The sequence below is a fragment of the Lissotriton vulgaris genome, chromosome 8 (assembly GCF_964263255.1).
Source record: "Lissotriton vulgaris chromosome 8, aLisVul1.2, whole genome shotgun sequence".
In the NCBI taxonomy this organism is placed as follows: Eukaryota; Metazoa; Chordata; class Amphibia; order Caudata; family Salamandridae; genus Lissotriton; species Lissotriton vulgaris.
The window spans coordinates 594,169,158-594,745,873 of NC_141696.1; the positions used below are offsets into that span (position 1 = coordinate 594,169,158).

Here is a 576,716-nt window from a genome sequence, read left to right on the forward strand (position 1 = left end):
CAGCACCTGCCATGAGGTAAGTACCCAGTGGTGTTGGAATAGTAATTTTGAACCCCCCAGTCACTGTCCAGCCCCTGCCGAGAGGTAAGTATCCAATAGAGTCGAAATACTAATTTTGACCCCCCAAGTCACTATCCAGCACAAGCCCTGAGGTAATTACCTGATGGAGTAGGAATAGTAATTTTGACATCCAAGTCACTGTCCTGCACTTGCTCTGTGGTACGTACCAGGCGGACTATGAATAGTAATTTGGACCCCCAAGTCACTGTACCCCTGAGTACCTTGGTATTACAGAAGGGGCCCAAGACACCTGCACACATAGCTTTGTAAAACAAAGCGACCTTATTGTGACATACCAATATTTGTATAGATGCGTGTGTCCCCCATCACTGCACCTCCCCCTTTTCAAATAAGGCCCGTTGCCTCCCTCAAATTAAAAGGTGGACCAACAGTTTGAAAAATTTGCTCTGACAGCTGGTCTATCTTTTGCTAATGTGCTCATCCCCAGTGCAGGCACCAGTTGGCACCTGTACCTTGAAGGGCATATTTCTGTGAAATGACACACACTCAGTCTGCGAATAGGGCACAGACTTTAGTATGGATTGCGTCGCAGAGTTAGACAGTGCCTCGTATGCATAATATGACCCCTGGTGCTACTATTTTACTATGGATCACTGACATAATATAGAATGACAAAATATAGACTTACCAAAATATAGTCACCAAAATATAGAATGCCAAAATATCGAATTCCTATCTACAAACAGGTAAGTACAAAAATATCGAATCCAAAATATAGTCTGTAAAAAATATAGTCAGTCAAAATATCGAATTTTTTTAATTAATGAAATAATAAATATAATTAACTAAAACATACTTAAAAATACTCAAATAACCTTAAAATTAAGATATAATTAATTTAAGTTATTAATAAAAAATGTACAACATTTTACCGTAGGATAGCAGGAGGGTAACATTTAATATTACCACTCCAGTGAGTGCAACAGTAGGGAAAGCGTTGGATAGCGTAGGGGTAAAAAATACTATTCCCACTCCAGTGAGTGCAACAGTAGGGAAAGCGTTGGATAGCGTAGGGGTAAAAAATACTATTCCCACTCCAGAGAGTGCAACAGTAGGGAAAGCGTTGGATAGCGTAGGGGTAAAAATTACTATTCCCATTCAAGAGAGTGCAACAATAGGGAAAGCGTTGGATAGCGTAGGGGTAAAAAATACTATTCCCACTCCAGTGAGTGCAACAGTAGGGAAAGCGTTGGATAGCGTAAGGGTAAAAATTACTATTCCCACTCCAGAGAGTGCAACAGTAGGGAAAGCGTTGGATAGCGTAGGGGTAAAAAATACTATTCCCACTCCAGTGAGTGCAACAGTAGGGAAAGCGTTGGATATCATAAGGGTAAAAATTACTATTCCCACTCCAGAAAGTGCAACAGTAGGGAAAGCGTTGGATAGCGGGAGGGTAAAAATTACTATTCCAACTCCAGATCGTGCAACAGTAGGGAAAGCGTTGGATAGCGTAGGGTAAAAATTACTATTTCCACTCCAGTGAGTTTAACAGTAGGGAAAGTAATGATTTAGTATATTATTAAAAATAAATTAAATATCAATCCCAATAAAACATTAATTGAAATTAATAACCAATTTAATATTATGTAATAATTAATTAGAAATACAACTACATATTAGTTATTAAAAATAATAACCTATTCATAATTATTTAACAACTAATTATTTTCAATAACAAAAACTAATTAATAATACAAATGAATACCAATTAAAAATTAACAGTAAATTAATTATCAAAAAGTATTTTTAACATGTAATTAATTACAATTACATTACTTCCCACCCTATTCCGCTATAAACCCACATCCCACTACAGAAAATACATTAATACAATTATCATAATTATCAAATATTTAATTAATACAAAATAATTACCAATTAATAAAAATTAATTGCCGATTAATAGAAATTAATTAACAATTAAAAATTAATTAACAATAAATTTAAAATCAATACCAATGAATGAAAAAAATTATTTACTTAATTACAATTAAATTACTTCCCACGCTATTCCCCTATAAACCAACAACCCGCTACAGAAAATAAATTTAGAAAATTAACATAATTAACAATTAATCAATTAATACAAATTAATTGGCAATTAATAAAAATTAATTACCAATTAAAAAATAACAATTAATTCAAAATGAATACCAATAAATAAATAAAAATATTTAATTAATTACAATTAAATTACTTCCCACCCTATTCCCCTATAAACCCACAACCCGCTACAGAACTAAAAAGCAAAATGTATTTAAAAATTAATAATAATTGCTAAAAATTAATATTTAATTTAATATAATTAAATTACTTCCCACCCTATTCCCCTATAAACCCACAACCCGCTACAGAATTAAACTACGCAAAAATTAAATAATATAAAATTCATTACTTAAAATACATTAAACATACATTACAAAAATTAATATACACTTTTCACACATATACTAACATACAAAACACTTAAAAAAATTGATATTATTAAAAAATCGATATATTTAATGCCTATATTGTATACTTCGATATTTTGACTTCTATATTTTGAAAATCGATATTACTTACCTTAAATTCGATATTTTTAACCACTATATTGTTTCCATTCGATATTTTGTCCATTCTATATTTTTACTTCGATATTATGTCCATTCTATATTTTGGAATCGATATTATGACTGTTTACCTTTACTATTTCTCAGGCAATGGGTGCTCATTTTTTTTTTACTTTGGCAGGATGAAATTATGTGCTTGCATTGTGAATCTTCAAACCTACGATCAGAGCAAAGCATACGCAATTGATGATACATATAATGCAATTGATGATACATATGATGCAATTGATGCACGTGTCTGTAGTCGTCTCACTGTTCCACTATGTGGCTGGCCCAAGTCCAGAAACAGACCTTCGTACTTCCTTCCATCTCAGATTCCAAATGTGCAATCGCCAGTTTGTAGTTAGATGCAATAGTTCTTTGGCTGCTGTGTCATCTTTGGGCCCATTAATGTGAGCCCCCTTCATTCTGTCACAATACTACAAACAGTCTTGCTGCCTCAGACTCGCCAGTCAGTGCAACAACAACTGGGATGTCTGAGCTGCCGTTGGGAGGGTGTGGTCTCTGCCTGTTCTACAGATAAATGGATATCGGATGTGGTGTTGGGGGTCTCTTGCTTGGGCTCCCATCTTCCATGCACCCTAGTCTGTAGTCAAGATCGCCTAAGCCCAGGAATTCCTCAGACAGATGGTTATCTTTACTGCTGTGAAGAGTCTCTCTTCTGGAGAAATGGATACGTCGGTGCATCTATGGATGAAGTTGTGGATAATTGAATGGATGAGTGAATGCATGGGTTCATGGCTGGACTAATAAATTAGATTAAGTGTGCATGAATGGGTAAGAAAAATTGATGGTTAAAGGACTGGATGAACGGGTGAATGGGGTGTCCATACACCCACACCAATGTATATAATTCACAATCTTTATTTTCAAACAGCTGCTCACAGATATTCATCGTTCCATTGAAAGGGCGGGATTTTACTTTTAGAGTCTGCTTACCATACTCCAGAATCCCGGACACAGGTCGACTAGACCTTTTTACCTGTCATAGAGTGAATTAGAAAATCTAGTGAAAAAATGGCTAATCAATTTCATACAATTCCTCCTTTACTCCCAAAGAACCACTGACTAGGAAGATTTATTACAAAGCCAAAAACAACTGGATGTATAAGCATCTCAGCAAAAGGTTCAAAAGATAAACGGGCACTAATACAAACATAATCCTACGGAAGAATCTTAGACGGCTCAGAAATAATACAAGAATTAATTCAAGAATCATCAGGCTAACAAGAATGGCTACCACCTGAGTTTTAGTAAGCATTTGTAAAAGGAATAAAATCCAGGTTAGTCTGTCCCTACACTACCCTAAGTGACAACCCTACTCAACAATGTCCCATTCAGAAGTAAGGTGTCAGCAGTGGTGACTCTCAAACGAGTTCACTCACTTTCCTTCGATCTCAATCTTCAGGCTACTCAGTCATAGCTAAACTCTTTGCCTGACCAACCGCTCTCGCTGACTCCTCAGCCCATCTGCTCTGCCTCCACCCTCGGGGTGCTGTCCCTAATACAAACCCCACAATGCTGACGACACGCCTTCAGGTACGCCCCTCTCAAAGGTGTTGGTTTTCAGATTTTTTCCATTATGGCACCTCTCCATCTCTGTCCGTTGAAATGTCCTTGGGTCCCAGGCTCTTCTTCGCTTCAAGTTGCTTCCTTGAATTCCTAGGTTACTCCTCCACGTCTGAGCCTAGCATCCTAACTCTCATACACAATGGGCCCTTCTACTCCACTATCTACTTTGTCCTGCACCTGCAAAAGAACGCATGTGAATCGGCTCACAAATTCTAAATGTTGCAATTGACTTTAGCTGAAGCAGCTTTCTCCAAAAACATTTCTACGATTTAATGCTGAAAGGCATTTCAAATCAGGCCTACACGATTTCCATGAAATGGGCCTCTGCACGTTATGTGCACCAACATGCTAACATAAGCAATACATTTACGTTCTTTAACATCAATCTTTAATGCAAAATACAATCCTCTACCTAAGCCATTTAATCACATTTAATGTTACAACTGTGAGTTTAAAAAGCAAGTCTCAAGGCACAATGGTGAATTATTAAACACTCTCTTATTAGTGAAATACTCCACAGCAAACGGCATCTCTATGTTAAAACAGCATAATTAACCTTTAAAGCACTTTACATTAGTTCTCAATGTATTTCTAATAACAACTACATTAGTTCTCAATCCTACATTACATTTGAACACAATTAGTAAGTCCTCTATATATGTGGGTGCTGACTACTCGTACATATGGTGCACCCCTACGATTTCTAACTCGGTTTTGCGCTCTCTCAGTCCCCCCTTTGATGACCTGTGTCATCACCATCATAACATCATCCCTGAAGGTAAGAACCGAGTTAAACAGACCCTGTCGCCACTTTCCCTCGTCTGAGCATCTCCATCGCTCTCAAGCTCTGATATTGACTGTCCTGCAGTCTCTCCATTCTTTGCTCTTGCGCTCTCATCGATCTTTCCAACCTGGTAGACCTATACCACTTGTACACTCTTACCAAACCCCACAACCCAATCACACATGCGACGACTATGATGAGGGGTTTCAGTACAAACCCAAGGAAACTCCTTCCCAAGTTTGCAAACCAGTTTCCAACCTTTCCAAATCCTTTGCCAACTTTTTCCCACGCATTCTCTTGCGTCAAATCCTCAATTTCATAATGAATGGCAGTAATGTTACCTATATATTTCTCCAGATCCTTAGAATTGTCTGGAATATACGTGCAACATTCCTGGACCTTCAAAAGTTTACAGACTCCTCCTTCTTTCGCTAGAAGGACATCTAAGGCAAGAAAGTTCTGTAAAACCATTGTCCTTATCGACAACATCTCACCCTCAACCAACACTAATGACTTAGATGTACTCATTGACAGTTCATCCTCCACAGTTGCCAACCGCCGTATCTTTACATCATTCAAAATCACCCCCAACATGGGTATCACTGCTCCAAACACATCTCCAACTATTGCACCAGCACTTTCACCTCGCTTTACTCTCATCTGGTGTCCTCCCTCCAAGAGAGCAAAGTCCTCAGTATGGTATATCTTGGGAAAAATAATCGCTAGATAACATGTTCCATACCATTTCTCTGGCAATCGCACATACGCATTCTTTCCGCAGACAAAATACACAGTAGGAATCACCTGCACCACGCTCTGCAAGAAATCCTTTGTGTAATACTCCAATGTGAAAGTGTGCTCACATGTAGTATGCCCCACATACACATTCTCATAATATGTCTGTGGCCTGTGAATGCACAACTTCCCTTTCTGTACCTCATCTAGAGCTATCGGACCATAACTCCCTTTTATCTTGTGCAGCTTCTCCTCATCCGTCCAATCAACTTCACCTTGCCCTGAATCTCGCAACTGTTTTTGCTTTTTGTACCTGTCCTCTACTTGTTCTATGAACCTTTTCTCTGTCTCTGATAGCAAGCATGTCAAATTGTGTCGATGAGCATATGTGGTGTCTAACTCTTGTGTTGGACTGAAAAAATATCCAAGTCTGTTCTCTGACTTATAATAATCAATCTTATTCAGGTGCTTATAAGCAGGGACTTCTGGAAGCACAGCGTCATAATTCGAAAAGAAATATTCAAAATGATTTCGCCCATAAAATATGCTAAGCAGCAAACTACATGAAATTCCATATGTCAATGGAAGGTGATGGCATTTAATACCCTCATCTACTGAAGCCGGCAATTGCATACACACATAAGTCTTTCGCATCCATCGCATCAATGTACTCATACAACAACTTTGCATACGCATTTTGCTTAAAATTGCCTTTGGACAGATCTGCATGTAACCTACGACTCTCTTCTGCTAGCAAAGCTTTCTCAGCTCCTACTTTTACCTCTTTCTTGCTAGGAGTGGTAGGTGTCGGTGTTCCCTCAACCTCCACTGCCTGCTCATGTGGCACTACATATGAAACTATAACTACTAAGAAAATGAAAAATATCACTCCTCCTACAAGTGTGCCTACAATGCACTTGGCTCTACGAGTCGGGTTTCCAGCCTCCATGGTCTCAGAACAGTGTAGTTTGTTCTTAGCAACAACAAAAAGTCTCTTTCTTGGCTTTTGAAAGTTCTCGAACCACACCTGGAAGCAGAAATCCCCTTGTAGTTTTTAATTCCTTATTTACATCAACATCAGACAACCCTAACCCTTCTCCGTCCTTTGTGGAAAGTCCCTAAATTTCTTCTTCTTCCACTCGGCTCTAGGTTAGTTCAACAGCTATTTACAAAAGTCTTTAGTAATCGATGATCACACTTGTTCCAACTGCACTTAGCACGTATTCCAAAAGTTCCATGCGAAGCACAATCGATTCGTGGGTTGGTATTTCTGGACCAAATGTAGGAAAAATCAGTCTATTCAGGATTAAATCACGTATCTTGCTTAGGTAAGGGGGATTAGGAACGGTGAGTGTCAGTACGCCTTCGATCTCAAGTCCTGGTACCAACAGCACCACATCCAACTTAACATTTGGGTTCCTACTGGTCACTGTCACAGCCCTCACCCTCCCTGATCTCAGTACACCGGGCATCTGTCACAGGGTAGCTCCACTCAGGAGTGGCGTATCTTCGACAAGGTACTCTCACCCTCCTTGACCTTCTCGGACCTCCTTGCTCTATTTCTTGTTCACCTTCTTCCCGGTCTGAATCTTCAGATACAGGGGCAAGATTTCTCTCGGAAGCCAGTCTTACGTTCAGTCGCCTACGCCTCTCAGGCCAACGTGTCTCTGCGCTTCTTACTTTTCTGCTTCTCGTCTGCACACCCTGCTCATCATTACCTTCAACTTGCTCTGTGTTCGAATCACCTTCACAGCAACTTCTCCATTCAGAGGTAGACTCAGAGTCGCTGTCGTCGTTATATCCTTCAGCTTGATCAGATGAGCTACCAGCCTCTTCAGACACCCTCACAGCTTGACTTGCCCCCTCTAGTGGATCTTCCTCCACAGCTGGATTTTCATCTGCGAGAGGAGCTGTTTCTTTCAGGGGTGCTGGAACTCGTCGGGTGTGAGAAGCATGGACCCAGTTCGGCAATCCTCCACACTTCACAGCAGTGTTCGTCACCATGATAACCTGAAACGGTCCTCTCCAGCGCACGTCCAGGCAGCTTTTCCTTACGTGTTTCCGCACCAGGACCCAGTCACCTGGACACAGGTCGTGACAAAGTTCTGAAGAAACTGGAATTTCAGCAGCCTGCACCTGAAGGGACACAGAATGGATGACATCAGAGAGTCCCTTGCAATAGTCAAGAATCAGATCATCTGTGATATTCAGCAAGGCTGTCGAAGGAACAGAGGGTAGCCTCATAGCCCTCCCCATCAGTACTTCGTGAGGTGAGAGTCCTGTCCTCCTGTCTGGTGTACTACGCATGCTCATTAGCACCAAGGGTAATGCATCTGGCCATTTCAGGGACGTGGATGAGCACACTTTTTCCATTCGGGCCTTGAGTGTTCCATTTACGTGCTCCACTATGCCAGAAGCCTCTGGTCGGTAACTACAATGCAGTTTCTGGTCAATGTTCAATGCAGAGCAGAGCATTCTCACGATATTGCTATTAAAATGCGTCCCTCTGTCTGATTCCAAAGAGGTCGGAACCCCGAAACGTGGCACTAGCTCCCTCAACAATAACTTTGCTACTGTGAGTGTATCGCACCTACGTGTTGGGTATGCCTCAACCCACCTTGAAAACACACACACAATCACCAAGACATACCTGAGGCTATTACACCTTGGCATCTCAATGAAGTGCAATTGCATCCTATTGAAGGGTCCACCGGACCTCCCAATGTGACTCAGTGTGACTGGTGTTCTTTTCCCAACGTTCATTTGTTGACACGTAACACACCTCTGACATACTGCTTCTGCAGCCGTTCTGAATTTCGGGTTATACCACGTTTGTCTGAGCACACGCATCATTGCATCTCTTCCCAGATGTACAGGACCATGTATCTGTCGTGCCATCGGACTCACCAACTCGTTCGGCAACACAGCTCTCCCATCAGCCGAAACCCACAAATCCAACTCTCCTTTGGCACAACCAGCCGTCCCCCACACCTTCTTCTCATAGTCCGACGCCTGCTCTTGCACGCACCTCAACTCATCCCAGGTATCGGCCACTTCCAGTATCATATTTAACTTGGTCCTCCCCCGCGTCACTTCAACAGTCTGTTCAGTAAAGGAGTATCCCTGCTCAGCACAGTAACGTGCGACTTCATCAGCATAACGATTACCCAGAGACACAAAATCAGTACCCTTGCTATGTGCAGTGCATTTCACAACAGCTATTTCTACTGGACCCTGCAAGGCTTCCAACAGTAACCTGACAAATTCTCCATTCCTGATAGGGGAACCTGATGATGTCATGTAACCCCTTTGAGACCACAAATGCCCAAAGTCATGAACAACACCGAACCCTTATTGGCTGTCAGTGTATATGGTAATCCGAATCTTGTTGGCTGCCAAACAGGCACGCGTCAACGCAATTATCTCAGCCACCTGAGCGGAGTGTACTCCTTCCAGGCAAGCCGCTTCCACTATTCCAGAAATAGTACAAACAGCAAAAGCTGCTCTCAACTGACCAGTATTGTCTCTTACACATGAACCATCAACAAAGAAAATTTCATCGGGGTCTACCAATGGCTCATCGACAATGTCCGGTCTGGGTTTGGTGCACAGTTCAGTCACCTCAAGGCAATCATGGTCTTCACAATCATCTTCTAAGACATTTGGTAATGGCATCAAAGTGGCAGGATTCAAGACCGAGCACCTCTTGAGGGTCACATTCTCCGCAGCAAGTAGAACCTGCTCGTAGCGTGTGAGCCTATTATTTGTCAAGTGCTGAGTTTTGGTCCTGGTCATCAACAATTCCACTGAGAGAGGAATATGTACCAGCAGTGGATGACCCATCACAATGCTTTCACACCTTTCAATGCTGACACCTGTTGCAGCAACGGATTTGAGACATTCGGGCACCGCTGCGGCTACTGGATCTAAGGTAGCCGAGAAGTAAGCAACTGGTCTACGGACACCTCCATGATCTTGTGCTAAAACTGCCAAAGCACATCCCTCTTGCTCACAACAGAACAGTGAAAATGATTTGGTGTAATCAGGCATTCCCAGAGCCGGAGCGTGACACAAGTCCTCTCGCAGCTCAAGGAAAGCCATCATACAGTCCGTGCCCCATGGTACCGGATCACTTACATCCTTGTGCGTCAGTTTCTGCAATGGTTTTGCTTTCAGGGAAAAGTTGGAAATCCACTGGCGACAGAAGCCAACCATCCCCAAGAACATCCTAACCTCTCTCTGGGTCGAAGGCACAATCATTTTCATGATCGCCTCAATCCTGTCAGGCGACACTTTCCTCTTTCCCTTCTCTATCCGGTGACCCAGATACTGAACTTCAGACAAACAGTACTGTAACTTGCTGGGGGACACCTTGTGTCCATTTTCAGCCAAATGATTCAGCAAGGCAATGGTGTCAATTCTACAAGCGTCTTCTGTCTCTGACGCAACAAGGGGATCGTCTATGTACTGTACGAGAACGGAGTTCTGCGGCAGTACTAGGTTCTCAAGATTCTTTTTCAGCAGCTGATTGAAGATCGATGGGCTCTCTGTATACCCCTGAGGGATACGACACCACGTTAATACACGATTTTCCAGCTTAAACGCAAAAAGATATTGGCTCTCTTCGTGCAATGGAATCGAGAAGAAAGCCTGACAAAGGTCAATCACGGTAAACCACTCAGCTTGGTACGGTATCTGAAACAGTATCACTGATGGATTCGGTACCACTGGACAACATGGAACAACTATGTTGTTCACTTTTCGTAAATCCTGCACAATCCTGAACTTCCCGCTAGGCTTCTGCAAACCCATGATCGGAGAGTTGCATGGACTGCCAATGACTTCCTTCAGGATTCCCGGTCTAATCATGGATTCGATCACAGGTTTTATCCCTGCAATCGTATCCGGAGTCAAATTGTATTGGGGTGTTCTTGAGATCTCAGCATTCGGTTTTACTTGAATCTTAACTGGCTCTACTCCTTTAATCAAACCGATCTCTTCTCATGTAAAGTCCCATACAGCTGATGAGACCGTATCCCTCAAATCCCAAGGGAGTTCCTCCACAGTTAAAGCAGGATACAATTCTATGCACACATGCATATTTGCAACCTTAAAGGCAGTGTCATCATCGTTTGTCTGCAACTCCACTCCCTTGGGGGTACAATAGATAGTACAGTTGAGTTTACAAAGGAGATCTCTCCCCAACAGACACACGGGACTGGAATCACACACCACAAATTGGTGTTGAAACTCCCTATCTTCACTGGGACTGGCTCAGTCAGTGGGTTTGTCATTCTTCTGTTTGCAACGCCTACAACTTGTATAGTCTGTCCTGAAAGGGGTAGATTGGGGACCACTGCAGACCGTGAAGTAGAACAAGTAGCACCAGTATCAACTAGAAAGGTGGTGGGATGTCCATCCACATCAGCCTCTACGAATGGTCCTCTCTGGTCCACCTCCAGAACTTCCCCGAGGGTACAGTCCTCCTCCCCACTCAGGCACCGTCCTGTCACTGGGTCAAAGTAATAGTACTCATCCCCTTCAACTATGAAAGGCATCTGTTTGTAAACCTTGTTCCCTGCTGAAATCTTCGGTGGCTGGGGAACCGGAACCCGAGGAGCTGAAGTCCCCCCTCTTGCCGTCTTAACCTTTGCTATTGCTACTTTCTGCACCGGAGGGGCCTGAACCTCCTCCTCTTCTACCTCTTGCTCTTGATTCTCTGGGTTAAGGGGACACTCGCGTCTCCAATATCCGACCTCATGACACTGATGACACTTGGTCGTCTTTTTCAGAGTCGCCAAATCTATCCTCGGTCTCGTACCATCCTCATTGTCTCTTTTCTGACCACCAGATTTTCTCCCTAAGGTTCCACCTCCCGACTGACCCTGTCCTCCCGACTGCATCTGAACTAACATCAGCTTATCCTTAAGCTTCTTTGTCTTAGAGTCTATCTCGTCACTGCAGTATCTGGCGTACCTCAAGATCTCATCTAGGGGTTTGTTCTGCCAACAAATTAAATGTTGTTGTATCATGAGACAAATGTCGGGTCTCAGTCCTAGAACAAACTTAGACACAAACTGTCCCGTGTCCTTCGGATCCATCACATCCAATCCGCTGTACTGCTTAAATATCTGCAATAATCGCTCATAGAACTCGTGAACTGTCTCCTTTGGTTCCTGCCTAGTTCGATCTATCTTCACCCAGTCGATGTCCTGTGGTGGTACCTTAGTCTTCAACCACGTGATCACCTGCTCATACTTTATCATCACCCTGGGTGAGGGTCCATTTGTGGTAGCATCTCGTTCTGGCTCCACTGTGGGCCATTCAACACTGACCTTACATGCTATCCACATGTCTCCTGGAACCACAATGTCAAACAGAGTATTCAGATCAATCGACAATACCTATGAGATCTTAACAAACCTCTCTACATGTTTGTACCATTCCACTGGACTCTTACGCAACTTCGGAAATGAGTTCGTAAATGCAGCCAAATCTCCCCTACTCCAGGGTACATGTACAAATCCCCCATGAGCCACCTCCCGCAAGGGGTACGCCTCCACATGCATCAACCCTCTTCCTGGAGATGTCTCTGTAGCGCTTCGCCTAACATTCTTTTTCCTTGACCACCTTTCCTCCCATTTGTCCAATTGGACCCATGTTCGGAGTCCCACTATCAATTCCCTGATGTGGGTTTTTAATCCGATCACCCTCTTTTCTTCTAGATCTTGGTCCGAGTACTGCAACCTATGGCCACCCTGCAGTGCTTTCGTCCTTGTCAAATCCACAGTATACTTATTCGCTAATTCAGACAATTTCTCATGAGCTGTCCCAGCCCTTCGGGTAACATCTTTCGTCACAAACAACAGTTCATCTGGTTCATAGAGTTCAATTCTCTCTAGTGGCAATGTGCCTTCCACTATTTCCTCCACTTCAGATTTTAGTCTCATCACATCAATCCTTCTTGCCTTTATCGCCGCCCTCAATGTACCTTGACTAGATGTTCCATTAGAGTCCCCTCTGCCACAGTCCTGACTCTCTTGTCTGTCTTCCTCGGGTGTGTTATGGGGAACCCTTCGGTTTTCCCAACCTTTGCGGTCCCACTCCGGTCTGATATCACTAGGTGCATGGTGGGACACCCCCCTACTTTCCACACTCCCGCGATCCCATTCCTGCCTGCTTCCGCTAGACGCGCAGTAAGACACCCCCCCTATTTTCCTGACTTCCGTGATCAAAACCATCCCTCAACCTGTTGCTCTGGGCATCCACAACCGTCTCCCAAGTTCTCAAATCAGGCCTTAATTCCCTAAGCGACCTTGGCCGTGGTCCTCTCAGATCCATCGGTCCTCTCAGATCCCCCAGCTCTCTAGATGAGTCTGCCGATGCTGCCAAAGGGGTGCACCTTTCCACAGGCCCTGGCATTTGGCTCCATCCGTCCACCACATTACTCCTTCCTTCGCTGCTACTTCTCTCTCTGTCTGTTTGTGGCAGACTCTCGCTTTGTGTCTGTTCTGGGTTGTACACTGATACTATGGGACCTATGGTGACAGGTACCGTAAGAGCGTCTGGCAATCTCTGAGAATCGACACCCTCGTCGTTTTGTACATTTTGTACCGTGAATCTTCCCACTACTCTCGTTCTTGGAGAAAGTTGAGGTGCCCTTTCTCCCTCCGCCGAGCCGGACCTGTCCCCTGAAGGGCCCAGACCGCTCGCCATTGGGACGCCACCATCCACGACAGAGGCTTCCCTGTCTATTGCTGATGTTGGCCTTCCCTCTATCTCAGGATTATATGGAGGTGGTCTCTCTGACAACAGTCTCTCTATCAGGCTGTCATCTGTCTCACTGTCCTCATCCTCAGTACTCTTCCTCTGTGCATCCCCTGTGTTAATCAACAACGGGTACAACCTGTCCCCTTCGATGGTCTGCACTCTCCACCTCTTGGCCAGTGCATCCCACCTCGCATCTTGAACTGCCCTAACTGATCTTTTCACTCTTTCTTGTCTCCTATCTCTGTTCTTTTCATGAGCTGCCCTGATCCACGCATTTAATGCTTCAAACTGTGTTGGTCTGGGCAAAGGCCGCAAAGAAGCCATAGTCGCTTTTAACTGATACAGCACCTCCAATCTAAACGTTCCGTACTTAGGAAAGGTCAATTCCTCGCTTCCGTCAGTCATCTTACACCAGTTCTCAAGCCACAATATGGTGTGCAAACCAACATTCGTAGCCATGTAGTGAGCTGGAGTATCCTCGGGTGGAGCCTCCTCCCCACCCCGAGGTTCTAACCTCTTCTCCCCTTTGAAACAATTTCGCAACACCTTTAAACATTTCATGATGAAAACCACAACGTTTCTTTGTTTACAGCGCTTCTTTTACTTCCCGATGACAATCCACCAATCCCAGCGCGGCTTCACACTAACAGCCCTATCCCAGCACGGCTCTCTCTGACGTCACTCCACCAATCCCAGCGCGGCTTCACACTAATCTCCCTATCCCAGCGAGGCTCTCTCTGATGTCACTCGCCTCCGCTTCGCAGCAGTTCCCCTCCTCTCTCAGCTCGTCTCCCGGTCACGCATGCGTCCCAATCATACACTTGAAATGATCACTTCCGACCAAGCAACCACTTCCTTGACTGTACGTCTACAGTCTGACTGTAATTGTCACCGAACTGGCAAATGTCTGTCCACAAAACGACCGGACAATCGCCTCAACTGATAGGTTACAAACACACGGCAACTTCCGACCAGAGTCCGTTACCCACGCACTCACACATTCGTTCCCCCTATCTCGGTCCTGCGGGCGATCAATGGTACCTCATGACCCCCTTAACAATGGTCGACAATTACTATGGGTGTTCGATACACCCGAACCACTTTAACTCTCCTTGAGCCTAACATTTCCACCGGTTGCGCGCGCTCACAACCTGATCTCCTTTCACACTACAGGCACTCTACTCCTCAAGACAATACAACAAAACACAACAATTCAACGTAACCGCAATCTAGCAACGCATGACCCTTTTCATACTCACTCTCTTCCGACCTGCTGCTTCCCGCCGCACCGTCACTCTCCGTCAGTTTCCATGGAACGCCATCCTCCGTCCGCGATTCTCTGGGCATTCATCACTGAATCTTCTATGGGCCTTGGGGAAATCTTAACCTAATCTAGATTACCCTCACTCTAGAAGGAAACAATCCTCTGCTACCAACTGAAAGGGCGGGATTTTACTTCTAGAGTCTGCTTACTATACTCCAGAATCCCGGACACAGGTCGACTAGACCTTTTTACCTGTCATAGAGTGAATTAGGAAATCTAGTGTCCCTACATCCAGGTTAGTCTGTCCCTACACTACCCTAAGTGACAACCCTACTCAACAATGTCCCATTCAGAAGTAAGGTGTCAGCAGTGGTGACTCTCAAACGAGTTCACTCACTTTCCTTCGATCTCAATCTTCAGGCTACTCAGTCATAGCTAAACTCTCTGCCTGACCAACCGCTCTCGCTGACTCCTCAGCCCATCTGCTCTGCCTCCACCCTCGGGTTGCTGTCCCTAATACAAACCCCACAATGCGGACGACACGCTTTCAGGTACGCCCCTCTCGAAGGTGTTGGTTTTCAGATTTTTTCCATTATGGCACCTCTCCACCTCTGTCCGTTGAAACGTCCTTGGGTCCCAGGCTCTTCTTCGCTTCAAGTTGCTTCCTTGAATTCCTAGGTTACTCCTCCACGTCTGAGTCTAGCATCCTAACTCTCATACACGATGGGCCCTTCTACTCCATTATCTACTTTGTCCTGCACCTGCAAAAGAAAGCATGTGAATCGGCTCACCACTTCTAAATGTTGCAATTGACTTTAGCTGAAGCAGCTTTCTCCAAAAACATCAGGCCCACACGATTTCCATGAAATGGGCCTCTGCACGTTATGTGCACTAACATGCTTACATAAGCAATACATTTACGTTCTTTAGCATCAATTTTTAATGCAAAATACAATCCTCTACCTAAGCCATTTAATCACATTTAACGTTACAACTGTGAGTTTAATAAGCAAGGCTCAAGGCACAATGGTGAATTATTAAACACTCTCTTATTAGTGAAATACTCTACAGCAAACGGCATCTCTATGTTAAAAAAGCATAATTAACCTTTAAAGCACTTTACATTAGTTCTCAATGTATTTATAATAACAACTACATTAGTTCTCAATCCTACATTACATTTGAACAAAATTAGTAAGGCCTCTATATATGTGGGTGCTGACTACTCGTACATATGGTGCACCCCTACGATTTCTAACTCGGTTTTGCACTCTCTCACCATTAACTCATACACTGATCTATCCCGTCTTCCATCTAGCTATACACTGCACCAGCAATTTTAGCATAATTGTAATGCATCACATATTCATGTAGTCATCTACATATCCAATGGCACGCATGCATAAAGTGATCATCCACCCTCACATTCATGCATTGTGTAGCCACCTGTGGATGCATATGGTCTATCTGTGTGCTGTTTTGTATCTCACTATGTATTGCTTGATTGTATATGGGTGCCTATAAGTGTGTAGAGGTGTTTTTGTGTATTCACACTTCCCACCTCGCACATATGTGCTTGTGTATCTCTTCTTCTATGTGGATTGATGCATTAATACTTTTTTGTATGTCTACATATATGTAAGCTTTTTCTGCCACTGTCTGTGTACATGTTATGTTATGCTATTATCACTTAATATAGTGCAACAACTCACACCCGAAAGTGTATCTTGATCCTTTGCTAACACAGGGTCCAGCAACTGACTAAAACAACCAGGTCTTCAAGGTTTTTCTTTTGCAAACTCTGGACAAGTGTGGATGTTGTACAGAAGTTGATTCCAAGACGAAGGGGCGGTGAAGAAAAATGTTCTTCTGCTAAATCTAGAAGTGCGAATGCAGGGGGACAATCAACAAGGTTTTGTTGCCAGAGCTAAAGTTTTTAGCAGGACAATAATAGTTTCTTCTTTAAGTAAGTGGGTTCCCTACCAATCAGAGACTTGCGGTTGAGACCGCAGAGCATGCTTCCTGACCAGCACCCAATGTAAGGCTCTCAGCATGGGAGCCGAGGAGAACATGCAGGAAGGTTAAAAACCAGGCATGCAGGAGTATTCTTCACCACTTGAAGTTTGGATAAGAGAGTGCTATTGGCGGCCACTGACAGGGCATTACCATAGTAAAGCCAACTTATGACTAAGACTTGAACCAGAGTTTTCCTAGCAGAGGATGGCAGCTAAGGAAACACTTTCTGCAATACCTGCATGGTGACAAAACAGTCACCACACATTGAGGACATGTGGTCTTTCATGGGTCAGGCCTACTTTTGCCTGATACTGAGGGTTTTCAGAGTTTGCCTAGGACACGGGTCCACACCGAGTTCAGGGTGCCACCAATCAACAGACCCAAACAGCAGTATCTCAGTTTTCACGCTTTTCAGTTGGAGGCAGATTGCCGTCATCCAAGCAGTGATCCTACTCATACAGTCTATGAAACAATGTTTTACTCCGTCAAGGTCCTGGCCAAATGAGATGATTAACTCAGTATCATCCGCATATGAAATAACATCGAAGCCCCAAGATTTAACAATCTGGGCAAGTGAGGGGGGGGGGGGCAGCACATAAATGTTAAATAACGTAAGGCTCAAGGATGAACCCTGGATGATCCCCTTGTTGATGAGAATGCTGCGAGACTTGAAAGAGCCCAGAGCAATCCTCTGTGTCCGGCTGTCTAGGAAGATGCTTGTGCTTCTCTAGGTTTGAATGTAGGTGTGTGCATCATTGTTCAAAGGTGTTTTATTTGTCTGTGCATGGGGGAGGCTGTCATTTTGTGTATGCATGTTGATTTATATGGGTTAATGACTGCCGTTGAGTGTTTTATTTTGCTCTGCATCTAAATGTGAAGATTATGTGTGTGTGTGTTTGTGCGCAAATGCATGGATGCTGTACGTCTTTGTGCACAGGCACTGCAAAAGAGTCAGTTCTATTGGCCGTGTCAATGTTTTTTACATTATTGTTTGCACCAGTTATTTTTCCCATTTCATAATGTAGATTTTCCTAGTAATTTATGAAGGAAAATCTTAACTTTATTAAAGACACAGAGGCGAGTATTATACTTTCTAATCTTGCTTGAAATTTAATAGCAGCAAAGATAAACAATGAAAACGGCACCTCCAAAAAGGCCAAGCGACAAGCTGAGCAATGGGAGACGATGGAATCCAGAACTAACACCAATCAATAGGCTGTGCCATGTATAACCCTTATGTTGACTGCGAACAGCCCTCTTTTCTTATGCGAGCAGATTAGATATTTTCAGTCCACAAAGCGAAAATAGAGAGAACAATACAACATGCTAGAATCCAAACAGAAAACTCTTTGCAAAGGTCCATAAAAGTCATCTTTGGCGTAGGAACGAAGATTATGGCCCACTGGTAGACATTGGAGCAGGACGAGCCAACACAAAATCCCCAAGGAACGAAGAACCCGATCAGGAAGAAGCAGGTGGTAAAGCTGGAGCCGCTGTCAGAGGGAGAAGAACACATGTTAAAAAGTGTTGCGGTGGGATAATACTAGCCTCTGTGTCTTTAATAAAATTAAGACTTTAATTCATAAATTACTAGGAAAATCGTCATTTTTCATCAAGACCGGAGGCTCCTATTATGCTTGTTCAAAGCATATCAACCATTAAAGAAGCAGCAGTAACAGCAGGTTTACAATAAAACACTCTAAATACTTTGTTGTTGGACCAGTCAGCCGATCTGAGAATGTCCTCCAACCTGGAGCCTGCCCTAAAGGCTTTGGAAGCCATGGCTTCCCTGGTGGAATGGGCGGCAAAGATGGAAACATCAATCCCGGCTAAGGACATAACCCAACGGACCCAACGGGCTAAAGTGGCAAAAGAAACAGGTCTATGAGGTTTACGGAAGGAAATGAGAAGCTGGGAATGGGAGGATGTTCAGAGATCAAAGGTCCGTTGTTCATACACTTTGAGACATTGTTCCACACACAAATTAGGATGAGAAGGAAAATATGGGTAAAAAACAATATATAAATTAGTTTTGTATGCTTATTAATATGAAACATTACACCAGAAGAAGTAAATTGAAGAGAAGAAACATCTATAACTTTGACCTCAGAGACCCTTTTGATAGAAACCAAGCACAAAAGCATAGTAAGTTTAGCTGAAAGCCTTTTTAAGGATAGCACTGGATTATGTGGCCATGCAGAAAAGAGATTGAGAACCACATTAATGTCCCATAACTCAGAGTATTTTGGTAAACGAGGTTTAGAAAACTTAACTCCTCTTAGAAGACGACAAATCAAAGGGTGTTCACCAACTGGTTTGCCTTCAAAAGTATTGTGATTGAAAGAGAGGTCGTACAGCTTAATCGTTCTGTGAGACTTACCTGTACTGGCTTCTGAAGCCAGAAAATTGACAATATAATTTAAAAGTCCAGAAAAGGGATCAATATGTTTTCCCAAACACCAGCTTGACCATAAGGCCCAAGCTGATTTGTAAGCTTTAGTTGTTCCTGGAGCCCAGGCCTGCTAATGAAGAGAGAAGCTTCCTGCGAAGAGTGGTTAGGCTGGATATTTTCCAACCCGACAGAATCAGAGAGTTGTCTAGAATAAGATCGTGCCCATGACCCAGGGAATCTAACTGAAGGTTGTCGGAAAAAGGAAGAAGCACTGGAAAATCCACAGCCAGCTCTAACAGAGATGGGAACCAAATCTGTGACTGCCTGAAGGGAGCTACTATTACCAGAGAGGCAAGTTGACGCCTGATCTGGACGAGGACCCTGTTGATCATGATAAATGGAGGAAAAGCGTAATTGAGATGAGGGGACCAATTCTGAAGGAAAGCATATGTCGCTAAAGCCGAAGGGTCCGTACGCCAACTGAAGCACTGTGGAAGTTGGGTATTGATGTGAGAAGCGAAGAGATTGATATACAAAGGGTCCCATTTTTGGAACAAAGATTGAAAGATGGATGGAAGAAGCTTCCAATCGCTGGAGTCTCGAAGATAATGAGAGGGCCAATCCTTGATAGAGTTGAGATTGCCTGGGAGATATTCTGCTCTGACCGAGATCTTGTTGAGGAGGCAAAATTCCCAGAGACTCTACACTAACTCCGCAAGAGGTTTGGATTTTGTTCCACCTAGATGGTTTATGTAACGGACAGCAGACACATTGTCCATGCGAAGGAGGATAGAACAGCGAACTCTGTCCTGTGTGAGACTCTTGATTGCAAAGGAACCTGCCAGCATCTCTAAACAGTTTATGTTCAATCTCTACTCCTCGAGAGACCATGTACTGCCAGTCGAGAGTGTACCACAACAGGCGCCATATGATTCTAACACAAGATCGGGAACTGATGCGAAGATGGTTTTGCCATTCCACGTATCTAAATGGTCTATCCATCATTGAAGTTCTAGACACGATTCTTGATCTAAAGAAAGTAGATCTCAATAAGCCAGTCCCTTAAACCAGATGGCGGATTTTTAGGCTCTGAAGGGCTTGATAGTGAAGAGGTCCTGGAAAGGTTGCCTGAATGGAGGCAGACAACAGGCCCACAATTCTTGTGAGGGATCTGAGTGAAATCAAGGAGTTTCAAAGAACCTGAGAGCTTTCAGATTTTATAGCTGAGACTTTTGATTGAGGCAGATGAAGAGAAGCGGTGGACGAATTTATGAAAAAACCCTAGGAAATCGATTTGCTGAGTGGGAATGAGCATAGACTTTTTGTTATTTAAGAGGAAACCCAGCTCAGAGAGAAGCGAGTGAGTATTTTGTAAATGTGACAACAGAGTTTGGTAGTCCTGGTTCATTATCAGGATGTCCTCCAGGTAAATTAATAACCTGACCCCGAGAGACCTCTGATAAGTCACAACCGGTTTCATTATCTTTGTAAACACCAAGGTGCTGAAGATAGACCGAAAGGGAGGGAGCAAAACTGATAGGTTATTCCAAGCGATTGAAATTGGGGAAATTTCCTGTGGGCATGAGGAATCGGAATAGTGAGAAATGCTTCCTGTAAATCTATTTTGACCATCCAATCGTGTAAATGTAAGGAGTCTCTGAGGTGAATTATGGTTTCCATTTTGAAGTGACGATAGATTACGAATTGGTTAAACCATTTCAAATCGATGACAGGATGCAATTTCTTATTTTGCTTGCTAACCAGAAAGATAGAACTTAGAAGCCCTGATGGATCTAGAGGGGCAGTTTGAATTGCTTGTTTCTACAGAAGGGATTGAACTCCTATTGATATGAGATTTGACATATCTGTTGAGAAGATGAGCAGAGGAGGAAAAACTGTTTGGAAAGGTGGAATGTAAAATTCTATAAGATAACCTTGGATAGAGTTTAGAACCCTAGAATCTGCAGTTAGTGTTTGCCATCTTGTAAGGAATAGACTTAAACGACCCCCTACAGGGGGACAATCTGAGAGACTCACCTTGTTAAAAGTTATCCCTGAAGTTCTTTTGTCCGCGTCCTCTGACACCTCTACTTCTTTGGGAGTAGAACTGTGGTTTGTATTCTTGATGACTGGAGTTGGAGGTAAATGATCCTCTGGAGCCTTGGTTGTGGTATGAACAGCCAGCAAAGCGTACTTGCTTAAGCCCTTTGCGAAAGAGTCACTAAATAGAAGACCGTCAGCCTTAATGCCAGGTTCAAGGGCAGCCAAGTTTGCGAACTTGGGATCCAGCTTTAAAAGGAGACCTTTACGGCGTTCATGGATAATCGCCGGTTCTTCCCCAATATTCTTCTAATTCTAATTTGCTTGTAAAATTTTAAGTCTGCTTCATCAGGTGTTCGATCAGCATTCGGACAGCGTCTCTGTCTTTTAGCGTTCTGGCAGCAACTGCTCTAACTAATCTAACTAACTACCCCAATTCTACTTTCTTAATGGCATGTTCCACCTCTAATGTTTCAATCGTCTGAAATTCCTAATTCTGATTGGACAAGCTAAGGGGATGATCATTACACAATGCTAAGTTTAATACTTTCTAAAACAACTTATTGTTTTAAGTTAGCACCCATTAATTTGTTCTCCCAAGCCTTATTTCCCACCAATATTTGAAAAGGTATTTGACAACATTGTATACAATTTTACAGTTGTTCATTGAATCTTTTGGATGTTCAGCTGGTTCCCAGGGTACAGATGTCCTTGGATGAGTCCCAAGACTTGAGCTCATTGCTCCAGAATTGTCTCTCCCACGTATTCCCCAACCTCACGTGGTTCTCAGACTTTATTATTTCCGGGAGGCCCAAATACGAACTAATAGAGAGGTCAGAAATACAAAGTATTAGATTCAAATAAAATGATTTCATTGTATACCACCAATCTCTACTCTAATCCCATTTACTTATAAAGACTATTTATGCATTAGCACTTAGTATATAACACAGTTTTGTTTCAGCAAGCAGATGCTTAGCACATGAGATCTCAAGCGGCCATATTAGATGCTATTGCACAGAAGCAGAGTTTTCCCTCAAAGGCTTAGACGTCATGCAGCTGACGCATGCGCAGTTTATTTTCCCGTGTTAGCAGCCATCTTTAGTTGCTCTCGGGTTACTTGTTAGTAAAACACATAGGCAAGCTTCCCCTTTTTCCAGAAAATATGAAATGTCATGTAAAATTAGTATTACAAACTTTGTTAATACTTTATTACAAGATTATATGAGAGGATTACATCCGAGCAAGTCTCTTATTCACGAATCCTTGCTCCATCAGCGGGAGTGGAAAAGGAAGAAGGGTCATTGGCATCAAGCAAATCAAACGCATCGTCTGTGTCCCCTAACTCATCATCTGTGTCCAAAATCTGAGAAATTACGAGTTTCTTAGGTACCTCTGAGTTTTTTTATTTAGTTTTGCATTTGCCAATGGAAACAGAAATCCCCTTCTTAGAAGGAGGCCTGGGAGGAACATTGTCCTCAACCTTATCAATCAATCAATCAATCAATCAGGGTTTTATAAAGCACGCTACTCACCCGTGAGGTTCTCAAGGTGCTGGGGGGGAGGGAGGGAGGGGGAGTGCAGCTCCGGTCAACTCAAAAGCCTTGAGGTTCTTCCTGAAGGTGTCCAGGGTAGGGGAGCGTTGGATGTTAACTGGGAGTTTGTTCCAGGTCTTGGCTGCGATGTAGTAGAAGGCTCTTCCATCTGCTCAGTTTCTGCAGATTGGGCGGGTGTCTGCTAGGGTGAGGTTGGTGGAGCAGAGGTTCCGTTTGGGTGCGTGGAAGGAGACTCTCTTGTTGAGGAATTAGGGTCCGATGTTGTGGAGGGATTTCTAGGCATGGGTGAGTAGTTTGAACGTTACTCCATTCTCAACGAGGAGCCAGTGGAGGTCTCGTAGGTGTTGAGTCATGTGTTTGTTCCGTGGGGTCCTGAGGACGAGTCTGGCTGCAGTGTACTGGATGGTTTGGAGGTTGTGTAGGAAAGTTCTGTTGATTCTGGCGTAGAGGGCGTTGCCGTAGTCCAGCCTGCAGGTTATGAGTGCGTGGGTGACGGTCTTTCGGCATTCGGGGGGTATCCATTTGAAGGTCTTGCCGAGTATGCGAAGGCAGTTGTAACTGGTGGAGGCGACGGAGTTGATCTGGCGGGTCATGGTGGGGGAGGAGTTGAGGATGATGCTGAGGTTCCGTGCGTGGTCTGTAGGGGTGGGTTGGCTCCAGAGGGCAGAGGGCCACCAGGTGTTGTCCCAGGCGGAGGTGGAGGGTCCGAGGGTGAGGACTTCGGTCTTGTCCAAGTTGAGCTTCAGGCAGCTATATTTCATCCAGGCTGCGACCTCCTTCATTCCTTCCTGGACAGAGAGTCTGGTGTCTTCGGGGTTCTTCGTGAGGGAGAGGATGAGTAGGGTATCATCGGTGTAGGACACTATGCTGTGACCATGCTGTCTGCCGATGGTGGAGAGAGGGTCCATGCTAATTTTGGATAGCTTGGGGCTGAGCGATGATCCTTGGGGTACTCCGCAGTTGATCTCTTTGTGCTCTGAAAGGGAGGGAGGGAGTCTGGGCCTCTGGGCTCTGTCAGAGAGGAAAGGTTTGGGTCCAGTTGAGGGCGGTTCCTCTTATCCCAGCGATGTGAAGTCTGGTTGCAAGAGTGTGATGGTGTTGAAGGCTGAGGAGAGGTCTAGTAGGTTGAGTGCTGTGGTGTGGCCCTGGTCTAGTAGCAGGCGGATGTCGTCTGTGACGGCGAAGAGGGCGGTCTTGGTGCTGTGGTTGCTGTGGAATCCGGACTGGGAGGAGTCTAGGATGGAGTTCTCTTCGATGAAGGCGGTCAGCTGAGCATTTACGATTCACTTTGTGATTTTGGCAGCAAAGGGGAGGAGCGAGATGGGCCGGTAGTTTTTCAGGTCCGTCTGGTCGGCTGTGGGTTTCCTGAGGAAGGGTTTGACCTCAGCCCACTTCCAGTCATCTGGGAAGATGCCAGATTTGAAGGAGGCATTGATGGTCCGTCCTAGTTTGGGTGCAATGACGGTGACGGCCCTGTGGCAGATGTGCAGTGGGCAGGGGTCTGTGGGGGCTCCTGTGTGTTTCATGGTCATGGTGGTCTGTTCAACAGTGGTAGGATGCCACATTGTGATGGTTGGCTTGTCGTTGATGGAGGGGAGGGGGAGGGTGTCTGGTGTTCACTGAAGTTGTCATAGAGGGCCTTGATTTTCAGGTGGAAGTAGGAGCTGAGCATGTTGCTGAGTTCCTGGGTGTGGTGTGATGTCCGTGGCTTCAATGGTGGTTTGGTGAGTTGTGGTAAGACGTTAAAAAGTTATTTCATGTTGGTGTGGATCTTTTTCTTGATGAAGGTTCTCTTGGTGACTCTTATGTGCTGGTGGTATTCCTTCAGGGCGCTCCTGTAGTTGTTCAGGTCTTCCGTGGTTCTATGGTTCTGTCAGGTTTTTTCAAGGCGTCTGCAGGAGTGCCTGGCTTCTTGGAGTTCTGTGGTGAACCAGGTGGCCTTCAGGGGGCGTTCTTTGCCGGGGTGGCGAAGGGATGCAAGCTTGTCAGCAAAGCTGGAGATCCAGAGGTGGAGTTCTTTGGCTGCAGAGTTGACATCGGTCGTGGCGCAGGGGGGTCTAGGAGGAGGGTAGTGTTGAGGTGGACCTCTGTGATCTTGCTCCAGTTCCTTCACGGCAGGCACAGGGCGGGTTTAGGTGCCGTGGTGGAGTTGAAGGTGAAGTGTACGCAGTGGTGGTCCATCAAGAGGGGCTGCGTGGTGTGGCTGAAGTGGATGTTTGACCATCCTGCGAAGACGGGGTCAAGGGTGTGTCCTGCCCTGTGAGTGGGGGTGGTGACAAGCAGATTCAGTCTGAGGTTGGAGAGGTTGTCAAAGAGGGTGAAGCAGTCGGGGTCACTGTGCTTGTCGAGATGGAAGTTAAGGTCTCCGAGTAGGATGTAGTCCGTAGATATGATTACGTGGGTGCGACGAGGTCGGCAATGGTGGTTGTGGCGTGGGTGCAAGGTCTGTAGGCGAGGGTGCCATTTAGGGTGGTCCTGGGGCTGGCCTGGATCTGGAAGTGGAGGTGTTCTGTATAGTAGTGGGGGGTCGCTTGTACTGCAAGTGGAGAGTCGGAGGAAGGTCTTGTGTGCTATGGTGAGTCCTCCTCCTGGGTGGTGGGGGCGGTCCCTTCTCTGGAGCTTGTATCCGTCGTGGATGGCGGTGGCGATGTCAAGGCAGGAGGTTGCGTTGGTCCAGGTTACCGCGAAGAAGGCAACGTCAGGCAAGAGGGTGTAAGCCGGTCCCAGATCTGTACGGCGTGTCGGTGTAGGGAGCGTACGTTGAGGAGGATGCATGTCAGGGCTTAGGTGGTGCGGAAGTCCATTGGGCTTTCGGCGGTCATGGGTGTGGGGTTGAAGGTGAAGGACTGTCGGCAGTGCCTGCAGGAGAATGATCCATGGGTGGTGTTAGGTGAGAATTTTTGGCAGTCGGTGTGTCTTCTGCAGTTGAGTGCGTGGAGGGCGGCAGAGATATATCAGTGTAGTTCCGGAGATCCAGGGTCCCTGGTGCTTGTCGAGGTCGGGTCGCAGACAGGCTTGCCTTTGGAGCACCTTCAGCGTGCCAGCTGCGCGCCCCCTGCACCACCACTCATCGACCACCATTAGGAAGGGGAGATGGGAGGGAAAATCAGCTGGGAGGAGGAAAATGGGCTTGAACATAGAGGAGGGGATGCGGGGCAGCAACAGAGGGTGCAGGGAGTGGCAGAAGAACGAGACGGGCGCAGAGATTGGATATGAAAAGACGAGCTACAAAACATTAAAATTAGCACAATAATGCTGGACAAATAAAACAGAATAAAACAGAATACAATGCCACAATACAATACAATTGCTGGAACACCACAACACAATTAACAGGTGACCGGCAGAATGCACGGAGGCAGAAGGCAGTGAGACACAGGCCTACAGCAGCTGAAAACACCTTGCAGGAGGGGCCAGAAGGCTCAGCGGCAGGGAAGGTAGAGCGGAGCTGTTGGGGAGAGAGCAGGCCAGAGACCAAAGGTCAGTGGTCTAACTCTTATGCGAGGAAACCTCACTCAAAATTTGTGACACATCGTTATCTGGGTGAAAATTGCAAAAAACACAGTCGATGGACAGAATGTAGAACAATGTCATACATTCACCCCAGTACAAGGATCTGGGCCTAAATCCATCGTTTTTTTGCACTCCACACCACCCTGGGTTAGACACTGGCTATATGCAAATCAGCTCTGACCCTGTGCCTCATGGGAACAGTCCAGTCCGAACTACCAAGCCATGTCTTTCCCAGACCGGAATCAAGCATCCAAGGACCGATTTCTGGCTATCAGCCTTCATCAGCCTGGATAGCTTGACTCTAGTGGTGTGGAGAGCCTGGGACTCACGTCTGAGTATACCCAGCACACTCGGGGTGAAAATTGCAAAAAACACAGTTGATGGACAGAATGTAGAACAATGTCATACATTCACCCCAGTACAAGGATCTGGGCCTAAATCCATCGTTTTTTTGCACTCCACACCACCCTGGGTTAGACACTGGCTATATGCAAATCAGCTCCGACCCTGTGCCTCATGGGAACAGTCCAGTCCGAACTACCAAGCCATGTCTTTCCCAGACCGGAATCAAGCATCCAAGGACCGGTTTCTGGCTATCAGCCTTCATCAGCCTGGATAGCTTGACTCCAGTGGTGTGGAAAGCCTGGGACTCACGTCTGAGTATACCAGCACACTCGGGGAGAAAATTGCAAAAAACACAGTTGATGGACAGATTGTAGAACAATGTCATACATTCACCCCAGTACAAGGATCTGGGCCTAAATCCATCGTTTTTTTGCACTCCACACCACCCTGGGTTAGACACTGGCTATATGCAAATCAGCTCTGACCCTGTGCCTCATGGGAACAGTCCAGTCCGAACTACCAAGCCATATCTTTCCCAGACCGGAACCAAGCATCCAAGGACCGGTTTCTGGCTATCAGCCTTCATCAGCCTGGATAGCTTGACTCCAGTGGTGTGGAGAGCCTGGGACTCACGTCTGAGTATACCTAGCACACTCGGGGGGAAAATTGCAAAAAACACAGTTGATGGACAGAATGTAGAACAATGTCATACATTCACCCCAGTACAAGGATCTGGGCCTAAATCCATTGTTCTTTTGCACTCCACACCACCCTGGGTTAGACACTGGCTATATGCAAATCAGCTCTGACCCTGTGCCTCATGGGAACAGTCCAGTCCAAACTACCTAGCCATGTCTTTCCCAGACCGGAATCAAGCATCCAAGGACCGGTTTCTGGCTATCAGCCTTCATCAGCCTGGATAGCTTGACTCCAGTGGTGTGGAGAGCCTGGGACTCACGTCTGAGTATACCCAGCACACTCGGGGTGAAAATTGCAAAAAACACAGTTGATGGACAGAATGTAGAACAATGTCATACATTCACCCCAGTACAAGGATCTGGGCCTAAATCCATCGTTTTTTTGCACTCCACACCACCCTGGGTTAGACACTGGCTATATGCAAATCAGCTCCGACCCTGTGCCTCATGGGAACAGTCCAGTCCAAACTACCAAGCCATGTCTTTCCCAGACCGGAATCAAGCATCCAAGGACCGGTTTCTGGCTATCAGCCTTCATCAGCCTGGATAGCTTGACTCCAGTGGTGCGGAGAGCCTGGGACTCACGTCTGAGTATACCCAGCACACTCGGGGTGAAAATTGCAAAAAACACAGTTGATGGACAGAATGTAGAACAATGTCATACATTCACCCCAGTACAAGGATCTGGGCCTAAATCCATCGTTTTTTTGCACTCCACACCACCCTGGGTTAGACACTGGCTATATGCAAATCAGCTCTGACCCTGTGCCTCATGGGAACAGTCCAGTCCGAACTACCAAGCCATGTCTTTCCCAGACCGGAATCAAGCATCCAAGGACCGGTTTCTGTCTATCAGCCTTCATCAGCCTGGATAGCTTGACTCCAGTGGTGTGGAGAGCCTGGGACTCACGTCTGAGTATACCAAGCACACTCGGGGTGAAAATTGCAAAAAACACAGTTGATGGACAGAATGTAGAACAATGTCATACATTCACCCCAGTACAAGGATCTGGGCTTAAATCCATCGTTTTTTTGCACTCCACACCACCCTGGGTTAGACACTGGCTATATGCAAATCAGCTCTGACCCTGTGCCTCATGGGAACAGTCCAGTCCGAACTACCAAGCCATGTCTTTCCCAGACCGGAATCAAGCATCTAAGGACCGGTTTCTGGCTATCAGCCTTCATCAGCCTGGATAGCTTGACTCCAGTGGTGTGGCGAGCCTGGGACTCACGTCTGAGTATACCCAGCACACTCAGGGTGAAAATTGCAAAAAACACAGTTGATGGACAGAATGTAGAACAATGTCGTACATTCACCCCAGTACAAGGATTTGGGCCTAAATCCATCGTTTTATTGCACTCCACATGTTCAACAGAATTATTAATAAAAACATTCAAGTAATTTTTGAATGCCTCACCTTTATCATTTTGCTTATCAGAACTTGGAGAACTATCAATCTCCATAGTCAAAATATGTTCGGTTAGGCAAAAAGGCAGTGAAAGGGTTAACAGAGGAAACCAGAGGAAGGCCCCACCCCTGGGCGTGAGTAAGGCAAGGAGACTGAGACCAGGAGGAGAAACCACACCCAAGGAGGCTGGCCCCTATCCAGAGACAGGACGTTATGGGCACAAAAGACAAGCATTTACAATGAAATAGGTATTGCAATGACATTGTTTTGAGGTATTGGCATTGAAAGTGTTATTGCTTTTCCCTTTGTGAAGCATTAATCAAATGGTGTAATTGAAAATGACAATAGCTCACTTTGTTGTAATTGCGAAATCTATTGCATTGCATTTGTACTAAAGTACCTTCTCTACTCTTCGCTCTAAAGAGCTATTGGCGTAGTAAATGGCGCTGTAAACGACAATGTCTTTTAACTCCTGTTGACCCTTGAAAAGCTCATGCTCGAGGAGTACGTGTGAGATTTTGTCTGATTGTTGTATCTGCTCCGTTTCTATTTCTCATACGTTTTGGGTTTGACTTCCAATGGAAGGTGAGGCGAGCCAAATGTTGTTTCTCAACTTGTTTTTCTTAGCACAAGGCAAAGATGGCACTTACCTCAAGTTTCCAAAACTACTTTCCATCCGTTTAAAAGTCTTAAAATATTATGAATGTTTCACTGTTGCTTCTTTGCAAGAAAGATTTCTCCACAGATTTCAGTACCATTGACCTTTTGTCATAAACGTTTGTCCTGAACTTTGAAGCTTTGTCCTGATATTTTACAAATGAAAAGATTGCCCCCCCTTGGGGAGGGATGTGTGTGTCGGGGGCGCTAGCCCCAGGGACCCACAGAGACCCTTCTTTTCCCCTGCTTCCATGATTCTGTAGCCTGAGGCAGCCGGGGCTGTGAGCAGCACAGGCGCAACTTCTTTGTCCTCGTCTCTCAGGTCGCATGACAGGAGGGAGGAATTCTATTGACGTGCCTGTCACTTCCGGTCTCAATGCCCACTTTTGAGTGGCCACAGTGACGTCAGGACCGGAGTGAGGCGCAGCGCCATCGCGTCAGAATACAACTGCGTGAAAATCCCACCCACTCAGCCCCTTATTCTTGCAACTTGATGAGATTGTTACATTTCAGAAGTGGCAGCCGTGATAGTGGCATCATGCAACAGTAAATGATTTCAAGGACAGATGTCAGATGTACTCTCCGTCAATTACTTTTATAGGACAGCACTGAGCTCACTGGAAGTAATCCTTATTGTGAAAGGTATTTGCAACTGCCCGAGGCCACCCGGGGGCCATCAAGAGGGCAGCCCCTAGTCTCAGGGGGGCCTCTCCCCGCCCCTCGCCTGGCTTCCACTCCTCCTCCCTGGGGAGGTGGAGCCCTGGCAGGAGAGTGGGAGGTCTAACCACGCACGTCCGGCGTGGCAGGCAGGGCGAGGGGGTATTTAACCACCCCTCGCCATTTTAAAGGCCTCTTCGCCGCCCCGGACGCCGCGTGACCTCGTAGGGACACTCTTTTGCTGCTCCTTCCGAGTCGCTTTCCTAGTGCTTTTGCCCCTCCGTCCGCCCGACCTTTCGGTCCTCCCCTCCCCCTAAGTCACCTCCCGGCTCACCTTACCGAATCCCGGGACCCCGGACAAGCTTGCTGTTGGAGGTAAGGGTGATGTTCTTCCACCTCCCCCGGTCCTCGTCCTTGGGCTAAACCCAAGTCGCACAGGAGCCCTGTGGTCCGATACCACGGGGAGGCGGAGATGTCCAGGGGTAGCAGTATTTGAGGGGGGACATGTGGGTTGCAGGCGTCTGTGAGCACGTGAACCGCGCGGGCTGCTTCATGTATGGGGACCGCTTTTGGCCGGCGGCCTGACCCGGGCAGGGCCCAGCTCACCACGTGGCTGGGGCGCCTTGCCGGTCAGCTGGCGTATGTGAGCGTGTGTACTGCGTGGACCACTTCAGGTTGGGGGCCGCCTTGGTCCCGTGGCCTGACCCGGGCAGGGCCCAGCTCGCCACGCGGCTGGGGTGCCTTGCCGTTCAGCTGGCGTCTGTGAGCATGTGTACCGCGCGGGCTGCTTCATGTATGGGGGCCGCCTTTGTCCCGCGGCCTGACCCGGGCAGGGCCCAGCCCGCCACGCAGCTGGGGCGCCTTGCCGGTCAGCTGGCCTGGTCGGTTACATCTGCCCGTTGCGGCGCGCCCGGGTTTCGCGGGCTCCCTATTTGACTGCCACGTGGTCGGGCCTAATGGAGGTGGGGGCTGCGTGCGGGCCGTAGTCTGTTGGCCGCAGTTGCTGCACGCCCTCCATGCCCAGGGGCTGTGTGCGGTGTTTCAGGCACGGGGTGGGCCACCTTATGCCGAGGTCATGCATGCTGCATGATGGTGGGTCCCGGCGTGGGCTGCGTGGGGAATCTTATATGCCCCGATTTACAACCGTGCAGGGCCCAGTGCGCTAGGTGGCTGGGGCACCTGCGATGCCTCAGGTTTCATTGTTTGTGGCATTGGCGCGGCAGGCATGTCCGGCGTGTCCATGCACCAGGGGCGGGGCCCAGCTGGCCACCACGCGGTGGGGCCGCTCCGGTCGCCGCATGAGGGTACCTTCTAGCCGCTTCTTGGCAGCTGTGGGGGCCTGCGTGGCCCCGACGTGAAGCCTGGGTGTATCTGCTTCCTCTCGTCTACCTTCAGCGGCAGATGCCTTCTCAAGGCAGGGTCCATATCCCGTCGTTCTTGTCTGTTCGGCTATTCTTAATCATGCTCTCATTTCCTCAACCGGAGCCCTGACCAACCCCCCCCGCCACCCCGCACGGCTTGCTAGGCCCTCTGCCAGCCTATGTTTCTGCTCGGCGGCCTGCGGGGTGGGCTCTCCCCTTAGCCTGGGCACCTCCCACGCTTGCACTCTCTTGCTGCTTCGGAGCCCAGGTGCCCGGGGGAGAGTTTCAGCGCTCGGCCTCCACCCTCCCTTCTGGTAGCAGGCACGGCGCCCGTGCATGCTGCACCCCCCCCCCACACCCAGGCATCTGCCCGCTTGGGTAGGGGGAGTCTGTCGACTGCGCTGGCTCACGCTTGCTGGGCGCTGGGCGAGGGATGTGGGGACTGTGTCCGAGACTTGGAAGCGCTCCTTGCGCCAAGTGTTTTCCCCCGCCTCCGGCTCGCTATTGATGCAGGTATTTTAGCGCGATTTTCCCCTGGTGCCAGAGCGTTGCACCAATGTGACGGACCTGTTAGAAGGGAACCTCGTATGGAGGGTCGACTTGCTAGTACTGTTCATTAGGCATAGAATGTTTTGGTGTTCTAGGTTCCTGCCTCCTGGCGGCCAGGTTCAGTGCAGTTTGCATCGCTGTGGTAGCGTCAAGTTGGGGACTGCGGGGCTAGAAGCGTTGGCACCCACCTCGTGCACTTTGGAGCAGCCAGCCTGGCTGCTGTTGGGGTGGAGTTTACTGTACAAGCGTTCTGGTACCAGCCTCCCACCCTGATAGTTCAATTTTGCCCCGTGTTCTTCCTGTCTGTGGGTTGTGTGCTGGCAGGGGGGCGGTACTTTTTCCCGTGCTCCCGCCTTTTCTCCCATCACTTGTCTTTACTGCATTACTTCCCAGGGTGCCCTTATGCCTGTGTCTGCTGTACTCACACTTCGTTTGCCTTTTCAGACCGACTTCGTGGCCGAATTTTCCGCTCACACTTTTGGCTCCCCCCCCCCCCCCGCCTAAGGAATCGTCCTCAGAGGGTAGAGCCGAGTTCAGAATGGATAGCCAGGGTTCCCCCCGCTCTTCACCCAGATGTCGCAGGTCGATGATTCCTTGCTAGGATCTTCAAAGACGCACAGCTGAAAGCGTTCATGGACCTCATCAAAGCGAAAGGGGTCACTTGGGCCAGTGAACTTTTGAACTCTAACAATCCCGGGGACTCCGGGGTCTGTTTGTCGCCCTCATCAGCTGAGCAGGAGATAACGGAGGAGGCTGGGCCTTCCAGGCCCAAGCGAGTGCGGAATCCTACAGTGAAAGACTTCCACGCGGACCCGCCACCCGCCAAAGCCCGCTCGCCCGAAGTAGTCCGCAACGTCATCGTGCATGCGGCTGCATCCCCTCCCGCCGCAGTCAAGGCGCCCCCGGCGGCACCGGCGCCCACCCCGGACTTTGCCACACGTGAGGACCTTGGTAAGTTCACGAACACCCTTGCAGACTTCATGTCAGAGGTCAGAGCAGGCCTACGGGCGCCGATCCTCCAAGCAGGGGCAGCCCTTGTGCTTCCTGGGGCAGGGACGGTGGCACCAGCACCGGCTCCTCGAGCACCGGCCGAGCTTTTGGTTTCACAAGTGTGGGGTGGGGTCACAGCTCAGGGTGCTCCTAGTACTAGCAGCGCAACCGTTACCTCTCCAGCAGTCCCGGCTGTCCTGGGCACCCTGCAATGCGCTGAGCCAGCCTCGCACCCCTCCCCAGTTATCCCTCCAGGTGCCCCTGCCGCCCCTTCTTTGCTCGCGCAACCCGCAGCACCTGGGCCCCTGTCTGACAGAAAAGTCCTCTTCTGGTCGGACAACATGGCGGTCGTCCAGGCTATCAACGGGCAGACAGCCTGTTGCCCACTGGTCCTTTGTCTTCTGAGGGAACAAGCCAGAAGGAGCTTACGCTGCAATATTGAGTTTAGGGCTAGGCACATTGCGGGGGTCAAAAATGTAGCAGCTGACGCTCTTTCTCGTTTCCTGTGGGACCGATTCCGGGCGGCATGCCCGCGGGCGAGAGTGGAGATGACCCCCTTCCCTCCAGCACTCTGGCGCATCTTGGAGTGGAGCAGCAGTTAAGATCTATGGGGGAGAGATCTCTGGCCCCAGGTACGAGAAGGCGCTATGGGAGCCACCTTGAGAACTTCAATAAGACAGTTGAGGACTTGGGCTTGTCAGCTTTGACTCTTGAGGACAGAGTGCAGGCATTTGTTGTTTGGGACAAAAAACAAAAAAAATTTCACTCCTAGGCCTGCGGCCACCTGGCAGCCATCAGCCATGATGCCAGACTGAGAGGGGCACGGGATCCGGCCAATTCCTTTGTCAATAGGGCGGCCCTGAAGGGCTGGGCGAGGGACGAACCTAGGGTCCCCGACAATAGGTCACCCATTGATTTCCCCACCTTACAATCCATGCTAGATGTTCTTCAGGCAGTGGCACACTCTCAGTTTGAGGCTTCCTTATTTGCAGCTGCCTTTTGCTTAGCCTTCTTTGGAGCGTTTCGGAGCAGCGAGATAGTGGCTCGCTCCAAGAGCGACAGCACAGGGGACGCCCTGGGACTGTCGGACATCAGCATAGACAGGGACTTGACCATCACCCTCAGGAGGTCTAAGACAGACCAAGTAAGAAAAGGGGTAGTGATTGTGCTGGCTCCCCTCGGGGACCCCAGATACTGTCCAGTTGCAGTTACTCAGTCCTACCTCGCCCAGCGTCCAACAGCAGAAGGCTACCTCTTGATTCATGCAGACCTTAGCCCACTTACCAAGTACCAAATGGACATAATCATGTTGGCATGCCTCGCCAGAGCAGGACTGTTGGTTCAGGGCAAGAAGTTTTCCAGCCACTCGTTCAGAATAGGGGCGGCTACCGCGGCCTTCAACGCAGGCATGCAGCCAGCCAGTGTCCAAAAAGTGGGGCGCTGGGAGTCCCTTTGCTACAAGCGGTACATCCGCCCATGATGGTTAGCGGTTTCCGCAGTTTACAGTGTCATTTCGTTTGTAAATATGGTGTGCAGTGTTTTAGTGTGTTGTGCAAAACTTAAGTAAATAAAGATGAGAAAATGAAACGTGTCTTTTGTTTTGACAGGGTCAAGAGTGTGGGTCTTGGGGCATGCGACCGTCACCAGGTTGGGTCGATGGGCAGCTATCAGGAAGTGGACGCAGGGTTTCTCGAACACAGAATGTGTGTGGTTGGATTTCCCAGGCATGCACTGGAACAGACTAGTGTACAGATTAAAGGAGGCGCTTTCGGCAGCGGGGGCCCCGCCTCATCACCTGGTCATTCACCTGGGGGGGTAACGACCTCACGAACCTGGGAAGGTCTACACTGTTGCAAAAGATGAAAATTGACTTGGGGGAGGCCTGTAGACTAGTGGGCGAGTGTGAAGTCTGGTGGTCAGAAATTGTGCCATGCAGGGTGTGAAAGGGCGCTCATTCAGGCGAAGCTATAGACAGGTCCAGGAGAAAACTCAACAGCGCCATAAGAATGTTCACCCAACAGATGGGTATTGGTTTCATCAATCATGAAATGATTCAGGACAGGATCAAGGGCTACTTTGAAATAGACGGGGTTCACCTTTCACCAGTCGGGTTGGACTTGTTCCTCTTGGACTTACGAGAAGCTCTGCAGAGCAAAGGTTGCAGGTAAATAGGTAGCTAAGTGTGGGGGACCCGGATGGCGACGGTGGCCGCCGGCCAGGCTGTGACGGAGTTACAGGGCGATCCGGAAGCAAGGGAGGTACAGCACTGTACGTCAGCGGGCACATAGGGGTGCCAGAACCTAAAACCTGGAACCTCAAGGGAGGTCCGGGAATCCGTGTTGGCGCCCCTGTAGTCCTTCGGGCGGTTGTGGGCCTGTGCAACCGGGGGTTTGCCTAGTGTCGCTCCGCCCTGCAAGGGGCTGGAGTATTTTATTACCATAATAGGGCAGCATAGAGGTGGTTCGCCACAGTGCTGCTTGGCTCATCAGGCGGGCAGGTGGCGAGCAAGCGCCTGCCCTTGGATCGCCCGTAAGATAACCCACAATGATTACATATGTTGTATGTAATAAACCTGCAGCAACTTTCTCCAATCTAACACTGTGTTTGTGTGTTATTTGCGAGATGTTTGGGGATGTTGTGGGGCGGGGGCCCTGTTGCCCTGATGAGACTATGCAGCTGCCTGAGGCCTCCCGGTGGCCATCAAGAGGGCGGCCCCCTAGTCTCAGGGGCCTCCCCCCGCCCCTCGCCTGGTTTCCACTCCTCCTCCCTGGGGAGGTCTAGCCCTGGCAGGGGAGTGGGAGGTCTAACCACGCAAGTTCGGGGCGGCAGGCAGGGCGAGGGGGTATTTAACCACCCCTCGCCATTTTAGAGGCCTCTTCGCCGCCCCGGACACCGCGCAACCTTGTAGGGACACTCTTCCCCTCCCTACCTCTTACCCTGAGTGTCAGTTGGGGGGGGGGGGGCACTGTTGGAACTTTTAATATGTACTTTTTTCATTGCAGGCGGAGTTACGAGGCGATCAGGAAGCAAGAGAGGTGCAGCACTGTACTTCAGCGGGCACATGGGGTGCCAGAGCCTAAAACCTGGAACCTCAAGGGAGGTCCGGGAATCCGTGTCGGCGCCCCAGTAGTCCTCCGGGCGGTTGTGGGCCTGTGCAACCAGGGGTTTGCCTAGTGTCGCTCCGCCCCGCAAGGGGCTGGAGTATTTTATTACCATAATAGGGCAGCATAGAGGTGGTTTGCCGCGGTGCTGCTTGGCTCATCAGGCGGGCAGGTGGCGAGAATGCGACCTGCCCTTGGATCGCCCGTAAGATAACCCACAATGATTACATATGTTGTATGTAATAAACCTGCAGCAACTTTCTCCAATCTAACACTGTGTTTGTGTGTTATTTGCGGGATGTTTGGGGATGTTGTGGGGCGGGGGGCCCTGTTGCCCGATTGAGACTATATGCTGGTCGGGCACAGGCTCACTCACAGTTTACCAGCGTAGGCCTTGGGGCTGGAGCCCTGGTCTCATATTGTGCGGCCCCTGTCTTCAGCCTTGTGTTGGGGGAGGGGTGTTGGAACATGGCTGGGGCAAGAGGTACAGAGAGTTGGGACTGCCAATGAGGGGTACCATTAGTTTTTACTGGGTCCCTCCCCACATGCAACTCCCACATTTAAATGATTACGCATTGCCCCAGGATGTACATCAACATCAAGGTTCCGAAGATGAATAAAAAGAAATCTCAACAAGTGAGGATAGAAATCCCCCCAAAAGCTGTTCTCGTCGGGATTATGGCTTTCCAAAATGGTCTCTAGCAGCCTCCCAAGCCTAGTCAACCTAAGGCCCAGTTAATCAGCCCACATCTGGAGTGGTAATTTGAAACCTTGAGCTGGGCCGTTTGCATCATAGGAGCTGCCTGTCTCCCAGACTGCCACATGGGAACATTCTGTGGTGGTTCAAAGAGGGAACATTCAGGCAGACACAGAGGAGGAAAGAGTCTGCAAGAGCTGAAAATCATAGGGGGGTAGAAGAGGGGGAGAGGGGTGTGGAGGAACGCACATCTACTTGGAGGGAAGAGACTTGAGAATGAGGAGAGATGCAGGGAAGAAATGGAGAAAGGGCAAGAGAGGGAACTGAGGAGACACACAGAGGGAACTCGATGGGAGGAGAGAGACTGCAGAAACTGGAAACAAACAAAGACCATTTCTGGAGAGACATAGTATCGTCATTGGCATCCTTTCCCACCCCTCCAACATAACATACATGCCAATAAACAAGCAAACAACACACATTTTTGTTTGGGTTAATTTGCTGCAGGTTTATTACATACACCGTTATGTAATAGGTGGGTTATCATACGGGCGATCCAAGGGTAGGCAACCATCTGGGCCGCCTGCCCACCTGATGAGCCAAGCAGCACTGAGGCGAACCCCATCTGTGCTGCCACTTGCGGTGATCCTCTTCCCGGATCACGTACTGTTCCTTCTAACTCACGCCCCTTTCAGGGCAGAGCATAGCATAGCAAACCCCTGGTTGTTCAGGCCCACAACCGCCCAAAGGACTAACAGGGCGCAGACACGGTTCTCCAGGAACCTCCCATGATGCTCCTGGGCCTTGGCTCTGGCACCCCCCATGGTGCAGCGCAGATGTACCCTTCTGTACCGGCCTGCTTCCAGATTGCCCTGAAACTCCGCCACAGCGCTGGAGTTGGCTACCGTCACGGCCAGAGCCCCCCACCAAAACAGATATAGTCTTGCCGGCAACCTCTCCTGTCGCGAGCCTCCTGCAAATATAGATGAAAGAGAAGCATCCCTACTGGTTATAGATGACCCCATCTATATCCCAATAGCCCTTGAAGTTGGCCTGAGTCCGCTAGTGTCTGATGAAACAAAAGGCCCTTTTGGCCTGTGAAGTTGTGCCAAGAACTATTCGCCCTCAAGCAGAAAAGTTCCACTGCATCGCAAGCCTCTGCCCCGTGCGAACTCTGGGCGGGACGAATGCAGACACCATGACTCATCTATTTGCTGATCTCACCTAGCTGCCGTCTTTCTAGCCCTGTGTGCGCCTGAACACCTGCGTGCCCCAACTATGGGACAGCAGCCCACTTGCTAGGTGACCAGTCCCCCATCCGCCTGCCTACTTTGGCTATTATGGCGAGAAGGAATATACTTAACCTTTGAACAGTCCCTATGCTTGCTAAGTCATGACGCACAGGAGTGTTCATCACTAGAAGTGTGTGACAATGGGTAAGGGGCCGTCCTGCCCTTGCCATGTATCCCTTATTCTTTATGGGACTTTTGCCCATTCCGTTCCCTCTGTGGTGGAACTCCCTAGGCATACCGCTTAGAGAATCTGTCTGATTTAAATAGTGCGCCCTTGACGTTAGTTTGGATCAGCTAGTGTCTGATTAAACAAGCAGCCCTTTTGGCCTGTGAAGTTGTGCAGAGCACTATTCACCCTATTGCTAAATTAAGGCGCACAGGAATGACCATAACTAGGCGTATGAGACAATGAGCAAGGCTGCCCTCCAGCACTTGCCCTGCATTCCTTCTTCCTTATGGGAACTTCGCCCGCTCAGCTCCCTCTGGTGAAGCCCCCTAGGCATACCCGCTTAGAGAATCTGTCTGATTCGATACAGGGCGCACTGTCTGTAACATGGTGTCTAACATTTGATGTGGGAGATGCCACACAGCCTAGGTCGTGTGACTGGCTCCAACCAGCTGTAACGCTCCTACTGGCCTGTGTAAATGCGGCCCAGGATTACCTTAAACCATCAGCTTGGTGTGCTACCACAAATCGTATTGGTCATGAGAACCTTAAGAAGCACCCAATTTTTACCTGGGCGTACCCCTCAATAAGACCGGCACCACACAGCTGTAAGGCCAGAAAGACATATATTCAACCTATTTACTGGTTTTTGCCACTTGGTACCCTACCTGTTGCAGCTCTGTGTTTGTGTGAAGCGCGCGTGCCCCCGGGGCATGCTGTCGCTGATATCCGGTGTATGTTACCCACTCGCTGCTGTAGCGCTAACTGCCCTTATTTGGATTGAAGGAATGCTAAATGATTCCTAAGGACTGTGGACTTAACACTCAAACCCAGATTGACCCCAAGTTTGGGACAGGCCAAGAAGTAATCATGCCCTTCAAGGTACATCTACCCCAGCATTGACTATCAACGTATTTGGGACACCGGTCGCAGAAGATGCCCCTTCCAGTCTCAGGTTCTAGCCCATAGAAGGATAACCAGGGAGCAGACAAGTCTGTGGGAATCAGGGGGAACATTCTGCGCCAAAACCTGCCCTTTCCTGAATATTGGGACGCCTAAAGGTCTATAATTATTTGTCACCATTTGGCTCTAACGCAGTGTTTACCAAACTTTTCTGCACCACAGTGCACTTGTTAGATCACAACAACTAACACCCGCCTGCTGCCCTGGTTAAAGCGCGGGTGAATATGTCTTAAATGAAGCAACCTGATACCTGCCCTTGGCTGCAGAGGAATTCCCACCCAGTGTACATGGTACCTGATTCTATTTGGTGCCCGCAGGTGTTCCCCATGAAGGCTTTTGTAGCCAATTTCAAAATACAGTCTCAGCATTTCGCAGTGCCTCTCTTTGCATTGAAATTTCCTGAGTAAGTGTACAATTATACTTTCCCACCATTGTGCTGGTAACCGGTGGCAAAGGCAGATTGTTATTTTGTGGCTTCTGACATTGCCTCTGGATATATACTACAAAACCACAGTACATCTACAACCCGCCAGTACCATAGGCTTCAAAAATGCTAGTTAGTTGCATAAGATAACTGAAACCACAATTCTGGCTTCGCTGCGTAGCATATTAAAAATGCATCCATTTTGAACTGGTGGGACCGTCACCCTAACGTGTTTACATTGCATTAAGTGTCTCCCTTCAATGAGTGGCAAGCTCAACCGCAATTGGGACCATTACACTAACAGACTTCCGCAACAGCCAGAAAGGTCACCTGCACGTAGGCCAGGTGCCAAAACCAGGAGGAGGGAGCCCTTAGGAAACAGAATAGTGGCGCACAATCCCCGCGTTGGAGACAAAATGTACCTTGTTGTACCGTGAAAGAGGCACATGCAGAGACAAAATACTATTCTTTGCAAAACAGAGCCTGTCCTTAACTTTTGTCTATCTTGGGACAAAAGATGAACCATGATATTATCACTGATAAAGTCTGTGATGTCATATTTGCTACCTCTGGCATATTTCACATAATTTGCCATATATGACTGACATCGAACTCTCATCCTGTGCTTTGTGTGATCTTGGCCCACTTTGGTGTGCGCAGAGCCCAGTGAAGTATACTTGGCTTCATGTGCGATAAAGCACAAGTATTAGGTGAGGAAGATGGAACCATACTTGCCGAGCCCCGGCCAGAACCGACAACCCTTTTGCAATTTGTCATCAGTAGCACATTCAACAATATGACATTGAGAAGGGCCACATGCATAACTCCTGGTGGCCAAAGGACCATGTTGGCCAAGCAGCAAAATCTTAGCTCAATGCAAAATTACGAAAAAGACTTCTCACAGCGCACGCCACTCAGGTGCCAAACAGGACACCGAGGATTACACCGAACATCCCAACACTAAAGGAAAGGTACCCCAGGCCGTGCACTTATGCCTGGTGTAGTCGAGGTACACTAATGCTGTGGATGGTGTAGGTGTGGAATTCTCACTACTGTGCCAAGCATTGGAATTGTGACCGACCCTAACTTACATAGGCAACACACTGAAACTGTTTCGCTGTTATGCTAGGGGAAGCTAGTGCATTACCAGGCCCTTGCTGCACGTATCTGAGCGACAACCCAAAGTCCCAGGGCTAAATAGTTCCCCCGGGACAGGAAGGAGTGGTCAAATTTGGAGCATCTGTACACCCAAGCACGCAGTCGCTTAATCAATCAGCCTCGCAACATTCACTTCCATTTAAAAGACGATGCCCAACTTGACTTGACTTGCGCCCCGCCCTTGTACCATCAAAAGTGTAACCAAAACAGTCACCTGTCCCAACAAACAAAACCTTGAGGAGGTTGTCGTGTTAGCACATAAATGTGCTACACCGAATAAGCCGGTTTACAGGATACCAACTAATCATAGTCTAAATGAGGAATACGATACACCCTTGGTTTCAGAATTCCATAGTTCACCTCATCAGGCACTCCTACAACCTTTAATCTACTGGAGATAGGCACGGCGAGAATGGCTGCAATATTCACCCTCACTGGATGGCTAGCCGACCCCGAAGCTCAGACCGTGCTTCCCCTCTCCACAAAGTGCGCTTCTGGTAGTCGAGCCACTTTCACACAAGTTTACACTAAGGCTTGAAAGATTACCCTGGCAGGGTGCCCCCGTGCCTGCCGTTCCTCTGCCACATACCTAGGGGAAAAGGGGGGCCCCAACCATGTCCCCCGCACGCTTGCACTCACATGATTTGATGCCGCTGTTGCCGAAAACCAGGCTAACTCACCCTGCGCATACTTACAACCTCCGGTGCCAGGCAAGCATGTGTGCCACCGAAACCACGCGACACCACCAGGCCACTGCACCATGCCACAACTCTGGAGCAGCAACCCACATGCAGAAAGCGTGACACCCATAGACACCGCGTCAAGCAAAACTATCCCCGACAACCCATCAACACATGGCCATCGACCACAGCACGTTGCCCACAGGCCACCAGGTCGAAGCTGATGGCCCGACTCAAGCTCACCCGGAGCACGCAAACCCAGTCAGCTCGCACCCTCTGGCAATCCATCTGGGCTTCGAGAGCGCCACCCCCATTCCCCGCCGTGGGTCCCAGGGGGAGAGAAGGGATACAAAATGTAGACTGCTCCAAGAGAAGAGGTGGAGGGGTAAAACCGTGCCACAGAGTTCACTGCACAAAGACGACTCAGGCCATAATAAGGCCTTGTCTGCAGACTCCGGTCTCAGACGGGGGGAGGGGAGACATGAGGAAACCAAAGCACAGTCCACATGAGTTCCTGACTCGCCTCTTACACACCGACGCTGCCATTCCCTCCAACAGCAGCGCAGTCTCGTGTGTCCATCAGTGTGTGGCAGCGCCCTCCAGCCCACATCTGCAAAATGACACGCCCAAGATTCACCATAGCAAGACATGAGCAGTGGTCCCTGCACCTCCGAGCGCAGTAAATGTGCCTGCCCACTCTGCCGTGCTCCCTAAATGAGCCTCGACGGCCGGCACGCCGGTCACCCCAGGCCAGGCGGCCTCCGGGCGGGTGGACTGGTCAAAACCCGATCTGCCTATAACATCCCCCTAGCCAAGCTGCATGCCTCCGCAGGAGGCCATAACTGGAGCGTTGCCCCCTTCCATGCAGGCCTCAACCCAAGCAATGGCCGGGTGGTGCTCGCCCTCGTGACAACTGAGGAGGGTGGGTGTGCTAAGACTTGATGAGCTACCACGGGAAACTGAATCTCCCTTCCATAATTTAAGCACTACAGCAGACTGCCGGATAGTTCGCTCAAGCAGTTTAGCGACATCTGAAATGGAGACAGGACAGGTTGATGTTAAGGGACAAGAGTAAACAACCCGAAGTTGGAGCCACAACCCGACAGCGGAAAAAAATGAGGAGGCGACCAAGCCCTCCACCAACTGACGGCACCCTTCCCAGCCGCATGCCCTTATGGTGCCTGTTTCTGCAGCGCTGAGGAAGGGGACGGCCGCCGCTCCCTCTGCCACCTAACGCTTATGGGCTCCCCCGCCCATCCACCACCGTCCGGACGATATCCCCCCCAGGACCCCCACCCAAACCTGCTTGACTGGCCGCAGTCCGCTGCTCCGCGAAGAGAGCCGGGGTGGGACCGCGTTCCTGTCTGACCAGCCCCCACTACAACGACCGATGAACAAGACCAGGGACGGGCATGGCCACTCCTAACATGGCCGGAACCCAATGCTCCAATCATAGCAGGCACAATGGCCGAGGACCCGGGGAGCTGTACCAACCCCGTCGCCTCATAGTCGGGACCCGGGGCACACAGGATAACCACCGCAAAATACGATGAGGGGGAGGCGGGAAATCATGACATTAACATCATTCTTCTGGGAGCAGCCCGTGAAACCCAAGCCTGCTGCCCTTCACCCCTCTCCTGCCAGCAAGGTGTGGTAGATTCATCACTTATGGGGGAAAGCGACATATTAAACGGTGGGCACCCGGTAAAGATCAGGAGGGGGTCTATGTTGGTGAGGAGGGGTCCACCCACAGACCACGCCCTCTAAGGGTGGGCCGGGGAGAAAGGGGGCAAGCCCTTAAGCTCCACATCCTCGTTGCAACTGCCGGGTTATCGCACAGTCCCTGTCCTACAATAGGAGAGGGCACAAGTTAATTAACCAAGAGCACGCTACCAAGCTTAATAATAATGCTGGCACCGAGCCAGAGAGATAGCTTTGCAGCAAATTGCCCCCAGTAAGGAAGCAGAAACCTCGTATTTGGCGAATGATGCTTTGGGTGAGCAGTTAAGGGCTTCCCTTCACTCCTGAGTTATTCACACTTTTGACTAAAGCCCCGGCAAATCTGCTAGGTGGAAGATGAGAGGAACCTGCCCACATGTATATCTGATAATCGCAGACCATTATTAGAGAAAACACACGCCATGGTGGAGACCCGAATCACGATGGCGGCTCCCACCGTGGGATCTGGACTCCGGCTTGTGAGAGCCAGTGCCACTGGAGTCAAACGACCTAACCTCTACACTGTTTCTCCTCAGCCAACATTTAAAATAAGTATGACAAAGTCGGACTAAATGCCCGCTCCCCATGTGGGGAGCAGGGGCCTGCTGAGCACAGCGGGACGGCCATAGGAGCCCCTAGACCATATGTACGGGGGGTTTGCGGGACATGCACAGCTAAATCGTAGACCCTGGTGGCATCACCCGGTTACGCGCCCGTTAAAGGGAGGATATGTTTTGTTTGTATTGCATTTCATCCAAGGACTCCTTCCAGAGCGATTTGTGCGCTAGTGGCAAGCTTAATGGGACACTGGACGGCAAGCCGAAGAGACTCCCACATCGAGGCTAGAACCCAGGTCCCCCGGACACAAGTCAGCCGCGCCACCAGGGAGCTACACACCTTCCCTGTTGCACCTTGTGCACTATAGTGCAAACTAATTAAATAAGTGCCCTGCGCCCAACTCGCCCCCACGCCGCGCAGCCGGCCATACGCATGCTTAGAGCAAGCTTGCCGGGGCTCGCCTAATATCAAGTCGGACTATCAATGCCTTGCTCCGTGGGCTGCCACAGTAGACGCAGCAGGCAGGGGATCGGGGGTTGGTGAGTCCGCTCCAGGCCTTGTGCGCTCGATGCTTGCAGGACGGGGCCAGCCTCAACAGACGGGCGAAGCCTCAGCCCACGCCGGGCTGACCGCCATAGGCACAGGGGCCGATGCACCCAAGTGGGCCGGGCCCAAGGTCATTGAGACACACCTCGTTAGCAACAACACCCAAACGACGGCGTGTCACGACAACGATCAACAAGACGGCGTGTCAGGCACGCAAAAGAGGGCACCAAAATGGTGGGGGAGGGATAAATACCCTCCCCAAGTTGTGGCACCCAGGAAGTGACGGCCCTCGCGTGCCGCAACCAGGCATGGGGGACTCCACTCAGAGTCCCTGCCCCTGAAGGAGGTGGAGGGTGTGGGATGCCCAGGTGACACTAGAGTGCTGACCTCTCTAGTGGTCCCCTGAGGAGGCCTCGGCCAGCAGCAGAGAATCTGGAAAACTGAGGAGAGATGTGACGTGAGTAGAAGAGAAGGGAGGGTTTAGAGTAAAAGAGGAGAGAAGGGAGCAGGAGAGATAGGAAAGAGAGGGTGGTAGACAAGGAGGGGGGAGAGCGGAGAAGCCTGAGTGAGGGGAGATTGAGGGGGTGGAAAAGAATAGCAGAGGGAGGGGCAGGGCAACCCGCAGCTGAGGAGCAGTGATGAGGGAGCTGAACAGAAGAGAGAGAGTGAGGCAATGTGAAGAGACAGGGGGAGAGGATGAGGAAATGGAGACGGGGCGAGGAACAGAGAGGAAGCAAAGGTAAAAGATACAGACGGGAACTGCGGAGAAGAGAGGAGATGGGAGGATGAGGGGAAGAGACACAGGACGGGGGAGCGAGGAGGCTTCTTTCAGGCAGGTGAAGGAAAAAGACAGAGAAAGAGTGACAGAGAGGGGCCAAGGAGAAGGAGTCAGAGTAGGAGATGCGAGACAGGGGATACAAAGGCCTGTAGCCAGATGCGGAGGTAGGTCACTTTAAATACATTTCTAGGCCAACTCCCCTGAAACCCATTGGACCGGATCTCAGTCTCTCAGGACAAATGAGCACCCACTGGCTCCCTTCCCCCTCTGGCAGATCTGGGACAGTGTCAGCGCCACAATGTGCAGGAGGCACTAGGGTGAAATTCAGTACAATTAGCAGTTCAACGCCAAATTCACAACGACTGTCCAGGCAGAGCACTTACCTAGAAAGAAAAAAAACTCTTTACACAAGGAAAACGGTTCCCCTCCACCCAGCGCAATCTGCCAGGGCGGCCTGGCCTGACAACCATCAATCACGTGGTAACGTGCAGACCACAAGACGCGCTGCGACACGGATTACAAGTTAAATTCAGCAGTTAGCATAAATAAAGCAGTGCCTCGGTTTATGATTCCGCAGCTGCCGCTATAGAATCCGCCTAAAAGAAAAGTGAAAAATAAATATGAAAATAAAAAACGAAAGCGAGCGGCTGGGCAGAAGCGTGTCCAAAATAAAGGGTTATCGCTTTTCTTTTTTCTGTTAAGTGCCTGATTTAATGCACGAGGACGGGGAGGGGTGGGGAGTGGATTCAGGGCACCCGGGATGCATGCGCAGGGCACGCGAGCAGTCTCGTATGCTTCACGGCTGTCATGAAGACTTTTCTTATCTGCTTGTTCAAATAAACAAGCAGATAAGAAAAGTCTTCACGACAGCCATGAAGCAGGCTATCGTGTCCGGAGGGGCAATCCGAAAAGCAGACAGGGTGTCAACCGAAAACCATCTTTTCCTATGGTAAGCCAGCGTTTACCATAAACGCTGACGCTAACAATGGAAAAGAGGGGCGGCTTAGAGTCTCTTATACAAATCTTGTATACACAAGTTCCTTGCAGAGGCGGAGCAGGGCTCTGCCCTGCCACGCCCAGGCGAGACCTAAAAAACCAAGCTCTGGTGAGGGAAAAGCAGCAGTAATACTGAAGAGCTCTCAGCATATGCAAATGCACCAGCTGAGGTGAGAAACGAAATAAAATGGCCGGTTTGCGCCGCGTTGAGAAACGGACAACGCGCGCAAGCGGTGTGGAAGGAGCGGCAGGGAAGGAGCGCTAATCACGAGCCGAAAAGACTATAAAAAAACAATATAACAGCGCACTGACAAATAGAGCAATATAACAGGAAACAGTAGTAAAATTGAGCACATGTACTTATCTTGACTGCGAGCGGCAAGAAAAGAGGGCTGTTCCGGTCAACATAAGGGTTATACATGGCACTGCTTATTGATTGGTGTTAGTTCTGGATTCCATGGTCTCCCATTGGTCAACTTGTCACTTGGCCTTTTGGGAGGTGTCTTTTCTGTTGTTTATCTAGACTGCTATTAAATTTCAAGCAAGATTAGAAAGTATAATAGCAGCCTTCCGTCTTGACATAAAATTTCAAGACAGAGCTATAGAAGTCTGATAAAATAAAAACAAATGATAAAAGTACAAAGGAGTCTGCACAATATGGTGCACGATCTGCAATTGTGTAGTCATTTCTTTTCCATTGGCCTTACAACAAGGCCTGAGAGGTTTTGTAGTGAGCTGGAGGTAGTTGGATAAACGGGATTTCCCACTGTAAATGTCAATTTCAGCTGTATATTTAATTGTTTGCTTACTACTACAAAAGATTTTGCAGACCCATTTAATCCATAACCCAGCAGCACGGTGATGTGGCACTATCATAGAGGAATGCCTGCTACTGCAAATCCACAAAATGTATACACACAGCTTACTTGACAATTCCACTCTCAGATCCCAGAAGTCAGTCACGTCAATTAGCCTCAAAATGAAAGTGTTCCATCCTGTCACCCCCAAAATCACTAGCAAGCACTCTTTAGTATTAAATGTATTTATTGATAATCATAAAAGGACAAAATACAGTAGAACTGCAAAAGGGGCGCGGGTCAGTCCGATGACCTACCCATAGCTCAGTGTAAAGGGAAGGTACAAGACATTAGCCATGTCATGAGGCAACAACGTTATACACAGCAAGCCGCCTACAACCCAGGCTGGGCCGGCCGCGTCATAAACACACTGAGGCTAGAAAGCGTCCCCCATACCCATCTCCATATTTGCCAGGTGAGGAGGCGTGTGCTCTTTATTAGTACTACGCAATCTGAGCCCAACCAGCCTCCTCTCTCGCACCTTCCCGTTGCCATAGCACCCCAGAGTCAGCCTGAGGCACATCGCACCCCAGTCACCTGAAATAATCAAAAGGAAGAAGGACCCATCCCAAACATTCCCCTGCCGACTCAAAACCCAACAAACCCCTTCCTACCCCTGTATTGCCTCCCTTCCCATCCACCCCTACCCTCCCCCCTTATTGTCCATGGTTCTCAATTACTCTCTCCGTTGGTCTCCTCCCTTCTTCGGAGCTGGATCAGTCCCTCTCACCTCTGGTTCGATCTTCGTCAGCAAGCACTCTTTAAAATGGCTCTACCAGCTCCTCACAGCAATGTATTCTTCAGCCTTCCTGTGCACTTTACTGCTAGTTAGGCCTGCGGCCTATTGTTATCGGAAATAAAATACAAACATTAATAAGGGAATATATAAAAAGGAGGCCACTCATTTGTATAGATTTATTGTGAAAGATGTATTGACTCACTTGTTGGCTCCTATACATGTCTGGTGTCAGGCAATAGGACCTGGACAGGACAGTAGACTACTCCAGCCGGGAAGTAACAGGTAGTCTATCATGGCTGGGCGGGGTTAGAGGAGGAGACGCGAGGCATCACAAGCGAAAGTAGCCCATGCATTAGAAAGGAATAAAGACCATAACCCCCGACCTGTGTACTGAATCTTTGACCCTCTCATTTGTGGTTACCGATGAGAGTAACAACAAAATACAAGGAGAGCAAGAGAAAATAAATGGAGCCACTCATGGTCCCCTGGGTATTAGATAAACAATTAAACAACAAAAGAGTGATTCCTTCGTGCAAGAAGAGCTGGCTGGAGAGGTCACTACTGTGTTTATAAGAAAAGTCCTCACTCACCAACCTAAATGATGACATGCTTCATCATTGGGTTCCCACCAGAGAGGCCGAGTGCCCCTCTGGTGTGCTACAATGCCTGATTACAGCAAAGCGGGTTTTTTGATTTTGGGAAGTGCAAAATCGTGCTGGTGCAAATGTTAAAGTTGTCTACATTTGTCCTAAAAAAGATGTATTCAAGGAGAAGTAAGGCAAGATTAAAAAATGGTGAGGTAGGTGTGCAAAACTGGTTAGATTGGCCAGTTACATCACAAAGTGATAATAAAGAAAATGGTCTACATGTTTCAGCCTACTCATGCCAATAGAGAGGGTTTCTTCAAGACCAATGTCACGGCGGTATGCACATGCTAAGGTGCATCCTAACCTGTGACATCAAATTCCGCACAACTCATGGTTTAGGAAGTCCTCCGGTTTTCTGAAAGCAACATGACTATATAATGTAGGAGACCTTGGATCATGGCGGGGGCGGCGGCTTATAGTCACACATGCGCTAAAGGTAGACGCCTGTGTGGCACCTGCTTCAACCCGACTCATAGGACCACAAGACAGCTGATGACGAGGAGGAACTACAACATGCATGCTCCATGAAAGCGCTATGTAAGGCAGTGCACATCACCCCTGCTGGTGCCTCGTGTTACCGATGTAACCCACCTGGACTCTCGCGTGTTTGTGCTTTTCTCCACTTGGCCGGATGACCTGGCTGGGAGGCAAGAAAAGCTCAGGAGTGCCAGCAAACACAGTGGTGTAGTGCATGCAACCCGAGGATCAGGGCCACACCACAAGAGGCCACAACACATGCTCGCTGCGTAGCAGCCTGAGCAGAAGGCACAGAGGGAACCTAGACCAGCCACAGGAGTCCTCTACGAAGGGAGGCACTGCCCCATCTGTAGTGCAGGGCATCATAACTGAAGAGTCCAAGTGGGCCCAAAGGGGTGTGCGAGTTCCGGTCACAGGTCCAACAAAAGCTGCAAACTACATTGATCTGTGCTGTCCACTGTCACCTCTAATTATTGTGCCCTGGGCCAATAAGCATATACACACAGAAAAGCACAGGAATGCAGCTGCCTGGATTGAAAGTTTGATGACTTCATTGATGCCCTGGAAGAGGAGGACGATGCGAAGATCGTCAAATACCTCAATAACTTGGCGGGTGATGGAGTCAAAGAAGTCATGTTCCTGAAGAAACTAGTGAGGGAGAATGCAGTGTCTTACCAGAAAGTCAAAGAGGCCTTAGCCAATAAGTTTGATCCAACACCAAATCTTGACTACCAGATTTATATTTTTCTACAAAGGATCCAACACCAAATGTTGACTACCAGATTTATATTTTTCAACAAAGCACAACATCAGCCTGGAGAAACGATGGGCTAATTTGTGGAGCAACTTGAAACCCTCCTTAAACACAGCAAATTTAGTGATTGCTTTGATGAAGAAGCCGTGCGGCTCAGGATAGTCGATGGATGCATGTCATATTCATTCAAGAGACAAATGCTCAGATAAATGCACATTCTCAAAAAAATGCTGATGGCTGCGAGGACAGAGGAGAGAGCGGAGCATCAAGCCCCTGCAATGGAGGCAGTATCCACACACAGCATGACAGCACAGTCTGAGGAGAAATCACAAGACAGGTCTTAACAAGTGCAAGTCTACACCCAGCAAAACGACAAAAATATGTTTCAGGCGTGGCCTCTCATTTCCCAAGAAGAAAAGTGTCCTGCTGTAGGGCAAACATGCAACGGATGCAGGAAAAAAAATCAAAGTCGTGTGTTGAGCGGAAGACAAAAAAAGTGAAGTCCTACCATCGAGGAAAGAAAGAGATAGGGAAAGACATGCAAAGGCAACATCACCAGTCAAAGGAGAAGAGGAAGCACCATGTGCGACAAGTTGAATCTGCCTATGGCCAAAAGTCATGCAGGACCTGTTCAAGTGAATCTTTGTTATCTGTGTTCAGTGAGAGTGATGAGAACGGATATCTACTGATGTCAGCATATGTGCCTGAACCTTGCATGGCTCCAGTCAAAGTAAAACTGGGGGTCCAGATGGTAGACTTTATAGCTGTCAGTAGGGCATCAGTGAAAATGGTGGGACCGCAAGATAAATAGATGCATACACCCTGAGCTGCTGAAACAGAAGTCCCGAAAGAGGATCTACATGTGAGAGGAAGCTGGTCTTATGAGATGCACCAGGAATTTTAAGATGATGTTTCAATGCTAATAGAGAGAAACAAAAGCAGATGGTCACATTGTGGTGGACAAATGACTGCACCAAAAATCATGTGCCTACACACGACAGAACAACTAGGCATAGTCACCATCGACATAGGTGCTGAAGAGGCAATGCATGTGAGGCAAGCAAGAGCAGAAAGCAAATTCCCAATGGTTCAACTAGGCGTAAACAATCATCTTATACGGTTTATCATTGACATTGAAGCATCAATGCCTTTTGGCCGACTTAGAGAACTCAAGCTGACACCAGGACCTCACGCCATCGTATATAGGAGTGTACATTTGGGCTGCATCCAAGCAAATATTGGAGCTCATTCACTGTGATGATACAACACAGGAGGAGGTTTGTTCAAACAAATGATCACATAAAAAATCGGAACGCACCTGGTGCTTGTCTCCTTAGTATGTATGTATGTGTCTTGTAAAGCACACTGCTGCCCTGAGGCGTCCTGGCGCTGTAGACCGCTGGGGAACCCGTCCTGGCTATCCCTGTGAGATGGTCCCTACTGGGTATCTCCAAGGTGAAACCAGGCATCCCCGGCGAATGTGGGTGCCGTTGTAGAGATGAGGAAAGCTAATGCCCAGAGTTGCCGAGTGTGATCCCTGGTTAGAGTAGGCACGAGGCGAGAATTATCGAGTCCGCTGACCCTGGTCCACGACCCTGCCGCGTCGGGAATTGAACCCTGGTCCCAGGCCGTTCTCTGCTTCCGGGTCTGCTGCCTCTAACCAGTGTGCCACACCACTCCACAAGTTTTGCAACGACAGTGGAAATGGGACTGATAGCAATCAATTACCACATACACTCTGATCCTGGGATTACACAAACATTTTCCACACTGTTTCGCAGATTAGGAAAACTAAAAAGTATCTTAGTCCAACTTCATATCAATGAGGATATTCTACCAGTGTCGCAAAGGACTGAAGGGTCACTTTTTATCTCCCAAGCACTGTGGAAAATTAAATACCAAATTTACTGTAATTTGACTTTTTTAACCTTCTAAAGGGCCCACCCTGTTCTTGCTTATAGCAGTGGTGCCAAAAAAAGAACATGTGTGACATTCATCAACCAAACAGAGCAATAGAATGAGAAAGACATTTGGGGCATAACATAGCTGACATGATAACTCGACTGAATGCTGCCAAAGTTTTCTCCAAGCTCAATCTAAATAAATGGTATCAGCCTGAGTTGGAAGAAAATTGCAGCTATAACACCATGTTTTCTACACATGTAGGCCTTTTCAGATATAAACAGCTGAGGTTTGGCATCTGCTTGGCAGCAGAAGGTTTTCAAGATGTCATTCATTAAGTCATAGAACCAGTACCAAACTCTCTCAAATACAGTGATGATATATTCATTTTCAGACGCACTCAAGGGAGCACGACAAGGAGCTCCTAAAAGTATGTCAGCTACTGACAGACACTTGACTCACACTCAATGCTGGGAATGTGAATTCAAGAAAGCCAAACTCAAGTTTGTTGGCCATATACGTGACAATCCCACCTTAAGTGCGCCCCAATGCGACCTGACAAAAAATTATGTAGAATTCCAGTGATCGCCAGCATGTGAACAGCTTCCACAAAATTAAATCTGCAAATGAAACAGCAACAGTCTAATGCTAGAGGCAGTGGTGCACAGATTGCATTATGTTGTACAGTGGACATTAAATGTTGACCATTGACTTTAGCTTGCTCTAACTCTATCGTGAATTCTGACTCTGTGTGGCTTTAGGTCTGCACACACAAGCAGGACCCAGGTTACTCACTGTTATTCAGATCATTTGTGTGCAAAATAGTTTTTTTTCTTTGAGAATGTTTTATACTCTGAGATGTTTTCTAGTTTCTCGAGTTTCACTAAGAACATGTAATGTCGGAGCACGAATAGAAGATGTAAAGAATCCTTTGCCTTGGAATGCTTGCAGGAGCCTGGCCAGCCCCAGTAAGTTTCCTTGGCGTAGAGAGTGCCTTTTCAAACCTTCAAGTGCATTGAAAATATTATAAAAACTGGGATTTTCTGGCTCTTAGACAGGTTCTCTCCTGAGAGGTGGACGCATCTGGTCAGTGCTGCATTTCTTGGCTTGAGGAGTCTCTTGACTCCAGGACTGAAATTTGGACTCCCCAGTCTTGTGAGGGTTAAGATGAACATATTGCAGCTGGTGAGGTATTTTCTCTGATCATTGGTATTGAGATATATGTATAGATGTATATAGTTGTTTCCACATTTGTTTTTGTCTGTGTGCTGAGTAACCAGTCTGTGAAGTACTTCTGTTCTTAGCTATGCATTTATGTACATACAGTTATTCGAGGGTCTAGGATTAACAAGAACAAGAACGCCAGATATGGACCTACAGAGGACTCTAATACCATAATGTTTTGTTTTAAGAGCACTTGTTTGTAGTAGCAATCATTTTATTGTGGTCCTGATGACAGCAATGACAATCTGCGTCATAAATTGCTGAAACATGTTGACCCTGGAATACATCTAGACGATCCAAAAATACTTTGGTTGTCTCTGACTACTTTTTAACATTGGTAGAGAGGGTAGCAATAGAATAAAGTTTACGTCCAGTACCCCCTCATCCAATTTTATTTCACACACTTTCTTCTTTGTTTTTTCACCATTTTTTTGCACTGCGACATCAGTCCCTTCTTTCAACACTCAAGCATCCTCCTAGTTGAGAAGTAAGACCATGGAAAATCTATCTGATCATGTGAGGGTTTTTTAACAACCTTAGCCCTCCATGTGAAAGATAATAGATAACACCAAGAGTGGTCTTAAAAGGAACCCAAATGATGAAGGGCGGTTCCGTGTGGTGACTGATGGGCATCCTTATCTGATCACTTGGTGGGTTCAATGTAAGGCTGACCTATATCTCTAAAGTACACACATGGCATGGTATTAGAGTCCTCTGTAGGTGCATATCCGGCGTTCTTGTTCTTGTTAATCCTAGACCCTCTGATACTTTTTGTCTTCCAAGTATATGTAGGGGCCGCATCAGAGCTTGGTCTTTAAAATCCCCTTTGACCCTCCTTAAATGTTTGTTGTTCTTCATACAGTTATTCTCCAATACATTTATTATTTGCTTGTGGCTCACTTCCTTGCATTTTATTTGCGAACGTTTCATTATTATCTGACTTGTAAGTGTTTATTATTTGCATGTGTTTTACCATTATTATCTGCTTGTGTTTTATCCCACGCATTTGATTATTTTGAGAGTTTCATTATTATTTGCTTGCACACATATATATATAAGTATATTTACATGTGCACAGGGACATCTTAAGGATTTTGGGGGCCCTGTGCCAAACATCTTCTGGGGGCCTCTCTTGGTAACAGCTTGGATTTATGGTCCAATTTCACCTCTTTCATGCCCTCTTCGGCTATGTCACTGACAGTGCACAGGCACATTGTTACAAATTCTAAACTTGTCTCCATCTAATATTGAGGGATAGTGGCGTGTTTTTAAAAATGTAACACAGCGGAGGCTTACTAATATTATTGCAAATAATATCAGTGACCCACTCCCATTTCTCCTATGAGCAAGCTAGATTTTTTTCTAAAAGAAAGTTTTATGGATGTTGCTCGAAACATCAAAACAACATTTCTCTGCAAAATGTCTGGAATAGAGTCCCACATATCACACACATTGAAAATAAATTAAAGGAAAATGGTATTTAACATAATTTTTTGAAGAAATATCCACGGTCATTGGGGCAAGACTCTTTGAAAGAACAGAGCTGGCTCTATCAGGAGGCCCTGGGCCAGAGCCCAATTTGCCCATGCCCTAAAATGTCTCTCAATGTGCAAGTTATTTGACCTGATTCATTTGACATCTGCAAAAAACTTTCTGTTACAGAGTATTGCACTAATAAAAACCCACACTATATTCTGAAAACTGTCTTTTGATGTGCCTCATGTCATGAGTGTAGAGCCCCATTTCCAGGTGCGTCTTTGCTTTACTGAGTGCCTCGGTTGGGGAGTGCTGAATTTCTTTTATTTGGGAGTGTAAATCAAGACAATCAGTCAGTGCATATTTTGACCCCAAACGCTACACAGAAGTCTTACTGGATGCTTACCCGGTAGGGTTAGGAGCCTTCCTAGCAAAAACACAGTGGCCATCCCAATGCTCAAAGATACATTGTTGAGCAAACCAAGCAGAAGCCTGTCCGACGTTGAAGGAGCCTACGCACAACCAGAAAGGAAAGATCTGGCAGTTTTCTGGGCAATGTGCACATTTTCACATTTTTCTATACAGTAAAAGAATCACAGTAGTCACAGACCATCAGGCTCTCTTTGGCAACCCCAAAGCAAAGATGCCTCTGAGGAAATAGAAATTTTACGTGGCCAGTGTGTCCCCTGCATGCACCCTATGTATATACATATACCCCATGTATGTCCATGTCACCATTCAATTCCCTTCTCATGCCTGTAATAATAATGCCTCTGCATTTCCGTCCAATGTTAACATGTCAGTTACCAGGCCCTCCATGGAAGAAACGTTAATTCTGCACTGAGGCCTATGTTGCCAATGCATTTACATGGTACACGTTTAAAAGTCGAGATGAACTCGTTTTTGTGGCTCAGCCGAGCCAGGACCCGAATTCAGGCTCCATGCCTCCTGACATTCTGAAAGCTGCAGTTTAGCTATGTATCCCTGACCTCTCACATACTTCCTGCTCAGCCGAGAGGTGCCCAACTCGGCCTGCCAAGACAGTATTTTACCTACAGTTATCTGCTATGCTCCACAGAAACACATTCCTGCTTAATGAAAAGGGTAAATATATTCCGCTAGCAGAAGATAGGGCCTAGCCTTTCTGTCTCCATTCAAGTGATTTACAGAACCCGCATCCATAGAAGGCCCATGGCCCCACGCAATGCATGAAGAAATATATGCCCACACTAGCATTTAGTGATGAGCAGCCTTCGCTCGAGCAACCTTTAAGTCAGATAATACATCCTCCAAACTCAAGATATCAGATAATACCAGAGGTGCAGGTCGTCCTGACATCCAAGACTCCTCTACTAGCACGAAAGTCAGCTCCCCCCAGCTTCCCCCAGTTACACGTCAATTCTACGTCATGAGCAAGTTTGCGCGCACAAGTAGGGTAAAGGTTCCTGCTGACCATGCAGACCCCCTCCATGTATCCACCTACCTATGACACACCTATGACTCATTAAGTGAACACCCACGTGTACGCCTTCTTACACGCCCTTTTCACGCCCATGTGCTCTTATCTCTCTCTTTCACTTGCTCCGCTTGGAGTGCTCCGCCTTCTCTATGCAAGTTAATGTATGTTTTAACTATAAATATTGAACTCTGTGAATAAAGTTCAGATGACGATCCTTCCTGATCCCTAGTGGTGATGGAACCCGATTCTCCCTTAACTCGAGTTACTGAATTAAAGCCCTTTTGAATCGGACACCACGGACTCTGCCTCTCATTATATGCATGATCCTTGTTAATGTATAGAAATTCCGACAGGGTAATTATTTTATTTACCACATAATCTGGCACCCGAACAGGGACCAGTCCCCTTCCCCACACGCCGGTGATGTAGGTCCAGCCCCCTGCCCCCTTCTACAGCCGTGACGGACTTCAAGTGTACACGACAGCGGGACTTCCTGCCTACTCCCTCAGGCCCACGGAGGAGACGGAGACTGCGACCAGGCATCCACATGAGGCGGTGAGGATTGCGGACCATCCCAACCAGAGCCCAAGCCGAGAGAGCAAGGTCCGAGGTATCCCGAGGCCCACCTGTTCCGAGGCGCATGCGCATGAGTAGCAGCAGTAGCAGTCACGCAGTATCGAGTTTCCGAGGCCTTCAGTTCTGCTTCCCGGTGAGTACCGTTATTGGGAACGCATAGAGACGGGTTCATTTATTTGAGCCCGGTAAAGACGTGTCTGGGTACACAGACACGGTAAAGACGTGTCCCATTCAGTGGGCATGGTAAAGACGTGTCTCTTTATGAGACCGGTAGGGTTGTACTGTTTTTCAGTACATAAAGTAACAGTTTTTCAGGATTATGTTTTTTTTCTATGTACTAGTTAGGATGTATCTGTTTTTAATGTTTTAATGTTGTAGTGTGAATGGTTGTTTTCAGTCTATTCTTGTGTATATTGTGTTTTCGTTAAAGTTAAGTTCCAACATGCCACTGTTTTCGAAATTACGTCAGATAGGGACGAGGAAAGGGATACTCGAAGAGTCAGTTCCCGTCCCGCCTAGAGACACACCTGGTCATTTCATGTATCAGAAGCATGGGCTAGATGCCATACTGTTTTTAAACTTATGGGTAGATTACACGAAGGATCTAGAAGAAAAGTATAGATGGCCTGCCTCAGGAACATGGGATGCTGAATGCATCATGAGAGTAGAGGAAGCACTATGGAAAAAGAAAGTTAGACCGTCCCAGAAAGATGCCATTGAGTTATGGTGTAAAGAAGCGCATAGGAGAGCAGAGAAAGAATTCCACAAAGCAGAGAGAAGTAAAGAAGCAGCAGAAAAAGCCAGAGAAAAAGAGCTAAAGGAAGAGGGGGAACGGGTCAAGGCAGAACAAGCAGATAGAGAAAGAAATGCCCTCATCACGGGTATGTATCCCATCCTCGCTGAAGGACTAGCTAAAGTGACCCCCTCCGAAGCACCCGGTAATTTGCCGCCACCACTGATACCGACTAAAGTACGTAGGCATAGACAGACAGAAGCCGAGGCTTTTATTTCCTCCTATGTAGAGGAGCCCGCTCCGGATTATGTTAACGCAGACTTCCCTCCTCCTCCTGGCAACAATCCTTTTCTCCCTCTGCCCACATCACAGGATCAGCTTACACAACTGCGGCCTCCAGTGACAGTGAAAGACGATTTAGGACAAGGGGCCGTAGGAGGGGGGCCCACAAACACGCCACAAACACCGTCACCAACGCGAACACTGCAAGAGTTAGGATTACAACGAACGCCGCAAATGACAGCATCACCCTATAAGCATAATGTAACAATTTCACATTGTATATACGATCCAGTACCAGGTGTGGGTGCAATGCTCGTGTTCTCACTACGACTAAGACGCGCTGTAGAGTATCTGATCACATTACCAGGCATGAAGGACAATTTAGACAAAATCTACCATTTCATTAGAACGGGGGAGGGACCCGAGAGTATAGAAGAGGCCATGGAACAAAGAAAGGTGGAGGTTCAACGCACAATTTTACGTTTTTTGATTAACTGTCTAATCAGGGAACAAGACCAGCCAGATAGAGGAGTAACTAAAGGTATGACTGATTGGAGTGACAACATAGCTGCCGGTAAACATGATACAGTGGGAAAGACAGAATGCATGTACAGGAAAATACGAAAAGAGATTCTAAACTTACACAGGAAAGAGTCTGACGAGAAAGAGGATTCAGCATCAGATGATGCTGAGCATGAAACAGAGGAAATGGGTAAAATAAATTATGTAGGCAGAGCAAGAAAGTTTGACAGGCCTCAGGGCCTCGACTACCGCAAACAGGGACCTCCCATTAAAGAAAGATATTCCCTCGAAAATCTATTCCAAGCTACTGAGAACGCACTGAAAAGACGAGTAGGGTGCGATAGACCCCACACCGTACACGAACAGGAATTAGCCCGGTCAGCAGTTCAATGGGTGACTAATTCTAACATATATAGCAGTGACGTAGTGGCTCAGACCTTTTTGAGCCTTCCTCCGAACGAACAGCGTTTGGCTGGTATTTACATGGTTCAACATCTGATCACATTGTACAAGAGTCAACATTCTGATCCCGGTCCCTTGTATAAATTACTGGATGATATACTCCTAGAGAGATGGATAGGCCTAGGTACCGAATTAATTAATGTCATTCTAGACCAACGACATAAGTACTTGACTTTTCTGACCACATGCATGATTCCTGCCCCACACCACGACAGAAAGGTTTTACACATAGACAGACAGAACCCCGTACAAGAGGTTCATCCCGGTAGAAATACAGCGGGTGAGCTCCAGCGAGTATACGTTTACACACCCTTGACAAAAATAGAAATACTGGAAATGAAAAGGATGCTGCCCTGCCATGATAAAGACCCGGGGGGGTTCCACCGTGAATTAAAGGACATTCTCCGCATAGGGGATTACACGTACACTGACATCATTAAATTATTAAAAGTACTGTTACCAGCAGGCATTTATGAAAAGCTTAAAGAGAAAGACTGGGAGGTGGGAGAGAAAAAGATAAGTTGGACAGAATTGGAAAATGAGGATAAAGGACGGCCCCCTGGTGTTGGTCTTGGGGAAAAAGCTAAAGCACTACCTGAACTCTCGATACAGGTCTTGCCAAGATTATTGGTTACTAAAAAGGAAGATTGGGATGCTATTTCAGCCTGTAAACAGAAACCAGAAGAAGACACTAGTGATTTTTATTCTAGATTCGAAAAATGTTTTTCTATCAATAGTGGCCTTAAGCCAAGTAGTGAATCGTATCCACATCTTTATGTGAGCAAATTAGTAGAGAATTCCTTAACCCCAATCAAGAATAGAGTACTGAAGGTTGAGAGTACCTGGCAAGCAAATAGCCCTTCCCAAATGTTGCAAATGTTACAATACCACCAGAACAGAATTAGAGAGGAACAGGAACATGAAAAGAGACGCATGAAAGATACGAAAATGAAAGTGCTAGTTGCACAATCGGTACCAGCTGATGGGCATAAAAAGGGCACGGCACCTGTTAAAGGGAACTGTAATTATTGCAAGCAACCAGGTCACTATGTAAATGAATGTGCTGTCCTGAAACACAATATAGCTACAGGCAAGACAAAAGAAAGGCCACATCCTCCCAGACAGAATAGCACCCCACAGAACACGCAACAGACAGTAGTTCTACCCCAACCAATAGCTGCCACACAACAAGTCACGCAACAAATGTACCAGTACGCACAGTCAGACTATCCGGAATATCAACAGTACTCATGAATCAGCCTAGAGAGGGAGGTTGACTTGCCCCTTATCGAAGTTCCTGTAGATCAAGAGGGTCCCTATGTACATAGTCATGTATTGGGAAAAGACAGAAAATTTCTGATTGACACAGGGGCGAGCAGAACTACCATCAGTCATGACGAGGTTCCATGGGCAACCTTATCAGGCTCACAGAATATTTCCCTGGGATTTTCAGGAAAGCCTATTGTCAACGAAGTGTCAAAGCCAGTTTCCCTAGGAGTCGGTCCATTGTCCCGTACTACAGACTTGTTACTTACTAAGTCATGTCCAGAAAATTTGCTTGGTATAAAGACATTGAAAGAACTAGGAGCAGTTATTTGTTGGTTTCCGGAAGGAGTACGATTGTTTTTACGTGATTTTAAAGGACACTATGTGTTGAAAGATTTTGATCCCAGACTCCAGAATGTACCACAGCATTTATGGGCACAAGGTCCGACTGATGTAGGTTACATGCACATTACACCACACCGTGTCACTCTCAAACCAGGAGTAGTACTGCCACGAATCCGACAATACAAGTTACCACCTGATGCCGTAGTAGCATTACTGAAAATTGTTGATGAACTCATTGCAAAAGGAGTGGTAGTAGAAACAGACTCAAATGTATGTAATTCGCCTGTCATCCCTATTCTTAAACGAACTGACCCTAATGCACCACCAGTTTACAGACTAGTGATTGACCTCCGAGAACTGAACAAATGTATAATTCCTCAATACCCAGTGGTCCCAGACATTTCTTCATTACTGACTGCAATTGATTCCGAGGCAACGTTCTTCACTGTAATTGACCTAAAGAACGCCTTCGTCAGTGTCCCAATACATCCAGAGAGCCAATACCTCTTCGGATTCTGTTTAAATGGACGCAGCTTCAAATTTGCGAGAGCTCCTCAAGGTTTCACAGAAAGTCCTAGTATTTACAGTCAAGCATTGAAAAGACAACTAGACAGTATTCACATGCCTGCCAACACCGCACTGCTCCAGTATGTAGACGATATCCTGATCACAGCACGAACAGAACCAGACTGCGAACGTGCATCACTGACAGTCTTATACTTTCTGGCAGACAAGGGGCACAAAGTGTCCCCTTCGAAGTTGCAATTCTGTGCACAGCAAGTGGTGTACCTTGGACACTTGCTGTCCAAGAGGGGTAGACAGCTAACACAAGACCGTATTCAGTTAATTGCCAATCTTTCACAGCCTAGGACACAAAAGGAAGTACGGGCCTTCATTGGCCTCACTTCTTACTGCAGACAATGGATTCCACAGTATGCATATCTAGCCAAACCACTCATACAGCTAACAACACAGGAGGCAGCGTCTTCGACTGTCCTCCCTTGGACACAAGAACATACACTTGCATTTGAAGAATTGAAAAAAGCTCTATGTCAAGCACCAGTTTTAGCGACTCCTTGTTACAACAAGCCTTTTACGCTTTTTGTTACTGAACGAGAGGGTACAGCATTATCTGTCCTTACTCAAGATCAAGCAGGAAAACACAAGCCTTGTGCTTATTTTTCTAGTACATTGGATCCAGTGGCCCAGGCTCTGCCTGCGTGCCTGAAATCAGTTGCAGCAACAGCCCTAGCAATAAGACAGAGTGATTCCATAGTGTTAGGACACCCTCTGACAGTACAAGTTCCACATGCAGTGGAAGTTCTCTTGAACAGGACTCAGACACAACATCTGACTGTAGCGAGACTGACAGGATATGAACTAACATTATTTCAGCCACACATAGAGATCAGACGATGCAATATTCTCAACCCTGCTACACTTTTGCCCTCAAGCACAACAGACACTGCACCACATGACTGTGTGGAAGTAATTAATACAGTGACGAAGCCAAGACAAGACTTGACAGATGTTGCATTGCCAGACCCTGACCTGACACTTTATGTTGATGGTTCATGCATGAGAACAAGCACAGGAGAGTTAGTGGCCGCATATGCTGTGACCACTGATACTGAAGTCATAGAGACACAACGAATAGATACACTGTCAGTCTAAGCAGCAGAGCTCGTCGCTCTGACACAAGCCTGCATACGAGCCAAGAACTTGAAAGTAAACATATATACAGATTCACAGTACGCTTTCGGAGTCGTTCATGACTTCGGAGTGTTATGGCAGGAGAGAGGTTTCCTGACCTCTCATGGGGCCAAGATTCAGCATGGTCCCCTTATTCAGGCTCTGTTAGAAGCAATACACTTGCCTACAGCCATAGCCATCATGAAGTGCAAAGCACATACAAAAGCCACAGACACCATTTCCCAGGGTAACGACCTGGCAGATCGAACAGCTAAACTTACAGCCCAGACTCCAACAGACACTCCAACAGACACGACAAAGACAAAAGTGCCAACACTGACAAACTGCATGACAGTCAAGGATCCCACACAAGATGTACTCGACATACAGACACATGCCACTCCAGACGAAATAAAGAAATGGACTGAACAAGGAGGGGTCCAGACTGACCAAGGTTGGATGACAAAAGGCAAAGCTACATGGTTTCTTCCTGACTCTATGGTACAAGTCATCATAAACACAGCACATAGTCCAGCACACTTAGTAGAAAAGGCTATGCTAGACAGTTTACAGAATATTTGGTTCAACAAGCACCTGCGTGCAGCAGCAAAACAGAAAGTACGTACCTGCATGATCTGTTGCCAGTTCAATCCAGGCAAAGGCATTCCAGTGGAACAAGGTGGATTTCATCCTCCTGACCACCCTTTTGAAGTCCTCCAGATGGATTATATCCAGATGGACAGATGTCGAGGATACAAATATGTCCTAGTAGTTGTATGTGCACTATCTAGATGGACAGAAGCGTACCCAGTCCCAGATTACACTGCTGTAACAACCGCCAGGCAATTGGTTCGTGAGTTCTTTCCGCGGTACGGATTGCCCCGTGTCGTGTACTCAGATAACGGTCAGCCGTTCTCCTCTGAATTAATGAAACAAGTATCTCTTCTGTTAGGGTACCAGTGGAAGTTCCATTGTGTACGACACACAGAGGCAGCCGGACTTGTAGAGAGACACAATCAGACACTTAAGACAAAATTAGCGAAAGTCTGTGCAGAAAAAGGCGCGGATTGGATGGTAGCCTTGCCGGTTGCCCTCTTTTACATGCGTATGGTAGCTCATTCCAGAACAGGACTGTCCCCTTACGAGGTGGTTTTTGGTAGACCACCGAATATGTGGGGTACGCCTATGCCAAAGAGAATTACCGATGTTGACAGTAATATGCTGACAGATTACCTGGCTTCCTTGATGTCTGCACTCCTCTCTTGTCGTTCACAGGTTGCAGCCGCCTTCCCCGACAACACCCAAGTTAAAGAGCACACCATCGTTCCAGGAGACCTAGTTCTGGTGCGGAATTTTGATCGTTCAAGCCCTCTCGAGCCCCGCTGGCGAACACCGAAGTTAGTACTGCTTACAACGAGGACTGCCGTCAAGGTCGAGGGACGTAAGGGCTGGATCCATGCCCAACACATCAAGAAATTCCATGGACATTCCGGAACTGTAATCGAAACTAAAGACTGCCCTGAAACCAGTGACTCAAAGCCCCCTTTGCTAGAAAAGACTCCGCAACAGGAGTATAGGTCCAAATTACGGTCTAGTAAGTCAGACAGCGTTTAATTGTTTAAGTCCACCCTGTGGTGAATCGGTTAGACAGGTTCCTGACATGTATAAGATCATAGACCAGAATAGCAGACGGAGAGATAAGAAAGAGAAATACTGCAAGACCTTACGCAGTAGATGTATAGTAACCCTGATTATTATGTTTCTTCTAAGTATATCGATTATATGTATCAGCTTGGCGCTACATGTTTTCTTTCCTCCTATTGGTTCACATATACACTCTTCCTTTAATGACACTGTAGAGCACACATTCAGTGATCTGCCACCCCATGAACTCTCATATCGACTAGCACTGCGCAACAATACTTTTATTCGAATGTTGCACCATTCTCATCAGGCCAGCAATGTAACGAATTGTTGGGTATGTGGACGACTCCCACCTTATCAGAAAACGAAGGGAGTTCTGCCCCTCTTTCCTTTCCCGTTCTCGCACAATGGTTCGTGTGGAGCATGGTTTGCTTTAATGTCATCACAAGACAGAAAATTCACAGATTCCCAGAGTGAATGGATTTGGGGAGATTTAAATAAAGTAATGAATGAGGCATGTTTTCCAGACGAAGATGGTCTTCCCCAGAGAAGAGGAACAGATCTAGAAAATGAAGTGTACGAACAAGGAAATGCTTCCCTTAACTTTATGATCCTGAATGTCCAGTCCGAGAAAAATACAGGTCCACCGTTCATAACAGTCTTACCAGTAAAAGGTGAATTATGCGTTAGAAAGAAAGTATCAGTGCATTTAGGACACAGTGATTGTAATACTGTGGTCGAGTTCAATGATAAAGGAAAGTCTACTTTCAAAGCTTCCCGCCATTCCTATTTTATTTGCGGTCAGGCAGCCTATGTACGTCTGCCCTTAGACTGGGGTGGGACGTGTTATATAGCGTTCCTACTGCCACCTGTCTTTCTAGCCCCATCCCATTATCATCGAGATTCCCGACTAGTACATGTTAGACACAAGAGGGAGACTGATTCCCCAGTTGTCGATCAGACTGAGACAGCTTTGGAGCAATATACAGATTTCAATAAAGGATTCTTTTTTTTCATAGGTCCCGTCCAAAATAGTAAATTAATACGCAGGTTAACAAGAACTCTTGAAGCAGTAGTGAATGAGACTACTTCTGCTCTAGCTAACTTGACCGAGGAGCAGTCTGCTATGAGACTTGTTGTTCTTCAGAATCGCCTTGTTCTTGACGTCATCCTGGCAGATAGGGGCGGGGCTTGTAGAGTGATCGGCTCCAGTTGTTGCGTGTTTATTCCTAATAACGCGCCATCCGTGTACGCAGCAATAACAAGACTCCATAAGATAGCTCACGAGATACACCAAAACCCAGGCACATGGACTTGGTCCGGTTGGCTCTGGAGTGTAATATCAGCATGGGGATGGAAAGTATTGTCGTTCCTAGGGGTGATACTATTAGTTATATTCAGTTGCTGTCTCTGTCTGCAATGTGGCCCGGCGATTTGCGGCTTGTGTGCCACTGCCTGTATTCCCCATCCACGTATACAAAAGAAAAAAGACAAGCAAATGATGCTGTATGAGCAGATGTATGGTATCATGAATATAGATGTGTCCTGAAGGGCACAGTAGGGGACAAGGAGGGAATGAGGAAATAGAAATTTTACGTGGCCAGTGCGTCCCCTGCATGCACCCTATGTATATACATATACCCCATGTATGTCCATGTCACCATGCAATTCCCTTCTCATGCCTGTAATAATAATGCCTCTGCATTTCCGTCCAATGTTAACATGTCAGTTACCAGGCCCTCCATGGAAGAAACGTTAATTCTGCACTGAGGCCTATGTTGCCAATGCATTTACATGGTACACGTTTAAAAGTCGAGATGAACTCGTTTTTGTGGCTCAGCCGAGCCAGGACCCGAATTCAGGCTCCATGCCTCCTGACATTCTAAATGCAGCAGTTTAGCTATGTATCCCTGACCTCTCACATACTTCCTGCTCAGCCGAGAGGTGCCCAACTCGGCCTGCCAAGACAGTATTTTACCTACAGTTATCTGCTATGCTCCACAGAAACACATTCCTGCTTAATGAAAAGGGTAAATATATTCCGCCTGCAGAAGATAGGGCCTAGCCTTTCTGTCTCCATTCAAGTGATTTACAGAACCCGCATCCATAGAAGGCCCATGGCCCCACGCAATGCATGAAGAAATATATGCCCACACTAGCATTTAGTGATGAGCAGCCTTTGCTCGAGCGACCTTTAAGTCAGATAATACATCCTCCAAACTCAAGATATCAGATAATACCAGAGGTGCAGGTCGTCCTGACATCCAAGACTCCTCTACTAGCACGAAAGTCAGCTCCCCCCAGCTTCCCCCAGTTACACGTCAATTCTACGTCATGAGCAAGTTTGCGCGCACAAGTAGGGTAAAGGTTCCTGCTGACCATGCAGACCCCCTCCATGTATCCACCCACCTATGACACACCTATGACTCATTAAGTGAACACCCACGTGTACGCCTTCTTACACGCCCTTTTCACGCCCATGTGCTCTTATCTCTCTCTTTCACTTGCTCCGCTTGGAGTGCTCCGCCTTCTCTATGCAAGTTAATGTATGTTTTAACTATAAATAATGAACTCTGTGAATAAAGTTCAGATGACGATCCTTCCTGATCCCTAGTGGTGATGGAACCCGATTCTCCCTTAACTCGAGTTACTGAATTAAACCCCTTTTGAATCGGACACCACGGACTCTGCCTCTCATTATATGCATGATCCTTGTTAATGTATAGAAATTCCGACAGGGTAATTATTTTATTTACCACTCTTTGAAAGAACAGAGCTGGCTCTATCAGGAGGCCCTGGGCCAGAGCCCAATTTGCCCATGCCCTAAAATGTCTCTCAATGTGCAAGTTATTTTACCTGATTCGTTTGACATCTGCAAAAAACTTTCTGTTAGAGAGTATTGCACTAATAAAAACCCACACTATATTCTGAAAACTGTCTTTTGATGTGCCTCATGTCATGAGTGTAGAGCCCCATTTCCAGGTGCGTCTTTGCTTTACTGAGTGCCTCGGTTGGGGAGTGCTGAATTTCTTTTATTTGGGAGTGTAAATCAAGACAATCAGTCATTGCATATTTTGACCCCAAACGCTACACAGAAGTCTTACTGGATGCTTACCCGGTAGGGTTAGGAGCCTTCCTAGCAAAAACACAGTGGCCATCCCAATGCTCAAAGATACATTGTTGAGTAACCAAGCAGAAGCCTGTCCGACGTTGAAGGAGCCTACGCACAACCAGAAAGGAAAGATCTGGCAGTTTTCTGGGCAATGTGCAAATTTTCACATTTTTCTATACAGTAAAAGAATCACAGTAGTCACAGACCATCAGGCTCTCTTTGGCAACCCCAAAGCAAAGATGCCTCTGTGAAAGTTGAGGCTGCAGTTACAAGAATATGACTATGACATTGTGTACAAACTGGGGAAGGAACACAGTTCTACTATCTACATTCCAGAGTTCTTTTGCAACTGACAAAGTCAAAACAGTCTGTAACGGAAGAATATCTCCATTTCATAATATGTTTAAGTACTCTCCCAGCATTGTCCATTGCTCAGGTTGCTGCTGCCACCCAGGAAGATGGAGATATGACCTTGGTCAAACGTCTAATTGACACGCAAACATGGGGACAAATAAATACAAAGGGGAGGGGACTTGGAAGAACTCAAAAAGTTCCACAATATTCAAAAGGAACTAGCAGTCACCCAGGAAGGGACCATATTGAGAGTGTCACAAATTGTACTCCCTAAAAATCTTCAACTGCGGACCAATAAACTGGCTCATTTAGGACATGGTGGTATACTAGGGGACACTTTGTGGGTAACCAGCTTAACCTGCACCGCCACCTTATCACTGATATCTCACAGCTAGATGGTAGATTTTTAGATCTCGAAGAGCTGGTCTGCACCTCTAACGCTAGACAAGACCGCCTCCACCATTTCCATTGGAAGATAGGGAAGAGCTCAATGGTGAGATCTCCAAATTTGAGATAAGGGAGGTGATCCGGACCCTTACCACCAACAAAACCCCTGGACCGGCTGACCTGCTGGCCCAATTTTATAAAGTACACGCTCACTTGCTGACACCACATCTGCATAAGTTATATGACACCTCCTTTACCACTGCATCACTGTTGCCTACTTTGAGGGACGCCCTCCTCTTTTCCTTGCCTAAAACTCCTGACAAATTCGACTGTCAACCCTCCTAATGATCCACCTTTAAATTGTAAGAGCCTGCTGTGCAATGTTCGCTCTTTAGTTAGTCATTCAACTCAGGTCTGGGATCTCATATCATCAGAGAACCCACATCTTTGTTTCCTAACTGAGACTTGGCTCAAGCCCCACACTGTTCCGGCCATAACAATGGGGGTGCCGTTAGGATACAAAATAGCAAGGATGGGCCGCCCTATTAAAACTGGAGGTGGGCTAGCTATTGTTTTCAAACAGGAAATGGAGGTGGTTGTTACAGAGACGGTATGCAACCCACAGATGGAGCTTCTGATCTTTACTATCAATCCTAGTTCCAGGGAAACTAGGAAGGGTGCATTAGTTTATCGACCCCCAGGTCCATCTGGGAATTTCCCCATTCAACTTGTTGAAGCTTTGGCACCTCATATGCAGGCTAATTCAAATTTCATTGTGGTAGGGGACTTTAATGTCCACAGCGAAATAGCTACCTGTGTGGAGGCACAAACACTCTTGACGGATCTGGCCACTCTCGGCTTTAACCAAATGAATCAGGGACCTACACACTTAGCAGGCCATACATTGGATCTTGTGCTATGTAATTTTACAGCCATAAAATGTTTACCTCCCATTCAAGTGGACTGGACTGACCACTCCATTATTGAATTCTACACTTGTTCTAATCACAAGGTTAAGGGCATCCAGAGGACCATGGCTGATGTCAGAAGACCCTGGAATAAATTATCACCAGAGATTTTTAGGGGGATATACACAGAACCCATTTGGGCTGAATGCGGGGACAATGTCACCACTGCATTAGCCAAATTTAATGAAGCTGTAACCACTACTATAAATCATGTTGTCCCTTTTAGAACTTATAAACCTCGGCCTGCCCCAAAACAAGAAGTTTGGTTTACAGATGATCTTAGACAACTTAAGCTAACTGCGAGGAAGTTAGAAAAACGATGGAGAGTCACACGTAAGGCAGAGGACAAAGAAAATCATAGGGTTTCTTTAAAAAGCTACCACAAAGCTATTCGGTCTGCTCGGAAACATCATATAGCAGCCCAATTAACAGCAGCGGGTAAAAATGCCAAAGTCCTCTATCAAATCTTGCAAACCTTTACCAAGCCTGCGGCCTGTGAGACTGAGGGGATTGAGTCCCAGGAACTCTGTAACAACATCTCACAGTTCTTTGTCAGAAAAATAGAAGGCATTTATGCTAAGATCTTAGCCTCCAAATCCACCCCTAACAACATGGGAACTGCTGACAGCAAGGCTCTGCCACATTCCAGCATAGCGGAAAACCAGGCTAGCGAGCTTTTAGAGTTCCCGCCAATATCAATGGAGGAGTTAACTGTTCTAATTACTCAAACAAAGAGCGGGTGCCCTTCAGATATTATTCCAGCACGGGTCATGCCACTCCTGATTGATGATCTGGGTGCTGGTATCCGGCAGATAGTCAATCTATCCCTGAGTACAGGGGAAGTCCCCCTAGACTGGAAGCATGCTCTGGTGAGGCCTCTACGGAAAAACAACTCCATTCCCTGGACCGACCTGACAAACTTGAGACCGATCTCTCTCCTCCCTTTTTTAGGGAAGCTCACTGAGAAGTTTGTAAATCGGCACTTATCTAAGTACATCGAAAGTGCGAGGGGACTAGATCCCTCCCAATCGGGGTTTAGGCCCAGGCACAGCACTGAGACCGCCTTGCTTTCCGTCGCTGACGATCTTCATATGCTTCAGGATAAAGGTTATTCCGTTATCCTGGTGCTTTTAGATTTGTCAGCGGCGTTTGACACTGTGTCACACGATATCATGACCTCCAGACTAGTTGACATCGGTCTGGGAGGCAAGGCGCTGGCCTGGTTAAGGAGCTTTTTCACCAAACGCACTCAAAGAGTCGTACTGGGTCCTTACCAGTCAGAGGAGGTGGAGATCTCAAAGGGGGTGCCACAGGGCTCCTGCTTGAGCCCAACGTTATTTAACATCTATGTGGCACCCCTAGCTAACATCATGAGATCCCACGGGTTCATCCCTGTATCGTATGCAGACGATACTCAACTCCTCTTTTCATTTAAAATCATGACTCCTGAAGTGCGTAACTCCTTTGCCCGGGGGATGAAAGAAGTGGCACTTTGGATGGCAGCAAACTTCCTTCAGTGTAACGTCTCTAAGACTGAGGTGATGCTCTTTGGGGAAGCCAAACGTCTTTGGGCTCCTGACTTGTGGCCTCAAGACCTAGGCCCAGTCCCTGAGCCCAAAGTAGTAGTGAAAGACCTTGGAGTTAAATTGGATCAGGAGCTCTCCCTTAAACACCATTCCAACCAAGTGGTAAGCTCCTGTTTCCATATTATCGGACTTCTCCGAAAGGTATTCCCCCTCTTACCTGATACCACCAGGAAAACACTAGTTCAGTCACTCGTGTTGAGTAGACTGGACTACTGTAATGGTTTGCTGCTTGCCCCCAATGAGGGGATCACTGCCAGATTACAAGTTGTGCAGAACACGGCTGCTCGCCTTGTTCTCAATGCCCCTGCCCGTACTCCCTCCATACCGCTACTAAATAAACTTCACTGGCTCACAGTGAAACAGAGGGTGATGTTTAAAACTTGCTGCATCATCCATAAGTGCCTTACTGGTAAAGGTCCTGATTACCTAACCAGAAAATTCATTCCATACATCCCCTCAAGATCTTTGAGATCTGGTGACCGAGAATCGTTATGTGTCCCCAGGTTCTGGGAGACAAGACAAGGGGGTAGGGCCTTATCAGTTGCAGGCCCGAAGCTCTGGAATGAACTCCCATGTGAAATTAGATTATGTAAGGAACATTTTCCTTTTAGGAAAAAACTAAAAACCTTCCTGTTTAATTACTAGTTCTGGTTGGGCAATTAAAATACTAGATAGGGCCTACTTTTGCTCTCAGATGCTGCCAAAGGCGCGGAGATACTCCTCAGGGAGTCGATTCCTAGCGCGGTACAAGTTTGCAAATAAATAAATAAAATAAATAAAATGGATAGCAATGTGGTTTGCCAGGATCCTACATGCCTCATGCACTATTAAACACAGACTGTAGGATATTAGCCAAATTGCTGGCAGACCGGCGTGCCCTCTGGTACCACATCTCATTTCCTTTGACCAAAAGGGTTTTGTACCAACCAGGAGCACCTCCTTAACTCTCTAGCATCTTTATTTTATGTATTAACACGTCTGATACATTACCCTTACTCAGGACGCTTATTCCTAGATTTCCAACAAACCTTCAACTTTCTTGACGGAAGCCAGCTGTGACCATGTTGGGGAAGAGGACTGCATTGCTCAGACTCCCTGGTGCTCTGTGCACATCACTGCCACACCCGGAGGCACTTTAATTGCTGGTGCGGGTTCCGCTCCTCGGGGAGCCCACTGTGACTGTGTTGGGGGAGCGGATCACATTCTCCAGACTCCCTGGTCTTCTGTGCACATCACCACCATGCTCGGCAGTGCTTTAATTGCTGGTGAGGGTTCTGCTCCTTGGGAAGCCCTCTGTGACTGTATTGGGGGAGTGGACTGCCTTCCCCAGACTCCCCGGTTCTCTGTGCACGTCACCTTTGCACCCAGAGGTGCTTTAACCCCTTCCATGCCCATAACGAGTCCAGCTCGTCATGAGGCACAGTGGATATGTGCTCATGATGAGCTGGGCTCGTCATAACTGCCGCGGCGCGCCCACGCGCGATTGAGTCCCTGCCTGTGCGGGAGAATTAATCGGTGGCCGGGGCTGTGACGAGCCCAGCTCGCCATGAGCACAGTTCTACTGTGACTCATGATGAACTGGGCTCGTCAGGAGCACTGCGGCAACGCGGCCAACTGGCGCCGTGGGGGAATTACCCCCGCAGCAAAGGGGCTAATTGCTGGTGTGAGTTCTGCTTCTCGGGAAGCCCACTGTGACTGTGTTGGGGGAGGCGACTGCATTCCCCAGACTCCCTGGTCCTCTGTGCATGTCGCCGCCTCACCCGGAGGTGCTTTAATTGCTGGAGCAGGTCCCGCTCCTCGGGAAGCCCGCTGTGACTGTGTTGGGGGAGAGGACTGCATTCCCCAGACTCCCAGGTCCTCTGTTCACATCACTGCTGCGCCCAGAGGCACTTTACTTGCTGGTGCAAGTCCCGTTGCACGGGACGTGCAAGGGTTGCGCCCAGGCTAAGAGCGGGCCTGTCCTGCACTCGTCATTCCCAGAAGAGACTGGGCTGAGCCTCCATCTTACTTTTGGATTACAGTGCCATCCTGAAGGTGGTGAATTGGTGCTTATTTTATATTAATTTTATATGTTTGTGGCCTTCTTGCTTTCGGTTTGGTATTTCTCAGTATGGCCTTATACTCTTATTGAACTAAGATCTTTGAGCATGGGGAAGAGAAAAGCAGAAACCTCCTGTGGGGCAGAGACCTAGAGCTGCCAAGACCATATTGTCCTTTTTAAATTAGGCTGTTGGGATGCTCTCGGTCTAGTGCTGAGATAGAGCTGGCGGTCAATCATCATGCTACTATTCAAGACGAAAATGCAGTAACTGAGGGGGCTGCTGGTTCTGTCAGCGCCCCCATCGGCGTTCCTCCTACGCTGCAATCCCCTTCTCAAGTCCCAATGTCTAATCCCCCAAACACCAAGGCTCACCATACCAATGCTAGTGATAACACAAATAAGTCTGTTGGTAATATCCAAAAAATGAGTGCCCGTCGCAAAACAACAAACCCAGGACAGTTTCACTCTACCAAAGCAACTAGGAAGCCCACAACCAGCCCTAGGAAGACCCCAGCTAAACTATCACACGACATTAATGCATGTATCAATGTAAATTGTGTAAATATATAAATATATGTTGTATATTTTTGTAAATTGGTGGTGTAGCTGTGTGAAGGTCAGATTCCTTCTTATAAAAAATGATGACATTTTGAAAAAGTACGGTGATTAAATAACCCAATCACAAAAGGAATATAGCGTGGTTTGTCCTAACTAAAATGGTAAATGACAAGGATACCAGGTAAATTCATTGTGTACACTATATATCAGCCCTACCTGGTTCCAGTCTGTTGGGCCTATCCCCCCTTTTTATAACTGAAGAAATAACAGAGAGCCTCCTTGTGGGACTTATTGACAAGCTGCAACTTAAGAATTCTTCAGGCTTAAATTACTTTAGCACCTGCATAACTGCATTGGAGCAGGTAGTGGGAACTCTCGAAAGGTCTGTGGATAATCTCCAACTGTTTATTAAAAACTGGCCTAGAATCTACCCTTCAGATTTATGCCTAAACTAGGAGATAGAATCCCTGTAAGTGACTTCACTGGCAATCTGAGTAGTGGAGTATCCCCCCAGTCCCAGGCTACACATAGGTTTTCATTACCCCCACTTCCAAATGCCTGCTTACATCAACAAATCATTCCACCTTCTGACAATGGCGATGTTACTTGTCGGCCAGCTACAGCTTCTGCCCAGTTGCATGGTCAAAGAAATCACATCATCCCTGCAATGGCAGCTCCCTATACATCCACAAGAATCTCCTTGGCTGATCATCCCTGTAATACTACCATTCAGCTACCCCCTGTGGTAACTCCATATATTCTTAAAATGTCGGATGTGTCCCCTTTAAGGAAGGACACTCAGGAAAACTATGTACAACTTGAGAGTAAAGTAGTTCACTGGCTTACAACCAGGGTGAATGCCTACCACCCTCAATCTCCGATCCTGGCAGAAGAGATCATAATGGTCCGTAGGGTGGGCTGGATTGGTCAGTCTCATAAAACATCGCTGGGTGACTGCATAGTAGTCATCTTCAACAATGCTTTTCAAGCTGGCTTTATTTTACGTGCATTGGGGGTAAATGGCGCGTCAATGGATAGTATATCTGCTCTTCCCCAGGGTTTTTTCTATCCGCCACGCAAACCCAAAGCATTTGACAGGAGAGGTTGGCGCACGATCCAGACCAAATCACGCTGTGACCCAACCAATCTCCCTTTTTATAACAGCACTACAACTCTCCATCTTAGTAACCATTTTTCACCCTTGAGTTCCTGCCCCTATTGCTGATGCCCAGAGCATGGCACTTGAGATCTATAGACATTGGACCCTTAAAGTTCTCAGTTGGAATATAGCTGGGGTCCAGAGCAAGCTTTCAGACGCTGGATGGTTGAGCATGCTGATTCATTTTTACATTATTTGTTTGTAGGAAATGTGGAATGTAAAGGGTTGTTTACACCTGGATGGTTTTGCTTCATACTCAGTACCAGCAACTCGTTCCGTGGTCATACTAATGGCGGCCTTTCCACCTTAGTAAAGCTAGGTCTCAGTTGTAAAGTAGAGGTTCTGAAGTCAAATTTGAAGACCATTCTGGGAATTCTTTTATTATTTACCAATAAGTGTAGATTGCTTTTAATGAACTTTTATAAAGCAGTCATGCTGAAGAATGAGTCCAATGCTGTCACCAGGCTCAAATAAAGCATGCGGGGGTGCCAGGGGATCTTTTCAGAACTGATATAGACTTGTGGGCTCCCTTGTTAACAATGCATTTAAACTCAGTAGTCAATGGACGTCTCCCACTAACTTGGTCTCAATCAATAATAGTCCCTGTTTTTAAAAAGGGCAACATATCTGACCCCGCTTGTTTCAGGCCCATCTCTTTGATTGACTCAGAGGAGAAAATTATTGGTCGGATTCTACTAGACCATCTTTCAGACTGGGCAGAGGAGAGAGGCTTTTTATCCGACCCTCAGTATGGGTTTAGGCCAGGTCGGGGTACTAGCGAGCAAAATCTGAACATTTACCTTCTGATTTGTAACTATACTAAGGTCAAGAAGGGGGAAATCCATCTGGCCTTCATGGACCTTAGCTCTGCCTTCGACAGAGTCAATCCTTGTAAACTTTGGTCCAAGATGGCTCAATTGGTAGTAGACTCTGCATTAATTAATTTTCTGTATGATGTGCACAAAGATCTCTCTGCTTCTGTCAGGTTTGGTCCTAACTATGCATTTTAAACTGCTGCTTGGAATTCGTCAAGGCTGTATTTTAGCACCATTTTTATTTATTTTTTATATTAACCGAATAAAACAAGCTTTGTCAGACCCGGGTGTTGATGTCCCCAAAGTAGGAGGCCATTCTATACCTACCATGCTTTACGAAGATGACACAGTTTCAATTGCTCGAAGAGCCAAGTTTACAAAACTTCTTAACCTTTTTTATTGATTTTATGAACAACCTTGACCTTTCTACCAACTTCTCAAAATCATATGTAATGAAGTTTGGTCCACCCAACACGGAAAGTGTCAAATTTGTAGTAGACTGATACCACGTCAGTCAGGTAGATAAGTTCAGATATTTAGGAGCCCAGTTGGACTCCGGTCTAAACTGGCACCCACTTATACCTCAGAATGGGATGTCCTTCAATAGAGCCATGTTTGGTATTGGCGATTTCTCACTTCGGCTTGGCACACCCACATTAAATATGTATTGGAAATTTTCAGAGCTGGTTGCATCCCATTAGCAAGTTATGGCAGCCGAATATGGGACTATGGCCAGGTCCTCCCCGATCTGAGTAGCCGAAAATCAATTTTTAAGGGGCTTCCTGGGAGTCCCCCAAAGTGTACCCTATGAAATCGATGACGAAGAACTGGGATTAGGTTACATTATCGACCAGATCCAATTTTGCCCCTTAAAACTTTGGTTATCAATTTGGACAAAGGAGAAACTTGGTTTTACTAGATTAATATTACAGGATTGTTTAAAATTGGACAAGCCCTTTCTGATCCCGTGGCTGGCTTTATCTCTCTTAATATTATGTCTTTAGGGAGGCCTGATTTATATGCTAATTCCAGCAGCATAGTTAGCTCTGATCACAAATGGGTTGCAGCTGCATTTATGGGCAAGATGGCAGCGGACCGGGAGGACTCTGCAATATTGAAACTCTCAGTCCGACATGCGATCTTAGTGAAAACTGTTAGTAATGTAGAACCCAATTTGACTTTGGCGTGTCATCAGCGACGTTTATTGATTTATTTTAGGTTGAATCTATTTCCGCATTTAGTTTTTTTTAATGATGGTTGTTTTAGGGATTCAGAATGTTCCCTATGTGACAGTGACAATGTCTCGGTCATGATACAATATACATTGTTATGATCTGTTCGAAATATAATACCGTACGATAGAAGTTTTTGCAACCAATTTTAAAATCAATACATTTTACCCAGGTCATGCCAGCTTTCCTGTATTTACAGTTTTTAAATTCACTCACAGTTTGTTTCTTTCTTGTATGATATCTTTCGTGGGTTCTAAAGCCTGTGTTAATATGAGGATGTCATTTTTTGTTCTTTTTAACCTATTTGTCGTTTATAATTTTATTTCTAAAATCGAATACAGATTATGAGGATGATAATGATGATGACTCTCTTGACGGGCCCCTTTTGTTTGAAGTGCCTTAAGGATGTTGCCTTGGGCCCGATTTCCTATGTCTGGTCCAATTATTGTATTCTGGTCCAACAGCCAGAGTCAAAATTGGTTGTCATATTAGGACCTTATTGCAGTGCAACGTGGGACTCGCCAGGGAAGCCCACTGCCTCTCCTGTTGTTCACTCTTGCGCTTGAACCACTGGCACGTCACCTGCGCACCTAGGGTCAACAATGGGAGATCCCTTTGGGAGACAGGACACACTCGGGCTCCTTTTAAGCAGATGACATGCTGCTTTACCACTGGGATGTCTGCTGCATACCTTTCATTATCTGTCCAAATTTGCTACTATCTCCGTTCTTCAAGTCAGTTGGACCAAGTCATGTCTTTTTCCATTCAATATTAATACTCCAGAACCTTGTTGTGTGGTGAACGATGTTGCCCTTGCCTGGCAACAATCCACTTTTCAATGTTTGGGGAATAAGGTTCAGCAAAAGCCTGAGGATCTTCTAGAGGGCAATATATACGTGCTGTCACTGCGCTACGGGCAAAGATATATTTTTGCTAGGCTTTACGGCTATCAGTGGCAGGGAGAGTGGCCCTGACAAAAATGGTGGTCTGACCTTGGCTGCTATTTCACTAGTCTCCCTCTGTTTCTTCACCGTCCCTTCTTCCGTTCTTTAGAGCGCATGATGGGAGCGCTTATTTGGCACAACACATGCCATAGAGTGGCATTAGCTTTACCTTCAAACTGATCATGGCGGGCTTAATGTGCCCAACCTCAAACAATAATAGTTAGCCTCCTAACTCCACTGGATGCCCCATTGGTTTGCAGGTGATAACATGGCAGACACTACAATACTTTGGACTCCTTGGGATTTAGAGAGACTACTTGCCCTGTTCCCCCCCTTGCCAGGACATCACTATCTGACATTCCCCTCCTCCCCACAGCTTACCGATGTCACCGCAGGGCCCTATTTATAACCGGGTCAACAAGACCATATGCTCTTGCCTTGCCATGCTTGGGATTCCACACGGACACTTCTCCAACAACTACAGGGAATTAACACAGTGGCATGTAACTGGTGTACACACCTTAGGTGACCTATAATGTGATAGCGCTCTCCTCTCCATGGAGGACTTACTGGCTAGGTCTGAACTTCTGCTTGGCCAATTGTTCCTGCATGCTTCTTCCTTTGGGATATTATGGCAGTCCTGGGGAGAGATACAGCAAGAACCCCCACAACACCTTTTCATCCAGTATTTACATGTCTTAGGTAGGGGAAGACATCAGACCCAGTGGTTGATGGCCGCCATGCACGCACACACAGCAGTGCCACTTGCCAAGCTGAGGAGATACTAGGACAAGGATCTTGGTCATGCATGCACCGATGGTGAGTGACGACTGCTTTTCACCTACCTCCCCCGTTGGTGTCCTGAAATACCAGTTTTAAGTTGATCCAATTTAATATACTACATTGTGCCAACCTGACTCCACACAACATCGACTGTTACATTAACGGCAATGCTGCTGTGTTTCCCCACCTGCAGTTGCATGACACTGGGTTGGTGCATAAGATTTGGTCCTGCCCGGCACTGGCAAGTTACTGGAATGATGAAGCTATAAACCTGACTTGTTGCACGGGATCAGTCTAGACTTACAGTTGGGAGGTGTGCATCCTGGATCTTTACCGCCATGTTAAAAAGTAAAGGGCAGCCACACGGTTCGCTGACCTCACCCTTAGTAAAAAGACTGATAACCCATAAATGACCTCCATGTGTGTTCTTTCTATGCTGGTGTGAGCTCAGGTGGCAAGCGCACTGCTGCGTGGGGGAAAGGTGAAGGGTGCTCTGCAAATACCCTATCTCAGCTACATGGGATGCTCTTTTGAACTAATTTTGCGAGGTGCGACAGTGGCCCCATATCCCACCTGACTGCTCCTGCGACATGCACTCTCTTTTCTCCCCCTCTCCCCCAATCCACTGTGCTGTGTGGCTGTGGGAATGCTTGTGTATTATCGATCATTTGGCACAGCCGAATACAATCCTGTTGATCCCCTCTGGGTTTAATGGTTGATACTTTACCTTTTTTTCAGGGCCTGGGCAGAGTGGGCGGCTGCCCAGGGGCCTCGCGGCTGTGATGGGCCCCCCCACGAGCCCATCAACCTTTTGAAATTGTGCCATTGTAAGAGTGACAGGGGGGGAGCCGCCTCCCTTGGGGTTTGCAGCCATGGTGTAGTGTGCGAGGCCCATGGCGGGGGCCCCCCTCACCTCGCCCGGCTGCCATGAAATGAAAAAGCAATATGACACCCCATCCTTTCAGATGCTGCAGAGTGGGCAAGGCGGGTTTGTGTTTGTGGCCGTGATCAGCCTAATCGCTGCATCTCCATAACAGCAGTTAGGCAGCTACTTGAAGGTGTGAAGTGAGCCCTGCCCCTGCATTGATTAAAATGCAGAGCATCCTGCAGGGCTCACAACACAAAAACCCAGAGTGATCTCACATCACAAAAGGCGCTGCTCCTTCCATGGAAGGGAGAAGACAGAAAATGGACAAAGGGCTTATTATTCTTTTCTCTTTTTTGCAACAGTTTTTTTTCTCAAACAAGCATGTTCACACAAAACAAACATAAAAGGAGTTAACCATAAATAATAAACTCCAGTTATAAACACAGTTCCCAATAAGCCGCGCGGGTGGGCGCGCGCGCACATAAATTACCTGAAGCGCGCAGTGTGCTGAATTTAGCGCGCACACAACGACATCTAATCCTGCAAGACCATATTCATGTTAATTGCGGCGCCCGTGTGCGCTACAATTAACATGAAAACGACCTCAAAGGGTCATAATCAGCCCCGCAGCTTGCACTAATGAAAAGAAAAACAGTGTCTCCAACACGACGTGTGCTTTAGCACACGCTGTGTTGGAGACTCTGTTTTTTCTTATCTTAATTGTGCACAGCTACGGGGCCGATTGTGACCCCTTTGTGTTAGTATTCATGTTAATTTCGGCGCCCCTGTGCACTGGAATAAACTTGAATACTACCTCAAAGGGTCACAATCAGCCCCGCAGCTTTAAGTAAAGAAAAGACAAGCCAGAGTGGAGTGATAAAAAGATGATAGCCGTTGATGCTTCCTGATGCCATCCCGTGACTAAGGAAGTAAAGGGTGACGAATCGGTCTTTGTCACTCTTAGGAGAAGCTACATACACTTAAATGTAAAATGTTCTTTTCTGCTTTGGATAATATATTACTTTCTCCTCCTTTGCATCCACTACTGTTCCAAGTGTGCACTTGCTATCCTATTAACTGTACTTACATTTTGCCATTTTGTACTGTTCCTGCGAGTTTTGGAATATTAAACTGGAGATATTGCATTAACATTACTTCCCTGCCCAAAACAGCCCTGCCTCTCCCCTCTTTTCCATCATTACTTGACAAGTCTCATTGTGGTGTGTTACGTATATATACTCAAACTTTGCTAATCTGCTGCGCGACCGTACCCTTCACCCCTGCACTGTCAACCACGGCCTATGATGATTGGCACGGGAATTATGTGATTCTGCTAACATGAAAAATTCCACATACTATATTATTATCGCGATTTTGATGCATAGTCTACCATCTGCTACATCATTAGCAGATTTAAACAGAAATGTTGGCTCCAACAGAGCCGGGTCTGGTAGCAAAGTAGACTAATGTTGGCTGTAGGGCCGTGTTTGACCTGAAGGTCACAAGTTCAAACCCCGGCGGTTCCACTCACGTTCATCCTTCTGAGGTCGATAGAGTGAGTACCATTAAGTTGGGTAACAATAAATATCTGTTGTTCAGCGCCAAGATATCCACGGCCAGGGGTGAACGTGCGCTTTACAAATAGATGGTTTAGAAATACCCGTTAGATCAAAAGCTATTTAAAAAATGTGTGTGAGTGTTCAAGTGCATGCTCGCATGTCTGGTCTTTGCACAAAGGGTTTGTAGGGGGAAATATCTGTGTGTGTGCATGAGTATATGCAAACTTCAAGGTCCACTTTCAATATAACACTACATTGGTCTGCTAATCCTAATTTTAAATGCTCCCCAATTAGGGAGAGACATTATTTGAAGTGCATAAGAGTAAAATGATTAATCCAGGATCACACAGTTTGTGCACCTGGGAAAGCCAAAATTAACATACTGGTCTCCGGGTCCCATACATGTAAAACAAGCCACTAGATCACATCAGTGAGTTCAGTGGTCACATAGGTTTGCCACACGAAGGTGATAAAGAGGCTATACTCAACAATTCCACTCTATACTGCAGGGGCAGATGCTACACAACAGTGGCACCAGCAGTGTAATCGAAGGTCTTCAGTGCCAGCACTTCTCTTTCGCTGAGGTTTCAAGTTTCCTAGGGCATTGCAAGAATAGCTCGCCCAGTTCAGATTTTTGCTGTTTAATCTGGGGTCTGTAGTCCTGTTTATCCCATTATGAAAACAGAACTGCAAGTCCCAGAATGCAATGAATAAACCTGGAATGGATTACCTAATCTTGTATGGGCCTGAGGAACTTGAAAGCTCTACCTTGAGTAGCCGCAAACAAAGTGCTTGGATACGCCTTCATACCACACCCTCCATGAAGATGACAATACTTTGGCAGAAAGAAACATTCTACTGAGTGACCATCAGTTTTAGTGGTGCCAGATAAAAATGTGGGCTAGCTCTGCTACGGCCCTGAGAGAAGGAGAGTTAAAGGATAGAAAGAGAGAGGTTGCAAGAGGAGACAAAAAGAGTAGGGCTGGTTTGAGCTTTTTCCCAGGGCTGCTTTTGGTTCCCCTGTGGGCCAATTCGACAATGGTCACGTGCTATACACCCTTCTTGTCTTACTGCCCTGTTTTTAATGTATCTGCAGGCTTAGCTGGGCAGGATTTTATGTCACTGCCTAGATTTAACTCTTTGCTTAGGTTTTACTACTACTGTCTCCCTGCCTCTGTCTCCCTCACCCTGTCTACCTCTCCATGTCACCCTGCCTCTATCTGTCTGTTCCTGTCCCTGCCTCTATCTGTCTCTGTCTGTCCCTGTCTCTGTCTCCCTCCCTCTGTCTCCCTCTCCATCTCTCTGTCTCTGCCCATCTCTGCCTCTATCTGGCTCGGTCTGTCCGTATCTCTGTCTGTCCCTACCTCTATCTCTCTTTGTCTCTATCTCTGTCTGTCTCTGCCTCTGTCTGTCTCTGTCTCAATCTGTCCCTGCCTCTGTGTCAATCTGTCCCTGCCTCTATCTCTGTCTCTCTCTGTCTCTCTCTGACCCTATCTAGCTCTGTCTGCCCCTGTCTCTATCCGTCTCTGCCTCTATCTGTCTCTGCCTCTATCTATCTCTATCTCTATATGTCTTTATCTGTCTCTTTCTCTATTGAAAGCACACGTCGTGTTTGAGACTCTGCATTTCTTTTTAGAACGCGGCTGCTGGGCTGATTGTGTGCCTTTCCAGAGTATTCATGTGCAGCGCCTTGTACATGCATAACTGCTGCAGCAAATAGCATAAATACTTTCAAAAAGGCTGACACCCTGCCCCGCAGCCATGCTCCTATTAACAGTGATGGCACTTGACTTGTGTGAATGGCACTCTTCCACACTACATGTTTTCCTGGATGTCACATATTTCACAAACTATCTCTGACGGGATATCCACACATTACTCCGTAGCTTGCACATCAAATATAAATATGTTATTTAATTATGTATATGTGCGATCTTGTATAGGCTCCTAACATTTCCCCACCCTAAGAACAGTGCTTGAGTTGAGGATCTTTAGTAAAATCGTATTACGGTACCACCATTGGAGTCCTGTGCTTTTCTGAACCTGAAGTGTACTTGCCTGTGTAACCAATTCATGCCTTGGCATGTGTATCTACATTGAAAACCTGCTTTAACACCATTCATGTGGTGCTGCATGTGTGGAAATGCACTGTCTTTTCACTTTTTTAAGCAAAAGTTTGGAGTGATATTTGGCGCTGCACCTCCACGCGAGGTCTGGTTCCTGGCGCACATAGTCTTGGTTGCAGCGCACAGAGACCTTACACTGCCGCACACAGAGGAAAAAAATTAGAGGGAACATTGGTTATAAACGCTTGGTGTTTTTTATTTTCATGTAATTGACATGAATTGAAGGAAGAATGAGCAATTTGGTCTTTAAAAGTTTAGTGGAGATGCTAAAATTCAGTTAGGGGAGGGATGGGGTGTGATCCCACACTCATCCTTATCACCCCAAGGGGAGTGCAATGAACCCTCCAAGATACACCCAAGTAATATAACCCCTCAAGCCACTCACCATTCATTGTTTTACGCATCTGAAAAGTAACACAAGAGCAGTTGTGTAACACAAAATGATGTGGTCCCAGTTATGCAGAATGTGATAATGGGCCCCAGAGTCTCCCACATCTCACAGATATTCATTGGCCCTAGGTTGAATGGGAGCCCCCTGGTGAGATGGGGCCCTCAGAATTGTTGTTGGCCTATCGGTGCTGCAGGAGCCTCTATTGCATCCTGGCATAAGAGCTGAAGCAAGGTAAGAGGCCGGAGTGAAGAGTGGTGAATAGCAAGGCATGTAGGGGAGAGGTGGAAGCTTGAGAGGCAGAAACAGCGAAAGGGGGGTAGAGGTGAGAGAGAGATAAAACATGAAGGGAGAGATTTTCAAACCTTTTGCGCTGGTTTTGCATCACAAGAGTGACGCTAACCAGCGCACTTTTTTTGCTGCTATTTTCTTTTCAGTGAAAACTTGTTTTGCGCTGGAAAGCACCCTCTAAGTAGTGCAAAGCAGCGCAAAGCACTGCTTTGCGTTACTTTGCTCCGAGAGAGTGGTACATGGGCGTTCCCATGTAACTACCCATACCCTTTGACGCAAAACCATATTTACAAAGATTTGTGAACATGGTTTTGCGATAAAAGTTAACGCCCCTTCAAAGGAGGCACTAACAAGAGAAATGCTTTCATTTCTCCATGCTTTTACGACTTTGCATGCGCGCTACACTGCACAGCACGTATGCAAAGTGGGAAAAGCTTTGTATCGTACCCAGCATAGTATTTTGCACAAGAAGGGTACCATTCTGTACAAAACCTATGCTACACTCATTTCACACACCCTAGTGCTTCAGCGCTAAGGTGTGTGCATGGCGCACAGAGCTAAAACGAGTGACGGTGCAAATTAAATGCATCTGAGAGAGAGTGTAGTTATGGAGACTTGAGGGGCACTGTTAATTGTGGTAGTGAGGGAATCCGTGGCAGAGCAAGTCATTGGGGGCACCAACATTGTCGCACAGGGCTCCACCAGCGCTAAAGCTGGCCACTTCTACTTCCTACAGTTCTACCACCAAATCAAAATCGTTGATTTGACAACCCCTTGAATCTGTAGCATACCTTCAAGTCAATGTATGATTTAGCAGTGGTCTAGGTTGTTCTAAGTCTTTTTTTGTTTATGTACAATCTTTATTTGTTTGCAATGTCTTGTAATTTTGTACTATATGTGTTGTGTTTTTTGCACTTAACATAATTCTGGCGAGTAAAGAGCACACACACAAAAAAATTGTCCTACGTCTCTTAGCATGGGAGTGTGGGATTCTGGTGAGAGGACTTACGTTAAAACAAATTACGAAGTATTAATGTCATCCTAAGGTAGCACAATAATGGCACAGAAAGATAAGGGAGCCTTTTGAAATGTGCAATTATATCCATGGTGGGAGAGGTTTTTTCTTGTGTAATTTTATATTTTGAATGATCCCGCCCCTCATTACCTCAACAGGATCTCCACCCTTTATGAGGCAGAACTGGAAAGTGTATCATGCACTCATCTGGAAACAATCAGTTAACGATATACATCTTTGTGAGACCTGCACCTATCTTTTCCATCTAATGAGACAAATGTAATCCATTTAACAGTTTTAAAATATATGGACTTATTTCATATGTATATTTAGCTTTTTGTCCATGTTACTGATATCCACGTTAGGTCTCTTCAGTGATGCAAAATAAGATCAATAGTCCTGCGATGTCACTTTCTGAGATGTCACTTCTTGTGATGTTACCAATTGTGGGACCTCCACTAGGGCGGAGGAGCGTCGCCCCACTACTTTCTCGCAAAAGCAGAAACACAAAATGCTAAAATGACTGTTTTATGTTTCTACTTCTAGCACTGTGAGAAATCAGAAGTGTTTGGTTGGGGGCGGGTGGGTCTGCTTTAGGGCAGGGGAGGAGTGCCTTGCCAACTGCTAAGGGCGCTGACTGTTCGACCAAACCAGCCATGCACACTCTGGCCTTTCTCTATGTAGGCTGCAATGCCATTGCAGCATTGGGACTGGCTTAGAGGTGGGGAGGGAGGCTGCCTGCTTCCTGTTCCCCACCTCCAAACTCCCGCGAGACCCTCCACACGCGAGTCATGCTGGTTGCGACTGGAAGTTACATGCAAATTAGAGGGGCCTCACATCTTCCCTTTCGCCCGGGGCCCCAGGAGTTCTAGGACCGGCCCTGCTTTTTTTTCCGTTACCCTCAGCATTGGTCTCATTTTCAGACTACCGATTGATACTTTCACTGCTGTTGCTCTTGTGGACCTACTTCATGGCCTGCCTATGGACCATAGGCTAATACTGATAGTAATGTTATATACTGTTGTTCACTTTGTGCTAATCTCCAGGAAATACCAAACAAAAAAGATAGCCAGTCGGGTTTAACTTATTTCATATTTGATCGCACTCAGCCTGCAAGTACTGAGCGGTCAGTATTTTATTTCTGTTTTTTTCTCTTCTTGAATTTTTATATTTTCTTTTTGTATGTCATAGAAAAAGACAGTTATCAAACAATAAAGAATGCATTCAGAAAACAATGTGCGCAATATATACAAGTGTTCAATATGTACATCATCAATACTGGATTTCAAACACCCCAAAAATACATAGCAAAAAATAAATTACATTGATACAATGCCTGACAGCAATTTTCAAAGTCGGCACCAGTCCTTCGGATTATAGAACAGAAGGCGGGTGGACAACAAAGTTCCACTTTTCGTAACCTCCCCTGCTATAGAAGTCACACTATACTATAAGAAACTTCTCTTAGAATAAAGAAATAATGAAAAGGAGCATATAACCAAAATAGTACATTTATAAATTATAAACAATAGCAAATTCATGTGAATTGAAACAAAATTAAAGTGTGGGAGTCTTAAAATGTATTTTATTCATATAATCTGAATAATATGAATTGAACAGTGGCATCACTAGGGTTGGTGTCACCCGGTGCGGGTTACTCATGGTGCATTGATCACGCCACCCTCTAGGCCACATTGTGCACAGAATGGCGAGGAAACCCCACCTTCAAAGGATTCAAACCCTTAGTGAAACCAACTACGGCAGCATCGCTCCCTCCTTTTCATGGAAGGGACCGTGCAAGAGGGCTCTTAAAAGACAAGGCTGGCATGACTCGACAGCCAAAAAATCCTCCCACCCAGAGGGTCACCAATATCCGACACCCAGGGTAGGAATCCAAGCACACACTACCTGGGAAATGGAATACCACAACCCCCTTTTATCTCCACGCAGAAAAGTGAGCCCAAGGTTGCAGGGCTCAGCGGTCAGCGTGCCTCCCACCCCTGAAAGGAGCACATAACACCCTACGACGCCTTCTCCCTAGATACCAGCTCTCCTCTCATCCCTTCGCGCAGACACAGCGACACCCCTAAAGGGTCTCTCTCCTCCCCAAGGATTGTTCAGTTGAAAACTAGGGAGGATCTCCTACTCCAGATACCCAGGGAGTCTCATTTCCAACTTGCACAGAGATACTGTTAGTTTATTTTTATTTATTTATTTATTTTTTATTTCAAAGAATTTTATCAGAAGATTATTGTATATACAGTACAGTACCGATACAGTGAGGGCAATACAGGTGGACTACCAACGCTGTTGGGGTTACAGTAGGCGTAAAGTCAGACATGGGTGATAGGCTGTGCAGGTGGTCATGATCGGCATCTTGGCGTGACTGGCTGTGATGAACTCTTGTATTACCTTCGGAGAGAGGAAGGTGAAAGTAGGAAAAGGAAAAAGAGAGGAGAGGGGGGACAGGGTAGGTAGTGTGTTCCGTGCTCGTCCTGCATCCAGGCGTTGTGTTGCATGGTGTCGGCCTGCCTATGGAGGTTTGGTTGCTCCCAGGCAGTTGTCTAGGGTGGACCACATCTCTCCTCTTGCTGTGTGGTTGGGTGAGTAGCTTGCTGTCATGTTATCCGCTCCCCTGAGGAAGGTAACCCAGTTAAACCAACTTTTGAAAGAAGCTTTCCCGGTGTCCTTCCAGTTCGTTTGAACTGTTTTCACCGCCGCTGTAAGCAGGAGGTTGACCAGGTCTCAGTCCTCTTTGCATTGGAGCTCCGGGGCCATGAAAGTGGTGACTAACCCTATGAAGTCAGGTGGTATGGTGTGTCCCACTATGTTGTTTATGAAGTCCCTGACTTTGGTCCAGAATATCTTGACCTTGGGGCAGTAAAGGATAATGTGTGCTAAGTCACCTTTCTCTTTGTGGCAGTTCCAGCACAAGTCGCTGTCCCGGATCCCTGCCGCCGCTAGACGGGCAGGGGTCCAGAACGCTTTGTGGAGTAGCCAGTATTTGGTTTGTGCGAGTTGTGGGGTGACTTTGTTCTTGACTGCTGAGTTCCACAGGGAGATTTCTTTCTTTTTCGCTGAAGCCTCTGTTGTGTAGGGTTTCCCAGGACTCTAGGGTTTTGTCATTTAGTCTCGACTTTTCTGGGCTGAGTAGTTTATAGAGGTGGGATGTCTGTTGGCCAGTCTTGTTTAGATTCGTCATGTATTTCAGGATGGATGAAGTCTCTTTACCAAGGTTTGCTCTTGTGATTGCTGCCCTTATCTTTAGAAAAGCGTAGAATTCAATATCTGGCAGGTTGTTTAAGTGTTTAATGGTTTCGAATGTGAGTGGCGTCCCAAGCTTTTCCAGTTGTTGGGGGCTGGAGATTCCCCGTTCATACCAGGCCTTCATGTCTAGTGTTCTGTCTTTGTATTTTATCCTAGTATTGAACCAGATGGATTCCCAACCTGTGTTCCTAATGCTTTGTTCCATTCTTTTATCGACCTTGAGGAGGGCGGACTTGTGTTCTTAAGAATAATTTTGTTGGACTCCGGGTGTTCATTCGCTGTGAGCATGGCTATGGGATCGAGCCCTTCTAGGGCGGCTCTCTCAAGCGACAGCCAAACCGGCATGTAGTCTTGCTCCGGTATTAACCAGTATATCCCCTGTTTGGCCCGACATGCGGTTTGGAAAGTTTTAAAGTTAGTGAGATTGAGTCCTCCTAAGTTTTTGTTTAGCCTTAATTTCTGCAGGCTTATTCTGGGCTTTTTGTCTCTCCAGATGAATTTGAAAGTCATCCGTTGCCATAAGCAGGAGCCTGCTGAGCATGTAGTTAACCATGGGCGTTAGCATCATTTTAATTGTTTCTACTCTCCCCCACCAGCTGATGAACTTTGGTGACCATGATTCAAGTTTCTCTTTCAGTTTCTTCAGCATCGTTCCTTCATTATGGTCCAGAGTGGACTTAAGGTCCCTGCCAAAATACAAGCCCAGGTATTTCAGGAAATTCTTTTGCCAGGTTAGTCCTGAGTTCCCTAGAACTGCTCTGGTCGTGTGGACATTCAGCGGTTTGCATTCTGACTTATCTCTGTTTAATTTGTACCCTGAGACCTGCGCATATCCTCAATGGTGGACATTAGTGCCGCTATCGATGTGCCGGGGTTCTCAGTTGTAATTAGTATGTCGTCTGCATATGCAGCTAATTTGACCGTGGTCCCTTTTATTGGTATACCTTTTATTTCCGAGTTATCTCTGATCATGGACAGTAATGGTTCAAGCGCCAGTAGAAAGAGAGCTGGGGAGAGAGGGCACCCCTGTCTCATACCTCTCCCTAGGGTCAGCGGCTCCGACGTGCCCCCATTGACCATCACACGAGCCCTCGGTTCTTTGTAGAGCACCATCACCATCTTCCTATCAACTTTATCATACATCGGTCAAGAAAGGGCCATGAGACTCTGTCAAAAGCCTTCTCGGCATCCAGGGCGATCATGACCGCTGGGTCCATGATGGTGGAGGAGTGGTTAATTAGATGGCATAGGAGACTCGTGTTGTCCTGGGACAGCCTATTTTTGAGGAATCCCACCTGCGAGTTGTGGATTAGTTTAGGGAGTTGCGCATTTAGCCTTGTCGCTAGGACTTTTGCATAGATCTTCCAATCAACGTTAATTAGGGAGATTGGCTGGTAATTTTGGGGGTGCTGTGGGTCTTTGACTTCCTTGGGGATGACTATTATGTTAGCTTCCGCCATGGAGTGTGTCATACTACCCTTTTGAACGCAGTGCGTAAAGACCTCTACCATCGTAGGTTTCAGTAGGTGAAGGAAGTGCTTGTAGAAGCTAGCTGTGTACCCGTCTGGGCCGGGCGCTTTGTTATCTTTGAGCGTTGCTACCGCTTTCTCGATTTCTGCCCCGTAATGTCATTCTCTAGTGACGCTCTCTGATCCTCTGACAGCCTGGGTAGATGTAGCTTGTCTAGGAGGCTTGCTCCTCCATCCGATTTGAGGTCCTTGTCCACCCTGTAGAGCCCCTCTTAGAAGTCCTTGAAGACCTTGAGGATCTCTTTCTTAGCTGTTTGGGACTTGTTGTTGCTATCCGTTATAGCGGCAATCGCGATCTGTCTCTGCTTGCTTTTTAGGTAGGAGCCTAACGCTTTCCCTGCTTCATTCGCCGTACATAAGTTTATCGCTTTGTATTTGTTTATCCACGCCGCCGCTCTCTCGCTCAAGATTTTGTTCAGCTCGTATTTTTTTTTTATTAATTCGGTGAGGGTGTTACCATCCGTTAGGTTGGCACAGTGGCCCCTTTCCAATTCCCTGATCTGGTTCTCTAGCTCTGTTATCTTTTTATTTCTTTCCCTGTTCATTCTGGCTTTGATGCTTAGGATTTTCCCTCTTATGGTGGCCTTCAGGGCGTCCCACAAGGCGTCTTTGTCTGTATCTGTGTTATCATTGAATTAAAGGTATTCTTTGATGGCCCCCTCAATTTCAGCTATATTAGCTGGGCGTTTGAGGATGTTGCTATTCAGTCTCCATCTACGGCTGGGGTTCTCGTTATGCCTTCCGCTAAATGTTAGGCTAATGTGCGAGTGGTCAGATATTGTTATAGGTACGATTTCCGTTTGGTTTATCAGGTGTGTGTGTGTGTGAGGCAGACATGAGGATATAGTCAATCCTACTGTACGAGTTGTGTGGGTGGGAGTAGAATGTATAGTCCCTGGCATCAAGGTGCTGTAATCTCCATGGGTTTCTAAGCTGGAGTTTGGCACACAGGTTCCTCAGGGTGTTTAGCTCCTGGGACCGGTGGCTCGTTCTGGGCAGGTATCTGTCTAGTGCCTGATCCAGCACCAGGTTGAGGTCGTCCGCCACCAGCAGGAGGTCGTCCTGGGGTAGATTGCTTTGTCTGGTTTCCACCTCTTTCCAGAATGCCTTGTCTTCTGCGCTAGGCCCATATATGTTGGCTATGTGGATCATCTCCTCCCCCCTACTGAGGCTGGTTATTATTAGTCTTCCTTCTTCGTCCATGTAGCTCTCATGTAGTGTAAGTCTGGCTTTTCTGTTTATCAGTGTGATGACCCCCCCTCTTTTTATGTACGGCTGGTGAGCACGCTGATTCTCCTATCCAGGTCGCCCGCAGCCTATGAGCATCCTCTGCTGATAGTTTTGTCTCCTGGAGTATGCAAACATCGCACTTGATTTTGTTAGGTAATCTATCACTTTCCTTGTCTTAACTGGGTGGTTGAGTCCCTTAACATTAAGTGAGACCACCTTAATGTCCGAGAGTATCTGTTTGTGTGTTGGCGGTGTCATCCCTTATCTTGAGTGTCGCTCGTCATCCTGGTGTCTTTAGTCATCTCTAGCTTATCTGCTTGCTTCCATAGTGCATTGATTGTTAACAACCCGCTACCATGTAGGCCTGGACGCTGTGGCTGATCTAATGAACATATACTCCTGTCCTGGAAGTAATAGGGAAACCTAGAGGAGGTTGTAGGAAGGAGAAGGATAAGAAGAGTAAGAAAGAAAAAGAACTGTACCTGGCGAGCACCCCCTCCATCCCGCGCCGCCCCCTCCCCCGCGTTTTGTCCTACGGGTGTGAGAAAACAAAGATCCCTCCCTCCCCTCGAGGATTATTTTGAGCACAGTCCCGAAAGCTTTTAACTGTTGGCCTTAAAGGATATGTGCAAAGTCTGTATCTTCCGTCTTCGAGCTTCCTTTTGGTCTATGCATGATCTGGAGAAAGACTGAGGTAGTTTGTTCCGGATGAGGGATCGTTTCGGTCTCAGGACCAGACCCTTCCGGTCAGTTGAGGTAGAGATTGTTCACTTGAGGTAGATCGGTTTATTTGTGGGGGTGTCCCCTAGAGTTATTACTGAGTGTTTATCCGGGCGCTTGCTAGTGCTCCATACCGTTGCTCGGTTCTGTGTTGTCTGGTGGTGCTCTCCTTTTCCCTGTTCCTGGGCTTTGGGCCTCCTTGTCTTCTGGAGCAGGGCCTTGTAGGTACCTTCCAAGTTCATTAGGATCATCGAAGACCACAGATCGCCATTTGTCAGTTATCCTCATTCTTGATGGCCCCGCGAAGCTGAAGGCGATGTTGACTCTTCGTAGTCTGTCCCTTAGTACGAGGAATCCTTTCCTGGTCTCGACTGTTTGTCTTGAGTAGTCTTGGTAATTATTATCTTGTTTCCATTCCATGACAGGTTCTGATTCTTCCTTGCTACTGTGAAGATTGCTTCAGTTTGGTTTGTTCTTAGGGGTTTGACAATGATGGGGCGTGGGCCTCGACCAAGTTGCGGTTTGACTGCAGGTACCCTGTACGCCTTGTCCACTTCAAACTGCCTGTCAAACTTGATGCCTGTCAGTTGTGGTAGTAGATCCTCTAGTAGTGTGGCGCAAGACCCTGGCTTATCTTCTTCCCCCTCGGGAACGCCCAAACGCCTTATGTTCCCCCTTATGTTTCGGTCTTCTTGCTCGGCAAGCTGCTTCTGTAGGCTGGTAGAGGCTTTGGTTATGGAGACCAGGACTTTGCTCGCCTGGGCGTTGGATTCTTCTATGTCGCTAATCCTTTTTTCTGCTGCATCAATCCTGATGTTTGTTTTGTTCTGGTCTGCTCTTATGGCTACCTGCTCTAGTTGCATGTTGTCTATGTTTTTTTTGTTGATTTGGCCAGCTCATTTCCTTCATTTATCTTTTTTAGGATCGTGTCTAGAGTTATCTCGTTTTTTAGTTCATTTTTGGGCTTCGAGGGTGAGTCAGGCGGGTCCTTTTTGTATTTTTTGTTCTCGCTGGCTATCTTCCCGTCTTGTCCTGCCATCGCTTCGAAACCACGTCTGGCGAGTTAGGTATGCAGTCTTCCGTCTTTTTGTTGCTTTGTCTTGTAGCAGGGTTAACTTTGTCTATGTTTTGTTTATCTAGCCGGTACCTGCAGGGTTCGCGAATGGACCTTGTCCTGGTCTTGGCCCCCGCCAGCTCTCCCTCCCTTGCGTTGTGCCCCTGGCCTCGCTGGTGTTCCATTGTCCTCTCCTACCCCGCTCACAGGTAGCCTGGGCACTGCTTGGGTTGGTACTACCACAGACCTAGCTCCTCACAACTTCTCAGTGTGCTGTGTGGTGAGGCGCCGTGCGTATGTGCCTTTTTGCCTGAGGTTACTTCAGCCCGGCTCTCTCTGTAGTACACCGCCTCTGTGGGGTGAGGGTTCTGGCCAGGTGCACCTGCTGATCGCTTTCACTGTAGTGCCTTCATGTGCCTTTTCCTTGTTTCGGGCTATGTGCCAGAATGTGACGCAGGATTGCTGTGGAGCTCCGTTGTGGGCTCCTGGCCGCTCACTTCTGGGGTTACCGCTCCTGTGCTGGGTGAGGGCGTGTCCAGGGTGTTTGCCCCCTGCGTTGCTTTCTTGGCCTTCCTTGGCTGAGGCTTGCCACCACTGCACATGTGTGTTAAGTGGTCCAGGAGGCTGCCCTATGTTTAGCCTTAGTTCCTACTTAGGTTCCTTCCTTAGGCTGCCCTTTGTGGTGTATCCCGGCTCGCTTTGTCTGCTTGCTGGCGTAGATAGTTGCTCTCCACCCACAGTGTGTTGTTGGTGCGCAGCGCACCTGCCTTGCTGCTCTGTGGGCCTCTTGCGGTCATGCTGCCTGTGTGGTTTCCGGTTCAAAAGGGCTGCCCCCAGTGATCGTGCCTTCGGTTACGGTTTGGCTGCTTCACTTCTGCCTTATCCTAATCCCTTCTTCCACACCAGTTTTGCAATGGGTGGGGCTCCGGAGGGTGGCGCGGTGTGATGTGGTGCTGCGGCTCCCCCTCCCGCTCGTGATTGGTTTGAGGTACCGCTGTAGCGCTGCAGTGCTGCCCTTCTGCATTCGTGCTCGTTCGCGGCTCTCTGCCCCTCCGTGGGCATGGCTATGAGCAAGATGGCCCTACACACTGCGCTTTCGGTTTTGTCTAGGTACACCTTAGCTCGTTTGGCTTTAAACGTTCTTTCGGTCCACTTACTTGGTCCCGTTGGGCGAGAGAGAGTGGCGGGGGTGGGCAGGATTGCTCCGGTTCTTCTTTCTGCTTGTACTTCGCCAATCTGACGAGCTTCTCGCTCCGTTATTCCTGGCCTCGGGGGGACGCCATTTTGTAGCTGCTCTTGCGCCTTCAGCTACCTTCCTTCGTTTATTGGGTCTTACTCTTTTACCCCCTTGATCTCGGTTGTCTCCTAACCGGCGTTCCGTGCTCCGATCATTCAGACACCGCGTCTTGGGTTTTAAGCTCGGACTGTGCACGTATCGCTGTGTCGCTCGCCGTTATTTGCCTCAGGGTGGCGTAGGTATCGGACTAAGGCACCCGTCCGCATTGCCGTCCAAGCCACGCCCCCGATACTGTTAGTTTAACCGGCTCCCCCTCCCATGTTACCTCGAGGGAGACTCTCTCATCGGTTCCTCACAGAGGGATGTCACCCTCCCTCCCAAATGCACAGCAGACAGTCTTTGCAAGAGAGGGGGTGGGCACCCATGAGTCGGTATCGGATTGGTTAAGCAAACACCTCGAGCAATGCAGTCCAGCCCCTTGGGCATCGGCCCGCCCACGGAGAAGGCGTAGACCCTCCGAATTGGGCCCTTTAACAGGACGTGCTGCACTCACAGTACTTTTAACTGTAGAACTGTATTTAAAAGTGATAAACTCAGTTCTATTCAGCAGTACCGCTGACTCTTTTCTTTCAAAATGCACATTGAAGTGCGGCTCCTTTTCACACAAAAAACACATTCTGTGCATTGAAGCCATTTAAGCACTCCTCTAATATAATGTCATGCCTATATTGTCAACAAATCAAATGAAAGTTGGTGTAAAAAGTCGGGAGATTGAGACCAATGCTACTGCGAACTGTATTAAAACTATTTGTCAATTGGAAATAAACCTTGCAACTTTAAAAGAAAGCAGTGTTCTTTGAAGCAGTTTATACGCTTCTAAAGGGGATGCATCCACCGACCTCGAGCACCCATCTACCGAAAACACCCACAGCAAGGCTGCAGAGCTGTGTTACACAGCGTAACCAGATTGGTGTCACCCCATGTGATGGTGTCACCCGGTGCGGTCCGCACCCCCAGCACCCCAGAATTGAAAGAATGTCACATCTGTAATTGCCTATAAACAACAATGATTCAACATCCACTAGTTACACGGCTTTCATCCATAGGACTTGAAAAAGTAATAAGATACTGGATGACATATTTGCAACATGGGGAATTCCAAAAATCCTTAAGTCTTTCAATGGCCCCGCCATTCACTAGGACAGAATTCAAAGATTTTTTAGCACATTCTGATGTTTAGCATCGACCGATCACACCACTGTGGTCGCAAGGTTATGGCTAAGCGCTTCATGGGCACCCTCAAAAGAAGGGTGCAGAGAGCCTCCTTGAGGGATGGCTATTACCCAGGTGATATGTCAAGTCCTAAGCGCCTATCGAATGACTCCTAACTTGACGACAGGAGCCCGGACACTGTCATGTTGGTGCAAGGAATTCAAACAAAACTTCCCCGATAGATGGCACACTGCCAACTGAACGCTCACAAACTACAGGTCACAGATGCCGCCAAGAAGGAGAAGACAAAGATGTACACTGACACAGGAGAAAGACACAAGAAAGCAAACTTGGGAAAGAAGATTGGTTGGTAGTCTGACAAAAACAATGATGGGGGCTGATACCCCATTTGCCATTGTCCCACTACAAGTGGTAGGATACAAAAAACACATGGTCACTACGGCACGTCTGGGGAAATCCATCACTCAAGATGAGTGACACCTCAAACAGATATGTCAACAGTAGAGTAGTGAAGCACTGCCCAAGGTCTTGAACGTGAACCCCTACCGCCTCATAGACCTAGACCGGATTTAGCTGAGGTGGGTGAAAATGCTATCCACCCTACTCTGGGCAAACCAGAAAACAATGGACGTCTCCCCTACTCCCATGTCCATATTTAAATTGAGCTTCTTTCTGAAGCATTTTGATAAATTACTGCACTTGGTTGTTCCTGTCTGCCAGCATATTTTTCAGTAGATAGCCGTCTCTTCACTGATGTCACTCCTATGCTGTGTTAATGCAAACCAATAATACTTGATAATAATAATTGAACATTCCACAAAAGAACGTTCACGTTTTTTTATTTTTAGGTCTGGCCTTCGCTAAGACCTTTAGATTGATATATATATATATTCACTGAAAAAACCATAGGTTATAGACCATATATAGTTAGGAATTCGCATTTACAAAACCTTATTTTACTCACACAAAACCATTGAAATTCCATATATAGTTAGTTGCACTAACTATATATCGCGCACCCGCAATCCACTGCTGATGATGTCACATATTACATCATTCATGACATGGTCAGTGACATCACTGATGACATCACTGATGACATCTCAAATGACATCACTGATGACATCTCAAATGACACCACTGATGACATCTCATTTGACATTACTGATCACATCACTGATGATATCATTCATGTGATAATACGATGAACCTCTTCAGACTCTAATATAACCTTAGATACAATCAGTGTAAACAGACACTCACAGACTGTCACTCATCCATGGAGTTACTCACACACCTAGTCAGTCATGCAAAGAATCAATCACACCTCCATTTCCTCAACTATACAGTTATACAAACTTTACTTATTCAAACATATACTAACACATATTTACTCTCTTATACAATCCCTGATACAAGTTCACAATGATCCATACAGCCACTCACACATTTACTGGCTCTTATGCACAGTTATTTATATATGTCAACTCTCACATGTACTGTGTTTTACATATGCACTTACTTTGACATGTAGCACTGAGATATCCATTCACTCACCAATACACTCATGCACACAGTCAACCGCCCATACAGCTGTTTCCACATGCAGTTTTGAAACCATACATCTAGTGAATCAACTGCTCACACATCTATGCACAGAGTCATACACCTCCCAGCCACCCACACACACACTCAGTCTCCCATACAAATACTTGGGCAACCAATCAATAACCCATATAGTTACTCATATAGCTACTTATCAACACATGCAACAGTTTACAGAACAACAGACATAATGATGCACAAATTAAGACAGTTTAGTCACTAACCCATGCACTCAGTGAGACACATTTAATCACTCACTCATACAGTCAGTCATGCACCTACTAAATCCTTCATCCAGACACTTATACATCCACTCATTCTTCAATATGTAAGACATATTTTAACTTTACAGAAACATACAGTCACTGGATGTTGTCATCAGTGATGTCATCAGTGATGTAATTTGAGATGTCATCAGTGATGTCATCAGTGATGTCACTGACCATGTCATGAATGATGTAATATGTGACATCATCAGCAGTGGATTGCGGGTGCGCGATATATAGTTAGTGCAACTAACTATATATGGAATTTCAATGGTTTTGTGTGAGTAAAATAAGGTTTTGTAAATGCGAATTCCTAACTATATATGGTCTATAACCTATGGTTTTTTCAGTGAATTTTCAAGGTTTTGTAAATGCTAATTCCTAACTATATATGGTCTATAACCTATGGTTTTTTCAGTGAATTTTCAAGGTTTTGTAAATGCTAATTCCTAACTATATATGGTCTATAACCTATGGTTTTTTCAGTGAATATATATATATACATACATATATAAACATATATCATCTGTATATCTATATAAATACAAACATAAATGCATGCATACATATACTTATATGCATACAGATGCATGTTATTTACATGAAAGTTGAAAAAACACTAATAAAAGCAAAGCTAAAAAGCCACCTCATTACAAACAGAATGGCTTTAACTTAAACGAGGGCGAGATCTATTGCATTTTCAATGCTTGTTTACTTTGGTTCCATCAAGAAGGCATTCAGATGTGTCACACATTTGCCATAAATTCTGAATGTTAGCACTCTAGTTGCACATTAGATCACTGTAGTAAAGCTACTGCTCACCAGGGACGTCTGCTGCTGGTATTCAAAGTGCATGTTTCAGTCTGCATGTCAGAATTTTTTTAATGAAATAGAAGAGGATTTGAGAAGTCACTCAAAATGATCCCTAATTTTTCTTTCTGAAGCACTAATCATACTTTCTATGGCAAAATTAACCCCCTCGTGTTGTTCCTTTTTAAATTGAGTGTTTTCAGACTTACCACTTCATTCCAATCAAGATGGCTTCTGGTGTGCCATACTTTTGTCATAAGTAAGACTGTTAGCACTCTAGTTGTTCTTTAGAACACTCTGGGACATTCTGTCATTGGGCTATACTTGGGGTACATCTGGGTGATATTTGGGCTACATTTAGGCTCTTTTGTCTCTGGTGGCCATCTTGGGAGACTGTATGTCAGAATTTTTTAATGAAATTGAAGAGGGTTTGAGAAGTCACTCAAAATGTGCCCTAATTTTTCTTTCTGCAGCACTAATCATAATTCATATGGCAAAATATACCCCCTCATTTTGTTCCTTTTTAAATTAAATGTTTTAAGAGTTACCACTTTATTCCAATCAAGATGGCTTCAGGTGTGCCATACCTTTGTAATAAGTAGGACTGTTAGCGCTCTAGTTGTTCTTTAGAACACTCTGGGACATTCTGTCATTGGGCTATACTTGGGCTACATCTGGGTGATATTTGGGCTACATTTGGGCTCTTTTGTCTCTGGTGGCCATTTTGGGAGACTGCATGTCAGAATTTTTTAATGAAATAGAAGAGGATTTGAAAAGTCACTCAAAATGTGCCCTAATTTTTCTTTCTGCAGCACTAATAATACCTTCTATTGCATAATATACCCCCTCATTTTGTTCCTTTTTAAATTAAATGTTTTAAGAGTTACCACTTTATTCCCATCACAATGGCTCCAGGTGTGCTATACCTTTGTAATACGTAGGACTGTTAGCGCTCTAGTTGTTCTTTAGAACACTTTAGGAGGCTGCAGTAGAGCACAAAGGAATCAACTGACAGTCTCTGTCCTTGTTGGATGTACATGTTTTACTGAGAATGTCAGACTTCATTTTCACATGACTGAGAAAGATAATGTGAATTTACAGAAAATATGCTTTCAGTTTAGCTTATAGATCCCCTTCAAAATCACTGTGGGAAAATCATGAGATATTAGTTTTCTTTCAAACAATATTCATGATATCACAGCAGAAGGTTTTTTCACATGGTAAAATCACCTTAGAACCCACCACAATTCCTAAAACGAGTATGGTACAATCAACAAATGATTTATAATGTAACTAAAGTCCTAAAACCCTCTATTAACTACAATGCTTTTTAATGAGGTGCTATCATGTATATTGGTCCCAAGATGGCTGCCAACACTTCTTGGATGAAGTGCTGACAGCCAATCAGATCAGATGTGTGGTTAGGCTCCGCCCAGATATATATCTTTTTTTGAACCTAAATTACTCAAAATCCACTGGAGCACATATATTGAGACCTAGCAAAGGCACATCGGGCTAACAGTCCCTACAATTTTGCCAAGTTTCGTGCAAATCCATTCAGCCGTTCGAGCTAAAAGTGAGGCCAACCGCCCTATGGAAATTAACATGGGAAAAACGCGTTTTGGGACCCCCCTTTTTTCTCGGCCCCCCCTTGATGAAACCCCCCCAAATTGTCAGGGGCTGCTCAGAAACAAAATGTTCCATTTTCCTGATAATTTCAGCCAATTCCGTCCACAAACGCCAAAGTTATTAGACATAGAATTTTCAAAAATCCCATAGAGAAAAAATCCTAACTATATATACCTACTGGCGACCGCCAGTAGGTAATATATATATATATATATATATATATATATATATATATATATATATATATATATATGTGTGGTATGTGTCGTCCTCAGCTTGACTCAGCTCAGCATGTGCTGCCAAAGGATGATGCGAGACCCAATTCTTGGTGTTTAAATATTTATTGTGAACCCAAACACTAGTTTGCCACGACGCGTTTCGGCCAAAGCCTTGATCACATGACGCAGTCATGGGGGCTGGCCACCCATTTAAAGTGAAAGGTACATGACGCGCAAATAGACATAAAAGAAATACTTTTCCAACATATTACTGCATAAATGCCTGTAAATTGTGAGCTTGCACTACAACTTAAAGAAATAGGGGCAATTGCCATCTCATAATCTCTGTAAAAATACATTGGCTTCGCAACAATCATAAAATCCATAGGTTTATGTGATAAAACCATACAGTACATGAGAGGTTAAAAACGTGAATAGCATATTACGAGTAAAACCACAGCTCATAAATAGCTAAAATATTTATAAACCCTAGTGATGTTGTCAACTGAATCTAAAACCTAGTAAATCCAGTTCATGCTTAAAATACCAACCGTATACTTAAAAAGCAACAATAAGATATGTAAACATAGTACACATTTAAATCTCTCAGAGAGGGACCTAAATTGTCAATTGGTATTGCCCAAGTGGGCTCAGGTCCTAATGATTGTGCAAATTAAGCTAGTGCAATAAATCAAAATTGATTAAATGTGCAAATTGCGCGATACAGTGTAGTATAAAGTGCTACCAGTGTATAAATATAAAGTGGATCTAATAAAATAATATGTAAAAGAAATATGCAATATATGTTAAATCATCGTGTGGAGGTCAAAGGGAACGTTCTATGGAGCTGTTAAGATATTAAATAACCATATGTCATAATGCATGTTAAAATTGCATCAATGTTGTTAAGATCCTCAATATGCATTCTACAAAAGTGCCAATTCAAAGATGTGTGTGGCAATCCTCACTGTTATTCAAACCATTTGGTGTTTTGGTATCCAACATGATAATGTACCTTGTTTCTAGTCTCCGTAACATCATCTCTCTGTCTCCCCCTCTCCTCTGCGGGGTAACACAGTCAATGACGTAGTATATTAAGCCTTAGGATTTTTATCGTGTTTGACAGGGTAAGTTGGATCAGCATTATTAATTGCTCTCAAGTGCTGCAGGATTCTCTTATGTACTTGAGGACGTGTGCTGCCAACATATTTGAGCCCACACGGGCATTCTAAAACATAAACAGCAAATTCCGATTTGCAGTTTAGTTTTTCCCTGATCTTGATTGGGACTGGGGATAGTGGTGTCTTAAATTCTGTTTTGCTTATCCCATTTTTACAAGCCTTACACGTTGCACATTTCAAAAATCCTTTGCTGCCCCCTAACCACGAGCTCAGGGCTGCTGGAGACTAGGCTGTTTTGCATACTTTTTGCTCTTTTGAAGGTGATATTGGGTGACAGTGACATTAGATTGCCTACAATAGGATCGCTTTTGATCAGGAACCAATTGTTCTTCACAATTTTGCGTATGGACTTGTGTTGGTTATTATAGGTGACTATGAGACGGGTGTCACTTTCTATGCTGAATTTTGGGGCCCTATTTTTCACATCCAAGTTACACAGTAGTGTTTGCCTATCATGTTTGTTGGCTCTTTCGATGGCACTGTTGATTACTGATTCCTGGTAGCCCCTTGCCAGGAATCTGATCTTGCAATCTTTCTGGGCCTGAAGGCAATCTGACTCGTTGCTGCATATTCTTTTGATTCGGAGCATCTCCCCATAGGGGATGCTCTTTATCAGGTGCCCTGGATGATGGCTGTCTGCGTGCAACACCGTGTTGCCCGCAGTGGGTTTGCGATGGAGTCTAGTGTGTAACTGGTTGTTGATAATGTAGATCTCAACATCTAAAAACACGATAGAGCTATCACTGACAGAGCTGGCGAATTCAAGGTTAAGACTTTTGTCATTCAGTTGGTTAATGAACAGATTCACTCCTTCAACAGTACCGTCCCAAATGAGGAAGAGATCGTCAATGAATCTCCACCAACATTTGACTTTCGTATCCATGACCTCTGCATGAAGGCCCATGAGGACCTGCTCCTCCCAGTAGCCCATATGCAGACAGGCATAACTGGGAGAAAAGCAGGCCCCCATCGCCACCCCTCTTGTCTGCAAGAATAATTGGTTAGCAAACAAAAATACATTATGATCTAGGCAGATTTTGATCATGTCGGTAATCATGTTGGAATGTTCTGTGAATTCAACTGGTCTTTTTCTCAGGTAGTGTTCAATGGCCTTGATTCCATCCCTGTGGTGGATACTTGTATACAGGGAGGTAACGTCTAAAGAAACCAGGAGAAAGCTTGGTTGCCACTCAAAATCCACAAGTTTTTTAAGTAGATCTCCTGTATCAAGAATGAACGAAGGTAAACTCTCCACATGCTCTTGTAAAAAAAAGTCAATGTACTTGCTGACATTTTCAAGAAGACTGTTCCTAGCCGATATTATCAGTCTTCCAGGTGGGTCCAGGTAGTTTTTATGTGTCTTCGGGAGAAAATAGATCACTGGTGTCGCAGGATAATCATTTTTAAGAAATTAAAATTCATCCATAGTCAATAGACCCTTGCTCCTCCAGGCCATTAGACTCAAATCAATTTCATTTCTAGCTGCTGACATTTCCTGGACATATATATGTATATTAATATAAACATATATATATATATATATATATATATATATATATATATATATATATATATATATATATTCACTGAAAAAACCCATAGGTTTCACACCAGTTATAGTTAGGAATTAGCATTTAAAAAACCTATTAAATTCACTGAAAAAACCATAGGTTTCACACCAGTTATAGTTAGCTGGAAATTTTACTGATATAAAACCATTGAAATTCCCACGTTATAGTTAGTCGGACTCACTATAACTTGCGCGTGCAATGCACTGCTGATGACATCACATATTACATCACTCATGACATGGTCAGTGACATCACTCATGACATCACTGATGACACCATCCTTGTGACACAGTCACAGACCTCCTCTCAGTGTAAAGTAACCCTTGAGACACATATTCAAAAATAGAAACTGAAATTTTTAAAAAATGGACATACCTATATCAGTTACAACAAGCAATTCTGTACTTCCACTATCTATATACACATCCACTCATTCACCAACAGTTCTATATAGTCACTCATACATATACTCACTCATCATATGAAGAGATACACCTATACATCCTGTTACACACCGACATTCATCCAAAAGTTACTCACACACATATTCACACGTGCAAATAAACTATTGAACAACCATTTATTTGAATATAGAGTTATACACACACTTCCACCTTACTTCTACTGAAAATTACACATATTTATTCTCTTAAACAATCACTTATAGAAACACATACTTATTTAAACAAGAAATCTTACAATCTCTTACTCTCACATATACTCACTTATATACATCAATATTCATATATACTAGATTAAAACATATGTAGTTACTGATAAAGACACTAGTGAGCCAGTCATTCACTCACTAACAAACACATATAGACACTCATCCACCCATACAGTCCTGTACATATGCTGTCTTCAAAACACATACAAACAAAGAGTCAGTCACTCATGCATCTATGTGCTAAGTAATACCTCCACCAAACCACATAGACACTCATACTGATACTACTAAAAATATCAAATAACCCATATACATACGCATGTAGCTACTTATCAACACATGTAGCCACTTATACACAAAGTGAAACACTAATATATGTATTTAAATATTTAAACATAACTCACTAATATTTATTTTTCAGAAAGACACATATTCACTGGATGGTGTCATCAGTGATGTCATGAGTGATGTCACTGACCATGTCATGAGTGATGTAATATGTGATGTCATCAGCAGTGCATTGCACGCGCAAGTTATAGTGAGTCCGACTAACTATAACGTGGGAATTTCAATGGTTTTATATCAGTAAAATTTCCAGCTAACTATAACTGGGGTGAAACCTATGGTTTTTTCAGTGAATTTAATAGGTTTTTTAAATGCTAATTCCTAACTATAACTGGTGTGAAACCTATGGTTTTTTTCAGTGAATTTCAAAGGTTTTTTTAATGCTAATTCCTTACTATAAGTTTCACTTTATAAATAAGACTGTTAGCACTCTAGTTGTTCTTTTTAACACTCTGGTACATTCTGTCATTGGGCTACAGTTGGGCTACATCTAGTTGAATTTTGGGCTACATTTACAATTTTTGATCTCTGGTGGCCATCTTTGGGCTACATTGGGCTACTTTGGGCTACATTTGGGCTACATTTTGGCTCTAACATATATTAAGCCCAATGTAGCACAATACATATTTTTATAAAGTTAATTTTTTTACAAACCACTTCAGAATAGGGCTACCTGTCTCTACAATTATCCCATTTTTTTTTTTTTAATTTTTGGGGGGAGCGCTCCCAGAGCGCGCCCCGGAGTGCGGCCCGAAAAGCGTATTTCTGAAAAGCGCCCCCGGGCGCGCTCCGGGGAGCGTCTCGTGAGCGCCAATATCGCAAACGAAAACATGATCGTGACGTATCGCGTAGCCGCGACCGCGTGATACGCACGGCGTAAGCGCACCCGGAAGTACTCGAGCGAATACGATCGCAAAACGTAAACTTCCGACGCGCTTACGCTGCGCGCCCCCGTGCGCGTAGCGTAAGCGCGTCGGGTCATGTGAGCAGAAAATAACACTTTTCATTGGTTCATAACAGTTTTAGTTTCATAATGATGAAGCCCCTGGTCTTGTGACCTGAAAATAACACTTCTCATTGGTTCAGGACAGTTTTTTTTTCTAAATGATGAAAGACCCCACCTTTTTTCCTTATTCTGACTTTGTCCTTTGACTGAGGAAGACCTGTTTGTTGCTCTCTCTACTTTTTTGCTCCAAATAATGGCTTCAGTAGTAGCATCAGCTGGTGCATCTGCCCCACCACCACCACCACCACCACCAAGAGGACCAGCTCCAAATTATATTGGTGGTCAAGAACAGGAGGAGGAGGAAGAGGAAGAGGAGGAGGGGAGAAGAAGATGGCTGCCAGAAGAAAATACACCTTACAAACCCAAACCACACATTGTTTGGCAGTTTTTTTCAATTCCAGAGGGGAAAAAAAAGGTGAATGCTCCCAAGGTGACTTGCCTCATCTGCAATGATGAACTTTCACGGGGCAACCCAAACAAGAAATATTCTTTTGGTAACTATACCATGATTCGGCACATGACAAGAAAACATCCAAACAACTACTCTCGTGCAGAGTTCCGGGAACTGGCCAGTAACCTCCCCCAGTCATCAAGGACCCCCTCCCAAAGAAACCAACCCACTTCCTCGCAACCAGAAACATCTGAGGTGATGCCTTGCATTCAGCCGAGATTTGCTGATTTTAAAATTACTTGTACTGCTTGTGGCAAGCTTATCTCCTATGGGGAACAAAGTATTAAGCTCATCGTCCTTGCAGGTGATAATCACAAGTGCCCCAAAAAGAAATCATTTTTTGGGTTTTTTGTTTTTTTGCTCCAGTTGAGCCAGTTTCAATTCCCTTTTTTTGTTTCTCCCCCTAAAAAATACAAAAAAAATATAAAACTGTTTTGAAAAGCCAAAAAAAGTTCAAAAAGTTCCAAAAACACAAAAAAAATATAAAACAACAAAAAGAAGAAAAAAAAAAGTTCTTTTAAGAACTACCTCCAATTTCTAAATAAAAACTTCATTTTTTTAAAACTCTGTCATCTTTTTCCCTCATTTTACGCTCCCCGGTGCGCTACCTGGTGCGCGCACCGAGCGCTTCCCCCGCGCAAAACGAAAAAAAAATATATATTTTAAATGCCCCGCGGGGCCCTTTTATAGCCCCCACATCAAACCTAGGGGGTCAAAGGGGTCTATCCCTGACGCCTTATGGTCAGTTCCCACTTTGTTTTAGCCACCTCTTATGTCTTGATTTTACCGAGACACAAGATGGCGACCGCTCTGGACTGTTTGGAATGTTTACAGACACCCGAGAGCCAATCAGCTTTCCATGCGCACCTCGCGTGTCGCGCCTGGAGCGCACTCCGGTGCGCGCACCGGTGCGCTGCTATAGATATATATATTTTTTTGAACCTAAATTACTCAAAATCCACTGGAGCACATATCTTGAGACATAGCAAAGGCACATCGGGCTACCAGTCCCTACAATTTTGCCAAGTTTGGTGTAAATCCATTCAGCCGTTCGGGCTAAAAGTGAAATCGACCGCCCTATGGAAATTAACATGGGGAAAACGCGTTTTGGGACCCCCCTTTTATCTCGGCCCCCGCTTATTGTATCCCCCCCAAACTTTCAGGGAAGGACCGGAGCTCGACGAGGCCATTTTCATGAAATTTTCAGGCAGATTCGTCAACCGGTGCCAAAGTTATTCCAAATAGAATTTTGAGATTTAACATTGAAAAAAATCCTAACTATAACTACCTACTGGCGACCGCCAGTAGGTAATATATATATATATATATTACCTACTGGCGGTCGCCAGTAGGTATATATAGTTAGGATTTTTTCTCTATGGTATTTTTGAAAATTCTATGTCTAATAACTTTGGCGTTTGTGGACGGAATTGGCTGAAATTTTCAGGAAAATGGAACATTTTGTTTCTGAGCAGCCCCTGACAATTTGGGGGGGTTTCATCAAGGGGGGGCCGAGAAAAAAGGGGGGTCCCAAAACGCGTTTTTCCCATGTTAATTTCCATAGGGCGGTTGGCCTCACTTTTAGCTCGAACGGCTGAATGGATTTGCACGAAACTTGGCAAAATTGTAGGGACTGCTAGCCCGATGTGCCTTTGCTAGGTCTCAATATATGTGCTCCAGTGGATTTTGAGTAATTTAGGTTCAAAAAAAGATATATATCTGGGCGGAGCCTAACCACACATCTGATCTGATTGGCTGTCAGCACTTCATCCAAGAAGTGTTGGCAGCCATCTTGGGACCAATATACATGATAGCACCTCATTAAAAAGCATTGTAGTTAATAGAGGGTTTTAGGACTTTAGTTACATTATAAATCATTTGTTGATGGTACCATACTGGTTTTAGGAATTGTGGTGGGTTCTAAGGTGATTTTACCATGTGAAAAAACCTTCTGCTGTGATATCATGAATATTGTTTGAAAGAAAACTAATATCTCATGATTTTCCCACAGTGGTTTGGAAGGGGATCTATAAGCTAAACTGAAAGCATATTTTCTGTAAATTCACATTATCTTTCTCAGTCATGTGAAAATGAAGTCTGACATTCTCAGTAAAACATGTACATCCAACAAGGACAGAGACTGTCAGTTGATTCCTTTGTGCTCTACTGCAGCCTCCTAAAGTGTTCTAAAGAACAACTAGAGCGCTAACAGTCCTACGTATTACAAAGGTATAGCACACCTGGAGCCATCGTGATGGGAATAAAGTGGTAACTCTTAAAACATTTAATTTAAAAAGGAACAAAATGAGGGGGTATATTATGCAATAGAAGGTATTATTAGTGCTGCAGAAAGAAAAATTAGGGCACATTTTGAGTGACTTTTCAAATCCTCTTCTATTTCATTAAAAAATTCTGACATGCAGTCTCCCAAAATGGCCACCAGAGACAAAAGAGCCCAAATGTAGCCCAAATATCACCCAGATGTAGCCCAAGTATAGCCCAATGACAGAATGTCCCAGAGTGTTCTAAAGAACAACTAGAGCGCTAACAGTCCTACTTATTACAAAGGTATGGCACACCTGAAGCCATCTTGATTGGAATAAAGTGGTAACTCTTAAAACATTTAATTTAAAAAGGAACAAAATGAGGGGGTATATTTTGCCATATGAATTATGATTAGTGCTGCAGAAAGAAAAATTAGGGCACATTTTGAGTGACTTCTCAAACCCTCTTCAATTTCATTAAAAAATTCTGACATACAGTCTCCCAAGATGGCCATCAGAGACAAAAGAGCCTAAATGTAGCCCAAATATCACCCAGATGTACCCCAAGTATAGCCCAATGACAGAATGTCCCAGAGTGTTCTAAAGAACAACTAGAGCGCTAACAGTCTTACTTATGACAAAAGTATGGCACACCAGAAGCCATCTTGATTAGAATGAAGTGGTAAGTCTGAAAACACTCAATTTAAAAAGGAACAACATGAGGGGGTTAATTTTGCCATAGAAAGTATGATTAGTGCTTCAGAAAGAAAAATTAGGGATCATTTTGAGTGACTTCTCAAATCCTCTTCTATTTCATTAAAAAAATTTCTGACATGCAGACTGAAACATGCACTTTGAATACCAGCAGCAGACGTCCCTGGTGAGCAGTAGCTTTACTACAGTTATCTAATGTGCAACTAGAGTGCTAACATTCAGAATTTATGGCAAATGTGTGACACATCTGAATGCCTTCTTGATGGAACCAAAGTAAACAAGCATTGAAAATGCAATAGATCTCGCCCTCGTTTAAGTTAAAGCCATTCTGTTTGTAATGAGGTGGCTTTTTAGCTTTGCTTTTATTAGTGTTTTTTCAACTTTCATGTAAATAACATGCATCTGTATGCATATAAGTATATGTATGCATGCATTTATGTTTGTATTTATATAGATATACAGATGATATATGTTTATATATGTATGTATATATATATATTCACTGAAAAAACCATAGGTTATAGACCATATATAGTTAGGAATTAGCATTTACAAAACCTTGAAAATTCACTGAAAAAACCATAGGTTATAGACCATATATAGTTAGGAATTAGCATTTACAAAACCTTGAAAATTCACTGAAAAAACCATAGGTTATAGACCATATATAGTTAGGAATTCGCATTTACAAAACCTTATTTTACTCACACAAAACCATTGAAATTCCATAAATAGTTAGTTGCACTAACTATATATCGCGCACCCGCAATGCACTGCTGATGATGTCACATATTACATCATTCATGACATGGTCAGTGACATCACTGATGACATCACTGATGACATCTCAAATGACATCACTGATGACATCACTGATGACAACATCCAGTGACTGTATGTTTCTGTAAAGTTAAAATATGTCTTACATATTGAAGAATGAGTGGATGTATAAGTGTCTGGATGAAGGATTTAGTAGGTGCATGACTGATTGTATGAGTGAGTGATTAAATGTGTCTCACTGAGTGCATGGGTTAGTGACTAAACTGTCTTAATTTTTGCATCATTATGTCTGTTGTTCTGTAAACTGTTGCATGTGTTGATAAGTAGCTATATGAGTAACTATATGGGTTATTGATTGGTTGCCCAAGTATTTGTATGGGAGACTGAGTGTGTGTGTGGGTGGCTGGGAGGTGTATGACTCTGTGCATAGATGTGTGAGCAATTGATTCACTAGATGTATGTGTTCAAAAGTGCAGGTGGAAACAGCTGTATGGGCAGTTGACTGTGTGCATGAGTGTATTGGTGAGTGAATGGATATCTCAGTGCTACATGTCAAAGTAAGTACATATGTAAAACACAGTACATGTGAGAGTTGATATATATAAATAACTGTGCATAAGAGCCAGTGAATGTTTGAGTGGCTGTATGGATCATTGTGAACTTGTATCAGGGATTGTATAAGAGAGTAAATATGTGTTAGTATATGTTTGAATAAGTAAAGTTTGTATAACTGTATAGTTGAGGAAATGGAGGTGTGATTGATTCTTTGCATGACTGACTAGGTGTGTGAGTAACTCCATGGATGAGTGACAGTCTGTGAGTGTCTGTTTACACTGATTGTATCTAAGGTTATATTAGAGTCTGAAGAGGTTCATCGTATTATCACATGAATGATATCATCAGTGATGTGATCAGTAATGTCAAATGAGATGTCATCAGTGATGTCATCAGTGATGTCATTTGAGATGTCATCAGTGATGTCACTGACCATGTCATGAATGATGTAATATGTGACATCATCAGCAGTGGATTGCGGGTGCGCGATATATAGTTAGTGCAACTAACTATATATGGAATTTCAATGGTTTTGTGTGAGTAAAATAAGGTTTTGTAAATGCGAATTCCTAACTATATATGGTCTATAACCTATGGTTTTTTCAGTGATATATATATATATATATATATATATATATATATATATATATATATATATATATATATATATATATATATATATATATATATATTCACTGAAAAAACCATAGGTTTTACACACGTTATAGTTAGGAAGTAGCATTTACAAAATCTATGAAATTCACTGAAAAAACCATAGGTTTGACACATGTTATAGTTAACTGGACATTTTACTCATATAAAACCAATGAAATTCCCCCGTTATAGTTACTTCAGCTAACTATAACTCGTGCGCCCGCAATGCACTGCTGATGATGTCACACATCACATCACTCATGACATCATCTATTAAATGGGTTAGTTTTGAAAATTACATATATTTTATATATGTAGATCTGAAAGTTGGTTGAACAAAAATTTAGTATATAAGTGTATAAACGGTTGCTTTTTGGTGAAAAATAGATTCTATAACTGACTGATTAAATATATCTTAATGAGTACATGGGTTACTGAGTAATATTTAAATATATACATATCTGTGTCAGTCTATCAGTTTCTATTTTAGTGGCTGAATGTGTTGATGAGTAGCTATATCACTGATACATTATATCTATATAGGTTATTGTTTCTTTATTATTACCAAGAGTGTCTCAGTGTCTAAGTGTTATTATGCTACATTAGGAGATTTTACATATTGCATACATGCAAGAATCAGTGACATACTATTCCTATATGTTGTAGGCAGCATATGTGAGATGTTAGATGTTATCAGTGATGTCAAGAGTGATGTCACTGACCATGTGATGAGTGATGTAATATGTAACATCATCAGCAGTGCATTACGGGCGCACGAGTTATAGTTAGCTGAAGTAACTATAACGGGGGAATTTCATTGGTTTTATATGAGTAAAATGTCCAGTTAACTATAACATGTGTCAAACCTATGGTTTTTTCAGTGAATTTCATAGGTTTTGTAAATGCTACTTCCTAACTATAACGTGTGTAAAACCTATGGTTTTTTCAGTGAATTACATAGGTTTTTTGAATGCTACTTCCTAACTATAACAGGTTTAAAACCTATGGTTTTTTCAGTGAATTTCATAGGTTTTTTAAATGCTAATTTTGAACTATATCGTGAATGCAACCTATAGTTTTGTCAATGAATTTCTGCAAATATTTTTTTCGGAAAGAAACAGTTTTCTTGACTGTCAGAGTTGTATAGAGACTCCTTGTAAAGCGCTAGTGGATTAGAAAGTCTCTACCTTGCCTTATTTTGAACGTATTGAGATTTGTCAGTAAATGGAGATCGCCTTTGTAAACTTTCGTGCGCGACCGGGTGCGCGCACCCTCTGCACCTTGCCTTATTTTGAACGTATTGAAATTTGTCAGTAAATGGAGATCGCCTTTCTAAACTTTCATGTGCGACCGGGTGCGCGCACCCTCCTATATATTTCGAGAAAACATTGCAATTCCAACTCATTGAGTTTCTTCATAGACCCCTCAAAGAAGTTATAGTACGTCAAAGAGACTGTACCTAGCCTTCTTTTTTATTGTTATGAAACTTTTCAGTAAATGGAGCCGAACGTCTTTTTAAACTTTCGTGCGTGACCGGATGCACACACCCTGGTATTTTTTATACTTTAACAATTGTGTGCTTGAATCCCCCTCAGAAGATGTACAAAATCAGGATGTGTTTAGGTTTACTCCTTTTCACGTTTTGAAACTTCAGTGAATTAGACCGCTACTTCCAAATGACGTACGTGACCAGATACTGTCACCGCGTACACATCCTGGTACGCGCATGTGAAGTCATGTGACTTGAAAACAACATTTCCAATTGCTTCTTAGTAGTTTCTGTTCTGGAATATTCACAGATCACATCCACTTCCCTCTCTCAGCACGTACATGTCCTAATGCGCGTATGTGAAGTCATGTGACTCGAAAACAACACTTCCAATTGGTTCTTAGTAGTTTCTATTCTGGAATTTTCACGGACCACTCCACCCACTTCCCTCACTATCTTTTGTACTCTCAAGGGAGAACAACATTTTACATCTTTCTGAAGACTTTGGTGAAATGGCTGCCGCACCGAATTCATCTTCCGAATCTGAAGATAATTATCGACTACCTTTAAGAAAAAAGAAGGAATCTTTCATCTGGCAATTTTTCACTTATCCTAAGGATCAAAAAAAAGTGGATGCGCCAAAAGTAACTTGCACAATATGTGACGCAGTTCTTTCAAGAGGAAATCCGTCGAAAAAGTATTCCTTTTCCATACATACCATGATGAGGCATTTGAGACAAGTGCATCCTGAGAAATTTGCACAGGCATCGACAAGAGCCCTGGCCACGCAACTACCATCAGAGGTGGCCAGCACATCTTCTGGTCGACGACCTGCATCTCCATCCAGTGCAGAGATGGACTTGAGACCATATTTCTCAAAGGTGCATATGAAATGCAACGAGTGTGCAGAAATTCTTCTATACAGAGAGCAGAGCCTCAATCTTATTAAAATAAAAATTGAGACTCATCAATGCTCCGACAAAAGATAATTTTTTTCATTTCATTTTGATCCTGTGTCACAGTTTTACAGTTAAAAATTTTGGTGCAAGTTTAAAAAAAAAAAAAAGTTCTTTTCAGAACTAACTCATTGTACCAAAAAGAGCTCTATTCACAAGCTGTATCGACGCTTTTTTTTCAGGACAATTATGCAAAAAAGCAACGATACTTGGGATATATTATGAAGGAGACGTAATACATATCGTCGGTTTCATCGACAGGACACTGCCGATAAAACAACGATAATAGCCTTCATAATATGATCTATGAATTGCAACCGAAACCTACGTTAGTTGTCTTTACATCTAACATTAGATTCGATTGCAATTCATAGAGCATATTATCAATGCCGTTATCGCCGCTATATCTGCAGTTTTCTGTCGATAAAAGCGGCGTTAATGTTTTACCTATCCTTGAAAATATTCTGCTGCACCTTCTTGAAAACGGCATTACATCGCCTGCCGTAAGACCACTTTGCATATGTTGCGTACAGTAAGTTACTGACATGCAAAGTGGGCGTACGTCAAAGCACATGCAAAATGTGGTTGGAGGGCAAAACACCCTATCACAAAAACAGGTGTTGCGAGAAAAAGAACTGTTAAAGCCTGCTCTAATCAAACATTCGACATCGTTAACATAAGAGTGTAGAAAATAAACTTAAATCCACCCCGTCCCCTAATTACAAGGCACACATTACTGTGTGAAAACAACGTTTGTTTTCACGCGATAATGTTAAGTACTGCGGCTGTTACAGCATTTACTATCACATATGTGTTCCCATTGATATTAAAGCACTAACACCGTGGAAAATTCCGCCCATACTGTCGATATTTACAACGCCGAGCAGCGGCGATTTTTATCGCTTAGGAGTCTTGCTATTATGAAGGTTTATCTCCTAAGTCTCTGATTCTCAAACTATGCACCGCGGCTCCCCTGTGCGCCGCAATAAGATGCCAGGGGCGACCCGCACACTGTAGACTGACTAACCCTCCATAAATTCCACGGACGTCCATACCCTGTTATCTGCAATTGTGGCCATCAAAAGGAGCTGTGCTGCTCCCCTCTGAGAGGCCTCACTCCCACTGCTGCAGCGACCTCGCAGTCCTCCAGGAGCACAGGAGCAGCCCCTCCCGCCCATTGAAGTTCTGTGTCGGTCTCATTACCACTTAGTAAAATTAAAATAAGCACTGAAGGATATTCAAGTATGTAGTACTCCTCCTGCTACAGCATACAGAATGGATTGTGTTAGGTATAAAAAGTGAAACACCCACGCTACAATCATATAGAACACTTCCTTTAAAGAAGCCTGTGAATAAGTTTAAAAGATCAGGTTAACCTTCTTTTACTCTCTCATCATTCTTGAACATAAGTATTTACAATACTATATTGAACAATGCCATGGTTGCTGCTTTTTCATTTTAAGAATCTTGCAATCATTCGCAAAGCCAATAGTCATGGCTTCTTTTTCCTTGCAATATTACATATCTACATAGAATGACTGAAAAAACATAACACTACAGAGGCCCAACACTCTGCTAAGTGCAGATTTTTAACCTATGGGACAGATTTATGTTAACTGGAGCATCCCCAGGGATGCACCAGTTAATGTGCGCCACAGTACGCCACTGCTCCGCCACCCATGGTGCACCACATTTATAATGTGGCGCACCATGGTGCAAAAACAGCACAGATGCGTAACGCATCTGTGCCGGAAAGGTGGTACATTGCTAGAGTTGCGTCGCAAGTGTGACGCAGCTCCAGCAAGGCTCGGGGGTGCCCCATATTCACAATGCTGCGTCAAGACCTACGCCTGCTTGAAGCACATGCAGGGTTTTGAGGCAGCATTGGCCTGAAAGTGACTGAGTGAAATCTCATAGATTTCACTCAGCATCTTTCAGGAGGCGTTCCTGCACAGGAACGCCCCCCCCTGCACAGGAACACTTCCTTATGGTGCAGGGCTTTACAACATGACGTATCTCCTAGATGCATCACGTTGTAAATATGGCGCATTATTTGCACCGTCATTGCATCAAATGAAGTGACGGAATTGTGGCGCAAAGAGACGCAAGGGCATCATAAATCAGCCCCTATGTGTTTTAAAGTGCCCTCTAAATTACAACCAACACTCTCTTTGAAGAGACCCCCCAGTTTTTTTAACACCTCTTAACTCCTCCCATGCTCATGACAGAGCCGCTCCGTCATGAGCATCGCCTGAGCTGTCCTCATGACGGAGCGGTTTTGTCATGGCCCTGCCGCTGCACTTGCGCAGCACTGATTTTGCGCCTGCGCGGCTCGTTCTATTGACTGAGCGGGGCCATGGCGGAACTGCTCTGTCATGAGCACAGCTCAACCGCGGCTCATGAAGGAGTGGCTCCATCATGAGCATGCGAGCGCCACCCAGCCCCCCGCCCCCTAACGCTGAGGAGGAATTGCCACCGCAGCAAAGGAGTTAAAGTCCTGGAAAGAACACCTTTTAACATTTAATATCATTTACCACCAATGTTTTCATATATCAGTGTTGCTGAACTCACTCAGTGAAATGTCGCTGATTTCATTAAATCACTTTTAAGGCACTCCTTATGACAATGCACCCAATCCTGTGTGGAAGTGCTTATATTAAACATGACACTGGTATAACCAGGATAGACAAAGAAATGACACAGTGATGGAAAAGTTTCTTTATTTTATATACTTACCTAAGAAATAGTAACAAAGTAAAAGTAAATTTCTTTTAAAAACATAGTATCTGTGGAAGAAAAGTAAAAATAAGATTATAATGTACATTTCATAAAACAAAATAACGTAGGAGTGAATGAAACAGAAAGTAAAAGAAAAAAAGACCAAGGGAGAGAGAAAGAGACAGAGACAGAATGTCTAGTATATAAATCAATAAGTAACATTATTAATTGAAAGAGATAATAGCACTGAAGGAATGAGTGTCTAAACGAAAGTAAAGTAAGAGAGAAAATAAAAGTATGATCAGTGATAGTACACGAAGTAAACAGTCTCTTAAAGAAACACAGTAAGAGAACAGGAATATCTTAAGGAGATAAATAAAATAAAGGAAAAACAGTAAGAGAAACAGAGTGAAAAAGGGTGAGTAACAGAAAGTAAACCGAGTACAAATAGACAAGCACTGCAAGACACATATAAATAGAAATAAAGTAGGGTAAGAGAAGTAAAGTATGGGCCTTATTTATGAAGGCCTTGCGCCGCCCATGCGTCACTTTTAACATGGCAAAAATTGGTGCATCCGTGGCGCAAGGCTTTCATAAAAGAGGCCCTTTACATTTAAGTGTAAGAATTGAGCATAATTAATGAAAGCAAAGTAAGGTAACAAATATTAGATACAGTAAGACAAACAAATTAAGATTCTAGAAACAAAGGTGATGCAAGGTCAATAAAGGTGAGTCACCATGAGACAACAGTAGAAACAAACTGAAGAGATAGATAGACTGAATAAGATAGTGACAGAAAAGATGTTACAGAAACAGGAAAAAAATTAAACAACACAAAATGTGAATGAGTTAAACGGAATAAGTGTGACTAAACAGTACTGAGAAAGGAAGGAGATCAAAACAATAAGGATAAGAGAGAGGCAGACAAAACTCTTGGATGTTATTAGTTGTACTTACCTTATAAATGTAATATCTGTGGAAGACAGTAAAAAAAATCTGTTATAATACATATTTCTAAATCCAATGTAACAAAATAACTTAAACAACATATTACATGGTTTATTTTTACTGTCCTCAGAATACATTGATTTTCACTATAAACAGTGATTTCAATATTAATCATCATGTAACAGCGGGGAAAAAAACACACAATCAAAATGATTGTGTTTAAAAAACCCATACAAGATCTCCATACATAATATAAATACCTAAAAAAAACATGTCTTAAATGTTTTTCTCTAATTCGCAATTTCTTGAGTAAGCACAGTACATCTTCCACAGTTACAAACTAATTAAACTATACCACCTATTTTCAAATATATCTCAACAAAGCCCCGTGCAAGTATCTTCTTTAAAAATCTATCTTAAGTACACATTTTCTTCTCTCATACCTTTCCGCGTGGCCAAATAGTATAAGTTAACTCGTTATCTTTTAAATACCTCTCAAAAAACTTGTGTCCATATATGTTCTAAAATAATTATCTGAAGTACTCATTTTCTTGTCTCATATTTTTCCGCGTGGCCAAATAGTATGAGTTAAGTAGTTATTTTCTGAAATTTCTTAATCTTAGTCTTATCTATTCTTTTCTGAATCTTTCCAGTTAAAAATTGTAACGTGTTCTGTACCATCAAACATTAAGTAAACTTGTACCTGATGCTATCACTATGCCAAATACAAATTTCATTTCTAGATTTGCACACCCTCAGTCACATGATATTTCTAAACAACAGAGTTTCATATCTTTACAGTATTAATCTTCCTACACCAAGTCATTTTACTGAAATTTGGGTTGCAAAAATAGCAGATAAGAGTTAGTTAAGTCAAAAGGCAAACGTTTCTTAAAAGTCAATTGACTATCATTGCAAAGCGTCCAGCCTGTTGCACACTTCAAATAAGCTGTGTAATGTCCTGATGATGTTGAAGGCCCTTCATGAAAAATAATGGCTACAGTTACAAATGTTCTTCTAGAAATAGGTACTTGAGAAGCCACAGCATTTTTAATTAAAGTTGACAATTTACTCCCATCAGCTCTGCATCGTTGAAACATTAAAATTACATATTGTCCATTTCTGTAGATAAATAAAGTTGATAACATTTCAGACTTACATTGAGAACAGACCATGTTCTGATGCGCATCTTTAACTAGTTTATTAAAAGACACTTCTTTACAGTCTGGTAATGTTAAATATATAAATCTTTCACTGTGTATATCAGTAATACTTGAAAATGAGCAATTATCACACTTATGTTCCCATTTATAAGAAAGGCCAAAAAGACTATCAATATCTACACCTTCATCTTCCAAAACTGTAAACATATACATAATAAATTCCTGACAATCTTGCTGAATATTCTGAGAAAATTGATTTAGTCCTGCGCATATGTCTAAAACATTCCTTAGTTCTGAAACACTTGCTACTTCACTATCACCACTGCTACATTTTTCAAATACAGAATTTAATGAACAACAAAATGTTTGCTCCCGATTTTGTACAATCTGTTGCTTAACATTTTTTAGAAAAAAACAACATTAACTATTACATTTGCATAGCAGTTGACACCAGACCTGTTTTCAAACTTAAATCCAACAATCTCTTCAATACTAACCTTTGTCTTACGCCTACCAAAGACAGCGACATCTTTTTTTCTTCGTTTCTCGACTACTTCAGTACATTTTTCCTCATTTCTCCTTTTCTGACCAACCATACGCCTTTCAATTAAAGGATATTGAGGTAAACTTGGAGCATATTCTCTTCTTAACCTATTATACTCCTTCACACAATTTAAATCTGCACTAATCTTTGTCTCATCAAAATCAATTAGATAAAGTCCACATAAAGTTCTAACTCGAGATAAAGCAACATACGCCATACCCTCTTTGAATACAGTGCTTCCAATATTTACCAAAGCACAATCTACACTTAAACCTTGAGATTTGTAAATAGTCACTGCATATGCCAAACAAATTGGAAATTGCTTCCGACGGACATATAAGTCTTTCACAAGCAAAAAACGAGTTGAACAGCGACTAATTTGTAGAACTTCCTCAATTCCATCAAATTTTATTCTTAAAAATTCAATCTCATCTCTATTTGAGTAATTGGCAAAACCAACATCATTACCCATTGCTCCATTTACCAATCCTCTTTCTACATGTAAATTTCTCCGTAAAATTATCCGACAATTTAAACATCCATACAGATCTTTCTCTAAGCCAGCAGTTTTAGATATAGATTTCTGAAGAGAATCCAATTTTAACTTCAACTTTTCAGACAAAACAATAGTACTACCTTCATGCTCTATTCTATCTTTAGCTTCCAGTTTCTTAGTTTCTTGATTTTCTAAATTCAACATTTTCTCATTAAAAACTGAACATTCTTTGAGAGTTGGCATCAAGCATATGACTGACTTATCTGCTACCTCTTTACTATATATTTTCTCAGGTACATTATCTTCATTAGGAAACAGCTTGGAAAGTAATCGTGTTCGTAGAGTGTCTTTCGCATCTTCAGTTAGTTTTCCAATCCTTATATCTTGAAGAATATTTCCATATTTAGTATCCTTTGCCTATCGCATATTTTGAATCAGTTCAGTATATTTGAAATGTGACCATATATTAACATTTCCAATACTGACCAGGCACTTTCTGGTCTCCTCATGCGTAACAGTTTCAAATACAGGTTGTCCTTTCACAGAAGTTAGCTGCAGTAGATCTCCAAAAACTATGACATGTTTACCTCCAAATAACACATCATACTCTGTCTTAAGTATCTGTTGCATTCTTAAATGCACAAAAGCAAGCATTAAATTGGATACCATGCTTACCTCATCAATAATAGGAAGTTTCATTTTTTTTAAGGACTCTAGAAACTTCAAAACAAGCTTCTCCAGATAGCTTGTGATATTGTAATTTATTTTCATGTTCAACTGGCAGCATCAGTAAACGATGTAAAGTAATACCTTTAATATTATGTGCTGCCAATCCAGTGGGAGCAGTAACAACACACAACAGTGTTGACTGTGTTCTTTGCTGTAGATATGTAGTAATTCCTTTAATTAGGAAACTTTTACCAGTTCCAGCTTCTCCACTTACATATAGTCGAATAGGTTCAAATGACATACATGAGCAATCTTTTTTCTCATGACGAAAGCCATGCTCAATGTGCTCTGTCACTTCATCATATATCTGTCTTTGCTCAAGATTAAATTGCTTCCTTAATTCTTCTAAGTTTATTACTTCCTCTTGACCTTGCTGCATTGCTCTTTCCACCTCATCCATGGCAGTGGCTGCTTCATTTTGGATAATTGGTTGTCCCAGTGGATCTTGACTTAATGAAGCCGAACTTTGACTACCTTGTGAACTATCTCTAGCAATCTCCGCTGCAATTGTTGCTTCTTGCTCTATTTCATCATTCAACCTTTGGAGATAATTACTAAAAACAGGACATTCAATACTACTTTTAGATGCGTTGAATGAATCTTCATAACTATCAAAGTCACCAAGTAGTTCCTCTTCTGTACGCCATGGTTTAAAGAGTTGCAAAAGAGCTAAATAGTAAAATTCTCTTTTGTCAGGTGTATCGCAACTCAGTTTTCGATGATTAATCAAGTGTCCTTTTCTTTGTTTCACCAGGCATCCTTCATGTCCAATTACAGCGTGTACACCTTTATCAATATTCTCTGTAATATTCCTTTTAAAAGTGTAGTTTTGAAGTATTTCATACAGACAAATGTTTTCAAGCAGAGTACTTCTATTTGGATAGTATGTATCCAACATATTTGTTTTCAGAATGTCTGTACTGTTTGGTTCTTTCTGGGCTAAATATTCAATTTCTTGCACAGGTTTCAGAACACGGTTTCGTGTTTCTGCAAGACCCAAACTCACCCAGAGGATAGTCCTTGATTTTGCATAAAGACTTGCTGATGATAACCGATCACAACATTCATATGCTCCAATTTCTCGATGAGACAACATCTTCAAACTGTACATATACAATTTCTTGCTTAGGCTCTTTTCATGATAAATGTCTTCCCACATCTCCTTCAGTTCCGTCTTTTCAGATTTCGTGATGTAAGACGTTACATATCGAGCCACAGCAATAGAGTTGTCTGCAACATATTGTTCGTCCATGTTAGCATTCCACATGGACAAAATGACTGGGTTATAGTCATTTATATATTTGGATTCTTCACCTCTTCTTAAATTGTACGTATTGGTAGGTGGCCTTCTTCTGATGTTATGTCGCAAAGATGACATCAAATTGTTGACTCTTCCTTTTGAAAGTACCGGTCGTGCAAATCCAAAACGACATTTGGTGTAGAATTTACTCTTTGATTTGAATTTTCGCTGACAATATTTTCCACAACGATGACTTTGAAAGCGTAACACTTTTCCTCTTATCAGTTGTACTATTAGGTATGTCACAAGTGGCATACTGTTCAATAAAAGACAGTACAGTCTCATCCGAGTCTGTTCCAAATTTAGGAGCATCCTTGATCCATAACAGCATATGAATATGAGGAGCACCTCTTGCTTGATATTCTTTTCTCCAAAAGAAATCCAGTACTTCACCAAGAGGCGGATTTTTCTTGTTTGTAATAAAAGACATCATAGCTTCAAATCTATGATTAAAATATCTGCAAACATTAACCGGATCGAACAAATACAGTTCTCCAGGTGTCTTGTAGTTTATATTTTCTATGTTTGCATTTGCCTCCTGAAAAAATTCAAGTAAATTTTCCCAAGCATACTCTGCACAACTTAGAGTTAAAAACCATGTAGGTGCTCCTAAGTTTCTAAGCATGCACTTCAAATCTCCATGACGACGGTACCAATACTCATTAGTACCACGCTGACAAGCCATTAAATTAATTGGGTGTGAATCCAAAACACTATCTTTCTGTTGCACTTTATCCATAAATTCCTTTGCTGAAATATTTTGCAGATGAACTCCACTTTTTAAGATATGGTTTACTGCATAAGACAGACAAGATAAGTCACTCTCAAACAGAAGATGAAACAAATATGGAATGCATTGGCGAAACCTCGGATCTTCTGCATATAATCTTGTTGTCCGGTACTCAGATGCAGGAATCTGCATAGGTCGATCATCATATCGTGTACCTTCACCTGTAGGGAATAACTGTGGAAAACAACGACCTTCCAAACATTCTTCCCATACACTAATAGGATTTCCTTTTGCTTTTTTCATCTGAAATAATTCAATAGCATTCCCTATTGCTTCTTTGGAATGCAGTGGATGAACACTGTAATGCTCACAAATTTCTTCACTTCTGGATAAGTCAACTTTTTCAATTTGTCCAATAGACAAATCATTGTCCTCTTCTTCACTTACTTCTTCTTCTTCTACGTATACATCTTTATAGTACTTATTATTTTGGACTAAATACAACGTTGCCTTTTTGACTTTTCTAACATCCACTAAATCTTGCCAGATTTTCTTACTCTTTGTAGGTACACCATTAACTAGAATAACTAGAGGTTCCTCTTCTACATTTTCAACACCAATTGTTTCCATATTTTTTTTTAAATCAAGTGGCAAATATACAACTCTACCCTTTAATCCTCTTTGTAAATCTGAAGGATTTAATTTTGCCAGTCTTAGGCTCCATACGAACAATAGCCTGAAAAGGATGTACACATTGAATCAGAATAGTCTCATAAGTATTTAAATCCATCAGTTCCGATGGAATATTTATCAACTCAAGATTATTATGGATAGCTCTAGCAGGCATTCTATTTTCATTTAATTTATTATAACAATATTTAGAAATACGTTGCTCAAAACCCAAATCAAAATAGTTTTCCACCAACAAATAAGTTGCAAAATCTTTCCATTGACTATTACTTTCATCTTCACTTTTTAAATATAAATCAACTAACCTAGTTTGACTTTTGTAATGAATGCATCGACAACACACACAAGGAAAATTTGGTTTCTCACCTGCAATGACCTTAAACTTTGTTATTTCCTGTTCAAAATGTTCAATATTAAAATTTCCAACATTTTCTAACACATTTCCTTCTATAATTATATCAGTTTTTGCATTATCTTCCTCTGGACCAAAATAACTTACCTCAATTTCTCCACAAATCTTCTTAACATCTAATTCACATCCATGCAAAAGAGCACTATTTAACTGTTTAAGTTTAAGTGCTGGACTTTTTGCATAATACAACTTTCTCACTAACTTTCTCATTTTGGTATGATGTACTGCTAACATCCTGAAGTGATGAAACGCACTCTGGCATATTTTCTTAGAAAGACAAGCCAGAGAATGGCCTTGCAGATCTATTTTTTCTCGCACTCTGCAATGATCTAATTCTTGCAACATTACAATTTTTTTAAAGACTTTCCTTAGTGTACTTACGTAAGAAATTGCGAAAGAAATCAATTGAATCCTGTCGTACACTACAAATGCAACTACAATTCCAACGGTAAACAGGAACATTAGGACGTCCGTCTAAAACTTCTCCAGCCATCACCTCTTCTGCATTTCTAACCACAATTATCTCTTTCTCAATTGCACAACCATCCTTCACCTCATATGCTTGGCCACTGGTGTCAACTGCATGCAACAAATCGTTACTTTGAAAGTAACTCTCTTCATTAAAAAATGGCTCAGAAGTTGAAGTATGCATCCACTTCCCAGAAAACACTTTACAAAAATTACTTCTATTTATGTGTCTCTTCCATTTACTTTTAGCTTTTAAAACTCAGATTGCCTTATTTAGTGTATTTATTCTATTAAGTACTAAAATAAATAATTTTCTTTTTGTCTCAAACGCACGCTGAACAACACCCTCTATATGTTCTTTCTTCTTATAAAAAGCAGATCTTCTTTTACAAACTTTCTCCTTTTTTAATAAATTCGAAACTACTCTGTTATAAAACATACGCTTCCTGATTTCCGTAAACTGATTCGTCCGAGTTTTACTATAAACATTTTCCTCTCTGCTGATTCCAGAAACATTTTTATGTTTTGTTCCATTTCTCCTTCTAGATACTGATAACTTTTTTTCCTTTTGAACGTTATCGATAACACTTTTCCTTTGACATAATCTTCTAAAAAAAGCTTTGGTTTTCTTACCAGGAGCACTCTTCTTTTTATCCGTCCTTTGTTGTTTTGATAATTCTTGAATTTCTTTCTTCTTCAAATTGTATGTCTGTTTATAGAGCTTTCTTTTTTCACTTCTGGTCGGCATACTAATTTACGTTTCTGATGAAAATGACAATCTGTAAAACACAAACATAACAAATATTATAGTTGGCTACTAGCATATAACATACAAATTAAAACCACAGATTCATTTTCTAACTAGAATAAAGACAAAGAAACAGTCTCTGAACAGAGTAGGAAATCCTGTAGTGAATGTTGGTTCTAAATTTATGACAGTCCATAGCTGTGTTAACATTATAGACGTATTTTCTAATTCTATTTTTTAAAGCATACAAACAGTACACTTTTTTCAAGAACTATCGGTCATCCTAGTGCTTTAATCTTTTTTACTATCATCTCTTATACACTTCATGAGAACATGTCTTGTCACTCTCATAAAGCAGATGAACGACGAATAGGACAAGAAAACTGTCTTCAAGGATGCTTTACTATCAAAAATAATTTTATTCATTTAAAAGTTCTTAATTTAAAAGAACTTCAAGCATAACGTCATCAGGTACTTCTTGTAATTCATAGTCCTCATCTTCAAAACACTCCTCATCCCCTTCCACCATCTCTATGTAAGCAGAGTCCAATGAAATGTCCATAAAGTCATCATTTTCATTTTTTATTTCCTCCTGAAACACTGCTTCTAATAACTCCTCCATCAGTTCATTAATAATTTCAAAATGAATTTCTTTTTGTTGAGAACATTTCTCCATCTCTATTTACTTTTCAATCTTCTGTATCCTTTTAAAAAAATATAGACTAAATTGTATCTTTTTTATAAATATATAACTTAAAAGTACCTTTACTAATTTTTAAACTACATATATTTTTATAATTTCTAACTTATTAACTACATATATTAAGATAGCACCTTCCTCTTGTTTTGAAAACAAATTGGCAGTATAACCCTAAACATTAACACTGTTCCTTTTTTTTTGCATTAAATAATTACTGCTGTAAAAAGACATTTTACTGTAAAATTTGTTTTTAGATTTTCTAGATATCAGAAATATTGATAAACTTTATAATTAATTTTTAGAGATCCATTTTCTGAGTTCACCACTACAAAGTGCTATTCAAACTATATACACTCTGAAGGGAAGGCTCACATTGTACAAACCATAACATTCACTTAACAGATTACTACTTCCCACAGAGACAGTTGCTTTTATGTTTGAACAGCATACTCAGCATGTGAATTTCATAGCAAAATGTGATGCTAACCATGCAGAACCACATCATATTAAAGCTCTGCAAATATATGTAAAACAGTGCCTATAGATAGTACAGTCAGAGATATGCAGGAAAGATGCCCATCACACCAAGAGCCATATCATAATACCCCTCTGTAAAAGATTGCCAAAGATAATACAACATGATTTAAAAAATAATGAACACTTCGCAAGAATTATTCCATGGAAACCGGAAAGAATTATACTCAAATGATACGTAAACCAGAACTCCATCAAAAAGAACACATGCACCAGGCCCATAAAAAGATAATTTCAACTGTCAGTGGAAAAATATCTCAAAATACATATCTAGTACAAGCAGATACAGACATGGCAAAAATAGAAGATAAAATCATGGTCCAAACTGAAACTTTACAAATATTTAAAAAAATCTTCTTTATTATTTTAATGTGCACCCAAAAAAATTGCCTTTCAAAAATACCAACTCACCTGAAAAAAAGAATATAATTTCTGAAATTCAGCAAAGTGGAAGGCAAGTTATGCTGTTCAGCACCAAACACTATAAAAAAGAGAAATAATGAAATTTAATTAACATATTACAGACATATTTATTACACAACATAGAGCCATTGTAGCAAAGAACAAGCATAACAGATAAATTCCCTAAGATTCTCTACCATTAGATATCCTAATGCCTAACTGAGTTCAATAATTGTTTATTCAACACATGACAAAACTAAATATAAAATAAAATATCAAATATAGAGTAAAAAATAGATACAGGGCAGGAGAGATACAGACTACAGGAAAGAGAGAGACAGTAGCAGGAAGAGGAACATAAAGAGACAGACTAGCATTCAAAGCACAAACAGATAGGCAGAAAAATAACACCACCACTGAAAAGTCAAGAAAGAAAGGGAAGGTACAATAAAGAAAAAGATGACCATACAGACGGAGTCACAAAGTAGAAATAACAGACATAGAACAAAGAAGACAAAAGACAGGAGGTACAGAGACAGAGAGGACAGCAGGCAAACACTACAATAGGGTGAGAGAGAGCAGAAGGAACACAGAGATGGACAAACAAAGCAGAAGAGAGAGAAAGATGGAGAGAAGAAGAGTGAATAAGAGGAAAAGAGATATACACCACCATACAGACAATCTAGGAGATAGACTGAGAACAGGACACAGAGAAGCATACAAAAAGAGCACGAGAAGGAGAGAGATATCACAAGGGACAGTGAAGGTAAGAGTGCTTTCAGGCCAAAAATAAAACAATCACAGAAATGAATAAATATAGTGAAAAGCACAACCAACACAAAGAGACCAGGAGAAACAAAAAGAATAGGACACAAAGCGTCTCATTTATGAAAGCCTTGCGCCACAGATACGTCACTTTTTCCCATGTTAAAAGTGATGCACCGGCAGCACAAGGCCTTCATAATTAAAGGCCCATGTGAGGGAGAACAACAACTGCATAGAGAGAAAATGTATGAGAGACATCAACTGTAAAAATCAAAGAATAGGCAACATGGAGAAAAACTGCACAGTAGACAGAGATACAGAGGGCGAGCCAGACACACTAAAATATATAAAGTAAACAGCACAAAAACAGTATGTTGAGAAAACGAAAACAGCAACACAGATATATGTATACTGACTCCACTAACTTAGTGCAAGAACGTATCTGTTACAAGAACTTCTGCATAATCTTAACTCACAACTCTTTTTTTCCCTTTAGCCCCAACACTTTCCCCTCTGAACTCTCACCCACCATTGCAGCTCTTGGCCACAAACCACACTGTAAATTTTGCCCGCTAATTTTTTACATATAGGTATGGTACAACACGTAACATCATACCTACAGCAACTAAGTACTAATACCTTTGACACTGATTAATAGCTGCACAACTTAACTAAAAAGTCTGCCTACACCGGGCCTCAAAAGTGCAGCCCAATACACAGCAAGCCTACCTTTAAGAAACTGCCTGTGCTGAAACTCGAACAGACCCGGCCAACTTAAAGCCCTGAAACTATCTTAATTTTCTCCTCTCTCTTTAAACCAGGAGTCTCCAAACCGGTCCTGAAGGGCCGGATCCATGCCATATTTTTTGGATATCCCCATTGAAATACATGTAGTAATTTTTTTAATCTGGCATGGATCTGGCCCTCAGGACCGCTTTGGAGACCCCTGCTTTAAACCTTTACATTTAATTTTCAAACCACGTTTGCTTTCCATAACACACGTTTTTTTTCAATGTTCCACATTCAACGCCTAAACACTTTTCCCTTTTTAGTATCCGAAGCCACAACTGCAACATGACTAATGCAAAAAATTAATTAGTCTACCTTTCCCGTTTTTTCAGTCTTTAAATTCTATAAATTTCTTCACATAAATAGATACCAGCGGCTCAGTACCTTCTACAGTCATAAAACTAAGTCGCTCCCTTTCACTTACAAATGCCTTTGAGACGGCAAAAAAATGTTGGGCAGATTTACAATCCCCTTACGCCACTTTAACATCACTTTTAACATGTGACAAGTGAAGCAAAACTGCCGCACGGAGCATGTTAATCTGCCCCTAAATCTTTATAGAAATGACTGTAGTCAAACATGTAATTAGTCGTTCACATGCAGGCACTTTCAATCACATTACTTATTTAACTAGAAGCGCTGTAATGTTGCATGTCTTTTCAACGATACACCAGTGCCTGCTATAATGCCGACTTTTTCTTTATTCTTCAACAGTGGTTATTTTTTTTTCATGTAATGAAAATTACTATGACTTTTTAAACGGCAAAGCTTACGCGGTAATAATCACTCTGCATATGCTTCCCTGTAAGAATCTAGTTTATCTACCCCCGCATGGGAACCTTGATGTTTCCATCTGCCCGCGAATTCCGGCCTTGAATCACAAGACATGAACAACAGCCTTATTGTCACAAAAACAAGTTACCCTACCATCTGTTCACAAACATATCTTTCACTTAGCTAATATTCACAGAGAAGTGCATTCCTTATGAAATAGTGACCTTCCTTTACAATTTGCTGAGGTGACTCCCTTAATTTTTAACGCATCCTCCACTTCAAGACAGCCCTATTTTTTTTATAACTACTAAGAAATGGTTTAGTAACTTGTCTGCCAGAAATTATTTGAAGTCATTCTGCTACTCTTCACTTCATAGTCGGCGACCTATTTTTCAGGACTTCCTGTTCTACTACCAGTGACTGCGACTTTTGTGTTCCTATTTTGTTTATTACAAAATGGATGTCCCTCCTGTCTTCGCAAATGAGCCGGAGCACTTAGAACTATTTTGCCAGAGGATGCTTGACTACTACGGCATCCTACCACTCTCGACTTTGAGTGCATCATATCGATTATCATTTCGATTTTCCTATTTCACCCGTGTGCAGCCTGTATTTCATTGCCTGAGCTGTGATTTCATGTGGGCCCTGGACTTATGTCTCTACAACTTGGTATCTCCGGAAGTGAATTACAATCATCTCATGAATCCGTTAATTGATCATGAACAGCTTTGTTCCAACGGAGGGATTATGGCCTTTGCAGCGATACAAGGAGTTCTGGGTCATTGGAATATATTCGCAGCAGCGCAAGATTTCTTGGCACACAGCTACATAGAAAATACACTGAGTTGCCCTCTGATGGTACTAGAGGCTCCGGTAATTAAAGACCATGTATGTTCTTTTCCTCTTTTCAATTGGATGGCTGACATGTTTTCGGATCATAACAGTGACTTCCTTTTAGAAGCGGTAGCTGCTTATTTCGCCTACACAATTGTAGGATGACTCTTATGCAAGCCATTGACGTCCACATTTTGTTTTGCCTCCCTATCTTTTTCACGTTTTCTTGGATTTTTTTTTACATCAACTGACCTATTGGCTTTACTAACAGTGGACATTATAATTTCCTGCTGGTCAGATTTTTGTGTTTTATGTGGACTAAATTTTTTTTCCTCAGCTACTCGATTTCGAACTTAACTTTTTATTAAACTCTAATGTCAACAATTCAGTTGCATATCTTATCTTATCTTATTTCAAACGTACTCAGAGCAAAACTGGGTAATATATGCTACATGTGCCCTGATTAATGTGTAAAGATAGCATGAGTTTTTTATAAGTGTAAACGTCATTTCTCCTTTGAACTGCTTATTTCCGCCTCACACACCTCTGCTGCTTTAGTTTTCCATGTACTGAAATATTTTTAATGCATACGAGAAAAATATGTTCTTTCACTAATATTTCCATTACTTTTCGTGCTGTATTTCAGATGGAGTACTGAAACCTTCAAAAGATATGTCAATACAGTAGTTCTTCTCAACACTAATTTGCGAACGTTCCAACAGATTACATACATGCACCTCCAGCCAACTTCTCGCTTTTGGCGCCTTTTTTTCCCTTACACAACAGCATAACACAAACTTGATAGTGCTTCGCATGCAGAGAGCTGATTGTTAATGAGCTGATGTCTAACCACTAGCATTTTCATGTATCGTTCCTAAACTGAAAGGCAAGACACCTTCTTAGATTTAATAAAATATAATGTACTTCCTCATAACAGTGTACAATTAATTTTGCTAAACCATATTAATTTTACATCAACTATACCGTTTGTATTCTATGTACTAGTGACTATGCCGATTACTTTGTTTCTTACAATGTCTGTACTCGTACTAGATAAGAGACTTGCCTTGAAAACAGTGCATTTCTGAATAAACATTTCAAATATACACGTTCTCTCTTTTAATCCATAATCTCAACTGAAATAATTGTATACTAAAAGAATATTCATGTGTTCCACGTAACCTCAGCTGTACTAACTTCATGTTTTCTTTTGTTGACCTGACTTACTCATACTAGAACCCGCAAGCCTATGACGGCCCGTCAACCCTTTCTTAGTGGGTCGCGGACCATGCAAACAGTTGTACCTCTGTAAGAAAATAATTTATTACTGTTACCAAGCACCGCCGCAGTTCCACTTGACTCAGTGTTAATGACTGCTCCCCCGCTTCTACAGACCAGACGCTATGTCGTATTTCACTACTTATCACGCTTTCATCTCCACAATAACAAACACTTCTCCGCCAGCCACCAGAGAACACAGTGCAGATGCAAAAGCACTAAGAAGTCAAATACGACATACCCTCTGCTCTGTGGAGCCAACCGAGCAGTAATTGTGAAAGTAGACATTCACTAGCGCTTCAAAAAAGCATCTCAATTATATAAATAGTTTTTTGAAAACTTGCCAAGTACTTTGATGCGACTATCTGTGTGTGCCTGCACAGCAAACTTCCTCAGCCCGCACTGAAGGCAGACACAGACAGACACACATAGTAAGATAACACAGGGCAACGGAGACGGAAAGCAGAAGGGAGATTAAGATGGAGTCAAACGGCAGGAGGGAGAGAGATATTTGTATACTCGGTCTGCTACCTCAATGTATGAAGGTATGTACTGCACGAACCTGTGTACAACCTCATGGTCACAACTTTTCATTTTATTTTACTCTACCACCTCCCCCTCTCACCCCACCCCCACCAGTACAGGCCGCGGCCACAAACCACACAGTAATTTTGTAGTCTGACAGAAAGTTTATGAATACCTTAATCATTACCACTTTTTGACGACGGTTTCACATTTGTACTACACGAACCTGTGTACAACCTCATGGTCACAACTTTTCATTTTATCTTACTCGACCACCTCCCCCTCTCACCCCACCCCCACCAGTGCAGGCCGCGGCCACAAACCTTACTGTAATTTTGTCGTCTGAAAGAAACTTTATGAATACCTTAATCATTACCACTTTTTGACAACGGTTTCACATTTGTACTACACGAACCTGTGTACAACCTCATGGTCACAACTTTTCATTTTATTTTACTCGACCACCTCCCCCTCTCACCCCACTCCCACCAGTGCAGGCTGCGGCCACAAACCACACTGTAATTTTGTCGTCTGACAGAAAGTTTAGGAATACATTAAGCATTAGCACTTTTTGACGACGGTATCACATGTAATGTACCATTTCTCTCTCTATCTGCATTATCTGTGTCTCTGCTAATACCATTTTTTCACTTCAAAATCAACTTCTCTCATTATATGTAAACGCTTCAAAATCACACAAATAATTACTGTCTATATTAAACATATTTTATATTCCATTTTTTTGCTGTTCACCAAAATTATATACAAAACTATAATTTACATTGGAAAGAATATGAAAAAAAGGCTCGCAACTCCCATTAAATTCACAGGACTTCAGGCCCCCGCCCCCCTCCCGTCTGGTGTAGCAGCCTAAGGTAACATATATATTCTAGGTACACACACGCCGCACCTGAACGTTTCACATCTCTATAAACATCCATTTGAATGTTAAGTAGGCCTTGCAGTTATTTTACCCCTCCTAAAAGCCCCTGCACCTTTACTCTGCCAACTAATTAAACATTCAAGTTCGCCTAACAATTTTTTTTTAATTTGCCCCCCCCCCAAAATTTAGTTCCAGTTTCGTCTCTGACTCACAGTGAATTTAAAAAACTAACAGTAAAAGATTACATAAGAACATGACTGAACACCATTTAGCTTATTGAAATTTATTATGCAAAATGTAAAACTAATAATTGCAAACAAATAATGTCGATAAAGAGTGATGAAACGAAATGGAAAAATAGTTTTAAAAATACAAGACATTATGACAGCCAAAAATGAGGTTACTCAGAGACTGTGAGGAAAATGAACCAATTTTAGTGACTAAACCACATTTTACAGTACATGACAAAGCAAACAGTTACAGACTTACCTTTACCAATGCTTTGTACGATGTAGAACAGTGACAGTCACAAAACAGATATTCGTTTGCGAAACTCTGAATAATGCTTCTATCACTGCAACCAAAATTCAATGGCACAGATATCCTGTCAATACAGACTCATATATGTGTCTTCAACCAATCATATTTCTTCCCGCAAAATTTTGAAATCAAATTAACATTTCAGTTGGTTCTCCCTCACAATATTTTCAATGTCACATAAAAGTCACCCATCACCCACTTCCTTCTCTGGCTGTTTCCATGGTAACACCTCATTCTGCACCTGGCTGAAGGCACAGGTCAAAAGTTCATATCTCAACGTTCTATATCAAACTAAGAAGACTGATTTCCCTCCAGAAACACCTGCCTATCCACAGCTCTGTTACATGTCATTTTTTTGACACCCAATAGTACTTTTCGTTTTACATAAACATTAACATGCAACGTAGTCTTCAATCTTGAGGTATTACAATCAACCAATCATTTTTAGGGAGGAATTTCTGGATCAAATAGAACCACACCCTGCAAGAAAATTATATACACAATTAAGGCACGGCTGCCTGCCACTTGGGACACTGACCTGCAAATGGGCAGGTCAAGAGGAGGGAATCTGCCCTGTCTGCAACAATGGCAAAGAAGACATTGCCCATGTTTTGTTTTTTTGCCCTGCTTATAGCGTAATCCGGAGAGCCTGGCTGGTACCGCTATGCAGAAATCTGGGACTAAAACATTGTGCTCAAGCCGTTAGAATTTTAAAATATGATACATCCCCCCTTATTGTGTTCTCGGTCTCCCGCTTTTTGTACGGTATGTGGCGCAGAAGGTCCACTTTGATTAATTGCGACTAATTTTTAATGATGGCCATTTTTCGTGGATAACTGATTGTTTAATAATGTTTTAACTGCTGGTTCTTAATTATTTATGTATTTTATTGTATGTACATACTTTGCTTGTGCTTTTATGGTCGTCGACCGAAATAAAGTTATCACGAAATTTTTATTTTTTCAACCACACCAAGCCTCATCCATTTTTTTATCCTGACTTTCAGCTTCTAACTACCATTCCACTTCCAGAACCCATCGGAGTACAAGTGCATCTACCTTGAAAATGAAGGTTTGGCTTTTAGGACACAGCTATATTCACTGGAGTGGAAAATATGCAGCAAACAGACGAATTTCCAACCTTGATTTACTAAATGTGAAGATAACGTGGATTGGCCAGAGAGGATTGAGATGTCACCAATTGATACCTTTGGTGAAAACTTTTATGCATCTCCCAGAACCAGACCTTATAATTGTGCACTGTGGTGGGAACGATCTAGGCACATTGACTGGGGTAGGTCTGGAAATGCTTCTAAAAGACACTTTTCGACAATTGATGACACTTTTTCCTCGAACTGCCTTGGTATATTCCAATATATGCCAAAGACAGAAATGGAATTGGTCCAATCAACATTGTGCACAAATTGAGAAAGCAAGGAAACATGTAAATAAATCTGTTTCTGCTTTCCTCAGAGATTATAGCATGGGTTCTATTTACCACAACAACTTGCGTTACAACATGCAAGGCATCTATAGGAGAGATGGTGTTCATTTCACGGATGAGGGAAACAGAATCTTCCTCTGTAACATGAGACTCTGCATCGGTACTTACTTATAAATGCAGAAAAAACTCAGTTAACACAAGGGCTCTTTTCAGAGCCCCCTTATATCTAAGCACTCAAACTTCATATTTATCTCCATTTTCACACTCTTGTAAATAGGTGTGCGCGACCGGGTGCGCGCACCACGCAACTTTTGAAAAAAAAATTAAAAATTCTTTTCGCGTTCAAGAGCCTTACTGCACCCCCTGAGAAAACCTACGCGTCCAGACAATCTCTACCTTGTCCCCTTTCCATGTTCCAATGCTTTGAAATGTACAATATATTCACTCGCACTAACAAAATGGTGGTCAACACTTCCTGATTTCCTCCGAATCGAACGTTCACAGACGTCACACAGCAAAAAAAAAATTCCGCTCGCGCACAGCGGCACGAGTGCGCGCACCCGTGCGCACTTATAGATATATAATTGACTTCAACTTTAATTTTCTCAGCAACTACTGAACTGATTTACACCATTAACAAAAAAGCGTAATCTGCGAGCTGGACTCTACCGTTTTGCCAAATTTCTTATAAATCCATTCACCCGTTCGAGCTGTAGCCGTGTCTAAACGTCCTATGGAAAATAACATGGAGAAAACACGTTTTGGGACCCCCCTTTTATCTCAGCCCCCACTTGAAGAATCCCCCCCAAACTTTCATGGAAGGACCGCAGCGGACCGAGCCATCTTCTTTGAGAAATTCCCGAAGATTCATCCACCGGGGCCAAAGTTAATCCAAATAGAATGTTGAGGATTTCCTATGGAAACTAGGTCCTAACTATAACTACCTACTGGCGACTGCCAGTAGGTAATATATGTATATTAATATAAACATATATTTATATTTTTCGGTGCCACGTATTAATACACCACAACGAGCCAATATGTCCGCCGACGTTCTGAAACGAAGGGAGGAGGATGCGGGCCACATGTTTGTGGAGAACCCAGAGGGCTCAGTAATGCCTGCAGTTACAGCTGGGGGAGCCGTGGGAGGTTCCGACAACCCTAATATCAAAGAGACTTTTCGAAAATTGGAACGATTGATGAAGAAGGAGCAGTCGAAGTGGTGGGAGCATACTTCCCTCACAAAATATCTAGATGTCAAGCGTGTGCCACGAGGTCTGAGAAACACTCTAGCTCCGAGTTATGAAAACCCGGACCCGGCAATGCTGGCCGAGTGGGCAGACACGAACCTGGAATATTCTGCCCGTTTGATGGCGATTCTAGCCAAATACGCTGACAGCGACAGAAGAAAACTGCAAGCAGAGATTGAAACAGTGGAGGCTGAGCTATTAGTAATTGGGGTAACTGAACACAGCAAAAAGTTACGTGATGAGATGATGACAAGACTGGCAAAGGAAGAAGAAGTAATTAAAAAGCGGAAAGCCTTCAAATTTGAGAGGGACAGGCTGGACTACTTACACGGCCAAATCTTCACCTTTGCGCGCCGCTTCGATAATATAAAAGCCCAAGTGGGCAAAAACAACCCCAAGGCAAGACAGGAGGCAACAGCATCGGCTTCCTCCACGGACCTGAGTTCAGCGGCGGAAAGCGACTCAGACAATGAGCAAAGGAGAAGAAAAAACTTGCAAGAGGGGTTTACAAAATTATCACCGGCACAAGAGGTAAATTGCCTCTGCGAGAGCCGCCGAGATACTCTCAGATCGAAATCGAAAGTAAACCCCCAACAAAACAGCAGAGGGCAAACTTCAAACGCTCCCAACGCCGGAAATGTAACGAGAGGAAACTCGGCGGGAGGGAAGAGGGGAAATCGGGGAAAAGGAGGAAGCTGGAACAGGTTTCAAAACCAAGCCTCAACATCGGCACCTCAATCATAAACCTGACAGACATTATCTTAAGCAACACAGAAAAACAAATTCTTTGCTTAGGTCTGTCTTACTGCCCCCCCAGCAACATGAATTACGCAAATACCAGAAAGGACACCTATCGTTTTGTCAGAAAGCTCAAATTGAGCAAATACCACCGTATACATCCTTACAAACAACGAGATAATGTGGCGGCAGCCAGCCCCACTCTTCTCTCAGTGGAAGCAGACACAACCTTTAATGAAATCTGGAATTTGCAGCAGGAGGGGCGAACAAACACACAGCTGCAACAAACGGAAGGGGAAAATATGGAAACTCAAACATCGACACCCTTCAGGAAAAAATCAACCTTCTTCCCCATCATGACCCATGATAATATTGACCTCTACCAGGATCTTGTCATCAAAGACTTAAAACATCTATATACGGCCACAAACAAAAAACATGCCATTCTGAGTCGACAGAACCAACGCTACAATAGCCTGGTTAGAAGATTGAGAGCAGACAAAAACATCATTGTAAAACAGGCGGACAAAGGGGGAAATATCGTCTTGTGGCATCGAGACGACTACATTAAGGAAGCAGAATTACAGCTCAGCAATTTGGACTGCTATAGAAAAAGTAACCTCATTGTCATAAAAGCAGCCTGGTCCGACCTGAATGCCAAACTTGTGGCCTGGAAATGTGCAGGATTAATTTCGAATGACGAATTTAAATTCCTCAAAAAAGACTGTCCAGTTATACCCACCCTATATTTATTGCCGAAAGTACATAAAAACCTTAATTCACCACCAGGCAGACCTATACTTTCGGCAATTAACAGCGCTACTGAGAACATCTCTAAATATATAGACTTCTTTCTGAAGGAATGGGTCTTAAGATTACCATCATATGTCAAGGACACTACTGATTTTATCTGCAAATTGAACAATCTCACCTGGGAAGATGATTATATTTTAATGACTCTTGACGTCACTGCCCTTTATACTTCCATTAAACACCGTGATGGAATCAAAGCAGTCGAGTACTATCTATCCAAACGACCTGAGAACTGTACCAACCATAATCGCATGCTCCTAGACATGCTGAAACTTTGTTTGGAACAAAACTATTTTCTGTTTAACGGGCAAGCTTACCAACAGATGAGAGGGGTCGCAATGGGGGCTTGCTTCTCCCCAAGTTTTGCATGCCTCCATATGGGGCTTTGGGAGGAGCGGGTCCTGATGGGCACTATTGGCAACATTATGGCATCACATGTGCCACTGTACTTGCGATACATTGACAACCTTTTTATGGTTTGGAAGGGCGTAAAAACTGATGCTGAGTACTTTGTGAAACAACTTAATGTCAATTCGTACAATCTGAATTTTACTTCCCATGTTGATGAAATAACTGTAAACTTTCTTGATGTCCAGGTATATGTTGACAACCACGAAATACAAACTAGATTGTATAGGAAGGACACTGCAGGTAACACGGTGCTGCATGCCACCAGCCAGCATCCCCTTCATTTAATTAATAGCATCCCCTACGGGGAGATGCTAAGAATGAAAAGAATCTGCAGTACAGAATCAGATTTCCAAAAAGCACAACAGGAGTGCAGGGAACGCCTCCTTGTAAGGGGCTACAGTGACAGAGTCCTTGAGACGGCTATAAGAAAAACGAATTCCGTCTCTAGAGAGCGGGCACTAACCCCCAGGAGTAAAGATCCCATTGAGAGTGTAGACGACACCCACGTAAGCTCCAGGGCAATAGTTCCGTACTGCCAACAGCACTCTGCTATTAAAAAGATATTCTCTAAAAATTGGAATCTGATAAGGGGGGACCCTGTAATTGGGAGTGATGTTTCACTCAGACCGGAGATCACCTTCCGGAAATCCCCCTCAATGGCGATGGCACTTACCAGCAGTCTGCTTGAACCCGTTATCTCAGGAACATGGGAGGCACTAGGCACGGGTTTCAAGAAATGTGCCTTCTGTAAAGCGTGCAAATCAGGAATAAACAAGACCCATTACATGAGTCCCTTCAGAGACAGTCCTATCCCCATTTCGAAAAGGCTCACATGTAAGATGGAGTATGTCGTTTATGTGCTGCAATGCCCATGTGGCCTGAGCTATGTGGGCAGTACCCGCCCAGCAGCACATAAAAGGATACTCCAACACATTAGGGCCATAGGCAGCAAGGATCAGGCATACCCGGTGGCACGCCACTTTGAGGCCGTGCACAACAGTGATCCGAGTGATCTACAATACTATCTGGTAGACACAGTAATGCCATTAAAACGGGGGGGTGACAGAGAAGGCAAATTGCGATTACTTGAGACAAGATATATCCTTGAAATGAACACCAAGACCCCGAATGGACTCAATGATCGGGAAGATCTTTACACTTGTCTCAAGGTCCTTTAACAGCCTCCTCAGTTTCTTGAAAATCTATTCGAGCTGCATGTCACTTTCTTAATCAGATATACCGTTTGACCTGACCCTATACTACAGCATCAGAGGACCTCCCTCATGCTTTCCAGCTGTAGCAGGATTTTTCTACACTGCTTAGAACTTATTGTTCACTAGAACCATCACACATTCTAATAAGTTTCCCTCGGGGTTTCCTGCAATCCTCTTCTTTTTCTGTGAAAAACCTTTTATTTTACTATATATTGCTTTCTTTATATGGTTCTTGCACACACGCACACTTTTTATTTATTCTTATTTTTTCACATATTGGGGGTTCACAGCTTCTTGCAAGGGTTGAATACATTACTGAAAAGGATGGTGCCTTAAATAGCCACGATTTAATTGAATTTTGTCCAGTCCCAACGGTGTCAATCTTTTGACAAAATAAGCAACATCTTTCCAGCATTTAATCATAAAAACATTCTCAATGAAATTTTACCTCAATGAGCATTACATGAATACGCATGCTTTTTATAGATCCTTTATATCAAGGGAAATCTGTCCAATGTGTAAATATGTAAATATCATTTGATGTGTATATATATGAATTTATAACATAGTGATATAGTTTGGGGCAGTTCGTAAAGAACGGATCACATAAATAGATTGTATATAATATGAGAAAGTCACGAGTATACAGAGATATATTTTTGATATGAGGGGACAGTTTATTTCCTTTTCCTTGTTCTATGAATTGTGCTGGGATTTTTAATGCTTTTCCTTTTTTTTGAATGTATGAATTGAATACTATTAGATGTAGGTTACACCGTGATAGTGATTGGTGAAAAATTTAATTGTCGGGCACTTGCCCTCAATTGTGTAATGACTGATAGTACTATGCTAAAAATGGTGGAAAAATGTAATTGTCGGGCACTTGCCCTCAATTGTGTAAAGACTGATAGTACTATGCTAAAAATGCACTTGTCACTTTAAGCGCGAAGCTGCTTTTATGTCTGGGTGTATTTAAAACCCTTGTTTGTTTCGATCAACGTCATGTGATCAAGCCTCTCTTGGAGGTGAAACGCGTTATGGCGGATGGCTGGTGGAATACTTAAATAAATCACCGAAAAAAAGCACGGAATCTGGGCTCACTCTCGTCATTTTTCTTGACTCTGGATGTGAATGGCGTCTTCTTCATATATATATATATATATATATTTTCCGTTGTGAATGGTAACCCATTGCGAGTCGCACACGAGGTAGGATGAAAGGTTACCAGCCTTCGTTGAAGGTATAGACCAGTTCAGTCAGCCAGTGATTAAAACAGCCTTGTTGTAGCCTGATGCATTTCGAATTAAATCTTCCTCAGAGGCTATACGCAAGGTACGTGCTCCAGCGAACCTTCTCCTCGATTAAATAGTGGGCGTGTCAAGAAGCAACTCGCAATGGGTTACCATTCACAACGGAAACTATAGGCGGCTGCCCAGCTGCCGAGCAACGCACCACCCCTTAATCGAAGGGGGCCACGGGGGAGAAGTCACGAACCCTCGAGATGGAGATGGGATGCAGGATGAGGACCCGTTCACGTGCTGGGGCTCATCTGAGCTTTGAACTAACAGTAAGCAAGTGCGCCATAACATGGTTACAGAATTCGAACACTTCAACTCCCAGAATGCCTCACATTGTCTCATTCGAGCAGCCCCATAGTGGGCGTGTCAAGAAGCATATTAATCGAGGAGAAGGTTCGCTGGAGCACGTACCTTGCGTATAGCCTCTGAGGAAGATTTAATTCGAAATGCATCAGGCTACAACAAGGCTGTTTTAATCACTGGCTGACTGAACTGGTCTATACCTTCAACGAAGGCTGGTAACCTTTCATCCTACCTCGTGTGCGACTCGCAATGGGTTACCATTCACAACGGAAACTATAGGCGGCTGCCCAGCTGCCGAGCAACGCACCACCCCTTAATCGAAGGGGGCCACGGGGGAGAAGTCACGAACCCTCGAGATGGAGATGGGATGCAGGATGAGGACCCGTTCACGTGCTGGGGCTCATTCTGAGCTTTGAACTAACAGTAAGCAAGTGCGCCATAACATGGTTACAGAATTCGAACACTTCAACTCCCAGAATGCCTCACATTGTCTCATTCGAGCAGCCCCATAGTGGGCATGTCAAGAAGCATATTAATCGAGGAGAAGGTTCGCTGGAGCACGTACCTTGCGTATAGCCTCTGAGGAAGATTTCATTCGAAATGCATCAGGCTACAACAAGGCTGTTTTAATCACTGGCTGACTGAACTGGTCTATACCTTCAACGAAGGCTGGTAACCTTTCATCCTACCTCGTGTGCGACTCGCAATGGGTTACCATTCACAACGGAAAATATATATATATATATATATATATATATATATATATATATATATATTAATATAAACATATTTACTTACAAGGGCTTTCAGCCCAGCTGTCTTCACCCATTAGTCTGCTGTTGGATACATTTTGCATCCACCAACTTCAGCATGGGGAAGGGGGTCAGCCCACTGCAGCCTCTGGTTAACTTCACTTTGAGTGATTGCATTTGCTCTTGTACGAGGAGCACATCTACACACAAAGTTGTTCCCTTCAGTGTCAGTGTTTCCGTTTTTACTTTATTACTTTAGTATGGCATTTGTGTTTAGAGTCTGATGTTATAGTAGTCTGCTTTCTACCAGATCTACAATATGTTCAACACAGGGCACATTCTAGCTTTATCAGTTGCTGTCTCCTGCTAATGGTGTTGTAAATACCTTTTGGAGTGTCCTTTGTTTATCTGACAACTGCACATGGTCACTACGGCACGTCTGGGGAAATCCATCACTCAAGATGCGTGACACTTCAACCAGATATGTCAACAGTAGAGTAGTAAAGCACTGCCCAAGGTCTTGAACATGAACCCCTACCGCCTCATAGACCTAGACCGGATTTAGCTGCGGTGGGTTAAAATGCTATCCACCCTACTCTGGGCAAACCAGAAAACAATGGATGTCTCCCCTACTCCCATGTCCATATTTAAATTGAGCTTCTTTCTGCAGCATTTTGATAAATTACTGCACTTAGTTGTTCCTGTCTGCTAGCATATTTTCAATTGGTAGCCGTCTCTTCACTGATGCTACTGCTATGCTGTGTTATTGCAAACCAATAATACTTCTTTTGAGCATCCCACAAAAGAACTTTCAAGTTTTTTTTTATTTTTAGGTCTGGCATTTGCTAAGACCTTTAGATTAAAAACAATATATATATATATATATATATATATATATATATATATATATATATATATATATATATATATATATATATATATATATATATATATATATATAACCTACTGGTGGTCGCCAGTAGGTATATATAGTTAGGATTTTTTCCTATGGGATTTTTGAAAATTCTATGTCGAATAACTTTGGCATTTGTGGACGGAATTGGCTGAAATTTTCAGGAAAATGGCACATTTGTTTCTGAGCAGCCCCTGAAAATTTGGGGGGGTTTCGTCAAGGGGGGGCCGAGAAAAAAGGGGGTCCCAAAACGCATTTTTAACATTGAGTTTTCCATAGGGCGGTTGGACTCACTTTTAGCTCGAACGGCTGAATGGATTTACACGAAACTTGGCAAAATTGTAGATATGGTTTGCCCGACGTGCCTTTGCTATGTCTCAATATATGTGCTCCAGAGGATTTTGAGAAATTAACGTTTTAAAAAACAGATATATCTGTGACAGCGCTCCGGTTAGCGCTCCGGTTCGCGTACCTGACGCGTAACGGAACTTCGCGAAGCGAAGCTGATTGGCTCTCCGGTGTCTGTCAACATTCTAAACAGTCCGGACCGGCCGCCATCTTGTCTCTCGGTAGGATCGAGAGACAAGAGGTGGAGAAAAACGAAGGGGGAAATTAATGAAAGGGGGCAAGGTAAAGAACTCGGACTGTGCATTAAAAGGTCTGGGATCAGAGCACGACCACAAGTCCCATAATGCATTTTTACAGGAAGTGATTCATAAATGAATGCCATTGGAGGCAAACAAAATGACTTTGAACATCGGACTGTGGGGTGATGCAGGAGCGAGGCTTACCTTGAAAAAGTTCCAGGTGGAACGAAACATGTCGGACTTAAGCCACAAGCTGCTTGTTTTAAAATCATTAAAGACTACTGAAACGAAGCTTCCTGGTGTGACCACCGTTTTTTCCGCTGGGATCAAACCTTGTTGTAATACGTATCGGCGTGGTTAAGCCGAAGGTCTCACACCGCCACAAGAGCGCCAGCTATCTTCCGCCCTGAACCATCTTGCTGTAACTCGGGAAAACCGAAGAAAGGGAGATGGGTGCCACCGAGGACTGGATCTCGGTATTGGTTCAGTGTCAGCCTCCATGCAGGCTGACCCGCGGAAGCTCGTCATTCAACTGATGTACTCTGAAGCAAGCACCGCATGAACAAGCAGCATAGCGCTCGACCCACTGGAGGGTTTTTTTAAAAATTCAACAGACTCTTTGAATCACAGTCCGACCTCTAGTGTCAGAAAACAACTAATTGGGAAGACAACACCGAGGGAGACACGGAACAAAATAAAACGACCTTTAAAGAACTCGGACTGTGCATTAAAAGGTCTGGGATCAGAGCACGACCACAAGTCCCATAATGCATTTTTACAGGAAGTGATTCCATAAATGAATGCCTTTGGAGACAAACAAAATGACTTTGAACATCGGACTGTGGGGTGATGCAGGAGCGAGGCTTACCTTGAAAAAGTTCCAGGTGGAACGAAACATGTCGGACTTAAGCCACAAGCTGCTTGTTTTAAATTCATTAAAGACTACTGAAACGAAGCTTCCTGGTGTGACCACCGTTTTTTCCGCTGGGATCAAACCTTGTTGTAATATATATATATATATATATATATATATATATATATATATATATATATATATATAACCTACTGGCGGTCGCCAGTAGGTATATATAGTAAGGATTTTTTCCTATGGGATTTTTGAAAATTCTATGTCGAATAACTTTGGCGTTTGTGGACGGAATTGGCTGAAATTTTCAGGAAAATGGCACATTTGTTTCTGAGCAGCCCCTGAAAATTTGGGGGGGTTTCGTCAAGGGGGGGCCGAGAAAAAAGGGGGTCCCAAAACGCATTTTTAACATTGAGTTTTCCATAGGGCGGTTGGACTCACTTTTAGCTCGAACGGCTGAATGGATTTACACGAAACTTGGCAAAGTTGTAGATATGGTTTGCCCGACGTGCCTTTGCTATGTCTCAATATATGTGCTCCAGAGGATTTTGAGAAATTAACGTTTTAAAAAACAGATATATCTGTGACAGCGCTCCGGTTAGCGCTCCGGTTCGCGTACCTGACGCGTAACGGAACTTTGCGAAGCGAAGCTGATTGGCTCTCCGGTGTCTGTCAACATTCTAAACAGTCCGGACCGGCTGCCATCTTGTCTCTCGGTAGGATCGAGAGACAAGAGGTGGAGAAAAACGAAGGGGGAAATTAATGAAAGGGGGCAAGGTAGACCCCTCCTGACCCCCTAGGAATGATGTTGGGGTTATTAAAGGGTCCCGTGGGGCAAATAAAAAAAATGTGATTTTTCGCGGTAGAAGCGCTTCCCGGTACGCGAACCGGGTCGCTCACCGGTAGCGTAACGGGAGTTCGCTATTTTGTGTTTCGTTTTAATTAAATCACAAGATGGAGGAAAAACAATGTGGGAAATGGGTAAAAGGGGGCACGGGAGACGTATCCTGACCCCCTAGGTTTTCTGAGGGTGGCTGAGGAGGCTCATATATGTTGGAATAAAAAAAATGTTGAATTTTTCGCGCGGTTAGCTGCCGGTACGCGAACCGGGTAGCGAACCGGGAAGCGACCATAAGTGAAAATTAGTGAAAAAAGGTACATTCGAAATTTGGAAAGACTAATTATAGTTAAGGTAGCTCTGAAAAGAGCTTTTGTGTTCTGTGTAAGTTCTAGGTACTTATAAGTAGGTACCAATACACAGTCTCAAATTTTGTATGAAAACTCTGTTGCCCTCATCTGAGAAGTGCACACCATCTCCTCTGTAGATATCTTGCATATATATATATATATATATGGTTCTAATGGCTCCTACTCTATATGGCCTTGTGGATAAGTGTAGTACAGAGCGAAAACTGTTTGTTTTAATAAGCTAATTGAAGCAGCAGATCAAAACAAGGAGTAGAGGTAATGTAAGTCTGCAATGCTGTCCACAAATTTAAAAAAGGCTGCTCTTTCGGCAATGATTAGAATTTGACTATGAAGCAATGTTGCCTTTTGACTTGTTTTCAGTAGTGAGAATTTAGGGTAGGTAACTGAATTATAATGATTCTAGGTGTTGTTGTAATTTAGTGTGCTGTTTTAAATTGCTTTGTATGTCTAATTTTTCTTAAAACAATAGAGCTTATCTTTCAGACAGTGGCGGGCAGAAAATAATAACAGCACAACAGAGTATAAGCTGTTCATAGGACATCCTTTGACGTCATGGAAAGTAAGTTACTTTTGAGGAGTTCTGATTTCTAATTGATAATATTATATGGGTTTTTTAAACACAATCATTTTGATTGTGGTTTTTTTTCCCCGCTGTTATATGATGAATACCTTCAACTCACTGTTATCAGTGAAATTTGATATATTCTGAGAACAGCAAAAATAAACCATTTAATATGTATAATTAATTCTGTACTTTGAATTGTGATTTTTAATATGTACTTATCTTGTCTCATGCTCACTCATCTTTTACTACTTTCTATCAATTTTAAAATTTGTGTTCTCTCATTCACAGATTGAAAGTATAAAAATAACACATGACTAAGTTAACAATAATTATAAGGTAAGTGTTTAGTACTCATTCTGTTACATCTCTTTTACATTTAACTTTTATTAGTTCCACTGCTTCATTTTTTTAACCCTCAGTTTCCTGCCTTTGCTACTTCCCTCATTCCTTTTTCTATTACTTTTTTTTACTCTACTCTTTGCACTCCTGTTCTCAGTCCCTCTTTAAACAGTGTCTCTGTGTTACTCCCTCTAACTGTCTTTCTTTTAACATTACTTTCAGTTTACTTACTCTTCTTTTTTTTAAAAAAAAAAAAATTTGAGTTCGCTCCCGGTTCGCATACCGGCGCGCGAACCGGGAAGCGAACCAAAAGAAATAGAGGTTGTCAGAGTGCTAAACATTTGAGCAATTTCTTATAAAGGGGAGGTAGTTATGAAAAGAACTTTTTTTTAATTATTTTTGTTGTTTCATATTTTTTTATTATTTTTCTGAACATTTTGGTTATTTTTGTATTTTTTGAACAGTTTTATATTTTTTTTGTTTTTTTTGATGGGGGGAGAAACAAAAATGATTCATTATGAAGGGCTCAACAGGAGCAACAAAAAAAAAGATAATTTATTTTCTGGGACGTTTTGCACATTTGTGATTGTCAATTGCTTTATTAATTAAGTTTATGCTGCTCTCTCTGAAGCAAATGAGTTGTCCACAAAAAATGCAAACATGCTTCAAACTTGCAAATTTAATTTGAATATTTGGGACCATCTCCCTCGCCTCTGGTCCCGACACTGCCTCTTCATTGGTGGATGTACTGGCCACAGGTCGGGGATTATCCACTAAATCACGTACTTGAGCAGCACTGTAATTTATTGGGTGCCACCTTTCCATATGGCGATGCATGGTATAATTACCATAACTGTATTTCTTCTCTGTTCCTCTGGACAGTTCGTTTTTACAAATGAGGCAGGTAACATACCGGGCATTTACCTTTTTTTGATGTGGGGGAAATGAAAAAAATTGCCAAATAAAATTTTCTTTAACATGGGACCTCCTTGGTTCTTCAGGTGAAAACCTCCCTGTCCCTTGCTCCTCTTCCTCTTCTTCCTCTTCTTCCTCCTCTTGTTGTAGGATGACCTGAGGAGGTGGTCCTCTCTTCCTAGGAGGTTGTGGTGGTGGTGGGGGTCCACCAGCTGCAGCAATCAATGAAGCCATTTCTCTGGTATTCCAAAAAAGGTCTTTCTCTCATAAAAATGAAAGTCAGAGTGAGGAAAAAAGGTGGGGCTTTCATCATTTGGGAAAAAAAATGTTCTAAACCAATGAAAAGTGTTATTTTTAGGTCATATGACCAAGCCTTCCATCATTAGGAAACCAAAAGTAAAATGAACCAATGAAACGTTTTATAAACAAGTCACATGACCTGTTATGCTTACGTTACGCGCTCCGCGCCGCGCCCCAGATCGCTTCCGGGGCACTGCGCTTCGCGCCTCGGTTCGCGTTCCGGAGCGCTTCCGGGTGCGCTAACGCGGCGCGTCATAAGACGCATTACGCGGTAACGTGATACGTCGCGCTTACGCGAAGCGTCACAATGTTGCTTTCTAACGCGATAGTTGCGCTAACGGAACGTTTACCGGTTCGCGGACCGGGTCGCGGAACAAAATGAAGCTAACGGGAAGCTGCCCGGTTCGCGGACCGGCAGCGAAACAAAAAAAAAATAAAAAAAAAATATTACAAAAATATAAAATATATTTTTGAATTAGAATAAGAATACATTTTACAGCTTTTGATATTTGCTATTAAAAAAACATTGAAATTCACTGAAAAAAACATAGGTTATAGACAATATATAGTTAGGAATTAGCATTTACAAAACCATAAAAATTCACTGAAAAAACCATAGGTTATAGACCATATATAGTTAGGAATTAGCATTTACAAAACCTTGAAAATTCACTGAAAAAACCATAGGTTATAGACCATATATAGTTAGGAATTAGCATTTACAAAACCTTGAAAATTCACTGAAAAAACCATAGGTTATAGACCATATATAGTTAGGGATTAGCATTTACAAAACCTTATTTTACTCGCACAAAACCATTGAAATTCGCATATATAGTTAGTTGCACTAACTATATTTCGCGCACCCGCAATCCACTGCTAATGATGTCACATATTACATCATTCATGACATGGTCAGTGACATCACTGATGACATCACTGATGACATCTCAAATGACATCACTGATGACATTACTGATGACATCTCATTTGACATTACTGATTACATCACTGATGATATCATTCATGTCATAATACGTTGAACCTCTTCAGACTCTAATATAACCTTACATACACTCAGTGTAATCAGACACTCACAGACTGTCACTTATCCATGGAGTTACTCACACACCTAGTTAGTCATGCACAGAATCAATCACACCTCCATTTCCTCAACTATACAGTTATACACACCGTACTTATTCAAACATATTCTAACACATATTTACTCTCTTATACAATCACTGATACAAGTTTACAATGATCCATACAGCCACTCACACATTCACTGGCTCTTATGCACAGTTATTTATATATGTCAACTCTCACATGTACTGTGTTTTACATATGTACTTACTTTCACATGTAGCACTGAGATATCCATTCACTCACCAATACACTCATGCACACAGTCAACTGCCCATACAGCTGTTTCCACCTGCACTTTTGAACACATACATCTAGTGAATCAATTGCTCACACATCTATGCACAGAGTCATACACCTCCCAGCCACCCACACACATACTCAGTCTCCCATACAAATACTTGGGCAACCAATCAATAACCCATATAGTTACTCATGTAGCTACTGATTAACACATGCAGCAGTTTACAGAACAACAGACATAATGATGCACAAATTAAGACAGTTTAGTCACTAACCCATGCACTCAGTGAGACACATTTAATCACTCACTCATACAGTCAGTCATGCACCTACTAAATCCTTTTTTTTTTTTTTTATAGCATTTGTAGAGCGCTTCTGCAACCCTACGGGCATCCTGGCGCTGTGTACATATTGCTGAAAATACTGTGCATCAGAGGAGGGGGATAGTATAAAGTTCTGGTGAGATTAAACTTTGGGGAAGAGCCATGTTTTCACCTTTTTACGGAAAGCCATCAGTTCGTCTGTTTTCCTGATGTCGATAGGCAATTTGTTCCACAGATGGGCTGCGGCTATGCTGAAAGCTCTGCCACCATAAGTGGCTTTCCTGATCCTGGGTATGCTTATCAGGTTGGAAGATGAGGAACGGAGGGACCGTGTGGGTATATACCATTTGAATTTCTTTTGAAGTGGTCGGGGGCCCATTCCGTGTACTGCCCTAAAGACAATGCAGAGGGATTTAAAGCAGATCCTTTGATGTACAGGTAGCCAGTGAAGATCGGCTAGAGCGAGGGTGGTAGAGGATCTTCGCTCTCGGGAGAGTGCCAGCTTCGCTGCTGCCGCCTGGATGCTTTGCAGTCTGGAGATCAAATAGGCCGGGGATTCCAGAAGCAGAGCATTACAGTAATCCAGGCGGCTGAGAATGGTGCTCCTAACTATGGTGGTTCTGACCTGCGCTGGTAAGAGGGGTAGCAGCTTTCGCAGTCCTCTCATTAAAGCAAAGCAGCTACTCATCTGCTTGTTGACATTGGTCTCTAAGCTCAGACAGTCGTTAAAGCTGACTCCGAGATTCTTCACTGATTTCACTGGGGTTAAAGACTCCCCCGAGTCCAAGGGCCAGAAATCGGTGGGTAGACTTCTGGTAATTCTGCCAACTGCGCAGTGCATTATTTCCGTTTTATCACTATTAAATTGTAGTGAGTTCTGGTTTAGCCAGAGTGTCATTTCTGCCATGCAGGTATGGAAAGCCGTGAGTGAGTTGGCCTGGGCACCATCAAGGGAAATCATCAGCTGCGTGTCGTCCGCATAGTTGATCACGCTAATACCGTGGGCCTTGATAATGCCCAACAGGGGTTGCATATATATATTAAAAAGTATCGGACTGATTGCGGACCCTTGTGGGACGCCATGTGGGACTTTAACAAATTCCGACTGATATGGGGGGATGGCTACTGCCTGCCATCTGTCTTTTAAATAGGAGTGAAACCAATCGAGCGCCACCTTCATCCAGACACTTATACATCCACTCATTCTTCAATATGTAAGACATATTTTAACTTTACAGAAACATACAGTCACTGGATGTTGTCATCAGTGATGTCATCAGTGATGTCATTTGAGATGTCATCAGTGATGTCACCAGTGATGTCACTGACCATGTCATGAATGATGTAATATGTGACATCATTAGCAGTGGATTGCGGGTGCTGGATATATAGTTAGTGCATATAACTATATATGCGAATTTCAATGGTTTTGTGCGAGTAAAATAAGGTTTTGTAAATGCTAATCCCTAACTATATATGGTCTATAACCTATGGTTTTTTCAGTGAATTTTCAAGGTTTTGTAAATGCTAATTCCTAACTATATATGGTCTATAACCGATGTTTTTTTCAGTGAATAAATATATATATATATATATATATATATATTACCTACTGGCGGTCGCCAGTAGGTATATATAGTTAGGATTTTTTCTCTATTGGACTTTTGAAAATTCTATGTCTAATAACTTTGGCGTTTGTGGACGGAATCGGCTGAAATTTTCAGGAAAATGGCACATTTTGTTTCTGAGCAGCCCCTGAAAATTTGGGGGGGGTTCGTCAAGGGGGGGCCGAGAAAAAAGGGGGGTCCCAAAACGCGTTTTTCCCATGTTAATTTCCATAGGGCGTTTGGCCTCACTTTTAGCTCGAACGGCTGAATGGATTTGCACGAAACTTGGCAAAATTGTAGGGACTGTTAGCCCGATGTGCCTTTGCTGGGTCTCAAGATATGTGCTCCAGTGGATTTTGAGAAATTAACGTTTTAAAAAATTTATATATCTGTGACAGCGTCCCAGATAGCGCTCCAGATCGCGTACTTTTCGCGTCACGGAGCTTTGCGAAGCGATGCTGATTGGCTCTCTGGTGTCTGTCAACATTCTAAACAGTCCGGAGCGGTCGCCATCTTGTCTCTCGGTAGGATCGAGAGACAAGAAGAGGTGAAAAACGAAGGGGGAATTTAATGAAAGGGGGCAAGGTAGACCCCTCTTGACCCCCTAGGAATGATGTTGGGGTTATTAAAGGGTCCCGTGGGGAAAATTAAAAAAAATTGATTTTTCACGGTAGAAGCGCTTCTCGGTTCGCAAATTAACGGCTGAATGGATTTGCACGAAACTTGGCAAAATTATAGGGACTGTTAGTCCGATGTGCCTTTGCTGGGTCTCAATATATGTGCTCCAGTGGATTTTGAAAAATTAACGTTTAAAAAACAGGTATATCTGTGACAGCGTCCCAGATAGCGCTCCAGATCGCGTACTTTTCGCGTAACGGAGCTTTGCGTAGCGAAGCTGATTGGCTCTCCGGTGTCTGTCAACATTCTAAACAGTCCGGTGCGGCCGCCATCTTGTCTGTCGGTAGGATCGAGAGACAAGAGGAGGAGAAAAACGAAGGGGGAATTTAATGAAAGGGGGCTAGGTAGACCTCTCTTGACCCCCTAGGAATGATGTTGGGGTTATTAAAGGGTCCCGTGGGGCAAATAATAAAAATTTGATTTTTCGCGGTAGAAGCGCTTCTCGGTTCGCAAACTGGTAGCGAAACGTGAATTCGCCATTTTGTGTTTCGATTTCATTAAATTACTAGGTACAGGGAGATGTATCCTGACCCCTTTTGTTTTCTGAGGGTGGCTGAGGAGGCTCATATATGTTGATACATGTCTTCCAGCGGCTGTGCGTGAGCGTTTTTTTTTTTGTTGCGTGACGTCTGTTAACGTTCGATTCGATGGAAATCAGGAAGTGTTGACCGCCATTTTGGTACTGCGAGTAAATATTTTGTTTTAAATAATTGTTATAAATTAATCCTTATTGATAAACATTGTCTGCGCCATCTTGTCTTTTTTGCAATGCCACACTTTTGTTGAGCACGGCAGCCATTTTAGATGCCTTGACCAGACCCACTCTCTGCACGCCGCCGATCCTCAGCATGGCTCCTCACCCTCGCAAGCATCTCCCCCACGCACTGGTCACCCCCGCTCTCTCTCTCATGCATGGGCCAGAAACCTCCTCCCATGTGCGCTGCTCTTCCCTGAGAATCACACCCTGTGCCCGCCCGACACCACCCTTTCACCCTATTCACTACCGCACCCTCTAACACTCCTCTTCCTCTGTGTCCGATTGTCCAGGCCGGTCCCAGGCTATCACATAGCCCTGCAGATGTAGTTTATGGCCCCAGCTGTAGAGAATCACCCCTCTTCAAAGGAGTTACAGTAGATCAAGGCCCCCACCCGATAAGATCCGTCACACCACACGCGTTCCTACTATCTGATAACCATCCTGTATTGTGCTTGGGGAGGGGATTCTCACTGTGAGGGTGTGTGGGACCGAGCCTGAAGCGGAAGATTCCAGGGATGCCTCTTTGTACATCAAAGTTTTTACAATTATGTGTCACATTAAAAATATATAGCACTCCAACAAAGTAGAAGGAAAATAACACTTTAATAACTTATAAATATATAGAACGCAACAAAAACAGTAAATACATTTAAACATTTTTTTAAAAAAGAAGCAACAATGGTCAGTAGCTGTGTTTTGTGCGAATAGTCCCAAGGCAGCACAACGTGCTGAGTTCTGGAGGGCATCCAGGTGATGTTACCTGGGTGCCGCACTGGTTTTTGGTATCCTACAATGCAGCTCCAAAAAATGGTGTGGGGCGTCCCGGGGGGTGCGCGGGGAGGCCTCGTCAGTAGCGGTCTGTTGTGCGAATAGTCCCAAGGCAGCAGAACGCGCTGAGATGTGGATGGCACCCAGGTGATGTCCAGTAAGTTGTCGCACTGGTTTTGGCATCCTACAATGCTGCTCCGAAAAACGGCGTGGGGCGCCCCGGGGGGGGAGGGGGGGAGGCGGCGTGAACGGGTCTCCCCAGGTGGAGGCTCGTCGGCTGTACTGGGGCGCCCCTTTACCGTTTCAGTTGCCATTCCGCCCGCTTTTGCTACACTGTGCCTCATCCTCCATTCAGCTGTTTATCGCCCGCTCTTGTGGCTACAGCGTCTCGCTCACCATGTAGTTGAGCTGCGCCCACTCTTGCGGTGCAGCGATAGGCGGCTGCCACAGGACTCTTTAAATGGCGGACAGCTCTTCGGATTTGGGCCTGGTCCACTAACATGGCCCTGGGACACCTTGGAACTCGGACGTCCCCTGAGCCTTGAAGATTTTACAAAAGTCTTGGGGGCTCCCGACTCCTGCAGGCTTCCGGTGGGGAGCGGCTGCCATGATTGCTCGCGGAATGACCACGACGGAGCCACGAGATGGTGGTGCTCTCAGGCTGACGCCAGCTTCAGTCTGAAACATCTAGAAACAAGGTGGGGCTTTTATCGTTTGGGAAAAAAAATGTTTTAATCCAATGAAAAGTGATATTTTTAGGTCATATGATCAAGCCTTCCATCATTAGGAAACCAAAAGTAAAATGAACCAATGAAAAGTTTTATAAAGAAGTCACATGACCTGTTATGCTTACGTTACGCGCTGCTATAAAAAGCGTAGAAAATCCGTTGGCACGTGAGGCGGCGTCAGTAGCGGACCGATGTGCGAATAGGCCGAAGGCAGCACAACGCGCCGAGATCCGGATGGCACCGAGGTGGTGTCCAGCAAGTTGCACTGGTGTGGCCATCCTACAATGCTGCGCCGAAAGTCGGCGTGGGGTGCCTGGGGGGGGGAGGTGGCGCAAACTGGCCTCTCTCGCCTCCTCAGGTGGAGGCACCTGATGTGCAGTGCGGCGCCCCTTATCTTTTCACTCGCCGACCAGTAGAGTTGCGCCCGCACTTGCTGCTACAGTAGGCCGAAGGCAGCACAACGCGCCAAGATCCGGATGGCACCGAGGTGGTGTCCAGCAAATTGCCGCACTGGTGTGGCCATCCTACAATGCTGCGACGAAATTCGGCGTGGGGCGCCCCGTTGGCCTGTGAGGTCGCGTCAGTCAGTGGGGGCTGTTTAAGAAAGCAATGTGATGCTGTGCGTCGCCCCCAAGATGGAGGCTCCTCGGCTGCAGTGGGGCGCCGCTTGGTGTTTCACTCACTATCCAGCTGAGTTGCGTCCGCACTTGCGGCTACAGTAGGCCGAAGGAAGCACAACGCGCCGAGATCTGGATGGCACCGAGGTGGTGTCTAGCAAGTTGCCGCACTGGTGTGGCCATCCTACAATGCTGCGCCGAAAGTTCCATGGTCCGGCGGAACTTTTTTCCTTTTCCTTTCTGCATCTTGTCCCACAATCCGTTTAACCTTTAGACACGACCAGGTGCCTGAATGTGTGCAGGGGGACGCTATTGATTGAATCAAAATGGCGGCTTCACACAAAGCTGACTCAAGCGTTGCTGGTGATGCTATACAGACAAAAAATGGTTTTCAGTTTGTACATTCTTCAGGATTTTTCCATCCAAGTCTGCTTGAGAGTTTGTAGAACAATGGCTTTAGATCTTGCCCTCCCCTCTTTTGACTGTTGGTCTTGTTGCCTATGTCTTCTGTTGTCATTTAACTGAACCTTTTTTGACTGCCGAAAGGGGTTCTGGTCCGACCGCTGGTTGGTGGAGATATTTTGACTATATCCTGGACCTGCCCGGCCTCGCCCAAAATGGCACCGGTATAAATGGGACTCGTACCTCCTTGTTGTGTACTGGTTGCACAACCTTGATATCACGAGATACGTATGCAGTTTTGAAGCACATGGCGGGCGGGAATGAGAATTGATTGAATATTTCGACATCCCTATTGATATTAAGTTCTGATGTGTTATTGATTACTGTACTATTGAAAGTTCGAATTAACGTCACCCATGGTACTTGCCCGCAAATGTATATCTAGATAATTTTATTGTAAGTGGCCCTGTCGTATTTTAATTACAAAATGTACGTCCACCGATTCCGCAACTGTTAGACACCTTAGTTCTTGCAACCTAATGGCCCGCTCGTTGCGTTCCTCTACAGTGTAAATGTCTCCTCATCATATACGATTCCAGTTTGCTCCGTGGCCGGCCCACGTGGTTATAGGCCCGTATTTGTATACTGACATTTTCACAATAAAGGTTTTTAAAACAAAACATGGTAGTAGTATTTACATTGATAAAGTTTTTAATTTTAGTCACTGTTTTCGAATCAGTAAAAGGCAAGTGAAATAAAGCAGTCCAATTACATGACGGATAAAAGGTATAATACGCAGGAACGCAGTAAAGATAAATGGTCAAGGGCTGTTGTGTTTTTTACTCCTGCAACATAAAGTGATCGATAAGAATCTGATATTCGGGCGTATCGGCGACTAAGACAGCAGGCCGAGCATCTTTTGCTCAACGGCTCTGTCATGGGACGAAGAAACACCCTTTTGCTAGACTAAATTGTAAAACGCCCTTTTGCTAGACCAAGTTGTAAATTTTCCGGGAAAATACATTAGCCTGGAACATTATAACATATATGCAATAAAAAGCGTAATTTTTAGGTCATATGACCAAGCCTTTCATCATTAGTATAACAAAAGTAAAATGAACCAATGAAAAGTTTTATTAACAAGTCACATGACCTGTTATGCTTACGTTACGCGCTGCGCGCCGCGCCCCGGATCTCTTCCGGGAAGCTGCGCTTCGCGCACTGGAGTACTTCCGGGTGTGCTAACGCGGCGTGTCATATAACGCATTACGCGACAACGTAGGTCCAGAATATAGTCAAAATGTCTCCACCAACCAGCGGTCGGAACACAACCCCTTTCAGCAGTCTAAATAGTTCTGTTAAATGACAACAGAAGGGACAGGCAACAAGAACCATCAGTCAAAGAGGGGAGGGCAAGTTCTTCCCTACCGGGTCACTTTGGGGCGCTACCGGAACTGATCGAATTGGTAGTCTACAGTGTTTCTGGATGTTTCAGACTGAAGCTGGCGTTAGCATGAGAGCACCACCATCTCGTATCTCAGTCGTGGCCATTCCACGAGCAATCATGGCAGCCGCTCCCCACCAGAAGCCTGCGGGAGTCGGGGGCCCCCAAGTCTTTTGTAGAATCTTCAAGGCTCAGTGGACGCTTTCGAGAATGGGGCCCAAGCCCTAGCAGACAAGCGTCCGAGTTCCAAGGTGTCCCATGGCCATTTTAGTGGACCACGCCCAAATCTGAAGAGGCGGCCGCCATTTTGAGAGTCCTGTGGCAGCCGCCTATAGTTGCATCGCAAGAGCGGGAGCAACTCAACTACATGGTGAGCGAGACGCTGTAGTCGCAAGAGCGGGTAGTAAACAGCTGAATGGCGGAAGAGGCACAGTGTAGCAAAAGCGGGCGGAATGGCAACTGAAACGGTAAAGGGGCGCCCCACTACAGCGTGTCTTCAGGTCAAACGGATTGTGGGATAAGGTCCAGAATGGAAGAGTCATCAAAAGGCAAAAAGTTCCGCCGGACCCCGGGAGCCGGCCGCCTATGTCGGGGGCGATCTTAGGCCACGCCAGGGCAACACGACTTGGGGAGGGGGCAGAAGTCAAGCGCACCCTCCCAGTCCGCGCCACCACACCGTATGTTGAAAATCTGAAGCCAACGTTCTACAAACTCTCAACCAGCCTTGGATGAAAAATCTTGAAGAATGTACAAACTGAAAACCAGTTTTTGTTTGCATAGCATCAGCAGCAACACTTGCTATCAGAATGCATGAGTTTCATGCTCGATCGATTGAGCTAGCCGGATCAGGCAACAAAAAGTATAAAATAGTTATGTAAATAGTTATTTAATAAAATGTTTTACCCTGTTACTTTGCTGGTGTGTTGTATATATTTATAATATTTGCATAGAGTTTATCGTTATTTTGGGCGGGGTGGGTGGCGGAGCCGTGTTGTCTTGCAGCCATCATGGTGTTCATCTCATCTCACTAGTTTCGTATTTCTCATGAAGGGTTGTTCCTAATGTTTCTATTTTAGCGAGGTCAAAAAGAGATCCCATTAGTGGTCTACTGATTTTGCTCGATTATTTTTTTTTTTAACACGATTTTTCACTATCTGCAAAGACTAAACAGAGTATTGCGGCTTTGTGCTTGTTAGTAAATAGAGAATGAACCAAAGAGAATAAATTCTAAAATAGTAAATGCTTGGATAACAATCAATCAAATGGAGAGACAAGCAGGCACGACGGATTACAACGGGGGCAAAGGCCTGCGTTAACTACCCTTCACTTTCTGCAGAGAGAGAGTACTTCTAAGAGAAAAGAGGGGGGGGGGGCAGCGTTTAAAGCACATCAGCGTGCTTAAACACGAAAATGTTTTTACCTATCACGTACTTGACATTTGACAGCTTTTGATATTTGTTATTAAAAAACCATTCAAATTCAATGAAAAAACCACAGGTTTTAGCCCATATATAGTTAGGGATTAGCATTTACAAAACCTTATTTTACTCGCATAAAACCATTGAAATTCGCATATATAGTTAGATGCGCTAACTATATATCGCGCACCCGCAATCCACTGCTGATGATGTCACATATTACATCATTCATGACATGCTCAGTGACATCACTGATGACATCTCAAATGACATCACTGATGACATCACTGATGACATCTCAAATGACATCACTGATGACATCACTGATGACATCACTGAAGACATCCCAAATGACATCACTGATGACATCTCATTTGACATCTCATTTGACATTACTGAGCACATCACTAATGACATCATTCATGTGATAATACGATTAACCTCTTCAGACTCTAATATAACCTTAGATACACTCAGTGTAAACAAAAACTCACAGACTCACTCATCCATGGAGTTACTCACACACCTAGTCAGTCATGCAAAGAATCAATCACACCTCCATTTCCTCTACTATACAGTTATACACACCTTACTTATTCAAACATATACTAACACATATTTACTCTCTTATACAATCCCTGATACAAGTTCACAATGATCCATACAGCCACTCACACATTCACTGGCTCTTATGCACAGTTATTTATATATGTCAACTCTCACATGTACTGTGTTTTACATATGTACTTACTTTGACATGTAGCACTGAGATATCCATTCACTCAGCAATACACTCATGCACAGTCAACCGCCCATGCAGCTGTTTCCACATGCACTCTTGAACTCATACATCTAGTGAATCAACTGCTCACACATCTATGCACAGAGTCACACACCTCCCAGCCACCCCCACACACACTCAGTCTCCCATACAAATACTTGGGCAACCAATCAATAACCCATATAGTTACTCATATAGCTTCTGATTAACACATGCAGCAGTTTACAGAACAACAGACATAATGATGTACAAATTAAGACAGTTTAGTCACTAACCCATGCACTCAGTGAGACACATTTAATCACTCACTCATACAGTCAGTCATGCACCTACTAAATCCTTCATCCAGACACTTATACATCCACTCATTCTTCAATATGTGAGACATATTTTAACTTTACAGAAACATACAGTCACTGGAAGATGTCATCAGTGATGTCACTGAGCATGTCATGAATGATGTAATATGTGACATCATCAGCAGTGGATTGCGGGTGCGCGATATATAGTTAGCGCATCTAACTATATATGCGAATTTCAATGGTTTTATGCGAGTAAAATAAGGTTTTGTAAATGCTAATCCCTAACTGTATATGGGCTAAAACCTGTGGTTTTTTCATTGAAAATATATATATAGGAAACGAGGCGAAAGGAGATGGTGCAACAAAGCCAAAAACAAACAACAGTCAAAAGAAAAACCGCTGGAACAGCAAGAAAACAGCAAAAACACAGGCGGCAGCCCCCACACAATAATGAATTTGTCCACATTGAAGCTAACGGAAAAGGATGCCAATATTTTGAGTCTTGGTTTGTCTTATTGTCCCCAGTGTAACTTTAATTATGCAGATACGAGGATGGATGCCTTCCGTTTTGTGAGAAAGTTAAAACTGAAAAAATATTTTGAATTACAACCGGCCAGGAAAAAGAAATCTGGGGCAGTGGACATGGACGCAATCACCTTGCAGGCAGGGGATAGAGAGGACTTTGATGAAATATGGGGATTGCAGGAGGAAATTACCCCCTCGACAATGTTGCCTTTGGTGAGATCAAGAGTTGATCAAATAACGGGGACTACTCCTTTCAAACCTAAGTCAGTATTTCTCCCCATATTGCCTCATGACAATATAGATGTATACCAAGATTTGATAACCAAAGATTTAAAACAGCTCTATATCACCACCAACAAGAAACGTGGAGTGATCAACAAATTAAATCAGAGCTATAACACCCTGGTTAAAAAACTTGAGTCTGACAACACCATCCTGGTCCGTCAAGCGGACAAGGGTGGAAATATTGTATTGTGGCCTCGCCAGATGTATATAGATGAAGCGGAAAGGCAATTACAAGACCATTCTTGTTACAGGAGGAGTAATTTGGGGGCAGTAAAGTTGGCATGGGAAGATCAGAATGCCAAACTAATTGCATGGAAATGTGGCAATTTACTAACCAAAGAGGAGCTAGGATTTTTAAAGAAAGAATTCCCTGTTATACCCTCTTTTTATTTACTTCCAAAGGTCCACAAGAACACACAAATCCCTCCTGGCAGACCTATAATTTCTGCAATTAATAGTTCCACCGAAAAGATGTCAACTTACATAGATTATTTTTTACAGGAAAGTGTAAGGGGCTTGGACTCCTATGTACAGGATTCTTCAGATTTTGTTAGAAAATTGGATAATTTTGTTTGGAATGAAAATTGTATACTCATAAGTTTGGATGTTACATCCCTGTATACGTCTATACGTCATTTGGACGGCATCAGGGCTGTGAATTATTACTTGAATAGGAGACCTATGAATTTTTCTGCTCATAATTCCATGCTCACTGCGATGATTAAAATTTGTCTAGAGCAAAATTATTTTTTGTTCAATAGTCAGGTATATCAGCAGGTTAGAGGGGTAGCTATGGGGGCCTGTTTTTCTCCCAGCCTAGCGTGCTTGCACATGGGCTGGTGGGAGGAACAGGTCCTCATGGTGCAGCATCAGGCCACCATGGAGAGGAATGTACCGGTCTATTTGAGGTATATAGACGATCTCTTTCTCATTTGGCAGGGTACCATGCTAGAGGCCCAGGAATTTGTAGAGAAATTAAACAGTAATGATCTGAACTTGGAATTTATATCTTCCATGAGTAAAACTCAACTATGCTTCCTGGATATGGAGGTTTATGTACATGAAGGTAAACTAGCAACACGACTATATAGAAAGCCAACTGCAGGCAACTCTATTTTGCACGCAGGAAGTCAGCACCCGCATCACTTGATACAAAGCATCCCCTTTGGGGAGATGCTTCGCATCAAAAGAATTTGCAGTGATGAGAGGGAGTGCACTAGAGCTATGGATGAAAGTCGTTTGCGCTTTTTGGCACGTGGATATTCAGCTAAAACGGTCACTAGGGCCATGGAACGAGCCAATAATCTGATCAGGGCAGAGATTCTAGTGCCCAAATCTAAGAATGATATTGAGTCAGATACAGTACCCAAAGATAGCTCTAGAGTCGTGGTTACTTACAACCAGCAACATAGGGAAATCAGGCGGATTTTCAGCCGCAACTGGAACCTAGTGACGGGGGATCCCGTCATTGGGGGTTCAGTGGGCAGAAGGCCAGAGTTTTCCTTTAGGAAATCTACCTCCATGTCAGACAGGCTAGTGAAAAATCACTTGGAACTCCCAACATCTAAGACCTTTATGAATTTGAGGAAAGGGTTTCTGAAATGTTCCAGCTGCAAAGCCTGTAAAAACGGATGCAATACAACACGATATCACATTCCTTTCAAGGAAGATCCAGTTCTGATAACTAAACAGTTATCTTGCAAAACGGAGTTTGCCGTTTATGTGCTGCAGTGCCCCTGTGAACTTAGGTATGTAGGGAGTACCCGGCTGCCAGTTCACAGGAGAATACTGCAGCACTTGAGGGCAATCACCAATAATGAACAAGCCTACCCTGTGGCACGCCATTTTCAGGCGGTACACGGGAGTGATCCCAAACATCTTGTCTATTATGTTATAGATTGTGTGCCACCCCTGAAGAGAGGGGGTAATAGGGATGGGCTGCTCAGGGTACTTGAAACTAGGTACATCTTAGAACTTAACAGTCGTGCTCCTGGAGGTCTTAACGCCAGTGAGGACTTATATACTTGTTTGTAGTTCTTTTCAGAAAATAAGGAGTGCCTAAACCAGAGCTAGACTTAATTATACTGTTTAGTTGTTAGAGTAGACTGTTCTATATTCATGAATTGTAAAATTTTGCAGTCAATAGAATTGTTTTGCATTTTTCGGTTGCTGCCGTGTATTTACATCTGTCAGATTGATGAATATGAAATAGGGAGGGGCTCTTCCCTTTTTAAAATACTGAGATACTTGCACTCAATCACTTTCAATATATTCTTTATTTGCAATTTTTGCGATGATGGCTGCTCCTTGTTACAAGATGGGAATTGAATACTTTCAAATATGTGTGTTTACATATGGTCTTTGTTTACATACAGCACATGACACTTTACTGAAAATTCCCACTTGGGATATATTCTTTGAATGTTTTTTCAAAAAGGGTTTGTGAAACATTGTCCTCTTGTAAATCATGAAATTTAACAATGGTTTTAAATGAATTATATATTTATATATTTATATGTATATATTTATGAAAGTTTTTTTGTACATGTTATTTATTTGCGTATTTGCACATGTATATACTTCAGTTTATTTACCCACTATGGGTTATATTCAAGATGGAGTTGGACTATACAAAATAACGGTAGTCCTTTTGTTGTTTCCATGTACCCTTTTGAAAGAATACTATGTTTTAAATGTGGTGGTTATAATTTAGTCCACCTTTAGTGTCTGTGACTAGATGGATAAAATCCCATGTAACTTTGCGATCACATCATGTGATCAAGACAGTGGATACTGTCGAAACGCGTAATGGCGGGCATGCTGAGCGAGATTGAGCTGAAATAAAATCACACTTGTTTGGCACCATTCCTGGGTTCCTCTCTTCGTTTGTCCAGAGCTGTGCAGGATTTTTGCAGTCTTTGTGGATTTGGGACGAGTTTGTTTGAATATATATATATATATATATATATATATATATATATATATATATATATATATATATATTATCTACTGGCGGTCGCCAGTAGGTAGTTATAGTTAGGATTTTTTTCAATGCAAAATCTCAGAATTCTATTGTGAATAACTTTGGTGCCGGTTGACGAATCAGCCTGAAAAATTCCTCAAATTTGCCTCGCGGAGCTCCGGTCCTTCCTTGAAAGTTTGGGGGGGATTCGTCAAGTGGGGGCCGAGATAACAGGGGGGTCCCAAAACGTGATTTCCCCATGTTAATTTCCATAGGGCGGTCGACTTCACTTTTAGCCCGAACGGCTGAATGGATTTCCACCAAACTTTGCAAAATTGTAGGGACTGCTAGCCCGATGTGCCTTTGCTATGTCTCAAGATATGTGCTCCAGTGGATTTTGAGTAATTTAGGTTCAAAAAAATATATAAATCTATGGCCGCGCTCCGGGACGCGCACCGGGGAGCGCACCGGGCGCGCTACGTGACTTGCGCACAGAGAGCTGATTGGCTCTCGGGTGTCTGTAAACATTCGAAACAGTCCGGAGCGGCCGCCATCTTGTGTCTCGGTAGGATTGAGACGCAAGAGGTGGCAAAAACAAAGGGGGAAATGACCAAAAGGGGGCAGGGTAGACCCCCTTGACCCCCTAGGTTTGATGTGGGGGCCATAAAAGGGCCCCGCGGGGCAAAAAAAAAAAAAATGTTTGATTTTTGCGGGGGGTGCGCCCGGTACGCGCACCGGGGAGCGCACCGGGGAGCGTACCATGGGGAAAAAAAGAAAGACAGTATTTTAAAAATGTAGCATTTTGGACCAAATCCTTCATCCAGACACTTATACATCCACTCATTCTTCATTATGTAAAACATATTTAAACTTTACAGAAACACACAGTCACTGGATGATGTCATCAGTGATGTCAAATGAGATGTCATCAGTGATGCCATTAGTGATGTCATTTGAGATGTCATCAGTGATGTCATCAGTGATGTCACTGACCATGTCATGAATGATGTAATATGTGACATCATCGGCAGTGGATTGCGGGTGCGTGAAATATAGTTAGTACAACTAACTATATAGGAGCAAATTCAATGGTTTTTTAAATGCTAATTCCTAACTATATAAGGCCTGAAACCTATGGTTTTTTAAGTGAATATATATATATATATATATATAATATATATATATATATATATATATATATATATATATATATATATATTCACTGAAAAAACCGTATGTTTCGCACCAGTTATAGTTAGCTGGAAATTTTACTGACATAAAACCATTGAAATTCAACGTTATAGTTAGTTGGACTCACTATAACTTGCGCGTGTAATGCACTGCTGATGACGTCACATATTACATCACTCATGACATGGTCAGTGACATCACTCATTACATCACTGATGACACCATCCAGTGCATGTGTGTCTTTCTGAAAAATAAATATGTTTTATATATGTATTTGTAAAGGACGATGGAAGAATAAATGGTTAAATAAGTGTGTAAATGGATGTTTTTTTTAAAAGAATTGATTGGTTAACTGCCTTATTAAGTTCTTCTTAGTGAATACATATATTAGTGAGTAACTTTTAAATATTGTAATATATGTATCAGTGTTTCACTTTGTGTATAAGTGGCTGCATGGGTTGGTGACTGACTCACTGTTTGTATGTGTTTTGAAGACAGCATATGTGCAGGACTGTATGGGTGGATGAGTGTGTATATGTTTGTGTTACTGAGTGAATGACTGTCTCACTAGTGTCTTAATCAGTAACTACATATGTTTTAATCTAGTATATGTGAATATTGATGTATATAAGTGAGTATATGTGAGAGTAAGAGATTGTAAGAGTTCCTGTTTAAATAAGTATGTGTTTCTATAAGGGATTGTTTAAGAGAATAAATATGTTTAAATTTCAATAGAAGTAAGGTGGTAGTGTGTGTATAGCTCTATATGCAAATAAACGGATGTTCAATTGTTTATTTGCATGTGTGAGTATGTGTATGAGTAACTTTTGGATGACTGTCGGTGTGTAACAGGATGTATAGGTGTATCACTACATATGATGAGTGAGTAAATATGTATGAGTGAGTATATTGAACTGTTTGTGAATGAGTAGATATGTATATAGATGGTGGAATTACTGAATTGGTTGTTGAAACTGGTATGGTTATCTCCATTTGTTTATAAATTTTAGTTTCTATTTTTAAATATGTGTTTCAAGGGTTACATTACAGTGAAAGGAGGTCTGTCACTCTATCACAAGGATGGTGTCATCACTGATGTCATGAGTGATGTCACTGACCATGTCATGAGTGATGTAATATGTGACGTCATCAGCAGTGCATTGCAGGCGCGCAAGTTATAGTGAGGCTAACTAACTATAACGTGGGAATTTCAATGGTTTTATGTCAGTAAAATTTCCAGGTAACTATAACTGGTGTGAAACCTATTGTTTTTTCAGTGAATTTAATAGGTTTTTTAAATGCTAATTCCTAACTATAACTGGTGTGAAACCTATGGTTTTTTCAGTGAATTTCAAAGGTTTTTTAAATGTTAATTCCTAACTATAAGTCTCAGTTTATAAGTAAGACTGTTAGCGCTCTAGTTGTTCTTTAGAACACTCTGTGACATTCTGTCATTGGGCTATATTTGGGCTACATCTGGCTGATATTTGGGCTACATTTGTTTTTTTTTGTCACTGGTGGCCATCTTTGGGCTACATTGGGCTACATTTGGGCTCTAACATATATATAGCCCAATGTAGCCCAATATATATTTTTTCAAAGTTCATTTCGTAAAAACCACTTGAGCATATATATTGAGACAAAGCAAAGGCACACAATTTTGGCCAATTTTTTTTTATATATATATTTTTTTAAATTTTTTTTTGCCTTTAAACGCGTCCGGTGCGCGCCCTGGTGAGCGCCCCGGAAAGCGCAGTTTTATGAAGCGCCCCGGGGCGCGCACCGGGGAGCGTCCCGTAAGCGCCAATATCGGGAACGAAAACATGATCGTGACGTATCGCGTAGCCGCGACCGCGTGATACGCACGGCGTAAGCGAACCCGGAAGCACTCGAGCGAATATGATCGCGCAATGTAGGCGTCTGATGCGCTTACGCGACGCGCCCCTGAGCGTAGCGTAAGCGCGTCGGGTCATGTGACCTAAAAATAACACTTTTTATTGGTTAATAACAGTTTTGGTTTCATAATGATGAAGCCCCTGGTCATGTGACCTGAAAATAACACTTTTCATTGGTTCAATACATTTTTTTTTTCAAAAGGATGAAAGACCCCACCTTTTTTCCTTATTCTGACTTTGTCCTTTGACTTAGGAAGCCCTGTTTGTACCTCTCTGTACCTTTTTGATCTTTATAATGGCTTCAGTAGCAGCATCAGCTGGTGCATCTGCACCACCACCACCACCACAACCACCAAGAGGACCACCACAAGATATCATTGGTGGTCAACAAGAGGAGGAAGAGGAGGAGGAGGAGGAAGAAGGGAGGAGAAGATGGCTTGAAGAACAAAATACCCCATACCAGCCAACACCACACATTATATGGGAGTTTTTTTCCATCCCACAGGGGAAGAAAAAAGTAAATGCAGCCATGGTGACTTGCAAAATCTGTGGCGTGGAACTTTCTAGGGGAAACCCGAATAAGAAATATTCATTTGGAAACAACACGATGATACGCCACATGCAGCGCAAGCATCCAATAAATTATTCTGCTGCAGAGATGAGGAAACTGGCCAGTAACCCTCCCCAATCCACAAGCACCACCTCAAAAAGGAAGCAACCTACTCCGTCAGCACCAGAGGAAAGTGAGACGATGCCGTGCATTCAGCCACGATTTGCAGATTTCCGAATTATCTGTAAATATTGTGGGAAGACCATCTCCTACGGAGAACAGAGCGTAAAGCTCATCGTCCTTGCTGGGGACAACCACAAATGCCCCAATAAACCCTAATTATTTCTTTGGCATGTCATGAATGATGTAATATGTGACCTCATCAGCAGTGGATTGCGGGTGCGCGAAATATAGTTAGTACAACTAACTATATAGGAGCAATTTCAATGGTTTTGTATGAGTGAAATGTTCAGCTAACTATAACACCCCTAAAACTTATAGTTTTTTGAGTGAATTTCAAAGGTTTTTTAAATTCTAATTCCTAACTATATCAGGCCTGAAACCTATGGTTTTTTCAGTGAATTTCAAAGGTTTTTTAAAAGCTAATTCCTAACTAAATAAAGCCTGAAACCTATGGTTTTTTCAGTGAATTTGCAAAGTTTTTTAAATGCTAATTCCTAACTATATAAGGCCTAAAACCGGCCTGAAACCTATGTTTTTTTCAGTGAATTTCAAAGGTTTTTTAAATTCTAATTCCTAACTATATAAGGCCTGAAACCTATGGTTTTTTCAGTGAATTTGCAAGGTTTTTTAAATGCTAATTCCTAACTATATAAGGCCTGAAACTTATGGTTTCTTCAGTGAATTTGCAAGGTTTTTTTAATGCTAATTCCTAACTATATAAGGCCTGAAAACTATGGTTTTTTCAGTGAATTTGCAAAGTTTTTTAAATGCTAATTCCTAACTATATAAGGCCTAAAACCGGCCTGAAACCTATGTTTTTTTCAGTGAATTTCAAAGGTTTTTTAAATTCTAATTCCTAACTATATAAGGCCTGAAACCTATGGTTTTTTCAGTGAATTTGCAAGGTTTTTTAAATGCTAATTCCTAACTATATAAGGCCTGAAACGTATGGTTTCTTCAGTGAATTTGCAAGTTTTTTTTAATGCTAATTCCTAACTATATAAGGCCTGAAAACTATGGTTTTTTCAGTGAATTTCAATGGTTTTTTAAATGCTAATTCCTTACTATATCAGGCCTGAAACCTATGTTTTTTTCATTGAATTTCGAAGGTTTTTTTAAATGACAATTTTTAAATGTATTCATTTTTTTTTTACTGATTTACTACATTTTTGCAGGCAGGTGTTCAGAGAGCACGCCCCCTTTTTACAACACTCTGAAGCGCAGCTCCATGGTGCTTACTGGAGATACCTGTTGGACTAGTTCCCTCTAGGGGACCTCTGTATTGAACAGGAATTAATTCCCCAAGTTAAACTGTGCAAACATGCCCTATAGAGTGTTCTAAATTGGGGGATTAATTTCCCTTGCATACTGGGGGTCCCTAGGGGCCAAGATAGCCTACCATGAGCCTCCATTATGCGCCAGGGGGCTCCGTTGCTTTTCCCCAGGAGGGCGGCGGTCCCCGGGGCAGTGTAGGGGGGATTGGGGCCCCCACACACTTCTTTATCACTATGCCACGCGATTTTGTCCCCTGGGTGGTAATTTGAAAAAAAAAACGGGTTTAAAAAAACAAAAATTGGCCTTGGAGGTCCTTGTGGGATTTTTATTTTTTTTTCCCCTTGGGGGTCAGGGTGCTTCTACCCTGCCCCCTTTTTTAGTTCTACACGTTTGTTTTTCTGCTTTCTTGTGCCTCAGTCTACCGAGGCACAAGATGGCTGCCATCAATTTCTGTTTTGGAGTGTTGACAGACAGTGGTGGCCAATCAGCATGCAGCTCGTGCATGGGAAGGTGCTCGCACGGTGCGTGCACGGTGCGGGCTTATAGATAGATACATTTTTTCAAATTCGATTTTCTCAACAACTACTGGAGGGATTTACGCCATTTAAACAAAAGGGCGATCTGCGAATCAGACTCTAACATTTTGTCAAATTTCTTATAATTCCATTCCGCCGTTCTGGCTGTAGCCGTGTCTAATCGTCCTATGGAAAATAACATGGGGAAAACACGTTTTGGGACCCCCCTTTTTTCTCGGCCCCCACCTGACAAATCTACCCGAGACTTTCAGGGAAGAAGCAGAGCTGAATGGGCCGTCTTCTTTGAGAAATTCGCGAAGATTCGTCCACCGGCGCCAAAGTTATTACCAATAGAATGTTACGGATTTCCTATGGAAACTAGGTCCTAACTATATATACCTACTGGCGACCACCAGTAGGTAATATATATATATATATATATAAACATATACATAAACATATATTACCTACTGGCGGTCGCCAGTAGGTAGTTATAGTTAGGACCTAGCTACCATAGGAAATCCGCAACATTCTATTGGGAATAACTTGCGCCGGTTGAGGGATCTGCCTGTAATTTTCCAACATTTTGGCCAGCTCCGCTCCGCTCCTTCCCTGAAAGTTTCGGGGGGATTCGTGAAATGGGGGCTGAGAAAAAGGGGGGTCCCAAAACGTGTTTTCCCAATGTTAATTTCCATAGGACGGTCTGACAAGTCTACAGCCCGAACTGCTGAATGGAATTACGCCAAACTTGGCACAATTGTAGGGACTGGTACGCAGATGTGCCTTTGCTATATTTGGTGAAAATTGCTCCAGTGGTTTTTATGATAATTAACTTCAAAAACACATATATATCTATAGGCGCGCTCCGAGCGCTCACCGGTACGCGTACCTGGGAGCACACCAGGCGCGCTACGGGAGTGTGTGAGCGGAAAGCTGATTGGCTGTCGGGTGTCTGTCAACATTCTAAACAGTCCAGAGAGTCCGCCATCTTGTGTCTCGGTAGAATCGAGACACAAGAGGTGAAAAAGAAAGGGGGAAATAATTATTAGGGGCCAGTGTAGACACCCCCTGACCCCCTAGGTTTTCTGAGGGGGGCCTAGAAGGACACTGAAGGGCAAAAGAAGGTTTTTTAAAAAATAAATTTGCGGGGTAAGCGCTGGGTGCGTTCTCAGGTGCGCTCTCCGGTACGCGCACCCTGAGCGCACCAAGGGGAAAACAGTGAAAGAAAATAGTTTTTCTCACTCTCTCTCTGTTACTCCCATTCTCTCCGTCCTCTTAGTCTCTCACTCCTATTCTATCACGCTCATTCCCTATAACTGAGCCATACTCCCACACTCACCTTCTTTCAGACCTCTTCCTTTACTTTCCTTCCTCTCACTTCCCTTCCTTTACTCTTGCACTGTTTTCCCTTCCCTTACTCTCCTTAATCTACTTCACTAATTCCTTTTCTTACTCCCTATGTCCTCTTACTTCTACACTCCCCATCCCTCATTCTCTCTCTGTTAGCCTCATTCTCTCCGTCCCTTTAGTCTCTCACTACTCTTCTGTCACGCTCACTCCCTATAACTCAGCCATACTCCCACACTCACCTTCTTTCAGACCTTCTCCTTTACTTCCCTTCCTCTCTCTTCCCATCTTTCGCTCCTTCACTCTTTTCCCTTCCCTTACTCCACTTCAGTAACTCCTTCTCTCAATCCCTCTGTCCTCTAACCTACTCACTCCTCTTTTCTCACTCTCTCTCTGTTACTCCCATTCTCTCCATCCTCTTAGTCTCTCACTCCTATTCTATCACGCTCACTCCCTATAACTGAGCCATTCTCCCACACTCACCTTCTTTCAGACCTTCTCCTTTACTTTCTCTCCTCTCACTTCCCTTCCTTTACTCCTTCACTGTTTTCCCTTCCCTTACTCTCCTTAATCCACTTCACTAATTCCTTCTCTTACTCCCTCTGTCCTCTTACTTCTACACTCCCCTTCCGTCATTCTTTCTCTGTTAGCCTCATTCTCTCCGTTCTTTAGTCTCTCACTCCTCTTCTGTCACGCTCACTCCCTATAACTCAGCCATACTCCCACACTCACCTTCTTTCAGACCTTCTCCTTTACTTCCCTTCCTCTCTCTTCCCATCCTTCGCTCCTTCACTCTTTTCCCTTCCCTTACTCCTGTCACTCCACTTCAGTAACTCCTTCTCCCAATCCCTATGTCCTCTAACTTACTCACTCCCCTTTTCTCACTCTCTCTCTGTTACTCCCAGTCTCTCCGTCCTCTTAGTCTCTCACTCCTTTTCTATCACGCTCATTCCCTATAACTGAGCCATTCTCCCACACTCACCTTCTTTCAGACCTTCTCCTTTACTTTCCTTCCTCTCACTCCCCTTCCTTTACTCCTTCACTGTTTTCCCTTCCCTTACTCTCCTTAATCTATTTCACTAATTCCTTCTCTTACTCCCTCTGTCCTCTTACTTCTACACTCCCCTTCCATCATTCTCTCTGTGTTAGCCTCATTTTCTCCGTCCCTTTAGTCTCTCACTCCTCTTCTGTCACGCTCACTCCCTATAACTCAGCCATACTCCCACACTCACCTTCTTTGAAACCTTCTCCTTTACTTCCCTTCCTCTCTCTTCCCATCCTTCGCTCCTTCACTGTTTTCCCTTCCCTTACTCCCGTTACTCCACTTCAGTAACTCCTTCTCTCAATCCCTCTGTCCTCTAACTTACTCACTCCCCTTTTCTCACTCTCTCTCTGTTACTCCCATTCTCTCCGTTCTCTTAGTCTCTCACTCCTTTTCTATCACGCTCACTCCCTATAACTGAGCCAAACTCCCACACTCACCTTCTTTCAGACCTTCTCCTTTACTTTCTTTCCTCTCACTTCCCTTCCTTTACTCCTTGACTGTTTCCCTTTCCTTACTCTCCTTACTCTACTTCACTAATTCCTTCTCTTACTCCCTCTGTCCTCTTACGTCTACACTCCCCTTCCCTCATTCTCTCTCTGTTAGCCTCATTCTCTCCGTCCCTTTAGTCTCTCACTCCTCTTCTGTCACGCTCACTCCCTATAACTCTGCCATACTCCCACACTCACCTTCTTTCAGTCCTTAACCTTTACTTTCCTTCCTGTCTCTTTCCTTCTTTTGCTCCTTCACTCTTTTCTCTTCCCTTACTCTCCTTACTCTACTTCACTAACTCCTTCTCTCACTCCCTCTGTCCTCTTAGTTATACACTCCCCTTCCCTCTTTCTCTCTCTGTTTGCTTCATTCTCTCTGACCCCTTAGTCTGTCACTCCTCTTCTATCACGCTCACTCCCTATAACACAGCCACACTCCCTCACTTATGTTTCTTTCCTCCCTCACTCAGTCTTCTACTCTAACTTTTTCTTTCACTTTCTCTGTCTCTTCACTCCCTTACTCACCTTGTCTCACACTCACTTGCCTTTATCTAGTCTGTATCTCCACTCTTTCCTAAACATCACTGCTCTTTTCTTACCCTTCCAAACCCCCGTTCCTTTACTACATTTTCTTCACTTATCCTCATTCCCCATGTTCACTCTCCTTCTCTTCACTCACCTCCCACACTCACCTTCTTTCAGTCCCCCTACTTCACTTCCCTTCCCCTCTCGTCCCTTTCTTTGCTTTCTCACTCATTTTCCTCTCCTCTCTCACTAAACTCCACTTCAGTTACTCTTTTTGATTTTTTTAAGAATACAGCTCTTTTTCGAGAATTGGAGGTAGTTCTAAAAATAACTTTTTTTCTTTCTTCTTTTTTCATTTTTTTCTCAACAAAAACAAAAACAGGGAATGCAAAACTGCTCAACAGGAGCAAAAAAAAGAATCAAAATTAGGGCTGGGGATGGCAGCGGTGATTTTCTCTGGTTCGGACAATGTTCATAATACTTTGTTCACCATAACAAAGTAATTCATCACAATTTTTGCATTTGATTGTGATTCAGTTGAAAACAGGCTGAATATTTGGAATCAGCTGTTCTGGTCGCCTCCTCACCGATGATGCAGTTGCTCCTCCAGTCGAAGTAGAAGCACCATCCCTTGGAGCATCTTGTGTCAGAGCCCTGACACTCTCCCGGGCATAGTTCTGGGGGTGCCTCCTCTGAACGTGCCGAATAATGGTCAAATTTCCAAGAGTATTTCCTGGTAGGGTCACCCCGTGACAGGACAGTATTACAAATTCGGCACTCCACCTTTGGAGCATTTACTTTTTTTTTATCTTGTGGTATTGAGAAAAACTTCCAAATGAAGTGCTCCTTTACCTTGCGTTGAGGAACCTCTTCATCTATAAACTCATTCAAGTCATCACTGCTACTGGAGGATCTAGCAGCCTTTATAATCCCAAAAAGGTTCAGCAGAAACAAACAGGTCTTGCATTCACAAAAGTGAAAGCAGAAGTGAAGGAAATGGGTGAGGTTTTCATTCTTTGTAAAAAAAACTGTTAGCAACCAATGAAAAGTGCTAATTTAAGGTCACATGACTTGATGCGCTTACGCTGCGCGCACCGAAGCGCTTCCGGAGGCGCTTACACGGCACGCACATAGGCGCTTCCGGGGGCGCTTACGCGGCACGAACGTGGGCGCTTCCGTAGGCGCTTACGCGGCGTGTCTAAGTGACGTTTTGCTAGCTTTACGGAAATGCAAAATCATATCTATTCTGAAAATCAAAAATACTACTTTTATAAGTCTAGTACTGAATGTCTTGCATTATTATTTAGTTTTCATACATATTTTTTTTTACGAATGCCGAAATGGCGCTCTTGCTGCACTCTCTGGTGAGCTTACCGGTGCGCGCACCCGGAGCGCTCCAAGGCAAAATGATACGGGTAAGCTCACCGATGCGCGCACCCTGAGCACCCCAGGAAAAAATTATTAAAAAAAAGAAAAATACATTAAAAAAATAATTTTAAAAAATACATTAATAATAATTAATACTTATACAAAACATCTAATAAAAAAAAACACTAAAAATCGTAGGTTACAAACTCGATATAGAAAGGAATTAGCTTTTAAAAAACTTTTGAAATTCACTGAAAAAACCATAGGTTTCACATTTGTTATAGTTCGGAATTAGCATTTAAAAAACCCTTGAAATTCAATGAAAAAACCATAGGTTTCACATTTGTTATAGTTAGGAATTAGCATTTAAAAAACCTTTGAAATTCAATGAAAAAAACATAGGTTTCACACCAGTTATAGTTAGCTGAACATTTTACTCATACAAAACCATTGAAATTCCCACGTTATAGTTAGTTGGACTCACTATAACTCGCGCAACCACAATCCACTGCTGATGATGTCACATATTACATCATTAATGACATGGTCAGTGACATCACTGATCACATCATACATGTGATAGTACAATACACCTCCTCACACTCTAATCTAACCTATGATACACCCAATGTTAAATACAAACTACCAATCCTGAAACCATTGACACAGCAATACCAGTTACCACATACGCACTCACTGATTTCTAGGTCTACACACACATCCACTCATTCACCCATCCAATCACTCATACATACAGTCACTCATCAATACAATAGTATCATATGCACTCATACACCTATACAGAGACTCACACACTGCCACTCATCCATGGAGTTACTCACACACCTAGTCAGTCATGTAAAGAATCAATCACACTCCCATTTCCTCATCTATACAGTTATACAAACAAAAGAAAAGGTATGACCTTCTGCCCAACAGTTAAATTTGATCGAGTGGAGACAAGAATCGACATTTTTAAGTTTGTACTCAAACTAAAATTGGAAAAAATCTTTGCTATTCGTCCTCAATCAGAATTGGCAACAAACATAGGACCAACGAAACAAATGGTTAGTGATCTCATTGATGACGATCTACCTCTCCTACAAGTTACACACTCTTTGGCAGGAACGGAAGAGTTGCCCAGCTCAAATGAAGTATTTAGGAGAGAAGAAATCGTGCAAAAGAGAGATCCCAGCAACCTCAAAAGAAAATCAAGGTTCCTACCACATGTTACACATGATGCCATTGATGTTTTCAATGATGCAATCCTACAAGATCTGGACAAACTAACCACCAAAAAAACGGAAATGACCAGAAACAACTCTAATATCTCAAGCATGGAATGGCAAGCCATTAAGTCACTTAAGGAAGACAATACAATTGAGATTAAACCCTCAGACAAGGGGGGAAATATAGTGATTTTTGACAAAGAACAATATAAACTGGAAGCCCTGAAACAACTACAGGATAAAGACTGCTACAAGATAATCAGTAAAAAGGACTTTGAAAAATGTATCTCGGATTACCATGGGCTACTAAAGGGATGGCTGAATGAAGGCATGCTGAGTAAGAAGGAACATGAGTACCTTCATTGTGAACATCCAATCCTCCCCACTTTTTACCACCTGCCAAAGGTGCATAAAGACATCAAGCAGCCACCAGGGAGACCAATCGTCTCGTCTATAGGCAGCCTCCTAGAAACTACTTCCAGATTTATTGACAATTATCTATCTCCCTTTGTCAAAGATCTTCCTTCTTTTGTGAGGGACACTAAGGACTTCCTCAGGATTATTGACGGCATCCAATGGGAAGCAGACATGCTTCTCATTACTTTAGATGTTGCCAATTTGTATACTTGCATTGGACATCAAGAGGGACTCCTAGCCATCGATTGGTTTCTGGGGAAGAAAAGCATACAATTCCACCAACATAATCGCATGCTTCTCAGAATGACTGAGTTTTGTCTTTACAATAACATTTTTCTTTTTTCAGGTGTACTGTACTGTCAGATCAGGGGGACCGCCATGGGCACGTGCTTTGCCCCCAGCTATGCGAACCTTTTCGTAGGCTGGTGGGAGAAGCACGTGGCCTGGGGGGGGACCAATGAGAAATGGTTGGATCACATTATGGTTTGGACTAGATACATTGATGACTTGTTTGTCGTCTGGCGGGGCGACAGACCCTCGGCAGAGAGGTTTGTGGCGACGCTAGGTGACAACAGTCTCAATTTGAGATTCACTAGTGTGATCAGTGAGAGATCAGTCCACTATCTTGATCTTGAGGTATTTGCGGCAGGGGGCACAATTCAAACAAAACTCTACCGCAAGCCAACGGTAGGAAATGCCGTACTACATGCGGCCAGTCACCATCCTAGATCTATGATAAAGAACATTCCGTTTGGTGAACTTTTGCGCCTGAAACGTAATTGTTCAGAACATAGCGATTTCCTACAGGCGCAAAAGGCAGCGGTCTCTAGATTTCTAGAGAGAGGCTACTCTAAGATATCACTTTCTGAGGCCTCTAAAAGAGTGGAGCTCACGAACACGAAAGACCTCTTAGTAAATAAAAACCTGAAAAAGGTAGTGGAGTCAAAAACAGTGACAATAATGATCACAACCTATAATATGAGATCTAAGAACTGGTTCAGATTTTCAATAACAACTGGCACATCCTGAAAACAGATAGTGTCTTGAAGAACAGACTACCACCAAAACCAGCAATCACTTATAGGCGTTGTCAGTCCCTAGGTGACCATCTGACAAGGAGTCATTACAAGGACCCCCCTAAACCATCCACATCAAAACCTATCCAGGGTTTCTACCCTTGCATGCACTGCAAAGCGTGCAAATATAGTCATAATAAGACCAAGTATGACGGTAGACCCAATGATCCACGACCCACAAGAACCATCAACAAATTTCTGAACTGTAATTCAGAATTTGTGATATACTGTCTGGTTTGTCCGTGCTCCAAGAGGTACATTGGGAGTACGATCAACCCAGCAAAAAAGTGCATCTTGGAGCACGTGCGTGCCATCACCAATAAAGATAAAAACTATCCGGTGGCACGCCATTTTGAAACCCATCACAACAGCAATAGAGACTTACTATCTTTCTATCTTGTTGACCAATTGGAAAGACAGGAAAGAGGTGGGGACAAAGTAAGAGCTTTAAGGGCAATGGAGTCAAAATATATTATTGACCTCCAGACGATGAAACCCGTGGGTCTCAATAATGATGAAGAACTTTGGGTACACCTAGAATAATTTATAGAAGTGGGGTTAAGATGAAAGAATAGAATGGGGTAACAATAACAGCAATCAGATAAGACACAAAACAAGAACTATGATAACATCATCTACCAATCTTTCCCCTACTCCCTATGTCCATTAGACTGTATAATCTGTCAAGTTAGGATAAGGGAGACCATAGCCCATACAGGGCAAGAGAAAGGAAAACAGAGAATCTGCCCATACAGGGCACTAGAATTACGGACTTGCGCGGAGTATGTATGATAACATAAGGAGAGTCATTAGAGATACACGGTGTGGTAACGTCAAGTGTGTCAATATACCAATTGCAAATATTGGATAGGATCTCTCAGATCTGGTACAGAGAGTTATGAAATAGACAAGAATGTACTCTCAATGTGAGACTAATCCTAAGACACTTTTCTACATCTAATTGTTTTGATTATGTACCGTGTTACCTAAATGCATGTATGAATTCATTTGGTTAAATTCATTTCTTCTCCAAGCAAGCAAAGTATAATACAATGAATTATAGGGGGTTTCCACGTTTGTTTTTAATTGCACGAGCACTTTATGAATCGCCATTCTCCTTGTATAAGTTTAAAAGACTGTGAATTTGCACATTATAAGATGTCTGCCTAATCACCAACAAGGCTTTGTTTAGTCCTCTCTTAATGTCGATAGAGAGGTGGAGATAAAATGGCGTGACTTGTTATTCACTTTGACACTGAGGAAGCCGTTTTTCGGCGAAACGCGTTTGTCTTTCTTTGGGGTAGGGGGTCTGCCAATAAATCAAGCTAATAATTCCTAGCTGGGAGTGCCGTCTGCTTTCTTGGAACGAAGCGAGTGTGTGCCGATATATATATATATATATATATATATATATATATATATATATATATATATATATATATATATATACACACATATTTACTTACAAGGGCTTTCAGCCCAGCTGTCTTCACCCATTAGTCTGCTGTTGGGTACATTTTGCATCCACCAACTTCAGCATGGGGAAGGGGGTCAGCCCACTGCAGCCGCTGGTTAACTTCACTTTGAGTGATTGCATTTTGCTCTTGTACGAGTAGCACATCTACACACAAAGTTGTTCCCTTCAGTGTCAGTGTTTCCGTTTTTACTTTATTACTTTGGTATGGCATTTGTCTTTAGAGTCTGATGTTATAGTAGTCTGCTTTCTACCAGCTCTCAGATTCCTATTATGTTTTCCATTAGGTTATTCGTTTACAAAATCTATAGACAAGTTGTGCCCATGCGATGGAGTAAGCACACAAAATGATCTACATTTTTTCTTTTCCTGCAAATTTTATTTAAAATATATTAAATGGTTTTTAGACCCATATTTTAAGAAACAAAGACCACTTTCCTTGGAACAGTCTTACCTGATGCTGCTTTCCCTGTATAATGATGAATTGATATTTCGTGCCAGCACTTTCTTGAGAGTTATTACTCATGTACGTAAAACGATGGAAAACCCTTGAAATAATTTTTGTACTGTGGCTACTAAATGACATGAAATGTGTGCTTGTTTTTAAATGTAATTTGGAAACTATAGATCATTTAATTGGGATTGTGTATATATGTGATTGCTTTTATGGATTTGTTGAAAAATCGAATAAAGATTTTAAATCTGAATCTGATCTACCAGCTCTACAATATGTTCAGCACAGGGCACATTCTAGCTTTATCAGTTGCTGTCTCCTGCTAATGGTGTTGTAAATACCTTTTGGAGTGTCCTTTGTTTATCTGACAACTGCTACTTCACAGCATCTCGTAATGTGGCCATTTGAAACTGGTCATTATGAAGTTGTCATTTTTTATTTTATAGCCAATTTTATTGCATGTGTAGAGACAGGGAGCAATTCAGCACATCACAGTTCATGAAAGAAAAAGTACAAGGGTGGGATTATGACCGACCAATCATAACATCAGCATCAGCCCACGCAGGGGCCAGTCCCTTTTACAAGTAAGCCATGGTAAACCCACCATTTCCCCCACACTCTCGTGTTTTTGAAGACATCCACAAACCTCATATATAGGTTTTTCCTGTTGCGCACACAAGTCCATCCCTGTATGCCAAACTGATAATGAGGGCGTCGCAAATTGCTTCCACAGGCATGCTATATCTCATTTGACCACCAGGCATGCCAGGCCCATGAACAATCGCTCAGCGGGGTGGCCCCCAAGTTCCTCCACCAGCCCTTAAATGGCCACTCTAGGGGTTAATTCAATTGGTGGGCCCAAGACCATAGTTCCCTCTAAACTGGGCACCTGAATGGTCACGGAAACGTAGATTTCTCTCCTTGTAGAGACCTACAAACAGTGCACGCTACACAGGATTCCTCTGCACTTGTGAAGAGCTTAAATGGGGCCTTTAAAATACGTAGTGATAAAACTGCGCTGTTGAATGCATTTTTAGAGACGTGTTTTTGTCTTTAAAAATGCTAATCAAGGAAGTTTGAACACCTGCAGTAAAGGGCCGTTCAAGGAGCAGTCACAAACTTCCACTGCAGCCCAAGAGTCAAGCTGAGGCATACTTTCGGAATTTGGAAGCTGTCAGTCATTAACAAATTCCGGAAGTTGGGGCACACATTCATCATTCAGGTGTCGACCACCAGTAGCCTCCCAAAGGATGAAACTTCATAACTAAATGAGAGCCATCAGTTTTGGATGCTGTTAGTTTTAAAACTCATCAGCTGACTGGTCTGTGTATTTTAATTGCTGAAACTTCTCTTGGTTTAAAGGGCGACGTGTATAGAAATTGTGAATCAGGTGCAGAGGTGCTCAAGTCTGCTGGGTACCACCATGTAGGCCCCATGTTTGTGTGATTGAAAACTCCTCTGATTTTCACTGATGTGGATTTTCATAGTTTAAAAAATAACATTTACAATTATTCCTCACAGTCCTACTACTTAGGTAATTCTGTTTTCAGGGTCCTCTATCCGATGTAACAGAAAGGTTACAGAGAGTAGTACCACATTCCTGTTTACTTATAGTCAGAGTCACTGGAATTATGTGGCCAGGGAAGACCAAATGATGTATTATGGTTGACTAAATCATACCGCAATAAAAGGCACATTATGGTGAAGAATGTGGTTGTATTGCTTCCTTAATTTGGTACTTTTTGCACAGATTAACACTGTCTGGAAAAAGGGATCAACTTATTAGTAACACCCAAATACAGCAATAAGTAACAGAAAGAGGACCAGTCAACCTTTGCAAAGGGCCTTCCACTGTGTGACAACCTGTCTTGCCGCATTTTTAGTAACTTATTATCCTTTTGCTCTAGTAATATGAACCTTTTTTTGTTAAAATCTGCAGATTGTGCAGCAGATGATGGATTATGTGGCAAATATATAAAATCCATAAATATGCAGAAAATGCAACTGCAAAATTGCGTAATTCCAGTGGCCCTGTTTATAGTCTGTAAATGCTTCCGAAAACTTCAAGTACCAGAATCTTTTGCAGTGGTCTTTCTGATTTCTATTGATGTTGACAACTGTGAGAGAGAATCAACAGATATTTTTAATCACATTTGTAATTTTATAACGTTACGCTCACTGATTATAAGGTCTTGCATACTATACTGGTTATGGTGTGAAGCCAAGGAAAATGACTATAGACCGGATTCATTCACTGGGAAAAGTTATGTCCGATGCCATGCGTCTGATCTGTTTATTACAAAAACTTTGTGACAGAGGCAGTAGGACTGGGCTGATTATTGTGAACGTATTTGTTAACACCAGTAGGCCTTTATTGGGGATTGTTATGGTACTTATATGGAATTTCACAGATTACCGTAGTAGGGAAGGGTTTTGGTATTGACGACTTACTCAAATAAACTGTGGACATAGAAGATTTGCACTATGATAATCCTTGTTAGACCTTCTTAGATTTTTGTAAAAATGTTTAGACAACTGTAATTTTGAATATATGTGCAATTTTATTGATGGTTGTCTTGTAGTAAAGCTTATGCTCAGTACAGTTGGCCTGCCTCTAATACAGTGATGAGTCAATCACAAATGCTATAGATCTGATTAGTTCATTTCTTATGAAAAGTCCTGGCACAGGCAGTAGGTATCAAGGTACAAGGGAACCCGTAATAGTGGCCAAGGACCATGGGTAGTACTACTTATTTTTATTTAACAAAGGTCCTAGGCTTTAGTAATACTCGAAGAAATAATTTTCACAGGCTTGAAATAAGGACTGTGTGTTTTTTCTTCTTCAGTGTCCAGCCGGACATAGAAGTGTTTATTTTGAACATAAATTAACGTTATATACAGAATAAGGTGAGACAAGTCACACATTGATAACTGGGCACAAGCCTGTACCAAGTCAAAGAAGGACAATACATGGGGGAAAAATAAGAAAGGAAAGAAATAACAGGCAAAAAGAGGAGAACAGGGTGGCTTATAGTACAATAGAAACTTTAAATAAGCTCAAACCCACAGTAACTGCCATGGAAAATACAAATCATAGAAAGAGCAGTACTGCACAGTCGACGAACGTTTCGATCCCTATCTCCAAAAATATAGTGGGATCATCTTCAGGACTATAATGAAGAGCTTTGGCTGATTGGTCGAGTGAGCCGTGACGCAAAAATCGCGTTCCGGTTTTAACGGACGGTGCACCGTAGGCAAGACGTGGCTGTCACGCATCAGTTGGCGTTCAAGTTCCAATTAGTTGATGCGGATTATATCCGTGTTAGCCTAGCAAAATTGCGTAGGCATCTGGAAGGATTAATGGCAAAACCAATTTGGTTGGTCCAATTTGACCATTAAAGCCTAGCGTTTATAGAGTAGGCTTGATCGGCGGGTACTGACAAGGAACCATAGTTGATCCTCAATAAAGGTGAGCCGTAAGATAATACTTATGGTCTGAGCAGGGCGCTAGATAGCGTGAACCTTTTGCGTGCGAGCCGCAAGGTGCTCGTAGAGGGGCCGAAATTGGATCCCGTCTGGAGGCCTGCTTTATTTATTATGAACTGCACCTTTTAAAACCAATAGGTCTTTGAGATTGGATTGTAATTGCTCCCTGTTAAAGCCTCCAGACATATTTTGTTAACTGAAATCTCATAGATCAATTTTTAGGCAAGACTTTGTGTTTATTACCAAGTGGACAAACTTTAGGGGTACACGAATTGCACTGACATTATTGTTTCTAGAATCTCTTCAGAAGTTCTGACAGGCTTAGTTGTCCGTCAGGATCTTGTAATAAAAACATATATACCACAGCTATATATAGCAGTGGTATATATACCAATTCAGTTATTGACTCTCTTGTCCTGTGAATGACATTTGTTTGACCATATGTGCACAGCCACCAGAAAATGAGTGCATTTTATTGCCAAGGTTGGTGGGCCAGTCCTTTAGTTTTCCATGTTCTAGTTATAGGTCCCGTTTCATTTCTTTCCTTCTTCCCTTTTTATTTTCATGATTAACACCTGCCACACCTCCAAAGGCTATTCTAACTCACACCTTGCTTGCCGCTCACTCCATCTGCAGTGTACTGCAAAATGTACAGCCACTGTATTCAAACCACCATGGAATAATATTATCCATAAGGTTTTGTTGTTTTTAACATTGCAAAATAGCCAACATGTTGGTTCTAATATGGTGGTCAGATCCAACTATAAAACAATACACTATGTACAGTACCATTGCAAGATGGCCAGCTGAACCTTTGTTTAATTTTGTTATTGCAAGCATATGACTGCCATTTTTAGGATATAGCATTTTTTCTTTTTATTCTTTAATTTCTTTCCTAAGTTTGTGCATGCATTTTATTGTTATTGTGTTAATGGGTGAATGCAAGAGTGACTCTGTGATGATTAGATGCATGAGTGCAAGGATGAGTAACAGAATGCATGTATGATGACTTTCTCTGTACCTAAACCCATTAATGACTAAAGAGGCACGTTCAAATATAGCCAGTCCTATTGACATTGCGAATGCTTGTTATCAACCTTCAAGTGGTAGCTAGTTTGTTTTCCTAGTTGCACATCTTAGCACTCAGTTGTGCACATAATCTATAAACATGTGCACGCAAACATTCTGTTGCAGCACACGAAGAAGAATTTGAGGGATCATTGTCCAGGACCTCAATTATTCCCTGCTCCACCCTGCTCCAGAATAGCATCATTCCAGGGCAGTTCCATGTGACAATCAGGAGGTTGGCACAAGGCTACTTGCAGGGTGCACACAGGGAGCCAGCAGCAGGGAACATCTGCTGTATGCATAAAGGAGACAGGTAGGCTGCATGTACGTAATTTATCTGGATCATGCACAATCGTGCGGAGATAAACCAGTTCTCTAGGGGCCATACAAGCCTCTCACCAATCATCCTTGTTTAGGCCTCCCATCCATTCAACCCATTTCTGGCAAAGGGAGTCAGTTATCCGGGGTATGGATGATCAATGTACAATGGATTTGGGCAATTGCTCCGTTCCCCAATCGCTTGATGAGTATCTTTGCTTTCAGCGGGCTGTGTTCTAGGATTTGTGTGCCGGGGGGGGTGGGGGGGGAGGGGTGTCAGAGGTGTGCTGCCAGGACATGTCACATTTGGAGAAAGTGAAACAACTGTGTATGGGCTACGGTGTACTGTTCCTGCATCTCTTGGAAGAAAATCAGTGCCATCCCTTTTTAAACATCGCCCAAGTATGTAATACCTATGCTATCCCACTGATAGAATACCCTCACGGAAGAGAGCTGACGGAGCCACGGGCTACACCACAGGGGGGTGAGTTTGGTTTGCCTGCGATCCCAGGGAATCAAAGGCAGTGCTACCCTCCAGCAGCATATTGCCACACGGGGACAGGAGAGCATCTCCCTTGACACTCACTCCCGGTACAAGGCTATGAGAAGGCCCAAAAATCCCAATGCATGGAGTTCCAGGTGGTATGCTGGGTCAGTCCATCAACTTGAAACCCATTTTTTGATGGGCACTAGTTGCGCCGCCAGGTAGTATGTATACATTTCAGGGAATCCAGTCCCCCATCAAAAGGTGACTTGCATGCTGCTGTGAAGGCCACCCTATGGCACTTCCCAGCCCAGAGAAAGGAAGTCAGCTTGGAGGTTAGGGAGCTGAACCATTGCCTTGGTATGGGGTGCGGGAAGTTTGCTAATGTATATAGTTACCGCGGAAGGCACACCATCTTTAAAAAGCGCTGAGCCCCATCGGGTTAAGTGGCAGTCATTGCCAACGATGAAGGTCCCGATCGAGTGAAGTGGTGAAGGCCCTGGAAATTAAGGGGCATATTACCAAGCAATAGCGATAATTATCGCTATTGCTTGGTTAGAGACAAAAAATTACCGCTGAGCTGCGGCGATTTTTATCGCAAATAAACCTTGGTTTTACCAAGGTTTATCGCAAATGCGATAAAAATCGTCCGCAATGCATGAATATCGCTGAAAAGTCAGCGATATTCATGCATTACCGAGCTAATGCTCTTAGCCATGTTATCCACCTCCTATTGGATAACATGGCTAAGAACTGCTCAGGGCAGGTGTTAGCTTTTGGAGATATTCGCGCTTAGCGCGAATATCTCCAAAAGTTGGTTATAGGAGATAGCGATGTTAGCGACTGTTTCCAGTCGCTAACATCTTGGCACGCCCACTTTGCATGTCATTAGTGATAAATATCACTGACATGCAAAGTGGGACCCAAGACGGTCGCTATCTCCTACTAGCTGTCGCTAACTGGTGTTAGCGACAGCTAGGTAATAGGAAGATCATTTTATCTCCGCTTTCTTGACTTTTAAAGCCAAAAAAGCGGAGATAAACCCCCTTGATAATATGCCCCTAAGTTTCCACACTAGGGGCCAGATGTAGGAGCCCTAATACCGGTCGGTAACGGCCCAATTCGGCCGTTACCGACCAGTATTAGGGTTTTCTGATGTAGGGGGCCTATATTTTACCGATTCTGTAAATTTACCGAATCAGTAAATTTACAGAATCGGTAAAATACCGAATCGGTATATTTACCGATTCGGTAAATCCATATGTAGCTGGCACTCCTAAGAGTGCCACAGGCCCTTAAGAGTCGGTATTTTACCACACAATCCTATTGTGTGGTAAAATACCGAATTCAGGTGTGCATGCACATCTGTGCATGCACACCTGTGCCATGTATGTGTGCCACATGGCACACAAGCCTGTACTTGTGGTGCTAGAGGGTGTCAAAGTGACACCCCCTGCACCCTTGCAGGATTCAGTATTTACCAATTCGGTAAATACCGAATCGGTATTGCCCATTGAATCCTATGGGCTTCAAGGCCCATAGGAATCAATGGGCAATACCGATTCGGTATTTACCGAATCGGTAAATACCGAATGTTACAGATTCGGTAAATTAGAATTTTGATTTACCTACATCTGCCTCCTTCTAATTTACCAATTCATAAATACCGAATCGGTAAAATAAGGTATTTATGAGTCGGTAAATTAGATTTACCTACATCTAGCCCCTAGCCTGGGAGGTGGGATATGTGGACCCCCAGGTATGTGAATGTGTTATGCGCAGTGTAATAGTTTCGCACCAGCAGTGACCCTCTGCGTTCCCCTTAGTGTTCCTGTACGTCGTGCTTTTATAGACATTAAAATATTATAATATTATATCACTAATTGAATCCCTGCTATTTATCCCAATATCCTGAACCTGAGATGGTTCACTTCAAGTCTGATGGTGTCAGGGAGCAGATTCCAGAACTTTGCAGCCTGGAGAGAGAAATGTCTGCCACCCATGCGGGTTCTCATAATTCTAGGAATCGTCAGTAGATTCTTGTTACTGGACCTTAAAGTCCGAGAGGTCTGGTAATGACGGAACATGGGTTGGATTAAGGTGGGCCCAGCTTCCGACATCGCTTTATGCACGATAGTCATGGCCTTAAACCAGATCCTCTGCTGTACTGGCAGCCAGTGTAGTTGGCGTAATGCTGGCTTGGCTGAACTCCGCCAGGGGATGTACAGTAACAGGCAGGTCGCACAATTGTGTACGGTTTGTAGGATTTTGACTGTTCCCTGTGGGGCCCCTAAATAGAGAGCATTCGAGTAATCCAGTCTCGAGAGAATTAGGGCCTGTACTAGAATCCGCCTGGCTTCGAATGGGAGGAGCTTAAGAATTTTTCTAATTCCTCTTATTAAGGCGTAGCAGGTGGCTGCCACCTTCCGAGATTGCACCATAAAACTAAGAGTTGGGTCTAACCAGACCCCAAGGCTCTTAATTTGCTCTTTGGGGAAGGAGGCTGACCAAGACTACTAGGCCACCATGCGTCCACTGAAGAGGGTGCATTGTGCCCAAGCATCATAACCTCAGTTTTTGTACCATTGAGCTTCAGGAAGGACTCATCCATCCACTCAAGGACATCACTGAGACATGAGGAGAGATGATTGTAGGCTGAGTCCTGCCCAGAGAGAGAAATTACTAGCTGGGTGTCGTCAGCGTAGGTAACCAGTTGCACCCTCCAGGGCAACACCACCTTAGCCAATGGTCTCATGTAGCTGTTAAACATGGTGGGGCTGAGGGATGATCCCTGGGGAACGCCACACTGGAGGGGCATCTGGGTGGAGGACCCCTCGTCCTCATAAACAGTGAAGGTCCTATCCGTCAGGAAGGAGTAGAAACATTTTAATGCGGTGCCGGACACCCCTACATCACTCAATCTTTGGATCATAATGGAGTGATTGACGGTATCGAAGGCTGCGCTGAGGTCTAATAATATAATAGCTGAACAGTTTCCAGCGTCAACTACCTTTCTGGCCTCTTCAACCACAGCAATGAGGGCGGTCTCTGTGCCCTGTTTGCGTCTGAAACCGGTCTGGGTGGGATGTAAATCGTAATTATTTTCGAGGAAGGCAGAGAGCAAAGAATTCACATGCTTTTCGGCCACCTTGCTGATGGTTGGTAGCAAGGATATCTATCTATTTATCTATCTATCTATCTATCTATCTATCTATCTATCTATCTATCTATCTATCTATCTATCTATCTATCTATCTCTGTCTGTCTGTCTGTCTGTCTGTCTGTCTGTCTGTCTGTCTATCTATCTATCTATCTATCTATCTATCTATCTTTCTATCTTTCTATCTTTCTATCCTTCCATCCATCCAGCCATCTAGCTCATGCTATCTGTCTATACGGCTTTATCTGTCAGTCTTTGCAAGCCTCTCTATCTGTGTTTGAAAGCCTCTCTCTCTGTTTTTGCAAGCCTCTCTCTGTGTATTTGCAAGCCTCTCTATCTGTCTGTCTTTGCAAGCATCTCTATCTGTCTGTCTTTGCAAGGATCTCAATCTGTCTGTCTTTGCAAGCACCTCTACCTGGCTGCCTTTGCAAGCCTATCTATTTATAAGAACGTTTTACAAAATTATTGCAAAACAGCATTACTAAGGGTCAGCTGCTGGCAGCCAATGACTGACTGATTGGATTCTTAGATCTTAGATGTTAGCCAATATCTTTTACTCACATTATATGTAAAATATAGTTACTTATACAGTTTTTAGACAAACTTCATCCATTAGTCCGTAGTTCTGTCATTTACATTTGTCATCTGGCCTCTGCAGCTTGCCTCACGTGGCAATTGGTCAGCACACTTCAACCACTGGGTGACTATTCTTTGAATTACAGCATGCTGCCCTTTTACAAAGAGCACATAAACACTATGGTAATGAGTGTTTTTCTGAAACAACTAAATATTTTTGACTTTGCCAATGATGTTTTGTAGATTGATAAGAGCCTGATTAACCATGACAGAGCAAAACAAAAATTACCAAAACCAAAGGCTGCCGGCCAACACCAACAACAGACGTATTGGCTTTGCCAATGTTTGTTTTTATGTAGCTGGTAAACTGAATACTCTTCTAACACTCATGATGGTAAATAGTTCCCTTTGTGCAATAGTTTTAATCATTCATAAAGAGAAGCGTAAAGGAGAAACTGACTTGTAAATGTAATCCAATGAAACTATTTACATGGCGCAGCATTTTAATGGATGCATGCAGGGGAATGTACCATTTAAGTGTTTGCAACCCACAGGATGGGCTTCTGTAAACATTCTCGAAGAAATTTTCGTGTGGAATACACGATTGCATGTTTTTCGTACTGTTCAGGGTTTTGAAAACCCACAGCAGATTTCACTTGCTAGGGCAAATACCAGTCATTTGCAATTCCTTTATTTTCTCTTCAGCCATTTCAAACATTTTCCCTTAAATAGCTCAATACTGATAAACAAAGGCAGTAAGATATCTCTGCAAATGGACCTGACCGTAAAACTTTATTCATACCAAATTTACAATTAGGTTGTCGTAATTTGACAATGGCCGCGTTAGCGCTTAGCTGTGCTACACGTTTTCCCGCTTAAATTGGCTATACATGAAAATGCCATTTTGTAGGTTACGGCGGCCATCTTAGACCATAAGCTGCCTCGTGGCTAGCGTGCCCTTTAGTCCGTTGTCCGTGCCACTGACCACTCGAGTTTGCCCAGCAACAGGCTATTTTTAGTACTGGTCAACCCGTACATGCGCAGTCCCAACTGACCAGTCGTCCCTCAGGAATGTGCCTCCCAACTGACCAGCGGGGTTGTAACCCTCCAATGAGCTGGCTGTGTTCCAAAAGATGACCTTATATGTACATAACGCTTTGTAACCTTGTGCCGCCTATCTTTTATTACCTGTAAAACTGTATAAAAGAACGAGTCACACCGATGTTCGGTGTGATACTTCTTGCGTTACCGAAGGGTGCTGTAGGAATGTACCACCACCCCATGGGGTCTTAATAAACTTGTTCTTTGAATTTTACAGTTTCCGTGCCAACAGTTCTTGAATGTAAGTGGGTTATCAACGGAGCATGTAGGCCTTGGGAACCCCAATACTACAAATTGGCGACCACGAAGGGACTCATCGGCGACTCGGATGCCCGAAGGAGAGGTCGTGACGAAGGTTTGGAAACTCGCCATGGACGCGTACGCTGCCACCGAGTGACCCGAGTCTTGGCACCCGCGGTGTTTCTTCCTTTCCTTCCGATCTGACCTTCCAGGTGGCGCCGGTCTCCGACTGAGTTTTCGATCGTCTGCGTTGCTGGGAAAGTGCCGTTTGGCTGATTCGATTACAAGACTTGGCAGTTGGAATCTGGACATTTGAGAGTTTGGGTAAGATTTGTGATCGGTAAGGTAGTCTGCGGACGCTTACTGAATTTCTATGATTTGTGATCGGTAAGGTAGTCTTCGGACGCTTACTGAAGTTCTATGATTTGTGATTGGTAAGGTAGTCTTCGGACGCTTGCCGGAGTTCTATGATCTATGATTTGATTTGAGTTAGCTAACGTTTGTGAATTTGTGATCTTTGAATCTATATGTGTAGTGCACTTCACATAGGCAGGCATGTAGAGATGTTTCTCTAACTTTGTTTCTTTCCTTTGAGCGGCACATTCGTGTGAAGTATTGTAAGTGCCTTTTTTTATACGGTGTCACGCTTTTGTGACACTTTTTGAACATGCCTGTTTTTAGCACACTCCGAGGGATGTGCTGTCTTGGAAATGGTACCACAATTAGGTTAGCAGAAGCACAGCCGGCTCCCTCAGAAGGAACACCAAACCGTGAGATGTATTTAAAATTTGGCCTTCCCCCTATAATGTATAGCAAATTATGGCATAAGTACACGAAGTCAGATCCTGAATTGCAATGGCCTCTACATGGGTCGTTCGATTTACGTAAAGTACAGTTTGTGGAGCAATGTTTGTTTCAACGCAGGTCTAGACAAAACATGTTTGATTGTGTGCGAATGTGGGAGAAAGCGGTGCGTGAGCGAATGAAACCTGAAGTTGCCTTGGCGGACAAAGAGCAGCGCAAGGCTGCTCGGGATAAGGCTTTACAGCTTGAGGAAAAAGAGGCTCAGGAGAAGAAAGAGAGGGAGGAACGGGAACGTAAATTGCAAACGACTGGTCAATTTCCTATTCGTCGGCCGCTTTATCCTGTCCTTAATAATGAAATTGATGATTTTTCGTTGCTAGATCGGTCACCGCCTCCGTACGTTTCGCCTACGGCTCCAGCTGCAGATTCGGAGGATGATGGACAGGATAAGCTGGAGAAGAAGGGTGTATCTGCTCTCAGGTTTTCTGCGGAGAGATCCGCACATTTACGTAGTTGGGCTCGTAAAGTGAATTCGAACTATGTTTCTCAGTCTGAAGTTGTTACGGAAAGGGGTAGATGGACGGATCATGAATTACTGTATTTTCTGGCTAGTTTGGCAGATGAAGTTGTTACCGCATATCGCCAACTTTCAGATACGTTAGAATCTAAAGCTGTGTCAGTTCACCGTGAGAATCTGGATAAAGGTTTATTTGATCTTGCAGATGTTGATGCCTTTTACAAGCTACTGATCCAGCTGCGAGATGAGACTACCGGATTGCGGGACGAGCGGAAAAAGAATAAGGAGTCCGGGCCGGAGTCTAACGTGCAGACTAAGGAGTGTTCTCTCCGGGGTTCAGATAAGAATTCTGCATTGCATGTTATGCCTATGCGTGAAGCCGCACCCTTGTATGTTCCACCTAAAGGGGAAGGTACAGATGATGATAAATTGTCAAAGGATGCAAAGGGATATTTTGTATATAACTGGGTGTATACGCCTTGGAACAGAGCAGATGTTATGGCGTTGAAAAATTCTTTACCTGATCTTCGTAAAAATCCAGCGGCATTCTATGAAGCGGTGGAAGGGGCTATTTCATCTTGTGTAATGACTCTTGTTGACATAGATCTGTTTTTTGGGTTAATTCTTCCACCTGATATGTGGAGACAGATTCGTAAAAATAATGATGAAACGATACTTGGGGGAACTTGGAACGAAATAACGGCAGCCGATTTAGACAGGGAACCGGCATGTAAGCCTTGCCAGTTGATTTTGGACCTCCCGGCGGCTATTTTGATTAAATTAAAAACGCTCGTACCTTCTAAAAAGATCGATTGGACTATGTTAGCTTCGTGCAAGCAAAAGCCAGACGAAACGGTTTCAGATTTCTTTACACGCTTCGAAGAGGCGTTTCATGATTACAGTGGTCAATCTTTAACGGAGGATACGGGTAGACATTTGTTTGTTGATAAGTATGTAGCTAATCTCCTACCGGAGATTGCAAAGCGATTGAAATCGAGTGAAAGTTCCTGGGGCACGGCGACCCCTGCGTCTTTGTTAACTATGGCTCAGTATTATGAGCGACAGGAATTGGAGGCTAAAGAATGTATTGATAAGAAAGCGAAGGAGTTGAAAACAAAAGTGATGTTGGTACAGGTTCGTGAAACGCAATCTAGAGGGAATGATAGAGGTAGACGAGGGATGGGCAATGCATCGTACGGGCGTACAGATATAGCGGAGGACCAATGTGCTTATTGTAAGGAGTTTGGGCATTAGGCTGATGATTGTCCGGTACTGCGTGAACAGCGTAGTCAGCGTGGTCGAGGAGGTGGAAGGTCGAGAGGAGGTTATTCGGGAGCACGAGGTAGTGGAGGTGATCGTAGCAGGTTTGAAGAGAGGGGCCGTGGCCAGGATGAACGTAATACGTTTGATAGACGAAACCAATATCAGATATCGGAGGGTGAGAATGTGGAGCACCAGGATTATGTGCATGCATAGGACTGCGTAGGATGGGGTACGGAATCAATTGAAGTGCCGGTAGATCAGAAGGGTCCATATGTAACAGCGGGTATTCTGGGTTCTACTGATCAATTTCTAGTCGACACAGGGGCTACTCGTAGCGCTTTGTCAAAAAACTTGGTTCCGAGGGCTCCCCTGTCTGGCGAAATGATAACACGCGTAGGGTTTGATGGCACACCCTCCCCTAGCCCATTGTCAAAACCCCTTGCACTTTGTCTTGACAAATTTTTTAGTTTTGGTCAATTTTTGTTATCGCCCCATACCCCAGATAATATCCTGGGTATTGACTTGCTTAAGTATTTTCGAGCAACGATACGGTGTGCTCCTGAGGGAGTGCGGGTTATCCTCAACGATAATTATCCTGACTCGGATAGATTTTGCACTATACTGGACATTCCAGCTTTGGCCTCTCTCCCGCACACGTTATGGGCAACTTCAGATACGGATGTGGGAGAGATGCGTATTCCACCTATTCATATTACTGTTAAGGAGGGGGCCCCTCTGCCACGGGTGCCACAGTATAAGATTTCGAGGGAAGGTGAAATTGCCCTGACACATAATGTTCAAGATTTGATAACTGCAGGAGTGGTGGAGGAGGTTCCTTATAATGTTTGTAACAGCCCTATTCTCCCGATTCTTAAGAGAGATACTGACGACAAAGTCTATCGGTTTATTATTGACTTGAGAGAGATTAACAAAATTGTCATTCCCCAATACCTGGTGGTGTCCGATATTACGACCTTGCTTACACTGGTGCCACCAACGGCCACGACCTTTAGTGTAATTGATTTGAAAAACGCATTCTTTTCCATCCCTGTCCATCCTGATAGCAGATATTTGTTTGGCTTCACGTTAAATAATAAATCGTATAGATTTTGTCGTGTTCCTCAAGGTTACACTGAGAGCCCGAGTATCTACAGCCAGGCTCTGAAAAGACAGCTTGATTCCTTTGAGTTACAGTCTGGGGTTGTCCTTATCCAATACGTGGATGACCTTCTGCTTGCTGCAGATTCTTATGCACAATGTGAGGAGAGTACGATTGCGTTGCTTTCTTTCCTGGCACAGAATAATCACAAGGTTTCTAAGAAAAAGCTTCAATACTGTAGACCCAAGGTGACCTACCTCGGTCATCTTTTGTCTAAGGAGGGGCGTGCGTTAACATCTGATCGAATTCAGGCGATTTTAGATACACCAGTCCCCCGCACGCAGAGAGATGTACGTGCCTTCATAGGGTTAACGTCATTTTGCAGGCAGTGGATCATGGGGTTTTCGCACATTATAAAACCCTTGTTAGCGTTACTGTCCAAAACTACACCAATGCCCCTTGAATGGACAGATGAATGTCAAAATGCCTTTGAACAATTGAGACAGGCACTTTGCTCTGCACCCGTGTTAGGTACACCAGATTACACGAAAGTTTTCACATTGTACGTGCATGAGAAAGATGGGTGCGCGTTGTCAGTGTTAGTGCAGACACACGGGGATAAGCAGAGGCCATGTGCCTATTTCTCTGCCATTCTTGATCCTGTAGCACGAGGGTTGCCTGGGTGTTTTCGAGCAGTTGCAGCAACAGCAGTAGCTATACGGCAGAGTGAGGGAATAGTGTTATCGCACAAATTGTTGGTGCTAGTCCCCCATGCAGTAGATGCCCTGTTAAGTCAAACAAAGACCCAATATCTCACGAGTGCACGTTTGACAGGATATGAGCTTACACTTTTGGCGCCACATATCACACTGAAAAGGTGCGCTACCCTGAACCCTGCCACTTTATTGCCCTATCCGGTCGAGGAGGGTCAGGAAGAAAAACATCATGATTGTGTTTTCCTGACTGAGGAACAGACAAAGGGTCGTGTCGACTTACAGGATATGCCACTTCCAGATGTGGATGGGGAACTGTGGGTTGATGGATCGTGTTTGAGGCTGCCAGATGGTATGACTTCCGCAGCATATGCGATCACGACACTTAAGACAGTGGTAGAAACAGTTAGAATACCACAGAAATCGGCTCAGGCAGCAGAGCTGATAGCGTTAACACGAGCCTGCGAATTGAGTGCTGGCCTATGTGTGAACATCTACACAGACAGCCGGTACGCCTTCGGAGTAGCGCATGACTTCGGGCTACTCTGGAAAGAACGTGGGTTTTTGACTTCTCATGGAGTTCATATTATGCACGGAGAACTAGTGCGTGATCTCTTAAATGCGTTGCTTTGTCCAAAGAAAGTGGCGATAATAAAATGTAGCGCCCACAAAAAGATCACTGATACAGTGGGTCAAGGAAATGCCTTCGCAGATAGCATAGCGAGACAAACGGCTATGTCTCGGACTGACTCCCCCATGTATGTGACACAATCACAGGCTGAGCGATGGAGCGATGCTAGATCAGAAATCTTAGATATTCAGAAATCAGCTACTGAATCAGAACTTGCGGCATGGGCAGCAGATGGGGTGCTAGATGATGAAGGTTGTTGGAGAAGCAAGGATATGGAAAAATGGAAATTGCCTATAGCTTACTTGCAGGCGATGGTCCAGATGACACATGGGTTGGCGCATGTGGGAGCTCTTGCAATCACTCGACTGCTAACACGAGTTTGGGAACATCCCGAGATTGCTAATACTGCCAAGAGAGTAGTGCAGACCTGCCTAGTATGTTTGCAACACAATCCTGGAAAGGGGACCCATACTCCGAAAGGAGGGTTCGTTCCACCTTCTGCACCATTCGAGGTACTCCAAATGGATTATATTCAGCTTGAGCGTTGCAACAATCTGAAGTACGTCCTAGTGGTGGTGTGTGCCTTTAGCAAATGGGTTGAGGCCTTCCCCACGAAAGACAATACAGCTCTAACAACGGCTAAGATGTTGCTTAAGGAATTCTTTCCTCGCTTTGGAGTTTGCAAATTTCTGTGGAGCGATAATGGGCCTCATTTTGTTGGGAAGATTGTGGAGTATGTGCTGAAGGGGTTAGGGATTCAGCAGAAGTTTCATGCTGTGTTCCACCCTCAGTCGGCAGGTCTGGTTGAGCGGTACAATGCTACGTTGAAACTCAAACTGGCTAAGATTGTGGCATCCAAGTCATTGAAGTGGCCGGATGCCTTACCGCTAGCATTACTCTCTCTTAGATCAGTGCCCCACTCTCGAACTGGCCTCACACCATATGAAGTGGTGTTCGGAAGGCCGATGAACATTTGGGGAGTGCCCAAGCCGCGATTGATACATGATGTGCCTTGTATAATGATGAATGATTATTTGGCACGATTAACAAATGATTTGCTTTCTATTCATCAACAGGTTTGAGAAGCGCTCCCTGACAACTCTACTGGAGAGGGCCATGATCTTCGCCCTGGTGATCATGTAATGATTCGATCGTTTGAGAGGGCGAGCAGCTTGGAACCGAGGTGGCGGGGCCCTGAGCAGGTCCTTCTGGCGACCCGGACAGCAGTACGAGTGACCAATAGGTCACTTGGTTTTTTCAAGACTGGTTGGTTACCGCTCTGGGGTTTGTGAAACGGAAACCGGGAATTCCAAGGGGGGGGGGATCAGTTCTGCCAAGTGTAGCGACACCCGTCTTGGCCCGGAGAAGAAAACAACGGCTACCTCGGAGCTCAGCACCGTATTTTTCTTTTTTAGGTATATGCATATGTGCATTGAGACTTTGTGAACTTTGTGAACTATTTGAGAACTTTTTGAACTATGGCGTCGTCTGCAGCACGAGATAAAAGAATACTTGGTGCCATCCTTTTCGTCTTGACCATTGTGGTAATAGCGGTGATAGCTTTGGTAGTTGAACTTGTGGTACCTGCACGTGAACATTTGCTGCCGACTACCCCGGCTCCATCTGAACATTTTCACTTCACTTTGCCCTACCATGAAGAACGGCACCCACAGACTTATTTGAACAATAGCTTTATTCAGATCCTACATCATACGCATAACATGACAAATACGTCCAACTGTTAGGTGTGTGGGATGTTGCCTGGGCATCAGAAAAAAGGGGGTACACCACTCATTCCACTCCCGTTTTCACATAATGGATCCTGCAATGCCTGGTACACCCTTTTATTCACTTTGAGATGGCCAACGAAAGGGGGGGTACTTTTCCGTCTGAATAAAATCTGCTACCATGATCGGGATGGGTATCCACGAGCTGAGGGTACTCGATTTGAATGGGAGGAGTACCGCCCCGATAATGTGTCTGCCCCACGTGTTTACAGTAATCAGCGGAATATCAACGTATCCAGTTCGCATGTCATTAATGTTATTGCTACAAAAGCTGATTTGTGTATACGCAATAAAGGTACAATTTCAGTTGGGAAAAGTGAATGCAACACCACACTCACATTTGACAGTCCAATTGGCATATCATTTGTAGCATCTCGTAATACTTACTTTATCTGTGGAACGAAGGGTTATCATCAGCTCCCGTTGGGATGGTTAGGCACGTGCTATGTATCTTTTGTACTACCCCCTGTATTCATAGCACCACCAATGTATCATAATGATTATGTCTTATATCATGATTTTGTTCTAAATCGGGTTAAACGGACTGTTGTTCTGGACGATATCGACCAGGCTGATACTGCCTTGCAGCAATATGTAGACTTCAATTTAGGACTGTTTTCTTTTGTGGGGGCTGCATTAAACAGTCGGAAAATAAGACGATTGACACGTGTTGTTGAGGCTGTAGCAAAGGACACTGCCATTGCACTTGGGAATATCACTGAAGAACTTCAGATTTCTAGGATCGTTACGCTCCAAAATAGGATGGTCTTAGATGTTGTCCTGGCTGACCGTGGGGGGGCATGTAGAATTATCGGAAGCAGCTGTTGTGTATACGTACCTGACAATTCCCCATCTGTTTATGATGACATTTCTAAGTTACATAAAATAGCTGCTGAAATTCATCCGGACAATGGAACTTGGACACTTTCAGGATGGTTCTGGTCACTGCTCACCACTTGGGGTTGGAAACTGTTAACGATTCTATGTATCATTGTTGGAATACTGTTCTTTGTATGCTTATGTATCCAATGTGGCCCAGCCTTATGCTCTATGTGTTTATCAGCTTGTGTACCATCGAGATGAGCTCTTGCTCATGACAAAATGATGCTTCATAAAGAAGTAACTCAAATAATGTTGATAGATATCGAAGATGAACACCCTGACTATGTTCACTATGAGGTAGCTTCAGCTAAACGCTAAAAGGGTCGTCTGTCGTAATTTGACAATGGCCGAGTTAGCGCTTAGCTGTGCTACACGTTTTCCCGCTTAAATTGGCTATACATGAAAATGCCATTTTGTAGGTTACGGCGGCCATCTTAGACCATAAGCTGCCTCGTGGCTAGCGTGCCCTTTAGTCCGTTGTCCGTGCCACTGACCACTCGAGTTTGCCCAGCAACAGGCTATTTTTAGTACTGGTCAACCCGTACATGCGCAGTCCCAACTGACCAGTCGTCCCTCAGGAATGTGCCTCCCAACTGACCAGCGGGGTTGTAACCCTCCAATGAGCTGGCTGTGTTCCAAAAGATGACCTTATATGTACATAACGCTTTGTAACCTTGTGCCGCCTATCTTTTATTACCTGTAAAACTGTATAAAAGAACGAGTCACACCGATGTTCGGTGTGATACTTCTTGCATTACCGAAGGGTGCTGTAGGAATGTATCACCACCCCATGGGGTCTTAATAAACTTGTTCTTTGAATTTTACAGTTTCCGTGCCAACAGTTCTTGAATGTAAGGGGGTTATCAACGGAGCATGAAGGCCTTGGGAACCCCAATACTACAAGGTGCACAAAACATTATTTGTGTGGATAAGATCACATTCAAGAGTCTGTAAGTCAGAAAGGGCGGTATTTTTTTCCAAAAGGGGTTTTCACAGTCAAATGGAATGCCTGTGTTCCTAGGTCTTGGGTGAAGCTAGGGTGGGTTCTCCATCACAAGTTGGTGAATAGTTACAAAACTATGGTATGTGGGTGTTCTCAACAAAAAAAATATTTTACGCTCAGCAAACAAACAACTTAAAAAATCACACATTTTCAAACATTGAGAAAAAAAGTAACGTTTTCTGCATGTGAAAAGTTGCACGTTACCACTCACATGCAGAAATTCCATTCCTGAAAACCAAAACTCAGGGGTATCTTTGACTTCTGTAGATATCAAGGTGTACTCCTAGAATTGTGTCTAAATTCAAAAAGCTCTAAATGTACTCGTAAAAAGAATAATCCAGTTGAGCAAATTTCAGACTTTTGTTTTGAAGTTTGAGAATTCGGTTAGAAGTATTTACATCTTCGATTTGCTCGAACAAAGAGTATCTTTCAAAGTCATTAGACAAATCCAGACGAGCTGATTTATCAAGGTTACAAACACAAGAAGTGAGGAAGAATAATTTTCAAACATTTATTGATACCTTTCAAATCCGTACAAAAATTTAAATATAAAAGTTATCAGCCATTAACATCTCAATTTCTATTAACATTTACCATTTCCTCTCCTCCAGTTTTTTTGTCACCGCTTTGTACTCTGTTGTTCTGCGTTCCTTTATATTTAACATGGTAGAAAATTTAGAGCTTCCTGTTACAAAATCTCTGGGTGCTAAACAACAACCAACCACTTAAAAAAGGCATTGCCAGGAATAGTTAGTATCATTATTTCAATTCGTTTAATCTGACTTCATTCCACTTCTTCTCATTTTACTTTTACAGATAATAGCATTTGACAAGATATTAGGTTCTTGCTATTCCCACTTGCTAAAGTTTTACTTTAAAAAAAAAACACAAAAAATCAATAAAGGTAGTCGTTCACAGTCTACTGTGAAACGCAAAAGAAACAAATCATTGCACTGCATTTTAATTCTTTAGCTTAAATATTTTGTAGCAAAAGTATTTGGTACATGATTAGCACCAGGATGATCATACAGTACCTTCCATGTTTTTTTGGATTTGCATATCGAAATTGAGGAGGCTTGTTTGTGCTCATATAGAAATGTAATCCCCCTTTGACAACATTAAATTCCTTGGCATTGTAGTGATATGCTTTGCTCTAGTATTTTACTCTTTCTTTGCATATGATGTATTTGGCACATTGAACATTACGTGTTCAGATGTAAACATTATTCAATACTATTTTGTGCTCTCATTTTCCATGTACATAATGCAAATCCATACATCTGTCAATGGTAAACACAAGAGGTACATTTGTCAGATAGAGAAACAGATAAAACAGATTTACATATATATTATTTTTCTTCAGTTCATTAGGGACAAATAGGACAACAATGGGGATTCAGACAGGATTTTATCATTTGCCTTGACATCTTAATGCATCTAAATTAGTCAAGATTGTATTGCTGGAAAATTCTCGTGTATAATGCTGTGGCTCCAATAAGCTCAAATGTATTGCTCTCAAATAGTAACGATTGAGATACAGACGGCCATACCTTGTATTTATATAAGACACTAGTCAAGTGATTATGACTGTTTCTGCATTGGAATGAGTAGGCACCCAGACAAAATTCACCATGGGCTTGCATAAATCTGGTCAGCACAGGTGCCAATAGTGTTCTGACCTGAGAACCGCTGTGAGCAGGACCCTCAGACTGCTCATATATCACACTGTGATTATCGTAGATGGCTACGCCGATGCTTTATTTTCTAAGATATGATCCAAAATGTATTCACTTTAGTTTTCATTGATATAAAATTGTGAAGCAATAAGTGTTCAGAGTTTTGCTTGTTCTCCTTTTTACATCGGATACAATAAATATCCAGAGAATGATGAATGCACATATTCTCCAGCGTAGAGTCCTGAAGCTTGTTCTGATGGCATCTGAATATACACGTTGTCCCCATGCATGAGTTGTAGCACTGCACTTCCAGAAGCTTGATCGAGGAACCCTTTCTTGTATTCATCATATGTGTACATTACTGGATCATTGTTTTTGTAAAGAGCCACCCACACATTTGCGCCTTTGCAATGAACATGATACGCAAAGTAGTAAACTCCTGGAATTTCACAGGTAAAGATGCCACTGTGTGGGTTGTAGTTCTGTCTACCATTGTACAACAATTTGTTAAACTTCACTGGCGCTCCTACTGGTGGGAAAGGTGTGGTTATTGATGCTGTAAATGCTGGCATCTCATAAATGACTCCTCCATGTTTTCCTTTTTTATTTTTGTAGTCTGGTGGACTCTTCACTCCATCAATTGCTGGTCCCATCTCTGGCAAATATTGCCCCATGCTTGGCGGTGTTGGTGGGATAACCACAGGAAGGCCAGGCATACCAGGAGGTCCAGGGGGCCCAGGTGGCCCGGGCTGCCCTGTAGGACCCAAAGATCCTGGTCTTCCAGGTGGCCCTTCTGGTCCTGTTATACCAGGTGTGCCTACCCCAGGAAGTCCAGGGTTTCCTGCCACACCCTGTTCACCTTTAGGCCCTGGAAAACCAGGCTCTCCAATTGGACCACCTGGTCCAGTAATTCCTGGGATTCCAGTGGGGCCTTGTGGGCCCTGGTCTCCTGGGATTCCTGCATCTCCTTTAGGTCCAGGTGCCCCTGAACCCCCAGGAAGACCTTGTAGACCCCTATCACCACCCTCCCCTTTTGGTCCAATTGGTCCTGGTAGTCCTCTTACACCTTGGGGTCCTACTTCACCGGGAAACCCCTGATTTCCTGGAAGACCTGGCAACCCTGTTTCACCTTTAGGGCCAACTGGGCCAAGAGGACCTTCCGCCCCACCTTCTCCTTTAGGTCCTGGGAACCCGTTTACTCCTGGTGGGCCTACTGCACCAGGTTGCCCAACTGGGCCTGGTTCTCCTGGAGGGCCAGCTATTCCTGGATCACCAACGTGACCTTTCTCACCTTTTGGCCCAAGTGCACCAGGAAGACCACCCACACCCTGGTCACCTTTTGGACCTGGTAAACCAGGTTTGCCAATACCTGGTAAACCGAGAGCTCCTGGTAAACCCGGAGGCCCCTGCTCACCCTTTCCACCAGGGAATCCGTTTTGGCCAGGAATTCCATCTTGACCTGGTTTTCCAATTCCTGGAAGGCCAGGGGGTCCCTGTGCTCCTAGTTGACCCACTGGGCCTTGCAGACCTGGTTCGCCCTGTGGTCCAGGTTTGCCGGCTGGTCCTTGCTGGCCTGGAATCCCATTTACTCCTGGTTTTCCAATACCTGGAAGTCCTACTGGTCCAGGAGGGCCAGGCAACCCAGGATGACCTTTCAGCCCTGGCAAGCCTGGCATTCCAACTCCTTTGTCTCCCTTGGGCCCTTGAAGACCAGGATTTCCTAGATGTCCTTTCAATCCTGGTTCACCTCGTGGCCCTGGTTGTCCAGGCAAGCCCTGGTTACCTGGCTTTCCAATTCCCGGAAGACCTGGTGAACCAGGAGGCCCTTGTGGTCCTGGCAGTCCCATGTGTCCTTTCTCTCCCTTTGGCCCCTGTTCACCTTTTGGTCCTGTCATCCCCATGCCCCCAGATTTTCCTGGCATTCCTGGCATTCCTGGTTTGCCAACACCTGGATAACCTGCTGGGCCCTGTGGTCCTGGTTTTCCCTTTAGTCCTGGAAGTCCATGACCTGGTGGTCCTGGAGGTCCAGGTGGCCCTCTTACTCCAGGCTCTCCTTGTGGACCTTGCTCTCCTCTTTGTGCAGACAGTGGCATTTCTAGAAGGAAACAAATGAATAAAATATTAACCGCTATAAAAGTGCAACCACTTACAGAAACACATTTGTGGAAGGAGATCACGTTATTGCAAATATTTATGATAAATGTAGCATTGTTTCCATTTCCACATTCAAAAAATGACAATACCACCAGAATTCCACAAATATGGTAGTGCTAACCAAAAGGGACCTGGGTCAAAATACTAATTAAAACAAGAAAGGATCCCTTTTGTGTTACACACTCTCACTGTCAACACCATATATTAGAATACGCCTTATGTTAATAAAAGGAAATCAACCCTTCAAATGCATGCACTAGACTGCCTTAACATTGAACACTGTTTGATGTAAAAATGTCTAGTTTATTCAATGTAAGAACATCTTTGCATACCCAAAATTACTGTAATATTTAAAACATATTGTATACAATATTTCATTGATATAATTCAATCGTTTTCTAAAAGTTTTAAACCATTATTCATACTTTGTGCAGAATATCACAAGTTATCTTGTGATGGAACTTTTATTTCTTGAGAGATTATGGTAATTGTCAGTTCTGTGATTGTATAGATCAGAGTAATTCCTTTTTAGGTCTTGCCTGAGCTAGCACATGCACTGCCCTGGCGAGACATTTAGTGAGTGGACTTTAAAAAGCAGACCACAACTTTTTGGGTGGCATACAGTGTGCGGTTACGCGCACAGTTACGAGCAGAGATGCCATCTGGCTTTCCTCTCGCTCTCCCAAGCGCGCGCGCCTTGCTCTGCCTCTCTGTCTTCTTCACACTTCAACACCCCTCCCCTACCACAGAGCGTGTCTCATGGCCGCTGGTCTTGTTGCTCCTTCTCTCTGGCTCCCTTTGTTTATTTATTGAATATCTTGAGACACCGTCTTCATAATCAAGGCAGAACTGGTCCCGCTTTCATAAAGCTTGTAGCTGTCATGAGCGAATACATGTTAGAGTGTTTTTCAGCATCAGTCAGCTGCTATACTATGTCACGCACAGCATACGGCCCGTAGCTAGCACAAACAGGTCTACATCAGAGTGATTGACGGCCAGCTTAGGCAGAAGCAGTCTTCTCTTTGGCTCCCTTTGTTTTTTTATTGAATATCTTGAGACATTGTCTTCATAATCAAGGCAGAACTGGTCCGGCTTTCATAAAGCTTGTAGCTGTCATGAGTGCATACCCGTTGGAGTGTTTTTCAGCATCAGTCAGCTGCTGCACTACGTCGCACACAGCATACGGCCAATAGCTACCACAAACAGGTCTACGTCAGAGTGATTGACGACCTGCTTTGGCAGAAGCAGTCAGCTGCTACATCACGTCCTTGTGCACGCCGGTGCAAGCTTGCTTATTTAACATAGTGACACACAGTCAGTTTCGAGATTGCAAAGCGGATGCCTGCTTCGACGGTGAGTGCTCTGTTAATCTTTGATTCATCATGATTCCTCCAACCTCCATTTTCGAAATCCCTGACAGTCCCCGTTTTAATTTTTTAGGACTTTTTTGCCTGATTCATTCCGAACTTGTTCGATTGTTCCAGCCTCTTTATTCAGCCACAGGTAAGACTTAATTACAGTTGTGGTGTTCAAGCTTTAAATAGGATTGAGCCTCCCTTTCAATTTATTTGATTTTAATAATTCCCCTCCCTCCCGTTTTTCCCTCCCCTTCTTTCCTCTCACCACCATTCCTCTCACCCCGGTTTTTCACAGGTCTTCCGGCTCTGATTCATTCATGTTGCTTAAACTGGAATATTTCCAGTCCACGCGCTATTCCATAGGTAAGATTAGATTTCCAATGTAGCCAGTACGCTATATTTAAAACGTAACAGACCCAAGCAGACCATAATACTATGCATTGGATCTTCCTTTTAGAGATTGCCTGTGATTCGTATGTCTCCCTTGGATGGGATGCTTTCACTTTTGTATTCGTTTCTGAGTTTTTCTTCACATATTTCCTGACTTTGGCAGGTAAGACCAAATCCCCAGTAGCGCGCTTTTTAAATTTTATATATTTAAGTTACATAAGAATCCGGTAACCAACCGTCGTTAGTTTCTTAGATCCATCTGGCTGCCCCCACACTGCGCGGGACACCTCTGGTATTTGGGGTGAGTAATATTCATCACCAGTCCACATCTAATCTTAGCTCATTTAAGAACACCCACTTACACTATGTCTCATCTACTCTAGGCTGTTCTCTGTCCTGATGAAGACCCGCCGCGACATAACAGTTGTGTGCCTTTAGGGTCTAAACTTCAACGCTTTCCCATTCTCTTTCTCTCTCTTTCTTTTGCTTTCCCTTTCTCCTTCTCACTCTTACTTTCTCTTTCTCTCTCTCTCTCTCTCTTTCTTTCTCTCTCTCTTTCTCTTTCTCCATCTTTCTCTCTTTCTTTCCCTTTCTCTTTTTTTCTTTCTTTCTTTTTCTCTTTCTTTCTTTCTCTCCGTTTCTTCCTGTAGTTATGCAGCACAATATCCTTGGGGCAACAACATCAACTGTTGCATGGCTAAACACTTATAAGGTCCCAAAAGCGAGACCTATTGGCTATGCCAGTGCTTGCTTTCAACAAAAAAACTTGTGTTAGGTAATATTGAGATATTTTAATGATGATATTTTGCACATAGTATAAATAATGGTTTTAAAATGTTAGAATAATATTGTGTTATATCAATGAAATGTTGTATACAGGATGTTTTATAAAAGATCGTAATTCTGCATATGTAAAGATTTGATTACATTGAATAAACTAGACATTTTTACAGTAAACAGTGTTCAGTGTTAAGACAATGTAGTGCATGAATGTGAAGGGGTGGATTTCCTTTTATTAACATAAGGAAAATACTAATACTAATACTAATATGAGTGTGTGACACAAAATGTATCCTTTATTGTTTTAAGTCATACCACCAGAATACCATTAAGACAAGTGCAAAACAAATTAATATTTTGCATGTCTCAAACACTAAGCACCTACCACATGTTCGAATCAATGATGATGTTTCGTAAAAAGGGTTTAGCAACATGCAGCTAATAAGAATAATAGTTTTCCATGATACTACATAACATCTTAATGTCCATGACTGTGTTGTGAATGGGTGACCTAACGCAGACTCCTCAATTTCTTCACAAGTCCTTGGATGCTTCCTTCTGTCTCTACACAAGACTAATATCCAGCAATGTCCAATTGAGGAAGTTTATAATCGTAATAAGTACACCTAACTCTGTGGCTTTCAGAGGGCTTCCTGTGCTCAGTTTAGGGTAAAAATCATTATTTTAACTTCTGCCTCTCAGACTGAATTAGATTATCACATCTTCTACCAAATGAGAGTCGTTCATTCCATGTCTTCCCACCGGACTGCCTTTACCATCTTTGGTGTGTCTGTTCTTTGCCTTCAGCTATCTTACAATACCTTGTTTGGAAAATAACCTCCCAAACAGTTATTCTTTAAGAACTCTAAAGCAAAGTTCTAAGAAACCAGCTATGGGGTCTAGGCATCATTGGTCAAATTTTTCTTTCTTGGGTAGTGACTCAGGCCTTCCTGAATTACAACATGAGTCTCTGCAGAGGTTGCAGTTTCTCCATAAGAAAACGTAAAATGAATTGACAATCTCTACCTTTCAATGGCAAAGGGCCTCAAACCCGGGAATTCAGGGAAGCAAGATAAACTTGAAGATTTTGTACAACTGGTAGCTGCATGTATCTGTAGTTTTGCTAAATGGAGGTTCATTGTTCACACTCCTCTGACTTGCTTGAACATTCTCTTGATATTCTAGTGCTCCAGCAGGCACTATTTGATCCTCTGAATGATAAACATTTTTCTTGATTGTTCCGCAAATGTTTCCTTCCTTGTCGCTACTATAGCAGCCAGTTGTGAATGAGAACTGGATGTTCCGGTTGCTTAAGACCCATACCGTAAGATTTGCAAAGAAAGGGAGGTCATCCGCCATGTGTTGGGTATTATCCTAAGGTTGAGTCTAGGTACCACTTTGAACATGGCCTAATGTAGCAATTCTCTACTTCCAGATCTGCCAAGATGATGAACTGCACACTGTGGATGTTTAGAGAATCTTTTTAGTATATTCAGAAAGGGGTCGGTCTTTCAAGTTTCTAGAATCACTCTTTGTTAGACCTGGCAGCCTTAGGGTGGTCTTCCCCCAAATTTGTACCTTCCTCCTCCATTTTTGCAGAGCACGTTGTTGCGGGCTTAGGACTCTGCACACTTTACCACTGCTAACTAGTGCTAAAGTGCAATGGCACACTCCATAAAACATGTCAACATTGACTGATCCCTAATTGGGATATTTTACTTGTAAGTCCCTAGTAAAGTGGCACTACATGCGCCCAAGGCCTGTAAATTCAATGCTACTAGTAGACCTACAGTACTGATTGTGCCTCCCACTTAAGTAACCCTTTAAACATGTCTCAGGCCTGTCATTCCAGCCTGTGTGTATGCAGTTTTCAGTGCCCATTTTGACCTGGCAAAATAACCTTTTTACCATGCCCATTCCTTTTTAATGCATATTAGCCACCCCTAGGGTAGGGCCTGGGCAGCTCAGAGGGCAGGTTGCAGTGCATATAAGAAGTAGGACATGTACTTTTAAGTTGTATCTGTCCTGGTAGAAAAACAAAACTCTAACATTTGTTTTTCACTACTGCAAGGCCTACATCTTCCATAGACTAACATTGGAGTTACCTTATTACATTTAATAAGCTGTCATTTTCAAATGGGTATAGGTAATCAGTTCATGTTTGGTGGTTTTGGAATTGTAATGAAAAATCCAAACTTATGGTGGAGTCAGATTTAAAATTACAATTTTGGAAATTTCACTTTTAGGAATTTGGCATTTTCCTGCCTTAGCCATTTAGTGCCTGTAGCCTGTCCGTGGATCACATGACTTTGTTTAGTTGATGGTGAGCTTTGTGTATTCCTTCTAGACAGCCATACACAATATGGAGCTTAAGTGTGCCTGGATGGGCCTTTGTTAGCAGGATGGGAGGGAGGAGCTGGGCACAGGAGCACTTACACATGAATAGGTTGTGCTCTGCCTCTACACAAAGGGCTACATACCACCTGTAGTTAGTTTGGAACCGGGCCAGGGGATTCAGGTTTCCTGGGGACTTTAAAGGAAAACCTCTTGAAGCTACTCCCGTACCTCAACTTCATACCTAGGTATAAATACTGGACTTCAGACACCCACTCTTCAGTTAACTTCTGAACCTGTGGATACTCTGCCAGGAATAAGGACTGCTGTGCTGCTGAAGCACTGCCACTCTGCTGGACTGTATCTCTTGAGCCCAGAACCCAAATGTGACTCCAAGTGATAGTTGGCTTGCCTCCTTACTTGAGTCTCAGGGACAGAAGGCTCCAACAACCTTGATCCAGCACCTGAACTCTGCCATCTGTGATTCTACCCTGCCAAATAGTGCCTCCCCAGTCCTGGACCATTAGAAGTGGGCCTATGGTGCTCTGCCAGCGTCTGTGTATTCAGCATAACCAACTCATCTCCTCTGCTGCGCAACCCAGAGCAGAACCGATGCATCGCTGCTACTGTGTGGATCTGAACCATTGGAAAAAACTGCATCACATTGCAGCCCATCACGGCATCAGAACCGCTGCTGCAGGGTGCAGCCTCAGCGCAGGCCCTTGCAGCCTCAATAATGAAAATGGACTCCGCCTCGCAACCTCGCAGCTCCTCAGAACCCACGCAACACCCCAACTGCACAGCGCACCCTCGACTCCGGACTTCGCATGGCAAGCCCTGGTCGATGGGATCCTTGAAGAAGACGCAGGACCTCACACCACAGTCTTGCCGCATCTAGGAACCGACACACTGCTTCATCAGCGCAATACATTTTTTTAATGGATGCTTGCAATACTGTACAAACCGGGATTTAAGGTACTTTGTTCTGTGGGCCTCACTGGCTCCCTGTAGCCAGCCTCACTCCATCGAGGTCAGCCTAAACCTGTGACTTTGTCCGGGTCCAGCGCAAACAGATATCCACAGCTGGTATTTTATGCCTTTTGGCATTATTTTCACTAAGATCTTCAAAATTGAATATCTCCAGTTCTGCTAATTGGATTTCTATTGTTCTGTTCATTATATTTAATACAAATTACTCTATTTTCTAAATCTGTTGTGGGCTCCTTTAGTGGCTTATTTTCACTGTGCTACTGTTTGAAGTGTTGCACAAATGCTTTACATTTTGCCTTTGAGTTAAGCCTGACCGCTCTGTGCCAAGCTACTAGAGGGCGAGGATCGGTTAATTTAGGGTTTGCTTGTGCCTCCCCCTGAGAAGAATTGTGGTTGGTGCTTAAGAGTGGTTACACCCATGTGTACCACTAACACAATTTCTTTGGTGATGTTTGTGTCTGTGGGAAGAATGAAGAGACCTTCAATGTCTACAATTAGCAGTTGAGTCAAATCTTCCATGTCCAAGTTCTGAGAGTTTTCTGAGATTCCTTCCCTCTTGGTATAAAGTCTAGGACTACCAGGGCACTCACTTCTTCTTGGGTGAAGGCTAAATGTTTTTCCCTGTCTAACGCTAATGGCGTATCTATCTGGGTTTCCGCCAGCCGCAGCCGCTGAAGGTAAAAGCAGTGGGGCCAGCTGAGGGGGGATTTCGAGAGATGACCACAAGGGAAAATTTGATTTTCCCTTGTGGTCGTCTCTTAAAATCACACTCAGCCGCCCCCACCACCCCACCGCTCTTACCTGCAGCGGCTACGGCTGGTTTCCACTAATACTTTTTGAAAGAATTGTTACTTAAACTGAGATAGGTTTTTAGAGTCAAAGGTTGGCTAAACCGGAATTTATCCTCTAACTGTATAAAGGGACATTCTATCAAAATAGTAGCTTATGCAATAGAGTCATGCCTCGCACAGGAATACTGTTCTTGTCCCTCTACCTTCTTCTTCGTAGCCTCCTTTAGGTGAGAGATGGCTGTACTTGCTATAGTTTTAATTCATCAGCCAAATACCAGTCCGAGGATGCAATAGCCTGAAAATGTCAAAGAAATTTTAATTATCTTAGTATGAAACTTCTGCATCACAATACTGCAATTCCCCGCCAGTCCCTCAGTCCACCCCATGGTGGCTGGTTAGCTTACAGGAAGTGGGATGGGAGTTTGATGGTATTATGAGAGTGATCAATAGAAATGAGAGAAAGACTATCTTTACTGGACCACGATTCCTTCATGGGCAGCAGTGGTTTGCCTGTCACTTAGCTCTCAAGACTATCAATCAGCTCATCATAAATGTGAAGAGCACCTGAAGTGATAAGGACTACAAGGAGGTAAACACTTCTAATTAGTTCATATGGTGCTCTATGAGACACTTAAACTGTATCACAAACAGACTTTGAATAATTACATAAATTGCTTGTAGTGTTTTCTTATTTAAAAACGCAATTAAGTTGACCACATTTCGCCATTGGCTTTTATGTCAGGCAATATGAAGTGATATCATAAGAACAACAAACAGAAAAAAAACAATGTAACTGTTAGTTCAGTTACAATAAAAAGATACTGTGTTTAAATACTAGTGCATTATCTTCTTTAATTCCCAACTACACATCATCCCAAACCATAATGAGTATCTTTGTTGAAACAAAAATGACTGGGCCTCCTGTTGAAAGTGTTTGTTAAAGTATTCCTTTTGTTGCCCTATACCCTGTTTATTTCTTATGGGATTCCTAACTCAAAGGGTTTTTCTCTCTTTCAAATTTATTTTTCCACATCAGGCTCTACCTGCAAGTCTCTCAATGTAACAAGCTTGATTTACTTACCTGGAAAGCTCCGTAATCCATATATTACTACCCCCCACCCTGCCCCTCCCATGCCCCTCCCCCTCCCTACATCACCGCCCTGCAGGTACTCTCACTGCCGGCCGCGGCTGCACTAGTGTTGGCGTACTCGCAGTCCAGTCATTATATAGGCGGATATATATGTGTAGTTTGAGTGTGTGGTTGTAGTAAAGCCCGAATTGCACTTTTATTAAGGATAGCTTTGTATGTGATCATGTGAACAACCCCCAACCCCTCACCCCCCTTTGAACTTCGCCCAAGCAGACCCTCATCTGGAAACTAAACTTACTTTCGTGCACCTGTATTACGCAGTGTATGTAATCCACTGGTACCTAGTGCTTTCAACTGGTAGTTTGAGCAGACCCCTCACCTGAACCCAAGTATTCCACACTGTAACTCAATCTTCTCACACAAGTGAGTGTGCACCCTGTGCCTCGGCCCCCAGCCTCCTCTGACATTATCAGCCCCTCTTGTCCTGTGACTGGACCCTGTGACTAAGACTGCGTCCCTATGTCTACATCCAGCCCCTACTCATCTATCCTACGCCCTCATATTAACATCACCCCTAACCTCACCATGCTCGCAGTGCAAAAGGGATGCAAAGGTTCGTGTGCAAAAGTAACCCTGCTCTGTTTCAGACCCTGTCCTGGCCTCCCGCCTCACCCTCATCCGCCCAGCAAGCAAAGGAAGCTGGGTGATATCAAACACCCGAACTGCCTCGGACAAGACAACCGTCCAGCACTGACCACTGGACCCCCAAGAAGCCTCTTCCATGGATCCTGCCCGATCCAGGCACCCACACCACAAGGGAAACAACTGGTGTGGTTTGGATGGTTGTCTTTTTTACTTGTGAACAGCCAGATGTATAGAACGGACGTTTATGGTGTTAATGGAGTATTACCTGGGTGCCACTCCCCCACAAACTCTGAAGTAAAGAAGAAGGTCCCGTCCTCATCACGAGAGCAGTCGTGTATTCCCTCCACTGGTCAATTCATGGCTGCCCTGTGGTTGTGTCAAGTTGCGCGGCTGCAGAGGGCGCATTCTGTGAACTCTCAGTCACTCTCCAGGGTTCCGTGCTATAATAGGGAAAGCTGGGAATAGCAGACCAGACACACAGGAGGAGCAACTTGTGGATGAGAATAATGGGAGGGGCAAAAAAGGGGTGGGTTAGGGGTGAGCACGAGAAGAACAGACCGACGCACGGTGAATAGAGAGAGGGGCCAAGCGTTGCACCATGAGGATGGCGTAACACGGAACGAAGTTTGTGGCCGTATGGGGTGCCATGGCATGAAAGGGACACTTACTTGGGAGTTCGACCTATATTTTTGCTACTTTTACCCTATGTCTTTTTGTACTTCTCTGATCCTTCCAAGTATTCCTTCAGCCCTACGCTCATCAATAGAATGTTAACTTTGGAATGGATAGTGCCAGGCAAGTAGACCCGCATTAATAAAACCACCAGCTTTAGCTAGGTTAAAGTCAATACTAATGAATCCATAAGAGGGGTGGGTGGTGGTTGGTATATCAGTATAAAACAGGTTGGTGGGTAAAGGGACATACCAAAGACATAGAGAGTGCAACTGAGTGGGTCTTGCCACTGCAGGTGATCGGCTCTAGGACATACCCTAGTGGTGCATGTCAGGTGTGTCCACTGTCTCTTGTTTTTATTTATTTTTTAACAATAAGTATTTTGGAAACTCATTTTAATGTATGCCATTATAAGTATGGCATTTGAATTCCTTCGTAGTGTACCTTCTGATCATGAATCTCCCAGCTTCAGCCGCATCAGCGTTGTGGACTGATTAGTTACCTCCTACTTAAACCTGTTTTGAAGGGAACGAAAAAAGTAGCTCCCTTTTTTATGAGGCTGAACAGTCAGTAGTAAATCAGGATGTAAACTGACGGTGGTGGCAGCTTGAGTGAACTGAGTGGGAGCTCAGCCATGAGCCAGGCAGAGCCTCTCCAAAACAAGCATTGGCATAGCCAATAGGTCGCTCCATTGGGCATAGGACATTATAAGTGTTTAGCCATGCAACAGTTGATGTAGCACCAAGGATCTTGTGCTGCAGAATTAAATACTTATAAGGTGCCAAAGGCGAGACCTATTGGCTATGCCAATGCTTGTTAAAAGTTGCTGTAAGGCGCTCCTTCTCTTGTCTTCTCTCAGTGCCCCGCATATGATGGATGCTAGACTGCCTTTCTCTGAGAGAAACAACATCATGACATGGGTGTAAGTCAACTGAAGGGCGTTCTAGAACTCCTTCCATCCTTCCCTCACCCTTTATATCTGACGTATTGTAGGAATTGTCGCCGTCTCCCTCCAAATGCTTCCTGCATGCTCACAAAGAGGATAGACGTGCCCTTGGGTCAAGGATCCCCCAATATTTCTCATCCGCCTTTCTTTCATTGAGCAATCGACATGCCACATTTTATAATCGGTAACAGTTGTAAACTCCATCTGCCCATACTCGCATATCAATGTCTTCTCATTCACTTTCACGTTATCCTTTCACTGACTTTTCCTACCTTTCCTAGCAGACTGGCAACCTACTTCTCATCATAAGTAATACACTACAAGTTGTTCTTGTATGTGTGCCATCTAGTTGTACTTTTTTACAATTGTCCACTTCCTCCAACAATTTCACCTCATGCTGTGCCTGAGTTGCCATATAATAAAGTTCGCGTCCAGAAGACCCCTGCACCATTCTTCCCAGTTTAATTTGAGAGACTCCAGCTACACGCTGCTGCACCTCCTGGCCCACACCAATGATGATATTAGGATGCCTTGTTCCTTAAAGAGCTACAGCTTCAGAGGGCACATCAAATGTTTAGGTGTTCCCTTTATTTTCAATAGTCTACTGGTTAATGCTCTGCTCAGCTTTTGTGTCCTCCCTATCTGGTTTCAGAACCATTGTGATCACGTTCTATGTCACAGTTGTGGGTGGCATGCCTGTATTTTAGTTTCTATAATCACCTCCATCAATTTCTCAGTAAATAATTCCAGAAACGTTTGACATACATCTCCAAGAAAGATGTCACTACTCAGTGTATTTACAGCTTTCAGATCTTTAACAGCTTCATTAGCTCCTCATGCAACAGAGTTGCCTACAGAATAGTTAGTAGTATGTCCATCAGCTTCAAGAGCTCTTTTTTTTCAGGTGACTGTCATACTCTAAATCATCTTCCCTATGCGGATGACTATACCCCATCACTAAAATGCACATACAGTGCCGTTTACCCCTTTGTGTGACCACCATTTCACGTAGATCGTCTTGTAGTCCTGTTACCATTATGCTGGGAGGCTCCCTTTTCAGCAACCAGGCCAATAGTTTCCATATTTTGTCCCCTTCACTATAAAGTGTCTTGCTGATAATATTGTGAATAATCTTATCTAGCTTGTCCCATATTTCATTAAAAGTTCATGTTTTCACTCCTAAGTCCTGGCACTTCCCCTTTTGTGCGCCCTCCTCCTGATCTGACTGGGACTGAGTCCACTTCTTGTTTCGTAAACACCTGGTCTACCTGTAGTCAGGTACTATATATTTTTGACACACAATTCTCCTGTAATGCTACCTTCATACTCTTTCACTGTGTGGCTCTGCTGTTTGTATTATCCAAATATAGTTTAATCATGCCCCTGATGCTGCGCAGGAAGCCATCATCCTTCAGGATCTCCACTTGCTGCCTCCATGTTGGTATATTTGTGCATCTATGCCCTTCTCACTTTTGCAGTTATAGCAGGCATTGATCCATATGGAATCTTCCTAAGTATTTCACAATACTTTTTTTTGGTATTTGTGCTCATCCTCCGGTGTCATCAGAATACCGTCTACTGCATGTGCCAAAGGGTAAACCCATGCCTTGCCAATGCAGGGAAGGGCAGAGAGAGATCCTCAGCCTTTCTTACTCTCTCTTCTATTACTTACTGTTCCTTATTCAGCCTCTTTCGTCGCCTTTGGATCCTTTTTATAACAGAGAGCACCACATGAGATAGGGTAAACCTCCCATACCGCTGAACTTGACCAGCCACTTTGCCATTCCTATCTCCGTGCCAGGCAGTCATAGCCAATACAAAAGAGAAGATTAAATCTTCAGATTCTTTAAAGACTTCTCCATAGTAAACTTGGTGATTGAACACATCCCCTCAACTCCACCTTGCAGGTCAAGTACAAGGAGGCTTCCCACCCCAGAAGAATGGAACATGTGGCATTCCCATCTGGAGGCACTGTTGGTGAAAACCTTATCTGTCCATCAGATTGTCCTGTTCCTCTTTGTGATCCTGGACTTTATTAACAAATTGTATACATTGATGGAGTACGTTTATAAACTTTAGGATACTTCTCAATGTAACAGAAAAGTGATGTGTTTTTGTAGCCCATGTGGATTCCACAATATAGCTTTACATTAAAGTGCACACAATGAAGTCGTCACAAATTCATGTCCGGACTTGACTATAATTTTACCTATGTCTAGGATTTCCTAAATCTTGATTCATACCACAGAATTGTTTTCCAAAATGCTTTATTTAGATAGCTATGTGGGACTGATAATGGCATACCCCTGCACTTACTGGCTAAAATGTTTTAGTAACTACTAAACTGTATTGTCAACTAAATTGCATTTGTTGAATCTTAATGTTATTGGACATTAACTATCATTCCTTTCATGAAGTTAGGGGGTTCATTAGTGATTGACCATAAATAGGTGTATGTCCTTTCCACCTCAATGCTCTAAACAGGGTAAATGGGATATCCGCCTATTTTTGTCAGCTGTCCTGAATCCACCAACGTCTAAAAAACTCCCTTAGTCTTTACCATCAATCTCTATTCATCCAGGTTGACTTTATTTCTTACCCAGTTTAAAGTCTGACATAACCTTGCTTAATTCCAAACTCTACCTTTCCAAACTCTCCTAGAACAACGTAAAATATTGAAATAATGTATCCAAACACTTTCAGCATCCTTCAGTAAATACAATGTGTCTAGAATTGTGCATCTGCCCAAATAGAATACTGTGAAACTATTTCAACAGGCCACATACCACTAAGTGAAAAATATTTCTGAGGTGACACAAAGTAATGTAAACATTGAGTCAGAGCAAAAAAAAAAAAACCTGTTAAATTAGGTTCCCACGGATGCATACCAGTAGGCATTAAAGTTAACACTATGTAACACTTATTACTAAGTAAGTAACACCCATAATTGATAATATGACTACCAATTGCCCATGTTCATTTGACAGACTGCTATTGCATTATCTTCTTTGCAAACGGTGATACAAGTGAAAGGATTTGTGATGCAACCTTAATGCTTTTACCTCTTTATTAAAAAATAAATCCAACCACCTCTGACAGCTAATTCATAGCATCATGGTAATACTGTTTTTGGTTATCATTAAAACTGCTATATGTGCAAAGAAACCTTTGCAAAGCCTTTTAAATATTAGCATTAACAATTTCACTAGAGAAGGGTGACCAATATTTTCTTGAGAGCCGGAGTCGTCATATTTTCAGCATAACAGTTGACCTTTTAAATGAGCCCCATTTAGATTCGAAAATGTACACTTGGCCCACATGGATATCCTGAAAATCTTAAATAATCAACGGAGGGAGAGAGAAAAACTGTTGGGATCCCCCTACTTCCCTGAAATTACTTTATATAAGCCAAAGAAGGGTCACTTGTGTGTCCAGTCCATCTGGGCTGTAGTGGCATGTGAGGAATGTTTACTATAAAACTGTCACCCTTTGGGAAATCCTGAAGGCATGCTTCATAGTAGAGTTTTCGCGATGGAGTCTAATACTTCCACCGCAGGCTTCAACCTGATCTCTTTCAGGGCGCCCTTAGAGATATTTCAAGGGACCCTAACTGTAAAATAAGATACTGGCAACAAACGTTATTATCAAAATATCACCTTGGCAATGTTAAAAATAAATGCAGACACTATGCAAGGTCTAATATCGAAAGTATCCTTCCTTGCAGTCTACATGTTTCAGCCTTCATGAAAGATACTGAGGCTTTCGTCAGGACCAGTATTTCAAGGATCCCTATGGATTGCCTAATCTTTTCTATGGTAAACAAATTGGGAATTACCCCTACTCACACATCATACTTTCATTCATACCATACACAGACGTAATGCTTATGTCCCGGCCTGCTAAATCATCGTTGGGTATCTGTAGAGACATAAAAAAAATTACCGCACCATTTTATGTTATGTCACTTAGTATACATCTACATAAACCACTTGTCACTTGCTTCAACCTTCCACCAAACACCTGTGGATAGGGTCACATTGCACACACTATAGGGCTCATAATGAGTCCTGATACTGGCCACTATCCTATCTAGTTGTAGGTCACCACTGTGTCTCTCTGTTTCCATATCATTAGAAAGATGGTTTTGCACACCATTTGTGTTTACTAAGTAAATGGTGATTTTCTTATCTCGTTACAGATACCCACTGACAATTTAGCCAGTCGGGACATAAACATAAAGTCTATGCATGGTATGAAAGGAAGTATGATGCACGAATAGAGGTAATCCCCACTTATAGACTTAGAAAGGATTAGGCAATCCATAGTGATCCTTGAAATACTGGTCCTGAGGAAAATCTCAGTATCTTCTAGGAAGGCTGAAACATGTAGACCGCGAGGAAGGATACTTGGGTAATTAGACCCCACATAGTGTATACATTAAATAAAAAAGGGGAATCATGGAGGTAAAAATAAGCTGGTGGAGTCGTTCAGAAAACCACTGAATGCACTGGTTCTCAATTTTTGCATGAATTAGAGGTGAAGAGTATGATGATATGCAAGATTTAACTGAGCGGTTATGGTTAAAAGTGCTGTCAGGCAGTAACTGGAGAATAAAAGAAGATGATGCAATGATTTTTAAGCCACATAAGTATAGACATTGCATATAGAAATTGCAAGAGAGTCAAAAGAGGAATATGATGTAAGCAAAAACCAGAGTGTAAATAGCAAACATAGAGACTTAGGTTAGAACACTGAAAATTACCATAGCAGATTGGAGTCCAGGGGCTGTATTGTACGTTGTGCCCTAGAATCACAATGGGTGTGTGCGCCCCGGGGCACAATTATATTACAGAAGCGACCACAAAAACTTGTAATTCTCCTTCTGTAATACTGATAGCGCTGGTGCAAGTATAGCGCCAGCGCTATCATGAGAAGGCGTTCCCTCATTTGCATGGGGCTTGGGAGGGGGAGAAAGAGGGTCCCATTGACCCTCAGGGCATCCCCCTGCCCTTGTACATAGAATGCACCTCAAAAAGGCAATGGGACATATATGAAATGTGTCTATGTAAAAAAAAGTCTGCCAATTTGATATAGTCTGGAGACAAAAAAATTAATACGTTTTCGATATTCTCCATTTGCATTTTGAGGGCATCATACAATGTTCAAGTCTACAAAGCCCTTCGTAAGGTGTAACTGAACGAATGTGTCAGGACAGAGTAGCATTCAAAACAGTGCATTTGGATTTTTGCTATTTTTGCGCCATTGAGGCACTGGCATACAATTTTGAGGTGGGGGAGGGCAGAGATCTGGTTAAATAATCATAAACAATAGGTGTTTCGCTCGAATTTAGTGTAATTACCAATTCGTGGGTTCGCATAGAAATCAACATCCCACTGTGTCAGTACTGCCTGCGGCAGGTCTATTAGTGCTCACATGAGACCGCCAGGGAGCGAGAGGCTAAGAGAGGTAATCAAGGACTGGTGCACATAGAAAAAAGAAGTGGAGGTGAAGAGACTGAAAGGGGGAGAAAGATGCTTCATGATGAGGAAGCTGTAGTGGGTGTTTAAAAAGCACATGTCCAGAGATTCTGTGCTGCGGACTGTCTCTGGGGATATTTGAGCTGGAGGGGTGACACACTGGATAGTTGGCGGCTGCACAGCGCGTCAGTGTATTCGGTGTGGGTCAGGAATATCGAAGACAGAATATCAGAGCCCATGACCAGAATACTGAGGAACAAAATATTGACATACCTAACTTCACATGCACCCGGCTTGCTGATATATATATCTTCAAGGTATGTAGAGGTGGAGTTAAGAATGGTGGATCCATATCTACCTTTTTGCTCCTAGGTCTTCGGTATCTTGTCCATTGATATTCTGGTCACGAAATTGTGACCCTTCAATCTTATTCCGTCAATATTCCCTATGCAATCAGTATATTCCAGTGTAAGGACAAGAGGGCACCTCATGCTTGTGCACAGTTTGATGGCACACAGTAAAGGGAAGAGCTGGGATGAGACAGGGATTTGCATGTCTTAAATATTTCTTCAGCAAATGCAGGGTTTCTGCTAGAGAATAAGCAATTGTAAATGCAGGTCCGCTTACCTTGGTTACCTTTCCCATCTTTCCGTGGCATCATCTCCTTGCCAAGCATGGGCATTTGTGGAAAGTCTTTGCCATACTGAGGCAGATGAGGCATTTCCTTTCCGTAGGGCAGGTGCGCCATGTCCTTCCCCTTGTGGCCCACCGGAGGACCCTCTTTCACATAGGGAAGAAGAGGCAGGTGTTGGGAATGCGCCTGATACTGCGGAACCTGTGGTGGCATCTGCTTCATCCCATAGTAGGCCCCTGCTTGGGTGGTTTTCAGCAGTAGTAGGTGAATCGCCACCGTCAGAGCCAGCAGCTGCTTTGGGTGCAACGACAACGCCATAATCTATGAGATGTAAAAGAGAAGGTGGATTGTTAACTATTAGAACAGGAAAACAAACACCAGGTAAAGCTATCCTTATGCACTACTTTGGTCATCCTGTCAAGCTTGATTATATTTCCAAAAGTCTCATTGAAATTGTGTGATTTTCCACTTATACATACGGTTACAATTCCCATCTTAATCTAATATTTTTTATGGGAGCAGAAAAGTAGCTATACAGAGTGGACGTTTTGGGAAATGATTTGGAAGATCATCAAGAATATATGCTGCATATACAATCCAAGCACACCTGTCTTGTCAATTCCTGACTGCATTACACTTAGTCCCAGTTTCCCAGACAAGAAACATAAATGCTGCATTTCCTGTTGATCTGCGTGCTAAAACTATGGCTAAAGGTTGAATCTTTTTTTTTTTCAATATAGTGGCATGTATTTCACTGTGTGAAGAGTTTTTTTTTTTACTAGGCTAATTGAAGCAATGCTCATAATTAGATTACATGATAACTATTAAATAATTAAAAATTATTAAACACATCATCTAAATATAGCAAATGTAATAAAGGTACCTCTTTGTTGCATGCTCCTGTCACTATAAAGTCAAACTGTGACATCTTTATTCATTGACATTTTTTACCATACTTCATAGATTACAACATGAATGAATGAATGAATGAAATTTCAACATCGTGCTGCTAGGCGCCGATATCCGGTCACGCGGTGGGTGTCCTGTTGCTCATGTAAGAGACAGGGACAGCTTGGTTAGCTGGTGAATGGGATCAGGTACGTTTTTTATTTCTTGTAAAATTGAAGATGGTTGGTTGAGTAACTCAGAAAGGAAAGAAGAGAATTCCAGAGCATGGAAGCCTGGCTGAGAAGGAAAGGCCACTTAATCTTTCCTGATGCTGAGACAGTAGCGGAGAACAAATCCTGAGTGAAGACATAAGGGTCCTGGTGATACTGTAAGCAAAAGGGCCATTTTTGTGTGGGGCTTGACAGCAGATGCAGAAGACTTTGAGCCACGAGTTCTTGGCGACAGGGAGCCAGTGCAGATCCCCAACCTGGGGACAGTGAAAGCAGGGCTGGGAATCCAACCATGAGCCGCGCTGTCAGATTTTGCCTCAAGATGACGAATCAAGTAGGAACCAAGGCCCAAACAGATTGAATTGCCAAAGATGAGACACAGCAGAAGAACTGGCTGTATCACGGTTTTAAGACAGTCAAATGCTAGATGGGGTCTACTTTTATGAAGTATCCTAATGCGAAAGAAACAGGTGAAGGCGACACAGTTTACCCAGAAAAAGAGCTGTAATAGTAAAAGACAACGTTTTTCACAAATTTGACCAGAGCAGGAGGGGCGGTGAGCTGATGAATTCCACCGAGAGAAGAGCTGATAGTTGAAGGACCCACCAAAATCAAGGCCTCCTTGTTATCCAAGCAGGACCTGTGGTCCCAAACCTGCACTGGGCCTTGTCCGAGCTGTCAACATGAGTGATGATGTCATCGGCGAGGGCCGTATGAGAGCAGCCCTAAAATCGGATTAGATGGGCCAAGGGGTGTCCATATTAATTGAAAAATGGAGGGCTAATTGAGGAGCCCTGGAGACACCACGGTAAGAGGGTGCAAAACAAGTGAAGAGGACCAGGAGCCTTGGCATCTCTGACAGGAAGGACTTAAGCCAAGCAAGAACATTGTTGTGCAGACCTGCTTCAGAAAGGTGGCTCATTAGAATAGGACGGAATAGGTACCAAAGATCATGGAGACGAATTCTGTTGGCTCGCAGTGGCACTGTATTATAAATATTGTACATACTCTATATTATAATCATTATTGTACGCAGCAAAATAGTTTTCCTTTCTTCTCCATTCGGAGGTATTTTATTCTCTGTGGGCATGGTGCACTGACTGGAAGGCAGGGCCTTCTTAACAGCATTTTAGGACCCTGGCCAAAGCAGTGCACTGGGCCTTGCCGTTACACAACCACTCACAGGAATACAAATATTTAAGGGAAAATTAGTATTAAATTCTGGTCTGCATGGGGCCCCTGTAATCGTGGGAACACCGGGCAACTGCCCAGCGCACCCAGGCATTAAGAAGGCACTGCTGGAAGGGACTCCAAACACAGGCATGCCTTAAACTTCATTAATATACACAAGACGTGTTTCTGCTACTTCACCTAGTGTTGCTGAGCTTCATATTGTTTTTAGAAGAAAAGATAAAACGTGACATGTCAATAGGAACCTCACTGCTCCCACTGGTTCCAATAGTTAGCCTTCAGTAGGGTTCCAAATGGTTCATGGAAAAAAATACAGTTGATGTTTATGACAAGTTGATAGATTAACTTCGTGTCCACTTTAAAAAAATTCACAGTGTCAACAAGCATGTAGATTGTATTAAATAAATTAGGTTACAAAAAATAAAAGTGAAAAAAGGAGAAGTAAAAAAGTTGATGAAAGCATGTATGTCTATGGAAAAAACTAAAATAAATTTGTGAATTGACAATAAGCATATTAAGTTTTACCTTAATCCCTAATAGTTGCTCCCTCAATGATACTAACCATGTTGTTGTCCCTGTCATTCTACGGGAGATAGATACCACCTTAAGATTTTACCCCTGTACCATCTCATCTGCTAACTCTCTCCCACACCTTCCACTTAAGTCCTTCCGAATCCATTAATTGTTTTCACAGTTTTTAATATTACACTTTGTAATGTCTACTTTCTAATATGTTGTCTCCACTTTTCGTTCCTCTATCTATATTGTATTATCGTTTACTGAAAACGTTACTGTACAGTGTCTTAATTAACTTTTTTCATACTGTGGGGTACGCTATTTCGTGTTTTTTAAAAGTCCCTTTCATATAAAACAAATGTACAGAGTAAACTGTGAAAAATGCAACTTCATAATTTCAAAGTACCTTATTTAAATGAAATTTCCTATTATGACTGCAATGTACCTATGTGGATACTAGATGGCAGACATAGCACATGAATGAGTCGTATCAACACTGCATTCATAAAACGAAAGTGGGATGTCAATTCTTTTAACGAAGTGTCTTGAGACTAATGTCTGAGAACTCTAACGTGGAACGACCATTTAATGCACCTTCCACTTCTATTTACAAACCACACCCTCCATTGAAATAGACACTAAATTTGCTCAGACAAGCAATTGTTTACTAATAAAAAGCGCACAAACGACATTATGTGTGAAAATTGTGTTTCAGGAACTAAGTTTGTCTTGTTTTAATTTGGCCGTATTAAAATATTTGCTTCCTTCACTCTTCAGAATAACAAAAAAATTGCTTTGTTTCTGCTTTCGGAACCATTGATAAAGTCAGAAACTTTTGCACAGTTCATTTACAGGTATTTACATTTTAAAATTACATCTACTGTACCCATGCAAGATTGCCACATAGCTCACTTTACAAATCATCTTGCTTTGCAGTTAGAGAAAGTAAACCCCAATCTCCATTAAACGGAAGTTATTGCCTGGCATTTGACCTATGAAGTTTAAAGGCACCTGTATTGCTCCTTCACCTTCAGAAATCCAGCATGGTTGATTTGGGGTTGCTGTCGCTATTTCCAGCGCCTATGTCCGGGTAAAAAAGCATTTCAAGACAAAAACAATGGCCATAGAAAGTAACACGCAGATTTAAAATGGCTGCTCGATATTAAAGGAAGTGGTTCAAGCAATTAGATACTAGGGAGGAAAACACCCCTGGAGTCACAGGCATGCTGACCTTACTTATCTGTAGATGAGTGGCTAACACACACCAGTTGGATAATGCGTGATGATGATGAAAACTTCCTTTAGGCACGTAAACAGCAATGACACTATACATGCAGATGCAAAGTAACAACTAATAGGAGAGAAAAATTGGCGATATTTACATAATAAGTTGTATGAGAGCTAAACGCACCGTGGCAGGTGTCAATTTAATTTGCCAATTAATTTTACAATATATTTTTCCTACGATCAGATTTTGGACTATCTGATCTAAGAGGGATGTCTTTTATGACAGCAGTAGTGGATTTTATCTCTTCCACCAGAAAATAATTTTTCCAAAACATGAAACTCTAATTTCTTTGCCTTTCCACTGTAAAATAACCACTGTGTTTCTGGGAGGCTGCGAGTAGCACTGCCATGTTGCTAAGTCTACACAGTGAGAGTAGCATGACAGTTTTCTGTTCTTGTTGCTGCCTGGACATCAACAAAAAGTATAAAAAAAAAGAGATGGATGGCATGTTTGAATTAATCTCAGCCCCGGGTAATTACACTGGCCGCAGCACAGTCCATCATTAGTTTGCCCATCAAACCACCTTAGTTCGGACCACTGCTTAATTTGTAAAAAACTAAGTGCTGGGGCCCTTGCTGGAGGACCACTTCAGCCTGCACCACCCATACCCTGTCTGCGCTGCCAATGACAGTAACAACATAACACCTAACCATTGCACTTCTACACCTGTGACAATTCAGACTATTTCAGGCCACACAAAGCTATAATAATGTCATGAGAGTCTGGTAGTAATCATTTTCAATACATATTGATTTATTAAACATGTGCTCATCTCATAATTAAAAAGACAGCACCACCATGTGGTGGAATATTACTAGAGCTGGTGCTGACAATTAAGTGCCAGTGCTCAGCCCCTGAAACCACCAGCACAAATTAAGCCATAAAAAATCAGTGTTGATCCTGCTCCAATGGGAACAGCCCAGCCCAAACTGCCAGGCTAGGTCCTACCTTAATCGGAATACAGGCAACTCAGGACCGGGATGTGGCACTGAGTAATTATCAGTGGCTGAGATTAATTCAAACATTCCATCAATCACTTTTCTGTATGCTTTAATGTACCACCCTAAGTGGCACCGTATGGCTAGACGTGGGTCCCATGCACACTGTGTCACTGGAACCATTCTAATCTTGGCTAATGATCCCAACCATGGTGAAAATAGTCCTGGGACACGTGTGCTCCAGTTGAGGGAGGACCTGGCCTAGCAGTTTGGGCTGGCCTGTTGCCATTGGAGCAGGGTCAAGGGTCATTTGCATATGTCTGGGTCCAAACTGAGGTGTCATGGTCTGCAATTTAAAGATGGACTGGGATGACGCCCAAGTAATTGCCAGTGGCTGAGATGAATTCCTTCTTTTCTCTACACTTTAGTGCCTTGACATCAACATCCTGATCCAACCCAAACGAACAGATAATTAAAACTAAATCAAAAAGGTTTTTTGGCACTCAAGTTGAGTGGCTTGTAAAAATCTCTGTTATTTCCAACCCACCAGATTTATTGTTGTTGATTGTCTTGGAAATTTCGGAAGGAGAATAACAGGAATTATGATTTTTGAGAAACAAGAGAAAAGTGGGTTTTGTGGAAATTCCCACATGCTTTTTTTCTGCTATTCCATCGGGAAAATTCAATTTACTTGAAGCTGTGGAAAACTCTGGGAAGAATACCACTGGGTAGTAGTGTTCCTGGTAAACTCTTAATTCCGATTGGCCCATGACTTCTGGTGCCGGGCCCATTGGAATTTATAGGCTACTGGCATTGAGAGCCTTTTTTCCCTATCATGTACATGAGCTATGGGCAGGTTGAGCCTCAGAAACGGTCTTAAAATGCATAGTGGATGGGAGCTGGAGCTGTGCTGTTGTATGAAATGAGTACATGCAAGGACCCTTCCAAATTCAGTTTGATTGGGTTAATATGATCAATCATATTATCAAGTGGATGGAAAACAATTGAAAATTCCCTAACAGCGTAAAAACCGAGATCATCCTCCTCAGCCTCAAAAATTCAGATACCCTTCTCTCCACCTGACCAAGAAAGAGAAAAAAACATGTAAATGATGAAAAACTAAGAAGAACATTGTTGATATTTGACTTCAAAATTCAAATATAACTACAGCTGAAGCTTGAACAGTTGTAAGAGAGATAGGGTAATCATTTTGCAGCCTGTCAAACTATGTGACATATTTTGTGTAACTACATTTTATTGTTTTTGGAAAAAAAAAATCAATATGCATAATAGAGGGACATCATGAATTCCCCTTTTGCAACCAAATGCATTATAATTGCTTTTACACATTGAACAATGCGACACATTTTTTAATTAATTGATTTTGTTGACTCTAGTAAGGTGGCAGCACTGCATTTTAAATGATGACTATCCTCTTGATATATCCAGGGGATTTGTAATGAATATGAACGTTTCTTTTCACAAACAAATTACTAAATCCTGCTCAACCAATCAGGTTTTGGTTCCTCCATGATCAGTGCAGGAAATGAGGGGGTTCAACCACATCCCTGAACCAACCATGTTTATTGCGCTTGAGCAAGCATCCAGGCTGACCTCAGTGAAACATTATTATTATGTAATGAAAATTGCTGGGCAGGCACACAAAGATCTTTGCTGCAAGTGCATTAACCAGTTTAGAGCGTCGAACGTTCAGCGCCCAGTGCTGAACGTTCGAATAATGGGTGGGGCCGCGCCGGCTAACGGACGTGCGCAGCACTACCAAGGTAGTGCACGCGACGACCGTTGGCCGACGGCAGCTCTTAAGGGGTTCACACCAAAATGTCTCTTAAAATGCGGCCTCTTTGTGCCCAATTAGTAAGACAGAACAGATTTCCTATCACATTTGTCCTTGTTGCCAATTTCTTAACATAAGAGTTTTTAAAAATATTAATGTATGTTTCAGGCTCTGCTTTTCGTAAGTCCACCCTTCAGGACTCCCCCACCTTTCCACTGCGATACGTTGACGTCCAATTTATGAGTTTCCAGAGTAAAATTATTCCATTTCCAGCAGTGCAGATGATATTTGGTTCCCCTTTTTAGGTCGAGCCAGGGCACTCGTTGTTCTGCGAGGCATGCCCTATTCAGGTAGGGACTTGAAGCACCGCCCATTCTCCACCCTTATTTTTCAATGGCTTGTGTCCCATTGCCCCCTGTAAACTGTGCCTGTTCATTGGTCAATAGGCTGAGTTCTCTCTCCTTAGTGCCGCCTTCTCTCATTTTGTAACCTCCCATGATGGCACCCCCTGTTATGTGTGTCGTTACGCAGTAGGCTTTATTTACAGCCTCCAAGCTCTATTTTCTCAAATGCTCTCTCCTAACGCTTTATAGAACATTTTATATCACGAACGCATTTGCAATGCAATAGGTCTTGCATTTGTGAGAGTTTAAGCTATTGGCATTGTAAATGACAATGCCTTTTATTTATCTGTTTTAAAAACAACACATAAATAAAAGGTATTGTCATTTACAAAGCCAATAGCTCGAAACTTGTAAATACGAGACTTATTGCATTGCAAATGCTTGTTTTGTTTTGGAGCAACAAACCCATATCCTTGATGTAGCGTCTTTTGAAGAGTTTCGTGATATGGATAGCCTCTTTGATTTTTACCCAATGCCCCTGTGGTTTTATTGGACGAAAACGGCTGAGAAGCCTCATCGCAGAGGTGACGTTCTATATTTTTTTGTTACTGCTGGCTGCAATTCAAAGGCTTGCTAAAAAGCTGCTAATGTTATAAGCCTTTCAAATGCCTTGCCTCGCAAGTTTGACCTATACTTTCTCACAAAGTAAAACAAAAACTAACGGCGCATGTGATTTTTTTTAAAATTTTGAATATTTACATTAACGTCTATGAAGAAATTCCCTGTGTGCGTGTCTGTATAGATAGTATACATAGCTGAAAAAACACAAATTATGTTAAGCAAAAAATTACCAGCTAAGGTTCTGCATGTTTTGGTTTCATATGCCCATCATGTGGGAACTGCTATGTTTATGTCTGCCTGAGACCTATCTGGAGATAGTTTAAGCCAAGGCCAGATCCAACCTATAATTGTAGGGTAATCAGTGGCTGTGTAAATGAATTCCATTTAGATTCATTCTTTGTAAATTGATTGATCTACTGGGGATGGCAATGATGCTGGCCCTCTTGGGCCCAACGTGTACACCAGTGGCCTCTTCCACATAGAATTTGCAATCTCATTATCTCCCTGGTGCTGAAAATGGTACTAAAGCACATACAATGGGTAAAATTCCTCATAACATTGATAAGATTACTGGTCAGAGACATGGTTTGGTTTTGAAGGCTGAACTTAGGCGCGGGTTGGTAGCTAGAATGACAATGGTTTGCTAACCTATCCATGGGGTGACCCGGCAATGATTATTCACTGAGGAAAAGCTTCTCAAGTTCAACCCTCTTTTTCTTTCTGCAGTTTAGTGACCATTGCAATAGTCAAGACGATGCATGATAGCTGCTCCAGGGAACATCGCAGGAGAAGGTGACAGGGCTGGAATGGAGAACCAAGGTAACCCTGGCAAAAATGTTCAAACCAATCCAGCTCCCTTTGTTTCCTCGTGCTATCTCTGTGTTTCTATCCTCGCATTCTCTCCCTACCCCTCCCCCTCCTCTCTCCTCTCCTCACTCTGTCTTCTTCCTCTCTGATCACCTTCTTGCCTACCTTTCCCCTTCCTCTCTAACTCTCTTCAACCCTCCCTGTACCGGCTGCAGTTAGCCTGAGAAAAGTGAGAGAGCACGAGGTGTTGCCCCGGGTTTTCAAACCGGCCTTCAAGGGCTCCAGCTCATCGAGGAAATGCCCAGTGGAATAAATGGCCTGTCCAGCCCAGGAAGGTACACAAGATCAAATGTTGTCTTTCTAATGCTGTTTACCAGTCCACTGAAGGAGTGGGATTCCCGTGTTGAATAGAGTGTGCCTGCGGGAAGCCAGGTCCCATGGACGATTTGCAGTAAAAATGAATGGAATTATAGTTCCCTGGTTGAGTGAGCAGGCCGTTGATCTTGCATTATTAAGGCAGCGGCAACTATTGTTCATCCAGTTTTACACTTGCATAAATTAGTCCTCGTTAACTGATAAGGCCTAAACATTGTTTCCAATTTGAAGAGTGTCTGGTTGTCATCTCTGTGAACAGGATAACTGGCATAGTACCTGGTAAGGACCTGCTAGAAGATCCAGGCCGACATTAAAGGGGATGGGGATAAGGCAGAAACATGTGGTACATCACAAGGGATGTTGGGGACTTGAGATGCATAACAGGATAATCCGAAGTGTAGAGCCAGAGAGGAGAGGCTTAGACTATTGTAATATGGAGCCCTCAATACCCATCCTCGTTTGAGATGAATAAGAGGATGTTGTTGTTTATTGTATACACAGTTGCAGAGATATCTAATTGGATCAAAACCATGCTCCATTGGTGTGAGCAGTACTTCATTGTTTCACCCAAAAGTTTTTATTTTCTGTCCAGGATTCCGTCATACACTGCCTGTCAGAGGTCAGTTTGTGACAAGCTGTATAGGTGGGAAGGCTAGTATGAAAACCTTACAATGAACTGTTGGGAAGTTTTGATTGTGTAACTGAAGGCCACTTGGTGATGTGATGAGTGACACTGGGTTCAGCCTTTTGTTATGGGTCAAGGGGATTGAGCACGTCTTCTTGATTTTCAGAGAACATAAGTTCAGGATTGTCAGCCCAAATGGTCACTTCCCAGGGCACATTAGGTTTGGTGTGAATGCACAGATGCAGTGTGCATAATCGAGCATAACAGCTGGAAATTACGGGAGCCTTTTATAGGTGCTGATACATGACTTCACATATGAGTGAAGTGGTTGGGTTGGTGATAACAGATATTCGAGGTAGTCATAGCATGATGTGGGTCATTGTTTCCACAAACTTACATTCACAGTAATGAGAACCACAATACTTCCTCTGCCATATTTCTCTGTTTTCCAGAAGTGATCATATTTTGTAAGCAAAAGCTCAATGGACATTAGTTCCAAGTTATTGGAGGACCTAGTCTTGATCTAGGCAAAGCGACATAGAAGCTGATATTCTGTCACAGAGGTTGGTTATGTGTATGAACAAAGACTAGCATTTGGAGAAACGGCTGAGAAAGTAGAGGCTTTGAGAGATGTAGGTATTTTGTCACTAGTGGTAATGATCTAGCTAGCTGTTGAATGCTGAGATGAGGGAGTGTATCATGTTTCCGGAAGGGATTAGTGCTGAGGTGGATTGAGGAGCAGTAATGAGCACTACAAGTAAGACCTAGCATGGTATAATTTTGGCTGAAGACATTCAGCATGAGCAAGTCAAGAATTTCAGTCACAGGAGTCTCTTAGAATGTCACATTATAGTTATTTCGTTCAATCCACTTTATTCAATTAATTAAAATCATAAAAGTACAATATACAGCATACATAGACAGTGATAAAAAACATTTAGACTAAATAGATAAACTCATGTGAAATTCATAATAACCAAGATTCTCAAGATTTTACATTTCCATAAATAATAACAATAGGGCTTAGAGAATATTCATCAACACTTTTCTGTTTTTCTTAAGCCTCACTGCCACAACAAGAAAACACACAATGTTAAATAAATCCCAGGGATTGCTCAGCGTGTGCAAGTTAAGTAGCGCTGGTCTGACCTGCAAAAAGCCCCTTCCTCTCAGGATGTGGATTAAAAACGTCATACGAATATCAGTATAAAAATGACAAAACATCATAAAATGTAGGGTATCCTGGGGTGAATAGTTGTCACATTGACAGGGTTCTGTGGCCTCAGGTTTGCACCACCCCTGAAAGTCACCTAATATAGAAGGGATAAGATTGAAACGGAACCTAGTTAGGAGCCAGCGATGGAAAGGCTTATTCACTATTAGCAAATAAGGTTCAATAAGAATAGTGTTTTTTATTAGAAAATGGGCCCTAACTAAGGGGTTACATAACTCCTGTTCTTCCCGCTCCAACATCAATAAATTCGCAAAATTCATTTTCACCCATGACACATCCTCTTTCCTGATCTTTTCGGGAGCTTCAAATAATTCGGGCCGCCCTATTTTAGCCAGCATACATTTAACATATGACAACCACTTAATCTTGTTCTAGTTGTCGAGGTTAACGCAGTCCCGTAAAATCTGGTGATTCAAATTTAATTCAGGATGTCACCAGGTTTTGAGCCAGCAGAGCAACGGGGCAGTACTCAAGTTATCAGAAACTTTGCCTAACCCCAATTCCTGATGTATAGAAAAAGTTGGGGTAGATTATGGGACGGACAAAAGGCTTCGTAGAAATGTATTTTCTGCTAACTGAACACCAGCCTGCTCTTTGAATCCCCATATAGTAGAGCCATGGGCCGCAATGGCCAGGCACTTTGCTCTGTATATTTTTAAAATTCATTCAATAGGTCTGCCCCCTAATCGCTCTGCAAACCTAAATAGACCTGAGCAAGATTGGATGATTGTGTTTTTAAAAATATTTTGTTGGGGTATCCAGGAAGACCTATTCAAAAAGAACTCCTAGATAAGTAAAAGAAGAGACCGAAGTCACTTCCAACCCATTCCAATAAAAAGGTTTAGATCTTCTTACTCTAGTACCAGATGACATAACATGAGACTTTCAGTTATTTACTACCAAATCTAAAGACTGCATGTAGGCCCCAAAAGCGTCTAAAAGTCGCTGGAGGCCTACCACGGTACGTGCTTAAAGAACAGCATTGTGCGCGTATTAGAGAACTGGAATAGGACAGCCTCCTACACGCAGGATTTCCAGGGACGCCTCCACTAATGTCTTGTCCAGGTCAATAATATAATGTGTAAAAAGCAGGGGCGCCAAAATGCACCCCTGGCGGACACCCCTACCTGATTTAAAAGTTCTTGTGCATTTGCCATCCTGGGTAATCCTAACTGAGGCAGTGAGGTCTTGATGAAGATCAGCCAGAAAATGCACTAAACAGGGATCAAGACCTTTATCCAACATAATGTTCCATAGCTTTGACCTGTTAACCAGGTCAAATGCTGAGGATAGGTCCATAAATGTCATCCTTAGACATCCTTCCTTAGCCATGGTATATTTATTAGTAAACATAAATTGAGGCACTGGTCCATGGTGCTTCTGCCTTTTCTAAACCCATATTGTAAATTGGATAGGATCTTATTCTCCGTAGCCCAGTCTGTAATTTTAGTTAAAATCACCTTTCCTAATATTTTAACAGAGGAGTCGATCAGGGATATCGGTCTATAACACCGCGGATCTCTCCTCTGACCCTTTTTGAAAACAGGTATGATAATCGATTGGGACCATGAAAGTGGGAACCCTAATGAACCAGAAGCATTAAAAACATTGGCCAAAATTTTCGCCCAAAATTTGGGTTCAATGTTATAGAAGTCAGCAGGGATGCAGTCTGGACCAGGGGCCTTATTGCCAGAGGTCTCCCTTATGGCTTTCTCAATTTCCTCCTCAGTAAAAACCTATAGCTTGGTTAAGTAATGGCCTAGGGAACGTGTCCAGTGCCTCATTATAGGCATAGGTTGCCTCAAAATGGGACAACCACTGGCACACATTATAGTTTTAGGGTCCTTGCTTCTGTGGCAGTTGAGGGCAAATCCGAGTACAGGAAGTCTCCGGGGGAATTGCCATTGTACACGTTACGAAGGATGGTATGAACAATTAGGCTGTGGGGTGTTGCTTTTTGTGAAAGGGGTGAAAGGGGTGAACCAAGAGATGGTGCTAATGAGTGCCCTGCCCTGAGTAATAGCTTTCTGTTTGACTTGTCAGGATTGACTTGCACCCTCACCTTATGTTGTCGATCTTTATAGTCAATACGGCTTGTAACACTGGGTACAATTTCTGATATTTGTGGCTGGTAGAGAATTACACTTTCATCTGGATAGCAAAACAGGAGCCAGACTACCATCACAAACTACAGGAACCATATCTATCACTGGATGAAGGAAATATTCTATTTGAGTGGTATCAAATGATAAATGTGAGTGTTTGTGTGCAGGGAGCTACAGAGAAGGTAACCATCCCTATTGAAGGGTCTTTATTCTCAGATACTAGGAAGGACCCTACTTGCAAAGTCAACATTCTGGACATAAACTCAGTGGCCAAATGGAATTACTACCATTTATTCTATTCTTCGCACAATTCTACCACTGCACCATACGACACACCTATTCGAGCTACACAGAGTACCATAACTGGATTATTGCAAGGTGTTCAACAATGGTGTACGTAAGCTCATTGACAGATCACAGCAACTGGAGACAGATACCAAGACTTGCTGTTAACTGGTAAAATCTTGATGGCATTAAGCCTTCCTTGACATAATACCACCAGGTCTTAGTCAGAGGATTACATTTGAAGGAGCAGATTTACTAAAGCTTTGCATGGAAGCTCACATGGCAGAATATGACACAAGACGTAGCACATATTTATAATCTAGGCCCACGAGCACAGCACAAAATTGTGTTGCACCACTCAAACGCCCACACAAATGTTAGCACCAGTCATAAGGCTTTCTGACACGAGGCCCGGGTTCCTACAAAGGCTGGATCCACTTTACATCAAATTGAGGAGTCTCTGATCATTCACTCAAAGACTATGTGCCTAAAGACGATGATTGGGGCCCCAGTTCCTCACCCACTATTGACTCTTCAAGAAACATCTGAAAAACAGACTTTTCACAGAAGCCAATAACTGACAAGTGAACCTATCCGATGCACTAATGCTAAATGGCCAGACTCCCTGTCATAACAGTTCAGCATATACTGTACTCCTATCAGTGTGAATGATCCATCGTTCCCCCTCGCGACTAATTAGATTTCCTAGCAAATTATTTCTATCCTTATAAAACCCCAAATCTTTATGATGCCCTAAGAGAGTGGTTCATTTGTGCTGATGGGTCCTACTGGCACTTATTTTAGGGGACGGGTGCATAGTCCCACAAACCTGCATGCAGAGGTCTGTGGACCCAATTTAAAAAACAATCCTAGGCAGATGCGAGCTTCCTGTTCCACCGTCCACCTAGGAATTTAAAGCACTCTAAATTTTCACTTCAGGTCCGATTTCATACACACGTCAAAGGCCTGCAAAGATATTGGCCATTCATCATAAAAATTCTAATAACTACTGCCAGGTTATTGGCTAATGTACTGCATGCCTACTTTTTTCAGTCACTCAACGGTCCAGATTCTCAAAGGTTTCGCGTTGGGTTAGTATAACTTTTGTAACACTAAACCGATTCACAAACCAACGCAAATTGGTATTCGCGTTGTTATGTATGTAAAAGTAATGCAAAACGCTGCTGTGCATTACTTTGCGTCAAGGGACCGTTACATAGGTGGTACATGGGCGTACCCGTGCTACCTCCCATGCTTTTTTACGCTAAAACCAATTCTCAAACATCAGTAGAAAGGGTTTAGCGCCAAAAATTGATTCCTCTGAAAAGCATGTGCTAAACTGAGAAATGTTTTCATTTCCCTATGCTTTTCCGACTTTGCATGTGTGCTGCACTGTGCAGCACACATACAAAGTAGGACGAGCGTTTTAACTTGTCTAATCAAAGTATTTTATACGGGAAGGATACCCTTCCCTTGCAAAACCTATGCTAGACTCACACACACACACACACACCCTAGCACTATGGTGCCAAGGTGTGCGCGTGTCGCTCGGTAACTGAAATCAGCCCTGTTGCTAGGGAGAGGGGAGGAGAGAGCCATTTATATGTGAATATGGTGCTCTCCTGTTCCCTACCTGCCATGAAACTCAGTGTATCATCTTTGGGTGCTGTGCTGCGTTGCCTGTCAGCTTTCAGAATCTGGGCCTACATGTGTGAAAGTGTGCTAGCCTGGCCTGGTGAAGGAAGATGCTACTATTTCTTTAGTCTCCAGCCTCCTTGCATCTCACTGGCAGCAGCAGCGGGGGAGAAGAGTGAAGGAGGACGGACTAGGCTTGCAGCCTATTTGGACTGTAAAGAGTAGAGAGAGGATTGTCATTGGCAGGCATGAAGCATGTCAAACATGCAGGCAGGGGGCTGGAGCCAACAGCAAGAGTAGGGTCAAGGATATTGTAATGGACATTTTTTTAAAATGCCATCATTCCGAAAACCCCCACCAGTTGTGTGACTGGAGCATGTAGCACACAACGGGAGAGGACAGAAAAAAAGCTCTTCATCCAAATCAAAATCAGTAGCAATCACCAGCCTATGACAGTAGTAGGGACCATGCTGCCCTCTCTAGCAGCATGGTCCTAGCAGTTGTTGAGTTTGTTCAAAATCCCTCGGTATTTTGGAGCCAACTATGGTGACCTCCTGAAGCCGGCAGCCATGTTCCTGTGCCTAAGGCCAGGAACTTAGGTTTCCTGATTGACAAGGACTTAATGCTTGGCCCTCAAATTAACTAAGTCACCTCGTCTTGCTTTTTCACGATAAAGGTCCTACGAAAAATCCTTCCCTTTATCCCTTTCTCACAAAGGAAAACAGTAGTAGGTGCCTTAATATTGTCGAGAGTCGATTTTTGCAATGCTCTGTACTTGGGAGCGGGCACAAGACAGTTTTTCAAACTTCAGTCACTACAGTATGCGGCCGCCCATTTACTACTTGACTTACCCAAACATCACCTGACGTCCAACGGTATAAAGCAGTTACACTAGCTTCCAGTACGACAATGAGTTGCCTTCAAGGCCCTCTGTTTGTTCTATGGAGGAGGAGAGGCAGATCTTAGACACCTTTTCTCTCGATATGTGCCATCACGCTCTCTTAGGTCCGCAAATATGGGGTTGGTATGTCTCCCCAAGACAAGAAGAGTCAGATGGGGAGGAAAGGGTTTCTCATTCCAAGAGGCCAACCTATGGAACACCTTCCCTATACAGATCCGACTACAACCCAACAAGAGGCTATTCAGAAAAATGTTGAAAACCTGGATTTTTGCAATGACCTAGATCTGTTAATGTAGCACCATCCGCACACACCTCAGTGCCACGACGCCTCGGCAATAGTGCTCTTAATAAATAATTCAGTCAGTCTAGGCTGATTCAGCAGCAAGCTTTCAGCAAAGGCCAGTTAAGGTCCTCCACATCATTTTTATGGTGGAAGTTCACCTGGCTGCTCTGTTTGGGAGGTAATTTGGCCAAGCGTGGCCAACTGTCTCAGGAAAGAGCTGTGAGGCCATTCAGTTAATATAAGTCAGATCCCATTTGTGTCAATGGCGCCATTAAGGTTGACAAAGAGTGAGACCCTATTAAATTCTATTTGGTAAGTTAGACAGGGGAGTGCTTGGGTGAGTCAATACTTGTCGGAGACATTCCCTTTGTATCTGATGTATTACTCTTCAGCACTTTGTGATTCAAATAATTTGTAAATAAAAGTGAGTGCCTCAATGTTAAGTGCTAGCAGCACAATTTATTTATAAGACTTTAAACGTGCAACACTGTATTAACACTACACATATAAAAGTGCACATACACAAAATGCAGTAACAAGCACTTAAGTGGGAACTGGGCTCATGTTGAGAACACGATTGACTGATTGCTGCTCAGGATGACTCTCTTCTCATGTTCAGGGAGATCTAGACCGGCTGTCCTAACCTAGTTTTTAGATTTTTGCTTTTCAGATTGGATGGATTATTTTGTGGGGCCGTTTCCAGCTGTTGCTCTTTAGCCACAACCTGCCTCCTGTGAATGGCAGTCCATTCTTTTCCTAATCACTGAACTCGGTCGCAGAAGTGAACACAATCCATCCTCCTATCGGGGCCCAGCCCAGCATACCGTCATTACATTTTTTTATATCTGTTTCGTGTTAATTCCACTAAGGTGCTAACAAGATGGTGACTGAGTGAGGCAAAGTATGTAGCTGAATGTGATATTTTACCTGAACAATGCACCTGCTGGCAGCTGTAGGAATCTCCGTCTAACTTCCAGGGCACAGTTTTCAATTCTGTCTTTAACCGTTTGCACTGCTGTTTGTACTCCAGCTGTTCTGTGTGAGGAAAGTTGGCATTGTGTTTGCTTTTGCTACATTACCCAGTATTTGAGTGGCTTGCACTGCTCCTTCTTGTTAGGTTTGTGAGGAAAGTTTGAACTCCTTCTTCATGTGCTGTTTTTTTGTTTATGTTGGTAATAAGCACTGCAACTATCACATCCCCAAACTTTTGCCTTCACCCTCCTGTTTTATAAACCCGTTTTTGTTAGCTTTTAGGACTCTGAGGGGAATATTATCAAGAAACAGAGTTACAATTATCCCCACTTTAGCGGCAGGAAGCTGCAGCTAAAGCGGCGATAATGGGCTTGATAATATGCCCTTGTGAATTCCCATAGAAGCCCATGTTCTTGTGTGAACATGGGCTTCTATTGGAATTCTCAAGGGCATATTATCAAGCCCATTAACGCCGCTTTAGTGGCAGTTTCCTAACCCTACAGCGGTGATAATTTTAACTCTGTTTCTGATAATATGCCTCTGAGTACTTTACCACTGCTAACCAGTGCTAAAGTGCTTGTCCTCTCTTCTCTGAACATGGTAGAATTGGCTTACACCCAATTGGCATATTCAATTTAATTGTAAGTCCCTAGTAAAGTGGTACCACCTGTACCTAGGACCTTTATATTAAATGCTACTAATAGGCATGTAGCACACGTGCCACCCACTTAATTAGCCCTTTAAAGATTTTGGCTGCCATTTCAGTCTGGCAAAGTAAACCTTTTGCCAGGTCTTAACCTTCCTTTTTAATACATAGAAGTCAGCACTAGGGTATACCCGACATAGAACAGAGGGCAGGGTGCAGTGTATTTAAAAGCTAGCACATGTACTCTTAAGCTTTACATGTCTCGTGTTAGAGCTGGCATCTTTGGCGTGGTTTTGCCTGTCTTTTTGCCTCTGCCTCCTGTATTTTTGACGCTGTGCTGGATTTCATTTTTGCTGGTTTAGATGCTTTGGGCACTTTTCCACTGCTGATCAGTGTCAAAGTGCAAGTGCTCCCTGTGTAAATTGTGACTGTAATTGGTTATCCATGATTGGAATATATTTCTCACCAAGAAGTCCCTAGTAAAGTGCACTGAGTGTGCCAGGGCTGGTGATCCGAATGTTACTAGTGGACCTTCAGCACTGATTGTGCCACCCACATGAGTAGCCCTAAAATGGAGTCTCAGGCCTGCCACCCCAGTGCCTGTGTGCAGTTTGTGAACTGCCATGTCCACCTGGGCAGTGTCCCCACTGACCAGGCCTAACCCTTCCCTTTCAGTACACATTGGTACCCCTATGGATGGCCCAAGGTACCCCCTTGGGCAGGGTGCAATGTATGTGAAAGGTAGGGCATGTACTAGTGCAGGTGACATGCTCTGGTAGTGAATTACAGCAATGTTCGTATTTCACTATTGCAAGGCTATCTTGCCCATAGGCTATCATGGGGAATGCTGGCTACAGTGGTTAACTGCATATATTCCCATAGAAGCAAGATAGGACATAAAAGTCTGGTATCCCTGAACTCAGGATTTAATAACACATCTTTAGGAAAGTGGTTTTTAAATCCTGTGTTTGAGAACAGCACTTTTAGAAAGTTGCTGTTCTCTTGTGTGACCTTTCTGTGTGCCTTGGCCTGTTTGTGAATTGACTGTCTGGTTTGTGAGTGACAGAAGCTGGGTGGCTCCCAGAGGCTGATTGGGGCATCTCTGGGCTGAATAGCTCCATCTGCATCTAGAGTGGTGGGAGGGGGTAGCACCTGGGCCTGAATAGGGCTGTGCCTGCCTTCCACAATGTTGGCTCCGCCTCCTGCTGGGCGGCTGACGACCCTGCCCCTCTCTCTGAAAGGAAAGGAGAGGCCAGGAAAACAAAGTGCTCAAAGAACACCCAGAACTGGTTCAGACCGGGCTCAGAGCCCTCCTGCACAAAGAGAACAAAGACCTTTAGGGGTGTAAGTGCAGGACCCTAGACTACAGAGAATTAGATCATCCTGGAATCAAGAGGGAACCTCTGCCAAGGAGAAAGCTGGAAGACTGAAGAAGGAAGACTGTCCTGCTGTTGCGTTGCTGGACTGACCTGCAGTTGCTTGGCTGTCAATGAGAGGGGAAGGACTTTACTTTGTGCTGTGTCCCCTTACTTGAAGGAATCTCCAAGGGCCTAAAGAAGAGCTGGCTCCTTGTTAAGAAGTCCCAGGAACAAAATGACTTCACCCCCAGCGTCCCTGAACTCTGCTGAGAGAGTTCTGTCCTTCCTAGAGTGCTTGGGCCAGTTGTGGTGCCTCTGGAAGTTGTACCTGTGTTGGGAAGCTGGAAACCAAGATTTTAAAGACTTTTTGCAAGTTTTAACGCATCGCTCGCTTGCGGAGCACATCCCCGTCAGTGCGAGAAAATTCCCGCTGCCGCGAAGGCCATTATCTTCGCAGCGCCTGTTGTCGCTGCCAGAGTCGTCACATCCTTCGCTAGCTGGACGCACCAGTACGGTGCGGGAAGATTACCATTGCTGTGAGAATAATCGCAGAGCTTCTCGTCACTGGGTGAGATCGTCGCACCGCTTGCTTGTGGACCCATCACGTCGCTGCGAGAGTCGTCGCAGAGCCATCGCATCGAGGGGCCGCGGGAGAAGAAGATCGATGCTGGGCCGCGCATCGACGCCACACCGGAGATCGTCGCCACCCCGAAGATCATCGCATCGTACCTTTTGCGAGCCGCTTCCACCGAAAACCTGTGCACCGGAATCCACGCAAGGTATCGCATCCATCCCCATATAGACCAGAGTCACTGCAACACGCCCGCTACATCCAGAGGGGTTGTCGCATTGTCTCCCTAGGGTCTCAGGAGTGACGCATCGCTTGCTTTTCAATGCTACAGCTTTGACTTGGAACTTTTGTCGCATCTAAAGGTACTGTTGGCTAAAACGTGACGCAACTGTGGATTATTTTAACGCAACCTTAAGAACTCTTTTTAAAACCATATTCTTGAACTGTGTATGTTGGATTTTTGTCGTTTTGGTCTTGTGTAGTTTAGATTAAATACCTTTATTTTTCTAAACTGTTGTAGAGTCAGTTTGTGGTGTTTTCACTGTGTTACTGTGAGTGTTGGTGCAAATACTTTACACATTGCATTCAATAGGCCTGACTGCTCGTTCCAAGCTACCAAGGGGGTGAGCCTGGGTTATCTGAAGAGTGTTTCCTCCTTACTCTGACTAGAAGCAAGGGCCACTATTTGGACAGTGGTACCTACCTCTGCCAACTAGATACCCCCAGATCTAACATTGTTGGTCAGCTGTAGGATTTGAAATTGTATGTGTACTAGACCCACAGTGACTGGTGTACATCACTAGTGAGTGCACACCACTACGCAACCGCACACAACAGTTGAGTTTTTTTGGTTGGTTCTATTTTTGAGTAACTCTTCAAAGCATCATGTCTGTGAATGGAAAGGCACCCAGTGTGGAGGCAGAATTGGAGTTTGTCATTGAGGATTTGCATTCCTACAAAGTTGAGCAGGTTAGGCAATTCTGCAATAAGTTTGAGTGCCCCATAAAAAGCCATTCAGGAAGGATGAGCTGCAGAGAATCTTGAAGGCCTGGTGGGAGGCCCAAGAAGGAAATGATGCAAGTGGAAGGGAGGGTTTCAACCCCACGAGTTGCCAGTGGGCAAACCAAACTCAAGGGCTGGCAGCAACCACTCCAGCCGGGGTCCTACCCCAGAAGAGTTAGAAGAAAATCAGAGAGTAAGAGACTATGATTTGGAAGTCATGAGAATGAAAATGAAGCAATTGGAAGTAGAGAGGGCGACGGGGGAGAGCAAAAATGCCCGTGCCCTGGAGGAAAAGAAATTGCTTTTGGCTCATGAGTTGATCATGAGAGAACTGGATATCAAGGCCAAGCAGGTGGATTCCAGGTAAAATGGTGGCAGCGCACAGCTAGTGCCAGGGGGTAATGTATATATTCCCAAGGATTTGGTACAGAATTATAATAGGAGTGAGGATATCTATGCCTGGTTTACTTCTTATGAAATTGCATTGAGAATGAATGGTGTGCCTGAACAGCATTGGGGGGCGCGCCTGTGGAAAAATTTTGAGGCTTCTGGGAGGAGTGCGCTAGAGCCCTTAGAGTTGGCAGGTACCATGACCTACCCCAATATGCAGGAGGCCCTATGTCTCAGGTATGGACTTACTCCAGAGCATTACAGACTGCAGTTTAGGAACTCCAAGAAGAAAGAGTCTGAGACTTGGATGGAGTGTATGAATTTGTACTCGCATGCACTGGACAGTTGGATGAAGGGCAGCAAATTAACTGATTATATGGGGTTGTTGCATTTAATTAGTTGGGAGCACTTGAGTAGTCTTTGTGTTCCAGAGCTGCACCAGCATCTTTTAGATAGCAACCTGACAGACCCCATTGAGCTTGCTAAGGAGGCGGACCGGTGGACCAGTACCAGAGTACACAGAGGAATTGTGGGTACTGCAGCCAAAGGTGGGCAGGGTCCCCAGCAGAAGAGTAGGGGGGACAAGGGTAACCAAAAGGAGTTCTCTCAAGGGCCCCAAAATAGTTCCCAGAGAAAGGAGTCCCAACCCCCCAAACCCAAACAGCCATGGCCCCTAGGGTCAAAAGGGATAACAGAGGTCCCCCTACCTGCTATCACTGCAATGAGGTAGGACATGTTATCAATAGGTGCTCCAGCCTCAGGGTTAGCAAGTGTAGATTGGGGAGGGGATTTCATTTCCAGTGGGGAGGAGGGACTAGCAGTCATGACCCTTGTCTCTTTAGGAGACCAAGAGATGGTCCAGGATACCTCTCTGCCCCTTAACACTAGGAAATACGGGCAGAAGGTGACCATGAATGGGAGGGAGGTAGAGGCTCTGAGAGACACAGGAGCCAGCGTGACATCTGTGAGTTTCTGAAGAGCAGGTAATTCCCAATGTACTCCGCCCAGTAGTTGCAGCTGACATCTCAGTGCGCCTCTGCAAAGTGGCGCGTGTTCCCTTTCAGTGGAGGGGGGTCTCTGGTCTCTTGGAAGTTTTTGTAAGCGGAGCCTTTCCCTTAGACTGTCTGCTAGGTAATGACCTGGAGCGTTCTCCATGGAAGGATGTGGAACTCCAGACCCATCTGGAGATGTTGGGTTTGCCTGCGTGGATCTGTGTGACCATGCAGGGTATGTCAGCCAGTAAGGGCGATTCAGCCTGAAACGGTGGCCCAGGAACCTGCCAGGAGAGGAAGAGGCAGGGGGTGCTGGAAACCCACCCCAGCTGTTTCCACAGCCCAGGAAGGAACCTGAGGGGGATGCCCTGGAGCCTACCGGGGAACAGGTAGCCGAACTGGGGGACCTACCTGAGCTGACCCATTGGCATCAAGAAGGTGGCCCCTCCATGGTGGAATTCTGCAAGGCGCAGAAGGAGTGCCCTTCCCTCATTGGTGTGAGGCAACAGGCTTCAGACCAGGCAGCAGGTGGAGAGTCCAAGGATCATCTCATTTACTGGGAAGATGAGTTGTTGTATAGTGAGCGTAAGTTCACTGAGCCCGGTGTAGCCCGTGTGCTGGTGGTACCCGAGCGCTTCAGGAACTTCCTAATGGGTCTGGCTCATGAACTGCCTCCCGCAGGACATCTGGGGCAAAACAAGACCCTACAAAGGCTTGTCACCCACTTCTACTGGCCCCAGATGAGGAAGCACGTCGGGACATTGTGTAGATCTTGCCAAACATGTCAGGCCAGTGGCAAGAGTGGAGGGAAGTGCAAGGCACCCCTCCAACCCTTTCCTGTGGTGAGCACCCCTTTCGAGCGGGTGGGCATCGACATCGTGGGGCCCCTGGACCCCAAGACAGCCTTAGGCAACAGGTTCATCCTGGTCTTGGTGGACCATGCCACCCGGTACCCGGAAGCTGTCCCTCTCAGGACAATCACAGCCTCCGTGGTGGGCCGTGTATTGAATGGGATCTTTTCCGGTGTGGGGTTCCCCAGAGAGGTGGTCTCCAACCGGGGTACCAACTTCATCTCTAGGTACATGAAGTCTCTGTGGGATGAGTGTGGGGTTATGATTATGATTATGATGTGGATTTGTTGAGGCGCAAATTGCTGCACTGAGGCGTCCAAGCGCTAGCAATAGCCACAAACCTACCCAAGAGCACCCAGGGGAAGGGAGGAAGGTCTACAACAGTGAATTAAAAAGAAAAGTTTTAAGCTGTTTGCGAAATGCAGTGAGATTGGGATTGGACCTAAGGTGCAGTGGGAGGGTGTTCCAAGTTCTGGAGGCGTTATGGGCAAAGGACATGCCCGCGGATCTAGATTTTTTTATTATGGGAGTCACTGCTAAAAAAGTCTGGCTAGAACGAAGACTCCTGTTGGGGATGTAGTGGGTGACTAGGTCACGAGTAATGCTTGGCCCAGTGTCCCAGAAGGCTTGATGGGCAATACACATCGCTTTGAATAGAATTCTTTGGCGGACTGGTAGCCAATGAAGGCTGACCAGAGCGGCCCTCACTGATTGTCTACGAGGGATTTCCAGCAGAAGACGGGCTGCGCAATTCTACACTATTTGCAGTCTGCGCAGAGTGTACTCTGGGGCGCCGAGGTAGAGCACATTATTAAAATCAAGGCGAGACTGTATAAGCCCTTGTATAGCCACCTGTTTGGCTTCCATGGGAAGGAGAGGAAAGATTTTCTTTAACATCCTCATGATGCCGAAACATGTGGCAGACAATTTTGTAGCCTGCACGTTGAAGGAAAGGGAGCTATCCAACCACACTCCCAGACTTTTGATGTTATCTTTAGGAGTTGGTGGAGGGCCCAGACACTGGGGCCATAGGGTGTCAGGGAGGCGAAGGTCTGGGGGGCCTAGGAGCATCAGCTCCGTTTTGTCCCCATTCAGCTTGAGGGATGAAGATGACATCCAGGTCTTCACCTCTTCTAGGCATTCTCTGAGCCCACCTGACGCCAGCCGGTTGTCCTCCTGCGCCAGAAAGACCACCAGCTGTGTGTCGTCCGCGTACGAGATGATCTTAATCCCGAAAGGGCGGACGACTTCAGCCATTGGCCTCATGTACAGGTTGAAGAGTGCGGGGCTCAGAGAGGAGCCCTGGGGAACTCCACACTTCAAGGGTCTGCTGGAGGATACAGACTCGCCTTCAAAGACTCTGAAGGATCTGTTTTCTAAAAAGGATTTGAGCCAGAGCCAGGCTTTGTCCTTGATCCCGGCACAGGACATACGGTGTAGCAAGGTGTCGTGGCTAACCGTATCGAACGCTGCGCTTAGGTCAAGGAGGATCACTGCCACTGACCCTCCTTGATCCAGGATTTTCCTAGCCTCCTCGGTGACCATGAGGAGGGCGGTCTCAGTCCCGTGTTTCGGTCTGAAACCCGTCTGTGTGGGATCTAGTAAGTTAGAGTTTTCCAGAAAGTTGACTAAATGATGATTTATGTGCCTTTCCAGGATCTTGCTCACCCAGAGCAGCAGAGAGATGGGTCGATAATTGCCCAAGTCAGTTGGATCTAGGCTGGGCTTTTTTAATAGTGCTCTGACCATTGCCTGCTTCCAGACGACCGGAACGGTACCGGAGGTGATAGAAGTGTTTAATACCTCCTTAATTATAGGCAGGGTGACCTGAGAGGCGGCCATTATTATGTCTGAGGGAGCGGGGTCGTCAGGGGATCCAGATTTGACTCTCTTTGCGAAGGATTCAAGGGTTGTGAGGTCGAATAAGGGAAATTGAGTCAGAGTAGATTAGGGTAGTAGGAGGGGGTCTGGTGCTCGGGATTTATTCAATTGGGTAGGTGAGGTGAAATGTTTTGGGGGTGGGGGAAAGGCTGAGTAGATGGTGTTTACTTTTTGAAAGAAGAATTCCGCAACATTATTGCACTGGGTAGTGTTTTTTTTGACCTGCAATGCGGGGGAAGGCCTTGTTAATTGTTTCACAATGTGAAAACTCTCCTTCGGTTTGGACTTGGCCATCACTATTCTGTCCGAGAAATATGTGGCCTGAGCTGATTTAACTAGCGTTTTGTATTCGCTGATAGATTCTCGGTAACAGATTTTATTGTCAGCCGAGTAATCTGAGCGCCAGCGTCTTTCCAGCCTCCTGCATAGACGTTTCTTGTCCCTAAGGGAGTCCGTGTACCAGGGGGCAGTTTTGTGGGGGCGTTTCAGCGTGGTCTTACTTGTTGGGAGAGTGGAGTCTAATGTTTGTGTGATCCAATTGACATAGGCTTGGTAGGCCATGCCAGGGTCCTCGTGATCACGGGGTTGAGTGCTGGCAAGTTTAGTGGACCAATTATCCACCGCAAGACGGGACCAGGCTCGCCTGAGCTTGGGAGTGGGTATAGTGGATGAGGGTTTGAACGAGGTCCAGTTAATGGGGACCATGAAATGGTCTGTCCATGGCAGGGGAATAGATGGACCGACTAGGAGCTCAGGGCAATTGCTGAAAACAGGGTCCAACAGGTGACCCTTGACATGGGTAGGGGTTGTGACACGTTGGGTGAGTTGGAGGGCGGCTAGGTAGTCCGCTAGGGAGGCGGCTGTGTGGTCTAGTGAGGAGTCAAAATGCAGGTTGAGGTCACCCAGCAGGGTAAAATTGGCTGTGGTGCTGACTCATTCACCCACACTAGAAGGAAGGTATTCAACCTATAAGTTCACCACTCATTACCACCCTCAAGGAAATGGGTTGGTTGAAAGGTTCAACCGCACCCTGAAAGGTATGATTATGGGCCTAGGGGAGCCCTTGAGACAGAAGTGGGGCGTCTTTCTACAATGCCTGTTGTTTGCCTACAGGGAGGTGCCTCAGAAGTCCTTAGGGTTAAGTCCCTTTGAGCTTCTGTATTGCCACTCTGTTAGAGGACCTCTCACACTGCTGAAGGAGAGGTGGGAGAAATCCTGCAGGAAACCCCCCCAGGATGTGTTCAGCTATGTGCTGGCCTTCCGCAACCAGACACAACGCTCCAGGAAGCTCGCACAGGGGAACCTAGAAGCTAGCCAGGAAGAAATGAAAAGATGGTACGACCAGAATACCACTCTGGTCGAATTTCAACCTGGGCAGAAAGTGTGGGCGATGGCGCCAGTGGAGCCTTTTGCGCTCCAAGACAAGTGGACTGGGCCATATGAGGTGGTGGAGCACAAGAGGGAAGTAACCTACCTGGTTAACTTGAAGTCTCCCAGGCAGCCCCTGAGAGTCTTGCATGTGAACCACCTCAAACCCCACTTTGAGAGGTCTGAAGTGACAATGCTCCTGGCTACAGATGCTGGAATGGAAGAGGAAAGTGACCCTCTTCCTGACCTCCTGGCAGCCAAGGAGCAAGACGGGTCAGTGGATGGGGTGGTCCTCTCGCCCATCCTGACCACAGAGCAGCAGAGGGTCTGTTGCCAAGTGTTGGGTCAGTTTGCCTCCCTGTTCTCCCTGACCCCAAGTGTCACCAATTGGTGCATCCATGATGTAGACACTGGAGATAGTTTACCTGTGAAACAGAAATTTTTCAGGGTAGCTGACAAGGTCAGGGCCAGCATCAAGGAAGAGGTTTCCAATATGTTGGCGCTAGGGGTAATTGACTGACTGACTGACTGAATTATTTTTAAAGCGCGCTTATGCCGAGGCGTCTTGGCGCTGTAGAATGGAAGAGGAACCAGATAGCTATTAGGGCATAGAAAAGAGCCAGGTTTTTAGCGCCTTCGTAAAACTGGTTCTATTTGTGTCGGAGCGTAGTGTGATGGGCATGGTGTTCCACAGTTTCGCTGCCTGATAAGAAAAGGATTTGCCGCCCCATCGAGCTCTTCTTATTCTAGCCAAACGGATTGAATCTTGGCTACTAGATCTTAATGTGCGAGTAGGCACATAACGAGGGAATAGATTGGTTAAATGCTCTGACCCTCTTCCATTGAGAGATTTGTGGACCAGACAGAGGGCTTTGAATTGGACTCCATGCCTAACAGGAAGCCAATGAAGTTGCCGTATGGCATGCGATATCGGATGGCGCTTAGGGAGGTCCAGTAAGACTCTGGCTGCCGCATTTTGAATTGACTGAAGCTTTGCGAGCTGTTTTTCCCCTGTACCTAAATACAGTGCATTGCAGTAGTCTACACAAGACATTACCAAAGCTCCCAACACTGTTTTCCTCAAAGTGAAGGGAATGTATGGCAGGATTTTCCGGAGAACCTTGATTGTAAAGAAACAGGTCGATGTAACTTGACTGATTTGCGCTGTACAGGTTAGTTCCTTGTCAATCATGAAACCGAGGTTCCTAACCTTTTTGGCAGGGACTGGACATGTACCAGCTTCTGAAGGCAACCAGAGGTGACTCCAGATGGAAGGTTTTTGACCAAACTCAATCACTTCGTTTTTTCAGTATTGAGTTTTAAAAAGTTCTCACTCATCCAACTCTTAACGTCTAGAAGACAGTTTTGAAAGCGCTCTGCTGTGGCTACCACCATCTGAGAAAGTGACACTACTAATTGTGTGTCATCGGCATAACACACTAGAAGCAGAGCATGTGATTTTATTAGTACTGCGAGGGGGGGGTCACATACATATTGAATAATGTAGGGGAGAGCGCTGACCCCTGGGGGACGCCACATGGGAGAGAGAACTCTCCAGATTGGAAATCTCCACAGTGAATTTGCTGTAATCGGGCATCTAGGAAGGACCTGAGTAGAGTTAAGGCAGTGTCTGTAATGCCTAGTGTTCCAAGTCTATTCAGTAGGACCCATGATTGACAGTATCAAATGCCACCGTTAAGTCTAACAGAATCAGGGTGGCTCTTCCTCCGCCATCCATAGTCCTCCGGATATCCTCGGTTGCCATAATTAAAGCGGATTCCGTGGAATAACCTGACTTGAAGCCATGTTGAGTGGTATCTAGTAGGTTATTTTGGTCTATGAATTCCATGAGCTCTTGATTCATAGCTTTTTCAAGAATCTTGGCCAGTAAGGGAAGGCACGATATCGGACGATAGTGCTTGAGTTCCATAGGGTCCAGGGCTTCTTTTTTAAGAATGGGCCTTATACATGCTTTTTTCCATCTGTGAGGAAAGATACCAGAGCCTATAACTTCATTAAGCAGAGGAGTTAGAATAGAACTGATTGTCTCGGGTATCAAATGTAATATGTAGGGGGGGCAAGGGTCCAGAGGTGAGCCTGATTTTATCTGGGTTAACATGCTCGCCACCTGTTTTTCTTCAAGATATGAAAATTGCGAGAGTTGGTTAGTACCTGGTACCCTGTGGCTCGTTGCTGTTGGAGTAGATAAATTGTGGAGATCGTCATAGACCGCTTGGACTTTTTGCTGGAAGAACAGAGCCAGATTTTCCACAAAATTCTGATCCGGGATAAAGATAGTGTCACGGGGACTCTTAGCTAGGTGTAAGACAGCTTTAAATAGTTCCTTAGAGGAATTAGAGGCCTCTTGGACTTTTTTGGTGAAGAAGGCCGGTTTGGCCTGTTCTATCTTTATCTTATATTCAAGTAGGACTCTGGTATATTCCTTCATATTTTGGAAGCTATAGTCGGATCTCCAGATCCGCTCATAATGACGGCATTTAAGTTTAATTTGTTTGACGTCAGGAGTGTACCATGGTGAGGTAACCGAGCGTCTTCTAGGTTTCTTGGTTTCCTCTGGGGCCAGCTCATCTATCGCTTGGCTGATCATTGCATTGAAGTTGTTGGCCCCGCTATTGCTGTCATAGGTTTTGAAAGGGGGTTTTATAGATAGAACTTTGGCAAGTTGACTAGCTTGAATCTTCTTCCAAGAGCGCATTTTGACTGGAAGAGAGTGATCCCTTCGGCGAATGATAGAAAGGTTGGTTTGTAGGTTGAAAAGGATGCCTGCATGGTCAGACCATGGGACAGGCATAACAGATGTTATCCTAATGTGGTCATTATTTGTGAAAATGCCATCAAGCGTATGGCCAGCTATATGCGTTGGTTTTGGAACTATCTGTTCCATCCCAAAGCTTTGGAAATTGTTGATTAGGGTATCATTATTCTCCTCTAGATGGAAATTTAAATCACCTAGGACCGTAAAAGTGGCTGTATCAAGAGTGGATTCCAGAAAGGTGTGGAGCGCTTTGATAAACGGGGCTTTTGGTCCCAGGGGTCTGTAGACCAGTAAGCCTGATAATATTATTTGATTTCTGTCCTTGACACTGAAAGTCATGGTTTCTGCTTCCAGACCTAATTGTGGAAGGACATTTACTTTAAGGTAGGAGCGGTGGATTATGGCAATTCCACCTCCCATTGAACCTATTCTATCAGCATGTGCCACAGAGTAACCAGTAGGGACAGCTATATTCCAATCTGGCCCTGACGAGTCAGACGCCCATGTTTCCGTAAGAAAGATAAGATCCGCCGAGTTGTCAGTTATTAGCGCCCCTAACTCGTATTTATGTTTTGACATTGATCTTACATTTATTAAGATGTTTTTTAATATTTTGTGGTTGTTATCAATAAGCCTATCCGTAATGTTGGGATTTTTACTAGTAGTCGATGGTTGGAGGGTCATATTATTAGATTTGTTCTCGAAGGTACTCTTGACTTGATAACCATCTATAGAAGGTGTTGGTGCATTCTTAAGCAGAAAGCCGCAGGAAGAGCAGTTGATGGTGTCTAAGATGCCGTGGTCGAGCATGGTTGTTGGGTGTTCACAATTTCTAGAATTTAATTTGAGCAATTAATTCTGGGAGAAGCTAATTTTAGAGAAACAGGCAGGGAGTGGGGCGCTGGGTGCGGGTCTGGTGCGGACGGGCGCAGACGGGCTTGCCTTTGGTGCGCCCGCTGCACGCGTCTGCTGCGCGTCCGGCCGAGCATTGGGCTAAGTAGGCTCTCCCCGGAAGTCGTGGCAGCTAGAGCGCGTCCCCACCTGTCCCAAGATGGCGGCTGTGCTCACTCCGAAAACCCGGAGTTACCCTGCTCTCCCTCCGCAACAAACGAGACTTCCCGGGGCGGAACGGGGATACGGGCAGTAAGGTAAGTAACAGTAACAATTTTCTATTGTGCAAGTGCTGTAGCAATTTTAAAAGTATAACAATTTTAAAACATAGTAATCACGAGTTAAAACAGATTGCAGCGACTTTGCTGAGCAGCAGTAATTATTGTTGTCTAAGACCTGAGGGCAAGGTAGTGATTAATTGTGCTAGCAGCTTCTGTGAGTTCTTCCTTCTAATGCTGCGCGTCCGGCCGAGCCTTGCCTAAGTAGGCTCTCCCCGGAAGTCGTGGCAGCTAGAGCGCATCCCCACCTGTCCCAAGATGGCGGCTGTGATCACTCGGAAAACCCAGAGTTACCCTGCTCTCCCTCCGCAACAAACGGGACTTCCCGCGGCGGAACAGGGATACAGGCACTAAGGTAAGTAACAGTAACAATTTTCAATTGTGCAAGTGCTGTAGCAATTTTAAAAGCATAACAATTTTAAAACCCTTTAAAACCCTTAAGAACCCTTCAGCAGCCCCTGGGCTAGCCCAGTGGTCTTAGTGCCAAAAGCTGCTGCGCCCGGTGCCACTCCAGAACTCCGGTTTTGTGTGGAGTACCATGGGCTCAATGCAGTCATTAAGAAGGACACACACCCCATCCACAGAGCTGATGAGCTCGTGGATTGGTTGGGAGCTGCCCAGTACCTCAGTATGTTTGATTTAACTTCTGGATACTGGCAGATTGCCTTAAGTGAGGGGGCCAAAGAGAGGCCTGCGTTCTCAACGCCAGAAGGGCACTTCTAGTTCCGATTCATGCCCTTTGGGTTGTAGAACGCCCCTGCCACATTCCACAGACTGGTTAACCAGGTACTGACCGGGCTAGAGGAATTCAGTGCTGCATACCTGGATGACATTGCTGTGTTCAGCTCCACGTGGGAGGAATACTTGCAACACCTCTGTGTAGTGTTGAAGGCTCTGCAAAGGGCAGGCGTCACTATCAAGGCCAGCAAGTGCCAGATAGGGCAGGGATCTGTGGTGTATTTGGGACACCAGGTGGGGAGCGGCCAGGTGGTGCCCCCTACAGGTGAAGATTGATACCATTCTGGCTTGGGAGCCCCCAAGACCCAGACAGAGGTGAGAGCCTTTTTAGGTCACACCAGGTATTACCGACGATTTGTCAAGGGATATGGCACCATTGTTGCCCCCTTGACAGAGCTGACTTCCAGGAAGCAGGCCAAGAGAGTGAATTGGACTGAAGCCTGTCAAACTGCTTTTGATGCCCTGAAAACTGCCATGTGTACAGCACCGGTGCTCAAGGCACCTGATTTCTCCAGTCAGTTTGTAGTGCAGACAGATGCTTCAGAGCATGGTGTGGGAGCAGTACTCTCACAGATCAACGACAAGGGCTGGGACCAACCTGTAGCTTTCATTAGTAGGAGGCTACTACCCAGGGAACAGAGGTGGAGGGCAATGAAAGGGAAGCTTTTGCTGTGGTCTGTGCTCTGAAGAAGCTAAGGCCCTACCTGTTTGGAACTCACTTCCGGGTTCAGACAGACCACAGGCCCCTCAGATGGTTAATGCAGATGAGGGATGAGAACCCAAAACTGTAGAGGTGGTCCATCTCCCTACAGTGAATGGACTTTACGGTAGAACACCGCCCTGGTACAGAACACGCCAACGCTGATGGTCTGTCCAGATTCTTCCGCCTTAGTGAAGAGAATCCCCAAGAGGGTGGGCAGTTCTCCCCACTTTCAACTGGAGGGAACATGTGTTAGACCTGGAATCTTTGGCGTGGTTTCCCCTGTCTTTTTGCCTCTGCCTCCTGTATTTTTGATGCTGTGCTGGATTTCGTTTTTGCTGGTTTAGATGCTTTGGGCCCTTTGCCACTGTTGATCAGTGTCAAAGTGCAAGTGCTCCCTGTGTAAATTGTGATTGTAATTGGTTATCCATGATTGGCATATTTGTCTCACCAAGAAGTCCCTAGTAAAGTGCACTGAGTGTGCCAGGGCTGGTGATCCAAATGTTACCAGTGGGCCTGCAGCACTGATTGTGCCACCCACATGAGTAACCCTAAAATGGTGTCTCAGGCCATCCACTGCAGTGCCTGTGTGCAGCCTGTGAACTGCCATGTCCACCTGGGAAGCGTCCCCACTGAGCAGAGCTAACCCTTCCCTTTCTGTACACATTGGTCACCCTTATGGAAGGCCCAAGGTACCCCCTTGGGCAGGGTGCAGTGTATCTGAAAGGTGGAGCATGTACTAGTGCAGGTGACATGCTCTGGTAGTGAATTACAGCCATTTTCGTTTTTCACTATTGTAAGGCTATCTTGCCCATAGGCTATCATGGGGAATGCTGGCTACAGTGGTTACCTGCATATCTCCCCATAGGAGCAAGATAGGACATTAAAGTCTGGTTTCCCTGAACTCAGGATTTAATAACACATTGTTTAGGAAAGGTGGTTTTTGAATCCTGTGTTTGAGAACAGCACTTTTAGAAAGTTGCTGTTCTCTTGTCTGACCTTTCTGTGTGCCTTGGCCTGTTTGTGAATTGACTGTCTGGTTTGTGAGTGACAGAGGCTGGGTGGCACCCAGAGGCTGAGTGGGCCATCCCTGGGCTGAATAGCTCCATCTGCATCTAGAGTGGTGGGAGGGTGTAGCACCTGGGCCTGAATAGGGCTGTGCCTACCTTCCACAATGCTGGCTTCACCTCCTGCTGGGCGGCTGACGACCCTGCCCCTCTCTCTGAAAGGAAAGAAGAGGCCAGAAAAACAAAGTGCTCAAGGAACACCCAGAACTGGTTCAGAACGGGCTCAGAACCCTCCTGCACAAAGGGAACAAAGACTTTTAGGGGTATAAGTACAAGACCTCAGTCTACAGAAAATTAGATCATCCTGGAATCAAGAAGGATCCTCTGCCTAGGAGAAAGCTGGAAGACTGAAGAAGGAAGACTACCCTGCTGTTGCTTTGCTGAACTGACTTGCAGTTGCTTTGCTGCCATGGAGAGAGGAAGGACTTTGCTTTGTGCTGTGTCCCCTTGCTTGAAGGAATCTCCAAGGGCCTAAAGAAGAGCTGGCTCCTTGTTAGGAAGCCCAGGAACAAAAGGCCTTCACCCCAGCTTCCCTGAACTCTGCTGAGAGAGTTCTATCCTTCCTAGAGTGCTTGGGCCAGTTGTGGGGCCTCTGGAAGTTGTACCTGTGTTGGGAAGCTGGAAACCAAGATGTTAAAGACTTTCTGCAAGTTTTAACGCATTGCTCGCTTGCGGAGCGCATCCCTGTCAGCGCGAGGAAATTCCCGCCGCTGCGAAGGCCGAGTCGTCACATCCTTCACTAGCGGGATGACCCAGTCCGGTGTGGGAAGATTACCATTGCTGCGAGAATCATAGCAGAACCTGTCATCACTGGGTGAGATCGTTGCACCGCTTGTTTGCATCACGTCGCTGCGAGAGTCATCGCAGAGCCATCGAATCGATGGACCATGGAAGGAGAAGATCGACACTGAGCCGCGCATCGCCACCGCACCGGAGATCATCGCCGCCCCAAAGATATTCGTTTTGTTCCTTTTGCGAGCAGCTTCCACCGAAAGCTGTGCACCGGAATCCACGCAAGGTATCGCCTCCCTCCCCATACAGACCGGAGTCACCACAACACACCCGCTACGTCATGCAGGGTTGTCACATCGTCTCCCCAGAGTCTCAGGAGTGACGCATCACTTGCTTTTCAACGCTACAGCTTTCACTTAGAATTTTTGTCGCATCTAAAGGTACTATTGGCTAAAACGTGACTCAACTGTGGATTATTTTAACGCAACCTTAAGAATTCTCTTTGAAACCATATTCTTGAACTGTGTATGTTGGATTTTTGTCGTTTTGGTCTTGTGTAGTTTAGATTTAATACCTTTATTTTTCTAAACTGTTGTGGAGTCAGTTTGTGGTGTTTTCTCTGTGTTACTGTGAGTGTTGGTGCAAATACTTTACACATTGCCTTCAATAAGCCTGACTGCTCGTGCCAAGCTACCAAGGGGGTGAGCAGGGGTTATCTGAAGAGTGTTTCCTCCTTACCCTGACTAGAAGCAAGGGCCCCTATTTGGACAGTGGTACCTACCTCTGCCAACTAGATACCCCCACATCTAACATCCTGGTAGTGGAAAACTCTTAAAAACATTTTTCACTACTACAAGGCCTGCCTCTCCCATAGGATAACATTGGATTTACATTATTACATTTAATAAGCTGTAAATTCTAATTGGCAGCAAGTAGGCAAATCGAGTTTGTGTCTAAAGAATTGTAATAAAAAGCCATATGTAATGGTAAAGTTGGATGTTCAGTCACAGTACTGAAAATGCCACTTTTAGAAAGCTGGCATTGTTTTGCCCTAACCATTTGGTGCCTGTAGCCTGATCCTGAGTCACATGACTATTTGTAGCTGGCAGTTGGTCTTTGTGTGTTGCTCCCAGATAGTAAGACAAAGGGAAGATAGGTGTTTACAGAATGGGCCACTATGAGTCAATGAGGGGGAGGAGCTGTCCCCTCCCACACTTGCACATCACAAAGGCTCTGAGTAGTCCCACAAAGAGTTTTTCACTATTCTTTTGTGACTCTAGACAAGATGGGGCTTGGGAAGGGCAGGGAGGAAGGGGATGCATGACACCTCAGGGTAAAAGATTCCTGTTAGACGGACCGGGAGGGTCGGCCGAGGACAAGGGGAGAGGTCTCCTGGGAGAGCCGTCTCCAGCGATCGTACAGACAAGTAACTTCCCCCCCACAGATGTACACCACACAAGGATAAGGTTCAACGTTACTTTATAAGCAATTCTTCAAGTACGGTGAAATGGTACAAGGAGGTCTGGACTCAGGGGTCCCCTCTATGCTAGTCTCTTGGTTGGGAAAAGGGTAGCGGGACAGTCTCGTTACCAATCGGGTAGATGAAATAGCTCACAATCCTCGAGCTCGGCGTTCTAGATTATCGGGCCGCGGCGGAGCCAGCAGGTCCCGGGATGGTTGAAGGTAGCGACGGTCCGCGGCGGAGCCAGCAGGTCCCGATGAAGGTGGTGGTTACAAACGGTCCGCGGCCACGTCAGCAGGTCCCGACGACGATGAAGGTTTCAGAAGGTTGCGGCAGCGCCAGCAGGCAGGTCGATAGTTCGCAAGGCAGGGCTACGGCAGCGCCAGTAGTCCGTCAAGGATGAGTTCTTCACTGCGTTTCTCGACTCCAGGATACAACTGCCTTCCTGCTCTGGAGCTGCCCCAGTTATAGGTCTGGCGCCCTTTGATGTCCGGACCCTCGCACTTGGAGGTCGGGAGGTCCAGGATGAGGGAGTCCAGACACCCAGCAGGGGGGTGGAGCCAGCGCCTCGGGGAGCTGGGGTGATCGGCACCTGGCGGGGGAGAGCCATCGACACCTCTTTCTCCCATTGACCTGCCAAGTAGTCCGCTCACCTCCTGGGTGGATGGTGGTGCCGGGATGTCGGGGCCTGGCCAGGCCCAGGGTTAGGGTCGATCGGAGGCCACGCGGCCTCATGGTGCTGTGTCCAAGATGGCGCCCAGGCCGGGCGAGAGGGCCTGGTAGGGAGTCGGGCCCATGATGGGGAGATGTCCAGGGGTAGGGGTCCCATATGAGACGGGAAACGGGTGGTTGTTGCGTGTAACACCTGAAGAGCCAGGTTCGGGCCTGGTCGTGCGGGGAGGGAGCAAGCCTTTCACGTGGCCTGTCCAACATGCGTCCCCCCCAGCTGAAGGCGGGGAGAGTCACCCATCCTCTTGGGGACTCTCTTCGTCGAGGCGGAAAAAGCGGGACAGGCCATCTGCGTTGGCGTGGTCTGGCCCGGGTCGATGTTCCACAGTGAAGTCCATCCCCTGCAGGGAGATGGACCAACGCAAGAGTTTCGGGTTTTCCCCCCGCATCTGCATTAGCCACTGCAGGGGCCGATGATCGGTCTGTACCCGGAAGTGGGTGCCGAAGAGATAAGGCCGGAGCTTTTTGAGGGCCCACACCACGGCGAAGGCCTCCCTTTCGATGGTGCTCCAGCGTTGTTCTCGGGCCAGGAGCCGTCTGCTGATGAAAGCCACCGGCTGGTCAAGTCCTTCGGGGTTCAGCTGGGAAAGGACTGCCCCCATGCCATGGTCGGAGGCGTCCGTTTGGACGATAAATTCTTGACTGTAGTCGGGGGCCTGGAGCACAGGGGCGGAGCACATGGCGGCCTTCAGCTTCTCGAAGGCCGCTTGACAGTCGGGGGTCCAGTTGACCTCCTTTGGTTGGTTTTTAGATGTGAGTTCTGTGAGGGGCCCCACAATGCTGCCATAGTCCCTCACGAACCGCCGGTAGTAGCCTGTGAGTCCCAGGAAGGCGCGGACCTCGGTCTGGGTGATGGGGGGCTGCCAAGCCTGGATGGCAGCGATCTTGAGTTGCAGAGGGGCCACCAGACCGCTTCCCACCTGGTGCCCGAGATAGGTCACGGACCCCTGGCCAATTTGGCATTTGCTGGCCTTGATCGTGAGGCCAGCTCGTTGGAGGGCCTGTAGCACCTCTCGGAGGTGGTGGAGGTGGTCGGACCAGTGGCGGCTGTACACAGCGATATCGTCCAGGTAGGCGGCGCTGAATTCTTCGAGTCCCGCCAGGACCTGGTTTACTAGCCGCTGAAATGTTGCTGGGGCATTCTTCATGCCGAATGGCATGACCTTGAAGTGGTAGTGGCCATCAGGGGTGGAGAAGGCAGATCGTTCTTGGGCCCGGGGTGTGAGACCGATCTGCCAGTAGCCCGCTGTCAGGTCGAAGATGCTGAGGTAGCGGGCAGCTCCCAGGCGGTCGATTAGTTCATCTGCTCGGGGAATGGGGTGTGCGTCTGTCCTGGTGACCGCATTCAAGCCCCGGTAGTCGACGCAGAACCGGAGCTCAGGCGTGGTGCCGGGGGCGGCCGCTTTGGGGACCAGTACCACTGGGCTGGCCCAGGGGCTGTCTGAGGGCTCGATGACCCCGAGCGTGAGCATCTTGGCCACCTCCTCTTGGATGCAGGCCCGTACCCGATCTGGTACGCGGTAGGCCCGATGGCGGACAGGGGGACTCTCTCCAGTGTCCACGTCGTGTAAGCACCAGGGGGTGACCCCTGGGGTGAGGGAGAACAGGGTGGCGAACTGCAGCAGGAGGTCTCGGCAGCCTTGGCGCTGTTCCGGGGTGAGGGCCTCCGAGAGTCGGACCCCGTCCACGGAGCCGTCCTTCTCCCGAGTCCGTAGGAGGTCAGGAAGTGGTTCGGAGTCCTCCTCGGCTCCGCTGTCTGTTGCCATCAGGAGGCTGAGCTCTGAGCGCACAAAGTGGGGTTTCAGTCTATTGGCGTGGAGGACCCGGAGAGGGTTCCGTGAAGATTCCATATCGATGAGATAGGTGACAGGGCTCTTGCGTTCGACTACTTTGAAGGGCCCGCCCATTTGTCTTGCAGGGTGCATGGTTCGGTGGGAGACATTACCCACACTTGTTGGCCGGGTTCAAATTCTATGGAGGAGGCATTTTGATCGTACCACCGTTTCATGTCTTCCTGACTGGCCTCCAAGTTTGCTTTTGCCATCTCTCGGAACCGTCTGGTCTGGTTGCGGAGGGTTAGGAGGTACTTGAAAACATCTGGAGGGTTCTTTAGAGGGGGCATTTCCCAGCCTTCTTTGACTAGGCTGAGCGGCCCGCGCACAGGGTGTCCATACAAGAGTTCGAACGGGCTGAAGACGAGGGACTTCTGGGGGACTTCTCGGTAGGCAAAGAGGAGGCACGGCAGTAGCACATCCCACTGGCGACGGAGGGGCTCTTCCAACCCCCCAATCATCCCTTTGAGCGTGCGGTTGAACCGCTCAACCAGTCCGTTTCCTTGAGGGTGATAGGGGGTCGTGAATCTGTAGGTGACCCCACACTGTTGCCAGAGGGACTTCATGTATTTTGAAATAAAGTTTGTGCCCCGGTCGCTGACGACTTCTCGGGGGAAGCCCACCCGGGAGAAGATCCCCATCAAGGCCCGGCCGACTACCGGGGCTGTCACAGTTCGTAGGGGAACAGCCTCGGGGTAGCGAGTGGCGTGGTCCACCAGTACCAGGATGAACCAATGCCCTTGTGCTGTACGGGGGTCCAGGGGCCCCACAATGTCTATCCCCACCCTCTCGAACGGGGTGGTGACCACCGGGAAAGGTTGCAGAGGTGCTTTAAGCTTGCGGCCGCTTTTCCCGCTGGCCTGGCACGTGGGGCAAGACCGGCAGTGCTGGAGTACGTCGTTCCTCATCTTGGGCCAGAAAAAGTGGGTCACCAGGCGACTGTAGGTTTTGTCCTGACCCAGGTGGCCAGCCAGGGGGACATCGTGGGCCAGGTTTAGCAAGAAGTCTCTAAAGCGTAGGGGCACCACTAGCACTCGACTGGCCCCTAACTCTGCGATTCTCTGTTCGCTGTACAACAGGTCATTGTCCCAATAGACCCAATGGGTTCTGGAGGTATCCCCTGCACTCTGGGCGAGGGCTTGTTGGCGGAGTCCCTCGAGGGAGAGACAGGTCTTCTGCTCGTGGCGAAACTGTTCCTGGGTGGGCCCCCCCTCCTGACGCCACTGAGCCAGGCCGGGAAGGTCCTGAGGCTGAACGAGCCCCTCAGGAGTTTGCTCTGGGGGGACGGCACGGTCGGTGTCTACTACTGGAGCGACCGGGGGAGGAGGTGCCGGCCATTCATGTTCTTCGGGTCGGGGGTGGCACGGGCAGCCATGGACCGGGTGGTTACGCACGCCCAGTCCGGGATGCCCAACATCCCCAGGTGCTCTCTCCTCTCTACGGCGGCCCACGGGGAACTCTCCAGATCATTTCCCAGGAGACAGTCTACGGGGGCATCATCTCGGACCGTCACTTTCAACATGCCGGAGACTCCTCCCCACTCGAAGGGGACGCAGGCCATCCGACATAGACTCTCCGAATTGTCGGCTGAACGGACAGGGCAGAGAACGTTCGGCAGGATCTGTTCTGGGGTCACCAGATGACAGCGGACGGCCGTTACACTGGCCCCGGTGTCACATAGGGCTTCGGCCCGGCGTCCATTAATGTTCACCCACTGACTGTACTTCCGGGTGTTGGCGGGTAGGGGGACCCGCGGGACCATGTCTTTTCCCCCTAGGCACGCTAGAACCATGGCGGCGGGTTCCCATTCTTGGTGTTCTTGCTCACATTCCTCGTGTTCTTCGGAGATTTGTTCTTCCCCCAGGGCGGCGGCAGCCATCTGGCGGGGTCTCGGAGTCTGGCTCTGTGGACAATTCGGGTCGTTTGCGTAGTGGCCGACTCGCTGGCATCGGTGACATGTGACATTGGCTCTGTATCCCTGCCGCGCCGGGGTGTTGCCCCGGTTGGCCGGGGGTGGGGTGCTGGTAGCGGGAGCGGCCGGGGCGTTGTCTCTTCCTCGTCCCTGGCCCCCTCCTCCTCCTCGGGGACGGTGCTGACCGTGGTTGTTCCGGATCTGTTCATGTGACCCATTTCGGCCCACTCGGGTAATTTCCCACCGGTCAGCCTCGGCGGCGAGCTGCCGCGGATCAGTCAATTTACTGTCGAGGAGGTGCTGCCTGAGCTCGACGAAGCAGTTGTTTGATAGATGCTCCCATACCATGAGGTTGAATAGTTGCTCGTAGGTCGTTACGTTGCTTCCCTTGATCCAACCCTCGAAGGCTCGGCTGAAATAGTTCACGTATTCCACCCAAGTTGTACCCGGGATCCGGGTGCAGTCTCGGAACCTCTGGCGGTACATTTCGGGTGTGAGCCCATAGCGGGTGAGGAGGGTAGCTTTCATGTGGTCATAGGAGGTCATCAGATGGTCGGGAAGCTGCAGCAGGGCGTCGCGGCCCTCATTGACGAACCTCCCCCATAGACCGGCTCCCCAGTCGCTGCGATCGATCCGGTGGGAGGTCATAGCGATCTCATAGGCCTTGAACCACTGCTGTATGTCGTCATCTCGCAAATATTCTCGAACGACATCCTTGGGGATGTGTACTTTCTTTTCTGTTGCCCCCGGGGTGCGCGGTTGCTCGGGCACCCCTAATTCTTTGTTCTGCTTGCGTAAGTCTATCTCAGCTAGTTTGCGCTCGTGTTCATACGCCAGTCTCTTCTCTTCGAGCTCTCTTTGTCTCTGTTTCTCTTCCCGTTCTTCTCGGAGCCGCAGGTGTTCCAGGTTCAGTTTTTGTTCGGCTAATTTGAGTTCGCCATCCATTTTGAGCCGGGCCATTTCTAGCTCGTGTAGTCGGTTTCTTTCTCGTTCTTGGATCTCATCTTGCGAGAGACCCATTCTTTGCTCCTCGGGAGCCGTGGTGTTTTTCTCTGCTGCTGCGACATTTTGGTCCGGGGGTCTGACGGCCCCGGTTTCTGCCCAAGACTCAATGGCGTGCTTGAAATCGTCTTTAGTACTCAGACCGGTGGTAGCGATACCTAGTTCAATGCAGAATTGTTTCAACTCACGATGGCTGTATTCTTCCAATTTCTCCATCTGGAGTTTCTCGGTGGATCCGCTTTCTTTGGTTGGCATTGTGGTTTTGTCGTGGGGTGAGCTACTCTCTGTACGATTACGCGTCGATTCGGATCGCGCCGCTGGCCACCAATGTTAGACGGACCGGGAGGGTCGGCCGAGGACAAGGGGAGAGGTCTCCGGGGAGAGCCGTCTCCAGCGATCGTACAGACAAGTAACTTCCCCCCCACAGATGTACACCACACAAGGATAAGGTTCAACGTTACTTTATAAGCAATTCTTCAAGTACGGTGAAATGGTACAAGGAGGTCTGGACTCAGGGGTCCCCTCTATGCTAGTCTCTTGGTTGGGAAAAGGGTAGCAGGACAGTCTTGTTACCAATCGGGTAGATGAAATAGCTCACAATCCTCGAGCTCGGCGTTCTAGATGATCGGGCCGCGGCGGAGCCAGCAGGTCCCGGGATGGTTGAAGGTAGCGACGGTCCGCGGCGGAGCCAGCAGGTCCCGATGAAGGTGGTGGTTACAAACGGTCCGCGGCCACGCCAGCAGGTCCCGACGACGATGAAGGTTTCAGAAGGTTGCGGCAGCGCCAGCAGGCAGGTCGATAGTTCGCAAGGCAGGGCTACGGCAGCGCCAGTAGTCCGTCAAGGATGAGTTCTTCACTGCGTCTCTCGACTCCAGGATACAACTGCCTTCCTGCTCTGGAGCTGCCCCAGTTATAGGTCTGGCGCCCTTTGATGTCCGGACCCTCGCACTTGGAGGTCGGGAGGTCCAGGATGAGGGAGTCCAGACACCCAGCAGGGGGGTGGAGCCAGCGCCTCGGGGAGCTGGGGTGATCGGCACCTGGCGGGGGAGAGCCATCGACACCTCTTTCTCCCATTGACCTGCCAAGTAGTCCGCTCACCTCCTGGGTGGATGGTGGTGCCGGGATGTCGGGGCCTGGCCAGGCCCAGGGTTAGGGTCGATCGGAGGCCACGCGGCCTCGTGGTGCTGTGTCCAAGATGGCGCCCAGGCCGGGCGAGAGGGCCTGGTAGGGAGTCGGGCCCATGATGGGGAGATGTCCAGGGGTAGGGGTCCCATATGAGACGGGAAACGGGTGGTTGTTGCGTGTAACACCTGAAGAGCCAGGTTCGGGCCTGGTCGTGCGGGGAGGGAGCAAGCCTTTCACGTGGCCTGTCCAACAATTCCTCTACTCCAAAGTGGGTACTAGGTATATTTATTGGACCCTCAGATCCAATTCTTCAGATCACTTCTGGACTTGTGGAGCCTGCCAAGAACAAGGACTGCCAAGTTGGGAAGCCTGCCTCGCTGACCTACTTTGCTGCCCAGGATATGCTATTGCTGCAACAGGATTCTTCTGCTGTAAGCTGCTCTGCTGATGCATCTGAAAGCCGACAAAAAGCCCAGTGCCCCGCAGCATATTCTCAGGACTATGCATCACCCCACAGAAGAAGTGCATTGTACACTCAGATGGTAAATACACATGCTGAAGCAGGGCAATCTAACCTCACACTCAGAAGAGCTTTAGTGTATGCTGAAGCAGTGCACTGTGCACTCAAATAGCAAGTATGTATCTGAAAGCACATTGCACTGCTTCTGCATGTACTTAAGCTCTTCTGTGAGTGAGGTTATAGTGTACTGCTTTTGCATGTACTGTTTATGCAATGTGAAGGCAAAGTGCACTGCTTCTGCATGCACCAAAGCACTTGTGTGTGTGAGGGAAGTCTGAATTGCTTCCGCACGTGCTGTACTTGCTTTATGAGGGCACCGTGCACTTCTTCTGCATATACTAAAGCTCTTCTGTGTTTGAGGGAAGCTTGTAGTGCTTCTTTGTGTAATTTAGTTACTCCAACTGAGGAAACATTGCTTAGCCTTGGTATGTAGAGTGTTTCCTGTCAGAGATTCCAACTTGCACTGCAGCATGTACTATACTTGCTCTATGTGACTGGTGCTTGTACTGCTGCTCCATGTGCTGTACTTTGAAGGAAACTTGCACTGATGCTCCAAGAGCCATTTCATTTTGTGTAGTGGAAATCTGCACCTCTTCTGAATGTACTATAATTCCTCTGAGTGACTAAAGCTTGCACTGATTTTTCTTGTGTGGTGTACTGCCGGTGGGCTCACGCCTGTGCCTGCGCTGACTGCTGTGGTGTCCGTCTAATAGCTGAGCCGAACATCTCCAGTATTGGACCACCTGAGGCGCTCAGTCTCTGATTAAAACTGTCAGCACTTTGGCATCAGTACTAAAAGTCTATAGGTAACACCACATAGTTTGGTATTTGAAATATATCCTCTGCTCTCTGACAACAACTGTGTGTTTACTAATGAAGATCCATAGTCAAGAGCTCCGGGTATTTATACCAGAATGCAATCTGCCAGACACATCTATGTTTATCTCTATGAATGTAGCAGAAACTAAGGGCCTATTTAGAGTTTGGTGGATGGGAATCTCATCATAACTTGCTGCATATTCCATCCACCGAATTACAAGTGCCATAGACGGCAATACACTTGTTATATGGTGAACAGGATATCAGCCATGCTTGTGATGGAGTATCCTGTCCATCAAACTCTAAAAAAAGCCCCTAAGTGGTCAACTCACTCCACCATTTCGTGTTCTTTTTATCAGTGGCAGTTTCACATATTCTGCAAATACAAAGTTTATCTCCATGGAGTTGGCACTCAAGAAATCAATTTTCTCCTACTAAGATTGAACACTAACTCTTGCAAACCCCAGTTTTATGCTTATATTCCCTCCAAATATCATAATTTAGGCATCTACGTAGAAAGGATTTCTATTTCCTACACCATTCAGTCCCCAATTGAACTTTATACCAATTGTTCCCTTGTTAGCCCAGCTGCAGGATCTTTCAACTAACAAGAAGGCATACAAATAGTTGTTGTTCAAAGTCCCCAAACTGGATCCTGAATGTACTGTATTATTATTTAAAGAGTGCCCTTTCAGAATGCCATTTCAGAGCCTATGTCTTTCTAGCAAATTCAGTAGAAAAGTGTGCTGTAAAATGCACCATTTGACCCAATTTGTCGAAATTAACTTAGAAACCCCTTCCGAGCCTTTCTTGAGGAAGTCGTACTCATTCCTTTCACTCGCTTTTTCAATTCGGCCTTGGATATTTTCAGTGCAGGACAATGTTGAAAGTGGGTAGAATCCTCCTTGGGCACCAGCACCTATTTTTCACAAGTTAAGTACTGAATGTGACAATGCGCACGTTTGTTTGTACAGCACCCTTACTGAAGTGACACTAAAGTCCCATCTTGGACACTACGTCAAACATTTCAAAATAAAATTCAAATAAAATTAAATAAAAATATACAGAGTGACATGAAGCCTCAGAGCTTGACCGGACACTGTCAAGTCAAAACATTTATATAGCGCACTACATACCCAGAGGGTTTCAAGGCGCTTAGGGAGGGGAGGTGGATTATTTGTCAAATATCCACGTTTTAAGCTGCTTTCTGAACGCTAGGTGATTCTGGGTGAGGCGGAGGTAAGCGGGGAGTGAGTTCCATGTTTTGGCAGCCAGGTATGAGAAGGATCTGCCTCCCATGGTGGACTTGTTGATGCGAGGTACAGTGGCGAAGGCTAGGCTGGAAGAGCGAAGTTGGCGGGAGGGGGTGTAGAAGGACAGTCGAGAGTTGAGGCAATCTGGTCCGATGTCGTAGAGTGATTTGTGTTCGTGGGTAAGCAGTCGGAAAGTGATCCTCTTATTGACGGGTAGCCAGTGGAGGTCTTTAAGGTGACCAGAGATGTGTTCGTTGCGTGGGATGTCTAATATGAGCCTGGCTGAGGCGTTTTGGATTCGTTGTAGTTTCTTCTGGAGTTTAGCGGTGGTACCTGCGTAGAGGGTGTTTCCGTAGTCCAGTCGGCTCGTGACTAGAGCGTGGGTGACTGTTTTCCTTGTTTCGGAGGGGATCCAGCGAAATGTTTTTCTGAGCATGCGAAGAATGTTGAAGCAGGAAGAGGATACGGCGCTGACTTGTCTGTTCATAGAGAGTAGAGGAATCCAGGATGACGCCAAGGTTCCGAGCGTGGTCTGTCGGGATGGGTGCATTTCCGAGGGCTTCCGGCCACCAGGAGTCGTCCCATGCAGCGGGGGATTTACCTAAGATGAGGACTTCTGTTTTGTCTGAATTCAGTTTCAGACGGCTTTGTTTCATCCATTCGGCGACTTCTTTCATTCCTTCGTGTAGGTTAGTTTTAGCGGTGCTGGGGTCCTTGGTGAGAGATAGGATCAGTTGAGTGTCATCCGCGTAAGAGATGATGTTGAGGTTGTGTTGGCGGGCGATGGCCGCGAGGGGGCTCATGTATACGTTGAAGAGGGTGGGACTGAGTGAGGATCCTTGTGGTACGCCGCAGATGATTTCAGAGGCCTCGGACTTGAATGGTGGGAGGCGGACTCTCTGGGTTCTTCCGGTGAGGAACGAGGTGATCCATTCCAGTGCCTTTCCTTGGATTCCGATGTTTCTGAGGCGTTGTAAAAGGGTGCTGTGGCAGACTGTGTCGAAGGCTGCAGAGAGGTCGAGGAGGATGAGGGCGACTGTGTCTCCATTGTCCAGTAGAGTTCGAATGTCGTCTGTTGCTGCGATGAGGGCGGTCTCAGTGCTGTGTTTGGCTCGGAAGCCAGATTGTGAGGGGTCGAGTGATTTGTTGGCTTCGAGGAAGGCGGCGAGCTGGTTGTTGACAGCTTTCTCGATGACTTTGGCCGGGAATGGAAGAAGCGAGATGGGGCGGTAGTTTTTGAGTTCGGTGGGGTCTGCTGTTGGTTTTTTCAGAAGGGCGGTGAGTTCAGCGTGTTTCCAGTCTTCTGGGAAGGTAGCGGAGTTGAAGGAGCAGTTGATGACGTCTCGGAGGTGCGGTGCTATGACAGAGTCTGCTTTGTTGAAGATGTGGTGGGGGCATGGGTCTGTGGGGGATCCAGAGTGGATGGAATTCATCAGGCGGATGGTGTCCTCAGTGGAGATTGGGTTCCAGGCGTTAAGGGTGTTGACGGGGGGAAGATGGTCAGCTGATGGTAGGGTGGGTTGGCTTCCGGGTTGGTTGTCAAAGCTGTTGTGGATGTCAGCAATCTTGTTGTGGAAAAAAGAGGCTAGGGAATCGCAGAGGGTTTGAGAGGGGGTGATGTCGTTGGAGTTGGCCGAGGGGTTGGAAAATTCCTTGACGATGTTGAAAAGTTCCTTGCTGTTGTGGGCGTTGTTGTCAAGTCGATCTTTGAATGCTGTTTTCTTGGCTTTTCGGATCAGTTGGTGGTGAGTACGGATGGCGCTTTTGAAGGCGTCCTTGTTGCTGGTGGATGGGTCTTTTTTCCATGCCTTTTCAAGGGAGCGGCACAGTTTCTTGTATTTCTTGAGGTCGTCGTTGAACCATGAAGCCTTCTTGATGGCAAGTTTGTGTTGACGTTTTTTCAGTGGTGCTAAGGTGTCGGCGGTGTTGGATAACCAAAGGGTGAGGTTGGAGGCGGCTTCGTTGGCGTTAGAAGAGGGGGCTGGGGAGGTTTGAAGGAGTGATGTGGAGATCTGCTCTGTGGTGATTTTGTTCCAGTTTCTTTGTAGAGTTGGTTGGAGGTGGATGATGGGTTTCGGCTTGTTGTAGGTGAAGTGAACGCAGCTGTGGTCCGTCCAGAGGAGATCTGTAGTGTGGCTGAAGGAGACATGGTTGCTGGAGGTGAAGATGGGGTCGAGAGTGTGACCTGCGATGTGGGTGGGGGAAGTGACCAGTTGTTTAAGTCCGAGGTTGGCGAGGTTGTCTAAGAGGGTGGCGGTGTTGCGGTCGTTGATCTTTTCAAGGTGGAAGTTGAGGTCTCCCAGAAGGATGTAGTCTTTGGAGGGGAGCGCGTGTGGGGTGATGCATCCATTGTAAGTCTATTTGTAGGCAAACGCTGAGTTGAGAAAATAAGTGAAGGTCAGGAAAAGAAGGCTTTGGTATTACCTAAACTATAATGCCTCAAGAAGAGATTAATTACAAGAAAGCCTATTCTTTTCCAAATATTTTCATTTCATATCGTTCCTTGGAGTTAAAAAAGTGCGGTCAGTTCTATGACTCCATATTACCTGTTTTTCTTTCAAATGCTTGGATCCCATTGCACTTGCTTAATTGCATTCACCTATTTCAACATGGCCATCCAGTGGATCTATTTCAAAGAAGATTGCAGAAAAAGCCTCAAGTAGAGTATTCAGTATAATTGGTTCCTTTTTGATACTCACTGGAAAATCGGTGACAGTAATATATATATATATATTGGTTGTATCAAAGTCGTCATCCTAATAAAAGCTGACTGCACCAACAAAAAAGCCTCTCTTCTCATCTCACTAGAAAAGCTCAAAGGAATGCGGGTGCAAGAATCCAGCTCTTTCGAGAACAATCTGCCTGTTGAGTCTGTACAATTAACAAAGAGAACAGACATTCCTCGAGCCTGGATGCCAAATGGCTTCCTTGAAGAAACAAACACCTATACATATTCTCTTGAAAGTTGGAAGGTGCGTTCTTCTGTACAGCAGTCCCTTAAAAGAACTCTGCGAGGAAGAACTATTCTGAGGATTCTGGGCCCTATGTAGGTAATACATGTTTTGCGATTCTCAAATTGTGATTTTTAGGAAATCGCAATTAGAGAATCGCAAAAGGCAATGTAGGTAGGATTAGCAAAATATTTTGCAAATCCCACCAATTCCTTATTTGTGAATCGCAAATTGAGATTCGCAAATAAGGAATACCTTCCCATTCATTCCTATGGGCTAGAAGGCCCATAGGAATGAATGGGAAGACATTCTCAATTTGCGATTCTCAATTAGAGAATCGCAAATTGAGACTGCAATTTCAAGGTTGCAAGAGTGTCAATAAGACACTCTTTTGCATCCCTGAAATTAACATGTGTGCACATGTGGCGCACACACATGCGCTAAGGGCATGCATGTGTCCCACATGGCACTTTGAGAAATGCAAAAAAGTGAATTTTTCACAGAAATCGCTATATTCCACCAACAACCTGCAGTTGGTGGTAATTTGCGATTCCTTAAGCATAAATTCGCACAACTTGGGAGCTACCTACATTGCATTTAAGAAATCGCAATTTGGGATTCCTTAAATGCATTCGCAAAATAAGGAATTGCAAATTTTGCGATTCCTTATTTTGCGTGTGGGTGTTTGAGTGCTACATAGCACACTGCCCAAATTGCGATCGCAAACACAGAAATTCTGCACATTTCTGGATTTGTAATCGCAATTGGGCTACCTACATATGGCCCTCTGTCTTGTGTTGGTCTAACTTTGTATAGGTATGTGTGGCTTTAGCTGTTAAAGGAACTTTTGAAATATCCGTTTACATACATAGGTTAAACATGTTTAATGGGTTTATCAGAGCTAAGTGTTTATATTAATGGTGAAGGAATTGAAAAATCTTTTTATGTAACACATCTTTAGATCTCACCTACCGGACAGTACAAGCTGCCTGTTTGTGAAAAGACCTATTGTCAGTTTACGGTGGGCTTAGAGTTTCCCATTGCTTTCCTTTCAGCCTCAGCCTGAGTTGGTAAAAGCGGAGGGTCAGTGGGGCCGGGTTGGGGGGATTTGACAGCCGACCAAGAGGGAAAATAAAAAATAAAAATTCTCTCGACATCGTCTGTCGAAATCTCCCCCTACGCGACCTTACCGCTGTCACCTGCATGGGCCATGGCTGTTACCTTTGGTTTGTCCTTATTGCCACTCTAATTTGCTTGCTTACACATTAGCTTGTGTGGGCATTTACAACCTCTTCTAGAGTTTGTCCCTCGTCTGAAGCATGACTGCAATATTTGTGTCCTACCACTGCTCACTTTTCAGGCAGTACTTCGTTTTCTTTTTGCTTAACCACTCCATGAGAGTGAATGTGTTTTCCATCTGTCTCTCTCATGTACTTCTTTCCCCCCTCAGCCCTATTCTGTGTTGCTCTCACTCGCCCATGTGCTTCTCCCCTGCCCCATTCATCGTGCACTTGCCCATGTCTGTTTTTACCCCCCCCCCCCCACACTGCTTTCTCACTTGTGTGCGTCTCTGCCCAGCTCCACATTGCTCGCTCTCGCTCTTTCGCCTCTTTGCTTTTCTCCCTTGCTCCACGTTGCTCTCGCTCCATGTTGTTAACGTTCACAATCTTACAAGGCCAACAAAGCCTTGTTCAGCCTACTTTCCGTGTGGGATTTACTATTATGTGTGCACACTTGCTACAGAAACATTTGCATTAATAAAATCATGCACACCCACCAGGATTCCTTCTCTGAATTATTGGCAGGGGTAAATGTAACCACTTTCGAACGTAAACATAACTTTATTGGCAAAAAAAATTCTGGTAGTTCCCATGTCTCACATACATAAGTCCAATGAAAACATTAAATAAATACGGCCCACCAGATTGCTATTATGCTCTGGAGAAGAGCTACATTTTAAACAGCATCTGGAAAGTTGTCTTTTTCTCATTTGATCACAATTCTTAGAAAACTTCCACTAACTACTGTTGTTTGCTCGTATTTTAAGGCCAGGGGCAAGGACACTGAACAGACAGAAAATAGATGTATTTATATGCCTGCGTTAGTCAAATAGGAGGTAGGCTTGCCAGTAGTCTTATTTTCCACATGCTGTTGGCCGTTAACATGCTTTAATGACACTTTCCTTCATTATGCACCAATGCATTTTATTGATACATTGAGATTTGTTCTCAGAATACAAGAAAACATTATTGACCGGCCTAAATATTGTGGCCAAAGTATCAATTACAATAATATTTTGTAGGTAAGTACAGGTATAGGAGATTAAAAATATGCTGTTTTAACTCCATGTCTATGTACCTCGAAAATGTAAATGTAGCCAAAGTACATATAGGTTAAGTTAAGTTAATTTTCGGTAGGAGGATATTTAAATTACCATACCATGATTGTGTGGGCTAGCATGCAAACAGCAGTTATTGCAGTCTCCATACATTAGGCACTGTTGCTAATGCCCTGCGCAGAGAGCAATAGCAATTACTTATGGGAACACCAAGGATGTAAATGGCAATATTACATATCAGGAAATGTTGCGTTGGTTAAATTACTGAAGTTCAGAATTGTAATGCCATTGAAAGATGGTTTATGAAAAAAAGGTTCAGATGTTGGCTGAATCTTCTTGACAAACTATATTGAGTAACATGAGAACTGATTGGCGGTATCGTCAATAGGAGGGCAAATGCAGAATGAGTTATCATGTGAAAGAGGTTGGCTATCTCTGAGAGGTCAATTGTATGCTCAAGAGGTAACTGCTTCCACGGCCTTTGATTTAGTTAATAGAGCTCGGCTGTGGTCATTGCTGTTAAAATTGGGACTTGATCCTCCTCTTGTACACTTTCTGGCTGAACTTCATAAAGACTTAAAAGCATCGATTAGAATGGACCAAGAAGGAAATCGCACAGATTGGTTCAAATCGAGCAGGGGTGTACGGCAAGGCTGCATCCTTGCCCCCATGCTGTTCACTTTATATATAAATTCATTAGAGAAAAGCCTTTTAACTGCTACTTTGGACACACCGCGTGCAGGGGATACCCGCATCCCAGTTCTCCTGTACGCGGATGATGCTGCTTTGATAGCTCGGACACATTTAGGCCTGCAGAGACTTCTAAATGCATTTAGTGAATTCCTGTCCTCACTTTACTTAGTGGTAAACAACTCTAAATCCCATGTTATGGCATTTGGGGCTGTCAAAAACAACACCAAATCCTTTTATTGTAATGATGAAGTGATCACTAATGTCAAAGTTTTTACTTACCTTGGTGTAATTCTTGATACTAAGGGTAGCTGGATCCCTCAAATTACAGCAAAAACCAAAGCGGTGAGGAGCTCGGCAAATGCAATTTTAAGTTTTTCAAGGAGACTTGGAGGGAAGCCGAGCGGTGCATTATTAAGCTTGTACAAGGCAAAAACTTTGGCAATAGCCAGGTATGGAGCAGGTCTGTGGGGCTATGTGAACAGTGAAACCATCCAAAGGGAGGAAAATAAGTTCCTTCGGTCTATACTAGGGCTCCCCCAATCGACAGCCACATTCTCAGTTCATCAGGAGCTTGGTTTAGGGTACATTGCTGATATCCTCTCAATGGCACCTATTCTTTTATGGATTAGGACTTGGACCAATAACAACCTAGGTCTAAATCATAAAGTACTGATGGACTGTTTAAAATTGGACAAATTTAAATTTATTGCTTGGTTGTCATACATTTATAAGTGCTCTTTGGAACTGGGTCGCCCTGAGATATTTTCCGCCCCTCTGGGTTTGAAAAAATCTGATTTAGATTGGGTTAAGCTTAACTTCTCTAAACTGAAGACCTTGGAGAAAGAGGAACATCAACTTACAAAGCCCACAGTTAGAGCCCATTTTTTGACCATTACTTGTCTAGCTATTCAACCGTATCTTGCCATAGTTAACATTCCTTTCCACAGGTGGCTTCTGGTCAAATTTCGGTTTAATCAGATTTATACGGTTCTCTGTGACAGCCAGGGTTGGTTCAAGCAGGAGGATGCACCTGTGTGTAATTGTGACAATTTCTCACTGCAAGACAATATGCACCTAATGCTGTTCTGCCATTTCTACAATATGCCTAGACAGAAGTATCTGGTGCCTATATTGAAGGACAAAGCTTTTCTTCAGGCAAAACCAGCTCTCCTGTATCTACAAATGTTAGATTCACCTTTGGTTATGTTTAGCGTGGCTAACTATCTTGTTGCTGCTGTCAGGATCAGAAGGAGGCGATTACAATTGTAATAGGGGGGTCTGTACTGGAGGATGAAATGTGTATTTTTTACTTGTATAATTTTTAGCTGATAATTACTCTTTTAGCTGTTTTTAAAGTATATATGTAATTGTTATCGGTGTATGTATTTTTTATGAAATTGAATTGCCCTTTTTAAATTGATTGTAGTATGCTTTTATGATTTTTAACTAAATCGAATAAAGTGGTTTTTGACTTGACTTGTGGCCAAAGTATCAATTACAATAATATTTTGTAGGTAAGTACAGGTATAGGAGATTAAAAATATGCTGTTCTTAACTCCATGTCTATGTACCTCGAAAATGTAAATGTAGCCAAAGTACATATAGGTTAAGTTAAGTTAATTTTCGGTAGGAGGATATTTAAATTACCATACCATGATTGTGTGGGCTAGCACGCAAACAGCAGTTATTGCAGTCTCTATACATTAGGCACTGTTGCTAATGCCCTGCACAGAGAGCAATAGCAATTACTTATGGGAACACCAAGGATGTAAATGGCAATATTACATATCAGGAAATGTTGCGTTGGTTAAATTACTGAAGTTCAGAATTGTAATGCCATTGAAAGATGGTTTATGAAAAAAAGGTTCAGATGTTGGCTGAATCTTCTTGACACAAACTATATTGAGTAACATGAGAACTGATTGGCGGTATCGTCAATAGGAGGGCAAATGCAGAAGGAGTTATCATGTGAAAGAGGTTGGCTATCTCTGAGAGGTCAATTGTATGCTCAAGAGGTAACTGCTTCTACAATGGGACTGAAGCTATTGGCTAGTCCATGGCATAATATGTAGTCAGTTCTTCCATATAAGAGATACATTGGAACCCATTATTTGTCATTTGTAGCTGGGAAGGTGATGCTCAGACAATATATTTTTAAAGCATTCAATAGAGAATGACAGGAAACATTGGGCTCGATGTACAAAGGCAATATGACACAAAAGTCTAACTTTACGACTTTTGGTATTCACAAAGGTCATTTATGAGCTGTATCTTTGTCTGCAGTTGGGCCAGAATCTCTGGTTTTGACAGTACTCTCCGCACCTGGGCCATACTCTCTGGCTGGAGCCGGACTCTTTGGCTCAGGCCGTACTCTTTGGCTCGGGCCGTGCTCTCTGGCTCGGGTCAGATGAAGTTTAATCAATGAGCCAAAATGCAATTTTCACAAAAAGGAACATTAGGAACGTATGATAAATGGTAGAGGAGGTCATGAAAATTAGTCTGGGCAGGGAAAAGGGTGTGGCCCGACACTATATCATATCCCAGGAAAGTTTGCTGCTTTGCATCATGATACATGCAGTCCACAATTTGCTCTCCCCTCAGTGTTGTCAACAGCCATATGAGATCATGCTACTGCTGGGCTCCGGAGATAAAGTCCCACGGCAGAGGTGCTCATGGGGCCTCCTTTGATGACCCTGAGTTGGCTTAAACAGAGGAGGGAAAGCTCAAAAGCCCCTGGGAGCATGGTGGGGACACCAGAGCAGAGAACAGACAGCAGGCAAGCACAAAGAAGCAGTTTGCGAAGTGACTGTCTCTCAATTTGCACTCCCTTCAGTGTTGTCAACATACTACGCATACAACCACAGGGCAAACACTAGGGCACCTCATCATAGGACGGGTTGTACAAGTCTCTATCCTCAATAACCCAGAGTTGACCCCTCCCCAATAGATGATCACCAGGTGCTCAGGAGAAGACATTCAAAGAACACATAGGCCAGTAAACTTAGATGGGTGAAGGAGCCCAATCTACAGATGGGTGACCAAGTTCTTGTCAAGAATTGCTTCTCAGGGACCAATTTTAGTCTCCCATTTGAACAACACCTGTGGGTGATCATTCAGAAGCATGGTACCAAGGTGCCGGCCTTGAAGGGAGAGGAAGAGGTCACCGTAAACATTTCTTGTTTCAAAAAGTTACATCCCATGTCCTTGTGACCTGTTGATGATGAAGGGACGGGTGGTGAAGTGCCAGAGCAAGAAGAGGAACTGATAAGGGAAGTCCTTAATGCTGACATGCCTGAACCACCAAAAAGGGGCAGCAGAGATGCTGACGATGCTGTAGATACCCATGCCTAGTTAAGAGTGGCGCCTCAAGAGTCTATGATGAGCTGGGAGGTGCCTGGTCAATATGGTTTGAGGAGAGGGAGATGTTTGTACTGTGGTAAAGTGAATGTCAGTATTTTGTGTTAGACACCTTTGTTTTTGTTTGCTACAAGGGGGGATGAGTGTCATGTCTGCTTGTGATGTAACTGATAGGCATTGAAGTGATGAAGGGGGAATTTGTATATGGTCACCGTTAATGCGGGTGTGTTGGTGCGGTTGCACGGCCATGTGGACCTCGGGCAATAAAAGAGGGTGTGGCCATGTGGAAACTAAGAGCACCACCTGTGCCACAGACCAGTGAACATTTTGACTAGAGAGTGAAGTGTCAATATTTATAGCCTAGGCCATAAAGCCTAGGCCAGAAGCCCCCCCTCACAAGTACAGCGATGTACAAGCATGTGCTGAGCAAAATAACACAGATAAAAAAAAAACCTATGGCACGCCTAATCTAACCCCTATAATACGCCATGGTGCTGTCTATATAAGCTAATATGCCTTGTGAATGCCTACTGGACAATAATCTAGCCATGCCACCAAATGTACAAGGTCCTGACCCTTATAACCACAATTTGACTTGCATTTATGACTGATGACACAACTGCTCTATCAAGTAACCAAAGCCGAAGAGTTCTGGAACCATTTAGATGTAACCTCTTTCTCACCGTATGGTGATTCTATGCTCCTGCGCTGAGAAGCAGTTTGCAGTGTGCTGGATCTAAACAAAATAATCTTAAATAAAAAGGTTGGTCCATATTGACAACTTTGAGGAGCAATTTTGACGAGACTGCATGACAGAAAGTGCGGAAACCTCAAGCATGGTATAAGGTTGAGCCTTTCTTTGTCAGAAAAATTCAGAATAACATTGGCCAATAGGTACTAGGTACATGTGAAATCCTCCCCCTTTTCATATTTAGGTTATCTTTCTCTTTCAAAGTTCATGGAGTTGTTCAAATTTATGATCATCTCGCTCAGCCATACATAGGAGGAACATCACTTTCCACTACAAAGTGATTTATTACTGCTATTCCCATCTCACTCAATGAGTAGTTTCACCAGGTATTGATATATCTATTGATTTGACCAGTAGCTCTGAGGATTAGTACAACCTCAGCATTCGTCCTTTGTAGGCGATGGCATATGAAGACGTTTTGTAGTAAAAGCGCTAAAAAGATATTTTATGAGACCATTTAAAGATTGGTGTGATCCTATATAAGCTCATTTTAAAATACAGGCCAACATGTAATGTAATTCAGTATGCTGCAGCTTTAATTTTTATCTTTATGTGCAAGGCTGGTTTTAAAAAGTGGGCAGGCTGCTATGTGCCTGGGACTCATTTGTTGATGTTATTACGAGCAGCAGACCTACAATCCTTATATGAAAACATGTCTCTCATTTCCGTATTGCATCCTACGTGTGACATCACAGCTAACATGTAATAATAAAATGAGATCACTACTCTCATTATTTACTACAGGTAAATTGTGACAGCAATGTCTCTACCAGAGCAGCAGACAGTGTAAACGCCAACTTACTAAGCAGAAGTATGCCTGTTGTTTAGGCAAATATATGTACAACCTGCTATCAACTATTTTGGGTGGGTTTATTTATTACATTCCAAGGGACGTATCATGACCAAAGTTTATAGACGCAGATTAGAGCTATTTACGTATCCAATGAATTCGGACTATCTTTGTGTGCATGCACCAACTCTGTAACAGTACAGGTTAGAGTCTGAGCTCAAGACCGCACAGTTCAGAAACAGAGATGTGGTTCTTAGTCTATGTCTACCGCCAAGCAGTGCTGTCTTCAGCTCATGCACAAATTTAGACATTTTCAGGGAATTTACATGGTAATGAATGTGCTGGGTACGTTCAGAAACAGACAAACACCTCCATTCAAAACCTGTTCAAATGTTTTCATCCAGCTTCTGCAGTTCATTTGACGAAAGTGAGAAACTATGCTCTTACCTAAAATGTGATGACAATTGGTTTATCCATGATTGGTATAATTAGTTCACTTTTAAATCTCTAGTAAAGTGGTATCCCATAAACCCAGGGCCTGTAAACCAAATGCTGCTAGTGGGCCTACAGAACTGATTGTGCCACCCACAGCAGTAGCCTTTCAAACCTAACTAAGGCCTGCCACTTCAGGGCCTGTGGGTGCAGTTTACTGCCACCTCGACTTGCCATTTCTAAATACTTGCAAAGCCTTAAACTTCTTTTCATGACATACTAATCACCCCTAGGGTAGGCCATAGGGAGCCCTAAGGGCTGGGTGCTGAGTAAGTAAAAGGTAGGACATGTACCTTTTTGTTTTACAGGTGCTAGAAGTGACAACCATCCAAGTTTGTTTTCAGTTCTGTGAGGCCTGCTCCTCTCATAGGTTAACATTGGGTATTCCTTAAATAGCCTTTTAAGTGTAATTCCTGTAGCTGCTTTATGTTTTATACCATGGTATTGGTAATGACAAATCCTCCTTAGTGGTAAAGTTGGATCTGGTATTACTAATCTAGAAATGCCACTTTTAGAAAGTGAACGTTTCTCTGCTCTAAGCTCCTGTGCTTTATAACTTGTTTCCCATACACATCTGGGGCTGGGTGACAGCTACACTTTGTGCATTCCCTCTAGATAGCTACAAATACAGGACACTCAGCTGCAACTCCATTCATCTGCATACTGATGGGTAAGAGGGAGGGGAGAAGCTGACATGTACAACTGAATATGTAGTGGCCTGACCTTACATTTACCACTGAATCACCCCCCAAAGATCGGCTGGCAGAGAGAGATGGACTGTATCTCAGCCCCCTTCACTAAAGCATTTGACATTATGTTTAGTATATAACCCCATACGGACGGCTCAGAGCAATAAAGGTCACTAGGTAGTCTATTCAAGCTTGGCACATTTTCACGTTTTCATGCACTCATTAGATGTTATTGTTTAAGCCATGGTGAAGGTAACTGAATTACCACTGCCTCAATCCTGGGCTTAAGTCAGACCCTCTCTTCGAATAACAGGTCCCTCACTTGTCTCTTTGATAGGATATACCCTGGAAACATGCTGTTCCCAAATGTGTGGTTGGATGTAAAAATCTTCTTAATTTACAATGAATAGAAACCCTTTGGCAAGCAGGTGCCAGAATGACCGACTGTCTTTCATTGTAGCTACTCTAACCAGTTCTTACCAGTTGTCATCCTCCCAATTCTTCTTGGTGAGTATCTGTGATTTTTTATACAATGTCCTCACTTTTGCTATAGCGGTTCTGCAACTAGTTTGCACAGTACAAATAATGTTACGCCTGACAATCTTAGAATCCTTATCGAACCATTCTGACTCCTTTTAGCTAAAAATATTAGCCTTAGAGGTTCTATAAAAAATATTTATTGACAGATGCAAGTAAGTTATTAAATATATGCATGCCAGTCAGCTCAATTTGTACTTGATTGCCAAGCAAACAAAGGGAGGAAGTAACTGTAGTATATTTTTAGGCAAGAGTACCCTTAGAAACTGTACAGGGGGCTATTTTATCCTTCTGCCATCACTGGAGGATACAATGGGTGGATCTAACATGCATGCAAGGGAAGTGATTATTAATCAGGTATGGGATATTCATCAACTTAAGAACTAGGGTATTATGGTCGCTGTCAGATCTATCAATGACCTCATGTCCCGCAGTTTGGGCCATAAATGTAAATCAAGCAATACATAATCAATCCTGCTTCTAGAGCTTGCCCTTTTAAATGTATAATTGGCCCAGCTATCTGAAATTGTGCGCTTGTTACGTGCACATAATCCATATGATAATGAAATAGATGCTATCTGCAGTGCTACCCTGCAACTTCTCTTCAGAGGGGAGGTCAGATATCTTGAAATACCCCTTTCCTTGTCTTCCCCTTGCGCAAGAGTTTGAATAAAATCCAGTGGTGATAATGTCTAATTAAATTCCCCAACTATAACAAGATGACTGTATTGAAATTCTCCAAAATGTCGACTCATAACTTGGACTAGAGGGATGATTGTAGATGTTCAACAGTCTTAGTACAAATGCCCCTTCGTGGAGTTAATAACAAGGCCCGGAAAATCAGCAGATTTGAAATTTAACCTTCTTATCTTACATGCTAAAGAGGTCTTGGTCCATATTATTAAGCCTCCTGACAGGTGATCTTCATTTGACGATCTAGCTTTTATACTGTCATTTATGTGGCCCACCTTGAATATGGTTGAGAGTTTCTTGTAACACACAAATATGTAAATTATCAAAAAAAGTTTCCCCAATCTGGGTCAATCACCTTAGATTGTATTCCTCCTATATTCCAAGAGAGCAGATTAAACTGCATTCTTTAATCCGAGCTATGTGGGGAGATATGTATTGAATGTATCTCTCCCTGCTTTGGCAGTCCACCAATGTCCATATGTCTATCTGACTCTTTCCGAGTTAAGGGGGGGCGGGGATGTGAATTCATAGTCGATTGCAGGTTTCCCCTTAAGGATACATCATTTTCCTTCCTAAATCAATCAACCTCACTGAGGAAATCATCATTACATCTCACATTGGGTACATTTATGAATTATTTTACTTGAGTAATAAGGGACATTGTGCCCACATTAAGAGTAGAATGCTCCTTGGATGGCAAGTTAAATGTAATCTGTATTAGAAAACCCTTTGGGTGGGAGGTTTGCAAATCAAATTCACTAGCCCAGTTGCATACTCCTCCATGCTCAGCTCTAGGGCTATCTAGGCAAAATACTCATCCTGTGAGGGGCAACGTTGTGCCCCTAATAGATCTGATTTTATCAGGGAATAGCAGTGCCTGTGATTCCTTACCCAATGTATCACTTTATTTTTGAGCGTTTCACTATCCTCATTGGCTCCCAAAGGCAACCTAGGGACATTAACCATGTATAGTTGTTTAGCAGTGTTTCCATATAGTCTAGTTGCACAGGTCCCCCCCCTCATCTTGATGGTCAACTTCCCAATTTCCGCCAATCTTCCTTATGCACCCACCGCGCAAACTTTGAGGTTTATTCCTCTTTCTGATTCCATCTATGTATTGGGGCATGCTGTGGGGGTCTGTGGAAAGAGCTGGGGTGGGGGGAGGGGGGAGTACATGAGGTCCCTACTCTGTTGAATACTCTTCCATTTAGTATTACATAAAGTTGCATCATCCTTGGTTAGAATGTATTTCTTCATAAGTTCTACATACCCTTGTATGTTCACTCCTTCCCCTTTATCCTATTTCCTTCTTCCTTGTGTCTTGTCCCTTTACAACCATCATCACACTCTGACGTTTGGGGCAATCCCACCCTCTCGATCTTGTTCATTAATTGGGCAACTTGTGTTCATTGATTACGAATTTCTCCCCCCATTTGCCCAATAAGATCTCTAAATTATTTCACACTTTTGTTACAATAACACTCCATCGTAGTAGGTAAGGTACCTGCCTGTGTTTCCCTGGCCAGCGAAAAACGCAGACCCTGCTTCAGCAAGGGGACTATTACGATTCGAACAAGGTACCTCGAAAATATAGACAGTATCATTAGTATTACATTCAACCGAGCTACCCTGGGTTTGTCTCATATCATTCTCAGTGCTAACATCCCTTGTTTCCTTGTTATTATAATATCTCGCCCTTCTCTATTAGTCAAAATGTTGTCAGAAGTCTGAATAGATGTCTTAACAGTTTTATGTCCCATTTTGATCATTCCTGTAATTTCCGGGCCTGTGTCAGGACAATCCATCTTCTTCCCTTATTAAAGATAGTCTACACTGCTTCAATAAGATTCTCAATCTTGTCTATAGTGCAATTTCCTGCAGCATGTTGGGCAGCCCTTTAGCTGCTTACTATTCCCTGTGGGTTGCCACGAGCTTTCCTCTTCCTCATTATTTCACAATTGGCATCAATTCCACAGGTTAGGTTAATCCAATCAGCTCAATCTGTCACTTAAGCCGACCTAGTGGCAAATAATGTTATACTCCAGTGGACCTTGGTTCAATAATAAGCCAAATCATCGTTCCTTTTAATATAAAAAAAACTTTACCAACTCATTGTCCTCACAGAGTCTGCCAATTCCTACATCCAATAATGTATCCAACAGTACCAGGCGTCAGAGCGGTGGCCCTGCCCTGCCTCTTCCTGACTCAGATAGGCTAAGACAAGCCCATCTTGGCCATGTCGTTGTCTGGGCACACACACGGGCGTGTCCAGTGCAGTTTGGGGGCAGGCAGTATTTTATAGCGCAAAGTTATTGAGCCCCTCCTCCTTTCCCAAGGACACTCGGTAGATGGCAGTCCTCCTGGGACTTGTAGTCCCTTATCAGCAGCAGCAAAATCTCACATAGTACTTCTACACTTAAGTTTGTATAGCCTGGGCCCAGCAAATGGGTGTAAGTATTTATGAAAAAACATGCGCTCCTAATACATGGTTTGTAAATTGATTATTGTAATGCATGAATACCTACTACAAAAATCAGTTTGTGAATCGGGCCCTTCCTTTCTTGATCTCACTCTTGCAGGTTCTTTTTCATCTGTGCTTTTTTGCTTAAACACTGTTTCCCATCTTTCTCTTCATTCTTCTTTCTCCATTTTCTACCTTTATCTCTCTCATTCGGGGTGAAAGTTGAATGCTGAAAAATAAATCCTAGTCCCCACACCTGAGCGTTAGTGTGCAAACCAACTACAATTAAGATGAGAATTAAACAAGCACTAAAGAGCAGAGTGGTGAGAAATCACTTTTTTGAAAGCAATAACTAATCCAAGTAACTGCGGAAACCAAAGTGGAATAGCTTGCTGCACTACAGATGTTTGCCTCTGCAGTCTGGTTTGTCTGGCTTTCGTATCTTGAATAACTTGTTACCCCACTCCCCTCTTTTTAAAAATGTTCCATCTTACCAGAGAGTGTGAGAGAGACCACTCAGCTTCAGGTTCAAGTATCACACCAAGATATTACACACCCTATGTTGTTGTGCCTGCCTCACAGTCTTCTTCCATCAATCTCTATCCATTAGATTTCAGGACGTGTAGCCGACGCCACTAACCATATTTCGAGCCATCTGACTGGATCTTCAATTTTATGTTGCCGTTTGCCAACTAGGTGCTTTCCTTGAAATTTGTATGGGGGTAGGAAAATAAGCATATGCCACCCTGTTGTGGGAATGACCTATCCCTGCCCCTTTCCTTTGAAGGTCTGAGTATAAAAAGAAAGTGTCTTCGCCTAGCAAGAGATGACTGGCATAGATATAACTTTTACAGCCGGCTTTTGACTCTTGTCAAACTTGTGCCACTTCTAGCACTGCAGTGCACGTTTTACGAGTCAAGTTGAAGTCTTTCTTCTTTTCTTAGTTCAGGCACATACCAAGTAACAAGCACTCGCACAGCCAATGGGTCTGGCGGCAGCGTGCAATTTGTATGCAATGGAATGGAAATTAAAAGAGTAAAAGTAAATTATTGTAAAATGCTGTTGTCTAAAGGTGACGGCATATGCTTTCAAAGAAAACAAAGTAAAAATAAACCATTGCGCCCCTTAAGCTACCAATCCTGGTGCAGATGTGCACCATTTATTCTGTAGATGTGCTGGTGTGTTAGCCAAAATGCTGTCACTCTAAGTGCAATATAGTTGAAGAGGGCTGGCCCATTTGCCAATGCTATATGCTGTTTCGTGTGAAAGCAGACGGTTCAGGGTAAGACACAATAGGTGTGTGGAGTTTAATATACTGATTACCCTCGTTAACACCCCCAGCAGCACTAGCTCGTAAGTTTAAATCAATCAAATACCAATTATTAACACCCTTACTTAAAGGTAACAATGCACAATTATTAACAGAGGAAGTTCCCCACTGTTCAGTTCTCATTATTATACACAGCCACTCTGATTCAGCTGCACTTTCCTTTGAAAAGCCGCATTTTGCTTTTCCTATGATTGTTGGCCCCAATACGGATTTCCAAGAAACTTGGAAATCTACTAACCCAGTCATCTAAGTTTTGGCTATAAACAAATTCTTATGAAAGTGACCAAATATTATGCCTGGAAGGCCAAACATCACTATACTGTTCCTAACTTCTGTCTATTGTGTTCTGAAGGCTAAGGATGAATCCAAGGAAAAATAAGGGTGATATATAAGGTCTGTATTTTAAGCAACCTCTTTGCTTAACCATGTCGGGGTACATTTATGCAAAAACAACAATTGATGGACAGAATGCACAACAATGCCATACATTGACCCCAGTAAAAAGATCTGGGCCTAAATCCATCGTTTTTTTGCTCCCCATGCCATTCCAGTTTGAACCCAGCCATATGCAAATCAGTCGTGACCCTGTGCCCAATGGAAACAGTCCATCCCGAACTGCCAGGCCAGGTCCTCCCTGGACTGGAAACAAGCATCCTAGGACCAGTTTCTGGGTTTCACCCCTCATCTGCCTGGATAGCTTGACTCCAGTGGCAGCACGAGCACGGGACCCACGTCTGGGCATACCTGTCCCCCATTTATGCTCACCCACATCAACATGACGACACACAAGTCCTTAAAAGACATCATACCAAAAATGACAGAACTTAGATGTCCTTCTAAAAGTGTGCATCCTTATATATTCTATTTTCTTTGATTCTATGACAAAAATCAAAGGAAAAAGTGATGCAAGAGACTTCACACAGGTAATTTTTTTCTTGGGGAACTCGTGGTTTTCATGGCAAGTTTTTTTTCTTTTTAGCTTCTGGCTGCAGACAGTTTTAGTTGTCTTCTCCAGTGATAATGAAATGAATACAGTGCCACAGCATTTTGCTGATTGTTACACATTTGGAATTGCCTTTCATTTATGTTGTCGGGAAATAGGTTGGAAAGAGTAGTTCTTCCTTTGCAAGGAGTAATAGCGCCACCCTGGTGCTACTTTTCTCCATTACAAGCACATATGCACAACCTACATTTTGGCTTTGCAGATGCTTGTTTACTTATTGTTTTACATAATGGGAGCACCTTCAACCTTATCTGCAACAACAAGATCTAAAACAAATAAATTATTCATAAATAGCATTAGTACAACACCAAAGCATTTCAACTAATTCTTACAAATAGAACTTTAGCAAACACATAATCTGAGTAAAATTGGGTAATTAGTTTTTACGAATTGCAGCACGGATTATTTTGATTAGACACAATTTTTATTATTATGTTTAGCTACAAAAGACAATCTGCTATTTTATGTTTTTCATGATTCCTGCAGAACAATAGGCCTCATTTGGATGTTGGTGGGACCCCAATTGAGAGGCCGTCGGCAGTGGTCCCACTGGCATCCATGCCATCGGTCCGACTGCCGCAACATGATGCAGACGGTCGGATGCAGCGGTCTGTTCCCCAGACCGCTGCTCCTACAGGCTCAAGGAGCCTGTCGGTATGTCGGTCGGACACTAATCCCTACATGGAGGCATGGCTGTAAGGATTTGGATGTCCCATTCTCACAGCCTTTCATGGTGGTCCCACTGACATGAAAAGGCTGTCGGAAAGGGACTTTGGGGAACCCAAGCAGGGCCCCTGTCCCCCATGGACCGCTGTGATGTGGCCAGAGGGGCACATATGGTGCCCCACCAAACATCCATGTGGTGCCTGGAACACGGTGCCTGGATGTATGAAAACATGACTTTTTCTACTGCGGCTTGTGCTGCAGCCCTTTTCTGGGTTGCGGTACAAGCTGCAGTAAAAAATAAAATTTCTAACCCCTAGATTGTGGTCCTATCAAAATTTGGCTGATGGGAACACCCACCACTACTTGTCGGGCGGTCTCTATCCCGCTGCGATGGCGGTAGGACTCTTGCATTACAGCCAGAGAAATGAGGCCCAATGTTTTATCTTCTTTTTTGATGTAGCTATAAATGTGTCAGTAAAACAATTTGTAAACATATCAGGATGGAAGCTTTGATATTTGGAAAGGAAATATCACATATATACATATTTTACAATTTACTTTCTTATCTACTTTTCCAATTTCCACAAAAGCACTATACTAATCTTATGTTTTTTTTAATCTTTTTAATGTATTTCATTGTAACGTTTAATGTATTTCACTGATTACTGCTTTGCAACGGTTTTAATAATCAGGCAGTAAAGAAGATAAAGAGATTAAAGCCTTGATTATGAGTCTGGCGGTCCATTTACCACCAGCCTTACAGAGGCGACGGTCTCCTGATCATCCTATTACAACAAGGGTGGTCAGCCCGCATTGCCCAGCCACAGCCGCCACGGAACCGCCATTTCCTGGCGGTGTTGTGATGGTCAGGAGACAATAATATGGTTGACGGGACCGCCGCTGTCCCACCAAGCATATTACGTTTCCTCTCCGCCACGGTTTTCATGGTGGTTCCACCGCCATGAAAACGTGGAAGAGGGAAAACAAAGTGGGTCCTACAGAGCCCCCTGGTGCTTCACGTCCTGTGGATGCCCACAAGTTCTTGCACTTTCTGCTTAATTCAGAGACTCTGTCCCTCACCACCCCTTTTTGTAAATATTTTTGTCCACCCTAAGCGTGGAAGGGCATTCTCAGATGTGAGACCCTTGCTCATTGCACCATCAGGATTCAAGCAAACCGGGCCGAAGACGGCTGTAATGCCAGAAACCGGTCCCCGGGAGCTTGTTTCCTTCCCAGTGTAAGAATTGGCTTTTGTAGTTTGGTTTGCCCTGTTCCCATCATGCACTGGGACAGGAACAGACTAATTTGCATACAGCCAGGTTCTGAAACTGGGATGGTGCAGTGAGCTAAAAAACGGTGTTGGATCTAGCCCTGATCTCTTGACTGGGTGAGAGCTTTCTGCTTAATTCAGAGACTCTGTCCCTCACCACCCCTTTTTGTAAACACAAGTTCTTGCACAGCATGGACTTTACAGTCCATGCCGTACAGGAACTGTCGTTTGGCATTCCCACTGCGGTGCCCATTTTTAGGGCACCACTGTGGGAATGTCAAAAACGAAGCCTACCAGCCAGGAGGAAACTCCTAATCTGGCAGGCAGTCTGACCATGGCTTTGGCAGTGGGGCGGCGGGTTGGACCAGGCGCCGCACTGCACCGCCAAAGTCGTAATCAAGACCTAAGAGACTCTTCAATTAGAATAATACATTCAGCTAAAATTACTTTTCTATCTCTCTATGTGCTTCTTTTTAATAAAATTCCAACTAGTATTGAAGGAACCCTTCTTCATTTTCCACTTTTACTTACGTAGGTTGATAATATCATTAATTTAATATTATTTATTTTGACCTTTTATTTGGATTTTTGATTGTGAAGTCAAATGGTTATACTTTGTCCACATCATGGAACAATTGTTAAAATGTTTCTGACTCACTAACTTTTTCAAGAAATTTATACTTCATTTTCAGTTTTCAGCATCACAGCTACCTACGCCATCTTTTTTTATAATTGTTCATGTCTTTTGTCAGGATCTTTAATTTCTGCTCATAATTCCAAAGGATGTTGTCAACCTCCATGTAAATACTTTGAAAACACCTGATTCTGCCGCTTTTGTTAGTAGTCCTATCATAATGATCCAATAAATTACCTAGTTAGCAATAATAGGACATGTGGTATGCCTTATGGAGGGCAAGTCTGTATTCAGAGACACTGAAGTGGGTATGGAAATCGTCATGACTAAACTGCTGAGATTGGCATATATTTGTCTGAATATAGTATTTAAGCATGAACATTTTAATTGATGAGCATGAAGTCATTAATGAGTGAGGCTTACGATAATATTCAGTCCAATATAATGTACAGCATTACCTACTGTGGTGCATCCATATGTAATCATATTCATATACCTATTTCCTCATTTTACACATCCTCCTCTTACTTGGGTGTGTTTCTTTTTAGCTTCAATTTAATAAGAGTAACAAAAGTATCTGTGATAGTTTTATGTAAATTTTAGGAACTGGAGTGAATTGTTAGTTTCCTGTCTTGTGTTTGAAAGGGTTAAAAGTTAGGCTTTGGCAATTGTTCAATAGCATTTTGATATGAAATACCCTATCTAGTGTACTTTGTATGGGTTTACATATTGTTAACCAGAATTGCTTTATTAACAAAAAACAAACAACAGTTGTTTTACATATTTGTATGAACAACTAATTTATAAATCGTTAATTTCCTCTTATAAATTATAATAATGATTTTACCTCTTTATTTTATAAACTAACTGTTGAATATAAGTTCTTGTTCTGAGATGAACATTGTCTGTAAAGTATTAAATGCATTTATAAGCACATTCGAAATGAGGAACAGAGCAATACGAGTATGTATTTTGTATTGCTTTGAATAGTATGCATATTTCCTGAAGGGTACACAGAAATGTACTGTGTTTCTTTATGTGTTTCAAATCACCAGACACATTACTACCACTGCTCAATGTGTTGCCTTTTTTAGAAAAATCAAAATGTGTATTCCAAGCAGCAATAATGTATGCACATATATTGTAAACATCCCAAAATTGTGCTAATGGCAATACTATATCACACATAAATATAGATGTTTTTAATTATGGGCCTTATATACTCAGTATTGCCATACTTCGTATACTCATCCTTTCTAACACAACTGTTTTACTCCCACATAAAGCTTGCTTTTGGTCAGTATCTTATACTTATTATGACTAGCACTTTATGCCCTGTATATCCAATTGAAGTCTTGCATTTATGAACACAGCTATAATTCAGAGAGGTTCGTTTATGTTTTGTGGCCTCTTAACATTTGGCGCTTAATATTTTATAATTGTGATTACAGCATTTATTTATTTTTTGATCTTTTATATCAATAGCATTAATATTTTGAGTCCTTTATTCATCCCTTTTTTTCCTCTCAAAGAGCCATACACTTTTACAATTACAAATGATTCTTTTCCTTGCTTTTAACATAATGTTTGTTATTTGAACAGTTTCTCTTTCTTAAATGTAGTTCTATATCTTACTCTCTATCTACTTGACAAAGTCCTCCAGAAACATGCACATTTAAGATTGATGTTTTGCAGGACATGGTTTTACTGCCCTCTTGTTGAACTGACGCAGAACAGCTTCCTTCCAATTACTCTTTTATTAAAAATACCGATCAGTTCGCATTATGTGTTGCATCATCATGACTATCCATGCTTCAATATATAAGTTTATTTGCTAAATATTCGTTCACCTTGTGCTTGGAGATTTCAGATCTTATCCTTCCCTTTGGAATTCCTCTTTAAGGTTTTACAAACAACAAAGGACCATAATAACAAAGGTAAGCTAACATGTGGAGATCTCGGTATGAGGTGGTCTCCACCCTCTCCTAGGCAGAGATCTCCTCATACATAGAATTCACTGTTTTGATGCGGGAATCTCTAGCTAAATTCAAACTTACCTATCTCCTCAGCTTAAATAAAAGGCTGGACACTCCAATGGTAGAACTAACAATCAATAAGTTATCATCAATACCTTTCTGACCGTTTGTGGAGATTACTACTAGTGGAAAACATATATATTAACTTAATAAAAAATATAATCATTCCTTTCCCTATCTCCTTTTCATCTAGGACTATCTAAGGGCCAAATTATTAGCCTGGCAGTTTGAGGACCTCCAGACTCACGGGGCATGGCAGTGTATTTCTAGCCACCACTGCACCGGCAGTCCGACAGCTCAAGTACAACTTCGGAAGTCGGACCACCATTGCACTGCCGCAGCCACCAGGGAACCGCCGTTCCCTAGCCTCGGCACGGTGGTCAGGGACATAGTAATATGTTGATGGTGGTGGTGCGGTACGCCAATCACATTACCAGTTTCAGGGCTGCCAGCAGTGTTATGGAGGTCTTTACACCATGGCAAGGATGACGGTCCTGAAACAAAGGAGGCAGTACAGAGCCCAATGTTGCGCAAGTGCATGGGAATGCATGCACCCCAGTTCCTGGACAGCTTGAAATTTACATTCCATGGCCCGCAGGAACTGTTTTTGGCGTTCCTCTTGGGGTGCCCATTTTCAGGGGCACTGCCGCGGGACCGCCCATGAAACCAGCCATACACAAGGAAACTTGTAATCTGGCAAGAGTTGCACCTACAGGTTTGGCTGTGTGGAAACTGGTCGCCGGTATGGTGGTCTTCTCCCGCACTGCCAAACTCTTAATCAGACCCTAAGAATACCCAATGTACCAGCTCAAAAATGGAACATACTAATTAATGTTACGTATTTATATTTTAAAAATAAAGCAAATTAATTGGATTTTCTCATTTTCACACTCCTTACAGTATCAGTTGTATGTTATGTACTATAATCTTGTAAATTATGTTTTATGTTGATATTATTTTGAAATTAAAAACAATTTAAATTGAATTTATTCTAAATGTAATTTCATGGTTACAAATTAATTTAAAAGAAAAAGTATTATTTTAAATATTTTAAAATGAATGTATTATCAATTTTCATCTATTTTAATGTATTTATATTATTCCATAGGTGATTATATATGAGTGTTATTCCATGTCTTCATTGATTTCTATGTTAGTGTGTTACAGTACCAGTGATTGGGTGTGTGGTGAATTATTCCCACTTATCCATGACACCTTATAGGAGAGCATACATTAGTACAGCGCCGAGACGCCTGCGGGCAATTGTTCGCGCTTAACAAATGCTAAAAATAAATAAATAAATAAATTTAGGCTTTAGGATTGGCTGCTCTAGTCGTCAGAAGGACGCTAGAACAGTATTTAAGGCAGGCAAATTAGGCGGCCAATTACTTGGGAATAGCCTCTTGGACAGAGTAGAGGTGTTTCCGCTAAATGTATATTACTTGTGTGCTTATTGAGAGCTAAATACTGAAATTTTAAAAATCCCCGTTTTGTCCGATTTTTGTTGTATAATTTAGGCACTGTACCCTGCTTTTAAAAATCATTGTGACCGCATACCTGCACCCGCTTTTTCGCCACATTACCGCGTTTAGAGCGGAGCATTTCTATCAGGGAAGGGCACCACACCGCCTGAACGGCGGACATCTTTGGTGAGGGCAAGGATTGGCTGCTCTAGTCGTCAGAAGGACGCTAGAACAGTATTTAAGGCAGGCAAATTAGGCGGCCAATTACTTGGGAATAGCCTCTTGGACAGAGTAGAGGTGTTTCCGCTAAATGTATATTACTTGTGTGCTTATTGAGAGCTAAATACTGAAATTTTAAAAATCCCTGTTTTGTCCGATTTTTGTTGTATAATTTAGGCACTGTACCCGGCTTTTAAAAATCATTGTGACCGCATACCTGCACCCGCTTTTTCGCCACATTACCGCGTTTAGAGCGGAGCATTTCTATCAGGGAAGGGCACCACACCGCCTGAACGGCGGACATCTTTGGTGAGGGCAAGGATTGGCTGCTATAGTCATCAGAAGGACGCTAGAACAGTATTTAAGGCAGGCAAATTAGGCGGCCAATTACTTGGGAATAGCCTCTTGGACAGAGTAGAGGTGTTTCCGCTAAATGTATATTACTTGTGTGCTTATTGAGAGCTAAATACTGAAATTTTAAAAATCCCCGTTTTGTCCGATTTTTGTTGTATAATTTAGGCACTGTACCCTGCTTTTAAAAATCATTGTGACCGCATACCTGCACCCGCTTTTTCGCCACATTACCGCGTTTAGAGCGGAGCATTTCTATCAGGGAAGGGCACCACACCGCCTGAACGGCGGACATCTTTGGTGAGGGCAAGGATTGGCTGCTCTAGTCGTCAGAAGGACGCTAGAACAGTATTTAAGGCAGGCAAATTAGGCGGCCAATTACTTGGGAATAGCCTCTTGGACAGAGTAGAGGTGTTTCCGCTAAATGTATATTACTTGTGTGCTTATTGAGAGCTAAATACTGAAATTTTAAAAATCCCCGTTTTGTCCGATTTTTGTTGTATAATTTAGGCACTGTACCCTGCTTTTAAAAATCATTGTGACCGCATACCTGCACCCGCTTTTTCGCCACATTACCGCGTTTAGAGCGGAGCATTTCTATCAGGGAAGGGCACCACACCGCCTGAACGGCGGACATCTTTGGTGAGGGCAAGGATTGGCTGCTCTAGTCGTCAGAAGGACGCTAGAACAGTATTTAAGGCAGGCAAATTAGGCGGCCAATTACTTGGGAATAGCCTCTTGGACAGAGTAGAGGTGTTTCCGCTAAATGTATATTACTTGTGTGCTTATTGAGAGCTAAATACTGAAATTTTAAAAATCCCCGTTTTGTCTGATTTTTGTTGTATAATTTAGGCACTGTACCCTGCTTTTAAAAATCATTGTGACCGCATACCTGCACCCGCTTTTTCGCCACATTACCGCGTTTAGAGCGGAGCATTTCTATCAGGGAAGGGCACCACACCGCCTGAACGGCGGACATCTTTGGTGAGGGCAAGGATTGGCTGCTCTAGTCGTCAGAAGGACGCTAGAACAGTATTTAAGGCAGCCATGCTGACGCGCAGCGGGTACGCGCGGCGGGCTCGCCGGAGCGTCGCCGGAGTCGCCCCAGAGTCCAGCCCGTCTGCGCCCGTCCGCACTCGGACGGGCTCGTGGACAGGGACCTCTGGACAAATGCGCTCCTACACCTCGGAAGACCTACGTAAACTGGATAAGGGTGAGGCTTGCCTTGATAACAACACCCTGCAGATACTAAAAACACATGCTATCTACAAACCATTGAACACTATACATCAAGATGCATTCTCCACCCTGAAAATAGCAAGTCTGAATACCAGATCACTCCACTGCCACCACGTTGAGGTCTACAACCTGTTGCAAAACAACGATACTGATATACTGACCTTAACTGAGACCTGGATGAGTGAGAGCTCAATGCCAGACATCTTGGCCGCTCTCCCCAGCGGCTATGATGCTTTATGGCAAAACCGCCCAGGAAACACACGGGGAGGAGGGGTAGCTGTGATCTTTAAAAAGATGCTGTCAGTAGAAATTCTACTATCAGAGACAGTCGACCTGGCTGATCTGCTTGGGGTGAAAGTCACAGTAAACAGCTCATGCTGGGTGGTGCTAGCGGTCTATCGCCCTCCCAACGCAACCCCAATTTTCCAGGACTTATTCGCCCCCATTATATCAGACCTTTGTACTCGCTTCTCGAAAATCTTAGTCACAGGAGACTTCAACTTGCACTGGGATAAACCCCATTGGGACGCTCCTATGCGCCACTTGGACAACTTGATGTCAGCGCTAAACTTTAAACAAATCGTGAAGGTCCCCACGCACACCAAAGGTCATACCCTTGACCTGGTATGGACTACAGACCCCTCACTAACACTGAAAGAAGTTGCCCCATGTATTTGGTCTGATCACCATCTAATATCCTGTGAGCTACGTATTAAGGGCCAAATAATCAAACCAACATTGGAGGCTAGGAAAACCCGCAAATGGGCAGAGGTCGATTTGAGGACCCTGACTGAGGTATTCCTGCCCAGAGACTGTCCCCCGAACTTAGATCATAGCCTAGATCAGCAATACGCGGATTTAACGCGTTCCCTGACACTAGCTATTGATCAGATAGCGCCAATAAAAATGAAGGCGCTAAAAGGCCCGGGTAAGGATGCCCCATGGTTCACGCCAGCACTGAGGGACCATAAAAAGAAACTTAGAGCCCTAGAAAGAGGCTGGAGGAAAACTAAACAGGACTCAGCCAGGAACCTCTACCGTGCCTCCTTGAACGCATACAAAAAACATATCATCCTTGCCAAAGCCGAGTACTACGAATCCCGTCTAAGTAAGGCAGTCAACGTGCAGAAAGAGACTTTTAAGATCCTGTCGGAGTTGACCAAAAAACCAGACAGTGTTCAGTCTCCCATAAACTGCAATTCCTTTCAGGAATACTTCTTGGAGAAAGTAAGAACCATCATCCAGGATATAAAAAATGGGCCGCTTAATGGAATGGCTACATCTATAATTCCCCAAAATCAAACTGACTGTGCCATCACACTGTTTCCAGAGATTGACATCTTGAGCCTGCAGCAGTTGATGGCCAGAATCAAATCTGGATCCCCAGCGGACCCTTGTCCACCCAAAGTTTTTCAGGCAGCCCGTCCCCTATTGGAGGAGCAAGTCATCCATCTCCTAAATAGATCCCTGGAATCAGGACAACTACCAGCAGCACTTAAGGAAGCGCGTGTAAGACCGCTGTTGAAAAAACCTGGTGCAGACCCGCAATACTAAAAAATTACAGGCCGATCTCTCAGCTACCATTCCTCTCTAAAGTACTGGAGCAACATGTACTAAAAGCTTTGTCCACGTACTTGGAGTCCCATTCCCTGCTTCACGAACGACAAGCAGGGTTCCGAGCACACCACAGCACCGAGTTGGTGATGCTCTCGGTGCTGGATGAATTGAGAGGCTTGGCTGACGGTAAAAAACCGAGCGCCCTGATTTTATTAGACCTTTCAGCGGCGTTCGATACCGTCAGCCATGCGCTGCTACTGGGAAGGCTGAGTGACTTTGGCATCAAAGGCCGGGCTTTCGAGTGGTTGCAGTCCTTTCTGTCAGGAAGGACACAAAGAATACAACTCGGAGAAGAAATCTCCGCAGTGGGAGAAATAGAATGTGGGGTACCTCAGGGCTCGGCCCTATCCCCACTGCTGTTTAACCTATATCTGCAGCCTCTGATTGCCTCCCTGGCGAGCATGGGCTGCACAGTATATAACTACGCAGACGACACGCAGCTGCTGCTGAGTGTTGACAATACAAACACCGCCCAACTCCACACTCAGAATATCTTGAGACACACGGTCCAGTGGATGACAGGAAACCTCCTAAAAATTAATCCAGACAAGACTGAGGTTCTGGTTATTTCATCTGCCACCTCACCATGGTGTGACCTCTATTGGCCCGCAGAGTTAGGTCCAGCCCCAAAACCCAGTTTGAACGTGAAGAGCCTGGGGATTAAACTGGATTGTGACCTCTCTATGGTCAGCCAAATCTCCTCAGTTGTGGGCAGCTGTACTAATATTATCCGACAGCTACGGAAATTAGTGCCTATCATTTCCCAATCTATGCTACGTTCCATCGTCGCAGCTACTGTGATCTCACGCATAGATTATGGAAATGCCCTCTACCTTGGCCTACCAAAAACCTTGATAAATAGGCTACAGGTGGTGATGAATGATGCCGCCCGTCTTATCTTCAGACAGCCAAGACACACTAAAGCATCCCCCCTGCTACATAGCCTCCATTGGCTCCCTATTAAGGAGCGAGTGGAATTTAAAAGCTTGTGCATCGCCCATAAAGCCATCTACGGCATGGCACCCGCTTACATTAAAGATCGCCTGGCAATGTATAGCCCAAAGAGAGTTCTTAGATCCTCAGACTCTCAGCTATTAGTTTGCCCTCGGTATAAACTTGCCACCAAGGGCGGAAGAGCCTTTTCGGTGCTGGTTCCGCATTTATGGAACACACTACCTGAGCCACTACGGAAGGAAGGAAACCTCCTACGTTTCAGAAAGGGGCTGAAAACGCTGTTGTTCAGGAGAGCCCTGTGAGCCACCTAGGCTAGTGGATGCCCTCTGTACTGTCAAAGTTGTTGTTTACCATCGATTCCCGAGCGCTTAGAGGCCTGTAGGTGATTGAGCGCGCTACAAATTAAAAATAACAAAAAATAAAAAAATAACAATTTACTCCATAAATAAGTGTGGAGAAGTGTGGCTCAATGGTTAGAGCGGCAGACCCTGATGCAGAGGTCTAACCCAGGACCAGGGTTAAATTTCCCGCCTCGGCGGGTCTTGGGCTCAAAATTCCACGGACCTGATCATTCTCGCCTCGGTGCCTATTCCAATCATGGAGGCCCATTATGCAACTCTGGGCAATAGCTTGCTTAATCTCCACAACGCCCCCCACAACTCTAAGGATGCCTGGCATCCACCTTGGGGGTGCCCAGGAGTGGATGCCTCACAGGGAAAGCCAGGATGAGTTCCACAGCAGTATTCGTACAAGTGCCTTGAGACCCTTGCGGGTGAGTAGTGCGCTATACAAGTATCAATTTTTTATTTTTATTTACATAGCTTGGCTGGAGCACATTTATACCTGATTTGCCAGCCGTAAAACAGAAGTAGATGTGGGTGTGTATTTTGTGAAGGGGAATTGTTGTACTCTCTCGTGGGTATGTTTTTGTTTGGCAGGCCTTCTTAAAACCCCTCCTTTAATTTTCCAAAGCCAAACCCATTATTGTAGTAAGTATTCCCCATTTCTCGCCTCTCTCCCTTCTACATTTACTGTTAAAACCTTAACCTTCATGTGAGTGAATTGCTGTCACCAGAGCGGAGATCTCTAAAAAAGTAAAATTGGAGAGACAGAGGTGGGTATCTCCAGCCTGAGGTTTTTTAACTGAACTTTGGAGTATATTCAGGAGTGCTACTTTATGTACTCCAAATTTGACTGTGTGAATAGGATCGATGTGCCATTACAACAGTAGGCCCTTTACACCTTTATTCTATGATGCATTTCACTTTTGAAAATTTTGTAAAACAGTTTGCATTCCATATGTTTAGAGTCAAAAATTAAATGTGTTAAATTCTAGTGTCTTCAGATTGTCTCTTTCCTTATCCAAGCACAACTCTGTGGAACAGTACTTATCTGTGTTAGTCATTTGCTTTCATTTGCTTTCTGCTTACTTTTCTAAAGACCCCCTTCTTTGATCTTGTATGCGGAAAATTAAGCATTTATTAATCAGTTTCTTCTGGGTAGGTTCTTGAAATGCGATTTGGTGAATCAATTGTATAGTGAATGGGTCTGTATAATTATTTTCTTTCATGAAGTTCTTAGAGCTTGGGGCATATTTACAAGCCCCTATTGCCACCGAACCATCACTTTTATGATGTTCCGGTGATGTAGCACCATTTTCAATATTGACAAGGCGGTGCTAAGCCACTTAGCATGGCTGAACCCCACCTTGAACTATACCCCTTTCTGTTGCAGTTCTCTGTGGTAAAGGGGGCATGCAATAGGTGTTGCTGTGGGCGTTCCATAGCAACACCCATTTCTTTTTTACGCTGTCCCAGATTTAGATGGAGGTGTAAATCTGTGGCAGCGCTAAAAACTAACTCCATGCAAGAGCAGGTGTTAGAATGGCGCACAAGGAGAAATGCTTTTATTTGATCTCGTTTTTGCTTTTTGTATGTGGGCCTCATTCTGTAGCACACATAGAATTAACAAATAGCCATTATGGACTGTTTATGTGCAGGAAGGGACACCTGCTACTCAGGCACCCTTGCACTATAGTGCAAGGGTTCCTGCGTTGGCTATAGGCAGCTAATTTTAGTGCCAGCGTTAGAAAAAACACAGGGGTGTCCCGTATTGGAGTAAATATGGCACATCCCTTTGTTTTGATTGCTGCCAAATTTGGGGCTGCTCTGCGCTCCGACATTTTCTAGTAAATATTTAATTTTCTATCAAGTTGACCCCATCTTATACCTTTAAAGGCATTCTCCTTTATCGTCCACCGGGGTCCAGGACTGAATTTATCTCTGACCTTAGGTCCACTCTTGAAGCGTTTGCCCTTGACAGCTCCCTCACTGTACTAGGTGATTTCAACTTTCATTTTGATAAACTCGAAAACTCAGACACCGCCACTTTCCTAGCGGATATGTCTACCTTCGGTCTCCAACTTCTCGTGAAGTCACCTACGCATGAAGGGGGCCACATATTGGATGGCATCTTTACTAATTTGGTGGACTTACAAGTCACCCAAATCCTTCCCCTTATCTGGTCAGATCATTATGTCATCCTGGCATCACTGTCTATTCATGACTCTGCCTGCCTCTAAGTCCTCGCCAACCGTATTTGGCGTGGGGTGATATCGATAGTTCCAGTTTGGAAACTCTTCTGACAGAATCCACCCCCCTTCTATCAGCTGATCCTAACACCACCACTACTCAATTTAATGAGTGGCTGGGCTCTGCGACCACTGAATTGGTCCAGGTCAAACAACGATCTCGTAACAGATCTGTCCCGTCGGCCCCTTGGTATTCAGAGGTGTTATGTATCCACAAACAAAAGTGTAGGAACAAAGAGAGGCATTGGCGGAAAGATTATTCAGAAGAAGCTAAAATCAAGTACAAAGAATCGGTGGCTAAATATAAAATCTTAATTAGTGAGGCGAAGAAAAAGTACTACTGTGAGAGAATTGAATCAGTAAAAAACTCTAATAAAGCACTATATGAAACCACCAAGCAGCTAGCTGGATATTCCCCCAACCTGACACCTCCCCCCTCCCAATCACTCTGCGACGATCTATCCAATTTCTTTTTTAGTAAAGTTGAAGACATTTATCGGGTCTTCGCGAATAACACCAATACCTCCACTAAACCACCCGCCTCCTACACTGGTCCCATTTTCTCGCAGTTTGCAGATGTCTCCAGCTCCCAGATCCGGAACATCATATCATCTATCAAATCGGGCTCTGCACTAGACCCATGTCCCCTGAAAGTCTTGCTGCCGGTCATTGAAGTGGTTCTCCCAGCTATGACTGCAATCTGTAATTCTATGTTTAGTACAGGCATATATCCAGATGTCCTAAAAAAGACCCTTATTAAACCATTGCTCAAAAAACCAAACCTCGACATGGAAGAACTAAAAAGTTATCGTCCTATCGCTAGTCTCCCAGTCTTGGCGAAAATAGTCAAAAAAGCTATGAATCTTCAACTATCAGCCTTCATCGAGGAACATAATCTACTGGATGAATCTCAGTTTGGCTTTCGCCAATACCACGGAACGGAGACAGCCTTGGTTAAAGCGGCGGACGATATAAGATCTATCCGTGATGCTGGAGGAACAGCAGTCCTGATACTGCTTGACCTATTGGCGGCCTTCGACACGGTCGACCATACCACCTTGGTCGACCGTGTCGAAAGCATGGGTATCCAACATAATGCCAAGAAAATTCTTGCATCCTTTCTGGCGGACAGGTCCCAGGTGGTCACTATTGGATCTTTTCACTCACCCTCCTTGTCACTGCCATGTGGAGTCCCTCAAGGCTCATCTCTTAGTCCGACACTATTTAACATTTATGTGTCGGACCTTGCCAATGTCATTCGGGCACATGGGATGAGCCTTACATCCTACGCAGATGACACCCAGCTGGTCCTCGCCATCAAGTATGATGGGCATAAAATAGCTAATAACTTTAATCTGGGCATGCTGGCAATAGGGAATTGGATGGTCTCCAACTGTCTGAAATTAAACTCCGACAAGTCGGAAGTGATCATTTTCAGAAATTTGACCCCGGAATGGTCCTCCCTTTGGCGGCCGCTATCATTGAGCCATCCACCGGCTCCGGTCAGTAAGGTGAGGAATCTGGGTGTCATGTTCGACAACCGTCTTACTTTCCTTCCTCACGCAAATCAGATCTCCTCTTCGGCCTTTCACAAACTACGGCTGATTAAAAAAATCTTGCCATTTCTTCCTGAGACAGCTGGAAAAACCTTGGTGAGCTCCTTGGTATTGTCTACATTAGATTATTGTAATGCACTGTTTCTAAGTGCCCAAGAAAGAGTGCTATACAAAATGCAAATTATCCAAAACGCAGCCGCCAGGCTCCTTGGAAGAATCTCTAAACATCAATTTGGGTCAGAAACTATTAGAAAGATACACTGGCTTCCTGTTAGAAATAGAATCAAATTTAAGGCCCTCTGCATAGTGTATAAGGCTCTACGCAACGTGGGACCAGCCTTTTTTACTCAAAATCTTATTCCCTACAGTCCCTCTAGAACACTACGCTCCTCCAGTTCACATGAACTGGTGGTACCCCGTACCAAATCTGTCTTATGGGGTGACAGAAGATTTCTTGTAGCAGCACCCAAACTATGGAACACCGTGCCGCACTCGATTAAAACAAGCCCCTCACTTTGGTCTTTTCGAAAGCAACTTAAGACCTGGCTTTTTAATCTGTAAACTCTAGCTCCCCTCTGATGGTTAAACACTGCAGATATTCTCTTAGCGCCGAGATGCCCACGGGCCTTCGTTCGCGCTCTATAAATGCTTTTAATAAATAAATAAATAAATATGCACCCCGGTTTCTTTAGAAGTTACTTCTAAGCTACTGCAGAAAAGACTGGCCACAGAAACATGCTCTTGGCCCATGCTTGAAGTGTAAAATTGGGGCTAGCAAAATAGTCTTGAAGATGTAAACCAATTTTTTTGTGTGTTGAGCAGCCTGAGCAATGCTTTTGCCATAAAAAAACTTTGTTTATCCCATCAAAAGCATCTCCTCAGGATGTCCACACATCTCCCTGACCAATACTGGCAGAATATCTTCTTTGAACAAACTGACCATTAAACCCTTCCCCCACACTATTCATCCTTCACAGACCACAAGAAGTGACTGTTCCTCTGCCATTTCTTTCTACCTTCTAACTTGCTATTTCTGTTCTTATCCTGAACCTCATGCGCGCTAGCGGAATTCCGCTCCTGCGCTGAGATTTTCGAAATCGCTCTTTTGGTGACGAGCTGGGCTCGTCATCAGCGTGCGAGGAGGCTACGCCATGACGAGCCCAGCTCGTCATCAGCCTGGAAGGGGTTAACTTTTAACTAAGTGTGGTTTGCACGTCATAAATGCCCTTGTTATGAGCCCCAGTGTACCCATATATGAAGGCCTAGGTAGCTGCTCGACCTTTTACCTACATTTGTCCCCCTTGCTCTCCATAAAGGCACTGGCGCTGAACTTTTGCCTGGTTATGTTGTGAATAAATGCTGTGTGATTTTCTTTGAAAACTAGCCTAATTTATTATGCATGAGGATTCTTAGAATCATATCTTAATCCCCTGCCCAGGACATACACAGCAGGATTACCATCTTTTGTATAATAATTCTGTACAAAAGTCACAGCTGTCGTCATCCTTGGATGACAGGCCCACAGTACCATTACACATTTAGGTAGAACCACTGAAGGTTATTTTTGGGTATAAAAGAAACACATCTTCACTGGGCAACCAGATGAGAAGCTTCCATGCTGACACAAGACGCTGAGATTCCTGCACGCAGAAACTACAGCACGCAGTGGTCTAACATCACTTGTGGGGTGTCCAACTCGAGACTAAGATGGAGTCCTTCATTCTCTCCCATCAGGTAATGGGGTTGGCTCTTACCTAGGGGATTCTTGGCTTTACACCCACATACATGCTAGGTATACTTAGATAGGGAAAAATAGTAGGAGTATGCTTGATTACTGCCATGTATCTATATACCTGCATATATGCACTGTTTTAGCACCATGGTAGAATTCAACCTTTTATTTACTCTGTTGGTGCTGGTAATCGTATATATATGTTTCTATCTAATGATTGTCACATCAAACATGTTTTATACTAGAATGATGCCGGTTCAATAAATACTTATTGAAAACGTCCTCATCATTTATTCTGTGTATCTCTCCGAGACCAAGTGAGCACGAGTGACTGAGCGAAAAGTAGTGTATAGTTTCCATGATCCCTGAATGATCAAGGGTTGTCATGTTCAATAGTTGCCAAAAACTATTGTCTCCTTGGTAAGGTTAGGGGACTTACAGTGGCACTGTAAGCTAGCTAGTCTAAAGGCTAATATATCCTTTGGGGGTATCTGGAATCAAACTTGACACCAATACTGTAAGTTTATGTTGTCTAAACATGTAGATCTTATGTATTATTAGGAACTACATGACACCCTGAGTACAAAATCAAAAAGACCGCAAGTTTTTGTATGACTTTGTTTTATTTGTACATAATTTGCACTGAACTGTTGTCATGAACAATGTTGTCTTTTTCGAGAGCCTGATAAAAAAAATGTATTTTTATTTATTACATTGTAAAGGAGGATAGCAAGCCTAAGCCTTTAATAACAACCAGTTTCAATGATCACCTCTACCCAGTGAGGTACAATAAACAATCATTCCAGTGCAGGGATTAGGGGATGGTATTGTCCAAGGGAGGTGCTACTATCCCCTAAGGATAAAACCCAGAAAGAGATTGTTGCATGTGTAACAACCTTCTCACCTATCTCCAACAAAATTAGGAAGTAAGTCCTAAAACATTGGCCAACGCTAAATGTAGGTACCCTAACTATTGAAAAACCACTTTTTGCTTTCAAAAAGAGTAAAAATTTAAGGGACCATCTTGTAAGAGCGGCATTACCATCCCCAGCCCAAAATCCCACTATTGACCTACTGTGGGGACTGCCCCCTATTATAGGACATGTTAAGTGTGGTGGTTGTAACGTCTGCGACTTCACGGTGGAGGGTAAAGATTTCACCCACAATAGTATCACGTATGAGAGACGGTCATTGTCAAACTGTAACACGCAGAACGTGATTTACGCCATTGAATGTCCTTGTCCTAAAATGTATGTAGGGCAGACCACACAGAAAGTGAAGACCCGCGTCTGCCAACATCGGAGTAAAATCAGGTGCCATACCGTCAATGCACCACTCGTGGATCACTATAATGAAGCAGGGCACAATGAGAATGACGTCAAATGGACTGTTTTGAAAGTCGTCAAACCACCACCAAGAGGCGACAACCTGACTCAGATGCTTAACAGAGAGGAGCTGAGGATTATGATTCAATTTAACACTATCCGCGATGGTCTAAATCGCGCTGAGGACTGGACAACATTATTGTAATTTGAAAATTCTGAACTCTCAAAATCTCAATGGACTGGAGATTATGTATTTATGAATGAGAAAATGAGTTTGCCCTACTGGCCACTAAATCTTTACATATGAAAATTAATGAATTGTACTTCATGTAAATATCTTATGTTTAAACTTTTAATCACTCTATCACTGCGCCGATAACTTTAGTCACTTTTGCACAATTTCACGCTCACAACCCCCGCTGCAGCATACTCCAATGATCATTACCCCACTCCAAGATGGCGCCCATGTGCGTCTTGTCCTTTCTCCATTTCTTATGTTGCACGCTTATCAAGCGTCTTGACCGTCTGGCCCCAGTGACTGCGACTCGGCAGAGCACCCAGGGACCTCAGACACTACGGAGGCACTGCCTCCCACTGGTAAGCAGATTGAGCGATTGGCGATTAACGCTATGCTGGCCCCCCGCATTCTTACACTGAAACTGAGTTTTTATTGCAGACTCGTTTTGAGTATTACCGGACCTAACAGGCCAATCCCCTCCGCAAGGTAAGCTCGCCTTCCCCCCTTTTTTAAAAAAAACTACGGTCTTAGTTGCAAAACCCCTGACTGATAGCAGCCCCTGTAATTATTTATCCCATAGAAAATTCTGCCCTAACGGAAATGAGGTGGACATAACGGAACGACCCGTACCAAACAGGTAATAGCCTTTGCTGCTGCACATGATCTTTGAATCTAATGCAAATGAACCCGCAGCGCTCATAAATTGCTTATAATTTGTCATCCCCCACCATTCAGGCGAATATCAAAACGAGGACCTATCTCAATTTATTAAAATTCCCTGAAACCCCCCGACCCATATGGGTAAGTGGTCACTCTAAGAGGTGGTTAATGTGTGAGCACGAATATGCATGATACAAAAGCGGTCATGAGTGCCCCCAAATGCTGAATAAATGCGGACGCTGTGTGAAAGTGACTTAGTAATATTTATGTAATTCTAATAAATTTTGTTGATCCCAGGAACCAAAGTGAAGTATTATCTCTCACATACACATGTCACGTACCTCACCACTCGTATGACTCAAGGCTATAGACACGTACTGCAACAATCACGTGTTCCAAGGCTAATGATACCACTTGCATGGATTTAACGAACACGATAAGTCGGTTCCGATTACAGTGCATTGTCAGTTTTTTCAGAGTACAATTAAGTGGGTTCATGCATATTTATTATTTTATTTTTTCTTTCTTTTGTTTCCCAACCCTCCTTATTCTTTGTTCCTATTAGGCGGTTGTGTGTTTAACTTTTTATACCAGGCAAGCAAATGTATGTATTGTTAGTCCTGATGATGGTCCCGCAACGTTGAGCATATGGGATCGAAACGTCGACTTGTTTTAAGTGTTTTCACAGCCCTACTATTATGTCTGATTTACGCTGTGTCTAGCACTTTTATTGGCACTACTTTCAATGTCTACTGAATTACAAGTGGCCAATCATGCTCCTTCTTGCCTAAAAACTCCCCCTGTTTGTCCCTGAAAACGGTACAGGATTGTGCCCTTCCACACCCCAGTATTTGTTTCATTGTAAAAAATAAACTACCCTGTCCGGCTGGACAGTGGCCAATATAGCTCCCATTGTGGACTATTGTTTATCTGATTTTGAATTTATATACTCTTGGGGACCACTGTTGTTCTTAGACGACAGGGATTAGGGGATGTGCCATGTGTCAACCTGTGTGATAAGGGATCTCCATAGTGCAAGAGAAGCAGTATTAGGAAAATGATGGCACTGCCATATTGTATGTAATGTTTGGGCAAAAGAGGCCACCATGGCAAAATGCTGGTCCTAGCAATGGAGGCAAATATTTACATAAGGGGCACCCACAGGACATTTTTAAAACCATATCTGCCGGGTGCTGCTGTGTGTACTGCGAGCACCCCGATTCCTCCGACCAGGACCAGAGCTTCAAGTAACCATGGTCAGGGCACCTGCTAAAACACTGAACGCTTATGTGCTGCTGGAGTAAACTGGCCTTGGAATTCTCTGCAAACTGTATTATTCTTATATTTATTATATTATTACTATTTATTCTTTTATGGCCTTGTGCCTAAATAAAGATTTATTAAGTAAGTAAGTGAAACTGGCCTGTCGGGCCCCTGTGGACAGGCTGCTGAAGATGCTGTGGCACCATAGACACTTTTGACCATTTTGTAAGAGTCAAAAAGGACTTTTGAGTAAGGCCTACTATTAGAAATTCCCTGGGTGTAGCTATCAGTGAATAGGGAATAACCCCGAACACATTACAAGGAGGAGTGTGGGAGAGGGATTTTCCAGATAAATACTAGAGCCTTGACCTCAAGGGGATTGTGTTGTTGCTTATGAGTGTTATGTCTTTGAATTTGTAGAGTCAGAAATAAAATACTTTTTCATATAAAAGCAAGTATTTGATTGGACATTGATTCATTGACATTATTGTGTGCACTTTGAGTCGTGTTCACTAACCTGTATCTAGAAGGGGTTCTTGGCCCAGTTGCCCAGGACCCAGAGTAGGTCAGACCATGGGACTTCAGGATTAAAATGCCTCAGCCCCCATAGTGCTCTGCGGCCCTCTGAAAGAGGTTCTGACAGTGGTAAATTGGATAATATGTGCTACTTTCATTTAAATTATGTAAATATTACATGCATTATGCCTAAAAATGTGATAACGTTTTCATATGCCCACTGTTTGCTCTAGTTTTTCATTTAGCGCTATTGTGCTCGTGAAAGTCAAGGATGCAAAGGCCTCTATCCAGCATCACAGCTGATGTTCCACGGTAGATTTGGGATGAAGGCACACCTGCCCAGCATCGACGACGCTCACGATTGTTTTTGGGCTAATGAATGAGTCACTGAATTTGAGCTTCAACTAGTTCGAGCGACCATGTGTGTGTTACTATGCAATCGCCCCGAAGGGCGCAGGGGTCCCTGAGTGAGCTGTCCATCATAGTGGGTAAATGGCGGGAAGACGGTGCACAGCGCGAGTGTGTGAGCGGGACCAAACGTGCGGGGCTTCAATGCGAGTTCACATGCCTCTTGTGTGTATAAAAGGTCAGAGAAAGATCAGTTCAGCAGATGAAGAGAAAGAAGCTCCTGGTCACAGGAACAGCACGGGTATTGCGCTCGTGAAAGTCAAGGATGCAAAAGCCTCTATCCAGCATCACAGCTGATTTTCCACGGTAGATTTGGGAAGAAGGCACACCTGCCTCGACGACGCTCACGATTGTTTTTGGGCTGATGAATGAGTCACAGGAAGGGCATGTTGTAACTATTTTACGATGGCGCCAGCAAGCTGCCAGCGCCATCCTAAAATACTTACTAAATTAGCTTCAACAGGAAGCTCTAATAGATAAAATAAAGCAGGTGCGAGCACCTGCCTTATTTTATCTATTAGAGCTTCCTGTTGAAGCTAACTTAGTAACTATTTTAGGATGGCGCTGGCAGCTTGCCGGCGCCATCGTAAAATAGTTACAACAGGCCAGGCTTCAACTTTTGCCCCCGGAATAATCCGCCGCTCGCGGATTTGCGAATTCTCGGTAAATTCGCGGGAGTTCGCGGATCGCGAATTTACCGAAAATTCGCAAAATCCGCGAGCGGAACGGATTTTCCGCTCATACTTACTCACAACAACGTTAAGCACAAACATCGTTTTGCGTACGAAAATTGATTGATATCTTATGTATCATTTAACATTTATATGCATTAATTGTGTGTCCACTCAACATTGCAGTAAATCTGGGACTGAGTTCACATGTAAAGTACTGGAGAATGCTCTTGTGGGGGCAACTGCTTAAAAGAACCTTTAGGGCTAAGTGGTGTTTGAGGATTGCCCCTTCATCAGTGGACTTCAAAACCAAAGATACACTTCAGGTGTAGAACACATCTGCCAAGCACTGCCCTTGATTTCCATTCAGGAGTGAGCCCTGCTGGGAAATGGTTCCTTGCTTAGGTAGATAGCTTCAAAGTAACACATTATAGGCGAAACTGCTGTCAATGCCATTTTGAGAAAATGCTCACTCACAAATTTTTTTGCATGTTCTGCATCTTCTAACACCAATTCAGGCTTATGTTCACTGCGTAAGGAGGAACGTATCGAATCTATGTCTTCATCCTGTTTCTAATTACATGCTTCTGGGATATTCATTTCTGGTCTTCTTGAGGTAGGGAGCGAATGACTGGGCAATTCTCGTGGTTATGTTCACGGTAAAGGAAACGCCTGTCAGATCCTTCGAAGGTGTTTTTGAAAGCATGACTGGATTAACACATAGAAAGTTTTGTCAGAAATGGGAAGTATATATTACCGGCCACTTTCAGACTCGCCTAGCTCTGCACGTCTGTGTTAACCAGCTGGGAGGAAATATGCTTTTGGGTAAATATCAGAGGGCCATAATTATGTGCATTAAAACTCTATCCAGCGAAACAAGCTCCCTTTTGAAATTCACACCAAGCCTCTGCCTACATTGTCAAATTAAGGGTGAGGCAGGACAAAGTTCGAGGTTTTTTGGGTAATTTTGTTCGGGAATGGTTAGTGGTGCTGAGGAAGGGAAAAACATCTAGAAATTCCTAAGTGGATTCTTGCCTTTTAAGCTTTTTTTTTTAAGGAATTCCTTCAGTGTGCCCACCATTCAAAGCCCATATGTATGTGCTTGACCGCGTGAAAACCCAATAGAAAAGAAAGTCTTGAAAAGGGATTGCACAGGATGTAAATATAAGGTTAAAGGTCAAACTTACTGCCATGACCAGCGAATACATATTTTTAGAGGGACAATTGCCTAAATAACTGCACTATCTGCATTCGTATTTAACATTCTCTGTCTCCGTAAACATGCACGTACATGACGTACATCCATCGTAAATCATTTAACCTAGAGCTAGCCATTTCTTCCCAAGCCCTGAAGTCTTCACATTCCAAGAGGCTTTTTCGCTGAATGCTGTGAACTTTGTCCTCTGAAGGTTGAGTAAATCAAGCCTTCGCTCCACCAGCTTTCCGATCCCGCCTTTTATTCAACACTGCTTGTTTTGCTGCCAGCTCTCCAAACACAATGTCCTTCGGTGAAGATGGATGCGGACGATAGAATGTCTGAGAAACTACTACGGGAAGCCTGAGGTGATGAAAATAGGGCTCCTTTAAGCCAGCCATGTTTGTGCAATGTTCCCTCCCATACGAACAAGAGAGAAACGGGTTTTCCCTGTTACCATGAAAACCGGGGAAAGTAAAAAATACTTCTAAGAAATGGGTTGAACATGTTTGTCCTTTACCATGGATTACTTTGCAGTCCAGTATCCCTCTGGTAAATAGTTTATGGCAGCAATGTAACATTCCATTATTTCAATAAAAAGGGCTCCGGGCCAGTGTGGCCTCAGCTCCCACTATATCATGCAACTCACTCAGAAAATGGAGCCTACTGTCATACGATCTAGTGCTGGTCTTAGACCTAATGACATCTTGAGCCAAGTGGATTGAACCACTGCCAGGAAGGGGGAGTCAAAGGGAAGATGTTAGATAGATCATGAGTAGATCAGCAGTAGGATGTGTCACATTGACCTCAGCCAAGCAGGTAACCAGCCACATGTTCACCATTGCCTTAGGGTCTTGTAGGCGTTCCCATGTTTGAATCAAACTATCTCTGTGTCGGTGCAATGCTAAAGATAGAGTTCACAGTGTTTGATTCAGGCGAGACGAAAAGGGAGCACGAGCAAGTTATGAGAGAAAGAAACAGAAAGAGAGATATGTTCAGAAAGAGAACGGCAGAAAGTTAGACAGACAAGGGACTAGGTCAAAGAAAATGAGGGAACACCAAAAGGAAAAACGTAGTAGTGATGGATTTGTTAAAACTAATTTGAATGCATTTTTTCAGACATATAAACAAGTTTTAACATTGAGATGCTTCATTTAATTAAAAATAAATTAAAAAAATGGACCAAGGCATGAGAAATATTTTTTAGGATGAAATACGTTTTTACTATAAATTATCTCATCTACTTAAAGGATATTTTATGAAAGTTACAAGACTAATAAGAATGCGTAGGCGCCCCCCGCAATTAGAGGTAGGGGGGCCATTAGTTACGTCATAGGCAAGAGCCTGGGATAGGAGCCCGTTGTTTGTGGTGATACGGGGGCGTGATGTCATCCAGGTGCACCACGGGTCGGGAAGCATTAATGCGGTGTGCAATAGGAGCAGACCCTTTTTCCTCTGCATCACGCTTGGTGACACTCAATGAAATTGTGCTCACCGGCCGCTGCTGTTCCTGCTTCACTCGTCCCATCATCCCTGTGAAGGTGAGTTTGTTAGAGGAGGGATGAAGGGTGCGGTAGAGGGGACCACAAGTATGTAGCGTTTTTTGTTGCATTGTTTTCTTTTTGTATAGTTTCATGCTTTAAGACTGTTTTGTGAGGCGTTCTGATGTATGTGTCCACAACTGGGAGCTGGTAAATCCCGCCATTTGCAGCATGTTCTCTTATGTTTATTTTTTTGCCTTAGCCTGTGTGTCAGGGTTGGGGATCAGTACTGCCAAGTACCATGCATCAGGCGTAAGACTAACTCATTTCAGTGTGGTGCTCCGCATCACTGCACTGAAATGCATTGTCCGGCATAATGCATAGACTTGTCAGTCTCAGGTGCACACTCAATGAAGGGAGGCAAACTTGTGTGTTGCAGTTGTCTGCAGGCACTGCCTGTGGTCTGCCTGCGCCGGCACGCTGCTTCTGTGGGCTTGGGGCGGTGCTGCCAGCTGTGCTAAGGCCTGGCAGCTGCAGGCTCTCTGCTACAATGTATCACCCGCAGCGCCATGTGGCTCTGAGTCAATCAGCATCACTGACATCAAAGCCGGTGCCCAATAGTTACTATGAAGGGTGCCCCTTGGGTACCTCATGTCTAAGTCTGGGCAGTGAACTCTGCTCCACTCGTGGAGTTTGCTGAGTTTTCCGCCCTCTGCGTTACGCTGAGCTTTCGCGTAGCAGGATTTTTTCCCTCATCCGCACTCAATGTCAAGTTGGTGAGCAAGAGTGAGGAAAATCCACCTCCCGGCGAGATTTTTATTTGTTCCAATCATCAACGTTAAGTTGGCGTGCGCCGAAAATTAAGCTCCTGGCGATATTTCCAAATGCGAGCAGTCAGATTTCTCATTGTGAGTGGTCACTTATGCTTGCGACCCCTCGTGTTGAGAAACCGTCCGTTCGCGTTGAGAAAGCTGCCGCTTGAGTAAAAAATCAACTTGAGTGGCAGAAACGAATCAGCGCCCGCTTGCGCTGTGAATGGTGCCATTTGTGATGATTGCACAGTGTGGAGAAGCACCCAGTACTGAAAATCACAGCGAATGGCATTTATCTAATGCACTCTGCTGCTTGCAGTGCTCCTTGTGGCTCGGTGGAGTTTTTTTTGCACTTTGCAGAGTTCCGCGTACTGGAATTCCGCAAACTCCGCCCAGGCTTACTCATATCCTGCTGGCTGCCAGAGAAGGGAGTTTGTTTGTGAGGAAGCCCGCCACAATCATGGCGCAGTGCTGTTGCTTGCACTTGATCGGCTGGGATGCCGCACTCTGCTATGGGCCAATATAATCAAGGCCACCCGGGCTCTGGTGTGGGCTATTATATTTAAGGCCGCAGCAGCATTCAGTTATAATTTCCGAGCCAGCCAAGAGAATTAGGGCAGTGGATGGGTCAGTCACGGAGAATCATGACTGACTGTCACTGTCGGTTTGCAGTGCCAACTGCCAGGACTCAGTGAGGACAGCTGACAGCCTGGACCAAAGTCTAAGGCACATTGGCATGGGGGTGCCTCGCTCGCGGCCGGAGCCAGCTCCCTTGTTGCAGTGTGAGTCGCCAATGCGCCAGTCATGCTGATTGATAAATGATGACAATTGTTTCAGCCACTAACCACCCTTGAGTGTTTGTCAGTGTTAAAACAATTTGGTGCTGTGAGGGGCAGGACGTGGAGTCTGAGGTCCTTATGCTGGGTCCTCACCCTCATCTTTGCCTTCAGTAATGTCAGTGCTGGTCGCTCAGGTCCTATGTGTTTCACTTGTCTTCATTGCTTGATTTTGCTTGCGCGAAAGTGTCACTCATAGTCTTTGAAATGTCACTAATAATTACACTGAAATTATGAAAATATCACACATAGCAATCTGGAACCTTGGCAGTGATGGGGGAGAAACAATTTCTGGTAGGGGAACTTGCTACAATGCATCAGGTGTGCTGTGCATGCAGGAGGTAGCGGTATCAATGCCAGCATTCTCTAGCTTTACTGTCTCCATTTGATGCTTGCCGTTCCTGCTGTATGTTGTTCACAGGCATAGAAATGGTGCTGGCCTAGCCGTGATCTCACTCATGAGTTGGTATGTCTCGCCCAGTGCAGCTCCGACATCTCTCTTTTGCTCACTGTCACTGCTGACTGCAAGGCCCCGGCGCCTTCAGGCATGGCGCTGGCGGCATCAGTGGTTGAAGCGGGATGTGAAATGCTGCCGCACCCTGTTCCAATGCAGGAGAATCCTTGGCCTCTAGAACAATATAGGAATCTGACCTGAAATATAGTAATCAGGTGCTAAGGTGAAGTGCTCTAATCCCCAGCTAACTGGCCAAGCCCACTATTTGTTTCTTAAGCAGCCTAGTGCAACAGTGGTGCAATATTCTTGTGGGCTCACTGGTAAAGCACTTGTCTGCAGATCAAGAGGTCCCTAGTACATATTCTGGTGCTCCTTTGCCCTATAAGTAACATATGATCTATGTTATTCTACCGGGCAGGTGGGGTGGCAGTCACTTGAGTGTGCACAGTCACACACATACGGTACCTCAAGCCAGTGGGTTAGGCTGGTCGTTTAAAGATTTTTAGGTCTTGGTATGTCACGCCTTACCTGCCTTTTCTTTCTTCCACTTAGTATGACCCCCAAAATGTGCAAGCCTGAACATGAATAGACCTGCTACGCTGGAAGAACTTCGCTCCTTCAGGGAGATCTGGAAAGCAGCGAAATCTCATGGCATTGATTAGGCCCTCAAGATGGAGTCTGAAGGCCGGGGCATGGACCAGCAGCCGGCAGCGCCTCTCCCTAAGCAGCAGAGAAAAGTACCAGCATGCTACGAGGACACCCTTCCTACGCCAAGGAGAAAGACCAGTACCCAGGCACAGGTTGCATCCACAGTGGAGGGTTAGTCAGTGGGGCAATCGCCTTTTTCCCATGCGGGAGGGCAGAGTTACATTGAGCACTATTATATTGCTCATGTGGGGGCTGTGGGCCAGAGGAACATGGTTATTTTCTCAGCATTCCAGGGTGATGGTGTCTCTCTGGCCAGGTCAGCCCCTACACTTGTGCAGGCGGCAGCAGTAGCTCTGTACCCGCAGCCTCCAACTGGAACTGCGGTTGCTGCCACTTCCTGTCCTATACTCTGAACTGCACTGGTAGTAGGGCCTGGGCCAGCATCTACATCTAGTATGGTAACTCCAGGGGGAGGTGAACACAGTGGTGCAGCCAACCAAGTTAAGACGCATCCAGCGGATCACTGGTCACACTACGGTTGGCGGACAGGGCAGCCAACACTATCCGCCAATTCCATGCTTTTCGGTTCAACTTCAAACCCTCTGTCCCCTTTTTTGGCAATAGCATGGCATGTGCCAGCAGAAACTTGGGAAAAGAACCACAAAGGTCAATTTTGTGATGTTTTTGACTTAATAAATGCAGCTGTGCTTCCGGGGAAGACAAAAGCCGGGAAGGAGGGTGAGCAGAATCTAAAGAAGGTTTGGGTTGAGTTGTCCCTGAAGAACTGGGTAACAGGTTTTTCCATTTAATCAGCTATCCTAATGGGAAAGTTCCCTGCTTTGGCTCCCCAGTTGTTTGGTTATATGTCTTTAATACACAGTGCTGTGTCCTAGTTCCAGGGCTCAGCCTGGTTACAATACAACATCAAATTTAGGCAGCTGAAGGCGATTAGGCCGAGATAGCATGGGATTTAAGGGAGATTAACAATTGGCACTCCAAATTCAACATGTTTCCTTCCTTGTCAAAATATTCTCAGTCCTTGCGGGCCAAAAAGATGTTTGGGGACAAAAAGTCTGCCTGCTGGCAGTACAACAAGAAAGAATGCCACAGTAGAGCAGCATGCAAGTTCAAGCACAGAGGTGCTTTGCAGAAGCTCATCCTGCGGAGCACAAGGGCATCCCAAGATGAAGCATTTTAAAAAACTTGGAAAACCAATGGAGCAGCCCAAAGCCAAAGTACATTGAATCTCCCCCGATACCAACCAAGCTCCTGTAACCTGTCCACCTGCATGTGTTATCTCTCCTTCTCGGAAAATACAAAAATAACCACAATGCTCACCTTCTGCACTATGGTTTTAGGGATGGTTTTTCCATCCCTTCTAATGCCGCTCCAACTCCAGCGCCGCCCAATGATCAAATGTCTGTGATGTGCCAACCTGAGATTGCTACGGAGAAGATACAGAAGGAAGTGCTGGCGGGGAGGGTGGCCAGTCCTTTTGATTCCCCTCCATGTGCAGCTCTGGTCTGCTTGCCATTAGGGCTGGTCTCAAAGAAAGAGCCAGGCAAGTCCCGGCTGATTCACAACTTTTCCCCCAGGTTTTCTGTCAACAATGGTCTGGAACAGGATTTATGTGTAGTGCATTACACTGCCTTTGATGAGGCGATCTCCAAGCTGCAGAAGCTAGGGCGGGGGCATTGATGGCCAAATCTGATAGAGATAACTTTTCACCTCATGCTGGTACATCCCGATGACACACGCCTTCTGGGTTTCCCTTTTGAAGAGAAATTTTACGTGGACTTGTGCATGCCCATGGGGTGCGCCATAGTATGCTCCTTGTTTGAGTCCTTTAGTAGGTTCCTGGAGTGGGCAGTCAGGGACTTGGTGGCCTCTGATGATGGGGTGCATAACCTAGCTTACTTTTTGTTCATGGGGCTCCTGAGCTAGCCAGCATGCGGGAAGACCCTGCTGGGATTTCACAAACTGGTGGAAGTATTGGGGGTACCGTTGGCTGAGGACAAGACCGAGGGCCCAACTACCTGTATTTCTTTCCTTGGTATAGAAATAGACTCAGTGGGAGGGGTGTGTAGGCTTCTCCAGAGCAAAATGCCTGCCTTCAGGGAATCTATTGAATCATATCTCTTGGTCCAAAAAGTCAGGCTTCATCAACTGCAGGTATTAGTCCATCAGCTTAACTTTGCACTTGAAGTTTTTTCTTATTGTAATACTTTATTCGATATATTCATATCATAAAAGTACAAACATTACAAAACTAAACATAAAACCAATGTACAAGTATTACATCCATTTCATCTTAAAAGGGGTTAAAATCCATATACATGAAGCCAGTGTACAAGATATTACATCCATTACATCTTAAAAAGGGTTAAAATCCATATACAATTAAAAAGGTAATTACAAAAACCTGTGGTGTATTCTCAATAATATTCATATATCTAGAGGTAGTGGGAGATTAATTTTGGTGTTACCTAACAGCCTGGTCCGTATGAACCAAGCGCTAGCAAGATACTTTGCAACCCCGCAGACAATATACAAAGATGTTGTATCAGTTAAGAGTATACATAATGCAGTTCTGAAATCTCTAACACCCAACTCCCTACACACAGGGTTTAACCATTTTGATCTAGGATGCTTGTAAGCCTTACAAGCGAACAAAAAATGGGGTAGAGATTCTTTCGTGCATGGGCAGCCTGGACAAGTAACGTCATGATCCCTCGCTCCTTTCCACCCCTCTATAAACTTTTTAAGGGGGGGTATACCATAGCTCCTCTTCATAAAGAGGGATCTATCTCTTGAGATTTGAATATAATCCAAAAAGGGCTCTAACTTCCTAGTTGGCTTGTGTTCCAGGAATTGGTTAGTCAAAGACCCCCACTTTGTGCTTTTTAGATCCTCAGCCTCCACCCACTCCCAATATATATTTTTAACAATGTGTGTGTGTGTGTGGGTGGCTCTGTGTGGGTGGCTCTGTGTGTGTGTAGGTGGCTCTATGTGAATGACTGTGTAGGTGGTTCTGTATGTGTGTGTGGGTGGCTTTGTGTGGGTGGCTCTGTGTGGGTGCAAATGCAATAGATTAAGCTATTGGCATTGTAAATGACAATGCCATTTATTTATATTTTAAAAACAAAAACATAAATAAAAATAATGTCATGAGCAATGCCAATAGCTCTCACTTTAACAATGCAGAGACCATTGCATTGTAAATGCTTGTTTGGTAGATGTTATTGTCGATTCACAGTGTAGCACGTTACCTATTTAGATTTGTGTTGACACGCTGCCATTTGAGATGCCATAGACTCATTTGTTTATTTGCACTGGTGAACCGAGATATTGAGTTTAGTTTTTGCTACATAGTTCCCAACTATTCAAGTTACTTGGAAGTTATGCCCCTTTACAGTGTTCATTTTATGTATTCTTGTGTTTTTTCCATCACTGCTCTCAACCCTGTTTGATAGAGAGAAACAGCTCTCTCGTGCCAACTAATGGTCATGCGACTTTGTTGTAGTGACTACCTTGAATTCTTACGTATCATTGAGTACCTGGCATACCTCAGATTCATTGAACAGTACAAGATGTAATACTTTTCTGATACCACAGAATAATTCAAGACTATACATTTGCCTGTAGTGGCGATGGTAAGTACTCACAATAAAACTTTGGCCGCAGTGTAGAACAATGGAACGAACAGTGCACCTTTTTTCCAAAAGGCCAGTCCTCGAACTCAAGGAATTTTCAAGTAGACACGACGGTTTCAGTCATTTGCATATCAGTGCCTAATAAAAAGACAAAATTAGTTAATTTGACAAAGTCGCCATAACTGCGTTTTGACACAATGAAGAGGAATGCTCATCATACATGTTGTTTTGATACCAGAGGAGATAACTCAAAGTTGCTTGCCTTTCAGGCCTAGGAGGGAAGTCACCTACAATATAAAATACAATTTCTGAATTGTCATACGATTGGGATTCATTGGCATTTCTATGTTCATGTCCATTTACTACCGCTCCCGGGTACCACCACGCTCTATGAAAGGAACATACTGGATACTTACACCCCAGGTGATCCTTGGTCAGGTACACAGTCTAAATATCGATACCTAATTGTCGACCTACACAAATATCGAGTTGGAAATATCGAAGGTACAGAATTTCGATGTCAAGAATATTGTTGGACAGAATATAGACCCTAAGGTAAGTAATATCAAATTTATATTGATGTAAGTAATATCGAAGTTAGTAATATCGATAGCATATATATCGATGTAACTAATTTCGATGTTACTAATATCGATATTTGTATTATTTTTATGTATTTAAATATGTATGTGTAATATGTTTTTGTTAAGTATTTAATTTTTTTTCAATTATATGTGTATTATTTGTATATATTAATAATGTTATTTTTAAGTAAATTTTATGTTTTAGTACCGGAGCGGGTTGTGGGTTTATAGGGGAATAGGGTGGGAAGTAATTTAAATATAGAAAATTAATTAGTAATTTTTAGGAATTATAAATGAATTTTAATTAATTTTTGTTTTTATTTCTGTAGCGGGTTGTGGGTTTATAGGGAATTGGGTGGGAAGTAATTTAATTGTAATTAATTAATGATTTATCAATTTTTTTGTTATGGATAATTATTTTATTTATAATTAATTATTAATTGGCAATTAAGTATTTAAATTGATAATTTATTTTTTAATTGGTAATTAATGTTTTTAATTGTTATTTAATGGTGGTAATTGGGAAATAATTTTTGTAATTGGTAATTAATTATTTAATTTGTTAATAATTTTGTTAATTGGCAATTAATATTTTTAATTGGTAATTATTTTTATTAATAGGAAAATATTTGTAATTAATTGGTAATCAATGTTTAATAAAAAGTATTATTTGCTATAAAAATAATTTTATTGTTTAATAATTTTTAAATGTGAATTAATTTTAAATAATAATTTTTTGTAATGAAAACTATTTTATTGTTTAATATTTATTATTTGGTGAGTAATATTTATTAAATATTATTTATTGGTATTTGTTGTTAATTTATTGTCAATTAATTATTCAAATGTAATTGCTTTGAATAATTAATAATTGTTTGTAAATGTAGATTTATTTTTAAATGTAATTATAAATTATTTTAAATATAAAAATTATTTATAAGTATGTTATATTTAAATCCTACGCTATCCAACGCTTTCCCTACTGTTGCACTCTCTGGAGTGTGAATAGTAATTTTGACCCGTACGCTATCCAACGTTTTCCCTACTGTTTCACTCTATGGAGTTGGAATAGTAATTTTTACCCCTGCGCTATCCAACGCTTTCCCTACTGTTGCACTCTCTGGATTTGGAATAGTAATTTTTACCCCTACGCTATCCAACGCTTTCCCTACTGTTGCACCCTCTGGAGTTGGAATAGTAATTTTTACCCCTACGCTATCCAACGCTTTCCCTACTGTTGCACTCTCAGGAGTGGGAATAGTAATTTTTACCCACCCGCTATCCAACGCCTTCCCTACTGTTGCACTCTCTGGAGTGGGAATAGTAATTTTTACCCCTACGCTATCCAACGCTTTCCCTACTGTTGTACTCTCTGGAGTTGGAATAGTAATTTTTACCCCTACGCTATCCAACACTTTCCCTACTGTTGCACTCTCTGGAGTTGGAATAGTAATTTGTACCCCTGCACTTTCCAACGCTTTCCCTACTGTTTCACTCTATGCAGTTGGAATAGTAATTTGTACCCACCCGCTATCCAACGCTTTCCCTACTGTTGCACTCTCTGGAGTGGAAATAGTAATTTTTACCCCTACGCTATCCAACGTTTTCCCTACTGTTTCACTCTATGGAGTTGGAATAGTAATTTGTACCCACCCGCTATCCAACGCTTTCTCTACTGTTGCACTCTCTGGAGTGGGAATAGTAATTTTTACCCCTACGCTACCCAACGCTTTCCCTACTGTTGCACCCTCTGGAGTTGGAATAGTAATTTTTACCCCTACGCTATCCAACGCTTTCCCTACTGTTGCACTCTCTGGAGTTGGAATAGTAATTTTTACCCCTACGCTATCCAACGCATTCCCTACTGTTTCACTCTATGGAGTTGGAATAGTAATTTGTACCCACCCGCTATCCAACGCTTTCCCTACTGTTGCACTCTCTGGAGTGGGAATAGTAATTTTTACTCCTACGCTATCCAACGCTTTCCCTACTGTTGCACTCTCTGGAGTGGGAATAGTCATTTTTACCCTTACGCTAACCAACGCTTTCCCTGCTGTTGCACTCTCTGGAGTGGGAATAGTAATTTTTACCCCTACGCTATCCAACGCTTTCCCTACTGTTGCACTCTGTGGAGTGGGAATATTAATTTTACATTCTACGCTATCTAATGTTTTCATTACTGTAGTTTTTTGGGGACTTTAAATAGTAGTTTTATTTATTTATGTATTTAATATTTTTTGTATTATTTTAGATTATGTTGTATTTATTTAAGTTTAAAAATATTGAAAGTATATATATATATATTTTTATTTATTAAATATAATTGTTTTTATTTGTTATTATTTTATGTATGTAGCTATTTTTGTAATTTATAGTATATTTTAATAATTTCTAAGTAATTAAAATAATTAATAAAATGTATTATTAAGTAAGTATATATTATATGTTATGTTTATTTTAAATTAGTTTTATTATTCAATATGTAGTTTTTTATTAATTTTAAACATTATTAAATATGTTTACATATGTTTATTTTATTTATAAGTATTATTTACTTTATTTTACTTTTTTTTAAAGAAAAAAAACACAATATTTTTAATTACGATATTTTTAATATCTATATTTTGGTTTCGATATTTTTGTACTTACCATGTTGTAGACAGGGTGTCGATATTCCAGCGTCGATGTTTTGTAGGTCGATATTATGTCAGTCGATATTCTGTCAGAGATTCCCTTGGTCATCTTACCTGGCTAACTACTTGTCTTGTGAGGGTAGAGTATGCTGGCATTCAATGTGACCTAATGCCTAAAAACTCAGGCTCACATCCACTTGTGCGCAGAAAGGAATTTTGCTGGCCCTACAACAGGCTTTGAGGATTATTTGGTATATTAGGAACATTTCTTGTCGTCATCATGATATGGGTGGGGGCTGAGAGAAGATGCTTCCGTTTATTTTAGTTCTCTGTAAGGGTTGGGCAAGGTTGCTGTCATGTATTGTTTTCCATTTACAATTTATAAGGCAAACTGAAGAAGGCAAAGCAACACTATTGTCCAATGTGTCCCCTCACTCTCTAAACAAGAAACAATTTGAAATGGGTTTTTAGTTTCCATTAAGTAAGTGCTTATTGAATTTTACCTTCTTGAACTGAGTCACATGAACCTCTGCCTCACACAACATCTTGTTTTAGTATTTTTAGCAGAAAAGGAAAGGAAGCTCTCATTTAGGGAGGATGTGTGGGAGGGTGACATGTAACTAACCCGGATTCTCAACCCAATGAGAGTCTTGAGCATTGGCTGATTGACTGCTCAACAGATGTCACCAGACAGGATGGGTGTCTGGAATGGTTACGAAAAATCTACTACGCATGTGACAATATTGAAATGGAAATTGTAAAAAATGTTTAGCAGAAACAAAGGGTGAATTACTAGAACCACCACTACTTGTATGTGGAAGAGTTAAGGGTTTTTAAGACTTAATAGGCTTCCACTTGATAATCCTGTCATCTGACAAAACTGCTGCCAACATGGTGACCATCTAAGTCACCAGATTAATGTCATAAAACCCAAAGTGAGTGCCAAACTAGTCAGAAGAATGTTAAAATAAAGTACTGGCTAGTCTCTCCTGAAAAGCAGAAAAGTGTGAGAGGGTGTGATAAATCCAGCACAGCAGCATATGAAAGTTGACTTCTATTTGTCTAAGGGCCTAATTTATATTTTGGTGGGCAGGTACTCCATTGTAGATGTGATGGTACCCTTTCGCCAAACACTTGGTGTGCCTGCTTCATTTAGGAATAGGCAGAGCTTAGGTTTTCCATTGATGTAGCTGCAATTGTCTGCATCTATGGAGAACTACCTCTGACAGCCTAATGGGGCCGGGGTCATCAGAGGACTGACATTACACCCACTGCCTTAATTAGGTGGATAGTGTGATGAATTTTTTTCATTTCTGTCCTCGCCAGGAAAAAAGTGGTGCTTCGGGATAGAAAAAATAATGACTTAACAATAAGGTGTGGGGGTCATTAGTTTCATTTCCTGAAACAAACTCCAGCTTTAAGGGTTTGTTGTGGAAAAACAAAAACGTTTGAAAAGTTTGGTCAATGGCCATCAAAACCGATGGCAGTCGTTCACCAAACACTTTTGTACAGTAAAAAAAGCCACACAGTGCAAGAACGTGCTGTACGTGCTGTCATGGCGGTGTCTGCGGTTAAGGCTCACCTATAAACCTTATACAGCTGCCGCCGTGAGACCACTGCAGCACCACCTGCCCACCATGGATTTTAGTTGCAATCTGGCAGGTGAGCACTCAACGGACTTGGCGGTTTTCCTGATGGCACAGCAGGTGGACCGCTAAACTTGTAATAAGGCTCTTAGGGCCAGATGTAGGTAGCCCAATACCGGTCGGTAACGGCCGAAACACAGTAATTTACTGAAATTCGGCCGTTATCGACCGGTATTTAGCCCCTTCCAATGTAGGTGACGATTCGGTAAATACCGAATCTGTATTTACCGATTTGGTAAATGCTATGTAGAAAACACATTAAAGAGTGCTTATGTGCTGTAAGAATTCATTAATCACCACGAACTTCAAGTTGGTGGTAATTACCGAATTCTTTTAAAAATTCACTTTTGAATTTAATTTGAAGTGCCATGTGGCAGACATACATGCCCTTAGGGCATGTATGTGTGCCACATGCACACATTCACTATTCAGGGGTGCAACAGGGTGTCAATGTGACACCCTGCCACCCTTGAATATGTGCCCCCTATTACCGATTCGGTATTTACTGAATCGGTAATAGTGAATGGCTTCCAATTCATTCCTATGGGCCTGGAGGCCCATAGGAATGAATGGGAATTACCGAATCGGTAAATACCGACTCTTAAATACCGAATCTTACCGATACGGTAAATTTTACCGAATTTTTACCTACACACCATTTACCGATTCTAAAATACTGAATCGGTAAAATTCAATATTTTAGAATCGGTAAACGTAGATTACCTACATCTGGCCCTAAGTCTTCTCACTCCCCTCCTTAAAAGAAAGCAAGTCAATTTTGTGGTCCACTATCAAACATCCCACAATAGAAGGAGAATATGAAGAAGCAACGAGGAGCAGGAGCAGAGATAAATACAGTCATGCTCCAGGCATGCTACAGGACCACAGTGATTATTTAAAAGCTCTGAAGGGATACATTTAAAGCGTTGGTGTGATCGGCTCAGAACAGAGGAGAACAAATAAACTAATAACGTCACTAAAAAAAGTCCTAGGTATCCTTTCAAGTTTCGAAAGTTTGAAACTTTCAGAGACATCTCTGCATCCATAAATAACCCGCTACCCTACTTAACCCCTTGCAGATGGAGTCAACGGATGAATACCGGGGAAACATCTGGACTAACCCGCCCTCTCGGTTTGGGAACGCGTGTAAGGGAAAGGGAGCTCCGGTCCATCAAAGGAACATTTATCCAGAGTTATCTGTGCGTGGTGCCTGCCAGAAATCCATTGCTCATGTCCACTATTTATAACCTGGAAGTCACTCACTTTTCTTCAGGCTCAGAGGTATGTTTCCCATGAATGAGACTATCAGCAGCCATTCCTTCCTCTTGTTGGGGGCTGAGAGCCTGCTCTGGACAGATGAGTCATTCTGCATTTATCAGTCTACGATAAGCCCACCCCTGGGTATTATGTCACCTCAATTTGTTTGACTCGAGACTACTGGCTCCTGCTTGTGTGTTATAAAGCCAGGTTTGTTCGCTTATAAATACGAACCTGGAATAGATTTTGGAGTCGCAGATGGACACGGAACAGCAAGAGTTTCAATGAGTCCCATTAGGGAGCACCATGACAGATGGAAGCAAAGTAAAAAATAACCTTGCAGCTAATCAATAAAGCTCTAGTGTGGCTGGGCTTTATTATGAGGCATGTGTTTTAAAACTGTTCTGTAAAAAACCATTGCCACCGCTATAAACAAGAAAGGGGCGTGTCGTGTTCTCGCTCATCCAACTTCTGGCGTATTTTACACTTTCGGACTCCACAAAAACAAAGTATGCAAAAGCGGAAAAATGCTGTCTGTCTAGGTGATGTTATTGGCTGGTCCGCTAAATGACCTCAAAACATGTTTTCGAAATAGCTGACATTGTGTTCTTCTAAAAAGAATGACTCGTATGACCGTAGGTATTTTGGAAGATTAAATGAAGCTCACAGGTGTTGGAAGAGATCGCGAGCCCCGTTTTCTGTATGCTCAAGGCTGCCCTCCGATTCTGCCAAAGAATGAGCCCTTCTAGGCAGATCGTATTCATCTAAAGAAAACCACTTGCTTTTTTTTAAAATTTAGATCCTATTTAGATGCTACACATCCCAAGCGCCTCGAGGGGTCTGACCAAGACGGTAGGCTGTAGGCAATTCATAAAGGAGAGACAACGGAATATGGAATTTATAGACTTTAGGCGTATTGAATCAAACACATTCATTAAACTAGTCGTTTGGCCATGTCAATACTTGTTTTGCCCAGGTTTTTGTAAAACTTAGGGGCATTTTATCAAGGGGGTTTATCTCCGCTTTTTTGGCTTTAAAAGCCAAGAAAGCGGAGATAAAATTATCTCCCTATTACCTAGCTGTCGCTAACACCAGTTAGCGACAGCTAGTAGGAGATAGCGACCATCTTGGGCCCCACTTTGCATGTCAGTGATATTTATCACTAATGACATGCAAAGTGGGCGTGCCAAGATGTTAGCGACTGGAAACAGTTGCTAACATCGCTATCTCCTATTACCAACTTTTGGAGATATTCGTGCTAAGCGCGAATATCTCCAAAAGCTAACACCTGCCCTGAGCAGTTCTTAGCCATGTTATCCAATGGGAGGTGGATAACATGGCTAAGAGCATTAGCTCGGTAATGCATGAATATCGCTGACTTTTCAGCGATATTCATGCATTGCGGCCGATTTTTATCGCATTTGCGATAAACCTTGGTAATACCAAGGTTTATTTGCGATAACAATCGCCGCAGCTCAGCGGTAATTTTTTGTCTCTAACCAAGCAATAGCGATAATTATCGCTATTGCTTGGTAATATGCCCCTTAATTTTTTCTTGCTTGACACTCAAAAATATATATAAAAAAAACAATAAGTTGAAATAAATAGAAGCAAAATATGTTCTTGCTCTCATAAAGCACACATTGCCAAAGTAGTCACTGGCTCAAAGATGTGTGGATGTGCACTTTGTGAAAGGCCAAATGCCTTTACTCACAGAAAAGTTAGCTAGTGACTGAAGTAGGGTGACCATTTTCCACATGAAGTAAGCTCAAACGAGAGGAAGAAAAATGTTAATGACACAACAACAGACACATTCTTGAAGAGGGCTAGCTAAAAGCCACTATAACTATATCATATACATTCATAATGTTAGTAAAATAAAAAAGTCCTGGTTAATGCCAAATCTAAAAAAAAAAAATCATTTTGGCTAGATTGCTCAGGTGTTAAGCAAAGATATTCCAGAAGTTTGGACAACTTACCTCAAGTCATGACTCAAGAAACACCACAGTATCAAATGCAGACAGTGACTGTGTATCACTAAATCGAGATCGACAGTATGGATCTACCATATAATCGTTTCCACCTCATTGACCTGCCACTTCAGTTGAAGGTCCATATATAATTACTATTCTGAACTTCACTTATGCTTACCTTGGAGGTGAGTATAAGTAGATTTAAGAGTAGTAAAATCATTCTTACCTCACAGTGTAGACTTTGTCATATTAGTATATATTAAACTGGTCACCATATCATATGATATAGTGACCTCTCACCGTAGAAAGCTCAACCACTGCATATTGAATTCTTGTCATCCTTTATGTACTAGCCATACTGCACACACTAAAGACTAGCTCATAAAGGGCTGCAGGCACGTGGCCCTAGTATCTTTTTGATCACTTATGTCTAAAAGCATCTTTTCAAAAATAAATTCCAATACCAAAACCAATACCAGGTGTTTCATCGATAAGTATATGCTGTTTCTTGTGTTGTGAATTACTGGGTGTATGGAGTGTGAATTCGGGACAGAAACACGCAGATCCCAATGTAAAAGTGAGACATGTGCATAGGGCACTTTATGCCAGTAGTTCTACTGTGATTCCTGTTCTCTATAATTCCTATCTCATAATGCATTGACAGCATTGCAAAGAAGCCCATTGGCCATATTGCCATGACCCCAATGAGCTATGATGGTACTGCAAGAACTGTATTTACCATACTCACCCATAGTTAACATAACATGTTAATAGAACTTTTATACTGTGGGACGGATTTAAAGAGACAACATACATTGATAGGGGAATTTACAATTTTCTTACAGTTTCTGTTGTATTACATTTTCTCAATTTTCTATGTAAAGTCTATAGATTGAAAAATATTAGGGAAGTAGTAAAATTCAAAAAATATATTTCAGTATGTTTTGTTTCATGGAAAGCATTTCCTATGGCATGTTTTCCCTTCCTACATGACCATGTGTCAAAATGAGTATGATGGTGCACTTTTCCCCACCTTCTGGTCTATCTAATTCTGGTTCATTCAGGTGTAAATTTAGAAATACAGATGAGTGTGGAATAAAAATTACAAATGTTTGCATTTACTCTACCACTCCTCTCACATGACATTCAAGTTGGATTTGAATTTGAATTTAAATTAACAGAAATGGAACTAAAAAAAGAATTCCTGTAAAAAACAAGCATTTGCAATACAATAGGACTAGGATTAACGCCAGACCTATTGCATTGCAAACGGGAGTGCGGGCAGGCGGGGCAGGGGATGGAGAAGGCACTAGCAACTGTAGTGCGGTGGAGGGGGAGAAGGCATGGGCAGTAAGAGAGCCCCATTAAAGAAAATAGTGCTCACAATCTAAATAACACATACTGTGCAACACTCGAAGTAAAGGGGCCAGTAGCGATGGAAGGACATAAATGACGACATTGCCGTCATAAGGAGGGATCAATAAGCATATAAACCAATCAGAAGGCAGCATTTAGGAAGGACAGACACACAAGCTAATGATAAAGATGGACGGGTGAGTGGGCGGGACTTCCCTCACGTAATGAACTAACACAAATCAACCCCAGAGCAGAGCTGGCTTAGGGCTCGACCTAAAAAGACTGCGACCCAAATTCACCAAACCTTTCTCGATGAGTAAATGTGCCTTTCACCTGGAAATATAGGAGTAGGTGACAGCTAATAAAGTGGTACGAAACAACTATTCTTAGATATTGCTTTCTGACTTGGAAGGAAGGGGTAATGCTGCGCATCAGCCCTTGTTATGTTTGCAATATGCTTTGAGCGTGTCATAGAACAAAGCTTTGCAAATCAGATTCATGGAAGTAGTTGCTAAACTTGTGCATGCACAATTTTGTATAATTTTAATTTTACGGTCCCCTACATTAATGGCTATCCATAATAATGAATGGTTTTATAAGCTTGGTTAGCCATTACTGAACCACTACTAGCCACATAAATATACCCCTCCTCCAAATTTCCCAAATCTAAAGAACTACCGGCCACATGCATCATTGTAAGGTTTTGCGATTCCTTATTTGCGATTTTTAGGGAACCGCAAATAAGGAATCGCAAAATGGGATGCATGATTTTATTCGCATAATATTTGCGATTCGGTAAAAATCGCAATTTTTACCGAATCGCAAATATTATGCAAATTCCTAATTGCGATTTCGCAAATCCCATTGATTCCTATGGGCCAAAAGGCCCATAGGAGTCAATGGGAAGGCATTTACAAATTGCGAATTTGAAAATGCGATTCCCAATTTGTTCATGCATTCCAAGGGTGCAGAGGGGGGTCCAAAGGACCCCCCCCTGCACCCCTGAAATGTATTTTAAAGTGCATGTTTCACACACACATGTCCTAAGGACATGTGTGTCTGTAACATGAAAGTTTAAAAAATGCATTTTTTAGCATTTTCATAACTTTTCGCAAATTACCACGAGGTTCAACCTCATGGTAATTTGCACCCCCTAATTGCTAATTCGTAATTTCAAAAACAATCATGCATTGCTTTTAAGGAATCGCAAATTTGTGATTCCTTAAAAGCAATCGCATTTTTGGAAATCGCTAAAAATAGCGAATTTCACAAAAATGTATGATGCATCCCAAAAACTTATTTAGGAATCGCAAACGACCGAATTTACCAATTCGCACCGTTTGCACTTCCTAAATAGGTTGATGCATGTGGCCGAAAATGTGTTACTCCATACCAATAATACTTTATACACCACATTTAAATAGGTAGTGTTTGTAAACTACCTGTCTTATTGGTTTCACAGTACTTATCTAAATTAACGAAAAACCCATATTATAGAGTTCTAGACTTCCTCATGTTACCTCTTTACAAATTATATTAACCATACATTATCCTGCAAACAACATATATTTTTCACTTATGTAAAATAATGCTTTTAACAGATGGAGTACTTAGAAGATGTGGAGATGCATCAACAGCATTATTAATCAATGTTGATGTTACATTATTACCAACTGCAATAATAACAACGATAATTAGATGTTATTATCCTCTGCTCAAGATATTAACATTTGTTAATGCAATTAGCAGTGGGCGTTAAATGCTATCAATTGGCCACCCCAGTTTATATGTCTGGAACAAAAGCACATTTGCAAAGTTTAAAAATGAGGAGGACAATTATTAGCTGTTAAAGTCCTTCAGTATATGGCCAAGAAGATTGTTAGCAACTGTGACCTAAACTAACTAAATAAGCAAATCAACACACCCATTACATGTGTCTGCTTCATGTACATGCCACTGGACATAGATCGCCAGTAAACAACTTGTTATGAGCCCAGCGATGCCTTAGCTTCCAGGGACAAACCAAAACCACATAAAAAGGAACTCTTCACAGCAAAATCATTCTATTTGTGTACTACCATCTTAGGTTTAGGTAACATCACATGAGAACTTTTTGCGACCATAAAGTCTTTTGTGTCTCCTTAATGTATTTCACAACTGCCTCTGTCTTCACAGCAGCTCTGTGATAGCATTTCTATCTTATTTACAACTAAAACCAAGAAGATCTATTCAGAACTATGAAACTCATCTTTGGACTCTAGGAATATTCTATCTACTCTCGAGAGCGCAGTGCCCCACAAGATGTGGTCCAATTTCTTCGCGGCTACTCAAGTTGGGTCTGTCCATAATCAGTCAAAATCAGGCTCGCTGGATGATCATGCCCTGTTTCTTTTTTACGGGTGTGCACCCAACCTCTAATTCCTTTCTTACTAACATCAGGAGACTATCTCACTGCCTTTTTTAGGAAGAATGGGAAAGAGGAGTGGTCAAGCCAATCCTAAAAAAAGACAACCTTAATCCTGAGATTGTAGAGCCCTGTAGACCCAGACCACTCCTACTACCTTTCAGCAAGATGGCAAAGAAGATTCTAGCCAAACAAGCCAAACCACTTGTTTTACACAAGATGAAGAAAACTGGCTTGACTCCTCGCCATTCGTTTTAGTTTTTGGCAGAGGTGCAGAAACTGCTCTGGCTCTAGAGTTTGATGAACTAAGACACATGGTTGACCAGGATGATTCGGCAGCTTTGTGACTGCTGTATCTATCAGGAACTTTTAATACATTGGATCACATTATCTTGCCACATAGATTTAAGGAAACCAGAATGAAAGGCTCTGTATTAGCATGGTTCTCTTCCGTTTTAAATATTAACACTCAAACAGTAGTTCTTCCAACATTCCACTCAAGCGTTCAGGAAATAGTGAGTGGAGTACATCAGAATCCACAATATCGCTCAGGCTATTTAATATTTACATGAGGCCTCTATTGCGACTTATACAAGCCTTTTAGTCACTCAGCAATAACTCATGCCAATGATACAGAGTTGATTGTCGACTGGATCAATTAGAATCAGCTAGCGCGGAGAATGTAGCAAATTGCCTCTCAGCTGTGCAATCGGAAAGTATTTTTAAGATTAGGCACTGGTCTCCCACAGTCCACTACCTACTCTTAAAAAATAAAAGTTAAACGGTTTATTTAAAAAAAAACATCCTGTTTTCCTTTAAGAAAAACAGGTTGTATTTAAAAAATATGTTTTTTTAAAAAGCAATAATAGACATGGTGGTCTGCTGACCCCACCAGTCCACTATCCCTGTGATGGCTGTAAGTCCTAGTGGGTCACAAATTGTGACTTGCCTCATTGATATTCATGAGGTAGGTCGATTTATGACCCACTAGGAATGGCTAATTTATAAATAAAAGTTGCATATATTAGGAATAGCGATTTCCTAATTGCGAGTTGGAGAAACTTTGGAAACCGCTGTTCCCAATGTTAGTACATCTGGGCCTTTGAATCTTGTCTCACCTTGGAGAATCGCAGATTAATGAAATGACATTGTCTTACTTTTTCAAAATGAAAATGCAAAAAGATACTCCCTTTTTTACCATCTTAATATCACTCTTAAGTGGTATCCTATTATATAATCTCCAGGGTTGATTAATGTAATATTTTCTGCCACCAATTTTACGAATGTTTATGGATTTTATTTTCAACCTGAAGTCTCATATTACTATCCGGAGGGCATGGCGGACCCATTTTCAACTCCATTTGGGGTCTCTTAATGAGTTTTTTTGCTGTCTGGTATCAGAAGAAGAAGGGAGGCTCACCAAACTGTGACTGTTCCCAAATGAACGCAATTTAGTCTTAATCTGCTATAGTATGTACCCTGGTGAACTATGTTCATACCTCTGTATGTTTTATGTGACTTTATTGTTTTATATTGTGCTTTTATGGTTCCCTGAACCGAAATAAAGTGATTGATGATGAATATTCCCTGCCTAGATTTTCCGGAATCTTCTTTAGAGCGACTTCAGAGAACCCAAAACTTTATTGTACACCTGATTTGTGGATTTAAAAAAAAATGAGCTGGATGACATCCTGTATTTCCTTTCACTGGATGATGATTAAGCAGAGGATTGTATTTAAGATCAGGTCTCTTATACACGTAGTTGACTAAAAGACTGAAACATCCCTTCTGGCTCCCCACCTCAGTCTTAATAATCCTTAAATGGTCCTGTTCCTATTCCTTTTACCTCAAATAAGGAAATCAAGAACTGTGGGTAGAACCATCTCTTTTTTGAGCCCTAAGCTTTGAAACTATCTCCCGTTAGTAATAAAGTCAATTTCTATCTATACCTTATCTAGGAAAGTTCTAAATCCCATTCATTTTGGTAATTAAGGATGATCTGTACTATCTTTGATGAGTATTCTTATCTATCAGGTGCCAAAATGCCTAGTTGGCGAACATGTCCTTTAAAAATAACTTGCTTCTTTATTCGGTATGTTTGTGAATAGTGAAAACTGTATGAGTTTGCGGGTGTTCCTATTCTAGTTATTCCCCTACCACCTTTTTTCACATTCCACGAATGATTAGTTAATTTCATACACTGTCTCAATATAAAAAATCTGAACTCTCCAAATGAGAAATTCCTGTTTTTCTAGCTCTTGCTTCATCGCTCGGTGGCAGTGGTTGCTTGCTGAGTTTAGACGTAGCTTATTGTTAGCGTACCGCCTCATGTCAAGAAAGTGAGTACATCTTTGTAAACTGAGATCCCCACAGTATTATGTCAAGTCAAGTCAAAAAGTTTTATTTGCTTTGGTACTCAGCTGAGGACCACAAATTTAAAAACAGTTTACAAAATATATGCATATTCAATACAATTTTAAAAAGGATTTTAAAAATTTGTAGAAATTATAGCAGACCCATTCGTCAGTCGGTCGTTTACATAATGCTAGTAAATTATTTACTGTTGTAATATTGCATTTCTGGTATATCGGCTTAAGATATCTTGCGCGTGCTTTAACTTCAGTTGCATGAGGACAAACAAATAAAATATGCACAATATCTTGATCACCGCCAAAACAGAGTTTACAGATAGGGGAATCTCCCGGAGACCATTTAGATGTAACAGTGGAGACTGGGAGAATGCCTAGGCGCAACATAGTTATGGACCTTCTTGCTCCATGTGAAAGGGAAAGCCCCAGGTATGGCCGTAATTGCTTATATTCCAACGACTCTATGTAAGTTTTGTACGTGGATAACTTACTACAATGCATGAGATCAAGATCATAACTTAGTCTTGGAATAGAGCATTTCAAGAAAAGTTTTAACTGGGGTTTTGTCCATGATGACAGAATATTTTCAGTCAGGTTCGCTATTTTAAATGCTTCAGACGTGTTCTTAGAGAAGATCAGTTGCCGAGAATCTGTTTTAAATATCTCAGTCTTTAACAAAAATCTTAGCGTTCCTTCCTTTGCGTGCAGAATGTTGTACGCCCATCGAATAACGTTTGCGATAGCTGTTGCATATGAGCTTGTCAGAGCAAATTCCAATCTCAGAGCCTGTACAGATGTAGATGTAGAAACCTTTAGTAGTCTTTTCAAGATCTTTCCTTCAGTAATGTCCATAAAGGACCATTGTTTTGTAGGTAAATGTTCAGTTGCATAAGACAGGACCGAGGGTATTTTTACTTTATACACCTTGAGTAGTGAGGAGAAGTGCCTACTTCCTGTGGCAGTATACATTCTAGAGAGTGCCCCGGCATGGATTTCAGATTTTTTCTTTAAATTGTTTATGTGTTTAAAATTTTGTAAGTTCTTAGTGAAGATCCTGCCAAGGTAAGTGTACTCATCTACTTCCTCTACTCTTTTCCCGTCAAGGTTCCAGTGATATTTAGCGCTTTTTTTCCGGCCAGAAAACGCCACTACTTTTGTTTTTGTTAGATTAGGGATTAAAAAATGATCCTTCGAATAAATATTTAAAGAATCCAATAAATTTTGGAGACCAAAAGGAGTGAGGTCTAACATAACTATATCGTCTGCGCAGAGTAGCGCGTGTATGCTCTGAAGGGCAATCTTTGGTGGCAGGCTCGAGCATTTTTGTAAATATGATGGTAGGTCGCTCAGATACAGTGAAAAAAGAATTGGTGCAAGAAGACATCCTTGTTTAAGACCATTCGACGTATTAATTGATTTCGTCAGACCTTTTTCACTTCCCATTTGTACCTGGGACCAGGTATTCGTATGTAATTGGATTATGATTTGCAACAAATTTTCAGAGATCCCCAGTCTTCTCAGTTTTTTCCACAGCGTTGGTCTATCCACGCGATCAAACGCTGTGGAATAATCTATAAAGGCAGCATACACTGATTGTGATTTAATCCCAACGTATTTATCGAGGATAGTCTGAAGTACGGAGATATTGTCTGTTACAGAGTGATTAGGACGAAAGCCAGCCTGAAACTTCGGTATTATTCCATTCGAGAAGCACCAGGCTTTTAATCTGTCCAGTACCTCTGCTGCGAATATTTTACCTGTCGCGTCCATTAATGCGATCTGGCGATAATTACTAGCAACATTTCGATTCCCTTTTTTGTATATAGGGATTATTGTACTTCCTTGCCACGATTTAGGAATTCTCCTAGTACAAAAGATAAGGTTAAAAAGTGATGTTAACATCAGACTCCATTCTTTAGGGTTAGACTGCAGAACTTTAATCGGTATCAGGTCAGGGCCTGACGCTGAAGTGTTCCTGGCATTTCTGATATGAATTTCAATAGAATGTGCTGTACTTTTTTCTATTAAGTTGCTTTCCAGATAAGTTTCGGCAACATTACTGTCGGTCTCAGTTGGGTTCGCTTTATAAAGATCAGTTAAATAGTCTTTCCATTCTTGGGGTGGTACTGGTATGGCAGATAGTTTCTTTTTACTTCCAGTTATTTTGGCTATCAGAGACCAGTATTTTCTTTGATTGTACTGTTTCGCCGCCTCTTGAATGTCCACCCAATTTTTGTCTTGTTGCATTCTTTTTTTGCTTATTTTCTCCCTTCTGAGTTGATTTTTTAACTTGTTTATCTCTTGCTGTATAACAGGTGAGTAATCTAGAAATTGCCCTCGTATAAGTTTATTTAATTTCCTCCTGTGTATATTTTCATTAGAGTTATTATAGACTTTGTTTTTGCGTGGTTTCTCCCCATTAAGAAGAAGTCTTTTAAGGATTGTCATAATACATTCGAAGTTTATTATTTGATCTTCAGAGTGTATTTTAGTTAGAATGTTATTTTGTAGAATCTTTCCATTTATATAATCTAGTGTCCCTGAGTTCCAAAAGATTCGTCTCTGCTTATTATCAATTTCAATTTTTCCCTTAAGGTACATAATAGGGTTAGACGGAGCTGCTTTTAGCGACCAACCAGTGTTTAGGCATAAGAGCGCATGGTCGCTTTCTTCTGTAAAATTTACTTTCAGGCAATGGAATGTGTCCGATATCTCTATGCTACATATTAGGTAGTCGATGATAGAAGAGGATCCATTTCCCCGCCTTGTGTCAGATGCTGGTCTGTCGCCTTCTACGTTACCATTCAGGATTAAACCGTTTATATTTGGGAGTGAAGCTAATAACATTTTCCCTCTTTTATCGGCAACTTTTCCTTTCGGGAATATTGGAATAGGTAAATCAATTAGTTCATCTTCATATATTTTTGCCCATTTGCCAATTTCAGTATTGGAGAGTTTCCCGTTCACATCACCCACAATTAAGTACGGAGTATTTGCTCGTTCTTCGATTATTTTGGATATTAGATCTATGGTTTCTATAAAAGATGCATCTTGTGATGTGCCTGGAGGATTGTACATATTGAAAAACAAGAGGGCTTTTTTTTGATCAGAAGTATTTGTTTTTGTTATGATCTTGATACATTGAAAGTTGTTAGATTTGGAGTCGATTATTTCTTGAGACCATTGATGTTCTTCGCTTAAAAGAATAGCCAAGCCTCCCTTGGCGTGACCTCTGCTAGTTGTTATAGCTGGGATATCGTAAACAAAGTAACCCTTCTGTTTGAATGAATTTATTGCCCATGTTTCCTGGATGGCTAGAATGTCGGGGTTATCTTTCAGCGCTATAGTCATTTTGTTGGGTAACTTTCCGGCCATATTCCACGAGGTAATCTTTAAGCTACTGTTAAACAGTGCATTGCAATCGTTGTACTTGTTTGTTGCTGTTTAAGGCCTCTGATATCCAGGCCCAAGATTCTGTTGTTTTTCTGGCCTCTTTTGCTTCAAGATTTTGGGTCCATACATTTCTTTGACCATTATTTACCTGAATTTTCAGAATATCCTTCCTAGAGCTAGTTCGCTCCAGTTCAGCGTGATCAGTAATGTTTGTAGTCCAATTGTTTGTGTGGGTGTTGGTAATAATATTTTGAGGACCAGTTGATTTGAATATGTAGTTCTTTGATGGAAATATTTCGATAACATCGTATCCATATTTATGCAATGTTTCTTTTTCTCTTACAATGATCCTGGGAACAACAGTTGACCAGAAGGCTACTTTCGCGATTTTTTGATTTTCTTTTTCAGGAAATGTGACTAAATCTATTTCTTTACTGGTGATGGATTGTAGTGTATGAATTTGTTGCAACAAATTGATTACCCTTTCTCGATTTAACGATAGATCATCCGTGGGAAAGAGTTCTTCAAATTGTAGATATTTCGTCAATGGTTGATCGTCGCCGTGGGGTTGCAACTTATTAGTTTTGCTTTCTCTATTTGTTTGATCAATGCTATTTCTAAGGGGTACATATTCAGGTGCTTTATGATTCAGATGCTTTGTGGGCAATATGTTTATGATTTCATTTTCCTCCTCTACCATAGATTGTTTAGTTGTTACCTTTTCCAGAGATCCTTCCTCATTATTCTGGTCAGTGTTTGCGTTTTCAAATCTGATCTTTTTGTTTTTCTTTTTATGGATTCTTCTTAGTGGCCTCCTATTGCTCATTTTTCTTTTTGATCTTTTGTTACTTTTCTTTTGATAAGATTTTTCATTTCCAGTCTCATCTGATACAGATACTAAGGTAGTTATTTTGTTCCCTTCAACGGTATCTTTTATCATTTTGGTATTCTTAATCGAGAAGATCGGATACTCTTTGGTTGGCAATGAAGGTTCCTCTCTAAACAGTTTCTTCAGAGAGTATATTTGATCCCCGTTGGAATTTTTCTGGATCCTAGTGTTAAGTAGATGTATAGATTTTTGCTCGATGGTTTGAGTACTGTTATCACATTTGTCTTGAGATTCAGGAGTTGAAGTTTTTGTAGAAAGGAGCAATTCAGAGAGATCTTTTCTTTCCTCTTGAGACTGTATACTTCGTGTTATTTCAATATGTTCTTTTTTCCTCTTTTCTTCTACCAGAAATTTCAGAATGCCAATTTGAACATCCAAGGTTTGATCTGAATTTTCTAAGATGTTACCTAAGAAGGAAAGGACAGATTCGAGTATTTCCTGTAAGGTATGTAAAGATTTTGAGACAGGTGTCGCCATGTTAGTAGAGTTCATGTTATTTGGCAGAAATGTGTCCAATGATATATCCATGTCTATTTTGTGATCAGATATTTGATTGTGAGATTCGGTTTGCAGATCGACTGAGCTAAGTAATATCTCAGAAATGTTTTCTATCGGTTTGTTACCGTTTGGGTTAAGATCCTCGGTGTCAAAAGAGTGATTTATTTGTTTCACCGGTGTGATGGTAGTTAATTTTGGAGAATCAAATATAGATGTTTGAGACTCCTGTGTTAGACAGGATGGTTGAGGTTTAAATTGGGAACCTTGATCACTTGAGATTGAGGTATTGTGTGCATCCGTAGTAGGCAATTCAGATGCCTCTTGAGGTGGATTTTTTTCCAACATTATAGACGGTTCACGATCAGGTAGACAGGATTCGTTTTTGGGAGTAGCTAAGAAGTAATTACTAATGGCTGGCGTGCCAGTTAACCGGCCCCGTTTTACTGCTTTTATGGAACTTTGTCTTACTGCTTCCTCTGTACCCATTCTCTTCATGAAAATGGTACGCGATCTTAGTTTTTTATATGCCATATATAATTATCACGGTAAATAAGGTATATTGTGGAAAGTTACCGTGTTATTATCAGATGTTTTGTTTATCGGCGTCAGTGGTCAGCGACAAGTACTTTGCTCGGAAGAAGAAGCTTTTCCACGTTTTCGCAGATTTCTCTTTTAAACCGTATATTGTTTTCACAGCGGTGAATAAGTAGATAAAAGAGGGGTGGCCCGTCCCGTCCTTGTGCGTCCTTGGACGGCCTTAGACGGCCCGCCCTTTGCCCGGGCTTCGCCCGGCGCCCTCCCGCGCGCTCCCGCGCAGCGGGACTCTGTAGTTGATGATATGCTATCAAGGAAGGAAGAGGAGGAGCCTGCAGGGAGAGCGTCCCAGCTGCTGATGATTGGGAGTTGTGGGGGCTCCTGGGACTTTGAGTCCTGCGCCCACAACACGCTCGCAGCCCTGCAGGTCTCGATGCCCAAGTTCTTGATCCAGGAAGTAGCGCTATATTCCAGGCGATAGCGCTATTGAAGAGTGCCCTCTGGCGACGCGGGACCCGCGCAGCGGGTACCGCTAGCTGTAATCTCGAAGGTGAAGGCAAAGTCTCAGAGCCGCAGTGCAGAGTCGGCGTTAGAACGCAGCAACAGAGTGAGTGGAGCAGGAATCCACTGACACAGGTGAGAGGGCGGATTATACCGCGTTTGGTCAGCCAGAGGAGGAGCCTGCAGGGAGAGCGTCCCAGCTGCTGATGATTGGGAGTTGTGGGGGCTCCTGGGACTTTGAGTCCTGCGCCCACAACACGCTCGCAGCCCTGCAGGTCTCGATGCCCAAGTTCTTGATCCAGGAAGTAGCGCTATATTCCAGGCGATAGCGCTATTGAAGATTGGGAGTTGTGGGGGCTCCTGGGACTTTGAGTCCTGCGCCCACAACACGCTCGCAGCCCTGCAGGTCTCAATGCCCAAGTTCTTGATCCAGGAAGTAGCGCTATATTCCAGGCGATAGCGCTATTGAAGAGTGCCCTCTGGCGACGCGGGACCCGCGCAGCGGGTACCGCTAGCTGTAATCTCGAAGGTGAAGGCAAAGTCTCAGAGCCACAGTGCAGAGTCGGCGTTAGAACGCAGCAACAGAGTGAGTGGAGCAGGAATCCACTGACACAGGTGAGAGGGCGGATTATACCGCGTTTGGTCAGCCAGAGGAGGAGCCTGCAGGGAGAGCGTCCCAGCTGCTGATGATTGGGAGTTGTGGGGGCTCCTGGGACTTTGAGTCCTGCGCCCACAACACGCTCGCAGCCCTGCAGGTCTCGATGCCCAAGTTCTTGATCCAGGAAGTAGCGCTATATTCCAGGCGATAGCGCTATTGAAGAGTGCCCTCTGGCGACGCGGGACCCGCGCAGCGGGTACCGCTAGCTGTAATCTCGAAGGTGAAGGCAAAGTCTCAGAGCCACAGTGCAGAGTCGGCGTTAGAACGCAGCAACAGAGTGAGTGGAGCAGGAATCCACTGACACAGGTGAGAGGGCGGATTATACCGCGTTTGGTCAGCCAGAGGAGGAGCCTGCAGGGAGAGCGTCCCAGCTGCTGATGATTGGGAGTTGTGGGGGCTCCTGGGACTTTGAGTCCTGCGCCCACAACACGCTCGCAGCCCTGCAGGTCTCGATGCCCAAGTTCTTGATCCAGGAAGTAGCGCTATATTCCAGGCGATAGCGCTATTGAAGATTGGGAGTTGTGGGGGCTCCTGGGACTTTGAGTCCTGCGCCCACAACACGCTCGCAGCCCTGCAGGTCTCGATGCCCAAGTTCTTGATCCAGGAAGTAGCGCTATATTCCAGGCGATAGCGCTATTGAAGAGTGCCCTCTGGCGACGCGGGACCCGCGCAGCGGGTACCGCTAGCTGTAATCTCGAAGGTGAAGGCAAAGTCTCAGAGCCACAGTGCAGAGTCGGCGTTAGAACGCAGCAACAGAGTGAGTGGAGCAGGAATCCACTGACACAGGTGAGAGGGCGGATTATACCGCGTTTGGTCAGCCAGAGGAGGAGCCTGCAGGGAGAGCGTCCCAGCTGCTGATGATTGGGAGTTGTGGGGGCTCCTGGGACTTTGAGTCCTGCGCCCACAACACGCTCGCAGCCCTGCAGGTCTCGATGCCCAAGTTCTTGATCCAGGAAGTAGCGCTATATTCCAGGCGATAGCGCTATTGAAGAGTGCCCTCTGGCGACGCAGTACCCGCGCAGCGGGTACCGCTAGCTGTAATCTCGAAGGTGAAGGCAAAGTCTCAGAGCCACAGTGCAGAGTCGGCGTTAGAACGCAGCATCAGAGTGAGTGGAGCAGAGTGAGTGGAGCAGGAAACAGTATTATGTTTTCTACTAAAATGACACTATCACAAACGTGGAAAGAAGCAGGCCACCACACATTCTTTTACTCCAAGCTATTATTGCCATGCATCACGGATACATTACCCAACCAGAATACTGCCTCTGAACCTAGCTTGCCATCTGGAATGCATTACTGTAGCCTACTGAACGTGCGAGGCTTAAGGACTGGTGAATAGGCAGCACACCAGCACCCATAGTCTGGGCTGCGTGTGTCGTTTCTTATTTTTTGTCTGGGCTATACAGAACTCTACCTCTTTTATTTAATGTTTATAATTAAGGCATTTAAAATACACATTAGTTGGCCACTGCTCTATCCCTTTTTAGTTTTCATTGCTAGCTCTGACATTTTCCAAGACCATATGATTTTACAAAAATTATGTACTTTATATGGGCTTTCACCCATCCCTTTTCACGCACTGGTTCTTTTTTCTGTCATCCACATTTTTAGTCCACCCACTAGCATTGGGCAGTGGGTCAGACCACTTCAGCCATTGACTAACTTTACCGTGAGTGATGGCATTCTGCTCTTTCAGAAGCAATTCATCCATACACAAATTTGTTGCCTTCTGTACCAAGGATACGTGCTTTAGAGACCCAAAAATATTTTTGCTTTAAGCCAAAGTCTTTTTTAACATATATATTGGTGAGAGCCCGCCTGCTTCCTCAACAGTAACATTATACAAGAACTGTGCTAAAACAGAGCATGCATTGGCAAAGCAAAAAGGCTGATAACCAAAGTCAGGCCTATCACCCTTTTTTAGGTTTCGCCTGGCGATCCGCTGCGCAGCAGCATTCGTGCAGGCGAAATCTTTTGAGAACAGTATGTTGTTTAGTTCCGCCTCTCTCTTCCATTGGATAGCTCCATAAAAGGAGGCTAGCCATTGGAAGAGAGATCTGTCCGTCATTGTGCAAGGCGATTCGTAGGGCGTTCCGGCAATTTTTTTCCACTCCACCCCTTGAAGAACGTCATTGTGGCGGTGGGCGGGTGTTTTTTTCTCCAAGGTTTTTTTTTTTTATTCCTCCGAAGATGGCAGCCGGGCAGTAGCTTACTTAAGAAGCTCCGCAGCTCGGACCCTTTTCTCTTGTTTGGCTTCGGCAGCCCCCGAGGATGTCTCCATGATGCCGGAGGTGTGGTCTCCCCCTCTGTACCCGAACGCCATGAGCCTCAGTGTCCTCCAGCACCTCCCGTGTTCCGCTCCCCCCTCCGGCGCCCCCGTCCATGGTATTTTCATTTAATTTGTTTTCTTCTCTCGCCTTTCTTCAATGTATTGCTTTCTGTTTGTCTTTATTAGTTTCCCTTGCCCCCTCCCGCTGTCCGTGTGCCCGTTAACCCGCCCCCCTCCCGCTGTCCGTGTGCCCGGCCCGTGTGCCCGTTCGACTCTGTGGCCCGTCTCTCGCTAGACTTTCACCCCCCTCTCCTTTACCCTACACTCCTCCTCTGTTGTTGATTTTTTTTTAAATACCCCCTTTTAAACCCATCCCGCCTTGCCTGATCTGTTATTTCATTTTTAAACCCCGCTCGCTGTTGTTTTTTTAAAAGCTCTCTGCTGTTTTTTTTACAACCAACTCAAGCCTTTCTTTATTTTGAATCAAGCCCCCCCCCCTCACCAGTGTTGTTTTTAATCCTGTTCCCAGTCCTCCTCCTGATCTCTGTTGTTCTTAAACCCACCTCCCCCACTTTCTGGCTCTTAGTGGTTTACAAGGAAGTCATCCGTTTGCCTGTAGCTGCAGCTGCTATTCGGCATTGATTCTGATAGCCATGTGCATCTATGTTATAGTTCGATCACAACAAGTTTGCGCATCAGTAATATGGACTGGACAATGCCATTCTATTAACTCAATATTCCACGGAGCTAGGTTTGGGCATGTTGCTTCTTGCTTTGGTGTGCAGCTTGGATTAAGGATCACGAGCTGAAGCTTCCATTGGCTTCTGAAGCGTTTCCTTAATGTGTATAGGGCATTTTGAGAACTTACATTTGAGTTCATGAGTGTGAATGGCAACAAGTGTTCAGTCTAAAAATAATCTTTGTGTGTGTAAATAAAAATCTTTGTATTTAAAGTGCAACCACTTGTGTTCTATTGCAGCAGCCTCTTCGCTTTGCATGAAGACCGGCCGTCTTCCACCGCATTACTTCACTATTACTTGGCCAGTTTTTTTATGGACGCTGGACAGGTTGTAGTTTTAGCCTAACATGAGCTGAAGCTCGCATCGGCACAAAACTAAAAGTAACTTAAAGCGCTCTGATACCTCCGGGTCTAGCCAGCAGTATATAAAACTTTGCAAATAAATAAATAAACTTTAGAGAATTAAATGCATAACAAGCATTGGCAAAGCCAACTGGTTTAGCTTATGTTAGACCTTTTGGAGTTGTCAATATTTTTAAAGATGTTGTACTGCAGCTTGGGCTGCTGTGCAACATGGATTAATGTAAACGAAAAAGTGCCATGACGCAGTCCATGCTAGGCTCACCTTGGCGCTTTGCTTTCATTTACTTTGAGTCACATTGCACGGCAGTCCACATTGTGACGACGCCAATAGGTTTCGCCTATTGGCTTGCCAATGCTTGTTTCATTACTCTTAGTGCCCAGTTTACTCATCGAACATTTTGGTAAATTACTCAACCTGTTTTTTACAGCCTCGCTCTCCATTTAGCACCTAGCTTTTCGGTCCATGTCTTTATCAGTGCCAGGATTCCCTTCAGGATTGGGGCTTTGCTTTACCAACCTGGCTTTCATTCATTCATTCTTCTGATGACAGAAGATTCCTATACAGCACTTGACAACTTTGACGTCTGAACTAGTTAGCTGTTGTAACCCATGCAGTGCATTGGCTGGTGTGATATTGATGCATTGCCAAACCAGCCTTGACTCTGGCTTCACTGCTGGCTAGTAGCCAGAGTGGGCCCTCACACCCTGGCTGATAGAAGTGTACCCTGCAGTATTGCTTTCCCACAGCCCTGTCGTATCCTGTCTAGTGTTGAGTTGTAAACAGACGCGGGCTGCAGGTGTGGATTCTGCAGTGCTCACGTGTCTTCCAATCGTAACCTGCTTCAGCACACCTTCTGACTGTGCTGGTCGTTGAATGGCCTCTCCTTTGTTGTGGCAGACAAAGCCAGGTGTAGGAATGAACGGATAGAGTTTGTCACGGGCTCCTAGGCTTTGTGACAAAGCACATCTCACATCTCACATTGTGGGGCTCTTACGTAACACACCTGCAGGTATTTGTGTTCTGCAGTTTCCACCATGGAAACAGAAGTGTTTGCAATCCAGGTATAATTGCAGTTTCCTTTGTGAGCAGCTTTTTAATGCTCTTGTTAAAGCTGATATGTCCGCATGCTAATTCAAAGGCTGAAAATATTTATTGACAAAAGAAAAAAATCTAGCTGTGAATCACAGAAACAGGCAACAGAGATCAGCCAGTGCCAGAAATGTGCCACTGATGCTCAAGGAGAGTCAAGGCCTAAACGCATAGGTTTCCGTATACAGGGCTCCAGTGGAGACCAAGTGATGAGTCTGAAACACGAGTTCCACCGGACAGAATCTTGAAATCATTAATACGTAGGCAGACGACCTTCAAGCGGGTTCAAAAATATAAATTAGAAAATCCTAGATTCAAGAGCCAAGCATGGAAGCGGGACTTTACACGACCTAGGGCATGGTTCAAGAGAGCAGAAAGATGGCTGCACCGGATACAGGTACGCTATGGCAACATTTTAAATATCAATTGTCGCGAACAAAAAAAAAGCGGAGGACTTTCTTTTTGTAATATTTATATGGTTGTCGGGATTTGCAGAAAACATCAACTATATAGAATTGTATGCTTTAAGGCAACGGGGACAGAAAAATCAATGATGAATTTGTTTAATGACTTAGGACAGCAATGTAGAAATATAGCTTGGCTAAGCAAAGCACTGTACTTCGAAAGGTGTTAAGATACGATGATCAGCGGCACACCCACCACGCTGATGCCCATTTCCCTAAATAAAAAACATACCTGCCTCCTATCACCACTATTCTTCATGAAACTATTTTAAATTCCTGGTCTTTCCCTCTCCCCATCTCACTCTGATTCCCCCCTGGTAAATTGCATCAGGGTACCTGGCACCCTCCATGCTAGCCTGCCTGCCTCCCTCAGCATCCGCATATCCTACTCTCCAGCACACAAAAATACCCACCTTCCTACCAATCAATCAATCAATCAATCAAAGCATTTATATAGCGCACTACTCACCCGGAGGGTCTCAAGGCGCTAGGGGAGGGGGGGTCCGCTACTGCTCGAACAGCCAGGTCTTGAGCTGCTTCCTGAAGGCAAGGTGGTCCTGGGTCAGGCGGAGGTGGGTCGGGAGGGAGTTCCAAGTCTTGGCGGCCAGGTAGGAGAAGGACCTTCCTTCTGTGGTGGCTCTTCAGATGCGGGGGACGGCGGCGAGGGCGTGGCCGGTTGATCGAAGCTGGCGTGTGGGAGCGTAGAAGTTGAGGCGGCTGTTGAGGTGTCCTGGGCCTTGGTTGTGTAGGGCTTTGTGTGCGTGGTTGAGGAGACGGAAGGCGATTCTCTTGTTGACTGGGAGCCAGTGCAGATCTCTCAGGTGTCCGGAGATGTGGCTGCGACGGGGGATGTCCAGGATGAGTCGTGCTGAGGCGTTCTGAATCCGCTGGAGTCTCTTCTGTAGTTTGGCGGTGGTTCCGGCGTAGAGGGAGTTGCCGTAGTCCAGATGGCTGGTGACGAGGGCCTGGGTGACCGTCTTCCTGGTCTCGGTGGGGATCTTACGTAGCATGCGCAGGCTGTTGAAGCACGTCGAGGAGACGGCGTTGACTTGTCTGGTCATGGAGTGGGAGGAGTCCAGGATGAAGCCCAGGTTGCGTGCGTGGTCTGTTGGTTTGGGTGCGCTGCCCAGGGCGGGGGGCCACCAGGAGTCGTCCCAGGCGGAGGGTGAAGATCCCAGGATGAGGACTTTCGTCTTGTCCGAGTTCAGTTTCAGGCGGCTGTTCATCATCCTCTTGGCTACGTCTGTCATCCCTTCGTGTAGGTTGGCTCTGGCGGTGGCGGGGTCGTTGGTGAGGGAGAGGATCAGCTGGGTGTCGTCGGCGTAGGAGATGATGTTGAGGTTGTGTTGGCGTGCGATGGCTGCGAGGGGGCTCATGTAGTACCATAGACAAATGCATGGTTTAATTCATGGCCATTTATAACAGCCTCACCTTTGCATGTGAAAGACAGGTCTTCCATGTTCAGTGTTGCAAAAGTTGACAATTTCTGCAAGCGTGACGGATTACAGACCTGCTATTGCATCATGCGTGTATGTATGCATGTAGTAGTACTTATGAGAGCCTAGCTGTGGAGCATTGGAGCGCTGAACAGTAGGCATGAGCCCTTATTTACAATCCAGTAGTGTGTGGTACTTGTGTTTGAAGTGAGGCAGGTAAGTTGTATTGTGTAGTGTTCATTGAAAGATTTGTCTGCATTTTTCTGAACTACAGGTTGTCGATGGGAATGTTTCATGTTCTAGGTGGGTAAATGGACAAGACCTTATCCGTCTTCTCCATAGGTAGTTCTTCTCTTCCAATCTGGTGATGTCATGGCACTTGGTGTAACACTTTCCACCTAAGATGGCTAATTTCACAGTTAGGTATGCAAAGAAGTAATTTCTGATGGACTTATAAACTAGCAGCAGGTCTTGAAGTTGATGGACACCTGTAGAGGAGCCAGCATAGTACCTTCAATATTGGGATTATGTGGCCAGGCTTTTCAGGCCGTTGATGCAGCAGCGTGTAGGATGTCTTTCAGGAGTGCCAGTGTGATGTTCAGGATGCTGTTAAGCACAGCATTGCCTCTACCTAACAAGGTAAGGCCCAAGGCTTGCACTGTTGTTCTGAAGTTGGGTTTCAGGATTGATGGGTGTTACCTGCCCCCCCGCTTTGCTTGCTTCCCTGCCCCCTCGCTGTGCTTGTTCCCTGCCCCCTCGCTGTGCTTGCTCTCCTAGGTGTGTGTGTGGCTCTGGGTGTGTGGGTGTGTGTGGCTCTGGGTGGGTGTGTGTGGCTCTGGGTGGGTGTGTGTGGCTCTGTGTGTGGCTGTGTGTGTGTGTGTGTGTGTGTGTGTGTGTGGCTCTGGTTGTGTGTATGTGTGGCTCTAGGTGTGTGTATGTGTGGCTCTGGGTGTGTGTGTGGCTCTGGGTGTGTGTGTGTGTGTGGCTCTGGGTGTGTGTGTGTGTGTGGCTCTGGGTGTGTGTGTGTGGCTCTGTGTGTGTGTGTGTGTGTGGCTGGCTCTGGGTGTTTGTGGCTGGCTCTCGGTGTGTGTGTGTGGCTCTGGGTGTGTGGCTCTGGGTGTGTGTGTGTGTGGTAGTAATTGCTGTCTGCTAAGCTCGTCCGTAGGGTACAATAGGTCTCACATTTGCGAGAGATTAAGCTAATTGCAATGTAAATGACAATGCCATTTATTTATCTGTTTTCAAAACCAACACATAAATACAAATGTTGTCATTTACAATGCCAATAGCTCTAACTTTTCCAAAGGCAAAACCATTGCATTGTAAATGCTTGTTCTAGATTACCTCTAACATTACAGACAGGGACCAATCACATAGAAATCAGTCTTGACTCTCCCTCAAAAGGAAAGTCCAGCCTGAACTGCTGGGCCATGCCATGTGGTGCATGTACCCCCTGAATGCTAGCTCAAGCGACAGGAGACTGATTTTGTAGCTGTCAGCACAAATGATGCCCAGGAATGGAGACGGCTCAGTGTACCTGTGCATCTATCACAAGGGTTTGATTTGAAGTTTGTGATCACATGTTAGAATCCTAGTGCGCACACTCAGCCTTTCAACTTTCTGAGGGGGATAAAATGATTTGAGTAGCAATAAACATATATCACTAGCAGCAAACAACCCGATCAGGATTAAGCAAGGGTTTTACAAGCCAGACTGTTTTGTTATCCAAAATTGTGGGGCAGATTATGGAAGTTTTAATGAAAAATGCTTCAGTTGCAAAAAGCGGAATTTATGTTTATGCATGATTTTAACTTGCAACTTCTTACTAAGTCACATGCATTAAGTGGGATTTAGTATATGTATTCTTTAAATTATGTGCAGAAATGCATGAAAATCACATGCAGTGGTGTGCATGTCTATTTTACCTCACCAAACGTGTATTTCTTTAATATATTATACTTGCATTGGATTACTGTTAAAACGAACATTTTTTAAATAATTCTATACACATTTAATTTCCCACATTATTTTCCATACATGTCACCCCTCCCTGTACAATTTAAAATTGATTCATTAATGCAATATAGCAGAGGCGCAACTAGAATCAAATTTCGGGGGGCTAAGAAAACATTTCGGGGGGGCTGATTCTTCAAGCAAAAGGCAAGGTGGAGCTGCAGGGGCTCTAAGCAGGGGGGGATATCAAAGCCTCATTAACAAGCACAAGGTCTTTAAAAGACCTGCGAAGTACTCGGGGGCGGCTGTGTGTGTGCCCGGGAAGCTGTCTCATCCCGGGCTGACACACACGACGGGGGGGGGGGGTGTTGGGGGGGGGGCTGAAGCCCCTTGAGTCCAATGGGCGTTGCGCGCCTGCAATATAGTCCCCTTTCTGCCCATCTTATGCGAGGATCACTCTGCCGCATAAAAACTGTATTGATAAGTGCACCAAGTGAATTCCTAAGCTTTTGTAAACACTGTACAAGATAACATGGGGCCAATTTATAAGGTATTGACTGTGAGTAGTTTTATTTACTACAGCCTAAGGTGTGACTTGTTCATGAATACAACAGCATACCTTACCAATCGCATCTGCTTTCACAAACCTTCCAGACATTTCCACTTGTCCGGACTGCTATTTGCATAAATTCCACGTATACAAAAAAAAAGCTACACGCTCGAGCCTTCTTATACATCGCTGCTAAAGCGATGACAAGACACTATATATTCCTCTAACCACTTGCTCAATACATTATAGATTCCTCTAACCACTTGCTCGGGACACTGAATTTCCACCAGATAAATGGGGTCCATGAGCCTGGGCCGCCCAGTCAGCTCTCAGGTATAGAGGCCCCTCCTGGCTGTGGGAATAATCTGGCCGCCACCTCTGTGGATCGCATCAGCATGCCTCTACACACCTGGCTTTTGAGTAGTACCACCTGGCCCTAGGTGTTGCTAGACACACACCTGCACAGCAACAGGATACCCTCCCAAGTAATAGTGCACTCTACAAATCTACACAACATAGCATAACAGTAAAGAATGCTTGCTAATGAGTATAAACTTTGTGTGTGGCATTCTATGTTATTTAAGTCATTCTGTTGACCTCTCAGTTGAGCCGAAAGACTATGCTAGATTGTTATACCACACGTTTGATGTTGAGGACATTTTTGTAATACTTTATCATAGAAATTTAGTTCCTTCTTTCATATACTCATATTTTTGCATGAGCCAATATAGTTACTGTTGTAATTTTTTTTATTTTTAAACAGAGAATTCTAGTGAAAGCATTGGTAACTATGATAATTTGAGTTTCATGCACTTCTTAATACCTTAATTCTAGCTGTTTGTTCTTGAGATAAATTATCGTTGTTATTATTCTGTTTTAAGGCACACAATATGTCCACCTCAAAAGAATGAAAGAGTTGAACGTGCACTCGGGATCTTCACCGTGTACACCTTGATGTACCCTTTGACACCTGATGACATCACAGGAAATGACGCATCACTACCTTTGACCCCCAGGAAGTGTCCCTGTACTTTTAAAAGGTGATTTTGCTGATAAGGCAACACTATCGAATGTTAGCAACTCTAATAATTAGATGGTGCAAACTAACAGATGCCAACATAACCAAAAGCTCCAACGTTCTTTCCATGCTCACCCTGCAGAGGAGATTGCAATGGGAGCACCAATTCGATGCTCCACAAATAAATACAAATACTAAAGACAGTAGAGTGTTGACTCAAACATTTATTCTTCTAGAGTAGCTAAAACGAGTCCCGTTGAGTTAGCCATTAGTAACGCCTGACATAAGCCATGAGAAGCAAATCATTCAAGGTTTGTGCTTCATGAATAAACAATGCTGGTAAAGTTATCAATAGTTTGCAAGCAATTGATGACAGGATTTTTTTTATCATTGGTGAAAGAACATCTAAGGCATCCACTACGAAATGTAGTGTGACTACCATTTCACACAAACCCATCAACAGGTCACACCAGCTGAATTGAAACCAGGCTTCAAGGGGGGGTGATGCACTGTTTCACGCCCTTTGAGCTTTCCTGCCTTTCTAGTTGATAGCCAGTGCTCTCTTGGTTTGTGCTGTTTGTCTTACTGTCAAGAATAGATCACTAGTGAAAACAGATGCCAAATGCGAGCTTTCTACAGACACTATACTTGGTATGCACAGACTTTTCTCACCGTACCAGCTTTCTACCACTAATTTTTTAGGTGTAGACTATGGACAGCTATTAGCTGTCGGTAGGTGAAAGCAACTTGTGGACCACACCAACGTTCAGTGGGTTTAGAGCCTGCCCATAGCTTACAATTGGTTGGCTTTATTGTCGCTCTCATTTGATTGCTTCTTATTTAATGGCTTGCCTTCCTCTCACTGCTTAACTTTTGGAAACTACTTTTTGCTTTTTCATTAACCCTTCCCTGAGAGTGCAAGTGTTTTCTTGCACCTCACACACTCACTCCGGTTGCTTCTCCTTCACCCACCTGTTATGTTATGTTTCGAGATTTGTAAAGTGAATGGCTGCCCCAGCAACGAGCCGTCCCAGCGCTGATCCCAGCGACCAACAGAGAGAAAAAAGAAGGCTGCAGGGTTAGGATGAAGTATCAACTTGGAAGGAGTTAGGTCTTTATTGCCTTCAGGAAAGACCCATGATTTTGGATGCTTCTGATGTTGTCAGGAAGGGCATTCCACATTGTGGGGGCGAGGGCACTGACTCCTTTGTTGTTGTTCTTCCCTCAGGTATTTTTTGGGAGCGCAAAGCAGCTGCCATTCGCTGCTGAACTGCGCCGTGTTCCAGAATGCCTCCAATGATACCTAGTAATGGAGCATCTCTTTTAGTCCCACACTCACTGCACACTCTCCTTTGCTTCACCCCCTTCTCTGTTGCTTCCCACTCCTGTCAGTCCTTTTAATAACTTTTTTAAACGTAATGCTTTTGGAGGGCCCGCAGCTACTATTTGCTGCCAATCTGCTCTGTATTTCGAAAAGCGTTTCATGCTAATAAAATTACATTTTTAAAATGTAGTGATCAAAGTAGCATAGGCCTTCATGGATCAGTGAAGAAAAAAAAGGAAAATGTTACTGACAACTTTCTGAAGGCGAGGCTCCTGCAGGTAAACTCATGTGAACAAGTATGTCATCGCATACATAAAATCTTTATTTTATTTTATTTTTTTAAAAACTTTATTTTCAAGTTTTAATGTTAATTTCACAACAAATCATATAGAACAATGTCACAGTGATACAACACCTAGCCCCCATCAATTCTCTTCCAACACTTGCCCATGCTAAACCCGTCAGCCAGATGCAATACAATGGAAATGTACAATAATATCTCCACAGCTCTTCCAACTAGGACTGCAGCACGAAGCACCCAGAAACATGTGGTCCGTACTGGATCACAATCCAGAGCTAGCATCCTTCTCAGTCAGGAACGTAAAGTTCACATATCAACACAGTTCTCATTATCAGTTTCTGCAGCATCCTGCAACCGAAGATATTCCTGCAGAGGACCCCATAAATCCTTGGGCCTGGAAGCCAATGGCAACATATGTAGTATTTTGTTCCTGACAATAGACGAAGTCCGCTATCCACTCCTTAAATTTTGGGGCGCGACCCCTGCCCCACCTGCATGCCACCATCCATTTGGCTAGTAACAGTGAGATAGCAACAAACTTTCCATACAATGTATGTATCTGTGCCGTATAACCCAGCAATGTTAGCAGCGGATCTCGTTCCAAGACTTGGCCAGTCGTAGTGCCCAATGCTGCCAGCACCTGCTCCCAGTATTCCTGATGGTCGGACACTCCCATGCTAAATGGAGAAATCCTGCCCCTGGCAGCTTACATCGTAGACACCTATCTGTATCTGCTATTTTGAGCCGCAGTTTTTTCACAGGCATGTAATATAATGTATGCAAATACTTATAATGTATAACTCGCAACCTACAGCTAGACGATATTTGCGCCGCTTGCATACAACAGTAGCGCCATTGCTCGTCAGAAATCTCCCGCCCTAGGTCTTCACCCCAATGTGCCCGGGACAGACTTACTATTCCTGCCCTATGTGTACGGGTGCTGTTATAGAACCCTGACACAAGGTGTTTCCCATCTGGGGAGCCCAGCATGTGGTGTAAGGGGAGAATGCATGCCGGTTCCTGGGGAAAATCAGGCAGAATAGACCGCATTCCCTGTCTAAGCCGAATATATAAGAATGTGTCCAAGGGCGTGGGTTGCACTCCCGACAAAAGATGGTCCATGGAGCGGAACACCCCGCCGTGGAATAGATCCCCCCAGGTGGTTACATGTGCACGCATGCATAGACTCTGAAAGCCTTTCTCAAGTAGTAACGATAAGTCAGGATGATATGACAACGGGAGTCGAGGGGAATAAAGAAAAGGCACTTTGAGCAACGTGGTAACCTGACGCCATGCATCCACCGTTCCAGTGACAGTCGTAGGCGGTGTTGCCGGTGTGCTGACAGGGCCATGTGTCACACCAGGTAGTGGTACCGGAGCAGCAAGCCAATCTTCTACAGCAATTTGTGGCATGTAACGAGGAGGGTAACTGTGAGAAGTTAGCCTGGCATATGATGTCCACTAGTTCTAGTGGGCACCTTGTACCAGTCTAATCGACCCTTATTGATGATGGTTGTAAAGTAAACCTTATAGAAAGCTATCCTAGTGGTAGCATGAACCAGCAGTCTTTAGGCTAAGACTTCAGTAGGCGAGTGTAAGCAAGTTGTTTTGCCATCTATAATCCCTTGAATACCAAATGAAAGGACACCACACAAGGAATATATCAAATATAAATGTATTTAATCTAAACACAACCCCTCTGCACTCTTTATGAGGTCAGAGGTAAAAATACAATACAAGTCACACAGTTAATACACAATAAGTTGCACAGTATACGTTATGCCCTAGGGGCCTCACTAACCATATACTAAGAAAGTGGTATAAGTACCACGGGAGAATTAGAAAGCAGGCCTAGGGCCTGTAGTATCGCTGGGGCTACACTAAGCAACCAAAGGTTAAGAAGTAGGAGACCCATGGGAGTCGCGTGCAGTGTCTAAACACAGGCGCAGGCTCCCATTGACTTTCTTTGGAGTTCGTAAAAGTTACAAAGTTACAAGTTAAGGACACTTCTGGTTGGACTAGGACGGAACCCTTTTAGTCTTAGACACCAGGAGGGCCAATGCCCTCGAGACTACCAGAGTACTCGTGTTACCTCGCCCATGGAAGCCGGGTGCATAGGTGTCTTTTGATGTCGGGTTTTGTTGTCGTTGTCTATGGAGAGATGCCAAGAAGTGCTGCAGGCGACCAGAGGAAGAGTGTCCGGGTGGATCCAAGGGTGGATCAGAGATGTGAAGAACCTGTAAGCAGAGGGGACAGAGTCTGGGTCACTAGCCAGTGAACCAGGAAGGAACCAGGCGATGTCGGGTGCTTTAAGGTGAAGAAGGTGAGTTTGTCTCTTCAGCCACGAGGTCCAAGAGGCATCGACGATGACCAGGAGCTGGATTCAAGCTGTCCCATAATGGATCTAGATGCCTGCAGCATTGGTATTGGATTGGACCCAACAAGCTTTGGCAACCGCAACCCACGCAGGATGTCAAGATTGGCTCTGTTGCAGACCAGCAAGGTCTGTGGCATTTCTCCTTTGCAGGGAAGCTGGGGAAAGCCTGGAGCAACCAGGATCGCAAGTTAGATTCACGATGGCATCTTCAGGGGGCTCATTAGCCAAGGGGCAAGGAGCCAGGAAGATGCGTCAAGCACAAAATGTAAAGGTGGGGCCCACGGGACACTCGCAGAGTGTGGGGGCCTGGGCTTCGGGTCAAATGATGCTCAGTGTTGGGGCTTCTCGTACCCCAATGCACAACTCAATGAGGCTTCAGAAAAGGAGTGCTGGTAGCAAAATGCAGGATATCTAAGATGTCTGGTCCCACATCTCTCGTGTCCGCCACGGGTCTCAGCTTTGCTGTGGATGTAGGTCGGGGTCAGAGAAGTCTGGAAGTCCAGGTCTTGAGTCACAGAGTCTTCGCATTCCGGCAGGAGCCTTGAAACTGCAGACTGGCAAAGTTGCTGTTGGTGCCTGTTTGAACAGGGTGGTCACTCCTTGTCCACAAGGGAGATGTCTTCCGTCTTCTAGTCAGAATAGAATGTCAAAGGTCCAAGAGTTCTGTATCAAAGTTTCGTTCCAGGATAATCTAAAGTCCTGGGGACACAGCACCTATACTTATACTAAGGATGGGGGCTGGATTACCTGCCTAGGTCCCTAGAGAAGGGGGTGGTTACACCCCTTTCCCTTTGTCCAGTTTTGACACAGAGCTGGGGCTGGAGTGCCACAGCAACTGGTTTGAACCAGGCTATGCATGGAGCACCTTGTGTGCCCCAGGCAGTGTCTAGACGCATTCACTGAATGCAGCCCTCCCTGCCCCAATACACAAAACCCCTGTCTGGGGAGGTGCTGGCACCTCCCTGGACAGGAAACCTATTGTCCAGGCCGCCTTGCTGGAGTTTCCCCCAGCAACAGGAGGTCAGACTTGTATCTGTGGCAGAAGCATCCATCTTGTGATGCTGAGGCTCTGTTTAACTTTAACCGGGTAAAGCAGTAACATACATGTCTCTTCCCTCTAGAAGGATGGAATGCTACACCCGCCACCAGAATTGGCGGGGGGATAGTATTCCAAAGTGTTTGACACCTTACACAACGTGTTTTGATAAAGCCAAACCAAAGTTAGCATTAACCGCAAGGATTATAATGCGCTTAAGAGTATATCGTATGGCTATATCATAGAACAGCTATAAGGAGATGGTTTTGAAAGCTGCAGAGGGGCTCAGCTCATGCTAGGGCACCCTCTCACATAAAACCAAGCACTCTGCCTCCAGGATTGTCGAGGCCTACCATAGGATATTGCGCCCGTGCGCTTAAAAAATAAATCTCAAAATCCGGAACATCAAACCCCCCCTGCTCATATGGCCTCGTTAGTGTCGACCATCTAAGTCTCGCCTGCCGCCCCCCCACAAAAGCCTAAGCAGCTCAGAGCGCAGTGTTTTAAAGAAAAACCGCCCCAGATCATAAGGGATGTTAAGAAAGAGGTAAAGAAACTGAGGTAATACAACCATTTTAATGAGAGAAGCTCTTCCGGCAAGCAAAAGAGGTAATGATATCCAGCGAGTAACATTGGCATTAAGGTGTGTGATGGCCGTACCATAATTTGCTCGAATAGTGTCATCCTTATCGTGGGTTGCCTGCATTCCGAGATACCGTAATTCCGTGTCACACCACTCTATTGGAAAATCCAGTGGGAACTGCTTTACCACTGGAGTAAGAGGAAAAAACGGTGACTTCCCCCAGTTAATGCTTATGCCCAACAGCCGACCAAACTCCCGTAAAATGGGGTTAATATTCTGTTGCGGATCTCTCATATAAAGCGTAATGTCGTTCCCATACAGCGAAACTAGAATTGGTCGTAGGCAGCAGCGAAATGCTTTGTCGTGATGCAATTGTCGCAACCTACAGGCCAAGGGCTCTACCGTCAGGGCAAAAAGAAGCGGAGATAAAGGGCACCCCTGACGAGTGCCTCTAGAGATAGTAAGGGGGGGTGATAAATGGCCATTGATCAGGACCCTAGCCGTGGGACAGTGATACAGCAACGCGATCCAGGACAAGTACATCTCCAGGAAACCCATCCTCAGTAGCACTCCAAATAAGTAATCCCACTCCACCGAGTCAAACGCTTTAGTGGCATCTAAAAAAACTGCGGCGAGTGGGAAATCTGGCGCTACATTCTGGACCAACGAGAATTAAGTCCTAAGGTTATGGGAGGTGCACCTACCGGGTACAAATTCCGACTGGTCAGGCAGTACCAGCTTATCTAGTCGGAGGGACAACCTATAAGCCAACACTTTCGCCAATATTTTAGTATCACAATTCATCAGCGATAGTGGTCTATAGGAGTCACAGGACTCTGGCGATTTCCCCGGTTTTAGTAACGATGTAACTATCGCCTCCCTCATCAAAGCAGGGAAAATTCCCACCTCCAGGGACTCTTCATAAACCTCCTCCAAGATTGGTGCCATAATATCAATATAGGCCTTATAAAATTCGACCCCAAGGCTGTCTGAACCGGGCGCCTTCCCATTCTGAAGCTGCATTATAGCCTCCCTAATTTCATCAAGCTCAAAAGGAATGCTGAGGAACTTCTGCTGTTTCCCCAAGCCACCCGAGTGCGACATCCTCCATGAAATCCTCCAGATCAATGGTATCCAGCCTCTGGGAAGTGTATAGTGCTGTGTAATGCATGATGAATGCCTCCAGTATGTGTAGCGAATCCCTATGTGTCGCCTTTCCCGGTTACTGTATTTCCAGTACATGTGTTTTGAAACGAGGGCCCTTAGCCAGTGCCGCTAGCACCTTCCCTGCTCTGTCACTCTCCCCGTATTTGGGTGCTGTCCAGTATCGCCCCCTAAACTTCACCTCTCTATGCGCAGCATCTTCATATTCAGTTAAAAGTGTACGAAAGTCATTTTGTACTTGCCCCACTTCACCCCATCCCATCCGTCTCTCCAACCCCTTCAGATCTTGCTCCAGTTTACGTATTGTACTCTGTATATCCCTCAAAACTCAGAAACTCTTAGATATGCAGTGCCCACGAATCGTCACTTTAAACGCCACCCATATTAGTTCTACACTTTCTACGGAGCCTTTGTTCTGGCCAAAGAAGTCTTTGATCTCCTCACCCAATTCTGCCCGAAAGACCGAGTCCAACAGGGCTGTGGGTTGGAGCCTCCTACTCGGCCAAGGTCTATCATACCCTGGGAGGGACAGCGAGACCTTGACCAGACAGTGATCCGAAAACGTCCGGGCCAGATGCATAACATTCCCAATGGTCGGCCCAAGGCCCCTACTAACCAGATAATAGTCTATGCACGCCCAGGTTCTCCTATAGGACATAAAATGTGTACCCTCACATTGCATGGTATACATGTATCTCCAGCTGTCAATCAGCCCACTTTCCAGTATTATTTCCTACAGAACCTCCTGTGCTCTGGTATAATGCTGCGAGCCCGCATTGGACCTATCTAATTGTGGGTTTAGAGCCACATTAAAATCCCCCCCCCAGATAACGTGAGTTGACCCAATCGCTATAATCTTACCCCATAAATTAGTGAAAAATTCAGGGCGGTTTTATCAATGCACCGAGGTCGAGTGCTATAAAAATTAATTAAACCCCCTTTTGCACGGCCAGAGGGTGACCCTTCTGCTGGGATAAAAAAAGTCTTGTAGCCTTCCAGAAAGAATTTATTTTATGTCTCGCATGTCTCCTGTAAACATATGATCTTGTGTGCAGTTATAATAACTGTATGATTTGGCAGGAACTATCTCGGCCCCCGTTGGACTAATGGACAGGAGGGAAGGTGTAATTGCTCAATAGAGTTGAAATAGCACTCTTCTGGGTATCCCTAAGCATGGTAACCTGATTTAATAGTTCTGTTGGAATAATCTGCATTGTGCTATATGCCGCACCCTCTGTCAGTCAATCCAAACCGTTTAGATCTGACAGTGGAGCATAATAATTTGAAGATGTTACTATCCCCTCACAAACATGATCTCCCCCCTCCGGACCATAGATAGGGTCCTTTGGCGAGGTATTAAGTGGAGGTCTATAGAAAAAACATAACGGAAGAGGTTTAATCTCTGAGACATAGAAAGGGGGCTCAGCAGAGTGTCTTAGGATGTTATGCGCCAGTACTGCGAATCTAACGGTAACAATCACCACATCCCCTCTAAAGGATTTCTTCAAGCGCCCAATCCAGGCGACCCATCTTGCATCAGAATGTTAGTGTGGTCTGGAACATTGAACCTATTGTGTGTCCCTAGCCAGTGTGCCACCTTGTTGATCAGGTTAAGTGTGGTTTCCCTATTGTTTTTACCCAGACCTTGGACCCCGACCAAAACCACAGTGTAGGGGCAACATTCCGGGGGGCAAATCAATTATCGGCAGGACGGTAGTGTTTAGGATGTCTCGCTTGGCCCTGACCTGCTCGTACTCATCTGTTCGAGTATATTGCGCCCCCCTTCCTCCGGCTCCGCTTATCATACTACCCATATGGGGAGCGGAATTACCATGTGGCCTCCTAGATGGATCAATCACGTGATTAAGTGACCTTTCTTTACTGGAAGCTTATTATGTGCTCCTGCAATTATTTTACCAGCTGCCTGAGGTTGCACAATTGGGGGAGGGGGTATTATGAGGGTAGTTTTCACCAGACACTCTACTTTTTTAAGTGATTCATTAAAGACTGATAAAAATGTTTCCAATTTGTCCAAGAGCCCTGACATTAAATAAGCCAGCACATCTGTGAGAGTTATTTTCAAAGTATTCCAGAAATACCCCATGTTTGTCAACAGGACTGTAGGTTAGTTTGTAACAGTGACACCTCTCCTCTCCAAAGGAGCTCATTTTTCTTTCCTATTTTACACAGTCTCTTAGGTGCCGGGCTAACAGCTGGCATCGCCCCTTTTACATTAGTGACTACAGGGGAGCTAGGACGCCCCTCTCCCGCTCTTGCACTAGGTCGCTCATGGCTTGGGCATGTGAAATGTCAGAGTTACTAGCCAAGTGGATCCCATCTGCCGTGTCAGCTACTTTATCAGGCGTGAGTGTCGGGGGCGGAAGACCAGCTGATCCCATGGAGAGTCTCCTCTCTGTTTTATCAATCTCTTTTGAAATGACTCCCACTGCTTTGGCCAAGAAAGAGGCAATAGTAGCCCTCTTGTTACTATTAAGATGGTCCGTGTGCACAGCCTTTCCCTTCCTCATAGTTGGGAGAAACAGGAAAAACCTAGTATTGGGAAGATTAAATATGCCACCGCCTCGCCGAAGTATTTGCAAAGTTTTTAGGGAGCCAAAAATTACACTGACCGGCCATGCTGCAACAGACTCCTCGATGCACTCCTGAAGTAATATGTCCCTTGAGATGCAGTTGTCTTAAGATTGCCAGCCAAGAGATTAGGCTCAGCCCGGCCTTGATCGGCCGCAGACGGGCACAGACGGGCCTGCCCTTGGCCTGGGCTTCGCTCGGGCACGGCCCGGGCCAGGGCCCGTCCCACGCTGCGGGACACCAGCGTGATTTTATGCACCTCCTGGCATGAACAGATGACCAGCCGTGCCTCCTGGCGCTGTGACTGCTGTATGATGAAGGCGGCGGTGAAGAAGCAGACTCCCGGCGGTAAAGAAACAGGCTCCCGTGCTGCAGGATCCCCTCGTGCTTTTGTGCGCCTCCTGGCGCGAACAGATGACCAGGCGTGCCTCCTGGCACTGTGCCTGCTGGATGATGTAGGCGTAGGTGAAGAAGCAGACTACCGGTGGTAAAGAAACAGGTTCCCACGCTGTAGGACCCCTGCATGCTTTTATGCGCCTCCTGGCATGAACGGACGACAAGCCATGCCTCCTGGCGCTGTGCCTGCTGGATGATGTAGGCAGCGGTGAAGAAGCAGACTTCCATTGATTAAATTGACCCAAGTTGACCTGTATTTCTTTATCCATAAATTATACCTTTCCATTTCTGCCTGCATGTCTTTTTCTTGCAGGTACATTCACATGGTTTGTTAGTATAAAAATAGATGTAAATCTGTACTAGCAACAGAGAGCTTGAGAAGAATTCCTTGACAAAGAGCATGCAGAGCCTGAGAGTTAATTGCTGTAAAGTAGTCGAAGTGTCGCCGGTGACCAAGGACGATGTCGTTCTCAGGACTGGCCTAGGAGAGTCTGCTAATGTTGCAGCTCACAAAGTAAGAATAAAAGGACAATGGAGCCCATGATGGTGTGAACAAGGGGTGTTACCAAGAAGATCTGTGTGGCACTAACTAGTGTCCTCAGAGGCTGATGTTGGCCACCCTTTTCCTTAGACTTTGAGAGGTACAGACCTCTATGCTTACCCCTCTCATTCTTTGCTGTGTGTGGCTTATGATAGCAGTTATTTCGCTATCCCTAGAAGACTCTTGACCAAGCTTCTGAAATGTTAGTACCTTATTGTATACTTCACTCAATTTACTCTTTTTCACATTGCCCCCAACATTTTGAGGCTCCTTTACGTTAATCACCTTTAATAATTTTAGATTCTAAACTAGATGACTTTAGATCTTACTCATGTTTAAGAGAAATGATAGAAAAGACTCTTCTCTGAGCAATATCTTCTGCTGCAAATTCTTTGTATGGATGCGACTGAACTATTTGGTTACCACATACTGATGTTCCTAAACTTCTTTAGAAGGTTTGGCTATCCAGTTGTCATTGTGTACCTTTACAGCATGTTATTGAGATTTATTTACATTAACCTAACTGCTAATTTCTAATAAATTTCTTTACTCGAATTACTGAGTCCTGGTTCTTATTGTGTAGCCAAATGGATTACACTGGTAATTATATGTGTTGACCAAATGCCAACTCCCTTCACCTCTCAGTAGTCAAAGAAAGACCCATCGGATAACCAATTGTAAGAGGTTGGCTCAGCGCTAGATCAGTAACAAGCCTAAGGCCTTGTTGCGACCTCTTAGTCCTGGCCCTGACCCACAACCCAAGCATCATGTAAAAAGTTTAGGCTTCATTCTAGAAAATAAACTTAAAATGGATATTAAAGTCTCTTCAGTGGTGTCTTCCTGTTTCTCTTTTCCAAGTAAACTACAATATATTCTGCCGCAGATAACAGAAGAATCCAGGAGGAAGATTTTGGTTATCAGCAATACCTAAATTTAAGGCATTGTTGAAAATCCAACCCAGAGTTGATAATGGTGGGATGGCGCAATAATGTATTGCCTTATTTTTAGGTTTTGCAGAGAACCAATTTAACAGGCTTCAGGTGGTTTAAAAACAAGCAGCCAGCGCTATCATACTTGCACCCCATTTTACTTCAGCTAAGTATTTACAGCAGAGGACTCACTGGCTTCCAGTGAGGAAGAAAATTAATTTGAAAGTCATCTGACGTGTCCATAATTGTCTTTTTGTCTCTTCACCGAATTTTCTGATTGTATTTTTGGCTCTTCTCCGAATTTTCTGATAATGAAGCTGAATGGATATCTACACACTTCAAGTTTAAGCATTACTTTGTTTATGAAGGCCACCTAAAAAGGGACGGCCCTTTCACTTCTTGCTTCTAAAACGTGGAACGGGATGCCTCATGACCTTAAATCCATCTCATCTGCTTCTCTGGACGTGTCTTAAAACTTTCCTCTTCCTTAGCTAGCTTTCTCTTTTTCAGTATCTGAGCCTCTTCATATTTTTCAAGGACCCTGAGACCTTTGCGTATAATAGAGCTTTACAAATCTCAAACGTAACATAACATAACATATCATAAAGCATGGTCTATATGGTCCTTTGACAAAGGCTTCATTTTGCATGTGCTATAGGGAATTTCAGTGGCCTCACATTATGCTTTGTTGCAGCAGATAGACATTACTTTTCCAAGAAATGCCATTAAAGAAAGAGCTCCAGCTTCTGTTTCATTTAAATATAACCAGAATACATGTTTATAACACACAGCCATCCCTCACTCATGACAGCCACTAGGAGAAGAAATGTGCAGTTATCAATATAAATATGCTGTTATAACAGAGTAAAAAAAAATCTGCCTTTAGTCAGACACTAAAAATCCCAGTTTCATTGTTTCTAATCAGAGTGCCAATGACTGTCTGCTCTCCACTCCTACATACTGATTTTTCTCAAAGAACCATTCCCATCTCTACCAATTTAGAGTCCACCACTATGAGTCAGTCTTGTCAACACTGACGACATGCTGACTTCTCAAAGACTTCAAACCAGACATAATGCAATATTGGACACATGATCCAATAACACCACACTACAGCGCATCTCTACCCAACCTGCTGAGGCTACTGCATCAGCTATGTCCAGGGCCATTGGAATTATGCAATTGTGCGGCCACAGCGTTTTTTACATAATTATAGATTTGATTAATTTGCCCCATACTCCATTATTCCTTGACTAACAAGGTGTGGGTAGTATCTAATGCCCATAACACATTCCTTCTTATCTTCGTTTCTTCATAGCTCCAACAGGAGATGGATCTCAGAGTTGGTGGAACTGGCTAACCCTCTTTTTCTTAGCTCATATTGCCAAAACTATCACTTCATAGTGCCAAAACCCTTTAGTACCAAAGAAGAGAGCCCACATGCAACTAGACTCTACAACCTTTTGGCACCATTTATACCTTAGGACTCCCCATGTTACATTGGGACTCTTTCACAAACCGTTTGTTATGCATTCCAGAGGCACTACAGACTTATGGCTCAAGCAAGACCCGCAAATATTTGCTGCCCAACTCTCCTTCCATTTTGCTCAACAACACGCTGGAAATCTGCAATATTGAGAAGGATCAGAGTGACTGCTCTTGAGCTTACCAATTTACACCATAAGTGGCATCCAGAGATGAGCTAGCCATGCTTTAAATGTCAAGGTAATTTGGCAGAAACACTTGCATTTCCTAATTATACATGCAACTACAGCCACCTAGAAACTCTTAAGAATCACTACTAAAAAATAAAAATGCCAAGCTGAAGGTTGAACTTGCTGGATAGGGCCTGTGTTTATTTCAACTTGGCATCTCTGATGCTATCAGACCCGCTACTGTGCAACTCCCTCATGAAATATCAGGGTTTGGGTTTTGTACACAGTATGGAGGCCCCCATGTTTCCTCACCAGTCCAACCCACTTCCACTCATGATGCCACTCTCTCTGCACATCACTCTCCTAATAAGTCTATACCCGTATGGCCTTCCCTTGCTTTCCTTGTCATTCTTTCCAACATCACTGTCTGCTAGTCCTGCCACGATTGGCATCAGTACTTCAAGCCTTAGTTAGGTGTTGCTACTGCACCTCATTCTCGAAACAGCTAATGATGAAAGAGGCAGAGGCATAGATGCCACCAACACTACAACCTGTGAACTAGAAATATTTCATCTCTTGCTCCTGGTAAACTACTGCCTCAACGTAGCTCTTATCCTCTACTGCTTTGTTCATTGTACGACTCACAGAGTAATATCAGTGACTTGAACTAAAGTAAGCCAATGGGAGCCTCTAAAGATGACAAATCTAGCTGCAGTGTCCATCAACGAATGGGCCATCTCTGTCATTCCTTTCAATGCTAACGTCCCCGCAGCTTTTTACACAGACAACTGCCTGAGCGCACTGATACTCGTGACCCACTCAGCCCATTCACTCACTTGAGACCTTAACACATGGCAACGACAATGATATTCTGCCTCCTGGATAAGCTGTGGGGAATAGCAATCCAAGAATTAGCTATGAATATTTGACTACTACTACATATTGGGCCATAATAATCTCCTTTAGTGACTCCATGGGATAGTTGGTTCGCAAACAACCTTTACCACATTCATTTTGCAAACTCAGAGGTTACATAGTTTCTCCCCCTGACCATTCATGTCCATGTACCGTCTTTGGACTGTGGGTTCCATCACTCTTCATGATTTCCATTGTTGATTTTAAACATCTCCATACATCTTCATATGCCTAGTAGACAGCAACCATAGACATCAGAATGATCCTCTACCGAGGAGAAGCAGCGGCCCTCATTCTGCTCAGCCTATCAGCATCATTTGGCATGGTCTCCCACTTCACCCTGATCAGAAGACTACATGAAACAGGAATTCATGGACCCACTCTCAACTGGATCATCTCCTTCCTCTTGGGAAAAACTCAAAAAGTCAGCATATCACCTAGCCTTCGAAAGCAAGGAATCTCATCTGAGGAGTCCACCAAGGATTATCTCTTAGCCCAACTTTGTTTAACATCTACATGACCCCACTAGCAGACATCATTAGATCATACAGCATCAACATTCTTTCGTACACTAACCCACACTGACCACATCAGAACCTTAGAAATTATCCTAGACAACAAGCTCAACATGACAACCCAGATAAACGTGGTGACCTCCACCTGCTTCCACATCTTGAAAATGCTGAGAAAACTCTTGAAGTGGCTACCACAGATCATCAGGAAAACAATCACCCAGGCCCTGAAACCCACAGACTTGACTACAGCAGGACACTCTACTCATGAATGATAAAATAGCTCCTAGATAGGCTCCAACCCATCCACTGCCCATATACAAAAAACGAGCAGGAGGTTGTGTCTTCTCCTATATTTCCCCCAAAGCATAGAATGACCTCCTACAGCACATCAAAGTCTCCTCGTTGCTTCCAGAGTCTAGCAAAAAAGCTGAAGATCTGGCTTTTCAAATAAACTGTTCTTAAAAAGACTGCTGCCTACCCACCTGTCAAGCACCTCAATACACTCACGGGTGATTAGAGCGCTATACAACTATGCACAACATAACAGAACATAACAAAGTTCCTGGCAGCATTGACAAACTAGTTAGTTTTCCTTAACACAGTAACTAAATACATATCAACAAATGAAATGTGAAATTCGAGAATGCAACCTCAAACTAAATACATCTAAAACATAACAGGTGTATTTGTAGAGATTCTGTGAATAATATATTTGATTTAAGGATTTGTTTTCAAATGAGTAGTTTTTATACTGATACTGATGAGGCTAGAAATAATTAAGAGGGAAAAAGAGGTGGTTATGTTGACCGAGGGGTTGTATTTCTGAAGCCTGTAGTGGAATTATCGTCTGACATGAATAGTTTCTTCAAATATCTTCCCTTGGGTGTAGATTTTATGTTATTTTCTCTATTAGGGCTATATTTCTTAAATGGTAATTAGGACCCTATGTGTTTGTCAGACAATATTCTGACTTCAATATTCTGGGACCACAGGGCAGAGGAGGTGAGGTGAAGATGGTCTCTATGGAACAAAGGGCAGGAAAAATGAAAGAGGTTAAAGCGGTGTGGGTAGAGAGGCAAGTCAATCGAATATCAGTTAACCAGAATGGAAATGTAGAGACCAAATCAAAGTAAGGAAGCAGACAGCTATCGGCTTCTGAAGTAAAGGCACAACTACAGTTGATTTAAAAATTGAGCACACGTACTAGAGGGGAGAGAGAGCTCGAGTCCAGTGATAAGGTAGGATAGGACTCTGGAAGAAAGGGCAGAGGTTTTGATGGTGTGCAGGTTAACATTCCAAAGGGACCACTGCAGTGATTGTCTATAATTAGAATAGGGATTTGATCCATGGGATTAATTGGTGACAAAAACTACACACTGAAAAAGGTGCGTTAGGGAGCTGCTTAGGAAGGCAGGGGTAGTAGCTATGCAGATTGCTTAGTGTGTCCCTTTTGAGTGTCATTCAGGAGACACAGATGATGCAAAATTAGAAACAATAGCTAGAAGGACTATTATTGGTTGGAGGAGAAAGTAGAGAACTGAGACTGTAGGATAGATCAAACGGTTAGATTGAAGAGACATAATGAGAACTTAAAACAAGCATTACAAAAATTAGAGCTATTGGCATTGCAAATGGCTTTTTTTCGTTTTTCATTTTTTTTAAAACATAAATAAATGGTATTGTCATTTACAATGGCAATAGGTGAGCATTAGAGAGTAGTAGAGAGTATTAGCGGACACAGAGCTACACACACACACTCACACACACACACAGAGCCACACACACACAAACAGAGCCACACACAGATACACACAGACCGAGCCACACACACACACACAGACAGAGCCACAAACACACACACAGACAGAGCCACACACACACACACAGACAGAGCCACCCACACACCCAGAGCCACACACACACACACACACACAGAGCCACACACACACACACAGACAGAGCCACACACACACACACAGACAGAGCCACACACACAAACACAGACAGAGCCACACACACACAGAAAGAGCCACACACACACACACAGAGCTACACACACACACAGAGCCACACACAGACAGAGCCACACACACACAGACAGATCCACACACACACACACAGAGCCACACACACACAGACAGAGCCACACACAGACAGAGCCACACACACACACAGAGCCACACACACACACAGAGCCAAACACAGAGCCACACACACACAGAGCCACACACACACCCACACACACACAGAGCCACACACACACACACACACACACGCACACACCCAGCCACACCCAGCCACACACACACACACACATACACACACACAGAGAGCCACACACACACACAGAGCCACACACAGACGGTGGCAAACTGCATGAGAACAACAACGCAGACCAACACACTGCCGGTTATCGGAAGAATGTATTGAGCATCGGGCAGGTAACAGACAATTGAAAGTGGTCAGACAGACCACGCAAAGGAGCGGATGTTATTAATGGTTCAACCTAGATATAATACATGATCACCCAACCCACCCTAGGGTTCCATGAATCAATAGATGGCCTTGGAGGCAGGGTACCACACGAGTCCATCCTCCTCACATGTTTAAAGTGCGATGTGGCTCATGTGTGCCATTGGATTTGGTAATTGGTTGAGGCACGTTTCTTTCACGACCAAATCTCACTACAGAATACCAGCACTTGCCATGCGGAATAAACAAATTTGCTTGAGTGAGATGAAGTTAGAGAAAACTGAAAATAAAGTGCACCTACACTGTACATTAACATCTGTGTGCTTTCCGCCAGTCAAGTATTGCACAGGCAACTAACCACGCCCTCATCACTTGTTACATAAGGGTCTCTCAAATATGCCTCTGAATTCATTATCAGATTTGGGTTTCAGGTTCTCCACACCCCTCAGAGCTGCCCATTTATCAACATCGAGCGTCCAAAATATGTGCAACAACTCAACACGGATGTCACTTTGATCCTAGTGACGCTACCTTCGTGAATGTTTTAATTTAGATCATTTCAATGCGAGATCTCTGTAGAGGCGTTCAAACTGGACAACACTTGTGACAACGCGTAAACAGACCAAATTTTGTGCCATTTTTGACGACCTAAACCTTAATCTCCACAAGCCCCTTGCGATTTACTGTCTGCCAATATCAATACAGTGCAACACCTCCAAACTCCTTTGAGGCGAATGCAACTGTCACCCCCTACTTACAATAGCAACATCTAGTCACGAGAACTTTTCATTAAGTAAATCCACTGAGGCACCACAACTACCAGCATATCCAAGCCAGCCACGGTCCATCATCTCCGCAAAATCTGAAACACTGAGTGCCCTTATCAGGCTCCCTTTCTCCATCAACATCCCCCTGCTTTACAAATTATTTTCTGCATGTCTACTATAACGACATCCAAACAATATTCCGCCAGAAGTCACGACCTCCTTCCTTAGTGCCGTACCCACTGTTTGAAACTGTGCCCTCACTAGGCCCATCTCCAAGGGGTCCCAGCGCCAACAGTAGTCCTCAGGTGCCCTCCCTCCGCCCACTCCTCCAGTTGACTAGCTACACCGCTTACCTTGTCGGAGTCTAGGTCGGGGTCAGCCTGGCACATGCGGTACAGGAAGGACTTAGGATCCCTGCACAGTGTCTTTCGGGTGGTGAGAAAGTAGGTGCACCAACGTTGAGGCACACCCACTTGGAGACGCTACATGGGAGAGGCCCCCTGTTCCCAGGTGGAGGCCCGGCGCAGTGGAGGCCCGGCACACTGACGCCACCGGCCCGTTCATCTCACAGCTCTTCTCTGCCATTGCCCCGGCCACCCTCCTACTCCAGCCTGCCTGGGCTCAGAACGCACAGGAAGCGCTCGCGCTTTAATAACCTCCCTCCCAGCAGGGGCTCCAAGAGCTGCTTCCGCTTCCACCCACCGACTGTGACCAGCAACGTCAGGAGTCTGAGCGCCTTAGCCATACAATAACAACACGCAAGATAGATGGAAATAGAAAGAGGACAAACAGCTGATTCCAATTGAAACAGAAAGAGGGTGGGAGATGGATAACCGCGCCCGATTTATAGTCCTAGATTTTAGTTCGAAGTGGCGTCCTCCGGACAGAGCTTTCTGTAACATTAAATGACAACTGCCACACCAAATCATGACTCCACCCACCTCAGGATGGCTTCGTAGTCCAAAGTATTTCTGTCACATCAAAGCACATTCTTTCCGTATTTAAAAAAAACAAAAACGCCCACCACTAGAAAAGGGGCGGGGCTTAAAAAATCCAAAGACGAGAGAGAAACGCCCCCAAATCTGGAAAAGACAGGGCTTGAATGGAATGACGCCCCTCTCCTCCAATGGCTGGCCTCCGTTTAAAAAGCCAGCCAATGGAGAAGAGGGGCGGGTTCAAGCCCCACTGTAGAAAGCATCTCGAAAACATTAAATCTCGGAGCTCTGCCCACACTGCTGCACAGTGCAACGCTAGTCCGAGACCTAAAAAGGATGTTTTAGCAGTGTTAAGTGAATATGTGAGGCAGTTGCTAGCTCGTTATTCACACTGAGGATGATATGGGGTTCAGGATTCCCTCCATCTACAGAGAGTAGACACCATTTTTATTGCTGGACTAAACACAGGGCAGGAGAGGCACAGGAGCTGAAAGTGAATTGCCACAGTAGGAGGAATCGGAGAGTCTGTGTTTTCACTTAGACCAGAGAGCCTTAGTTGGTGGTCTTGGGAGGGAGTACACTCATGAGCTCATGAACTAGGGTATCAATGGAGGTTGATATGTTGATGTAAGCAGGGAGTAAGCTGGAAATAAGTTTGCGGGTTTATGACTGAGGAATTGGACAAAAGCTGGGTAGAGAATCCATGCTGTATTTTCATGTGAAGATTTCAGTCATCAAAGGATATGAGAGGAACATTTATCAGTAGTGTATCTTGGATTGCAATGATAGTGTTAAAGAACAATTTGCTGCACTGATGCGGTGGTGGAGTACCACAAAACAGGGAATAAAGCAAGGATCATCACTAATTAACTCCCTGGGGCTAGGATCACTATTTTGTTCAATTGTTTGTGTTGGTTTATAGTGCAGGTGAGCATAAAGTTGAATATGTAGAGTTTGCACATTGTACTAATCTTTACTTTAGGGAATATGCCGACTAGCATCTGGCACTGAATCTTTATGTACAGCGCCATAACTTGAAGACCAAAGTCACTAATAAAAGATACCTCCACTTTAACACTGTGGTTTGCATGAGAGGTTGCAATAGAGTAGCACCCACATAGATTGAGAACAATTCTGCAGTAAAATCTTGACATGTTAGGTGGTGGCCATTTTGCCAGAGCAGTGAGGGCAAAATATCTAACGTAATAAAGACAGCAGAGCTTGTAATAATCTCTGGCCATTAGACGAGTGAAGGGAATAGTGTTACTTGCAGAGTATATAGCATTATCTTAACATGTTCTGACTCGAAGATGAGCCGGTAAGAAGGCATCCAACTTGAAGACACTGCTTCCAAGAGAAACAAGCATTTGCAATGCAATAGGTCTCGCATTTACGTGAGTTTAAGCTGTTGGCATTGCAAATGCCAATGCCTTTTATTTATGTTTTAAAAACGAAATAAAAAAAAAGCCATTGTTGTTTACAATGCCAAAATCTCAAACTTAAGTAAATGCGAGAACTATTGCATTGCAAATGCTTATTAGGGATGTTGAGGCAGACATCTGTTCTATTTATGAGAGACACTGAAAGTGAACTGACCCTTGCTGGGGACAGCAGGATGAGGAACACGAGGTAGACATAGGCGCAGAATGAATGTTGGAACAGCAGTGTCCTGGTACAGGACAAAAGGATCCACACATTACGCATGGGGTACACGATGGAATAACAGGCACATGTCCTTCCGAAGAAAAGCGAAAACAGGCGGCTTCAAGTGAGGGGCGGCAAAGCGGCAGACACCAGACTCTCGGGTAGGAATAAGTAGTTTAAGACATACAGTGCTAAAAAATATATGAGGATGCACCGGAAACAAAGATGTTTTCCCCGGTACAGCATAACGTTGAAGGAAAAAACCTCTACCCTTTATAGGTTGACTTAACATCAAACAGACACTTCTCCCAGGCATAGGACAAAGTAACATGAAACAGACACTTTCCCAAGGCATAGAGTGAAGTAATATGAATCAGAGAGACATCTCTCTCAAGTGTGGAATAAAGTAACATGGAGACGCCACTCTTGGGCACAGGTGAAGGAACATGAAACAGACATTCACCTGTCCCAGAAATAGGTATAAGTAACAGAACACAGACAGACAACTCCATAAATAGGATGAAGTAATATTAAACAGACATCTCTCCTAGTCATATTAGAAATTAACATGAAACAGACACTTCTCCTTAGCATAGGCTGAAGTAATACGAAACAAGCATCTATCCCAGGCATAGAATTAAAGAACATGAAACAGGCAAATACCTCTGCCAGGCACAAGATTAAGTAACATAAAACAGACCTATTTTGCAGAAAACAAAAAAAATAACATGAAACAAACACCTCTCCTAGAAATATGACGTGGCAACAAATAGATACATCACGGCATAGGATGAAATAACAATTAAGCAGACACTCGGTCAAGCATAGCATGAAGGAACATGAAACAGGAAAATACCCCTCTCAGCAGAAGAATGAGGTAACATGAAATGGAGTCACACCAATCTCAGGCATTGGAAGTACTATGAAACCCAGACACCTCCCTCATGCACAGAATGAAGTAATATGATCAAGACAGACATCTCTCCCAGGCATAGGTAAACATATCAGGAAATCCAGACACCTCCATCCAAACGTAAAAGAAGTAGGATGAAATACAAGACACACCGCAGACACCAGACAGAGGAAGAAGGAAATTAAGACCCCCTCCAGGGTTTTGAAGATGTAGAACTGTCATCTGTACCTGCAGAGGGGAGTGTGTCAGTAACAGACAGACACCTGCCCTCGAGGGAAAGAGGGGAAGAGGCCACAGGCCCTGCAGGAGGCCCCTCCAGGCTGAGGGATGCCCCACAGCCCCCTGAATGTGGACCAGACAACGCCTGTCCTTTGTGCTGAGTGCTGTTCATTTCCTGTGACTGCCCCGTAAACAAGACTTGTGCATATCTGATTGAAATGATGTCCAATTTTAGCCCAGCAGCTTTTACCTTAATAGACCTCTCGAGCCGATGGGATGCAGCAGAACCTTGTGTGTCAGTCAGTGCTGAAGGACGTGTCCGCCGCAGAGGCAGCCTCGGAGCCTGCTTTCAGTAGGGGAAAGGGAGGGAGGAAGGTATCCTGAGAGGTCTGTGGACTTAATACTGCATGCCTTAAACCATTCAACGCTCATGACAAGCTGAGCTCGTCATAACAGCCGCGGAATGCCCACGTGGGGATAATTGCCCTCCTGTGCTGGGTGTTCCATTTTGTGGGCGAAGTTGTGACGAGCTCAGCTCGTCATGCGCACAGCTCTACTGTGCAGCGTGACGAGCTCAGCTCGTCACGAGCACTGCGGCGCCACGCGTGGCTCCCCTCCCCCTGCACCGCGGGGGAATTATCCCCGCGTGGAAGGGGTTAACCTGTGGCTAGGGCAAGTTAGCAAGAAAATATACCGGTCTTTGTGAATGCACGCCAGGGAACGGACGACTGCTCAGGAAAAGAGCCCAGGGCTGTTACAAGCTGAGAGCTGGAGAAGAGGGAGACGCGGGAGGTGGTGGGGGATGGCATGGGAAGATGGGGTCTGCTGCTGAGCAGTGGGGGCCGGGAGGGGTGAGCCCGGGATGGAACAATGCTCAAAGGCATACAGGGCTGTTGTATGAAAGTGCGGAGTGGAGGTTTAAGTCTATAGATGAGGTAATTTATCACATACGTGCGCTCGGCGGCCCGGATGCGCGCATGTTAATGCACACTATTTTCAAAACAAACAATTACGCTGTGTAAGCGTAAGGATACTGAAGTTAGGAGGTGCTGCTTCCGGAATAAACGGAAGTTACATATGGGTTAAAGAGCTAATAATAAGGCTGATAACAAAAAAATGCACAAGGTAACTAATGGCAAGCGGTGAGAAATTACACAGCAATAGGTGGAGTTTCACCACCCATATAGATTACTAGATATCTCGGAGAGACAGCGCATGCGCGCTGCCTAGCGAGACTTAAGAACATCCACCTGTTAAAAAACACTTCGAGCAGACAGAGCTTGTGAAGACCTCGGTCTAGTTTATCAAGTACATGTAGTTCCAAAAACCATGAGAGAAGAAATTAGGTATTAAGGCAGGAAAAGTCTAACCTCTTTACTATCACCTGTTAACGAGTAAATCAACAACATACTAGTGCTATTCACAGCTTCAATGTTATAGGTTGGTTGCATGTAGATGTAACCAAGTTAACCATCAAAACATGAAAAATAATCCATGACCGCCTTCCTATTAACCCCTTCCCTGCTCATGACGTCATGAGGCACAGTGGAGCTGTGCTTATGACGAGCTGACCTTGTCATGAACAAGTATAGATCTTACTTTCCAGAACAGGAGGGGAAAACCACTAGCAGCCAAGGTGTTAAAACACAAAGCTTGTAGAATGTGGCAAGACAGTATAGGCAATGTGCAGAAGGAGGTATGTGACTTATTGAAATAGACCATTAAATCAATGGGGTTCACCCACAGAATCAAAGGACCTGGGTATGAATGATACAAAGAATAGTGGTCCTTGACTTTGATTTGAACAGACACTTATATGAATATCATTTGTTTCTTAGTTATGCGATTAAATCTGCATACATTGATTCAAGCAAAATAATGGGAGAGATATATTCAAAAGTAAACAATACCTAAATTTTTTTTTACACATTTACCTTGGAGAAACAATAAGATTTAGAAAAACAATAAGGTTTAACCACACTGTGGATGTTTGTTGTATCAAAAATTCACATATTTATTTACAGTTTAATAAAACAGTTGCTTTAAACGGCGCATAAGACTATCAAGAGTATAGTCAGTGAGGAAGGAAAAAGGGGTGCTCTAGTGATTCAGAGGAAAAGAAGAATAGACAAATCAATTGATTTGCCTGTACCCCTTTCAGTTTAATTGTGTTTCCCCCCCCCCCTAACTGACATTAACTGGGGACAGGCCCATATGATAGCGGAGGTTCTTCCCGCTTTGTGTTATGTAAATATTTCACAATATACCACTATTGTCTATTCTTCTTTTCCTCTGAATCACTAGAGCACCCCTTTTTCCTTCCTCACTGACTATACTCTTGATAGTCTTTTGCGCCGTTTAAAAAAACTGTTTTATTAAACTGTAAATAAATATGTGAATTTTTGATACAACAAACATCCACAGTGTGGTTAAACCTTATTGTTTTTCTAAATCTTATTGTTTCTCCAAGGTAAATGTGTAAAAAAATTTTTAGGTATTGTTTACTTTTGAATATATCTCTCCCATTATTTTGCTTGAATCAATGTATGCAGATTTAATCGCATAACTAAGAAACAAATGATATTCATATAAGTGTCTGTTCAAATCAAAGTCAAGGACCACTATTCTTTATATTATTGAAATAGACTACAGAAGGTTTACATCAAAAGGCGAAGTGGACAGAAGCTATAATGTTTTGGTGTGAGGACGAAAGCACAAACGCCATTTTCATCTTTAAAGTTGAAAAATAGTAATAGATGGCACTCACCCTCAAAAGCAACCAAAAAAGAGGCAGCTAAAGAAGCAAATCAACAAAAGCCACAAGTTAAAAACCAGACAAACAGAATGGATAATGGGAACCGCACGAACATTTGTCAAGGGAAAAAAATAAAGAGTTACTTCAGAAACCTCATGTTGATCGGAAATACATGTAAACATAGTTCCGAAGAAGACCAGTTCAAACATACAGATCAGACTATGACAATAAATTCTGTAGGAAAATACTTTCAACAAAAAGAAAATCATAAACAAGCAATCTGTCACTGAGCTCATAGACAGTTTTATAACAGTTTTATATTATGTAACTGGGTGTAAGACTCAGAAAACAAAGCCCTCCTGCCCACCAGGAAAAAACACTAAGTCGTGTGATTCATTGGAAGTGTTGCACTCAGTAGAGTGGATCAATACTAGATAAACACTGGTAGCATTGCAATGTTGCAGAAAATTATAGTGTTCAGACCCTTTCGAAACAGCAACTGATAACTAACTCTGAAAAAACAAGAAACAGTGATGTGGATGTCATTACAGAGGTGTTATATTACCCATGAAGAAAGAATATTTCACATAAAGACAGAAGATCCTGAAAAAACAACTACTGTAAATGGAAAACCAAAAAATACTGCATGAAAAATTAGGGCCCCAATTGTATTAGATGCAAAAGCAGCCAGGGTAAAACAAGAAGGCATGTTGCCAGTGACACCATAGAGCATGATAGGAACCCCAAATAGAGGCTTTTGTTTGCAGACACACGTACTACCAGGATCACTTGCACTTATAGTAACACTGAACAAGAACTCCATATACCATGTGCACGAATAAGGTTCTTGTTCAGGCACTCTGAAACTGCCTACACACAGCATACATTACCTATGAAAACGTCACTAAATAAGTACATCATTTTTGTCATCTGGACTCCGTGCTCAAATATTTCCAGTCCAGCACTCAGATGAACCTTGACTAATCAGTTTCTCATTTAATCGCTGGGGACTTATCAGGTAGTGGCAAACCGTTAAATAAGCATTACAAAGGCAATAGTTGTAGCCTCTGGGGCACATTGCATTTAACTGTGGTTTTTAGACATTCTGTACACCATGGCTACTCACAAACATTTTCCCAGGGACCAAAAGTATGGTCTGTGGCGGAGATGAGGGCTGCATTGATGCCAGCAGTGTAGGGTCAGGGAACAGGTGTATGTAAGGATGGTGTAGATGGAGTGAAGGATATACATGTCATAGACTGGACTTGTAGAATTATTTTGATGGTTTCATTCCATACTGCCTTCTGTAAGAAACACAGATTTTACAATACTGTGATAAGCTGTATCTGAATCGCTGTCAATCCACGATATCAGGTTTAAGCCTTCTCTGCCTGCTATCACTATATTTAGCAAGTCAAGTTTTCAAAGGAAGTAACTTGGTTTTTGAATTGGAATGAAATACCATCTTACGGCTCACAATCTCCTTCTTAGGCCGAGCTTTCAAGAACTGTTGTATATAGACTTTAGTATATGTTGTATGTACTTTAGTATATACTTCTGTGTGGGTTTAAAGCCCACCCACTGCTTTTCATTTGTTTGTTTCAGTGTCCTTTAATAATCCTTGCTTGCTAGTGGTTAGTCCTGCCTATTTTTCCCTCTTTTTTTTGTCTTTCATTTCCTGCCAGGGAGCACAGACCAAGTATGTTAATGTTAAAAATGATTTATAAAGCGCACGTACACAAGGTGGTTTCATGGCGCCGTAAAAGGCTCTGTATGCTATCCATGAATACATTAAATGTAGGCTTATGTAAATAGGCATGTTTTAAGGGACTTCCTGAATTGCAAAAGGTCCATACAGGACCGTATTTCCAGCGGGAGAGAGTTCCAGAGTTTGTGGGCAAGGGTAGCAAATCTGCGGCCTCCTTGACGTACCCGCTTGAATGCCGGGGTGGTGAGGAGAGAGAGGTGGGCAGATCGTAGGTTTCGTGAGGGAGTGTGCCTGACTATCAGGCTGTTAATGAATATGGGACTATTGCCATGCAGGGATTTAAAGATGAGGCAGCCTATTTTAAAAGCGCAACGCTGGAAAATGGGGAGCCAGTGCAGTTTCTTCAGAAAAAGGGGTTGCTGGTTGCCATCTAGGTTGTCGAAAGACCAGTCGGGTTGCATGGTTTTGGGCCATCTGAAGCCGTTTGAGCAGGTAGAGTGGCATGCCCAAGTACACAGAGTTGACATAGTCCAGGTGTGACAGGACGGTGGCTATTATGACCTGGATCAGAGCTTCCTGAGTGAGAAGGCGATGTATCTTCCTGATATTGCGCAGTTGAAAAAAACACTTAGAGATAACCGTGCCAACCTGAGTTTTCAGTGAGAGGTCATTGTTAAGGGAGACTCCTAGTGTTTTGGCCGAGTGGGAAGGGGAGGGAGGGGGTCCTAGCTCTGGTGGTAGTGTGGACCCCAGTACTTATGGCTGTCCCCAGTGAGAAGGAGCTCTGTCTTACCAGGGTTTAATTTAAGGTGGTTATGGTCCATCCATTGTTGGATGTGCAACATTGTGGCCTGGAAATCGGTGACAGAGCTGTGCGAGTTGTCAGTCTCGAAGACTAGTTAAAGGTCGCCTGCATAGTTGAAAACCGTCATCTTCCTGTCTTTGAGGGGCTGAATCAAGGGGGCAATATAAAGAATAACAATGTGGGGAGAGAGAGCCGAGCCCAGTTGTTCTTCCTTTCATGCAATTCTCTCTCTTCCTCTGGGCCAAAGTCTGATGATGAAATAGAAGCCCTGGTTTTTAAAATCAGGTGGGGTCAGCCACCCCTGCATTCACTGGCACAAATTAGAAAACACATATACTTTCTTGAAGAAAGAGGAACAAGATGAAAGTGTGCGCAAACAAGGTTTCAAAGTCAAGCATACAATGAGCCTTAGGAAATGTAGTACCGACACAAATACACTTTATGGTTCCGCTGAACAATTATTGTGCTGAATAGCTGATAATGTACATTGTACCACAAATACTTCACAGAACATAATACAGACTAAGTACAACATGTGCCATAGACTTTGCAAATTGATGTGGAACACTTTAAGAAATATATACAAATTATAGTATAAACTATGTTCCAGAACCTCTTGCTTGGGTCAAAACTAGCCTGCTTGCGTTATTTTTTGCTTTAAGGAAAAGATAGAGTTCCTCTTCTTTTCACAGAAATCTCTTTTCAGTGTGTTTTTTAGCCAAGTAATTAGTCTGTTGTTTCTACTCACATAGTCATAATATTTATTTAAAACGGAAACTCTGCATGCTTTCTTCCTAGTGACATTAAAGCATCATATCATCTTGATGGCCATAATATAAAAGTTTTATTTTTATTTACCAGATTCATTGTCTGTTTTTCCTGGGCAATTCCGGGGCTCAGTAACCTCGCTATTGAATTAATACTAGTAATGTTACCTACTGCTACAATGAAAATGGGAGCAAATGCTCTTTTTGAATTATCTGCACTTTTTGTGACTGCCAGTTTTGCCAATTGAACCAGAATGAAAGCAATATGCATTGTGTTTACCTTGTGTAAGCAAATGCCTCTCTTTGCATAATCGCCCCCCAAGTTTTGGACTGATGCTGCTGGTTTTTCAAGTCTTGGAGTGCACTAAGGCCTGCTAACCACACCCTAGTACCAGCGCTCTGTCCTTTAAAAGTAAATAGTCGATTGACGTATACCCAATTGGTATAACTTTATCTACATATAGGTTCCTAGTAAATGGTACCATGGGCACACAGGGCTGTAAGTTAAAGTGTCCCACCAAGGCTGCAGCACTTCTTGTGCCACCCTGGTGAAGAAAATTTGAAATCTCTCCCAGACTACCACTGCAGACTGGTAGACCCCCTTACAACTGCTAACTCTACTTTGTCATTTACAGTAATGACTAATGCCAAACCTCCATTTTACAATCTATAAAAGTCACCCCTACAGCAGGCCTATTGAGTCCAAAGGTAGGGTGGTGTATTTCAAAAAGTAGGACATGTATTTTTATATTTCCTAACAGTAAAAACTCCAAATTATAGCTTTTAATCCAGAAACATTAGTAGCCCCATTGGTGAGTCCTGGGTTACTCGCTGACAGCTCAGCCGTGCTAACTTTTGAATGGGACTACTAAAGTTGCTACTTCAAGGTATCAAAAAAATCATCACATTAAAACTGATTTGATGCCAAAGTCGAATTTAATGTAGTGTTTGAGTAAACACAAATTTAATAAAGTTGCCACTCTCTTGCCAAGATTTCCAATGGTTTGTCAGAGATGTTGACCACAAGATAGCCTTCTGCCCTCTTCAGGAGAAGTGTGAATGACTACCAGGAAAGAAAACAATAGAGGCCTGCCATTGGACGGGGTGTCATGACTCCCTGGCAGGAAGCCTCAGTGGGTGTGAGCCCAAAAGGTGAGTTTCAAAGAGGAAGCCACCTTTGAAGGGCGGAGTCCGAAACGCATACATGACCGACTCCCGGTGGAGCTGCTCCAACAGCTATAGGGGAGACTGGCTCTGGCACACCGCTATGGCCGTCACCTACCCAGCCGGACTTTGGACATTTGTCTCAATTTCTTCCCCACTGCTGTCTCCTCCTGTGGTTTACCAGCTTTCCCCGTTCTTTCTGATCTTGATTTTCATGTTCATCTGTTTTTTGGAACCTTATGTAAAGCCGTTGAGACGACATGGCCATTGCCCGGTGGAGCCGCTTGGTTCGGCTATAGAGGAGTCTGGCGCTCGCGGCCATCACCTACCCAGCCGGACATTGGTGCAAGGCACTCCTCGTCCTTTCGCTGCTGTCTCTTTATATCTTCCTCTGAGGTCCTCCTCTCCCTCTCTCAGAATCCCTTTTCTTGTCCCCATCTTCCTTCTCACCCTCTCCTCTAATCCTGACCTGCCATCTTGTTCCATCCTTTGTCCGTTCCTTTCTCCCTGCTCCCACTCATTCCCACATTTCCCTTCTCTTCTCCCCCTTTTCCCTGACCCCTACTTTCCCTCGCTCCCATTGCACCTTAATATCTTTTGTTTTTGTAATGATCTAATCATTAGATGTATCTGTATAACCTTGTATTTCCTCTTCCTCGCAACGATCTTTCATGTACATTTTGTAACGTTTGTAATATGCTAAATGCTAAATTCGTCATGTAACTTGTAACTGGTGTAATTCTATATTTTGTGGAAACTTATGTAAAGACGTTGAGACGACATAGCCGATGCCCAGTGGAGCAGTTTGGTTCGGCTATAGAGGAGTCTGGCGCCCGCGGCCGTCACCTACCCAGCAGGACATTGGTGCATGGCACTCCTCATCCTTTCGCTGCTGTCTCTTTATATCTTCCTCCGAGGTCCTTCTCTCCCTCTCTCAGAATCCCTTTTCTTGTCCCCAACTTCCTTCTCACCCTCTCCTCTAATCCGGACCTGTCATCTTGTTCCATCCTTTGTCCGTTCCTTTCTACCTGCTCCCACTCATTCCGACATTTCCCTTCTCTTCTCCCCCTTTTCCCTGACCCCTATTTTCCCTCGCTCCCATTGCACCTTAATATCTTTTGTTTTTGCAATGATCTAATCATTCGATGTATCTGTATAACCTTGTTTTTCCTCTTCCTCGCAACGATCTTTCATGTAAATTTTGTAACGTTTGTCATATGCTAAATGCTAAATTCCTCATGTAACTTGTAACTGGTGTAATTCTATAATTTTGTGGAAACTTATGTAAAGACGTTGAGACGACATGGCAGATGCCCGGTGGAGCAGTTTGGTTCGGCTATAGAGGAGTCTGGCGCCCGCGGCCGTCACCTACCCAGCCGGACATTGGTGCATTGCACTCCTTGTCCTTTCGCTGCTGTCTCTTTATATCTTCCTCCGATGACCTCCTCTCCCTCTCTCAGAACCCCTTTTCTTGTCCCCATCTTCCTTCTCACCCTCTGCTCTGATCCTGACCTGCCGTCTTGTTCCGTCCTTTGTCAGTTCGTTTCTCCCTGCTCCCACTCATTCCCACGTTTCCCTTCTCCCTGTTTTACCTTACCCCTATTTTCCCTTGCTCCCATTGCTCTTTAAAATCTTCTGTTTTTGTAATGATCTAATCATTAGATGTATTTTTATAACCTTGTTTTTCCTCTTCCTCGCAACGATCTTTCATGTAAATTTTGTAATGTTGTAATATGCTAAATGCTAAATTTCTCATGTAAAGCGCTCTGATACCTCCGGGTCTAGCAGCGCTATATAAAACTCTTACAATAAATAAAATAAATAAAATAGGTAGACAGGTTGGCACCAAGGACAGATCAAGCAATCAATCAATCAGTGGAATTATAAGAGCGCTACTCACCCGCGAGGGTCTTAAGGAGCTGGGGGGGTCTCCAGCTGCGTTCAATTGAAGAGCCAAGTCTTGAGGGCCTTTCTGAAAGCATTAAGGGAGGGGGCGTGTCTGATGTCGATTGCGAACTTGTTCCAGGTCTTCGCTGCGATGTAGGATAAAGCTCTTCCCCTGATGTAGCTCTGCGTATGCATGGGGTTTTGGCGAGGGCGTGGTTGGCGGATCGAAGATTTTTCTTGGGTGTGTGGAAGGTGATTCTTGTGGTAAATGATTTCTATATCTTTTCCCTCTCTACCACTTCATCAGAATGTCCTGTGACATCATGGAATTTTTGAGTGCCTTACTGTGGCTAGATTGTCAGTTGGTCATCTCAGGCTGAGGAGCTGGTAGCTCGCTCCAGGTGGGGTTTCTCCTTTGTATCTTCTTACCTTCTAACTTGCCAACTATCTACCTGCTAATAAAGAGGGATCTACTACTACACCTGGACTACGGATCTTCATTTATGTACCACAATTCTCTCGTTGAGGTATTGGGGTCCGGTGTTGTGGAGGGATTTGGAGGCATGGGCGAGTATTTTAAAGGTGATTTTCTTCTCGACGGGGAGCCAGTGAAGGTTCCGTAGGTGTTGGCTGATGTGTTTGTGTCAGGGAGGTCGAGGACGAGTCTGGCGGCGGTGTTCTGTATCATCTGGAGATTGCTGAGTAGAGACTTGTTGATGCCAGCATAGAGAGCATTCCCGTGGTTCCTGCTGGTTATGGGGGCGTTGGTGACTGTCTTCATTGACTCTGGGGCATCAATTTGAAATTTTTGCTCAGGATGCGGAGGGTGTTGAAATAGCTGGAGGTGAAGGCATTGACCTGTCGGTTCATGGAGAGGGGGGAGTTAAGTACGATGTTGAGGTTTCTGGCATGGTCAGTGGGGGGGGGGGGTGCCGAGGGCAGTGGGTCACCAGTTGTGGTGCCAGGCTGAGGGGGTGGTTCCGAGGACGCCTGTCTTCTCCGAGTTGAGCTTCAGACAGATGGTTCTCATCCAGGATGCAACATCCTGCATTCCTTCCTGGAACCTGCGTCTGGTAGTGGTGGGGTCCTTGGTGAGGGAGAGGATGGGTTGGATGTCGTCGGCGTAGGACATTATGTTGAGGCAGTGCTGTCTGACGATGGCGGCAATGGGGGCCATCTAGAAGGTAGGGCTGAGCAATGATCCCTGGGGTACTCCGCAGTTGATTTTCATGGGTTTGGAGAGGAAGGGTGACAGCCTCATCCTCTGGCTCCTGGCGGTGAGGAACGAGCAGATCCAGTTGAGGGCGGTTCCTTGAATGCTGGCGGTATGTTGTCTGGCAGTGAGTGTGCAGTGGGAGACGGTTTTGAATGTTGCTGACAGGTCAAGTAGGATCAGGGCTGTGGTGTGGCCTTGGTTGGGGAGGGTGTGGTTGACGTCTGTGGCAGCGAGTAGTGCGGTCTCGGTGCTGTGGTGGCTGCGGAACCCGGATTGAGAAGGGTCGAGGATGGCATTGTTTTCGAGGAACCTGGTTAGTTGTGCATTGACTGTCTTTCCGGTGACTTTTGCAGTGAAGGGTCAGAGCAAGATGGCCGGTAGTTCTTGAGGTCCGTGAGATCTACTGATGGTTTCTTGAGCAGGGGTCTGACTTCTGCATGTTACCAGCCATTGGGGAAGGTGCCGGCCTTAAGGGTGGTGTTGATGGTGTGACTTAATTCTGGTGCGATGGCTGCAGAGGCCTTGAGATAGATGTGAGGTGGGCAGGGGTCCATGGCAGCCCCTGAGTGGATGCATTTCATTGTTGAGGTGGTCTCTTTGGTCGTGACCGGGGTCCAGGAGGAGATTGTGGGCAGTCTGGTGCTGTCGGGGGCAGGGTGGTTGCGGAGTCAGGAGTCTGGTCGTTGAAGTTGTCATAGAGGTTTTTGATCTTCAGGTGGAAGTAGGATCTGAGCTTGTCGCAGAGGTCCTGGGAAGGGGTGATGTCTGTGGCTTCGCTGGGGGGCTTGGTAGATTCCTGGATGATGCTGAAGAGCTCCTTGGAGTTGCTGGCAGCTAGGATTTTGCTGTGGATGAAGGTTCTTTTGGTGGTTCTGATGCGTTGGTGGTAGTCCTTCATGGCGTTTTTGTAGGTGGTGTGGTTTTTGGGTGTCCTTCTGTTTCTCCAGTTCTTCTCGAGGCATCTGCAGCTGTGTCTGAATTCTTGAAGGTCGCTGGTGAACCAGGTGGCTTTTCTATGGCGGTGTATGTTAGAGTTGCATAGCGCGTGAGATTGTTTGCGCAGTTGGAAATCCACGTATGAAATTCGCTGGCTGCGAGGTTGGTGTCAGTTGCAGCTGTGGTGGTGTTGTGGTTGAGGAAGGAGTTGAGTTGCTCTCTCGGTGACTCTGCTCCAGTTTCTTTGTGTCAGGCATGGAGCGGGGTTGGGCGGTTTGGGTTTGTCGACGAGGAAGTGAACGCAGCGGTGGTCAGTCCAGGGGGGTTGTGTGGTGTGGCTGAAATGAATGTTATTTCCTCCTGAGAAGAGGAATTTGAGGGTGTGTCCTGCCTTGTGTGACGGCATGGTGATGAGTTGTTTTAGTCCAATGTAGGCAAGGTTATCCAGGAGTGTGGTGGTGTTGGGATCACTGTGGTTGTCGAGGTGGAAGTTGAGGTCTCCGATGAGTGTGTAGTCCATGGAGGTGATGGCGAGGGGGGCGATGAAGTCGGTGATGGTGTTGGCGAAGAGGGCTCGGGAGCTGGGGGTCTATATGTGAGGGTGCTGCAGAGTGTGGAGTTGGAGCTGGTCCGGAACTGGAAGTGCAGGTGTTCGGCCCCAGGGAAAGTGTTGCTAGAGGTGGAGAGGTGGAGGGATATTTTTGTGAGTGATTGTGAGTTCTCCTCCCGGGTGGTTGGGGCGGTCCTTCCTCTGGATCTTGTATCCTTCCGGGATGGCGATGGCAATGTCCGGGGCGGAGGAGGCGTTGGTCCAGGTTTCTGTGAAAAAGGCGATGTTGGGTGAGAGGGAGTCCAGGAGGTTCCAGATCTACATGGCGTGCTTGTGCATGGAGTGGATGTTGAGGAGGATGCACTTTAGGGTGTCAGTGGTGTTGGCTGCAGGGTGGTGGTGAAGGATTTGCAGCAGTGGTGACAGGAGAACTGGCCATGTGTTGTGTTCGTCGGGACTACTGGCAGTTGTTTCTTCCGGGGTTGAGTGTGAGGAGGGTGGCTGAGTCGATGGCCGGAGAACCAGGATCCCTGGCGCTTGTGGCGGGCAGGCGCAGACGATCTTGTCTTTGGCATGCCAGTGGCGCGCCCGCTGCGCGCAGCCGTGCAGCGGTGTCATTAAATAGGGGAGGGGGAGAGAAGGCGCAGATGGGAGGCGGGAAGCGGCAAGTAGCAAAATGGGAGGGGCCGCGGGGTCAGCAGATGCAGAGAAAACAACAAGTGTGGAGAGAACGGCAAAATAAACGGAAACTAACAAAAACCACAACAATGAACAGAATCCAGGCAGGCAAAAAAGGGCAAAACACCGGGCAGGGAAAAACAAAAGAAAAGGGCAGTCAAGGCAGGCAAATACAGAAAGAGGAAACTCGTTATCAAACTGTTTTTTTCCTTGCCGTGTAGCTGTCAAGGTAGGTACACCTCTAGGGTGGGCTGCCATGCTCTACACATGGGTTCTGCCATCTTGGGAGTGGGCGAAATAGTGCATGCTGGGATAACTAGATGCCACACATTGCAGGAAATCATCATCAAGCAATAAGGTTCCTAGTAGCCCATTGGCTAGTAACTGCTGCATCCTCCAAGTGCACTTTCTAGCCATAAGTATAGCACCCCTGGCACCAAGATATTAGATCACATTTGGACTGGAGAGAGGACAGAAGAAGGACTGCCCTGCTGTGCCCTGGACCAGGAAAGAGAGGTTGCACCAACCTCTGAACTGCACCTGATGATCCTTGGGCTAGTAAACAGAAGAGAACAGAAAACAACAGGTCGCTAAAAAGCATAGGATCTGGTGCATATCACCCACAATATCACAGCCCCACTCCAAACCCCTAGTGACGGCTCTGTATCTCTTCAGTTTCTTCAGTCAAAGGTCATTCTAATATTTGGAGAAAAAAAATTGTCAATTGTCCCTTTTGTGAAAAAGAGTGGAAGATATGAATAGACAAGCAGCGGCCACCGTCTTCTTCAGGCATACTTACACTACTGTGTAGATTAAAAACGAAACAATGACATGTCTAAAGAAATGTGTTCTCATACATTGCTGCAAAAATGAACTCTTCCTTCCTAAAACCGACGGAGAGCATCTCTTTCTATCTGACCCAAATAGGTTGGATGCACTTAAGGCTATTCTCGTTTCAATATGGTGCAGCAGCCACAAGCAAGGCTTCCCTTTGTTACACTTGGCAACGGCCTCGCTACCCCTTCTGTCAAGGGTCATGGAGACAGCTTTAAGAACTTTAAGTAAACAAGTCCACAAAAGCAAAGTTTGCTTTCTGTATTTTCCATTCCTTGCTCTTTCCTCAGCCTCTCAGCAGCAAACAGGAAACTGTTGAGAGGGTAAAGGTCGGATTTGGGTGCAAGCCTGTGAATTCATCACGTTTCAAAAGGGCATGATGGAACTTCGACTACCGCTGGCATGCTGCTGATTAGACGTCCGTTGTTTGTCTCGACTATCTCCTATAGTGCAGACATATTTCTTTGCTCTCTTGAAGTCTGGCTAGGACCATTGTGGTGAATCAACCTTTCCAAAGATGACCGCATACAAGCAGCAATGCCTGACCAGTTCCAACACAGATGGGGCAACAGGCGAAACACCTGCGCATAAGCATGAGCTCATTCTTGTTGGGAATTCAAATTTGTTGACCTTCATGTCATCGGAAAAAGCAATGGTCGGTTTACATTTTTTTGCATCAGATGTCTCCATTATGCAAATTCATGCATGCTACGGAATTAGAATACATAGCTAATAACTAAAATCCTTTTTGTTATAAAAATCGATTAAGAAAATGAAAACGTACTACATATCGGCACCTCGCATGTTTCACTCTTGAAATGACTGAGACCGATTTCCTTTCTACAATGCTGTAGCAAAAAAAACAGCAATGTTGTAGTTTATTTCTGAATATTTAGAACGTTCTCTCTCTTTCTTGATCTCTTTTTTAAGTGCAACATCTTTGTGACCTGAATGAATCTGTTCTCTTCCACGTCCAGCTCCTGTCAGCTGGAAAAGTTCAATATCGATAAACAACCCTAGTTTCAAAGAAATCATTATACTCAGCTGTGCTTTTTGTAGTTTATGTAGTATATTTTTTGAATTTATGTGATCTTCATTAGCATGTATATAGTATGTAAAGGCATATTTAGGTATGCCGCTCCACAGTGCATTACGTCCAGGCTAGCCCTGATCAACGTGGGAAATTAATTAATTAATTAATTAATTATGTGCTTATATAGCGCTGGAATCACTCCCGAAGGGGTACCTCCGCGCTTCGACCGCTGCGAAACCCTTCCTGGCTTCCCTGAGAGATGGTCACTTAATGGGTATCTCCAGGGTGAGACCAGGCATCCCCGGCGGTCTGGTGGGGCCGTTAGTGAAGATGAGGCAAGCTAGTGCCCAGAGTTGCCGAGTGTGATCGCTGATCAGAGTGGGCACCGAGGCGAGAGAATTATCGAGTCCGCTGACCCTGGTCAAGAAACCAAAGCGAAAATAACAGCAAAATGATTGGAATATAAGAAATAAAATACAGCAAGCAGTTTCGAGTTACAATTAAGCTATGACACTGTTTAGGGCTATATTTCATGCAACAAGGCTGGAATATTGTCTCAACATTGTGTAATTCCCTGAGTAAAAACCCTTCCACCCAGATGACTACCAAATCTATAGGAGTTCACTCACCATGGCCACCTTGATATAAGATAACTCTGACCCTGCATAAGCGTACATTTCTGACGATATCCAACCTAGGAGCGTACCTCTGTAAAATGTCTGAATAACCACAAAGTATGGGGTTCTTCACCTGCTTTGCAAGGCACTCCTTCCTGGAACAAAGACTCACTGCCGCTATGACAGATTTGTTGACACGTGATATTACACCTCTTTGATGTGATATTATGTACGGGCAAATTGTTTTGCGAGTGTAAATTTATGTTTTGTTGAAATGCATCACAAGTTGACATAGGTGAAGCAAACAATGGGCCCATCTAAGTCCAACTCATCTCTGCCAGTGGCTTTTTGAATGCCAAAATGATTTGCACCAAAGTCTGTAGACTCAACTTTTGTTACGTGAACTCTCATTGATGAATCAATTATCAATAGACATTCTAATTCATTGCTTCATTAAGAGCATTTTAGTTCAAATTTAATTTGAGATTCAAAGTGGCCTTGTAATTGTGGAGCAGTGCTGAAAGAGCTGTGAGGCTGACCACATAAGGACACACCCAGGCGAATATCAGAGATGAGGTGCACTGCTATGGTCTGCCGTGCGGTGAACCTTTGGGTAGACTGGGCACAGACTGGTCAGTGTGCTAGTATACAATGAATGTGCTGTCCCCAGCGCAGGAGAGAGCTTGCACATGCCCTGAACACAGATCATTAGTGAAAGGTGGACCAGCTGTTTGAAGCACCACACCCATCTTTTACAATGCAGGCGGCAACCCCGCTTCATTTGAAAAAGGGGCAATGATCCCACCTGCAGGCGGGTGTATTAAGTCACAGAACCCTGTTCCCTTTTTCGAGGAGGCACCTCCAGAGGACGCACTGTCTGCCTGTACGCCACCTCTTTTGACAGCTACTTACATCTGCGCCTAGGTCTATAATACAGCTAGTGAGCAGAGGCAAAGTGTTTCCTCATTTGCATGGGGCCACACCCTCATAAAAATAAGAATTCCTCATTTCAGATCAACTCAGTGTTAGAGATGGGCTGTTGCAATATGTGTTTAAGAAGAGGCATCTGCAGCCCCTCCTTTAAGACCAAAGTGCTCAAGGGGTGCAAAAAAGTGTGCACAATCCTGAAGTGACCCCAGGGTACTTTTGATAATTAGCCCCCTCAGTGTGAAATAAATATGCATGTAGCAGTTACATTATGTATGCACATACAGCTCACCATTCAGGGGTGATTAAAACATGGTTCAAAATCCACACGTTTATCTGTGAGCAGCATTTCCATCAGTTCAACATCTGAGTAAACTATTATTAGAAAAGGACTCCCAAGGCCCCGTCACAGGTCTCTCTGGGTTTTTTAGGTGCTTAAGGTGAAGGAGGCACAAACAAAGAGGGCGCCATCGCTGTGATTGAGACCTCTGTTTATAAGATACTTCTGACATGACTCTTTAAAATCAGCATCTGTCCTCACTAAATTTACCTTTAAAACTGACTTTACTAACTCAGGTTTTACATGGAATCCCAAATCTATTAAATACTTAGTCTTCATTTTACAGCCACCCTTTCGGGTACAATCACTCGTTGTATGGAGGACTGTATACAAAAAATATCTACTCTTACCACGAAGTGGCCTCCCTTATATCTATCTTGGTGGGGTAGATTAGATACAATCAAAATGATGCTCTCACCTATAGTCCTATATACAATCTCTAACATTCCATTATCCATCCCCTTAAAATATTTTTTAAAAATTAATTCCATCTTATCTGCTTTTTTATGGGGCCACAAAAAATCGCGAATGTCCATTTCAAAACTGACCCGCCCAAAGACAGAAGGAGGGGTAAATTATCCAGACTTTCCTCTTTATCATAAATCCTTTTTATTAAACCAAGCATCAAGATGGGTAGCTGAATCCTCTATGAATTCTCCTCTTTGGACTATACTCGAACAATCTTTTATTTCTCCTTTTTCCTTTAAGGAATATCTTTCTTTCTCTCGCAAACCACAATCTCTATCTACTCCTATTCTCAAACATACCTCCAAAATCCTCCCACCCCCTTCTTTGTCTTCTTTTCTTAAACAACCTATTTGGCATAATACTTCTATTTTAATAAACAATAAACCGTTTTTTTTGGAAATCTTGCAGACAACGAGGCCTTGTTTGTGTTCACCAGTTGTTTGATCAAGGTCAGACTATTTCGTTTTCACTGGCTGCTGCCTCCTTTCATTTCCCTTCCACTTTTCGCTCTAAATATTTTAAGTTAAGACATACACTTCAACTCGCTCACACTACATACACCACTTCCCCTCCTTCCTCATGTTCGGATTCTAAGTCGACATCTGCACTACGGCCCCTATTACTACATGGCACTAGGGCCTCCAACATCTACAAAATTCTGCATGCTCCATCTATACCAAGAGCTAAAACTAAAATGGAGACAGCATGGGAGGACGCCTTAGCGGTTTCATGGTCTGTAGACTTTTGGCATAGACTTTGGTCCAAACTACGTAAATCCTCCAGAGCTGCGAACACCACTCAGACACTCTTTTTTGTATATAATAGACTATTATTGTCACCACTTGCTCTTAGCGAGAGACATCCTGACACTTCAGATAAATGAAGGACTAGCTCCTCACCACGTGCAGACTTATTCCACTTACTTTTTAATTGTACCCCTGTTCACAAGTTTTGAGATAATGTATGGTCTCAGGTTAATTATATTTTTTCCTCTAGTCACCCTTTTTCTATTTCTCACATTTTCTTAGGCAGTATTTCTCCTATTTGGGACCATTGCGCTTTTAACATAAGAATAATAGATCTACTATTAGCAGTAGCCTTTCAACAAATAACTAAAAATTGGAAGGACTTTACCAAACTATCATATCAAGCATGGTGGTATGCTGTCTGCTATAACCATAGATTAGACACAACATTTGTTTACCCAATACATTTGGCTTCAAAGCGGAAAGAAATCTGGGACCCAGTTACAACGTTTATTGACACAAGTGCTAGACGTTCTTGTCTCAAACTCCCTTACAACAAGAAGTAGCTAAACCTCCATAACTTCCTTTAGGCTAATAATTTCTCTTTTTAATATAGCCTTATAACCCGCCGTAGAGGGCTATACCAGCTATTAAAGGCCCTCTCCAGCGTTAAAGGCCTCGAGCCGAAGGCGAGGGCCTTTAACAAGGGAGAGGGACTTTAATAGCGGTATAGCCCATCTATGAAGGGCTATAAGGCTATTAGAACATTCTGTCACTAGAGGACAGAATGTTCTAACAAAAAAAACAAAGCCTTTTGGGAGCGTGAGGGGAATGGAATCCCCTCAGGTTCCCTGAAGCCTTTGTTCACAGCCAGAGCAGCGAACAAAGAAACATTGGAATGTTGGAGCTCCAGGCTTATACCAGCCATTATAAGCCCAGAGCACTCCATTGTTTTCAATGGAGCTCCCAACATTCCAATGTTCTAATTGTACTCATTTTATTTCACTTGAATATTTCTCATGTGCTTAATTGCTTTATACTTATCAATGCCAGTTATCTCTGCATATTGCTTTGTTATCTTTTATTGAATTCTTTACTTGTCAATTTTAATTGCTATACTGTATGTTTTTCTTACTCTCATTATTGCCTTGTTTTATATGCTCTTATCTTATCTACATCAATAAACTTTCTTTGAACTAAAAAAATCAGCATCTGAGAAGACGCCCACCAAGGCTTCCATTATTGTATATCTGAATGGACTAAATAGGCGTCCATTCCTGCTTTCAGGTATTTACTAAGGCAACTTCTGTGTGTGGCTCCTCAGGGCTCATTACCATAAGGCAGCAAGATGAAGACACTGCTACACAATATCCAGGATAAAATGGCGCTCACTATGAACTGGGACACAAAGGTTGTTATAAACTGACTGCAACTATAGTGCTCATCGTGTGTAATTCTATAACTTCCATGATGTGGTGTTAGACTATTGTAATTCGGCTGATGATTAAGAGGAAGAGCACATATTAAAAAATAAACAAAATCTGCAGGACTAACATATGGCATTGAGTATAAAGAGGTTAGAAGCAATGGGGCTCTGGTGTTCTCTGAGCAGAACATTGGTCTAGCATGCCTTCAGTCAGGAATGTGGTCTCTCCTCTTCAATTGAAGACATTATTTATTCAAGGACCTATTTTTGAACGTCAGATTGAAAATTAAATTGTTTTAAAACATTTTTGCTGTATTTTTTAATCTGCGCATCAACAGAAAAAACAAGGATATTTTATTATATGTATCTTCGAATTGGTTTAAGTGAAAGTAATTGTTTTAGTCTAATAAGCCAGATCAATAAAGTGTACAAGGGCATATGTTGTAGTGCCGCATAACTAACATAAATGAATACTGAGATGAGAAAATCAATAAATGAGCATTACTGCTATGACATTTGCTATTATTGCAATTAATATATTTCTTTCAAAAAAGGATGGGCCAGGGGATGAATTCAGAAGCTGAGCGTGGACCGTCCACAGGCGATGTCCCAGAGACGCTTGGGGTGTCTGAAACCGGGGCTCTTGCTGCTAGATTCATCAAAGACCCGTTTTGCGAGTCTTTAATAGTGATTCATAAGGAATCGCTATTACAGACTCGCAAAACGGGATTCATGTAGGAATCGCAAAATAAATTGCGATTCCTACACATTCCTTATTTGCGATTAGCAAATTGCTAATCGCAAATAAGGAATAACTCCCCATTCATTCCTATGGGCCTAAAGGCCCATAGGAATGAATGGGGAGTATTCCTTAATTGCGATTAGCAATTAGCTAATCGCAAATAAGATAGCGATTTCAAGGGTGCCAGGGGTGTCCAAAGGACACCCTGTAGCACCCCTGAAATGCAAATTTAAACAGGTGTTGCGCACACACATGTCCAAAGGACATGTGTGTGTGTAACATGCAACAGAAAAAAGGCACTAAAGTGCTTTTTACTATTTTTTCGCTATTTACCATGAAGTCAGACTTCGAGGTAAATAGCGGACAAATATTGCGAATTCGCAATTTTCAATTGGTTAATGAATTGCATTTAAGGAATCTCTAATAGAGGTTCCTTAAATCCAATTCCTCGCAAATATGCGATTTCACAAATAGCGATTTTTGCATTTGGGATGATGAATCCCAAATGCAAAAATTGCACTCGCAAAGGGCCAGATTCTCAGAATCTGGCCTTTTGCGAGCGCAATTTAGCTTGATGAATCTAGCAGTTGGTTTTCAACAGCAGAAACGGAAGGGTCAGAGGCAGCTTTCATGAAATCAGGCGCCTGCACAAGTTTGTAATCAATAAATCGTTCGATATTGGTAATTATTTGATGAACCAAAAATAAATAGAATATCTAGCAAGACAGAGCCACCCAATAATCCCACAAGGACTGGGTATGATCAATAACACAATAACAATTCATGAATGTAAGATCACTGCGGTGACCTTAAGTACCGAAGAAAACTGTGCCAAAAATAAATAGAGGCAAGATCAGAAATATTATTGTCTCGATAAAGATTATCTTTGTTTAAGGGAGTGGTATTGACAGCTATTTCACCAGAGTGGCATGACTCGAATTCCACATGGCTGATCAAATCCGAGTTTGCAAAATTGATCAGAAAATGTTCGGTAGAACAAGATCGTCATATTTCCTTATAACTTTGTAACAAAAAAAGTCAGTGTTGAGGAGTGGCGTTTTAAATCCTTTCTGTTTTCCGCAGGAGAAACATGCCAAATGTCAGCTTGAAATGTGTTTAGCTGAGTTCACAGGGCTTGCTGACACCAACAGATAGATGTATGTGTTGAACTGATGGGGACCATGTGTCGTAAAGCTCTTTACCAGCAGTTATTTACACAATCAAATACCATAAAAGGAATGGCTGCCCTGATTTGTGCAGCTGACGTCTGAACAGCAGGAGGCAGAGAAGGGGTCACTGGAGCCGACAGACACTCCTACACAACCTTACTAGTCAAGGCAGGCTGAGAGCAAGGCGCTTATCTCAATCAGAAACGAACCAGAAGTTCAGGTTCATGTCTGCGCTGTTTGCCCCAGAAGCGGAAAACAGTTCTCTTCAATACAAAAGAGAAGGAACATATTGTGCCTATCTGGAGTCTTCCATTCGCCACTGTCGTAGGAATACCAACTGCATCACTCTGGCGCCAGAATAACCCTCCCTATATAAAGGTATACACCTTTGAAATTTGACTGTTCTCGCTTTAAGAAATTGGGTTATTGTTTGAAGGGGGTAGAAGCTCCACTCGGGCAACAACCACAATCCTTGTCCGGTTGAACCACAAAAAGTCACTAAATTAACTTGTGCTTAACACGTTGGTAGCTTGGCACAAAAATCAGTCAGGCTTAATTTTGAGGCAATGTGTAAAGTATTTATGCAGTCCACAAACAGTAATAAAGTGAAAACCAAACACAAGAATAATCTCAAGCCTATTTAGAAAAATAGAGTCAAATATCAGAAATAAAATGATACTAGAATGACAAAAATCAAATCAGTAGAACCAGATACATTAAGGGCCTGATTTAGAGTTGGTGGATGGGTTACTCCGTCACAAATGTGACGGATAGCCAGTCCGCCGTATTACAAGTACCATTGGATATAATGGACTTTTAACCCCTTCGGCGTGGGGTGGGGAAGGCCACGCAAGGTGCCGTGGTGCTTGTGACAAGCTCGGCTCGTCACGCAGCACAGTGGCGCTGTGCTCATGACAAGCTGAGCTCGTCATGACCACGCCTAGAACAATAGAACCCCCAGCACAGCAGGGGAATTATCTCCGCGTGGGCACGCCACAGTTGTCATGACGAGCTCAGCTCTTCATGAGCACAGCGCCACTGTGCCTCATGACGAGCTGACCTCGCCGTGGGCACCAAAGGTGATAAAATGCCCGACAGATAACCGGCACATTTGTAACAGAGTAACCTGTTCCGCCAAACTCTAAATCAGGCCCTAAATTTTCAGAGAAAATGGCACCTAATAGCACAAAGTGGCACTTGCGGTCATATGGTTGCGCTAGACTGGGGGAAAGTCACAAGTTCAGGCTAAACGCAATTGAGAATGAGTCGGATACAGGGATCAGGTTAGTGCCGCTGAAATGTTATCTTCTAAGCCCCTGTAGGCCTGGGCGAGGACGTTCAGTTGGAGAGCGTGAGCATGGAAAATCTAAAGCTAGACAACGTCCCAGCGAGATATCTCAATGTGGGCGGGTGCGGATGGTCACTACTGCCTTCCGTTCGTGTTGAGGAAGCTGCCGCTCGAGTAGAACTTCTACCTGAGAATCAAAAAGAAGCAGCAGTCTCTTGTGTTGCACGTGGTGCAGTTAACACTGATTTTACAGTGCGGGACAAACACCCGGCACAAAAAATCAGCATGAAAGGTATGGCGTAACATACTCTGCCTTTTGCGGAACTCCGCGTAGCCGGCTACGTTTTTTTTTTGTCACTTCGCAGAGTTCTGTAGCGGAACTCTGCTACCTGTGCCCAGGCCTAGGCCACTGCAAAGAGTTCTGTTCATGTTGGAGGAGGCAATGAGGAGGAGGCTGGGCTTTGCCGACAGTCATCGCCGTAGCACTAATAGCAGGTTGGGCATTGCTGGCGGTCGGCATGGTAGAGCAAAGAGCTGGTTGAGCGTGACGGATGATCATTGCTATAGCTTTGCTTTGGCGGTCATCGTAGGCAGTCGTGGCTGTCACACGAAGTGTAGGTCTGGTGTTGCAGTTTGCCATGGACAGTTGCGGTTGTCGCAAAGAGCAGGTTTCACCAGAGCTTCATTATGGCGACCGTTGAGGGCGGAAGTGTCTTGGCATGAACGGACCAGTTTGCTGTGATAAGGCGCCTAAACATCAGGATTTTCACCTTTTATTTAGGAGGAGTACACTCTGAAGCCAGCCAAGACTCATCCAGGACCTGGGGGTGCACTTCTTGGGGATAAGGATTCAGTCAATCAGAAGCCAGCTTGGCTCAGGCGGGTCCAGTTGTATTTCCAGTTGCAGAAGGTCAGCTGGACAGTTGGAAGGGGTACCTTCCTGCACAAAAACAATCCTGGGAGGCATAATCCTCTTTCTATGTTTGCTGCAAAATGTAGCACACATAGAAAAGGAAGAAATTTGAATAAATAGAGATGTTTCTCCTTGGTAGGCCTCCCCTGGGAAGGTGTAAGATTTTGGTGCATACCCAGGTTTACAAATACTTGTAAATCTGGGGATGCGTCAAAATCCATGGGTGGTGCATGGGAACACCCACGCAATGCCCATGGATTGCCTGCGCAGAGTAATGCAACACAGCGATTTGCGCTGCATTACTCCAGATTTTTAAAGCTACTCAAGTCCACGCAAAGCAGCGTTGCTGGGCTTAAAAAATCTGACTTAGAAGTTTTCTTCACACATGCACCACGTTGCATGATGCAAACGTGATGTAACTATCTCATAAATAAGCCCCTTACTTTATTTGCATTAATTTAGGTTCTCCAGAAGAGCCCTGCTCTTACCGGCCCAATTGTCATGGTGTTTCTCCCATGATGAGGTGCCAGTGTCCAGGTGTCTCTCTGGAGCACAGTAGGCTCATTATCTACAGCGTGCAGTAGATAATGAGTTCACATCTCTGACACTTGAGTTTTGGTTGTACTGTGCTGCTAGCTAGCAAACAGTAGGCAGGCTTGATCCCAATTGCAGCATATAGTGTAGAGCATCGCTTGAGGAGGAAACACACACCTGTGCTCACTGATGCACCCAACGGACAGCAGCATAAAATCCACTGGTTTCACTTTAACAATGTATTTCATTGAGCTGAAGTAGACAGTCAGTTACTGTGTGTGATCATGCGCCACATCCATTCTGTGCTAGCAAATGTGGCTGTACATCCAAGGTACAGAAATATAGTGAAAACCTCACCAAACCTCTGAGCTCCACTGTGGCCCAAACAGCCAGATTTATATTGGCTTGTCCCTTTTCACTTCCGCTTTTGTTTCATGTTGTTTCACCAGTCTGTGACAAACATTTATAATGACAAAGTGGAGCCCCAAACAGATCTCTCTTCAGGCAAGTGCCTGAAGCTGCCCTAATGTATTGCTGGTCCCCTATAGATATGCCAGCTCGCTCTGCCAAGTTATCCAAGTAGCTCCACATAACAGTGCATCAAAGAAAAGCACACAGGGGCACACAGGAAACGAATGGGAGAGGAATAAGAGGACTCAAGGTTGACAGACTGGCTCCAACCAAAGAGGAAGGAGTAGAACAATTAAAAAACCTGACAGTAAGTCTTTATATCGGGCTGGAGTATGGGTAATAATAGTCCCACTTGGTGCACTGAATCAACCACTAATGAGATATATAGAATGAACAAGGAAGAAGGCACTGTGACATTGAGACTCATGCTCATTTATCCATTCATAGTATGCGACAAGTAAACATTTTAAGGTTATTCCTAGATTATATTTCGGCTGCAAATATTTGACAAAGTGATGGGGTCAACATTATGGATCTACAATGAATTTAATGCACCTTCCATATGTTCTTTAAACTTTTAGCATGGCACATAAGTGGTGGATTTACAGGTTGGCTCCTTCTTGTGAGATTGCAAACATTCCAGATAATAGAAGGGACCTTGCCTGGTATGATTATTGCCTATTCCCAGTGGCACATGCAATTTAGTAGTGAAGGATGGAGAACTGGAGTCCTGACTGTGGTAGGATTTTTTTTGCTCAGTTTCCATACATATCTAAATCATGGTTTCAGGGGACCCTAATTAAGGAAGTTAAAAAAAAGATGTGCTTCTGAATCTTAAGCCTTTGTGGTTAGTAAGTCCGAGGTTATATTCTCCAAGTCTATACAAGAGCAAAACATCTGATTTAATCTCCATCTATTGTAGGAAACAAATACCCCGCAGGACTGCAGAGCAGCTTGTGGTTACAGTAACACTGTAATTCGGTCCACAGAGATAAGTGTGGGGGTGCAAGTATCTTTTCAGTTTCCTTTGCAGAAACCCCGCCCGACAAAACTGCACCTTTCTAGAGTTTGGTAAACAGTATGTGTGAGTGTGTTTTCACAGACTGCATGTGAGACTACTTTATGTGGTCACTTGAAACATGCAATAGTGCCTTTTGAAGTGTTTTCTTTCTTAGAAATTGTTTGCACTTAATAACAAGCGCGGTCTCGAAAGTGAAAGAGGACAGCGCTGCAGCTGGAGCATGGGGATCTCTTGTCTTTATGGGGCCACGTGTTTCTAATTAGATACACATGGCCCCATAAAGATAAGAAAGTGCTTTGCGACAACAGCAAAGCAGGCGAGCCAGTCCGGCTCGCAGGCGAAAGGGTTTGAACCAAAAACCCTCATTTCCAATGGCAGGCCATCATTTAGCATAAACGTGACGCCAGCCAAGGGAAATGAGGGGCAGGGCTTAAAGCCCTCTTCTGAAAGTCCTTGTTAGCAATAAATCTCGCCGAACCAGCAGCGCATGCGCTGTGAACTTAACACACACACTTCATTAAATTGCTCAGCTAATTAATGCAGTCCTTTTTCCACTGCTCGTGTGTTTGTGGCGTTTTTCTCCCTTATAAAGACATTCGAGCTACACACCTCTCAAGGTGTATGAATATGTGAGACCTGGAAAAATGAGTCTAAAATGTTCTGAACATTTTATTATACCACAAGACGAATCCCCTTAGCATAGGATGTGACAAGCTGTTATCATCTGGAGGTCAGAGAAAAGAGAGCTCTTTACAGAAATTAAAATCTGCAGAGAGATCTGAAAAGTCTCCCTTTCTCCCATGAAGACGTATTTCCTTTACCACTGGTCCAAAACCAAAGGCTCAATAACTTGACCTCAAATTAAAGACTTTTAGTGACTAAGAGAAAATACTGGAGACTGGATACTTCAAAAGACCTTGACAAACGCTTCTGGCTTGTCTTTTCTTTGCTATTCTGGCAAAAATCTGGAGACATGCTGGAAGGTAGCGAGAAAGTTTTAAAAAGGGCGAGAACATGCATGAGTTTGTTAGGGTGGCAATTTTTTTATAATGTGAGATAACCTAATAAATATAATTTCTACCTCACAGGTTTTAGATCATCTTTTTTTGCGAATCAATGAGATGAATAATCAATTCAATAAAATGTTGAAGAACACATACAACCAACATACAATTTAGCAAGTACACCAATAAGCAAGACTACTCCGTCATCATGTTTATTCAATAGATTGCCCATCCATTCCAGTAGTTAGGATTATTTCTGGATGGGATTTGCAAAAGTCAATACATTATCCATTCATGCTCGTACTGACTCCCCATTGGTTCTAGTGATTTCTTTTACTAATGCAGTCTCTTATTTACTCTCCCTGCCCATAAGTCAAATTGCTGCTCTTCTTCATTTTCTGGGTTACTCGCCTCCATCTGTCCCTAAAATTACTGTCCATCATCAATTTCTATCATTATTCTCCTTAATCCGTTTGTGTGATTACAGTTCAATGTTGCAACATTGAGCGAAGTAAAGAGGGACTAGGAGGTAATTAGTAGGTCCTGCACGCACGCTCCTAAGACGTTATAGTATTTATTCGCCGGCCCAACAAGGAGGTGCCCGATGATGAAGCATGACACCCCTTGGGGTGAGTGAGGGCCACTGCTTCTGATCACTCGGATCCCCCTACCCGGTTGGTAGGTGCCCTTATCCGACTGACAGCTATCATCTCCCTCCCACTTCTTTTGCTTTAGGAACAGCACACCTTTTTGGTTACTGTCACAATATCAGCGTCATTGATATTGACCTACAAAAACATGAAATATCAAATCCACTAAAATGACTGCCACAATATTGTCAAGGTAAGTATACATAGAGAAGTATAGATTAACTATTCTTAACTTCGTATCTACTTACCTGGACATTGCAGTGGTAGTCAATATACTTGTAGATCGATATTTCAACCCTGTTATAGCCCGCTCCACTCCACCATGATTGCTTTCCACCAACAGTCTCCCCATGGATTCTCATGATTACTGTCTTCAATCCATTTCCAAGATTATTCTCCCCATTCGTCTTTTGATGACACTCCCCAGTTCATTACCTCTCAACTCCTATGGTTCAGCTTTCATTACTTTGAGTACCCTTATCATCCCATCCCTATTAATAATGTCCCTAAACCAATCCATTGATTACTCTATTCATTATTTGCCAGCAATATGTGAAGACTTGTGCTTTCAATGGAAGCTCCTATTTGAAACAACAAAAACACAGATAAAAATGAGAACGCAATGTGAGCAGAAAATCAGCATGACAAAGTAAAAAATATAAGTCCGATAAAGAAGTTCCTGCCATTTTTTGTTACATCATCTGTAATATCTAAGATCAATTTTTGGAATTCGAATAGAAAGACTGAAGGGTAACAGCTTCCATCAGTGGATTTTGGCCACTGACCCTGCAAAGTCTGTAAATTACATGGACAAAAGGAAGCACTTAATTCCAGATGTTTTCATTCCAAAAAGTAAGATGGCAGACTGCAAGGGTGACTCTTGAAATACTACTAAAATCAGGAAGACCCTCCACTGTGATCATAGAAATTGAGCAGATGAATTTCTTGGCATCGTCTATTGGATTTCTCAGATCCATCAACATAAGAACAATAAAACGAAAATGAAGTATTAGCTGCTCTCGAAATGCATTTTGAAAATATTTGTGATGACAACCAAACCTGCAGTCCTGGCAAAAATAATGCTATGCTTCGCATGGTATCTGTGTCCAAAGGAAAGCATTGTCCTCTAACTTCAGATTGTTTCTCTTCATGTAATCCTGCATCCTGAACTTCTTTCCATCTACTGTATCTAAGGCTAAGCCTTAACACCTTCATCTGTACAGCCTATACAGTTATGTCTTTCTGTTTCTTGCAGCCAAGTCTTTGCAGCTTACAAAGGAAGCTCTGTCAATTGTGTGGGCATATTTGCTTACACAGGACCCCTTCCTCTCTACTGTATGTACACACGATTGAAGCCTGTATAGGTTAATTCTTTCTTTTGTATGCGCATCATAGCATCTTCATTATTGCACCTTATGCAAGAACTTCTTTCTTCTTATTGCATCTATATCTTAACAGCTTTATCACTGCGGCTTATCCACGAACTTCCTCCTGTCTGTTGTATGTACATCATAACACCTTAATCAATGAGCGTATGTAGATACATCTTCTTGGATCAGAGACGTTTTAAGGCATGGGCCAAGTGAGCTCTGGACCAAGGGCCCTCGCCTTTCGAGGGGGCCCATGATAGAGCCAGCTCGGGTCTGCAGAGAATCTTGCCCTGATGACCTTGAATATTTCTTAAACAGATTGTTATAGACTAACACACATCACCCATATTCAAAATGAAGGAACGGAAAACCGGATTTGAAACAGACATTTTGCAGAGAAATGTTGCCTTTATGTTTCATTCTTTCAAATCAAAGCAGAAACTCCCATATTCATATGTCACAGAGTTTATTTGCAGTAATTTTAGTGAACTGCTGTTCTGTTACAATATTGAAAACACAGTTCACTGTCTCGAAATATTAGATGTTAACACATTTAGAATATGGACTAGTGTGCCTGTGCTGTCAGTGACCTGGCCAAAGAGGGCACGAAAGAGCTGAAAATGGATCATAAATTCACAGCTGTTGCGAACAGGGGCTCCAAAATAGGTTTGTACCAGGGCCCCCTCAATGTGTCCCTGCTGGAAGTTGCATCTATGTCTTAACAGTTCCATCATTGCAGCTTATACAGGAACTTCTTTCTGTCTGCGACATACACATAAGTGTTTATTTAGGAGCTTCTTTCTCTCTACTGCATGTACATCTTAATGCCTTCATCAACGCAGCATACACAGGAACTTATTTTGTCCGTTAAATGCACATCTTAACACTTTCATCACTGCATTTTTAATATAGGACTGCATCCTAAACCAGTCATTAAATACACCTGGATTTGAAGGTCTTACAGAATTTAGAGGATGTTATGTTACTACACTGATGCTAATTATGACAGTAAAGTACTAGATCCAGTTCATCCTTTTTTGACTGTTAAATTTCTATACTATTTCGGGAAACATTCCCAGTTGTTGTGAATAATAAAGGATTGTGCACAGATTCCATTTTAGAAACCTCCTCCTATCGTGAAGCCATTTAATAGCAGAGGAAGGTAATTCCACTTTAGAGTAGGAGAAGAGTAGAGTGTGATTATGCATTTCATTCCCAGAGGTGTCTGGGAGGAATCCATATGGCTCTATCTGGCTCCATAAGGTTTCTTGCAGGAGCCTTGAGCAGTAACTTTAAGAGCACCAGTGCCTTACACTTAGAGGACCCACACATTAAGGGCCTGATGCAAGGTTGGCAGTCCTGGAGTGGGTCACCATGCCAGCGCGTGCTCCAGGACCACCAAACTTGACCACTGGCCACCCGCCAGATTACGAGTAATCACATGGTCTGGCGGGCGGTGTTTTGGTGTTCCCACGGTGGTGCCTATTAAAAAGGCACCGCAAAGGGAATGGCAAAGCCTGTTCTTGCACAGAATTGACTGTTAAGGCCATGCCGTGCAGGAAAGGGGGTGACTGCATAAAGGGGGGCACAACATATGCCCCGCTGCAGGCACCCAATGGCCCTGAGGCAACAAGAGACCCTGTAGACCTCACTGCAATGAAAACTGTGGCAGTGAGCAAACTTGTACTATGCTTGGCGGTGCTGCAGTGGCACCTCAAAGCACATTGCGGCTTTAAAACCCTTGCAACACCGCCAAGGATCTCTGATTCCTGTCGGTTGCGGCAGTTCCATGGTGGTCCAGCCTGTAATAGGGTGGTCAGATCATCAGTGGCTGCACCGCCAACGTGGCTAAAGTTGTCTATAGGTCAGCCATAGTCATAATTAGACTCTAAGTCAATTTCCATTTGAGAATATGATTGATATCACCCTGTTTACCTGCTTAAGTACCCCGAGAGTCAGGAGCTCTTAGAGTTGTCAAGTGAGAAGTAGAGACTACATGAACGTCCCATGGGCATTACCAGAGGCTCAATAGAGCTCCACCAAACCCACTAGAGAAGGCATGATGACAAAGGATTAGGGCAAAGACTATGATAACCACAAGCAACATTCATGGATTCCCTGAAGTACTCAGTGGTGTACATATTGTGTATTTGTTGAGCACACACTCATCCTCGAGGCACTATTGACAGATAACAGATGTTTGTTGTTACACCACACAGTACTACTCATTTTAATTACCTCAGAAGGATAAAAGGCAGCATTGCCCACTGGTAATTTAACATATGAGTGTCAGCTCAAATGCATATTCTTGCGGTAGATGCATAGTCTAGTAAGTCACCAGACCATGTGTAGCCCTTTATGTACATTGAAATGTATATGTGTATATTTCTATATGTGTAAATACTGTCTATAATGCACATGCAGTTGCTATCTTTTGTTTCACTGCAGGGAAAGTATTTGCCTGTGGAAAGGCCCTAACCGCATCCCCACCAATTTCTGGAGTGTTCTCTCCTTAGTCCCATCTCAAAAATGGACTTAGGGCCATATGTATGAAGCTAATTAGCTTTCGCAAAGGCCGAAATTCTGCGATTTTCGGCCTTTGCGAATGCTAATTACCTAAATGGTATGTATCAAACATTTTTGCATCAAAATAAGGAATCGCAAAATTTGCTATTCCTTATTTTACGATTGCACTTAAGGAATCGCAAATTTTGCGATTCCTTAAATGCAATGTATCAAAGAAAAAATATGGAAAAAATGCCATTAAGGAATCGCAAATTACCACCAACTTCTAGTTGGTGGTAAGTTGCGAATTCTTTTAATAATGCTTTTTTCCAAAAAAACAAAGGTGCCATATGACGCCCATACATGCCCTTAGGGCATGTATGTGCGCCATATGCCCCCAAATGTCTTTTTCAGGGGTGCAGCAGGGTGTTCTTGAGACACCCCTGCACCCTTGAAAAAATTCCTAATTTGCGATTAGCAAATTGCTAATCTTATATTGCCCCTTCATTCCTATGGGCCTCCTGGCCCATAAAAATGAATGGGTAATTTGCGATTAGCAATTTGCTAATCGCAAATTAGGAATGGTAAGGAATCGCTATATAAAAGCGATTTTGTTCATACATACCATTTTGCATTTCCTAAATAGCGATTCCTTAAAATTCGCTATTTAGGAAATGCAAATTGGTTTGATGATACATATGGCCCTTAATCATGACATGTTTGGGAATAAGACCCTAGCTGGGTTTTTTTTTGGTGGGGGGGGGCGATTTGAAGAGGTTTGGTAAACACCCGCCAATTTTCAAGTTTTTGGATGTTCACCAACTAAATTGTGTACAACCGGTGGAATTTTGCATTAAAAAATTAAGCTGTGTGCCTATATGAAATGTCTTTGTGAATAGGGTCCAGTATGGTAGTACAACCTCAAAATTTGAATTTCATAGTTTTAATTCTCAAACACTGACTCAAATTCCTGATTATAATTTTCACGGTACTGGCTAGTATAGTACAAATTATAATCAGGCCTTGGAATCAGGCCATTGAATAAGGCCTCGGAATCAAGCCTTTGACTCATGCAATTTTACTATTACCACCTGTGAAAGTTACCCCCATACTGTGCAGCTAAAAGTTGAATCCCATTGAATGGGAAATTACTGTGTGGGCCAAATTTTTCATGATGTAAAACCACACGCAATTCGCCACCCCATGTGGTTTCACCACATACCTTTACCACCTGCTCTGAGCAGTTGGTAACTGTATGCACTGTTATGTGGGTATGATGGAATTGAGAATGTAAGGGGTTGAGGGGTGGAAAGGAGAATTTATTTTCTAATGCATGGGACATTGTGTGCTCACCCTTGTTAGTAAAGAAATGTTGAATGAAGCTTGGCTGCTGGTGCAGCCAAAGACTCATGCAATTTTTCCTGCTAGAGTCACCAGCTATAAAAATTGGGTCAGGTTCATCTACACAAAGGAAAACTGGGTGTGAAAAAACCGAACTAGTCATAATCAGGCTGAGCGAAATTGACGCGTTAAACATGCATTAATTTCACTCTGCATATTTGCTTAATAAGGGCCACAGACTTGGTATTTGCAGCCTTTCCAACCAACTTCTACTTAGTCTAAGCCAGCACAAGTAATGTCCTATTACTTACCAGTAATTTTCATTACTCCTGGTCCCATTGTCCTTGTCCCATTCCTTACAAAGTGGAGATGACCATCTCCATGACAGAAAAAAAGAACAGGAAAATGCTGGGACACATACATAAGCTGTACCAACCCAGCATTCCGCCTGAACTACAAAGCCACCAACCGGAAGGGCGGCCATCCAGGAGAGAGGGAGGGTCGTAAGGAATGGGACGAGGATAAAGGGATCAGGAGTAATGAAGATTACCAGTAAGTAATAGGGCATTACCTCCCGGTCCCTCCAGTCCTCGTCCCCTTCCATACAAAGTGGAGAATACCAAAGCAAACAACCCGGTCTTCCGAACTCCCACCAACACCAGGGACACCACACCGAAAGCAGCACCCCAAAAGAAGCAAATGGGAGAACCAGAAGAAAAAACACAGGCAGGAGCACATAACCCACAATGCCCCCAAACAAACACAGGGCCAAAACCCCTTAAACAAGCAGGGGACGATCGGGAAGAGCCAAAACAAGGAGCCAAACCAAGGAGCCGCCACCCAAAGGGCAGCCAACCCAAACCAGGAACTTCCGAACCAACCACAGAGGAAGAGAACCCAACAAGGAAGAACCAGAGACTGATCCCACCAGAAGGACAGCAACAAGGCCAACCACAGATGAAGACCCAGAACAACCCGACACAGCAAGAAGCCAGAACTACACCAAGACGGACACAAGACCCCCAGGCAAGGCCAGAAAGGAGGTCAAGCTCTGAGAGCCAAGTCCCAAGGGCACCCCCAGAGGGACTGAAACAACCCCCCCGAACAACCAGCAGAAGGGGGCCCAGAAAGAGTAGAAGTGCCAACAGGGCACAAAAAGCCTGGAAAGGCACCTGACCAGCGAGAAGGCTGCCAAGGACAGGAACACCACCCATCTCTCAGAACCCAGCAGCAGAAATGACTAAGAGAGACCCCCTCCAGACAAGAGAAGAATGCCACACACCACCGAAAGAACCCACAGCAACCTCACCAGAAAGCCGAGGGGAAGGGAGGAGAGACCGAACAGGCCTCATCCAAAGCATGAGACAAAGGAATGACACGACCAATCACAGGACCAACCCCAATATATCAGGGGAAGCCCCTGCAGATCAGCAGAGACAAAAGATCCAAGGCACCCAGAGGACTAACCAAGGGCAGGCCCAAACCGAGCAAACCAGGAAGGGAGTAGCGACCACAAGCAAGCCCCCCAACCCGACAGCACCAGCAACATAGAGCCCAGAGGAACCTGCCACAGAAACTCACAGCGGTGGCCCAGGCCACGGGGCAGGAACGTCCAGCAGCAAATACCAGTGTAGACACCGGACAGCAGCATAAAGGCCCCAAACCCAGGGAAGGACCGGAAGTACAGTGACAGGCAAACAGGCCAGGACCGAGGCAACCACCCCGAAAGCAGGGACACCGGGACACAAACCCAGCACCCTGCCCAATTAAGGCAAACGGGAGGCCAGAATGGCATCCCTCCAACAAAACGAGGCCAACAACAGGACCCAGTCCAAGGAACAGAGCAAGGGGCAGACCCCAGCAGACCTCGAACCAGACAAGGGCATAACACCAAGAATGAGGAGAGGCAACCCCCTGAAGGCCATAGAGACCAGGGGAACCCAAAGAACAAACAGGGACAACCGGGAAGAAGACGCCACAAACAACTCCCATCAAGGGCGACACCCCCAACCAAAAAACCCGGGGTCCACCCACGGCGGGTTAACACAGGACCGGGGAAGACGAAGCCACTGGGCACTGAACAAGAACCCTAAACAGGGAAGGGGGAACCCCCAACCGAACCAGCAGCTGACCAAATGGCCAGAACATCAAAGGAGGACACCAAAACCAAAGGTGAGACCCAAGAGCAGCCACAGAAGGGCAAAAACAGGAGAGAAAAACAGGGAGGCCCACAGCCCCACCCCGCAGATGCCCCCAACAAACCTCCACGAAGTCAGCAGACTGAACAACAGACACACCAGCAACACACGATGCCACCAACACGGTGCCCTCCCAGGCCCGGAAGAAGCAGCACAGGGATAACTTACCCCCAACCCTGAAACCCCAAACCACCAGGGGCTCAGGGAAAGGCAAAGGAACCAGCCACAGGCAGGCCAAGCTGGAAACACGAAGCAACAGGAATACAGGGAGGGACCCAAGCAGCCCACACCTGCATGCTAACATCAAAGCCCAGCCCACACCAGGACGGTGCAGAGGAGAGGCTAGAAGAAAAGTACAGAAGGCCGGCCCGAGACCTAGCAACACCAGGTACCGGACTGCTGGCCACCAAGGGTCCAAAAGCCCACACCCAAACAAGGTGCAAAGCGATCAGAGAAAGAGAGAAAGAAAAAAGGGACAAGGGCACAGGTAGACACACAAAGGTGACCCCCAAGGGGCCAAGGCCCCCACGGCCAGAGTCGGACACAACCAAGCAGAAAAGGCACCACCAACCCTCTCGCAGAGGCAAACAAGGGGCCAAACACAGGGACAGCAAGACCCGAGGCCACACCACAGCCCAAGGAGAGACGAGCCAGGAGAACCCAAAGGTGCACCACCCACTGAGGGGAGAGGGACTTTAAGAGGCAAAGGGATAAAAAAGAACCCCAGCAAACCCTGCAACCACAGAGTTAACAAAAGAACAGGGACCATGGACACCACAGGCACATGACCAACCCCTGCACCAGAGCGCCAAAGGGCCCAGCCTAAATGACAAGCCCCAAGAGGAAAACAACAGGACCAAGCCATCCCGCAGGCACCCCACAAAGCAGGCTGATGGCAACAAGGCACACCAGGGACAACTGAAACAAAAAAACAACCGCGAAGCCACAGTAATAGGGCTGAGGCAAGGCAAGGGAAGAGAAAGACACATCCAGGAAACAGGGAACGACAAGGCCACCAAGCAGGAGAGAAACAGAAAGCTACAACACGTCACACACCCCAGGGCAGGCAGACACCAGAGCACACCGGTCGCCCCACCAACACTCCCACAAGCGAGGCAGAAGCAACAAGAGCTGCAGAGGCACAAGCGAAGGAAGACCCACAACATCCATCCCCCACCGGTAGCAAAGAAACTGTCAGCAGAGCGACAGACGACCCCCAAAAGTGTCCCTAGCCCCCAAAAAAGGAACCCAAGGGGGGAGAAAGAAATCGTAACATGGCACCCAACCCCCACCAGCCAGACCAGGTGCAAGCCACAACCCAGCGCCAGGCAACAGACAAACACCAACAACAAGGCACACCAGGGGCACAACCAGCGCAGCCCTGGAGCCAACCAGCCAACCACAGACAGCCGCAGGAGACCAGCGAGAGGCATCAGAAGCACAGCGCACCAGCCAAACCTAGCACCAAGGGCCATGTTTGGCCAGAGAGAGGGCACAACACCCCCCCTGCGAGAACTGAACTCAAGCAGCAGGATTGCAGGGAATGACAGACCCCCAGAGGAGTAAGTAAAACCCAAATTAAAAACCGCAGGGGGAGGCCGCCCACCCCTACCATCCAGCACAGGCACAGACAACCAGCGCAGTGCCAGGCAATCAGTAGAAACGTACACCAAAGCATACGGGAGGCCGGGGACCTTAAAGGACAGGGCCAAAGAGCCAGAACAGGAGAAAAAACACTATGCGATACTTATCCCCGGGGCAGACAGACAGCACAACGCACTGCCTGCCCCCACCAGCCAACCCAGAAACTGACAACCAGTACAGCACAGGGCAGAAGGCCATCTGGAAACACCCCTGAAAGAGAGAGAGACAGGAGAGACTCAAACACCGACCAAGCAACAGGGTGCCGGGGTCAGAAAAGGCCAACAGCCAACAGCACCAGGGAAACCAAGGCAGACACCCATCCAGGTATCAACCAGGACCACCCCACTCAATGTCAGAGAGCAGATGAGACCAAGCGAAAACAGGGAGGCAAGGGCGCAGGAAGGCCAGCCACCAACAACAGGCACGCCCAGGCAGCCACCCATGGAAGGCAACAACCAGGTCCACCTAGAGAGCAGACCTGAAAACAGGAAAAATATGGCGACACGGCTAAAGGCAGAAACAGGACCGAAAGAAACCGCTATGCGGTACACACCACCGGGACCGGCAGACAGCACCACACACCGACTGCCCCCACCAGCCAGGCCAGGCATCCTTCACCAAATCAGCGCCAGGGAGAAGGGGAAAAGCCTGAAGCATCCGCCATTCCACGTGGTCACACAGCCAAGCAGAGCCCCTGCACCACAACAGAGAGCTGACGAGTGCAGAGGTCTCCAGGGAGGAAAAGGACGTAAAGCAGGACCCCAGCAGCCAGCCAGGAACTCCAGGGGCCCCATCAAGACCGGTCCGGGACACTCCACAGCAGCAGCAGCAGCGCGTCTTCCAGACCGGTCTAAGCCACAGGAAGATACGCCCTCCAACCCAGAACAGATCGGGAGGAACAGCTCCCCAGCTGCAAAGGGCCAGCCGCCAACCCACGTGGGTCCTGGCAAGCCCGGCAGGCAGGGAGACCACACAGCAGGACATTGAGGACAGCCCAGCAGCCCAACAAAGACATCCAAAGAAGACTGCAAACAGGTAAGAACCAGCAAAATCCACGTCCCGTTCGTCGGAAGACAGAAAAAAAGAACAGGCGGAAGCTGGGTTGGTACAACTTATGTACTCCCAGTGGGAGGGGTGGGGTTAAGTGTCCCAGCATTCTCCTGTTATTTTTTTTCTGTCGTGGAGATGTTCAGCTCCACTTTGTAAGGAATTAGACGAGGACTGGAGGGACCGGGACGTAATGCACTTGTTAAGAAGGCAAGCGGTATGTGGAATGTATGGTGTCTGTGTTCCATATTGGTAAATTGGGAAACTCATTCCTGTGTGAGCTGAGCAAGAGTCCCAGGGCTCTAGTTGGGGTTTAACATGGGACTTGCCTGGGCCTTGAATTGAATGTCACTATTACCTGTATCTTAATGTAGATTTGATGTAAATAAAAGTATTTATTTACATACTTCTGGGTGGACCATGAATCGGTTCAATAGAACTGTGTGGCAGTTGGAAACACTGAAAAAACCCACAAGTCATTTATTTATCTGGATTGACAAGCATTCACAATCAATTTTCTAACCACATTTACTAGCCTAATTTTAGTCCGGAAAAAAGGTTCAATGTAAAAATAGGGTGAATAATTGCTTATTTTGAGGGGGTGTTGTAAGGTGTTGGTGCTTGCCCATTTTTGCAGGGTCAACCCAGGCTTTTTGCCTTCTGATGCTGAACCCATTTCTGTTGCCATTAGGGCTCTATGTGCCTTTTCCTTGCTAACCAGTGGTAAAGTGCTTGTGCTCTTTGCCAAAAACATTGTAAATCTGGCATCTACCTGATTTGTACATTTATTTTACTTGTAAGTCCCTAGTAAATGGTACTACATGCACCCTGGGCCTGTAAATTAAATGCTACTTGTGGGTCTGCAGCACTCCTTGTGCCACCCTCTAAAATAGCCTTTTAAAACATGTTTCAGATCTGCCACTACAGCCAGGCCTAAACTTCCCTTTATAATTCTTATAAGCCATCCTTAAGGTAGGACCAAAGTCTCCAAGGGCAGGGTACATTGTATTTAAATGGTAGGACATGTGTGTTAAAGATTTACTTATCCTGTCAGTGAAAAACTCCTAAAGTTGTTTTCCACTGTGGTATAGCCTATCTCTTTGTTGACAGTGGGTTACCTATACCATTTAATAAGTCTAACTTTGGATTGGGAGCAGATAGAGATATGGGGGCAGATTTACAAGCCCCATGCACCACTTTTTGTGCCACTTTTCCCATGTTAATAATGAAGCAAAAGTGGTGCAAGGGGCTTGTAAATAAGCCCCATGCTGTTTACACTCTAATGAATTGCAATTTAAAAACCTCTTTTATGGGGGGGCGTGGCTAGCAGCCAAGAGCAATGGCTGCAGCCTGAAAGAGCTCCTGCCCGTCCGCGGCGATTTATCCGCCTCACAGCCACGAAACACCTGGGCCCCCCCGCCGCATCGTGTGTGCCTGCAGGGCCCCTAGGACAGCGGTGGGCTAGACGGCATGTGTCCGGACCCCGGAGCTCCGGGAATTGCAAATGGCGGCTCCGGCCCGCACCAACTAATTGCGGCGCCCGGCACATGTACATGTGACCCCCTGGAGTGCAGCAGCCCGCGGGCGAACTACCGGCGGGCTCAAGAGAGGGGCCGAAGGGCCGGCGGAGGCGGCATTCGGACACCCTGAGAGGTGCGGAGCCGACTACACTGCGGCGCCGGGAGCGGCAAAAATCGAGGCCCCGGCTTTGGGGCCGACGCGGAGCCCCGAGAAGAGACAGGCGGAGGGCCGCGAAGAAAAGAGGTGCGGCCTAATTTGCGACCCGGTGGCAACCTGGAGCACGTGTGTGCCACGGGGAGGGAGGGCGCTGCATTTGGCCCTCCCTTCTAAAGAGATGTACGCTGTGGAGTGGGAATAGCACTCCAGTCCTCTATAATTAGACCGGTTGGTGGCAGCGCTGACGGGGCCCGGTGAGGTGATTTTGGCCTGGATGATTGGGCAACAGAAGAGATATCGCCCAGGGAGCAGCTGTGTGGACCGCATGGGGTGTGATAGTAGCAACCCAAGGTGGTTTTAAATCCCTGTTTGAGAACGTGTGGAGCCAGGCGAGTAGCACACCAGGAATACATGGAATGTGATAGAGGGCCAATGGAGGCAACTGTGGAGCTCAATACCCACCCATAAAAGTGGAAAGATCCATGGGCAGCTGCATACACATGGCGTGGAGGTTTCCTGGTGGAAGAGTACCGGCCTGATTGTCCAGCGTGGGGCCGGTGTGGGGCCTGTAAAGGAGGATTCCAGATCTGTAATGCGACATCTGTCGGCTCCTTCCTGGGAATCTAGGGGGGAGCAGTAATTGGTGAGTCTCCCAGATGGGCCCAGCTGAAAGGGTCTACTAAAGGGACTGTGGGCTGCTGCGATTATTGCATAAACTCTGCTGGATGAACAACGGCGACGGGCTCTGTGATGTGAAGGGGACTGACCTCTCTACTGCAATTAGGAGTGAGTGCAGGACGGCTGGACCACGCACGGATAGGTGGTAGACCCGGCAGTATAAATCCACGAGGCCTGCTCTGTACACCTGGCTGTGCGGGTTTTTGGCACCTTTACGAAAATGGCGGCAGGGGGAAAGGGAGTAAAGGCCCACGCTCAGAGGCAACTAGCAAAATTTGCTTGGGCTAAAGGAGGTGAAAAGGGTGACTCACCGAGATCGGACAAGGAGGGACTGGGAGTGACCCAGGCACCAGGACCGGAGCAGACTCTACATGATGTTAGGGCGGCGATAGGTGGAATACGTACCTCAGTGGACTCAGTTAGGGTGGAGGTCTCGTTGCTCAGAGCCGACTTCAGGAAAATGGATGAAAAAAGGTGAAGGAATTGAAAATTGTGACGAGTGCCCTGCAGGTGGACACCTCAGAGCTCCAGAGCCAGATGCTGGAGATGCAGAAAAAGCAGGAAAGGATGTCGCAACAGCTGGATGATTCTGAAGGGCGGGCCCGCCGCAACAACATTCGAATCTTAGGAGTTCTGGAACGGACGGAAGGGCCAGCCGCGTACCTGTATGTGGAGGACTTAATTACGAAGCATCTGAAGCCCAAGACATTGTCTAGCCACTTCTCTATTGAAGGAGCTCACACGGTGCCAGATGGTCGACCTAAACCGGGCACGCCCCCGAGGCTGCTGATTGCCAGAGTGTTCAACTACTGTGACAGGGACATAATTTTGCAAACTTCGAGATCCGGCCCGCCTCTGAAAGTAGACAACTACGAGGTGACTTTCTTTCCGGACTTCACGTCAAGGTCCAGCCACAGAGGAGGAGTTTTCAAGCGGTCAAAAAGGAGCTGAGGGACTGAGAGGTAAAATATGCGATATTCTTCCCGGCGCGGCTGAGAGTGGAATTAGATGGCAAATTGTGTTTTTTTTTTACTCGCCGGAGGCAGTATGGGACTGGATGGAGGGTTAGAGCACGGTAGGAAACCGGAGGAGGAACCGCCCTGACAGACCTGGACTGCAAAAAGACGCTCGATCAGAGGTGGCCGGTACAGAGACTGCAGCAGAGACAAGCAGGCTGGAGGAACAGGACTAAATTGTTTCTGTGTTCCACTGTGGGGCCTTAATCTGCACAGATACGCAAGTAGGGGGTCTATGAGGGGGAGGGACTTTGGTTTCTTGAACTAAGAATGTTTTTCGCTTTTGCACTCGGGGTAAATTATGTGAATTATCTGTTGACTATAGTTACTGATGTGATATCATGTTGCTTAGTTTTAGCATTGCAAGGATAGCTGTGAATTCACATAATTGTATATTGTATCCGCGGGTGGGGGGATCGGTTCCCTCTGCATTTCTAGCATGTTCGGGGGTGAGAGGCACTCTGCCATGTTTGGGGGTGGTTAGTTCTAAATCCACAGGCAGGGAAGCTGGGTGGGGGGTCTGGGGAGATAGGGGGGGAGGGGGGCGTTGGGGGGGATTGTTGTCGCCAAAGTACTGATCTGTATTATCGATGTGAACGAGAATATTTCTTTGCCAAGGGTCTGAAAGACAGTTTTCCCTGTCACCGTAACGAGATACACTGTTTTACTTTTTATGGTTCGCTTCTATATGATAGACTGATAACTGGTGCGAATCCCTTTCTATGCAGGCTGCGTATGATATTGTTGACCATGTTTCCGACCTGTGCTATGATGTTTATCTTATTGTTAGATGGTGGTTGACCGTGATTCAGTGCTCTCTGTCCTTACCTGGAATGTTAATGGGCTGGGGGATAAAATAAAAAGAGGCATTGTGCAACAATACCTAAAGAGACAATCCCCGGATCTAGTCCTCTTGCAGGAAACCCACTTGGTTGGTTATAAAAGTAAGGCCCTATACAGATGGGGTATAAGCTCCTTGTACATGCTGACTACACCACTGGCTCCAGGGGTACATGTATTCTAGTTAAGAGAAATGTTCCCTTGATAGTTTTTAATACATGGGCGGATTCTGCTGGGCGGTTCGCAGTTGTGGAGGCTCAGTGGGAGGGGAGAGCCTTAAATGTAGTCTCAGTCTATTTGCCACCGGCGCTGGGTAAGGCGGCCTTAGTAGAGCTGGGCCTGGTGCTAACGGACCTTCCAGATGGGGTCTTACTAATTGGGGGGGACTAGAATATGACCATGAATGACTCAACAGATAGACACCAAAAACGACAGGGCATGAGGCCAAATGAGCTTATGGCAGACTTTACCATGGCACTGGGTCTCTCAGATGTGGGGCGAGAGTTGCAAGGCGTTCCTATAGACTTTACCTACTTCTCTAGTGAACATGGCAGCCTTTCCGGGATTGACTACTTTCTAACATATGCAGCCTCGGTGGGTAACTTCAGGCGGCCCAGAACATATCCTCGGGGCCTATCAGATCATTTCCCAGTGGGGATAGACTTTAGCCATAGGGATCGGCAGCAGAGTCGCACTATAGCCATTAATCCATGGCTGCTGAAAATCCCGGATATTAGAGAGGAGCTCGGGGTGCAGACTGGATATTTTTGGGAAGAAACAAAATGTGGGCTCCGTAGTGTCAGCACAGACAATTTGGGAAGCCTATAAGGTGGTTTTGAAGGGATATGCCCTATTGCTGAAAATGCAATATGTTACAAAACGGCGTGAGATTTTGACACAGCTGGAGGAAGCACTTAGACAACTTGAGGCGGAATATGCGCTTCATCCTTCAGATGGCTACCCATCATGGGATAGATGAGCTTGGGGACAGGGCAGGGAAGACGCTGGCATGGTTGGAAAGGAAGGAGCAAGGTGCAAGGTGGGTACCCCGACTGAAGACACCAAATGGGGAAGTTATATATCGGCCAGGTGAAATAGCAGATGCATTTGCTGACTACTTCGAAACAGTGTACTGGCCTTCAGATATATATAAAGCGGAAGAGTCACGTCAGCAGTTGGCGGAATGTGACGTGCCGACTCTTTCGGAAGTGGATAGGGAGCTACTAGAAGCGGATCTCTCAGATGAGGAGATTTGGAGGGCCATTGGCCAAATTAAATCAGGTTAGGCAATGGGGCCTAATGGTACCCCTGTGGAGTTTCTTAAGGTAGGGGCTTCCCAGGTTTTCCCGCACTTACGGGGAATGTATCAGGAGAGCTGGGAAAAGGGAACCCTACCCCCAGATCAACGGCTGGCAAGCATTGTGGTGATACACAAGGCTGGTAAACCGGTGGAAGATTGTCGTTCCTACAGACCGATTTCTTTAATTAATGTAGAGGCGAAGGTCCTGGCGAAGGTGCTCGCTACGCGGCTGGGAACAGTGATATCCTCCCTGGTGCACCCGGACCAGTCGGGCTTTATGCCAGGACGGAATACGGCTCTTAATATCCGTCGGCTCCACAACGTGCTGGCTCGTCAGAGATACCTAGAAGAAGATGCAGTCATACTGTCCCTTGATGCTTCCATAGCGTTTGACTCAATTGAATGGTCATATATGTTTGAAGTCTTAGAGAGAGCAGGGTTAGGCCCTAAATTCATACGGTGGGTGCGGCTACTTTATACGGACATATCGGGCAGGTCAGAGTGAACAACTACACATCCAGGCAGTTCTCTCTCTGAAGAGGCACCAGACAGGGCTGCCCTCTGTCGCCACTGTTGTTTGCGCTTATGCTGGAGCCCTTGGCGGCTTGGATATGGCGGGATGTTATGACCAGGGGTCTACGTGGTCTCATGATTGCGAAGATAGAATATCACTTTACGCAGATGATATAGTGTTATATCTTGCGAACCCCTACAGGTCCATTCATATGGTCCTTAATATTTTTACAAATTTTAGAAAATATTCAGGGTATGCTATTAATTGGGGCACGTCGGTATTGTATGTGCTTCAGGGACAGACCCAGAGTCTTCCAAAGGACTGTGCTCTGATGGTCTCGGAAGATGGTTTTAGATAACTGGGAATCTTTGTCACGCCAGATCCGGCCCTCTTTTATGGTTGCAATTTAGCGCCCTTGTTGTCACGGTTGCGAGCTGATGTCCAACATTGGAGATCTCTGCCATTGTCACTAAGTGGTCGTGCTGCTCTTTTTAAAATGCTTGCTCTTGCGCGGTTTCTTTATATTTTACAAAACTGCCCACATAGAGTTCCAGATGCATACTTTAATGCAGTGGAGGGGGAGGTGCGTACACTGCTGTGGGATGGGAAGGCCCCAAGGATAGCGCTTCAGAAATTGGTGAAGGGATGGTATGATGGAGGCATAGCGCTACGTGGTATACGGCTGTACTACTGGGCCTCGCAACTGGTGACTGTGAATAGGTGGAGATACGCCCCACCGGATGATCCGGCATGTGCTTTAGATAGGTATCTGATGGATAGATCTGGATATCTTGGGGCACTTTATTCTCATACAAGGAGAAAGCAGTTTATAGGCCCCACTCAACACACGCTGCAGATATGGAGATTGGCCAATTGAATTCTCGTTTAGGTTGGACAGACATGCTCACTAGAATGATGCCGCTGTGATATTCACAGAAGCTGGGTATGCTCTGCCATCACCCGGGATTCGATAAGTGGGATATGATCGGTATTTCGACGGTGGGTGACTTGATTAAGAAGGGTAAGATCCTTCGATTTGAGGAACTACAGAAGGCTTACCGCTTGGCGGCCAGTGAGGCTTTAGCTATCTACAAATAAGACATGCTTTGATGACGGCGTTACCTAGCTGTGTAGACATACCGGAGTCTTCCCCTCTGGAAGATCGTTTGTTGGAAGGACAGTTGCACACCAAGGCGATCTCCCTCACTTATAGGAAACTTAGTAATAATATGCCAGACTCTTTCGGAAAGCTTAAAGAGAAATGGGAAAGGGACCTAGGGGTAATTGAGGACGAAGATTGGAGGCAAGCGTTAATGTCTCCCAGAGAGGCTGCCATCACACTTAGATTCCGCCTTATTCAACTCTGTATCTTCCACCGCTCATATCTGACAGGGGTCACTCTTGCAAGGATTGGGTCTAGGCCAGATGATCTCTGCTTAAGGGGCTGCCGGCAGTCAGCTAAATTCTACCAAATGATATGGGAATGCCCAATGGTGCAGAGCTGAAGGGAAAGAATCACAACACATATGCATTCCGCGCTGGGAAAGACACTTACCTTGACGCCTCAACTAGGCCTGCTCAACATATGGGAGGCAACAGATCATACGGAGACGGAACAGCAGTTTGTAACGTTAGGATTTACACTATTTAAGAGGGAAATTGTTAGGGAGTGGGGTGGAGTACGGCCGCCTGAAGTAGCGGTGTGGCAGAGGGAGCTCGATAAGTGTATGATAGCTGAGAAAGAAGTGTTTGTTGCGAGGGGATGCCCGAAGAAATGGGACAGGAAATGGTCCAAATGGAATTTGTATAGGGGAGAGATTTGTGTGTCACCTGTGCTGGAGTTAGAAATGCGAAGGAATAGGGATGGGGAGCAAAGTATGTAATCTGAATGTTTAATTGAACTTGATTTCTAATATGCTGCTAAATGTAACCTGAATTGTGGGATTGTATGAGTAACAGTGAACTTGTCTGTCAATCTTTCTAATAAAAATATTTTTTTTATTAAAAACTCTTTTATGATGAAGTCAGACTGTATGTTACAATTCTGAAAATGTTTCCCACAAAAGAGCTGCTCCTAGTGTTAGTGACCCTATTAAGATTACAACTGTGTTGTGAGCTGCAACTTACCTGCCAGCAGCTGCTGCTGGTCCCTGCTGGGAGTGAGTTCTGCACCCCAGGAGGGGCCTTCTCATGTGCTGGACCCTTAGTGTGGTACGATAGTGGCCTCCTACCCAAATGCAAAACCGGGACTTGGAAACTTTTTCAGCAAAAACTGTGCTGAGAACTGAGAGGAGACTGGGAACTACCTGCAAGCTGATATTGCAAAGGTGGATCGCCAGTGAGATTAACTTCCCCGCAGCTCCTGATACCTTTTTCTCTGCAGCAGCAAATCCTCTTGAGCGAGTCCTCCCGACAGTGGTATCCGGCCTCGTGGAGCTCTCTTCGGCTACAGCCTGCAACCTCATACGCTGGGTGAATCCGAGCTCTAGAAAAACTTCTAAATCCAAAGGTAGGAATCTTCACCAGGCTCGATGATGAGCAGCACCCCATTGACGCTGATGACCTCCATAGGCCTGGAAGTCCAGCCACTTCCACTCTGAGCTTTTCCCGCCTTTGTCAACCGCCTCACCCAGACCTCGTCCAGAAGCTTCCTGTTGTCGACAACTTGTGCTCAGGCACAGTCTTCTGCATTGCCCTCTGAGACTTTACCTTCTCAAGCACAATTTCAAGATTTTTTTCTAACTTCAGAAGTAAGCAGTGACCGGCCCAATCTACCCCATTGCAGTCAGCTTTAACTTTTGACTTTGACCCGGTCTGTGCAACCAGATGCCCGCAGTTGAAACTTTGATCGTTTAGGTGCTGAATTTCATTTAAAACTTTAAAAATTTATAATTTCGATATGACTGATTAGAATTCATTTGTTTTGGTGTCATAATATTTATTAAAATGTACAAACATTTTCAAAACTGGTTTGAAATTTTTCTTGTGTTGTGTTTTCACTTTATTACTGTTTGTGTGATGCTTAAATACTTTACACATTGCTTCTGAGCTAAGGCTGGCTGCTGTGTGCCAAGCTACCAGAATGTTAAGCACAGATTAATTCAGTGACTTTTGTCGTTCACCCTGACAAGGATTGTGGTTGTTACCTGAGTGAGGCTTCCACCCCCCTTAACCAATAATCCAATTTCTTACTAAAAATATTTTCTCATCATGGAAAAGTATTTTAAACTATCTTCACGTCCCACATCCGATGTGCAATGACCCATGATAAGAAAGGTCTCTGCCTTTGCCCCTGAATGTAAAATGTCCTTGTTACACATACTTATGGGTTGTGCTTTTTATATTGCTATCTGGGTCAAGTTTTTAAGATCTTTGTTTTTAATATATAGAACAGTACAAAGGGCGGAGGCAATAGAGTTGCTGTCTGAAATGCGCTATTTAGACATGGCAGTAGGAATTGCTCGTTTTATACATACTGTCAGACAGAGATTTAAAGATGGGCTAAAATAGGGTGGAAGGTTTATGGGTGAAACAGGTGGGTTTTAAGTGAAATATATATTGTATACATGTTTTTATTGTTTAAGAATGTTTTATTGACAATTGTCTCAATAAACCTTGTTTTCTACCTACCTACCTATTTTACATGCAGAGAGAAAAAAGAAGTAAAGTAATTGTCTGGCATTGTTGGACTTTATCAGCAAAAGAACACAACACCACTATTGGGTTATGGAATGTAGTGGCTAGCTTTTAATATAGAAAAACGTGAGAAGAATGTGATCAACAAATACCCACTAGTATATGAGGATGGGACGGTGTAGGTACCAACACAATCAGTTCTAAATGCACTTGCATTCCCCGGGAATGTACCAAAAAAGATTTTACCCCGCTATTCAAGATGCCTTAAAAACTATCACCTTTGTACAGGAGCGCTCATACAGAGATTGGGGTGGATAGCCAAACAAAGGGGTTGGGAAAGGCAACCTATTGCTTTGTGGACAAAAATGAATAGAAGTCCTCAGTCAGAGACATAGGCCTGTTCCCACACTATGGGGCATATTTACATGTTCTGGTGCATCTCTGCAAATCAGCAGGGATGCGCCAGAACAGATGCGTAATGCAATCCCCTCCTTCCGCCACCACAGATGCGCCGCATTTAATATGCGGCGCACCATGGTGCAAGGAAGGGAAGATGCGTGATGCATCTTGTGGCGTATGGGCGGCACATTGCTGGAGTCGCGTCGCAAGCGCGACGCAACTCCTGCAATGCACAGGGGTCACCCATACTCAACGTGGTGCGTCACTCTTTACGCCTGCTTCAAGCAGGCGTCAGGATTTGACGCAGCAGCGTCGTAAAACTGACTCAGTGAAATCTTGTAGATTTCACTGCGTCAGTTTTACGGGGCTTTCCTGCGAGGAAACGCCCACCCTGCGACAGAACGCCCACATGAAACCTAACGCAGGTTTCATGTGGCGCAGGGCTTTACAACGTGATGCATCTGCCTAGATGCGTCACGTTGGAAATAGGTCGCAACGTGGCGCATTGTTTATGCCGCTGCTGCGTCACAAAAGTGATGCAACGGCGGCGTAAAAGTATCGCAATGGGCTTGTAAATCTGCCCCTTGATCTCTTGCGTGGAACAAATGAGCAAATGTACATTTTCACCGTTATTACTTATGCAGATTGTCTGTAATGCATACAATCTGCATGAGTACGTACAGGGGAGAAAGAGAATGCCTAAACGTCCATGGTTTGCCTCGATTTCAGATTAGTACTTCATGGCATTGTGTGAGGCCATGGAAGGGAAAATATGTCACCAACAATTATTTGTCAAATAGTGTTGTGGAACCATGTGTTAATGGTGTGGCTCTTGAAAACAAAGAAACAACAAACCTTCCTCTGTCAGTGTAGCAGGTAAGCAACAATCATGCGGAAAGAAAGTGTACATTTCTGTTTTTTGAAAGTTTGACCAAACAAAATCAGCAATTTTTTGGCACCGTTTATCTTTAATATGACTATATATCAGAAAAGCATTACACAGAACTATCATCTGACAAAAATACAAACATGTTCTGCGCTAAACTTCATTTACAAAATATAGGGGCATATTATCAAGCCTGTGCGCTAAAATTATCGCCGCTTTATCGGCCGAAAACGGCCGATAAAGCGGCGATAATGGGCTTGATAATATGCTCTATGGAATTCCAATCGAAGCACATGTTAGATGTGAAGACATCTAACATGGGCTTCGATTGGAATTCCACAGAGCATATTATCAAGCCCATTATCGCCGCTTTATCGGCCGTTTTCGGCCGATAAAGCGGCGATAATTTTAGCGCACAGGCTTGATAATATGCCCCATAATTCTCTTGAATGTCGATTGTCTTATTAATGACTCTAAAGGGCAATATGTAGGACACTGAGGCATTCATTACCAGTTAAAGTCTACATTTTCAGCCCTGCAGATACACGTTTGCATAGGAATCAGAATTACACACCCTTGCAGTTGTCCTCTGACAAATTCCAAAAGTGCCAATGTGCAGAAATGTATCGGATTAAAGGTCCAGAAAAAATGCATAATTTGTTAAAAACAGATTCCACAGATTATGCCCCATTTTCCTTTTCAAAACTCAAAATAGGCGGTATTTACCACATGAGGTAAATAACTCACCCTGCTTTAATATTTACAACTTGTCGTAAATACCCCTTCCTATTCCGACAAACTAGTAATGAGGACCCTTGTCAGATGAAATTCTAACAACAATATTTTGCCAACACACCCTTTACTTTGTAGTCCTCTTTAAGGAAATTGAAGCATCCCTTTTAACGCACAAACTGGCTCTACTGTACAGTACCGGCTGCTGTCTCTGTGGACTCCAGGCAGGAGAAGGTTCCAGTTCGCTCTCTGCAGATGCGGAAGCTGAGCTGCAAAATTCCTGAGGAAATTGACTCAGACAGTACAGCTGTATGAAGACCACACCAGAGGTTCAAATTCTGCACCTCTGCAAATGTCCCATTAAACAGGCTCTCACTCGGGAAGGCAGAGAAAGGAAACTCTTTGTAGGGCGGAACCTGACAGTAACAGGTGGGACACACATCCGACAGAGTCAGGAGGGGAGGGAAGAAATTCGAAAGGAGTCATTGATTTGAGGTATTTTAAGCGGAGTGGATGGCAAACATCAGTGTCATCCAAATATCCAGTTAAAAAAAGTCCTAAAAATGGAAGCCTTTGTCAAGTGAAGTGATCATTATGATACACACTGCTACAAAACTGGCTATACTGGTGTCCGGCTCCAGAGTTATGTTTCGAAATTCCTCATATGGTCCTTTGCATTGACACATTAGATTAGTGGAGTGGTGTGGCTCACTGGTTAGAGGCGGCAGACCCGGAAGCAGAGGTCGGCCCGGGGCCAGGGTTCGATTCCCGCGCGGCAGGGTCTTGGGCCATGGTCAGCGGACTTGATAATTCTCACCTCGGTGCCTACTCCAACCATGGGTCCCACTCAGCAACTCTGGGCAATAGCTTGCTTAATCTCTACTAACGGCCCAATCAGCGCTGGGGATGCTTGTCTTCACCTTGGAGATGCCCAGGAGGGACCATCTCACAGTGAAAGGCAGGATGGGTTCCCCAGCGGTATACAGTGCCGGGACGCACCTTTGCTGGGGCAGCTGTGCGCTTTACAAGTATACAACATTTATACGACATTTTAAGTATTTCACACCTTGAGAGGTGTCGATTCTCTATGAGACCTTGCTAAAGGCTATACGGGTCTCAGATGCAAACATTATTCTTTTTGAATAAATAAACACAGTTGTGGCCGGCATGACTCGTGGAGGGGGGGGGGGGGGGGGTGGGGGGGAGGGTGGGGGAAGGTTTCGTGCGAGGGGAAGGAGGTGGGAGTGTTTAAGTAAAATTAAAATAAACGTATCGGGTCCCGACTCCCGTGCAGCCTCAGCTCCTGGCCGCCCAGATCTGCTTTTCCAGCTGTTTGCCTGCTGAACAGGAAGCAGCCACAGGCAGCCTCCCTCCTTGCCCTTTAGCTAATCACGATGCTGCGATAGAAGCATTGTGATTGGTGCGGATGATGCCCAGCCGGGCGCCTGTAGGGAGGCCATTTTCTCTATGTAGGCTGCATGCAGCCTACATAGAGAAAATCCACAGTGCGCATGACTGGTTTGGTCGGCCCCAGGGCACTCAGAGTGGGCAAGCCACTCCTCCCCGACCCGCCAACCCGCCTGCCACCAACCAGGCATACACTTCTGCTTTCTCGCGACATCCATCACATATGTGACAGAGTAACCCGACATCCATCACATATGTGACAGAGTAACCCATCCGGCAAATTCTAAATCAAGCCCTAAATCATTAAGAATGTAAAGCTGCTGGTGTCATTTAGATAATTTAAGCAAGAGAGGACCTAGTGACAGAAAAGGAATTACACTGAAAAGGTGAACATTCCTCCACCCTCCAGAGGTACTTGAGTTACAAGATTGGTATTGAATTGCATCATGGGCTGCTTTAGAAACAGGGGCAAGAGTTGAGCTGGTCCTCCCGACAGTGGTATCCGGCCTCGTGGAGCTCTCTTCGGCTACAGCCTGCAACCTCATACGCTGGGTGAATCCGAGCTCTAGAAAAACCTCTAAATACAAAGGTAGGAATCTTCACCAGGCTCGATGACGACCAGCACCCCATTGACGCTGATGACCTCCTTAGGCCTTGAAGTCCAGCCTCTTCCACTCTGAGCTTTTCCCACCTTTGTCAACCGCCTCACCCAGACCTCATCCAGCAGCTTCCTGTTGTCGACAACTTGTGCTCAGACACAGTCTGCTGCATTGCCCTCTGAGACTTTACCTTCTCAAGCACAATTTCCAGAATTTTTTCTAACTTCAGAAGTAAGCAGTGAATGGGCCCAATCTACCCCGTTGCAGTCAGCTTTAACTTTTGACTTTGACCCGGTCTGTGCAACCAGATGCCCGCAGTTGAAACTTTGATCGTTTAGGTGCTGAATTTCATTTAAAACTTTAAAAATGTATAATTCAGATACGACTGATTAGAATTCATTTGTTTTGGTGTCATAATATTTATTAAAATGTACATTTTTCAAAATTGATTTGAAATTTTTCTTGTGTTGTGTTTTCACTTTATTACTGTTTGTGTGATGCTTAAATACTTTACACATTGCTTCTGAGTTAAGCCTGACTGCTGTGTGCCAAGCTACCAGAATGTTAGGCACAAATTAATTCAGTGACTTTTATGGATCACCCTGACAAGGATTGTGGTTGTTACCTAAGTGGGACTTCCACCCCCCTTAAACAATAATCCAATTTCTTACAAAATGTTTTTTCTCATCATGGAAAAGTATTTTAAACTATCTTCACGTCCCACATCCGATGTGCAATGACCCATGATAACAACGGTCTCTGCCTTTGCCCCTGAATGTAAAATGTCCTTGTTACACATACTTATTGATTGCTTTTTATATTGCTATCTGGATCAACTTTTTAAGACCTTTGTTTTTAATATATAGAACAGTACAAAGGGCGGAGGCAATAGAGTTGCTGTCTGAAATGCGCTATTTAGACATGTCAGTAGGAATTGCTCGTTTTATACATACTGTCAGACAGAGATTTAAAGATGGGCTAAAATAGGGTGGAATGTTTATGGGTGGAACAGGTGGGTTTTAAGTGAAATATATATTGTATCGATTTTTTTATTGTTTAAGAATGTTTTATTGACAATTGTCTCAATAAACTTTGTTTTCTACCTACCTACCTATTTTCATGCAGAGAGAAAAAAGAAGTAAGGTAATTGTCTGGCATTGTTGGGCACTCAGAGTGGGCAAGCCACTCCTCCCCGACCCGCCCACCCGCCCGCCACCAACCAGGCATACACTTCTGCTTTCTCGCGACATCCATCACATATGTGACAGAGTAACCCATCCGCCAAACTCTAAATCAAGCCCTAAATCATTAAGAATGTAAAGCTGCTGGTGTAATTTAGATAATTTAAGCAAGAGAGGACCTAGTGACAGAAAAGGAATTACACTGAAAAGGTGAACATTCTTCCACCCTCAAGAAGTACTTGAGTTACAAGATTGGTATTGAATCGAATCATGAGCAGCTTTGGAAACAGAGGCAAGAGTTTGCCAAATGTACACGTAAACAGATATGGCAAACTAGGATTTGGAGGACCAGGGAAACGCACTTGAAGAATGGTTGTGTATGGATAGATGGAACATACTGGGTAAAAAAAAAGACGTGGGTATCAGGAATTGCCCCCCACCCCCCTTGCAGATTAAGTATAACATATAATATATAATATAACAGAAGAAACAGGAGAAAAGTCTGCTAGTGACATTTTGTCCATTTAAAAGGCAGATAATCACTATATATCTAGTTTTTGAAGACCATTGTGAAAGCATTTATAAAGAAGGCAGATGTAGTTAAAGGTAAAGGTGCTCAATAGGAGCAGAATCAGATAAAGTCGTCTTGGGTGTCTCAGGAAAGGTGGATAGGAGGGGTATAGATAGGTACTGTTTACCATATTTATAAAGCATTAAGAATGCCTTGAACCAGGAGTAGGTGGGAGTCGCAACTAAATATCCAGGCTTGATTCACACAGTATTTACTATCAGAAGGTGGGTCTTACAATAGGCTTAGGCGTGGTTTACTCAGGATTTTTCAAGAGTAAGACATGCTTACTCATGGTTTCCTAGAGTAAGCCGGTCGAACCCCTGGAAACTACTCATAGAAAATGATTTGTGAATAAGGCCTGAATATTCAGATATAGCACATCTAAGACATGGGTGTGGCACAACTACTCAAAGAAAAACTTTGTGAACTGGGTGAACTCGGTGCTCCATGTTTAAGACCACAGATTTAGCTGTATCGATACTAAAAACAGGCATTAATAGGCACTAATACTTTTGAGTAGACACAGTACTAAAAGACCTCCCGATAAAACACAAAGGGAGAAGATAGGCATGGACTCTTCCTGGTCGTATAAGAATCACAGAGCGCCGTTGCTTTCTAGATATATACATTGTGATACATTTTTCTGATTGAACTTTATAAAAAAAGATTTGCACTTTCTACCATTTTTTGGTTGGATGAGGAATGCTGTCAGCTAAAATGCTGCATCCTCACAGTCCACATTTCAAGGCACACCAAAGACACATAAACACTCACATAGGGGTACACATATTTCAGACCGTTCCTGCTGATAATCTTATTTTGCTGGGCAGGCTTGCCTGATCAAGGGATCTATGGACTGTGGCTTTTGAACTTTCCATACTCATACAAGAACATGTTGGTGAGGTAGCTAGTAAAAGCAGATATTTCCCTGACTCTCTTAAGTTTGGGATGTCAGTTATGTGTTCTTGGTTTTGGTTGAAATAGCAACAATTATAGTGGAAGGAAGGCAGTGTTATCTAGTCTGATAAATTCTTGTATTGCACACAGCTCTATTGTATGTAAGCTACTCCGTTAATGTATCAAAATAGTATACGTATACAGATTCCGATTGTGTACATCATAAGCCATTCATAGGCTGGTGCAGATTTGCCAAATCTGTATTGGCTCTCCAGGAGTCACAGATGAACATAGCACTTCTGTTGTTTTCCACAAACTTTGCTAAGGTTAATATTTTAATGTACTCAGCTGATATATTAACCAGTTTAGGGAGCAGGTGGAGACAAGTATGCATTCCTCTGTGACTAGTAAAAGTGAGGATTTCAGTCATGTGTTTGATTGTGTGAGGTCTGCCGTCTCCACAGACACTATAGGAGAAGTGTGCATGCCTTTTCTCAAGGTAACCTCTACAATGCAGCCCTTTTTGGGCATAAAGAAAAATTTTGCCTGCAAACCAAGACAAAATATTTGGTGAGTCACTGACCTGCATACTCTTGAAGGCCTGTTAGAGATGCTTAATCGTCTATGGAGCTCTTTTTTTTTTTTTTTTTACAAAGACAATCACACCTCCTTCTCAAAGAAACATGGAGGTGAGGCCGATGGTCACAGAAAGGCATGTCACTTGAAATGTCTGTGTTATTTGTATATCACTAACCTAGCCAAAAGGCAGTGAAGAGCAGTATATGGTCAACTACAAAGATACAGTCAATGAGTGGTTAGAGTGGTGGATGGGTTTTGAGACTCCTCCTGTATTGTGATGTAGTGTTTTTGAAAGAGGTGTGTCTTCCGCTGTTCCTAGATTGGAACAGGGTTGGGAGGAGTGGCCCTGGTGGACACTCAGAAGTCACACTTGGTATACAGAGAGTGTGGCCTGTTTAATGGTTTTAATTCGTCATTAGGGTGTTCTGCAGACAAGTATTCATGATATGGAAGCACAGATGGGGTTAATGCCCTTTAGATATGTGGTAGGTGGGATACTATTGAATTGCATGTACCAGACCAAAAGATAAGTGATACTTTTTTAATTTTTTAGAGTTTTATATAGCACGAACTTGACCTGAAGGTATCAGGTTTTCAGAGCACTTTACATGAGCACCAGTTTCACTACAGACAGACACATTCATTTTTGATAGGTGCGGGTTGATTAAGTGATTTGCCCAGAATCACAGGAAGTTGAGCGTCCCTGTCGAGACTCGAGCCCTGTTCCCCAGCTTCGAGGTTGGCCGCTCTAGCCGTAAGGCTACATTCTCTCCTCATGTTCTTTTGTGTTCCTATTTCTGTGGTATACATCAGCACTTAAAAACGGCAAATATGTTTTAGCACCTTAGCAGCTATGGAACGTCCAGCTCCAGTGCTGAACGTTCCATTGCGCAGGTGAGGTTTGAACGTCCAACGGCCGATGGCAGCACTCCTGAGGTAGTGGTGCCGTCGGCCGTTGGACTAGGCGCAGCACTTATGAGGTTAAAGAAAACTGTGTAAGAAATGTGATATTATTATTATTATGAATTTCAATTATCATCGGAATTACAGACTTTACATACAAAATGGAGTCCAACATAGCTTGAACGAAGATATATATTCTGATTTCCAAACTGTGCTAGTGTTGTAGGGAAATAGGAATACTCAAGCAATAGGGCATCAATAAGAAGGTGATTTAGCGTCCTTGAGTAAGGAGAGGTACATCGGTGACAAGCAGGGCTTTAAGTGGAATAAAAAAACTGGGGGTCTCTCAAAGGGGCCTTGCCTATATAATTAAGGGCATGGCTTAAAAACCCCTATGCATAAGATAAATACACAACAACTATGGCTTCGTTATATATATTAAAAATGTTTCCATTCTGAAATCATGAAACTGTGAAAGAACTAGAACGAGTCTCTTTAAAGTTACCTCAAAGGCAGTGAAGGGTGGTACTGCGGCAGAGTTAAGATTATTTTTTTCACCCCGAGAGTGAGGACAAAATTGGAGAGCCCGTTTGGGACCCGTCTCGGCACCTGCTTTTTAGAAATGCTGGTGCTGAGAACCGGCAGGACCCAGCCAAATGAAAGTCCTGGTGACTGACAAGATATATATTCACTCATTTATGGAATTGAAAGAAGGCACGAGAATCTGAAAACATTTTTAAAAAGTGCATAGATCCTCAAAAGAACCAGAAAACCATTTCCCTTAGATCAGTTATGGAATTTATTATGAATGTATATGCTGCCATTTGTCACACAGATGAAATGGCACTCGAGGGAACTCTACAAATATGTTGCAAATCAGCTTTTTACAATAAAATCATATCTCCAAATGTCCAATGTCACTCAAAATTATACAACACCTGTGCATAATTGTCCATATACTTTGCAAACCTGCCCTATACTTATGAAATTTACATAAACTTGTCTCTTGCATCCACTGTTAGATGCTTGTCATAAACACCGGTGGCACAGTGAAACAGTGTGGCCTTTTACTTCTTTCTGTACTCCAAATGGCCCATTCTGCAAACACAAACACGATACAGCAAGTACAACTACTTTTATTTTACCTTTTATGTAATGGAAAGTTCTGAAAGTGTGGTATTACTACAGTCTTCCAATGCACCAATTCCGGAGCCCAGTCAACAGTGTGTGTGCTAGCCTGTTTGAAATGTAGGCACAAGCTGAAGTTTAAATGGTCAAGATGGCTGCCTTAGCTTTTGTAGTGGCCATTTTGTGTGAGCATTTTCCACTTACTGAGGTAAACATTGCACATGAATGTAAGACAAAAATAAGCATGATTGTTAGAGAACCTTCACAAATAATTTGCTGTGAAGTACTCATGGAAGGCTTACTATTTGAATTCTTCTATGATGTTATGTTATCTGGTATTCCTACAGCTATAACTATCTTTCGTTCGCATGTGCCCAAGTATGTGCCTCACAGAACAGCAAACAGTGCGGGACTGACATTTCCCCGGTGGGTTGGAGCTTCTCGAGGCTGACTACTTTCTGAGGACCCCCCACCAAGTTAACTGCAGATGGCACAGGGGTTGCTTTAGGAGAACTAGAAGAAAGAGAGGAAAGACAACAGGGAGAGAGAGAAGAGAGGAAGGTAGGGGCTTCTTTTAACTTGTTTTTTTACAAGGACTGCTTTTGGGCCCCACTCTGGCCCTTGAAATGGATACTTTTTATCAGAAAAAGGTCAATTTCAATATTCAATGCCCCTTCCAATCCTCTGCCCAAGAGACTTTCAGTCACATCTGGAAGGATTAATATGTGCAAGAATGCAAAAAAGTATATTGCTCATGTCCAGCAATCGATTAAGTATGGTATGACCCTGATTCTGCAAACCATTAAAAACGACAAATTAAGATCTTGACATCCCTAAGGGGCAAATGGCACGATGCTGCAGCTCCATGTCTGGTTACTAGATAACACCGGGTACGAAGCCGAAAATGCATCCTTTAGCTGGTGCTGAGCAAGGGTGACATTCTCCTTCAGAGCGCCCGTATTTCAGTAAAATCTATAAATGCCAATGTTTAATTTGATCAGGTGTGCCCCACCGCCACTTTTTTGGGGGGGACAGGCACTAATGTTTTATTGTCAGATATGAGAAAGAAAGGCAGAATAGAGGTAAACAAGGAGGAAAAGAAATACGGAGAAACTAAAACATATGAGGAAAGAAGGGATGAAAAAGAAAGTGCAAGGGTGAGAAAATAGACAGAATGGTTAGTGGTACAGGAAGGAGTAATAAAGTGGCATCAAGACTAGACAGCCAATGGTATTAGCCACACACGAAATTTGACAGAGGGCATCCGATGAAACTGTAGGCCCTAGCACTTGTGCTTTTACAAATGAAGCACTGATTCTTGTGGTCATGAGTGTAGCCATGCCCTTAGAGACACCCGCAAACTCACTGTGGCAATATTTGTAAATGGATCTTGCAACCACTGTTACGCCTTTCAATCTCTGCCTCAGAGTTACTTGCTTCATGTCTTTATACAGTGCTCTGTCTGAGGCTCAATTCACAAAGAGCCTCCACAGTCGTGGTGGTGGCCCCACAGTCGTAGCAGGATTTCTACATTGCAGTTTCTCATTGTGGAGCTTCGCCACGACTGCGGGACTCCTTGTAAATCGGGCCCTGAAAGTGGACGACCCCTGGGAGTCATGACTGCATGTCCACTTGCGGAGGTCAGAACCACTCAACATTTCACAGGAAAGTGATGTGCCATGCTCCACAGTGCTAGACAGACCATGCCGAAGTCTACTCACGAGAAATCCTCACCAGTGAACCAGGTAGCCACACTGATGCATGCAACGGATTGGTACAGAGCCCCTTTCTCTGGCTTAGAAACTTCACCAGAGCAGAAATAGTCATTATTTCACCCCGTCTTTCTTAAAAACATTAACTTCCAACAATATACTGATTATTGGAGAAAAATTCTGTTTCCACCAGGTGTAAATGGTAATTTTTGTTTGGTATCCTTCCACTCTACAAAAAAGGATGACCAGCTCCACTCACGTGACCTTTACATTTTTTTGCTTGATTTTTGCTCCACATATCTCCCAGAGTGCTGACAAGGGCAAGACAATAATTTACTCCTGGCGGTATCAATTATTTCAGATCCACCCGGGGGGGCGTGCAGGGTTACTAAATCTTTACAATCTAAGGGGCTACAAGAAACTTTGTCACATCACCATTATCTTATGCAGCACAGGTCCTAAAGGCCACAACTGGAAAATATGCCACAAGAGCATACCCACTTGGAAAAGCAAAAAAGTGATGGGTGGAATTCTTGAAGTAATCTCATCCACTGGTATTTTCTTTTTTGTCCACTTTGCCACCCCAGACAGAAACCAGCAGAGAGTATAGGGAGGAATAAATGAGAGACTATACAATTTCAGTAAAACCGAGGTGATCATTCGATAGCCACCACTAGTCATCCCAAACGCTACTGAGAATCCCCCAGAATAATGCATTGTGCCTTTACTGCAATTTTTTTAACAAGTATTCGATTTTCTCAAGCACAACATTTCTCTCCACAAGGATGTCCAAACATAGATTTCAACAGTCAACACTGCTTCATCACGCCAGTCGAACGGTCCAAAGCTTGTTTGGATTGAGCACCCAGGTAAACACTGTTACATCCGTCTATGAAATTTATGTTAACTCATAAAAGGTGCCACGCCCTAAAATTATGAAGCAGTCTTTCTCGGACATATACATTCCCTTTCTACATATTGCTGGTAAAGGGAAATCATGGCTTCCGTGTTTCAAGCAATGCCTCCTTCTGTGTTTAGAGTTGGTGCCAATTCACTGCTTGGAGCACGGTTGACATCACTGCATTATTCACTTTCCCCTCTAATGCTGTCAATCTGTCGCGAAAGAGCACTGTGGCAGCCCTGCACGTGGGACACGTGCTATCCAGACATAAAGACCCAGCGTGCCAGTCGCCTGGCTCCTAGAATCCCTTGGTATGTGGCGCCTCCATCCAGCAGGCAGGTGTTTACTCAGCGCACTGGTCCTCACCCAGCCTCCACATGTGGCACGGCCCTGATAATTCCAACAGGCTTCTGGAATGTGGCCCTAACAGGCCTCTGCAGCCTCCTCCTGCACATATTTCACTTCACAATCATTAAATATTCGTTTTGATCTAAAGGATAAAAAGTGAGCGTCGTTTTCGATATTCCACCAACAGGCATCTTGCTGACAAACAGAGTCCACTGAAAGCCTGCAGACTGCGTTAGAGGCTCAGAATGGTATTGCCTAGCTGTGTGCTAGAGCCACTTGGCTGAACTCCCCCTTTTAGACAGTACAGTTTATGACGTACTTTACATATTTTACTGGAAGGCTGCGGCATTATTTTCCAAGAGGGAAGCGCTTTGAAGCTGCGATATTCCTCAGTGAGCTCATTTTAAAAACATAACTTTATCTCCAAAGCTGCATGTCCAGTCTGTAGTAAGATCCCGAATGCTTGCAGTAAATCCACTCACAATTCTCCCAGACATTCATTTATATTTCCCAAAAATAGTTTTGCCCCCGAAATGCCAATGCAATTTATTGGTACATGAGTGTTACTATGTTAGGAAAACCAAACTGAATTCGCACCCGTTGCTTTGCACGGGAAAGCTGCATATAGTCAAACGTATCGATCAATAATGTCTCCTATCCGATATATTCACTTACAACCATCATAAGACAATAATATAGAAATGTCGCTAAATCTGCATGCCTATTTATATTACAAGCATTTACACTGCAGCAGGGAACAAAACATCTGATGCTAGGAATAGGTGAGTCAAGTGAAAAAGTTGTCTGAGGTAAAACGAGAAGCATGCGCGCGCTCTTACCTTGCTTCTGGCAGGTTCTGGGAGAGGCGCTCGCGCCGGCCGGCAGGATCGAACTGAGGCAGTATTCTGATCAACAGCTGCTAACATGCTCTTCGTTTTTATGAGCAGGTGGGAGGAGCCGAGCCTCCACAGTGCAGTAGGTGGGCTGTGAGCACAGCACAGACAAACGACCACTTGGACAGTCCGTGGAATGTTTCGTCACAGGAGCCAACAGTCAAAGAAGGGACGGTAGATGGAATGACGGATAGGACAACATACAGAGACGGAGATAATGAAACATGTGGACCAGGATAAAGCAGCCGAGGTAAAACTGTGGAAAGCGATAAAGTAATAGAAATACGAAATTGGAGAGCAAAGGGCATGGGCAGGGGACAAAAGTCTCTGAAGGAGCCAGAGTCACAAAAGGTACATAAATATATCCTTTTTCTACAGAATTACACGCCACACAAAACTTCTGTTCTTACTTCATACTTTACATTCAACTAGAGATAGGTTTAAGAAGCCTCAATGAGAGAGAACACACATTGGCATAGTCAATATCTGTGGTGTTAATATGCCAACACATGCACACAGACAGGCATAGATATACATACTATTTCAGTCTGTGTTTGCTGTATAAATAGTCTTCCATGTTATTGTCCGGAATTCTTTAGTGCAACGTCAGCGGGACTGGAGAGATAATTTTAGGTGCAAAATCACCATGGACTAAAAAAAACTTGTAGGAGTAAAAATCACAGATAGGCAAAAACATTTTAAGGAGTAAAATCACATTTAAGTCACCCTTTATAAAAAATCAGCAGGAACGTGGAAACACTATTTGTAGTGTAAAAGCACATTTAGATGCTAAATTAAATGTAGGTTCAAAATCACATTTAGGTGTATCACCACCGTCGATGCAACATCTACAGGAACTTGGAAACACCTTTGTGTGCAAAAACCTACTCAGGATCAAAAGTCACAGTAGGATAAAAATAACTTAGGAGCAAAATTGCTCTTGGTGCAGAGGGAACAGGAGAGTGGTATCACATATATGTTCCAAATCACTGAGTAGAGAGGGAAAATGAAGCAGTAAGACGTCACATGAGGGGTAAAAGGTCTACATGAGTGTGCCATTACACCTGGTTGACCAAACAACACTGAGATACAAAACCAACATTGGTGCATCATTAGCATGAACGTGGAGAGCTTTAGTAGCACAAATTCTACTTGGGTGTACACTCACTTTTAGGTGGAAAATTACCTAAAGTGTATTTTGGTATCACATTGATGAGCAACATTACACTTATATGCTAAATTGCATCAAGTTGAAAAATCACATTTGGACAATATCAGCAGAAATGTGGAAAGATGATTAGAAGCATAAACCAGACTTAGCCGGAAAACACATTTTGATGTAAAATCCCATATAATTGCAAAATCACCCATGATGGATTAGCAAAAGGATTTTGTAAACACTTTTCAGGGTACCAATTACATTTATGAGCAAAAACAGATTTTAGTGCAAGATCACTTTAAAAAACAGAATAACACCTAGGTTCAAAACCACCCATAATGCAACATCAGCAGGCGTTTGGAAATACTTTTTAGTGCAATCAATATTTAGGATCACACTCAGCTTTCCACCCCGTACCACACACACATCACATCGTACCTCAGAAACTCCAATTGGCTCCTGTTCAGGGCCGGACTGAAAACTGAAAGCAGCCCTGTCAAATTTAGCCAGACCAGCCCCCGTCCGGTGCATCGCAAGTGCAGCAAGCGATCCCGACCACTGCTAGGGGGCCTTGGAGGGGGATCTCCCCCAAAGAAAATTTTGGAAAAAGACATACCAAAATGGTGCATTGTCAAGCACATTTTTCATTACATATTTAATTATATCAACTTTCAAAGCACAGTAAATAGTAGATGATGACCTTAAAGAGCACCAGGTTACCCACCCAGTCATATGTACCCATAGAAATTCCTACAGAGTGCACCAAAAATTGTCTGAAACATACAAACCTCTTGGTGAGGACGTTGAGGTCCAGCTCGGTGGCCGGGCGCCCCGGGTCTGCCAATTTATTCACTTTCTCAACCAGTGCCTGGTGCTCCGCTTATGGGAGCGCTGCCGCCTCCCCTCCAATCGGAATCTTCATATTCCTTTGGAAATTTTGTTCTTCGAAGAATCGCCGAGTTTTGTTCATTCCCACAACGTTGTCCATGCCTTTTCCAGCGTATTTACTAATCCGTCTGCCCACAGTGCTATGCAGCAGGCTTGTGACATAAGTTGACCATAATTGAATAAATTCATCATCTATAAACTTGGAGATTAGATCTAACCAATCCTTTTTTGTTTTCTTCACATCTGGGACATTGCAACATTTTTCATCTTCCTTACATAGATCAACTTCTGCGATCTTGCCACATTTCTCAATTATAAACAGGATGATCCTGTCGCCCAGTAGGCGTGTGGCTTGCGAGAGATTGTAGATGTCCAGTGAGTTTTTTCAATACCAGTTATTGTACCGACCATCAGCCTGGCTGCCACCTGTGTAGTTGCAGAACCTTTCAGATTTTTATTCAGAAGCCTGAAGATCCCATCTTCTACGGCATTGAAAAAGGTTTTCAGCAGCTGCTTGTCCTTCCAGACCATATTAATTAAATTACCTTCTAGGCTTCTACTCGGCCCGGACTCGGGGCCAGCCCATGCAGTTGTGCTGCTGCTCGCACTCAGCCCGAGCTTCGTCCTCAAGGTCTTAATGCGCACGAGGCATGACAAATTTGCAGCCTGACCCTAAGGGTGAAGACTGAGACCGTGGCACGCAGATGCAGAGACATCTGCGCTGCACACTCAGCAGTGCAGTTGTGCTTTTCCCCCCCAGTCTACGTCAGACAGACTACCACAGTCTGACTCTAACTCACGGAGTCAGTCACGGCCTGAAAATCCGCCCCACTCAAAGGAGGCTGGTTTTTCTGGGGCAGCCCCAGCAAACCGGCCACCTCTGAAAAAAACGGCCCCCACACCATCCGGCCTGCCCTGGGATTGCCCGGTGCCCGGAATCACCAGTCCGGCCCTGCTCCTTTTCATACATGCACACTCTTCACACACACACACACATACAAAACCCTACACAAACTAGGTTCCTCCTACCTCATCAGCCAAATCAATTTCCAATACCTCTACCAGAAACTTCAGCTCGGTTGACCTCCTGATCGCACACATCCCGAATACTCAAAGCTAGAGGCCATGCTTTCTCGTACCTCACTCCTAAAGCCGGGTAAAAACTCCCCCTACACATCACGGGCACCATGGCTATATATCTAGGCCTCAGGATCGGACAGGACAGCCTCCACCTAATTACTCGGTACAAAAGGGGGTGATGATGGACGGAGGATCTGAACCAATCAAACACTCAAACCCAGTCAACAGATCTGGGTTTAATCCATCACCGTTCTTTAGCCCACTCTGCCACCCCAGTTCAGACATGGCCATATGCAAATCAGTCTGACCCTGTGCCTCATGGGAACAGTCCAGCCCGAACTGCCAAGCCATGCCTTCCCTGGACTGGAAACAAGCTTCCGAGGACCGGTTTCTTGCATATCAGCCGTCTTCAGCCCGGCTTGCTTGAATCCAGTGGCAAAGTGAGCAAGGGACTCACGTCTGAGCATACCCTGCCAACTTATGGTGAACAAAGCAGTACAAAAGGGGGTGGTAATGGACGGAGGATCTGAACCAATCAAACACTCACACCCAGTCAACAGATCTGGGCTTAATCCATCACCATTCTTTAGCCCACTCTGCCACCCCAGTTCAGACATGGCCAAATGCAAATCATTCTGACCCTGTGCCTCATGGGAACAGTCCAGCCCGAACTGCCAAGCCATGCCTTGCCTGGACCGGAAACAAGCTTCCGAGGACCGGTTTCTGGCATATCAGCCGTCTTCAGCCCGGCTTGCTTGAATCCAGTGGCAAAGTGAGCAAGGGACTCACGTCTGAGCATACCCTCCCAACTTGTGGCAAACAAAGCAGTACAAAAGGGGGTGGTGATGGACAGAGGATCTGAACCAATCAAACACTCACACCCAGTCAACAGATCTGGGTTTAATCCATTACCGTTCTTTAGCCCACTCTGTCACCCCAGTTCAGACATGGCCATATGCAAATCAGTCTGGCCCTGTGCCTCATGGGAACAGTCCAGCCCGAACTGCCAAGCCATGCCTTCCCTGGACTGGAAACAAGCTTCCGCGGTCCGGTTTCTGGCATATCAGCCGTCATCGGCCCGGCTTGCTTGAATCCAGTGGCAAAGTGAGCAAGGGGCTCACGTCTGAGCATACCCTGCCAACTATTGGCGAACAAAGCGGTACAAAAGGGGGTGGTGATGGACGGAGTATCTGAACCAATCAAACACTGACACCCAGTCAACAGATCTGGGTTTAATCCATCACCGTTCTTTAGCTCACTCTGCCACCCCAGTTCTAACATGGCCATATGCAAATCAGTCTGACCCTGTGCCTCATGGGAACAGTCCAGCCCGAACTCCCAAGCCATGCCTTCCCTGGACCGGAAACAAGCTTCCGAGGACCGGTTTCTGGCATATCAGCCGTCTTCAGCCCGGCTTGCTTGAATCCAGTGGCAAAGTGAGCAAGGGACTCACGTCTGAGCATACCCTGCCAACTTATGGCGAACAAAGCGGTACAAAAGGGTGTGGTGATGGACGGAGGATCTGAACCAATCAAACACTCACACCAAGTCAACAGATCTGGGTTTAATCCATCACCGTTCTTTAGCCACCTAATTACTGTCAGATATTCTCCTGTGTGAATCGTGTACTCTACAAATAAATATAAGATAGGATAAGACAAGACAAGGTAAGGTAAGTTAAGGTAATGTAATGTAAGGTAAGGTAAGATAAGATACGAAATGATACGATAAGGTACAATAGGATAAGGTAAGATAACATAACATAACATAACAAAACATGTGAAAAAAACAATTATATGCAAGCTCACTCTTAGGTATAAAATGCCCTAGGTGCACCATCATTCGGGGTGCGTGGACACTTTCAGGTTCAAAACACACTTGAAAGCAAAATGTCACATTTAGGATACAAAATCTTTCCTGGTGTATATTCACCAGAAATGTGATATCACCCTTTTCTGAACAATCACTCAGTTAAGAGAGAAAATGCTTTAGTAAGATGCACAGCGAGTATATCAATACAACTACATATTTGATTAACAGTACATTGAGGTGCAAAATCATCCCTGATTCAACATCGTCATGGGTGTGGAAAATGTTTAAGAGCACACATCACATTTTAGTATAAAATCACTTTTAGATGTAAAATTACCCTTGGTGCAAAGCAAGTAGCATTATGGTATCACGTTTAGAAGCAAAATCACAATTAACTGTAATATCACCCCTTGTACACCATCATCAGGAGAGTGGGATCACTTTTAGGAGAATAAATCACATTTAGGAGCAAAACAGATTTGTTCACACATCAACAGAAATACGAAAACACTTTTAGGAGCACCATGCACCTCTGTTGTAGTGCCTGAAAGCTTCAAATCATCGGTCATCCACTGCATTCGGGCTCAATCTTTAGACAGGCGAACTAACACACATAAAAGCCAATAAGTATTAGAGAGTCTGAAATACATCTATGGACTGATCCAAAATGTGAAAGACAGTAACTGCTGGTCATGGCTGAAGAGACTGATTTTTTTTTTACAATCAAATGTATTTGTAGTTTTAAATAACACATTCCGCATGGTGCAGTGCACGATTCAATGCCAACGGCCTGTGCAAATGTACAGTACATCAGTGCATATTGAGTTGCATTGAATGCATGGCAACATTTTTCAATAAGGTAATTGGTCGCCTCGTTACACCAGTCCGTCTCTCCATAGATAAAGGCTCTCCCTAGCACGCATCTCTCTCGTCATCATACCATAGCATCGTAGTAGCATTTCACTGCAGTGTCCAGGTCAGCTCTAAAGTCCATAGATCGTGTCAGCATCGTTGTGGAAGTGGTGTCATGTTATTCTGTGCCATCTTGACCCTTTCTTTCACATCTCTCTTGTGCAATCTTCATGGGGAAATCTATCTCCTCATTTGGCTACTATTTCTAGTGGGTATTCAGCATCTCCTCAGGAGAAGAGGGCCCAGGGTTCTGCAAACGCATCCACCAATGTTTCCCAGGCCCTGGTCACATAGAGCGAGCCAGGGTCTTGTTTGGCATCACAGAGCCTCGCTACACTCTTGTGGCCCGCCCACTTTATCAATTACCTTTTCCAGACTGCCACCTGGGGTCCTCTCGGAGCCTTCCAGTTTCTGGTGATCTCCCTCTTGGCAAGGAGAAAAGCCAGATCCTGGAAGTGGCTTGTAACCTTAAATTTGGCTGAGGCGGAAAACAGCTCAAAAGGCAATGTCCAGGGGTGCATGGTACTTCCCTCTCAATGATCATTGATCTGTGCGAAATCCCAGTAATGCTCTCCCACTAGTCTGCGTTCCCCGAGCGCTCCCAAAACCTGTGCTAAAATCCGGCTCTCACTTCGCAGCATTTCGGGCACCTTGCTCCCTCCACTGCAAAGTACCTGCTCATTCTTCAAGTGTTGAATTAATATAGTGAAACATGCAAGTACATTTTAAGTTGTGGATAGGTTAGTCAATTATTTGGATTTGGAATGATAGCAGAAGGGAAGAGGAGGAAAAAGGTTTGTATTTATATAGCGCTTGTTACCCCTGATGGGGTGTTGACACACGTTATTCAAGAAGCCCATAAAGGATTAGTGGTATAATAATATGGTGAAATATGAAGTGATTTCAGTGGTGGATATTAGTCAGTTATTTGGAGTGAGAAGGATAGCGGGGGGATAAAATGGGAAGAAAGGTTTGCATTCATATAGCACTTGTTACCCCTGATGGGTGTTGAAGCGCTTTTCTGGCGAGTAGCACACCACTCCGGAACCCATAAAGGATTAGTGTTGAAAATTAGTATAGTAAAATATGAAGTAATTTGAGCAGTGGATATGTTATTCAGTTATTTGGGTAGAGAAGGGTAGGTGGTAGGATAGAAGAGGGAAAGAGGTTTGTATTGATATAGCGCTTGCTACCCCTGATGGGGTTTTGAAGCGCAAGTAGCACGCTACTCTGGAACCCATGAGGATTAGTGTTGAATTAGTATGGTGAAACATGAAAGTAATTTTAATGGTGGATATGCTAGTCAGTTATTTGGATTGAGAAGGGTTGGGGAGGGGTAGAAAAGGTTTGCATTTACATAGCGCTTGTAACCCGGATGGGATGTTGAGACGCTTTATTGGCGAGTAGCACGCTACTCTGGAACCCAATAAAGGATTAGTGGTGAATTAGTATAGTTGAATATGGAATTTGAGAAGTGAACATGTTAGCCTGTTAATTTTGATTGAAAAGGATAGTGGAGGGATAAAAGAGTGACTTTTTTCCCCAGTCTTAGCAGTAGGAGGAGGCTTTTGGATGAGTAAAAAGGAGTTTTGGAGGGGGGGAGTCAGAGGGAAAAGTTTAGAAAGGTTTGGTTTAGGGGATCGGTATAGTAAAAAGAGGTGACAGATCATGCAGGGAGGGGTAGAGTAGGAGAGAGTCTAGAAAGGGTTATTTTGGGCATCCTAGTAGTGGTATGGGGTTTGGGATAAAAAGTGGATGTAGAGGATATATTGATAGATGTATAGGATGAGAGATAGGGTAGTGCATTGGAAAGAGTAGTAGAAAGAAGTTTGAGATGAGTCACAAGGTTGGGCTAGAAGATATATTGAGCAAAGTATAGGCTGAGAAATAGGGTAGTGCATTGGAAATGCTAAGTTAAAAGAAAGTGATAAATATAGAGATCCATAAGTACATTGAAAGTATATAGATACATAAAGGAGGTAAGTAAATGTAGGTTATAGATATTGATAGAGGCACAGGATGAGAAATAGGGTAGTGCATTGGATATGCTTTTTCAGGAGAAAAGTAGCAGACACATACGGGCACATGCATCATTCGTTTTTGCATTCGCAAACGTTGCGATTCGCAGAAATCGGACGTTTGCGAATGCAAAATTGAATTTTGGGATGCATCAATAATAAAGACCATTTCGCAAATTTAGGAATCGCAATAATGTTTGCGATTTCTAAATTAATTCGCAAAAAATAAGGAATCGCATTTACAGTACCAGAAAGTGCATGCATGAAAAATCGCAATTTGCGATTTTCTTAGAAATCGCAAACTGCAATTCTTATTTTTAGAAGAGGTCTGAGCTGGTGGTATTTTTTTTTTTCAAGCAGTGCATCAGGTGAAATTGATTTTAAAGGCATATAAGGGGAACACCAATGCATCTTACATACATTCACTATGGCTGCAGTCATTGTAGTTGCACGTAGGATGAGGCTGAGAGCTGCTACTAGGAGGAGAAGGATGATTAGTGAAGGAATTTTTAGATTGCGCATAACTTTATTAGTGCAGACAGAGCCTGAGATATATGATAAGTATAGGCTCAATGGTGATTCAGTTTTAGAGTTGATTGCAGATTTGGACCCAATTTTGCAGAGGCAGACACGTAGGACCCAAGCCATTCCTACTCATGTACAGGTACTTTGTTCGCTCCACCTTCTTGCCTCGGGGTCTTTCCAGGGTGTCATAGCCATTGCTGGTGGGGTCTCACAGAGTTCACTGTCTAGGTTCTTCAATAATTTTCTAGATGCTATGTTGTTAAGGATAAGGCATTACATTACTTTCCCTACAACTGCGCAGGAATTGCTTCAAACCAAGTTAGACTTCTACAACTTGGCACATTTCCCACATGTAATAGGCTGCATAGATGGCACACATATTCCTATTTGTCCTCCTTCTGAGAATGAGTACATTTTCCGTAATAGGAAATGTTACCATTCCCTCAACATTCAGGCTATATGCAACTCCAAGACTATTATCACTGATCTAGTTGCTAGCTTCCCTGGGAGTGCCCATGACTCCTACATTTTTAGACACAGTGCTATTCATGGTAGACTGCTGGCTGGAGAGTTTGGTGATGGTTATTTGCTTGGTAAGTGTTTTTCATAGAAAAATATTTAAGTTGTGAAATAATACTTTGCTTTAACACTAATAGCTTGTATTCCACCTTTTTATGTACTGTAGGTGATAGAGCTTATGGTGTCAGATCTTTCATACTCACACCCTATCTGACTCCTACTACTCACAAAGAGCAACAGTACAACCATGCCCATATTGCAACACGCAATGTCATTGAAAGAACTTTTGGAGTAATGAAATCTAGATTTCGCATACTAAATAAAACAGGAGGTTCCTTACAATATCGCCCAGAAGTTTGCTGTAAGATTGTAGCAACAAGTGCCATGCTGAACAACGTAGCGACAAAGAGAGGACTTGATTTGGATTTTGAGGATGTTTTACAAAACATAGACAACCAACCCCAACAACCCCAAGCCAGAATACATGGACCAGACGCTGCAGAGGGAAGGAGAAGGAGGGCAGAGATCACACAACATTACTTTTAATACAGGTATGACACTTACAATGCTGATATGTTGGTGACAAGTTCTGTTTATTAAGGTCAATTTGAAAAGGAAGTGAAAAAAAAACTTTAGACATCATAATGGCTTTTGGAGAAAGTAAAGTTACATGTATTGACTGATTGTAAATTTATGAAAAGCATAAATCTTATGATGACAAATGTCTCATGTCACATTTAGAAACATGCTATTTCCTTCTACCTCTCACCCCTAAGGCTTTACTTGTGACATTGTCAGTGCCCTTGGTCATGCTGGTTCCCTTGCCACTTTTCCTATTGCTGCGGCGTTCCACAACTTGGCTACTACTCCCTTGATCTGCTACATCTGCCCCACCATGACCGACCTCCCCTTCCACAGACATTTCACTATTTCTCACAGCTTGCATATTTTTTGCTAAAGTCATGAGTGAGGACATTCCTCTTGAAACATCATCACAGCACTTTGTCAGGCCCTTCTGCATGCCAACTGCATTCTTGATGAGCTGGGTTGTGGCCATGCACATTCTATTCATTACCCTACTACATGATTGCATGGACATGAAAGACTGATTTGACCTTTTAGACTGGAATAAATATTGTGCTTGCATTGTTGCACACAATCCATGGAAGTTGCTATTTTGTCCAGTGTTTCAGAGGATACCATATGTGCAGTTTCCATCAGTGCAGATATTTGTGATAAACTCGTACTAATGGCACTGAAATCACCACTGCTGTTACTTATTTAATGACTCTAATGTCTTTGCCTTGCAGGCGCTGAACTTTTAAAAGCTTCAATTCTACCACACTGGCACTGGTGTCATCATCATTGTTTGATCTGCGCTGGCCATGACATGTCCTGCGCCTATAAAATTGCTGCAATCTGTGATGTCTGCCAAGCTGTCTTTGTGGAGGAGCAGGGTTCTGTGGAGTATTTGGGACTTGAACCACTTCATTTTGTGGTACATCACTGTCTGACTCTGGAAGTTGACGCACTCTTTGACGTGGATTACTTCTCTGGACTGTTGGTGAGGATGCTTCTGAATGATTTTCAAATGAATTCAGCAAATCCTCAGTGAAAGACTCAGCAAAGTCTATAAAATGTGTGTCCAGGTCTGCATCTATGGTTAAAAGAGTGCAAATATTAGATTACTATGTGTGAAAAGTACTTTATGTTGCATTCAATAAAGTACTTCATTTGCAAATCAAGTACATGTTTTCAGCCTACTTTTTTTGCCTATTACTACATGTATGTATTTCTGATTTTTGAAAACACAATTTACTGTTTTTTTTCTGCATGTGCAACAAATAAACTACAATTACCATGATGCATTGCAGCTACTTTGAAAAGTAGTATAGCACACACATTCACATTAATGAAATTGATGCTGATAGTGAAACAAAGCAACATCACTTATGATGTAGTTTGGAAGGGCCAGCAAAGACAAACATTACATGTACAAGAACAGAAAGCATCTTTACCTTGAGAAGTTCCTGGTAGCTCTGATGTGTCAATGTCAATTAATCCAATCACCTCTTCTGTGGAAAGGGTTCCTTCAACAAGGTCCTCAAGGGGTGTATTTGGCTTGTCTTTGGGAGGTCCTCCACCAGTCCTTCTGGCAGTCTTAATGCGTGTCGCAATTTTTTCTTTTGCGTGACTGCGCAAATCATACCATCTTTTCTGCAGGTTGGTGATGTCTCTGTGTGCTACGCTAACTGCAATAACTTTGGCTTGTATTGCCAGCCAAAGTTTCCTTTTTACCCCTTCAGGCACCTTAAGGGACTGTTTGCCAAACAACTGCTCCTGTCTTGCTGTGACCTCTTCAATTAGAATCTCTAACTCCTGATCACTAAATTTCACTTTTTTTTTCCTTGCATGCTGCTCTTCAGATACATTTTCTTGATCAATTCTTTCAGGAAATAACACAGGCTCCTCCACTACCAACAGGCACTGCTCCAACTGCCAGAAGTCTCTCCTGCAGTTCAAATGCTGAATCAGGTGCATTTGATTGCTTCCCTAGCTTCCTGGCAGTAATTGAATTGAGATGCATCATGTGTACGATCTCGCTATTTGCGAATTCGCAAATAAGAATTCGCATTTCTATGCGATTCGGTAAAAATTGCAATTTTTACCGAATCGCATACATTTTGCGAAAAAATTGATGCATTCCATTTTGCGATTCCTTATGTGCAATTCCCTAATTTTCGCAAATAAGGAATCGCAAAATGTTCAGTTGATGCATGTGCCCGATAGATCCAAGTACATGGAAGGTACATAGATGCACAATGGAAGTATGTACATGTAGACCAAAGATGATTTTTATTTATTTATTTATTTATTTATTTATTTATTTATTTATTTATTTATTTATTTATTTATTTATTATTATTATTACATTTTTCTCTCAACAAGAATTAATTATTCGACATGTTTATACAAAGTAATATACAAAGATAGGTACATATCTATAGTGAAAACACATGCTTATGTACAGAGGGATATGCTGTAAATTTCTGTTTGCGTATGGTGCTTATGTGGGTAAGAGCCAAGTGTAGTAGTGATTAAGTATTGATGAACTTTAGCATGCAGTGATTCTACTAAGCCAGTCCTCTAGGGTCTACTATGAAGGGCTCCTGTTACCGCCCGGTGAAGAAGGAAATGGCATTGAGGCAGATGAGGCCACAGGTGGAACTCCTCAAACAAGAGAAGCACTTCATCCTCCAAAAGGGTCCTGACCATCGTTGGTCTTGCAGCCACCCATCTGTCAGCTCCCACCAGTCTCCCACATGTGGGAGCTCTGCAAGGAATCTCAATTGACTGTCGTGGAAATACGGTCGCAAAGTTGGGAATAGTCAACCCTCCTTCCATCTCCGGTCTTTGGAGCGTGGTCAGAGTCACTCTCCTGAGGCCCGTATGCCATAGGAAGCCCATAATTAGTGTACCTATGTCAAGGAAAAACATGTGAGGAATCCAGACCAGCAAAACCAAAAAGAAGTATAACAGGCAGAAGGAAGGGGGGGGGGGTATTTTTAGTAATGCTCCCAGACCCGCGACTGACAGAGGGATTGTTTTCCAAAACTCCATACTGGATCTGAGTCCTTGATTGGCCTTCCCCACATTCGCTTCCAGGAGATCTACCGGACCATGATAAATCTGCACCCAATGGTAGTGAAGACAATTAGGCTCCCATTGCAAAGCCCTTAGTCTCTCTGGTGGGGCACCAGAAACCAGCTTAGTGAATAAGCCAATTAATTTGCAGGCCAGAGAGGTAGCCATATAACTGTAACAGATCTCATGCACCTGCCAGAGCCCCTTGAGCATCATGCAGGAATAGCAAGAGGTCATCTGCGGATACTGCAGTATGATAGGTATGGGCTCCCACAATTATGCCTTGATAAGCATTCCCAGACCTCGCATGACACACTAATGGGTCCATCGCCAGGACAAAAAGAAGAGGTGACAGATACCTGCTATCGAAAGCCATTTCAATGTCCACTGCGAAAATCACTGCCTTTGCTTTATCATATGTATATTCTAACATCGTGAGGAATCTACGAATGTTAAGGGCTGTATTGTGGCCCAGGATGAATCCTAGTTGGTTGTGGTGTATCTGGGCTGGCATACGATGAAGGAGATGGGTGGCTAGGATCCTACCTAAAATATTGTAATCTATGTTCAGCATCGATAATGACCAATGGGTGACCTGCAGACTGCAGCTATGGGTCGCAACAAGGTGGTGGGGCTATGACAGGCTAACCATATTGAGAAATATATGGTGGCAATGGGCCACGAAGGAGGTGCACCAGCAGGGGAGCCACTGCCTGAGCACGATGACCAGTCCCCAGATCCCTCCCTGAAAGACATCATGAAGGCAATCAAGGAACTGCGCGAGACCCTAGTACCAAAACTACACTCTGTCACCGAGGAGGTAAATTTACTTCGAGCAGACCTCCGGAAAATGTCTGAGAAGGTGTCCACGGCGGAGGTAGGTATTGGGGGCCTACAGTCCAAAGCCAAACATCTAGAAGAGCGGGTCTCAATGCTCACTAAGAATCAATCCGAAATATTAGACCGCTTTGAAGACCAGGAGGGGCGAGCCCGACAGAACAACATTCAGGTGGTTGGGTGTGCCATAGGGAATGGAAGGTAATTTTTGAACAATAGTGGTCCCGGGAAGAAGAAATTTTTGCAAACAATAAATATAGACTCAATCGTAGCTATATTGAAATGACATGTCCAACCGGACAGAGGTCTAATATTTACTTAGGACAAATGGAAATAAACATTTTTCACAACAATACACAAAGTGGGGCGCAAGAGGGAATGGAAGGGCCATCGATGGACCTCTTCTTGGAGAACTTGATCCTGAATAAATTGAAGCCCAAATGCCTATCCTCATTCTTTACCGTAGAACGCTCACACTGGGCTCTGGGAGGTAGACATCGCCCAGGGGCGCCCTCATGCACGATCATAGCCGGAAATTAAATTTCAGAGATAGAAACGTCATCCTGCAGGCGGCGCGCCAGCATTGCAATTTAAATCATGAGAATGCCATCATCTGCTTTTTCCCGCATTTCACGCTACATGTTCAGCGCCAGAGGTGAACATTTGACACAGTCAAGAGTGCCCTTCACAAGCAGAATGTGAAATACATGATGCTATTCCTAGTGAAGCTCAAAATAATTGACAAGGGGAAGGCGTACTTCTTCGACTCACCACCCGAGGCAAGCGACTGGCTGGAGGGCTGGCAAACTGTCGGACGAAAAGGAGGAAAAAGTCAAACACAGCCTAGGAATGGGCACCCCATTGAAGGGTGAGAGACGGAACAAGCACCAAACAGCCCAGACCAGCACCATCAAACAGACAAGTGACAAAAGGGACGTTCCCCCAAGTATTGACACGTAATTGTCCTTTCCCAGGGTCACCATAGGGGGTAGTGGGGAGGCTCAGGAGCGGCTCTATAAGGGTAAGGACCCATTTGATGCTGGGCGGCACAAGGACACTCGTTGTGTTGTGGCTATCATTGTCCAGTGCAGGGGTCCGGAGTATGAGCAAATGGAAAAGGTTCCTCTTGAGTCATTTTAACAGGGTTCGGATGTATCCAACAGCAGAATTATTTTACTTCATGCTAGAGGCTGGCCCACCGCCCCTCATTAATGTTTGTTATAGCACAGTTTGGGTGACAGGCACTCTGCATGTTTGGGAGGTGGAAGGTATGCTACTCACCTGGCAGGGTTGCAGGGAGGGGAGAGTTGAGTAAAATGTTTAGTTTTATTATGTGTGATTGCATGCGTGCTGAACACCATCGCAGCCGAACAGTACAACAGGTTGACACAAGACCATCATGAGGGAGGGGAGGATTAACAAGAGTGAATTTCTCAACCCGAAACCATGGGTGACCTAGCTAATATACAGGTATGGACCTGGAATGTAAATGGTCTGAGGAACAAAATCAAGCACACCTTGGTCATCCAACACTTTAAGACGTAGTATTGATACAGGAATCACACCTAAAGGGGAGCAAATGTCAGGCTCTAGATCGTTTCGGGTATAGACTGGTGGCCCACTCTGGATATTCGACTGGGGCTCAGGGGTGGGAATACTGATTTGTAGTACTTTGCCCCTGAGTATAATATATACCTGGGCAGATGATGCAGGCTGCTGTGTTGCAGTAGCATGTAAATGGGAGGGGCACTCGATTATATTTTGCTCGATTTACATACCCCCAGGGCTCCATAATATCACCTTCAGGAAGATCAGTTAGTTCGTGATTAAACTGCCCGTGGGCACCCTTCAGGTGGGTGGAGACACAAACACAGTCATGGACCCAGAACTAGATCGGTCTGGCTCTCGAGCGGGCCGAAAGGTAGAGTGGGACCTGTCGGGCTTCCTGGCGACCATGGGCCTGGGGGACCTGTGTCGGGCCTACAACCAGCTAGCTTGACAATATACATACTACTCTGCATGCCACCACTCCTTTACTAGATTTGATTACCTCTTCACACGGAATGATAAGGTGGGAGAATTTGCAGATACAAGGCATATGGCAAGGGGCATCTCAGATCACTCCCCGGTGGGTGTGGTCATTAAGGGCCAGTTCCTTAACAGGGTAGCATTCCTGAGGATTGACCCCTGGCACTTGCAAGATCCAGGCACTCAGGGACAAAATCATAGAGAGCTCGGAACAATACTTTAAAGAGAATGAGGGGACAGTAGACTCATTCATAACTTTATGGGAGGTCTACAAAACAGTGCTGAAGGGGCAGACACAAGCGCTAATTGGGGCCAAAAAGAAGGAAGAGACTTTACAAATTAGGTCATTGGAGCAGGAGATAACTCAGATGGAGGGGGAGGCGACAGTTGACACCACTAACGACTTGCGTCACAGACTGGCACTGCGACAGCATGACCTACATGCCATGGCAAACAGCGAAGCAAGCGCATACACCCTGGCATCACAGCATCGTCTATATGATGTGGGTGCCAAAGCATCATGACTCCTAGCGTGGTTGGAGAAGCGTGATAGGGAACGAACATGGGTGACTGGGTTGCGAGACAAAGAAGGGGTACTGAGAATAATGAGTACTGAAATAGCAGAAGCCTTTGCCACACATTTCGAGGGGGTTTATGCACCCATCTGCACTAGATCCAAAAGTGACTGTGAGGAACTACTAAGAGACTTCTCGCTACCAACACTAACTGAAGAAGCGAGTGAGATATTGGATGCCAACATCACGGAGGAAGAGCTGGGAGAGGCCCTGGGACTCCTCAATTCAGGAAAGGCAGCGGGTCCAAATGGACTCGATGCCTTGAGATATACAAAAGTCAGGCTTCCATAATAGTACCACCATTACTTAACATGCTGTTAAAGGCGTGGGAACTGTAATCCCTGGATAACCTCAGGGTTGTGTAAGGTACGGTGAACCAAGACCCAGATGCTCTAAATGAGAAACCAACAGACCAAGAGTACGGTTTAAAGGCTTTATTGGATAAACATCTCCAATGAAGCTTGCGTAAGTCTTTGAACAAGGAAATAATGGGTTCTATTCACCCAACTTAAACCGAGGGACTTGCACCGTCCTCCGCATGAATGCCGTTCCTGACATTCCCCAATGGAGGGCACCATGCTAAGAAATGGCCGACAATGCCACTCGAGCCAACGTGTGGAATGAAACCATCGATCAGTAAACCACTGATCCTACCGTCCCCTGCATGAACGCCGGTCCCGGCACACACCAACTAGGGGTACAGTACAACGCTGGAGTGATACTCCTGAGGTAAAGCAAGGGACCTCAGTTTCCCTTCCTACAACAATGGTCAAAATCCCCAAATAGCCTGTGAGCCTGTTATGATGATATAACGCGTAGGAGCTGCTGCTCGACTAACGCTAAGTTCCCCTTTGCCCAGCAATGTAAGGAAACGGCCCAGCTAGACCCGTGGTAAGGTTCAGATGCATAAGCAGTAGCAACCGCTCAACTGCTTCAGTGTCTCCGTGCCGTCCGGCACCGTCAACAACGGTCCCGACTAACCCTCCAGCAAGGTTCCCAAGTACACACGCTCCGGTCCGGGCGGTTCGCGCAGGAGCAGCCGCTCGACTCGTGTGTTCCCCGCACCTCGGCACACTTGGGCAGGATAAGTAAAGTTAAAGGCGGTAACTTGTCTCGCGGCGACTCGCAGGGCTTCGGCTCTGGTTCTTAATATCCAACGTCGTTCTTGGCGTTTGCCATTGCTTTATGCTTTTCCTGACGTGCGCATGCGCCGCGCACAGCCTGTCGGGATTGGTAGTCCGTTCGTGATGTTGATGGGAATTGTAGTTCCGTTTTTGCCCGCCTCTGCAGTACCTGCTGCAACAGTTCCTTATCAGTGCTCCGTATTCCCCCACGAACCATGACAGTACATCCCTCCTCACACAGGGGCCCCACAAGGGCCAGGCTTCGCCGGATACTTCTTGTGGAACGCCGCAACTAGACTCGGCGCCGACACACCCGAGACCGGCTCCCACGACTGCTCCTCCGGACCAAACCCTTTCCATGCTACAAGGTACCACAGCTTGCCCCTCCTCCACCTGGAGTCTCGAATGCCCTCAATCTCGGATTCGTGATCAGCATCCCCCTGAACGTCCACCGTTGACGGGGCCTTCTTGGAAACCAAAGGTTTTAGCAACGACACGGGGAACACCGGATGGATCCTCATCGAAGAGGGCAATGACAGCTTCATGTTCACCGGGCTAATGCATCTGACAATACGAAAGGGGCCTATGTATCTTGGATGGAATGCGCTGTGCTTCCTGAAGTGCATGTTCCGTGAAGAAACCCACACGTAGTCCCCTGCTTTGGCAACGGACCCCGTCTCCTGTGGCGATCCGCCTGAGCCCTGTACCTCGCCTTGGATTCCTCCAGACATCTTCGCGTGAGCAACATAGTGTTCTTGATGTGTGTTGTCCTCCTGGTAGCATCAGGCAGGCCTGAGTTCCCTGCCGGATGTACCAATGGGAGAAAGCGAGGATGCTGTCCATAATTGCAGTAAAAAGGAGACACCTTGGTAGAGCTGTGTGTGGCATTATTGTAGGCTATTTCGGCCAGCCATAGCTGATCAACCCATTCCTCCTTTCCCTGATCAATGAAACAGCGCAAGTATTGTTTGAGGGTTTGGTTGAGTCTCTCCGTTTGGCCATCCGTTTGGGGATGATAACTCGTGGACAAGGCGGATGTAACATGCAATGAAGAGCACCAGGTTTTCCAGAACCGTGCTGTAAACTGTGTTCCCCTGTCCGACACAATCACGTTGGGCAGACCGTGTAGCCTGACTACTTCCTTCAGTAACACAGTGGCCAGCCGTCCGGCCGATGGAACCCCCTTACAGGCTATGAAATGTCCCATCTAGTCGACCACCACTAGAACGGCTGTACACCCTTGGTCCACAGGCAGTCTCACTATGAAATCAAGGTAAATGTTCTCCCATGGCCGCGTGGGTGTGGGAAGGGCCTGCAGCAGACCTTTTGGTCTGTGATGATCGGTTTTCATGGCTGCACAGACGTCGCAGGAAGCGACCCATTCCTTCACGCTTTTTCTTAGACTTGGCCACCAAAACTGTCGCAATAGGTACTCCGCCGTTTTCTCTGGCCCCAGATGTCCCGCACTAGGCGACTCATGGCACCACTTGAATGCTTGTTTCCGAAGTCTAGTAGTGGGTACAAGGATGCAACGCCCTTTCATCGGAATCCCATCCTTCACCTGCCACTCCGCGTGGTGAAACAGCCATCTCTTCCACTTGAACGAGAGCACGCCTTTCTGTATCCCTTTTAGGAAGTCCCCAGGCTGGATCACCCCAATCACGTTCCTGGGGTGGATGATCGAATTCACCGGTGCTGGGCTGGTCGACGGGGTCGCGGATTGGCGGGAAAGCGCGTCTGCTTTCCTGTTCTCTACCCCTGGCCTATACGTGATAACAAAGTTGAACCCAGAGAAGAAAAGCATCCACCGCATCTGCCTTGGTGTGAGATGTCTGGCCGCTGTCATAAATTGCAGGTTTCTGTGGTCAGTGAAGACCGTAACCACATGTCTCGCCCCCATCAAGAGATGTCTCCACTCAGAGAACGTGTCCTTTATAGCTAATAGCTCTTTCTCTGCTATATGGTAGTTTCTCTCAGCTTCATTAAGTATCCTCGACATGAAGGCCACCGGATGGAGCACCCCAGATCCGTTCTGTCTTTGCGATAGGATGGCCCCCCAGAGCCACGTCCGAGGCATCCGCCTCTACAATGTATGGAAGGTCATATCTTGGATGTGCCAACACAGGCGCGGTCCCGAAGGCTTGCTTCAGCGCTTAAAAAGCTTCCCCCGCTTCCGGTGTCCACAAAAATGCCTGCGACTTTCCTAAGAGCTTCATGATTGGGGCAACTAGACCCGAAAACCCATCAATGAACCTCCTGTAGAAATTGGCAAAGCCGATGAAGCTTTGCACTTCCTTGACGTTCCTAGGGGGTGGCCATTCCTTAACTGCCTTCACCTTTCTCTCCGCCATTGTCTGACCATCCGGGCTCAACATGACACTCAGGAACTCCACAGACGTGGCATGGAAGTCGCACTTGCTGAGTTTGCAGTATAACTGGTTCTCCCTTAAAATTCGCAGTACATTAGATACATGACGTATGTGTTCTACCTCGTCGTTGGAATACACCAGGATATCGTCAATGTAAACCACGACGTAGACATCCAGGATTTCGTGCAGAACGTCGTTCAGAAAAAACAAACGCTGCGGGGGCGTTGCAGAGTCCAAACGGCATCACCGTGTACTCATAAAGGCCGAACCGGGACTTGAACGCTGTTTTCCACTCGTCCCCTGTTCTCATGCGCACTAGGTGGTATGCTCCCTTCAGGTCGAGTTTGGTATAGATCTTGGCTGTCTTTACTTGCTCCAACAATACGTTGAAGAGGGGCAAGGGATACCGTTTTTTTACGGTGATGGCGTTGAGGGCCCTGAAGTCCACACAGGCGCGGAGTTCCCCATTGGCTTTTGAGATGAAGAACAGAGGAGAAGCCGCCGGAGATTTCGAGGGGTGTATGAACCCAAGACTTAACATCTTGTCCAGGTACGAGCGTAAATGAACGTTTTCGGGTTCGGATAACGCATACAAACGTCCATTGGGTACTGTCGCCCCCGGGACCAGGTCTATTTGACAGTCATAGATTCTGTGCGGGGGTAACACCTCTGCTTGGGTGTCATCGAACACGTCATGGTAGGCCTGTGATGCGTCGGGAAGGCTGACAGATTTTTCAGCAGCAGTGGCTATGGTTAGTGTCTTATCGCCCACCGACACTGTCTGTACTGGGGACATACCGCAACTCTGAACGCAATAAGCAGAGACCATGCTTATATTCTGCGATACCCAGTCAATAGTGGGGATATGTTTCTGGAGCCAGGGTCATCCCAAGATGACCCCGTACTGTGGGGCTTGGATGATACTGAAGTCGATGACTTCCTTATGCTCCTTTCCATACCGCACTTGAACATCACCGGTGTGATGTCGGATGGACCCTGATGCCAATCTTCGCCCGTCAACAGCAAAGACTTCCTCCGCCGTTTCCTAGGTTTGTAGATCAACGTGTATACGACGGGCTTCCTCTGCATCCATAAAGATACCCGTCGCTCCAGAGTCCACCATGGCTTCCACCGAAACCCACTCCGCCCCTACCAGCAGGCGAATGGATATGAATATGTGTCTCTGATATGGAGAGTTCGACAGCTGCAAAGAAGGGATAAAACTAAAACTCCGAGAATCCCCCGTACTCTTCTTGGAGTCCTTCAGTTTTCCGCCACGCTATTCACCGTTGCGGTAGCCGTTCTTGGGTTCCAGAACCGATTAGTCTTTGGTTTGGCCGGACACTCCCTTACGAAGTGACCTTTCTTGCCACAATACAAGCACAGTCCCTGTTTGCGACACAACTCTTTTTCAGCGGCCGTTAGATTGGCTCTTATCGCCCCGATGTCCATGGGTTCGGCGCGAGTGGACGGAGGCAACTCCGTGGCACCCGTATGTCCATGGGAGGGCGGTTCTTTGTCTTTTTTCTTATGATCGCCACGGCGTTCGCCCAGTCTGTTATCCAGACGAAGGACCAAGCTGATAAGATCCTCACATGTCGCAGGTTGTGGGTCGATCTGGGCCATGACGTCCTTTAACTCCTCACTCAACCCCTGATGAAAGAGCGCTGCTTGTTTTGCTGTAGGCCACTTGGTTTCAGACACCAAACGTCGGAAGGAATTCATATAGTGTACTAGCCCAGTGCTGCCCTGACGCAACTCTAGTAGTTCCCTGTCCGCCGTGTACGAATCCGCTCTCCTGTCGAACACCTTCACAAACTCTTCTTGGAAGGATTCCCAATCATGCAAGAGGGGGTCGTCTCAGCTCACCAACGGCACAGCCCATTGGGCGGCGCACCCAGCCAGATAGGAAATCAAAAAGGCCACTCTCGCCTGATTGGTGGGAAATGATTTCGGTTTGTATGAACAGTGCAGGGCTAGTTGAGTCAGGAAGACCTGCACCGTACTTGGATCTCCGCTGTATCTCTCCTGTGTGGCAAGCGGTATAGACACTGGCATCTCCACCGTTACCGCAGCAGGTGGCACTACCGCTGGAGTCCCTGCGTCAAAGGGGTTTCTCTGTATGTTGTCCATCCTAGCCCTTATATCAGCCGTTTCTAGCCTAGAAGAGGCAAGTTCAGTCTGTACGGCTAGAAGAGCTGCTAGCATATCATCCATGGAGGCCATGGTTCCTCGCCCAACCGGGAGGCTGATTACTACTGAATAAGGTCGGATATTTTGTAATCCCTGGATAACCTCAGGGTTGTGTAACGTACGGTGAACCAAGACCCAGATGCTCTAAATGAGAAACCAATAGACCAAGAGTACGGTTTAAAAGCTTTATTGGATAAACATCTCCAATGAAGCTTGCGTAAGTCTTTGAACAAGGAAATAATGGGTTCTATTCACCCAACTCAAACCGAGGGACTTGCACCGTCCTCCACATGAATGCCGTTCCTGACATTCCCCAATGGAGGGCACCGTGCTAAGAAATGGCCGACAATGCCACTCGAGCCAACGTGTGGTATGAAACCATCGATCAGTAAACCACTGATCCTACCGTCCCCTGCATGAATGCCGGTCCCGGCACTCGCCAACTAGGGGTACAGTACAACGCTGGAGTGATACTCCTGAGGTAAAGCAAGGGACCTCAGTTTCCCTTCCTACAACAATGGTCAAAATCCTCAAATAGCCTGTGAGCCTGTTATGATGATATAACGCGTAGGAGCTGCCGCTCGACTAACGCTAAGTTCCCCTTTGCCCAGCAATGGAAGGAAACGGCCCAGCTAGACCCGTGGTAAGGTTCGGATGCATAAGCAGTAGCAACCGCTCGACTGCTTCAGTGTCTCCGTGCCGTCCGGCACCGTCAACAACGGTCCCGACTAACCCTCCAGCAAGGTTCCCAAGTACACACGCTCCGGTCCGGGCAGTTCGCGCAGGAGCAGCCGCTTGACTCGCATGTTCCCCGCACCTCAGCACACTTGGGCAGGATAAGTAAAGTTAAAGGTGGTACCTTGTCTCGCGGCGACTCGCAGGGCTTCGGCTCTGGTTCTTAATATCCGACGCCGTTCTTGGCGTTTGCCATTGCATTATGCTTTTCCTGACGTGCGCATGCGCCGTGCACATCCTGTCGGGATTGGTAGTCCGTTCGTGATGTTGATGGGGATTGTAGTTCTATTTTCGCCCGCCTTTGCAGTACCTGCTGCAACAGTTCCTTATCAGTGCTCCGTATTCCCCCACGAACCATGACAGGAACAGGAGCAACTACCGCCGGACCAGCGGGCAGTCGCAATTGTGGTGATACACAAGTCGGGGAAACCACCGGACCAATGCGCCTCCTATTGTCCGATCTCCTTGATCAATGTTGAGGCGAAAGTGCTAGCCGAGGCTTTGGTAAACAAACTGGTGCCATCGTTGAGTTGATACCTGTAGACCAATCGGGGTTTATTCCTAATAGAAGCACTCGCCACAACCTAAGGATACTATACTGAGTGCTCCATATGACTAGTGACCCCGCTGCCCAGCAGACAGCATCAATGGCGTTCGACAAAATAGAATGGCCCTCTTTGTTTATGGTACTTCGTAAGATGGGTTTCGGCCCTAACTTCTGTAGTTGGGTAAGGCTGCTATACAGGAAACCCCTAGGCCAGAGTGCGAGTCAATAAAGCATTGTCTAGACCCTTTCATCTGCGGAGAGGCACTAGACAGGGTTGCACCCTGTCCCTATTGCTGTTCACCCTCACACTGGAGCCACTGGCGCATTGGGTCCGGAGGGAACCAATGATTTGGGCTATAGAGGCACCAAGGGGGTGGGAGGAACGAATTTCATTCTATGTGGATGACATACTCTTATACCTAGCAAGACCTTACTACTCAATGGCAAGAGTACTCCATATTTTTGAGCTGTTTGGGAGTTACTCAGTGTACACCATTAATTGGTCCAAATTGGTGATATTCCTGCTGTCAGGCCCTCCACCTAGGATACCCGCAAGGTGCACGGCCCCAGTGGTAGAAGAGGGACTTAAGTACCTGGACATATACATCACAAGAGACCACAGGATGTTCCTGAAGAAGAACCAGCTCAGTGCTGATGTACATCACTGGTATTCTCTCCCACTGTCTCTTATGGGCAGGGCGACTCTTTTTAAAATGATGGCTTTGGCGTGCCTTTTGCATGTTCTCGAGAACACCCCAATCCCAGTTCCCCAACAGTTTTTAAAAGAGTAACCCAAGAAGTCACAATGCTGTAGTGGCAGGGTGGCTCTCCCAGAATAGAACTTCGCAAACTACAAAAAGAAGTGTATAATGGTGGCCTGGTAGTCCCAGATATTAAACTATACTACTGGGCTTCGCGATTGTTAGTTAAACAAGCATTTGCAATGCAATAGGTCTCGCATTAGGAAAGTTTGAGCTATAGGTATTGTAAATGACAATTTTTTTATTTATGTTTTGTTTTTGAAAATAGCGAAATTAATAGCTTTGTCATTTACAATGCTAATAGTTATAACTTTTGCAAATGTGACACCTATAGCATTTGTAATGCAATATGTGTTGTATTTACCTGACTTACATGTATTGATATTACAAATAACAATGGCTTTTAATTTTTAATAATGAATACTTCAATAAAATAATTGTAATTCATAATGGCAATAGCTTAAACTTTTGTAAATAACTTTTGTGATGATAATGTTCAGTGTATTTTATTGTGACGAAAATCCAAGAACAGAAGTGAAATATTAACATCTTTTTGTTACAATTGTAATAAAGCTTCAAACATTGAGAGAACATATTTGAACCAGTTGTTGTTGAATGGTTGCACAGATTGATGCTGTGGTGTCGCTGAGTGATGTTGTGGCGTTCAGTAATGCTGTGGTAGCATATAGTGATGTTGTGGTGCCCAAGTGATGTTCTGGTGCCCCTGAGTGATGCTGTGGTAGTGCTGAGTGATGCTGTGTGCTATGCTATGTTTTGTTTTGTTATCCTATGTTTTGTTATGCTCTGCTATCCTATGATTTGATTTGTTATGCTATGTTTTGTTGTGTTTTGTTACGTTGTGCTATGTTTTGTTACGTTGTGCTATGTTTTGTTACGTTGTGCTATGTTTTGTGACGTTGTGCTATGTTTTGTTACATTGTGCTATGTTTTGTTACGTTGTGCTATGTTTTGTTACGTTGTGCTATGTTTTGTTACATTGTGCTATGTTTTGTTACGTTGTGCTATGTTTTGTTACGTTGTGCTATGTTTTGTTACGTTGTGCTATGTTTTGTTACGTTATGCTATGTTTTGTTACGTTATGCTATGTTTTGTTACGTTATGCTATGATTTGTTATGCTATGTTTTGTTATGTTATGCTATGCTATGCTTTGCTATCCTATGCTTTTTGTTATGCTATGCTGTGTTTTGTTGTGCTATGCTATGTTTTGTTATGCTATGCTGGTGAGGGAGGGTGGGTGAGGGGAGTGTGAGTGGGGGTCAGGGGGTGTGAGGGTCAGGGGGTGTGAGGGTCAGGGGGTGTGAGGGTCAGGGGGTGCGAGGGTCAGGGGGTGTGAGGGTCAGGGGGTGTGTGAGGGTCAGGGGGTGTGTGAGGGTCAGGGTGTGTGTGAGAGTCAGGGGGGGTGTGAGGGTCAGGGGGGTGTGAGGGTCAGGGGGTGTGTGAGGGTCAGGGGGTGTGTGAGGGTGGGGGTGTGTGTGAGGGTGGGGGGGTGTGAGGGTGGGGGGGTGTGTGAGGGTGGGGGGTGGGTGGGGGGGGTGTGTGAGGGTGGGAGGTGGGTGGGGGGGTGTGAGGGTGAAGGTGTGTGAGGGTGGGGGGGTGTGAGGGTGAAGGTGTGTGAGGGTGAAGGTGTGTGAGGGTGAAGGTGTGTGAGGGTGAAGGTGGGTGAGCTACAACCTGCACCAGGGACGGCATGGTAAAAAAGAATTGATGTGCCGCTGCTTGAAGTACACAACAATATTCTGGCAGTGCTCAAGTCAAGAGTGACGTCACGCGTCATCTGTACACATGACATGCTAGAGAGAATACAAATAAAACACTGCACACCATCTGTTACAGCGCAGCGCACCCATCTCTGGTGCAAGTTTGCGCTGCCGGAGATCATAGGTCTTCGATATACTGTCTGCGATGTAACCGGCATCCAATGATCGCACACATCAAAGGTCACGCTGCCAGAAACAAATAACACATTTCTATACTACCCACCATCAGGCGGCTGATGAAAATACACATCTCCAAGGCCCAGCAATGCAGGCAGGCGGGACACGCATTGACAATGCAGAACCCACGACGTCCTATATAATGTGCATCACTGACTCGCACAGCGAGGAGCCATAAAGGACAAACATTACTGATGCACAAACAACCCAGGCTACTAGAAAGAACATGCAGCCTCCTTGTAGTCACGGTCAGAAAATGTGCACATATGAGAAGGCTGAGAGAGACGGAAAGCAGGGGAAAAAAAGAGACGGGCAAAAAAGAGACAGAGAAAGGGAGGCAAAGAAAGAGGGGAAAAAGTGGAAGAAGAAGAAGGAGACAGAAAATCAGTATCGCGGGAGCAGGGCTTCAATAGGAGGGTGAAAAAGATATAGAGGTGTTTTAAGAGAGAAACGAGGAAACAAAAAATATGCACGATAAAGGGAAAGATTAACGGTAGGTGAGAGGGTGAAAACAAAGCCAGTAGGAAATCTGTCGCCAGGAGAAGGATCTCGCAAAACAGCCCAGTAAACCATGTGTCTGTTTATCTGGAATAAACAAAACGTCTGCTGGGTACGAGCACAGCGCACGACGTATTTTGAGCCTGAGGCTGCTCTGTGGTGGGGGATAGGGAGGGGCAGGTGTGAGAGGCAGGAAAAGCAAATGGCCACAAAGGAATGAAGGAAAAGCAGAAGCACTGGTTTAGCTCGGCCTAAAAAAAAAAGCTCTCGGCATTGCTGTGGCGGGGGCGTGCATTCCTTTCAAGTCTGATTCGGGGGCGGGGGAGAGGCAGCCCTTGAAGTCTGATGCCAAGGCACAGACAAATGGTGATGTGGCTGGCGATGATGTGCACGTGCCCGGCTCACATGAACTGTACGCGATTTGCAGGTAGGTAGACTTTATGGACCGCTTACTACAATCTCGCCTATTCAATCCCTAAGGTGTAGAATAGGCGAGACCTAACAAAGTACACAAACACGACTTGAGCCATAACCATGTTAAACCTCCAAGGGGAGGGAGGGTGGGGGGGGGGGGGACAAGAAACCTTACAAAAAGCACATTATCTCACTCTGGGAACCTCGACCTTCTGGGGTGCGAATACAAAACTAAACTCTGAGACTACTTCCTCTATCTAATAAACAGCATACACCACAACCCCCTTTACTTCCCATTTTTTCCAACAGGTCTGTTGTTGATCCGTGAACGCAAGAAACAATTCTAAAGCCATACTACAATCACTTGCCTTTCAGATTAAAAAAAAATTGCTTGTCAGACCTTGTAACAGGGACAAAACCAATATCATGATTACGTCAATTCTGCTCATTTGTATTTTTTGCACATGAATGCGTAACAAGGTTTAACCTTCACTATCGTTATAATATCACTAGTTCTTCTTTTCCTTCTTCAGTTATAGTTTTTCTGCTCTTTCGTTGCTGGCTTTATTTTTTTACCACTATTACGTCCGGTCAAGTAGGGCATTAATGGAGGACGGCAGGAGAGGTTACCTGGCCGAGAAAAGAAGATAATTCAGCCTATTTTTTTTTTTTTTAAATAAGTCGCTAATAATTGAACAAAGTTGAACAGAAATAAAATTGCATTTGAAAAGTATGGAAAGCAAGAATGTTATCACAAGGCTGCTCTTTAAACCCCACGGGTTAAAAGATAAAAGAAAACATGTTGCGGAAACAAAACCATTAGCATCAATAGCGCGGTAAAAAACGAGGTGAGGACTTCAATTACAATCTTGTTCACTGATGGATATATATTGTGAATAACAAAAGATCCCAGCATAACCCTATCAACTAACTGTGGTGACAGTGAGCTGAGCTAATTACACCATTAAAGTGTACATTAACAGCAATGCCGCATACAAGACGTAAAACACCATGATATCCTCTGTTCACACACCTTAAAGGGAGTTTAGTGGGCAGCGAAGACTTTCGAGAACTTAAAGCGTGGCTGCTAATTCAAGCAACACATTTTGAAGATCAGCATGGTATTAAAGGAGCTGGAAAATAAATTGCCCCGCAAATAGAAGGAAGATAGACCTATACGTTACAGCAAAGATAGGTAAATACCTTACGGTCAGAGGTTTGAAAACCACTGAAACTAAGCCGGTATTTCGTACAGGGTAAAGGAAATAAATACCAAGACTTCTGGGTACAATAAGATAGTTTGAAATATTGAAGTACTATCATCCTTTGGCCTAGTAACTACAAAAAGAAAGTCGACAGTTAAATGAAACGAGGAAAACCTACCAGATTAAAATATATGATTGAAAGTAATACAAGGCAGCAACACTGACAGACTTACAATCCCGGGCGGAAGTCAGGCAGGCCGGGGGCGGGACGTGAAGACACACCGGAAGCCCGGGCGGGCTCCCGTGAGGTGAGAGCCTCGCACGCACAGAAGGATGAGACCACCGCCGCCGCCTGCAACGAGCCCTCGCCTGGAGACGAGTACCGGTGAGTGGGAGCCTTTGCTGAGCTGCGAGGGCGGGGGGCATGTGTGTGTGCGTGGGGCTCTGTATGTGTGTGAGCGTGCGTGTGTGTATGTGTCTTGGAGTCTGTGTGTATGCGTGTGTGTATGCGTGTGTGATGACTGCGGGGGGGGAGTGTGTGTGAGTGAGCGAGCGAGTGTCTGTCTGTGTGTATGCGCATGCATGTGTGTATGTGTGGGGATGTGCACAGCGCGGGAATTGCTGTGACTGTGGACGGAGCCGATGTGCGCGTGCACGAGGTCAAATCCACAGGCTAAAGCGCGTGGCACCCTCTTGTCCTAATCCCCCCGAAGTCGATGACTATAGTTGTCGAACTTGGACAGCATCCTACGGATGCTAGTCCAGCTCGACCTAAAAACGACTGGGTCTACGCAGATGTGAATGAGCCAGCCTATAGAGTGGACAGAGCCAGCATGCCGGGAGGAAATTGGGAATCATTCTTGTACTCCCAGAAAGCACGCCTGGAGTGGCTGGCGCACACAGGGGTAGTTGTGGGGTGCTGGAGAGAGGCCAATAGATTTCTGGATTGTATGGGGAAACTGACTAGTCAGACCCCACTGTGAGCAGGGGATCCATTGAAAGAAGTAGCCACCCTAACGGGCTTCAGAGGGTGGAAACTGATAAGAATCGAACACCTGGGAGATGTGTGCAGGGGAGAGGCTCCTCTCACCTTTGAAGACTGCAGCAGGAATATTATTTAAACCAGACGCAGAGATACAACTGTCTAAGACTGATGCATGCTCTGCGGCGACATTTCCAATGTGGTACCCTATTCCAGATCACTCCCCCCTAGAGGATACATTACTATTAGACCCCATGCCTGAAAAAACAACATTCACGATATATCGCAAATTCATAAATAATGTGCCGGACCCCCTGGCAACCCTGCAGGCGACGTGGACGGACGATCTTGGGAAAATAGATGATGAGGAATGGCAAGAGGCAATACAGAGCCCAAGAGAGATTGCAGTCCAAACAAGATTTAGGCTGGTACAACTCAAGATATTGCACCGCACCTACTATCCGGGTCTGGTGGCTCAGTGGACTAATGCGTCCATTGCAGGGGCCTGTGTTCGACCTCATGGCCACAGGTTCAAATCCCGGGGGTTCACTCAGCCTTTCATCCAACTGAGGTCGATAAAATGAGTACCATTGAGTTGGGTAACAATAAACATCTGTTATTCAGCGCCAAGATACCCAAGGGTGAACGTGCGCTTTACAAATACACATGTTATGTTATCTACGTACGCACTTAGATAAATGGGGTAGGGCGCACACAACCCTTTGCGCCAGGGATTGTCAACAGAGAGGACTTTCTTTCACATTCTAAGGGAATTCCAGAAGATAGCCAGGGTTTGGCAGAAGGTCACAGATGTAATGTCTAGGGTGTTGTGAGTGACAGTCCCAATGGACACCAAATGGCTTCTCTTGATGATTCAGGGAGACTTAGACTGACCCAAGAATACAGGAATATGGTTGGCCGTTGCAGCGGGGATTGCCAAAAGAAACATCGCAAGGAGATGGGGAGCGCCTTCACCACAGTCACTGGGAGATTGGGAAAGGGACCTTGACTGGTGCCAACGAGCTGAAGAAACAGTATATAAAAGTAGAGGATGTGTCAAAAAGAGCAAGAAAATATGGACACCATGGCATCAACATAGAGCGATGTTGGGGGAGGAGTGATACGCATCAGTTACACCTTGTCGGGTGGAGGGAGTGACCATTAAATTGGGCTTTTGTCTGCTGTTCGTGCATAGTTCCTGTTGCAAATTTGTGCCTTTGGAGCCACTGAAGGTAAAATACCTCATGCCTCTCTAACAGAAAATTGCTGTGATGCTAATGCTTAACCATATACAAATGCATGTAATTTCTGTAAAGTATGGTCATTTGAGCAATGTTAATAAAAATATATATTTTTAACAAAAGGTAATGACCGATAGGCCTTTCTGTCATGGGCTGGTTTACCGGGCTTCATCAGGGGCACAATCAGGGCCTCTTGTGTGGAGGATGGTAGCAATCCTGTGTCTCTAGCTGCCTTATAGAGGTCTACTAAAATAGGGGCCAGGTCATCCACATAAGTGGAGTAGACCTTGATCTGCAGCCCATTTGTGCTGGATGTTTTGTTCTGGGCTACAGACTTTATGACTGGGCGGCCCTTTGCAAGTGTGATGTTCTCCCCCAATTTCTCAGCCTCTTCAGATGCAATAGTAGGAAAAGGCACTGGTTCTAAAAAGGCCTCAATCAGTATCACTGCGATAGAGGGTAGAATAATGTGTATAGAATTCATGATTTGTGTCCTCTTGTCTGTATAGTTTGGCACCCTGGTCAGTGTCCCACTCTACAATAATCAAGCCCTGTTTTGCTTGGTTTGCAAGCCATGCTCACAGTGAGCAAGTGCAGTCTCTCTCCTCATTCACCTGAACCATGTGGTTCTTATAAACAAAATATCTCAAGTGCTCTACGTTTTCTGCCACTTTCTCTTTAGCCTCGAAGAGATCAGACTGTACCCCTGGGTGATCCGGCCTACGCCGTTTGACAGTATGCAGGGCCTCCTCGGATGAAAAGACTTCAATCAGCCAAGTCCGTTGGACTCCTGCTCACTCAGAAAGGCATTTACCTCCGATCACAGTCTTAAATGCATCCCACTCCACCTGGGGAGATGACGCGGAGTCAGTGTTTTTGTCAAAGGAATATTTTAAGGCAGTCCCAACGGTGCCGCAGAAGACTGTGTCTTCCAGCGTCTCTGGTCTTACCCTCCAGGACGGATTGCAAGGCTGAGCTCCCTCCCAACCAAGCCCTAGTAACAATGGATTATGATCAGCAATGCTTCTGGAGAGGTATTCAGTGGTACGGACCAATGCGTGCTCATCAGAGGGCATCCAGATGCACATCGATGTCACATAAACTGGAAAAGAAGAAATAGTTCCATTCTCCCGGGTAGTGTGAACACCAGGAATCAATTAGGCCCATTCCACTTGCCAGGCAGAGAACACATGGCCACTGGGGTTGTCAGGGAATCCGGCAGTGGGGGTGTGGAAACGATCAAGCATGGGGTCCACAACCAGGTTATATTCTCCCTCGAATAGAACTGAGCCCATTAGGTGGGGTGAAATGGCATGGAAAGCTCAGAAAAAATGTCGCCTAGTTCACTTGTGGCATGTAACTGCTGCCTATGGTGAATTCTCATCAATCTAGCCATCCAGTGACCACTACATAACAGCCAGCTGGGTCTATCAGGTGCCCAGTATGCTGGAAGGAGAACCCAGGCTGTATCCATTCCATGACTCCTCTCACATAGACTCAGTAGGTAGTATATAAGTCTGATTTCTCCATCTATGTTGCAGCACTACTCCCTCTTTGGCAATAAGGTGTGTTTCCTGAAGGAGGGCAACCTGAACCCCTCTTCTATTAAGATAGGAGAAAACTGTGTGCCTCTTGGCCATAGTATGCATTCCCCTAATATTCCAGGAGAGGATTTTGTACATCATGGGGGTAGCCATTGGGTGAGGCAAAGACGTATTAGGTGGTGCCACTAGACACCCATGTCCCACGTATATGGAACCTCTCCACAACCATATAATAGTGAGCACCAACTCGGGACAAGCGCCAAACATCTCCCCTCAACTAGCAAACAACAAACTCTCCGAGTCCCACACCCCAGGACAAGCAGGTTAACAGCCCCATCCAAACAGGCAACCAATGTTCATGCATTTGTGGGTGCACCCACAAGACACTCAAAGGTACAGAGGTAGTGGCCATCCAAGAGCCCCACAACTAGCTGCCCCCACCCGACTAGGTGGATTAAAGAAGGGCATGACCCCAGTGGTTCTAAAATCAAATCAGCACATTAACACATAGCCCACTAAGGGCTCCCCTCCAATGATCAGCATAAATATTACAATGTGCCATCTCAATCAATTGAGCTAATCTCCTGTGTCAGGAGTGACTTTAAGTAGGTCATTGCCCAAGTCCTCAGCTGAGTTGGTATTGTAGGATGGGTCTGAGACCCGGTCATTTCTCCAATTCAGGGACGAGGCTGGCTTGTTCTTCCTCTGCTCATTGCCGCCAACACCTTCACGGCCCTCTGTTGCTCTCTCTGGGCCTCTGCATCACACAGGGCTCCCTCCACAGGCATCTCCACCTCAGCGACTCAGCTTTCTACACTTGGGCGTTCATCTCAGGGATTCCTGTCAGGGACCAGGTCGCAGGTGCTTCTCAATCACGCACCACACCTCCTGTGGGGTCTGGATGAAATGCACCCTCTCTGGGGCCACCACTCACAGTCAGGCCGGAAATAGCATGGCATAGTTAGAAAAGTGAAACATCTGGGTTTCTGGATTGATGAGAAACTGAGCTGCAGGGACCAGATCAATAAAGTAGTCTTGTCTACCTCCTATATTCCAGGGCATAAAATGTAGATAGGCCCTATTACGCCACTTATTCGCGCAGCAAGCACTGTAGATAGAACACCATGTTCGTCCCCTCAATGCACTCTGGAAGACCTATGACACAAATGTTATTCCTTCATGACCTATTTTTGCTGTCTTCTGCCCTGACTTCTAGAGCCCGAACCTTGCCCTCCATGATTGCCAGCCTTTCACGCATTGCTGCCATATCCGATGCCATTGCCATCTCTGCTGTTGTGACTCTTTCATCAAGGCGTCGGTGGTCATCTTTCAGGGTGTTCAGGTCCGCCCCTAGGGTATCCATCTAGCTTTTGAATGCTTCTCTAGAAGCAGTTATGGCCGGTAGAATGTCCTGGAGAGTGGGCTCCTCCAGTGAAACGCCTGAGACGGTGGCAGCGGGCCCACACGCCCATCGGAGGTTGTCATGGGCCGAGCCTGTCCTCCGGCATCCAGATCCTTCTTTCGAGCAACTTTTCCCATGACCGTTCGGGAGTGACTTGCGGCGCAGTGGTCTTTGAAAGTATCCCCTTCTCTGCCAGCCAGCACCAGCCGCGCTACGCTTCCCAGGAAGCTGCTGGATGCAACCTCAAGGGCTCAGTAGTTCAAAGGCCATGGAAGTGCCCAGTTATGTTCGTAGCCCATTTTTTGTAATGTAATAGCAGCCCAGCTGAGCACTCCCCTCTGTCTGGCTAGATCAAGCAGAAAGGCTAGTTTCAAGATGAGGGGTGCACAGGAGGACCCCCAGATGTCCCACTAATAATCCCAGAAAGATAGTACTGTGGGACACATGGTCAGGGCACTCGTTAGGCCTCACAAAGCCACAAGGTCTCATAGGCATCTCTGTACTGATCAATCAGGTCGTGGCCATTTCAACATATGACCCCCGCTGGGCCGCACACTTCCCAGGGCCCAAGATGGGAATTGTGTACGTTCTAAGGCAGTCCACGCAAGTCACTAGGCCCTCTAGGCAGACCGTGCTCCTCCAAGGATTGCTTGGGGCTCAATTCTCTAGTTCCCGTCACATGCAGGGCACTCCAAGAGGCAAGTCATGGAGCAGAGGTGAGGGGGGTGGACCACTCCTATCCCAGGGCCCTGGTACTGCGCTGCATGCCATGGGTTGTTTCCATGCAGCTGTCCTCAATGCACTAGGGTGTCCACAAGAGTCACTTGCTTCCCCCGCTCACCTGCCCCAAACTCCCGGCCGGATGGTATAGGCCTCAAGGGATGCAAGCTCAGGAACCTACGATCAGCTGCATCTCCCTGCTGCACTGCCTCTCTCACCTCCATGTACCAACTCCGACCATGATGATAAACTTTGTTCTATAAAATTAGTTGGTTTAGTAAAAGTAACATATCTATATGTTCGCCAAGTATTTGTTGAGGTAACACTCAGTTGCTAGTATTCCATATTCAATGTGGCTGAGGTTTGGCTTGACACATTAAGGTTCACTGAGAACATGTCTTCTTCATATCTGGCATCATATACGTTTTAGAGTGTCTTGTGCGTCGCAAATGTATGATGCTATGTTGTTCAGAAAGTGTTGGAAGAAAACATTACTTGGATTGGACTGCACAATAGCATTTATTTAGAGAATAATTTATGTTAATTGCTTTGTGGGCCACAATCCATAACTTGCACAACAGCCATGCAAAGCATAACTTGCACACCACATGCAATTGTCATAAGTTCAACCTTGATGTAACAGATGCAACTACAATTTCTTAAATAGTCTTTCAGGTCAGATTACAAATCACATTACCATTATCACTATCTACGAGATAGGTTGGTTTGAGTATGTGTTCTTATTTAATGATATTGTGCATTTAGGTGTTATTACTTATTGGTATAAATATTGTAAGATCTTAAGCATTGCATTTGGTGAGTGCTAGTGGTAATGACTTTATTGCATGATTAATTAAAACCTTCGCAAACAAGTAAAACATTAATTCACAAAATGCAGCTTCTCCTTTAAAAGATGCTAAAAGATTACGAATATGTTGCGATTCAATAAAATTGCAAAAGAATAAAAAAATTGTAGGTAAGATAGCTCTTCATGTTTAAAACGATAAGACTTGAATACACCCCAAAAAATAATGGGGCATTTTACCAAGGGCCATTATCGCCGCTTTAGCGGGACTTTTTACCGCTAATGCGGCGATAATTTTATCGCCCTATTACCAAGCTGTCGCTAACACCTGTAAGCGACAGCTTGTAGGCGAAAGCGGGCATTTTGGGGCCCGCTTTGCATGTCAGCGATAATTATCGCTAATGACATGCAAAGTGGGCGTGCCAAAATGTCAGTGACTGAAAACAGTCGCTGCAATCGCTATCGCCTATGATCAACACAGGCATAGTTTTGGAAATATTGACGCTAAGCGCGAATATCTCCAAAAGCTAACGCCTGCCCTGACCAGTTCTTAGCCATGTTATCCAATGAGAGGTGGATAACATGGCTAAGAGCATTGTCACGGTAATGCCTGAATATCGCTGTATTGACAGCGATATTCACGCATTTCGCCTGTTTTTTATCGCTCCTGAGATAAACCTTGCTAATAGCAAGGTATCTCGGCGATAGAAACAGGTGAAGGGCGGCGATAGAAATATTCCTGCTAAGCCAATACAGCGATAATTATCGCTAGCTGTTGGTAATATGCCCCAATGTTTGTAGAGAATACAAGTCAATGAGCTTGGAGCCAGGTCGTGCTGACTGCTACGTACTTGGCAGCAAAGGAGATGTTCTTAGGATTTAGTCACAGCACTAGTAGAGACATTTGGTGAGTGAGATATGCTTCACATTGCCGTTGTGCGAATTATGGATTGTTGACTGTTTAAACAATTAACACACAAGCTAAAGAAAAGATATTGTTCACGCTACCATAACATGGACATTTCATGTTTGTTTCAGTTTTAATTAATAAGTACTGTAACTGTGTTTTTATGTGAATTTATAAGTTTAAATCAAATATACAACTCACTTTAATCTTGCTTTCTCATTGAATATATAAATATATATTCACTGAAAAAAACACAGCTAACCTATTTAAGAAAAAACACTGACATTCTCTCTGCCATAACTCACAAGCCAAGGCCCATGCAACTAAGAGCGGTGGGGCTAGATGGGGGATGGCAGGGGGCATGGGGGTGGGGGGTTGAATTTGACAGACGACCTCGAGGGTAAATGAAATAAATCAATCATTTTCCCTCATCGTCGTCTGTTGAACCTCCCCCACACCTGGCCCACCACCTAACCACTCTTACCTGCACGGGCCGCCGCTGTAGCCCGCACAACAGCTATTAAGGGCACACCAAATTCGATATTCATTCATACTATAGACTGTTTCCCTGTTGCTGAATGTACTGATGTGTGAAATATTGGAATGGGCCCTCTGACCATGCCTGGATAATGCTAGGTCTGATTTGGGCCAAGTCAAACCTCCACTGAAACGATGGAGGACGAACATTTCAATCTACCGCCTACTGGGTGAAAAAACAGGCCTTGAGAACCAACTTTTTCAATATGTAGAGGACAACAACCACTGTCTCTTCAGCTCAAGCCCCGTGTACAGCAATTAAAGCAATGTTCAGAGAGAAAACCATGAGAGATTCATAAAAAAAGGACAAAGATCAGATGGGTGGAACAGCCCGATATAGAACTAATGATTAAAGAGCTTCTAATTCGGTACATTGAGAGCCCCACCATCCCACTGCTTTGGCAACTGGAAAAAAATTAAAATTTGCATTGAAGTTGCTCTTCACCAATAGGATATTCCCGTAACTGGCTTTGGCAGAGAACCTTTCAGAGAGGAGAAAAGGTGGGCCGGCTGCTTGTTACACAATCGAAACATCAAGAAACAAGATCAGTCATACCTAAGTCATGAGCAGAACCAGACAACATAACTACAAGACTTGATCAATTAGGAGAAAAGGACACTTCAGACGATAAAACTTGCTTCATGGAAGGGATACGTCTTCCTAAACTATCCTAGGAAGGCTGGAAAGTACCAGATGGAGAGAAAACTCATAACGAAATAGGTACTTGATCTCAGATTTCCCATACAAGAAAGTCCCTGGAGAGGACGTTTTCCACAGTGAATATTACAAGAAAGGTAAACGAAAACTTACCAAAATGCTGCATACAGTGTATAAGGAGTCGAAATCGAATGTCTACTAATAAAACGATGATTACATTAATCCCGAAGCCCAGCACATACTATCTGCTCTCTTCCAACTATCTGGCCAACTTCTTTAATTAATACTAGCAGCCCGCCCCAGCGTTGCCCGGGGCAGAAGGGGGCTGGGGGCAGCATTTCAGGCTTGCGTGCACCTTACCTCAGCGCTTGCTCCCAGTCGCACAAACCCAGGCCCCCGCTCCAGTCTGCCTCACTTCACCGCCCCCCACTACTCTCACTTAAATGTCTGCACCAAATGTGAAAGCCGTTTTAAAACCTATCATTTATTTTGCTATTCCGATCCAGTCCGCCTCACTTCACCGCCCCCCACTACACCAAGCCAGTCTACACGCCCCGCTGCAGTACTCTATCCCGCTCCATTCCGCTTCCCCGCGTACTTCACCGCTCCTCCCCGCGTTTCACATACCTCATGCCGCTGCAGTCTTGCTACGTTCTCCGCTCCTCCATGCGCTGTTGTCCTCCATTCCGCTCCTGTCCGCCTTACTTCACCGCTCTTTCCTGCGGTTCACGTACCTCATTCCCTCCAGTCTGGCTAAGTTTTCCGCTCCTCCCCGCGCTGTTGTCCGCTCCTCCTCGCGTTCCTGTCCTCCGATGATGTCAGCACGCACGTTGTTAGCACACACTGCCGGCGCTACTTCTTAGGGACTACTTTTTTTTATTGTTTATTTTTTAAATAACGTTTTTTTTTTTTATAGCCTATGTCCATCTACTGGACCCCCCCTTTCCAACGCTGTATTGGGTGTTGCGATTGGTGGTGTACTTTTCGAGTTTACCTGGCTCAAAGGACACAGTTCTCCCTTTATAAAAGTAGTATAGATTGACGTTAATGTTTTGGTCAACGTCCTAGAGACCAGGCTTGGAAAGTCAATATCTCCTTTATACACGAAACACACCTCAGCTTTGTTCTGGGTTCCTCTTCAAGGAACCATCTCAGAACGGTCTCCTATTTCCTATAATAAACTAGGGACAGTCTGGAGGATATCATTGTGCGTCTCTGGACTCTGAGTAAGCATTCAACATGGTCAATTTGGGTAACCTCTTCAGAGTATTGGGCAAGTTTCGACTGGGAACTGACTATATCTAAAGTTTGATGACTGCAGTTGAAGCCAGAAGCACAGGTAAATTGCTGAGGATTCTGTGAAAACAACCATAGATGACAGACACGAGTAGGATGAAAGTCATTAATGATTTATTCAAGCTTGTGGATGGTAGGGGGCACAGCGACCTCAGCCACAGCAAATCGCCACAACCGGTGACAGCTCTCTAGCCTCTGCGGCGCTCGCCTTGGAACCTTGGTCGCAGTGACATTCTAAGTGATGTCACCGCGAGCAGTTCCATTACATGCGGAGCTGCCAGGGAGGGGCGGGGGGAAGGACGGATGGGAGCTACCACAGATTCCTATTTGATCCCTTTCCGATCCTTAGTGCCATGAGGAAAATATGCCCTTTATCCAGCTCGTCTTTATCCTAGCCCTGGAACCACTCTCAAGGATAATCCTGCACAACTCTTCCATAATGGGCATAATGACGCTAGGAGGAGAGGTGAAAGCACTTTCCACACAGCCGATTTACCCCATAGCTATTAGAGCCCTGTACTTCCCTACCACCACTTCTCTCAATGATTGACAGATTTATAAAATCAATTTGGAGAAAATGCGTAGCAATGCCATGTCCTGCTTCACCACTCATACGTCAATAGGTGACCATAGCTTTGACTGGTCCCCTTCTTAACTCAAATATCTCAGTATGCATGTGAACGCAGGGCTACTGAACATAGTAAAAGACAACCAGGATCCCCTAATCCATAATATGCACACAGTTTACATTAGACGGTCCCAATTGCAACTTTTCCTGTGAGGCAGAGTTCAAATTATCAAATTGATAACTGCTCCCCACTTCAGTTAAATTTGAGGGATGGTAAGTCTCCGCATCCTCAGCCATACGCTGCATCAAATAGACTAAACCATCACGCCCTTTAGACAGTACCAGTCTCCAACTCGAACCTGAAAGACTGTATGTTGATACTAGATCGGACGACGATCATCTGCCACATATAGATTCATATTATGGCTGATTTCAACTGTCACAGGTGGCGCGCTTCCTACTATCAAACCCAGATGGTTCTCCTTTGGTGCCCCCAGATGTCAGGGCAAGGGGTTTTCATGAAAGGGACACTTCCCTACCCTGAATGCCTAAATTCTCAGCTGTACCTTATCTGAATTCATGGACATCAATTCACCAAAATGCTGGGTGTAACAGAACCTTAATGACATCACAGGGAGTGAAATCATATGACATTTGTCCCAGAATTTTCCCAGGAAGTGACATAACATGACCTTAACCCTGATGACATCATAATAATTGACATAACCGAAGTTCCATAATAACTGCATGATTATTAAGACAACACAACATAGACAAATGCCTATTTTAGATATCAGGTATGTTAGAGTGCTGACATATGTCAGGGGAGCATTATTCGTTTTTATTTGTTTTGCAAGAAAAACATGCCTTTGTTTGAAGAAGATATAGTGCCACAAAATAGCACTGGAAACCTAACTTATTTCTATTACAAACTATCATGATTTAATAGTTCCTATCATGTATACTTCAATGAGAAATGTATTGGAAAATCAAAGAGCGACGACAAAAGTGATTTAAAGAAGCAAAAGAAGCAATAGTAGTTATGCACAGATGTATCAACTGATAAAGACAATATATTGATTATGCTCCATGCTATTGGCTTAAATTATTTCTCATTAATAACACAGTTTGGTTAAAGATAATTTGCAAGGCACTATCACTCGGTAAAGGTTTTATAAAAACACATAATTTGTTCACATATTCACAATAATAAAACTTAGCATAAAACGTACTTAAAATGTGTTTGTTTTTTAGTAATTTTTTTATTTACTCAGAAGATTGTACATTGCCCTGCTGAATTTATTTTACAAAACATAAAGCATAATGCCCCAGTTGCAATGGAAGCTGCAGAAAGTAACCAGTGCTCATCAAGAAAATGTTAACATTCTGTGCTTGCAGTGGTGGCTGGTGATCACTGAAAGTGGTGAGTTTAAAATGTGCCCTAAATTGTAGCGAGCAAGCTAAGTGAGTGAGCTCGACCTCTTCTAGAGAAGATTAGGGGGGCTCCTTTTTTTAAAGAAATGGGATAAAATATTCCTTTTGCAACACATTTTTCACATAAATTTGCTAAAAAGCCAAATGCTCTGAAAAGCCAGCTGTTAAATATTCAAGCCCTTTCATGGTAAACCAATCTTATGAAACCTGATGCTACCAGGATTTGACTAATTTTATTCAAAATGTGCTACGTGTGCCCCATATGTCAATGATTGCCTCTGCTGTGCCAAGGCCAGCATACGTGCTCTCAATATGTAATGGTTGTCTCCTTCGGCAAAAAATTACATTCACTATGCCAGTGTCAGAATTTTGCGATCAGTGCCGTCCTTATACCATGGTTGGCCCTTATGTTCAACATTACCTAGTATGTCAAGGCCAGCATTTTGTCGTGGTTGTCACCCTCCCATATTTCCCATTACACCACGAATTACCTCCAGTGTGCCAGTGTCAACATTAAACCATGACTGTTCTCATGCTAAGAAATTTCTCCAGTACATCAACACCAACATTTTGCATTGGGTGTCCCATATGCCAAATATTACTTCTATTATGACAGTGCCTATATTTTGTTAAAGGTGCAAATCAAGCTAAGATCGTCCAAGCACAAGTGACTGATGTTTCAGATTCTCATAGGGTTTTTGGAGATTGAAGATCTCATCCTGTTTTAGGAGTTGTAGCCCACGCCACATCAAGATGTTGTGGTGTGAGGAGGGGACATATGATGAAGCACGCCAACTCAAGATGAGTTAGGGTACTTGTCCTAAAGAAATTCTCTTCTTTGCTGTCAGTAGCATCACTTTCTTGTCATTGTGAAGATAAAAATGGGTACATTAGTTATAAGACCCGGGTACATCTGTTTGCTTGGTATTGATATTGGAAGTCTGTACCTGCTTGTCTTTAAATACTCCTTTGCCTCCTTTGTGTTTGTTGCTAAAAACTGCCTCCAGTATGCCAGGGCCAGCACTTGTCATGTGTGCCTCTGGAAGCAAACAAATACCTCTGTGTGTCAGTGCCAAAGACAGACTTGCAAACATAACACCACATTGTCACTCACGCTCATTTACATTAATTCACACTCACTCTCACTCATCCTCTTTTATTCATTCCTTTCACTTGCACTCACTCATTTATTCTTGCTCAATCTTTTGCATTTATTCTTACTCTCACTCACTCATTCAGGCACACATTCACTCTTAGTCTCATTCATTCCTACTTTCTTACACTCTCAATCGTTTGCCCTCACTCTGACTCTCCCTCCCTCATACTCCCTTTTTCTCACTCCTTTTTACTCATTCATTCTCACTCACAATTGCACTCGCTCACTGTCACACACTTTCACTCATTGTCATTCACACTCATTCACACTAACATTGCCTTACATTCATCATTAATCATTCCCACCTACACCAACTCTTTCATAGTCACTTAGTGACACTCAATCTCACTCATCCTCACTAGATATATGTTACCCATTCTCACACCGACATGCTCACACATACAAAGGCTCTCTCGCACGCACAGACACACTCTCGCCCTCATGCAGGCACACGACATACATTTAAATGCATTTTTATTTTTCTTACCTCAGCTGCTATTGAAGGTCGAATTCCAGCCCCAGGTTCTCTATTTGTACTACTTTAATGGGATTTACAAAAGTTTTCATGCAACGGAGAGCAGCAACCAAAGTTGCTGCGCTGCGTTGCCTTGTTGGGAGAGAGCAAGGCAGCACCATATCGACTTTAAGAAGGCGCTCCTGCTTTTTTCTCGAATGTTGGTGCTGAGCCTAAATAGCGGAAGGGTGTGTGCATACTATTAGTATGTGCACATCGTGACATTCACACCTCTCCATTCCGTGGTTCTTCCACCCTCCATATGCCCCCCAAACTCTCAGAATCAGAGCATATTGTTCACGGCGTAGCCTTTTATTCATATCAAACCAGGTAATTCATCACAGACCATCAGGTGAAAACCATCCTGCTTGGATATATACAAATTATGCACAGCATTACGCTTTAACCGCATCAACCTGTCAAAGACATTAAGTAAATTATGCACGACATTACACTTGAACCTCTGTTTGGCCGTACACTTTAGCAGCAACAACATGTCAAAGGCAGTAGGAAAATTAGGCACAACGTTACATCTGCACTTGAGCTTGGCTGTACAATTCCACTTAGCTGACTCAGCCCGCCAAGCTCCCCACTCAGCTGTACACATTGTGCCGGCAGGCCCCAACGCGCTACAGCAAACAGTTGCATTACTTGAAAACCAGGGCACCGCTTAATGCACTGGCCCACTGGGGTACCTGAACACAGGCAGCCTCTCCAAGGTTGAAATCAGTCCATACATTGTGGGTTAGGGCAGTAAGGTCCAGGACCACCGGCAGATCAGTAACCCTTTTTCTGCCTACCCTATGCACACATGGCTCCTACCCCCTCCTGGGGAACATCCGGTCACTGAACTTCCATTGTTGTTAACTGTCAGTGCTCCGCGAAACCTCTCTTTTCTTGCCAAGTGGGTGGATGGTCAACGACGCGCCTGCATCTTGACGGAGGTCTGAAGGGACAAAGAGGTAGAATTCCTTAAGGCACCGCCTTAAATATCCTGCCAGGAATGCAGTGCACCCTGATGATCTCACCATCCCTCCTCCTTGAATCCACCCTTAGGACGTTCAGTCTCTCGGGGCAACTAAGGGCGCCCCTCCCCTAGGTGCGGGGGGCGCCTGCTCAATAGCCTAGGTGTTGTACTGGAAGGACACCCTTCCAGTCTTTACTACTATGCAAAGTTAAACTTTGCCCTTATTGTGTGTGTGCTGTACAGTACAGCACATATTCAATCTAGAAAAACGTTTGGGAAATAATAACATTTTTCTTTTTTAATACCTGCCTCGAGGAGGTGTCTACCTTCATTAGTAGGTAGGGCTCCACATCAAAACAATGGGTGGTAACATGAACACGCCCATGTATCATCCATCAAACTCCCCCTTGACACAAAGCAACACAAAGCTGCGCATACGCTACTTTGTGTTACTTTAGAGTTACTTTGCAGTGCAATAATGTTTTTGCTATAATCCCTTTCCAAAACTTTGCACTGCCTTGGGTCACTTTCCATTACTAGGCGCAAAGTTTTATTATATCTGCCCTTAGTGCTCAACAATAGACCGTTATTCACTATTAGCGTACTATGTATGAGACAGAAAACAAGGAGGGTAAGCCTCAATGCCCATAACATAACACAATATGTTCTTGGCACTAATTATGCTACCTCTGAGGGCAGGGGTCACAAAGACATTGCCAGTGGCTACATGGGGCGAGCCAGGGGGTGGGATTGCAAGCCCTAGCGACCACTAAATGCCGTCCATATTCCTGTCTTTAAAACAATTACCAAATGTACGTCACTTAAATATCTGGGGGATCTTCAGAGGCCTGGTCTCCAACCTTTATCAGACTATTATTTCAAAACTGTGCTTTCCTCCTACTGCAGCACGTACATCGGTCTTCTGGTTACGAGCTCTATCACGTGACTACAACGAACCAGACTGGGATGCCTTACTAAAAGCACACAACTGAGGTCCGAGAGAGGCCAGACTTAAATTTGCCAGCTTTAAAATACTGAGTCTTCACAGGTGGGCCTGATCAGTGAACTGAGGAGTTGGAGCTGGAATAATGCCCACTGTGATGTAGTACAGGTCTTCTGATCTTGTTCAATTCTTGGCACGTACTGTCTTGTCATTTGTGGTATAGTAAATGAATTTAGAAATCACAGGTTGCAAAATTGGCAGTAATCCATGATGTAGATGTTACCCGTGGTATGAATGTCCACTTGAAATGATGGTTAGTGACTGTTTTAGCAGTGGCCACAGTTTGTATTCTCTAGCACTGGCGGTCATTGGCCGTCCCCACCCACACGTAGTGGCTCACAGAACTGTTTAGAATGCCCTCATTTGAGAAGTAATTTATAGAATCCAAGACCAAATAAACAAGTTCAATATGACTTGGGCCCTTACGGGAGTTACACCAATGATGGACTCGGCTCCTTAGTGCTGCTTACCTGCTCACTTTGATAGGATATGAAGATGGTTTGTTCACAAGACTAAAGAGCTAATTGGGGGGGGGGGGGGTTACCTACGTGTTTAACTTTTAATTGTTACTAAAGTGTTGATACGTTTGTGCTATGTACACTGTATCTGTGCACCGACTTGCTAAAAATGAAATGTGACAAAAAATGATTTAAAATACATAACTATTGCATTTGGTGTGAGAGTTATAGGCATCAGGACTGTTCTTCATGCAACCGATCCTCGGATCACAGTGCATCCACACTTCCTATGGGTTGTGTCTTTTTTTTTACTTTGATAGCACAGGGATTTTTCGAATTTTTTTTTCATCCTTTACCTTCAAAAGTCGTTTCATAGTTGAAGCACCAAAGATGGCCAGACCTCTCTATCACTCACTAAACTTCAGTTGCAGAATTTTGCACTGAGTCTTGTCTTTCCTGGAGAATGCGAGTAAGATTCTCAAACTATGGATGCTTTGCTTGTGGTGCTCGTTTCACAGTCTCTTCTGTGCTTCTTTCTCCTCTACTTGAAGGACAGAATAATTGGACGTCCCTCGAACCTTATCTTCCGCTCTGTCTGACATGGATGAGGTATAAAAATGCTGCTGTGAAGGTCAGTAACTCTACTCAAAATTTTGAATGTGGCTCGTGTTGCTAAGAAACAGGCACTTTAACTTTTGAGGTGATGAATGAAAATTAACATTTTCAACAATGAAAAAAAGATCAAATGCTTTTAAATTTGCCACAAAGTAAGGCAGATTCTAGTATATGTTTATGCACTTTAGAAACTTAACTTCCTAACTGCCTGCCAATTTTCATGCGGATTCATCAACAGTGGAAAAGTTATTAGTGAAAGAGAATTGTTTTCCTATTACTGAAGTATGTCAAAAAGTAATGGATGGAATGGTTGAATTAATCTCAGCCACTGATAATTCCTCTGTCTGCATTCCAGTCTATTGCTATTTTGCGACTTCAGACCAGTGCAGGGAACTCAGAAACAAGCGGACTTATCAAGGTGCTACCTGCACATCATGTTTCCTGTCACTGAGGGAAATAGATAGGAGTAGAATATTGTTGTCTATAATGCCCGTAATGGGAACATTTTGGAAAGGTCTTCACACATACCTAGCTGCATTTACGGAATCTGTGTGACAAATCTATTTCTCACTATCTTTGTCCTTGAGCCTTGAAAAAGTCCGGGGGGATGAAACACGTGTCAGCTTCAGTGTTTTTTTTTTTTTACCTCTTTCTTTGACTGTGAAGTAAAAGAAGAACACAAATCCAAGTAGACTGAATTGATTTATTTCCTACAACTGATTTACTCGAAACGGGTTGGACCTAAAAATACCAGAACCACGGTGTGCTTGTTTGTTTGTTTCTTTGCTTTGTATATTGCTATTTTGTGGACCATGCTATCTTAGTTTGGACCCAGCCATACATAAATCAGACTTGAAGTGAGCAGGTCTGCCCAGACGTGGGTCCCCTACACACTATGCCACTGGAACCAAGATATAGCCTACTGATGAGCCTTAATTAGGGCGTAACCATCTTTGGTTGCTTGTGTTTCAGTTGAGTTAGGATCTGGCCTGCAGTTTAGGACAGACAGCTCCATTTGGAGCAGGTTCAAGTCTGATTTGCACATGGGTGGGTCCAAAATAACGATGGATTGAGATGTGGCCAAAGTAATTACCTGTGGCTTAAATGAATTCAAGCATTCCATTTAACACTTGTTAGATTTGCACAGAATCGTAGATTCCTTGAATTGGGTTAACTTGGTCATAGCTTGCCAAATTTCTGTCAAATTTGTTGAGCAGCACCACCATTGTAAAACTAAAACATTTTGCCCCACCCCCTTTGATGTTTAACCTTCCCCCTTGATAGATCTGTAAAAAACTTGGCAAGCCTCTAGAGAGCAGAATATGCTAAAGGCTCACTAAATTTCATGCCACTCACAAATACATTTTGAGTTAATGTGGTAAAAGGGGACAGTTGCACACAGTTAAAGACAGGTGACTTGGTTTAGGACCAAATCCTATGCACAAATTTGAAGGCTTTGCATATTGGATTATGTACACACAGAGACTTGGCAAAAGGCCAGGCTAAACCATAAGACACAGTGATGCATGCATGGCCTGACCAAATGTCAGGTTCTGCACCCAACCACTTTTGTGCATGGCCAAAGACCTGCACAGTTGGTTAGGTTCGCATTGGTGGGTTGGATGCCGGCTCTGCCCTAAGGCAATGTGCAGTAGGTTGCCTCCATACAGAAGCTTATGCATGTGGAACTACATCACTATTTTTGCTCATAAATTGATGTCATTTATCTAATCAGTAATGGCATTGGTTATATAATTTGAGAAGTCATCAGCGGTGCCATGTATAAGGTCATAAGCAGTAAACTGTGGTAAAGCCGAGTTTGTACAGAGTACCATAACTTGGAAATTTTTGTGGTTTATAGGTTTTGCTTTATAGCAATAAAAAATGTCATGGTGGCTTTCTGAGGTGTACATAACAATATTAATTTAAGCAAAGACAACCATAATTTCTTTTAAACAAAGATTCTTTAGTGTCAATGAATTTGGTTATTATTTTTTTATGCTGTAGCCAGTCCCATTCCCATCCAAAGCGGTTGTATTCACTTTTAAAGAATATTTGAAAACAGTAATGGGTGAAATCTTTAAATTAATTTAATTCACTTGTAATTACTTGGGCCATATTGCAGCTCGACATTTGGACTTGTGCTGTGAACTCTGTCTACAGGGCCTGGCCCTAAACCCATCCAAACCTCATCCTACCTAAACCAGCTATTGGCAGCTTTCAGCACTGGAGAGTGACCCCTGAACAGAGGGCCTTTGCTAGCTCGGTCCCACCAAAATCAGTTTTTCTTGACAATCTTAAGATACAAATGTCCACAGACAATAAAGCATACAAAGGCATATTGGTAGTTTCTCTGTTAACAATTAAGTACTTCCTTTCTTTTGTTTATCAGAAATGATAATAATGGAAATAAGGATGCTTCTTGTGATTATTATTCTTTGTCTTAAAAAAGACTCTGACCAGGAGACAGAATGTGTTGACTTCCATTATTAACTATTGATAGCATTAAAATGTAATTGTTTCTGAAAGTCAAGTGAATACCATCTTTTCCCTTGTAAATCAGCTTTGCAAGTAGAAGCATACAGGCTTACCCTTTGGCTATGTGTACTACAATGTCTGCATAGTACCTGACCTTTGGCCCCAATCTACTCTTCTGTGATCCTGCCACTTTCTCGCAGAGACCAAGATAAGTTCTACCAGCCTTACATAACTTCCCCATTATTTTATTGTGATGGGTCCATGTTAAGAAGAGCATCCTTCACATTATGTAAAATGAGTTGCAGCAAAAACAACATTTTCAGACATGATCATGAAACCAGATCACTTGAATCTGCAAATATAGCACAAAATGGCAGATGGGACAAATGTTCCCTCGTTCAAATGGATTTGAATTTTTTTGGAAAATATATTCTCGGAACCTCGCTGGATTTGAGAGCAACTCTCAAATTCACCACCAAAATATGCAAAAGCTTAATCCTTCAAAGCTGATGAAAATACATATCTCCAAGGCCCAGCAATGCAGGCAGGCGGGACACGCATTGACAATGCAGAACCCACGACGTCCTATATAATGTGCATCACTGACTCGCACAGCGAGGAGCCATAAAGGACAAACATTACTGATGCACAAACAACCCAGGCTACTAGAAAGAACATGCAGCCTCCTTGTAGTCACGGTCAGAAAATGTGCACATATGAGAAGGCTGAGAGAGACGGAAAGCAGGGGAAAAAAAGAGACGGGCAAAAAAGAGACAGAGAAAGGGAGGCAAAGAAAGAGGGGAAAAAGTGGAAGAAGAAGAAGGAGACGGAAAATCAGTATCGCGGGAGCAGGGCTTCAATAGGAGGGTGAAAAAGATATAGAGGTGTTTTAAGAGAGAAACGAGGAAACAAAAAATATGCACGATAAAGGGAAAGATTAACGGTAGGTGAGAGGGTGAAAACAAAGCCAGTAGGAAATCTGTCGCCAGGAGAAGGATCTCGCAAAACAGCCCAGTAAACCATGTGTCTGTTTATCTGGAATAAACAAAACGTCTGCTGGGTACGAGCACAGCGCACGACGTATTTTGAGCCTGAGGCTGCTCTGTGGTGGGGGATAGGGAGGGGCAGGTGTGAGAGGCAGGAAAAGCAAATGGCCACAAAGGAATGAAGGAAAAGCAGAAGCACTGGTTTAGCTCGGCCTAAAAAAAAAAGCTCTCGGCATTGCTGTGGCGGGGGCGTGCATTCCTTTCAAGTCTGATGCGGGGGCGGGGGAGCGGCAGCCCTTGAAGTCTGATGCCAAGGCACAGACAAATGGTGATGTGGCTGGCGATGATGTGCACGTGCCCGGCTCACATGAACTGTACGCGATTTGCAGGTAGGTAGACTTTATGGACCGCTTACTACAATCTCGCCTATTCAATCCCTAAGGTGTAGAATAGGCGAGACCTAACAAAGTACACAAACACGACTTGAGCCATAACCATGTTAAACCTCCAAGGGGAGGGAGGGTGGGGGGGGGGACAAGAAACCTTACAAAAAGCACATTATCTCACTCTGGGAACCTCGACCTTCTGGGGTGCGAATACAAAACTAAACTCTGAGACTACTTCCTCTATCTAATAAACAGCATACACCACAACCCCCTTTACTTCCCATTTTTTCCAACAGGTCTGTTGTTGATCCGTGAACGCAAGAAACAATTCTAAAGCCATACTACAATCACTTGCCTTTCAGATTAAAAAAAAATTGCTTGTCAGACCTTGTAACAGGGACAAAACCAATATCATGATTACGTCAATTCTGCTCATTTGTATTTTTTGCACATGAATGCGTAACAAGGTTTAACCTTCACTATCGTTATAATATCACTAGTTCTTCTTTTCCTTCTTCAGTTATAGTTTTTCTGCTCTTTCGTTGCTGGCTTTATTTTTTTACCACTATTACGTCCGGTCAAGTAGGGCATTAATGGAGGACGGCAGGAGAGGTTACCTGGCCGAGAAAAGAAGATAATTCAGCCTATTTTTTTTTTTTAAATAAGTCGCTAATAATTGAACAAAGTTGAACAGAAATAAAATTGCATTTGAAAAGTATGGAAAGCAAGAATGTTATCACAAGGCTGCTCTTTAAACCCCACGGGTTAAAAGATAAAAGAAAACATGTTGCGGAAACAAAACCATTAGCATCAATAGCGCGGTAAAAAACGAGGTGAGGACTTCAATTACAATCTTGTTCACTGATGGATATATATTGTGAATAACAAAAGATCCCAGCATAACCCTATCAACTAACTGTGGTGACAGTGAGCTGAGCTAATTACACCATTAAAGTGTACATTAACAGCAATGCCGCATACAAGACGTAAAACACCATGATATCCTCTGTTCACACACCTTAAAGGGAGTTTAGTGGGCAGCGAAGACTTTCGAGAACTTAAAGCGTGGCTGCTAATTCAAGCAACACATTTTGAAGATCAGCATGGTATTAAAGGAGCTGGAAAATAAATTGCCCCGCAAATAGAAGGAAGATAGACCTATACGTTACAGCAAAGATAGGTAAATACCTTACGGTCAGAGGTTTGAAAACCACTGAAACTAAGCCGGTATTTCGTACAGGGTAAAGGAAATAAATACCAAGACTTCTGGGTACAATAAGATAGTTTGAAATATTGAAGTACTATCATCCTTTGGCCTAGTAACTACAAAAAGAAAGTCGACAGTTAAATGAAACGAGGAAAACCTACCAGATTAAAATATATGATTGAAAGTAATACAAGGCAGCAACACTGACAGACTTACAATCCCGGGCGGAAGTCAGGCAGGCCGGGGGCGGGACGTGAAGACACACCGGAAGCCCGGGCGGGCTCCCGTGAGGTGAGAGCCTCGCACGCACAGAAGGATGAGACCACCGCCGCCGCCTGCAACGAGCCCTCGCCTGGAGACGAGTACCGGTGAGTGGGAGCCTTTGCTGAGCTGCGAGGGCGGGGGGCATGTGTGTGTGCGTGGGGCTCTGTATGTGTGTGAGCGTGCGTGTGTGTATGTGTCTTGGAGTCTGTGTGTATGCGTGTGTGTATGCGTGTGTGATGACTGCGGGGGGGGAGTGTGTGTGAGTGAGCGAGCGAGTGTCTGTCTGTGTGTATGCGCATGCATGTGTGTATGTGTGGGGATGTGCACGGCGCGGGAATTGCTGTGACTGTGGACGGAGCCGATGTGCGCGTGCACAAGGTCAAATCCACAGGCTAAAGCGCGTGGCACCCTCTTGTCCTAATCCCCCCGAAGTCGATGACTATAGTTGTCGAACTTGGACAGCATCCTACGGATGCTAGTCCAGCTCGACCTAAAAACGACTGGGTCTACGCAGATGTGAATGAGCCAGCCTATAGAGTGGACAGAGCCAGCATGCCGGGAGGAAATTGGGAATCATTCTTGTACTCCCAGAAAGCACGCCTGGAGTGGCTGGCGCACACAGGGGTAGTTGTGGGGTGCTGGAGAGAGGCCAATAGATTTCTGGATTGTATGGGGAAACTGACTAGTCAGACCCCACTGTGAGCAGGGGATCCATTGAAAGAAGTAGCCACCCTAACGGGCTTCAGAGGGTGGAAACTGATAAGAATCGAACACCTGGGAGATGTGTGCAGGGGAGAGGCTCCTCTCACCTTTGAAGACTGCAGCAGGAATATTATTTAAACCAGACGCAGAGATACAACTGTCTAAGACTGATGCATGCTCTGCGGCGACATTTCCAATGTGGTACCCTATTCCAGATCACTCCCCCCTAGAGGATACATTACTATTAGACCCCATGCCTGAAAAAACAACATTCACGATATATCGCAAATTCATAAATAATGTGCCGGACCCCCTGGCAACCCTGCAGGCGACGTGGACGGACGATCTTGGGAAAATAGATGATGAGGAATGGCAAGAGGCAATACAGAGCCCAAGAGAGATTGCAGTCCAAACAAGATTTAGGCTGGTACAACTCAAGATATTGCACCGCACCTACTATCCGGGTCTGGTGGCTCAGTGGACTAATGCGTCCATTGCAGGGGCCTGTGTTCGACCTCATGGCCACAGGTTCAAATCCCGGGGGTTCACTCAGCCTTTCATCCAACTGAGGTCGATAAAATGAGTACCATTGAGTTGGGTAACAATAAACATCTGTTATTCAGCGCCAAGATACCCAAGGGTGAACGTGCGCTTTACAAATACACATGCTATGTTATCTACGTACGCACTTAGATAAATGGGGTAGGGCGCACACAACCCTTTGCGCCAGGGATTGTCAACAGAGAGGACTTTCTTTCACATTCTAAGGGAATTCCAGAAGATAGCCAGGGTTTGGCAGAAGGTCACAAATGTAATGTCTAGGGTGTTGTGAGTGACAGTCCCAATGGACACCAAATGGCTTCTCTTGATGATTCAGGGAGACTTAGACTGACCCAAGAATACAGGAATATGGTTGGCCGTTGCAGCGGGGATTGCCAAAAGAAACATCGCAAGGAGATGGGGAGCGCCTTCACCACAGTCACTGGGAGATTGGGAAAGGGACCTTGACTGGTGCCAACGAGCTGAAGAAACAGTATATAAAAGTAGAGGATGTGTCAAAAAGAGCAAGAAAATATGGACACCATGGCATCAACATAGAGCGATGTTGGGGGAGGAGTGATACGCATCAGTTACACCTTGTCGGGTGGAGGGAGTGACCATTAAATTGGGCTTTTGTCTGCTGTTCGTGCATAGTTCCTGTTGCAAATTTGTGCCTTTGGAGCCACTGAAGGTAAAATACCTCATGCCTCTCTAACAGAAAATTGCTGTGATGCTAATGCTTAACCATATACAAATGCATGTAATTTCTGTAAAGTATGGTCATTTGAGCAATGTTAATAAAAATATATATTTTTAACAAAAGGTAATGACCGATAGGCCTTTCTGTCATGGGCTGGTTTACCGGGCTTCATCAGGGGCACAATCAGGGCCTCTTGTGTGGAGGATGGTAGCAATCCTGTGTCTCTAGCTGCCTTATAGAGGTCTACTAAAATAGGGGCCAGGTCATCCACATAAGTGGAGTAGACCTTGATCTGCAGCCCATTTGTGCTGGATGTTTTGTTCTGGGCTACAGACTTTATGACTGGGCGGCCCTTTGCAAGTGTGATGTTCTCCCCCAATTTCTCAGCCTCTTCAGATGCAATAGTAGGAAAAGGCACTGGTTCTAAAAAGGCCTCAATCAGTATCACTGCGATAGAGGGTAGAATAATGTGTATAGAATTCATGATTTGTGTCCTCTTGTCTGTATAGTTTGGCACCCTGGTCAGTGTCCCACTCTACAATAATCAAGCCCTGTTTTGCTTGGTTTGCAAGCCATGCTCACAGTGAGCAAGTGCAGTCTCTCTCCTCATTCACCTGAACCATGTGGTTCTTATAAACAAAATATCTCAAGTGCTCTACGTTTTCTGCCACTTTCTCTTTAGCCTCGAAGAGATCAGACTGTACCCCTGGGTGATCCGGCCTACGCCGTTTGACAGTATGCAGGGCCTCCTCGGATGAAAAGACTTCAATCAGCCAAGTCCGTTGGACTCCTGCTCACTCAGAAAGGCATTTACCTCCGATCACAGTCTTAAATGCATCCCACTCCACCTGGGGAGATGACGCGGAGTCAGTGTTTTTGTCAAAGGAATATTTTAAGGCAGTCCCAACGGTGCCGCAGAAGACTGTGTCTTCCAGCGTCTCTGGTCTTACCCTCCAGGACGGATTGCAAGGCTGAGCTCCCTCCCAACCAAGCCCTAGTAACAATGGATTATGATCAGCAATGCTTCTGGAGAGGTATTCAGTGGTACGGACCAATGCGTGCTCATCAGAGGGCATCCAGATGCACATCGATGTCACATAAACTGGAAAAGAAGAAATAGTTCCATTCTCCCGGGTAGTGTGAACACCAGGAATCAATTAGGCCCATTCCACTTGCCAGGCAGAGAACACATGGCCACTGGGGTTGTCAGGGAATCCGGCAGTGGGGGTGTGGAAACGATCAAGCATGGGGTCCACAACCAGGTTATATTCTCCCTCGAATAGAACTGAGCCCATTAGGTGGGGTGAAATGGCATGGAAAGCTCAGAAAAAATGTCGCCTAGTTCACTTGTGGCATGTAACTGCTGCCTATGGTGAATTCTCATCAATCTAGCCATCCAGTGACCACTACATAACAGCCAGCTGGGTCTATCAGGTGCCCAGTATGCTGGAAGGAGAACCCAGGCTGTATCCATTCCATGACTCCTCTCACATAGACTGAGTAGGTAGTATATAAGTCTGATTTCTCCATCTATGTTGCAGCACTACTCCCTCTTTGGCAATAAGGTGTGTTTCCTGAAGGAGGGCAACCTGAACCCCTCTTCTATTAAGATAGGAGAAAACTGTGTGCCTCTTGGCCATAGTATGCATTCCCCTAATATTCCAGGAGAGGATTTTGTACATCATGGGGGTAGCCATTGGGTGAGGCAAAGACGTATTAGGTGGTGCCACTAGACACCCATGTCCCACGTATATGGAACCTCTCCACAACCATATAATAGTGAGCACCAACTCGGGACAAGCGCCAAACATCTCCCCTCAACTAGCAAACAACAAACTCTCCGAGTCCCACACCCCAGGACAAGCAGGTTAACAGCCCCATCCAAACAGGCAACCAATGTTCATGCATTTGTGGGTGCACCCACAAGACACTCAAAGGTACAGAGGTAGTGGCCATCCAAGAGCCCCACAACTAGCTGCCCCCACCCGACTAGGTGGATTAAAGAAGGGCATGACCCCAGTGGTTCTAAAATCAAATCAGCACATTAACACATAGCCCACTAAGGGCTCCCCTCCAATGATCAGCATAAATATTACAATGTGCCATCTCAATCAATTGAGCTAATCTCCTGTGTCAGGAGTGACTTTAAGTAGGTCATTGCCCAAGTCCTCAGCTGAGTTGGTATTGTAGGATGGGTCTGAGACCCGGTCATTTCTCCAATTCAGGGACGAGGCTGGCTTGTTCTTCCTCTGCTCATTGCCGCCAACACCTTCACGGCCCTCTGTTGCTCTCTCTGGGCCTCTGCATCACACAGGGCTCCCTCCACAGGCATCTCCACCTCAGCGACTCAGCTTTCTACACTTGGGCGTTCATCTCAGGGATTCCTGTCAGGGACCAGGTCGCAGGTGCTTCTCAATCACGCACCACACCTCCTGTGGGGTCTGGATGAAATGCACCCTCTCTGGGGCCACCACTCACAGTCAGGCCGGAAATAGCATGGCATAGTTAGAAAAGTGAAACATCTGGGTTTCTGGATTGATGAGAAACTGAGCTGCAGGGACCAGATCAATAAAGTAGTCTTGTCTACCTCCTATATTCCAGGGCATAAAATGTAGATAGGCCCTATTACGCCACTTATTCGCGCAGCAAGCACTGTAGATAGAACACCATGTTCGTCCCCTCAATGCACTCTGGAAGACCTATGACACAAATGTTATTCCTTCATGACCTATTTTTGCTGTCTTCTGCCCTGACTTCTAGAGCCCGAACCTTGCCCTCCATGATTGCCAGCCTTTCACGCATTGCTGCCATATCCGATGCCATTGCCATCTCTGCTGTTGTGACTCTTTCATCAAGGCGTCGGTGGTCATCTTTCAGGGTGTTCAGGTCCGCCCCTAGGGTATCCATCTAGCTTTTGAATGCTTCTCTAGAAGCAGTTATGGCCGGTAGAATGTCCTGGAGAGTGGGCTCCTCCAGTGAAACGCCTGAGACGGTGGCAGCGGGCCCACACGCCCATCGGAGGTTGTCATGGGCCGAGCCTGTCCTCCGGCATCCAGATCCTTCTTTCGAGCAACTTTTCCCATGACCGTTCGGGAGTGACTTGCGGCGCAGTGGTCTTTGAAAGTATCCCCTTCTCTGCCAGCCAGCACCAGCCGCGCTACGCTTCCCAGGAAGCTGCTGGATGCAACCTCAAGGGCTCAGTAGTTCAAAGGCCATGGAAGTGCCCAGTTATGTTCGTAGCCCATTTTTTGTAATGTAATAGCAGCCCAGCTGAGCACTCCCCTCTGTCTGGCTAGATCAAGCAGAAAGGCTAGTTTCAAGATGAGGGGTGCACAGGAGGACCCCCAGATGTCCCACTAATAATCCCAGAAAGATAGTACTGTGGGACACATGGTCAGGGCACTCGTTAGGCCTCACAAAGCCACAAGGTCTCATAGGCATCTCTGTACTGATCAATCAGGTCGTGGCCATTTCAACATATGACCCCCGCTGGGCCGCACACTTCCCAGGGCCCAAGATGGGAATTGTGTACGTTCTAAGGCAGTCCACGCAAGTCACTAGGCCCTCTAGGCAGACCGTGCTCCTCCAAGGATTGCTTGGGGCTCAATTCTCTAGTTCCCGTCACATGCAGGGCACTCCAAGAGGCAAGTCATGGAGCAGAGGTGAGGGGGGTGGACCACTCCTATCCCAGGGCCCTGGTACTGCGCTGCATGCCATGGGTTGTTTCCATGCAGCTGTCCTCAATGCACTAGGGTGTCCACAAGAGTCACTTGCTTCCCCCGCTCACCTGCCCCAAACTCCCGGCCGGATGGTATAGGCCTCAAGGGATGCAAGCTCAGGAACCTACGATCAGCTGCATCTCCCTGCTGCACTGCCTCTCTCACCTCCATGTACCAACTCCGACCATGATGATAAACTTTGTTCTATAAAATTAGTTGGTTTAGTAAAAGTAACATATCTATATGTTCGCCAAGTATTTGTTGAGGTAACACTCAGTTGCTAGTATTCCATATTCAATGTGGCTGAGGTTTGGCTTGACACATTAAGGTTCACTGAGAACATGTCTTCTTCATATCTGGCATCATATACGTTTTAGAGTGTCTTGTGCGTCGCAAATGTATGATGCTATGTTGTTCAGAAAGTGTTGGAAGAAAACATTACTTGGATTGGACTGCACAATAGCATTTATTTAGAGAATAATTTATGTTAATTGCTTTGTGGGCCACAATCCATAACTTGCACAACAGCCATGCAAAGCATAACTTGCACACCACATGCAATTGTCATAAGTTCAACCTTGATGTAACAGATGCAACTACAATTTCTTAAATAGTCTTTCAGGTCAGATTACAAATCACATTACCATTATCACTATCTACGAGATAGGTTGGTTTGAGTATGTGTTCTTATTTAATGATATTGTGCATTTAGGTGTTATTACTTATTGGTATAAATATTGTAAGATCTTAAGCATTGCATTTGGTGAGTGCTAGTGGTAATGACTTTATTGCATGATTAATTAAAACCTTCGCAAACAAGTAAAACATTAATTCACAAAATGCAGCTTCTCCTTTAAAAGATGCTAAAAGATTACGAATATGTTGCGATTCAATAAAATTGCAAAAGAATAAAAAAATTGTAGGTAAGATAGCTCTTCATGTTTAAAACGATAAGACTTGAATACACCCCAAAAAATAATGGGGCATTTTACCAAGGGCCATTATCGCCGCTTTAGCGGGACTTTTTACCGCTAATGCGGCGATAATTTTATCGCCCTATTACCAAGCTGTCGCTAACACCTGTAAGCGACAGCTTGTAGGCGAAAGCGGGCATTTTGGGGCCCGCTTTGCATGTCAGCGATAATTATCGCTAATGACATGCAAAGTGGGCGTGCCAAAATGTCAGTGACTGAAAACAGTCGCTGCAATCGCTATCGCCTATGATCAACACAGGCATAGTTTTGGAAATATTGACGCTAAGCGCGAATATCTCCAAAAGCTAACGCCTGCCCTGACCAGTTCTTAGCCATGTTATCCAATGAGAGGTGGATAACATGGCTAAGAGCATTGTCACGGTAATGCCTGAATATCGCTGTATTGACAGCGATATTCACGCATTTCGCCTGTTTTTTATCGCTCCTGAGATAAACCTTGCTAATAGCAAGGTATCTCGGCGATAGAAACAGGTGAAGGGCGGCGATAGAAATATTCCTGCTAAGCCAATACAGCGATAATTATCGCTAGCTGTTGGTAATATGCCCCAATGTTTGTAGAGAATACAAGTCAATGAGCTTGGAGCCAGGTCGTGCTGACTGCTACGTACTTGGCAGCAAAGGAGATGTTCTTAGGATTTAGTCACAGCACTAGTAGAGACATTTGGTGAGTGAGATATGCTTCACATTGCCGTTGTGCGAATTATGGATTGTTGACTGTTTAAACAATTAACACACAAGCTAAAGAAAAGATATTGTTCACGCTACCATAACATGGACATTTCATGTTTGTTTCAGTTTTAATTAATAAGTACTGTAACTGTGTTTTTATGTGAATTTATAAGTTTAAATCAAATATACAACTCACTTTAATCTTGCTTTCTCATTGAATATATAAATATATATTCACTGAAAAAAACACAGCTAACCTATTTAAGAAAAAACACTGACATTCTCTCTGCCATAACTCACAAGCCAAGGCCCATGCAACTAAGAGCGGTGGGGCTAGATGGGGGATGGCAGGGGGCATGGGGGTGGGGGGTTGAATTTGACAGACGACCTCGAGGGTAAATGAAATAAATCAATCATTTTCCCTCATCGTCGTCTGTTGAACCTCCCCCACACCTGGCCCACCACCTAACCACTCTTACCTGCACGTGCCGCCGCTGTAGCCCGCACAACAGCTATTAAGGGCACACCAAATTCGATATTCATTCATACTATAGACTGTTTCCCTGTTGCTGAATGTACTGATGTGTGAAATATTGGAATGGGCCCTCTGACCATGCCTGGATAATGCTAGGTCTGATTTGGGCCAAGTCAAACCTCCACTGAAACGATGGAGGACGAACATTTCAATCTACCGCCTACTGGGTGAAAAAACAGGCCTTGAGAACCAACTTTTTCAATATGTAGAGGACAACAACCACTGTCTCTTCAGCTCAAGCCCCGTGTACAGCAATTAAAGCAATGTTCAGAGAGAAAACCATGAGAGATTCATAAAAAAAGGACAAAGATCAGATGGGTGGAACAGCCCGATATAGAACTAATGATTAAAGAGCTTCTAATTCGGTACATTGAGAGCCCCACCATCCCACTGCTTTGGCAACTGGAAAAAAATTAAAATTTGCATTGAAGTTGCTCTTCACCAATAGGATATTCCCGTAACTGGCTTTGGCAGAGAACCTTTCAGAGAGGAGAAAAGGTGGGCCGGCTGCTTGTTACACAATCGAAACATCAAGAAACAAGATCAGTCATACCTAAGTCATGAGCAGAACCAGACAACATAACTACAAGACTTGATCAATTAGGAGAAAAGGACACTTCAGACGATAAAACTTGCTTCATGGAAGGGATACGTCTTCCTAAACTATCCTAGGAAGGCTGGAAAGTACCAGATGGAGAGAAAACTCATAACGAAATAGGTACTTGATCTCAGATTTCCCATACAAGAAAGTCCCTGGAGAGGACGTTTTCCACAGTGAATATTACAAGAAAGGTAAACGAAAACTTACCAAAATGCTGCATACAGTGTATAAGGAGTCGAAATCGAATGTCTACTAATAAAACGATGATTACATTAATCCCGAAGCCCAGCACATACTATCTGCTCTCTTCCAACTATCTGGCCAACTTCTTTAATTAATACTAGCAGCCCGCCCCAGCGTTGCCCGGGGCAGAAGGGGGCTGGGGGCAGCATTTCAGGCTTGCGTGCACCTTACCTCAGCGCTTGCTCCCAGTCGCACAAACCCAGGCCCCCGCTCCAGTCTGCCTCACTTCACCGCCCCCCACTACTCTCACTTAAATGTCTGCACCAAATGTGAAAGCCGTTTTAAAACCTATCATTTATTTTGCTATTCCGATCCAGTCCGCCTCACTTCACCGCCCCCCACTACACCAAGCCAGTCTACACGCCCCGCTGCAGTACTCTATCCCGCTCCATTCCGCTTCCCCGCGTACTTCACCGCTCCTCCCCGCGTTTCACATACCTCATGCCGCTGCAGTCTTGCTACGTTCTCCGCTCCTCCATGCGCTGTTGTCCTCCATTCCGCTCCTGTCCGCCTTACTTCACCGCTCTTTCCTGCGGTTCACGTACCTCATTCCCTCCAGTCTGGCTAAGTTTTCCGCTCCTCCCCGCGCTGTTGTCCGCTCCTCCTCGCGTTCCTGTCCTCCGATGATGTCAGCACGCACGTTGTTAGCACACACTGCCGGCGCTACTTCTTAGGGACTACTTTTTTTTATTGTTTATTTTTTAAATAACGTTTTTTTTTTTTATAGCCTATGTCCATCTACTGGACCCCCCCTTTCCAACGCTGTATTGGGTGTTGCGATTGGTGGTGTACTTTTCGAGTTTACCTGGCTCAAAGGACACAGTTCTCCCTTTATAAAAGTAGTATAGATTGACGTTAATGTTTTGGTCAACGTCCTAGAGACCAGGCTTGGAAAGTCAATATCTCCTTTATACACGAAACACACCTCAGCTTTGTTCTGGGTTCCTCTTCAAGGAACCATCTCAGAACGGTCTCCTATTTCCTATAATAAACTAGGGACAGTCTGGAGGATATCATTGTGCGTCTCTGGACTCTGAGTAAGCATTCAACATGGTCAATTTGGGTAACCTCTTCAGAGTATTGGGCAAGTTTCGACTGGGAACTGACTATATCTAAAGTTTGATGACTGCAGTTGAAGCCAGAAGCACAGGTAAATTGCTGAGGATTCTGTGAAAACAACCATAGATGACAGACACGAGTAGGATGAAAGTCATTAATGATTTATTCAAGCTTGTGGATGGTAGGGGGCACAGCGACCTCAGCCACAGCAAATCGCCACAACCGGTGACAGCTCTCTAGCCTCTGCGGCGCTCGCCTTGGAACCTTGGTCGCAGTGACATTCTAAGTGATGTCACCGCGAGCAGTTCCATTACATGCGGAGCTGCCAGGGAGGGGCGGGGGGAAGGACGGATGGGAGCTACCACAGATTCCTATTTGATCCCTTTCCGATCCTTAGTGCCATGAGGAAAATATGCCCTTTATCCAGCTCGTCTTTATCCTAGCCCTGGAACCACTCTCAAGGATAATCCTGCACAACTCTTCCATAATGGGCATAATGACGCTAGGAGGAGAGGTGAAAGCACTTTCCACACAGCCGATTTACCCCATAGCTATTAGAGCCCTGTACTTCCCTACCACCACTTCTCTCAATGATTGACAGATTTATAAAATCAATTTGGAGAAAATGCGTAGCAATGCCATGTCCTGCTTCACCACTCATACGTCAATAGGTGACCATAGCTTTGACTGGTCCCCTTCTTAACTCAAATATCTCAGTATGCATGTGAACGCAGGGCTACTGAACATAGTAAAAGACAACCAGGATCCCCTAATCCATAATATGCACACAGTTTACATTAGACGGTCCCAATTGCAACTTTTCCTGTGAGGCAGAGTTCAAATTATCAAATTGATAACTGCTCCCCACTTCAGTTAAATTTGAGGGATGGTAAGTCTCCGCATCCTCAGCCATACGCTGCATCAAATAGACTAAACCATCACGCCCTTTAGACAGTACCAGTCTCCAACTCGAACCTGAAAGACTGTATGTTGATACTAGATCGGACGACGATCATCTGCCACATATAGATTCATATTATGGCTGATTTCAACTGTCACAGGTGGCGCGCTTCCTACTATCAAACCCAGATGGTTCTCCTTTGGTGCCCCCAGATGTCAGGGCAAGGGGTTTTCATGAAAGGGACACTTCCCTACCCTGAATGCCTAAATTCTCAGCTGTACCTTATCTGAATTCATGGACATCAATTCACCAAAATGCTGGGTGTAACAGAACCTTAATGACATCACAGGGAGTGAAATCATATGACATTTGTCCCAGAATTTTCCCAGGAAGTGACATAACATGACCTTAACCCTGATGACATCATAATAATTGACATAACCGAAGTTCCATAATAACTGCATGATTATTAAGACAACACAACATAGACAAATGCCTATTTTAGATATCAGGTATGTTAGAGTGCTGACATATGTCAGGGGAGCATTATTCGTTTTTATTTGTTTTGCAAGAAAAACATGCCTTTGTTTGAAGAAGATATAGTGCCACAAAATAGCACTGGAAACCTAACTTATTTCTATTACAAACTATCATGATTTAATAGTTCCTATCATGTATACTTCAATGAGAAATGTATTGGAAAATCAAAGAGCGACGACAAAAGTGATTTAAAGAAGCAAAAGAAGCAATAGTAGTTATGCACAGATGTATCAACTGATAAAGACAATATATTGATTATGCTCCATGCTATTGGCTTAAATTATTTCTCATTAATAACACAGTTTGGTTAAAGATAATTTGCAAGGCACTATCACTCGGTAAAGGTTTTATAAAAACACATAATTTGTTCACATATTCACAATAATAAAACTTAGCATAAAACGTACTTAAAATGTGTTTGTTTTTTAGTAATTTTTTTATTTACTCAGAAGATTGTACATTGCCCTGCTGAATTTATTTTACAAAACATAAAGCATAATGCCCCAGTTGCAATGGAAGCTGCAGAAAGTAACCAGTGCTCATCAAGAAAATGTTAACATTCTGTGCTTGCAGTGGTGGCTGGTGATCACTGAAAGTGGTGAGTTTAAAATGTGCCCTAAATTGTAGCGAGCAAGCTAAGTGAGTGAGCTCGACCTCTTCTAGAGAAGATTAGGGGGGCTCCTTTTTTTAAAGAAATGGGATAAAATATTCCTTTTGCAACACATTTTTCACATAAATTTGCTAAAAAGCCAAATGCTCTGAAAAGCCAGCTGTTAAATATTCAAGCCCTTTCATGGTAAACCAATCTTATGAAACCTGATGCTACCAGGATTTGACTAATTTTATTCAAAATGTGCTACGTGTGCCCCATATGTCAATGATTGCCTCTGCTGTGCCAAGGCCAGCATACGTGCTCTCAATATGTAATGGTTGTCTCCTTCGGCAAAAAATTACATTCACTATGCCAGTGTCAGAATTTTGCGATCAGTGCCGTCCTTATACCATGGTTGGCCCTTATGTTCAACATTACCTAGTATGTCAAGGCCAGCATTTTGTCGTGGTTGTCACCCTCCCATATTTCCCATTACACCACGAATTACCTCCAGTGTGCCAGTGTCAACATTAAACCATGACTGTTCTCATGCTAAGAAATTTCTCCAGTACATCAACACCAACATTTTGCATTGGGTGTCCCATATGCCAAATATTACTTCTATTATGACAGTGCCTATATTTTGTTAAAGGTGCAAATCAAGCTAAGATCGTCCAAGCACAAGTGACTGATGTTTCAGATTCTCATAGGGTTTTTGGAGATTGAAGATCTCATCCTGTTTTAGGAGTTGTAGCCCACGCCACATCAAGATGTTGTGGTGTGAGGAGGGGACATATGATGAAGCACGCCAACTCAAGATGAGTTAGGGTACTTGTCCTAAAGAAATTCTCTTCTTTGCTGTCAGTAGCATCACTTTCTTGTCATTGTGAAGATAAAAATGGGTACATTAGTTATAAGACCCGGGTACATCTGTTTGCTTGGTATTGATATTGGAAGTCTGTACCTGCTTGTCTTTAAATACTCCTTTGCCTCCTTTGTGTTTGTTGCTAAAAACTGCCTCCAGTATGCCAGGGCCAGCACTTGTCATGTGTGCCTCTGGAAGCAAACAAATACCTCTGTGTGTCAGTGCCAAAGACAGACTTGCAAACATAACACCACATTGTCACTCACGCTCATTTACATTAATTCACACTCACTCTCACTCATCCTCTTTTATTCATTCCTTTCACTTGCACTCACTCATTTATTCTTGCTCAATCTTTTGCATTTATTCTTACTCTCACTCACTCATTCAGGCACACATTCACTCTTAGTCTCATTCATTCCTACTTTCTTACACTCTCAATCGTTTGCCCTCACTCTGACTCTCCCTCCCTCATACTCCCTTTTTCTCACTCCTTTTTACTCATTCATTCTCACTCACAATTGCACTCGCTCACTGTCACACACTTTCACTCATTGTCATTCACACTCATTCACACTAACATTGCCTTACATTCATCATTAATCATTCCCACCTACACCAACTCTTTCATAGTCACTTAGTGACACTCAATCTCACTCATCCTCACTAGATATATGTTACCCATTCTCACACCGACATGCTCACACATACAAAGGCTCTCTCGCACGCACAGACACACTCTCGCCCTCATGCAGGCACACGACATACATTTAAATGCATTTTTATTTTTCTTACCTCAGCTGCTATTGAAGGTCGAATTCCAGCCCCAGGTTCTCTATTTGTACTACTTTAATGGGATTTACAAAGTTTTCATGCAACGGAGAGCAGCAACCAAAGTTGCTGCGCTGCGTTGCCTTGTTGGGAGAGAGCAAGGCAGCACCATATCGACTTTAAGAAGGCGCTCCTGCTTTTTTCTCGAATGTTGGTGCTGAGCCTAAATAGCGGAAGGGTGTGTGCATACTATTAGTATGTGCACATCGTGACATTCACACCTCTCCATTCCGTGGTTCTTCCACCCTCCATATGCCCCCAAAACTCTCAGAATCAGAGCATATTGTTCACGGCGTAGCCTTTTATTCATATCAAACCAGGTAATTCATCACAGACCATCAGGTGAAAACCATCCTGCTTGGATATATACAAATTATGCACAGCATTACGCTTTAACCGCATCAACCTGTCAAAGACATTAAGTAAATTATGCACGACATTACACTTGAACCTCTGTTTGGCCGTACACTTTAGCAGCAACAACATGTCAAAGGCAGTAGGAAAATTAGGCACAACGTTACATCTGCACTTGAGCTTGGCTGTACAATTCCACTTAGCTGACTCAGCCCGCCAAGCTCCCCGCTCAGCTGTACACATTGTGCCGGCAGGCCCCAACGCGCTACAGCAAACAGTTGCATTACTTGAAAACCAGGGCACCGCTTAATGCACTGGCCCACTGGGGTACCTGAACACAGGCAGCCTCTCCAAGGTTGAAATCAGTCCATACATTGTGGGTTAGGGCAGTAGAGTCCAGGACCACCGGCAGATCAGTAACCCTTTTTCTGCCTACCCTATGCACACATGGCTCCTACCCCCTCCTGGGGAACATCCGGTCACTGAACTTCCATTGTTGTTAACTGTCAGTGCTCCGCGAAACCTCTCTTTTCTTGCCAAGTGGGTGGATGGTCAACGACGCGCCTGCATCTTGACGGAGGTCTGAAGGGACAAAGAGGTAGAATTCCTTAAGGCACCGCCTTAAATATCCTGCCAGGAATGCAGTGCACCCTGATGATCTCACCATCCCTCCTCCTTGAATCCACCCTTAGGACGTTCAGTCTCTCGGGGCAACTAAGGGCGCCCCTCCCCTAGGTGCGGGGGGCGCCTGCTCAATAGCCTAGGTGTTGTACTGGAAGGACACCCTTCCAGTCTTTACTACTATGCAAAGTTAAACTTTGCCCTTATTGTGTGTGTGCTGTACAGTACAGCACATATTCAATCTAGAAAAACGTTTGGGAAATAATAACATTTTTCTTTTTTAATACCTGCCTCGAGGAGGTGTCTACCTTCATTAGTAGATAGGGCTCCACATCAAAACAATGGGTGGTAACATGAACACGCCCATGTATCATCCATCAAACTCCCCCTTGACACAAAGCAACACAAAGCTGCGCATACGCTACTTTGTGTTACTTTAGAGTTACTTTGCAGTGCAATAATGTTTTTGCTATAATCCCTTTCCAAAACTTTGCACTGCCTTGGGTCACTTTCCATTACTAGGCGCAAAGTTTTATTATATCTGCCCTTAATGCTCAACAATAGACCGTTATTCACTATTAGCGTACTATGTATGAGACAGAAAACAAGGAGGGTAAGCCTCAATGCCCATAACATAACACAATATGTTCTTGGCACTAATTATGCTACCTCTGAGGGCAGGGGTCACAAAGACATTGCCAGTGGCTACATGGGGCGAGCCAGGGGGTGGGATTGCAAGCCCTAGCGACCACTAAATGCCGTCCATATTCCTGTCTTTAAAACAATTACCAAATGTACGTCACTTAAATATCTGGGGGATCTTCAGAGGCCTGGTCTCCAACCTTTATCAGACTATTATTTCAAAACTGTGCTTTCCTCCTACTGCAGCACGTACATCGGTCTTCTGGTTACGAGCTCTATCACGTGACTACAACGAACCAGACTGGGATGCCTTACTAAAAGCACACAACTGAGGTCCGAGAGAGGCCAGACTTAAATTTGCCAGCTTTAAAATACTGAGTCTTCACAGGTGGGCCTGATCAGTGAACTGAGGAGTTGGAGCTGGAATAATGCCCACTGTGATGTAGTACAGGTCTTCTGATCTTGTTCAATTCTTGGCACGTACTGTCTTGTCATTTGTGGTATAGTAAATGAATTTAGAAATCACAGGTTGCAAAATTGGCAGTAATCCATGATGTAGATGTTACCCGTGGTATGAATGTCCACTTGAAATGATGGTTAGTGACTGTTTTAGCAGTGGCCACAGTTTGTATTCTCTAGCACTGGCGGTCATTGGCCGTCCCCACCCACACGTAGTGGCTCACAGAACTGTTTAGAATGCCCTCCTTTGAGAAGTAATTTATAGAATCCAAGACCAAATAAACAAGTTCAATATGACTTGGGCCCTTACGGGAGTTACACCAATGATGGACTCGGCTCCTTAGTGCTGCTTACCTGCTCACTTTGATAGGATATGAAGATGGTTTGTTCACAAGACTAAAGAGCTAATTGGGGGGGGGGGGGGGTTACCTACGTGTTTAACTTTTAATTGTTACTAAAGTGTTGATACGTTTGTGCTATGTACACTGTATCTGTGCACCGACTTGCTAAAAATGAAATGTGACAAAAAATGATTTAAAATACATAACTATTGCATTTGGTGTGAGAGTTATAGGCATCAGGACTGTTCTTCATGCAACCGATCCTCGGATCACAGTGCATCCACACTTCCTATGGGTTGTGTCTTTTTTTTTACTTTGATAGCACAGGGATTTTTCGAATTTTTTTTTCATCCTTTACCTTCAAGAGTCGTTTCATAGTTGAAGCACCAAAGATGGCCAGACCTCTCTATCACTCACTAAACTTCAGTTGCAGAATTTTGCACTGAGTCTTGTCTTTCCTGGAGAATGCGAGTAAGATTCTCAAACTATGGATGCTTTGCTTGTGGTGCTCGTTTCACAGTCTCTTCTGTGCTTCTTTCTCCTCTACTTGAAGGACAGAATAATTGGACGTCCCTCGAACCTTATCTTCCGCTCTGTCTGACATGGATGAGGTATAAAAATGCTGCTGTGAAGGTCAGTAACTCTACTCAAAATTTTGAATGTGGCTCGTGTTGCTAAGAAACAGGCACTTTAACTTTTGAGGTGATGAATGAAAATTAACATTTTCAACAATGAAAAAAAGATCAAATGCTTTTAAATTTGCCACAAAGTAAGGCAGATTCTAGTATATGTTTATGCACTTTAGAAACTTAACTTCCTAACTGCCTGCCAATTTTCATGCGGATTCATCAACAGTGGAAAAGTTATTAGTGAAAGAGAATTGTTTTCCTATTACTGAAGTATGTCAAAAAGTAATGGATGGAATGGTTGAATTAATCTCAGCCACTGATAATTCCTCTGTCTGCATTCCAGTCTATTGCTATTTTGCGACTTCAGACCAGTGCAGGGAACTCAGAAACAAGCGGACTTATCAAGGTGCTACCTGCACATCATGTTTCCTGTCACTGAGGGAAATAGATAGGAGTAGAATATTGTTGTCTATAATGCCCGTAATGGGAACATTTTGGAAAGGTCTTCACACATACCTAGCTGCATTTACGGAATCTGTGTGACAAATCTATTTCTCACTATCTTTGTCCTTGAGCCTTGAAAAAGTCCGGGGGGATGAAACACGTGTCAGCTTCAGTGTTTTTTTTTTTTACCTCTTTCTTTGACTGTGAAGTAAAAGAAGAACACAAATCCAAGTAGACTGAATTGATTTATTTCCTACAACTGATTTACTCGAAACGGGTTGGACCTAAAAATACCAGAACCACGGTGTGCTTGTTTGTTTGTTTCTTTGCTTTGTATATTGCTATTTTGTGGACCATGCTATCTTAGTTTGGACCCAGCCATACATAAATCAGACTTGAAGTGAGCAGGTCTGCCCAGACGTGGGTCCCCTACACACTATGCCACTGGAACCAAGATATAGCCTACTGATGAGCCTTAATTAGGGCGTAACCATCTTTGGTTGCTTGTGTTTCAGTTGAGTTAGGATCTGGCCTGCAGTTTAGGACAGACAGCTCCATTTGGAGCAGGTTCAAGTCTGATTTGCACATGGGTGGGTCCAAAATAACGATGGATTGAGATGTGGCCAAAGTAATTACCTGTGGCTTAAATGAATTCAAGCATTCCATTTAACACTTGTTAGATTTGCACAGAATCGTAGATTCCTTGAATTGGGTTAACTTGGTCATAGCTTGCCAAATTTCTGTCAAATTTGTTGAGCAGCACCACCATTGTAAAACTAAAACATTTTGCCCCACCCCCTTTGATGTTTAACCTTCCCCCTTGATAGATCTGTAAAAAACTTGGCAAGCCTCTAGAGAGCAGAATATGCTAAAGGCTCACTAAATTTCATGCCACTCACAAATACATTTTGAGTTAATGTGGTAAAAGGGGACAGTTGCACACAGTTAAAGACAGGTGACTTGGTTTAGGACCAAATCCTATGCACAAATTTGAAGGCTTTGCATATTGGATTATGTACACACAGAGACTTGGCAAAAGGCCAGGCTAAACCATAAGACACAGTGATGCATGCATGGCCTGACCAAATGTCAGGTTCTGCACCCAACCACTTTTGTGCATGGCCAAAGACCTGCACAGTTGGTTAGGTTCGCATTGGTGGGTTGGATGCCGGCTCTGCCCTAAGGCAATGTGCAGTAGGTTGCCTCCATACAGAAGCTTATGCATGTGGAACTACATCACTATTTTTGCTCATAAATTGATGTCATTTATCTAATCAGTAATGGCATTGGTTATATAATTTGAGAAGTCATCAGCGGTGCCATGTATAAGGTCATAAGCAGTAAACTGTGGTAAAGCCGAGTTTGTACAGAGTACCATAACTTGGAAATTTTTGTGGTTTATAGGTTTTGCTTTATAGCAATAAAAAATGTCATGGTGGCTTTCTGAGGTGTACATAACAATATTAATTTAAGCAAAGACAACCATAATTTCTTTTAAACAAAGATTCTTTAGTGTCAATGAATTTGGTTATTATTTTTTTATGCTGTAGCCAGTCCCATTCCCATCCAAAGCGGTTGTATTCACTTTTAAAGAATATTTGAAAACAGTAATGGGTGAAATCTTTAAATTAATTTAATTCACTTGTAATTACTTGGGCCATATTGCAGCTCGACATTTGGACTTGTGCTGTGAACTCTGTCTACAGGGCCTGGCCCTAAACCCATCCAAACCTCATCCTACCTAAACCAGCTATTGGCAGCTTTCAGCACTGGAGAGTGACCCCTGAACAGAGGGCCTTTGCTAGCTCGGTCCCACCAAAATCAGTTTTTCTTGACAATCTTAAGATACAAATGTCCACAGACAATAAAGCATACAAAGGCATATTGGTAGTTTCTCTGTTAACAATTAAGTACTTCCTTTCTTTTGTTTATCAGAAATGATAATAATGGAAATAAGGATGCTTCTTGTGATTATTATTCTTTGTCTTAAAAAAGACTCTGACCAGGAGACAGAATGTGTTGACTTCCATTATTAACTATTGATAGCATTAAAATGTAATTGTTTCTGAAAGTCAAGTGAATACCATCTTTTCCCTTGTAAATCAGCTTTGCAAGTAGAAGCATACAGGCTTACCCTTTGGCTATGTGTACTACAATGTCTGCATAGTACCTGACCTTTGGCCCCAATCTACTCTTCTGTGATCCTGCCACTTTCTCGCAGAGACCAAGATAAGTTCTACCAGCCTTACATAACTTCCCCATTATTTTATTGTGATGGGTCCATGTTAAGAAGAGCATCCTTCACATTATGTAAAATGAGTTGCAGCAAAAACAACATTTTCAGACATGATCATGAAAACAGATCACTTGAATCTGCAAATATAGCACAAAATGCAGATGGGACAAATGTTCCCTCGTTCAAATGGATTTGAATTTTTTTGGAAAATATATTCTCGGAACCTCGCTGGATTTGAGAGCAACTCTCAAATTCACCACCAAAATATGCAAAAGCTTAATCCTTCAAAGCCCATTCAAAATGTAAATATTTTTGATACTTCGAAATGGATATATACCTTTCTGCAAAAGTGGCCTATTCTGAAAAATGTTCTATCTTCATGTAAAGTTGAGTGCGTTTCCATTCTATTGTTTTTTAAAAACAAATCTCTTGGAGCCAGATGTGCGACCCTTTTTTGCGTCCGCAAACGGGAGAGCCTTCCGTTTGCGACCGCAAAAAAGAGTAATGGCATGTACAAATGCTATTTTGCGAGTCACTGACTCCCGCTATTAGGAAGGGGCGTCCCTTCCAAATAGCGAGTGTCCATGCCATTTACAATTGTTTTGCGACCACATTTGCTGCTGCAAAACACTTGCAGTTTACCACCTACTTCAAGTAGGTGGGAACCAACTTGCAAACCGTAAGGGTACCCCAGGGGACCCCTTCCCCTTTGTGAGCATGTGAGAAAATATTTTTAAGAGCAGGCAATGGTCCCAGGGACTCCTTGTTGCCCTTAAATATGAAACTGAAAAGTTTATTTTTTTCTTTTTTAAATGCATTCAGTTTTCCTTTAGAGGAAAACGTTCTGCATTTTAAAAAAAAAAGCCTCCTTTATTTAAAAGCAGTCCCAGACATGGTGGTCTGCTGACCCCAGCAGGCCACCAAACCTGGGAGTGCTAGACATTCTTAATAGGGTCGCAAATTGCACCTGCCTCATTAAGATTCACGAGGCATGCAATTTGAGACTCCATTAGGAATCGCAAACAGTGTTTGAGACACTGTTATACATCCCAATTTGCGAGTCGCAAATTGCGAGCCGCAAATGCGACGCAATTTGCCAGTTGCAAATTGGTGGGTCCTACATCTGGCCCTTGGTGTTTAAAAAAGGAAGTGCTACTTAGTGATCACACCAATTGAATGTATGCACTTTTGACTGATGTGCGCAGTATTTGAAATGAAGATTATGAGATTATGAGCTGGACACGTGGAGAGTTTGTCAAATTTAGTGATTTCTTTTTTTCACAACAATTTTATTGATAAATATGAGCATATGAAATAGAGTGGCATCCCACATTCAGGACGATACCACCAGACATTCTGGTACAATCGCAACATAGAACTGAGTGTCGAAGCAAAGAAGCAATGCAGCAAAGATACAAGGAAACATCCACCCCATCTTCATCCTGCTCTGTTATCTACCCACCCAACTCCCAGAACCCTCCCCGGAACCCACCCTAACCCCATGCATGCGTGTGTTAACTGTGCTGATGTAGGCTCTTGACGTGGCTATTGTGTGTGTGGATATTGGGTTTCGCCGGAACATATGGGGCTAAAGGTCTTCTTCTTGTTCCGCCGGGGGGTCCAGTGTCAAGCCTCTGTAGTCCGCCCACCTCTTCCATATTTTAAAATGTTTGCGGGGGCATCCCCGTGCTTCAAATATTGGCCTCTCCAGGCCCATACAGAAGTCTATACCCGCCTTCCATGCACTCAGGGGGTGGGGGCTCACGTTTTTCCATGCTCGGGCCAGGTCTCTTTTGGCTACCACTAGCCCCAGGAGGAGCAGGTGTCTCTTATAGATATTACCACCTACCCCTTCAAGGATGTGCAATAGACCCAGACGGTGAGTACGGGGGAGGGTCCAGCCCAACACCTCAGACAGGCATCCCCAGACACCCCTCCAGAAGCCAACCAGCCTAGAGCACGACCATACTGTGTGGAGTAACGTACCCACCTCAGCCCCACACCGCAGGCACTCTGGGGACCCGATCAGGCCCGCCTTCCACAGGCGCTCTCGAGAAATTTAGTGATTTTTAGATTTATCAAACTGTGCCAACGTTTTTTACTGATCATAAACTCTTCCTGTGAAAGTCTTCATAAACCATAACAGCAGATTTTCTTTTGACAAAACAGGTAACAAAGTACATCATCAATAAAATTAAATGAGAAAAACATGCTAGAGGGAAATCAAAGCTCAGAAGAGAAAATTATGTTTGTTATAAAAACGTAGAAATTCCCCTAAAACACTTAGGGGACCATAAGGATAGCGGGCGGATTGCCCCCACCGGGCCAGCAGTAGCCACCGCCTGCCCGGCATGGGCGATCCGCCCGCCATTCATGCCTGATTGTCCCCCTGCCATATTAGTATGGCTGGAGGGTCCGCTGCGGACGGAAAGACCGTCTGCCACTTTTCCGCCGGTTTGACAAGTCGCCCGGGCGGAAATGGGTCACAATATGGGGGCGGTGTCTGCACAGCCATCCATATTATGATGATGGCAGAAATGTGCCTTTCCATGGCGGCGATGCCGCCAAGGCATGCGGTCCTTGTTGTTGGGGGCCCGTTGTGGGACCCCAGGTAGTTGGGGGGGTGGGGGTGCACATGGAGGGTTCCTATGGTACTCCCCATCATTGCAATGCACTACGTGGCAGGCACCACGTGGTGCCTGCCATGTTGTGCATGGCAATGCTGTGCAGACTCCTTTTACATTGCGAACTGGTCTGCAGCCAACAGATCCACCCTCAATGTAAAAGGGCCAGGATGCGCCGCCAGTGTGGTAGGCGCATCCTAATTTGAATGGCGGGACCGCTACAACATCAGCGGTCGGTCCCGTGCTCTGATGCGGTGGCGGGCGGACATAGTCCTCCCGCCATCGTAATAGGCCCCCTAATTTGAATTTACATTATGGTGCCCATGCACTGCTCATGACTTCACATACAATGCCATAGATGGCATTACAGAAAACTTCTAGCCAAATGCCGGGGCCCTCACCCGAGACGACTATACATGATTTTAGGCCAAGTGTTGGGAGTAAAGTGCTTAATAAAAAACCTAAGATCAGGCCGTGCATCCAGAGCACAGTAAGCTACAGGGATAGGAAAAGTGAGCACAGGACCTGGCCACAGGTCACAACTTGAACCCAAAGCTGACTGATTACCACCAGTCAGCCAGGCCAGACACCAACCAAGTTTTCTCTAGACTCAGCAAAAATTTACACTGACTTAATTCAGAGCTTGTGTGCAGCCAATTCTTGTTTTCGGAGTATGTTGGGGACAACAGAAGGTTGAACCCAGTGGAATCTGGGGCGTAGGCGCATAGAGTCCTTTTAGTCCTATCATCAATAATATGAATGGTGATGGTCCTGTTATAAGAATAATGATGATTCACAATATTAAGCTAGATACCTTGAATAAGACGAAAAAGCAACTACAACCCAAAACTGCTTCGATCCTTGCTTCAATTAAACAGCATTTCAATCTGGTTGATCCTTGGTGATATTGCCGGGATGCCCACCACCCCCTCTCAACACAATCCCCAAGGATGGGAAGTCGGACACAGGTTTAGAACTTTTGGAAGGCGGGAGGGAGTCACCCTCCCGGCCGTATTTATTAAAATATGAAACAAAATTTAAAACATTAAATAAAAGTTTCATCATTATGTACAATTTTACATTTATTACATTTCGATGAAGACATGTTCTTTGGCTAACCTTAACAGATCTCTAATACAAAGGTTTCCTAGCCGAGTCTAACATCCTGAAAATGCATACATTCTAAATTAAAATTGTACATCCTAGCATTAAGGGCCAACGGCAAGGTCTTAACCGGTGTCAGATCCCTACTACCAAAACTCTCGCCCTCACGGTGTGAGTGATGCATGTGCAGAGGACTCTACCCTCATTGCCAACTGTAACTTCCCTTGTCGTGGTGGGGGCCCCCTTTCCACTCGACGCCATTTTAAAGGTCGTCCGAGTTCCCGTGTGATGTATCTGTAGGAAGGACAGCGTGGACTCCCCCCACCCCCACACTCTCAATCCGCCGCCGTGGATATCCGGCCCCCGTGAAATTAGTAGGAGGGGCATCTAGCCGCCTCCCCCCTGGGAGGGGCCTATGGCCGTCTCCCTCTAGGCGACCCATCCTTAGTGGGTGCCGCCTCCCCGTGGAAGGGGCCAATGGCCGCCTCCCCCCGGGCGCTCCCATCCATTCTGGGTGGCGCCCCCCTCTAGGGACCTTGAAATTACTGCTCACCGATCATGACCTTACCGCCCGACCATCAAATAAATACGACAGTTGTTTACCTACTAAGGAAGAAAAAATTCTGACATAGCCTTGATGTGCTATCAACTGCTCACTTCTACAAAGAAAAACGTTATCCTACAGGCAGAAGTCACATCCTTATCTTAAACATTCCTTTACTTTCTCTACAAAGGAAAAAAGGCCTATCTAAGCAAAACTTTATTTAACCAAACACTGCCATAAGGGGCTGGTGGGTGGGTTCAAAAGTGCCGCTTGTTCCGTCGAGGGCTCACGAGCAACGAGTGGGTGCAGCCTTCAGAGCACTGGAACAAGAGGATGCTTCTTCGGATTCCCGCTCTATTTATTCTTCTGCGGGAGGGCGTGTACCCTCCTCCGGTACGCCTACTGGGCGTGGTCTTCGATGTAGGTGTCTAGGACAACCCCTCTTGAGCGGGAAAAGGCGCGCCCCGGCTACGCCGCTTCGGGCATACCAGCTGAGCCACGCCCCCCGCCCAAAATGGTTTCCCGGGAGGATCGGGGCACCCAACCATACGTTCGGGGGGACCGAGTGGTCGCCCCTTTCCATATGGCCGGGATGCCCGCCACCCCCTCTCAACACAATCCCCAAGGATGGGAAGTCGGACACAGGTTTAGAACTTTTGGAAGGCGGGAGGGAGTCACCCTCCCGGCCGTATTTATTAAAATATGAAACAAAATTTAAAACATTAAATGAAAGTTTCATCATTATGTACAATTTTACATTTATTACATTTCGATGAAGACATGTTCTTTGGCTAACCTTAACAGATCTCTAATACAAAGGTTTCCTAGCCGAGTCTAACATCCTGAAAATGCATACATTCTAAATTAAAATTGTACATCCTAGCATTAAGGGCCAACGGCAAGGTCTTAACCGGTGTCAGATCCCTACTACCAAAACTCTCGCCCTCACGGTGTGAGTGGCACATGCGCAGAGGACTCTACCCTCATTGCCAACTGTAACTTCCCTTGTCGTGGTGGGGGCCCCCTTTCCACTCGACGCCATTTTAAAGGTCGTCCGAGTTCCCGTGTGAGGTATCTGTAGGAAGGACAGCGTGGACTCCCCCCCATCCCCACACTCTCTATCCGCCGTCGCGGATATCCGGCCCCCGGGAAATTAGTAGGAGGGGCATCTAGCCGCCTCCCCCCCTGGGAGGGGCCTATGGCCGTCTCCCTCTAGGCGACCCATCCTTAGTGGGTGCCGCCTCCCCGTGGATGGGGCCAATGACCGCCTCCCCCCGGGCGCTCCCATCCATTCTGGGTGGCGCCCCCCTCTAGGGACCTTGAAATTACTGCTCACCGATCATGACCCTACCGCCACAGGCCGGATAGTTGACCGACTATCCGGCCCCCCTACTCCTCCTAAAGGTCATGCTTCCTCAAACCCCTTAGCCATGCTATGAAGTCTCCTATGAGTAACTCATTCCCCTCCCTGGACAGGTGAACCCCATCATTCAGATACATGAGATCACCCCGAATACACCCGTGAGGAATGCTATGCAACTGCGAAGAGCGAAACAATTTACCAACTTTATTGTTAACCCTTTTCACCGAATGGTTCAGTGCTGACACCGAAAGGCCCCCCCGCCATACCTTCCTGGGAATCATGTGAGACCAGGCAATCGTGCACCCCGGGATTCTTTTAGCCAACCAGCTAACAGCAGACAAAATTTGTTCAAACAACACCCGTCTACCCAGAGTCACCAAGTCATTGCCCCCCAGGTGTACTATGACTACAGATGGCGGTGACCTTTGCCGCCCTAAGAGACCCTCAAAAAATGACTCGAATTGGTCAAAACAGAGCACGCCCTTCCCATGGAAGGCCACTCTGTACCCGTATTCCCCAGCTGCGTGAGTCGTGTCACCTGCTTTGAATACGTCCCCGGCGCGCCTCACATATGAGTGGCCCACGACCCATACCACTTTCTCCCCAGACGGTGATCCTTGACCGCTGGTCTCTTGGTGCCGGGTCGACTGCAAATTCCGCCCCGCGTGACAGGCTTGCGAAACTGTAATTCAAACAAAAGACAAGAAGCGTGAGTGCATGTCAATTGATCTTTACAACATGTGCAATCGCACATACCTTTTGAAGCAATTCGAGGACCATCGTCCCAACTGTTTCACTTCCTCCGCACTCTGACCCCTGTCTGTAGCCGCAGTAGCAGCCCCTATCCTAAAGGAGTGGGTCCCAAAATCGCACGGGTCCATGCCCGCAGCAGCGATTGTCAGTGCTAGCACCCTCTGGAACTGAAACCTCGTCAGTGGGGTGCCATCCTTGTGCCTTAGCAAAGTCCCCCCCCATGTAGCCGCCCTTAGTGCCAAGTATTCCTCTATACACTTTATCGGGCATGTGGGGGACCCTCGCGCGCGCTGCACGACAACACTATTACCCATAGCCCCCTGGTCGGTCTTAGACCTGGCTATCGAGACCACCATTGAATCACCCCTAATTTGGACGTGATTCCTGCACAAACCTCCCTCCACCTCTTTCTTGTTCCTTGCGTCAAGTTCGCTCACTCGCATAGCCCCATGGAGTGCCAATGCAAAAGCTGCCCGGAACAGAACTGCTTCGAAATGATAATTATAACAAGAGATCCTTCTACTATAGAAGAAATAACTAATGTTCAAAACCAGGTGGCAATCGCCAAAGCAGCAATTACAAGTATTTATACTACCAAAGCGGTGCAAAAAGCTACTGCCCACCGTGAAAAAGTATATGAGATTAATGAGCTAGTCGGCCATCAGTTGGCTATACGGATGAGACAGCAGACATCTCCGAACATCATAAGGGAGATACAGGACCCAGTAGAGGGAAGGATATCCGACCCTGAAAAGATCAGAGAAGCATTTTGGCGCTTTTATAGCACTTTATATAAGGAAGAGCTTGAAGTAGAACTTGGAAAGATTAATGAATACCTTGAAATTGATCATTTTAACAAACTTAATGCAGCTGATCAAGGAAACTTGGAGGTAGCCCCTAACTTAGAAGTCATAAAAACTGTGAAGGATCTTCCCCGGGAAAAAGCAGCCGGGTTAGACGCTAACCCTCTGGAATTCTATACCGTATTCCTGGACCAACTTAAAAATATATTATTAGATCTATGTACACACATATTTAGAGGAGGGCAACCTCCCATTTCGTGGTCCAGGGCAAAAATTGTCATCTTTCCCAAAAAACAAAAACCAACTGACTTAATGGGATCATATCGTCCTATCACCCTAATAAATGTTGATTCAAACAATTTACTCTAAAATATTAGCTAACCGTATCTCACCTATTATCCATAAAATCATATCTGAATCCCAGCACGGCTTTGTCCCCGGGAGGGAAACCACAAATCACACTCGACGAGTGATCAGCTTGTTAGACAAAACTGAGGTGGCAGGAGACCCAATGGCACTAATACTTCTCGATGCCGAGAAAGCATTTGATAGGGTCTCCTGGCCATTCCTGTGGCAGGCAATGTCCCGGGTGGGATTTAAAAAAGGATTTATAGGGGCTGTCCAGAAATTGTATATCAACCCCCGTGCCTCGGTCATGGTTAATGGCAACCTCACCAAAGAACTGACAATTACAAGAGGCACTAGGCAGGGATGCCCCTGTTCCCCGTTGCTATTCGCAATCTGGATCACTGAAATAATATCGACTGACAAAATATCGACTTGCCAAAATATCGTGGACAAAATATCGACAGTCAAAATATCGAGTTTGTATCTACAAACAGGTAAGTACAAAAATATCGAGTACAAAATATCGTTAACAAAAATATAGATGTAAAAAATATCGACTTTATTAAAAACAGTGTTAAATTAAATTAATATTAAATTTTAATTACTAAAATATACTTAAAACGACTTAAATTAAATTATAATAATAAAATAATAAATGAAAATAATAAAAATAATTTTTTTAAATCTTATTTGTTGACCCTGAACCCTAAAAATACCCCTTTACCCAAAAACCCAAAACTGACCCTGAACCCTAAAAATACCCCTTTACCCAAAAACCCAAAACTGACCCTGAACCCTAAAAATACCCCTTTACCCATGACCTGAAAACTGACCCTGAACCCTAAAAATACCCCTTTACCCATGACCTGAAAACTGACCCTGAACCCTAAAAATACCCCTTTACCCATGACCTGAAAACTGACCCTGAACCCTAAAAATACCCCTTTACCCATGAACTGAAAACTGACCCTGAACCCTAAAAATACCCCTTTACCCATGACCTGAAAACTGACCCTGAACCCTAAAAATACCCCTTTACCCATGAACTGAAAACTGACCCTGAACCCTAAAAATACCCCTTTACCCATGAACTGAAAACTGACCCTGAACCCTAAAAATACCCCTTTACCCATGAACTGAAAACTGACCCTGAACCCTAAAAATGCTCCTTTACCCAAAATTTATCAATATTATTTAATTACCAATTAATTATTAATTAACAATAACAATAAAGTAAATATATTAGAACATTAGGTGTAATTATTTTAATAATTAATATTATTTTTTCAAAATTAATTACTTAAAAATAACACAAAATTATATATATAAAAAATGTACTCTAATTAATGTAATTAACTAATTACAATTAATTAATTAACAATTATTTACTAATACAAAATATATTCAAAATTATATTAATTAATTAACTAATTAATATTAATTAATTATCAATTAATTATTAATTAAAAATATTAACAAACATATATTAATTAATTAATTATTATTAAATTACTTCCCACCCTATTCCCCTATAAACCCACAACCCGCTACAGAATTACATTACGCAATTATTATCAAAACAAAATTCATGTAATAAAATATTTTATAACATTAATACACACTATTCACACATATTATTACATAAAAATACACTATAAAATATTATATATTATTAAAAAATCGATATTTTTGCTATCTATATTTTATACAGTCGATATTACTTCACTTACCTGAAAAACGATATTTTTGTAGTCGATATTATGTCCAGTCGATATTTTGTCCAGTCTATATTTAAAACTCGATATTATGTCCAGTCGATATTTTGGAGTCGATATTTTGTCTCTATACCTCGCAATCTACATAGATCCTTTTATCCGTTGATTGGAATGCAACGGGGGCATAGCTCCCACATCAACACAAGGTTAATTAACAAAAACATTAGCTTATGCCGATGACATCGCCATAGTGACTGCTGATCCAAATTCGGCCATGTCTATTATTGAAACAGAGGCAAAAACCTTTGGGAAACTCGCAGGCTATGCTTCGAACCAAGGAAAGACACAAATCATATTAAACAACAAGTGTGACCTGAGAGACTCCCGAGTAACAGATAAAGCTACTTATCTAGGGATAACTATCACATCCAAACTGGAAAACCTAGTGGACTTAAATCTAAAGCCTTTAGTAGATACAATGCAAAAAGACCTCCGCCGTATTAATAATTTACATCTATCGCTGATCGGTCGGGTAAACACACTCAAAATGGTCTACTTCCCAAAAATCCTGTACATGTTTAGAGCTATAAATCTGGAAATTTCAGATCACTGGTTTAAAACAATGGAGCGTGCTTTCTCAAGCTTTCTTTGGTCTTACACCCGACCTCGACGTGCTTATAAATCTTTGACGCTCCCAAAAGAAAAAGGAGGACTCGCCCTCCCGAACTTAAAGGTATACTATTGGGCAACAGTCTTGTTATATAGCCATGAGCTCTTTCATCTCGATGGGATAGAAACACCACTGGGCAACAGCTGCCCGTCTATTTATCAACTAATCCTGGGTCACAAAAGTACGGGCTATCTATGGAGACACCTTTTTGACAGCTACCACAAAAAAGTCAGGTTAAAATCACTCCTAGGATCTTTCAAAGCATGGAAAGCTGTGAGAAAACTACTTGGTATAGGACGTATATCTTTCTACTCCCCTCTTCAAAATAACGCTGTTCTACCTGAAATATTTAGCGGGGTATGCATGAACAGATGGAAGGCTGCGGGAATTACCCACATAGGATGTATGATCTCAGGAAAAAATTTGAGGGCGACTGTGTCACCATAAGCTTTAGAAATCCACAATGGGCAGAGAAAACCCTTGCCAATGCCCCTTTACCATCGCCCTGGGAATTCAACACCACGCTCCTTCCCTTAAGATACTTCTACCGACATCTGATACCCCCCGAACAAGCCACGGCTAATTTCCCCACTAATTTCCCCACAAATTCTTATCAGGATCCGAACTTTGGAGCAAGGATTAAATCACCCCTTTTTGTCCAGAATCAGAACCCTAATGTCGCCCACTCTAACAGCCGCAACTGGTACCCACAACCCCCAATGCCAATCCTAACCCCCAACCCTCCGCAGTTCTTTCAAGCCCCAACCATGCATCAAAGCAATCATAAAGATAGGCCTTACCCAATCTCTAATCCGTTCCAGTTTGCACAGATGACTGAAGTTAGGCCAATGTACAACATTCCTACTTACAATCGGTTCGACTATTTATCATCTTTAGACGAACAGGACTGACTGAGTATATCCCCCAACAAAGAAATGTGCAACGATGTAAAAGCCTGTAACTCAGAGGGTCTCATAACCCCAGCTGTATTGCACCAGGTCCAAACTGCTTTTACAGAAATTATATTGTCGGACAGTATCCTGGCCACTTCTAACGAACTACCCCACCATGATAATGGGAATACTGGGAATACACTTGTCAAACATGGAACCAAACATGGCCTATCAATTCTAAGCTGGAACGTTGCAGGTTTAGAATCTAAGCTCTCGGACCCTGCATGGATTGAACTAATTAATGATGCAGACATACTTATGTTCCAAGAAACTTGGGCTGTTGATAATCTGTACATTGAAGGCTACCACTGCTTTAGCTTGACATCAGCAAAACCTAGCCTTGGTCGAGCAGTGGGTGGTCTTTTTATGGGGATCAGAATTTTGGCAGGCGGTACAATTAGAGATCTGAAGCTAGATAACCTGGCCAATCCCAATATTCAAATTCTGGAATACAAACTGAAATCAAAGACCACAATTTATTTAATTAATTTTTATAACAATGATTTTTATGGTGTACCGAACAAAAACTTTGTTGCATTATCCAAGGTTTTAAACACAATTGATTGTTCCCTGTCAGTAGATACCAAGACTAGCATTCTGATTGGGGGTGATTTTAACGTGAAACTTATAGAGAACTATGGATCTACTAACCTTGATTACTGTAATGACCGCAGGGGTTTGGAACTGATCAGCATACTTTCTGATTTTGATCTTGTTGATGTAATGAGTGTAGGGTATGATATGAATTTTCCTTATGCCCCTACGTTTAAGGGCAGGGATAACGGTTCAATTATCGATTACATATTTACATCACCTCTGCTAACAGATTGTTTAATTAAAACTTCTGTGGTGCAAACGTCTTTCAGTGACCACAATCCATTGTTAGCTATTTTTAATTTCGTACCCAGTCCAATTTTTATGAATCTAAACGGGGCAAGGGATATTACACCCTCAATTGATGGCCTTCGCCTAAAATGGAGGGGAACTGATTGTGGGGCCATCATAGATACGGTTCAGGAGGCACATCCCGATCTGTTGAAATCCCTCTCTTCCCCAAGCACAAACAATGAAAAATTGATCATAGACTTTGAAGCTTTATGCTCAAATATAAAAATCCTCCTGTCAGTCCCACTTCCTACTGAACACAAAGAGCCACGGTGGTTTGATACATCTTGCTCCGTGGCCAACAGAGATTTAAGAAAGGCCCTCTCTGCTAAACCCAGATGTAAAGATGTAGTTCGAGCTGCCAGGAAAAACTACAAAGATAAAATATCGGAAAGGAAGGCAAACTTGCTCTCCGAACACTGGGATAAGCTGGTCATCAGTGCCAATCTGGGTGGCAGCGCCCCATTTTGGTCGGCTGTCAGGAGAACGAGGGAAATGGGCAAAGAGCTTACACAAATCAGCTGCAATATAACCAGTGCAGCCTGGGAGACCCATTTTTCTAATATTTATGCTGCCCCCTCTGACGAGCAACTTCTCCCTAATATGGGCCAAACAGAAGGCTTACAGCCTGATTCATGAAGTGAAATTGCGCCCGCAATCGCTGCGAAAACGCAAATGCGGGCGCAATTTCCGTAATCGGCATTCAACAACAAAATAGCGAATTCGCTAACACATATTTGCGAAGTCGCTAATATAATCGCAGAATCCCTGCTGCTGAGCATTAGCGATTCGGAAATTGCGACACACCACGGAATCTGCGAAAATAATAGCGAATTCGCAATAGAAAATCGCTATCGGCATTCAAGAACAATCGCAATGTGCGAAAAACCCAAAAATCGCTATTTGCACGGCGCAAAATAAGGACAACTCAAAGCAGGTGGTAACCATGAAAGGCATTGAAAAAAATTTTCAAAAAACCGTTGACCTATCACCAACAGGGCCAGGCCTGACCAATCACACATAAGGACATTCAGCAGCAGCATCAGGCTTTCCACAATGCCAGGGATGTACATGGTGGTGAGGCGGCGAAGGCTACAGCGAGCAGCACGGAGGAGACGCATGAGGCAGGCAAGGATTTACCGGCTGCGGGTCACCTTGCTGGGCCAAACCAGAGAACAGATTTATGCTAAATACAGGCTGAATGGGGAAATGATCACCTGGCTGATACAAGAACTCGACCCCATCATGCAGCACCCAACAAGGCGAAACAATTCTGTGCCCACACATGTGCAGGTATTGTGCAGCCTGCACCTCCTGGCCTCCGGCAGTTTCCAGGGCATAGTAGCCGCTGCTGGGGGGATATCCCAGCCCACCATGTCACGCTGCCTCCACACTTTTGTTGACGCCATGCTCAGCCAGCTCCACCGGTACATCACATTTCCCATGAGCCAACAGGAATTGGACCTCACTAAACTACAATTTTATAATGTTGCCCATTTTCCCCATGTCCTCGGCTGCATAGACTGTACCCACGTCGCCATCTGCCCACCAGCTGGCACGGAGTATATGTACCGCAACAGAAAGTGCTACCACTCCCTCAACATACAGATGGTCTGCAATGCCAAGAGCATCATCACTGACATTGTGGCCCAGTACCCAGGGAGTACCCATGACTCCTTCATCTTCAGGCACAGCGGACTCCACACACGACTGATCAGGGGAGAGTTTGGGGAAGGACACCTACTTGGTAAGTACACTTTGCCGACAATGTCACATTGCTATGAAGTAACTGCGCTGCACAGGCAATCAACATCTGCTCCTCTCATTCAGGTGACAGTGGCTACGCCCTACGGGAATACCTCCTGACCTCTTACCTCCACCCTGCCACACCTCAGCAACGGCGCTACAATGTTGCGCACATCCGGACAAGGAACTGTATTGAAAGGACATTTGGCCTGCTCAAGAGCAGGTTCCGTATACTGCACAAGACAGGTGGGGCCATGTATTACAGTCCTGCAGCGTGCTGCCGCATTGTGGCTGTCTGTGCAATGCTTCATAACATTGCTACCAAGCGGCGGATACCAGTTGACATCTCAGGCAGTGAATCTGAGGGGGACGACCGGCCACCAGCAAATGCGCACCATGCACGCGGGGAGAACCCAGCTGAAGGCCACAGACGTCGCAACCACATCACAGATAACTATTTCTAGCCCACCCCCTTCCCCCACCCCACATATCACAATTGCATGCTAAATATAATGATAACACAAGGCAAATGTATGCTTCAAAATAAATGTATTTCTTTGATTCACAACAGAAAAGGGACATGGAATGAACTATTTACAAAAAAAAGTACAGTATTCCAGCATACTGCATGTTATTTTGCTTGGCAGGCTTATCCTCAGCCTGTGCCTGTGTCCCTGACACAATGTCAATGCTGCTTCCTGCGCACATTTCCCAGCCGCCTTTGAGGCTCCTCATCCTCATCCTGGGCAGATGGACCAGGCGTAGCCCTGGTGCTGCGCCTAGGTGGGGGGGCCTGCGTGGCAGAGTTGCTGCTCACGCTGGAGGCAGCCTCACTCCCATCGTCTCCCCCAACGACGGCCGGTACCACAGGTTGGAGCAGTGGGACCACGGCGGTGGTCAGGTGCTCCAGCACTCGGGTGATCTCCTCGCAGCACTGGACCAGCTGGTGCTGCTGGGTCATTGAGCATCGGGAGAGCTGGGTGGTGGCATTTGCTGCCACATAATTGGAGCGACTATAGGTTGCCATCTGGCTCACCAGATGGTGGTGGCGCCTGCGTGCAGCACTGCGCTGCTTCCCCAGCGCAGCAGTGTTGGCCTCCATAGCCACCGCCATGCGCTCAATGGCCGCCGTCATGCGGTCCACCCGCTGGCCCACTCCTGCCACATTGCGGCCGATCTTCTGCAGCTGGAGCTGGATGGCTCCTTGCTGCTGCGACTGCCTCTGGTGGAGACGGAGCATTCGCCGCTCCACGGACATGCAGGCATGGTGATGCCCTTTGCCCCTCCTGCTCTTTTGCCGCTGTGCTGCGGATGTGGCTGGGCCAGATCTTGGAGGACGAGCTGCAGGTGTTGTGGCAGCTGGCGTCGCAGGTGCGGCAGGCACTGGAGGCACATTGGTGGGGGGCCTGACCTTGGCTGGCGGTGGTCCTGCAGATTTTGCTGCAGGTAAGGTGGTGGGCCTGGCTGCTGGTGTTGCCGCAGCGGCAGGGGATGGTGGCAGGGTGGCGGGTAGGGATACCTCCTCCTGGGCCTCCTCGACGATCACCAGCCTCTCACTGTCACTGCTATCGTCTGCACCTGTGAGGGTAAGTGGATACTCATTAGGTGCATGTGACTGTCAGACGTGCAGATGTTACATGCATGCTGGGTGACATTCCCTGGATGGCTGTGGATATGTGCGCTTAGGAACCTTTCAGGCCGCATAGTGGTACAACTACATTGTGGACATACTACGTCTCCCACAATGCACAACATAGGCATGATTAAGGGCCAATGAGTGAGCCTATTTGGGCAGGGACGGTCATAAGGGACAGGGTCGCAGTCGCATGCCACTTACCTTGGGTGTTGTGGGTTGGGCGGGAGGAGTCCAGGGTGGTCACACCAACACACGCCTCCGTCTCCAGGGTGTCCTCAATCCTGTCCTCCAGGGGGGTGTTGGGTGGGACAGTCGGTCCACCACCTCCGGTGCCTGATGACTCTCCGAGACGCGCCGCCACCTTCTCCTTGGCACGCCCTCGGAGGTCGTACCAGCGCTTCTTGATCTCTTCCACCGACCTTGCCGCAACGCCAACTGCGTTCACGCTGGAGGCAATCCCCACCCAGATCCTCCTCTTCTCCTGTTCGGGGACCCTCCTTGAGTTTGCACCAAACAGCTGGGCGTGGTGGGCCACCACCCCTTCAATGAGGTTCTCCGACTCGGAGAATTTCAGCTTGCGCTTTCGGCTAGCGCTGTTGCTGGGGCCGGGCAGTGGTTCTTCAGCCATGGCGGGCGCAATTTCTGCCGGGTCGGGAGTCGCAATCGGCGGTTTGGCGGCTGCTTTCCGTCGTGTCGAGTCGGATGATTGCGTCACTGTGGTGTTTGGAGGTGGGATTTGGCAGCTTCCTGGTTGTGATGTCATCACGGTGCTCGGAATGCGTAATCCCGTATTTCCGGATCCCGCGATAATGCGACACGCAATCCCGATCGCACGGGATTGCGAGTCGCAATCCCGTGCGATCGGGATTGCGTGTCGCAATCCCGATCGCTGGTGGGCGGAAATTGCGATTTTTCTGCGTTTTTTGTAGGTCGCTAACGGCTTTTGCGCCCGCGTGCGAGTCGCTATTTTTTCCCAGAAAAATACATGAATGCCGTTTTGCGTTTTCTCAATAGCGAGTCGCTATTATTCGCTATTAGGGACACGCAAAACGGCCCGTACATGAATCAGGCTGTTAGAGATTTCGGACCAAGAAGTCAGGAAAGCCATAAAAGAGAGTCTAGGTAACAAGGCGCCCGGACCAGACGGCTTCCCTATTGATATTATTAAACATAACGCTGCGCTATGGACACCAATACTCCTTAACATCTTTAACAGTCTCCCACAAGTAGCCATGCCTGCCACCTGGGCTACTAGTATTATTGTTCCCATTTATAAAAAGGGAGACAGATCAGACCCAGCAAATTATCGTCCCATTTCCCTCTTGGATAACACTCTAAAAATACTAGGACGTATAATTTATAATAGGGTACTGGAATGGGCGTCTGATACTGACTTCTTAGATCCCTGTCAGATGGGGTTCAGGAGCGGGGTAGGAACAGTTGAGCAATGTTTAAATTTAAAATTGATAATCGACAAATATTGCATTGCCCGCTCATCCCCTGCCTACCTAGCTTTTATGGATCTTTCATCCGCATTTGATCTTGTGAACAGATCTAAGCTTTGGTTAATTCTCCTATCGAATGGTCTTGATGCCACTCTTGTTAGATTTTTAGCCTATCTCCATACTGACCTGAAAGCACGGGTACGTATCGGGATGGGCGGAGAGGTTTCGGGAGCCATTGAGATAGGGAGGGGGGTGAGACAGGGGTGCGTTTTAGCACCCCTGCTGTTCATCATTTACATTAACGGCTTGTCCAATTGTCTAAAGAAAGCTACCCCTGATGTCCCAATAATTCTAGGCAACCCCCTACCCGTGCTTTTATATGCAGACGACGCTGTCCTTATGGCACGTACACCTAACGCTCTACGTCTGCTTGTACATAGTTTTGTAAATTTTATGGAGGGACTGGATTTGAAAGTTAATTTTAAAAAGTCTTTTATCATGTCCTGTGGGCCGGGCAAAAGGAAACTCAGCACAATTCGAATCGGAACAGATAAATTAGAATCTGTCCATAAGTTTCCTTATCTGGGGTTGGTTTTCGCTGCGAACAGCTCGTGGAGTGGGCATGTGGCCCACGCCACGAGCAAGTTCTCGAAAGCCAACAATTCTGTCCTGAGTCTTCCCCGCCCAAAAAAAATCGGCGCCACAAAGGCTATTGTTAAGATTTTTAAACTACAGTGTTCTCCTGTTGCCACGTATGGAGCTGAAGTTTGGGGATCGGTCAGCAGCATTAGTATCCAAAGAGAGGAAAACCGATTCTGCAGAAAATTGCTGGGTGTACCGATCTCCTCTTCTGATTTTATCTGCCATAACGAACTCAACCTCCCCTTCATAAGTGATTTTATCAAAGCAAGACCAGCTCTCTTCTGGATTAGAATCTGGAGGAATGATGCTGCTGTCCTTACACAAAACATCATTAAGGATTGCCTAAATTGTGAAAATGGCATGCAGATCCCCTGGTTCAAAGAAGTTTTTAAAACACTTAATGAAATTGGTAGAGGTATCTTGTTCACTGATCCAACGGCTATCGAACTAAAGGATAAATTCGAGGTCCAAAAGGCACTTTATGCACTTTATCGTAATGAACGGCTTGGTAGAGAATCTCAGAAATCAAGGGTCAAGAAATACATAGGAAATGGTCTCTGTATGCAAATTATGCCGCCCTACCTCTCACTTCCCATGTCAAACTGGGAGCGATCTTTATTATTTCGTCTAAGGGCAGGAACTGTGAAATTTTTGCTGTCTTTTCCTTTGGGGTACCGACATTGTACAGATCTTACCCCCTGCCCTTGCGATGGTATAAGCACTCAAGATGATTTGCACTTTCTGTTTTTCTGCAAATTTTATGTGAGATATATCAAATGGCTTTTAACCCCATATTTTAGAAAACTTAGACCCCTCACACTTCAGGAATCCTATATGCTGCTGCTTACCCTGGACACTGATGAACTGACCTTTCGCACCAGCACTTTTTTAAGACTAGCCATACGTGCACGCAAGACAATGGAAAGTCCCTGAAATCAGAATCAGTCATAATGATACTACTGTAAAAACTTTATAAGATAATGAAATTTACTGCTCAATCACTGTATGAACTACTTTGTTATTATGGAATGTTATTATATAATTGTTTTGTATTATATGTATATGTGTGTTTTTGCTGTGTTCGGTACTTTTATGAATTTTATCAAATTCGAATAAAGGTCTTTTGAACTTGAACTTGAACTCCTTTGAGGATTTACGAGAAAAATATCACCTGGAATGGAGAGACTTTTTCAAGTATCTCCAAATAAGAGACTTTATATTGCAACATAATAGAGAAAATAAACTATCTTGTGAGATTGATATTGCTAATATATTAAGTAACCCCAGGAAAAAAATCAGGATTGGGGGGATGTATGCTCTTTTACTGTCTCACTTTCCGGATGATTTACAGAAAATTACACAAAAATGGCAGAACAAACTTAATATCACATCAGAAGAATTTAAACTTGCATATGATCACTCACAATCTGTTCTATTGTCAACAAAATTACAGACTCAATTTTACAAAATATGCTTTTTTATGTACTATACCCAGGACAAAATAGCCAAATGGGGGAGTGGGAGAGGTACATGTTGTTTTAGATGCAATTTACCAAGTGCTGATTGTTTACATATATTCTCTGCGTGTGACTGCTTAACATCTTTGAAATTAAGTATTGAACGCTTTTTTATCATCGGTTTTAAATGCAGCAATCATCCTCCCCGATGAAACAGTTATGTTGGGTATAACGAATCTGACTAATCCAATAATTGGGCACAAATTAATTTTTATAGCAATGGCTGTTTTAAGAATCTGCATAGCCTCTGCCTGGCTTGACCCCATCGCCCCATCATTCCAACAATGGTTTTCAAGACTGCTAGCCATATATAATTTAGAGATGGCTATTTACAAGACAAAAGGCAGGAAGCGACGGATAAAAAGGGTTCCAAATTTGGCTTCCTCTAAGGGAATGGTCTCAACGCCAAAATAGCACTTAGCTACACTACAGCTTATATATCAGAAAATCGAAGTATCTGTATATCTAAATCATTTTTAAATAACTTGCTATACTTTAATTGAAGAGCACAATCTCTCAATGTTTTTTTTTCTCTTTGTGTCTCTTATGAATTACTAGCTTCCATTTCTTTCCTCCTTTTACAAAAATATTGTTTTTCTTATCATCTTCTAAATTCATATCAATATTGCCTGTCCCGGAGGGGGGAGGGGGGAGACAAAATGCATGTTTGTTGTAAAAAACCAAATAAAGATATTAAAAAAAAAAACGAAATGGTAGGAGCACGTCTCGTCTAGTTTCGCTACTAGTAAAGCTAACCTGTCTAATCCAATCGGGCGCCTCGCATCTTGCTTGCGGCCCTCGAGGTGCTGCCAGCCGCGAAGGGCCTTCTTAACCAAAAAGGAACTCGTTGGGTCTTTTATGCCATGCATCTGTGCCATGAATGAAATGGCCGCCCTATGCCTATTGGCCGTTGCCGCTGTTCGGCCTTCTCTGTGCAGCGCTACCAGGAACCCCAGGAAGGATTCCTCCTGACCCCAGCTCTGACTCCCTGTTGGACCCAAAAATGTGCAATAGGAACGAAACGCTCCTTCGTATGCCTTCCTTGTCCTGGGGGCTAAGCTTGCTGCCACGAGGTCTTGTAATCCGGGGCACCGATTAGCCATAGTGCTTCGGGGAATGGTGCCGCCACTAGGTCCGCTGTAGGTAGATAACCCCTGAACGCCTGCATATGTGAACGAGAGAGTGCATCAGCTGCATGATTCAGTACGCCTGACACATGTTTCGCCCTGAAATGTACATTCAGTCTCATGCAGAGCAGCACAACTTCCTTCAACAATCTCAAGATCCATTTGCAGCGTGCTGCCTGTTGGTTAATGCATTCGACAACAGTCATATTATCAGACCAAAACACCACTGAGCGGTCCCTGAAGTCGTCTGGCCATGCCATCAGAGCAACCCAAATGGGGAATAACTCCAAGAACCCAATGTTACCTGTGAGACCGCTGGTGTGCCACCACGTCGGCCATGTTTGCGCCGACCATCGATTACCAAAGATGGCGCCAAATCCCATGCTCCCTGCTGAGTCAGTCCACAGACCTAGTTCATCTGAAGACGCTGGCGGCTTGTTCCACACGACTCGACCGTTGAAGTCCGCCAGAAATGCCAACCAAATGCGCATATCCTGGCGAACCTCTGCCGACAGTCTCGTACGGTGGTGTCCCTCTTTGAGACCCACCATAGCTTGTGCCATAGAGCGTGAGAAGGTGCGGGCCATTGGTATCACCCTCAAGGCAAAGTTAAGCTGACCCACTGTTTGTTGTAATAGGTGCAGGGTCACTTTCTCCTTGCCCAGGCATTGCGTCAAGGAAGCCCTAAACATGGCCACCTTGTCCATCGGTAAACGGAAACATCCCTCCACAGAATCGAGCTCAATTCCCAGAAACTCTAGTGAAGTAGATGGTCCAACCGTCTTACCTGGTGCCAATGCGACTCCAAACTCCCTCATGAGGATGCAGAAGTCATGTAGCGCCTGCGCACATTTCGTGTCGCCGGCTGCTCCCAAGAACAGGAAGGCATCTAGATAGTGCATAACATGCCCGTTCCCTGTGGCCTCGGTGAATGCCCACTCTAAAAAACAGCTGAACATTTCAAAATAGGCACAAGAAATGGAGCAACCGATAGGCATGCATTTATCCATGTAATAACTCCCTTGAAATGCAAAACCTAGCATGCGCTGATCCTGTGGGTGTACCGGGAGCAACCGGAACACTGATTCGATATCTGATTTCGCCATCAGCGCCCCGGGGCCCAGGCGATTTGACATGGCCACGGCATCATCGAACGATGCGTACCGCACTGAACAAACTTCTGGGTCAATGGCCTCGTTCACCGAGGAACCCCTTGGAGATGACAGGTTATGAATAAGTCTGAACTCCCCTGGGTCTTTCTTCGGGACAACCCCTAACGGGGAACAGATGAATTCCGCCACCGGCGGGCAACGAAAAGGCCCTGCCACTCGCCCTAAGCTGACTTCTTTTGCGATTTTCTTCTCTGCCACGCGTGGGTTGTGCTGTACCGATAACTGGTTTTTACAAAAGGAATCCCCCCGAAAATCCCCCGCCGGGATGTGGAAGCCATGTAAGAATCCCTTCCTCAACACCACAGCGGATACATGATCAGGGTATTTGTTCAACCAAGGAGTCAAAGCCATGATATCAATGGGTGTAGGCAATCGGTCACAACTTTCTACCTCACTCCTGTTTAGATCCGCCTTTACCTCCTGCCCCGCTATTTTTAGATCTACATGTACTCTTCGGGTGTGAGGAATTCCCACAGCCCGCACACGCATGCCTGAACCTACATGTTCCCTGCGGTCTGTTACAGTTGCCTCGATTGAAGCCCCAACAAACCCCACGCTTGCCGCCATTCCCGCCGGACTTGGGCTGGTAATCCCCACCGGCGCCCGCCCGAAAGGGCACAGCAGGCTTTTGGCGGGCGAATCCTGACCCACTCCCGCCTGACGAGGACGTACCTGCCGCCCCTGGCAGGGGCTGTTTGTGCCATGACACCGAGTCCAGGCAATCCCAAGTCAAACTAGCATCGTATTCTTTTGCTTTCCGGAATTTCATATCATAACCTTTCCATTCCTCCCCCTCATACATTGAATAAAAATCCATAATACGATTTTGGTGGCAAGTTAACTCAGTCATCAGCTCGGGTTTACGTTCCCCCATAACAGCAGTAAATATCGAAAAGGCCTTAACCCAGTTCGTTACTGTCTCATCCACCCTGAATTCCGCCATCTTTGCGCGCCAGACGCTCGGGTGCCACAAATCCTTCTGGGTTTTAGCATATTCCATCTCCCGATGGTCAGTCAATAATGAAAACATGTTAACATATTTGTCTTCCCATATTAACTCTTTTGTGGCCATAGGGATGTGCTGTGCCACCTTCTCCCGCCTCGAGGGTAATGAACCCTCCCCCGCCATTGGCAATGCGAGCTTACCAGGTTCGGCCGTTGTTCCCGCCGTCTTCTCGTGACCAACTGCAGGTCCTACGGGTGCCACCTGTGGGGAAACAAGAGGAACATTCACCTTTGCGACATCTCTCGACTGCCGCAATTGCTCGATTAGTAGTCTGGCCTCCTCGGCCGGGTCTCCAGGGGCCACTGCCCCCCCTGCTTTTTTCTTGAGCCATGCTGCCAACTGGATGGCCAATTCAGGAGGCATCTCCTCATCATTAGCGGGGGTAATCACAACCGGGATCGGCTGACCCATATCTGGGTTTGGTACCGGGTTGTCTGCCGGCATGACGGGGGCGACTGGGGGTACCTCTGGAACCGGAACCTCCCCCGAAACCGACCTCTTCTTGACCCGCTTCCCTCTACCCTCGGGGACGACTCCCGGCAAGGCCGGGCCTATTACCTTCTTAGGGTTACCGGGGTTGCTCAGTGCAGCCAGCTGTTTTTTGACCTCCGTCAAACCTCGACCGATCGATTGGACTTGTCCGAGTTTTGGGTCCATGCAAGCCATCCGGTTCGACAATAGGCGTAACACCTTATCCGTCTCGGAACCCTTTCATGCTTTCTTGCCAGCCATGGTTTCGAGTATTCTGCTCCTAGCCGATCAACGAGGTCCTGGACTCTTCGACTCCAAATAACTGAAAGAGAAACAACAAGATTACAAGTTCTCAAAATTGCCGCTTGTTCTGTCGAGGGCTCACGAGCAACGAGTGGGTGCAGCCTTCAGAGCACAGGAACAAGAGGACGCTTCTTCGGATTCCCGCTCTATTTATTCTTCTGCGGGAGGGCGTGTACCCTCCTCCGGTACGCCTACTGGGCGTGGTCTTCGATGTAGGTGTCTAGGACAACCCCTCTTGGGCGGGAAAAGGCGCGCCCCGGCTACGCCGCTTCGGGCATACCAGCCGAGCCACGCCCCCGCCCAAAATGGTTTCCCGGGAGGATCGGGGCACCCAACCATACGTTCGGGGGGACCGAGTGGTCGCCCCTTTCCATTCGATCATCCAGGTATGGCACAATATCTGCGTTTCTCTCGCCATTATAATACTGCATCACAGCCTAATTTATTGTTAGTGACGCAGATTCTTGGCTGTTGATATATCACATAGGAAACTGCTGTTATGTAACCTGGTAGTAGCAAAGTGAGACTTTGCTAAGGGATGGGGAACCTCTGAGGCACTTAACCTCATTGAACAGGGGAAGGGTATAGACTTATTTATGGTTGCAGAAAGAGCAACTTACAAAAGCAGAGGGTGCACAGGTAAATTCCGCAAAATATGGGGGCGATGGATAGACTACCATGGACTTACTTGCAATGGGGATGATGCTGTCATGCCTTTTCAGTAATGCTGTGGTGTCCTTCCTGTTAACATACTGTACTATATTGAAAATGATTGTACTACTGTGTCTCGTCCTAACCAGGCAGCTCACTGAACTCAGACAGCTATTGTATTGTTGTGTTACCGCCATGTTTACATGTTTTTAAAATAAAAACAAAAATATTTTGAGAAAAAAAAATATTGAAATTGAGTTGGAAAAAAACAGCCATTTGTGCCAACATTTTCAACTGTAACTTCTTCTAACTATGGCATATTTATTTAAAGCAATATACAGTTATGTGTCCCTGCAAACTTCTGTTTGTGGGATATGTAGGGCTTGTGGGTTCACCAAGAACAGGAGGAACCCAGAGCTAAAAACTGAGCTGTGTCTTGCAACGTTTTTTTATTATGTACCGGGTATATAGCAATTCATTTGCTAAAATATAAAGAGTGAAAATTGGGTACCAAGGAAACCTATATATTTCCAAAATTGGAAGAAAATATAGAGTTCAAAAGCACTGGTTATTTGCACATCCCCAAAATTGTGGGTACCCATACAAGTAGTGAATTAGAGTTCATTTTTCAAAATTACTTATTTTTTACAAATTGTCATATTTGGAAGGCAGAAATGCAAGAAAGTCAATTGGTAATAACACTTGTTCTACAAGTCAAGTGAAGTCAAGTCAAGTATAGCTTTATTCGATTTTTCTTTAAAAACCATAAAAGCATATTAAAAAATAAAAGGTACACATGTAAACATTATACACAGCAGCAGATTATACAAAAAAAACCTTTTATCTCAGTGTGCACCAATAGGTTTTCACTTCTTAAAATAACATCATTAACATTTACTGAATTGATTTCCTATACTTGATTACGCTTTTTAAATAAGACAGCATCACACAAATTGTTAATTCATTGTCTAAGCATTGCAGCTTCAAAAAAGCCACTTTACTCTGTTTCAGAGCTTGGTCTCCTAAAAACGACTTTAAAAATCTTTTCTGGGGCATCAAGTAAAATTTGCAGAAAAGGGTAATATGAATAGTTGTTTGTATTGATTCTTCATCACATGGGCAAGGTGTTAGATTGTGAGACCAGTCATTGACCTCTGGAAAGGTAACAATTCTATGTAATATCCCTATGCGAAATCGTGCTAGCAACATCCTCTCATAGCTTCCCTGCAGACAAGATAAATACAGCTGCAACCCTGGGCATGAACGAGTAAGATAATTCTCCATAACAGTCCTTTTTTCCTTTTCCTTCAGCCATCTTTTTTTGTGCTAGGAATGCCATATAATCGGTTTTTAAAGTTTTTTTCTATTACATTTCATGGTTTCCGGATCATTAAAATATTCCGGACGCCCCAACTCTTGTGACATGTCCTTGATGTGACTTAACCAGGGAATAAGGGAAGATCTTTCAAGTTTCATACAGTCTTTTATAATTTCACGTTTAAAGTTCGCCTCTTCTGTCACCCAGATTTTATGCCATAGTAGAAGAGGGTGTGATTTTATTATGTCCACCAGGTACGGTAAGCCCACCTCTGAACGACATACATAATTAGAAATTGATTTGGGGATAGCCAATAAATAACTTAATAAGGCATTTTCGCATTGCTGTAGGCCCATTACATTTGCATAACCCCAGATACCTGCTCCATATACCGCTGTAGAGACACATTACGCCTTATATATAGTTATCAATTCCGGGATTGGTTTATTTCCTAGTTTACTTGCAAAAGAAGCTAGGCCTCCAATTGCTCTAGAAAGCAAAGCTTGCCACTTGCCTGTGCATGTAAAATGTATCCCCAAATAAGCAAAGCTATCCGTACATTCAATTTTATCTCTTTATAAAAACATTGCATTCTTCTTTAAAAAGGATTTCCCACATTTCATACTAAAAGTTTTTGAAATATTCACAATTAAACCCCTTTCCTGCATAAAATTTACAAACTCTGTTACTGTTCTTTGCAGGCCAATTTGTGTTCTCGCCATTAAAACAGCGTCATCCGCGTATAATAGCACAGGGATGGGGCAATTCTTTATTACTGGGTGATCAAACGTGTGCTCTGCCAGTTTCCTTCCCAGGCTATTAGTGTATAGTGAAAAGAGAAAGGGTGCAAGTACGCACCCTTGTCTCACGCCCTTAGTTATTTTAAATTGTTTTGAGCACTCCCCTTGTTTGCCAAACCTCACCCTTGACCCAGCCTCCCTATACAATTCTTTTATAAAAGATAAAATACATGAGTCTACCCCATGTCCTGTAAAATATCCCAAAGTTTGTCGTGTATCACACAGTCAAATGCTGTACTCAAATCAACAAAAGTTAAAAATAAGTTACCCCTTTTTGCCCTAGTATACTTGTCAATGATAAGACTCAGATTTAAACCCTGCTCCACGGTCCCTAATCCCTGTCTAAAGCCATATTGCAGCTTGGATAAAATACCGTTCTCATCTGCCACTGTTGCAACTTATTTAAAACTCCCTCCCTACCACTTCAATAACAAGTCTAGGAGGGAGATTGGTCGATAACACTTCGGTTCCTCTCTATTACCCTTTTTAAAAATAGGGATGATAATCGAGTCTGACCAGGACGGTATAAAACCATATTGAGCACAGCTGACTAAAACATTTTTTTAACTTGGAGCCCATAGATCTATATTATGTTTATAAACATCGACAGGTACACCGTCAGGTCCTGGTGCTTTGCCCGCAACACTTTCTTTGAGTGCCCTAATTATTTCATCTAAGGAAATAGGGATATCCAAGGGAAAAATAGAATCCAATAAGTTCTCCTCAGTTATTCGTTCTTCGGAGTTGTTTCCTATTGCTTTTACCTTTTCCTTCCCCATTGAGCCCACCAAATTTTCACTACTAGTTTGTTCCCTATTATAGTTGTATAGATTAGAGTAGTACTCCACCCATTTATCCTCTGTAATGACACGGGGTGTTAGGAACGGGGCATTAACCACTTCCCAGAACTTCTTACTATCTTTATTGGTACTGGCCTCACGCAGGTTTTTCCAGGCCTCCCTTTTTAACTCTGTTTGTCTATCTTTTTGTGCCTGTTTATATTTTTGCCCTGCAATCTTAATAGCACCTAAATCCTTGGGTACTTGTTTTAATGTAGTTTTTAGTCTATTGTGTGCAAGGCTACATTCCTGATTAAACCACCCATTTATCTTGCCCAAATTATTTTTTCCTTTGCACTTTACGTACAACATTTCCTTAATTTTTTCAGTAATCTTGGTGAAGGCCTTTAGGATTGCTTACCCAAAATATTAATATCCATATTTAAATGGTTAATAAGTAAAGTGGAGAAGACCTCCGGGTCTGTCTTTGCCCATTTCAACGAATATCCATTTGTGCTAGCTAATGTAATATCAGTAGTGTGTCTGTCTCTAGCGGTATGCCTTACATTGAATCTCTTGCCCAAATCGAAGCTAATACTCAGGGGGTAGTGGTCACTAAAGACCACATCTTGAGTTTTAAAAGAGATGACCTTAAAACCAGTTCTCCTTGAGGCGAAAATGAAGTCTATTGTTGAATTGCAACCTCTCCCATTAAAAGTTGGTGCAAAGGTTACAATTGGGGTACACAGTTCGTTAGCAAAACCCAAGTCCATTAGCAGCATTATTTCATTACATTTATCTCCTAACAAGGAGTGGGCGAAATGTGGAAAATACTCTTCCCTAGTCTCTCCCAGTCCGCAGATGTTACTGTGGCTAAACTGACATAAATTGCAATTAAAGTCTCCTACCCAAACAAAAAATACTTCCCCTATTAGTGTTTCCTTCCTTTGTCTTAGCTTGTTCTACGATTCTGTGTCCCCCTAAGTCTCCCAATTAAACTCACTTGTGTTGGTAGGCCTAGTGCCTGTGACAGGAAACGGCCCAAAACACAATGTGGACACCACATTTTTCCAGTGAAAACTGATACTTGTTTAACAATGTGGCCAGCTGTGGATTTTGGACCCTAGCTCCACTGACATCTAGGTAGACCTAGCAAATCTATACATTTTTTAAAGCAAGACACCTAGGGGAATCCAGGATGGGGTGACTTGTGTGGCTCTCACCAAGCTCTGTTACAAAGAATCCCTTGCAAACCTCAAACTTTGTCAAACAAACACATTTTCCTCATATTTCTGTGATGGAAAGTTTTGGAATCTATGGGGCGCCACAAACTTCCACACACCCAGCATTTCCCAAAGTCTCCAGATAAAAATGGTACCTCACTTGTGTGAGTAGATCTAGTACCTGTAAAAGGAAAGGGCCCAAAATGAAACATGGACACATTAAATTTTTTTCCAGAGAAAACGAACTCTTTTTTCGCAATGTGCCTAGCAGTGGATTATGGACCCTAGCTCTGCCTGCACCTAAGGAAACCTGGCAAATCTATACATTTTTTAAAACTAGACATACAGGGAAATCCAGTATGGGGTGACTTTTGTGGCTCTCACCAGGTTCTGTTACCCAGAATCCCTTACAAAACTAAAACTTTGTTAACAAAAACACAAGTTCTGGAATCGGCGAGGAACCACAACCTTCCACCCACCCAGCATTCTCCAAAGTCTTCATATGAAAATGGTACCTCACTTGTGTGGATAGGCCTAGTACCTGCAATAGGAAACGACCCAAAAAGCCACGTGGATATGTCACATTTTTTCCAGTGAAAACTGACCCTTTTTTCGCAATGTGCCAAGCTGTGGCTTTAGGACCCTTGCTCTTCCGGCACCTAAGGAAACTTAGCAAACCTATACATTTGTTAAAACTAGATATCCAGGGAAATCCAGGATAGGGTGGTTTTGTGTGTCATCGGGTTCTGTTACCCAGAACCCCTTGCAAACCTCAAACTTTGTCAAAAAAACACATTGTCCTCACATTTCTGTGTTGGAAAGTTCTGTAATCTGTGGGGAGCTGCAAACTACCACCCACCCAGCATTTCCCCATGTCTCCCAATAAAAATGGTACCTCAATGTTTAGGTGGTCCAAGTACCCATGGCAGGGAAGGACCCAAAACGTATTGTGGAGACATCAAAATTACTGATCACAAAATGACCTAGCTTTGCAAGGGGGTCACCTGCTTTTTTTGTTCTGGGCTAGTTGGCCATCTAGGCGAACCTACCCAACTCAGACATTTCTGAAAACTAGACAGCCAGGAAAATCCAGGGTGGTATAGCTCACGTGGCTCCCCCAAAGCTTTCCCATACAGAATCCCCGGCAAGCATCAAATTTAGCTTAAATAAACACACTTTCATACATTTCTGTGAGGGATCATCGCGCCAGAACAAATGTCCTATCACCCATCATGCCCATCAAAAACGTTAAACCCAAGAACTTCTTCAACTCTTCCAGATTTGTGGGAGTCCACTAGGTAGCTCTAGAGCGGGGCCTACGTCTGGCACTGCTGTCCCTCAAATACTGTTCAGCATACAAATGAGTCTGCTCAACAATCTCCGGCAAAAATACATTGTCCAGAAACAACTGAAAAAAAATGTATAGGCAAAACGTTTTCAGTATCCACTCTACACCCTGGGACACCAGTAAAGTCAGGCAATGCTGGCTGCACCATACCTGGGGCAGCCCAGAGGTCAGCTCTTCCAATTGGAAGCCTTGCAGCCCCAGGCACCAGTCCAGATGCCTCTTGCTATAGGACTCTCTTGCCGGAGACAGCTACACTCACCAGCACCTACTCTGTAGAGAAACAGCAAAAACCAACGATATCCCACTAGAAAGAAAAAACAAAACAAGCACAAATGTAAAAAAGATTTTCACACTCAATAAAACAGAAACTAAACATACGGCTATTATTACACCATTTACATAAACACATTCATGCAGGGAAAAGAAACTTGTTTAGAGTAAATAGTACAAAAAAAGTTTTCTTACCAAACACATGTAATTACACACACTACAGAACCACCAGTCAAAAGAGCAAAAGCCTTGAACTAGAATAAAAGGGAGACATAAAACATTTCAATTGCAATTCACAAGAAATAAAATAATTAACATTATAACACGCGATGTCACTACCCAAATGTGCCTTCAAATAGGGCCAAAAAAGTATAAAAAAATTGAGGGGAGGTCCTTGCCCAGGGGATCAAAATCGTCCAAATCTGTCCCCAGGGGTGAGGCAGAAAACAGCTGATACAAAATGCCGCCATTTGGAAACGATTGAGGTAAAAAGTGTCTACAAGGGATTTTGTTTCTTAGACTGAGTATATATAATTTAAAAAGATCACTTCCAGGATTCGTGAAACAATTGAACCTGACTGTATCCATTGGATAACCAATGTATTTCAATATTGTTCACAATAATACGTTCAATGAAGAGCAAAAGGAGGAGAATATAAAATTAAAAAAGCACACAACAAACTGATTATATACAGAAAAAATTATATTTGAAAAAATCATGGGATATATAGAAATTAATCAAGGTATAAAAGTCATGAAAGGCTGTACATATGAATTCACAGATCAATTCATAACAAAGCATCAACTCTGTTAATTGATGAGGAAAAACCAGTTCATAAATGCAAAAAGGTTTCTTCCAGTGCACAAAGGCTGTGGAGATGATGTTATTGGTCGACGTTTCGGTCTTGCTTGTTGTCATCTATGAGACCATCATCAGGACTATTGTTTTTTCAAAAAGAAAGCCCCTTGAAGTAACTGGGCACAAATTGCCACTGGTCTCCAAAATGAACGATTGTTTTCTCTTGAATCTAGGAGATCTGAAATAGTAATACTAGTCACTCAGTATTACAGAAGTTTAAATTCCAATGGTAGCCGCAATTGAAAGAGCCAAAGACGTGGTATGAATCTCACGATCAGCAGTTAGACCTTCCGCAGTGGCGAGTAGACCTCTACTTCAGATCTCCTAGATTCAAGATAAAACAATCGTTCATTTTGGAGACACATCTGCCGGAAGATGATACGCAGCATCATGGAGTAAAGAAGGTCTCTGGATTAGAGAGTGAAGGTTGTGAGCTGAGACATTTAAGTATGTTGTATTATGATTGCTTGAAGGGTATTCAGGCAGAATATCGAGTTGGAAATGTCGACTTACACAAATATTGAGTTAGATAACTGCTGGAACTCCAGGGGCGGGGAAACATGGTGGCCGCTTGACTCCGGGTTTCGGGAAAGAGTATGTCGGTATTATGAAGAATTTACCCACCGTTTATGATCGTAACTGTGGCGGGCGCATCCTAATACCCCCCACGGGACCCCCGCCCATATGGTGGGCGGTCCCAAGTACCATGAGGATGGCGGGCGGGCAAAGTCCGCCCGCCATCCTAATGGCCCCCTTAGTATGGATATTCAGAGGGTCCATAGAGACCCATACAGAAGGAATGTCAATAAAGTGAAACCAAGGAAAATATTGGTGAATTTTCACACTTATAGTTTTAAAGAAGAAATACTTCTCAAGGCATTGAAACAGTGATCTCTGACAGTAGATAGTATCAATTTTGAAATCCGATCAGACATTTCGCAAATGACAGAATATAAGCAATGGGAAATGGGGAATTTGATTGAGTCCTTCAAGAGCTTAGGAGCTATAGCACAGGTAAAATTCCCAGCTAGTTTACGGGTAATTCATAACAATAAGATGCATACCTTTGATAGGGTTGAGGAGGTGGAAGGGTTCCTAAGGTCCATATCAGGAGCTGGAGTTGGGTAGATGTGACTGTTTAGCTTGACATGGCACACAGGCACACAGGGTTTCTAGTGCTGAGTCTTAGGTTCCTTAGCGGTATGCTAATATTATTTTTGATGTCAAGTGGGTATGTGTCTTTTATATTTCCCCCAAACCAGGGCCTCTCTAGGTCGAGGCTTAGGCCATTAGGAAGATAAAGGAGGGTTTCCCAAGGGGTGGGACGGGGAGGGGTCCACGGGTAGCTTTTAGTGCACGGGTGTGGGAGCAAGGGGAAAAAAACAAACAAAAAAGTCATCGTAATAGATCGAAACCCCAGTAGCAGTATGGATATTGAAGATAAAATAGAAAAGGAATGACAGTGAATCAGAAGCCATCAATAGAATTCCTATCATGGAAGTTAACGGATTAAGGGGGTGTCATAGGCGCAAGAGGATTTTAAGTCATTTTATTACAGGAGACACACCTAACGGGGGATGAGATGAGGGAGCTGTTCAAAAGCAGGAAATGGGTACAGAACTTGGTGTGTATAGAGCAGCAACTCGCTATAAGGGGGGTGGCAATTCTGATAAAGATAAATCCTCAGCTGGTGGTCATCGATAGCAGGGTGGATAAAAATGGAAGATGGGCAATTGCAAAAATTCAATACGGTGATCAAATATATACTGTAGTAGGCTATTATGGGCCTAATATTGACGGCCCCGTGCCTTTTAGCAACCTGCTATCTGAATTGCTGGATTTCCCCGATCCGACCATATTGGCAGGGGATTTTAACGTAGTTTTAGATGATACCTTGACCGTACGACTTAAAGTGGAAGGATTATGCATAATAAGTCTAGGGCTTTGATAAAAAACACAATAAAGAATCTTGGATGGTGCGATACATGGCGAGAAAAGAAGGGAGCCTTAAAAAGCTTTACTTTTAATAATTAAAAATACGAACACCTGTCCAGAATAGACTTGTTTTTAGTGGACCACAAGATAAAAGATCAGGTCCGTTATGTAAACCACGTGGGAGCACATATGTCTGACCACTCTGCAGTAACTCTGGTCCCTTCCACTGCAGCGAAACAACGTAGGTGGACCTTGGATTGGTCCATACTTACTGACGATGAGGTGATAAACAAACTTGGTATAGAATCACAGGAATTTGTTTTCAACAATCGGGGAAGTGCCCCAATAGGAATTGTCTGGGATTCATACAAAGCCTTTTTGAGGGGCAGGAGTACATCAATCCAGTCCTACAAAAAAACTGAGCAGGGTGGAAATTCTTAGTATAGAGAATAACATTCAGAGATTGGAACATAACATTCAGCAAAATGAAACTGGAGATGACGTTGGAAAGGCTCTGATCCAAACTCTTAAAACAGATTTGTTGGCAGTAGTAGAAAGGCGGCTGCAAGAAAGGTGGCAAGCCAGTAAACTGGCCCATTTTAATTATGGGGAAGGTTGTGGCAAGCTACTTGCCTGGAAGGCAAAGAGTGATATTGCCAAGAACTTTATAAAAGAGCTTATTTTTAGGAAAGCCCGATGCCCTATTACAGCAGGTACCAGCATCGAGGATACTATGTTAAAATACAATGAAGACTTTTATAAAGAAGATTTATGTACAACCAGGACGGAAGTCCTAGAGTGGTTAGATCAAGAATTACCGCAAAAAATATCTGAAACTCAGAAAGCTGCTGTTAATAATTTTATAACTGAGCAGGAAATAGGAAATGTCATTAAATCGGGGAAATCCAGCAAGGCAGCAGGTCCTGATGGTCTGCCCTTAGAAGTCTTCAAGAAATTAAGTTATAATTTGTTGCCCGCCTTGAGTGAGCTGTTCATAGCTATTTTTGATGCAGGTGAAGAGATCCCCCCTTCCTGGGATTATGCCATGGTGACTCTGAGTCTTAAGCCCGATAAAAAAACCGACTGCTGTGATTCATACAGACCCATATAGTTGCTAAACGCAGATTATAAGATCTTTGCGGAGATACTAGCAGAGAGGTTGAATGGGGTGGTGGGAGCACTCCTTCATGAAGATCAGAAAGGGTTTGTGCGAGGCAGGAATCTTAAAGATCTAACCTATAGTCTCATAGGTGCTATCGACCTAGTCTCAGTAGATAAGGTCCCATTAGCGGTCATTACAGTAGACACAACTAAAGTGTTTCACTAAGTAAACTGGTCTTACCTGCATGAAGTTTTGAGTTTATCCAACTTAGGGGTACATTTCTGCAGGGCAGTAAAACAAATTTACACCACCCTGACTTCAAAAATATTAATTAATGGGAGCCTATTCGAGAAATGTAATATCCTTAGAGGGACAAGACAGGGTTGCCCGCTGTCCCCACTACTCTTCAACCTTTACATCGAACCCCTGGCAGAGAAAATCAGGAAACATGAGTAGATACTCCCTTTTCAGACCAGGGGTTGGCGGAAGAAAGTGGCGTTATATGCGGACGATTTGGTGGTATATACTTCAAATCTGAGTTTAGCACTACCTAAAGTATGACTTGGCTGCAGGGTTTGGGAAGATTTCGGGATACAAAATGAATCAAGGGAAAACGGTTATTATGGCTTGGAACATGACCACACAAGAGAGCTGTGTCAAAAAAGAATTAAGATATTTGGGTATCAAAATCACCGAGAAAATTGATCAAATTCCTGAAACCAATTTTCAAAAGATATATAAGGATATAGGGAAACTATTGTTAGGGTGGTCTTACTTGCCCTTATCCATCTATGGGAGAGTTAACATCATCAAAATGACAGTCCTCCCGAAAGTTACGTTCTTATTCCAGAATATTCCATTGACTTTTAAGGATGAATGGCTTAAAAAAATACAGTCTAAAATCTCTAGTTTTATTTGGTCCTCCAAATGGGTGCGTATCTGGTGGAAAAAGCTCAGACGACAATACGAGAAAGGGGGTCTAAGGCATCCAGATTTATCTTACTACGCCTGGGTGTGGTTCTGTTAAAAGGTGGGAAAGGGTTATTTAAAACACCAGATGACTCAGAGAAAGGGAAGATGTATACAGCAATGTTAAAAGACATAACAGGGGGAGAATATGGTTTGATTAATAAATTTGGACATCCGAGATTCAAACAAAAAATATGTCTAAAGACCTTACAGAGCCTAGCGACAACTTGGCACAAAGTTAGGAAAGCGCTATAAATCAATTATTTCAGTGGGATGGCGCCTATTTGTGACTCTCCAGGATCTCCAGAAAGGTCGAAGGACTGTCTGGTGTGTCCACTGAAGGATGTAGGAATTACTACCTGGAGGCAGTTGATAACGGATGGCAATCTAATGTAATGTAATGTAATGTAATGTAATGTAATGTAATGTAAAATTTTATTTATATCGCGCAGCAATCGCTCCAATGGAGCATCTAGGCGCTACCTCCGGCAAATTACCAGATGACAAAGTGACTCAGAGTAGGACCAAAAACAGAGGCAAGCATCAAACTAGAGTTCTGGCCATGCTATCTTGCAGTTTAAATATCCAAGTTTTTAATTCTTTGCGGAACTCTGTTTCTTTATCCAGAGTTCTCAGGGCAAGAGGCAGAGTATTCCAAGCCTTTGCACCCAGTACTGCCAGGGACTTTCCTCCACGGGTTTTTAAACGAAACCTAGGAATCACCAGAGTATTGGAATTTGATGATCGTAAGTTTCTGGTTGGGCAGTATCTCTTGAATTTTTTCTGTAGATATAATGGTCCTGTTTTGTGCATTGCTCGAAATGTTATAATCAAAACCTTGAACAGGATCCTTTTTACAATGGGAAGCCAATGAAGAGCTTTTAATGCCCCTGAGGCTGACGATCTTTTTGGCCATTTTAGTACCAATCTGGCAGCAGCGCTTTGCACTAGCTGAAGCCTGTAAGTTACTTCTTTATTTGTGCCAGCATACAAACTGTTGCAATAATCTAAGCGCGACGTTACCAACGCTACTGCAACAGTTTTCCTCGCCTCCAAAGGGAGTAAATCAAAGAATTTCCTCAGGCTTTTGATTAAGCCAAAGCACATTCCTGCCACTTTTATTGCCTGCTGCTTGAAGGCGAGATTGGAATCAAACGTGACCCCCAGGTTCCGAGCAACTATGGTTGTATGAGGCGGTATTTCTGCCCTTTCTGGCCACCATTGCCTGGGAATAAAGTCATTATTTGGGCCTAGCGGAATGATCTCTGTTTTTCCTGTATTACATTTTAGGTGATTCTTCCGCATCCAATCAAAGGTGGCAGTTAAACATTCCTTGAATGTTTCTTCCCATGACTGGTTGTCCCTATCCGTAACCTGTATTAACTGCGTATCATCGGCATATGCTACTACCTCTATGCCAAAAGATGATATTAGTTTAATCAGAGGCGCAGTGTAGACATTGAATAATGTCGGGCTGAGGCTGGACCCCTGGGGTACTCCCATCGTCTGATGTTTTTCCGTGGAGGTAAATTCCCCCAGGGTTATCACCTGTCTCCTGTCCCTTAGGTAGTTTTCCAACCACTCTAGTACCGTCCCCTTCACGCCCGATGTTTTTAGCCGATCTAATAGGATGGCATGAGAGACCGTGTCGAAGGCCGCTGACAGGTCTAATAAAATCAGGACGGCCTTCTTTCCTTGGTCTAGGGCAGTACGAATGGTGTCTGTCGTGTACAGTAGAGCCGATTCTGTTGAATGCTGGGCTCTAAACCCCGCCTGATTGGGATGCCATATTTCGTTAACTTCTAAGAACATGGTCAGCTGTTTGTTAACCAGTGATTCAGTGATCTTACATAATGCTGGGAGAAGTGAGATAGGTCGCAGATTGGAAAGAGTCGCAGGGTCAGGAAGGGGTTTTTTCTGTAAGGGTTTCACTGCCGCAAGTTTCCATTCCAGTGGCACATTGGCCGTGGAAAGTGAATGATTTACGATTTCGTTAATCATAGGGTTTACTTCATCTACCATGAGATGCAGGAGTCTTATGGGACAGGGGTCAAATGGGGACCCAGATTTTGTGGTTAGGATTGACTGCCTTGTTTCTTCCAGGCTAATTGGGCGGAATGTTGGTAACTGGTTCACAATTTCATCAGCACTTCCACTTTCTCTACTGGGTTCCAGAGAAGGAATTTCAAAATCTTTGGTTAGACCCTGTACTTTGTCCTCAAAATAATCAGCTATATTTTCGCAGAGGTCTTTTGAGGGTGGAATTTCCTGTGTTAAAAATGTGGGTTTATTAAAATCATTTACAATGTTAAAAATACATTTTTGTTTGTTTTTTGCAGCAACTATGGCAGATTCGTAGAATTTCCTTTTTGTTGATTTAATTCGCGCATGGTAGGTGCTTATAGCCCTTTTATATTTACCCCGCTCTTCCGTGCTATAGTTTTTTCTCCATCTGCGTCTAATATCATGGGAAGAGTGCCAAATTTTGTTCGGTGGTCAACTTTCAAGATTTAAGTATTTACAAATGCTAAGTTGGAGTCGTACTGATGGCCTTGGAGCTGGACAAAAGCTTGGTAGCTGGAACAACTCATAACAAAGAGGTGGCAAATTACTACTGGTTATTAATGGAAATGGTGGATAGAGATTTCAACCTGCTGATGGAACTGTGGGAGAGGAGCTTGCCAGGAGAACAGATACAAGATTTATGGTAAGTATGCTACGACATTTTATACTTCATAGTCCGACCCGCAAATTTAAGGTGGAACCACCTTTTTTTGTCTTCACAGGGTTTATTGGACTCCATACAAGCTATCTAAAATGGGGAGTGGAGTAGTTCCCAAATGCCCTAAATGCAACAAAGACAAAGGTGATGATACGCACATGTTTATGTCTTGTCCGATTATCCAATCCTTCTGGCTGGATGTGAGTAACACAATTTTTTCCATTCTGGGAGAAGCACTCCAGAGGAGTGAATTGCTGGTCTTCTTTGGGCTTACAAATAATAATGAATCTATGTACAAAAAATATGAAAAAATTGATTTTTTATTTAATATTACTTGTTCGTAGGGAAACATCTAATAAATGGGTTAAGGCTACTCCCCCTAGCAAATTGGAATGGTTGGGCTTGATAAAGTATACAAACACTTTGGATAGAGTACATAAATGTAGGCAAAATGCTTTCTGCCTCCCTTATGAGGTGTGGGTACAGACATTTATAAATGAGTCCAATGATTAGGCCTCTATATCAATTTGCAAATACTCTGGTGGTAGCCGACGGATCTCAGGGCGGAACAGGCACCAATGGTTGAGTAAGATTGCAAGGTATAGAGTGTGCCATACCTGGCTCACAGTAAGATCACTAGAGGTGCCCGGGGGAAGAGATCTGGGGCAGTTTTCTGCTTATCCGGGCTATGAGGACTTAAAAACAAACAAACAAAAAAATATTGAGTTAGAAATATCGTGACACAGAAATAGCGACAGCACTAATATTGTGGTCAAGAATATTGAATTTAAGATAAGAAATATTGTTTTTTTAAAATATAGAAGTCATTTATATCGTTTGCAAAAATATAGTTGTTTAAAATATCGATTTTTTAATTAGTGTTATGTATTTTAGTTTAAATGTATGTGATGTATATTTTTTGTATAAGTATTGTTTATGTTTTTTTAATATATGTGTTACATTTTTAGCGGTTATCAATTTTATTTTAATTACATTTTGCGTTTTTTAGGTCCGTAGAGGGTTGTGGATTTATTGGGGAATAGGGTGGAACGTAATTTTATTATACTAAATTAATGTTTATTTTTTTAATTATTAATATGTATTTAATTGAGATTTTATAGTGTTAAGTTTAGGAAGTAATTAATTTTTAATTAATTCTTAATTGATAGTTAATTAATATGAATTAACTGAAAATTAATTATGGTAATTGTGTACTTAATTTTAGGTGTGGATTGTGGGGTTTATAGAGGTAAAGGGTGGGAAGTAATTCATGTTTAATTAATTTACTTATTTGTTGATAATTAATATTAAAACATAATTGACATTAAATTAAGCTAATATCTTTTTGTGTGCAGGTTTTACTTCTATATGGATGAAGGGTGAGGAGTCAATTAATTTTACTTACTTTATAATTAGTTGTTAAATACTATTAGTTTTTAAATTGAAAATACTTTTTAATTGTGTAATTCCTTTTTTTACAGTTTAATTGTAGCTGTGGGTTGTGGGGATTATAGGGGTAACGTGTGGGAAGTTTATTAATTGATATCAGTTTTAGTTTGTTTTTTAATTAATTATACTTCTTTAATTGGTAATTAATTATGTTAATTATGGAAGTATTTTTGGTTATTTATTTAGATGTGGGTTGTGAATTGTGTGGTGCTACAGGATGGAAAATATAAAAAAGTAAATGTATGTAATAATTAATGTTTTAGTTTCTAAATATTTTCTAATTAAAAATATGTATTTGTTTGAAATATTGTTATTTTTTTAAATATAATATTTGTAGGTATTTGTCATATTTATTTAACATTATAGTTTTTAACATAATTATATAAATTTTTCATTTAATTAATTTTTTAATTTTTGTTGTTAATATTTAGTTTGTCTTTAATTTTGAACTGACCGGAGTGAGAATATTAATTATTACCCCTCCCCAATCCAACAGTTTCCCTACTGTTGCACTGATTGGAGTGGGAATAGTAAATTTTATCCCGCCACTATCCAACACTTTCCCTACTGTTGCACTCACTAGAGTGGGAACATGCATTTTTACCCCTCCTCTATACAACACTTTCCCTACTGTTGCACTCATTGGAGTTGGGATAGTAATTTTATCCCTGCGCTATCCAACATTTTCCCTACTGTTACAATTATTGGAGTGGGAATAGTACATTGTATCCCTCCGCAATCCAACTATTTTCCTATTGTTGCACTGACTGGAGATTGAATAGTAATTTTTACCCCTCCACTGTCCTACACTTTCCCTACTGTTGCACTCATTGTAGTGGGAATTGTAAATGTATCCCTCCGCTATCCAACACTTTCCCTAATGTTGCACTCACTGGAGTGAGAACAGTTACTCTTACCCCTCAGCTATCCAACACTTTCCCTATTGTTGCACTCACTGGAGTGGGAATAGTCATTTTTACCCCTCCCCTATTTAACACTTTCCCTACTGTTGCATTGACTGGGGTGGCAATAGTAAATTTACCCCTCCGCTATCCAACACTTTCCCTACTTTTGCACTCATTGGAGTGGGAATAGTAATTTTTACTACTCTGCTATCCAACACTTTCCCTACTTTTCCTACTGTTGCATTGACAGGATTGGTAAATTTAAGTTTACAGATTTTTAAGTAGTTTAATGTATTAATTTATAATAACATGTTTTTTTAAATAGAATTGATGTTATTGTATATATGTAAAATGTATATAATTTTAAAAATATTATAAAATAAATTAAAATTAATAGTTTAATAATTGTTTTAAAGTAAATGTATATAATAATTATTATGTATGTGTGTTTAACTTATTTTAATTAAGTGTATGTGTTATATTTGTTAAAATGTATCTTAAATCTACTTTATTTATTTTATTTCATATATTCATTTTTTTTATTTTATATATAAAAAATCGATATTTTGTACAACTATATATTTTAACATCAATATTTTATTTCCGATAGTTTAATTATAAGGAGTCGATATTTTTGCATTCTAGTTTTTTCATCGATATTTTTTACATCTATGTTTTTTACATTGATATTCTGTTAGTGAACCTGAAGTGTATGCATCAATATCTTTGTGGGTTTATTTGTGTGGGTATTGTCTTTGGCTGTATCCTGGGATGACTCTGAATGCAGTGTGTTCTGTTATTTTGATCTTTGGGGTGTAAAACCTTAAAGCTTGGTTTGCCGATTCATTTACTGGTAATTGGAACAAATAGTAGAGGATAAGAACCGCTAGAGTTTGTAACTGTCTTTTTGTCCAGTGAAGTAACTTATATGTTCTACTTCTTATTGGATTTGATTGTTACACTCGGGACTATAGTGAGGTACCAAACCCATCACAGTGATCTGCATAATCATCGACACAGCAATGGTCTTGGATTGATTATGACTTTGGGTGTGATGCATACCATACTGGATTGATTAGGCTAATTGTTGTACCAGTGACAACCTCTCTTATAGTTACAAAGTCCTTAAGGTGTTCATCTTGACCTATGGTATCCATCTACAGCCCTGGCTGTTAGCAGCGTCTTCATTCATACTGGCCTTTGTGCATGTCTGCAGGCCTGTGACTAGTGTTTGATTTATTACTAGCATTATGGACTGGAGTTACGTACGATGTCATCAGCTGCCATTTTACTTGTGTTGCAGTCACACCTTAAGGGCATCTTGTGCATTGTTTGATGCTCATTCATGACTATTGGAATTCATTATCTGTCACCCAGCTTAGATTGCTACACGGTCCACCCGGTGCTTGTGTAAGCAATATGTGCAATTGGCCATTTTTGATAATGCCAAATATTCGCTAAACAGAGGTATGCTTGTTTCCATTACATCGCATGTTACTGGCTTTCTTTGGTGAAATGTTTACTTTTTAGGTAGCAAGTAAAAACAGAGAGTTTGACTGATGTATTTTGGAGCATGAAATTCTCATAATTTTTAGTACAAAGGCTTTACATTCGCATTGCTGGAAAATAACATTTAGAAGGCTAATGTTCAACAGTATAGTGCAAACATGTTGTGAAACGAATATTTGCTGCACTCCAGAGTAAAGTGTCAACTGTGATGTGCTTACAAATCTGCTAAGAAGTTGTGGGGGATTCCTTGCCAAATCTTTTTTAGTGCAAAGAGGAACCCACCAGAGTTGCCCTTTATCGCCCCTTTTATTCTTTCTTGTAGTTGAACTGCTGGCTGCAGCAATACAACAGTGTTCACAAATAGCAGGCACTCCTACACCAGCAGGGATCTCAAAAATACTTCTTTATGCTATGGCATATTGCTCACACTAATGATCTGCCTACTTCACTCCCGACACTCATGTCTACCATTTCTCGGTTCTCTATCATTTCTGGCTACAAAGTCAATTGGAATAAGTGTGAAGTTTTCCCATTGTCCAGGGGTACAACAAAAGCAGCTGTTTTGGACTATCATTTTCAATGAAAAGTGGACTGCATGAAGTATCTAGGTATTTATATCAGCACAGGTTTAAAACGTATCATTCATGATAACTTAGATCCACTTATTGTCAAAACGAAGTCAGAGTATGAAAATGGACCCATCTTAACCTGTCCTTTTGGGGTAGAGGGCAGGCAGTGAAATTGATTGTAGTGCCCCGTTTCACTTGTGTTTTAGGTATGTTGCCTTTAACAGTTAAAATATCAACATTGAGAGATGTTGACAAAGGTAAGAAAACCTTTATTTGATGATCTCTGAGACCTAGACTTAAAATCTCAACATTGATTGCTCATAGGCGATATGAGGGCCTGAGTTTAGCGTGCATTGAGCATTAGTATACATCCCTCCATTTATCTCAAGTGGCTTATCTTTGGCCCAGACAGGATGATCCCCCACTATGGTTTCTATTGAAAGACAAACTGTACAGGCATCTTCATGTGTGCAAATGTTTTACATTCATAAATCACCTGCTTTACAAACTTCCAACCCTATTATTCAATCTATGCTTAAGATGTGGATACATGCCCACAAACTCCTTAAGAGTCACACAAGACTATATGGATAGGCCCCCACATGGCATAACGCTGATTTTAGAATAGGCAAAGAGAATATTTCCTGGGATATATGGGAGAGAGCAGGTATTTTAATGTTGGCCCACTTACTCACATTAGAAGGTGAGCTTAAAACCTTTGAAATGCTTCAGATAGAATTTCAACTCCCTACCTCAAAAGAGGGGAAACACTTACAACTAAAACAAGCCCTATTTCATAGACTAGGACCATATCCTTGGATAGTTGAAGAGTTCCCAGTGTTTCAATACTTAAACATTTGGGGGAAATTCAAAGGCGCAGTCTTTGGATTTTAGAATCTCATAGTGCATAAAACATACATACCCGGGGCGTGGCCAAGATGGCGGTGGAGTAGGACGTGTTGCTAGTCCCCTCCGGCGCCAGGCCCTGCAAAGCTACGTATAGCATCGGCCCCGGGGGCCCCCTTGGGCTGTGGGCTGCTCCAGAACCCCTTGAGAGGCTGTGGCCAGCGGCAGGGAACTTTCCGACGGAGTCGGAGCCTGTCCGCGCCGCATCAAGCTGACGGCGGTATTTGCGGCTGGACGGGCCGCTACGCAAGTCCGCGGCTTCACAGGGCCTGTGGAGGCCGGAGTACGGAGGCTGGCGAGTCCGCTCTGGGCATAGTGACTGGTGTTGCGGAGGTCGCTGGCTCCGAAGCGGTGCCGGATTGCTGCCGAGACCTCGGCTTCCCGGGAGGAGGTGGAGCCTGGCGTTCAGGTGCATCTGACGCTGCAGCGCGGCCGGCTGACTGCTGGGGGCCGGGGACTGCGGCCTGGGTCGGAGAGTGGCGGAGGTGGCCTGAGTTCCACGCAGCTGCTTGGAGCCCTGAGGTGGGAACGGCCCTCGGGGAAGTGCAGTCGGCACACGCAGGAGAACGAGACGTCTGGGCGCGGCGGTGAGTGCAGCGGCCTTCTGTGGGGGGCACGAACGCGCTTGGTTGGCCCCTCGATTTGCTGGTGTCTGGTACAGGGACACGGGACGACGCAGACAGTTGGCCTCCCGAGTTGAGCAGCACTGCGGGGAGGTCCCGGTGCGGGCCACGGGAGATCTTGGTCTTTGTCAAGAGACATTGAGGGGGCCAAGAAGAGCACGTGGCATGGTGGTTACCCCGGGGGGACTCCATTGGCGGCATAGTGGAGACTCTTGGCACGGGTTTGGCCTTTCTCACTCCACCCCTGGAACGGGAGCAGCAAACTAGTTGGTTCACTGGAATTGGACGCTGCGGTCCGCGGGGGGGCACCGAGTGGACGACCGTGGTCTGGACGCCGGAACTCGAGGAGCCTGCATGCTTAGTGGGCCTTAGGGGACAGTTGGTCACCGAAATTGCACGCCTCACGCAACATCACCCCTGCACATTGCTGTATGGACTGGAGCTGCGGAGGCTATCTCCGTTGGGCGCGATCTACCTGCGTCACGGACCTTGGGGCCCCAGCACGGATCTTGGGGCCCGAGATTGGACCGGGTACGACTTGCTTTTGCGAGGGCGCAGTATTGACCAGTGACGACGCACCTCCTGGCGGGGAAGTCCCGCGGCGCCATCTTGACTGGCCCTGCTCGCTTGACCTGGCGGCCGATCTGCTGGTATCGCTTATCCTGGGCCTGGGTTGGCTGACGGGGAAGGCCTGCACTGACTTTGCGCACCCTTGCCGGCCTTAGCTGGAGTGTGTGGATCGCCTTGCCTCGTGCCACGACTGAAGTTACGCGATGTCTAACACGCTACTTAAGGGGAGGCCGGGGAAAGACGGTGCCCCTAAATCTTCGCAGCAACCGGCCTCTCTGGGAGCCAGTGGCTCGTCAAAGCAATCGGATGACGAGGCGCCTGCCACCAAGGCCTTTATGACCGAGCTTTTCGCCTCCATTAAAGAGGACATTTCTGAACTATGTGCGTAATTGGCATCCGATCTGAGGGAGGTGCGGAGAGATGTGGATGGCATTGGCAAACGGGTGGCGACGCTAGAGGATCACGACCTGAGTGTGGCGAACGATGTGCACCAACTACAGCAAGACATCATCCGCCTCACAGAACAGAATTTAGATCTGCAGACCCACACCGAGGATTTAGAAAACCGTTCCCGACGGAACAACATTCGCATCCGAGCGGTGCCTTGGGACGGAGAGGCGGGGGACTTGCGTGGCTATTTCCAGGCCTTGTTTTTGCAGATTTTGGACGAGGAGGATGTGCAAGAAATGAGAATGGACAGAGTGCATAGAGTGGGGCTGCCCAGGCGAGGGGGACCTCCCCCGGACATCCTCAAATGTGTTCACGACTTTCAAGTGAAGGAGCGCATCCTGCGGAAGGCCAGAGCCATCTCATCTCTGCAATTTAGGGACCATCGTCCGCAGCTATACCAGGATCTCCCTGCCTCTACGCTTCAGAAGAGACGGGAGTTCCGCCCCGTGACCTCCTTCCTGCGGGAACGTGGCATCTCCTACTCATGGGGTCATCCTTTCCGTATCATCTTTCGCTGGCAGAACAGTCTGGCGCAGATTCGCTCCCTCCAGGTGGCGAAGGATCTTTTGGGTCTGGATGACTTCGCACCCTCTTAGGGGGCAAACGCTTCACCATCAAGGAGGCGCCATCGCTCGTCTTCATGGCACAGAGTTGGTTCGTCTCCCGGACGTCGGCAGCCGGATCGCACTGCTAGCTTGCAGGAAAGAGGAGATGCAGTGGCATTGGTGGCCTCAGCGACACTAGCAGACTCTCAGCAAAGCTCTGGAGCGGCCTGATTCCTGTCTCACTGGTGGTTTGGCGCCGGAGGGGCTCTGGCCTTAAGGTACCGGGGTTTGGTTGTACTTTTGGAGAAGACACCCCGGACCGTGGCCCTGGGGGTCACCGAGTTGGTACCCCTGCCCCGTTTCCAGTCCAGGTGGGGCCTTTCGAACTACGGTCTACTGGAAGTGTTGGGTGATTGGTTCAGGTTCAGTGATTTGAGTTATTTCTTCTTGTTCTTTTTGTTGTGGGGGAGGTTGGGGGGTCAGGGGGGAAGGATTTGTGGGGGGTCAATGGTGGTGACGAGCATGTTCTATGGTATGTATGGATGGGATGTGTGAAGACGGTCGTGGTATGTGTGGGGCGGGAGGGGGTGTCTCCAGGGTTCGTGATGGCTTGTTGTCCTGCTGGTGGCGTCCAGGGGGGGGTTGTGGGTCACTCTCCGGCATTGCCTTTGGCGGGTGGGTTCAGGAATGCGGGAGGGGAGACTCACGGGCTGGCAATAGAGGGTTCTGGGATGCTATTCCATTATGCCTGTTAGTATAGGGACTTGGAATGTTAAAGGGCTTAATTCACTGCAGAAACGACAGAAGGTATGGAAATATGTGATTGATCACCAGCTGGATGTTGTGGGACTCCAGGAGACTCATTTAGCACGCAAAGACAAGTTGCGCCTTAGGCATAAGGCATATCCCCTTACATACAGGTCCTCAGCGTCTACGAAACACAGAGGGGTGGCTCTCCTCTTCCGCGCTGCGCTGCACTTCCAACCTGAAGAGGTATGCAATGACAAGGATGGTCGCTGGCTGATGGTGAAAGGGCTTGTTCAGGGGCGGCTGTGTACCTTTGTAGTAGTGTATCTCCCTAATGCTGGTCAAAATAAGTTTCTACAGGATCTGCTGCAGAAGGTGGGGGACTTCGCTGATGGGCATTTGTTCCTCCTGGGGGACTTTAACTTGGTGTGGGATAAGGCAGTGGATAGCTCTGGGGCCCACAGGGCTGATACAGGTGTGTTTTCGGCCTCAACGCAGCAGTTGGTGGGGGAGTTGGGACTGATTGATGGTTGGCGTTTTTACCATCCTACCTCCCGGGATTACACATTTTTCTCTCATGTACACCTCTCCTATTCCCGATTAGATCATGTTTTCCTCAGCCAGGCCCTTAGGGGAGATGTCCTGGATTCCACCATTCTTCCGCTTTCAGTCTCCGACCACAGTTTGCTGGTGCTTAGCCTTCGTTGGTCATCGACCGGTAACGAGCAGCGGAAATGGGACTTCCCAGCCTCTGTGGTCAGGGATGATACCTCTAATAAGGCGCTGCGGGAAGCCATTAGGGAGTTTTTTTAACTTAATCCCACGTCAGATACCTCGGTCGCCAACACTTGGGATGCCTTTAAGGCGTCCGTCAGGGGCACATGTCTAGGCCTTAATGCCCATCTTAATAGGTTGCGACGGAAGGACCGGGAAGACCTGGAGGCCGAGGTGGCGAGACTCGAACAGGCTCACAAGCTCAATCCCTCGAGAGTGACCCTTCGACCTCTAACGGCGGTTCGGGGGAAACTGAGAGCCCACTACAATAACAGGGACGAACTTACGATGTTGAGGTTGGGGCGACAATCCTACTCCTGTGGGAATAAGGTGGGTAGACACCTAGCACGTCAGCTGCGTGACAGGAGGGAACGCGAATATGTCGGAGGGATTCGGGATGAGGAGGGCGTGTTACAACATAGGGACGAAACGAAAGCGGCCATTTTTGGCCGCTTCTATGCGGACCTCTACGCGGGGGACAGGCTCGATACGGGAGCCCAAAGGGAGTACTTACGGTGCCTGCCCCTCCCCCAGATATCGAAAGAGTGGAATGAGTTGTTGGAGGCCCCGATTACCAGGGAGGAGGTACTTGAGGCCATCAAGAATCTGAAACTACACAAAGCGCCTGGGCCGGATGGCTATACAGCCGTCTTTTACAAATCATACGCCACCGAACTTTGTGATTTTTTAGTGTCCCTTTTTAATGACATGGCCGTATCCGGCTCCTCAGCCGGCTCCCTGGCGGAAGCGGTGATTACGATTTTGCCAAAGCCTGGGAAGGACCTTGCCCAGTGTGCTTCATTCCGCCCCATAGCGCTACTCAATATAGACGCTAAACTCTACTCGGGGATCTTGACGCGTAGGTTGCAAGATTTGATGCCGGCAATTATACATCCTGACCAATCCGGATTTATCAAGGGGCGCCAGACTCACGATAATACACGTAGGGTGGTGCATTTAATTGAAAAAGCAGATAGGTTCCGCATCCCGGCGGCCTTGTTGGGCTGGATGCCGAAAAGGCTTTCGATCGTGTGGATTGTTGCTTCCTGTTTAACACAATGTCGGCCTTCGGCTTTTCGGACAAATTTATTACCATGGTGAGGGACAATTTTTGCAGCCCCAGGTCACGGGTAGCGGTGAATGGCCATTTGTCGGCGTTCTTTCCGCACTCCAGGGGCACCAGGCAGGGATGCCCACTTTCCCCCCTCCTGTTCGCCCTGAGCATTGAACCCTTAGCGATGGCGGTGCAAGAGCATGAGGGGGTTCAGGGCCTACCATTCACGGGAGAGCAACATAAAATCACGCTCTTCGTGGACGATATTTTATTCTCGGTAGCGGACCCGGAACACTCGCTGCCATGTATCAGGGAGATCTTGTTGCAATATGAAGCAGTGGCCGGCTTCAAGGTCAACTATAGCAAGTCGTATATCCTGAATCTCACCCTTTCACAGGCGGAGGTGGTGCGCGTGCGACTCTTGACGCCCCTAGCCTGGGCCACTGGTTCGATAGTCTACTTGGGGGTCGATTTGACTCCGACAGTAGGCAAGCTGTTCCCGGCCAACTTCCCCCCCCCCTGTTAGCGAAGACCCGAGCTGAATTGGATAGGTGGAAACCTAAATTCTTGTCATGGATGGGCAGAATCCACGTTATAAAGATGGTTCTCCTTCCTAAATACCTGTATTTATTTCAAACCCTGCTCATTCCCTTAGACAGCGATTATTTTCTACGCCTCAGGACTCAGATATTGCGATTTGTATGGCAGGGGGGACGGGCACGTTTTTCCTTTGTGGTCCTGCATCGGCCGAGGGCGGAGTGGGACTTCCTGCCTAGCAGCTCTATTATAAAGCGGCGCAACTGAGGGTGCTAGTGGAGTGGTCGCAGCAAACGTCGGAAAAACACTGGCTTCACATGGACCGGAGCGTGGCCGGCAGATCGGTCTGGGACTTGGCGTGGAAGCCAAAGAAGGACCGCCCTCTGAACGCTTACATCAGTACCCCTACGGGTACCACGCTGAAGGTCTGGGATACCCTGGCCATGGATGAGCGTTGGACTACGTTCCCTTCACCTTTCACGCCCTTGCACTTCAATCCGGCTTTTCCACCGGCGCTTCGAGAGGGGGCCTTTGATGCCTGGAGGGAGGGAGGCTGCAGGGCCTTGACCCATCTGTTTCATGGGCAGGATCCTCTCACCTTTGCTAATTGTATGAGGGACTACGGGATCCCCCAGTCCGAACGATATCGTCATGTGCAGCTGCTTCACTGGGCCACGTCACCTGGGACATTGGAGGCAGCTACCAGACCTCCATCGCCATTCGAGGCTTTCTTACTGCGGACGTCTGCCATGAAGGGAACTATCTCCTTTCTGTACCAGCTCTTGCTTAAATCGGCAGTGACGCCTAGGCCTCGTTACATGGAGCAATGGGAGGAAATGTTGGGGAGAGATATCTCTGACAGTGAGTGGTCGGCGCTATGGCGGGACCTGACTGCGTTTAATCATTCGTTGCATCTGAGAGAAGCGCATCTCAAGATGCTTATGCAATGGTATCTATGCCCAACTAGGCTCCACCGCATCTACCCGGCCACCTCCGACAAATGTTGGAGGGGTTGTGGGCTCCTCGGGGACTTCCGCCACATTTGGTGGGACTGTCCAGTGATCCAACCTTACTGGGAGGAAATTCTCTCACATATCAGGGACATCCTTCACTACCCCATCGAGAACTCTATTGCCTCTGTCCTGTTGGGCTTGCGTGAACCCGGTCTTGAACATCAGACCTGGGCGAACAAGAAGATTTTGTGGCTTTGTCTAGGAGCTGCCAAGCTTACGCTGGCCGCTGCTTGGAAACAGAAAGGGGCACCAGCAAACTCCCTGTGGCACGCAAGACTCTAGAAGCTTTTAAGTATGGAAAGAATGGCGGACATCTTCCTTGGTAACTTCAAGAATTTTCAATTCCAGTGGGGACCTTTGGTTGCCTTCCTCTCTAAAGGGTTGCCCTCAGCTGTCTGCCCCGCATCCTTAAGATCACTACACCTCTTTCAAGTCTAGTTTGGATGATAGAATGTGTGCTGGGTTGTATGGAGTCGCCACCATGGGGAGGGAGGGGGAGGGCGGGGGGGTTGTTTTTGCTTTTCTGTTCTTGGGCCTACTGGGGTGCATATTGCTGAGCCCACAGCTGTCCGACTTGGATATGAAGGAACATGGGCCTGACTGTTGCTATTTAGCTTCTACATTGTACAATACCGTTAACAAGCTAACCGGAACTGTTGCTCTAAGGATTTCTGTCTTTGCTTACGTAAATCCGAACTTGATGTGCTTCTGTTCCCGCGTGATGTCAACGCTATTGATTTCTGATTGTGCACCCTGCGTGGGGAAATGTGTGGCACCTCAGTGGCCCTTCTTGTGTTTCTTGTTCTACTCAAACTAAACAATAAAAATTTTACAAAAAAAAAAAAACATACATACCCATTACTAGCACAACTTCACATCAAATGGCAAGGGTTAATTACTGTCGCTTATTCCGATGAGGAAGGGGCGGATGTTATTACAAACATAGATAAGGGAATTAGAAAGGCCAGAACGAAATTTACTCTCTTAAAAATTTTTCATAGCTGGTACTGGTCGCCCGAAAAATTCAAGACATCAGGTTTACTACACCAATCTACCTGTTGGAGGTGCCCACAGGAGGACTGCGATAAACTAAACATTTTATTCCAATGTCGAATTTTGAAGGAATATTGGTCTTCCATAGCTGCCTCTCTTCACAGAGCTATACAAGTATCCATTCCTTTAACGGAAAATTTAGTTACTTATTTCCCAAATCTAACAAACCATACAAGACGATTGATATCTATTGCACTCACCGTAGGAAAAATGTGTATATTAATACATTGGAAAACACCACAATGTCCTACACATGATGAACGGCTTATTGAAATGTGTAAAATAGCATCATATGAAAAACTCATTTATAGATTGCAGGACAATGTTGGAACTTTCATCCAAATTTGGGACCCCTTTCTACCTAATAATTTCTGGTAATATTTCAAATTTTCCTACTAATTAGGAACTGCAATAAGGGAATCACTTCCTTTTTCAGCTACTTATTGATTCATTACCATCATTATTTATATTCATGCTGCTGCTGTTATTATTAGGACTGTTGATGCTTTAGCCATTAACTCATTGACCGCGGCGCACATTCCGAGCGTTGGGGGTGAAATAATGAGTGGATGGGGTTTGGAAGGCCTCAGATATTGTATCTTTTGATATCTGTATTATCTATTTTGTGTTTAGAAATCTGAGTTAACATTTCATAGTAATTTATTGTGTGCCCATAATTTGATTTATTGTTTATTCTCCTTTTTTAATGTATTGTTTATAAAGTGACATGTACTTCTCAATAAAAATATACAAAAAAACAAATCTTATAAGAAGATTCACTGTACTTTTTATTGAGCATTCAGTAAACCAAGCTTTTTAAAGTTATATGAAGTTACAACTGCTGTTGACTGTGGATGTGCAGAGTGGAAGTCTGTTTCATTTTTGGTAGTTTGTCCATTTCATCTAGTATGATATGCTCGCAGGACTTTTGCTGAAGATCATTGTTTTCTCTAACGTCTAGAGCCATTTTGTTGTGCATTTGTGCCTTGTTCATTGGTAGAGGTTTTATTTGCAATTTACTTTTAATTTTGGTGTCTAAGATTTAGATTTTTACTTATCAGTGTGCAGGTATTATAAATGTCACCAAAGTTCTTCCAATGCAGGAGTGGATCTCCTATTTCTTGGCCAATATGGAACAGAAATGTTTTGCTTATTTAATAGCGATTGAAGAAAAAAACCGTGTATGTAGAGTGCATTATGTGACGTTGTTTTGACTCAGATGGTAAGAAAGTGCTTAGAGGTTGTGGATTGACCAGGTAGAGAACTTTGAATTGATTTTGATAAGGCAATGGTGAGGTTAAAAAACTATTTTGAGATGGGTATTAGTCCAGGTCTTGAGAGATACTGGTTTTATACACCTGTGCAGGATAAGAATGAAACAGTTGATTTATTTTCATCAGCATTGTTTACACTCGTTGTTATGTGCAATCTAGGTACATTAGTGGATGAAATGTTGAAAGGTCATCTTAAGGCACCTACAAATAGTTGTAAAATTCAAGTAAAATAGAATGCTCGGAAAGCACGCCCTGTATGGAGTGATTTTACATGTTAGAATCTATTGAACATCTATTGAACATTCTCTGTGAGTGATTTCCATATAAAAATCTATTGAACAGTTCCTTTGAAAGAGACAAAAGGCGACTAAAGGAATAACAATGTATAGGGATTAAATCTGGAAAGCGAAACATCCTTGAAGATCGGAAAAAGATAGGTATTTAAATAAGTTTTGTCATTGAAGAAGTGGTTTCAATCTAGCTTCATTTATAGAGTGTCCAGCCTTTAACAAACAGTGCAAGTGGTGAGCCTCTAAAGTGTCTTAGAATGACAAATAAATGTGTGTGGCTCAAATTCTGTTTCAACTGTGTGGTAATATAACTAGAATGTGGTATTTGTATATGATACGAGTGCGACAGCAAGGTGGTATATAATCATTGAACATGACTGGTTGTGTATTAGGGTGGTAATCAGAAACATCTTGTTCTGATTTTGTCTCCTGGTGAAGGGTTACAAACCATTGCAACGATAACTTGTAAAACTTACAGCTGCAAGTGTAATGTATGGAAGTGAGACGCACGGGGCAAGGAAAATGTAATCGCAGATTCTTTGACTCTGTTAATGTGTGATGGATTGAATGGAGAGAAGGTGGATGCTGAGGAAGAGCAAAATGCAGAGGTTGCTGTAAGTGATGTTGTGCTTTGCAGTTTTAATGGTAATGCAGAGGACTTGTGGGAAGAAGAAGAATGTTAAAAGGATTAATCTTCTGTTAAATACTTACAAGAATAAATGTGTCTCTTCTTCCCAGCATTGCAGAAGAATTTCATTAGGCCATTGTTAATTAGGCTGGCAAGTGTGCACCCCCAGAAGTAGTATGGGAGAAAATTATGAGGAGAGCTTTCGTGGTATAATAGGCATGAACCTGTTGTTGAGAAGGTTCTTATGTTGGACTGGTGAGGATTTAGAATCCGAGAGATGAGTATGGAAATGTGAGAAATGTGTATATAGTGATAGGATATTGAAAATCGATTAATTCACAAACATGGTGCACGTGGAGTGGCCACATCATCTGGGTAGAAGGCAGTTTTTTATATTTCTAATTCCAGCAGTACATTGTCCAAAACCTTTATTTTTGCTTTGGATGTTTTAGACTAGTATTCTTAGGTCTATCATTGTTCTATTCTTTTTATGTTTGACACATTCTATGACATATATGCAGAGGAGGGTGGGGTAGAAGAAAAAAAGGTAAACAGAAAAAGGGGGAAATAAAGAAAGACCATTATCTTCACAGCCCTATCTTCCATCCAGCTATCCCCCTTCCTTCAACTAGATCCTGGATTAAAAGTATTTTACATCTTGAAAGGTACAGACCCTCACATCTGTTATTCCCACTGTTGGACAACTGAACGGTCTCCATGGGAATAATACAATGGACAGTATTGTGGGCATGTACTTTCTGGAAGTTCAATTATACAAATAGTTTAACAATGGAAGCCAATAGTCATCCAACTGCACTGGGCCACTGTCTATTTCCGGGATCTCCAACCTTTTCTGTAATCAGAGATATTTAACTGCAATGTAATTCATCCAGGGCTACTACTATTATTAGTGTTGTAACATTGAGCACGTCATACAAGATTATATTGGTGGTCCCCCTTTGCAAGACTACCAGTTATTGTAAATGTGAATATCAGTTATGATAATTTCAGTGCATCAGGCAGGGTTGCAGGCAGCAGTGTAAAAAAGGCTTTGCCAATTTTACATGACTACCATAGCTACAATGCACCTAGCATCAAGGTAATAATGGGAGTAAAATATCAATTTTAAATATAGTTTGGGAATTCAACCATTTTTCTCTAAACATCAGCTTATGACTTTTTAAAAAACAGATGTTCATCTCGAATGCACGATTTTCAATTTCGGTACATATATATTAATTCAACCAAAGACTTTCTTAATTTAGTAGGATGGACTGTACACAGAATAGCTGCTTACAGGTAGTTGAGGAGCTATAAGTAGTTCACAAGCTATTTGTTGAAGAAGCCTTGTGTGGTCTATTATCATCTTCTACATTGCTAGCAGGTTCCAAATTGTGTAAATCCACTTTATTTGTGTTAGGGCAGGGCCCAGGCTCTGTCCTCAAGTGGATGGTATAGTGGTAATGCTGCACAAAGTATAATTGCACATGATACATCTGTAGTGGAGGTACCCAACGATTCAGACCCATTGGAAGAATTACTTTCCAAGATAAAAGGGATAATTGAGGTCCATCTACCCCTGGACCAATTTGTATTGTTTGTGGAAGCCCCTGGAGATGAACCAATGTACTCAAATACGTCCCTGTCAGGGAAACTTCTTTCACTCTTCCTGTTAACGGCCAGACTTTCTCAAGTCCAATTTCGGATGCAAGAACATTACACGCTACCCATGTCTGCAGGCTGAAATATGGACAATCTTTGCTAATGAAAAACGCACTACGCTTATCCAAGACCACATGCCTAATTTCGGAAAAACATGGTACCCTTATGTGATCTTTATGAAGAGTGAAAAGAGATACTGGGGCGGCCAGACTGACAGACCTGCTACTCTACAAAAAGGTGTGATAGGTGGAATAACTTCGACTTCAAAGTCATTTTCTAGGGCCTAAATTTGCTGGTCTTAAGGATATGAGTAACAACCGTTCCATATTACCCATACTTAAGAAACTTTACACTTACCCAACCATCTTTATACTATGCTGTATTTTGTAAATAAGTGATATTATGTAGACCATATTCACAAGCTTCTTTGGTAAATAAAGAAAGTAGGGGAAAAAAACAAAGTACCATTGCACGTTGCTTCTATCTTGGGAATTTTGGATACGAAAAGCCTAGCAGAATAATTACCAGGTCTCTCGTATTTGAACTTCACATATGGTATCGATAGATTTTGCAGTTTTTTAACAAAATGTACATAACTTGGACCAGTACCACAATAAATGTACGACGGTGACCATGCCTCACAAAAACTATGAAATCTTGATTCCAAGATATCCCATTCATTGAGCTTTGCTAGAGTTTGGTACCAGTGTAGTTCAATTTTACAAAATCTTTCCCTGCACCTCATGCATGTGATCAGTTTTGTGCGTTCTTTCATGAATTTTGTCCTTTTCTTCTCAGTGAATTCCCGACCCAGCTCCTCAACCAATTTTTCGCTCCAGGGGACTTTTTAGCATGGGTCGCCATTAATGGCATCTTGCACATATTAGATATACATTTTTTCCTGTATCCATATACAACAACCAGTCCTCGATGACTGTTAGATCTCCAGTTACACCTATCTTGTTAGATTCCTCTAATGCTCAGAGTTGCAACTGGAGATAGTTAATTAGCTCAGTTAATGGTGTTCCATAGTCCCACATAACGACCAATCCCAGAGATGGCTTAGCAAATAGGTATGTAACCCAACACCACGGCTACGAAGTTTCTTTTTCCCACTAGGAAACATCGCTGTGATGCCTGATAGTACTACATTATATGAGGAACAGCAGCTCCTTAATGCGTGTCCGTGTACTTCTTGGTCTTACCCAACCCTAGGCACAGAAGTTTATAGTTTTGGAATACTTAATGATTGTGAGTTTTAATGGAGCTGGAAGCATTTGAAACAGGTGAAGGATCCTAAGAAGGACTGTCATAGAGCATACGTTTCTGAGCCATGACAAAGTTTTGTGCCATCGCTTGAAGTCTAGTGTAAATTCTGCCTGTACTTATATGTGCAGAGCTCCCCACCGCAACTGTGGAGTGTTAGCACATGCAAGTATAGATTTTACTAGTAAAAGTGGGAGGGACACAAGGGAGTGGGTGGGAAAAGGGGCATCATTGCTACTAAAAGGGATAGGATCAGGGAGGATTAAGAGGGCTTTAGAGAGCGACGTAACCCACCCAAATGCCTTACTCGGCGAGTGGAGACATGTATATTACACTTTTGTAGTAAGTTTACACCGGAGTTTGTGAATATCGAATGTAATGAACTTATTACAAAGTGTAAACTTACTCAAAAGTGTAACTTACCTTTGACAATCAGGCCCTCTTAGTGCAAACATACAAACATGGAAAATAAGAACCCTTAAGTGTTTCATTTCTTTAGCCTAGCAGCATACAACATATGTGCATATGCTTAGCAGGATAATATCTATATAAATAGTACATAATATAATTTTTTTTACCATTTGTATAATTGAAGGATAAGCAACCAGCAAGTATTATATTTAAAAGAAAAAATAATTTCGGGATAAAATGCAATATGAAGTGAACTAAAGAACTTCTAGGCCCAATTACTTTTTAAATAAATTGTTCTCTGCTAAACATGACATTGCAGCCTTTACATCCTTTTCGTTCCCATTCCAATGGCTGACCAATACACCCTTGCTACCCACCATCCCCCACGGCACTGGTCAGCAGCTGATGTCATCACTGTGAGAGATCATAGAGCACAACGGAGAAACTCCACCACTGACCAATGGAATAAATACATGGTATGAGACTGACTGAAGAACCTAAAAGTAACAAGGCCGTGGTGTTTGCTTGCCTCAGTTTAAAAAAACATTTTCACGCATGGCCCACAATTGCAAAAAGTAAAAAACAAATCAAGGCACTCAATTAACGTCTACTTTCCAATGATGGTTTCGGCAAATAATGGCCGTTTTTAGGTTTTCAGAGTGCTTGCACTGTGGGGCACACCAGAGTAGCCCCACCGTTAAAACTTCTATGAAAAGAAATGGGGGAAGGATGATGGTCTATGCAGAAGCTAGTTAGGTGCGCCAATCAGTCTGTTAAATGGACGATTATTTCCCTCCAGAAAATACATTCTAAGCATCAGTGCTGGACAAAAACACACGCCTGGAACAATGAAAGAAGTCATTTTGTTTTTAGAAAGGCATTGCCAAGTTCATGCTACTGTTAAATAATTCCTATGTAAATCATCATATCCGAACGTAGAAAACAATGTAAACAAAATAAAAAGCAAACATTGAAATAGTGGCATTTCACAAAAAAAACATGTTATTAAAATAATTGAGGGGCAGAACCGAGCAAAAGTTAGCCCATAACTTCCTACAGAATTGTTTTGGGGCCAAACTGTCTATACCATAATAGACACAAATTGTGATGACTCTAGCACAGAGAACTGGCTGCAAAATCTATTGTAATCGTACACACAAAGGGATCATGCTATTTTGCAAAAAGAACAGACGTTGCTGGTTAAAAAGTATTCGACAACCTAACCAGGATTTTGTGTCTGAGAAGATAAACATATTAGCCCGGCTGACGGCCACCAAGAAAACAGAAGGCTGAAAATGAGCAACATATTAACAACTCATGAAAATAAATCCGCGCTTGTTCATGCGAAACATACTTTTTCGTACTCCAAAAAGTCAAATCCTCTGAAAGGCACGTTTTATAACCCCATTAACTGAAAAACAAACACCCACACACGTGCATTTAAAAGCAATATAAATGAAATGTAGACCAAATGCACTATGGCGCCCCAAAACACTGCTTTTAAGAAAGAACACAAATAGATGGACCTCATACATCACTGCTTTTGGCAAGCAAGCCACACCTGCACACATAAACCTTCAAATCCTGTAAGAGAAAGACACTTGCATCATCAACCCCACCCAAAAGCTCCCATGAACGCTAACACTACGACCTGTGGCAAAGATGACAACCTGCAGGAAAGACCTCTACCTCTTTCAATTGTAACTCCAGCTCTCTCTCTCTCTCACACACACACACAACCACACAACCACACACACATACACACACACACACCAGGGCACAAGTCCTAAAAAAAAGAAGTGGGTAGACACCAAGATACACAAGTGGCATCATGGCGCATGACATTGTGTGTGGCATCACAGGAAGTGACATCACAACCTCACAGGTAGGGAGGACACAAGATGTGACATTAGAGCTTAAGACCTCACACACATGGTTATCAGGTTTATCATGAATACATTTGAGAACATTGCAAGATTTAACAAATGAAAGCTGTTCAATAGTTAAGCCTGTGACTTGAGTTCCCTATCTGAAGGAATTAACAGCCCATATGTGGATGAAGTTTGTTTTTTGATTAACTACAGCAGACAAGCCACTAAATTCTACAAGCTAGGCATATTGAACCTGGCACCAAGAGTAAAGCACATTTCATGCATTGTATTACAAGTTCAAGTTCAAAAATCTTTATTTCGGTAAAAATTTACCATAAAAGACCATCATATAAAACAATTCATTTAAATGATTTATACAGTGAATTGTAAAATTCATAAAAACAATACTAGAAAGAAATCCTTATGTAGTAAAAACAGATCCGTACACAGTCTATGTTTTGAGGCATTTCCTTCTGATGGACCAGAGGGCGCCCAAGTACTTGGCCATAGTGAACACAATATGGTCTGACAAGTCAGTTTTTAGGACTCTAAAAGCGGGCAGACACTTCTTGAATCCCAGATTCCTATATAAGGGGAGAATCCAGTGCCTACGAATCCCATGATAAACTGGACAGAAAAAAAGGATGTGGAGCTCACTTTCGTCCGAATTTCTGCATGCTGGACAGGTACTACTTGGATCATGGCTCCATTTGGTTGTGAAAGTTCTGATGGGGAGAGAGCCATGTCTCCACTGGAGATATAATTTTCTCAGTACGGTAGGATAAATTTTATCTAGAGTAGATTCCATGTTGTAATTCACCTTATGAGAGAAAAAAGAAGCTGTCGAGGACCCGAGGTGTTGGTGGTTGAGTATCAGGGAAAGTTTGCATTCTCAGTATGACCTGGCTAGATCCTTTTTAGAGAGGATGTGGCACATGTTCTGTGGGTCAGACCACATAGTTGAGAGACCTAAGGCCTCCAGTTCTAATTTAATAGAATTGAGCCATTTGATTTTTCCGGCGCCTGGAGTGGCAAGAACCTCCCGGAGTCCTTCCCTGTAACTGGCCAATTCTGGAGTTGTCCATATTCTACGCCAGAAGGCCAGTGGGCCTAGAGCCAGGTCCTCATCAAGCGGGCATAGGCCTAGGTCCATCCTCAGGGGGACAAGGGGGGTGCTCGGTGGTAGCCCCACAAGGTTACGAATACATTTATTTTCCACCTTCAGCAGCTTTGATGTGTTTTCATGGCCCCAGAGTTCAGATCCATAGATGACAGCCCCCTTGGCCTGGGATTTGTAAATCTGTAATGGGGGGCCGATCGGCCTGATTGAGGATTTGTTGTTTGCCAAGAGCTTCATTATGCCTCCTGAATGCTGGGTCAATTTCAATGCAGCTTTCTCCAGGTGAGAGCTCCAGGTAAATTTATCATTTAATACAATTCCCAGGTATTCGAAGGTTTTTACCCTTTCCAGCTTGGTATGTGCGATGCTTGGACTAAAATGGAATTTCTGTGGGGGGTTGAGGACCATGAATTTTGTCTTGGTGGCGTTGATTTCTAATCCATGGGCCTCGCAGAAGTCCACAAAGCCATCAAGGATGCGCTGGATGCCTTTTGCCGACTTGGATAAAAGCAGTGTGTCGTCGGCAAACATGATGGCTGATACCCTCTCAGCAGCCAATTTTGGGGCGTCAGAGTTGGATACGCCCGCTAAGTGGGAGATTACCCCGTTGACATAGAGGCAGAACAGGGTTGGTGCAAGCACACAACCCTGCCTTACCCCCCTGCCAACGGGGAACTTCTCAGACAATTCTCCCATCCTGCCGCATCTAACCTGGGCATAATTACTAGTGTGGAGGCGTATTATCATATTCAAGAGACCTTCGGGGACCCCCAGTTTATCAAGGACCTCCCACAGCTTGTTCCTCGGGACCAGGTCGAACGCTGCCCTCAGGTCCACAAATACAGTGTAGAGGCTGCCACCCTCCAGCTGTACTGTTTTCCAGTGTATCATGGCGAGACGAAAGACCTGGTCCACTGTGGAGACCTTTTCCCTGAAGCCTGCTTGAAAAGGGCTGAGGATGTTGAAGTCCCTGATCCACTCATGTAGGCGATTTAACAAGAGCTTAGAAAAGAGTTTCTGGGAAACATCAATTAGGCTTATGGGCCTATAGTTTGCAGGAAGGAGGGGAGACCCCTTTTTGAAAATTGGCACTATTTCTGCCCCTGGCCAGGTGGAAGGGATTGGCAGACCTTTCAGAATGGAATTGAATAATACCCCGAGATAGGGAGCCCAGACTTTAGGTTCGTGCTTGTAGATATCGCCTGGGAGCCTGTCTAGGCCCGGCGCCTTACCTGCAGACAGGGAGGAAATTGCCAGGGTGACTTCTTCTATGCTAAAACCATCCATGTCAGTTAGAGTATTTTTGATTTTGGGGGACTCTCCAACAAGTTCACTTCTTCCACTATCACTGCTATGTGGATGGTATAGGTTTTTGCGAGGCGTGGTGGCGGAGTGGCCAGAGGACGAACAAAGTGACTACAACAGCTCTCCCACACGGTCGATGGAGAATCCCAGGCAGCAGCAGTCACACCGCGATGTTTTGACGGTGGAGGGGGCGGGAAGAGGACCAGCTGCGGCCGATCAGCGCCCCTGGGCACGCTGGTCCTCGCAGTCCCGCCTCTAGGCTTGCTGTCAGGCTGTAGAACCCTGAGGGCGTCGTTGGTGCTCAGAGCACGTGGCAAAACCAGGACTGGATCCTAGGCAGAAGTCTCTTGCCTGCGAGCGGCACCCGCGGAGCGGGGGCCGCGAGGCGTGGTGGCGGAGTGGCCAGAGGACGAACAAAGTGACTACAACAGCTCTCCCACACGGTCGATGGAGAATCCCAGGCAGCAGCAGTCACACCGCGATGTTTTGACGGTGGAGGGGGCGGGAAGAGGACCAGCTGCGGCCGATCAGCGCCGCTGGGCACGCTGGTCCTCGCAGTCCCGCCTCTAGGCTTGCTGTCAGGCTGTAGAACCCTGAGGGCGTCGTTGGTGCTCAGAGCACGTGGCAAAACCAGGACTGGATCCTAGGCAGAAGTCTCTCGCCTGCGAGCGGCACCCGCGGAGCGGGGCCCGCGAGGCGTGGTGGCGGAGTGGCCAGAGGACGAACAAAGTGACTACAACAGCTCTTGTATTAGAATGCTAGAAACTGCAATTGTGAATATCAAAAGTATGAAATGAATTAACCTATCATGTTCACACCATTAAAAAGGCACGTTGCACACTGCATTTGGTATTCTGAGCATGGAAAATGATATTCCCTAGGAAAGATAAAGTTATAACTGGATATTGTGCACTTATATAAATTCAGACATCATAGACCAAGCTGTATTGCCACACGATGTTTAACCTTATGAATTTAGTAATTAGTGAGACCTTACACCAAAATTATGTAGGTAACAAAATCATGTTAAAAAATCCCATGCATCTGTTATTATTTGTTGTGAGGGGCAGTAGGATCTACCTTCCTAGATGGAGTATAATCTGCATGCCTATGAGCAATCAACCATCTTTTAACCTACAGCAAAGGATTACAGAGAGGCAGAGGAGGGCCTATAAGATCTATGAACATTAGCGGAGAAAAACATGTGACACCAAGATAGTTTGTATTAGTTACATTATTAAATTCATGATGCTGAAACCCCTTTCACAGTCATGTGAAATCACTGATAGTGTGTTTATTGCCATCAGAACAGGTTACAGTGTTATGAATCTCTTTCCCACCATTTTCAATATATTCTCTGAAACCTTTTGATATAAGTTTATAATTAAGCTTTAAAGTTTTGTACAGGTCTATACACTGACACAAACTATACTCACTCAAAAATTACACTCTATTACCTGCTTGTAGGGTGTTTCTGCACCCATTAGCTGCTCTCTGGGCGCGACTCCTACAGCTTTAACCCCAAACCTTACAATGTCCTAAAAAAAGGTAATGAAATAACACAGGAAAAACACTTCTACATCCAAGATTCAAGTGGTCGACATCGGTAAAGAAAAAATATAAAACATTAAGGGCCAGATGTAGGTAACCAAATACCGGTCGGTAACGGCTGAAATTCGGTCATTTTGGCCGTTACCGACCGGTATTTGGAATTTGAGATGTAGGAGGCAAAATTTTTCCGAATCAGTAAATAAGAGTCGGTAATCTACCAAATTGGTATTTACTGAATCAGTATTTACCAAGTTCTTATTTACCAAATCGGTAAAAAAGAAATGGTAAAAAATGTCCATCGAGATGTAGGAAACCCAAAAAATACAGAATTCCATGAAATTCGGTATTTAACAGTCGGTATTTACCATGGATTGAAAGCAGGTGGTAACCAGGTGCAGGATATAAAAGAAGGTCCCAAAATGCAACATTGCAACCAGAATGGCGGCATTCTACGTCATAGCAAGGCGGCTATGTCTACAGGCAGCAGGAGAGAGGGTATGGAGAAGGGAGGAGCAGGTCTAGAGGCAGAGGATAACGCTCTTCCAACTGACTGAGCCAGAGATACTTCAGAGGTAAAGGCTACACCCCAAAACCATCCTGGACTTGATTGGGGACCTCCACCCACACCTGAATCACCCAACACCAAGGGCGCACGCCATCCCACCTCATGTGCAGGTGCTGTGTAGCTTACACCTGCTTGCCTCTGGGAGCTACCAGAGTGTGATAGCTGCAGTTGGTGGTGTTCCCCAGAGCTGCCTGTCCCATTTTTTCCGGAACTTCCTTGAGGCCATGATGCAGAGAATGCATCATTATATTCGGGTCCCTGACACACCTGCGGAACTTGCCAAGACCAAAACTGATTTGTATCAACTGGCACACTTCCCTCACGTGATAGGCTGCATAGATGGCACCCACATTCCACTCTGTCCACCTGCACCCACTGAACACATATACAGGAACCGTAAGTCAACGCACTCCATCAATGTGCAGGTGATATGCAATGCTGGCAACATCATTACAGACATTGCGGCTAAATTCCCTGGGAGTACCCACGACTCATACATACTCCAGAACAGTGGGATATACACACGCCTTGTTGCTGGAGAGTTTGGGGACGGATACCTGCTAGGTAAATAACTGTGACACACCCTGATAGTCATAGCAGATGAATGTATCATGAGTATGTAACTAATGGATCTTTCATTTCAACCTAGGCGATAGTGCATATGCCCTGCGGTCCTTTGTGCTCACACCCTACCTCAATCCAACTACCAGGAGTGAGAGGCGTTATAATGTGGCTCACAGGTCTACTCGCAATGTAGTGGAGCGCACATTTGGACTCCTCAAGAGCAGGTTCCGCTGCCTCCACAAGAGTGGAGGTGCACGCCAGTATACTCCCATCCTGTGCTGCAAGATGATAACGACCAGTGCCATGTTGCACAATCTTGCCACCAAGGAAGGCACAGAGGTGGAGCTCACACATCACGAGGATATTGATGATGACCAAGAACAGGCAGAGCCCCATGCAACAGGAGCAGCAGCAACAGATGGGAGATTGAGATGGGCAGAGATCACACGTCGATATTTCTAAGTAAGTAAGGAGACACAGACAGGCGTAGTATGTGAAGTATGTAGTTTAATTGTCACTACAGCATTTTAAAGATTCAACACCAACCTACAATGTCTGTGTCCATGACTGGGTGGTCGCAGTTCTCCTCACTGTGACCTGTCCTGTGGGTTGAGGCCATTTTTAGTGTTTGCGCCCATGCACTACAGTGCGGGATGCATGAGGCTGGGTCTCAACACTTCTGGTGGTGCCTGGGTCTGAAATATGGCGCCTGCCGCTCCTACGTATCTCAGGGACAGGAGTGTTGGAGCCACTCCTGTTGGTGGACTCTTCAGTTTCATTGACACCTGTGTCTCCAGCAGTGCCTGCCTGGTTTGTGAGCATCTGCTCCATGGCAGAGGTGACTCTCCCCATCCTCCTTGACAAATCTGTGCAGCAGTGCACAATTGCATCCTGCATGGCGACAGAACGCCGGCACAGCAGTGAGGTTGATGTGGCAAAGCGGTTCAGGGCTTTTGACTGCTGCCGCATACACTGGTGCTCCCTGCGCCGCTCTGAGTGGTCTCTATCCAATTTGTCACAGAGAACACTCATGTACTGTGTGATGTCTGCCATCCCCTTTGCAATTGACTGCATGCTCTCAGCCATGTTGCCAATTCCTTGGTCAATGTTGGATATTTTGCTATTGATACTGCGCACCTGCCTGTGCACTGCCAACATTGCCTTCGCCTGCAGGCGTTGCACCTTTACCATGGTGGCCTCTAGCTCACAAAAGACCCCCTCTCCTTCCTGGCCTTCACCTCTCTCCCGTGCCCTTCGGCCAAGGACACTGGCCCTCACAGCGCCTGCGGTACTCTGCTGCCTGGCCTTGTCAGCCACAAGTGGATTACTGTGCATTTCACCCTCCTCATCCTCCTCATCCTCCTCATCTGAGGCTTGCAGGATCCTCAGAGGGGGCACATGAAGCCTCCTTGCCCTTTCCTGCACAGATGACTGTGTTGTTGGTGTTGGGGAAAGTGCTGCTGGTTCCAACTCTTGTGTCTCAAACAACAGAGGTGACTGAGGCTGTGGTGTTGTGGGTCGCTCAGGTGTTGTGGCTTCCTGCGCTGTGGTGTTGTCTTTCTCTACAGCGCTGTGACCTGCTCTTTCCTTCTTCTTTTCCCTCCTCTCAGTTGTTGGTGACCTCTCCTCCCTGTCTGTAGCTGAACTGCGTGAGGACTCTCTTGTGGACAGATATGGACATTGGGTCAGTGGTGTTGTTCACCTGTGTGTCATGATTAAATTACATTTCTATCACACAATGGCCTAGTCTACATCGGCTTCTCGACGTACTGTGTGGCATGCCTTGCTGAATTCTATGGTGACTGCATAGAATGTATGTACCTATGACTAAGTCTCCCATGATGCATTGCTGGACATCAGTAAAACCTGTTCTGGAGTTTTATGCTTACACACACAGTGGGGAAGGGGGACAGGGAAATGGGTGGGGATTACTGTCCATGCATCTTACCTTGCTTCTTTGAAGCTCTGGCAGAGCTATCAGCGTCCCCAATTCCATGGATGCTTTCTGGCTCCAGGGTGGATTCCACCAGCTCCTCAAGGTCTGTTAGTCTTGGTGCTCTGTTTTTTGCTCCACCTGTGGCTCCAGCTTCCTTTCTTTGTGCAGCAAGTTTTTTTTGTGATGATGTGCAGATCGTACCATCTTTTCTTGAGGTCATCAATCTCCCTGTGCGTCACCCCAATGGCATTGACCTTTGTCTGGATGTCAAGCCATGTATTACGTTTCACAGACTCTGCAACATGCAGAGACTGTTTACCGAAAATGTGGGTGTGGTGCTTGACCACCTCTTCAACAAGCACCTGCAGTTCTGCTGGGCTGAATTTTATTTTCCTCCTGCGCTCTGCTGCATCCTTCTGGCCATCCTGGGACTCCATTCTGGTGATCAGGTATGCTCAGGGATGCCTGCTCCTCTCTGTTTCCTCCTGCTCTGCAAACAGTTCAGTTGCTCTGCACCTGCATGGGTGTGGCCACTCCCAGGTACTTGGGGGGGGTGGTTGCCTCTGATTGATTGGATCCTCTGTAGCCTTGTTGTGGGGTGTGGTAGGTGTTCCTGATTGGTTCACAGGCTCACATGGGTTCTTTTTCATATTACCGATTCGGTATTTTACTGATTCGGTATTTTACAGATTCGGTAAATACCGATTCAGTAATTCCCATTCATTCCTATGGGCAAGGGGGACCTTAGGAATGAATGGGTATTACCGAGTCGGTATTTACCGATTCGGAAAATACCGATTCGGTAAATACCGATTTCGTTTTCCGAGTGATACCGAATCGATAATTTTTACCGAATTTTTACCTACATCCCGTTTTCCGATTTTTAAATACCGATTCGGTATGAGTCGGTATTTAAGAGTCGGTAATCAGGATTTATCTACATCTGGCCCTAAATTCTTAAAATATTTAAATATACGAAGTAAAATATTGAACATAATGGTGAACTGTTCATGTAGCTGTTTGGGTCAAAAGTACTATTGCAGAGATTTATATTTAGCATGCAGATATGTTTGATTCATAGTGACACCATCTCAAACTTTCACCATTGTGTAAAATAGATATAATTAGAACCAAAGTTGAATTAGGAACATCTAAAGTTAAGAGTTAGGTACATTGAGTGAGGGGGCAACCCTAGCAACTGCAGAAAACAGTACTGAAGCATGTCAGACAAATTAGTGGCCAAGGCAAGGAACACGGAAGAGCACCATTCTTGGAAGCCATCCAGCCTGCTTGCAGAGAGTGGATGTGTATTATGAAGTCAAAGGACAAGAAGTATATATGGCAACACTCCTGAGTTAGGCAGAATACTCACACTTTCATAATCTTATTGCAATGCAATGTTGGCTTTGGCCACTGTAAAACTTTCTTTGCCCAAGATTGAACAAAGTAACTCCACCACCATCCCACTCCACTATGAGTACTATTCCATGTGTGTAATTGCCTTAGCTGCCTGCACTCTTTATGTGAGATATGCTTACTTAGCCATTCCTATCACTTAAAGGGCTAGCAGTGGGCATCTGGACTCATTTTAAGAACTTCAGGCTCATTTTCCCCAGCAGACCATGACCCAGAGCTAGAGAGAAAGACAGAGTGGGAAGAAAGAACAGGAAAGAAAAAGAGGAAAACAATGATGAAGACAAAAAAAAGTGAATGGAAAAATAAATGCAAGAATATGATCAAATCAAAGAAAGTTTATGGTAGAGAAAGAAAAAGGGAATGGCAACTCTGGAATTAAGCAGTGGAACTCTAAGTAAACATTTAGGGTTCTGCATTATGTTTTTACAATATAGCCTGTGCCCCCTCTAAAGGTTGTCACCTCCACATTTAGCAGCAAACATCTCTTATGTTCTTATTGTCGCACCATTATTATATCCAAACCACCCTTGCATTTACCAGTGCAACTGAAGGGCAGCTCACCTTGGAATCAGTAGTACCAGAATTCACACATGGAATGGACCATTAATGCTGTGAGAGGTATCAGCTCCCTTCAAAATCAGTGTAATAAAGCAATGCCCATCTAGTGGTAGAATTACATAATGTGTAAGCCAAAAACCTGGGATCAATTCCGACTTCCTCACTTGACCAAATTGTATGATCCTAGACAAATCTTTTTCTTATGTTTGATCTAATAGACTATGGGCCGGATCTACGACCCGTTTTTGCATGAGCAAATGGGTTTGCGACCCGTTTGCACATGAAAAATCCTACAGGGCCATGTACAATTCCTAAATAGCGAGTCACAATTTATTTGCGACTCGCTATTTAGGAATTGCGAGCCGCAATTAGGAAAGCGGTGTTTCTTCCTAATTGCGTCCGCAAATCAATGTACAAATGTTTTGTGACCGCAATTGCGGTCGCAAAACACCTGCAAATTACCACCCTCTTCAAGCGGGTGGTAATGCAGCGCAATTTGGAAGGGATCCCCAGGGGACCCCTTCCACTTTGTGACTGTCTCTAATAATATTTTTTAAGGGCAGGCAATGGTCCAAGGGATCACTACCTGCCCTTGAAAAAATGTAACAAAAACGTTTCATTTTTAAAAAATGTATCCCGTTTTCCTTTAAGGAAAACGGGCTGCATTAAAAAAAAATGCTTTATTTATAAGCAGTCCCAGACATGGTGGTCTGCTGAGCCCAGCAGGCCACCATTCCTGGGAGGGCCTGTCATTCCCAATAGGCTCGCAAATTGCGAGAGGCTCATTAATATTAATGAGCCTCGCAATTTGCGACCCCATTGGGAGTCGCAAACAGTGTTAAACACACTGTTGTACATGCAAAATAGCGCCTGGCAAGTTTTGAGTCGCAAAAGACTTCCAATTTGTGAGGCACTATTTTGTGCGTCGTACATCTGGCCCTATAGTATTGCCCCATGTACAATAAGAATCTAGGTTCAAAACTCTAGGGTGCTTATGATAGTTGACTTGATTCTTAGTTTGTTAATAAAATTGTTTTCAGGTTAGGGATGTGCACAAATGTGTCTATGTTCACACTAAAACCAAGTTATCAATTTTAGTAAGTGCCTGTTAATTAAGTGATATAATCTGAAATTCTATGGTGACACGTTTCTGCATTTTAACAAAATGACTTTTTTGCATATTTTGCTTCATTACTTACTTGCCAATTTCATGGCTCAGCTCATGCATAGGCTCTCCCTCCTAATTTGTTAGCCCGCTCATTTCTAAATAAACTAGCGTTCAGAAGCAAGGCTGGGGCTGGGGTGATTGTGATAGTGCCCCTGGGCCCAGCTTTTGGAGTGGAAACATTTCCTTGAAATCAAACAGTATGCCAAGCAGATGTTGCATCCCAAGGGGAACGTTTTGTCCAAAGATAAGACACAGTATTTCTTTTGCAGTGGGATAGGGTAAATTCTGGCTTGGGTTGTAGTACCTACCAAGAGCTGTAATGAAGGCCAGGATATAGCGGACTCCTTCACAATAGCAATCTCCATCTGGCTTCTTTCTTCCTCTTTCTGTCCATGTGCAGCGTGTGCTCCATCTCCAGTGGAAGTCAAGGGTCAGGGTGGCTAAGGCAGGTGTTAGTGCGCAGGAACAAAAGAACCAACATTCTGCCTGCTGATGTTTTTAAATGGTGTGCAAATAGATTTGGGCAAGCCACTGCAAGCTTGAGCCAGTCTTAAGCCAGGTGGCTGACTCTGGCTCACTGAGGTCTTCTTGGGCCCTGAAGACCAACATGTGCCAAGCTTTCATGTGGCTTCTGATTGCCTCCATGTTCTAACCTCGTGCATCAAGAATTGAAGACAAAGCATTAAGGGATAGCATAAAAGATACCCATCTAGGGGCTGAACTGCACAATGCGGAACAAGAAAATCAATGATCTATTGGGTCTGCCATGCTCACCAATTATGTGATCTTAGGCAAGTATTTTATTTCACTGAGCCTTCTTTTTATTGATCCCCACATATGAGAGCACCGTCAGATAGGTGAGTTCAGATTGTGCGCTGTTCAAAAACGACTGGTGCTTGATTTAATAGACTTCAATGTTGCTCCATTTAAAATAAGAATCGGCCATTTTAAGGGTGTACATGACAACTAACTGCCTCTTAGTTTGTTAATGACATTGTAGCTAATGCAGGAGTGGCCAGGAATGTTTACAAGCTCATGTTTAAAAACATCACTTTTAATCAATGCAGTGATTTAGACAAATGTACTAAGGTGAACTGCTTCCACGTGCTAAGTACATTTCTTTGAATTGTGAAGACACCGTAACATTTTCTAACATGATGCTTGTTACACGATTTAGACCCAAACCTTTCCAGGGCTTGGCTTAAGCACAGGTTCATAGAGCCAAGCCAGGCTCTTTATTCAGCTCTGACTTGATCTCCCTATTAATTTATTGACTCGCCCATATCTATGTGCAACAAATGTTTATCTTCCAGCTTCCTGGTGTACTAAATTCTGGAAGAATCTAAGGGTGGACATTTTTCTGTATTCTTCTTGCTTATTTCTCCCAGGCCTCTGGTGCTGGGCACGCTGGGAAGAATACACAGTTGTGAACGCCGTTATACCTGCCGGCAAAAGAGAGAGACCTCAAGAACACACGGTTTTGGATGCTGCTATGCTTGAAAAAGATATTTGAAGGCTCAAACAGAGAACTAAAACAGCTGCGTCCGTCGTGAGGAAAATGACATTTTATAAGATATATGTCCAATCATAAAATGATTCAAGAATGACCGCATCGGATCTAATAATTTGATCGAAACATTAAGGCTGTTATCGGATTCGCATTGAACAGACGAGATCGGCTGATCTCAAAAATAGCTCTTGGTCCTAAAGAGAACCCTATGAATTGACAGTTGGGTTCGAAACGCGTCGACCGCTGATTATCCAAACGAGTGTGATAAAAAGAATTTACCCCTTGTTGTTTTCAATTGTAGAAATATAAATGTGAATTAATTGTTTCCTTTTTTGATACACGCTGGGGATTCGCGAATAGTGCACTATTTGGCCCTTGCCCTTATTAAAGGCTGAAAACTCTAGTCTTACATTCAAACCTATTTGGGCAATATTGTCTTGCTGTTTTATTTGTATGTTCACATTGTCCTGTCTTTGATTATGTTTAATGTTACCTTTAAATTAGTAATTAATTGTTGTATGTTATATGTGTTGTTTAGGTCATTTTGTGTTATTGTCTAAATGAAAATTTATGGTTGAAAATGCTTTTTTGAAAATTGTAGTTGTGGATTTGTAATAGTTTATTTGTGATGCTTTTTGATAAATATACATTTTTTTTTAAATAAAACAAAGTAGAAATTGGAACTGATGTTTCAGGGTCACATTGAGTTTTTTATGTGTGGCTTAATCAAAGATTGATTAAAGGAATATCGGTTTTGGGATGTTTGTAGTTGCATATCAGAGAAATTAAAGGACAGACGTAAGACAGGCTCAAAAGAGTTTTCCAGCCTTGCTACTGCCCGGTGTATGATCCCTATTGCAGTGCTTCAATTGGAAAAACTTTACTCCAGGAATCTATACATTTTGGGTGAAGGTGTGTCAATGAAAAGGGGATGGAGTCATAAGAGGTGGAGTCATCTAAAGCAGTCTGAAAGGTAACTTCTTTTATTTTTTTTAACTCTGCCACAAAGAAATTGGCAACAAGGATAAACGTGACAGCAAATCTGTTCTGGCTTACCTGGTTGCAAATATTTTATTTTAAATTATCTGATGGTGTTAAGACACCTGCTGCAGAGATCATTGTGTGTCCAGTAAATCGCAGGGAATAATAATGGTAAGATAACTATGGTGATTAATGTGTGTGCTGGAGATATACGTCTTTTGTTTAGTCACAGTTTTGACTAAAGGTATGCGAAGATAGGCTCAGATGTTCTTTACGGGGCAGAATTGTGGGGGTTTAGTAACCTCAGTTGTCTAACGATAGCACAAAATAAATTCCTACAGGGAATTACAGGTCTCCCGGCGTCAACCCCCCTGACACCTCTCTTTTACGACCTAGGCTGCCTGCATTTGGAGGACATGGCTCGCTATAGAACGATAGCCTACTGGAGAGGACTGTGGGTTACCCCAGAACTCTCCCAGTATGCTCGGTCATTTATGGATGTACGAAAATCAGACAGGGCCCATAAGATTCCATGGATGAGGGAGGCTGGGGTAACATATAAAGCAATGGGGTTATTAACTCTGAGGCCAATGTCTTCCCACCGAGGAACCGGCTTAGAGAACTTTATTGGAGTCTGGTAGCCCAGAAAAGGTTTGGTCGCTGTAGTGGCCCTTCCCTGACCGCTGCTTTTTTAGACATCAAGCATACAGCAGCCTTAGAGGGCTATTGGGACTATATAACTGTTCCCGGAGATAGGAAAAGATACCATTAGTTTAGGATTGGTACTTTACCCATTAACAGCTACACTGCTAAATGGCGCAGTGGTTCCGGTGCCACTTGTCTCTTTTGTCCCTCTGAAAGGAAAAGTATTGACCACATACTATTCATCTGCCCCGAATATAAAGTACCAAGAAGGACATGGTTGAGACCCATTAGCCTCCAGGTAGGCATACAAACAGGTTGTGAGGCACTGAGGATTTTAAAAACAAATAACTCACAGCCTGTGGTTGTAGCTGTTGCAAAATTTCTTCACTGGATGTGGATTACACAAGTCCAAGGCCTTTGCACATTTTGATGTGTTGTGTGTATTTATCTAATTACATAAGTTTGCACTTGTCACTTCACTGTGACAAGTGGAGAAGTGTGGCTCAGGGGTGGAGAAGTGTGGCTCAGGGGTGGAGAAGTGTGGCTCAGGGGTGGAGAAGTGTGGCTCAGGGGTTAGAGGCGGCAGACCCGGAAGCTGAGATCGGCCCTGGACCAGGGTTCAATTCCCCGCCCCGACGGGGGTTGGGCTCAATAATTCCACGGACTCGATAATTCTCGCTCCGGTGCCTACTCGACTCACGGGTTCACACTCTGCGACTCTGGGCAATAGCTTGCTTAATCTCCACAACGGCCCCTCGCGGCGGGATGCCTGGCTTTCACCTTGTGGATACCCTGCCGGGGTATCTCACAGGGGAATACCAGGACGGGTTCCCTAAGCAAGCGCATAGATGCCTGCGATGTGGGCGATTTGCGCTATATAAATACATGTACATTTACATTTACATTTACTGTCTTAGAGCAATACAGAGTTGGAATTATTTTTGTTTTTTTTTTAAATAATTCGAATTTTTAAATAATTGAAAAGCTGGATTCTATTTAAACTGGTCATAAAATCCACCACTATTTTATTAATTAATTATTTATATTCTTAATGTTGGAGATTGACTTCATGTAACGTCTTACTACTACTTTTTGGATGCTATGTGCTGCTGGATTTGTTTTAATCAGCCATAAATGTAAATTGTCCTGTTAATGTGTCTTTTATGATTTTTATCGAAATAAAGACTTTTGAATTGAAATTGAATTGACTCAAGGTAGCATAGATGGCAAATGTGTCTCCTACAAAGCACATTGTGTAACATGCAGATGTCAGATTTTGAGTTAACGTTGATAGGTATGTGGGTTACAACTTATAACAATAAATCCTTTTGTTGCTTGCAATTCACACACTGCAATCATTATAATCTAGCACTGTAACCTGTGAAGGACGTTGTGTGCCTCCTACACCTTGTAACCCTCATTCAGCTCCACTGTGATTATATGATGTTGCAGTTGCAGCAGTTTCCACATACCTATGATTTCGCTTCATTTGCCATATAATTCATCATCTCTGCTAAATCTGCAGATCTGAACAACACTTTTTTTCTAGTTTAAACAGATACAAATTTGCAAAAAGCACAGGGACACATGTTGCAGCTCAGTGTAAGGCCCTTTGCAAAGGTTAACTGGTCACCTTCTTCTGCTTATTTTTGTATTTCGGTGTCAAAGTGGTACTAACGAGGTAAATCCTTTGCCCAGATAGTGTTAACATATGTACAAATGCCAAAATATTGAAGTAATAATAGCACCAAATGCCGCATAATTTGCCTTTTGTTGCTGCATAGTTAGCCTTTTCTTATAATTTAGCCAACTGGATATAGAATTTGCTCTGCCATGGCTTCATAATTCTAGCAGTCCTGCATTGAGTCTTATTTAACACATCCTGTACATTGATTTACACACTTGTATAATCTATTGTCAATGTATAATGTGTGCATGTGAGGTATTCATTCCAATGCATTCATGTCCCAACAGCTAACCTCCAAATCGTAGTTTCTCTTATGTCCTTGTGAGGAATACCATTTTTAAATTGTTGTTTCTCTTAACTCGTTTAGCGCAGCGCAAAATCTGCCGTGCTGCGGGCGTTCTATTGTGCGGGCGGGGCCGCCTCGGCCAACGGACGTGCGCTGCACTACCGAGGTACTGCTTGCGACTGCCGTTGGCCGATGCCAGCAGTGGAGGGGTTAAGTATTTGTGAGGCACAACAAGCTGTGTGCCTTTGTTTCCTGTCCATTGCTCTGGCATCTAGTAGATAAACTCGAGGTAGCTCCCAGTTAGGCTGCTGACCGAACAAAAGGAGCGTGGATAGCCCTCTAAATTAAGCCTTTGTCTTTAGAACAGCTGGAGGTGAAATTCCACTCATCGCTTCCATGTTGCATCTTGGAATGGAAAACAGACAATGTGTAGAAGCTGCTGGATGTGCACTGATATTAGATAATTACACCAGGGCAATTTCAGCATCTTTCATAGGGTCCAACTTCTTGGTAGATGGGACGGCGTCTACCAAGTTAAAATAGTCAGTGGATGCCATCCACCTGCATGTACCCCGACTTGTGCCCTGACACGCATGCGTGCACACACACACACACACACACACGCAGCTTCTGAAAGTCGTCAGGACACGAAGTGTTGACGAGTAAAGAGGTTACTTAGAAAGGACAACACTACATGACTTTGGTCAGTGAAATCTTAAGGTGATCTGCACTTTGCTGATTGTTCAGCATGCCTTCATATGAGGAACACATCCTCACAGGGATCACTATCCTTTTGGGTAAGACATTTATGTCTTCTTCACCATGTGGTCCTATCATCTGACCTTTTTAATTGCAGACGTTTTAACTCATGTTCTGTTAACTTGCTTACAAAAGACATTTTCTTCTGTGGTTTCCTAGGCATGTGAGTAGTACCTTTAGGCCTTCTTTTTCCGGTATTACCCCCTTTCAGAGATCATGGTATAATTGGACTTTCTCCATTTTTAAAGACTGAAGAGATTGAAGCCTCTTTTTGTCCTAATGAGAACCTTGTAAATATACCCTGCTTAGGGTCGTAACATCGTCCCTCAGTAGAGAAGTGTATATTGGAAACTATTGTTCCATTAGAACAAGCAAAGACTTATCCCTTACCTTGATTATATTCCTCTGCTATCAATGTGTGTCTTCTTCGGTTGTACTGTGTATAAATATATATATATGTATATATGTATATATATATATATATATATATATATATATATATATATATATATATATATATATATATATATATATATATATATATATATATATATATATATATATATATATTACCCACTGGCTGTCGCCAGTAGGTATATATAGTTAGGATTTTTTCCCTATGGGATTTTTGAAAATTCTATGTCTAATAACTTTGGCGTTTGTGGACGGAATCGGCTGAAATTTTCAGGAAAATGGCACATTTTGTTTCTGAGCGTCCCTTGAAAATTTGGGGGGGTTTCGTCAAGGGGGGGCGAGAAAAAAGGGGGGTCCCAAAACGCGTTTTTCCCATTCATTTTTCCATAGGGCGGTTGGCCTCACTTTTAGCTCGAACGGCTGAATGGATTTGCACGAAACTTGGCAAAATTGTAGGGACTGTTAGCCCGATGTGCCTTTGCTAGGTCTCAATATATGTGCTCCAGTGGATTTTGAGAAATTAACGTTCAAAACAAGATATATATCTGTAACAGCGCTCCGGGCTGCGCTCCGGTCCGCTTACTTTTCGCGAAACGGAACTTTGCGAAGCGATGCTGATTGGCTCTCCGGTGTCTGTCAACATTCTAAACAGTCCAGTGCGGCCGCCATCTTGTCTCTCGGTAGGATCGAGAGACAAGAGGAGGAGAAAAACGAAGGGGGAATTTAATGAAAGGGGGCAAGGTAGACCCCTCTTGACCCCCTAGGAATGATGTTGGGGTTATTAAAGGGTCCCGTGGGGAAAATAAAAAAAAATTGATTTTTCACGGTAGAAGCGCTTCTCGGGCCGCGAACTGGGCCGCAAACTGGTAGCGAAACGGGAATTCGCCATTTTGTGTTTCGTTTTAATTAAATTACTAGGTATAAGGGGGTGCGGGAGACGTATCCTGATCCCTTATGTTTTCTGAGGGTGGCTGAGGAGGCTCATATATGTTGATATATGTCTTCCAGCGGCTGTGCGGCCGCCATCTTGTCTCTCGGTAGGATCGAGAGAGAAGAAGAGGTGAAAAACGAAGGGGGAATTTAATGAAAGGAGGCAAGGTAGACCCCTCTTGACCCCCTAGGAATGATGTTGGGGTTATTAAAGGGTCCCGTGGGGAAAATAAAAAAAAATTGATTTTTCACGGTAGAAGTGCTTCTCGGGCCGCGAACTGGTAGCGAAACGGGAATTCGCCATTTTGTGTTTCGTTTTAATTAAATTACTAGGTATAAGGGGGTGCGGGAGACGTATCCTGATCCCTTATGTTTTCTGAGGGTGGCTGAGGAGGCTCATATATGTTGATACATGTCTTCCAGCGGCTGTGCGTGAGCGTTTTTTTTTTTTTGCTGCGTGACGTCTGTTAACGTTCGATTCGATGGAAATCAGGAAGTGTTGACCGCCAATTTGTCACTGCGATAAAATATTTTGTTATAAATGAATCCTTATTGATAAACATTGTCTGCGCCATCTTGCCTTTTTTCCAATGCCACAATTTTGTCGTGCACGGCAGCCATTTTAGATGCCTTGACCAGACCCACTCTCTGCACGCCGCCGATCCTCAGCACGGCTCCCCACCCTCGCAAGCATCTCCCCCACGCACTGGTCACCCCCGCTCTCTCTCTCATGCATGGGCCATAAACTTCCCCCCATCTGCGCTGCTCTTCCCTGAGAATCACACCCTGTGCCCGCCCGACACCTCCCTTTCACCCTATTCAGTACCGCACCCTCTGACACTCCTCTTCCTCTGTGTCCGATTGTCCAGGCCGGTCCCAGGCTATCACCTAGCCCTGCGGATGTAGTTTATGGCCCCAGCTGCAGAGAATCCAGACATGCCAACCCTCCCGATTCAGGCGTGAGACTACCGATTTCAGTGCTAGTCTCCCGCCTCCCGATTCCTGCAAGCAAAAACCCGATTCCTCGGGGGTTTCAGCTGACAGTGCTTGGTATTGTGTTACGTGCTAATTCTTCCAGGAAACGTCAGAGGGCCGATGCAGGGGCTCTAGAAGGGGTGATAAACCATTTAAGCCTCATTAACAAGCGCATGGTCTTTTAAAGATATGTGAAGTACTCGGGGGCGGCGGTGTGTGTGTGCCCTCTTTCAGGAGCGGGCGGGGGGGGGGGGGGGCACTGCCAGCAACTTGCCAGGCCAGGCAGTGTTCAACACTTGCATCACCCTTTCTCTGCCTGCTATTGCGCTCCATGCTTCGGAAAGGTAAGAAAAAGAACGTGCATTTGAGTTTGAAATGTCCGATCCTGTAGCAGCACACTTCCAAAGCCCACACATGACAATAACCCGATTCAAGGCCCCATTCACCCGATTTTTTAAAAATATATAGTACTCCAACAAAGTAGGATTATAAAACTTTATTAACTTTATAAATATATCGAACGCAACAAAAACTGTAAATACATTTAAACATTTTTTGGCAAAAAGAAGCAACAATGGTCAGTAGCTGTCTTTTGTGCGAATAGTCCCAAGGCAGCATAACGTGCTGAGTTCTGGACGGCACCCAGGTGATGTTACCTGGGTGCCGCACTGGTTTTTGGTTTCCTACAATGCAGCTCAGAAAAACAGCGTGGGGCGTCCCGGGTGGTGCGGGGGGAGGCCTCGTCAGTAGCGGTCTGTTGTGCGAATAGTCCCAAGGCAGCAGAACGCGCTGAGATGTGGATGGCACCCAGGTGATGTCCAGTAACTTGCCGCACTGGTTTTGGTATCCTACAATGCTGCTCCGAAAAACGGCGTGGGGCGCCCGGGGGGGGGGGGGGGGGGCGTGGGGGAGGCGGCGTGAACGGGCGTCCCCAGGTGGAGGCTCGTCTGCTGTACTGGGGCGCCCCTTTACCGTTTCAGTTGCCATTCCGCCCGCTTTTGCTACACTGTGCCTCATCCTCCATTCAGCTGTTTATCGCCCGCTCTTGCGGCTACAGCGTCTCGCTCACCATGTAGTTGAGTTGCGCCCACTCTTGCGGTGCAGCGATAGGCGGCTGCCATTGGATTCTTAAAATGGCGGACGGCTCTTCGGATTTGGGCCTGGTCCACTAAAATGGCCCTGGGACACCTTGGAACTCGGACGCTTGCCTGCTAGGGCTTGGGCTCCATTCTCGAAAGCGTCCCCTCAGCCGTGAAGATTCTACATAAGTCTTGGGGGCCCTCGACTCCTGCAGGCTTCCGGTGGGGAGCGGCTGCCATGATTGCTCGCGGAATGACCACGACGGAGCCACGAGATGGTGGTGCTCTCATGCTGACGCCAGCTTCAGTCTGAAACATCCAGAAACAAGGTGGGGCTTTCATCGTTTGGGAAAAAAAAATGTTCTAAACCAATGAAAAGTGTTATTTTTAGGTCATATGACCAAGCCTTCCATCATTAGGAAACCAAAAGTAAAATGAACCAATGAAAAGTTTTATAAACAAGTCACATGACCTGTTATGCGGCATAGGGCTACAAAAAGCGTAGAAAATCCGTTGGCACGTGAGGCGGCGTCAGTAGCGGACCGATGTGCGAATAGGCCGAAGGCAGCACAACGCGCCGAGATCCGAATGGCACCGAGTTGTTGTCCAGCAAGTTGCTGCACTGGTGTGGCTATCCTACAATGCTGCGCCGAAAGTCGGCGTGGGGCGCCCCGTTGGCCTGTAAGGTCGCGTCAGTCAGTGGGGGCTGTGCGTCTCCCCCAAGATGGAGGCTCCTCGGCTGCAGTGCGGCGCCCCTTATCTTTTCACTCGCCGTCCAACTGAGTTGCGTCCGCACTTGCGGCTACAGTAGGCCGAAGGCAGCACAGCGCGCTGAAATCTGGATGGCCCCGAGGTGGTGTCCAGCAAGTTGCCGCACTGGTGTGGCCATCCTACAATGCTGTGCCGAAAGACGGCGTGTCCAGCTGAGTTCCGGTCACTTGCGGTACAGTGACTCGAACGCGCCGAGATCCGGATGGCACCGAGGTGGTGTCCAGCAAGTTGCCGCACTGGTGTGGCCATCCTACAATGCTGCGCCGAAAGTCGGCGTGGGGTGCCCCGTTGGCTTATGAGGTGATGTCAGTAGTGGACCGATGTGTGAATAGGTCGGAACCAGCACAAGGCGCCAAGATCCGGATGGCAAGTCCTGGATGTTGAGTGCCATAGTTGAGAGTTCTGAGCAGTGCTTGTAAGACTATCTGAAGCTTATTTGCACCTGCTGCAGCTTCACTATTGCCTGAGGTGGTGTCCAGCAAATTGCCGCACTGGTGTGGCCATCCTACAATGCTGCGCCGAAAGACGGCGTGTCCAGCTGAGTTCCGGTCACTCTTGCGGTACAGTGACTCGAACGCGCCGAGATCCGGATGGCACCGAGGTGGTGTCCAGCAAGTTGCCGCACTGGTGTGGCCATCCTACAATGCTGCGCCGAAAGTCGGCGTGGGGTGCCCCGTTGGCTTATGAGGTGATGTCAGTAGTGGACCGATGTGTGAATAGGTCGGAACCAGCACAAGGCGCCAAGATCCGGATGGCAAGTCCTGGATGTTGAGTGCCATAGTTGAGAGTTCTGAGCAGTGCTTTTAAGACTATTTGAAGCTTATTTGCACCTGCTGCAGCTTCACTATTGCCCTGGTGTGGCCAAAGATTGCCCATGACATAGGCGGCCGGCTCCCGAGGTCCGGCGGAACTTTTTTCCTTTTCCTTTCTGCATCTTGTCCCACAATCCGTTTGACCTGAAGACACGACCAGGTCCCTGAATGTGTGCAGGGGGACGTTATTGATTGAATCAAAATGGCGGCTTCACACAAAGCTGACTCAAGCGTTGCTGTTGATGCTATACAGACAAAAATTGGTTTTCAGTTTGTACATTCTTCAGGATTTTTTTTCTCCATCCAAGGCTGATTGAGAGTTTGTAGAAAAATGGCTTCAGATTTTCAACATACTACTCTTCAACATTCTTCCTAAATGTAACAATGTGAGACTCACTAGGAGAACGGCTGTTTATCTTTCCTTTCAAAATGCTGCCAACAATATTTTCTGAATGGAAGACACCATCTTGTAGCATAAAGGGCCGAAAGGGGTTCTGGTCTGGCCGATGGTTGGTGGAGACATTTTGACTATATCTTGGACCTGCCCGGCCTCGCCCAAAATGGCGCCGGAATAAATGGGACTCGTAACTCCTTGTTGTGTACTGGTTGAACAACCTTGATATCACGAGATATGAATGCAGTTTTGATGCTCATGGCGGGCGGGGACGAGAATTGATTGAATATTTCGACATCCGTATTGATATTAAGTTCTGATGTGTTATTGATTACTGTACTATTGAAAGTTCGAATTAACGTCACCCATGGTACTTGCCCGCAAATGTATATCTAGATGATTTTTTTGTAAGTGGCTTTGTCGTATTTTAATTACAAAATGTACGTCCACCGATTCCGCAACTGTTAGACACCTTAGTTCTTGCAACCTAATGGCCCGCTCGTTACGTTCCTCTACAGTGCAAATGTCTCCTCATCATATACGTTTCCAGTTTGCTCCGTGGCCGGCCCACGTGGTTATAGGCCCGTATTTGTATACTGACATTTTCACAATAAAGGTTTTTAAAACAAAACACGGTAGTAGTATTTACATTGGTAAAGTTTTTACTTTTAGTCACTGTTTTCGAATCAGTAAAAGGCAAGTGAAATAAAGCAGTCCAATTACATGACGGATAAAAGGTATAATACGTAGGAACGCAGTAAAGATAAATGGTCAAGGGCAGTTGTGTTTTCCACTCCTGCAACATAAAGTGATCGATAAGAATCTGATAATCAGGCGTATCGGCGAGTAAGACAGCAGGCCGAGCCTCTTTTACTCAACGGCCCCGTCATGGGACGAAGAAACGCCCTTTTTCTCGAAAAAGGAATATATTTTACTTGCAGGACAGTTGTAAATTTTCCGGGAAAGTACATTAGCCTGGAACATTATAACATATATGTTTAAAAAAAAAATGTTCGAAATCAATAAAAAGCGTATTTTTTAGGTCATATGACCAAGCTTTTCATTATTAAAATAACAAAAGTAAAATGAAACAATAAAAAGTTTTATTAACAAGTCACATGACCTGTTATGCTTACGTTACGCGCTGCGCGCCGCGCCCCGGATCACTTCCGGGTGCGCTAACGCGGCGTGTCATATAACGCATTACGCGACAACGTAGGTCAAGAATATAGTCAAAATGTCTCCACCAACCAGCGTTCGGAACACAACCCCTTTCAGCAGTCCAAAAAGTTCTGTTAAATGACAACAGAGGGGACAGGCAACAAGAACCATCAGTCAAAGAGGGGAGGGCAAGTTCTTTTCTACCGGGTCATGTTGGGGCGCTACCGGAACTGATCGAATTGGTAGTCTACAGTGTTTCTGGATGTTTCAGACTAAAGCTGGCGTCAGCATGAGAGCACCACCATCTCGTAGCTCCGTCGTGGCCATTCCACGAGCAATCATGGCAGCCGCTCCCCACCAGAAGCCTGCGGGAGTCGGGGGCCCCCAAGACTTTTGTAGAATCCTCACGGCTGAGGGGACGCTTTCGAGAATGGGACCCAAGCCCTATCAGGGAAGCGTCCGAGTTCCAAGGTGTCCCAAGGCCATTTTAGTGGACCACGCCCAAATCTGAAGAGCCGCCCGCCATTTTGAGAGTCCTGTGGCAGCCGCTTATCGTTGCATCGCAAGAGCGGGAGCAACTCAACTACATGGTGAGCGAGACGCTGTAGTCGCAAGAGCGGGCGGTAAACAGCTGAATGGCGGAAGAGGCACAGTGTAGCAAAAGCGGGCGGAATGGCAACTAAAACGGTAAAGGGGCGCCCCACTACAGCGTGTCTTCAGGTCAAACGGATTGTGGGACAAGGTCCAGAATAGAAGAGTCATCAAAAGGCAAAAAGTTCCGCCGGACCCCGGGAGCCGGCCGCCTATGTCGGGGGCGATCTCAGGCTACACCAGTGCTATAAGACTTGGGGAGGGGGTCGGAGCCAAGCGTCTTCTCCGAGTCCGTGCCATCACACCGCCCCTCGGGGGCCTCCGTCAAGCGGTTTAGGGAGGTACTATATCACATTGTTTTCAAATGCAGTCAGGTCCACAAACGACCCTCACTTACTTTGAGAATAGTGAAGCTGCAGTAGGTGGAAATAAGCTTCAGACAGTGTTACAAGCGCTGCTCAGAACTCTGAACTATGGCACCCAACATCCAGAACTTATGCCATTTGAGAATGACAGTGACATCGAAGCAACTCAGGGACCAAAACCATTAACGTACTTTCACGTATGAAAATCTTACTTGGGGAGGGGGCAGGAGCGAAGCGCCCCCTCCCAGTCCGCGCCACCATACCGTATGTGGAAAATCTGAAGCCATCGTTCTACAAACTCAACCAACCTCGGATGGAAAAATCTCGAAAAATGTACAAACTGAAAACCAGTTTTGGTCTGCATAGCATCAGTAGCAACGCTTGCTATCAGAGTGCATGAGTTTCATGCTCGATCGATTGAGCTAGCCGGATCGGGCAACAAAAAGTATAAAATAGTTATGTAAATAGTTATTTAATAAAATGTTTTACCATGTTACTTTGCTGGTGTGTTGTATATATTTTTAATATTTGCATAGGGTTTGTCGTTATTTTGGGCGGGGTGGGTGACGGAGCCGAGCTGTCTTGCAGCCCTCATGGTGTGGAGCTCAGTTCGTCTCACTATTTTCGTATTTCTCATGAAGGGTTCTTCCTAATATTTCTATTTTAGCGAGGTCAAAAAGAGATCCAATTAGTGGCCTACTGATTTTGCTCGATTACTTTTATTTTTTTACACGATTTTTCACGATTTTTCACTATCTGCAAAGACTAAACAGAGTATTGCGACTTTGTGCTTGTTTGTCACTAGAGAATGAACCAAAGAGAATCAATTGTAAAACAGTAAATGCTTGGATAACAATCAATCAAATGGAGAGACAAGCAGGCACGACGGATTACAACGGGGGTAAAGGCCTGCGTTAACTACCCTTCACTATCTGCAAAGAGAGAGTACTACTAAGAGAAAAGAGGGGAGGGGGGGGCAGCGTTCAAAGCACATCAGCGTGCATAAACACGAAAAAGTTTTTACCTATCACGTACTTCACATTTGACAGCTTTTGATATTTGCTATTAAAAAACCATTGAAATTCACAGAAAAAAACCATAGGTTTTAGGCCATATATAGTTAGGAATTTGCATTTACAAAACCTTGAAAATTCACTGAAAAAACCATTGGTTATAGACCATATATAGTTAGGGATTAGCCTTTTCAAAACCTTATTTTACTCACACAAAACCATTGAAATTTCATATATAGTTAGTTGCACTAACTATATATCGCGCACCCGCAATCCACTGCTGATGATGTCACATATTACATCATTCATGACATGGTTAGTGACATCACTGATGACATCACTGATGACATCTCAAATGACATCACTGATGACATCTCAAATGACATCACTGATGACATCTCAAATGACATCACTGATAAAATCACTGATAACATCTCATTTGACATAACTGATCACATCACTGATGATATCATTCATGTGATAATACCATGAACCTCTTCAGACTCTAATATAACCTTAGATACAATCAGTGTAAAAAGACAGTCACAGACTGTCACTCATCCATGGAGTTACTCACACACCTAGTCAGTTATGCAAAAAATCAATCACACCTCCATTTTCTCAACTATACAGTTATACACACCTTACTTATTCAAACATATACTAACACATATTTACTCTCTTATACAATCCCTGATACATGTTCACAATGATCCATACAGCCACTCACACATTCACTGGCTCTTATGCACAGTTATTTATATATGTCAACTCTCACATGTACTGTGTTTTACATATGTACTTACTTTGACATGTAGCACTGAGATATCCATTCACTCACCAATACACTCATGCACAGTCAACCGCCCATACAGCTGTTTCCACATGCACTTTTGAACCCATACATATAGTGAATCAACTACTCACACATCTATGTACAGAGTCACACACCTCCCAGCCACCTATACACACACACTCAGTTTCCCATACAAATACTTGGACAACCAATGAATAACCCATACAGTTACTCATATAGCTACTGATCAACACATGCAGCAGTTTGTAGAACAACAGATATAATGATGCACAAATTAAGACAGTTTAGTCACTAACCCATGTACTCAGTAAGACACATTTAATCATTCTCTCATACAGTCAGTCATGCACCTACTAAATCCTTCTTCCAGACACTTGTACATCCACTCATTCTTCAATATGTAAGACATATTTTAACTTTACAGAAACATACAGTCACTGGATGTTGTCATCAGTGATGTCATCAGTGATGTCACTAACCATGTCATGAATGATGTAATATGTGACATCATCAGCAGTGGATTGCGGGTGCGCGATATATAGTTAGTGCAACTAACTATATATGAAATTTCAATGGTTTTGTGTGAGTAAAATAAGGTTTTGAAAAGGCTAATCCCTAACTATATATGGTCTATAACCAATGGTTTTTTCAGTGAATATATATATATTTATATTCATTCACCCGCAACTTTGCACTGCTCCATCAGCAATTTTTATCTTTATGTTACAGGTACTTTTGAAGTTAAGATAGATTTTGAAATTCAATGAGGACTGATGGGGCAGAATTTCTTGTGCCTGAAAATTCTCATATGATCGTCATACAGGATCCTCCACTGGTCATATGAACATTTGATTGTCGACTGAAAGCATAAGAAAGGAGCTAGCATCGGCAATACATTTCAATTAGAATTTCAATAAATGTAAATTACACTGAACCAATTTGTTCAACAATAAAGACAGCAAGGATGATGTACGAAGCATAAAGCTTTATAAACAAAATTCTGGTTACAAACAACCATCATTTAGTCAGCCGCGGTCTGTGCAGGTAACAGCAGTGGGGCCGCGTTGGGGAGGATTTCGAGGGAAGATTCCACGGGAGAATTCATTATTTATTTAATTTTCCCTCTGCATCGTCTTTCGAAACGCCCCCCGCCCCCCACGCTGCCCCACCGCCTCACCACTGTTGCCGACACGGACCGCTGCTGCATTTAGTAAATCAATGTATCCAGAAGCAGTACTTTTCCACACAAACATGTCGTCTGAATTTGTATATTATAAGGAATATTATGCAAAATAAAATAAAATACAAGGCACAGAATATAAATATAGTTGGGTTCCATAAAGGAACTTCCCTAATCTAAATGAAAGCTTCGAAAATGGCAAGGGGAAGTCATCATCAGAAGAACCAAATTAAGGTTTTTGTTGGTGAAACAGGCGTTCAAGCATGAAGCTCCACATCCTTTGCCAAAGGAATTTGCAGAGCTGAGAGAGGTATTTTCTCAGTGAAATCAGGGCTGGATCTGCTGACTAGTCTAAGGAAATAAACAAATGATACACCGGAGAAAATTCGGAAAGCTCTGTTCCACCGACTCCCTCTGGACGGTCCAATGAGAGGCCAACGTTCTCCAGGAGCAGGTAAACTCTCCAGGTTCCCAGCATTGAACACAGAATGTACAACTATGCAGCCTTGAAGCTAGAAACAATTAGTCCTGCCTGGCACAGAAACATTCGTCCCATCCCTATTTGCTGCATGAATACGGCCAAAACTTAATTAGATAAGGTAAATCTCTCAGTCTTCAACAATAAACAATGACTTCATTCATACTAACAAAAACTCCTCGATAAGGCACTTACAGGGGAGTGAAAACATGAAACTTGCAATGTATTTATTAAAGAAAAAGCTCAAGTGACTGGGCCCTAGGCCCAAATCAGATCATCTGCGAGAACAAAGACGAATAGAGATAGCATGAGAGAATACAATGAGTATAGTGCTGTTATATGTGAGGCTTTTACTACATGTAAATGCAGTCACCTAACATTAATTGGTTAATATGATGCCCACAGATCAACCTTGTTATCAAAAACGTGTAAATATGATGCACAAGTCCATGAAACGCCAAATTGCACCGTACCAATATTTGCTATTCATTTCCTTTGATCTTTAAGGGTTGATGTATTGTTTTTACAGGCCTGGATTTGAGGTTGCACTTATAAATCATGTTCTAAAGTCTATAGCCCTTTCTAAACACAACAAACATATACACCATGTATTATAAGGATACATAAACCGTTTTCATTGGTAAATAATTCTTTGGGAACTGTTGTTGTCATTATTTCTTACCAACAGTTTCCTTGGCAGCTCCTGGGATACTCTTCCTTGGGAGTTTGGGTATCCGGATGGGAAGGAGCTTCCTCCACAGCTGGCTCGTTGAGGCCTATACTTGGGACAATCACTGTGCATGGATCAGTTTCTGATACTTGCAGAATAAAAGGCATGGTGGCTGCTGCACTGAATGTCTTTCTGCCCATCCTAGAGGCTCCACCCAGTCCTTTGTTTAGGTGAGCAGTGAGTCTGATCATGTGGGTGTGAGAAATTGGGTAGTTGGCTGAGGTGGATCCCACCCTATTCAAGCAACAGCCACAATTCTTGTCTGGGTGAACCACAACATGACACACATGTAACATCTGCTTAACCCTCTGGTAGCTTAGCAAAAAAACTTTCAGGATTAACTTAGAGGAAATGTGTAAAGTATTTATGCAGCATGCAAACAGCAATAAAGTGAAAATACAACACAAGAAAAATCCCACCCCAAATTATAAAAATAGAGTATAATTTAATAAACTATTTGATACCAAAATGACACAAATATAATCAGTAAGGTAAGCATAATACCTAAAAGCACAAAGCGCCTCTAGTGGATATCTAGTTGTGTGAGACCAGGTGAAAGTCACAAGTTTAGGCTGACCTTGATGAATCGCAGGCTGGATGCAGGGAGCAGGTTAAACCTGCGGAAAAGGTTACCTTCTAAAGTCCAGCATGCAAAGGTCTTTTCACGGGGGAAGGGGAGGCCATGCGAAGCAGGAAGAGCATCACAATGGTCACTTTATGAATACGAAGTTCAGGACAGGCATAACAGATGGTCGGTGCTGTAGCATGAAGATTCTTTTGGTCATTGCAAACGATCGTTGCTGGAGCTTTGCGTTGGCAGTCACCCCGAGCTGTCGATTTTGTAGCACAAAGTGCAGATCTTGCATTGCCGTTTATTGCTGGAGATCGCTGTAGCACAGAGAGTTGGGTTCACCAGAGCTTCGCATTGGCAGGCAGAGTAGGTTGCAAATTCTTGGTGTTACATGCCCATTTGGGGTTGCGAAGAGCTCAAAATTTCAGGACTTCTACTTTTCTTTTAGAAGAAGCTCAACTGATGACACACCAATGATACAGTACCTGAGGGAAACCTCTTGGGGATCAGGAGCTCAGCAGAAGCCAACAGTGCTTAGGTAGATCCAATTCCAGGTCCTGTCAGGTCAAGCACAGCAGGTCAGCTGGGCAGTTGCAAAGAAGCCTCTGATGCTTGTTGTGTCCCTGTAGCTCAGAACAGGAGATCAGTCATCTGACTCTTGGAGTCATTTCAACCTGTAATGGAGGGTGCAGGTTGAGTCTTCCTTCTCAAGCAGCAGTGCAGGGCTCAAGCAGCATGATGGTCCTCTGGTAGCAGGGTAGTCTTTCCTCTGTAGTATCCACAGTAGCAGCGGCTCCTCCATTAGGGTGGAAGACTGCCGCCCCCCTTTCCAGCACCCTCAAATAAAACGTGTTTTAAACCTACTTTATTTTAATCCCCCTGGATCCGCCCCCAGGACTCTGACGAATCGTGGGGGTGGTTCCAGGGGGATGACACTGCTGGTGGAGGATTGGTGGGCTTTGTTACAGTGTGCATGATGGCTTGGCCGGCCGTCCCAGGCTGACCAAACCGTCATGTGCACTGGAGCTCTCTCCAGCCCCTGCTGCGTTATTGGGGCTGGAGAGAGCAGGCAGAGGCTCCTAGTCTGCCTGGGAGCGCTAGTTGACAGCACTAAGGCCAATCCTGACACTGCTTTCATGTAGAGTCAGGTTTAGCCGCAGAGCAGTCTGGAAGTTTTGTGCCAAGAAGAAGGAAGAGCGCAATTAATCAATCAATCAATCAATCAATCAATCAATCAATCAGGGGTTTATTTGCAAGCGACTCACCCGTGAGGGTCTCAAGGCGCTGTGGAGGTGGGTGTAGCTCAAGGTCAGCCAAAAAGTCAAGTCTTGAGGCTCTTCCTGAAGGTGTGCAGTGTGGAAATTAGCAAAATTAATGTACCTAAGCGGCGTTCATTTGCCCTCTCCCGTCCCCCTCCCTGTAGACACCACGTATACCCTGAAATATTGACCGTATCACTCCGCCAGTAAAAGCCCGTGCCCATATGTACATGACAGCCATTTTAGGCACCTTGGCCTCTTGCCCACTCATTAGAATCACTGGCTTCCCTCCTGCGCGCATTTGAGCACCCCCCTCCCACTCTCACATGCATAGACCATGAAACCCAGCACTCTGCGCGACCCTGCTATGAAAGGCAACCCTCCTGCTTGGCCCAGGCACCCCCCCCCCCATTTCCCTCTTGAAGAAGCATCCTTCGCCTCAGCTGACCTAGCCCCCCAGCTGTATCTGACTGCCCCTGTTCTCTCATGTACGGGTCATAAGATCTCTCTCTCTCTCTGTGCGACTCTGACCCTGCGCGCACCCTGACCCCCTCCTTCTCCCTCACATGGACAAGTCATAAACCTTCCTCCTCTGCAAGACCCTGTCCTTGGGAGTCACGGCCGCGCCTGACCAACACCTCCTTTCCTTCCATGAATGCCCCTCTGTTGATGAGCCTTCCCTCCGCGCTCGATTGTCCACGTGGCATGAATACCACTCCTTTGATGACCCCTTCCCCCGAGTCCGGCTGACCACACATGTCCGAGGCCATCGCCTGAGTCAGGAGATACCATTTACTGCCCTTATTGTATGCCACTATTGATCCTAGCCACCCCACCCCCTGGGCTATGATCAGGCGTACACATCCTAAACAGTTGACGGAACACTCAGCTGCGTGATTGCCCTCCCCTCTTATCAGCAGGTCAAGGGTCCCCATTGTGAACACATGTGGGGTAGGATCACCACGAGGATTATAGGGATGTTCTTCTCTTGCGTCATACAGCCCTGATTGTGTTATCGAGTGTTCTGTAAGGTATAAAACCAAGAGTCTCAGCTCACTTGTTAGAGCACCTCCCGATGGCACCTTGTTTCGTGTTTGACATGACAGGCTCTCCTCATGAGAATTAAACTCTGTTCTTGATTCCTGCTTCCAGCGCCCGTCTCTTTATTTTGGTAATTATTCAGAATGGGAACTAAGAAGCGTCTTGCGCCAGCAGCCTGGGCATCGATGGTAATATGGGCTCCTGTTCCACAATTGGCGTCCCAACGCGGGGTCCATCAGTGACATAAGGTCTAGTAAGAGAGATCCAGACGATGAGGTGAATATCTAAATGATCGGAGTATACCTGCCTTGAGAGGGCCCTCGTCCGGCTGCCGATTGAATGAACTTCACCGATTCTGAACGGACCTCTCTCGAGTGACCTATTGTCCTGACTGGAATCCCACAGGACTGCTGCGGTAAAATCATGGAGTAAGAGAACGATCGGGCGCTGGAAGGAGGAAGGCGAAGAACTGCCCACACGGTCCGGTCCGGGTAAGGTCGCGTAAATGCGACAAATTGTGAAATGATTGTTTTTGATAATACTAGTATTACGCTTTGTTGAAACCTCTGGAGATTCACCGTCTGCAAACGGAGAAAACAACAGGCTCTCTCTTTGCAAGCAGTGAAGGATAGGTAACGCAGACTTTTGTCCCCATTGTAATCCGTCGTACCTGTCTTCCTCCCCCACTGTTTCCCGAACTGTCGTTCGTGGATTATTGTCTGGAGATTCTTTGTCTGCAAACAGGGAAGAACAAGGTCTCTCTTTGCAGGTAGAGAAAGAGTGGGTAGCGATAACTTTTCGTGCCCACTTATTCTCCCCACTGAATTGTTTGATTGGCCGATTGTTCGGTATTGGTTCTTTTGAGGTATTCACCGCCGCCAAACAACGGAGAATAGAAATATTCTGCCTAGTCTTTGCCCGCTGTGATAAGATAGGTAATGCAGACCTTTGTCCCCGTTGTAATCCGTCATGCCTATCTTCTCCCCACTGGTTGGTAGCCTGTTTAGCCCGGACCGCTTATTAGAGATGAACCACCCAGCTCCACTGGAGGGTACACCTAATAAGGACATGTTCATTAAGTGTGGACTAGTCGCTATAGCTTATAATAGGTTATGGCATAAAAATACAAGAAAAAGAGTTGAGCGAAATCAGTAGGCCACTGATGAGTTATCAACTTCGCTAAAAATAAAATAAGAAATGTTAGAAATAACTTGCAATAAGAAACATAAAAATGGCGAGGGAAGACAAGCTTGACACCAAGGCAGCCACGAGGTAGCTAGGCTCCATTGCCTACTCCTGCTCCAAACATGTCTGCCTCATTGCCCGCCACGCCCAAATAACGGTCACATGAGATAGAAACAATTCAATAGGTACCTACCCCCATTCCGGAAGCTCCCGAAGTGCAACAGGTCCGCGGTTACGCCCATCCGGAAGGCGAGGCCTCGAGGCATGCGAGGCTCGCCTGGCCGCGGTCAGAAGGAGATGATGTTGGGCAGGCGGTCCAAAGAATGGCAGAGTCCTCTCCTTCTCTCCTGCTGCCCTGCGGGCCACGGGGGGGGGGCTGTCTTGCCTCAGCCACCGACCACCCCCTCCCCCCCCTTCTGTCTCCCGCCTGGTCCGACCCACGAAGAAGGCCGAAGCCAAAAGCGAGAATGGCGGAGCTTGCAAGTAGTCCCGCCACATGTCAAATCCCTGGATAGTTACAGGTAGTGCCGCCACATGTCGACGCCTGGACAGTTCCAGGTAGTCCCGCCACATGTCGACGAGAAAAGGGGGGGATGTCTTGCCGCAGCCACCGACCCCCCCCCCATCTTCAATGGCTGGCACGGCCAATATCGAAACAACGGAGCCGAGGAACGGCGCGGGGTCGCTGGAAGGGGGAGGTGACGCGAACGAGCCTCCCCCACCTCCCTCCAGGTGGAGGCTTCCAGCGACACCCCAATGCTCTTACTTAAAGAGGGTCAACATCAAAAAGCGGTCTTCTGCCCTGGACGGGCGCACGCCCCATGTCTGTTCTTCTCCTCAACCTTGAAGATTCTATAAGAGCCGGGGGGCACCCCGATCCCTCCGCATGGGCGCCCCCGTCCCCCTCACTGGGAACCGCGACATTGACGCACTCCTGCCAGCGCCAGCTTCAGTTTGGAAATGGCTAAGGTGCAGCCACGGCACAGACTTGTTCAGTTCCGGAGGAACACCAGAATGACCCGGTAGGAAAATTGTTGCCGCCCTCCCCACTCTTTGACTATCGTTAGACTGTTACCACATGATTCAAAACTTTTTGAACTTCCAACGGAAGGCCCCGGTCCGACCACGAATCATTGGAGACATTCTGACTGTGCTGGAACTCGCCTGACCCCACCCAAAAATGGCGCCGACACAAAATGAAACGTTTTGAATAAACTTTGTTGCACCCTGATTGCGCAGCCTTTTGTCCCGAGATATATGCGCAGTTTTTGGATAATGAAAGTAGATATGAAGGTTATTAAGTATGTGCTTGGACAATGAACTGACTTAGAGTGGGTACTGATTATAATATGGAAAATGAATTGGTGCAATTTAGGTAACGAATGAACTTGGATAATGAATTTATGAATTTATTAAAGATGAATTACTGACATGCATCATGCTTGCTCTGTAGGGAAGTTTAACGCGATTTTATTACACTGCTGCACTTTATGCAATAAACTGCCACCTATTTCGTTCTTCTTATGTACAGTTTCAATCTGCTTTGTAGCCGGCCCACCGAGTTGCAGGCCTGTATTTGTACATCAACACTTTTTATTAAAAGTATTTTGAAAAAGAAAGCATGGTTGTAGCAGTTGCATTAATGCGTTTTGGATGTCTTACTACTGTGAGCGAAGAATAAGTATGATGAAAGATGTAGAATCAAAAGGGATCAGATATTTAGCAGCTACATTGCGTGTCACAGGCAGCCAGAAAAGTGTTTTGGACACCCTTAAAACGACACCACGGAAATGCCACCTGACCGCCGCCTTTGCACCCGACGAAAAGGGGTTACGACCAAGTAGCTCATGTAGATACGCAGATCACCAATGATTATCTATCTGACACCACTGGTCCCTCTGGGCTTAAACGCCGAGATGGTAAAGAAAGGCGGTACGTGGAGATAGGTCGAGTAAGTGGTAAGTAAAGGCATTTTCGGACTACTGCATGCTGATGTACTTTGAATGCTGTCCCCCACCCCTTCTTCTTCCTCCCTTCTGCAGGTCACGTCAGAACGACAGATGAAGTGTGGGAGAGCGACGGTCGAACCACCGACGAAAAGGGAAAGAGGGGATAAGTGTATAGTCCTCATAACGATAAGTTTTAAAAAAGACGTAGACTTAAACATGACTGTTCCTCCTTAGAACATAGCGGCTGAAAGGATAGACTGACATAGAAACTGGACAGGTACTGAATGACGAAAAATTGACTGGAAATGACATGTTAAATAA

At 44.4% G+C, this 576,716-nt stretch overlaps 1 protein-coding gene across 1 annotated transcript; it reads right to left on the minus strand.

Moving 5' to 3' along the window:
• Positions 1-193,299: 193,299 nt before the first annotated feature.
• Positions 193,300-416,581, minus strand: COL8A1 (collagen type VIII alpha 1 chain). Its single transcript, XM_086934446.1, has 4 exons — positions 416,521-416,581; positions 305,244-305,369; positions 212,725-213,052; positions 193,300-196,565 (listed from the first exon to the last, which is right to left on the minus strand). Exons 3-4 carry the CDS (start codon positions 213,047-213,049, stop codon positions 194,650-194,652), a joined length of 2,241 nt encoding a protein of 746 aa, XP_086790572.1. The 5' UTR covers positions 213,050-213,052; positions 305,244-305,369; positions 416,521-416,581; the 3' UTR covers positions 193,300-194,649.
• Positions 416,582-576,716: the final 160,135 nt, after the last annotated feature.

Excerpts from the sequence above, each read along its gene's own strand:
- COL8A1 (XM_086934446.1), bottom strand. The coding sequence starts at position 213,049 with ATGGCGTTGTCGTTGCACCCAAAGCAGCTGCTGGCTCTGACGGTGGCG. Across the intron at positions 196,566-212,724 it reads AGATGGGAAAGGTAACCAAG|AAATGCCACTGTCTGCACAA; the intron begins GTAAGCGGACCT and ends GTTTCCTTCTAG.